The 566,097-nt window shown below is 38.0% G+C and overlaps 2 protein-coding genes and 8 pseudogenes across 19 annotated transcripts; 5 read left to right on the forward strand and 5 right to left on the reverse strand.

The window, feature by feature from the left end:
- The first annotated feature begins 3,826 nt into the window (after positions 1-3,826).
- LOC101704752 (phosphatidylinositol 4-phosphate 5-kinase type-1 gamma pseudogene) lies at positions 3,827-24,817 on the forward strand (annotated as a pseudogene).
- On the reverse strand, positions 11,039-265,241 carry Ttc27 (tetratricopeptide repeat domain 27). 5 transcript variants are annotated; one of them, XR_015453011.1, is made up of 27 exons: positions 264,969-265,241; positions 263,670-263,847; positions 257,234-257,363; positions 248,617-248,757; positions 243,800-243,902; positions 228,029-228,193; positions 225,152-225,285; positions 215,685-215,797; positions 211,007-211,073; positions 190,715-190,828; positions 169,766-169,861; positions 168,680-168,802; positions 144,364-144,591; positions 126,186-126,284; positions 119,035-119,087; positions 115,506-115,671; positions 93,076-93,273; positions 91,633-91,744; positions 86,797-86,897; positions 83,779-83,928; positions 78,208-79,614; positions 75,817-75,886; positions 67,780-67,951; positions 57,789-57,983; positions 44,943-45,163; positions 27,752-27,834; positions 11,039-11,122 (listed from the first exon to the last, which is right to left on the reverse strand). XR_015453011.1 is itself a non-coding variant. In XM_021253706.2 (20 exons), the coding sequence occupies exons 1-20, from the start codon at positions 265,066-265,068 to the stop codon at positions 83,806-83,808; spliced, it is 2,544 nt and encodes an 847-aa protein (XP_021109365.1). In that variant the 5' UTR covers positions 265,069-265,241; the 3' UTR covers positions 83,689-83,805. The 5 variants fall into 5 exon arrangements, 1 of the variants encoding a protein (XP_021109365.1); XR_015453012.1 differs by lacking the exon at positions 11,039-11,122 and adding an exon at positions 14,360-17,060; XR_015453013.1 differs by lacking the exons at positions 11,039-11,122; positions 44,943-45,163; positions 57,789-57,983 and adding an exon at positions 14,361-17,060.
- Positions 30,894-31,946, forward strand: LOC101714235 (ribosome production factor 2 homolog pseudogene; annotated as a pseudogene).
- Positions 64,129-75,922, forward strand: LOC101704407 (NADH dehydrogenase [ubiquinone] 1 alpha subcomplex assembly factor 4 pseudogene; annotated as a pseudogene).
- Positions 169,882-190,456, reverse strand: LOC106008881 (vesicle transport through interaction with t-SNAREs homolog 1B pseudogene; annotated as a pseudogene).
- On the reverse strand, positions 197,752-200,005 carry LOC110347940 (small ribosomal subunit protein mS35 pseudogene; annotated as a pseudogene).
- LOC147827029 (zinc finger and BTB domain-containing protein 14 pseudogene) lies at positions 200,368-208,641 on the reverse strand (annotated as a pseudogene).
- A 9,172-nt stretch (positions 265,242-274,413) lies between the features above and the next one.
- Birc6 (baculoviral IAP repeat containing 6) lies at positions 274,414-518,291 on the reverse strand. 14 transcript variants are annotated; one of them, XM_087216152.1, is made up of 74 exons: positions 517,945-518,289; positions 491,528-491,709; positions 489,597-489,734; positions 484,135-484,328; positions 481,129-481,240; positions 479,232-479,314; positions 475,521-475,743; positions 475,282-475,442; positions 470,105-470,163; positions 462,611-464,005; positions 444,907-445,056; positions 442,926-443,151; positions 441,205-441,365; positions 439,950-440,039; positions 439,376-439,507; positions 436,096-436,274; positions 434,348-434,481; positions 433,270-433,431; positions 433,041-433,172; positions 432,196-432,293; positions 430,473-430,620; positions 427,555-427,688; positions 421,911-422,045; positions 418,610-418,797; positions 417,539-417,868; positions 417,212-417,311; positions 414,725-414,939; positions 414,362-414,570; positions 413,680-414,026; positions 412,725-412,944; positions 412,038-412,171; positions 411,140-411,250; positions 409,034-409,161; positions 406,493-406,624; positions 405,279-405,494; positions 404,243-404,426; positions 403,295-403,450; positions 402,066-402,199; positions 401,246-401,399; positions 399,144-399,260; positions 396,017-396,171; positions 395,323-395,449; positions 392,936-393,046; positions 392,056-392,189; positions 391,671-391,798; positions 387,621-388,183; positions 386,550-386,725; positions 385,577-385,673; positions 385,234-385,428; positions 384,136-384,336; positions 381,210-381,489; positions 380,094-380,350; positions 379,743-379,851; positions 376,991-377,212; positions 375,180-375,960; positions 373,480-373,623; positions 372,949-373,078; positions 366,026-366,157; positions 364,204-364,371; positions 362,748-362,921; positions 360,849-361,045; positions 347,831-348,131; positions 346,194-346,411; positions 342,637-342,801; positions 341,288-341,456; positions 315,083-315,293; positions 299,979-300,124; positions 299,279-299,389; positions 295,748-295,965; positions 293,176-293,337; positions 290,052-290,129; positions 285,938-286,126; positions 282,461-282,595; positions 274,414-275,572 (listed from the first exon to the last, which is right to left on the reverse strand). In XM_087216152.1, exons 1-74 carry the CDS (start codon positions 518,264-518,266, stop codon positions 275,393-275,395), a joined length of 14,589 nt encoding a protein of 4,862 aa, XP_087072278.1. In that variant the 5' UTR covers positions 518,267-518,289; the 3' UTR covers positions 274,414-275,392. The 14 variants fall into 14 exon arrangements, 13 of the variants coding, with proteins under 13 accessions (XP_087072278.1, XP_087072277.1, XP_087072276.1 ...); XM_087216151.1 differs by having other exon boundaries at positions 421,899-422,045; XM_087216150.1 differs by having other exon boundaries at positions 411,113-411,250; positions 421,899-422,045.
- Positions 366,352-370,952, forward strand: LOC106008879 (pre-rRNA-processing protein TSR1 homolog pseudogene; annotated as a pseudogene).
- On the forward strand, positions 482,861-482,978 carry LOC147827030 (U2 spliceosomal RNA; annotated as a pseudogene).
- Positions 518,292-566,097: the final 47,806 nt, after the last annotated feature.

A 566,097-nucleotide genomic window follows, 5' to 3' on the forward strand; every position in this document is an offset into this window, starting at 1 on the left:
GGAGCCAATTATTCTTCATCTCCACAGGAACCCATCAGCCTGAAATGGACTAACACCCTTGGAAGGTTTTATGTTAAATATAAACGAAGAACATCCTAACCACTACCACCACAGAGAAGGTTCTAGAACCTCTCTCCCAAATACTGAGACACAGTGGTGGGAATTATGGGGTTTAGATATAGGCCTGTTAAAACAGAAGAATTTTAAGGTTAATAAGCAAACAATGGTTAGGGTATTTTAAAATTAAAATTTTTTCCAAAAACACATGGAAGGTCCACAGCTACCCTGCCACATGGGGTTGCTGTCCATGTGAAATGTGGCCAGTGTGATTGAGAAAATGAATTTGAAATTTTATTTAACATCAATTAATTTAAATTAAAAATAGAATCATTATATCTATTTTTGTGTTATATTATTTTAATTTTTAAAAAAAGGAGGTTGAGGATGCGGCTCAGTGTGAAGGTCCTGGGTCCAATCCCCAGTACTGAGGGTGGAGGGAGCTCAGGCGCCTGGCGGGATGGATCAGTGACTGTCAGCAGGTCCACCCCCAGTCCCCCTTGTGCTGGCCGCACACCATATGTCTGTGGATTTACTGTAATGTCAAGGCCCCTTCCGGTCTCTGTTAGTGTAGCAGCTAAGAACTTGGCCTCTGAAGGCAAAGTCTCAAGGTTCAAGCTGCAGCTTCACTTCCTGTTAGCTATGCAGTGTGCAATCTGGGACAAGCTGCTGAACTTTTGAAGCCACCGTTTTCCCACCTGTTTAGAAAAGAGAGGAGGGGGAGAGAGTGGAAGTCTCCCTTGCAGGCTGCTTGTGAGGATGAGCAGAGACACAGAGGCAGGGGAGTTATCACTAGGCACAGACAGTAGAAACAGGACGATGTTTTTTGACACTACAACAAAACCATGGTCTTTTCCAACCTTCCTCCCCCTCCTGCTGCCCCACCCCATGCTGGGGATGTTTCTGGAACCCCTCACATTTCATTTTGTGAATGCCTGTGTCTCCTCAGTAGTTCCTCTTTGCTAGCTCCCGGACGTCCACTTCTCCGTGGGTCAACAAGATGGACAAAAAAGCACCACGGTGGAGTAGGGAGTGGATTCTAAGGTGAAGTCTGCCAATAAATTGTAATGTGATCTTTTTCTAAGCCACAGGTTTCTTAGATGTTTTTGGTCAGCATGTTCAATGGAACTTGTACTAGTGGTCATTTTGAGTTCAGAGGGACAGTGTAGAGACAAAATAAGACAGCAAATTCAAAAGCACATCAAAATGGCTAGGTGCTAACACAACAGATACCTCTGTTGCTGATTCATTAAATAATTCCTTTGAAGCTTCCATTCACTCGGTGGACTGATTAAGTGCCTGACTGAGGCAGTTACTTTTGCACTGGTGGAGAGGCCAGAGAGGGGAAAATACGAAAATGAGGAAGATGCATCCCCTTCCTTCTAGGAGAGAGAGAAGCACAAATAGCATAAGTCTTGGCCAAACACATAAACACCACCGGAAACAAATGCAGGATTCCTACAGGAAGGGTTCTTCTCACAGTGGAGATCACTGCCGCTCACAACCAGCATACACCACGTTCTGGGGCAGGTGGAGGAGGTGGGTGGATTGGGAATAGCAAGCTCCATGCTTGGCAATCACTATTCGGATGTGAATCCATTCCGAAATTAGAGGTGGTTTTGCAGCTGTTTGGAGAGTATTATGTCTGAAAAGTCTAATCCCGAGAAAAAACAACCCATCTGTCAAAAAAGAGATGAAACAAACAGCCGATCCCATCACAGACTCTGCCTGGGTGATTTTCACTGGTCCTGCTCCAGGCTGGGCTTAAACACGCTCCTGTGAGGCAGGGCCAGAGACAGTCTGGGGGACAAAGGAAGAAAGATCGCTTGAGCTGAGCCAGCAGCTGTGTCATGGGCCTGAGCTGCCCCTGCTAAAGTTTGCTGGTCCTCACCAGCATCCGGAGTCCCCCAGGCTCACCCTGGGCTCCGCAGAGGACTCATCTCGCTGATTGGGAGCTGACTCTATGCTCTGACATTCAGGTCAGGCCCAGTTGTGCCTTCAATTCTTCCCTGAGCTTGCCTTTGCTTAGTTTCAACTTTTAATTTCTGCCTAGTCTCAGAAGCACACTCCCGAGCAGTTGCACTGGAGAATATTTACTGGTCCTCTGCATCCTTTGTCGGCTGAGCTCTGACAGGGACTGTCATAAATGTCAACTGGGGGAATAACATGGAATACTACAGTCTCCGCCACAGTTCCTTCACAGTTACTTTGAGGACACACCCTTTTGTTCCAGCACAATGATTGGCTTTTCTAGCCCTTTGGGTTTGTGTGATTCTCATCCTCATTCTCACTGACATTGTCCTTTATAATGAACTCCCCTCTTTGTGGGGAGAAAAGGGCTAGAAAATAATCTTTTAAAGCCCAGGGCAGCTAACTATAGTGGTGCACGCTTGTGCTCAGCTTGCATGCTGAGGCAAGAAGATCATAAGTTTGAGCCCAGCCAGGGCAGTTTTGCAATTTAGTGAGACACTGTATCAATTTTTGAAATAAAAAAATAAAGACCCTGGGTTCAATTCCCAGTACCCCCTGCCCACACACACACACAGGATAAGGTCAAAGGGCAGGAACCTTTCAAAACCCACTTCGAGGGCCAGGGATTTAGCTCAGTGACACAGCACCTGCCTTGTAGGCATAAGGTCCTGAGTTTGATCCCCAGTACCGAAAAAAAAAAAAAACACTTTGAAAGAGATCCTGTACCCTCCACAACAGTTCAGGATTGGGACTGGGTCAGCAGCCCCCTCACATAACACAGACTCCAATGCTGAGAGACTTTCCAAGGCTTCCTCTGGTGCCTTCCTTCCAATATTACATGTCTTTCCCTAACTGTAGTCACTGGTGGACAGATAGGTTTTCACAGATGCATTAAATCCATATTTCATAGTTCTGGAGTTGCCAACAGTTGGTTGGTTGGAGTTTAATATATTATCAGTAAGCATCAATTCCTTCTCCACCGAGGCTGAGAGTCATCTGAGATACCTGGTTCTCATCATGGGAATTCCAAGAGAGCACTATCACAATAAGGCTATGTCTATACAAATAATTTTTGGAATTCCTCTTTGGGAAGAATTACCAAAAGCCTGTGGCACTGATTTTTAAAATAGCTCATGGTAGTAAATCTTCATCCATTGCTAATGATTTCAATTTGGGGGAAGAATAATATCATTCTTGTAGGTGACTAGCCAGAGGTGTTTTATGCAATGGTCTCTAGAGAAACAGAATCGAGAGGATAAATAGATATGGAAGAGGTGATTTATTGTAAGGACCAGTTCACGTGATTATGGAGGTCAAGGAGCTCTATGATACACCATCTGCAAGCTGGAAAATCGGGAATACTACTGGTGCAATCCAGTTGAAGTCCAAAGGCCCAAGAACCACCTAAGCAAATGGGGTAATTTCTAGTCTGAAGCCAGAAGGCCCTTGGGATAAGTCCCAGAGTCCCAAAGTATGGAAATCAGAGCTCTGATATCCAAAGGCAGGAGAATATAGATATCTCAGTTCAAGAAAAAGAGAGAACATTCATCCTTCCTCCACAATTTTGTTCTATGTGGGCCCTCAACAGATTGGATGGCATCATCGCCACACCAGTGGGGTCTTCTTTTCTGTCTGTTGTTTCCAATGCTGATCCTTTCCAGAGGGATCCTCACAGACACCCAGAAATACTGGTTTACCAGCTACCTGGTCATTTTTAAACTCAACCAAGTTGGTTCAGCGGCGGCGGCTGAGCTCAGGTGTAACCTCGGGCCTGCCGCCGCCCCCGGGGCCCTGGGCTATGGAGCTGGAGGTGCCGGACGAGGCGGAGAGCGCCGCGCAGAGGCGGGGGGCCGTGGGTGGCGGCAGGTCTGGCTCAGAAGAAGGCAGCCCTGGCAGAGGCCCCGTCGATGACTGGACAGCCTGGCCCCGGCCGTGGAAAGAAGCTGGGGCACCGAGGCGTGGACGCAGCTGGCGAGACCACCTACAAGAAGACCACATCCTCCACTCTTGAGGGAGCCATCCAGCTGGGCATCGGCTACACCGTGGACAACCTGAGCTCCAAGCCTGAGCGAGATGTCCTCATGCAAGACTTCTATGTGGTGGAGAGCATCTTCTTCCCCAGTGAAGACAGCAACCTCACCCCTGCCCACCACTTCCAGAATTTTCGGTTCAAGGAAGTATGCTCCAGTTGCCTTCCGCTACTTCCGGGAGCTCTTTGGGATCCGGCCGCATGATTACCTGTACTCGCTGTGCAATGAGCCGCTCATCGAGCTCTCGAACCCGGGAGCCAGCGGCTCCCTTTTCTACGTCACCAGTGACGACGAGTTCATCATCAAGATCGTGATGCACAAGGAGGCCGAGTTCCTGCAGAAGCTGCTGCCCGGCTACTACATGAACCTCAACCAGAACCCCCGCACGCTGCTGCCCAGGTTCTACGGGCTGTACTGCGTGCAGTTGGGCGGCAAGAACATTCGCGTGGTGGTCATGAACAACGTGCTTCCGCGGGTCGTCAAGATGCGCCTCAAGTTCGACCTCAAGGGCTCCACCTACAAGTGGCGTGCCAGCCGCAAGGAGGAGAAGAGCCTGCCCACCTACAAGGACCTGGACTTCATGCAGGACATGCCCGAGGGGCTGCTACTTGACGCCGATACCTTTGGCGCCCTGGTCAAGACATTACAGCGTGACTGCCTGGTGAGGTGCTGGAGAGCTTCAAGATCATGGACTACAGCCTGTTGCTCGGCGTCCACAACATCGACCAGCAGGAGAGGGAGCGGCAGGCGGAGGATGCTCAGAGCACAGCGGACGAGAAGCGGCCGGTGGGCCAGAAGGCGCTCTACTCCACCGCCATGGAGTCCATCCAGAGTGGTGCCGCGCGCGGAGAGGCCATCGACACCGAGGACACATAGGATGGGTGGGATCCCAGCTGTGAACGGACGCGGAGAGCGGCTGTTGCTGCACATAGGTATCATGGACATCCTGCAGTCCTACAGGTTCATCAAGAAGCTCGAGCACACCTGGAAAGCCCTCGTCCATGATGGGGACACAGTCTCTGTCCACCGGCCCAGCTTCTACGCTGAACGCTTTTTCAAATTCATGAGCAACACGGTCTTTCGGAAGAACTCCTCCCTGAAGTCCTCACCGTCCAAGAAGCGGCGCAGTGCTCTCCTGGCTGTCAAGCCCCTGGGGCCCACAGCAGCCTTCTCAGCCAGCCAGATCCCTAGCGAGGGAGAAGATGCACAGTAGGACCTTCAGGGGGCCCGCAGCTACCCCACCCTGGAGGATGAAGGGCAGGCCAACCTCCTGCCCTGCACTCCACCTTCCTTTGAAGAAGCCACCACCGCCTCCATAGCCATGACCCTGTCATCCACCTCCCTCTCCATCCCTGAGCGGTCCCCTTCCGAGTCCTCAGAGCAGCCTCGGTACAGGCGGCACACACAGTTGTCCGGACAGGATGGCCGGCCCCAGGAGGAGCCACACGCGGAGGAAGACCTGCAGCCGATTACTGTGCAGGTGGAGCCCACGTGCAGCATGGAGATCGTGGTCCCCAAGGAGGACCCAGGGGTGGAGGCCTGTCCAGCAGGGGCCTCTGCATCCGCCGTGGAAGCAGAAACCACCAGCCAGGCCTCGGATGAGGAGGACGTGCCCGCCACTGACAACAGCTTTTCATTTCTAAGCAGGCCCCGCCCCCCCACCCCGGGACCAAGCGCCCGCCACCACCTCAGCCGCTTCCCAGAGGCGCTGCCTGCCCAGCTGAGGCCCAGAGCTCGGGGACATGCCGCCCTGCGGCCAACCCCAACCAACCTTGTCCTCGTCCTGCCCCTGATGGATGCCGGCGGCCGAGCCCCTCCCCACCCCGATGCTCGGCAGGCCACGCAGCGACCCTGGGCCTCCCGTACTGCACCCACCAGACGTCAACCTTCCAGAGCGTCCTGTCCTGTATTTATTTTGGGTCCTTTTTCTTTGCACAGACAGAGGCAAGTGGTGCTTTTTAGGGGAAAAGAGACAAACCGGAAAAGGAAGACACTCCACGCCACCGCACTTTGGTCCTTTGCCTCCACTGCATGTGTCCCACAGGGACGAGGCCATTCCTTGGGACCTGGGCTGCTGGGCCTGGCTGCCCAGGTGAGGCTCCCACTCCAGGACAGGCCCCTGGGTGCTTCTTCCTGCTGTCTCGCTGTCCTGTGTGCTGGGGCTGCCCCTCCCGGCAGCAGATCCTCCCGTGCTTGGCTCAGGTGTGGGGGCCTCAGTGCAGGACGGGCATCCTCAGAGTGGCCCCCAGTGGCTCACTGTTGTGGGACATCCCCAGACCTAGGTGCCCATGAGCAAGAATGCCCAGGTCGTTACATTCCTGCCCCAAGGCTACCGCCCCTCCCGCCAGAGCTCAGGGCTGTGGACTTGTCTGCCTCTTCGCAGCATGGTCCTCATGGTCCCCGGACTCAGAGCCTCTGACTTCCAGAGCGGCTAGACTGGGCCTTGGGGTGCAGGATCGGAGAGCAGGTGTCCTGGGGCGGGCACTTCTGATGCTCAAGGTGCTATCACACGTGACGGCCACCACAGGGCGGGTCCAGGAGCGTTTCCTCTGGGTGTCCCTCTCGTGGCCACACTGTCCAGAGGGTGGGAGAGGGCATGCTGGTGATGGTCCGCAGGCCCTGCCCTCTCGGATCCCCAACACAGAGCCCCATGGGAGGCAGTGGGAGGGGCTTGGAACTGAAGCCACACCTCCCAGAAGAACAGCATCAGCACCGACCCATCCAGGAATTTGATTTTTTTTTTTTTAAGCCCACTGCAAGATGTCAGCCAGCTGTCCAGGCCTCTTTTGGTGTCCCTTCTGCAGTGGGGACATAGTGGGGATCCGTCTGCTCTTCCCAGAGCCACCAACAGGAAACCCATATTCCCGCCCAGACCCTCACGGGACCCAGCTGCTGCCGTGGCTCTGAGGATCTATCCCAGGGAGCCCGATTGGGGTCCCCAGCCCCAGAAAGGGTTTGTCCAGGCCCCAGAGACAGCTGCAGCATCACCTTGCCCAGGCCCCCAAGGACGTGGTCCCACTGCAGAAGGTGGAGTCTGGAAGTCAGCACTGTCGAGAAAAAATGGTTTGTGTGGCCCCCAGTGAGTCACAGCTTGTATGCAGCGCTGGGGGCCGGCGAGATCTTGCAGCCCTCTTGGCTGGATGGCCCAACATTCCCATTTTTGTGTTAAGTCCCAGAGGCCCCATGGGGATCCACATCATGTGGACTGCTTGTTTCATTCCTTTTCAGAGTATTGCAAAAAGGATGCTGAAGTGTCCCTCAAACTGTTTCAAGGGGCCTCACTTGCTTATCATTTCGGGCACAGTGGGCTAGACAGGAGAGACCTATTCATGACATGTGGCAAACTCAAGACTTTCCTCAGACCCCAGGAGGGAGGCCCTGGGTGCACCCGGCTGTCCCCACTCCTGTTAGACCTGTAAATATCCCAATGACCCAGCTCCTTCCTGCCTCGCCTCTCCAGACGGCTGCTCTCACAGACCCTGGACAATGTCTGAGTCCCTGGACTGTAGAGATGGAGAGGCATTTTCTTAGACTGGCAAGGTGGGAATTTCCATGTGTCCCCTTTCAGCCTGTCCCCCTCCCCTCAGGCCATCCCAACTGTCCTCATTCACCTCCACACCTGGCTCAGTGCAATACTCCTGTCCCTGCGGGGTCCGTTGCCAGGGTACTGTTGCCACAGCCCCTCTGTCACCCCCACCACCAGGACGAGCATCCCCTCCACACACACCTCCTCCTCTCCGGTGATTACAGGTTCCATTGCCCAGGCCGGCCCAGTCTCCATGTGGTTGAACCATTTCAGAACAAAAAACTGCAAGCCTGGTGTCTTAACCCACTGGGAGTCCCTCATCCTCAGTCCCTGTGGTCTGGTGTGTGACAATCCGGAGCATGGCTTCCTGTGGCACCAGTAGCCAGGCCATGTCCTTCCAGCCCAGACCCGTGGGCGCCTCTGACAGTACAGCTGCCCCTGGCCCCACAGAATACCGTATGTGGTCCAGGCCCCACCTGCCCCATTCCCACCACACCCCCTCTTTTTACGTTGAAGAGATCTCTAATAAATCGGGTATAAACATCAAAAAAAAAAACTCAACTAAGTTGACACATAAAATTAATCATTCTGTAAGGTAGATATAAAAGTGCTTTTCTCAAGTTATTCAAACTGCCTATAAATGCACTCCCAAAGTATTATCTACCATGAACAAGATCCTAGACTACTAAGTAACATCCCTGAAGAACAGCTTAGTAGTGCTTGTAAATTACAAAGGGGATAGCAATACATATCTATGAAATAGAAAGTGGGAATATTTTTATGACAAATTATCATTAAAGAAAACAAAACTCAGCAAATGTGTTTTCACAAGATCACATAGCTAGTAAATGACACAGAGCCAAGATTTAAGTCCTTAGTCTTCAAACCCAGAGTTCTTAATCCAGGAAGAGCAATTATATAGCATTTATGTTTCCATGTTCAGGACAGATCTTGTCAGTAAATGAGACACTCTCTCCTGATGAGTTAGATTAGCCTCAGAATCTCCAACCCAGCTCTTCTGGGAGCCAAACCAATGGGGTGGGGTTGATACTTGACTTATTTTTCCTTTTGTATTATACCATGTTGAAGAGAGAAGCACTTATTTGGATGTATAACTTCTACTGTGTTTGGTGAGTCCTTTCTCAATAGCTATGTAATATGGCAGTTAAAGTCTTTAGCTTTGATATTTGTTACAGGCCATGGAATCTTAGGATTGATTGAGAAACGGCAGATCTCAATGTTCACAATCATTTATATTCCTCTTTGGAGATTCTCTGAAGATTTATACAAACCTGCCTTCCCACATGGAGGACATATCACTGAAGATTTTCCTGTCTCCCTGGATAGTCTAATTATGTCTTCACTTGCTCAGTGAGGAGCCACAGCCCAACATGAAATCAATACCATAGGAAATGGAGAAACTACCCTGGCTTTTGGCAAATTTAAGCCATGTCTGTTTCCATATGCACAAGTTGGTTTAAGTTCCCCCCTCCCTGCTTTTATTAAGATAAAATTGACAGATGAAAATCATTTATATTTATGATACATGATATTTTGATATATGTATACATTGTCAAATGATTTTTGTCAGGCTAATTAACATATCCGTTACCCTAAAAACCTTTTTTTTTGTAGTGAGAACATTTAATATCTAATCTCTTAGAAAATTTCAGATATAGAATATATTATTATTAACTATAATCACCATGCTTGCTACTGGCTGGATTAGAACTATGTCTCAAAGTCCCACGTGTTAAAGGGTTCCTAGATGGGGGGCCCCAGGAAGACAGTAAAGTCTTTAGAAGCTGGAATCTAGTGGGAGGTCTTAGGTCAGTGGGAGTGTGCCCCTGAAGGCAATATTAAGACCCCAGCCCCTTCTATTTTCTCTCTCTTTTGTTTCCCAGCTACCATGAGGTGACTAGCTTGCTGCACCATATGCCCCCCAACTTGATGTGCTACCTCGCCACAGGCCAAAAAAGCAACAAAGCCAACTGACCATGAACTTAAATCCCTGAACCCATAAGCTAAAAATACACCTTTTCTCTTTATATGCTGAGTGTCTCAGGTATTTGTTGCAGTAACAGAAACCTGACTATCAGTGTTGTACTCCACAGATCATGTACTCCATATATTTTAAAAACTTCTTCATCCTGAATAAGTGAACCATTTTATCTCTTCATCAGCATGTCTTTATTCTCACCCCCACACCATCTAACCACCACAGTCCCTAGTAACCAACATTCTATTCTCTGCCTCTACGGGCTCAGCAGTTTTAGATTCCACATGTAAGTGAGATCATAGTTTTTGTCTTTCTGCACCAGGCTTATTTCACTTAGACAAAAGTTCTCCGGATTCACGATGTTGTCCCAAATGATAACACTTCCTTCTTTTTACAGGCGGAACAGTATTCTATTATATATATGTGCACATTTTCTTTATTTATAGATCAATGACCCTTTTAGGTGACTTCATATTGGCTATTATGAACATGCTGGAAAGACCATGGGATTGCAGATAATTCTTAAAGATACTGACTTCAATTCCTTACCCAGGGGAGGGACTGCTGGATCATGCAGTAGTTCTCTCTTTTTTAATTTATTTATTTACTTTGAGAAACCACTATACTGTTTTCCATAATGGCCATAAGTTATTTTGTTTTTAATGTTGAATTAAGTAAAGTAATCTGATATCCCTGTTGGAGGTCTTCTGGAGTTCTCAATTGAAGCTAGATTGCATTTTAAAATGCTAAATACTTCTTCTGACTTCAGCTTGTAACAACAAATTAGCATTTCTCCAAGGGCATCTGGGAACTCCTGCATCCGAATCACCCAGGGAGTATTTTAGTATCTTAGACATTGTCTAGTATTTGGTGATATTTCTCAGACATTCCTTTTTAATAAGTTCCTTGGATGACTTCCAATGGTCTAGGAACTACTTTCAATTAAAATGTAGGCAATCATAAAAGACTATCGTTAGTGTCACAGGGAAGATAGGTATTTATCTGTATATCTATGTATATATCTATCTGGTTCTTTAAATCTAGTGAACAGAGAAGAGAAGGAAAAGTGAACAAAATTCCTTAGAGTACTGGATTCAAAGAGAAAAGGAGATTGCAGAAGTTGAAAGCTAGTCAATAGAAATTACAAAACAGAAGGATAGAGAAAATATTAAAAACACAAATATTAGCAACTTGGAGCATAATAGTCTAATATACATGCAAATGGCATATCAGAAGGCAAGGAGAGATAAAATTGGACAAAAGAGAATAATCATCGAAAGATTAAAGACTAATTGTCAACATTTTTCCAAAAGTGGTAAAGGACATCAAATTGTCAACAAAACTCAAGAAGGAAGAATAAAAAGAGAATTGCTCCTAGGTACGTCATAGTCACGTAAAACCAAAGATAGAGAGGAAAATCATGAAAGAAGTTAGAGAGAAAAATGCACTGCTTACCTGGGGGAGGTGGAGGGGAGAGGGGGCACCGGGGACATCTCTGACTCTCCTCAGAACTAATAAAACCCAGAAGATGAAATAACGCTGTTCAAGTGCAAAAAGAAAAATAACATATGTCAAACCAGAATTCCACATCTGATGAAAATATAGTTCAAAGTGAGAAATAAATTAAGACATTTTTAATGAATCAAAACCTGAGACAATGTGTCTCCCGCAGATCCAAATTATAACAAACAGGCCGTTCATTTTGTTTACATCACTACAATCTCTAGAGGTTTTGTAAATTAAAGAAAGCCTGAATCTATAGAAAGGAATAGAAAGCACTAGAAAACATAAATAAGTGGGTAAATATAAAATGCTATTTTTCTTTAATTTTTAAAATATGTTTAAATGTTTAGATAAAAATAATAGCAACTAGGGCCAGGGATTTAGCTCAGTGGTTCCGCCACCTGCCTCACAAGCGCAAGGTCCCAAGTTCAATCTCTGGTACAAAAAAAAAATAATAGCAACTAGCCAGGCATGGTGGTGCACACTTATAATCCCAGCACCTTGGAAGCTGAAGCAGGAGGATTGCCATGAATTTGAGGCCAGCCTAGACTATATAATGACTCCAAGGCCAGCCCAAGCTATGAAAATGACAAACCAAAACAACAACAACAAAAATAATAGCAACTATTGTGGGACATATAACAGAAATACAGAAGTAGAATATATGACCAGATGGCACAAAGGGATGATGAAGATAAAGGAATTTTAGTATTTTAAGCTATTATGCTATCCACAAAGTGCTATATTTATTCACTATAGACAATGATAAATTAAGGTTGCATATTGAAATTATTAGAGCCACTGTTAAAAAAATAAAGCAAAGAGGCATAACTAAAAACCAGTAATATAGATAAAGGGAATATGAAAATAATAGATAAGGGAAGCAGGAAGGAAATAACAAAAAAGATCACATGCGACAAATTTTTAAAAAGCAAGATGATTCAGAAACCCAACCTATCAGAAATTATATCCATCCCAATGATGAATGTAACTATATTGTATACCTAAAATGTACCAATAAACTTAATAAAACTAAATTAAAAATAAATAAAAATGAAATTATATCCAATATGAGATTTCATAATTATATGAAAAGGTAGACAGCCAGGTATGGTGGTGCATGCCTGTAATCCCAGCATTTGGGAGGCTGAGGGAGGAGGATCGCCATGAGTTCCAGGCCAGCCTGAACTACAAAGGGAGACCCTGACTCAAAAAATCAAAAAAAAAAAGAGAGAGAGAGAAAGAGAGAAAGAGAGAAAGAAAGAAAGAAAGAAAGAGAGAGAGAGAGAAAGAAAGAAAGAAAGGAAGGAAAGGTAGAAATATTTTTTTCACCAGGAAAAGTGACAGCCAGATTGTATATATTATTCATAAGACGTACTTCACTGTTTGGGGAGAAAATGATTTAAGTGTTCTCTATCTTCACTTATCTTGTGTATTTTCTTCTTTTTTCACTTAGTCTAGAAATTACTAAGAGAAAAAGATTGAAATCTCTTTATATTTCTCCATTCTTTCAGTTCTTGTTTTGTTTATTTCAAAGCTCTGTTACTAGGTGCATATATAATAAAGCCTGCTATATCATCTTTATGAATTGATCCCTGTATTATGGAATTTTCCTCTTTATCCATAGTAATATCCCTTCTTATGATCTGTATATTATCTAATACTAATATATCTACTTCAACTTTCTCTTTATTTGGTTAGTGTACATGTTGGCATCTTTTTTTTAATGTTTCTGAGTTTTTGGGGGGTTGGTTTGTTTTTTGTTGTTTTGGGCCTGGGTTTTGTTTTGTTTTTTGAGACTGGGTCTCACTATATAGCCCGGGCTGGCCTTGAACTCACAGTGATCCTCCTGCCTCAGCCTCCTGAGTGCTGGGATCACAGGCATGTGCCACCATACCCAGCTGATGTTTTTGAATTTAACATGGTTTCCATCGCTAGACAGCATATACAGTACTGGATCTTGGCTGTTATTTCATTTGATCTTACAGTATCTGGCCTTAATTGGAGCAGTTAGACCTTTTACAGTGACCATAATTACATGGTTGGGTGTACATCCATCATCTTGCTGCTTGTTTTGTACTTTCCCATCTGTGCTTGTTTTTTTCTTTCTGGAAATTTTTCATTGTTGTCACTACCATACTAGCCTGATTGCTTTCTTTTTGATAAACTTTAGATTTACAGAAAAGTTACAAAGATAGCACAAAAAGTTGTATACTCCACTCCTAGTTTCCTTTGTTGTTAATATCCTGCATCTATATGGTATATTCACCACAACTGATAAAGTAACACAAGAACATTACTCACGGACATTATTATTAAATCCACACACCCCCACACCCCGTACTGAGGATGGATCTCAGGACCTTGAGCTTTCTGGGCAGGCGTGGTGTCACTAAATACCTGGCCCTAAAAGTTCTTAATCTATTCAGATTTCCATAGTTTTCACCTAACATCTCTTCTATCCCACCCAGGACACCGTTATATTTCACTTCATGTTTCCTTAGGCTTCCAGTGGCTGTGTCAGTTTCTCAGACTTCCCTTGGTTATGGAAACCTTGGCAGTATTTTTGTTTTTTGAGACAGGGTCTCACTACATAGTTCAGGTTGGCCTTGAGATCACTATGTAGCACAGGCTGGTCTCAAACTTGCAGAGATCCTCCTGCCTCAGCCTCCTGAGTGCTGGGATTACAGGCGCTCACACACCACCAACCCGAGCCTGACCTTGACCGTTCTGAAGAACTCTTGTCAGGTACATTATCGAGTGTTTTGCAATTTGTGCTTATTGGATGTATTTCTCACGGTTCAACTGGGTTTCTGGGTTCTGGAGGGAGAACCAGGAACAGGAAAGGTGCCTGCTATCAAGAGGTTTGCTTCCACCACCTGGCAGAGGGAGTGTTTGCCAGGCTTCTCCACTGTAAAGTTACCCTTGCCTCCTTTTCATCCCAGACTCTGAAAGGAAGTCATTTCAGGGGCCAGGAATTGTTCAATACAGAAATTATTTGGAATTCTCCTGCAGGGGAAATTTGTCTCTTTCCCCTTATTATTTATTTATTCAATTGTTTATATTAATAGGAACTCATTTTATACTTTAAATTATAATTCAATACTACATGGCTTATAGCCTTTTAGCTGGCTCCTATATCCCTTTGACACCATACCCCCCCATTAAAAAATCCTTACTTTCTGGTACCACCAACTCCTCTTGTTTGTTATGGTCTTGAACCTAGAATCAGCCACTTGCTCTGGACCCTTTAATTAGAGAATGGTATTAGAAACAAATATCTGGGGCTGGGGGATGTAGCTCAGTGCTAGCGTACTTGGCATGCATAAAGCCCTGGGTTCAACCTGTAATGCTCATGCACGCACATACACACGCACATACACACATACACACACACATACACACACACATACACACACACACACACACACAGTTCAGAGCTTCAAACTGAATAGACCTATCTATAGAAACCAAAATCTGAGGGCCAGACGTGCTCATTCCTACTAGGGTATCGTTGATTCTAGACCCTCTTGCTGACACAGCAAGGAGATACATGCGGTATCCTAATTTGTACATTTACATATATGGGCAAGTATTTCAAGACATAGCCATCCGTAGTTATAATAAGTGAAACACGAGTTCATAGTGATGTCTTCAACTCAAAGCCAGTACCACATGGATCATTCTAATCTTCTTCCATACAGAGAACGTCTTTCGAAATGGTACTTTCCATCCTGGCCATTTCCTCCCTCTTTCCCTCAACTCAGCGTTCCCCAGCCTTTTGGGCAGCAGAGGTTGGTTTCATGGAAAACAACTGCTCCGTCAGGAAGGATGGAGATGGTTTCGGGATTAGATTCTCATAAGCAGCATGCCGCCTGCATCCCTCGCAAGCACAGTTCAGGGTGGGGTTCGTGCTCCCGGAGAACCTAATGCTGCAGCCGACCTGCAGGAGGCACCGCCCCGGTGGTGAGGAAACTCCCTTGTCACCCACCACGCCCCTCCTGCTGTGCACCCTCATTCCTGCCAGGCTCCCAGTTGGTGGTGCCAGTCCATAGCGTGGGGTTGGAGACCCCTGTCCTAAGTCATCCCACTTAGAAGCGTTTCCCCTAAGCTTTCATTACACCTCCAGTTCTGAGCCAGTATGGTGTATCTGTTCAATAAACTTCCTCTTCAGCCGTGAAAACCCTTTGTCTAAATGCTCAAAATATGGAACATCTATACTAGAAAGCACCAGATAACTGCTGTGTGGACTTCTGAATTTACCATTTGCCTATGGAGGGAGGCTGAGCAGGCACATTTAGTTGTTTTGTGCCTCAGTTTCCCCACGCATAAAAGGAGCATAATTTTCTCTCAGTAGGGTATTATGGGGGTCAAATATATTATGCAGCAAAAATAGCTTTGTAAAAACCACTGAGAATGGAAATGAAATTATAGTGACTTTGACCAAGCTCCTGAGCTGAGCCTGACAATGTGAGGATGAAACAGACCCGTGGCAGTTAGGGTTGAACGCCCACTTGTTCGGCACTGGGGTCTGCACGTGTGTCTGGGTGGGTCACGAAGGCATGGCACTTGGGCTGTGTCTCATCCTTCCCCTTCCTCTCCTGCTCTGTTTCCCAGTCACCATGACCTGCTTTGCACTGCATCCTTGCACCACGTTTCCGTCATGGAGCCAGGTGACCAGAGACGGAAGTCTTGAGCCAAATTAAACTTCTCCTGATGCAGTTGTAAGTATCGGGTATTGTGTCCAGCCACAAGAAAGCTGACTAATACAAAACATCATCTCATTTAATCCTCAAATAGCATTTTTATGGTCCCCATTTTATAAATGAGGAATAGAAGTTAAGGACTTAGTAAATGGTAAAGATGATAATAAATCGTTACGTTTCCTGGGGGCTTACCACGGGCCTGGCACTGTTGTAAGAAATATGCATCCAGCGAGTCACTTAATTCTCACAACAACCCGAGGAAGCCGGTTTCTCACACAGAGGAGAAAGCTGAAGTACCGAAAGGATTCCACAGACATTCCTTTCTCAATTTTCTAGTGCCTCTCCATCTTTTTAACCTCAGTGGTTCTCTGAAGTAGTTGGTTCTGCACCTCCATGTTGAGAAGATTCCTGAATCTTCCTGAATGAGGACTCCCTAATAAATGTACATTTGCCCAGCCAAGACTGGAGCTAAACAGACCACTGGACATTGCTGTGAATGGATGAGATGTTCAGAGGTGCTGCAGGATGGAGCCACAAAGAAAAGAGGACAAACCCACAGAGGAGTGGAGCCAGGACCCTAGCATGCTTCCAGTGGACCTCAGCCACTTAAGGATTTGTTATGTGAGATAATAAATTCCCTCATGGCTTAAGCCATCCTGAGTTGAGTCTCTGATTACTTGCAGCTAAAAGCATCCTCCCTGGGCTGGGGATTTAGTTCAGTGGTTCTGGCACCTGCCTCGAAAGCGCAAGGTCCCGAGTTTGATCCCCAGTACCAAAAAAAAAAAGCATCCTCCCTAACGCAACATCCCAAAAACCTCTTTGTTATTGAGAACATCTATGGCTGGGAATCTTTGCTGCAAACCACCCCATTTCCCAGAGGCACCAGCCAAGAAATTCTTCCACAAACCAATGAAATTTGGAGTCTTTGTGGTCAGATGCCCTCTGTCTGCCCTTTTCTTTCCCCGAGCTTTATCCCCTTACACAACTACTCAAAGGCACTTGGTACATTGAAATCACTCTCGCATCACCAAAAGCATTTCGTAAAGCTATAAGATACAGACTGGAGACACTTGAAGAGAAACAATGCTTTGAACTAAAGCATGTTTCCTAGTGTTATTGAATAACACATCAATAGGACTCTCTTAGCCATATACTCCCACTGCGTTATTCATCTTCAGGCTGCATTGGTGAGAGTGCCAGCGTGCTTCTGGGGGCCTCCTGAGCACTTCTTTCTTTTCTGTTCCTTTCCTTGATTACATTCAAAAGAACTAAAAACAAACAAGGCATGTTAATTACTAAGGGATATTCATTATGCTGTTCAAAGCCTCCAGCTCTAAAGAATCAGAACAATTTATTTTCTGAATCCACATACTATAGTTCCCAAACCAGACAACATGGGGACAATCTTTAGAAGTTGTTGAAAACGTTCTTTCACTGTAAGCTGTAGTGCCCTGGAGCAACGTTAGGAGATCTTCCTGTGGGTCCTGAGGCAATAATTAAGCCTTTTTCAAAAGATGTACAGATGCAAGTGCTTGAGATTATAAAGCCCTGCCAATTCCAAAAAGTAAAGAGAATAAATCCAACACCCATTAGTAACCATAATGATTTAACATTTTGCCATATTTGAAATGCACGTAATTATAATGATGGAGATCTCAATTTGATTGGTTAAAAATTTAGTTAAATCAATAGTCCCATTCCTATTTTTCTCTTTAAGGGTTATTTACAACTAAATGTTCCAATTCTGAGTCTTTCACAACCGTGAGAGAGTTGGGGCCAAGAATAGGCCATAAATACTCCAGATGGAACCTGAAGCTTCGCTGCTATGTGGAGTTGGGTTATGACCGCTGAGAAGACTTCGTGGGATGCTCATTCAGGACATTCAGGAGGGAGAAATGCTCTGTAAGCACCAAACTGGCTAGGTCTGAACATTACAAGCTTCAGGGAGGTAAAAAAATCTAAAGTTACTCAGGTCTGTGTCTTGATGAATTCTTTTAATGCACACTTACTCCAAGACTTTATTTTATAAGGATCCTCCTTTTATAGAATATCAATATGCAATTTGAAGTGAAGAAGTCTAGAAATTAAACACTTATCCATTCCCTACTGTATTAAACTACACATTCCGTCTGATCATTGCAAGGCTTGAACAATTTTCTTCCAAATATGAACATCATAAAGCTTCCCATGCCAGACATAGTCCTGTTGAAATTTCTATTCAGACCATTTATAAACATTTGTAGCTTTTCTCTGGTTTCCAACCTTCCTAGAAAAAAAGGAAAATTCAAACAGAGCAATATGTGGACAGATACAGCCTAGCATTAGCTAGTCTAAGGAATAGTCTACCTTCCCAGGCAAGAAGAAAGCAAACAATTGCTTGATCTCAGCAAAATCATCTCTTTTCCCCTGTTAATGCTTAAGTATTCTATCTTGCAGAAGCTTAGAAGATTAGAAATCAAGTTCAGAAAATAAATGGTGGTATTGGTTACACAATATTGTAAATGTACTTATTGCAATTAAATTGTACATTTCAAAAGGGTTAACATGGTAAATTTTGTTATATATATTACCACAATAAAAAATTTGAAAATTAGAAATGATAAAATATTTACTGAATAGTTGAATAATAATTCAAATGAAATCTTTAAAAACAAATCTTTTATCATGGCTTTTGGGCAAACAGAAAGCACTTCCAGAGTTGACAAGATGAAGTTTATAAGAATCATGTGTAACTCTATTTCTCAAACACTCTGTGGACTGAGGCCCACTCATGCTCTTTGCTTTCTCAACCTGAAAAAGAGCAGGAGATCTGATGATTAAAACTATAAACGATTCCAAATTTAAAATATGGTTTTACTCTGCTTCTGGACAGGTCCCTCTCTCGTGCATTCTCCTATCTGGATATATCTAGTCACAGTTATCTGGTTACCCAAATCTATATGGCATTATTTGATATTAAGAAATGTAATTTTAGGGGCCGGGGATTTAGCTCAGTGGTTTCACCACCTGCTGTGCAAGCGCAAGGACCCGAGTTTGATCTCCAGTACCAAAAAAAAAAAAAAGAAATACAATCTTAATCTCTGTTAAGTCATACTTATTCATTTGAAATGCTTTTTCAACTGGCACATTGTGTATTTAGGGTTATTGGGGGGGAAAAAAAGCCCTAACAAGGCTGTCTATAAGTTTTGTTAAACATTTAGCATCTGTTTCTCAAAATCCACTAGTAAAGGACTCAAGAAAGCTAATAGGGCGATCTAGTTTTATTATGGGGACCTGCCACCTGGGAAATTGTGCCTTATGTGCCCCAGAAATGTGTGACTTCAACCAAATAGAAAAACAAGCCATTAGAGTTTCTCCCTGACATGGCCTTAGGTTACAACTAGCCAGCATATGATGAAAGTTTATGCTCCTTTCCACATAAGTTATTTTTCCAACTAAAAATTATTCCCAGCTGTTCTGACCCAGATGTGTTGGCAGCCCAGGCCAGGAGGGCCATTTTACAGGTGATGAAGCCCCCAGACAATAAAGTTTACACGACTTTTATATAGCTGGTCTCCAATACACCTTTGGACTTCTAACACCCCCTTCCCCCACCAAAACCAGCAGTGGTTTCCTGACACTCAGGGCACAATTAAAGGGGATTTCAGTGCTGTAGGTCCAAACTTATATAGGCCCTGAACTCCTGAAGCAGGAGTAAGATAAATTATCCAGCTTCCCTTTCCCCCTCCGGAACTCAGTCTGCTTTCACTGGAAATAGATTCAGGCCAGTAAGAAACTGATCAGAAGTATGATAGTCCCTTGGATTTGGCTTCCCGGAGAGGTAAGCTGTGGTATCTGAATGAATCCATTAAGCTACCATTCATCTTTTAGCCTCCTGGTGTCCCATTCTAGATGCTATCAACTTCACTCTTTCCTGTACATTTAAGTGCATGATCATTTTTGTTATGTAGCAGTTGTTGACAAAATTAATACAACACTAAGTTTCACTAGGATGTCAGAAGATAACCAAGGTAATGGATGGTAAATGGGGTGACTGTATAGGTTTTTCCAGGACAGTCTCAAGCAGTTACCGATATATCAAATCCTTCATTTAAAAATAAAACATTATAAATAATAGTGGAATTGAACAAGCTGCGATGGGTCTAGTAGACCTCCGCTTGGCATTCCCGGCTGCACTAGGTTTGAACAGCAGTAGTGATGAGATGAACGCAGTAAACTGAATTCTCACAGTAACCGCTGATAAAATCTGAAGGATGCCTAGCTGTAGGCTTCGCTGTTTCCCCTACTGTTCCCTGATAAGTCACAATGAAAATTCCTTTAAAGGCCAGCACAATAAAATGCAGTGCCTGGGGACTTGGTAGTGGTGGAAATGTATTCAGCCTGCTGCCCGCTGTCTGCTGCTACTCCCTGAGGTGCCCTGGAGGCTCCAGAAAGCTATGTGGCCACCCATCAGAAGGGTCAGTGGGAAGTGGGAGGTAGAGGTTATGAGAAATATGTGCAGAAAATGAAGGCTGGCTACCCCATAACAGTGCATACAGACTGCAGTTTGAATATTCTTGTGTAAAGTTGTTTTGTCATTTGCTTTATACAAATAGTTTATCAATAACTTATTTATTGCATTGTTTGATAACATATTTTTCTTTTGCAATAAATCTTTTTGGCAGCAACCAACTTGAAAAGTCACTTTCAGTGAAAAATATTAAAATTATGGGTTACTATTAACTTGCATATTTTTTTTCAGTTTCTATTATTTATTAGTACATGTTTGCAGTACATAATGATTACAGTCCTTATTGGGCACTGGTCCACGTACATAACACATCTTAATTCTTTTTTCACCCTCTTTCTCCTACTCTTGATCCCCTCCCCATTTGAGAAAGCTCTATTTCCTTGTTTCTTATTATCTATCTTTTATTTTGCTCTTCATATTTTGGGTTTCGCATTTAAGAGAAACCATGTGATATTTAACCTTATATATCTGATCTACTTCACTTAATACTGTGGTCTCAAGGCACATCGATTTTCCTACAAATGACTCGAGTTTATCTTTTTTTATAGCATAGTAGTGCTCCATCATGTAAAAATAGCACATTTTCTTTATCCATTCATCAGTTGATGGGCATAGAGGCCACTTTCAATATTTAGCTATTATGAATTGTACTGCTATAAACATGAGTATGCATGTGTCATTGTAATATGATGTCTTTAACTCTTTGGGGAAGATACCTAGAAGGGAAATAGCTTGGTCAAATGAAATTTCTAGTTTTAGTTTTTTAAGGAATCTCCATACTGATTTCCATTGTACTAGTTTACATTCCTGTCAACAATGTACAAGGGTTTCTTTTTTCCTGCAGCCTCACCAGCATTGTTGTTATTTGATTTCTTGATGATAGCCATTCAGAAAGGGTTAGATGAAATCTCAGTGGTGTTTAAATTTGCGTTTCTCTAAAGGCCAGAGATGCTGAACATTTTTTCATGTATTTATCGGTTGTTTGTACTTGTTCTGAGAAGTATCTATTCATTTCAGTTACCCATTTTTTGATTCTTTTATTTAGGGTGGATCTAATTTTTTTGAGTTCTTTATATATCTAGATATCAGTCCTCTGTTGGGGGTGTGGCTCATAAAAAATTATTCCATTCTGCCTGTTGTCTCTTCCCCTGTTGGTTGTTTCCTTTGCTGTGGAAAAGCTTTTAGTTTAATACGATCCCATTTGTTGATTTGTTGTGCAATTAATGTGCTGTTCAAAAATTTCTTGCCTACTCGTATGCCTTCAAGAATTTACCTGCTCTATCTTCCAGCAGAATGTTTCTGCTTTAACATTTAGTTCTTTGATCTGTTTTGCTTTTAGTTTAGTTCATAGTGAGAGATATGAGTTTAGAGTCTCTCTTTTTACTGTGAGAGATATAGGTCTAGATTCACTCTTCTGCATGTGGCTAGCCAGATTTCCCAGCACCATTTATTGAAGAGGCTATTTTTCTGCCCATGAGTATTCTTGGTCTCTTTTTGAAAGATCAGATAAGATGAATGTGTCTTGGATTGTTTCTGGATCCTCTGTTCTGTTCCATTGATCCACATGTCTGTTTTTGTCCCAGTACCATGCTATTTTTTAATCACTATGGCTTTGTAATATAACTTGAAATCCAGATTATGAGGCCTCCTGCTTTGCTTTTGTTACCCAGGATTGCTTTTGCTCTTCTGGGTCTCTTCTTGTTCTATATGAATTTTAGGATTTTTTTCTCTAGTTCAGTGAGGAAAGCTGTTAATATTTTGAGTGGGATTGCATTGAATCTGTATATCAGTTTTGGAAGTATGGCCATTTTGACTATATAGGTTTTGCCAATTCAGGAACAAGGGATATCTTTCCATCTCAATATCCTCTTTGAGCTCCTCTTTCAGAGTGCTGTAGTTTTCATTGTAGAGATCTTTCACTTTCTTGGTTAGGTTAATTCCTAAGTATTTAGTTGTTCTTGATGTTATTGTGAATGGCATTGCTTTCCTAATATCTTTCTCTGTGAGTTCATTAATGATGGACAGGAATGCTATTGATTTTGGTGTGTTGATTTTTATACCCTGCTACATTACTGAATAGGGCTATTAATGCTAGGAATCTTTGATGGAATTTTGGGTCTTCTATGTAGAAGATCATATTGTCCAACTTGAATAAAATTTCTGTTGATGTCAAGCATCCACAATAGAAATATCATAATGATTTGGGATACAGTTTCATAATGAAGTAATTCACTCAAGTTCGATTCCAAATTTTCTTGTGTGTCCCTGAATAATTAAATATTAGCTGCTAATGAATATTTACAGCACAATAAAACTGTATAGACAATAAAATGGCACAAATTTTATTATTTATATTTATAATATAAACATGATGTTTTGGTATACATATCCACCATGAAATGATAACTATAGTCAAGCCAATTAATACACCCATCATCTCCCATACTTACCCTTTTATGTGTGTGGTAAGAGCACCTAAAATCTACTGTCCTAGAAAATTTTCCAGTGTATAGTAAAATATTTATTATACTCAAGTATACATGCTCTACTTAGATCTCTAGATTCTTCATCCTACATAAATGCAACCGTGAACCCTCTGACCTACATCTCCTATTCCATAACCTTCCCCCCAGCCTACCCTGGTAACCATGCTTCTATGGTCTGTTTCTATATATTCAACTTTTTAATGTAATCTTTTTTATTATTCATTAAGTTCATTGGTACGTTTTAGGTATATAATATGATGACACTCATCATTGGGAATTTGTAACTTTACATGATGTATCTTGCTTCTTATTTTTTCCCCAGTCCCCTGCCCTCCCTTCAATGCTTCCACCGCTCTACCCCTCCCTATTTACAAAGACTTTGTTTCCATGTTTTCCTTTTCTCATATTTATTATTTTCCCTTCTTTCCTTTCCCCTAGGCCTCCCAGTTCCCCTTCCCGTTTGGACTTGGTCTTCCTATTTCACAAATGTACAAAAGTTTTGATCATCCTTTTCATATACTTATTTGCCACTTTTTTTTTTTTTTTTGGAGAGATGCCCAGACCTGTAGCCCATTTCTAAAACATGTTGTTTACTTTTTTATTATTAAGTTTTATGTATTCTCTGTGTTTTGGATATCAATCCTTCACTAGATCTGTATTTTACAATAATTTCTCCCAGCGTGTGAGTTGTTTTTTTTCTTTTTCTTAACCATGCCTTTCACAAGCAGCACTATTGAACTTTAATGAAGTTCAGCTTACTGATATTTTTCTCTCATGAATGATGCTTTCTTTCATGGATAGTTTGTATCTAAGAAGTCATCATTAAAGGTCACTTAGATTTTTTTTATATTACCATTTAAGAGTTGTCTTCAGAGAATACTTGGATCTGGGAACTTTATAAAGACAAGAGTTCTTTCGTTGTGGTTTTGTGTTTTTCTTTTTTGGATTTTCAGTGCTGGGCATTGACTGAAGGCCTTGCACATGCTAGGCAAGTTCTTTACCACCTCAACTAAATCTCTACCCCAAGATAAGAGTTTTACTTTGGCCTACAATTCTGGAGGCTGGATAGGTGACTGCATCTGGTGAGGCTCTCTGCTGTGTCACCACGTGGAAGCTGACATCTCACAGCGGGAGCGTGGGCAATGGAGTGCACATGGTGAGAGAAGAAACATGGTGAGTGAGAGAGGGGGCTGCTTCTTTTAGAGCCTGTTCTCCAGGGAGCTGGCCTGGTGCTGCCATCCTTGAGAACTGTATTGATCATGGAGGAGGAGCCCCATGGTCTGATCATCCAGTATCCCCTTCCCTACCCTGAACTCAGTAGCACTACACTGGGGACCAAGCTTCCATCACATGAAACTTTGGAGGTTCACGCCGTGTCCAAAGCCCAGCCAGGGGTCTCACAGTTTTATACTTCTTTTTTATATCTTTGATGTATCTTATGAAGAGTGTAAGAACTCTGTCTAGATTTACTTATACCTGCATGTGGATGTCCAGTTGTTCCATCTCCACTTAGTAAAAAGACCGTCCTGTCTCTGTGAAATCACACCTTTGGTGACAATCACTTGACTTATTTATGTAGACCTGTTTCTAGCACCTGCATTGTTTTGCATTGATGTTGTTTTCTGATTTTTCCTTTCTTCACCAATTCTATCCTGTATTCCATACTACAGCTTTATAGTAAGTCCCGAAGTTGACAGTGTCAGTCCTCTGGGGAATTTTCAGATCTTTGCCAAGATAACCTGGTTGTTTTCCCCTTGGAGTTTCTTGTCCTGACAACATCTGATGAACCTCTTGGGTGGAAGAGTACATCCCAGTAAGGTCATAGATAATGATGGATCACATGGCTGTGATTTTATTTTCAGAGCTGAATTTGGATGCTTCCCTTGGAATGAAGAATCCTCCCAAGCTGGAGGCTGATGCCTTTGAAGGCTCGGCTGGCATCACTCATAAATTTCCAGTCCATGGCCTCTGTGGTGCGGACAATGTCCTCGCTGGTGGAGAGAGAGAGAGAGGTCCCTGGCCGCCTTAAGCCCTGGTCAGTTCAACCTCTTTTTAATGTAATTTTTTAGGCTCCACATGTAAGAGTTTATGCAGTATTTTCTTCATGTGTCTGGCTTATTTAACTTAGCAGAATGTCTTCTAGGTTTATCAATGTTGTCACAAATGGCAGGGTATCTTTTTTTTTTCTTCAGTGCTGGGGATTGAATCCAAGGCCTTACACATGCTAGCAAGTGCTCTACAGTGGAGCTATATAACCAGCCCCAGGATATCCTTTTATATAAAAAGCTAAACAACATTCCATTGTGCCTGTATATCACAATTTCTCTATCCATTCATCTGTGAATAGACACTTAGGTTGATTCCAATATGTTGGCTATTGAGAATAATGCTGCAGTGATCATGGGAGTGTAGCAATCTAGGAAGTGCTGATTTCCATTCCTTTGGGTAATTACTCAGAGGAATTGCTGGGGCACATGACTTTTCTATTTTTAATCCTCAGAGGAACCTTCATCATGGCTGCAGTAATTCACATCACCACCCAGAGTATGCAAGGTTCCCTTTTCTCCACATCCTCACCACTATTTATCTCTTATCTTTTCTAAAATAGCCATCCTAATGGGTGTCACACCACTTTTATATCAGCATCACCAGATGCTTCTACTGCCAAACCAGTTAATTCTACTAATGATTCACTGCTTTCAAAACCAAATTCATGGAATAAAATTAAACCTTTGCAAAGTTCTTCTTTCAAAGAGGAAAAATCTAATATCATTCTGATTGTTACTACAAATCCAAAGGTTTCATCACTGAAGAAAAAATTTGTTTTTGAGGTAATAAATTTTGATGGGCAGAATCCTGGTGGAAACAATAGTCTTACTAAATTAAGAGGGCATGGAGCAGAAATATACTTGGATTAGAGTAAGAAAAGACAAATGTTTGAGGAGACAGAGATGTTTAACTTAATTTAAACACTACACAACGTATACATGTATCAAAACCTCACATGGTACCCCATAAATATATACAGTTGTAATGTTTTTATTTATCAGTTACAATAAATTCAAATTTTAAAAACTTTCAACTCTTGAGCTTGAAACTTTCAGAGAATCGCTACTATCAAAAACTAAGCTGACAAATAGGCAGGACCAGCTACATAATTTGTAGGACCTAGTATGAAATGAAAATGCAAGGTCCTTTACTCGAAGATTAAGAATTTCCAGATGGGGGATGGCAACAGCTCGGTAGTAGAGTGCTTACCTAGCATGCATGAATCCCTGGGCTCAATCCCCAGCACTGATAAAAGAGAACGAATTTCAAGATGGTTATTTGGGCCTAGTGGCACATGCCTGGGAGGCTAAGGCAAGTTTGCAAAGTCAAACCTAACTTGGGCAATTTAGTGAGATCCTGTAGCTCATGAGGCCTGGGTCCAAACTGTAGTACTGAAAAGAAGGAGGAGAAGGAGCAGCAGGAGGTGGGGAAGAGGAAGAGGAGAAAAGAGAATAGAAAATGAAGAGCTGTTTGGGGATGTAACAGCAGAGCCGAGCCGGGCCTCCTCACGCCGGGCTCTGTGTGACCTCGCAGGCTGCAGCTGTGACACCTGCCCGCAGCCAGGAGACCCTGACGTGTATCCTGCCAAAGCAATGCCAGGGAGGGGCAGCGAGGGCTGTCATGAAGCACAAGATTTAATTCTGAAGTTCTATAATTGTTTCTTGGACTAACTCAACCTTTAAGAAGACGATGTTGGTGCTCTTCCTATTACTATTTAAATACATTTAAATCCTTCCCCAGAATAGACTGTAATGGAGAAGTGCTACAATTCGGAATCACCTAAATTTGGTGAACTATTCCAAAGAATTATAAATAGACACAATTTATTGGCAAGTTGTACCACTGACATTTTTGTCAGAGGAAAGCACTCTGAATAGAGGCCAACATTTCCTAAGTAGATATTGAAGCTGAATTATTGACACATTTCAATACTTTCAAAATTAAAACTTAGAATAGCCTTTATTTTATAGTTGTTCTCAGCTCAAAAGAGACCTCCACATCTATATTTTCTCCATTATGTATACTGTGGTCCCCAGAGAAAGGTCAATTGAAATAGCAACAATTTCAAACTTATTAACCCCCAAATTCAGACAGTTTTGAGAAAGAAAATTTTTTAAAAAGTAAAACCAGTGAAAAAGATAATTTCCAGAAAAATAAAACAATAGACCAAGAAACTGATGTAAGTACATAATTATGTGCCACGGTTAATTATTCTGCCCAATCTGTTTTAATGTTCTATGGCAAACACAAAGAAAAATTTCAGATTTGTTTTACTGTACACAGTATTTTATGTTATTTTATTTCTTCAAAAGAGCTTTATATTTGAAAATAGTATTCTGAATAGAAACATTTCATAGGTCCACCAGTATTTCAGAAAATCGATTTCCTGGTCAATAAGTAAATCTTGGCCAGGGATTTAGCTCAGAGGTTTCACCACCTGCTGCACAAGTGCAAAGATGAGAGTTTGATCCCTGGTACCAAAAAAAAAAGTAAATCTTTCAGAAAATTTATCATGTTGATCATTTTTATGTCCACCTTCACTGTCAGTATCTTGTTTTGGATGTCATAGTATACGGTTATCCTAGGAATGATAACAGCAACTGCTGACAACCCTGACCTCTGATAGTTCAACTTGACAATAGTGAGGAAATAATGTGCATTTAGTAGATATCAGAGGTCAAGTTTTGAATCTTGATCTTTTCCTGGGTGGTGATGTGCAGTAGCACATCTAAAGGTACCGGGCAGTAGCAGTGACCACAGCTCCCAGCTGGTCACATAGCAACAGGGGAAGCAACTGCCATTCTACAGTGCATTGTGTTGCGAAGCTATGACATTCAGGGAGTTCGGAGTGTTCGATATACTTTTAAGTTAGGATATGTTCAACTTATGATGGGTTTGTGAGGACACAACCTACCATTAAGTCACGGAGCCTCTCTATCAAGCACTTGGTATGAGTCCAACACTTTGCTGCCATTAGTTCATCTGACCCATGAAGACCTGTGAAAGAGTCAGTGTTAGTACCAGCTAGTACAACCGATGAGGACCCTATACCTCAGGGTGATTTGGCCACATCTCTAAGGTCACCTGGCTGCTTTTAAAAGGATCCAAACATGGGCTTCACCTGCCTCCCAGACCAGCACACTGTAACCCATCCATTAGATGAGTTCATCAGTCTGATTTTAAAAACAAAATAGCTCAGTAACATTTTTCAGAACAAATCTAGATCTCTGATGTAACCATCAAAAGCCTACTGCCTCTTACATGACCAATTTGTGGTGTTCATCATGACTGCTTAGCTCATGCCTTTGCTTTCCGGCACTGCTAATAAGGAGGTAACAGAAAAGTGCACTCACTGTCTCCAGCAATGACTCAGTCATGAGCTGTATCTGTGTGAAGCCTCTGGGGATAAAAAGGGACATCAGATCTGCCCCTCCCGATTTCCCCATGAGTGAGGAGGTGAGTGGCACTGTGCCATTCAAGCGCCCAGGTCACTGTAGCAATGGACTGTCCCCGTCCCCTCCCTGCAGGGCCCCTCCTCTGCAGAGGGAGAGGAGAGGGAGAGAGGCAGTGAGTCACCTGCGGAGTTGGTTTAAACCTTCCCGGCTCTGAGGAGAGTGAGGGCTTGTACCTTTGCCTCAGATGAAACACTACGTTTTAGTGACAACACCACCACAAAATATGCAGCATGGATGCTACAGAAAAACAAAGGGTGCTTATCAAGTTTTCTTTAGGGAAAAAAAAAACCCTCAATGTATGAAAATTCTTGATGTTGTTATTTCACTGTTATGTGCTATATCTTTATTAGAAATGAACAAAGGCAGAGTTGCTTGAATAACTAGCCAAAGAAATGTGCTGTAAAGAGACTAACAAAGCAGGAAGACTTATGAAAACACAGTTCATCTCATGATGTTGCCAGAATAGACATGCTTTACCTTAATAACTTTCTTTAATAAAGGGGAAAATGACATCATGATGCTTATAAACCAAACAGCACGAAATCCAGTTAACAGATGAGCCATGAGTCTAAATCAGTCTGCAGGTATTTACGGGACATCTATGGGTACTCAGAACCACATCACAGTACTTCTGTGGGTGCTTTCAGAATCCCATCACTCAGTCTATCACCAAGTGCCTGTGTGTGGGGAGGAGGCAGGAGGGAGCCTTTCTAGCGGGAGACTGGCACCTCTTCTTAGGAATCCCCCGTGGGCCCTGGCTCAGAGGCTTTCAGCTATTACAAAATAAACAGTTTCTTTATATTACTGATAGCAACTTGTCATTGGCAGCCTGAGAAGGGATTTCTTGAAAAGTAATGAAAGTGCATAACTCACTTCAAGGCAATCCTCATACAGGACAGGATCATACAAGATGGAATTCTTTTATGGAGCTGGCAAGGAGAATTATAGGAAATTCCCCTTAGTGGCTACAAAGAACAGTGGATCTGCTGCTTCCCCCACCCCAACACACACATCAAATTAGCTTATTCTGGAGATGAAAACAGATCCTCTTCAGCACCCTAAGACAGAAAAAGAAATCGCTTGTTCTGGAATACCTTGCCATTCATATATGTCTGGGTTTAAAGTGTCTAACATGTGGGGAGGATGAAAAGCTCAAGACTAATTGTCTCCCCTTTTGATGCCTCCCTTCTCCAAAGCCGTTGTAACAACAGTGACTCTAGTAGATGCTGTGATGTCCTACCCAGACTCTGCTTCAGGACGGAGTTGCCTGGTCCTGGCTGCCAGAGCATGGGCTGCTAGGGCGAACAGCTGAGTCTGTCCGAGGCCTTGCTCTGGGGCCAAGGGAGCCGACCTGGATGACGTGAATGCCACCACTGAGAGCAGCCCACTGGCAGTGACATGCAGGCTCATTCTCACTCCCTGTGGGACCAGCCCAGCCTTGTGTTGTAACTGCACCACTGTCACCCTCTGTCCAACCCTGTGTCCTTCTCAGCTCACTGGCGTTGATCCCTGAGCACTTCCTAAGTGTAGACCTCCACTGCAGAGTTGGTCTCCTGGGCAGCCTGGCTTGGAGAAGAGTGCAAGAGATCTGTCCACACGCTAGAGACCCGAAAAATCCAGCCAAGGCCCGGATCCCACGGCAGTGTCCCACACAAGTCCAGCGGAAGGCCTGGAGCCCAGGCAATGTCTCATGCAAGTTCATATGAAGGATCTACACGGGGAAGACCCAAAGCCAGGGGTGGAAGCCAGAAAGTCTGTGTGGGCAGGGTGAAGGGTCTGTGCCACCAGGCCGAGGGATTAGCCAGGCGAGGCAGAGGGTGAAGTTGAACAGTGTCGCAGTTACAACTTGAGGCTGGGATGATCCTACAGGGAGTTGGAATAAACCAGCCTGTCACTGCCAGAGGGCAGCTCTCAGCGGTGGCATCAGGTTGGCCAGGTCGGTTCTTTTCCCCTACAGATTAAGATTTGAGATTATAGTTGGGAGTGATGCTACATGCCTATAATCCCAGCACTCTGGGAGGCGAAGGTAGGAAGATCCAAAGTTCAAACCCAGCCTGAATAACTTAATAAATTAGCAAGACCTTGTCTCAAAATTTTAAAATAGGGGGCTTGGATGTAGTTCAGTGAAAAGTTCCTGGGTTCATGGCCAGTACTGGAAAAACAAAAGATGAGATATTATGGTGGGCCCTAAATTGTAATAATTGTACCTTCAAATAAAACAGCATGCTCAACAATAACTCTGACCTACCCCCCAAAAAGTAGAAGTGAATGTTCATGGGATGGCTTATTTCATGGAATTCTAGGCAGAAGCAGGGACATGAATACAGGGGCCCTGTGATGTGGACTTGCTCTACCATTCTCTCCTGTCAGCTTCTAAAGAACTGGCTTCTCCTCTCCTGGGCTGGGCTCAGCTTCCCACTATTAGAGTCCAAATCCCTTTCAGACCCAAAGCAAAGGGATCAACCAGTTAGCAGATGTTAATTGCCCAAGGCTATGGTCCAGAGGCAGCTCTCCCAGAAGTCAGTCTACACCACTGTCCCTGGTAAATTCATCTGTCTGTCAGTAATCCCACATAAGGCTTGGGATGAAGTGAAGGACAGAGACTAGAAGGGCAGGTGGTGAAAGGTGGCCAGCAATGGCATTGGGAGTGGAACTGGATGTGAGGAGTAGAGCAGAACTGGGCGATTTGAAATACAGATAAAGTGAGGCATATAGACGTACAAATAATCATGATCAAAACATTACACCAGATTGGCTAGACTGAAGTGGTAGCGATGGACACCTTGGACCGAGTTATAAAGCCCAAAACAAAAAGGGCCAAGAGATTCCTTGAGAAGAGAGAACCGAAACTCAGTGAAAATAATAAAAATGCTATGCTGATCAAAGGGGGAAATGCAAATTCAACAGTGACACAAGTACTGAAAGATGTGGAAAAATATTACAAGACCATGTGAGGACCAGACATCACTGGAGTTCTTTTAAAAGAAGTCAGATTGTTCTTTATTCATGTTTGGATACCATAATAAGAAGCAGCCCAATAACTTAGTAATAGGTGGTATGTATGACTACCATGTGCTGGATATGATTGAATTAGTTATTGAGAAATTTGTGTCTCTAAAAGATATTAAGAACAGTAAATGTCCTGAGGGAACAAAACCCATGTTAATATTTGCTGGTGATGATTTTGACACTACAGAAGACTACAGAAGACTAAAAAGTCTTCTCATTGATTTCTTTAGAGGCCCCACAGTAGCAATCACCTGCCTGGCTAGGTTAGAGTATGTTCTGCACTTCACTGCTCTGAAGGGGAAGGTTGACTTTCAAAGCTATAAGTTGCTGTTGAAGGAATCTGCTTGCAGAACACCACAGATTGAGTTAGAAGAGATGGGACCTTCATTGGATCTGGTTCTGAGGACACACCTGGCCTCAGATAGCATTTATAAGTTATCCATGAAAATGCCAAAAGCTCTCAAGCCAAAGAAGAAGAAAAATATGTCCCATGATACTTTTGGTACAACTTATGGAAGGATTCACATGGAGAAACAAGACCTAAGAAAACCACAAACAAGGAAAATGAAGGAATTAAAGAAGTGACCTGCAGAGAGGATAACAGAAGACCAGGAGAAAAAGTCAAAGAGAATTTTTAAAAATTAATGGAACTTAGCCAACAACTAGAGTTTTATTGTAATCTTTTTACTATGGGAATCATCAAGCTTCAATACAATTCAATTTCTTTAAAAAAAATTACACCAACACATATAATAGTCAAGATTCCAGAAATTCAACACAAGAACACAATACTAACAGGTATTAGAGAGAACAAATATATTACCTATAGCGGAAAACCCATCAGAATCACAGCAGACTTCTCAACACAAGCCCTTAAGTCAAGGAGAGCTTGGAGTGAAGTAATTCAAGATCTAAAAGAAAACAACTTTCAACCCAGACTAATTTACCCTGCAAAGTTATCTTTCAAATTTGGTGAAGAAATATGGCACTCCCATGATAAAGAATATCTGAAGAAATTCATGACCACCAAACCAGGACTCCAAAAAGTTCTGAAGGACATTCTAGAGAAAGACAATGGAGACAGTAATTCCATGAATCCCAATAGAATGAATCTGTGTGTGTGATATTGGGATCAAGGATATGATGCTGGGATTGATTCATGGTGCCATGCTAGGAATTAAGGGTATGAGTGCTAGCAGCCCTAAGGGCAGGTAACTTGAATAAAATACAAGAGACAGAGGGGCCAGGGATTTAGCTCAGTGGTGCTGCTGCCTGCCTCGCAAGCTCAAGGTCCTAAGTTTGATCCCCGGTACCAAATAAATAAATAAATAAATAAATAAATAAATAAATAAATAAGAGACAGAAAGAGGGATGCTGTTGTCCTTGCTCGTCATTTGCTGCTTCTCTTCTCCTTTACTACTTTGCTGCCTTCTGCCTGCCATGAGCTGTTTCTCCTCTGCGATGCCCTCTGCTGTGCCACCCTGCCTTGGAGCCAGCTGACTGTGAGCTGAAACCACTACAAACCTAGCCTAAATAAACCTTTCCTCCTTTAACTTCAGGTGTCAGGTATTTTGTCTCAATAATGAGAAAAAGTAACAAAGACACTGGCAAAGAGAAGGCAGAAAATCATCAAGCAGATTATACATGGGGCCGGGGATTTAGCTCAGTGGTTCCACCACCAGCCTCACAAGTGCAAGGTCCCAAGTTCAATCCCTGGTACCAAAAAAAAAAGATTATACACCATGAACAAGTTGGATTCATCCCAGAGAAGCAAGGATGGTTCAACATACACAGATCAATAAATGTAATACACCACATTAACAGAACCAAGAACAAAAACCTTATGATCATCTCAGTAGAGGCCCTTTAAAAAGCATTTGACAAAGTCCAATACCCATTCATGATTAAAAAAAAAAAGACCTAAAGAAAACTGGAACAGAAGATCATCATCTCAACCTGCTAAAAGCCATCTACGACAAACCAAAATCATACTAAATGGTCAAGAACAGAAAGTTTTTACTCTAAAATCAGGAACAAGACAAGGATGCCCACTATCACCACTCCTGTTCAATATAGTTCTGGAAACATTAGCCAAAGCAAGTAGACAAGAGAAAGAAAGAAAAAAAAGAATATGGATAGGAAAGGAAGAAGTTAAATGATCATTATTTGCTGATGATATAATACTCTACATAGAAGACCCCGAAAACTCTAAGACTCCTAGAATTCATAATCAAATTAGCAGCATAGCAGGATATAAAGTCAACACTCAAAAATCAATAGCATTCCTATGCACAAATAACAAACTCACTGAAAGAAAAATTAGGAAAATAACACCTTTATCAATGGCACCAAGAAAAATGAAATATTTAGGAATCAGTCTAACAAAGGAAGTGAAAAGCCTATACACTGCAAACTAAAGTACTCTGAAAAAAGCAGATAGAAGAGGATATCAGAAAATAGAATGATATCCCCTGTTCTTGGATAGGCAAAACCAATGTAGTGAAAATGGCTATACTTCCAAAACTGTTAAACAGATTTAATGCAACCCCAATCAAAATACCAATAGCATACCACAAAGAACTAGAGAAAACAACCCTAAAAGAGACCCAGAATTGCAAAAGTAATTCTGGGCAACAAAGGCAAGGCAGGGGGCATCACAATCCCTGATTCAAAGTTATGCTACAAAGCTACCATGATAAAAAACAGTATGGTCTTGAGCAAAAAAAAAAAAAAACCCAAGAAACAAAAAACCCAAGGACCCAAGGATCAGTGGAAGAGAAGATGCAGAAACAACTCCAGTCACACTCAGCTACCTTATCTACAAAGGGGCCAAACACCTTCACTAGAAGAAAGATAGCCTCTTTAATAAATGGAGCTGGGAAAACTGGCTGGCTTTCCACATTCTGAAATTGAACGTACATCCATATCTCTCACCATGCACTAAACTAAAATTGAAATGGATCAAAGGTCTAAATATAAAACAGAGACACTTAATCTGCTAGAAGATAGAATAGGTAAAACTCTGGAAGACATAGGTGTAGGAAGAAACTTTATGAATAAAACCCTGATAGTGTAGGAAATATTACAAATAATCAACAATTGGGATCACATCAAATTAAAAAGCTGCTACACAGCAAAAGAAACCACCAAGAGAGTCAAAAGACAATTCACAGAATGGGATAAAAATTTTATCAGCTACTTCTGCAAGGACTAACATTTAGAATATATTAAGAACTCAAAAAAATCAGACCCACAAATTTAAAGACCCAATCCAAAAATGGGCATCTGAAATGAATAGCCACTTCCTGGATGAAGTACAAACAGTGGATAAATACATGAAAAATGCTCAATATCACTGGTCATTTGAGAAATGCAAATTAAAACAACACTGAGATTCCATCTCAGTCCAGAAAGAATGGCTATCACCAAGAAATCAACCGATAACAATGCTGGCGAGGCTATGGGGAAAAAGGAACCCTTCTTCATTGTTGGTGGGAGTGTAGACTGCTGCAACCACTATGGAAATCAGTATGGAGATTCCTCAAAAAACTGAAACTAGAGTTTCCATTTGACCTAGATTTTCCCCTCCTAAGTATCTTCCCAAAAGAGTTAAAAGCATCATACCATAGAGATATATGCACACCCATATATATGGCAGCACAATTTATAATAGCTAAATCTTGGATACACCCCATATGTACATTAACAGATGAATGGATAAAGAAAGGGTGGTAGTTATATACAGTGGAGTACTACTCTGCCATAAAGGATAAACTTGCGTCATTTATAGGAAAATGGATGTACCTTGAGAACATAATCTTAAGTGAAATAAATCAGACACACAATGTTAAATATCCCATTGTTTCTCTTGTGTGAGAAACCCAAAGGGTAAATAAGGAGCACAATGGAAGATAAATATTGGGAAATAGGAAGAATGTATTCACATGGAAAGGGGAACAAGGGAGGGGGAGGGGGAAGGAAAGGAAGGGAAAAGGAAAAAAAGAGAAAAAAAGGGAAAAAATGGAAACAAAGCTTCTGTAAATGGGGAAGGGAATAAGGGTTGAAGGGAGAGGAAGAGAATGGGGAAAAAAGAATTGATTTATCATGTACAGCTACAAATTCCCTATGATGAATGTGATCAATATGTATGACAAATATACACAAAGAAAAAAATAAAGTTAAAAAAGAAAAAAACCTCAGTGTTCTCACTAAAAAAAGTAGGTAAGATAGAGATGTAATTAGTTTAATTATTCTACAATGTATACACATTAAAATATCACATTGTACATCATAAATGTACATAATTACTAGTTTATCTAAAAGACTGAGCTGTAACATGCTGGCTCAATTACATTCATTAACATCTCCACCTAAGCCAGGCACGGTGGTACACACCTGCAACTCTAGCACCTGGGAGACTGAGGCAGGAGGATCATGAGTTCAAGGCCAGCCTGGACTACATTCTAAAATCCTGTCTCATTATCCACCCCCCTAAAAATAACTCCACTTATTTTACCAGAAAAAGTCATTAGGTAGTGGGATGCTGTTAAGCTCTGGTGACATTTACTTATTTTTCAAAATTCTAACTTTTACTTGAAAGTTTATAAGTTAGCTTTGGCAAGTGTGGACAGTTATTTTCTTTCATAGGACAGATGTCTTCATTCTTTTTCAAGAAAAGAGCTGGCAAATACCTGTGTCTGAATAATCACAGTCTGTCACTTGTTCCATCAAGTATAAATGGTATTCTATGAAAAAAGACAACTAATTCAGCTGCAACTCATTCCTGCAGGAGCTGCTTCCCGAGACAGCTAGCTTACTTCCCGGTGTTGGTCAGCTTTCGGTTACTGTAACACATACCTGAGGCAAATCAGCTTATAAAGGGAAAAGGCTTATTCTGCCTCAGAGTTTTGGAAGTTCCGGGTCATGATCAAGCCGACACACTGCTGTTCTGGTTGGGGAGGTGGGGCAGGGAGTTCCACAGCAGCCACAAAGATCTCGCCTCATGGCTGTGCCGTGAAAGAAGACAGAGGAAGGGGCTGGGGCTTCCTGTCCTCTTTGCAGGCAGTCCCCAGGGACCAGTCTGACATTAGGCTCCACCTCCCAGTGGCACTCTGGGCTGGGGACTAAGTCTTTAACACGTGGGCTGTGGGGAACATTCCAGGCCACCTACACTACAGTGTCCAGCTTGTAGAAGAAGTGTCTTCCTGCATTCTTTCCATTTGCTCACAAGTGATATTTTACAATGTACATACATACACTCAGGGACCAAAAATTCAATTTACTATCTTAGCAAAGGCTTTCTTAAATGAAAGTGGCCTGTCTTCCCTTCGTTCTTTCCTTCCTCCTTCTCTCCCTACAATGAATATGTTGTGATGAAGAATTCTTTTTCTCTTTTTGGTACCGGGGATCAAACTCGGGTCATTGCGCTTGTGAGGCAGCGGCGGAACCACTGAGCCAAATCCCTGGCCCCTTGATGAAGAATTCTAAAATCCAAAAATCTGTGAAGTGTGAAACATTTCTGTTCCCGAACATTTTGGATCAAAGACCTCATTCAACCTATACGATGTGGTGTCACTGTCTTGGCTCCTAACAAAGCAGCTACAATTTCACTCACCAAGGAAACAGCACATGCAAAGCGCAGAAGTATGACAGACAGTGTGCACAGAGGAACTCAAACTGCTCAGCGTCCATGCTGCAAGAAGCCCAGCAGCCACCTCCACCCGGCCTCACACTTCTGCAATTCACAGTTCCGGAATAAAACCCACTTGGCCTTTAATCTGTGGCTGTATAGTTCAACGCATTCATTTGTTCTTTGATATAATCCTATGGAGTAGGTGCCATTACTATTGCCTTTTGCACCTGAAGAAATCAAGACAAGAACTAAAGAGGTTAAACAACTCATCCCAGATCCTGCAGCTTGCCAATGACACAGCAGGGAGTGAACATTCCAGAGTGCACTGTGACATACTGCTCCTGGTGATGGAGAGAGATTAATACTGGCTTTGCCGCTGGAAATCCTCATTGGGCAACCCAGTTGCATGCCCACTGCTAGGGCCAATCCTGTCAGGGGACACAGGCCCACCTCCATGGGGGAGGCCTGCAATGCAAAAGGACCACTGACTGAATATTATACAGCAGCGAGAACAAGGGTCTACAACAATGTCCAAAAACATGACGGGAGTCTCCCCAACATACTGCATCTTGTATAAGAACACACCTTGTATGATTTCATTTATATAAAATTCAAAACCAAGCAAAAGGATTTAGTACTTATAAGCTGAGATTGTGCTGGTCCTCCTAGGGGTGGTTAGAGAGGGGGAGAGAGGAGGGGCACCAGGGACAGTGGTAACGTTCCCCATCATGACCGGTCAAATTCTTTGTAACGATGTAGTATGCAAACCATACACTTGTGCACTTTCTTAAGTGTATTTTTCACTTTTATTAACTTCTTAATTTTTTATTAAGTCTGTAGCATAAAAAATTAAAAATAGGAGAAAAGATTCACCCAGAGTTTTATTTAGCCAGAGTGGCAAATGGATTTCTCAGAATGAATACAGGGTTTGTGCCCCACATCCTAAGGGATAACTAAAATAATAACGAAAACCCAAGGATGAAGGGCATCGTGTTTCAAATGGTTTTAATGAACATTTGTTCAAGTTTCACTCATTAGCATTATAAAGCAACAGGAAGGGTCTGGAACACAGAAGTGCCCTGTACGCACGCCAGCTTTTTCCAATTAGGCAGACTTCATGGCTGCCCAGCTCCTCCGGCCCACCGCCACCTTGGGGATGGGTGGACCCTGGGTAGGTCAGGCTGATAGAGCCGAGCTGATACCTCCCTGTACCTGCCACATTCCTGTGAGCTGTGCTGCATTTTATGGGTTATAGATGCTTTCTCAACCTCTTAACCCATGCTTGCTGCTTTACTAGATGTAAATATCTCACACATTTCTCTAATGTTATTTGAAATTTCAAAATTAATTAAATATTATGACAAAAAGCCCAGCCCAGCCACAGGACAAAGCACAGCTTTGTTTTCAGTCTGCCCGGCAGCCCCCACAGAGGCCTCTGAGTGTGTGCTCTCCCTGCGCGCCCTGGCCCCTGGCCGCCCAGGAGGAGCTTGGCTTAAATATTACAAGCCTTTTCATTTCCTCCAGGTTTTTGATGAGAGATTTGGGGATGTGGCCACCAGGTGGATGCTACGCTCTTGGCATTTACGAGCTCATGGTCTGACTTCCCAGGGGAAAGAGGGACTAGGAAGCAGCCAGACTTACTTTGTTTCCAATAAAAGCCACAACTCCTTACTCATTAGGTAAGTATCATGCCATGGCGATAGGTAAGATTTATTGGGTGCCTTTCACTGTGCCACACGCAGTGCAAGGTGCCCCGTGTGTGTGCCATAATTTACTTCTTACAACAACTTTGTCGGGGGTCTCATCATCCCTACTCTATGGCCAAGGAACCTGGGCTCCAGCGATCATATGACCTGCCCTAAGGCTGCACAAGGGAAAGACAAGGATTTGGGATGTGGACCCTGGCCAGCCTGGTCCAGAGTGGTGCATATGTCTCACCTGATCAGCAGACCATGTCCCTGTGAGGCAGGGCTGGGATCTGAACCCTTGCTTTCAAACCCAGAGCCTCCACATACATACATACATATATATATATATATATATATATATATATATATATATATATATATACACACACACACACACACACACACTCAGCTATTGAAATACACCTGATGTTTGTTTGGGTCCAACTCCTGATCAGTGAGTGAAAATGAGACAGAGACAGACAGACAGACAGACAGACACACACACACGGACTCAAAAGGAGATAAAATGGCTGCATAGGGGTTAACAACAAGGGTATCACTGAATTGGTACTGGAGAAAAGCAGGTATCCAGAGGTGGGAGCAAAAGATAAAGTCTGCCACAGGAGGATAAATGAGGAGAATCTAGCTGGACTGAAATCCAGCATCTAGGGGCCATGTGAGGGAAACTGGAACTCCCCTGGATCACAGCACTCCACCTCCACCCGGACCTGGCACACACACCATCAGACTGAGGGAGGAAGGGGGGAAGCCAGCCCTTCAGTGACAGCCTGACTGAGGAAACAGGCTCACCATCGCTGGACCTCCCTACCAGGCACAGGAAGTGAGACACATGCAAGCCGGGGATTCAGAGAGGCCGAAAGCAGGAGAACGGGGCCGGACAAAATGCCATTTACCCATGTCCTGAGAACAGCAGCACTACAGCACCTGCAGGTGGCGGGACTTGGGGAGAGAGGAGACTTGCCCAACACTGAGTAAAACCAGGTCACCCGTTCTTCCCACATACAATGGGAGAGCTTTGCTTGAGACATTCAGTGTGCTACTCACGATTGCCGGCAGGCTCCCGTGAGGGTCCTGGGGACTGCAGAAGGCAGGGAAACCCAGGTCTACAGCAAGTACGTGGAGTAGAGAGTGGAGCAGGGGAGAGTTGTGAGAAGAGAGATGGGGACTGGCACCCAGGTCAGACCGAGGGTGGTTTGGAAGAGCCAGAACAGAGCAGACACTCGCACATTATTTCCCCAAACCCCGGAAAAGCCTGAGATGATGTGAAGTCCTGCCCACTGCCCTGTGCCGGCAGAGGGGGCCTCTGCCAGGCCTGGTGGCAGCCCTAGATTGTACAGGGAGGGCTGAGACGGACAGGCAGCTGGGTACAGAGAGAGAGTGAGTAGTGCTGGGGACAGAGGTCTTCTGGCCGTATACCAGGCAAGGAAACCCTGTGGGGAGAAGACACTGGAGCTGAGCGTGAAACGTGCCAGGCAGTGGAGGAAGGAAGAGAGCATGAGGTGCCTGGCAGAATTCGATGGAGAACTGGACAACCACGAGTTGAGCCAACTACACCGCATTTGCTTCCTTCAAGATTGATGCAACTGGACCTTGAGATCAGGCCCAAAGCACAGCACAACCAGGACGTGGCTTTGGAGGGAGTGACAGCCCTCGCTGCTTTGGGCAGGCAACTGCCTGGTTCACAGGAGCAAAGCGCTTGGCTGCTGGCAATCAGACTGCCACTCCAGTGTAGACGGAGATGCATAGACGCCCGGGGTTAATGCTACAATGACTGTGTGAGGGTTCGTCTGTCTGTTTGTGGTTTCTTCGCTTGATTGTTTGATTTGGGTCATCCTAGTTGTTGAGGGATTTTTCTGTTTTCATTTTTTACGTATTTTTATTTTTTTCTTCTGGTTTCTGCTTCTTTATTGGTATTATTTTGTTATTTTACTTTACTTTATTCTTTAGGGTTTTCCGCCTTTGACCTGCTTCCTCTTTTAGCACTTCTCTCATTTATTTTTTACTTTCTTCCCTCTCTATTCTTTGTATCTCCTCTCCTCCTCATTTTCTTGCCTTCTTGCCTCCCCCTTCTTCCTCTCCATCGATCTACAGCATACATACCATATAACATGGCCTTTAGAAGTACATTAGAGAGGAAGAATCACCCAGGGCTACAACTTAAACAGCACTTTTCCAGGGCAAGTCCAGGTAGCCCTTAACAAAATTGGGTTTAGATGGTCCAAACAAAACAACTCACAAGTGTATTGCCAGGTTCTGACGATCTCAGTCTCCCTTAATCTCTAAATATAATTCCACCCACCTACACACCTCCTTCCACCTACGCAAATGCTCTCTCAAACCCTCTCCATACTAGCTTTAACACAATTACAAAATAACTCCAGAGTCCAACCTCCTATTTTCACCTTCTGACATTTCTCTTAATTTTCCCAGTGATATAGGCCCTTCCTTTCCCCCTCTTCTCCCTCTCCCCACTCTCAACATCCTAGATAACTGAAAATAGAAATATAATACCTTCTTTAAGAGTTATTTCAAAAAGTGTGAAGTTATCGCAACAAGTTTTAATGTTTATGATTGATATATGATTGGATCTGTGAATGCTGTTATAACCAGTAGAAACTCATTCCTTACAAAACAGCTACAGGGTCCAACCCCATTAAATTGAATAGGTTGACGTGGTAAACAAAACCTCTTGGCGGGCAGGGGACTTGGCTCAGTGGCTTTGCGCCTCTTCGTAAGTACAAGGTCCTAAGTTCAATCCCCGGTACCAAAAAAAAAACCCCCAAACAAAAAAAATACCTCTTGACAAATAAAGCCAAGAACACATCACTAGGAAACAGAATCTAACTAAAGAGATCTTCATACCAACAACGAATTCTCTTCACTCTATCTGACCTCAACCCTCAGCACATGTACACACACACACACAGAGGAACATGAAAAACAAGGCAATAAAATGCCTCCAGAGAGTGGCAGTGATTTAGCTCAGTGGCTCCAGCACCTGCCTTGCAAGTTCAAACTGTCCCACATTTGATCCCCAGTACCAAAAAAAAAAATCCCTCCAGAGAATCCCAACTTCCAAAGCAAATCCAAGGGGTCACTGATGGAGAGGAAATCAAACACCAGATAGCTGAGCTGCACAAAATGATTTCAGAGGCAGCAAAGAAACTCAGTACGCTCAAAGATTACATAACACAAAAGACTGGAACTAACAAACTGATCAATGTAATTGTGGAAGAAATAAAAACAAAAATTAGAAGCAAGGCTTATAGAAGAGATGACCAAAAATGTTCAAAGCATTAATGAGAAATTTACAAAGAACCAGACTCCATGAAAAGGTGGAAAAGAGAAATATCAAAGATAAAAAATTCTACTGAATACATAAACAGTAGAAATGACCAATGTGAGGGAAAAGATTTCAGATCTCGAGGACAAAATCGAATCGCATGATGACATACTCAGAGAAACCTTAAATATGGTAAGAGAGCAAAGAAAATTCCTCCAACACCTACTAGATGAGGCTAAGAAGACCAAACTAAGGCTAACTAAAGTTAGAAATTAGAGAACAATACACATGGAATTTAAAAATCTGTTCATAGAAATCATAGCAGAAAACTTGCTAAGTATGGAGAAAGAATTCACCATACAGGTAAGTGAGGTTTGCAGAATGCCAAATAATTACAGTGAAAAAAGAAGCACCCTATGACACATCATAGCCAAAATCCCAGAAGACTAACACAAAGACAAAATCTTAAAAGTCACTATAGAAAAATAAAAGATCACCTACAAATGTAAAGCCATTAGGATTACAGAAGACTTTTCAACACAAACTGTAAAGGCCAGAAGAGCTTAGAGTGAAGTTTTGAGCCCTAAAAGAAAACAACAGCCAACCCAGACTGATCTATCCTGCAAAATTGTCTTTCAAAAGTGATGGAGAGGGCCGGGGATTTAGCTCAGTGGTTCCACCACCTGCCTCACAAGCAGAAGGACCCGAGTTCGATCCCCGGTACCAAAAAAAAACCCCAAAAAACAAAAGTGATGGAGAAATAAGGACATTCCAAGAGACAGAACACCTTAAGAAATTCATGAACACTAAAACAGTACTCAAAAAATACTCAACAATACCCTAGAGCGACAATGAGCCCAACAAAGGCCAAAAGTAGGATGGAATGAATACACCAAGCAAGGTGAGAGGTTAAACAGAAAGAGAAAAATAAAGGCTTCAACAATAGGAAAAGAATGCAATGACAGGAATAAGTCAATACCTTTCAGTAATAACTCTCAATATAAATGGCCTTAGGGCCAGGGATTTAGCTCAGTGGTTTCGCCACCTGCTGGGCAAGCACAAGGACCCAAGTTCAATCCCCGGTACCAAAACAAAAAACAAAAAAACCCCAAAATATAAATGGCCTTAATTCCCCAATTAAAAAACACATAGTGGAAGATTAGATCCAAAACAAAACTCAAGGGCCTGCTGCATTTAAGAAACTCATCCAATCAAAAAAGAAATTCATAGGCTAAAAATCAAAAGATGGAAAACAATGTTCCATGCACCACAACCCTGAAAGCAAGCAGGGTAGCAATTTTATTCTCAAAGTAAACTTTAAGCTAAAACTGATAAGAAGAGGCAAAGAAAGTCTCTATATTAGTTAAGAGAACAATTCAACAGGAAGAGATAACAACTGTAAATATATATGCACTGAATATCAGTGCACCCAACTTCAAAAAACAAACACTACCAAACATAAAAGATCAAATAAACACTAACACAAGTATAGTGGGTAGCCTCAGTACTCCACATTCACAAATAGATCAACTAAAGAAAATATTAGCAAGGAAATATCAGAGCTGAACCATACTTCAAACAAATGGACTTAATTGATATCTACAGAGTGTTCTACCCTACGACACCAGAATACACATTCTTCTCAGTAGCACACAACTTTCTCCAAAATAGACCATACACTAGTCCATAAGGTCTGCTTGAATAAATATAAAGAATTGAAACCATCCTATGAATTCTATCAGATCAGGGCTGTGAAACTAGAAATCAATTAGAATGAGATTTAGAGAAATAAAAACACTTAGGAACAATCAGGTCACTGCCTCATAAGATTTTTCAGCTGTTACAAATCACTGCCTGAGACTAGCAAATGGAAGTAGTTTTAGCTCCGTGCCACTCAAAGTGTGGTCCGTGGGCCAGCACATGGGCCTCACCTGGGAGTCTGAATCTCAGGCCCTGCCCAGACTTACAAAGGCAGCTTTTTTTTTTTTTTTTTTTTACAAACGCCCAAGTGGTTTGTACACACATTAGAGTTTGAGAAGTGCTGCTCTAACTCACCCAGAGTTCTTTTTCCCTGGCCACTGTTTCACTGGACCAATGCCATACTGCTCCTGCCAGAGGCCTGACCATTTCCTGTACCATCAAAGGTCCCACCTACCTTTCTAGTTTCCTGTGTTCCCCATCTTCCCAGTATCTCCTCCCTTCTACTCGTGGATGTCATCCTAGCCTCTCTGATTGCGACCCCCACCTTAATGACCTCCAGCTTCACCCTCTCCCCTCCACTTACTACATGATGTCCAGTCTCCCTGGATCTCTCAATGCATCATTCCCTCTTGACCTCACTGTACTTGCCTCACATGACCCGAACCCGTATCCTTCTCTGCAGACTTCTGCTCACACATTTTGCATGCTTTCCACACCCTACTCGCAGACCTCTGCTATTTGTTGCAAAGCTTTTTATCCCTCTGCACTGGCTGAGAGGCTTGCTCTGGGTGGCCTGCAGAGCTCAAGCTAATCTTCTCTGAAGCGCCCACTGTTTCCTACTTGGACCCTGGTTTCTCTCCACCCTCCATTGGAGTTACTGGTGCACATACCTCCTGTTCCTAGCTATGCTAAACATATCTGAAGCAAGAATCACACCTTATCATCATGTTCCTAACAAAGATTCTAACACAGCTGATATGATCAGATGGAAGCATAACATACTCCTCATTTTCCTAATTTGTTTATTTATAAGAACACAAATATTAAGACTATATTTAATGTGGTTAATAAATTGCCTTAAGGAAAATATCAAAATTTCTTTAAATGCAGTTATCTTGGAAAATCTAGTCTACCTGATCCCTTTATAAATATTCAATAAATGGTTGTTGAATGAGTGAATGAGAACAAATTTTTCATAGTACAGTGAAGTGCACTATGTCACTCTACGAAAGGTAGACATTGAATTCTGAAATGAGGCAATGTAGGTTAAGACTAATGGCCCAGTGAAAGCAGGAATTGAGAAGTGAAGCTCCTACCCCAAGGAAACCAAGTGATGTGACGGTGAAGTGATGTCCGGCGGGATCCCTTTTGTTGCCATGTTGTCACACACACCTCTGCAGTGAACATGCTGGCTCAAGGCTCCGTTTCCCGGGCTGATTAAAGCTCCATCACCATCTGAGTTACCTCTCAAAGCAGACAACTGACAAGCACTGGAAAGCGTTCTTACTGACGGGGAAGGAAGTTCCATGGGATACAGCTGCAGGGGGAGGAGGCACAGAGGAGACAGAGAGTGCAATCATTAAGTTCTCTCTGCTAGTGTCCCCCACCTTCCTCTCAGCTGAATTGCCCTTCAGCTGGTTTGCAGCTTAAAACGAACTATCTGTAACCATGACCTGTAGAGGAAGCTTTTGTTCAGGGGCTGAATGACATAGTTACCTATGCAAGGAGGAAGGGAACTGCTGAATGAGGATAATGGAGGCTCAGGTCTGTCTCCCAGATCTGGACTGAGCCCCTCTCCTGACCTTGGGAAATGACTGAGATGGATCATTCTCTATGCCTTGGAAATAGCACCTTGGAACAAAGGACTGTCTGAGCAGCTTGAACAGTCCCATGCAAAACACAGAAAACCATAGAAAGTCTCCAAGAGTTAGCAGACACAAATATCAGACTTTCAAAATCACTAACATCTTAATAAAATAATGAAGTGGAAAGTACTTGCTTCACCTTTAAAAAAAATTCTTAAGATGCTAACCAATATTGTAAAGCTTTTGTCTTAGCTTAGTGGCAGATTGCCTGGAAATAACCAATAAACAAAACATCTTGATATTTTTTCATTGGAAATGCAGCTAGAAAAGCAAAACCCAAGCAGCTGGTTCAGTCACTGGCTAGACTCTGGTTTTGATTATAAATACAAGTGGTTTCGAAGATCTGTTTTTTAAATGTAGCCAGGGCTGGGACTGTTAGCCCGTGCAGAGTTTGCTTTAAGAGGCCCCATGGAGAAAGATCAGCACATCCTACCTGATACCAACTTCAAGCAAATGGAGCTGCTGGCTAATTAGTGTGAAATTGTTTCTATTAAAACCTTAATGGATTCAAATCAGCTAAATTAACAGCTAGAGAAACAGCCACAACAATATTACACTCCAGTGTTTCTAATTAAGATGGAAACCTTGGGTGTGGTAACCACCAAACATCACAAATTAGGAATCTCTGCCAGAGACAGACTCCTTCATTTTTTCTTAAACTATCAACAGTCTTTGCTAACAGAATTAGTTAACTGAAGGTACGCAGAAAAACGAAGTTTAGCAAGCTACTTTAAACCATTAATTGATTCGATGAGACATTTGTTGCCCAGGGCTGTGCAAGTTACAGGTAAGGCTTAAATATGGACCTTGCAAAACAAATCTTCACACAGAGGAAATCAACATGTTTTTTATTTATGTTTTGTATTTCCAACACACTTAAGGAATCATTTGCCTTCTGAAATAAAAGAGAAAAACTGTCTGACTGGCCTTTTGGCTCCTCTGCTATTGTTGGTAGCTTTGGGTTACTGAGGTCAAAATAGCCATGATGTCGATAGTCCCAGAGCAGTTTCCAAAGACTCTCAAGTCCTCCAATCTCTTAAGAGAAGCATTATCTTTAGGGAAAATGACAGAATCTTTCCACTAATAACTTGAGTGTCCATTAGAAAGTTGTCAGCAGACTAAACTGCAGAGCTAATCTGTGATTTGGGGGCTCTAGGAAGGCTCTGATGCCCCTAAACTCATTCACTTCCTGCTGGTACCTGTCCAAATTTGGGTTATCACAGCTTCATGGCTTTTGATGGGGGCTGAGATTCCTATTAAAGATCCTCTGGAGCAGAGACACTCGACTGTAATTATCTGTGAAGGACTTAGCAAGCCTGGCAGTACAGAAATCTAAAAAGTGGGGAAGGGATGTTTCTGAATCTGATCTTACCAGCCAGCCCATACTACAACCCATTTTTGAGTCCCAAGACTTTGTTTATTTTATATTAACAATTTAATGACAAAGATTGAATCCAGAGGTCAAAATCATTTTTATGAACCCTAAGTTTTTACTCATGCATCTGCTTTTTCCAAAATAAAAAAAAAAAACCTTAATGTTCCATAGAAAAATTCAACACAGGATGAGAGTGGATTCAGCACGGATAACAAAAACCAATGGCATACAAGTACAGGGAATATCTAGGCAGAGTTAGCTAAATAAAGGCTACATCAATATTTACACAGGTATCAAATGGTTGTCAAAGAAGCTACAGATAGTACATAGCATATAAACTGAGAAAAAAATTAAAAATTTCAGGTTCTAGAACACTAGTGCCCTAAAGGAAATCTAATGTTATGATGAGGATTGGACTAGTCAATTGTTTTGTTCTACGCAGGGATGTAGAACCCACTCAGAATATTTTTTCAATAATCAAAAAATGTACTTTGGTATGAATTTTCAAATTTTTAAATGTTGCTTTAAAAATGGTGTAGCACCCTCTCACTGAAACATCTGGAGGACAGATGGCCAGTTTGCAATCTCTTTTTATATTATTCATTTAACACCTGTAGTATTCCAAAAGTGAACAAACCAGATTAAAATATTCAGTAGGTAATTACTTCCCCTGTCTGCTACAAAGCTTTAGAAACTAAGTCATAACATTTTAAATGGTAAGCAGCAATTCACTATGCATAAGTATGAATCAGTGAAAAAATTACTAATCAGAACCATTTTTTACCTCATATCCCAGGTACATTAAAGTCAAAACTCCAGGGTAAACTGAGAATAGTTCCTCAATTATGTCTTATATAGTCTAAATATTATATATATTATATAGTATTATATAGTCTAAGTATTCTTTTATTTAGTCTAAATAAGACTAGTTACTGGTCAGCAGTACAATTATTGAGTAAAAAACTTCTTCATGATTCTTACTCATGGAGAAAAACCAATCATTCCTTCAAAGTCAATTTAAATTAAATTTAAATTAAAATAGTTACTATAGGGCAACCAAAGTCAAATTTGCATTTCACTATACAACAAAAATTAGCAAAAAGGTACTGACTTAGGAATCAAAAATTTAAATCTCAGAATTTAAAACTATGAAACCAACGAAATCATGTAGAATTCTTGATTTAAAACTAATACTGGAGAATCACCCAAATAATACAATGAGCATGTGTTTAGTTATCACATCCTCTGTTTCAGAAAAGAGGCATTAAACATTCATGTCATTATTTATAAATATATCTATTATGTTATTCTCATCTCTTATGCGTATGAATCCAAGGTTGATCCATTTCCAAAAAATTGCACCTTTTGACTGTTAATCCTTTTTTTTTTTTTTTTTTGACTATTAATCCTGATATGTCAACTTCACTGGATTAAGAAATGCCTAGCAGATTTTTTTCTTTTTTTTGGTACTGGGGATCGAACTTTGGTCCTTGTGCTTTCGAGGCAGGCAGCAGAACCACTGAGCTAAATCCCTGGCCTGCCTAGCAGATTAATACAGCACATTCCTGGGAGTGTCTGGATGGCCATGGGGAGGGGGAACTATATAAAGTCCCTTGCCGGTTGCTCTCTGGCACTCTTCCCTTGCTTTGCTCCCCAGCTGCTATGAAATAAGCAGCTTTTCTCCACCACACCCTCTCCCAAGCTGTTCTTGCTCTGGGGCCAGCTGACTATGGACTGAATCCTCTCAAACCATGTGCTAAATTAAACCTTTCCTTCTTTAAGTTGTGAGTGTTGGGTATTGTTTCCAGAAATGGGGAAGCTAATACAGAAAATTGGTATAAAGAGTGGGGTCATTGCTGTGACTATAACTGACCATGTGGTTTAGAAGCCTTTGGAACTGGCTTGCAGGAGTTTGGAATGGTTGAGAGATGCAGGATAGAGAAGCCCATAGAAAGCTGTAAGCTGAGCTGTATGCTGGTCATATTTCAGAAGACCAGAATGCTGATAGAAATGTGAACAGTAAAGGCCAGGGTCATCTTTCAGTTTGGAACAAAGACTCCATTGGCAGTTGGACTAGAGGCCAGTGTTACACTTTGGTGGAAAATTTGTTTACATTTTGCCCATGTCATGAGATTTTTTGCAGGAGACTGAGATTAAAGGCAGGGGACTAATGAATCTGTAGAGGAAATTTCAAGACAGCCTTCTCAGTCCTTCAGGCTGTGGCATGAGTACTGCTGGCTGCTTTTAGCCAGATTTATAGTGAGATCCTGGGGCAAAAGTCAGAGCAGAAAATTTTGAAAACTTACATTTTGGCCCAGAAGGAATCACAAGCAAAATTGAGGCTAAAGGAGATGTGGCTGCTAAAGAGATTAACACCATTAAAAAGAAGTTAAGAACCTTGTAAAGACAAGAAGAAAGATGCCTTGAGGGCATATCAGGAATCAGTAAGACCCCACTAATCATTTTTGCTTCCTTGAAGCAAAAGTGTCAAACTTTCATTTGAGAAGAGAATCTTCAAGATCAAGAAGGGTCTCTTAGGGAATTGGTTCCCCTGAATTCATTTCACTGTGCTCAGCTATTTAGGCACCTAGAGATTGTTGTATGGATACTGCTTCAAGGGGGCCTGGATACTGCTTCCACTGACAGTAGAACTTGGTGTCATCTATGTGATGGTGATTTTTGCTGGTGTGTAAGATGCAAAAGTTGTGAGGTCAGGGATGCTTCCATGCAGATTCCAAAGAAAGTTCTAGGGTGAGGGGTAGGCAAAGGCCCCTGAAAGGGCAGTGCAAAAGTTGCAGAAATGAAGCCAAAGGTGCAGTGCAGACTACAGGAAGTTGGAGATCCCAGGAGTATGGAATGTCAGTCCAGGAAAGCTACAACCCATGAGTGGAGCAAACTCAAGAGAGAGGAAATGTGGGCTGCAACTGGCATGGCCATGGAGGTGGGGCTTCCCATGCCCTTTAGAACTCATATTTTACCACCTTGTACCCTGGATTCTAGACATGGAGCAACAGGATATACTGTTTTCCCTGCTAATTTTTGGTCTTACTTTGGTCTGATTCTTTTCTACCACCTATTCCTCCCTCTGAGAAAGGGTATGTTACCCTGTGACATTGTTCCTTGGGATTATGTAACTTATTTTTTTATTTTTACAGAAGTTCACAGCTAAGAATTTGCCTTGAGTCTCAGAGGAGACTTGGACATGGATTTTTGAAAAGTCCTAGAACTGTTGAGACTTTGGGAAAAAAAATATTGCATTTCCAGTCATATGTGGGATAGTTGTGTTATATTATGCAGAATTATGAACTTGCTATTGTCTTTATTTGAAGATTAAGTATAATGTAAGCAGATGTGTTTAGGAGTGAAGCTGACAGAGGTGTGGTCTTGGGTACTATATATGGTCACTTGCCCATTTCGATATAGTGCTGTTCCCCTGTTCTGCTCCCTGGTCATGATGAACTGAGCAGCTCTGCTCCACCATGCCCTTTTGCCATGATGTTCCTACCTTGGATCCAGGGGACCATGGACTGAATCCACTCCAAAACCATGAGCTACATTATAACTTTTCTCCTTTAAACTATGCCAGGTATTGTGTCCAGAAAGGGGAAAGCTGACTAATACACACTACTTGAGATATTCATCAGATCTGTTAAATGGATGAATTAAATAAAACATCTTTATTTCTTAAGCAGTTGGTGCCTCACTAGAAGGAACAGATACAAGGTACTAGGTTATCATAAACAGTAACTGTCATATGTTTTCCACTAAAAACAGCAAATTCTTCCTGGAGCCCTCCTCCTTGTAGCTCCAAAGGACCACAGAGGTCATGAACCTCCAGATGTTCTGCCCCAACATGGCAATCTTGGGAGCTCTGCTAAAGGTGTAGAGACCCAAAGCAGAAGAAATGACTGTGCTACATCAAGTCCCCCCATTTCCCTTCTTCAGTCCCAGGACTTCAAAACACCATCTTTGTTTATCACATGATTAAAGACCATCTCTCTGATTGTACCACTTGGGCTAACATGTTGTGATTGATCTAATCAGTTGTCCTTCCTGGTATAATGAAAATGAGACAGCCTCAGAGCCATTAGACTCAAAACCTAAAGACCAGCTATATCTGGAAGACACCTCTGAGAAGCAATCATTCCATAAGGGTTCTAATTACAAGCAATAAAGATACTTACAATGAACAATTTCAAAGTATCATCCCAGGAATTAAACCAAGGACAGTACCAAAAACAAAAATGGGAAGACATTTAAGCAAGGCACAAACCCAGACTTCCACCCCACAAAAGGCAAATTCTGAGGGAAACAAGGTGGAAAAGTCTGATAATCAACCACTTGGACACCCTGAACTGATAGCACAGGAAGTAACAAAACAGATGAATGAGGCTCTAGAAAAATTCAAAACAGAAATAATTTCCCAGATAACTACAGAAATGGTGAGCAGAATGAAAGACATGATTAGAGGCTCTAGAACAGAAACAGATAAAAAAATAGATGAGCTCAGAAACATGCTGGAAGCCATGAATGCCCAGCATAAGAAAGAAATGGAATCCATGAAACAGATTCAAACAGATATTCAGGAAATTAAAAACTCCATTGAAAGCATGCAGAACAGATTAAGGGAACCTGAAGATAGAATATCAGATATAGACGACAGGATTGTGGTTAAGGATCATGAAAACAGAGATCTCTTCAAAATAGTAAGGGGCCACAAGAAATCAATCCAGGAGCTGCTAGGTAATGCAAAGAAGAATAACATAAAACTCATAGGAGTCCACAAAAAAACAGGAGAAAGTTCAATTGACATTAAAAAAAAACTGTTCACAGAAGTAATAGTAGAAAACTTCCCAGACAGAGGTGGAGAATTGGACATACAGATAAGTGAAGCATATAGAACTCCAACTAGCCATGATAAAAAAAAATCTACACCTAGACATATAATAGTCAAGATCCCAGAAACCCAACAGAAGAACAAAATCCTACAGGCAGTTAGAGAAAAGAAACAAATCACCTACCAAGGAAAGCCCATCAGAATCACAGCAGACTTCTCAAAACAAACCCTCAACTCAAGGAGAGCCTGGAGTGAAGTATTTCATGCCCTGAAAGAAAATAACTTCCAACCTAGACTGTTGTATCCTGCAAAATTATCTTTCAAAATTGATGGGGAAATTAGAAGCTTCCACAACCAAGAACACTTTAGAATTTTCATGAACACCAAACCAGCACTCCAAACAATTCTAAGCAATACTCTAGAAAAAGACAATGAAGGTCACAACTCCATGAGGCCCAACAGAGGGAAGCCACCATGCAAGGTAAGAAACTAAAGGGAATGGGGGGAAAATATAAGAAATAAAAGACCCAACAACAGCAAAACATCATGACAAGGATGAGTCAATATCTATCAATTATAACTATCAATGTTAATGGCCTCAATTCACCAATCAAAAGATATAGACTGACAGATGGATTAAGAAGCAAAATGCAACAATATGCTGTATACAAGAAACACACCTAACTCAAAAAGAAATTCATAGACTGAAAGTAAAAGGATGGAAAACAGTTCTCCACATGACAGGAACCCAGAAAAAAGCAGGCATAGCAATCTTATTTGCAGACAAAGTAGATTTCAAACCAAAACTTATTAAGAGAGGCAAAGATGGTCACTACATCCTTGTGAAGGGAATAATCCAAGAGGAAGAGATGACAGTCCTAAATATATATGCACCAAATACAAATGCCCCCAACTATACAAACCAAATATTAATGGACATGAAAAATCAAATAAACACTAATACAATTGTAGTGGGGGGCCTCAATACCCCACTATCACAAATAAACAGATAATCTAGACAAAAAATTAACAATGAAATTCTAGAACTGAACCAAGCTATTGAACAAATGGATTTAATAGATGTTTACAGAATGTTCAACCCCACAAAATCAGAATACATTGTTTTCAGCTGCACACAGGTCATCTTTCTCCAAAACAGACCACATGCTAGCTCATAGGACATGTCTAAGTAAATGTAAAAGAATTGAAGTTACCCCCTGTATATTATCAGACCACACAATAAAATTGGAGGTCAATAACATAAACCACAAAACTCCCACAAACACATGGAAATTGAATAACACCCTCCTGAACAACCAATGGGTCACAGAGGAAATTAAAAAAGAAATTAGACAGTTTCTACAAGTAAATGATAATCCCAGTACAACATACAGGAATCTATGGGACACAATGAAAGCAGTTCTTTGTGGGAAATTCATAGCAGTGAATGCCCATATTAGGAAAAGAGAGAGAATGCAGATAAACAACCTCATGCAGAACCTCAAGCTCCTAGAAAAAGAAGAGCATAACAAATCCAAAGCTTGTAAAAGAAAGTAAATTATAAAGATCAGAGCAGAAATCAATGCAATAGAGACTAAGAGAATGATACAAAAAAATTAATGAATCAAAGAGTTGGTTTTTTTAAAGAATAAATAAAATTGATAAACCTTTAGCCAACCTTATCAAAAAAAGGAAAGAAAAGGCTCAAATCCATGCAATTAAGAACAAAAAAGGTGAAGTCACAACAGACCCAGCAGAAATCCAGAGGATCATCAATACCTACTTCAAGAACCTGTACTCTAATAAAATGGAAAACACAGAAGAAATGGACAGATTCCTAGACACATATGAATTGCCAAAGTTAAATGAAGAAGATATAGAAATTCTAAACACCCCAATTACAGTGAGTGAAATTGAAAATGTAATAAAAAATTTACCAACAAAGAACGTTCCAGGTCCTGATGGCTTCACTGCTGAATTCTAAAAGACATTTAAAGAAGAATTATCACCATTACTCTTTAAACTCATCAAGGAAATTGAAAGGGAAGCAAGACTTCCAAATTCATTCCTGGAAGCAAGTGTTACTTTGATTCCAAAACCAGGGAAAGAACCAACCCAAAAAGACCACTACAGACCAATCTCCCTACTGAACAAAGAATGCTAAAATCCTCAACAAGATACTGGCAAACAATACAGAGGGTCATCAAGAAGATCATACACCCTGACCAAGTTGGATTTATCCCAGGGATGCAAGGATGGTTCAACATTTGTAAATCAATAAATGTAATGCACTATATTAACAGAGCCAAGGACAAAAACCATATGATCATCTCAATAGATGCAGAAAAGGCATTTGACAAAATCCAACACCCATTCATGATAAAAACCCTACAGAAAATTCGAATGGAAGGTTTTTATCTCAACCTGATTAAAGCTATCTATGAAAAACCAACAGCCAACATCTTACCAAATGGTCAAAAACTGAAAGCTTTCACGCTAAAATCAGGAACAAGACAAGGATGGCCACTATCACCACTCCTGTTCAATACACTTCTGGAAACATTAGCCACAGCAATTAGAAAAGAGAAAGAAATAAAAGGAATAAAGATAGGAAAGGAAGAAGGTAAACTGTCATTATTTGCTGATGATATGATACTTTACATAGAAGACCCAAAAAACTCAGCCAAAAGACTTCTAGACCTAATTGACAGATTCAGTAGAGTAGCTGGGTATAAGGTCAACACGCAAAAAACAATAGCCTTCTTATACACAAATAGCAGACTCACTGAGAGAGAAATTTGGGAAACAATTCCTTTTACAAAAGCATCCAAAAGGCCAGGGATTTAGCTCAGTGGTTTTGCCGCCTGCTGCACAAGTACAAGGACCCGAGTTTGATCCCCGATACCGAAAAAAAAAAAAAAAAAGCATCCAAAAAAATGAAATATCTAGGAATCAACCTAACAAAGGAAGCAAAAGACCTCTACACTGAAAACTACAGCACTCTGAAAAAGGAGATCGAGAAGTATATAAAAAAATGGAAGGACATCCCTTGTTCCTGGGTAGGAAGCACCAATATAGTGAAAATGGCCATACTTCCAAAACTACTATGTAGATTTAATGCAATCCCAATTGAAATTCCAACAATATACTTCACAGAACTAGACAAAACAATCCAAAAATTCACTTGGAACCAGAAGAGACATAGAGTAGCAAAAGCAATTCTAGGCAACAGAGACATGGCTGGGGGTATCACAATCCCAACTTGAAACTATACTACAAAGCTACTGTGATAAAAACAGCATGGTACTGGCAAAGAAACAGACCTGAGGATCAGTGGAATAGATTAGAAGATGCAGAAACAACTCCAGACACATTCAGCTACCTCACCTTTGACAAAGAAGCCAACCACCCTCATTGGAGGAAAGATAGCCTATTTAATAAATGGTGTTGGAAAAACTGGATTTCAACCTGCCAAAGATTAAAACTAGACCCATATCTATCACCATGCACTAAACTAAGATCAAAGTGGATTAAAGATATAAATATGAAGACAAAAACACTAAACTTGCTGGGAGATAAGTTAGGTAGAACTCTTGAAGACATTGGCATAGGAAAAGAGTTTACGAACAAAACCTCAGTAGCACAGGAACTAGCACAAAGAATCAACAGCTGGGATCTCATCTTATTAAAAAGCTTCTGCAGTGCAAAAGAAACCACCAACAGAGTTAAGAAACAACCTTCAATGTGGGAAAAAATTTTCAGCAGGTGTACTTCAGCAAAGGACTACTATCTAGAATATATAAAGAACTGAAAAAAATCAGACCCCCCCAAATTCAAAGACCCAATTCAAAAATGGGCATCTGAAATGAACAGACATTTCTCAGACAAGGAAGTAAAAGCAGCAAATAAATATATGAAAAACTGTTCAACATCACTGGTCATTCAAGAGATGCAAATGAAAACAATGCTGAGATTCCACCTCACTCCAGAAAGAATGGCTGCTATCATGAAATCAACCAACAACAAATGCTGGCAGGGCTGTGGGGAAAGAGGAGCCCTGCTCCACTGCTGGTGGGAGTGTAGACTCGTGCAACCACTGTGGAAATCAGTATGGAGATACTTCAAAGAACTAGAACTGGAAGTCCCATCTGACTCAGCTATTCCCCTGCTGGGTATCTTCCCCAAAGAATTAAAAGAATCATACCACAGTGATATACGTGCACCCATGTTCATAGCAGCACACTTTGTAATAGCTAAAACTTGGAAACAGCCCAAGTGCCCATCAACTGGAAACTGGATAAGGAAGATGTGGGTTTTTTTTTATAAAATGGAGTACTTACTCAGCCATAAAGAATGAGAAACTAGAGACATTTATAGCTAAGTGGATGTGTATTGAGGCCACACTCTTAAGTGAAATAAACAGGACTCACATGTGTAAATACCAAATAGTTTCTCTAGTGTGAGAAACTGAAGGTGTAAATAAGGATTAAAACGATTAAAATGAATAATTTTTTTTTTTTGGTACCAGGGATCGAACTTGGGACCTTGCACTTGCAAGGCAGGTGCCAGAACCATTGAGCTAAATCCCTGGCCCTTAAAATGAATAACTGACAATTTGAAATATTAAAAGGTCCAAAGGTGTATGGGTGGTGGGAGGGAAAGGGGAAAGGAAAGAAGGGAAAGGAAAAATTATGAAGAAAGAAAAAAAGTGGAAACGAAATCTATGTAAATAGGGAAGGGTGGAGAGGGTGAAGGGCACACAGGTAATGGGGAAAAAAATAAGAACCAAGATACATCATGTACAGGTACAAGCATCCAATGATAAATGTAAATGTACTGTATACCTAAAATGTACCCAATAAAAGAATTGAAAAAAAAAAGACCATCTCTCTCAGATTGTTGGTTTTATAGAGATAAAAATTCTTCAGAGTTAGTGTGTTACTTCTCTAACAAATTTTTGCATTTATCAAGAATCAAAGCCTGAACATGGAAAACCTTAAGTCAAAGGACTTTCAGAAAGTACCCAGCTATATGCCAAAAATTATCGGCTTATTATCTATAGGGAGACTTTGCACAGAGTAGACTTTGGTATCTGGTCTCTGAAGATGACCTCCAGTAAACATTTGGTGTTCTGTCTTGTGTAGTGCCATGGGGACTGGCCTGTGATTTGGAAAAGTCTGTAAAGAGGTGGTATTAATTCTTTAAATGTTCCATAGTTTTACAGTGAAGGAAGACATCTAGGATTAGAAAGATTTTAATTACTACTAATTCAATCTCTATTTGTTATAGGTATATTCAGATTTTTCTATTCCTACTTAAGTCAGTTTCAGTAATTTGCATCTTTTTAGGAATTTATTTCATGTAAGTTCTATAAATTTTTTTTTTAATTATTTTTTTTTTTCTGGTAGTAGGGATCAAACTCAGGACCTTTTGCTTTCGAGGCAGGCACAGTGCCACTGAGCTAAATCCTCGCCCTCTATAATTTATTGGCATATAGTAATTCATAGATTTCTTTATAACCCTTTTTATTTCTTAAGGTTGATATTAATATCCCCTGCTTATTCCCTGATGTTATCTATTTTAGTTTTTCTCACTTTTTCCTGGTCAGTTTAGCTAAAGATTTGTTCGTTTCACTGATCTTTTCAAAGAACTAACTTCTGGTTTTGTTGATTCTATTGCTTTTCTAATCTGCATTTTATTAATATCCGCAAATCTTTATCATCTTTTTTTTGCTTGCTTTAACTTTAATTTGCTATTTTTACATATCTTAAGGCAGAACATTATATTAATGACTTGAGATTTTTAATATAAGCATCTATAAATATATATATTTCCCTGTAGGTACAGCTTTGGCTGCATTTCATAGCTCTGTATATGGCGTCTTCATTTTTATTCATCTCAAAGTATTTTGTAGTTTCCTTTGTGATTTCTTTCTTATTCATTGGTTATTTAGGAGTATGTTAATTTTCATGTTTGTGATTTCCAAATTTATTTGTTATTAGTTTCTATATTAATTTCACTGTTTTTGGAGAAGAACTTTGTATGATTCCAATTCTTTTAAACATTTTGAGGCTTTATGGCTTACCATATGATTTAGCCTGGAGAATGTTCCATGGGTATTGGAAAACAATTATTCTGCTCTTGTTAAGTGGGGTGTTCTATGGGTGTATGTTAAATCTAATATGTTTACAGTGTGGTTCAAGTCTTCTATTTCTACATTGGTCCTCAGTATTGTCTCTCTGGCCCATGTTCTGATTTAATCAACAGAAGATCTGAAGACCTGGAATAGAACCAAAAAAAGCTAAGTTAGAAGGAACACCTCTGCCTAAGTACTTGAGCTGGCATTGGCATTTTTCTGCCTTTGGACATGAATTGAAATATCAGCTCTTTCTGTGTCTCAGGCCTGCTGTCTTTTGGATTTGAACTTAACATAACTGGTGCTCCTAGTCCTCAGTCTTTGAGGCTCAGACTGGAATTATAACATTGACTTCCTTGGGTCTCCAGCTTGCTACTTGCAGATCGTAGGATATCTTAGCCACCACAGTAATGTGAGCCAATTCCTTTTAATAAACATCCTATTGGTCCTGTTTGTCTGAAGAACACTAATACCGAAGATGTTAGAAGTGACATTCTAGTACAGCAACACCTTGGTTCACAAATGCTTCTTTTTGCAAATAATTTGGTTCCCTAACAGAAGTAAGTGCTCAGCAAAATTCTGCTTCCCTTTGGGAACTCCACATTAGGTAATAACACCACGGCCATCTTCCTTGAATGACTCGGGCTGTCAGAGTCAAAGCATGTGCCCAGGGCACTTTGGTAGTCTCTCAGGAGAGTGCTACCCTGTTCATAAAATGAGAGGAAGTGGCTGGCAAAGGGAGAATCCAACAGACCACAGTCACCAGCTATATTCAGTGCAATCCTCATGTCTCTGATGCTTACGAAGGGATAGACCCAGTCCAGAAAATCCTGCCATTGTTGTGAGGCCCATGTAAGGCCCAGGGTTCCTCTGGGGCCAGCCTCTCAGAGGACTTTTAAGGTGATATGCCTGAAGCCTCTGAGAGTCCCTCATTTTGTGAGGACTACCCAGGCTTGGGATTCACCTGTTGGGCAGCTGTGACCTTATGCACGTTAGCTCCCAACTCCCATTCAGTTGGGTTCCCCACCGCCTCTCAGGACTGGGGATTAAACCTAGGGCCTTCCCAAGAATTGCGGAATGAATTAAGCTTGTGAATGGAGGTACCACTGTATTTATAAGCCAAACATTAAGAAGGCATGGAACACTATAAGAAACTCTATGTCATTGCATATTAGTGACTATCACATTTTTAGGAGTCCTGAGATACCATACCTGAAGCCTACCTAGATTGCTGGACCACAAGGGGGAAAAAAAGACCCTAATACCACATGGAGAGTGAAAAAGACCCAGACATGTCCCTGTTGAGCCTCCAGATGACTCTGGCTATAGCTAATATCCTCTGGATCCAGATGTACCTAAACATCTGCTCCTGGATTTTATAGGTTCATGAACTTTTCCCACCAACCACATGTAAACATAAACTTTTCTATATAGTTGGTTTTTCTATAATTTGCAACTAAGAGTCTTAATAGAATAAGTAACAGAATAAGTAAAGGACTGGAGTTATTTTGTTTTTGTTTTTTTTGGGGGGGGGGGTTGGTACCGGGGATCGAACTTGGGACTTTGCACTTGTGAGGCAGGCAGTGGAACCACTGAGCTAAATCCCCGCCCATATTTTGAAGTTATTCTGATTAAACAGACTGCACTTTATTTAACTGTGACTTAACTCTGGTACTGAACTCTTTGGATCACGCTTTAAATTCATTACAATAATTAACTGTACATCTGGAAAAAACACATAATGGCTTTAATCTCAATGGAAAAAGTCCTAAAAGGAAGGTGTCTAGTTTAGATGCTGAGATAGAAATTTGCATGTGGGACGTTTACTGGGAGTGCTCACTAAAATATTTACTAGAGAACAAGGAAACAGGATGAGGCAGAGGAAGAGGTTGAACACTGTTGCCATCAAAGGCAGATCCTGCAGTACCTCTGATCCGGGTCACCTTCAGAATTGCCCTGAACTGGAGTAAGAGCGCTGGGCCTTCAAAACCCTGCGTCAGCTTGGCCACACTGGACAAAAGTGAAACTTTGGGTGAGATAGGTCAGCAGTCCATACCTTTGGCAGCTGGGAGAAAGAATAGTGTGATGGAGAAGAGGAATCTAGTGCATCATAGCCCTCATTATATTCCATTCATTTCACAGCCTGGGTTCAATTTTTTTTTTTTCTGGTACCAGGGATTGAACTCAGGACCTTGTACTTTCTTTAGGACCTTGTACTTTTGAGCCAAGTGCCACTGAGCTAAATCTCTGGCCCCTGGGTTCAAATTCTAGTCTTTCTAGTCTTTCTGGCTCCTACCACTGCCAAGCTGATGATCCATTCTGGTAAAGCTGGGACCCTGTTGATGTATCCATCTTCAGTTGCAAATATGTATCTATCACACTCACAGCTAAAACTGATAGCTGGAAGGCATTGTTTACCGAGTAGAAAGATGCAGCTGCCATTAACAAATATTACATCTCATGTTTCCCAGATAGCCTATAAAGCAAGGGTTAGTGTTGGATAGAACAAATGATCAGGGCAGAAAATTTCATAGGAATCTTTCCAGCTAAACCAAGTACAAATAAGTGAAGTGTTATAAAACTCTTTGCCAACTCGCTCAGACATAATTTAAAGAAGAAAAGTTATTAGTTAAAGGTTGAAAGGAAATTGGCAAGAAATATATATGGCCTGGGGCATCTTCACTCAAGAGTAGAACTGAATGCCCTTTCAGTTTGCTTGCTTATGCTGCAGAATGACCCTATTCCTTAGCCTTCTCTGGCGTTTCCCCATATTCACTCCCACATTCTTTTTGTTCCTTCAGCTCCATGACCCACTTAATGTATCCTGTTTGGTGCCATGCTGGACATTCATGTCTGTGTCTGCTCTGTCCTTCTTCCTGGCATCGGATTCTCCCTCTGATTCAGCCACAAGGTTCCATTGAGAGCCCTGGCCACCTGCCCCTGGAGGTGCACCCCGACCTGGCCCTTCTCTGGAATGCTTTGGCTTGGAACTAAGGAAACAGAGGCAGCTCTTCTTTAATAGTGAAGAGTGAGATGTAAAGCCAGGTTTCTCGGTGACTTTGTTTCTGTTGTGTGAAAAATAAAGACAAAAATCTGGAGCCGACAGAGAGACAGAGAGAGAGAGAGTGCCAGTGGCATGCCATTCCCAGGTGCCAGGTGTCCCCAGACCAATCACACACACCTTATGTCCTTGAAGGTTGGCTGTGTGAATCTCGAACATCTGTGCCTTTGACCAAGCTGGCCACAATTAGATTCCTATTCTCAGAGTTCTAATTCACCATGGATGCACAAAAATAGGTAGGCCTTTTAAAGAATATCTGGTACATCCTTCTATCTTTGAACAAAGGAAGTGGCTATCGTTCTGAAAACTCCCAGGGGAAGAAACCTGTCATTGGTCTCTCTTGAGGGAGAACTGGAACCCCGGAAAGCACTGACTTTTAAAGAAAGAAAAGGAGACAGCCTGGGGGATGAACAGCAGTTTAATTCCTCTGGCACTATTCGACCATCACAAAGGAAAGAAGCAAGGCTTTTATACATGTGGGAAAGCAGCTTAGTTATTCTGGCTATCATCTTTCTGATTTTAACCTCTGGTGACAAATGACTTTAAGTGACTCATAAAAGCTACAGGCGAATTCACAAGTCCCCTGTTTCCATTCACCAATCCCGTACATCAAAGAGCACACCGCAGCCCTCTTCTTATCAGATAGTATCAAGAGAGCAGGATGACTTTAGCCAAAAATCAAGCCCACCACCCCACCATAAACATCACAGATGTGCCTAGTGAGTCGTATCTCTCTTACCACCCATAGAGTCATTGGGTCGCGGTCCTCTGATCCCGGAAAATGGTAAATAAGAAAACTAGGAAAACCTGTTTTTCTCCTGTGAGACTTTTACAAGGTCTCAAAGTTTTCTGTCATTCTTTTAACAAACAGACTTGTGGAATTTCCCAGAAACGACTTAATTCTCTTAGTTAACAAACTTCTTGTGATCTATTCTTACAACTAGATAGCTGAATTCTACCATTTCCCACAAAACCCATTTTTTCTTTTTAGCCTTTATTCAATAGCTAATTAACCTGAAGATGACGCATCTTTCTCTCCAGCAGCACATCTCTGAAGCTTACTCCAGAATGGAGCCCTGATTCTCCATCACCCAACTGAGCAGCCTAACAGCCCTTGTCTGCATGGGCTGTGAGGGGTGAGTCTGTCCCTCAGTTTCCCTCCTAAGACTGGACTCTCGGGGTCTTCCCTGGGATTCCTATCCAATGCCTGTACTCCCCAAGACAGATCCTCAGGGGATCTGAAGAAAATCACTTAATTAGCTGACAAAGCTGCAGCAGCCTTCATATAACCAATCTTCTTTTACCTAAACATAAAGATGCCATTGTCCTGTGGCCTTCTTTCTTCCCAAGCTTAAGAATCACAACACATTTGACCAGGGATTTAGCTCAGTGGCACGGTGCCTGTCTCGCAAGTGCAAGGTCCTGAGTTCAATCCCCGGTACCACCAAAAAAAAAAAAAAAAGAATCACAACATACTTAAGCTTTCTCCTTAGGCTTCATTTCCATCCTTTCTCTTTATAGCATTTTCCCTTTTTCTTGGGATCTCTTTGGTATGATGAACTTTCTCAGAATGTAGAGCCCAAATGTCAAAGTGATGTGGGTGAAGGCTGAAGACACGGAGAGGGGAGTGGGGAGTTATCTCTCAACCTTTGTATGCCAGGCCTTTGATATATCTAAGTATCAAATTTGTGTCTAAAATAACATGATGACCTTACTCTCTACTCTCCTAGGACTTTCAGAGTCAAAACATGTGCCTAGGGTTCTTTGGAGAGGGCTGCTCTGTTCACAGAATGAGAAGGAGTGGCTGGCAAAGGGAGAATCCAACAGACCACAGTCACCAGCCATATCCAGTGTGATCCTCATGTCTCTGATGCTCACAGGGGATAGACCCAGCCCAGAAAATTCTGCCATTGTTCTGAGCCCTATGTAAGGCCCATGGTTCCCCTGGGGCCAGCTTCTTGGAGGACTTTTGAGGTGATATCCTGGGAGCCTCTGAGGGGCCCCTCTTTTTGTGAGGACTACCCAGGCTTGGGATTCACCTGTTGGGCAGCTATGACCTTACTCACATTAGCTCATAACTCCCATTCAGTTGGGTTCCCTACCCCCTCTCAGGGCTGGAGGTCAAACCCAAGGCCTTGCACATGCTAGGCGAGCACTCTTTCACAGAGCAACACTCCCATCGCCATCTTCCTTTTTTGAGACAAGGTTTCAGTAAGTTCCCCAGGCTTGCCTTGAACTTGGGATCCTCCTGCCTTGGCCTTCTGCACAGCTGGGATTACAGGGATGCACTGCCACTGCCTGTCAGCTAGGCATTTTTGATGTGTCTTAATATGTCTGACTTTAATTTCTGGGCCAAGGGCAGATCCTTCTTGCTTCCAGGAAGGAAGTTTTGGGGATCATTAAAGAAACGCAGGCTTCCCCAGCCCTCCTGTTTCATCTCTAATGGTTTCCTCTACCCATAGGGATGAGGAGCTCACAGCTGTTAAGAAGCTAAACACAGTTCAGCAAGGAAGGTTGGTGTCACCTTTGGCCTAGGCAGCAACCTGACAATCATAAGCTTTCATCTTGTAAATGTCATCACAGAAACTCAGGGCTGGTTTTTAAGTTTGCTTGGGTAGGGGTGGCAATGAAACTGAGGCTAGCCTGGAAGACAGTGTGCGGTGCAGGAATGAGAATTGGGAATTTCTCCTCCTTCCTCATTCTGACTCCGGCTACTGCCGCTGCCAGCCTCTCAGCCCTCATCATTTATTCCGTGAATTTTCTATACTTGGAAATACTTTTGGGGAAAATTTTCCACACTTAGAAAGTCATTAACCCTGAATCTCTAATCCATACATTTTTCCATGCCTGTTTTCGACACGTGGAAAGGTTTGTCAATGAGAATGGTCACTTTCCATACTGCTGGGTCAGGGAGACACAGAAAAATTCTCTGTGCCCAGAGTTCGGGCCTCTGGGGAGAGTGGCCCACGATGCCTTTTCAGGTCACTAGCAGCGGCTTTTGGAGGGCTGGGCCCAGGTTCTGTTGTCTGTCTTTCTGTCCTTCCCTCGTTCATGATGAAAATAAGTAAGCCATGTGAACAAGTCAGATGAACAAGATGAACAAGAGGGGTTTTTTTTTGGTAGTTTTTTTCTTATTTTATTTCCCATGACAAAAACATGTAGATTAAAAAATAAAATACAAAGGAAAAGGAAGGCACCCAGATGTCCCACATCTCAGACAAAATCACCATGAACACCTATGAACGAGTTCCTCTTCCCCAGTTGTTGGGAACACAGGTGTGTACACAGGTGTTGGGAACACAGGTTGTGAACACAGGTGTGTTTTGTGAGTTCACTTCAGGTGCTGGGTCCACATGATCTCCTCAGCCACTCTCCTGATGCTCCTCCCACTGTGGCCCAGCCTGGGTGTGGACAGCATGGCTGTGTAGCGTGTACTCTGCCACATGCACCAGTGTGTCATCCCCGGAAGCTGGCTACCCTTGGGGCTCCCAGGTCCTCTCCCATCAAACGGGAGTAATGACAACATCTGCATCACATGGGGAGTTTCAAGGATTAAATGAGTGAACACATGTAAAACATTTACAGCTACCTGTGAGAGCTCAGCTAAGTGGAGTCATCTACCATCTCTTTTTTAGAACTATTATGCTCAGAGAAGCCAGGACTTGGTTGAGATGCCATAGACATTAACTGACATAACCAGGTTGGAAACTTAAATCTCTTCTGATCCAGATAAGGTGTGGTATGATGTGTGAGTGAGAGAGAGACAGAGAGACAGACAGACAGACACATAGACATGCAGAGAGACACAGACAGACTGAGAGTAGACAGGTGGAGAGCCACACTCCCTGCCCTTCATTCTATTTTATGAGCCTCTTTTGGATATTGTATGATACCCTAGCCATGGATGTAAGATGCAGAGGAGCTTGCACAGCTTCATTGAGAGCGGGCTGTTCAAGCATAGGAATCCCTCGGCTCTTGTTAACTTGCATATGCTGAAGGCATAGGTCAGGATAGGGCTGGAACTTGTACCTTCTAACAGGCCCCACGATTTTCATGCTGCTGGTGTGGGAACCACGCTGTGGTGTTGTTTCTGAGAATTCTGGCCCAGGGTTTTACTTCCTCCTGCACCTCCCTGCTTATGTTTACACAAGTCTGACACTCAGTCCACCCATGTGCTTCATCACAACATCAGAGCTCCTAGGAGGGGCCCCAGCTGGAGCACAGGTGGGCCCACCTGGGAGTGCTTAGTCACACCTATCCGGCTCACCAGTCTCAACACTGTGGGCTTCTGCACAAACAGCCAGGACTGAGATTGATCCCATTTGTCTGAAACACTTCAGGTGGGACACTTGCAATTAGAGTTCTGGAGAAAAATGTTTGTTCTGGCATGGCAGGGAGTATGGGAAGGTGTGGAGGGAGAGCTGGTGAGAGATCTTCTACCTCCCACCAACAGGCCACAGGGACACTGAGTCCTTCCACTCCCAACCCTCTGTGGCCTTGTTGCCAACTCTATCATCTTTCATGCCCACAACAATATAAACCACTACTTTCTCAAGTTTTCCATATAGCATCATCAGGAAGCCCAACCTTCAGGCAGGTTTGGGGTTTTTTTGTTCCAAGGGTTTCATGTGCTGGGAGCTTGGTCCCCAGTGTAACAATGTAAGAAGTGGCAGAACCTTTAACAGATGAGCCTAGTGGGAGGTCCTAACGTCAGCTGGGGGCATGTCCTGAGAACAGACTGTGGGACCCCAGCCCTCTTCCTGTTTCAAGATGTGATCCTTCCCTATGTGCTCCACTATCCACCATGGAGCTGGTTCCATACTGCCCGGACCTTCAGCCTTCAAAATTGACCTAATTAATCACCTTTTCTTCATAAGTAGCCTGCCTCAGGTATTTCATTACAGCAACAAAAACCAGACAAATACCCAGGCTATCCTTCAGAAAGTAAAGGATGTTCCACTTGAACACCATCTGTAGAAATTTCCAGGTAGGAGTCAGAGAATGTGAGAGACAAACTAAGAATTGTGAGTGTGCTGCTCTAACAGAAAACCACAGACATGGTAATTTATAAAGAACGGAGATTTATTTCTCATAGTTCTGGAGGCTGGGAAGTTCAAGACCCAGGGGCTGGCATCTGGAGAGGGCATTTTGATACATTATCCCATGACAGAAGGCAAAAGGGCAAGACAGTACACCTGAGCATGAGAGAAAAGAAGGACAAACTTATCCTTTCATCAAGAACCCACTCTGTTATGACCAGTCCAGGGACAATGGCATTAACCCTTTCATGAGAGCAGAACCCTCATCATTTATCACTTCTTAAAAAGTTGCATTGGGGATTAAATGTCCAACACATGAACTTTGGGGAATACCCTGGAACCATGGCTGTGTACTTTTGTGAGTGCAACAGTCTTAGCCTCCCAAACCCAGGCACAATGGAAAATTCTATCTCAGAAAGATCCTTTCCAGTGATATTTCCATGACACAACCAGCCTTTTACTCAGTTGTTTTGCCCAACAGATAACAGATAGGTCCTGACAAAACCATAAGTATGGAGAGAAACACCCTTGGACTTAGAAATTTCCTTTTCCTTTCTTCCTCATGGCTCTGTTTCCACAGTAGTCAGTATCTGTGAGTGCTGGTTGGGTTTTGTTGCTGTTTTCACTGTTTAGAACTAGCTCCCTCGCTACTGGGGATTTTCCATGGTGACATAAATCTCTAAGCCTCATACTAGCAAAGTATACTCATTGCTACCTCAATTAGAACAAGTGAAATATTTGGAAATTCCCAGGGCCTTGGCCAAGGCCTTAATGGGGTGGGTTTTTAAAAATTCTGATTCCCTTCTTTCCACGCCAGCCAAGGGCACATTTCCCTGGCACAACATCACATCCCTTTCAAAATATAAACCCTCTGGATTGGAGGCCTCTGTGAGCTTGCCTATTTAGGCCCTGAACTTAGTCTGAGAATACTCAATGTACAAAAATAAGATGAGCAGGAAGACCATTTATTAAGCCAAGCCTCCCAGGGTTGGGGAAAACTTCCTGTTATCAGGCTTTTGAGAATGGGGTCAGGTCTAGTCCCTCCAGCCCTTCTGACCAGGACACTGGCTCAGAACCAAAAATCTGACCGCTAGGGCAGTGTCTGCTGTTGTAGGGAGAGCACAGAGGAGTCAAACTAGGGCTCAATATCAGGGCTGCCCCTTCCCGGCAGGGTAAGCTCTCGGAGCCAATGGGCCTTTGAAATGGGGTTAAGGATCTCTGCCCTAGCTATTCTTATGGAGTATGTGAGAGTAAGTTAACATATTTGAAAGCTGTCAAGTATTTATTTCATGCCTAAACTCTGGGTTTATGATGAAGATTAAATTACATAATTCATATCCACATACACCGTGGTATTCTGGAATGGGGGTGCTGAGTTTTAGCATTAGTTAATTTCCGTGGTGTACATATTCCCACCATGGCTGATTTCAGAGTACTGATCGATGCCACTGAATGTCAAGTGAAGAGAAATGCACATATTGAGCTCTTGTGGACTGGTCTGAGCCTGTTCCACACCACTGTTTCTAGACTTTACCTCTTCCCACACAAGCACTTAGCACAATTCAGAGAGCAAGGAGGGTGACCTCCTGTCCGCTCATTGTATTTTCACCAGCCAGAGGTGGTGGGCGTGGGGGTGGCAGCCCCACCCTGTTCTGCTGAATCACTCTCCGGATGGTGTGTGTTTTTAAAGCTCCCTGAGGGCAGTTCTAATTCACAGGCCTGATCAGGAACTACAGCACCAGGCTGCAAACGCCACGGGTACAGTGATTGCAACACTCCATCCCACAACAGGGCCCAATCTAAATGATGCTTTCCTGAATGAATCATGGACTCGCCTTACCTGGAACTAACTCGATCCAGAAAGGGGCCAGAACTGCAGCGGTAAGTGAAGTGAGGTCCTGGCTGACTGCCACGTACACGGGGTTTCTCTTCACTCGTCCAGGTTAGCCCGCTAACTTGGGCTGCTTTCTCCCCACCCAGTGTCCCCAGTGCCACCACTCATGCTGGTCCTGCTGACATAGGACAGAAGAAATAAAGACAAGTAGAAAGAAGTTGAGGAAATCGTAATTTTAAAATTGTACCTTTAAGAAAACAGCAACCTCAAAACACAATCAAAATTACCCAAGTTTATAATGTCGTCCTCACTCCTAGGCCTGTTTTTCTTCCAGGTTTCTGACTCCTGAATTCCCAAGAGTCTTAAAGATATAGTAAGTGTGAACTGGGCCTAGGTTTCTCTTTTGAAATTATAAATTCATCAACTCTGCAGACTTCCACCCTCAAGGAAAGAACACTATTAAGGGGATACCAATCTCTGAACTTCAAACACATGCAGTTTGCATTTTAATCTGCCCACTGTGGGACAACCTGACAGACAACAGGGATACACTTCTAGGCCGTCCACCGTGAGGACACCCTCAAGACCACATAAGCCCTCAACCCCAGACCATTATGCACCCGACCCTTGAGCGCCCACACTTGAGTGTGTACTCCTTTGACTCTGCTTAGAAAATCTGCCTATGCCTCTCACAGGCTCCTGAAATGCTTTTCTGTGCCAACAGCTGACACAGAGGCCTCCGTCTCCTCTTTGCAGAAGCTCCTTGGGCCCTGGCTGCTGACACCAGTCCTGCCCTGAGTCCTTGTTGCATACTGCATCCCATGGGGCCTATGCTCACTCCCTCCCTCCAGATCCTCAGAGCCCAGGCCCCTCCTCCTTTTTCCCTCTTTCTCTCTCTATAGGCGCCTCAAAGAGCCACCTATGACCCATGCATCCAACTCAGACCGGGAGTGGAGAGGACAAGGGCACATGTGCCTGCTCCACTTCCTCTAGCCCCGGTTGTCTTTGTCTGGCAGCTCTGCCCCTGCACTGCCTATGTCCACAGCAGGCCCTCCCTCCATAAAGGTTCTGTGAATAAAGACAAATGAGTTACTGGAAGGAACCACAGGAAGGGAGGAGAGGAAGACATTCCAGGTGATTTAATTACTCCAGGAAAGACCTGGAGTAACTGGGGCTTCCTTGGCCCATGTATAATAGCAAAGGAAAACTGATTTCCAAGCCAAAAATGTTCATATCTCCATCCATCATTCACTCACTGTACGTCCCACCCATTTTTATGTTCTCTTTCAATCCCGATGCCAATATAAATACCAACTCCCTCGTCTTTTTCAAGATAACGCAGAGAAAATGAGAAGATGGACTTCTCCAAGGATGTAAAATGCCCAAAGCATCTGCTTTAGGCACAAATATAATGACCAAATTATCCCAATCACCATCACAACTGCACGCACGGGGAGGAGGGAACAGCCTACTCACAGCCAGGACTACTGTAGAAAAATCCAACTTTAAGAGTGACAATAGTCCTGATGGCCGTACTGCCTGAGCTGGAAATTAAATGTTGTTATACTTAAGATGAGTTCGGTTCTCCAATTTAAGACAAAGAGGCAGGGGCTTGGCATTCACTAAGCACCTAAAATAGCCTTTGTTTAGATGGTCCTCAGCACACAGACACTAATCTGTACACAGCCCTGGGACGATACCTTCTTACCCTTTCTTGCAGATTAGCTAAACCTTAGCACACCAAAAATTAGCTACAAGGAGGAAACTCCCACAGGTCCCCTGAAGGCAGAATCTGGGGCTCTTCCAGCGAGGACAGATTCCAGGCTCAGCTTTTCCCCTCACTACTTCCAAACCAATCCTAGCAATAGAGCCATGGAGAGCACAAAAGGAGGCAAGCGCTTTTCCTTTCCCTTTCTTCTGATGTCTGTCTTGGTACAATGAAAGCACAGAAGGGAGAAAGGGAAGGTGGTGTTTATGGCAGGGATTGGGGGACCAATGACCATGTAATTCTTAAGTTCACAGCTTTTAGGTCTACAGTTTTTAAGACATCCAGAGGAATGATGCTAGCTCTTTAAAAAAGGTGGGTGTTGAGGCCAGAAATTATTATTTTAAACTGAGACTGAAAGTATGACCTATACTTGGAGCCTGTCACACAGTCCTTGGATTTCCTATCTCCATTACTCAGTTCCTATGAGCCTCACCTGACCTCTGGCCCGCCATCCTCAGCTACAGTCCTGGAAGGAAGGGAGTGGACCTTATTCATCTTAGAACCCCTAGGACCCGGCAGACAAGAGTTGCTGGCAGAGAGTGATACATTTTTTAAAAAATTTGTTTTCCACCTTTATTCCCAGGCTAACTTTGCTGCATCTTTGAGCCAACTCCCTCCTTAGTCTCCCCTTCTTCTCTAGGCTGAAGGTTTCAGCTGGCGCCTCCCACTCTCCTTGCTTATGGACAGGAGATGCCAGGGTGCTGAATTGGCCTTTGTGCAAACTTGAGGTTCTGGCAGTCGTCTAGGATTGCCTACTATCAGGTCATCATGTGCAAGAACCCTTCCTTCCCTACCTCCTCACTACTTTTTTAGGGGGTTAGGATTGATACAAATTACTCCATTTTGATTCTGATGACTTTCACATTTCTTTTGTAGGCTGGAGGAGAGAAGATGAATGTGGAAAGGGTCAGACTGTGGCATGGAGAGTGTGGCTAGCACTGTTTCTGTGGCTTAAGTAGGAGGGACCAGCAGGTTGTGGTACAATGTGGAGAAAGCTTGGGAAGTCATTTAGAATCACGTTATAAATGTACAGCAAAGTGACATAAGAACTAGTCATATTTTAAACCATAGAAGCTTTTTAATGATGTTATATCTCAAGTAGCTCTCTTGAGTGACTGAGTTTAATGTAATATGGCATACAATGACAGCATATTGAGTTCAATTTGTATGTCAGTATACCATCTTTGAAATAGAATATACAAAGTATATCTAAAGATGACATGGTTTATAGTTGTTAATGATGACTAAGGATACGTTGTAGAGGGCAAGTAACAGATGAATCTACTGTATTGGTTATCTACTGCTTTATAACACATTCCTAAGATACATTTAGCAACTTAAAACCACACACATTTATTATCTCAGTTTTTGAGGGACAAAAGCCCACGCACAGTAGAGGCAGCCCTTACTTAAGACTCTTGAAAAGCTGCAGCCGAGGTGCCAGCCAGGACTAGGGTCTTACCGGAGGGCTTAACTAGGGAGGGGTTTGCTTTCAAACTCAGATGTTTTCAGGCAGGATACAGTTTTTTAAAGGCTGGACCATGGGACTTTCTCAGTTTCTTGCTTCCTTCAGGGCTTTGGAGGCTGTTGGCTCAAGGCTACCTTAGTTCCTGACCACCGAGCTTCCCCAACATGGGTTTTGCTTTATTACAGGCATAGGGAGAGTCTGACAGTAAGACAGAAGTCACTAGCTGGCATCACTTCATCAAGGAAACAACATCCTTTTAATATTGCCAATATCTTATTGTACAAACAAGGTACTCACAGAAGAGGATTTCACAATGCTATGAATACGGGTGGTAGGGATCACTGGGTGCCATCTGAGAGGCCGCCTGCCACATCTATACATCAAAGCTCCCAGGACAGAGTAAACTGATGAGAAACTCCTAATATATCTGCTCCCAATGAACCTACAGAACTTGGGATCAGTGCAGGGAAAGTTTATTTGGTGGAATATTACAGTTAAGAATAAATAACCCTGTGTCAAACACTGCTCCCTTAGTCAGATGGGACTCTGTTATAAGGGCCATCACGGGGGAAGGAAAGTGACCCCCTCACTTCAGCAAACCCCTCTCCCCTGCCAGCTGTGTCTCTGTGCTCAGGACTAAGCTCGGGCAGTCTGCTCTTATTCAAGTTCTCAGACATGCACAGGCCCTGGGACAGGAAAGGTGCTCTTTTGTTCGGTGCTGATGAAACAGGATACTCTTCATTCTATCTGGTTCATACCCCTTCCTGGGACTGCCTTTTTCATAGAAAGAATGTACCAGCTACATTCCTGAAGATGAGAAACCAAATGCTGTCAGGCCTGATTTGTGATTCTTGGAGGAAGAAAGTAGACAGACAGGGGAAGGTCTAAGTGGGTACGTGTAACAGTTAGAGAGGGACAGTAGGACTGTCAGGTCAGCAGACAGCTCATAAAATATAATGTCTTTGATCTGTAAGTCACCAGTTTATTTAGAGTTGCCCTGAGACATTCCCTTGAAATATACATTTTTGGAATTCTTCCAGAAAATCTTCAACCCTTTGGTTATCTTTTTTGTAGTGTTCTGGGTTTTGATTTATCATTCTCTATGAAGTCATGGGTGAGATTTCACCTTTATTTGTTCAAAAACTATCAGACATACATAAGTGCTCTCACTCTGGATTCTGCTAAGCTATGACCATCAGCACTTCTATTACAATTTAGAGAAATTACCACCCCAGCCAGAACTGTGTATTGGAGGGTCTCAAAGCCTTGCTATGCAACTTGGCCTTCAGATATTAACAGGGACTTTTCCCATCAGACTACGGAGCCTGGAGGAAGTGCCGCAGGATATTAAATATATCAACACCATGCTTTTCAAGAAAAAACTGTGAGAAGCTGGATTTGGTCCTCAGGATGGCCAAGCTCAATCAGTGATTAAAGGCTGGCCAGGCTCCCCTAGGTCGGGACTCTTCGGTTTATACAGACAGCAAAATGGAAGGCACAGGATCTCAACTTGTATTAAAGAAATGAAGAATTTAGAGTATAATGTCAAATAGTCCACACATCTGCCTTAGAGTAAGAGCATGTTAGGGTTGTAAATTGTGGTTATACTTTGTTCAGGGAGGTGTTTGGTGATAGAGGTAGCTGAGAAGTTAAAGTTACATGGGGTAAAGTTTGGATTTGGGTGCCAGATTTCACCTCAAAAAGAAGTACACTTTCTCAAAAGCTAATTTTAGAATTCGCAAGGAAAATTTCTTGAGAAGGGGGCTTAGGTCTCCTCAAAAAGAAGGACAAAGAGGTAAAAAAAAGTACAAAAATTCAAAGAGGTGAGAGCAGATTTGGGTTTACATTAAGAGTGACCACACTGTTCCTAATATTTCAGGTGATTGTGCCACTCCCCAGAAGCATTCTGTGCACCTCTAACCATCACCCACTTGTCCCCACAGGGATAACTCCTGTCCTGTGTGCTGTGGTAATCCTTTCCTTGCTTTCCTTTATAGTTTTATCACCATGCATGCATCACTCAACAACAGAGTTTAATTTCATGTGCTTTTTGAACTTTTATGTACATGGAAACATGCCTCATGCATTTTTTTCACCTCTGGCTTCCTTTGCTCAACATGTTTGAGAGATCCACTCGCGTTGTTACTGTGGTGCAGCTGTAGAAAATTAATCATCTCCGTAGACTATTCCATTGCATGGCTACCCTGCCATTGATGTGTCTGCTCCACTGTGGTGGACATTGGGGTGTTTCTGTTTGGGGGCTACGAGGGATAATGCTGTTGTAAAGTCTTATAAGAGAGTTTCGGTGCACATGCATTCATTTGTGCTTGTGTATGTGTGTGTACCTAGGAGTAAAATTGTTGAGTTGTATCTTCAAAGTTAGCAGACACTTCCCAGCTGTTTTCCAGAAGGGGTTTACATTAAGAGTAACTGCACTGTTTCTAATATTTTAGAGCTTTCTGCTGAGCAATGTTTAAGAGTGCTGTTACTCTACATCCTAACATGTGGTATACAGAGCCATTTTAGTATTAGCCATAGCTGTTACTAAAAACAAAAACAAAAAATAACAACTGTTGGTGCAGATGGGGAGAAAAAAGAACTCTGAGACACTGTTGAGGGGAATGTAAATTAGTAAAGCCATTATGGAGAACAGTGTGACAGTTCCTCAAAAAACTAAAAATAGACCTATTAAGCATATTACCCAGCAATCCCACTTCTGGGATTATCCAAAGGAAATGAAATCCATATCAAAGAGATACCTGCAAGCTCATGTTTACTGTGGTACTGTTCACAATAGCTGAGACAGAATCTGCCTGGATGCCCATCCGCAAATGAATGAGTAAAGAAAATGTGAATGTACATACACAGTGGAGTATTATTTGACCAGAGAGGAATGAAATCTTATCATCTGCAGCAAAATAGATGGAACTGCAAGACATTATTTAAGTGAAATACAGTGGTACCTCGGTTCACAAACTTAATTCGTCCCACCATTCTGGAGAAGATGCTCATGGTCCTTTGTGTTATCCAATGTAGAGTCCATGAATAGAAGCAAAATTTTGCCAAACATTTCTGTTTGTAAACCAAATTGTTCACAAACAGAAGTGTTTGTGAACTGAGGTATTCTGAAAGCCAGACACAGTAAGACAAACACTGCATGTTCTCTCTCATATATGGAAGCTAAAAAAAAATTGATTTCAAAGTAGAATAGTGTTTATTAGAGACTGGAAAGGATGGAAGGAGAGAGTGGAAAAAGGGCAGCTGGACTCAGTGCACATTGTGTGTATGTATGGAAATATCACACTGAACTCCACTGATATATATAATTAATACATGTCACTTGTTTTTATATTAGCCATTCTTTGAGTATATGATCTTATTTCATGATTTGAATTTGCATTTCTCTGATGACTGAGTCTGAGCACATTTTTACATTTTTATTTTGGCTATCCTCTTTTACAAAATGCCCCATTTTTTTAGTTTGGTTGTTTTCCTATTGAGTTATAGTTTTTATTTTAAAAATATTTTGAATATACATTCTTTTTAGGTTATGTGTACTGAAAATATCTTCCACTTTTTTAGTTTGGCATCTAAATCTCTTTGTCATGTGTCTTTTGATCAAAAGAAGCTTCTAACTTTAATTCAGTACAATATTTAAGCACTTTTTTCTATATAGTTAGTGTTGCATTCAAGGAATCTTTATCTCCTCTGTTATGAAGATATTTTCTTATTTATCTCCTCAACACTTGACTGTTTCTTAACACTTGACATTTAGGTTGAAAATTTACTTGGAATTGATATGTGAGGTAGGGGTCAAGATTCACTCTTTTCTAACAAGGACATCAAAACGATATGGTTCCATATATTAAAAAGATCATTCTTTCTCCACTGTTTGGCAGCACTTTTGTAATAAATCAAGTGTCTGTATATGCATGTTTCTGGATTCTACATTCTGCTCCATTTGTCTGTTTGTCCTCCTACCAATATCACATGGTCATAATATTATTGTGTAATAAGCCTTGAAATCTGGTAGATGTAAGTCTTAACTTTGTTCTTCAAGATTGTTTTAGCTATTCTCAACCCTATATTTCTGTATACATTTTAGAATCACAAAATGATTAACTACTGGAATTTTAATTAAAACTGTATTGAGTTTATAGATCCATTTCAAGAGAAACAACATTTTTACTATACTGAGTTTTCCAGTTCATGAGCATATTTAGCACTTCTTTAATTTCTCTGAAAATGTTTTCAATTTCTGTTAATTATTTGCCTTTACCAATCGTTAAGAAGACTCATTCCTGGGCCAGGGATTTAGCTCAGTGGTTCCGCCGCCTGCCTCGCAAGTGCAAGGACCTGAGTTCGATCTCTGGTACCAAAAAAAAAGAAGACTCATTCCCAAGTATTTAAATTTTATGCTATTATAAATGAATATATAGATCAGGAAATCAGCAAGATGAAGCTGTCTGCGGCCCCGAGCCACCCGTCCACCTGCAGCATCCTGCAAGAGCAGATGAGCGACCATCTGGAAATTAACAGAGAAAATGCTAGGAAAAATGACAAGCTGCTGTCATTACTGAAAGATGTATGTGTTGATTCCAAAGATCCTGTATCACCTCTGCGGATAAAAGATTCTGAAACATGGCAAGAGACAAAGGAATCCAGATTGCCAAAGGGCTATCACTTTGGTATGGATATTAAGAACATTCCCAAGGGCAAGATTTCCACTGTAGAGGCCTTGACACTTCTCAATAATCATAAACTTTATCCAGAAACATGGACTGCTGAGAAAATAGTACAAGAATACCATTTAAAACTGGAAGATGTAAATTCGCTTCTCAAGTATTTTGTTACTTTTGAAGTCAAGATCTTTCCTCCTGAAAACAAGAAAGCAATAGAATCAAAATGAAGAAAATCACGAAATTTAAAATAAATAAATAAATATATAATTTTTTCCTTCTTAAAGTATCTGCAGGCTATGTGTATGTGTAAACTGAGAGGCAATTGCAAAATATATTCTGAATTTGAGAATCATCCAATTCTGAAGAATTTATAGCTATTAGCTCTTCAAATATCTCTTCCCCATTCTCTTTAATGTACTCTTAGAATTCTGGTTAGATATATCCTGGAAATCTTTTCTCTGTATCTCCTAACTTTTTTCTTCTTCCTTTCTGATATAGAATGTATCCAGAACCATGCTTCAATTCACTAATCCCCTCTGCAGCTCTGTCTAATCTGTTGTTTAACCCAATGTTTCTCAAAAGAGAATGATTTTGTCACCCAGGAGATACTTGGGAACACGTGGAGAAACATTTTTGCTTGTCCCAAGTGTCAGGGATATGCTACTGACATCTAGTGGGTGAAAGCAAGAGATGCTGGCAAACAGCAGACCTTTATGATAAAGAATTACCTAGCTAAATATTAATAGTAACAAAGTAGAGAAACTCTGGGATTTTTTGGGAGGGAGGGAAAGTGAGTTGGAGTTTGCCTCATTCCTCTCTTGGAATATATGCAGAAGAGTGGAAGGAAGTGAATTGTTCCTCTTATTCTTTTATTTCCTAGCATATGGAATAGAATGTTTCTCCCTCTTAAATATTGAGGAATAGGGAATGAGTATTCTCCTCAAGAACTTCTATTTCCATCATCATTTTACCATGACCACCACCCTTAAACCAAGACAAGATGTGCCTATGTCCTGAGCCTTTTCCTGAGGAAAGTTCCATTCGGTCCCTTCTCCAGACATCCTTTGATCACAGGACCAAAGGGACATGTCCACCTACAGCCAACACCATTGCCCATTTTCCAGACAATTCTCAGTGTCTCAGCTACTTTTGTCTCATTGCTGAGACAAAATACCCAAAACTCAAAGTTAAGGGGAGAACGTTTATTTAGCTCAGTTTGTAGAGGTTTCAGTTCATAATTGGATGGTTCCAAGGCAAGGTGGCACATGGCAGAGGGGCAAGAGTTCATAGTAGTGGAAGACAGCAAAAGCAACAATGGACTTTAACAGTGTCTTTAGCTTCTTTTATCTTATCCAGACTACTTATGGCTGTAGCACTCACACCCTTAATCATAGTGCCCTTGAGCCTAGCATTGTACCATGAATCAATCCCAGCAGATCCACCCACCTCTGAAAAGGCCCCACCTAAGACCAAATGAGGTTTAAGGGGGGGCACCTAAACACAAATCATAACAGATGCCTAGGGCCCCAAGAGTTCCCACCCCAAAGCTCCAAAGCCTCCATCCAGAAGCTGTATGTTCTTCTCCTCCCCAGGTGCATGTTTCTGAGGGTGGGGTGGCCTCTGGTGAGGGTAGCCATGAAGAACTGTATGCAGGCAGTGTGGGCAGCTCTGAGACCTGCGATGGGCCTTGGTACACACAGGCCCTGCAGAGGAGGATGAAGTTGAGAGAGGGCCGACTCTCCCCGCACACTCTCTTCTGCTCTGCAATTCTGACCTTACGGGAATTCTAAATTAAAATATGGCCCTCTAAGTCATTAGAAAGAAATATTTGTCAAGATCAAAGCACAAAACAAGTTTTAATAATTTTTTACTTGATTTATAACTTTGAAATATACAGCTATATGGTATGTGCACCTCTAGTAATACTCTGGACCTCATACTTTACATCAGTATCAGAGAAAGTTCTGCTTCTAGGTACTTTATCAAAAGGCTTAATTACATTTTTAAAAAGCTAATCTTTCTGATATGTGCACAGATGGTCCTCAGTTTACATTGGGATTATACACTAATAAACGCACTGCAATTTGAAAATATCATAAATTGAAAACACAATACATTTAACCTACTGAATATCGACGCTTAGCCAACAAAACACACTGCAGTGTTCAGGCTGTTTACTCTGGTGATCACACGGCTAATTAGGACCTCCCTGAACATCACACCATACCCAGGAAAAGCTCAAAATTCACAATTCTATTTCTACTGAGTGCATACCACCTTTGCACTGCTGTATAAGGACAAAAATCCTAAGTCAGGGAGTATATGTGTATTTATCTAAAATATAGTCTGGAAGATTATAAAGAAAAATATAAACAGGCTTATCTTCTACAGAGATGGGATTCTGAATAATTTAAATGTTTTCTTATTTGTATTTTCCAATTTTTTGAAGATAAACATGGAACATTTATGTAATTTATTTTAAAAGGGAAAATGAATACTAATCAGGGCACACTTACCTGAAAAAAAATAGCCCTACGTCCTATTGACTGTGGTCTGAGGAATCAATTCAGGATGCGAAGCACACTTTAGGTCCACTGCTGTTCTCTTCTTGTGTGTGAAAAAGAACTGTTGAGGAATACGCAGGTCTTCTGCTTATGCTGACCATTGTAAAAATAACAAGACAGCTTTTATCAGCCCTGGCACCAGACAACCCAGAGGCCAAAGTGGTTTTAGTAAGCAGTGATGAAGGGCACACAGAAGACTGAAAGACATTCTGCAGCATTGTTTCTCAAACTACAGGGTTATGACCCCCATGAGGATTATAGAAACTGGAGCCGAGTTGCTGGATGCCCCCACCCAGGGACTCCACTACCCCTGAGAACTTAGAGACATCCACAATGCTCCTTTCTTTCAATGATAACAAGAACTAATTGTGCACAGTTGTTCACAAAATACTTCACATACATCATCTGATAAATTCTCTCTGGTTTGCAGGGTGGGTATTTCCATTTTATAGCTGAGGAGACTGTGGCTCAGAGAGGTTCAGGGGCTCAGATAGGGTAACACCTAGGAAGTGGTGAAGCTGGGACCTCAGCTCTAGCTTCTCATCCTTTGGGTTCATTCTACCCAGTCAGTTCTCCAGTTCATCTTTTCTTTTCTTTTGGCCTATTCTTCTCTATCATCATTTCTTTTTCCTTTTCCAAAATCCTGATGATAAGAATTTGGTTCTCTTTCTCCTTCACTTCATAAAAATCTATCATATTCTTACCTTTATCCTTTTCCTTATAGCCACTTGAAGCCCAGAAAGGGGGAAAAGGTTGCTGTAGAATGAAAACGCTGAGAATCACAACAGTTTGGTGTCATGGGCCAGCAGCACTCAGGGTCATCATGCTGCTCAGAGGGAAGCAGTAGTGTTTATCATAAGATAGTTGTTTCTAAGACACTCTTACTTGCAATATATATCCTATTCACATTTTATTTTCAAAGCACTTTACATGTATCTTCTCAACTGATCTTATTATAACAAATGTGTGATATAGATCACTCACAAGGCTACAGGTAAGGAAACTGAGGCTTAGAGAAGTTAAGAGAGTCCCATAATCGGAGTTTTCAAGAAGCATGTCTGTGTGTGAGCAGCACTGTATAATCTACATAACTACAGATACTCATGTTCATTTGAGCCTTTGATCTGGAAAAAGTTAGCAATGCATGGGTTAGTTCCTTAACATTAACATGATTTAAGCCCCCTCATCTCTTTCTGGCAATAATATCACAAAAGATTAAAAAATGGCTGATACTTACCATTCAGAAGACCACTTTAATAATACCAGTTTTCTGTCCTGTAGCCCTTGGCAGGATTCCCTTTTCATAGATCACAATGTTGGCACAGGGCCAAGAGATGGTGAGGTTGACTCCATAGGTCACTGCAGTTTATAAAAAGTCAGAATAATAAAAAGGAAGGCAGTTCTGACATCACCGGCAATGGTGTTGTACTAAGCAAACTAATTACAGCTAGCTCTGAATAACACAGGAGGAGTAGCGCTTATTGAACAAAGGCAAAAGTCCAAGGAGAAAAATGTCTACATACAAAGTCAAACTCCTCAATAAGAGTTTGCAAATACTCTCAAAATGGACCATTAACTTCTTGTTTATCCTAAGGTCAAAGAAAAAAACAGAGTCTGGTCAAGCAGACACACTTTCTAAGGGTGAAAGAGGAAGTGCTTGATGATAAAATAATGAGAACACACACACAAATACACAATTGATTTTTAAATTGGCTTTGCTGCAAGCTACATGTCCAGAGGTAAAAGCACCTCTTTGTTTCCTAAGCCACTGCAATCTGAAAAAATAAGAAAAGAATAAATTTTAAGATAAGCTCAGCTTTTAAGCTCATTTGGTGAAAACCAAATTCATCTACAATTATTATTAGGCTATGGACTGTAAAAGCCTCTAAGAATGAAAAGCAAACCAACACTACCTTCAATCCATAAGGGATTACTCTTTTATTAGTATAGTCTTGGGATTAGTGGAAATGTCTGTCTAATGAATGCAGCTACTATATTTGAGCACATGCCTGAATAAGCTACTTGTTGATTGAAACGTATTTATTTATAAGCACTTCTGCATGTTGTGAAAAATCCATCTGCATCTCCACAGCATGGCACCCATCATTTCAGTAAAGGCCTTTTGCCATTTCACTATAGAGTCTGTTGAATGAACATGCAGAAAGGAAGTGTGTTGCATCTGTTTACCAGATTTTATTCCCCACTTTTGGCCAGTAAAGTGGAGTTATCTTATCTAAACAGTAATTTAGATTGATGTGGGTGTTATAAAAACAGGATGGAGGAGGGGGAAACACTTTTTCAGACTCATCCAGGGTTTTAACCTAGTAGATTTAGCATAATAACTTGGATAAATGGTCACAAATAGCACCCCACTAGCCAGACCTCTGCTTGTGGCACATTTAAACAGCTCAGAAAGGACATGGATTTACTATATATAGTTACCATTTCTGTTTTAAACTTCTGCATGTGAATGGCACACTAACAGCACATCCAACAGACACACCTACAGCATGGAAAGAACAGTCCTAATGAACAATTAAAGGAGTCAGTACCTCCAATATTTGGGGTTCTCACTATACTACACGGAACCCTCCATCCCTAAGTGGGGCCTCCTAGTCCATGCTGGGGCTCTGTAGTTCTGTGCCCCTCCCCCACACCGCTCTGCATCTCAGACTTGGCACTCACTCTCTTAGCTTTCTGATGCTTGGTTTTGGGTGTTGAGAAAGGATCTCTCATCCCACTGGAGTTTATGTTCATTCCTTTGCACTTATAAACCCATCTACTATGCTACCTTTTTGAAGAAAGGCTGACAATGAATTCATTAAAAAAAATTTTAAAGTAATAATCATAACAAATCACAGGCTATTATCAATTAAAACCTCACAGAATTTCTCTTGGAGAACTTTCTGAATGACAAGAGGCAAATCATCAGGTATCCCATTGTTAGAAAGAGAAGACTGGTATGGGCTAGCTATTGGAAGCTTCAGCAAAGCAAGTAGAAAAAAAATTCAAGGTTTAATAATCTTTGAATCTTGCCCATTTCTCTTTCTAGACCCTTACTTTTCCACTGATATAAAAAACTGACCTAGCAAGGCTCTTCTGAAAGTTGATGCTATGTACAATGCCTGACACATAATCAGAACTCAATAACTTGTAGCTATTATTATCATTATTACTCATGCTATGGGCACAATAAAGTTAAAGGATCACATCTTTCTGCTTTTCTAATTGACAATGCAAAGCAGTAATGCTAAAAACAGAAGTATTAATACTAGAAAACCAAAGCTGAAACTTACAAGATAAGCCACTTGGAAATACAAGCAGTTAGCCATAACAGAATGATACAAAGCACTAAGACCCTTCATAATTGATAAAGAGCCTTTTAAACAGATATGCATTACTAACTCTGAGGCTGGCAGGAAGTGGTATGAGAGACAGGAAGAACTCTAGGGAGGTACTATTATCACCATACCCACGTTACAGTTCAGGAAGCCAAGTAGCTCAAAAGCAATCACAGGCAGTAGAGATGAAGTTTTGATTGGAAAATCCCACACATACAGTTATTTCCTCCAAAGGAGGAGCTTTCCCTTTTTTGCCTCCTTACAGATTTTCTTCAATTTTAAACACTTATATAAGGAAGATTATGAAATATAATCACTCTGGGTCCATTAAAAGAAGACATTAATGGTTGTCTTTTGTGAGAACATCCCACAATTAAGAAGATACAAGGAAGCTGGATGTGGTGGTGCAAACTGGTAATTCCAGCAATGTAAGAGGCCGAGGCAAAAGGATTCGTTTTGCACCCAGCCTGAGAAACTTCTTAGTGACTTAGCAAGACTGTCTCAATTTTAAAAATGAAAAAGGGCCAGGGATGTATCTCAATGTGAAAGCCTTGGGTTCAATGCCCATCTACAAAAAAGTAGTCTCCTGAAACTGACCCATCACAGTAGGGGAAAGGACTAAGAGGGGACACTTTGGTTTGTTATTGCTGTAATCACTGATGTCTTTCAATGTGAACCCAAAGGAAAGCAAACTAAGAACAATTTGCAAAACTTCGAAGCTATACTTCAGTCTTCCACTTGATTCCTGAAATCCTTGTACCTTTTCACTAGTTCCTTTCTACCCACTTTCTACTCAGCTTAGAGTTCATTTTAAAACTTTCTTCCAGGACTGGGAGTGGTGGTGCACACCGGTAATCTCAGCACTTGGGAGGCTGAGGCAGAAGGATCATCATGAGTTCAAGGCAAGCCTGAACTACATAACAAGACCCTGTCTCAAAAAGCAGACAAAACTTTTTCATCCATCCATGCAATCATCTACCTGTATATCTGCCCATCACTCACTCGCCCACCTTTTTCTCAATGAATTCCACAAAAAAGATTTTAAATAGACACTAAATGCTAACTCCTGCTACTGTCTCATCTTATTGGACTTTCTCATAAGCACTGTCTTTTTATAGGAGAAATTTGTTTGCAGGCATAAATATTTCTTAAATTTAGTATATGGTAATAGAAAAGAGAAGCAAATGGCTAAGGAATGAGAGCACATAGCACTAGAAAACATTCATAGGTGGAGTTCCTTAAAGAAAGAATTTTTAGAACAACTTTTAAATGTTCAGAGTGCTTTATATCTATGGATTATCAAATGCTAAATTTCCAAGTGCAGTTGAAACTTACAAAGAAGTAGGAGTCACAATTATTTACATCTTTAAATATGAATATGGAAAAAAACAAGGGTCAAGTGATTCATGCATGGGACCCAAAATTTAGCAAGCCAAGCCAGTAACCAAATTCTTCACTATGACTTTAGTACTGACTATTAATCTCAGCTGCTGACTCCAATATTTGTTTCCATAGACATTACTAAGAAAGCATTTTACTTTGGCATTTTTGTAATATGGCACCATTTATAGCTGCATTCACCCATAACAACCTTACTAAATAACATCTTTAGGGCTGGCAGCATACATCAGGAGGAGGTAATAGTCTGGATACTAGTGGCTAACAATTGAGTTGTAATTTGGGTTATGTCATATTTTTTCTTGCATTTTCTTGATTTAGAAGTTAAATCATGTTCATACTTCCAATTTAGCCAAGTTTGTATCAAAATTTTAAGAAGTGTAAATGTTTCCATCTTGAAATCCATTCTTTTATCACTCTTGGACAATGAAGCAGCCAATCTAATGATTCCATCAACTTGTAATATATAATTTTTTTTTCTGTTTAGACTAAGTTTTTCCAAAGAATGATCCAATTCATGTTAGGCTGAGAAAGAATAAACCCTACACTAAAAAGAGAACTCCTATTTTGTTCTTTGTGCTGAAATACCTCAAGAACAATATAAATACTGAATTTAACCATAATTAGGCCTAAAGAAATAATTTATGTACTTCAGAAAGTGCAAACATTTCGGAATATCACAAAAACAAAGATGTTAGCCATGAAACAGAAATTTATTTTAAAAAATCAGTATCTTGTGGTTCAAATATACAGGTATAAGAGAAATTCCAGAAGGTGGAAGCACCTTTTCCAGAAAATGTTCTCAGCACGGTTAATACTGATTTCGAAACTGGTTGCTTAGGTCTTGAAGTTCTGTTACCAAGGCATCCATAGCTGCTATTTCATCTGCTAACTCACTGGAAACTTCTCCACTTGTCACGTCTGTAAAATGTTGCTGCAACATTAAAAACAAAGCATCACCATCAAAACAATGAAAACTGCCTTAAAATAAAAGATAGAGTAGAAAATTAAAATCCCCTTTGGACAACAACACTATAGTAGCAATAATAGTATTTGTTCACTCACCAACATGAAAATGTACAACCGTCATCATTAAACAATAAATCAAAACAACATGTCTGAACTTATAAATCCAAATGAGCTCTGTTCTACAGAGCAGTTGCCTTAAATATTTGATTATTTATTTCACTGTTATACAATAGTTTTTGGATGAACAGACATCATTCATTCAAACAAAAAACTATTCATTGTGTATACAAAGAAAACAAATATATTTTATATTTAAATTCATAAGTCATACCTTTTCTTACTTATTTGAAAATTAATTTTCACATAGGCCTCAGTGATTAATTACAAAGATTATCAAAATTTGGTAAAGGTGAAAAAAACCTAACAACAAAAAATGCTTCCCCTGGGAAGCAACATATTTCAATGATGCTAACCATACCTAAAAGGATTTTGGAATGACTTTCTAGGAACTGCTTCCTAGAAGCAGTATTGGGTATATTGGGTACCAATATAGTAGATACCCAAGAAAATCATTTTTATGACCATATTTTGTGTGTGTGTATCAGATACGTGACTGTGTATTTTCATCAGAAACATCGTTTATTTAGCTTTCCATATATCTTTTTCCTCATACTTCAGTAGATGATTTGTATAGCCTTTCAAAACAGATTGACATAAAAACTGCTGCAATGTGGTCAACAGAGAAAACATCTTTTAGGAAAATAATCTGAACTCAGGTAGCATACTTTAAACTAATATTGACAGTGCTTGAAAATCCTAATGAATCTGCATCACTTCCCTGTGAAGAAGGAAGCAGAAAGAAACTGAGGCTTAGAAGGAAAGAATAATTCACTGAGTGTAAGAAGTAAACTCTGTCCCCCCCCCCCCGCCCCCCGGGTTTTTGCCTCCAGGCTCCCTGGCCTCCACCCATCAGCCCTAGGGACAGAGGAATCTCTCCAGTCATGGCACAGCAGACTAGAAGGTTTGTCTATTTACATTTCTTAGAGCTTTAAGGTTTATGTGTGTTTGTTAATAAAGCATTTCGGTGTTAATAGGAAAGACTAGTTCTAGGAGTTTATTTCCATGAAGTCCCTGTTCCAGCAAGAAAACACCAGAGACTCGTGCAAACCAAGCCTACTGCAAGCAATTTAACAGTTACTTCAATTCACTTTCTTTTTTAAAAGTATCCTTTAAAAGTGAGTTTTTGAAATGCAATTCAGTTTAGCAAATCTAACTCAAAAAACATAAAAGGTATATGATCTACTAAAAAACCAGAGACCCCAAAATATTATTTACCAAAAAAATGCTTTGCATTAGGAGGCAAATTTTCCCTTTTTTAAAAAAAATATTTGGATGATCCATTTGGGATTTAATGAGAACAAAATCTAAATACAAGTGATGTTCTGAGGCATCATTTTTAATATTTCAGAATCTACCACAGACAGGAAGGCTGTGTAGTACCGGTACAATGTTATTTAAGTTAAGGAGGTGCAAATTTATGTAAAAATAATAACCTACAAGGAAAAGCTTTGCAGAGATATAAGGGAACTGGAGGAGTATATCTGTAGAGATAATTATGGGTGGCTTTGTGATTTAATCAAAAGTAGAAAACTTAGCTCCCAATTTGGAAAGAAAAGACACAGAAAAGGCTTGCTGATTTGACTTTCTATGAAAAAGTTCTTGTAGACTTTTGATACACGTAATTCTGAAGTTGTGCTGTCAAGCTGGGAGGAAATACAGTTCAGCTAAATAGAGATGGAAATGTGAATTAATTACCTACAGAGGCAAAAATTATGCCTTAATCTGCAAAGATCAAACAACTAGCAAAAAAGACACACTCTGGAAATGTTTTACAGAGTAAAAAGGTGTCCAGGTTCCGCCACCTGCCTCGCAAGTGCAAGGACCCAAGTTCAATCCCCAGTATCAAAAACAAAAACAAACAAAAAGGTGTCCAGAAGTGGTTTCTATGTGCCATAGACTTTTTCTCAGAAGTCAATCAAAATCTGCAAGCCAAGATTAAATGGTGAAAGTAAAGACAAGAAAAGAAAGTACTCAATTGTGCTACACATTATATTCCTTTCCTTTTTCTTCCAGAGATATACTCCAAACCCAACTGCATGAATTTAACAGATTTCCCAAGCTCCCCTCAAGATCTGAGTCTACATCGTCATGAGCAAAGGCCAAGAATTCAGTCTTCAGAGATGCTCCTAGGGTGATTTGTGACGTCTCACTCAGCACTGGTCCACACAGTGTTACTTGTGAAAACCTGGTAGATTTCAGTTGTCAAACCTGAGTCTGCCTGAGCAAGTTTTCATCAAATCCATATGTCACCTACTTAATATTCTTATCTCAATCATTTTTTACTTAAATAAAAGAAAACATTATATTACTGTTGTTGATGAACAACAAGCAGTAGTATTCATGAAATTGTAGGTTTTGATGGGCTGGTTATACTTTTTCTAATACACATTGAAATAAATATGTTTTAAAATTAAAAGTACACCCAAATGCCACTGGTGGCATTTATGTCACATGTTGGGAAAAACAGTAATAAATAGAAGAGCACTGTTTAAAACATTAACTTCCAAGACTCCTAAGTTACTCACATTTAAGATAATCTAACCATAGGACCAGTAACACCTTTCAGCACAAGCAACCACATGAAGGATGTTATATAAAATATAATGTGGGTCTAAAATTATGCCAGATATAAAAGAAGACTCAAGAATAGTAAATGGGCACTAATAACCTTTTACTATATGATAATCTTAATTAATTCACATGTTGCTCTCACCTTTGCCTTAGATAGTAAGCCCTGTAAATTAAGTCGAACTGAAGAAAGCATCTGTACAGCTTCTTGAGGACCAGGTTTGTTTTCACTGCATTTTATAGCCACTGCAAGATAAATATGGGGAAAACATCCATTAAGAATTGGCAATAATTTATAGCTAAAACTATTTAATTGTAATTTTATAGTAACTGACTTTAGAAACATTTCTTCCTAGAAAGTTTTTATTCTTTCCTAAATTCTTCCTTTATCTTCCTCTCTGTGTCCAGTCCTGGGGATCAAATCTAGGACCTTACACATACTAGGCAAGTGCTCTGCCACTGAGCTACATACATGCCAGCATACATGGAAGAAATTTATTGCTGGGGAGAATCTGGAGGAAACAGATGTCTTTGGTGAGCTGCAGATCACCAGGAAGAGACCCTAAACACACACACACACACACACACACACACACACTAATGAAATTAGGCAAGGAGACAACAATCTTATTGAAAAGAAGGTACCCACAGAGGACAAAACCAAATGCAGCACATTTAGTGTAGCTTCCCATGGTACCAAGTCCCTAATGAAGATCACAGTGGCTCATGACACTAGCCCAAGAAAGTAACATACCAGATATGTAGGGCTTGATGCACTGTCATACTCAATGTTTATAGCACCATTCAAGAAGACTTGGTGTCTATAATCTATGTGTCATCATTCAAAGAATGTGGCCACGAGCAGGCACTAGGGTTCCTGAGCTACACCTGGCATCAGAACACTGGGTATGAGAATGAAGTCACTCATCACAGACAACTCTACCTCCAGCATTCCAGGGAACCCATGTTCCTAAACGTTGAAATTGTGAGAGGCCTTACTTCTCCTTGGCAAAAGGCCCAACATTGTTTTTTCATTTTTTCTCCAATTTTAAATTTTCATTAGTACATGTTTACAGTATACAATCATTACATTCCTTGTGGGGAGTTAGTACATGTACATAACACATTTTAAATCTCTTTTCATCCCTTTCCCTTCCCCTTCCTTCCTCTTCCCTCCATCTGCTGGTCCCTTCCCTTTTGAAAAAGATCTATCTTCCTGTTTCTTATTATCTATCTTTTATTTTGCTATTTACTTATGTTTTGGGTTTTTCATGTAAGAGAAACCATGTAATATTTAAACTGTGTGTCTGATTTATTTCATTAAATATCATGGTCTCAAGGTGCATTCATTTTCCTACAAATAGCTCAAGTTTAGTCTTCTTTGTGGCACAGTTGTACTCCACTGTGTATATAAACATCACATTTTCTTTATCCACTCATCTCTTAATGGACATTTAGGCTGCTTCCAACATTTGGCTGCTATGAATTGTGCTGCTATAAACATGTGTATGCATGTGTTACAGTAATATAATGTCTTTAACTCTTTTGGGAAGATACCTAGAAGGGGAAGAGCTGGGTCGAATAGAATTTGAGGAATCTCCATACTAATTTCCACAGTGGTTGTACTAATAAAAGGACCAACTATTAATGCTTTATGAGAACAAATAAAAAGTTCTGCACAAATAAAAACCACTGATTTGTTCTTATTTTTGTTCCCTAAAATTATGTGCACTAAAGTCAAGCAGACCAATAATCAGATCCTATTTTTAAAGTACACTAAAGAACTAGGCATGGTTGCATACACCTGTAATCCCAGCACACTGCGGGGCTGAGGCAGGAGAACTGCAAATTCAAGTCCTGCCTGAGCAACTTAGTGACTTAGTGAGACTTGTCTCAAAATAAAAAAGGGTTGAAGATGTACCTTAGTGTGAAGGCCCTGGGTTCAATCCCCAATAACCCATCACCAAAAGTATACTGAACAAAGCAAGGAATGAAGTTTCTTCATTTCCTTGATAAGTGAAGGCAAACCTTTTAGAACTTTCAATGGTAGCAAACAGCCCACTGCGCCATATGTGCCATAGGTTCACCACCACTGCCCTAGATCATAGATGGAAAGCATCTAATCAATTGCTAGAGGATTTTGAAGTCTGTTTCTCTGAAAGTTGGAACTACTACAGCAGAGGTATTTGGGCTGTTTAATACCTAGTAGGCTTATATCAAAAATAGTTGTGATTCTTTCCTTAATCTTTTTTCATCCAGAGAAAATACAGCAAAAAGACAACATGCTCTAGGAATTCTCTCCTCAATCCCATTTCCAAAAGGCATTAAAAACAGAGGAAGTGGGAAAAAGAGAGGGAGAAGAAAAGAGAAATAACCTGCTGTTCCAAATCATCAGAAAATCCAAGAGACAGTACCTCCTCTCTACAGACTGCAGTTAAATACCATAACAATATTTCAAAAGTTCCAGGATGGCAAGGAACAAGAGCTTTTGCCCACCCTTCCCCAGAAAATAACATCACAGAAACTGTAAATAAACATCCTGCAGACAATGCACATGGGCACACAGTGACAGCACTGTTAAAGAGGGGTCTCAAATACTATGCTGAGACTGCAATACATTCTCAAACTTGCCAAAGGGCGTGGCGACTCTTACCAATAGCAACCCAAGAGGGAGCACAGACTTTAAATGTTATATTTCCTTTTCAGAATTGGGTGGGGTGGAGGCACAGTAGTGGGGAGAAAGACAAAAAAGAGAACAGAACAGAAAACCCAGCCCACTGTGACTGAACGCTGCTGTACAAATGAAACAAAGACAAAGTTAAGATTTATTTTTATAAATCTAAAGTACCAGCCAGGCAGCACATATCTACAATCCCAGCTACTCAGGAGGCTGAGATAGGAAGATTTCAAGTTTGAGTTCAGTCTGGGCAACTTAGTGAGACCCTGTCTCAAAATTTTAAAAAGAGCTGGGGATGTAGCTCAGGGGTAAAGCACTTGCTTACCATGTGCAAAGGCTTGAGTTCAATCCCCAGAACTCTAATCAGTCAGTCAGTCAGTCAAAAGCATCATTAGAGGGGGCTAGGGATTTAGCTCAGTGGTGCCACCGCCTGCTTAGCAAGTGCAAGGTCCTGAGTTCCCCGGTACCAAAAAAAAAAAAAAAGGCATCATTAGAAACCAAGTCTACCATTGACTCAGACATGCTTAAACTGTAGTACCAACAACACATAATTCATTCAAGATCAAGGAGAACTTTAAATAACAGACCCTTGTTTTTCCCTAAGTGTTGTCCTGATGGAAAAATGCCAGTAACAGTTTAAATTGAATTTTAAGCTGCAAAATGAAGATTCTTCCTGAAGTATTTCTTTAATCTGCATATTTATAGTTGACAGGTTTAATATCAGCACTTGGTGATTACAGAAAACACCCTGGTTTTGACCATTACAGAGTTAGTAGTTCACAGAAAAGTTCAAAGTCTGCAAGTTGAAATAGATAAGATAAATTCTTGGAAGTAAATCCCACCCTGCTAATTATGTACCTTATACACCTTAGTGTGGGTTTCTCCAAACATAACACTATATACACAAAGGCCAAAGCAACTGGCTCCAACCTTCTCTGAACCCACCCTCCATAAAGCCAGCACTAGTCACACGGATTCCAGCCACTCCTAAAACATCCTTCCACTAATCTATCAGCAATTACCTCAAACCGTTTTAGCCGGAATTTCAGCTGTACAAGAGTTCAGCACTTGTACCTTATCTGCCAGTGGCTAGGTGGTCCAGGAAACTGGATACGTATATTCTTTTTGGTCAAAGATATCAAAGGCCATAGGTAAAATTATTAACTACCAAGCCCATTTCTAAACTATCTGAATGTTCTGTGCTTTGTTAATAAGCAAGTTAAACTTTATCCTTGTTCCTCCCTTTTCTCTTTTTGAGTCCTTTATTGGATATTCCAAATCTTCAACTTCAGAAGACAGAGGATGGGGGTGGGAGTATGAAAGGTTAACATTTAAACCATGTGAAAAATATTAAGTGTTAAAATACTCTCATTTATTCTTCCTAACAATCACAGGCAAGTATTATCCTCATTTTACCTAAACTAAACTAAGGCTCAGAGAGGTTAAATAATTGACTCAGTTACGTAGGAACACAGACTGCAGCTTATCCTAGAGCTTTAGTGTCCCTGATTCTGTGTGGTTTGGTGGCTCCCTGTTTACTGTCACAATTAGTGGCAAAAAAAAAAAAATTAGGCAGAGAAGTAGGAGGACTTTAGGATAGGTTCATAGTGATTCAGTTTTTAACACTGGGGCTTTGTTATTTCATGAGAACTGAATTTCCAGGACAATACACACACATATTCAAATATAAATATAAAAATGCCTTACTATATTTAAATGGTATTTTTTCATTAATGCAAATAATTAAAAGTTGTCTTTGTTTGGACTATTTATCCAACAGGCAAACATGCCATTGCTCTTTTATGTAGCTATATACTCCAGAGACCTACACATTTTTACGAAAAAAAAAAAGGTTTTATTACTGGTACTGGGAATCGAACTCAGGACCTTGAACTTGCCAGGCAGGTGTGGTGCCACTAAGCTAAATCCCCAGCCCCTGAAAAATATTTTTATTTTTAAGGAAGAATAAGAGTCAAGAAAAAGTTAACAGATTTCCTTAACACTATGTAATCAACACAGACTATGTGGAGTGAAGGTTATTTACAGTTCTAAAGGTATTTCATCTCTCTAAAAGTTTCTAATTCTTGTCATTTACTCTAACAGTACTGAGGCCTCTATCCTGTTTCTTCTTATTGCTCCAAAGCACCTGCTTGGCAGTAATTGTGTATGTCTTCTGAATTAAAAATAACAGTTTCAATATAACAAAGTAATCAAAATTATTTGTAATGGAACTTGACTTTTTACTACCACTTTTTTTTAAAACAATAAAAAAATACATTCAAAAATGCCATGGATATCAAATACCATGTGCAAGCCCTAAGGCTCTTTGAACGATTTCCTTAAATGATGCAATATCTTTCTCCCAACAACGGGACTGGGTGTCACACTTGTATGCCTTCAAGAGATACTGGAATGCCTGAGGGAAGAAAAAGAGCAACACTCAGAATGACAGTAGAATTCACATTTGAAACTGTTTCCGAGAAGTCATATGGGACTAGTTACACACTGAAAGACCAGGGTCTGTGTTGTGCAGCAGTCTCCATTACTCTCATCAAAGGAGGGGTAGGGATGCACATTAAATAGCAATAAGCAATTACAAGAAATCGATGGATGTTTCTGGACAGACACTTCTCTATAACCAAAAATGTAAGGCCAGGCTTGGATATCTATGAGAAGGGTACTGATTTTCTCACCGTTTGTAGCCAAGAGAATGAGGCATGAATGTGGTGAAAACCGATGAATTGCTGGTAGGAGTGTAACTGCACAAAAGTTTGAAACACTCTTTCATGTCCTTACAGATTCTTTTTTTTTGGTACCGGGGATCAAACTCGGGACCTTGGGCTTGCAAGGCAGATGCTGGAACCACTGAGCTAAATCCCCGGCTCTTCCTTACAAATTCTTAAGAGAGAAGTCATAAATCAGAGAATTCACAGTACCTTTAGTTGCGTATTTGCAAGAGAGTACATAATTCAAGAAGAAATGGAAGGCAGAATGTAGGAGTGTGTGCATGCATGCATGTGATACGCGTTCTCAGGCTGACAAGGCAATGGTAGAATCCAGCTGTGCGGACTAGGGGAGGAGAGAACTGCTAAGAATCCCACAGATTAGCTGTGCCATGGCTAATTCCAAATCCATGCAAGGAGTACATCTGATTTGTTGTGGATGTTTTGAAAAGAAACACAAAACAATTATTCCAACCTTGGAAATTCTGGGAGCTCCTTTAGGTTGGGAGATAGAGGCTGTGACACAACTGGAGCGTAACCAGTGTTCTGATGCCCTTGTGATTTGAAAGGGCAGGACAACCTTGGTGAGGCATTACATGTTTAGACTTTCTTTAGCAACTTTTTCTTTTTCCCTTTCACAGCCCCCATTTCAGATCTAAACACTCATCCTGTACTTGCCCCCAGTCTACTTTAGTTGTTAGCAATGAGCTGCAGAAGAGGCTGTAAAGAACAAGGGCCAGTTGCTTGCTGCAGAGCCAGAAGGGTGGCAGGTTAGAGACCTTTTTGCAGGAAACATAAAGCCACTATGTTAGAAAAATTCATAAAAATTAAAGACAGAAAGTTCTAAGTCTTAACCTGCCCATAACTCAAAGTGCTTATGTCAAAGACAGAATCAAAACCAATTTGACCATATTAATTATGTCTTTTAGATTACCGAACTCTTCCTCTAGCCATCAAAACAAACAGATGTACTGTGCATGTGTCGAACAAGAGGCATGGGCCTAAGAGGCGAAGGTGGACCTACCTTCTTGTTCTCATCGGGCTTCTCACTCTGTCCATTCCCACACAATTGGGCATACAGCCTCCAGACTTCACCATCATTGGTCACTCTTGAAGTTACTCTGCCAAATAACTCCTGCAGCTTTCCTTTGAGGCTTGTGGCAACATCTCCACTTCGATCAGTCATCCCATCAGTCACTGCCCTGACCAGAATTTTAAGGACCTTAATAAAAATGTACAGAAGAAACAGGTGAGCTAGAAACCACCAAATAGTAACAAGAAACAAAGAGCTACCCATGAACCCCCTGCAGTGATACTGCCCAGGAGCTTCTCAGAAATGCGGAATCCTAGGCTAGGCCTGACGGCACATACCAGCAATGCCAGCACTCTGGGCATGCTGAGGAAGGAGGATTGCAATTTTGAGCCTAGCCTGGGGAACTTATTGACCTAGCAAGGTCTTACCTAAAATTTAAAAAATTTAAAAGGGCTGGGCCTGTAGCTTAGTGTGAAGGCCTTGGGTTCAATCCCTAGTACCAAAAAACAAATAAACACACAAAAAAACAACAATCCTGGAGAATGAATAAAATAAAAGTCAAGTCATCCTGAGCTACTCTCTAGACCTGCACACTACCTACCTCTCTAGCTGTCCCTTCTCAGACTCCTGTGCTGGTTCTTTTTTAAATCTACCTATCTATCTATAGCAGATGTTTGCAGTACATAATGCTTACATTCAGCTTGGGAAGCAGGTACGTGTACTTAACATATCTTCATTCTTTTTATTCCCCTTCCTCGCCCTCCCTCCCCATTCCCTCTGTCTCTACATTCCCTTCCCATTTGCAGAAAGGATCTTTGTCTCTGTTTCCTATGTCTATCTTTTAAAATTACTTATATTTTGAGTTTCTCATATAAGAGAAGTTATGCTGCATTTAAGCTTGTACGCCTGATTTATTTCACGTAACATTATGGTCTCGAGGGCAGGGTCTTCTCTCACAGACCCCATGCTGGAGCTCATCTCTTCTCACCAGGCACTCTCTCTGAAGATCTGACCCCCATGGTAGCTCCAGATAGACCACCAAGCCTACTCTGATTGTGTCTGAGCAGCTTCAGCCAGGTTTCTCGCCCTAGGTCCAGGATTGTCACCGAAAAACCCACTGGGCAGGTCAGAGCAACATCTCACACCTATCCACCCAAGAACGAAACAGATTTCTCATCCCTGTCCCTCCTGTGGTCTCTAGGTGACTTATCTACATGGTTCCCAGAGCCGGTAAACTGGGCCTCAGTTACATTCTCGTCACTCTCATTTCTGCCACATCTGACCTCACGCAACCTTCCTTATGAGCCTCTCCTACCTTAGGTTAGGCCTCATTAACTTCCACCTGGACGGCTGTGACAAGATTTTAACTCTGCTTAAAGGGTCCTTGGGCTACCTAATTACTGAATGATAAGTTGCTAATGCTTTTGCACTTGGCATATGAGTGAGCACTCAGAATCTCTTCTCCTTCCCTTTACCACAGGTCAACTTCTTGGCCATTCCGCTTAGAGCTGGTCTCTACACATTCTATTCCAGGTGCTTCGAATGCTCATGGATGCATTAAACTGAGTCCCACAGCAGACCACACTGTTATGACAAGGCTGTATCTGAAGGGAGCTCCCTGAAGGCACAGAAAGTGCATTCTTAATCTTCTATTCTTTTGATGGGAGATAGCAAGGGCACCTAGATTCATCTAAAGAGCCAGCTTGAGATGAGTACCCTAAGATCTTGTTGATCAGTGTGTGTGGCCCGTGAACCCTCAGCATTGGCATCATCCAAGAGCTTCTCAGAAATGCAGAATCTTAGATTAGGCATGGTGGTACATGCCTGTTATCCCAGCACTCTGGGGGCAGGAGGACTGCAAGTTTGATCCTAGCTTGGGCAATTTAGTGACTTAGCAAGACCTTATATTAAAAAAAAATTAAGAAGGACTGGGGCTGTATGCAGCTCAGTATGAAGCCCCTGAATAATCTACCAGGTTATGTCAATGTCCATGGCCTTGCAGACCACACTTGAGGGGCAAGGTTCCAAGAGACCGGGGCCCACATCTTTACTTTTACCCTCAACCTCAGGGAGAGAACCACATGACATCACCCTGTACCATCTGCATCTAACACAGTGTCTGGTACACAGCACTCACTCAACAAATTCTTGTGCCTGAAAAACTGAACAAATAGACTTTCTTCAGGAAGTATTACTAAGAGAAAAGCAACCAGTGTGACACCTTGCTCCACCTCCTCCTAGAACATTCTGCTCCATACATGAGATATGGCCAAGGAATCCAGACTCCTCCAGCACAAATGCAAATGCTTTTAGGAATGTGAGCTTAGGAGCTGGGGAAGTAGTTTAGTGACAGAATGTGTGCTTAGCATGCACAAAGCCCAGAGACTGATTCCCAGCACCACCCATTCAAAGAGAAAAAAAAAAAAAAAAGAAAAAAAAGAATGTGAGCTCAGATTTACAGTCCTAATTATATACATAATGCAAGTGGTCAGGAAAACATTTGATTATGCTTTTTCTTTCTTGTTTGAACATAATGCATTATCTCTGCCTGTAAACTCAAAATACAATTTCACCTGTAGTTTTAAATCTAAAAGTAACAAAATTCATATTATAAACCCATTTGTGGCTTTAAATCTGAAAGTAACAATGCAGAAGAAACAGTATGAATGTGCACTACTTGTTTCAAGTGGTCAACTCTATAAGCATTTCCATATGTTTGAAAGGGATAGTATATTAAAATAGCTACTACCACGTACAAAAGAAATACATTAAATTAGTAAAATACTTTACTGCTTCTGGGATCTCAAAGTTGGTTTACTTAGCCCATCTCCTCAGTTTAGTCTACTTGAGGAGACAATGAGGGAGAGAAAGGCTTTGATCCTCTTGCCACTAAGAATTCAAATCTGTATTATTGGCATTTGAGAGAGAAAAACTTTCTCTTCTTATTGATATATGTTTGTGATACATAATATTTACATTTGTTTTGGGAGAATTGGTACATATTTATATCATATCTTGATCATTTTTGATCCCTTTCCTCCCTTCTCTATCCTTCCCCTACTATCTGATCCCACTCCCCAACTACAAAACAGTCTGCCTCCCCGATTCCTACCATCTTTTCTTTATTCTTTAATTTATTCATATTTTGAGTTTCTCATAAGAGAAACCATGTGATGTTTAACGTTCTGTGTTGACTTATTTCACTTAACATTATGGGCTCAAGAGCCATCCATTTTCTTGTGAATGACATGAATTTACTGTTCTTATGGCTCAGTAAAACTCCATTTATATACGTACCATATTTTCTTTATCCATTTGTCTGTTGATTGGGATCTAGGTTGTTTCCAGAGCTTAGCTACTGTGAATTATGCTGCTATAAACATGGGCATGTATGTGTCACTAAAGTATGATGCTTTCAACTCTTTTGGGAATATGCTCAGAAGAGGAGAAACCCAGTGATGTGCATGTGCCTGTGTGCATGTTGGAGTGGGACTTGGGGGTGAAGAGAACCATAGGCAGGAACAGTCTTTTGGGAGGGAGAGGGGGAAGGGAGCTGTAGGTAGAACAGATACAGAACCGCCCCCTCCCAGATTATATGCAGATACCATAAGAAGTGGAGTGGTAGTCAGGGATACTCTTTTGTTTTTTGTTTTTTTTGATACCAGGGATCAAACTCTGGTCCTTGAGCTTGTGCAGCAGGTGGCAAAACCATTGAGCTAAATCCCTGGGGCCCTAGGGCTACTCTTGATCTGCATGTTTAATGGTCAGTTAAAGAGTTAGATCTGGACTTAGAAAAGAGTTCTATATTGGAAAAATAGATAATGAGAGTTATTTATGGCCATAGCAGATATTACCTAGAGACTATGTTGAGAAGAGTAAGGTTGAGGATTGAATCTTAAGGAACACAACATTTGGGAGAAGGAGAAATAAATGAAATCCACTAATGGACAAAAAGGAGTGGCCAGAAAGGGTATGGGGGTGGTGTCATGGAAACCAAGGAAGGAGAAGTCACAAAGAGAGGACATCTACAAAAGATCATGACTGGAAGATTCCACTGGACCTGGAAAGCACAAGGATTAGCAGCCAGAACAAGGAGGGCAGTAGAGTTCATAATTTGAGACAAGAGACTTACTAAGAGAAACGCACGAAAACCAAGACATCATGGAAAACAAAGAGCAAAAAGCAAAAGCCGCCCTGCAATATCATAATACTCATTTTGAATATCTAGCCTTCCCTTGTGCACCTCTGTGCATGTCACCTCTGCTGCAATGGACAGCTTCCAATGAAGTGCTGGATCTGTTTCCCTACCTTTGTTAATATCACCATTCTTCAAGTCAGGTCTACAGCTATAATTAGTTAAGGGGGAGGTAAAGATGGACTAGGGTGGGCCCTAATTTCAATGACAAGGTCTGAAAGTCATCCCAGTGGTTTCTTCCTACAAGAAGAGAACACACAGGGAGACACAGAGAAGATAGAGATAAAGGTGGAGCTGGGCCTCCACAAGCCAGGGAATGCCTGGGAAACTAGAAGGTGGAAGAGGCAAGGAAGGATTCTTCCCTAGAGACTTTAGAGGAGCATGGTGAGTCAACACTTGGATTTCCGGCCTCCAGAACTGAAGGAAGTGAAAAAACTTTTGCTGTTTAAGGCACTAACCTTGGTAACTTGTTACAGCAGCCCAGGGAAGCCAATACAACAGTTGTAATATAAAGAACAAAACATTTAAACACATCAAAATTAAGTCTCTCTAAGCATTCACCTGGCTTCTAGTACTCATCTGGTTTCAGTTTAAGAAGCAATAATTAAGTGGATGTCACTGTTACAGCCTAACCCTTCTGTGCCTGGTGACCCCCTAGTAGTACTGCACTCATTGGTCAGAAGTCAGAATTTCCCCACGTGTTGAAGTTTTAAATATCAAATCTCTTGATATCTTCTTTAATAAAATATGGTTTTTGTGTCACAATAAGACATGTTACCTCCACTTCTAAGCTGATAAAATATTTATTACACTTTACCTTTTGATTTATTTTACTGCTTTTCTTCTATCATTATTATTAATTATTATTAGGGTGTGTGGGAGGCAATTGAGTCTAGGGCCTCACAAGTACTCCTTCACTGAGGTAAACCCCAGCCCTTCTAAAAATTTTATTTTGCAGGCTGAGGCTTTAGTTCATTGACACTGTGCCTGCCTTGCAAGCTCAAGGTCCTGAATTTGATCCCCAGTACCAAAAAAAAATTTTTCTTTTTCAAATTTTGAGACAGAGTCTTGCTAAGTTGCTGAGAATGGTCTAAAACTTCCAAACATCCTGCCTAAGTCTCCCTAATAGCTGGTAGTAACTAGGGTTACAGGCACGCCCCACCACAACCTAGCTGGTTTCACGTTTTTTGATGATGATGATAGAAGCTGCATATAAATAGTATTTGTATGTGGAGGGCACAGTGCCAAGCCCTTTACATATATTAACTCATTTAATCCTCAGAACAATCTTGTGAGGCAGGTACTGTTATCATTCCCGTTTTATGAAATTGAGCCACAAGGTGATTGTGTAGCTTGCCCAAGGTCACACAGCTAGTGAGCGACTGGCAGAAGTGGGAGCCAGAGTCTACACTCTGGTCTACAATATAATTCTGCTTCTCAAGAGATTTTGATTAAGATATTTTATCCATCTGAATTTATTTTGGTTTAGAGAGTGAGGCAGACCTTTAGCTTTTGGCCAACTCTTCTAATACATATTGAATATTCTATTATTATCTCACAGATTTAAAATGCTATTATTACTACTTGAATCTGTTTCTGAATTCTCTATACATTTTATTCCATTCCTGTAGCAGATATTAATTCTTTATATAATAAGGATATCATTAGCTTTTTGTCTTTCCTATTACAAATATTTTGTCACAGACTTTTTTAATGTGGTCATAAAAATTCCTCCCAGTTCTGCTTCAGAGTCAAGAACTTTGTTAAGTATCCATTTCCATTCATAATTTTTCTATGACATAAAAATACTGGGCATATATTTAATCCATTTAGAATTCACTTGGTGTACTATAAAATAATCAAAATAACATTTTAAAGCCTAGATGCTTAAGAGATTTTTTTCCAATTTATTGTAGTGAAATACACACAACATGCAACTTATCATCTTGACTATTTTAAGTGTACAGTGGTATTAAATTCATCCATAATGTTATGCAACTATCATCACCATCCATCTCCATAACTCTTTTCGTCTTGTAAAACTCATACCCTATTCTGTTAAGCAGTAACTCCCAATTTCTCCTCTGGTCTAACCACCATTCTACTTTTTCAGTCTCTGATTTAGACTACTCAAGGTGCTTTATATAAGTGGAATCATACAGTATTTATCTTTGTGACTGTCATTTCACTTAGCATAATGTCCTCAGAGTTCACCCATGTTGTGGCATATGTCAGAATTTCCTTCCTTTTAAAGGTTGGAACATTCCATTATATGTATATACCACATTTGCTTATCAACCATCCACCATGGACTTGGATTACTTCCATGTTTTCGCTATTGTGAATAATGCTGATATGAATATGGGTAGGCAACTATCTGTTCAAGATCCTGCTTTAAATTATTTTGGACATATACCCAGAAGTGGAATTTCTGGACTACATAGCAATTTTTGTTTTTAACTTTTTTTGAGGAAAAAACTAACAGTTTTCCATAGTAACGGTATTATTTTACATTACCACTAACCAGTGCACAAGAGTTTCAATTTCTCCACAACCTTGCCAATACTTGTTATTTTCTGGGTTTTTGTTTCTTTGATAGCAGCTATCTGAATGGGCTGAGGCAGTATTCTCTTGTAGTTTTGATTTGCATTTCTCTAGTGATCAGTGATGTTGAGTATATTTTCATGTGCTTATTGTTCATTTATTTTCTTCGGGGAAACATCTATTCAAGTCCTGTTTCCATTTGTAAATTGGGTAGATTTTATTATTGTTGAATTTTAAGTTTTCTATATATGCTGGATATTAATCCCTTATCAGATATAACTTGAAAATATTTTCTCATTCTGCTCCATTGCTCCTATTCTCCCACTGCTCCATTGATTGTGTCTACTGATGCATTTTATTTTCATCTAATCCAATATGTCTGTTTTTCTTTTGTTGCCTATGTCTTTGGTGCCATATCAAAAAACTCTGCCAGATCCAGTGTTGTAAAGCCTTTGCTCTGATTCCTAAGGCTTTTATACTTTTCAGCCCTTACTTTTAGGCGTTTTGATTCACGTTAAGTTGTGTATATGTGTTAGGTAAGGGTCCAACTGTATTATTTTGCAATACATATCCAGTTTTCTCAGGATAATTTATTTTAAAAATGGTCTTTTCCCTATTGAATATTCTTAACACTCTCATCAAAAATCATTTGATCATATATCCAAGAGTTTATCTCTGAGCTCACTAGTCTACTGGTCTACATGTCTGTCTTAATGCAAAAACCACACTGTTCTGATTGCTATACTTTGTGGTAAGTTCTAAAATTAGGAAGTGTAAGTTCTCCAGCTTTGCCCTTTTAGAATATTTTTGTCTATTTGAGATTCCACGTGAATTTTAAGGTAAGGTTTTTCATTTCTGTAAAAACAGTATTGGGATTTTTAAAGACATGACACTAAAATCTGTACATTACTAGGGTAATACTGGCATTTTAATATTAAGTCTTCTAATCTGCGAACATGAGCTGTTTCCATTTATTTGTATCGTCTTCAATTTCTTTCAGTAATGTCTTGCAGTTTTCATTGTATGATCTTTCCTTTCCTTGGTTAACTTAAATATGTTATTACTCTTGATGCTACTGCAAATAGAAATGTTTTCATAATTTCCTTCTTAGATTGGTTATTGTTAGTGTACAGAAATACAACTGATTTTTGCATGTTAAATTTCTATTCTGTTACTTTGCAGAATTCACTATTAGTTCTGACAATTTTTTGTGGAATCTTTAGGATTTTCTCCATAGAAGATTATACAGGGCTGGCAGTGTAGCTCAGTGCTAGAGTACTTGCCTATCATCTACAAGACCCTGGTTCAATCACCAGAACAGAAAAGAGAAGGAAAGAGGGAGGGAGGGAGGGAGGGAAGAAGGGAAGGAAAGTAGAATGGAAAGAAGGAAGGGAAGGGGAAAAGGGAAAAAGAGGATATCATCTGGAAACAGAAAACTTTACCTCTTCCTTTCCTATTTAGATGTCTTTTATTTGATTTTCCTGTCTAATTGCTCTGGTTAGAACTTCCAGTGTGGTGTTGAATAAAAGTGCATGCAGGCATCCTTGATCTTTCAGTCTTCCTCTATTGAATATAATGATCACTGTGGCTTTTTCTCAAATGCTTTTATGTTGAGCTTGTTTTCTTGTTTCCACTTTGTTGTAGTTTTTATTAGGAAAAAATTTAAAATTTTGTCAAATGGTTTTCTGCATTGAGATGATGATCTGGGTGGGTTTATTTCCTTCATTCTCTTAGTGTATATATTACATTTGTATAGTTCTTTTGTTCTGTTAATATGTGTATTACATTCATTGTCACATCTCAGGAATAAATTTCACTTAGTCTTGGTGTATAATCCTTTTAATATGCTGCTGAATCAGTTGGGTCATATTTTGCTAAGGATTTTGCATCTATGTTCATAAAGACTTTTGCTCTATAGTTTTCTTCCTTGTGTCTTGACAATTTCAATATGCACCTGTTATTGATAATAAGGCTGAACATCTTTGGACATGTTGCTGTGCTGATTACTTTTTTTTTATTTTTTGGAGTGTTGATTACTTTTAATAACAGAGGACACAATTCAACCTAGGTGAAGGAGAAATACAAACATATGGGTATAATAGTCTGTTTCAAGTGATTCTACCTACATGGAACATGTGATGAATATACGCCACTCAAGTCCAGTCAAATCTTGCTGCATTACAGGATGAGTCAGAAAATTTTCTGTTCAAGCTCTTGGAAAAGTTATTTTTCAAAAGTTTGATAGGGCCAGGGATTTAGCTCAGTGGTGCCGCTGCCTGCTTCGCAAGTGTAAGGTCCCGAGTTCAATCCCAGGTACCAAAAAAAAAAAAGTGCAGGGGAAAGGAAAGAAGGGAAAGGAAAAATGATGAGAAATGGAAAAAATGGAAACAAAGTCTTTGTAAATAGGGAAGGGTGGAGGGCGTGAAGGGAGAGCTAGGAATGGGGAAAAAATAACAACCAAGATGCATTATGTAAAGGTACAATTCCCAATGAGAAATGTAATTGTGTTGTATACCTACAATGTACCAATAAAAGAATTTAATACAAAAAAAAAAAGTTTGACAGAATTCAACAATGAAGCCATCAGGTCCAGAGATTTTATCTGTTGGGAGAGTTCTGACTATTGATTCAATCTCTATACTACATATAGATTTATTCAGATTTTTTTATTTAGTTCTGGTAGGTTTTGTGTTTCTAGGAATTTGTTCATTTTGAGGTTATCCTATATGTTAGATAACAATTATTCATAATGTCCCCATTTTCATTTTTAATAATCAAAGTGATTATTTCTTAGTTTATTTCTTTTTTTAGTTTATTTATCTAAAGACTTGTCAATCTTTTCAAAACACAAACTTTTACTTCACTGATTTTTTTCCACTGTTTTTCTATTCCCTATTTCATTTATCTCTGCTCTAATCTTTATCATTTCCTTCTTTCTGCTAGCTTTGGGGTTAGTTTGTTCTTCTTCTAATTCTTTAAGTTGTTAAGTTAGGCTGTTGGCTTAAAATCTTTCCTGTGTTTTATTATAGGTATGTATGGCTATAAATTCCCCTCTTATCAATATTTTTGTCATGGCTCATGTTTTGGTATGTTGTACTTCTTTTTCATTCATCTCTAAGTATTTCCTAATTTTTCTTTTGATTTCTTCATTAATTCATTCATTATTTAAGAATATACTGTTTAGGGCCAGGGATTTAGCTCAGTGGTTCCACTGCCTGCCTTGAAAGGGCAAGGTCCCGAGTTTGATACCCAGTACCAAAAAAAAAGAATATACTGTTTAATTTCCACATTTTTGTGAATTTTCTATTTCTGTTACTGATTTCTAACTTCATCCTGTGGTAATCAGAAAAGACATTTTGTGTGATATCTGTCTTTCAGAATCTGTTGAAAATTAATTTGAGACCTAACATATACTCCTAGAAAATGTCCCATGTGCACTTGAGAAGAATATACATGGTGGTGGCATTGGGGAAAGTGTTCTGGATATGTTCATTATAAAATTCAATAACATACAAAGCCTCTACTCCCTTAATAGCTCCCAAACAACTCCTTTGCTTACAGTACAAAATTACATCTTTAGACATTGTGTGCCCCAAAACATAAACTAATAACTTTTTAATGTTTTAGTCTCTTAAATTATATATAAAACAAATATGTTTTACAAATAAAGTTACAATAACAGCTTTTAACTACTAATCGTTTTGTACAGAAAACAAATAGTAGAATTGCAAACTATTTTTATAATAATCCCTGCTTTTGCAATTGCCTATATATTTATCTTTAGTGAGATCTTCATTTCTTTATACAGCTTTGAATTACTGTCTCAATGTTCTTTCATTTCACCCCAAACTCAGAACTCTCTTGAGTATCTCTTGTTAGGTAAGTTTAGTAGTGCCTTAATTTCTCCCTCACTTTTTTTTTTTTTTGGTACCGGGGATCGAACTCAGGACCTTGTGCTTGTGAGGCAGGCGGTGGAATCCATCCGAGCTAAATCCCTGGCCCTTCTCCCTCACTTCTGAAGAAAACTCTTGTCAGATACAAGATTCTTGGCTGATAGTGTTTTGTGTGTATGTGTTTTTAGCACTTCGAGCTTACTGCTTTCTGGCCTCCTAAATTTCTGATGAGAAGTCTGTTAATAATCTTACTAAAAATCCCTTGGGGACAAATAAGAAATTTCATTTTAATCAATATAAACAGCGCTATAGTTCTTCATATCCTATCCAAACCAATGCCATGCCACTGAATACATGTAATGGCCTACAAATCTCTTACCCACATCTTAAGTTCATTTCAGTGATACAGAACTTTTGTTTTATTCTCTACCCTTAACCTATTTCTCACCTTCATCACAGACCATACTTGGGGAATGCAGCTAGAAGAGAATACAGTGAAGAAACAGCTGGGCGTGGTGGTGCATACTTACAATCCCAGCACTAGCGAAGGAAGATCATCATGAGTTTGAGGCAGACCTGGGCTATGTAATGAATTCAAGGACACCCTGAACTACACATAGTGAGACCCTGTCTCAAAAAAAAAAAAAAAAAAAAAAATCCAAAAAATACAGTGAAGATCAACATCAATCCCTAAGAGTTGAAGACCTTTCACATAGTGGCGTGGCAATTCTAACATAAATGTCAGAGAATCTCCACAAAGGAAAAAATATATAACTATCCTCTTCCACCAGCACTATCTTTAAAGTCCTCAGCCAAGTCTCATCAAAATCTTGGCCTAAAGTACAAAGCATTAGTCCTTTAATCCTGGAGGTTCTCACAGCAGGAATAGGATTGCCTTGGGTCCAGTTACAAAAACTTCCAGGATGGCTCCAGGCCAGCAATGAAGCAATTTCCCACCTTGGCTTCTTGGCTAACTCCCTGCTCCAATCCACCTGGAGGTCTGTAAGTAAGTTCTCTGTTTCCAGGTCTGATAACCCTAACTCTTGGCTTTCCTAAAACTCAATTATCAAAGAGAAACAGGCAATTTAGCATTTTCCTCAGCTTTAGTACTTTTTACTACTTGTTTTTTTGTGGGGGGGGGGTACCGGGGATCAAACCTGGGTCCTTGTGCTTGCGCAGCATTTACTACTTGTTTGATATAAGACATTAGCCTTAGGCAGGCGTGGCGGCACATGGCTATAGTCCCAGCACTTGGGAGGCTGAGGCAGGAGGATCACCATGAGTTTGAGGCCAGCCTGAGCTACAAAGGGACACCCTGCCTCAAAAAAACAAAACAAACCAAAGACATTAGCCTTAATTCACCTTGCTGAGTCTCAGATAACTCAGCAGTAAAGACAATACCTATTTTCTGAAACTACAATTTGTATAAAGTATATCTGTTCCCTCTTTTCTTTCAGCTAATTCTCAGCCATCATTTTTACCATTCCTTTCATTTGGCTGGCAACCTATTCCCCATGTACATCAATATCACCTTCCCTTGATTTGCTAAAAAAACGCCAAATAGAAATCCACACAAAGAACACCACCAATATAAAGAATATATATTATATGACTCTATTTATATGATAGTCAAGAAAAAGCAAAACTGAATGGTGATGACAGAAATCAGCAAGTAGTTGCCTAATGGAGGAAAGGAGTGCTGGCTGAAGGGACTGGAAAGAGGCATAAGACAACTTTCTATGGTGATGAAAATGAGAGTAGTGGCTTCATGAGAATACTTAATAGTAAAACACATAAAGCTGGATGGAGAACCTCTCTCCACCACTACCTGAGTGGTGCATTCCCCTGCCCCCCAGCCAACTCTGCATCCACTGATTTTGCTCCCTGGCCACAGTTACCCAACAACTGCAAGCCTCCTTTGTTTTGTTTCCCCTCAACACCAAGCAACAGAGGCACTGCCCAATCAACCAACCTGATCATGGACAAGGCCAATGCCTCAGGAGTGAAAATAAATCCTGGAGAGTCAGCAGCCCCAGGGATAAATAATGGATCTGGCCAGCAGTACTAGCCCCCAGAAAGGTCTATGGCTATTGTAAACTATAAAAGCAGTGTGGAGTTTTACTTTGAAAGTGACTCACATGGAGAAGAACCCAGCGTAGGGCCTGCCATATTGCTAGAGAGCTTAATCAGATTCCATTTGGAAAGGGGCTAAGACTGAGCCACAAAAAAAACTACAGAACAACTCCACTTCAGGGTTACCAATGTTACTTCCCACAGTGACTGGGTAAGAGACAGCCATAGGAGACAGTCACAGGAGACAACTGCAGAGAGAGTATGGGCTAGACAGAGACTCCCTGAGAAGATTAAGCTCAGACAGCAGCTCTCCTCTGTACAGTGAAAAACCAGGTAAGTATGGCTTTCAGAGGAGGCTGAATGTGAAAGTGCTGGTATTAAGTCCAACAGGGTCCAACAGAGACCACAGGGCTGACTGCTTTTCCCATCAAACAACATGAGCAAGGACACACCTTGGCATGAGCAGTTGACACAGTCTGGGGAGTACAGACAGAGTGGATCCTGGAGTAGGAAGAGCACCTCAAAACTCACAGGCTGTAAAGCCAGGCAAAGAAAATAATTACTTGCTGGATTCCAAGACTGCAGATCTTGGAAAGAAACTACTCACTCAAAAACACAGAGAAATTTTCTTTAATTGATTGAATTTTTTTTTTTTCTTACTTTTTCCTGAAGTAGTTTTTAGGGTCTGGGGTATTTTCTCTCTTCCTTCTGTCTCACTCTCTCTTTTCTACTTTTAACTTTTATTTCCTTGTTTTTTTCCTTTATTTTGCTCAGTTTTTTCTTCTTTTTCTCATTCATTCTTTTCAGTTACTGTTATCTAATACTATTTATTTCCTTTAACTCCTCAGCAGGACTCCCTACTTCACTTTTCTCTCCTACTTCTCATCTTCCATTGATTAATACCTGAAATGTTATTTTTCTGATTCTTCAGTTCCCCACTTCCTCTACCTTTACTAGAATAACCATTACACTTTATGAATCTTTAGATAGTTAATTCTATACTATTATTGTTATTAGTGTTCTATTTTTAGTAAAGATAAAGATGTTCCATTTAGTAAATATTTACTATATGTCAATATTGGGTTTGTCTTAGTGTTTAACTCTTTTCTAAGGTTAAGGGTAGTACATTATTGGTTGTTAGGGTGTGTCATTATCTAGTTTCTCTTTGATGCTATTATTGTTGTTGATTTTATTACTATAGCCAAGGTGACATAGCTGTTGTTTTCAACAGGTTTTCTCTATATGCCAATATCTGAATTGCTTTGGTGTCATTAACAATACTGCATCCTATTCCCAGAAAACAGGTACTGAGCCAAATACAGTACAGTCTCCCTTCCTAAATAAAAGGTGGTGGGATTCTGTGACAGAGGCAAATACCTATAATTAGCTATCCCCAGAGTGCATTACTGAAAAGCAGACGCTACCTAAAGAGATCACAATACTAACAACAAAGTCTTTTACTATAATCAACCCAATAACTTTAGCAGCAAAACAAACAAAAAATAGAAACATGAGAAGACAAGGCAACAAAATACCTGCCAAAACTCTCAACTCTCACAAAGCTGATCCATGAGACAGCCTGGAGTGGTGGTGCATGCCTGTAATCCTAGCACTAGGGAGGCTGAGGGAAGAGGATCACTAAGAGTTTGAGGCCATCCTGGGCTACACATAGTAAAATCAAGGATAGCATGAACTACACAGCAAGACCCTGTCTCAAAAAAAAAAAAATCAATAAAAGAAACATTTAACTTCAAGAAAGTCATAGACCAAAAATCAAAGGATGGATATTCACTGCAATGGGAAACAAGCAAGACTAGCTATCCTATTTTCAGATAAAATGGACTTTCAGCCAAAACTGATCAGAAGAGGCAAAGAAGGTCACTACATATTGGTTAAGGGAACAATTCAACAAGAAGAGATAACAACCATAAATATATATGCACCCAAGATCACAGAACAAACAATACTGGACATAAAACATTAGATCAACAACAACATAATCATAGTAGGGAAACTCAATACCCCACTATCACTAATGGACAAATCAACTAGACAAAAAAAAAAAATCAACAAAGAAATATCAGAGTTACACCAAACCTTCAAACAAATGTACTTTATACATATCTACAGTGTTCCACCCAACAACAGAATATGCACTCTTCTCAGCAGCACATGGAACTTTCTCCAAAACAGACCACACACTAGCCAATGAAGCATGCTTAAGTAAATGCAAAAGAATCAAAACTATCCCATGTATACTATCAGATCATAGTGTAATTACACTAAAAATTGATGGCAAAAGAAAACACAGAAATTATGGAGACAGAAATTAAACAATACACTAATAATTAATGGGTCACAAATGAAATCAAGGAAGAAATAAGACAGTTCCTAGACTCACGTAATAATGTCAGTACAACATACCAGATATGGGATACAATGAAAGCAGTCCTAAGAGCGAACTCTATAGCTGTGAATGCCCACATCACAAAAACAGAGTGAGTCCAAATAAATAACCTAATGATGAATATCAAAGTCCTAAGAAAACAAGAACAATCCAAATCCAAAAATAGTAGAAGGAAGGAAATTATAAAGATCAGAACAGTAATCTATGAAATGGAGACTAAAAAGATACAAAGAATCAATGAATAGAGGAGTTGGTTCTTTGAAAGAATAAAAAAAACAACAACAGATAAACCCTCAGCCAGTCCTACCAAAAAAAGAAAAGAAAGAAAAGATTTAAATCAATGCAATTACAAATACAAATGGTAAAATCACAATGGACACTGCCAAAACCTAGATTATTAACAACTGTTTCACGAACCTGTCCATCAATAAATTGAAGAACTCAGCCACCAATAAACTGGAGAACTCAGAAGAAATGGACAGATTCTTAGATACCCATGAATTAACAAAACTGAACCAAGAAAATATAAAACCTCAAATAATCCAATAACGGGCAATGAACTGAAGTAGTAATAAAAAAACCTACAAACTAAGAAAAGCCCAGGTCCTGATGGAGTCACTGCCAAATCCTACAAGAACCACAGGGAAGATCTAATGCCAACACTCCTCAAACTCTTTTAATAAAATAGAAAAGGAAGGAGTACTCTCAAAGTTATTCCTGGAAGCTAGCATTACCTGATTCCAAAACCACACAAGGATCCAAGAAAAAAAAAAAAGAACTATAGACCAATCTCTTTAATGAACATAGATGCAAAACTCCTCAACAAGGGCTGGGAATTTAGCTCAGTGGTTCTGCCACCAGCCTTGCAAGCGCAAGGTCCTGAGTTCGATCCTCGGTACCAAAACCAACAACAATCCTCAACAAGATACTACCAGCAAATAGAATGCAACAAATTATCAAAAAGATCATACATCACAACTGAGTAGGTTTCATCCCAGGGATGCAATGATGGTTCAATACTTGCAAGTCAATAAATATAATATATCACATTAACAGAAACAAGGACAAAACTCCCATGATCATCTCAAGAGACAAAAAAAGGCCTTTGACAAAACCCAATATCCATCCATGAAAAAAACCCAGAAGAAAATAGGTATAGAAGGGCCTTATCTCAATCTGACAAAAGTCACTTAAGACAAACCCACTGCCAATATACTGACAACAAAATATTAAATGGGGAAAAACTGAGAACTTTCCCTCTAAAATTAGGAACAAGATAAGGATGTGTAGTATTACTACTCCTCTTCAACATAGTACTTGAAACATTAGCTAGATAAATCAGGCAAGAGAAAGAAATAAAAGCGATATGTATAGGAAAGGAAAAAATCAAATTATCATTATTTGCAGATGATATCCTCTACATAGAAAAACCTAGAAATTCCACCAAAAGACTCTGAGAACTAATAACCAGATTCACCAATGTAAAAGGATACAAAATCAACACACAAAAATCAATAGCATTCCTATACACCAATAATGAACACATCAAGAAAGACATTAAGAAAACAATACCATTCACAAAACATCAAGAAAATTAAATACTTAGGACTTAACCTAACCACAGATGTAAAAGATCTCTATAACCAACACTACAGGACTCTGAAAAAGGAGATCAAACAGGATATTGGGAAATGGAAAGAAATCCTCTCCTCCTGGATCAGCAAAACCATTATAGTCAAAATGGCCATACATCCAAAACTGATATACAGATTTAATGCAATCCCAATCAAAATACCAACAGCATTACTGACAAAACTAGAGAAAACAATCCTAAAATTCATATGGAACCTGAAAGCATCTTGAATAGCAAAAGCAATTCAGGGTAACAAGAGCAAAGCAGGAGGCATCATAATCCACAGTATAAAAACAGCATGGTACTGGGCTGGGAATATAGCTCTGTGGCACCATGCCTGCTTGGCAAGCGCAAGGTCCTGAGTTCAATTCCCAGTACCAGGGGGGAAAAATGGGGCCAAGGACATAGCTCAATGGTGCAGTGCCTGCCCGGCAAGCACAAAGCCCCTGAGTTTGATTCTTGGTGCTAAAAACAAAACAAAACAAACAAACACCATGGTACTGACACAAAAGCAGACAGGTGAATCAATGGAACAGAACAGTGGAAGCAGAAACAATCTCAAGTACATTCAGCTATCTGATTTTTGACAAAGGGGCCAAAAACATACACTGAAAGAAAGATAGCCTCTAATAAATGGTGCTAGGAAAACTGGCTATTTACATTCAGAAGATTAAATCTAGACTCACATGGTAGGTGGGGAATGGAAGGGGATTAAAAAAGAATCAAGATGTATATGTACATATACCTGCTCTGTAAGATGAACGTAAACTTCATGCACTGCAAACATACTAATAAAATAAAAATTTTAAAAATACGTATGTTTTATTATATGTCAAGTATACCTCAATTTAAAAAACCCCGTTACACATGCACATATGATTGAGAAATGTGCTTTTCACTATAAGTTTCCCACAGACTTCATGACACAATGAAAAAAAATTAGGCATTTTTTCATGTGATTTCTATCCACTAACCACACGTCTGGTGAAGGTATATAAGATCTCTGGGTCTTACACTAATCAAGTGTTAATTCAGGACAATTTAATGTCCACCTCAGATAACGTATGAAACATAGTAAGCACTTAATATATGTTAATCCCTACATATAAACAGCAAATTAGATATCAATAATATAATAAACTATTTTTCCATGATTGCCAACTTATCAAGAATAAGAAAAACCCCCACAAAAACAAAAATAGCTAACAAATGAACATTAGTATTTACCCTGAGCAAAGAAGCTTGGACATTGTATTAGTCAGCTTTCCCACAGCTGGGACACAGTATCTGACAGCACCAACCTTAAAGATGAGAGGTTTACTGCGGTAACGATTTCTATCCATGCCTAGTCTGCTGGCTCTAAGGCAAAAATGGCCCAGTGGAAGGACATGGCAGAGGAGAACTGCTCATGTCATGGTAGCCAGGAAGCAGAGACAGAGGGGACGCATGAGCCAGGGGCAAGAATACCCTTCCAGTTCATGCACCCAGTGGTCTGCCCTCTTGTTAGGCTCCACTTCCCAACACTGTAGATCTAAACCATAACAGATATAGACAAAGATTTGTCTACACAGGTATTCATGGCACTATTTAAAATAGTAGAAACCTGGGAAAATGAACAAGGACTAGTTATACACAAACACAAAAATCAGTTTTACAACAGACAAAAGTTCTGTATATAATCTAGACATGAATATTAAAAAGGGCTCTCACACAAACACATTTGTAAGTTTTACTGATCTATACATTAGTCAAAATTCAGGATATGGAGAGAAAAGAACAAAAATAATACAGTTAGGGTCAGGGATTTAGCTCAATGCAGCCTTGCCTGCTTCACAAGCACAAGGTAGTGAGTTCGATCCCAGGTACAAAAAAAAAAAATATATATATATATATATAATATATATATATATAATATATATATATATAGTTAGTATATCTGCTCCTTCCTTTATTATGCATACTATTAAAACTAATTTGCAGCAAATTTACTTTGTATTAAAGTACAAATTTATATATTCTCATGCACTCAAAACAGAAAAAATTAAAACCACAATAATCTAGAGCTATAAAAAGTAGAAAAAGAATAGATAAAAATGATTTTAAAGCAAATTAAAATAGAATGGAGTTAGGCAGTGTCAAACATAAGAACACCAGAGATTTTTTTAAAAAAAAAAAAAAAACAGTTGCCAAAACACATAGAGTCAGATTAAGTAATTTTTTTTAACCCAAGATAAAAATATTCTAGGCAATCCATCAATTGTCTCTGTGTACACTGACTAGTTGTCAAAAAGCGTGTTGACAGCATATGCCATGAAGCTAGACATGCCTGGGCCTATCCCTAGACACTGACTTTCTGTCCACGATGGACCTAACCACTATCAAGTGATTCCACACACACCTGCCAGACACTAAACAGTGACACACAACACTTCCAAAGGGAGCTAATGATAGGCTCACACAGGATATGAACAGACAAATTACCACCTTGTGGCTATTTCTACATCTGAGTATCTGAAAGTCCTTTAAGGGTGCTAAATATGATAGTTTGACCTTAGCAAGTATAGTTAGCTGTATAGTTGTTATGTTCTTAGTTGTATTCCCCGAATAAATCCAAATGTGAAAATTAAGGGAAATTTAAGTAAAATTCTCTAATACCTTTTCAACTACTGCAATTGCAAGCAACAGGAATGATCCAGACTAAACGCATTTTATTCTAAGTCATCTTTTTCAAGACAGCAGTGGTTTCATATTTCTTTGCATTTGTTTGGAATACATGTCTCTCAGCAAGATTTGGCATACTTATACACTTCAGTCAACTAAAACCAGCATTATATTAGTGACTTTATAACCCTTAATGATGTCAAAAAACACCTTTTCAAAACAATCTTTGAACAGTTATTTTCCCTCATAAGAAAATAATGGGCGGGGTGTGGGTGAGGCACACACATTTACTCCAGAGTCAGATATAGCTTATGATAACACAAATCTGTCCCACACAGCTGTGGTGAGAATTAAATGAGTCAATACATGTAAAATGCTTAGAATAGTGTCTGACATACAGCAAACCCTTAGTAGATGTTAGATATTATTACTTTACCATGTCCTACTCTGACTTGTTCTATGTCCCTTGGGAAACATGGAAGTGTAAGAGACAGAGAAAACAGAAAAGCCTCCTTCCACTGATTCTTACATACTTCAACCCACACAAGTCTTATCTGTTATAGGAATAGAGGGGCCTAGACCTAGCCATATGGTTCTTTATATAAAACTAATTATTTTGGTTCCAGCATGAAAAGGTGATCAGGATTTTCTTAGGATCCGAAAAGTCACATTGGTGAGCCAATTGTACCTAAAACTTAACAGATATGAAAGACTAGTATAGGTTAAAGTATAGATTTAGAGAAGATGTCCCACTCATATTACAAAGAAAAACAGATGATTTTGGTATTGCAAGTACATGACAGAGATTAATGGTATCAGACTGACCAAGGAAGCCAATTCCAAGACAATTAAAGAGGGCCGGGGATTTAGCTCAGTGGTTCCGCAAGCACAAGGACCTGAGTTTGTTCCCCAGTACCAAAAAAACCCCAAAAAACAAAAACCAAGACAATTAAAAAGATGACACAGCCAGGCAGCAAACACCAGTGCCAATGGGACAGGAAAGTAGACTGGTGTGGTGGAGAATCTCCCTCTCCAGTCTGATCAGGAACTAGGGGAGCTTTATACTTCCTTCTGATTTGGTGTATAAGCTTATCTAGCCTACCCTGGGGGACTCTACTAAATTTGTGATCCCAAAGAATGCTGGAATTGTTGCCGGGATGATCAAATGAGAAGTGTACTTTTTTTTAAATGTGAAGGAAAACCACAGAATAAATTTCAAGTGTAACATTGAATATAATGCCAATATATTTATATTCCTCCTGAGATTTCAGGAATAGGTTTCAGAAAGCTTTCCTAATAAAGATAGTCTGACAATCATGTTTAAAGAACACAAAAGATTAGTAATATCCTCAGAGGTCTACAACATACTGAGATCTGTTTTGAGCCTCATCAGTGCCCTAGGCCAAGAGAAGAAATGGGAAGGAGAGAGAATTGCATTAATGGAGAATTTTAGCCAGGTGAATAGGACAAGTGTTAGACTGCTGAGGGGCTGTGCAAGTGGATTTGCTACAGCTCATATCTTCTTTAGGATGCTAGGCTCTGCTTTGCCTTCATTCACATTTTAAGTGATCTTTACACTGTAAAATTCAAGTTCATTCTCTATAATGAATGCAGAATATTTAGAAAATATGAGAGAAGGAGGAAGAAGAGAGTGAAGAGGAAGCGAGGAGGAAGATGAGGAGGAGGAGGTTAAAAAAAAAAGTAATCGAAGGAGCCAACATAGCTCTTCCAAGTAGATGTATGGTTTTACTTGAAGCCACAGATCTTCAAGTGAATAGTACAGATCCTGAGCCTGAAGATAATGGTCAATTGTACAGCCATGTTTGGAAGGCCAAATAAATAAGCCTAAAGCTAGAGCTCTAAAGCATGCCTAGATAAACCGTATTTTAGAATAAATGGGGTACAGATAATAGAGAGGCACTATCATGTATTAGATATTTTTTCTGGTTTTTCTTAATTCTAAATCCATCATTTTAAATAGCATATGTTGATTCTTACAAGTATTAAAGTGTTAAATTTTCAAGTGCTACGTATTCATAATCCATAAGCTACATATCCTCTGTGTATTATCTTCAATCATAATTAAACCTGAAGTCTTGTTTATTTAATCCCACTGTATAAAAAACACAATGACGGGCTGGGGATTTAGCTCAGTGGTTTCGCTGCCTGCTGCACAAGCGCAAGGACCCGAGTTCGATCCCTGGTACCAAAAAAACAAAAACAAAAACACAATGACTGCAGATCTCCTATGTTTTCTGAAAAGATTAACTTCATTTCACCACACAAAAAGGACTATCTTGTTAAACATTGCAAAGAAAATGTTATCCATCATTTCTATATTGTTCTTTTTCTTTGGTACCGGGGATTGAACTCCAGACCTTGTGCTTCCTAGGCAGGCGGTGGAACCACTGAGCTAAATCCCTGGCCCAATTTCTATATTGTTCTTACACTCTGAAAGTGTGCAGTAAATGCTTGCTAAAAGAGTGAATAAATGAGTTGAGAATCTACTTCAGCTACAGTACCTTGGTTCACAAACTCAGTTCTCTCCATGATTCTGGCCACAAACTGAAGTGGACGAGGACTGAATCAAATTTTCCCATAAGGTCATCATTGAACCTAAGCATTGAATTTGATCCAGTTGTCATCTAATTAGATTTGTGACCAGAATTGTAGAAAGTTTGTGAACCAAGGTACCACTGTATTACAAATCAGAATACACTGAGTTACACAAAGTAATAATTGATGCAAAGAACATTCTATATAGCTTCTGTAATATGACAGTATATATATATATATATACACATATATATAAACATGCTAGATTTTCATAATTAAGTTACAGTAATATTCAGTTTATAGCTGTGCAGACATATTTAACACTGGAATGCTAGAAGTACCATTCTCTGTATATTACATATCCTTAACAAAACACATACAATATTCAAAGAAACAATATATTATAGTCAAGGATTAATAAAAAATACAAACTGAAATAAGGAAATATGAATATCCTACCTGAACATCTTTGTACTTGTCTCTTAAGTCCAAGAGTCGGTGATAAGCTTTAATTGCTTCTGAAAATTCCCCAACATCAGTGCTGGTGAGGATGTAGTTTTCCCAGATTTGCCAGTGTTCATAGTTACATTTGAGAGCTTCTTGTAAAGTTCTAAAAGCTTTTACTCTAAGAAGGTCAAATATTAAAGAGAGCAATAAGGAACTGTTTTAATTAGAATGCACCATAGCTAAGCATACTGAACACCTATGAACTGTCAGTCTTCATCATTATGTTAATACATTGATTTGAAAGGCCCAAATAACCCCAAAATATGTCAAATTTCCCTATAAAATTCAATGGTAGACCTTTAGTATATATAACATACCTACAGAGATAACTCCTCCTTAATCCATTTACTTGTAACAAGGGCATTATAACTGGGTGTCAAGCTCCTTATCACCCAGGAAAAGGCCCACCCAAGTTTCAGACAGGAACCCACAATGGCCAAGCAAACACAACTGTAAGATAAGACAAAAAGTGGGACCTAACAGTACTGGAGGAGATCAAAACAAAACAAAAACCTCTTGTGGGTAAAAATCTACACTAGGAAGGACAATCAATAAAATTAAGCAACATGACGTAAGTTTACTAAAAATAAAATTATATTTAATCTATCAAAGCTTTAAACAGGTTTGTTTAGATAACTGAAAGAGCCAAATAATTTATATTTAAAAGGAACAGGAGATTGTGAAACAAAACCAAGTAGAATGAAACAAGAACACAAAGCTGTAAATAAAAACAAACTAGAACATTTAGAAATGAAAGAAATAAAACTCAACAGGCCTAAAATTGGACTGCATATAGTCAGAAGATAAAACTGGTGGACTGGAAGATACTAATAAGAAGTTAACACAGAATTCGGATTTTAAAATAAAAGAACAGTGAGAAGACAGCAGGGAATGGTGTAAGACTCAGACATCCAATAGAAATTCTAGAATAAACAAATGCAAAATATAAGAGCTGAGCATTTCCCAGAACAAGTAACACAAATATATTACGTGAAATTGCAGAACATATATTCTAAAACCTACAAAGGAATAACAATTAGAGAATAGCAGATATTTCATCAACAACCAGATGATAGAAGACAAGAGACTTCTTTTAAAGTACTGAGTGAAAATAACTGTCAGACAACATTTTATAACCAGCTAAACTTGCCACTCAGTAAATGCAAAACCAAACATTTTTAGATATTCAAAGACTGAGACTTTCCTACTTATTGACCCTACTAAAAGTACTACTAATGGATCCCCTCTTGCAAAATAAAGGGAATTCAAAAGAGAAAAAAATCAAACACAAATCATATAGGAATTTAAAAAAATTCCTTACTTCATTCCTTATCACCACATGTAACAGCAACTGCCTTCAATTGTGGGGAACTCAGTTCTTTTCATTTACAGAAGGGTGGGAATAAAATTATCCTCCTGGAAAATAACAACTAGCAGCAATCCACAACATGAGGATTATCCTTTTTTTCCTGTATGTCCTCCCACTTTGTAATCACAAGCTCCTGGCTTCAAAATTTTTGAAATGAATTATTTTTTCTTTTTTGTTCAGAATGCCTTCTTTATAAGGAGCTTCATGTCAGGATTCACTTATCGAACTCTGTATAGTAGAGACATTGCACTATGAAAGTCATACAGTATTCAAAACAGGTAACTTTCCCAAGGGACTAGTAGGGACATGACGCCTGGGGAAATAAGAAGTAACAATGAAAAGAGCACTTCAGTGAAGAATCCTGTGATAACAAAAGTTAAATAGGCCACTTTAGGGCATGTATATGATTGTTTTGAGAGGAGCAGTGATAAAATTTTTTCTCTGAACTAACAATTTCAGGAGCCAAAAATTAGCTGTTTGGAGCAGTAGCAAAGAAAAGAAAGAATAAAAGGCTAGAATAATGTAATGATTTACCTCTGATCTTGCAACTCTAATTTTACACAAAAATGTGTTCATGAAGGAGCAGAAAGGCAAGAAAGTATTAAGAAAAGGTTAAAGAACAATATGCAAGAATTATCTATACAGAATTCCAAAGATTAGTGGTCTAGAAGATAAAATAGAGCATATCAAGAGCCTTACTACATACAAAATTATCTCAGTAACTAGAAAAACTCATTGAAATCACTCTACAACTATGACAAGGATTTCTCCTACCCACTCCTTTAAACCAGAGGTCTCCAGTGGATTTAATATTATCAGTTGCTATCAAAAACATAATATTATTTTCTGAGGAAACTCTAGAACAAACAGTACTCTATTTATATAGATTATCATCCAAGAGCAAAGGAAGTATTTCATGATCTTCACAAATATCTTGTGATTCCACAAAGAAAATTAAATTAAATTTGAAATTAAGGTCAAATAAAAACAGAAATATATCTATCCTTTAATTAACATATTAAAACTCTGGCAATAGCAATTGCCTCTTCTCTTTCCCCTGCTTTTTGTAGCCAGTCAATAAGCCAGTCAGTTGTCCCCTTTATAAACTGTTTGGCATCTGCCCTTTCTTTTTCCACTTTAGTTATCTCATGCCTGGATTGTTACAACAGCTGTCTCTTAACTGTTTTCCCGGCCTCCAGTTTCCTCTCTAGTTTGTCTAACACACTGCTACCAGATAAATCTTCCTAAAAATCTTCTTTCTTCATGAATTACCCCACCAAAATCTCTGGCTTTCTATTACCAACAAGATGATCTCCATTTGTTCAAAAATCAGAACACATAGCAATTCGCCCCAAACTTACCTTTCCAATCATCTCTCACCACAGAGCTCACATTACACTATAGCTGGACAATATTACCCCCATCTTCTAAAATAATTCATTCATTTCTGTCACTCTAGATTTGGTCTCATTGTTTCCCTTGCCTAAAGACTTTCCTTTGTCCTCCATTCCCATCCTTCAAACTTAGCTTGGGTACAACATAAGTATTTCTGAACCAGGATCACATACCTCCTTCTCTTCTGAGACCCTCACAGGTCTAAATGCGTGCCTGACACATAATAAGTGCTCTACAAATATCATCTACTATTATTGCGGCCCCCTTTGTATTCTCATTTGATACTCATCACATATAGCTTTACTGTTAATCAATTTTTAAAATAATATGACATAGTATTTTATTTTTAACCTATAATTCCTAAATATACTGATTCATATTTATTTAAAAATTTTCATGTCTAGTACAAAGCAAGCAATAAAAATCTATTAATTGAGTTGACCAAAAGCATAATTCCTTTTATCATGTAATGAAATTTAGTATGTGAAACCTGAACACCAAATAAAGATTTCAAGTAATATTTTTTATTTTATTACATATTAAATGTTTCTAGGAAATAAGTTACACATTTAGAATTCTCTAGTAAGTTATAACTCACGTAAGGGTGAAAAGGGGGAAAAGATAGAATAAAATATAAGGCCTCAATATTCAATAGGAGAAAATAATCATTCATTAATTTTGGAAGCACAGTTCTTCATATTTGTCTGATGCACTTACTTTTGTTTTAATCGGATATAGGAAGTTGATAAATTGTTCCAAGCTTCAGCATTCTGAAATGATAGAGAATCCAGCTGTAGAATATTCTCACTTAGGAAATACTTATTGAATCCAAAAATATAAAAATATAATATACACTCTTTTAAATCTCAATTTTCAATAAGGTATGTTTAAAAGCAAAATATATAAAATTAAACCAAAATGTACTTTTATAATTTATAAAAATTTCAAAAACTTGTCAAGCAATGATATTATTATACTATTATATTATTATACTATTATAGCACTGATTTGGAAATTGCTAAGATTTTATTTTCAAATTAAGATTTACAAAATAGTTGGAAATTTTACAAGATAATTCATAGAGCATATAGATTTATTACAAAGCCAAGGAATGTAGAACATTGGTTTTTGTATTTTAAAAGGCTTTTGCCTTTTACTATCATCTTTCTTCATCAGATAGAGTAAGACTGAAGAGTGTTCTCCAATGTTACTAGTTTATCATTAACCAAATACATTTCTCTACCTATTCCTATACACAATACAAAAATAAAGTTTTTAGAAAAATGTTGATGTCAACAAGAATGATATGGATTACATTTGTTCTTTTTCCCACTTTCAAAATAAAATATACAATATACAAGTTCCATATCTATGATTCAAAAAATTAAGCGGTACTAAATCTCCTCTTCCAGACAAGACAAAGTTAGTACAGTACCAGAGTAGCTCTCTCACCATACAAAGCTACAAATTAGACAAAATATAGGAAGCAACTATTTTGGAAAAGTTGGACAACAGGCAGCACAGGAGTATGATCCTGGAAGGGAGGGGAAAATTAAGGTGTCTCAGCAACCAACCTAGCCTTCTGTTTAGAGGCACTTTCAGGACTGCAGCACAGAGAGGCAAAAACCAAACAAAGCACAGCAAGTCTTACTGAGATGAAGAAAAAAATCAGTGTTCAGGGTCAAAAAGGCAGCTGGAATTTGCAGAGCAAAATACCACAGAAGAGAAATATGCGCTTCAAAAATGAGCTCTAGAAATTTCAATAAACATCCCCAGAGTCCTTGGCTGAATACTGTCATCCACATGCAAGACAAAACTTCTTGAGTCTGACAGAGAACAACCACCAGAGATCTGGGAGCTGAATGAAAATCTGGAAGCTACACAGGAGTTATTCAAGTTCCAACCAGATTAGAGAGTTCTTTTTGATTATTCATGGCATTAAATTTAACCCCAGAAAGGTTATACCTTAAGAGAAGGATTTTTCTAAGAAAAATGCCAAGTTTAGGCTTATCCTAACAATGTTTAAACCAAGATGATCCAATTAAAATTTTAAAATAAAAACCTTCTGAAGAGAAGAAAAAAGTCCAGAAAGTCACCAACACAGCATCTACAATACATAGGATACAATAAAGTTAATGATGACTATGCAAAGAAGCAGGAAATTTTCATCCTTAACCAAAGGAAATATCGGTTAATGGAAACAGTCCTGGAAATTAAAGAGATGTTGGAATAAGCATACAAGGACTTTACTATATTATATAGATTATGTTCAAAGAGTTAAAAGAAAACACAAACACAACGAGAGACTGATTGGGAAGTCTTAGTAGAGACATGAAACTGTTAAAAAGAAAATTCTTGAACTGAAAATTCTATTATCTGAAACAAACCTAATGAATAGGTGTAATGGCATGTTAGACAATGCAGAAGAGAGAACATCTCTGAATTGGAAGACATTGCAACAGAAAGTATATCACAGAACAAAACCAAAGCACAGGAAAAAAAATAAATAGAGCTTCAAGGACCTACTGGGCAAAATAACAGATATAAGTACTTGAAAGCAGAGTACGAAAAAAGAAGGAGAAAAAGAGGAAGGGGTGTGGTTCAGTGGTAGAGTGCTTGAGAGCCTAATATGTATGAAGTCCTGGGTTTAATCCCCAGCATAGAAACCACACACACAAAGAAATCTGAAGAAATAATGGCCAAATTTTTTCCCAATCTGATGAAACTTTAAGCCCATAAATCTAAAAAGTTCACCAACCCTCAAGAAGAAAATGTACAAAGAAAACTACACCAAGCTACATAATTAAATGGCTGAAAAACTAAGATAAAACAGGAAAACTTAAACACAAAAATTTAATGCACAGAGGGAGAAAAATGTAACCAAAGAATACAAAGTTAATACACAAAAGTCAACTTTTTCTTATTCTTTTGGTGTAAAACTAGAAAATAATGTTTAAAACAATAACATAATAGCATCAGAAACATGATCTAGCAATTTCACTTTCAAGTTTTTGTTTAAGAAAAATGAAGACCTGTGCTCACAAAAACATTTGTATTAGAATGACAGGTGGAAATAATCCAACAATCCAATAACAAGACGAGGTATTAGGTATATTCATATAATGTAATACCATACCTCAATAAAAAGAAATGAAAGGCTACTACAACTAATGACACACGAAAATGTGAAATATTTAACAAGTAAAAGATACCAGAAAAAAAAAGTTCATAGCCTATAAGTCTGCTTATACATAGATACAGAAAAGGCAGAGGTAATGTAAACAGAAAAAATTAAGAATAGTAGTTGCTGAGCTGGGGATTTAGCTCAGTGGTGCCACCACCTACCTCACAAGTGCAAGGTCCTGAGTTCAATCCCCGGTATCAAAAAACAAATAAAAAAGGAAAAAAAAAAGAAGAATAGTAGTTGCTAAGAAACACAAGGGTAAGGGAGTTCACAGTGATGGCAGGTAGGACAGGAAGGAGCTCTCTGGAATGACTGGAATGACATTTTAAAAGGGGTATGAGTTATACAACAGTATGAATTTATCAAAACTGACCAAACTGTTCATCTGAGATTTATATTACATTAAAATTATACTGGGCCGGGGATTTAGCTCAGTGGTTCCGCCACCTGCCTCACAAGTGCAAGGTTCCGAGTTCAATCCCCGGTACCAAAAAAAAAAAATTAATTATATTGCACGTGTGCCCAGCATGGTGGCACGTGCCTGTAGTCCCAGCACTCAGATGGCTTGAGTTCAGCCTAGGTAACATAGTGCCAGGGCTCCTCAAAAAAAACAAAAAAACAAAAAACAAAAAAAATATATGTAGGGATAAAGAACAGATATAGATGCACCTGTATTTACAGGATGAAAAAGGAAAAAATATTGAAATTCCATTTCAAGTATTCAGATAATTTGATCTGCATTTGAGATGAAAACTAGATTCCAAAAATTGAAGCATCCATTAAGTAAATGCCTGTTAATAGTGTGTTCATCAACCTTTTTTTAGCCCCAAAGAAGCTATGTTAGTAATTCAGTCATTTATGAAAGCTAACTGCAGTAGTTTACATGCATATAAAAAAAAATGTGATCAAGAAGTTGGAAAACAAAAACAAACAAAAAAAAGAAATTGGAAAACATAAAGTAGAACATGATTGGTATTTAACACCTTAAATAAAGATCTACCACCATAATCGCTACTTTCTGTTCATAATTTCCATGGAAAGCAATTTTGGTAGAATATTGGTGTCAATACAAGAAATGAAATAAATATTAGGGCTGGGGATATAGTTCAGTCACAGCGGGCTTGTCTAGCACTTTTGAGGCCCCAGGTTCAATCTGTACACTGAGAGGGAAAAAAGTAAAAGAAAAAAAGAGAGAAAGAAAGAAATAATAAAGATTAGAGCAGAAAGTGAGGAAATAGAGACTATTAAAATATAGAAATTTAATGAAAACAAAAGTTAGTTAAGTTGGCAAACTTTTACACTAACCAAGAGGAAAAGAGAAAAAATTTAAATTACTAAAATCAAGAATGAAAAAGGGTCATTGCTATCAAGCTAAGAGAAACAAAAAGGATTATAAGAAAATACTACAAATAATTCTATGCCAACAAATTACATAACCTAGATAAAATGGACACATTCCTAGAAAGATGCAAAGTATCAAGATGACTCTTTAGGAAACAACATCTGAATAGACCTGTAACAAGAAATTGAGTTAATAATCAACACCTTCACAAAAAACCCCAGGAGCGGAAGGGTTCACTGGTGAATTTTACAAAATGCTCAAAGATGAATTAACACCAATCCTCACAAACTCTTCCAAAAAATAGGAGATAGAACTTCTAACTTATTCTATAAAGCCAGTATTTTTCTGTTGTGGTTTATCTGGAGATGCCCCTCCCACAAAGTCTCATGTGCATAATAGGTGGAGCTTTTAGAAGGTGACTGGATTATGGAGGCTTATAGGTGACTTGTTATTATGAGGTGGGGTACCAGTTGAAAGGGGCCAGTCACTGCGGGAGTGGCCTGGAAAGGATTAACCCCCTCCCCAGTTTGGTTTCTCCCTTGGTCTCTCAGCTTCCCGGATGCCACGCCCATTCTGAGAGCAGTTAGTTCTCTGTTGGGCCCTTGCACCATGCTGTGCTGCCTTGGGCCAGCCAACTACGAATTGAAACATCTTCAAACTGTGAGCCAAAATAAACCTCTCCTCCTTTAAGCTTGCAGGTGTCAGAAATTCGTCCCAGCGACTAAGAAAGAGACTAAGACATACTGTAATACCAAAACCAACCAAAACATCACAAAAAAGAAAACTATGGATCAACATTCTTTGTAAAATATAGACACAAAAATCGTCTATGAAATACTAGCAAAGCAAATCCAGCAAGCTATTAAAAGGATTATATATAATGACCAAATGGAATTTATCCCAGGAATGCAAGATTTGTTCAACAACTACAGCAACAACAACAACAACAAAGATTGGTTCAACATCTAAAATCAACCCATGTAATATATTGTGTTGCCAAACTAAGAAAAGGAAGCCATGTAATCATCTCAACCGACACAGCAAAAGCATTTGACAAAAATCCAACATGACAAAAATATTCGACAATCTAGAAATAGAAAGTTTCTTCCTGGGAATATTTAGGGCATATACAAAAAAACCCACAGCTAACATTATAATTACTTAGTGGTGAAAAACTGAAAGCTCTCCTGCAAAGATAAGAAAGAAGATAAAGATGACTGCTTTCATCATTTATAATATTCTATAAGAAGGGCTAGTCAGATCAATTGGGCAAGAAAATGTAAGGCACCTGGATTGGAAGGAACAAGCAAACCTATTTCTATTTCTAGATAACATGATCTTTTACAGAGAAAATCTAAAGGAATCCACTAAAGAAAAAAATAGAACTACAAAATGAGTTCAACAAGGTTGCAGGATACAAGACTAACATATAAAATTCAAATGTGTTTCTATAGTAACGACCAATCCAAAAATAAAAATGTGAAACCATTCCATTTATAACAGCATTAAAAAGAAGAAAATACTTAAGAATAATTTAACAGAAGAAGTGTAACACTTATATTCTGAAGAATAAATGGAAAGACATTCCACATTCCTGGATTAGAAGATTTAGTATTAAGGTGGCAATACTCTCTATAGTGGTCTACAGAGTCAATGTAGACCAACACAGAAACTGACAGTTAAAATTCCATATGAAAATTCAAGGAACCCTGAATAGCCCAAACAATCTTGAAAAAAGAACAAAGAGTATTTACATTTGGCATTTTCAAAAGTTACCACAAAGCTTCAGGAAATAAGAAAGTGATACTGGCATGGATAGACATATAGTTGGTAAAAAATAACTGATAATCCATAATTAAACTCTTACATTTACAGTCAACTGATTTTTTTTTTTTTTTAAACCAGAGCACAACACCATTCAATGGGAAAAGAATAGTCTTTTTAACAAATGATTCTCGGAAAACTGTATATGCACATGTAAAGGAATGAAACTGTACCTTACACCATACACAAAAAATTAACTTAAAATGGTCCCTAGACCTACATGCAAGAGCTAAAACTGGGCCGGGGATTTAGCTCAGTGGTTCCGGCACCTGCCTTGCAAGTGCAAGGTCCTGAGTTCAATCCCTGGTACCAAAAAAAAAAGAGCTAAAACTATAAAACTCTTAAAAGAAAAGGTAAGGGTAAATCTTCATAGTGGACTCTTCAATATGACAATAAACATATAAGAAATAGAAAAAGACTGAAGAGCTAGATATCATCAACATTTTTTTATTTGTTTGTTTTTTGGTACCAGAGATCAAACTCGGGACCTTGTGCTTGTGAGGCAGGCAGTGGAACCACTGAGCTAAATCCCCAGAAACATTTTTTTAAAAACACAAACTTTTTGTGTTTCAAAGGACACTACTGAGAGAGAAAAAAAACACCCAAAGAAGAAAATATTTCCAAGTTACAAAGGACTTGAACTCTTACAACTTAACAAAAAGACCTAATTAGGTATATACTCAAGAGAAATGGAAACATAGGTCCATCAACGACTTGTAACTGAACGTTAATAGCAATAGGCTTCATAACAGTCAAAAAACAGAAATAATCCAAATGTTTATCAACTGATAAATGGATAAATGTGATGTACCCATAAAATGAAATATTATTTGTCAATAAAAAATAATGAAGTACTAATACATGCTACAACATTGATGAACCTTAAAAACAATCTATGTAAAAGAAGCCAGGCATAAAGTCCCAATTATTGTACAAGTCTATTTATATGAAATGTGCAAAATAGGCAAATCTATAGAGACAGAATGTGTATTAATGGTTGCCTAGGACTAGAGAGAGAGAGAGAAGGTGTTTAAAGGGAAATGAGGAATGACTGCTGGTAGGTACCAGAGTTTCTTCATAGGGCAATGAAAATTTATAAAATTCACAACTGAAAAATCACTCAGTTATACATTTTAAATGGATAAACAATATATGAATTACTACCTCAATAAAGCTGTTAAATAAAAGAGATGCCACACTAAAACCTTTCAGTAACACAATTAACATAGGGAGCATATGTTAATAAGTGGAAAAATATACATGACATTGCTGTATCATTCAATATATATTTTTAACTAAAATGTTTTACCAAAATTATTTTCTAAATGTAACCATAGCTATTATGAGGAAAACTTATTTCCAGACTTATAAATCCTATGCCTTGAAATATGACCTTCCATCAAATGTACATTTTCTTCCACCACAAAAGGAACTGCTGCTCTGAACTATACATAACAATGCACCTAACTTAAGAGAATCTTAAGGAGCTGAAACAGAAGGATGGCCAAGTACACTTACATCAGGTTCTAGGGTCACACAACGCTGAAATGCCTTTGCTGAGCCTCCATAATCTTCCAAGGCCAAATAGGCACAGCCTAGAGAAAACCACACTCCAAGCTGCAAAAAGCAGAAGTCAAAGTCATTCAAACACACAGACATAAATTTACAGGATACAATCTGAAATTATTTAAGATATTATCAACAAACATACCACTATAAAGAATTTGGAGCTCTACAAGGTGTAATAGAAACTATATTGAATGTTTAAGCTTTAAAAATATTTAGTATGGGGCCGGGGATTTAGCTCAGTGGTTTCGCTGCCTGCTGCACAAGCGCAAGGACCCAAGTTCGATCCCCGGTACAAAAAAAAAAAAAAAAATTTAGTATGGGATTTAGTATGAGGCTGGGGATTTAGCTCAGTGGCACCGCGGCTGCCTGGTAAGCCCAAGGTCCTCAGTTTGATTCTTGGTACAAAAAAAAAAAATTTATAAAAGACATATTTATCATTAATTCTCAAATAACACCCGTCACTTCAAACACACATCCTACTGTGCTTGCCACTTTTCTGAAGAAGTTCTGGAAGTTCTCTCTCATGAGTATCTTTATGAAATGTGATCAAAATATGGTGAATGCTGAGACTGAATATTGTCCATTATAGTGTGCGCTCATTTACCTTATTCAAAAATCTAGCAAACACACGACTTCTAGCTTGTCCCCAAAGTCAAAAGATCAAGGAAAGGTAAATGTTTTGAATCAATTCAGGACATCAAGGCAGCCAGGACGGTGCAACTAACAATCATGAAAGAGGACTGCCTTAGAAAGTAACAAAATGGAGGGAAGGGAAAAAATAAGAACCAAGATATGTCATGTACAGGTACAAATTCCCAATGATGAATGTGTTCCTAACGTCTACCTAAAATGTACTAATAAATTTAATGAATAAAAAAAAAGAAAGTGACAAGAATAATAGTTTAAGTGTGTACAAAAATGGGGCTAGTATTTTGAGGGTAAGTAATGCCAATGTGTCTTTTACTACAATAAATTTTAAAAACTTAAACACTGTATTCTTCAGTCATACTTTGTAAAGATTTGCCTTACATTTAGTTAAATGTATGAAAACTAGCAATGGAGATAAATTTCTTACCTAATTTTCAAAACTAATATAACTCTGAAAGCATGTACAATATCATTGCTCTTTCGTTGAGAAAGACCAAATTCCTTAAATGCAATGGAAAGCTTTGATTATAAGCCTTCATATTAGAATCTGACATTATAAACCTCAGATTAATCAAATATTTTTTATTGATCATCTGCTACATAAAAACAGTATACAAAGCATCAGCAGATTCACAACTGATGAAAGTCTCACAAACTTAAAAGGACAAATTTCTGCTTTTATCTTTAATTAGGCCACAAATAACTTCTGCAGTTTAACCACGAATTCACCCTAGTATATATCTGCAAAGGCATGCCTGAAAACAATGGCTCAGAATCTGGGTTACCAAATAGTCATACAAAATGTAAAGCCTGACTTAAGTCAATAAAATTTGGGAACACTAATATTTAGAAAAATAGGTAAAATAGGAAGTAGCTATTCAAATTACAAAAGAAGTTTTTTTTACAACACAGGGTTTCCTTAAAATTCAATAGCCCCTATCAAAAGGGAGATAAAACTGAAAAAATTCAATGAAACTAGTCATAAATTCAAATATTATGAGTTGCTTGTTTCAGACATAGACAACGCAGCCAGCAGCAGATACAGCAGTATACAGAAGTCTATCTTTTTTTTTTTTTAAAGCAGGGTCTCACTATGTAGTACTGTGTAGTTCAGGCTAGCCTTAACTCAATGTGTAGTCCAGACTGGCCTCGAACTCATAGTGATCCTCCTGCCTTGGACTCCCAAGTACTGGGACTACAAGTGTGCCTACAGGACTGGGAAGTCTATCTTCTTAGTGACCTACGGACAAATATGAACAAAAGCAGAAAGGTGGGAAACACTTTAGTGGGAAAAGATATGAGGTAGCTATTATCTGTCCCCAACTTCCTCAGAGGCAAAGAAGGAGACTGCTTCTACAGCCCCCTCTTCCCTCAACCCTTCCATTTGGCATGCTGAGGGCTGAAAGTTCCTTGAGCAGATGAAGATTTTCAGCAGCAGTTAGAGATAAGGCTTAGAAAGCAAACATCCTTGGGCAATTTAACACTTTGCCATCAATTCACAAGCAGCCATAAATAACCATTATCAAGAGCCTTTATGGAGAACAGATTTTGTTTGAGGTGTAGGTAATGCCTGAAAAGAGGGTGGTGTGAGTCTGGGAGGAAGCAGAAGACTAGGTTGAAACTAAAAGTTCACTTGTCTGAATTATGGCACTTCAACTTAAAACCAACCTCACTGCTCGGCTTTCATGTGGTTATTTATAGAATGAAATGAAAAGGCTTCAATGCACCAAAGTGCACTCACTGAACCTGAGGTACTTTGAGAAGACCTGAAGGCTGATTCTAACTTATAAAATACATAATACAAGCCCTCTAACTTCCAACCAAGTTTAAAATTTCAAAGCCTGTGTTACATTTCATCAATTCTAAGGTACATTATTTTTCCACCATGTAACATATCTGAAATAGAGACACATCTTGTCCAGAGTTTCAAGAGCAGCAGTTTTTTATAAAGAGAGTGGCACTTAAAATAAAGGTGCCCCCTACAATTGATAGCATCTTAGCTATGATGAATTACAGCAGTAATGTTAGCAGGAATGAAGAATATTTCATTCAGGGACTGAATTAGGAATAGAACTGTCCTCAAGGTTCTCAAAATGCATGCCCCTTGCTTGCTTTCTACAATAGCAAAGAACAAATACTCTTTCCCGTGTGCTATAAAATCCAGGGTAAAATCAAAATCTAAATAAGGAACTTTATTTTTCAATCTACCTAAAAAGATTTACAAAAGTTACAAAGATTTAAAATTAACAATTACCATACAGCTCTAAGAGACTGGAAATGAAATTTACTTGCTTTTAAGTTTTAAAAACCAGTTAATATTTTGTAATTGAATCTTCAAACCAAAATAAATTTAATGAAAATCGTACTTATGACTTATCTAACACAAAATACTACTATGGTTCTCTTTTCTTTTTACTCTTGCTTATTTTAGTAGTTGTATTAATAATTTGCATCGCAGGAAAAGCCTAAGATCAATTAACTATTTTTGATAACATATATTTATGACAACCCCTCCACACATTCTATTCTCTGAAATCATGCAAGGCTCTTTTTCAGTACTCTAGGATCTTCTAATTGCTCATAGCTGACCCATTAAATTATTCATCCCTCTTGTTTCTCAACTGAAGCCTTCAGAATTTGAGGACTAAGGAGAATATTTGATGCCTTTTTCATTTAAAACTATTATTTAAACTATAATTACCGATAATGACTGGCATCTTGGTTCAGAAAGATCATACTCTTCAGACTAGGGCATCATTAAAAAGAAAAATTCAAAAGAAGCCTCAAAAAACTCTCACACAGCCCTCAAAGTCAAGGTGAATTGCCTGAATACCAAGATCTTTAGCACCTAACCTAGAGCAAACAGAGAGAAACAGAATGCTGCCCTCATTACATGTTCCGGTAGCTATATTTTTTAAAAAAGCAAAAGGAAATGGGTAAAATTTATTTTAATAATATTTAATTTTGCATACTCGAAAATGAGAATATTTCAACATGATATTAATATACAAAATCACTGAGATATTTTATATTCATCTTTTTCATACAAAGTCCTTAAACTCTGATGTGTATCCAATACTTAACACATTCCCATTGGCTTGAACTCTCAGTGGTACATGCACAGCTGTCCCATCGGGGGCTTGTATGATCTGATGAGACTGTCCCACGGTGCCCAATGGACCCTCCACCAGTGCAACAGCTGCCAGGCAGTGAGACATATGAATTACAGCCCCATCGGGAGTGTGTTAAAGCAACACTTCCAGTGCCCAGTGCCCACTGTATTGGGCAGCACTGTTCTACATTATTACCCTGAGATAGGCATGGAAACCCTAGAATACTTTACATCCTTCCCTTCTTTCTCAAGTAAGGGCTCCTCTGGCTGAGACCTTCCCATGAGCTCCCAGCTTTCATATACTACAAGCACTGTTGCTCCTCTCTCTATACAACAGCAACCAAAATAATCAGCACTCAGTGAGCATCTATCTGTGCACCAAGCGCTGATGCCATGAGTCTTCTACACATTACCTCCTGTATTCCTCAGGAAAACTCTGCAAGGTCATTAATGTCACCTTTATTAGAAAGATGTGAGGAGAGATCTGACCCCCTAAGTGTGACTCCAAACATCTCCACTTGGTCAAAATGCCTCCCACCACACCATCCTGCCCCCACACAAGCCATAACTTATGGTGATACTATCTTTGTCACAGATAAAAAGAGAAGGGAAAAATAGTGCAGATACCATATGCTAGGAACACCCAATAGATGGACTTTTTAAGAACCAGAAGCACACCTCTTTACCCCCACAGGCTCCCTTGACTGAGCTATGCAGGTGGACAAAGAAGCAGCAGCAGAAGGAAGAGAAGAGCTGAGAGGAAGATCTCATCAAAAAGAATTGGGTAAATGGAGCAAGATAACTGTTTGACAGAAAGGCTCTGTCTGAAATTTCTACAGCACTCACTTCCAGGGCAAATCAGGAAGGCAAGCTTGGGACAAGTAGGCAATGATCTTTAAAATCTGGTAGACATCTAGGTGCAGCTGTGCATGCCTGCAATCCCAGCACTCTGGGAGGTTTAGGTAGGAGGATTATGAGTTCAAGGATAGCACAGACAACTTAGTGAGGCCAGGTACTCAAGAGGTCCTAAGTAACTGCATGACTTCGACCTTGCCAGTTAACCTCTGAGTCTCAGTCTCCCAAGTATTAATTGATGGAGGTGGGCTAGGCTACAACTTCAACTCTTCAGACTTACCATATTCTGAAAACTCAGAGGAGACAGTGCTCAAAGCTACACTAGTGCCATCTAGTGGCAAAATAAATGCACTGACAATACAAAGAATTTTTTGATCACTTTTTTTTCATTCATTCATTCATTTTATTGGTACATCTTAGGTATACAATATGCTGACAATAATTATTTGGAATTTTTACCTTTACATGATGTATCTTGGTTCTTATTTTTTCCCCATCCCCCTGCCCTCCCTTCAACCTCTCCACCTCTTCCTATCTACAAAGACTTTGTTTCCATTTTTTCCTTTTCTCATATTTATTCCTTTCCCTTCTTCCCTTTTCTCTACCCCTCCTACTTTCCCTTCCCCTCTGGACCTTTTCTTCCTATTTCACATTATTATACATTTTAATCCTTATTTACACTTTCAGTTTCTCACACCACAGAAACTATTCGGTATTTACACGTGTCCTATTTATTTCACCTAAGAGTATTGCCTCAATGTGCATCCACTTAGCTATAAATGTCTCTAATTTCTCATTTTTTATGGCTGAGTAGTACTCCATTTTATTAAAAACCCACATTTTCTTTATCCAGTCTCCAGTTGATGGGCATTTGGGCTGTTTCCAAGTTTTAGCTATTACAAACTGCGCTGCTATGAACATGGGTGCACATATATCACTGTGGTATGATTCTTTTAATTCTTTGGGGAAGATACCCAGCAAGGGAATAGCTGGGTCAAATGGGATTAGTATTTTTTTTTTTTTGGTACCAGGGATCGAACTCGGGTCTTTCTGCTTTCGAGGCAGGTGGTGGAACCACTGAGCTAAATCCCCGGCCCTGGGATTAGTATTGATAATCAGTTGGTTTGAAGAGCTAGAATGGAATCAATTCAATTAGAGGCTTTACAGATCAATTCAAAAGAAGCCAAGGTAAAAATGAGGAAATGATTTGCTGAAAACCACACTGTAGTTCCTGGTGGACGGTATGTGTCATAAAGAGAGTGACTAAAATATTTATTAAACCTAAGTACCTAACATAAAAATTAAACAATTTGTTACTCTGTGGGCTAAAAGTAAGCACCAACAGATAATGGGCATAAATTACTTTCAAAATTACAAAGTGGGGCCAGGGATTTAGCTCAGTGGTTCCGTTGCCTGCCTTATAAACGCAAGGTCCTGAGTTCGATCCCCGGTACCAAAAAATAAATAAATACAAAATAAAATAAAATAAAATTACAAAGTCAATTTTTACAAGAGTATTTAAAGCATATCTGTAATAGGTACCACTTGCTTATACATCATTTTCTTTAATTATAAGCCTACTACTCAATTTTCCTTCCTCCCCATGGCTTCCACAGAATGAATAAGCGACAGGTTCATGCTTTTTGCAAAACTGACTTATAGAATCATTTGTTTTGAATTTTTTTATCACATATAGTAAAAGCTAACACTATAATCTAAAAGCCATGCTGTACTCCCCATTCTCTCCTTCCTGTATGCCTATCCGCCTCCCATGACTGAAACACAGCTGAGCTGCTGGATGTAGTTTCATTAAACAGGAAATGACCCAAGCCAAATCTGAGACTGATATCAATATTGTTTGGTAGTAGCTTTTCCTAAAGTGATGCTTGATATTCATAATTTTTAAATGTACATTCCCAACTCTTTCATAACCAAAATCCTCATGTACTAAATTCTGCATTCTCCTCCCTAAGGAAGCACAAGTCTTAACCTGTCAGTTTCTCTGTCTTGCTAAAGAAATGATTCTCCTTATTTTAGGGTTTTCCTTTAAACTAAAGGAGCAACTGCATTTTGTACATATTTTTCATACAGGCTATTCATTGTTGGATGTTTTTTCTTATTCTTATCTAGATCTGGCTGCACAGTAAATATTTCAGTGGGTTCTTGTATTTGCCCACTCTTTCCAGAAGATTCACAATGTGTTTATGGATCATCTGTATGTGAGACTCTCTTGTCAGATAGACTTCCCTATTAAGATACAGGTAATATGGCTATTATTACCACAGTGCAATAGGCAGGAAAGAAAAGTACCACTATGTAACACCTATTAATGAGAACTTACTATAGGCCAGAAATATGCTAGGCCCTTTACATATATTGGTCAACTTTTCTCAGCAGTAAACTGACATAGGGATTGTAATCTCCATTATACGAAAGCTCAGGAAGATGAAGAGATTTGGTTATGTCATGCTCCATGGGGTTCCTAGTATTCAGAACCAGGTTTAAAGCAGCAAAGCTTTTGCCCTCCCCATTATACTTCAGTCATAGCCACAGCCCAGATGTTATCACACTGCTCATATTTCTTGGCAGTTATGCAAGTTAAAACTTGGGAGTTTCATTTTTTATTGCTTACCAATATGAGAAAGAAAGAACAAAAAAGAATCTCTTTTTTTCTGTACATATTATTCACATATGTTCATCTAGTCCTCTCTACTGCAATGTGAGCTTCTACCTCTTCAAGTCTTCTCATCACACATACTACAAATTCACAAAAGAAGCTAATTCTACTGCAAATAAAGATACTTTCTCCTTTCATAAACTAAGGAAGAGCATGGTATAAGCCTCTGGGATCACAGAGAACTATGTGGCAGAAGTCTGGTCTTGTGGACATCAATGCATTGGGAAGGGAGGCCTCGGTTCCTCTGTAATTCCCTAGTCTCAAAGAGGTTCACCTGGGCCGGGGATTTAGCTCAGTGGTTTCATCGCCTGCTGCGCAAGTGCAAGGACCCGAGTTCGATCCCCGGTACCAAAAAAAAAAAAAAAAAAGGCTCATGTGCTAGATGGTGCCAAAGCATCAATCTTACTAAACCTTCACTCTGCTTGTAAAGAAAGCCCCAATGGTTTTTTCATTAAAGCAAGAAAAAAGTTCAAGTTTGAAGGTCTGGAATTCAGGGCTCTCCATAGCTTGGCCTCAACCAAAGGTGTCATTACTTCCAAACATGTTATCTCCAAGAGGTAAGCAGTGATGAGGTTGGGGGGACAGCTCTGGAACAGGAAGCACCAGGCTGAAACCCAGCTTCAGCCATCAGAACCTACAGCATCACGTACAGATTACTCATCCTCCTATTTCCTCATCTGTGAAGGGAGGGTAAAAACAGTAAATGCTGCAGTGGTTGTGCTGAGGATTAAAGACATATGTAAAATATTACCGAAAATATTCAACAGTAGTTGCTGTTATCATTAAAACTGAATAAAATATAAACAATCAAATCCTACAGTTACCAAGAAATTTTGGTCTCTACACAGCTGGTATTTACATCAGCTAGTTTCCTGTCCTGGAACACATTTTCCAAATTTTTTTCTTCCCATCCAAATCCCAGCCATTCCTCCTAGTTCTCTGTGACACCCTCTGCTCCATTAGGACTTTCTAACCATTCACATCCTCATTCATCACTGGACACCCAAAGTATGTTGCCTACTTACTCTATCTTTTGGTTACACACCACATTATTCACACCTCTTCTTTCAATTCAACTCGTATAAACAACAGGACAGCAAGAATCCATGTCTTATAAAATCCTTATTTGCCCTTTAATCAAAAATGGCTTATAAAGAGTTCATACTTACACATCAGCTTAGAACATAAATGCTTACTGGAACTTCCTATTCTGACGCTAATGCTCCATCTTCCTTTCAGTCTCATTTGAAACATTATTCCTTGTTTCTGAGGTTAATGCCTTCATCTTTTCTCCTCATCCTATTCTCCCCTAGAATGATATTCCCTGCTTATCTTCTCCTCTCTGTCTATAATAATCCATATTTCCATTGGATTCAGTTTTTTGTTTCTGATTTTGAAATGCTTTACTTTACCCTCCTATCCCTTTGAGTTCCACACTCTACATTTGACTCTCATCTCTCTGACATGCTCCTAAAATGAACCCTCACTGGATGCGACACTCATTTCCGTACCATCACTTTCTCTTGCATCTTCAGAATCTGTCTCTAAAAGTCATCAGTGAGCTCAAATCTAATGACCTCTTCTGGACCCTCTTTGGACTTTACCATCAGGTGTGACATCAGTCCCTGACATTAGTTCCTCTTAGTCTCCATGGACCCTTCATGGGTGACCATCTTTCCTTCTGACTGAGATCTGATGTGTTCTGCTTCATTCACATTTCACTGGTGTCATTTCTTCTACCTTCCTCCACCTGCAGGGGATGCCCAACATTCAGGAACTTCCCTGCTCTTCTCTTCTAACAGTTTTCTGTGAAAAACTTGAAGCCAAGTTCATGGCTTCAACTCACTTCCATAAAAAAGCCCCATCTACATGCTTAACTCTAACCTCACTACTAGATTTTTTTCAGGCTTTTATCTCCAAGGATATCAGCCCACACTGCTTAAATATAGTACAATCTCCCCATATTCGACATCCAAAATCACATCACCTTCCCTGCAAAAGACATCTTCCCTTCTTTCTGAATTCTCTATGATTATCAATATAGACATTTTCTTTTTTAATCAGAAAACTGAGAAAACTGGCATCCTCTCTGATGCCAAGGTCTCCCTCAATCTTGCTAGTCCAATGAATAAACCCAGAAAAATTTCCTTTGTCATGAGACTTAGACCTGTTCTTTTTCACAAGTACCAGCAAAGCCCTTGATACTGACCTGTAACATTTGTTCCTTATTTAAAGTTCTTATACGATTTTTGTCATATTGCTCTTTTATTCGAAATCATAAGAGATTCCCCAAATCTGTAGAGTCAGATAACCCTAAACCAGGAGATTTGTTATGGTTTGTATCTAGATGTCCCCCCACCCCCCCACCCCCCCAAAGCCTCATGTGCTCATAGGTAGGGCTTTTGGGAGGTGGATGGATCAGGACATGTGATACTGGGCTTAAGGATGTATGATAGCCAAACTGGTTTAGTATAGTTCTGGGTGTGGAAAGTGGAAACCCACTCTGGGTGGGGTGGCACCAATCATCAGGCTTATAGCCTGGATTCAATATAAAGGGACAGCAGGAAGGCAGGTTACTTACTGCTGCTGCTGCTTCCTGCCTACCCTGCCATGGACTGTTTCTCCTCTGCAATGCCCCTCTGCCATGCTGCCCTGCCTTAGAATTAGCTAACTATGGACAGAAACATCTACAAACTGTGGGCCAAAATAAACCTTTCTTCCTTTAACTTTGGGTGTCAGATATTTTGTTTGTTTCAGCAATGAGAAAAATAACTAAGACAGCATTTAAAACCTTTCACAAACTACTTCTAGCCACTTCTTTCCGCTGTATACACTCTGTGTTCTGTTGGTAGGCTGACACAGCCTATTTCACTCCAGCATCCATATTTGGGCCACAACAGGCACTTGACAATGCTCAGTTAGGCAACCACAAAATGTACTGCTCACATTGCAACTTTTGAAAGTGAACCAGAACACTAAAACAATTTCAATTATATGAGTTTTTTAACAACTTATTTATTGATTAGTCAACCATTAACCAACAAATTGGCTTTTTTATATCACTCTATTTAAAAACCATTTTCAAAGAAAACATTATTCCTTGGAAAATAAAATAAATATTAAAGGAAAATTACATCTTATTTTGTGTAATTTGTGTGCTAATTACTATCACTAAAACAAATCATTTTAGCCGGATGTGGTGGTGCACGCCTGTAATCCCAGCACTCAGTAGGCTGAGGCAGGAGGATCGCTGAGAGTTCCAGGCCAGCCTGGGATACATAGTGAGTTCAGGGCCAGCCTGAACTACAAAGGGAGAACCTGTCTCAAAAAACCAAAATAAATAAATAAATAAATAAAATCATTTTATCTTCAATGTTTAACTTTTTTTTGCTTTTTTTAGTACTAGGACTGAACCTGAGCCCAGGGCTTCACGCATGCTAGGCAACCATTCTATAACTACCACTGAGCTACATCCCACCCTAATATTTAACTTTTAACTGAATGTATAGTGGCATTTACAGTAATGTCAGATGTTTCCCCCGACAGACTGAATTTCCAAAAATTTTACTTTGAACCTATTGAGTAAAATAAATTGAACCATTATGAGAAATAAGTTATTGGGTTTCTATTTAGGACATCTGATGTCATGGATATAAAACTTGCAAATTCAACATTTGTGGAGTACTATTAAAAGAGATAGTAGATTAATGGCTATGACCTTATCTTTCACATATATAAGAGAAAAATCTAGTATTGACTAATCTCCTAAACTAATTTTGTTCATTTTCATTTGTTCTAGATAAAAAGTCAAGCATTAAAGAATGACATGAAAATTCACCTCCTACAGCTGCATGCTAAAGTGTTACCTCTGAACATGGCTTTCTTAAACAAACAAACAAAAATCTACTGGCTTTTAGTAAATATTAATGTTTCTTCAGCAGGTAGGTCTTTTGGTTTTAATGTTGTCAGCGATATTCCAAAGGCTCCTGAGGTGCAAAGTAAATAAAGGCCACCTACACTGTCTATAATTGCACATTCATTCATTAACTCTTGAAAAATGTAAATTGAGTTTTCAATTCTCTAAAATTTTACTTTTCTTGTTTGTTTGATTTTTTTGAGATGGCTGTTGCTAAAGGAGATTTATGTAAACTATAAAAAGTCACCAAGTGATAGACACAGTATAAAAATAGTAGTAGATTTAGACCATACAACAAGTGAGCAATGCCCTTCCATAAGACTACTCTTCATGTGTTTTATCCTTGGCAGGGCTGCTCTGCCTTTCCTTTCTGTCTGTGTAGCCTCTGAGCTTCCACATTTCCAATAATCTTGGCAACTGGTAGCCAAACAACTTCATGTAACTCATGGGAACAAATGTCTGGTTTACACCAAGGGGTTGACAGAGACATTGGTATTTCTGCCTTTGCTAGCCAAGACCTGAAGCTTAACCACTTGAAGCATGCAGGCACAGTTAGTTATACCAGCAAGCACCATGCATGTTGTCCTTGCAAGGGAAATGTTAGCTGAGTTATATGTAGAAAAGGACTAAGGGGTTGGGACCAGCTACTGTCATTTTTTAGATTTAAAGGCATTATAAAGCAAGGACTCTCTTGCTGCAAGTACTAGATGAAGACTATGGCAGAAGATGAGAGAAAGAAGAGAATGCCTATGAAATCCATCCCATCTTCTTTCAATGTCACTATTGAGAACACAAATGCATTTTAAAATGAAAAAACCTGGGACAAACACTAAACTGGGTGGGCTGCTAGGATACCAGGCATACATGGGGGCTGCTACAGATGCTTACTGAACTCTCAAATGCATGCCTTTGCTCAAGCTCATCCTGCAAGCCAGATCCTCTCTTGAACATTAATCCAATTCCCATCATTCATTCAACATCTGACTCCTGCCTCATCTCTAGTACAAGCTTCCCCGGGCCCATCAAGCCACCACAACTGTGTACAACCCTTCTGCCTGCACATGCTTTTAATACTGCCAGTAATGTCACACAACCTTACCAAGGTGAGTGACCAACTGATTGAGGAAAGGAGTTAAGGAAAATAAGTTTTTTTAAAAGGAGGGGGAAAATGACAAAAGAAAAGGAAAAATGTGTTGGGTTGTGCTAGAAAAAAATGATAAGAAATAACAGTTTCCTTTTTCAGTACTATACATATTGGTTTGATACCTAAGCAATTTATTTGTTTCTCTTTTTGCATGAAAGTGGGGAGCAAAGGAAATAACAGCTACCTAATAAAAGGAATAAGGATTTATATTTTAATTCTTGTTCTGAGTCTGTGAAAACCTGCCTGGGAAATTTAATTCAATTTCCCTCCCACTTTCTTCAGCTTCCAATACCCCACCAACCCCAGAAGTCTAAGCTTGAATTTTAGTAGTTTCCCAGAGTCACCTGGGGAAATGGAACAGATAGGCATACCTGAATGCTAGCTAGGAATCTCAAAATCACAAATGTAAACAGCACATGTCTTCTGGTCCTCTAACAGATGCACCATGGACAATGCATTTAATTTTGTAGCCCACCCCTAGTATGAAACCAAATACTTCTATTTTTATATCAAAGTCATTTAAATACCTCTCTCAGTTTGCCTAAATTTTGTTATTAAACCCAATAATTTCCCTGGTATAAGACCAAATACTCCTATTATCAAAGCCATTCAAATTCCTCTCTGAGTTTGCCTAAATGTTGTTATTAATATTAATTGTCTGGTTAGATCAGAAAAAGAGGATGGATTTTTAAAATTCTGCTTTTCTAATTTCCTTTTATTGTGGGTCTTAAAGGAGACAACATAGCACAGAGGAGCACTCCTCCTTCAGAGATAGTTCAAACTTGGATCACAAGTTAAAATAAGTATATGGTGTGCAAGTTTGCATCTTGTAGTAGTTCTGTACAACTGCAGCATCAAATGTCTGCATATTTTGGCATAGCTAACAATAGCCTGTCTGAATTGGATCCATATGACAGGGTGCAAAATATCCTCACATAACATCTGTTTGTACTATGACTCGGCTTTGAACAATTGTCATTTCTTTGTCTATCTAAGTAATCAGTTCTAAATTGTATAATGAAGCCATCAAGCCCTGTCAAGTCCTCTCTTGCAACTTTGCTCACATTTTCCTTCCTTCCTAGGGTCCCTCCCACATTGTTAAACATCACGGCTAAAACTAGACCATTATTACATTCTCTTAACTCTGCCTACATCAAGCATCTCCCACAGCCAGTGTTGCCCAAACAGCACTCCTTGCACACTCTGTTCCTTTATTTGAAACAAGGCCCAAAACAAAACTACCCTGTAGTGGTTACCTGTCTGCCAGAGAAAAAGCCAAATGGTTTGGCCTCACATCTAAGGCCTTGCATAACCTGTGTCCAATCTAGCATTGCCACGGTAACTGCCCTATTCACCAACTTCTCCGAGCCCTCAATATACACGTGCACACCCACTCTTTTCTGCTTCTAGGGCTTCACACAGACTCTTCCCCTTCTGCTTGCCCTCAGCACTGCCCTCTTTTACTATTCAAGCACAACTTGATTTTCAAAGCCAAATCCAGCATTTTCTTTCATTGTCTATGGAAGGCAGAGATGTTCTTTTTGGCCTCACAGGACAAACTCGTGCTTTACAAAAACCCACTGAGTATTCCTTGATGTGTCACACTGTGAGCTAGTTTAGTCCGTCTGTATCACTAGACTGTATACACGTTACAAACCATCTGCTACTTCTTTATCCTTTGGTTATTATGTGCAGAGCAGATAATTAGTATTTATTTGTTTTGTTTTGTTTTGTTTTTTGGTACCGGGGATCGAACTCGAGTCCTTGCGCTTGCGCAGCAGGCGGCGGAACCACCGAGCTAAATCCCCGGCCCAATTAGTATTTATCTGAATAAGGATATTATTTATTCACCCATTCAAGATATGCTTATTGAATACCTCATATCTTATAGGCACTAGGAAAATATGAATTAATAATCATACCAATAAGAATTCCTGTCTTCGTGGAATTTACACTCTAGTAGAAGAAAACCAGATTTTTCTAAAAAAATAAGTGATATATAATATTAGAAGGTACTAAGTGCTATTGGAGAAAATTAAAGCTGGGAAAGAAAATTAGAAGTCTACAGTGGGGAGTGTGATTTAAATAAAATGAGCACAAAGGGCCTCACTGAGAGAATGATACTTGAGCAATGACTGAATGAGATGAGGGAACAAGGTATGCAGACATCTAGGACATTCTAGGTACAGGAAGAGCAAGTGCGGCAAGATCCTGAGGCTAGAATGTGTCTAGTGTATTCAGAAAAGAACAAAGAGGACAGTATGGGGGGAAGAGTGAAGAGCAGGAAGACAAGCGGACAGCTTTAGTGGGGAAAGCACAGAGAACGGTGAAGGGACTTTGGTTATTATCAGTAGTGCCATGAAGTGAGGGATGACCCATCTGATCTGAATTTGATTAATTTAAATGATCACTGACAATAGGCAGAAGAGGGCAAAGAAAGAAGCAAGAAGACCAGTAAAAGAGGAAATATAATTTTTTAAAAATTCTCCCTTTTATTCCTTTCTTTTTTTTTTTTTTGTACTGGGGATCGAACTTGTGTCCTTGCGCTTGCACAGCAGATGCCAAAATCACTGAGCTAAATCCCCAGCTCTAGGAAATAAAATTAATTGGGTGAGACAATGGGGTTTTGGAAAGGTGGAAAGAAGCAGCTCAATTCTGGACATAATTTTAAGGTGCATCTGCTAGGATTTGCTAATGGATTAAATATGGGGTATGTCTTAGTTACTTTTCTTGTGGCTGAGATGAAATACCCAACACCCACAAGCTTAGGGAGGAAAGGTTTATTTAGCTCATAGTTTGTAGAGGTTTCAGTTCCAAAGCAAAGTGGGCATTGCAGAGGAGAAGCAGTTCACGGCAGGCAAAAGACAATAAAAGCAAGCAAGTGACCAGCAACAAGCCTCTTTCTCCTTCCTTTAGGGTAGGTACCACTTACACCACTAATTCTAGCATACTAAACCTATCATTGCACCATGAATCAATCCCAGGATCACACACTCTAGATTCAGCCACCTCTGAAAAAGCCCTACCTATGACTGCACAAGGCCTGGGGGACATCTAAACAAAAGCCATAACAGGGTATAAGGGAAGAGGAATCAAGGATAACTTCAAGGGTGGATGGGGATGCCATTTACAGGAACAGGGATAAGCTTGGGAGAAACAGTTTTCAGGAGTAGGAAACATTTCAGATACTGGAGATGTTAAGTTAGAGTAACAAATGGGAAGATTAAGTAAGCAGTTAAAGTAGGGGTCTAGAGTTCAGGGGAGAAGACAGAACTGAAAATAAAATTCGAGGAGTTGTCAGTTACAGATAGTATTTAAAGCTATGGGAACTGATAAAAGCAAGAGAGTGAGTATATACAAAGACACCCAAGGACTTGGGAACCAGCAAAGGAGACTGAGAAGGAACAGCCAGTGAGGTGAGAAGAAAATGATGCTGCCGACATGTTGAAAACAGACTGGCAGCATGAGATAGCAATTCATGTCTGTGGTATACCTGCCACTGATTTAACTGAGATTGGGCAGACTAAGGGAGGGAATTCATTTCCTCACTTGAACAGCATCTATGATGAGGTAAATGTTAGGCAGAGGCTACTAAGATAAACAGGTAGTTTTCCAGAAAAGTAAAATTAATATGGAGTAAGTTGTTTTCTACTTCTAAAAAATGGTGTTATAATCAAGTTAGAGGAGGGTTTTTCATAATCATGGCACTACTGACATAACGGGCCAGATAATTTGCTATTGTAGAGGCTGGGCTGTGCCAATTATAGGACATTTAGCAGCATCCCTGGTCTCTCCCCACTAGAAGCCAGTGGTACACAGCCTCACTTCCCCATCATGAAAAACCAAAAATGTCTCCAGAAGTTGTCAAATGTCTCTAAGGGAACAAAATTATCTGAGACAGGACAAGCTGTCAATAAAAATCAACTCCTCAGTATACTTTAAGCATCCCTGCTGCCTAATACATCCATTCATTTCTAAAGATATCTTGTGCTCACACTTGCCCTACTCTTTTCTCCAGGGGTACAGCCACCTGATTTGTCTTCACTCAGAGAAAAGAAAGTTAGCAATGAGCTCAACCTGTCATTAAAGATGCACTTTTGAGCGAGGTGTGGTGGCATAACTATGATCCCAGGACTTGGGAGGCTGAGGCAGGATGATTATGAGGCCAGCCTGGGGTAAGTGGCAAGTTCAAGACCACCCTGGACTACACAGCAAGACCCTGTCTCAATATAAATGAAAATAAATAAATAAAAATCTAAAATATTAAACAACACAGGGCTGGGATTTAGCTCAGTGGTTCCACCGCCTGCCTTGCAAGTGGAAGGACCCGAGTTCAATCCCAGGTACCAAAAAAATAAATAAATAAAAATAAAATATTAAACAAAACAAATATAGTTCTCACACATCTCATTTTTTCAATGTAAAAGACAGTTCTCATGTCTACTCAGGAAATGACGATTTCTGCACACTCATGTTCATAGTTGCATTATCTGCAATAGGCAACAGGGAGATGCAACCCAAGTGTCCACCAGATGAATGGATAAACAAAATGCAGTATGTACACGCAACAGAATATTACCCAGACTTAAAAAAGGAAGTCCTGATACATACCGACTTCAACATGGATAAGCCTTGAAGACATTAAATTAACCAAGACAAACTAGTCACTAAAGAACAAATACCATATGCTTTTATGAGATACACAGAGCAGTTAAATTCATAAGACTGAAAGTAAATGGTGGTTACCAGGGGATGGGAGGAGAAGGAAACAACAGTTTTTGTTTAATGGGTACTGAGTTTCAGTTTTGCTAGATGAAAGAATTCTGGACACTGGTTGCCCAACAATATGAATGTACTTAAATTAACATTACTGAATTATATACTCAAAAGCGGTTAAAATGATAAAGTATATGTTATGTGGTTTTTACCAAAATTTTAAAAAAGGAGTGTCAGCTCTGGGGTTAAATCATCTAGATTCAAATACTGGCAGAATGCCAGTATTCACAGTAAGTGAATGGTTCACAGTAAGTGAATGTCAGTAGCTAATTCTAAACAAACATATTAACTAGAATTATACCAAGTCACACTGCATATTTGTCAGGAGCTACATGTGCCTTTTGGATTGGTGAAATGAGAAGGTAATTAAAAGTGATCATTTCTGATAACAAAATCATTTTACTAACTGAATAACCTTAAGTACAAAATAAGGTTACTCTCTTTCCCCCTCAAAATTAGGTTCATTCCTGTGGATTTCTCAAGTTCCTTACATAAGAGTCCCAGACTCTTTTTTGCATTCATTTTTCAAATCTTAAAAAAAACTTTAAGCATTCAAATGTATTTGTGTGAATGTAAACATATACATTTTCCCTTAAATTATCAACAACCCATTCTATACATGCACCTATTTATAAAGATCTTTCATCACTGACTTCAATAATTACTTGGAGAGTACTACACTGACTGTAGTTTTGACTCATTTATTTCCTTCCTAACATGCTTGTTCAAAATGGTGCCTAATTTTAATAGCTGCATCAGTGCTAAGGAGAGATAAAAGAAAGAAATAAAATGAAACAGAAAGTTAAAGCAACAGAAAATAAGAGAGAACCCACCTGTGCACTTTTGGTGACAAGCAAGAAGTAGAAGAGATTACATTCTCAGCTATCCAGGACAAGCTCACCAATCATTAGGATAAAAATGGGTACTCAGGCAGCAACAATCAAATCCAAAGGACAACACAAGCCCCCAGAGCAGGTAGGATTCTATGAACTGTCTAACCTGCATAGGATTAATCTTCACAGAGCGTTCAAAGCACTCCACACATTCTTTAAACTCCTTGTTCCGAAGATGAAGGAGGGCTTTGGAGCGCTGGGCCCGAGCACTGCGGTGCTGGGACAGCTCCCAGGCCTTGTCATAGCAGGAGTGATCTCGAAGGACATCTCCAAGCAAGCAGTATAAACTTGGTGTTTCTTTTTTCTCCAGCTCTTGCCTAAGGATTTCTTCTGCCTAGAAACAACAACAGAAATAATAAAAGTGCTTAATTGTGACCAACTGCTACTTTTTATCATGTAGATATAGCTGATCCAAATTTTTATTTTTGACATTTGTGATTACTTGCTTATTTCATGCAGCTAGGACACAGGTTGCATGAGAGGGCCAACATATAATAAATATGGTATATCTAAAAGATGGAAGCAAAGAGGAAGAGGTAAATCCTGCTTTACTGGTCTTCTGGAACCCCAAGGAAAGGATCCGGGGCAAACCCATGCAGCTCCTTGGCTCTCTGTTCTTGTGGTCACCATTGTGACCATGTGTTTAGAACAGTGCCTTTAATTCACCTCTACCGAAAAGCATTTCCCTTCCCTTCCCTTCCCTTCCCTCCCCTGCCCTCCCCTCCCCTGCCCTCCCCTCCCCTCCCCTTCCCTTCCATTCCAGTCCTGTCCCTTTTTTAATGTTATGGTCAGGGAACTTGGGACTCCCAGGCTGAGAAATTTATACAAGAAGGGGCAGGACACAATTTAACAAGAACTATCTCTTAACCAAAGAACATCTCAGCTCACAAATAAAACTGATTTCAGATGCCCCATTCATGTTTGTTTGTGATAGGGTCTCCTAAAGTTGAGGCTGGCCTTGAACTCATGTGTTTCTCCTTGCCTCAGCCTCCTGAGTGCTGGGATTATGGGCATGCGCCACCATGCTTGGCCCATTCATTTCAGAAATTAAAAATTGTCCCCTCAGGACTCGGGAGGCTAAGGCACGAGGATCACCATGAGTTTGAGGCCAGCCTGGGCTACATAGTGAGTTCAGAGTGAGTTCAGGCCCAACCTGAACTACAAAGGGAGACCTTGCCTCAAACACACACACACACACACACACACACACACACACACACACAAATTGTCCCCCATTCGCTTAACAAGTTTGGGTATTATTCCTGTATGTCCATAATTCAGAGCTACCTCATCATTTAAGCTAATCTTATACTTGTTACTACTCATCCTTGACTTTCTCCTACCCATGTCTGCCACTCAATTCTGGTAAACTTCAACAGACAGCAAAAAACATGTCATTGCATGCTTTGTAACTTCACATAAACAGCATGTCATTGCCAAAGATGCTATGGTAGCCAGGAAAACCACCCTTTACTAAGCCAGAATGAGACTTTAAAGTCCCTCATGTATGTAAACTGGCAATCAAAAACTGAATGTTTGCCGGGGATTTAGCTCAGTGGTGCTGTTGCCTGCCTCGCAAGCACAAGGTCCTGAGTTCGATCTCCGGTACCAAAAAAAACACAAAAAAACCCTGAATGTTTGGTTTAAATCAGGTTGGATGCGTTTTTGGTTTTTAAGCTGTATAGTTTCTGTGACATCTTTTAAAAGAGGGATATCCTTCTGAGTGTGACTTTGGATGCTGCTCTTTTGCATTTCTGACACGGTATGGGTAATACTTCAGGTCAAGTCTGAAGATGGAACCAAAAGTGATAAAATAGTTTCTGAGAGATAACAATTCAAACAGCCAGGAATAGAAGAGGGCATTGATTGTGAAAGAAAACAAGACCCAAGAATTTAAATAGGAACATTTGGGATGACTCAGGACAACAGAAGCTCCAAATAGTACTGAGCATCCTATACTCACAGAGGCAGCCATCCTTTATCTGATAAGACAGATGCTACCTTGCTTGAAGACACTGTGATGATGACTACACCTTTCCATCCCTCATTGCCTCCAGAAGTATAAATAATCTTATTTTTAAAAAAAACTGCAGGGCTGGGGATTTAGCTCAGTGGTTCCGCCACGTCACAAGTGTAAGGTCCCGTGTCCAATCCCCAGTACCCCCCCAAAAAAAACCTGCAAGTTTTTATTAATTTATAGATGGAAAGCTTGAGATCCCATGAAGAAAGAGATTATAAGGGTGCTAAGCCTGAAAGAAATTGGATCATAATTTAAATCAGGTTGAATTTAGATACTCACCAGAAAATTTTGATTCACAGTGTTAACTCAAGCAGTTGCAGACAGTTCTAAATTATCTGCTCAACTGCTGGACTAAAACCTGGACTCAAACACATGCAAAACTAAACAAAGTTGAGATACCAGAAATTCCTTGGTGTAATGTGGAGGAAGGAATCCAACAACTTAGAACAAAAAGGCTATTGTTAATTTATCATTTACAACCTTGCAAGTACTCCCTCCACTCTGTCCTCCAGCAGGCCCCAGGGGACACCAAGGCTTTGAGAAATACATTGTATATGAGAGAAGTGCTATGGTAGATGTCCTGCATAAATGTGGCAGTCTTCCTATAAAATTAGAACTCAGGATAGGAGAGTCTAGCAGCACTGAGCTCCTGAGAGCAAGATGAGCATAGTTATTTGCAGTAAGCACAGCTAGAGCAAGAATTAGAAGGGCTAGGCTGGCGCAGATCTTAAGTGAAAGACTGACCATGAAACTTTAGGGCCAAATTAGATGGCCAGCCAGCTAAGTTCAAACTACATACGTGCAACAGTTTAAAAAAAATCTTCGATTAAGAGAGCAGATGCCTCAGTCTCTCACCCAAATGCCACCGCTAAGGCACTTCCAAGACTCAGAACTTCTTAAATACAAAAATAAAGCACTGCTGCCTGCCTCGCAAGCGCAAGGATCTGAGTTCAATCCCCAGTACCAAAAACAAAACAAAACAAAAAATAAAGCAAAGCCAGTATCACTTAGGAAGAACTCTGCAATAACACAAGTATGTAACATAACTTTTCTTCTCAGGTCTTTTCCAAAGAAGTAAATGTAACCATTTACCAGGTATTTGCATCCTGCGGAAAGAAATACCTGTCTTTTAGAGTTAGAGGGTAGTTAACGCTAATCCTTTAGGGCCTAGAACACAACTGTGACAAGTTCACAGCAGTCAGTCCACCCTGCAGTGGCCATAGTTTGAACCCACCCAGTGGTTCCCTAGTTCCTACATGCACAGTTGAGTTAGATTTATCAAGCAGGAAGCGGTGTTCCTTCTGAGCGCAACTACAGTGTAGGGGCCAAGCGAAAGTCCTTGAAGCTTCCTCTCCCCACTCGATGAGTAAATGCAAAGCAACTCTGTATGTTTATAAAAGCCACAGAAATTTGTGTCACCGGCAAAACCTTGAAAGATATACTGGGAAGAGTGGGTAGGTGTGTGTGGGGGTGACTGGACTGTTGACTTACTTATTTAAACTAAGACATATGGGTCCTGGAAAACATCATGGATAATTACAAACTTAATATGGGAGGAGGGGGTGTTTCCTAACTGTAACTACTGCCCCAGATATGATCTCTTTACTGAGGAAACAGACACTGGGAAGCAGGTAGTGGTGTAGGAAATACGCTTTTTCTCTACCCAATAATCAGAGAACACCCGATCCAATGAGCTTTCACTAGTACAGAAAAAATTACACTTGTGCTATCTTGCCTCAGAATTACTTGAACTTCACGCTATGTTAATCTGCAAGGACTTTAACTGTCTCAATATCGCATTAGACCTCATCAGTCAAGGATCTTGATGACATCATGCTAATAAAATTCAAGAAACCAAAATACAAAAATTGTGTGCCAATGTTAACCAAAAGCCAACTGGAAATGATTAGATGCTTGACACCTTAATTTGTTATTAGAAAAATGTTTAATATATAAAAATTCATTTACCTCTAAGGAACTCATCTATTAAATAAAACATGGTTTTAAAAATAAATGTTTAGAGTCGCGTGAAAGTCGCCAAATCACCCCGCTGCAGACAGGCAGGTCTGCCCACGCCCTACCGAGGTCCCAAGTGCCACGAAAGACGCCGAATCACCCCACTGCAGACAGGCAGCCACCTGGTTCCACGCTTCAAAGGCGCAGAGGACAACAGACTACCAGACCAAGGTAGTGAGTCCTGCTGCTCCCGACCCAGAGGTAGGGGCTTCTGAGCCGCTGTCCCACTGCTCCTGGTCCAGAGGAAGGGGATTCCCGGTCACCATCCCTCCCACTGCTCCCAGCCCAGAGGAAAGGGCTTTTGGGCCACCTTCTGTCCCGCTGCTCCTGGCCCAGAAGAAGGGGCTTCCAGGCCACCATCCCTCCCAACGCTCCCAGCACAGAGGGAGGGGCTTCTGAGCCGCCATCCCACTGCTCCTGGTCCACAGGAAGGGGCTTCCCGGCCACCATTCCTCCCGCTGCTCCCAGCCCATAGGAAAGGGCTTTTGGGTCACCATCCCTACCGCTGCTCCCCGCCCCTGTCCCACCTCTCCCAGCTCAGAGGAGGTAATCCATGCAGGTGCTAACAGCCCCCTGCCCCAGTCGAAATGAGAAAACATGTAAATAAGTCTCAAAGCCAGACTTCCAGATCACCTACAGCAACCACAAAGGGAAATGAGATGGAACACTCTGATACTCAACCACATGGACCCACTGAACTGGCAACAAAAGGGGATCTGGAAAAAATGAAATCAGAAATAATTTCTCAGATAACAGGAGAAATTGTGCCCCTAGTGCAAGACATGATTAATAAATCTAGAGAGGAGCTCAGGAACATGATGGAATCCCAACATAAGAAACAAATGGAATCCATAAAACAGATGCAAATAGATTTCCAGGACATGAAAAACTCCATTGAAAGTCTACACAGCAGAACGAGCCAATGTGAGGACAGAATTTCAGATATAGAAGATAAGACTGCAATTAGTGACCAGGAAAAGAAAAATTGCTTCAAAATTATAAGGGAACATGAGAAATCAATCCAGCAGCTGCTAGATGATGCAAAGAAGAATAACATAAGACTGACGGGACTCAATGAAGAAACAGGGGAGAGTGCAGATGACATAAAAAATCTCTTCAGAGAAATAATGGCAGAAAACTTCCCAAGCAGGGGAAAAGAGCTTGACATACAGATAAGTGAGGCATATAGGACTCCAAATAGCCTTGATCAAAAAAAAAAAATCTACACATAGGCATATAACTCTTAAGATTCCAGAAACTCAACAGAAGAACAAAGTTCTCCAAGCAGTCAGAGAAAAGAAACAAATCACATACAAAGGAAAGCCCATCAGAATCACAGCAGGGTTCTCAACACAAACCATCAAGGCAAGAAGAGCTTGGAGTGACATATTCCAAGCCCTAAAAGAAAACAGCCTCCAACCCAGATTGATGTACCCTGCAAAACTATCTTTCAAAATGGATGGAGAAATAAGATACTTGCATGACAAAGAGCACCTTAGGAACTTCATGAATACCAAACCAGCACTCCAAAGAATTTTACACAATATCCTAGGAACAGACATTGAGGATCATAACCCCAGGAAGCAAAGCAGAATGAACCCATCTGGCATGACAAGAAATTAAATGTAAAGGGGGAGAACTCAACAAAAAGAAAAAGTCATGGCAATGACAAGTCAATACGTTTCAGTTATAACCATCAATGTTAATGGTCTCAATTCACCAATCAAAAGAAATAGACTGGCAGAGTGGGTCAAGAAGCAAAATCCAACAATATGCTGCATACAAGAAACACACTTTATTCAAAAGGAAACTCATAGACTGAAAGTTAAAGGGTGGAAAAGAATACTCCATGTGACAGGAACCTGAAAAAAAGCAGGTGTAACTATCCTCTTTGCAGATCAAGTAGATTTCAAACCAACACTGATTAAGAGAGATGAAGAAGGACACTACATCCTTGTAAAGGGAACAATCCAACAGCAAGAGATGACAATCATAAATATCTATGCACCAAACACTAGTATACCCAACTATATAAAACAAATATTAACAGACATGAAAAGTCATATATGCACTAATACAATTGTCGTGGGGGAACTCAACACCCCACTGTCACAAATAGATAGATCAACTAGACTAAAAATAAGTAATGAAATACAAGAACTCAATCGAACTCTTGAACAAATGAACTCAACAGATGTTTACAGAGTCTTCCACCCCACAAAAGCAGAATACACATTCTTCTCAGCTGCACATGGGTTATTCTCCAAAATAGACCACATACTCACACATAGAACATGTTTAAGTAAGTGCAAAGGAAATGAAATTATCCCCTGTATATTATCAAACCATAATGCGATGAAATTGGAGATCCATAGCAAAAGAAACTCAAAAGATTTCATAAACACGTGGAAATTGAACAACACACTTCTGAATAACCAATGGGTCATAGAGGAAATTAAAGAAGAAATCAGACAGTTCCTTCAATTAAATGACAATGACAATACAACATATCGGAATCTATGGGACACAATGAAAGCAGTCTTACGAGGGAAATTCATAGCAGTGAATACGCATATTAGGAAAACAGAACGAGCCCAATTAAACAACCTGATGCTGAACCTCGAGCTTCTAGAAAAAGAAGAGCAGGACAACCCCAAAGCTCATATAAGGGAGGAAATTATAAAGATCAGAGGAGAAATCAATGCAATGGAGACTAAGAGAATGATACAAAAAAATCAATGAAGCCAAGAGTTTGTTCTTCGAAAGAATCAACAAAATTGACAAACCATTAGCCAACCTTGTCAGAAAAAGGAAAGAAAAGGCCCAAATCCATGCAATTAGGAATGAAAAGGGTGAAATGACAACAGACCCAGAAGAAATCCAGAGGATCATCAATACCTACTTCCAGAACCTATATGCCAATAAGATGGACAACACAGAAGAAATGGACAGATTCCTAGATACATATAAATTACCAAAGTTGAACAAAGAAGACCTACAAATTCTGAACAACCCAATATCAACCAATGAACTTGAAAACGTAAATAAAAACTTATCAACTAAGAAAAGCCTGGGCCCCGATGGCTTCACTGCTGAATTCTACAAGACATTTAGAGAGGAACTGCTGCTACTACTGTTTAAACTCTTCAATGAAATCGAAAGGGAAGCAATACTCCCAAATTCATTCCTGGAAGCAAGCATCACCTTGATCCCCAAAGCAGAGAAAGACCCAACTGAAAAAGAGAACCATAGGCCAATCTCACTAATGAACATAGATGCAAAAATCCTTAATAAGATAATGGCAAACAGAGTGCAGAAGATCATCAAGAAGACCATACATCCTGATCAAGTGGGATTCATCCCAGGGATGCAGGGATGGTTCAATATATGCAAATCAATCAATGTAATAAACTATATCAATAGAGCCAAGGACAAAAACCATATGATTATCTCCATAGATGCAGAAAAAGCATTTGACAAAATCCAACATGCATTTATGATAAAAACCCTACAAAAAATTGGAATAGATGGTCTCTACCTCAAACTGATAGAAGCCATCTATGAAAAACCAACAGCCAATATCACACTAAATGGTGAAAAACTGAAATCCTTCACACTAAAATCAGGAACAAGACAAGGATGTCCACTATCACCACTCTTGTTTAATATAGTTTTGGAAATATTAGCCACAGCAATTAGACAAGAGAAAGAAATAAAAGGAATAAAGATAGGTAATGAAGAAGTCAAATTGTCATTATTTGCAGATGACATGATACTCTATATAGAAGACCCCAAGAACTCCACCAAAAGTCTTTGAGACTTAATAACCAAATTCAGTCAAGTAGCTGGTTACAAGGTCAACACACAAAAATCAATAGCTTTCCTCTACACAAGTGACAGACTCACTGAGAGAGAAATAGGGCAAATAATTCCTTTCACAATAGTATCTAAAAAACTGAAATACCTAGGAATCATCCTAATGAAAGAAATCAAAGACCTCTTCTCTGAAAACTATGGCACTCTGAAAAGAGAGATTGAAGATGATATCAGAAAATGGACAGACATCCCCTGCTCCTGGGTAGGAAGGATTAATATAGTGAAAATGGCCATACTTCCAAAACTGCTATATAGATTTAATGCAATTCCAATTGAGATCCCAGCAGCATACTTCATGGACCTTGAGAAAACAATCCAAAAATTCATTTGGAACAAGAAGAGACCCAGAATAGCAAAAGCAATTCTAGGTAACAGAGGCATGGCAGGGGGTATCACAATCCCCAACCTGCAACTATACTACAAAGCTACTGTGATAAAAACAGCATGGTACTGGCAAACAAACAGACCCAAAGACCAGTGGAACAGATTAGAAGATGCAGAAACAATGCCAGACACACTCAGCCATCTCATCTTCAACAAAGGAGCCAAACACCCTCACTGGAGGAAAGATAGCCTCTTTAATAAATGGTACTGGAAAAATTGGGTTTTAACTTGCCACAGATTAAAACTAGACCTATATGTCTCACCATGGACTAAACTAAAATCAAAATGGATTAAAGATCTAAATATTAAAATAGAAACTCTGAACCAGTTGGAAGAGAGGTTAGGTAGAACCCTTGAAGACATCGGTGTAGGAAAAGATTTTATGAACAAAACCTCAGTTGCCCGTGAACTAGCACAAACAATCAACAAGTGGGATCTCTTCTTATTAAAAGGCTTATGAACAGCAAGAGAAACCACCAGCAGTGTGAAGAGACAACCCACAATGTGGGAAAAAATCTTCACCTGCTCTTCCTCAGACAAAGGTCTACTATCTCGAATCTATAAAGAACTTAAAAAGATCAGACCTCCCAAATTTAAAGACCCAATCCAAAAATGGGCATCTAAAATGAACAGACATTTCTCAGACAAAGAAGTAGAAATAGCAAATAAATACATGAAAAAATGTTCAACATCACTGGCCATTCGAGAGATGCAAATGAAAACAACCCTGAGATTCCACTTCACTCCAGAAAGAATGGCTGCTATCATGAAATCAACCAATAACAAATACTAGCGGGGCTGTGGGAAAAGAGGAACCCTGCTCCACTGCTGGTGGGAGTGTAGACTGGTGCAAGCACTGTGGAAATCAGTATGGAGATACCTCAAAGAACTAGGACTGGAAGTCCCATTTGACCCCGCTATTCCACTGCTGGGGATCTTCCCTAAAGAATTAAAAGAATCATACCACAGTAAAATAAATAAATAAATAAGAATAAAAAATAAAAATAAATGTTTAATCCTATATGCTCTAGGAACGCTTCATATCTAGACGCTTATTCAAAAACATTTTCAAAGTTTCCCCATATAAGAAATCTTCTTTAACTATATAACACAATCTACCAAATACTCTACCTGCTAGCAGTTTGCCACTTTCCAAAAAAGGAAGCCCCTAAATGAAAGGCCTATATCCTGCATGTTCATAAGTATTGGATTATGCTATGTCAACTTGCTTAATATGGAAACTACATTTCCTAAAATCCCTTTCATTCTGTTTTCATGTCAGAGTTGGCCAGAGGAGGACTTGGGGACAGAAAGGAGCAGTGAAGCAATAGACTACATGGCAAAGCTGTCATGGTCAAATATGCTGCCACAGGAGACACAGAGCCAACCCACAAACCCCAGCTTATCCTTTTGCATGTGTCACACTTCTCTTCCCAACTGCTGGCCCAGCTGATCAATAGCAACTCCAGGTCCCATTGGACTTTTCCTGTGGACTCACAGGGCTGCTAGCCACCAAGATACTCAGCTTTCCAACGGACCTCTCCACAAGCTTCCCTTTCCTAGTTCTATTTCAATGGCTGGAGGCATCTGGCTTCTTGGCTTGTAAATTCTTTTTTTGTGTGTGTGTGGTATGAGGGATTGAGCTCAGGACCTTGCGATTGTGAGGCAGGCACAGTGCCACTGAGCTAAATCCCCAGCCCTTGGGTTGTAAATTCTGACTTACCCAGTCAGGTCAGTGCTTCAAGTGGACTAGTAAATGATTATTTCTCTCTTCCACACCTTCATTTTTCCAGCTCTCCTCATATTTGTCTAAAATCTAACTTCTTTAGTAAACCCTTTATTCCTAAATATTCAAAGTGGATCTGCTTTCATAACTGAAGCAACTCTGAATAATACACACTTTTTATTTTCTACCTTTTAAACTCCCTGTAAATCCTTCCATCTGACAGTGATTTGTAGGATAGCTCTTACCCAATTTATTGTTAAATGTATTATCTCAATCCCTCCAACAATACTGAGTAGACATTAACATACTTATTTTTAAGATAAGAAAATAAAAGCTTAGATCCTATGTCAATGGTCAGCCTCAAACCAAAAGATACTAGGCTGAAAAGCAAGTACTTGTCTCCCAGTTTAATACTATGTCACAGGTAGACATCAGCAAAAATAGTATAAGAAAATTTTCTCCATGATAGAAGCAACCAGAAAACTAGCAAAAAATATCAAAACTAACTTTTTGAGAACTGTGTAATCTACCAAACCTGCAGTAATACAGGAAGCACTTATTCAAGAGAAATAGCTAAATCTTAATTAAAAACAGCACACTTTGTGGCATTTTAATTTGCATCACTTCTATTCCTTCTTCTCCAGCTCTATAGTAGGCTTGAAAACCAACAGCTCACAATTATGGCAGCCACCAGAGGGAGAAGAATGGGTTTAGAACTACTTTAAAGCCTCATTCCCAGAAAACTGCCATTATATCCCCAGTCTGGTAATTCCCTAGAAGAGCCCACTTTCAAGGCTATCTGACCTAACTCTGAGCTTGTTCAGTGAAAGCCTTTGACAAAAACAATTACAGACAATTTCATAGCTGCCTGAAGTGGCAAATAACAGCATGACAAGGGAATTTAAATGGTATACTAGGAAGGATCTATTTAACCAAAAAGAACACAGTAATGCAGAAATAAAAGACGATCTATAGATAACAAATAGCAAAATGACAGTCATAAATTGTACATAATCAGTGATTACTTGTAATAGGATTTAATACCCCAGTCACTGCACAGGTTTACAGACAGGATAGCAAAAACATGATCCAACTAAATATAATCTACAAGAGACACACTTTAGATTCAGACACACAAATAAGTTGAAACTGGAAAACAAAAAGGAAAAAATTACATCATGTAAACAGTAACCAAAAAGGAGCTGGAGCAGCTGTACAATCACAGATAAATTATCCTTAAGACAAAAAAATTGTGTATTTTCAGGCTAAAATTTTCATCCCACCAAGAAGACATAACAATTATACATGTACCTAACAACAGAGCCCTAAATCACATAATGCAAAAACCAACAGAACTGAAGGGGAAAATAGGTAATTCAACAATAATATCTGGAGACTTTACAAGTAACCTCAATAATGGACAGAATAACTATACAGCAGATGGAAATACAAGATCTGAATAATGCCAAATTACAACTAGACCTAGTAGGCATTTACAGAACATTCCACTTAACACATTCTTCTTAAGTGCATTTCAACATTCTCCAGGATATCTTATATGTTAGGTCATAATATAAGTCAATAAATTTGAAAGGACTGAAGTCATACAATGTATGTTTTCCACGAGGCAGGGCGGTGCACACCTGTAATCCTAGTACTCTGGAGGCTGTGAGAAGGGAATCCCAAGTGCAAGGCCACCCTGGGATATATAGTGAATTTGAGGCCAGCCTGAGGTACAAAGTGAGACCCAGTCTCAAAAAAAAGAAAAAGATTTGTTCTTCAATCACAATGAGATTAAATTAAAAATCAATCACAAAAGAAATTTGGGGAATCACAAATAATTTGTGAAATTTAAACAGCATCCTTACCTGCTAAATAACGAATGAGTGAAAGAAGAAATTACAGCAAAATTAAAAACACATTGAGATGAGAGAAAACAGAAAGTAATATGCCAAAATGTATGGTATGCAGCAAAAACATGGTTATAGGGAAATTTATAGCTATCAGTGCCTATGCTGAAAAGAAAGAACTCAAATCAATAATACAAACTTCCATTATGAGTAAGTAGAAAAAGAAGAGCAAACTAAACTCAATGGAAGAAAATAATAAAGAATTGGTGTAAGTAAAAGGAAGAGAGGATAGAAAAATAATAGAGAAAAATTAACAAACCAAAAGATGGTTCTGGACACACACATTACAGTCATAAATGAAAGAGGAGATACTGTTACCAGCCTTACAAAAATAAAGGTATCCTACACCACAGGTACCCTACATTAATAATAGGATCCAAGGTTCAGACCATCAAATTATACTCTCAAAAGCACCTGCTTGATGATGAAAAAACACCATTCTACAAATATTTATTCTACTTTTTTGGGGGGGAGGGGTAAGGTCTGTCTTTGATCTCATGGCGATCCTCCTGCCTCAGCTTCCCATATGCTAGGATTACAGATGTGAGCCACCACCCTCAGCTTTATTTTACTTCTACAAGTATGCTGCATTACAGACTGAAGATTCACAAGAGTAAGATTCAGCATTTACAACCTTTGCAAAGACAAAATTACTGTTCATATTAAAGATTAAACAGTAATCAGAAAAATCTTCACATTTGGAAAGGCTAAATTGTCAAGGATTTCACCTTGGTAAATTACTTCCTCCACCAACTCCCACAGACCACAACTCTTCTAAGAAGGAGGAACACAGTACATGAAACATAACTTGTTACCAAATGCTAATAATTCTGGGTGCTGTGATCCCTGGAAGATGGGCCTGGAGGGTCACAGTGGGGCAGCTTTCTAGAGAAGGTGGGAACCCTCAGAGCAGTGACTTTGCATGGTCTGGGCTGATCTCTTTCCTCAGATTCCTATCCCACATTTTTGTGTGAGGTAAGTTAATTCTTTCTCCTTGAGATCTTACACCTCTTCTTCCTGCCAACAGAATTATCTTTCCCAAGGGAAGTGCTTGCAGGCAATATATTTGCTTTCTTCAACTAGTCACACTGCATTCCTCAGTCTTCATTCTCTCCAAATGTTCTAGTTTTCCCACTCCTTCCTCCACTTATCCACTCAATCTACATAATTTATTACCAAATGAAGCACTACAAAAGATGCCCAAGTCAATATAAATAAAGGACTAGGGCACTATCATGACTTGTAACGCCCCCTTTGCTATATCAACATGTGAGTGAGCAGAAATCTTCACAGAATGCAAAAGTTTGAGGTTTCTAGCTAAGAGTTGCTATTTTCCTGTGGAAAAATGTAGGTATACATTTGTATAGGATGCAAGAAAGTTTTCATCTAAATGTTCATTAAACAGGATAAAAACAGATCCTCACAAATGCAAAGAATATTTAAATGGGACAAGGGACTGTGACGAATCTGCAGAGCTTGCAAGAACTCTGAGATTCTAATCCCAAAAGCCATTCTCCTACCTTCATATACATACCAACCTCAGCTATTCCAATAGTCTATTTTATTTTGTAATTCCACACAACTCACTGCTATTCTTTTTTTTGGGTACCAGGAATCAAACTCGGGTCCTTGCACCTGTGAGGCAGGCAGAGGAACCACTGAGCTAAATCCCTGGCCCTGCTCATTGCTATTCTTAATACAATTGTGTGGCAATCACTACATATGAATAGTGAACCTCCACATAAAATTCAGTGGGCCAAGAGTCAAAAGGAACCTAAATTTATAGCAAGAATAAGATTCTACTTGTTTTACCAGGGATAACTTTACTGCACAGAGCAAAGATCACCCACTCAAATGCCCAGAAATTGCCAGTTTTTGAGAATGAAAGTAGTCTGGTGAATGAGAATCCAAGATCTATTAGATTTTCATTTGCATGAGCCAATTAATTGTCCTTTTTTGTCCAAGCAAATGATCTTTTACAATCAAGAGTTCTATTATATCTCTAGAAAATCGTATTGCATGATCCATTCTATAGTCTTCCAATTACAAGAGGAAGATATGGGAAAATGCAGTTGCTTTTAGTTGGAATTTAAATGTCAGTTCGAGGTAAGATAGAAGAAATAAACCAGAATAAAAACAAGGAAAATCATAATCTTAAAATTAACTTTTATGTACATGTACCGACTCCATACAAGGAATGTAAACACTATGTACTGCAAATATATACAAAAAAAAAAAAAAAAAAAAGGAAGGGGACTGAGGGATGGATAGAGGTGGGAGGGAAGGGAAAGGGGATGAAAAATGGAATGAAGATGTGTTATTTACATGTACCAACTTCCCATAAGGAATGTAAACATTATGTATTACACACATGTACCAATAAACTAAAATAATACATAAATAAAATTGTACTTTTAAAAACTGTAGCTTCGGGACACAAAGTTACCCAAGGTTGTAATACTTTTCCCCCCTTTAGGGTACTGACTCCTAAATTCTTAAATTTTAAAGAAACACAATAGATTAGTCCCTTGACTTTCACCTGTAAGATGGGCCTTTCTCCTATAAAAAGGACCCTGTAGTTGTGAATGGACCACTACCTTTCACACTTAAGAAAGGGCATCACCTTTCACATGTAAATTGAGTCTGTGCTTCCTATAAATTCACAAATTTCACAGATTTTTACCCCTCAAAACTCACAAATAGATCATCTCCAGGCCGTAGGAGTGTGACAAAACTGGCTGGGGAAGTAGGCGTGACCCATTAATTACAAGAGCCCCAAAGAGGTGAACAGAACAGTACCCAAAGCCCTGCATGTGGACTTCTCCAGGAGCTCTAAAGCAGGTTTTGTTTTGTTTTTTAATTCATTAAGTTTATTAGTACATTTTAGGTATACAATACAGTTACATTCATCACTGGGAACTTGTACCTGTACATGATGTATCTTGGTTCTTATTTTTTCCCCATTCCCCTGCCCTCCCTTCAACCCCTCCACTCCCCCTCATGCACAAAGACTTTGTTTCCCTTTTTTCCTTTTCTCATATTTTTTCCTTTCCCTTCTTTGCTTTCCCCTACCCCCTCCCACTTTCCCTTCCCCTTCCCCTTTGGATCTTGTTTTTTGTTTTTTGGTGGGGGTTTTTTGGTACCGGCGATCAAACTCTGGACCTTGCACTTTCGAGGCAGGCAGCAGAACCACTGAGCTAAATCCCCGGCCAGGCTTTGGTTTTTTGATAGGATGCCTAGATTTGATGTCAGCCTGAGGAGTGAGATCTCAGCACCCCCTCTCAGGCCCCATTTGTAAAGTTCTCTCAGGTTTCCTCAAGCTTTGGACAGTAGAGTAGACCTCTGAAATGTGTGGGGGTTATGTTCCTAGAGCATCCGCGAATTGTGAAAAATCGGGAATTACAGAAAAATGGCTATGAATGCCTATTTTTATAGTTTAAACCCTAAATATGCTATGTGTTCCATAGTTATGTAATTTAATAGAATACTGTATTAACAAAGCCTTAGAAGATGCAGGGCATTTTGGCAGCATCTTAGGGATCTTAGAGCTTTAAGAAGAACAAAACCGAGAGCAGTAGAGATGGTTACAACGGTAAGGCAACCTGTTACGATGAGGGACGGTGGTGCATCTGCCATAGGGCAGCAGCCAATCAGAAGCAAGGAGAACTGAGTAATGCTCTCGGATTGGCTACTTGCAAACCTCCCACCAAAAAACATTTGCAGAGGGTATTTGTGGTTTCTGCCAAATTGCGGGATTTCTGCAAACAATTATTGGTTAGGTTCTAAGGAAAAATCTGCATACAACTGAGGCTGTGAACTATGAACCACGAATTCGCGGGAGTATACTATATAAAAGAACGCAAATGCCAAGAAGAGCTTGCTATCCTGGCTTTTCATGAGACAGTCCACCCTGCTTCCTCCAGGGTGTACTTTTATTTTGCTTTTTCCTCTTTTACTCAGCCCACTCTTACTCTGCAGAGCCAGTTTCCCCCTCACTCTTCATTCTCACTTTTTAGAATAAACTTTGCCACTGCTTTTTGTAGTAGGAGACCCTATTCTATGTAAACTCTCCAAAGAACACTGTCAGGGACAAGGACTTGGGTTTGTAGTAAAGACTAGGGATGGAACTCAAGTTTGGACTCCAGTGAAAGGGAGAGAAAATGCTTCAGGAAAACTATTCATACCTGAGTCAAAGGTAATTATCAAAATAAAGTGCCCTGTGATTTGTGCCTTGACTTTGTAAGGATTCAAAATACTAATGTGCTTAAGTAAGAGTGGCCCTTATCTGGCTTTGCATCTGACCAACATACAAAGGGAAAGGGAACTGGCAGAAGGGAACCTCCAACAACTGTAGGAAGCCCTCCTGGTGTAGGGACAAAAATACGCCCTGGACTCAGAGATAGTACCAAGTATTAACAGAAATGACAGAGGCTTAAGTACAGGTTGCTCCAAGGGGGTGAAAAAAGGTAGGGTAAGAATTTAAGGTCATACTATTAGTCAGATTTGGCCTCTAAGAAACAGCTTCAGGAGTAAAAAAAGAACTGTGCACAGGCATGCGTGCCTGAAACTCACACAGCTATGGATATACTCTAATTTCCATGTTCACCCTGAAGCACAGATGAAACATAGATCTTGTCTTAGTTACTGTTCTCTCGTTGCTGAGACAAAATTCCCGACACCCCATGTTAAAGGGGGAAAGGTTTATTTGGCGTACAGTTCACAGATTTCAGTTCATAGTCAGCTGGCTCCAAGGCAGGGTAGCAGAGGGGCCACAGTTCATGGCTGCACAAGCAGCAACAGCAACAAAGGACCTTTACTGTCTTCCTGCCCCTTGTATCTCATTCAGGATACTTAGGTACTTAGGGCGGGCAGCACTCAAGCCCTTAATCCTAGTGCCCTGGGGCCTAACCCCACCACAAATCAATCACACTCTAGATTCAACCCCCTAGAAAATCATGGGACTTTGGGAGGACACAACAGATCTGCTTTTCACAATGTAGAAGCTGGTTCTCTCAGAGAAGGGAAACTGACCACCAGGAAGGTGCTCCGCCTCCTTGACACAGGTCACAAGGATGACTGGGGCAGAGCTAAGACAGCACCAACGCATCTTCTCTTACTAAGGACAATTCTACCTAAAGGGCAGTTTACTCCTAGTCTAAATTCTTGTTCTCAGCAGCAACTGAGAGGTGAAAAGTACACAGCACACCACTCACTCCAGCTGGACACTCCCAGCCAGACTTCATCTGCGGCTGTGCCTCGTACTAGCCACTCTCACAGAGCCAACTGTTCACAAATTGCTTTCTACATTTATGTGTGTGACAACACCATACACTGGCTTGATTTTTCAGAGTATTTGCCAACACAAATATGCCAGGCCCAAGATAAAACAGAATAATTTAAAACAGGCCTAATTATCCAATTAGCTGATCATCTCCTATTTGCATTACCAAATTAGAGAGCATTTTCAATTACGTATTTTGCCTATTTTCCCCACTCAAGTGAACACAATCTGTTTTTTTGGTACCAGGGATTGGACTAGGGACCTTGCGCTTGCGTGGCAGGCGCCAGAACCACTGAACTAAATCCCCGGCCCCAACACAATCTGTTTTAACTCACAAATCTAACATCCAGTTTTTAAGGGATTAACAGTAACCATGATGTGGGGAAAGGAGTGTAGGCTTCAGAGGAAAGTAACTCTGAGCTTGGATTCCAAAATCTGCCACTTACTAATGCTAATCAATCAAGTGTCAAAAACAATTCATAGTTTTTGTAGGCTAGTATGAACACTATTCAATGATTACAAAAGAATTACATAAAGAATGAGGTATAGATGGACTCAAAAAATTGCGTTACAGCACTTACTGAACAAAAATCAAAATTCTTAGCTGGGTATGGTGGTGCACATCTATAATCCTAGCACTTGCAAGGCTGAGGCAAGAGGATCGCTGTGAGTTCCAGGCCAGACTGAACTACATAGTGAGACTCTGCCTCAAAACAACAACAAAAACAAATAAAAAAGAATCAAAATTCTTCTGGTTCTGCTGCCTGCCTCGAAGGCACAAGGTCCCGAGTTCAATCCCCAATACCAAAAAAAAAAGAAAAAAAATCAAAATTCTTAAAGGGTTCTATTTCTATCTTAAAGTTAAAATGGAAGGGGGGAAAATCTCATCATTTATTTCTGGAGAGATAATGGTAACATGGTAATGGTTGGAGAGGTATCTTCTGCCACATGTAAGGTCATTTATAAGGAGTATTTTACCAAGAGATTTACTTCAATGCACTCATCACTTAGTGAACACTTACTAGTCATTCATTAAGCAAGTATTTTAAGCATTTGTTGTGTGCCAGCTCTATGTGAGGATCTAGAGAGACAACTATAAATAAAAGAGACTTGGGTCTACTTCTTAAACAGTTTACATTTAGTAAGTCACTTAAGCCAGCAAATGGAAGTACCAGAGAGTACTGGTGCTACCTGAGTCCACAGAAGGAGAGCAACACCAAATCTGGGAGAGAGGTGTCAAGAAAGACTCTGTAAAACAGCAACCATCAAGGAGAAACCCAAAGGGTAAGTGTAGGTTAGCTGAAGGAAAACAGGCATTCCAGACAGACAAGAGGTGTATAAAGATCCTGAACTGAGACCATGCTGCAAAGTCAGGAAATAACAGTAGTTTAGTCTTACTGGAACTTTAGGAACAACCTGGATGGCAAAGTGTGAAGACAGATGACACAGAAACAAGAGTAGGGTAAAAATATGGTTGGGAAGAGAAGCAGGAGCCAGATCATAAGGTGTCTCTAAAACCCATTCCCTCTCAAGAAATTGGACTTAATCCTGGAAGCAAAAGGAAGTTACTGAGGTTAGGAATGACATAGTTAGATTTGTCTTTAGAAAGATATATACTATGGTTGCACTGTGGCAAAAGAACTCGAGAAATCTTTTAAATCACACAGAGAAACTCTATCTTGGAAGACAAACCCCTAAAACAAAACATCTAAAGCAACTGCTTAAAAGAACAAAACAAAATTAAAAAACCTCTGCTTTTTAAAAATAAAACATTTACTTGCAATTTGAAAGAAACTTTTAAGAGCCCATGGTTACAGAGATTTGCCATGTAGCATAATAAGAAGATGTACTGTTACTATGCACTGTTAGGTGCCTTGCTCTCTAGAAACAAGAGGTCCCAACTCATCTTTCCCACCCCCACCCCTCACTATCCACTCTCACCCCCAACTCCAGGCAGCTTATGTCAGGTCAGTCTTTGTTGCACATTTAGAGAACAAATTTGCTCAACAAAATAAGAATCTGCCATTAGCCAGGGGAAATTCTTATAACTAGGCCTGATAACTAAAAAACTAAATGCTAACAGATGAGAACCAGCTCCGAGGTCAAAGTATATTAATCTTAAACATTTTGCCAATAAATAATGAGAATGTCAGCAGGTAGTTTCTAAATTAAAGTCTGAGCCCCAATAGCAGCAGGGTGTAAACATAAATATTAGAACACAATAATTAGAATTAAATGACTCTCTGGATTTGCCTTTTAAAAATTAATTATGCCATTAAGCACTAAATGCAAGGATTAAAATTTCACAAATTTCTAGTTAAGTCAAAATGTGGTGAAAACTACTGGCATTTGACCAAATACTAAAAGAATCTCAGCTGTTTTAGAAATAAAACATTTGCTTCCTACTTGAAGCCAAACTTATTAGTCTATGATTGAACTATCTGCAAATGTAGCCTAAGAAAAACAGGTAGTGGACGCTTTTTATGAGATAAACAAAATGCTAAAAATTGACTTTCAAAAATCAAGATTTTAAACTTAAGACAAAATAAGTCACTATTCATTCCTAAAAATTAAAAAATGCACATTTCCAAGAGTATTTTAGGAACACAGACATCTACCATTACTAGATGAAAATTTTTTACGTGGTCATATGCAAATATCAGAAAATAATATCACAACTATTTAGCAGGATTTAGTCGAGTGCCTTCTCTGATGAAGATGAATGCATTGTATTCTTTTTCTCCTTACAATGGGGGAATCTCAGCTTTCTATATTTTCTAAAATAATGAAATTAACATAACCTTTGAAAACACACTTTGGATATTTGCATTTCACCAACTTGCTTGCTTATTTCAAAAAGGACAATTTGTAAAACTGCCTGTATTTTTAAAAATCAATTTTATTTTAGGTACAAAATGTACGTTTTAGGTATACAATGTAATGACATTCATCATTGGAAATTTGTACCTTTTCGTAATGTATCTCGGTTCTTATTTTTTTCCTATTTCCCTGCCCTCCCTTCAACCCCTCTATCCCTTCCTATTTACAAAGACTTTGTTTACATTTTTTCCTTTTCTCATATTAATTCCATTTCCTTCTTTCCTTTCCCCTACCCCTCCCTCTTCCCCTTCCCCTTTGCCCCTTTTTTCTTCCTATTTCACATTATCTATTATACCTTTTAGTCCTTATTTACACTTTCAGTTTCTCACACCAGAGAAGCTATTTGATATTTATACATGTTTGTCCTATTTATTTCATTTAAGAGTATCACCTCAATGTGCATCAATTTAGCTAGAAATGTCTCTAATTTCTCATTTTTTTTGGCTGAGTAGTACTCCATTCTATTAAAAAACCCACATTTTCTTTATCCAGTCTCCAGTCGATGGGCACTTGGGCTGTTTCCAAGTTTTAGATATTACAAACTGTGCTGCTATAAACATGGGTGCACATATATCGCTCTGGTATGATTCTTTTAATTCTTTTGAGAAGATACCCAGTAGGGTAATAGCTGGGTCAAATGGGACCTCTAATCCTAGTTCTCTGAGGTATCTCCATGATCTTTCATAATAGCAGCCATTCTTTCTGGGGTGAGGTGGAATCTCAGCGTTGTTTTCATTTGCATCTCTCGAATGACCAGTGATGTTGAACACTTTTTCATACATTTATTTGCTACTTCTACTTCTTCATCTGAGAAATGTCTGTTCATTTCAGATGCCCATTTTGAATTGGGTCTTTAAATTTGGGAGGTCTGATTTTTTAAAGTTCTTTATGTATTCTAGATAGTAGACCTTTGACTGAGGAACAGCTGGTAAAAGTTTTTTCTCACATCGTGGGTTGTCTCTTCACGCTGTTGGTGGTTAATCTTTTTTATTTTTTATTTTTGGTACCAGGGATTGAACTTGGGACCTTGCGCTTGCGAGGCAGGAGGCGGAACCACTGAGCTAAATCCCCGACCCACAGAAGCTTTTTAATAAGAAACCCCACTTGTTGAATCTTTGTACCCCACTTGTTGAATCTTTCATATGCAACTGAGGTTTTGTTCATGAAATCTTTTCCTACGCCAATGTCTTAAAGAGTTCTACCTAACCTCTCTTCCAGCTGGTTTAGATATTGTTTTGTTTGTTTGTTTGGTACCAGAGATCAAACTCAGGTCTTTGTGTTTGCGCAGCAGGTGGGGAAACCACTGAGCTAAATCCCTGGCCCGAGATTCTGTTTTAATATTTAAACCTTTAATCCATTTTTATTTTAGTTTAGTGCATGAAAATCTCTTGTGTTTTTATTAGTCATTATTTCTTTATCAGCCAATGTAAAAGACTAACAGTAAACATCAATGCAGTAGAAACTGTATCAGATTAGAAATCAAGATATTCCTTCATCTCTTCTTTGGGTTTTTTGGTGGCACGGTACTAAGGACTGGACTCTGAGCCTTCACACTCATCTACACCCCTGGCACTTTTCATTCTGAGACACAGTCTCACTAAGTTGCTAAGTTGCCCAGGCTGGGTTGGAACTCAGGATCCTCCAGCCTCAGCCTCTCAGGGTGCTGGGAGTATAGGCGAGTGTCACCATGTCTGGGTTTTCTTTCCTTCATTAAACTTCTATTATTTTAGTGCCAGACACTGGACGCTAAAAAAATAAAATTAATCCTCAAAGAAACATAATACTGTTTCTTCATCAAATTTAAGATGTCATCAATTGTAACTTTTTTTTTGGTACCAGGGATCGAATTCTGGACCTTGTGCTTGCGAGGCAGGTGACGGAACCACTGAGCTAAAGCCCTGGCTCCATAAGACAAACTTTTAACAAAAAAGGAAAAATGCTCTTATTTCTGACCTAGTACTCTAAATGAATCATACCAGCCACTCACTGCTTTGATTTTTTCCAATCTATTTGGGAAAATTTGGCAATTCTTCCTGTCTTCACTGCATGGCTTGACACTCTAAGTGGCAATTTTTTCTTACACATCTTGGCACAAAACAAAACTTCATCCACTTTAGGGTATCTTCCTTTCTTGGCTCCTACAAAGCACTTTGTGGTCACTTTTAAAGAAAAGGTAATGTATGATTAATAACAAATGTTATATCACTAATGCCAAATTTATATCTATTTCAGTTCTGTCCTTTTCTATATTCAATAGTTTTTTACTTCTATTCTAAGTCATACTGAAATCTTTTTGAAAATGTTTTAAACAGTAATTCAAAGTAACATACGTAGTGCTGACACCATGTCCGTAACTCAATTGAAATGACGCTGAATACAGCTTTAACTAACCCTGCACGTGTGCAGGCAATGATAACCTGATGGGACGGCCACCTGACTGACAGTGACTGGAAGACACCAATGACATTCACATACATTCCAATTTCAAAGATACAAAAGCGTGAAAAACTAGCACGTCTTAGAATCACAGCAACAATACTAGCAAACACTTAGGTAGTACTATGAGGTAAGCACCATTCTATGTACTTAGCATATATTAGCTCATGAAAGCCTAGAAGGTAGTTAGATTACATGCTTCTACATAAGGAAACTGAGGCAAGGTGGATACAGTAACTTGCACAACATCCCAAAGCTGGTGTGCAGCCAGGTTCGCTTCTAAACCCAGCGGCATAAGTCCAGAAGTTGTATGTTTTTAGCCATCATGCCATACTGCCTTTCAAGTAAAGAATCAGTAGCTAGCTTTGTGATCTGAAGCAAATCATAAGAAAAGGGACTCCACTCCTTATTTGGAAAAGAAGGCAGGGGGGAGTTAAAAGAACTAAGATGCGTTATGCGCACATAGCAGCTCCTCACAATGAATGCAATCATTAAGTACTACAAACATGCACAAACAAAGTTTTTAAAAGGAACTGGGCCTGTCAGAGGAGGTGGGGCTTGACCTGGAGGATGTAGTTCTCTTCCTGACTCCTCCCTTCTCTCTCTGCTTCCTAACCAGCCTGACATGAGCAGTTCTCCTCCCACCATGCCATTTCTCCCTTGAAGCTACCAGCCAGGGCCTGTAAACATGTATCAAAAAAAACTTTTCCCTTGCCTCCTTCCCCTGGAAAAAAAAAGTTCTTTCCCAGAATCAGAATATTATAATTCTATAATCTTCCACTGCTGGAACTTCAGTCTTATGCTAGTTTCTCCTCTGGCCAATGAATTTCAAAAGATCTTCACTGCTATTAACTTATTAATGAAAAAAACGTAATTTTCACTACTAGTCTAAAATAGTACATAATCTGGGCATGGTGGTGTATGCCTGTAATCCTAGCACTTGTGAGGCTGAGGCAGGAGGATCACTGTGATTTCAAGGCCAGCCTGCGCTACATAGTGAGTTCAAAGCCAGCCTGGACTACATAGCGAGAAAAATAAAATAGACATATGTAGGAAGGCCTTTAAGAAAATACCTACTTGAACCACTACTTCTTGTCTTTACAGTGATGGCAAAAGGTTATCATAGACATAAATGACCCAATTTGTGGGTTTTACTCTGCTATGTACTTGGTCATGTAAAATTTTAGTTCAAACTTAACACAATTTCAATGCGTCATTTTTTTAATGCTACTCACAATGCAAAGCCCCTATTCTTACAATTCTGTTCATGTATGAAGGGAAAACACAACAGATTAATAACAGATGAAAATACTGCAACATTCTCCCCCAGGACTCAATTTAAGGGTGGAACTAATGTGCATCTCACACTGATAACTCTTCTGCCCCAAGAGAGATCCACTCATTGGATTTTCTACAGGCTGAGCCAGCTGCTCTCCTTAACCTCCCTTAAGAACACAGCCTCTAAACATCAGGCAACCCAGTAATAATTAAAATAATTCCTAATACTTCACTTTGAACCACAGGAGAAAAGTCAGTAAGGGAAAGGGACTAAAATGCACAATGTCTTCAAGGTTTTCATTACTCTTATTTACTGTCAAATACCGTATCAATTTCAGTCTGTTTAAAACAATCTGCCCCAGAGCCGGGGATTCAGCTCAGTGGTTCCGCTGCCTGCCTCGAAAGCGCAAGGATCTGAGTTCGATCCCCAGTACCAAAAAAAAAAAAATGATCTGTCCCAATAAAATAAAGAGAAACATTAAAAAGTTTTCCAGAAACAAAGCAAAAGAAGGAATATAAGTGAATGCTGGCAAAAGTGGGCTTAAAAAGCAGAAAAAGGGAGATGTTCAAAGGAAGTGAGCTCTCACCAGGACCCAAGACTTTCCTATTACATACCTTCCCATGCTGCCCAGCCCTTTCGTAACAAATGACCACATCTTCCCACATTTCCAGCTTCTCAAATATCTGAAGGGCCGAACTGGTACACCCCAACTCAAACAGCAAACTTGCAAGTTGGCGCTAAAAAAATCAAGTTAGAATAATTAATACTTCTTGATGTAAAGAGAGATTTCTGTTTCACTTGCAACAAGTATCCTCAATCAGCTTTTTTTTTTTTTTTTGAGGCACACTATTGCTATGTAGTCTAGGCTGGCCTTGAGATCACAGGTCTCAAACTCCTGAGAGTAGGATTCCAGGCATGAGCCATCACACCCAGCCCAGTGGTTTTAAGAGCTGCACATGTAATAGATGTATAATTTTTGTAATTCAACCTTTACTAATTAGGAATCTATGATGATCAAATATTTACATTTAATTTAGCAAGCCTCTTTATAGGGGATGAAGACTTGAAAAACAATTTAGAAGCTATTCTGTGTACAGCTCTGTGATCAACACTAACTGTACTGGGCCTCAATTTTCTTCTCATAAAATTAAAAAACTATACCAGCTATGTAAGTAATCTTCAGTATTAAATTCTATGAAATAGGAGAACCATATAATTCTACGAGAGGACACAGGGACAGGAGGACAGCCAACATGGGGCTTTCGCAGCTATACTAGGATTCCTCACAGCCTCAGAAAGAGTAGACATATCTCACATCCTAAAGCATCAAATAAATACTTTCTTGTAATTTTTGAGACCAACTTAGTTTAAAGATTTGTTCTTTGGTAGAAAGTCCTTAAAAGACTTAAATATAAAAAGTTACTTTGAAAATGAAAGCACTTTTGAGTTCTCCTATGATTTCATTCTAGGAGTCTACCTAACACTGTATAGTTCTAAATCTTTTTGAAAATATGTTAAAACTCTAATATCACTTAAATCAAAACAGTAGTTTAAGGTAATCAGCAATCCCCAGTTAGACATTTTTACTATTTTCACAGAAATATCTGAAAATTCAAACATAAGTTGAAATTATTTTTTTCTAATGTATTAACCTTTCTACTGCCAAATACAGTATTTTCCACACCAAAAGACAAAAGTACCTGGATAGCCCAGTGAGGTGGTACTTGACAGCAGTAGAAAATCTTCAGACGTTCCAACACAGACGTAGTTTTATCCTCAAATTGGTCTGCAAGAGCCTAAAAACCACATATAATAATCAGAATCTACAGATGAAATGACATTTTAATATGAATAAAATTCCTATTGCCAAAGTTACACGAAGATATATATATAAACAATAAAGAGCTCATCACTCTGACAGGTTGATGAGGTGTGAATTGTCTGAGTTTCTTTAAATGTTTAAAAGACTTTAATCAATATTTACATAAACATCATATACAAATTCCCTATATGAATGATATCATTCTGTATATCTAAAATGTTCCAGGGGCCGGGGATGTAGCTCAGTGGTGCTGTGCCTGGCTGGCAAGTGCAAGGTCCTGAGTTTGATTCCTGGTACAGAGAAAGCAAACAAATAATAAACAAATAAACAAATAAAATGTACCAATAAAATAAAAAATAAATAAAGCATTTACATAAGCATAAAAAAGGGCTTGCAATGTAGTTCAGTGCAAAGGGCCCTGGATTTCATGTATGATTCATACTTGAAAAAATAAGTAAATAAAGAGGAAAAGAAAAAAAATAAACTTTTGCTGGGCACATGTCTGTGATCCCAGCACTCTGGAAGCTTAAGGCAGGAGGGATGTAAATTTGAGCTCAGTCTAGGCAACTTAGGGAGACCCTGTCTGAAAACAGAAAATTTTAGAAAAGTCTGGGGGATATAGCTCAGTGCGTAGGGGCTGAGTTCAATCCCCAGAACCACAAAATAATTATAATAATAAATAGTAACAATAATAAAAATCAAAATTTCCCTAAATAATCCTTTCAGTGAACTAGTCTTACTGATAAGGCTTTTTACTCTTTTCCCCCTGTAGTACTAGGATTTAACCCAGGGGACACTACTTCTGAGCTACATCCCCAGGAGCCCTTTCGATGTTTTATTTTGAGACAGAATCTCATTAAACTGCTCAGGTATAAGTCAAACTTGTGATCCTGTCACAGCCTTCCTCAATGCTGGGATTACAGGTGTGTACCACCACACCTGGCTATTTTTACTTTTCTAAAGAAAAATTCTTCTTTAGCATATCTATTTTACAACATAATGCCTCTTTGACAAAAGCATACTCTAATATCAATCAGACAGAATTATGTGAAGAACTTTATATTTTCAGGACTAAAGTGAAGGAGGAAAACTAAATCTTTTTGATCATAGAAAGCAAGTTTTCTCATTCTTCAACAACAAAGCTTTAAGGCTGAATATTGATGTGAGATCATCTATATGGTACAGTGGACAGCTGCATACACTGAAGAATCCCTCTGATGCACTGAAACACTAAGTAACTGAATTCTTGGAGGCTGCATCTAGAAGACCAACAAAATCAAAATGGCTTAAGGCCACATGCAAAGTCAAAACCTGCCACTACTCAGTGGTCAAGTGACTCCAGTCATCAGTATCAGAGTGGGTACAGCACGCTGTGGAATTCCTAGACACACACATGGACAGCAGCCTCATTCCATGACCATCTTCCCCTGCCCTGACCCTTCATTTGTCATTCACCTAATACTACGTATACATATTTTTCTGATACTACACTTAGACCTTCTCACAACTGTGAATCATTATGAGCTTGTTTCCATATTGTAGGGCTCAAATTATCTTTTTTAGCCAGTTTTCACAGATTTATCTTGAGGATTAGATAGCAGTAACATGTTAATTTTCTGATTTTAACACACATATTAGGTTATGTAGGAGAATGTCCTTGTCTGTGAAGGTGAAAAGGCACTGTTGTGGTTTAGATTTTTTACAAAGTCCCCAGAAAACCTCATGTGGGAAGCATTTGAAAGGTGACTGGCTCATATGGACACAATAGGAATTAGGGAACTGATGAGCTCAGTAGCTGAACGTGCTGTTGGGAGGGTCTGGCTGGAGGTGGGTCACTGGAATACACTGGAAGTGTTCTTTTCCCTGGCTCCTCCCTCCCCTTGTATCCTGGTGGCCATGGAATGAGCAGCTGCCTTCCACCCAGTCCACCATGCCCTTTCTGCCTTGGAGCCAGCCAGCTATGGACTGAATCCTCTAAAAACTGTAAGTCAAAATAAAGCTCTCCTTTTTTATGTTGTAGGTGCTGGGTATTTTGTCCCAGCAACAGTAAAGTGACTAAAATAGACACCATGCAGCAACTTACTCCACAATATTTTAGAATACAAAAGTCAAGTGTGTTATACTTGTATCTTCTCTGAAATTATTTCAAATTTTTATAAAATTAGTTAAAAGTTGAAAAACATTAAAAGAAAGATGTAGTAAATACAGACTTCCTCAAAAGAAAGTAAAGGAATTTAATACATTCTGGTTAAAAGCTGAAGAGACCAGTTTCTAAGCAGTGAAACAGCTCCTAAACTGAAAGTTCTCTATATAATGCTAGATGAAAGATGCATGTGTTAGTTAGTCCAAGAATATCCTGCACAATGAGCTCACGTGTAAGAAAACACTCATTACACATTATTTCTTTGACAAGCCCAGATCCTATTTAACCAAGTCAATCAGAACAAACAGACATAAGCAATCTTCTGGTTTCACCTTGGGATCCAAACTTCCTAGCCTTACTTCACAGACACTTAACAGCAAAAAGGCTGCATGTTTCTGCCCAGTCCTGCCTGCTTAGTTTCTAGAGGGAGGGTAGAGAAGGATAACCTCTGATTGAATATATATGGTTATGATATATAAATAAAGAGATCGTGGAATTACTTCATGGAAAAGGTGGCAAAGTTTTAACATTTTTTTGAAAAGAAAAAACCCTACTGCTCATTTACTAATAAAAAAATTCAAAAGCAACATCATATAATTTACTTTTACTAAGTACTAATAATATGCAAATAATTTTTATTTTCAAACAAACCTCATGTTTTTTGCTGTAGTGGCTGACTAGCTAAACATACTAAGTGCTCAGTGAGTACTTTCTGACTTATTAAATAGATTTTTATGTATATCAGATATGCTCAGGTATTTTTGCAGTACCTAAGTGTCTTTGATGCTCTCAGATGCTCTGCAAAATAGCAGACTGCTGGAGAGAGCAGAGGGAATCAGCACTCACGAAAGCCCTTGCACAAGAACCTGAGTCAGCCATATGTTTGAAAAAGATTAAAAACAGAACTCAAACCTACTTCACTCCTATGCAAAATAGTCACCCCTATTTCTTCCTACTTTAAGCATGACAACCCCCTAAATAAGATTTAACTACCCATAAAACTAAGAACATTAATACAAAAAAGTAAGAGATGCTGGTGTACTGTTACTTCCTCTACGGGATTCAAAGTATTCTGCTTTATTTTATAATTTACAAAAAATATGTGGACATGGCTATAGTACTTTTTTAAAATTAATAAAGAACAGAAATTTAATTTTTACAGTTCTGGAGGTTGGGAAGTCCAAAATCATTATCAACATCTCATGAGGGCCTTTTCACTGTTTCAGTATATTTTTAAGTTTTTCAGAGCAGAATAATTTCTAACAACTTGTTCTGACACAAATTCAAAACATTCAAACAAACTAGAGTCTTTCACAGGTATGGTAAAAGGGAAAAGCACATTTGCCCAGTGAATTGACCTAGGTCTATGCTAAACAAGTGAATTGTTTGTAAGTTCAAGGCCAGCTTGGACTACATTACCAGACCATTTCAAAAAACCAAAGGAAAGGAGGGAGGGAGGAGAAAGGAGGGAAGGGGAGGACAGGGGAAGGGAGGGAAGCGAAGAGGAGATGAGATTTTGGTAATGGCCAGGCCTGATGGCACACACCTGTGATCCTACACTTGGAAGGCTGAGCAGGAGGATCGACATTGAGTTTAAGGCCCGACTGGGCTACATAATGAGTTCAAGGTCAGCTTGAACTACATAGTAAGACCCTGTCTCAAACAAACAAACAAAAACAGGAAAAAGAATGAAAGAAATTAATTAATTTTGTCAATGAACTCTAAGTAAGGCACCTGTCCGTATTTTTCTTTCCACTTTCTAAATTTCATGAACTTCACATCAGAAAGTCATGGACACCTGGTTATAAATAAAAACTGGTATGAGGAGGTAGTCTTGAAGGAAAAATTATAACATCAAAAAAGAGAGGGTACATGTGCAAATACACCCTAAACCAGTTGTTAAGAGTGGTCAAGTCTCCTGAACAAACAGAAATGAGAGCAAGACAGAGTCTACTCCAGGGGGATGACTGAAGAGATACAGATAATGGGGGAAAATAGAGAGCATTCTACGATACAGGCCAGAGGTGTGGGCAGCCAAGTTACAGGAAAGCTGGACACAACTGGTGGATATATGAGAGATGACTTCATGCTGCAAGGATTATTGTGACATGACACCATTTTCAAGGTTTAAGACTTCCTTTTAATGGGTTTACACTGTGAGTGTCCTTTGAGAAAAAGCATCTGTGTACATGGACTCCCTAACCTAACGCAGTAACAACTCTCAAATCTCCAGGAGCCACAGGTCAGGGCAGGGGGTATCTCTATGGAGTAGGAAACAAAAGAATAAAACCCCAGAAAGCAATCACTGTCCTTTCATTTTGGTGCTCTGTTTTCAGTACAGAAAGAACTTCCCAGAAAAACTAGAGAAGATCAAGACTACATTTTAAAATTAGCAAATGGTGAAAGGTTTAGTATATGAAGACAATTCTGAACAAGATCTGGTATGATTTAGACTTTATTTATGTGCTCATAACTAAAGTATGGCACATATATCTTCAAAAGAAAAGAGTTGGTCCCAAAGGACCTGCCCTTTCACCAAAAGCTATTCATTCTCACCAGCATGGTATCAAAGTGTTTATGGGCTTTCTGAAGGCCTAAGTAGAAATCAGCTAATAATTTAAAAGGTATGACTGATCATATGCCAGATCACTCTATACTTACTTTGTTGTGCAATCTTTGTATACATATGTGTATATAAAAATATGGGATTTATTATAAAATATGTACTTTAATCAAATATTTCTAACAGTTAGTTGGGCTGAACAGCTTTCTTTAAACAGGAGCTTGCAGTCATTCCTCTGTGATTTACAAATAGAGCAGTCAAGCTAACTGCCATCTCAAACTTGCAAGCCTAAGAATGTTTCCAATGAGAACAAGAAAAACTAGAATTAAAATCCTGTGACACACTAGGTATGGTGGCACACACCTATAATCCCAGCTCTTGGGAGGCTGAGGCAAGAGGGGCCAGGCCTCAAGAAAGCTCAGGTGGCCCCTCCATCGTTCCCCTTCCTCAGCCACAATTAAGGTCAGTAGTTCTTCAACTTTTTCAGTTCAGGCTCCCTTTAAACTATTACAAATAGGGCCGGGGATTTAGCTCAGTGGTTCCGCCGCCTGCCTTGCAAGCGCAAGGACCTGAGTTCGATCCCCAGTACCAAAAAAAAAAACTATTACAAATCACTGAGGCACTCCAAAGAGCTTTGTTCTATGTATTATTAATACAACACAGTAGAAATGAGAACAGAACATTTTTAATATTTAATTCACTTTAAGATAAAGAAATCAATTATAACATAAATAACATATTTTTATGAAAATGAACTAATTTCCTAAACAAAACAAAGTCTTTTTCCTCAGCCTCCTGCGTGCTGGGATTACAAGCCACTATGCCCAGCCAAAATGTCTTGAAAACAGGGGGACTGTCTGACAATTTTACCAATCTTTTTATTGTCTGGCTTAATAGATGACAGCTGGAGTCTTGGGCCTGCTTCTGTAGCCAATCTGTTGCAATATGGCATTCTGGTTGAAGTTTATGAAGAAAACCTGGCTTCACCCAGCTATGCAGTTGGAAAAGACAGAAGTATATTAGTAGCTTTAATAGTTAATTGTGGGTATTGTTCCTTGATGCTACACCAAAATTCAACATGTGGTGGTTTCTCAAAGGTTACATGCAATGTGCAATTTGAAACCCTATCAATGAACTTTCTGTTACATTAAATACTTTGTTACCTTAAAATCCTTTGGTCAATAAACAAAAACTACCCACTGGTGTGTTCTACACTTTTACACTTACTTGATTTTGTATCATCATCCATTGGTTATTTGGAAAATGGGCTGATCTTTCAAATGTTGACACATTTCATATAAAATGAAAAAATTACATACAGTGATATCACCAATCTCATCAAAAAAAGTCTAATCCCGATAACTGTATTAGAAAGTTGTCAAGCTCATAGCTGTAGATACAAGTTTTCCAAAACTTATTTTTTCTCAAAAGCTCAAAATTTTTATCACCAATAACAAACATCATCAGTGATTTTCCTTGGTGAGCTTACTTCATTTACTTTTGAGAAGATTTATGACAAATACCCAGGTCTGACAGTTCGTCCATTCTTTTAAGTAAAAATAGTGCTCCCTGGAAAAAGCAACTGATTCAGCCATCCTGGAGAGAACCAATGTACATAAGTAAGCAGCACAAGTGTTTGGTATAATATTTACTGCTTAATAATAATAACTACATCACCAAAAGCATTTGTAAATAAAACTTTCTTAAAAACAAACAATGACTGTGAGGCAGTGAGGCAAACAATGACCATTAGCAGAGTTTGGTACCTCTACCTTGATTTGGGTGAAGAGGCCAACATTGTAAGCCCCACCTGCTTCTCCAACATACAAATATCAGTATAGTGAAAAAATAAGAGACATTTCAGTATTCTTACGAAGACAGCTTGATCTGAGGACCCCAGGGGTCCAAAAACCATATTCTGAGAAGTGCTACCCTAGGACTAGTAATTGTATCGGCTTTCCTGCTTTCCCAGGACCCAGGTCTCCACCTTTTTCCTGAAATGTATACAGAGGCCCTTGCTTAGTGTTTAAGAAAGTACTTAAAAGTTCTTTTTTATTATCTTGACAAAAATGTTTAAGAAAACTGAGTTCAAAATGACTTTCAAATCTGCAAACAGTAACAAATATTGTACTTATTATTAAAACCTGAACAAATGCTTTAAATTCTTAGTACTAGCCTTCATAAAAAAGTTAAAGTAATCTAACAATAATCAAATATCACTTTCTTGAAAAGGTTACAGCAAAGCACCTGCTCCTCAGAGAGCTAACCTTCAGAGAGTCCCAGAGTCCCCCTTCCATGACCCTCTCCCCGCCACCCCACAGTCCCTTCAGCCATGGGCCTCCACAGTTCGGTGAATGCCCTTTCGGCCTGTGTTCTGTGTGTTACTGGGACAGCAGACAGAACAACACAGAAGCTGTGAGGATGAACAGGCTACTCTGTTCTCGGTGACAAAAAAAGTTCCTAGTTGTTACCTATTTTTCACTTTTCTGTAACCACCTTTCATATTTTTGCTATCAATAATAAAATTTTTGTCATCTATCACTTGTCCTACTCTTTCATCCCACTTATCAATGAACTAGTCATAGAATTTTTTTTACTAATCTATTATCATGAAGCCCATATCCTGGATTAAGCATTCCTCTGGATAGCCCCTTCCTGGCCTTATCAGAAGTCAAGTTGACTCATCCATCTCAAAACACATCCTGATATTGTGTGTATTCCATTTCCTTCTCATCCTGCCTAGATTGCTAAGTACTGCAACACAGCTTCTCACAAAAACCTCCATTCACTTCTTTCTGCCTGTGTTCATTCAACTCTTTTCCTCCAGATTAAGCCAAGTCTTCTGTTGATATCATTTTCCTCTTTTTCTTTATCAATGAAGCTTTAATCATTTATACCATAATTAGTATATGAATATTTATATAGAATAATTTGAATTACCTGAATCATTATATGTAGATATATGAATTAGGTAGGAAGGTGGCTATGATTATAGTTTTTTAATTGACACACAGAAATCCCACATATTGTGTGTATTTATGGGGTACCATGTAATGTTCCAATATATGGATACTGTATATTCTGTAGTGTTCAAGTCAGAATAAGCATATTTATCTCCTCTAATAGTTATTGTTTCCCTGTGGTAAAAAATTTCAAAATCTTTTCTTTTGAACAAATCATAACATTTATTACCTTTCAAAATCCTTTCCTTTGAAGAAATCATAAACATTTATTACCTTAGTATATCATACTGGTCTTGTCACTCACTCTTCCTTCACATTTCTGTGGTGCCTGTCTGGCCCCCTTCTCCCCACAGTCTGCCTACCCAGTGCACCCTTGACCTGTTGGCCCATAGCAGCAACATGCTTATTCCACATCCTCCCTAACACCATTCATGCACAGGGTCACAGTTCTGGTCCACACAGCCCTTCCCATAGGAAGTTCTAATCTTGGGAAAGAACTTGTAATAAACCAGGCCTCCCAGGATGAGGAGCTCAGTAGGATAATGATGGAAAACAGCAGCTTATTGGTTGTCACTTCTGCTTTTGGTGCGTTCCAGCTGGTCTCGCTGCTCCCCTAGATCTTCTATGACTTCAGAGCCAATCTGGTCAGCTGTGGCAATCTGTTGAGTCTGCTCAAACTCTGGGGCCCCACTGAGGCTTTAGATGCCTTGCAGAAGCAGTGCCCTGAGACTGTAGCCGATTCATATGCCCATTCTCCACCGCATGTCTCCTATTTCATGTCTCCTCAGCCCCCAGGGATGGCTGTCAAAGGTGTGCTTCTCACCTCCCTATGTAGATTGGCAAGGTCCTTCCAGTAGTTTCCCAGCTTAGACTCATGAGGCTACAGAAAGACAGGGGTGCATATCGTAGTTACTCCTCCATCTCTGTCAGTGTTTCGTTTGCTTCCTGTTGCTTTTCATCAAAGTCTCTGATCAACTTCTCCTCGGTCCCAGCGATCTCCAGCAGCCACTCATAAGGCACCCAAGCTAGGTCTTCATGAAGACTGTGGAAGATCTCCTGCAGCCTTTGGAAATGCTCCGAGGGGCTGGTGCAGGCAGCGGTGGCGCAGCTGCTGAGACTCTGAGTGCTGGGCCCCTTCTTCGCCCAGTGGTCAGCTGCCCAGCCCAGACGCAATCACAACGACTGCTGCGCCGTTGCCACCGCTGCCTGGAAGGAGGTGCTGCCAGGGTCCTTTTTTACTTTTGAATTTTTAATATACAGGACACTGTCGTTATCTATTGTCATCCTACTATCCAACAGCACACCAGTACTTATTTTTCCTGTCTAATTGTAACAATACCCCCTGGTCTACCTTCCTCATCCCGTCCTCCCTCCTACTCTCCCCAGCCTCCGGTAACCACTATTTGACTCACAATTTTTTTTTTTGGAGGCAAGATCTTCTCATGTAGTTCAGGTGGGCCTTGAACTCACTATGTAGCCCATGCTGGCCTTGAAATTGCGGTGATCCTTGTGCCTCAGCCTCCAGAATAGGGGATTACAAGTGTGCACCACCATGCCTGGCTCATTTTTCTTTTTTTAAAGTCAGTTCTGGTAGCTTCCTTAGAACTGTCCAGCAGGGTTGGCAAAAACATACACAGACTTCAAAATCAGGAAGACCTGGTATGAATCCCAGTCTGACTATAAAACCTTGGTTGAGTCACTTAAACTTTCTGTCCTTCAGTTTCTTCATCAGTAAAAACACAGATAATGCCTACTTACTTGGATTATTTAGCACTGGCATATGACTTTTCAGTAAATGAAAGTAATTAAATAGTAACTACAGACAGTTCTGCATAAATGGTTGTGACTACAATTATTCTAATAAAAGAACAACTACAATCACACAAACAAATCTTGATATACTTTTCAATAACTCTGAGATCCACGTAGTCATTAATGCAGACCAGAGATGGAATGGAAGACACATTTTCCTACCTCAAATATTTGAAAAGCTCAATGGCATGAACCAGAATTATAACACAGGAAGCACGGTAGTTATTCTGATATTAAGATTTCTCAAGTAGTAATGACTCCATTTAGTCAGATACTAAGGATTGGGCAGTTTAACTTTTCTTATATCTAAACTTCTTCCCTATAAAGTGAGAACAATAATCATCGACATGTATTGAAGTTTTGTGCCAGGCACTATTCCAAGCATTTCACAAATATTAATTCATTTAATCCCTCAACATAGGTATACGTTAGGCTCCACTGTTACCCTCACTCTACAGATAAGCAAAACATTCAAGATTAGAGAGCTTAACTCTGGACATAATGGGACATGATCTCTCTTCTTTCTGGATTGTAAAGTCTACATATAACCTAATGCTATTCTGAACCAAGCAGAAAAAAGATATGAGAATGAAAGTGAGAAAAAAAAAGAGATTTGATTATTTGTTTGAACACCTAAATCCAGCTATCTCTGGAATCAAAATATGCCCAGTCAATACATTTTCTCCCCACCCCAGGCAGTTTTAATTAGATTTCTGTCCTTTACAATTAAAAGATTTCTAATCCTAAATTTTACCAAAGCAGAAACGCTAGGAGTCTTTGAGAACTGCACACTTCAATCTGCACTTCAATACTTAGGAGAAGGATGTTTAAAATAAGCATGAAAATCAAATGCAGTTTCTCAAATTTTGAAGCCATACCCACTCAGTAAGCAAGCTGAAGATAGCCGAGGCCACCCTGAATTACTAGATCAAGTCCTCCACTCCAACTCCCAGTCCTTCAGCAGCTCCATTATGGCAACAGCATACTCTCCGCTCAAGAACAGCTACACATCCAGGTCAGTAGCAAGTCTGCTGAGTATAACACATGTGGATATACTGGTGTGGAGAAGACGGGTGAAAATGGAATAGACGCCATGAATATTCTGATACTAACACATGAGACATGAATCTTTATTGCAGAGGGAATGCTTTGCTTCTTTGAGATGTTGAAAAATACAGAATGAATATAAATCAAGGTAATTAAAGAGTTAATCCATGAATACCAGGTTCTTATTTATGAATAATTTGTAACAAAACTCAGAAAAAACTAATAGGCTTTTATCTCTTTTCCTTTCATTTAAAAAATATACAACTAACTAAACTGAATTACTACCTTCTGGGAACTCTGGGAATTCAGTGTGATCACAGCGGCTACTCTATTCCTGTTAGCTTTGGCACAGGGCCAATCACTATACTGAAAATCTGGACTGGAATAATATCAGAAAAGGCTGATCACTATAGATCTCAGATTGCTGAAGAGACAGATGAAGAGTCTTTAATTTAGCTAACTCTTGATTAGTCCTGCTTGTAAGTAGGAAATTCAAAATTCATTTTTTTCAAATTCAACATTTAGCAAGCATCCAGTATGTGTCTACTCTGAGAATGCAAAATGTGGAAACTGATGCTTCAGAAAGTAAAAATTTCCAAAAAGTGTATAATTAGTCAATGCTGAAATACAGCTATGAAAACACAGAGTTCACAAATAAACCACATATATATGGTCTGCTGGCTTTCCAATGACGTGCCAACCTGAACAGAGCTAGGGAAAGGCTGGTTAGCAGTAAGGAGAGAAAGTAAACAGTTACAATGGTCTCATCCTGAGAAATGATCAAGATCCCAGGGCCGTGATAGCAAACCTTTTAGAAACCAATGCCCAGCCTGAAACCCAAAACCCACTTACTTATCACAAACTGCCAACACTGAAATTAAACTTGAATACTGAGGTTTTAGTTTAGAAAAAAACAACTCATACATTAATATATTTTGTCTTAAAAGAAAAACAAATAACATCCATGCCATAGGTTTGCCACCACTGTCCTAGAGTAACTAATTCACACACAATCTAAGAGAGAAAAATGAACTTCAGAACACCTTCTGTCATAAAACTTGGAATAGAGCTAAGACCGATCAGAAGCCTAGGTCTGCTGAGGGAAACATATTCAGGATCGGTATGTGGCTAAGAGTTGAGAGATGGCAAGCAGGCATAAACTATCTTTTAACTCTATGACAATGCCAACGAGAACTTGTGGCAATGTCACTCCATGGGGAGGAATCCTCTTGTATTAGTCACTTCCCTGTTGCTGGGGCAAAAATATCTGTTATACGTAACTTAAAAGATGAGAGGTTTATTTTGTCTCATAGTAGTCCATGGTCAGCTGGCTTCAAGGCAGAAACTGCATGGCAGAGGGGTACAATGGAAGAAAAGCTGCTCACATCATGGCAGCCAAGACAGAGAGAGAGAAAAAGGAGCCAGGGACAAGAGCACACCCTTCCAACTTGTGCCCGAGTGACCCACCTCTAACCAGGCCCCACCTCCCGACAGCACACACAGTTACTGAACTTATCAATGAATGAATCCACTGATGAGTACCGGGCCCCCACAATCCAATCACCTTCCAAACACGCGAGACTTTGGGGGGACATTTTAAATCTAAACCATAAAACCTCTATAGCTTCAAGTCTTCACTGGAATACAAGGGTACGCAAGTCCTAACCTGCACTGGAGGAGATACTGTGCAGCTTCTAACTTAGTATAATTAAGTATTGTATCTCATAGCTGTGTCCATTAGCTCCTCTCCGGCAGTCATATCCTCACCTTTTCAGAGAACCATACGTAGATTATTACTCTCCAGCTGAGAAGATCCACATAAGCTAGTCTCTGTATTCTTTATGAAGACATGCAGAAGGCAAATCTAATAGGCTGCTTTGACCTACACCTGGCTCTAGTCTAGGATCATAAAAATAGATCCCACATTAATACATTTAATGTACAGCGAAGTTTTCCATAAAATCAACCTTAGTATCTTGATTGTGGGATCTCTCTCTGTTATCCTACTTTTAAACACTTCAACTTTGGGGGGGGGGTGAATAAGCATTTCTCCTAACAACTTTCAGTATTTTGTACATTTTGCAGTCTTCTTGAGTTCAGTGGTATAAGAACACCTTTTATATGATCAGTTCACTATTCTATCAATAGCTCGTTGATAGGGTTGTCACTCTAGTGAAGATGACCCCATATTCTAGGCTAAAACTTCTGAACTCAGTAGCACTGGCTAATGTTTTAGACACCCACTAAGAGGACGTACTCCTTCTTGGGGTCTCTATCTCTTGTTTCTGGCTCTTTGCTTGGGCTCTTGTCCTTGCTACCAGTTCTTCTGGACCTCCTCTTTCCCCAAGACTCAAATACACAGTCTGCTTGGACTACAAGGAGATACTACTCCAGACCTCCCGTGTACTTCCAGAAGGAAAGGAACAAGGAAATAAAGCATGAGTAGATATGGGGCCTATTTAAAAAGAGAAGCATCTCTGTTATAACCGCCAGAAGGTCTAATTATCTTGGATCTCTAGTTCAGGGGCGGAAAGGAAGGCATAGAGAGAAGATCCATATCACCCCTAAGAAAGCCAGGGATACAAAGTACTGTCTGCCCTTCCATTCAAAGGAAAAACCCTCTCAATGAGACTCACAAACTGCAAAGGGAGTTCATGTTAGCCATCAATACGATTAATTCTGGTGATCATCAGGAAAAAGCAATATTCGTGAAAAAGAGGGACCGAAGTGAACATAGAAAACAATTTACCCTGGAGGAAAGAGAATTCATAGAAAGAAGAAAAATTTTTAAATTCTAACTAACAATGTGAAAATAAATTACATGAGATATTGTGTTTATGATACAAGAGGACTATTATGAAAAAGAACAATCAAAAAAATACAGACTTCCCGGAGATTAAAATAAATGTCAAAAAGCTAGGCATGGTAGAAGATACCTGTAATCCAGCTACTTTAGGAGGTTGAGACAGGATCATGAGTTTGAAGCCAGCCTAGGCAACACAGTGAGATCTCTTCTCAAAAAAAGTTTAAAAAAACTAAAAAAAAAAAAAAAAGCAGGGATTCCAGCTCTCTGGCAGGCTAGGGATACAAATTCAACCCCAGTATGTAGCTGAGTGTGAAGGCCCTGGGTTCAATTCCCAATACCAGAAAAATGAAAAGAAAGAAATCTGGAAGGTTGAGGCAAGAGGACTGCAAGTTTGAGTGCAGCCTGGTCAATTTAGCAAGACCCTATCTCAAAATTTTAAAAAGGCCTAAGGGGCCGGGGATTTAGCTCAGTTTAGTTTAGTTTAGTTCTGCAGCCTGTCTCACAAGTGGAAGGTCTTGAGTTCTATCCCCGGTGCCAAAAGGGGGGGTGGGGGGGTGCTAAGGATATGGGTCAGGGCAGAGGTCCTAGTACCATTAAATAATTTAACTGATTATGATTTGAGCTAATGATCAAAACTAGGGATACAGAAGAAAAGGTACAAGAAATCTCCAAAACATCAAGCAAAAAGACAGAGACATAAAGCTTGGGAGGTGGAAGAGTCATAGTAGATATATCCTGGAAATTTCACATAGGTCTATCATAATTCCATTTGCAGAAGTGAATTGGGAAAAGAAGTTATTTAATAAATGAGGGTAGAAGTATAATTACAGAAATAATAGAAGAAAAACCTCTGAACTATAGGCATGATTACTCACACTTAAAGAACCCAACAAGGACTCCAGCAAGAGAAGTAACAATTATGACAACTAACACTTATTAAGTACTTGCCACCTAAGCAATTCTGCTTCAAATATTAATTCATATAATCCTCATAAAAACTCCATTTTTCTCATTTATATATGTGAGGAAACTGAGGCACGGAGAGGTTAATAGGCTGTCCAAAGCATAGGCAGCTATTACACCATAGAGCTGGGATATAAAGCCAGGCAGTATGACTCCAGGACCCATGCTCAAATTAAGAATTCCAAAAAGGGAGAGAAAATTCTAAGAGTTGTCAAAACCAGAAGAAAAGAAAAATAACTTGAAATGGAACAAGAATCAGACTGCCCTACTTATCAGCAAACTGGGATGCTGGAAGATTTTTAAGTAATGACCTTCTTTCAAAGTCCTGAAGAAAGAAGATTTTGAAACCAGGACTTTATACTGAACCAATCTATTAAATTATAATAGATAAATACTTTTTACAAAGACTCAAATATTACTACGAATGTTCTTCATATGAAAAAGTTACACAAAAAAGCAATATAAAAAAAGGAAAATAAGGTAACATCTGAGATTAAAGAAACAGTGGTAGCAGACTGATCTAGAATGACTGAAGAAAGCGAAAAGAAAAGAAAAAGAGGAAAATCCCTTGGACCTTGATTCTTGTAATACCTTCCTTCAAGTAGCCAAAGTTTAAAGACAAAAGAATTGCATTTCTTTCTCTGTGGGTCCAACCACACCTTTTGGTTAATACATTCATATAATTATAATTCTGTTAAACTGGGTCAAAGTTTTTAAAGTTAACATATATACCAAGCACAAAAGACAAAAACTATGAAACAAAATGCAGAGTAACAGTCCCTCACAACTGAAAAACAACATAAAGATGAAAGAGGAGGAAAGGCACATTAATTTATTCATCAATCACAGTGCGGGGGCAACAAAGTCTGCTGATAAATCAAGAAAGTTTTAGAAATTTAATAAGTATATAAATATTTAAACCTACAATGGAAACCACTAAAGTAACAACAACAAACAATGAATCTGCTAAAAATGAACTAGAAATTGGGGAAAAATTATCTTTCCATTAAAATCATTCTGAGTGGACTAAATTTTTAATTATGTGCAGTACTAAATTTAATACAGTTTGAAAAATCAAAACATATTAACTAAAAGACACCTTCAAAAATAGGGATTGGTTAAATAAACTTAACACCTCTATTAAACTAGACATGGCTGTTAGAAGCAATGACCTAAATTCACAGTTATTGATATGCAAAGTTGACCAAACTGGTATATGTTAGTAGAAAAAAATATATAAAGTAATATAAATGGTAGTATCCCATTTACACTAAAGCATATTTATGTTTATTTATATGTAGAAAGAAGTCTAGAAGGTACAAACTTGAAATTGGAAGGCAGGCAATGGAAGGCTATTATTTCTTACTTTTCATTTCTATATTATTGAAATGTTTTTATATTGAGAAGAATTATTTCTATAAAAGCAACTAAGAACAGGGACATATTTTTTTTTTTTAAAGTGCATTTTGCCTCTGCTAATCATGGATTGAGGCCAGGTGTTTTAATACATAAGACCTGCAAAGTGTGGTAATTCCATCAACATTTTAAAAAATCATAAAGGAGCTCTTTCTCAAATTACTGTATGCAAATACAAGAAGAAGACTAGGGTACAAATCCTTACAGTGTATCACTGTGAATGGTTTTCTTCCAGTCAAAGGCTTTTTAGTAGCATACCCTTAATTGTTAGTGAAAAGTAAGCAACCTTCTCTCACAGCTTTAATTATGTCTGCATTTTTTAAAATGTCTAACCTTACCAAGAGGTCATTCCTGCTTGTTGTTTTCATCTGTATGCAAATAAAGGACTATCAACTATTCATGTGTGTGTGGTATGATACTGTGGACTGGTCGGGGAAGGCATTCTCACTGAGCTATATCCCCAGCCCTTTTTAAATTTTTTTAGACAGGGTCTTGCTAAATCACTAAATTGCTCAGGCTAGGCTGGAACTTGAGATCCTCCTGCCTCAGCCTTTCAGAGGGCTGGGATTACAGGCATGCAGCATCACACCTGGCTACAACTACCAACTTTAAGAGAAAATATTAATACTAGCACTCTGAGAGGCTGAGATAGGAGAACTGCAAATTAAAGGCCAGCCTGGGCAATTTAGTGGACCTTATCTAAAATTGTAAAATGGAAAAAGGCCTGAGCTAGTGCTGAAGGTCTTAGTGCTAAGGTCCTGGGTTTAATCCCCAGTAAGGGCAAGTGAGTACAGCCCATACAGAAAAAATAATCTTCACATTGGTAACAATCATGTTGTTCTGGGTCCTGCTACCTTCATAATTAATCACAATTTTTAAAAAATCCTATTCCTGCAAATCATGCAGGCAACTACAATAATCAGAAATTCAGGGCTGGGGATTTAGCTCAGTGGTTCTGCCACCTGCCTTGCAAGCGCAAGGTCCCAAGTTTGATCCTCAGTACCAAAAAAAAAGAAATTCAAGGGTGAAGGAAAGCACTCCTGCTGGACTGTCATCTTTAGAGATACAATAACTTGGACGGGCAGAGATTCACGATTTAAATTAACAGGTTTAAGAGATAACTGAGTAATTTAATTTCATCAGCAAGAGTATTTTATTTATTTATTTTTTTGGTACCAAGGATCTAACCCGGGTCCTTGCACTTGCACAGCAGGTGGCAAAACCATTGAGCTAAATCCCCAGCCCAAGAATATTTTAATAATGAACATTCAATAATCTAACACAAACCTCTAATGACTGAACTGTGTTTACCTACCATGGGTTAAATCAGATAATATGAAAGTTAGAAGACAATGACAAATCTGATCCACAGCATTCTGGGTGGGGGTGGAGTGTTGGACATAAATGAGATGTTCTATTTGAATTATGTGGCATTAATTAATTTGCTTTTATTTGGATATGTATAATACTGCTTTTACCACATACTACTTTCACCACAGTAAAGAAGAGAAGAAAAACATGTGATCTCATAATAACAAAAATGCTGACTATATGGATTTGGATCAGACAGGGAGAGGAAAGCTAAATGACAATAGAAAAAACTATGCACCACTTGTAAAAAGTAGGATATAAATGATTACTGAAGAATATAATTGCAGGCTGGGGATTTAGCTCAGTGGCACTGTGCCTGCCTCACAAGCTCAAGGTCCTGAGTTCAATCTCCAGTATAAAAAAAAAAACAAAAACACAAAAAACAAAAAAATATATAATTTCACTTTAATTCATGCAGTTTCTGACTCACAGTCATTATAATAAACAGTTTCCACACATATTATTTTCTTCATTCATCATAGCTTTGAATACTTAAAGAACTCCTTCATTAAGAGTGTTTTTAATGGACTGTCCCCAACCTGAAGTTCCTTCTCCTCTGTGGATTTTATAACGTTCATTTCTTTACCCTCAGGTATGATAAAACACTTTCTTTTCAAGGCTGGGACATCTCACTTGGAAATCTCCCCAAATCTGTCATATGTGAGGAACTGCTATTGGAGTTTTAATGTAACTAATTGTCAGTTACAGTCCAGACTATGGTTAACTGGCCAAGTTTGGTCAAGTTACTCGACTTCACCATACCTGCATTTCTTCAACATGAATAGGACAAGATTAAGCTTTTTCCTAAGGGCCACTCTTGGTCCACCTCCCAGTCTTAACAGTTTATTGTATCACTTTACACAGACTGGAAAGGAACAGTTTTTCACATAAACTAAAACAGTATTTTTTAAAAAATTATACATGTAATTTTAAATCCTTTTCCTTATTCTTCAGGGACGCAGTAACTTCAACAGCAGTATCAAACTCTGAATCAGAGGAACTGGCAAAAGTTCAGATTATGAGCTAAGTTGCTCAGGAACGGCAGAAAATCAGACAAATTTTGCATTCATTCTGTCACATGATGTGGCTAATTTTCAAAATTTCTGGGTTGGGGAAGTGAAAAGATTTTTCAGAGGTACCATGCTATAGAGGCAGGGATAACAATTCGCTCCCTAATTCTGTTCCACAAGTAAAGTTATACTGTGCAGCTCTCTTGATAATGCAGCACAGACATAAGATGAGATTCCCAAATGTAGGAAGGCCAAGGGCCGGGGATTTAGCTCAGTTGGCATCGCCCCTGCCTTGCAAGCACAAGATCCCGAGTTCAATCCCCAGTACCAAAAAACAAAAGTATTTAGAGGCCAGGGATTTAGCTCAGTGGTGCCGCAGCCGGCCTCACAAGTGCAAGGTCCTGAGTTTGATGCCCGGTACCAAAAACAAAAACAAAGAAGGCTAAGAGGCAGGCAAAATACTACAGCACAGTGACTTGACTCTTCTTTTAAATCCATGCTCTTCACTCAAAGCACACCTTGTTAATTGATATTAAAAGTGAAATTTGAAATCAAACTGAAAAGATATATTAACATTTATAAACACATAAAAGATACCTGGTTACTTTATACACTAAAATTGGTGGAAGAGATAAATAAAAAGTGAATCATTTCTAGGTCAATATGTCCTTTATTAATAAGTGAATGTAATCTAGTATTATTTGCATTAATTAAGCAGGCAGAAATATTAGCCAAAAAAAAGATGTTTAAATTGTTTTCTGTAAATGTTCAAGTTAATTAGTTTCCTGATTTCTATCCATTTTTGAAAAATTATCTTATTTAAAACATCCTTTTCTTGGGCAGGGGATTTAGCTCATTGGTTCTGCCGCCTGCCTTTCAAGCACAAGGTCCTGAGTTCAATACCCAGTACCAATAAAAAAAAAAAAAAACACCCAAAAAACCCCCATCCTTTTCTTAAGACATTTAAATTTAACCAGCCACATAAAAAGGGTTTCATAAGTTTTACTACTTTTCCCTTAAATTTAAATTTCAAATTAAATGATTTATTTAAATTAAACCAATGAAAAACATTAAAACATGAACTAAGTAAAACATCTATTAAATCTCTTTCCTTTCTGTCCATGTTGCATTTTCTCCAGTGGAACTATTAGCGTAGCCTCCTAATTAGGTTTCTATCACTAACAATGTGCTACACAGTGCTCAGTCTTCAAATTTATGATTTTATCACCTTGCCCATAGTTTCTTTAACTGAAAAGAGAAAATTCAAAGTCTTTACCTTTATAAAAACGTTGGCAGCAGAAAGAAAGGAGCAGCCTCTCTCACACCACTCTCCACATGAACCAGACGGAAGCCCTTTCTATTCCCTGGGCTTTTCTTTTCGTCTTCTTTTCTTATTGTGGTACTGGCGTTGAACCCAGGGCCCCTTTGTTATTTTTTATTTTTGACACAAGGTTTCACTAAGTTGTTAAATTGCCCAGGCTGGGTTGGAACTTATGATGCCTGCTTCGGCATCCCTGAGTGCTGACATTATAGGCACACACCACCACACCTGGCTTGTACATTCTCTTTGTAAGTCAACTTGCACTTTTTCCTGCCACCTGAGTGTTGCCTATACCCAGTTATATCTAACATGATTATTTAGAAAACCTCTATATAATTTACCCATATTGTTTTAGATCTCATAATTTACTGTATTTCCTTCCAGGGTTCTGAGTGGAAAATCTACCTTAGGACTCAAAGTAAAAAAGAGCTGGACCCAAGAGATCCACTGAGACCTATCTTCATCATTTAGATGCTCATTGCACTGGCTGTGTAATTGAAGAACAAACAAGGACCAAGGCTACGTGGGCATTGGCAGGGATACATATTTCCACACAAAAGAAACTTTGCTCTATATATTTGTTTATTTTTCTTACTCTTTTTTGAGGACAAACTTTATTTTTGAATAATTTTAGATTTACAAAACTTTTGAAAAGATATCACCAAGAATTCCTATACACTCTTCACCCATCATGGCACCTATTCATGCTACTTTTTTTCAAAACTAAGACATTTACATTGGTGTCTGACTCTTAATTAAACTACAGATTTTTATCTGGATCTTGCCAGTTTTTCCACTAATGTTTTCTCTTTCTGTTCCAGGATCCAATACAGGATACCACACTGCATTTAGTCATCAAATCTTAGTGTCTCTGATCTGGGACAGCTTCCTAGTCCTTGTTTTCCATGACCTCCGTGGTTTTGAACAGTACCAGTCAGTATTTTTGTAGGATCTCTCTCAATTGAGTTTTTTCCAGTTTTCTCATAATTACACAGGATTTATGAGTTTAGGGGAGGAATGGTGCTGAGATGCTCCTCTCACCGTATCCTATCAGGAGGCACATGGTATCAACAGACTTAACCCTTGGTGATGTTAAACCTTGATCCAATATTTTTAAAATTAATTTCAACATTACCTCTTTTAAGGCTCACCATATCACCTGTAAGTGCTACTATTATTACCCTCTTTAGATGATAAATTTGAAGCTTACAGAAGTTCCATACTGAGGTCTCAAAATTACAAAGTGACAGAACTGAGCTTTAGAGCCACAGCCTAACTCTAGAACTACACTGTACATAACAGCAGAGCCTGAGTACAATATAAGCCACCTGATTCCTTCACTCGTCACATGTACATATGTTCACACAATTACACAACTGGAAGAATAACAAAACTGCCACATTAATTCCTACCTGTGTCTGCCTCATTGCCCGTTCCACTCGGCGGGTGCTTCCTCGCTCAAGTTTTGTCCGGAGGATCAAGGCTGATGTCTGAATGGCCCAGAACTTTGGTTGTGAAAGCAAACACTGATGGAAGGAGGGAGAAAAAGATCATAAAAAGAAGGGATAAGATAGAGATCTTATTCTGAATAGGACAAAATTAATTCTGCCAAAAATATCAGGATACAATTAAATTCAGATTTCACAATCTAAGCAAACAAAGGCAAAAAGTTCTTGGTTTTCAATTCACATTACAGAAAATCATTCTAAAACATATGAGAATGCTTCCTGGTCTTCGTTAGAGGTAAGGAGTCTCCAATTTTAGTTTAAATGCTTTCCAAGAAGGGGCATCTAAAGAAAGACTGGCTTACAAGAAAACTTTGATTATGCACATACTGAAACCTAACCCCCAGCAGATGTGGCTGCCATCAATTCAGAGAATATGGTGGAAACCATTAAATAGAATCACAGATGTAATGGGAAATAAAGTGACAATCTGGGGCAAAACAACATGTATTGTGATAAACAGGGACAGCTTGGTATAATGAACACAATTTAAGCTCTGTCTTATAGTGGCTTGGAATCCAATACTGTTCCCAGGTGGTCAGTTCCAATAAAAACTTACATTAAAGCTCACTGTAATGAATGGGAAAAGACTTGTTTATTTGTCAGAAAGCTGAGGCTATCCTTGATCACTGTGTGTTGCCTGTTGCTAAACAAGTATCTGCTTGTTTCTAAAAGTCAGGTGCGGAAAACATCCTAGCTTAGAGTACAATTAATCATTAAAAAAAAAAAACAACCTGGCTGCTCATTAGAAGCACCTGGGAAGCTTTGGTATTTTTCAAAGAAAATCCTATCTCTAAGAACAGATCTAAACATCAGTGTTTTTAAAAATATTCCCCAGGTAATTGCCAAGTATAGCCAACTTTAAGAACTATAAGGCTAAACTAACAGAAATACTTGTCTTTGGTCATATTCATTCTTAACTCCAAATTTTCATTAAAAGTTATCAAGAACAATGCATACACTATATCAAAGTCTCTACAACTCCTTATCATATGATGCCCAGCTCACTTCATTCATTCGTGTTGCCTGTCTGACCCTTATAAATATTTGAGTTTTTAATCCTAATCTAGACCAACCCCCTTCACAATTAACAAGACAATGAAACACCAAAGGTTAAAGCACTTGCTCAATGTCATGCCTTCAGTAACAGCAAAAGCTGGTACTGACACTGGTCTCCCAAGCCCCAGAACAACACCTTTATATTATTTAGAACACTTCTCCAAACAATACACTTATTTAAATGGCTAAATTAAAATATGCTTATCCATGCCAGATGTGGTGACACATACCTGTAATACCAGCACTAGGGAAGCTGAGGCAGGAGGATCGAAGTGAATTTCAAGCCAGCCTATGCTACATAGTTAGTTTTAGGCCAGGCTGAACTACATAGTGAAACCCTGTCTCGCTAAGTTTAAAAAAAAAAAAAAAATAGATATGCTTATCTTTTGGAAATGGATGATACCACACAGGATAAATAAAACAGAGTAATGTAACAAGACATGGGAAAGAACCATGGAAATAGTAGACAAGTAGACAAAGAATAAAAAAAAGAGGATCAAAAGAATGAGGCCTTACTGAAGTTGTGCTCTAGACTCTCAGGACAAAGCAGCAAGCAAGACAGAGGGCTGTGCCCTCATAGAACTTACATTTTAATACAGTGTCTTATGAAATAATCTTATTTCTCTAACCTAACTTTGAAAATTAAAATATTTTTATATCCTTGAATCACAGTTTCTTTAGTATATGCAAAACTATTTTGTAGAATATTTTATTTATAAAATGTCAACTCAAGAATTTTCAAAGGGAAGAATTTTTCTCAGGTAAATCTGCAAACCTAACTACCATGAGCAGCATCCCAGTCTTCCTTGTTTGCACCGTTAATGGGATTATCTGTGAACAGGAGGGAAGAGCACTGGGGAACCGTGCTTACAGCAGTGGGAAGTCTCCCAGGTCAGCCAAAGCGGAGCAGAATCCCAGCTCCACCAAGCTAGCTGTGTGGCCTCAGCAAGTCCCTTGATCTCCCCTGCTATAAAACTGAATAATACTCCCCACATCTCACCAAAGCATGAGCATGAAATAAACAGAAATTAGTAAAGCTTGCCAAAGCCTACAAGAGTAGCCCTGATGCACACCTGACCCCCCAGGGCCTCTCCTCCTATGTTTTCTGTCAGCCAAGAGTGGGCACCATTCTGCCAACAAGAACAGTGCAGAACATGGACTGGTTCGAGGCCCACCCCATCAGAGTTAAAGTCCAGTGTTTACTAGGTTATCTCTTGGGCTGGACTGTGGCTCAGTGGCAGAATACTGGCCTAGCATTCATATGGCCCTGGGTTCAATAACTAGCACAGGAAAAAAAGAAAAGAAAAAAAAGTTGCCCCAAACATTTGTACACTGAAAGAATGAAATGTTCTTCTCAGAAAAAGCAAAGTCAAACTGCTTTCTACATTGGCATGAGAACAAGAACCTTGCCTGATACTTTCATGTGAATGTCAAGGAAAACATTGTCACTATACACTGGAAGTAAAATGCAGTCTGACAAAAAGACATTTAAAAAGCTTTCAAGAAGGGAACTGACTAGATAATGGTATCGTGGAAAAATGTCATATATCTTATATCTGTTGGCTAGCAGATAGACTTAAGAGAGTCTTTCTGAAAGGAGGTAGATGGGCTAAATTTAGTATATTGTACAAAATACTGCTGCCATGAGGTAAGAATAAATCCTAATATGGAATATTAGGTAATGAAAAAGAAAACTAAACAAGTTTTATATATGCTCTACTGACTTATGAAGAAAATCACATTTTGAAAAACTTTCAGTCTAATAGTTCAGGAAACAATCCAATGGGAAAAAGCACCAATCCAACCTGATGCCCTGGTCGGCTTTTCACTGAGACCAAAATACTTTTCACCCCCAACTTAATGGAGGAGAGGCTTACTTCAGCTCACAGTTTTAGAGGTTTCAGTCCATGGCAGAGCAAAGCTGCTCGCTTCATGGCAGCCAGGAAACTGAGCAAAGGCACAGAGTGCCACAGAGATACACCCTCCAAAGGCATATGCCCCCTTGACCCAACTCCTCCTAATGGGCCCCACCTCCTGATACCACATTCAGCTATAAATATCAGTGGATTAACCCACTGACTAGGACAGTATACCCATGAATCAATCACTTCAGCAAGAGTCTCCTAATCCAACCAAACTGACAATCAAGACTGACCGGAACACCTGCCTAAGCAGCAAGCCAACCCCACCTGGTGAGAAGACAAGCCATAGTCTACCAGGTGCCCCAACAGGAGGCACTGCTCTTAATTCACTCAATTTTGAACAAAAGAAGTGATCACCCTACTATCTGTTTCTGTCTGAGCTTCAGGTCTTTGCCTCACCTTGTCAGAGAACTTTTTCCACTCCTTCATCTAAGTGATTCCATCTCAATCCAGTAATTCTCTATCTCTGCATCCAGTTTGGCTCCTCTAGACAGAAATCCTAGCAATTTGGTTCTCCAGTGCCTTACAAACTGCCTGGCATATGTTAGTACATAAGAAAAGGACAGAGAAAAGGACTTTTTCTTGGTCTTCTTTTCCAAAGGAACAGAAGGTATAAATTAACAGTGACTGGTAGTTTTTTTAAAAATCACAAGGTCCCACCCCCAAATCACAATTTTCCTAAATAAAATTGGGAACATAGACTTCCAAAGACACAGTATTATAAATAATAAATAGTTATCATAAAATAATGCTTAAATTACTATAATCCAAGTAATTTGTAGGCTTTAGTGGGGCAGCTCAGAAACTTAAACATTACCAAAAGTATTTTTCTTTATGACAATATGCTTTCAAAGCCAAGTAAAATAACTTACAAGTTTTTTTTAAATAAATCTCTCCTAAATTGTGACACATAACATATTTCTCACAGTGTTAAATTGTACTGAAAAACAGGCCTGGATACAGGTTCAGTTCCTCCCCCAATTAGCTCTGCTGGGAAAGGTGTTCACTGTTTTGGGACCTCATTTTTCTCATCTATATAAGGATGGGATTAGATCTGAAGGTCTCTAAGGTTACTTTCAGCTACAAAAAATTCTATTTGCTTTACATCATTAACAATAATAGAGTAAGGTCTCAACATTATTTGTTAAGGGACTTTGTAAAAATCTACAAATTAAGGTTAATTCTTACCTAAACTAGTTTGCTTCCTTCCCAGCCATTACGTACTTCCCCTGGAGTAAGTGAATTAACCTCTCTGAACTAAGATGTTTTATCCATAAAGAAAAAAAGAAAAAGGGACAAAAAGACAATCAAAATTTATCGCACCTCCAAAATTCTTTAATGTTTAAGGAGAAATAATGTCATTACTTACCAATCCAATTATTTAAATACAGGATGATCAAAAATTGCATATTTTTAATACTATAACGGGAAATACAAAAGCAACAATTTTACCAAATTGATTCATTACAAAAATCAACTAGTTGAAATGATACCTGCCTGAGGGACGCTTAGGGTAAACTATTAAGTGGTTAAAAGTTGAGCTCATTCTTTCAAAAACGATTCACATTTTAGTTATTTTATATTCTGATTTACCTTTAAGTTGAATACAGTTATTTCTGACTTGATATTCACTGAAATATTTCACAAAAACATTTTTTCATTGTCCAACGAAAGTGTGAGACATACTGAGAACAGCTAAACTGCTCAAGATTAAAGATAGGGAAGATTGGATAAATACCAAACTGACACAAAGGATCGGGAATAGTGAGGAGTCTTACACACAGGTAATGATGGCTGCATGTATAGTATTTAAACATAATCTGACATAATTTCTTATTACCATAGAAATTCTAGCTACCTGCTATTTAGGTGAGCAGAAAACTATACCAGAGAGTAACAGAAACTTTTTAATGACTGCTCTACTTTCTGTAAGACATTCTATGATACCTTGATAAAGGAAAAAAAAAATTTTAAACCTCAAAAAAATTAGACAGCACTAATATTGCATTTCTGGGTACCTGCTGAAAAGAATAAAGCAGAGATCCAAACTAATGCTCATTACGGCATTACTCACAATACTCAAAAGGCAGAAGCAACCCAAATGTTCATGGAAGAAAGAAGAGACAGGAGCTGGTGATTTAGCTCAGTGGTTCCGCCGCCTGCTTTGTAAGCGCCCAGTCCTGAGTTTGATCCCCAGTAGCCCCCCCCCCCAAAAAAGAAGAGACAAACAAAATGTGGTGTTTACATATAAACACAGTATCTACTCAACTGCAAAAGCCTCTACACCAGTGACTCTCAAGCAGAATTTCATTCACCACCTATCTAAAAGTGCAGGGTACGCCAGCTCTCTTGGAAGATAAATCATCCAAAATACCCGAAGCTGTGTGACCACTCCACCCAAGCACTACAGTGGCGCTCCTCCTGCCAGTGCACACCTCACCACTGGGGTTGGTTACCTTACAGTCTAAAATACCTAGTACAAGCTAACAATGCACAATGGCAAATCACATTGTGCAGAGCAATAAGCTTTTTTTTTTTTTTGGTACCAGAGATCAAACTCAGGACCTTGCACTTGCAAGGCAGGCACAGTGCCACTGAGCTAAGCCCTCAGCTCAGCAATAAACCTTCAACCTGCACAAATATTTAATTCATTAGAATTATTCTCAAGTGACACAAATGCAAATGATGTCCCAATATGATTAAATTGTGTCTTTGTAGCCTTAGGGTATCTGGCGTATCCATCTGGACATTTGGTGAAATGTTCAGACAGCATTAACTTGCAAATAATTAGTTGAGGGGCCGGGGATTTAGCTCAGTGGCGCCGCACTTGCCTCACAAGCACAAGGTCCTGAGTTCAATCCCAGGTACCAAAACATAATAACAATAAAAATAGTAATAATAATAATAATAATTAGTTACACATTATAGCATACAGTACAGTTGTTTAGGGATATGCTCCATGCAAAGGTCTGGGTTCAATCCTCAGTACCCTCTTCCCTAAAAAAGAGCTCCTTGCAACCACAATTGTATTATGTTTCTTTGTTAACATAAAAACATGGAAATCACCTTCTTTTTGCAAGAAATCATCACTTTTTTCATACAGAAATGACCATCTTGCACTGTGATGCTTTCTATCACTGGTAGGTTCAAAGAAATAAATCAGATTTTTCCCAAACAAAGCACTATCATAGCTAAGTCTGCAACATTATAGTTTATCTTCAACTACACTATATGAAGATACAATGAAACACTTAAATGAATTTAATACATCTAAACAAACGGTATTGAATTTCTTAACAGAAACTATATAACAAATTTTAGTTTTGTTAAAATGTGCTGAGAAAAGGTGCTTTATTAAATTACTTTTCTTAAATATATGATTCTTTTGGAGAAATGTCATTGCAACTTACCAGACAATGCTCTTGAATGGATATTATCTTTCTATGTATTTTTTAGTTCGATATGGTAAATACAGGGAAGATTCACATATATATATGTGTGAATATATAGCATATATATATATATATATATATATATATTTAGGCTAATATCTAGATGTCAACCACACACACAAAGCCTCATGCACAAAGCCTCATGCACTGATAGGTGGAGCTTTTGGGAGGTGACTAGATCATGGGTATGTGATACTGGATTAGTCCACTGATTGGCTTAGCATAGATCTGGGTGTGGATGATAGATTTACTGAAGAGGGAAGACCTACTCTGGGTGTGGGTGGCATCAACCAACAGCCTTGCAGCCTAGATGGAATAAGAACGGAGGCTCGCTGCTTCCCGCCTGTCCTGCGATGGACTGTTTCTCCTCTGCCATGCCTCTCTGCCATGCTGCCTTGCTTTGGAGCCAGCTGACTATAGACTGAAACTTTTACAAACTGTGAGCTAAAATAAACTTTTCTTCTTTGATTTGTGGGTACTGGGTATTTTGTCCCAGTGACAACAAAATAACCAAGATAATATATATATATATTTTTAAGTACACAATGAATTTTCAGAAACTCAACAGACTTACATAATCAGCACCCAGCCCAATAAACACAACATAACCAGAATCCCAATAGTGCCCCTCTTATATGTTTTATTTTCCCTGCCCTTGAGAAGGGTAACCACTATGCTGACTTTAAACACCACAGATCAGTGTGCACATTTTTCTAATTCATACAAATGTAATCATAGAGTAATCTTTGGTGTCTGGAATCTTTTACTCGATGTTTTACAGTTTCATCCACGTATTTGCCTATATTTGCAGAATGTCTCATTTATTGCTATATAATATTCCATTGTATGAACAGTTTATTTATTCTATAGCTAATGAGTAGTTAGGTAGTTCTAATTTGGGGCTATTACAAATAAGCTACGAATATTCTAGATTTTCTGTCAGACTATGCTGCTATGAACATTCTAGGACATGTTCTTCAAGTGAATATGGGTAAGTATTTCCACTTGGTGTCACTTAGAGGAGTAAATGTGCTGGATCATACAGTATGAACACATTTCACTTTCACAGACACTGCCAGTTTTCTAAACGATTATTCCACTCTATACTTTTTTTTTTCTTTTGGTACCAGGAATCAAACTCAGAACTTTGCACTTTCCAGGCAGGTGCAGCGCCACTGAGCTACATCCCCAGCCTCCACTCTATATTCTTTCCAGAAATTACTAGAGCTTTTATTGCTGCATATGGTTGTAACTGATACTATTTTCGCTATTTTAGTAAGAATGTAGTAGTAGTATGTCTTTAATTTCCATTTTTCTCAGGACTAATAAAGTTGAGTCATTTTTTTTTTTTTTACATTTTCAATAACTGGAAGCATTTATTAAAAAGCAACCACTAAATGCCAGTTTGTGGTGGAAGAAATGTGGCCAGTGACATAATAATATATGTAAATATATGAATATTAAAATTGTCATGTAGAAATAAAACTTTAGAACCTGAGAAATCTTGAAGATCTTCTAATTAGTCTAATTGTCTCAGTGTATAAATTTGAAAACTTGAAAATAACCAGTCATTGCACATTAGTAAAATTACAGATAATTTTAAAATTAACTCTTGGGTAAGAAATGATTTTTAAACTTTCACTTTTACATCAAATTAGATATTGATTACATGTATTGTAAAATAAAGCAGATCTTCCCACTTCACAACTCATGTTAGATTTAACAGTCTCTTCACTGACTCTTTGTACTAAGAAAGGGTAATTTCATTTTCCCCCTCATTCTTAAGACTAACAAGAGACTTTTGATAATTTTCAACCTCTTTAGTACCAAGGAGCTCTTCTTTATTTACTTCCATGTTTTTCTCAGTGATGCTAATTTGGAGAAGTGTTTCCAGCATATTTTTTTCTGAGGAGCTATTTTTCCATATATACTCTTCCATGTCTGCTTCAGTCTTATTTTTTTCCCATTCTTCAGTTTTCCAAGATTCATGGTATGATACTGTCAGTAGATAACAGTGCATAATCATAGTTCTGTCTCTTTAAAGGGCATCTATCTGTTTTGATGGTGAGTACATCTGTAGTCTTGCAGTATCGTTCTCCTACAAGTTTAATCAATTTCTTCTTTGCATGATCATCTAAATTCAAACTGGAAAGTTTCACCCTTAAGGTTACTCCTCGTGCTTTGGGGTTTCGAACAGATGGTCCTGATGAAACATAATCAGCAGTGTCAATTTCAATTGGAAAATGCTTCGCATATTTCTCATCACTGTCTAGTGCAGCCAGCCACTCGGTGCAGAAATCTTTAAGAGCTTGGCAGTGCTTTTTAATTGCTACAGGTGTCAAATGCAGAAAATTAGGGATCTTTAAAAGTTCCAGATTTCCTTCCTTTGCCATAGGAACGCCCTTTTTCACTGGATAACCCATCGGAACAGGGAGAGGCACTGCAGAGGGCTTAAAGAGCACTGCAACAGGGTAAACACTAGGCCAGTCCTGGTCAACAGCCATTTTCTCTGTTCTAGGAGGTAGTGCCTGTCTTCTCATTTGCCTTCCACTTTTGGATGTTGTTTCTCCTATATGCGGGCTAGGTCTCCGAGCGTGAGTGGCCGGGGTCACAGCGGTGGAGAAGGCCCTCAAGGTGAACCGCCACGGGAGCACGGCAGCCGCCATGGCTGCAAGAACGGCAAGCCGGAAAGAACAAGCACGGTCCACATCCTGGGGCGGGACCTGGGCCGCAGTGCCAAGTTGAGTCATTTTTTATACATCAATGATCATTCTGATACCACTACATTACTCACTGAAATGCTTTGCCTATCTGTCGCTCTCTTTTTGTTTTTTTGAGACAGAGTCTCGCTGTGTAGCCCAGGCTGGCCTCAAACTTGCGGTGATCCTCTTGCCTCAGCCTCCTGCCATCACCACACCTGGTGATGCCTGTCTTTTTCATGGGGTAATCAGAATTTTTCTTGTTAATGTGTGGTTACAATTTGTATTTTCTAAATAAAAATCTCCTGCCTTTTCACTGGAGAAAGGTGCTATGGTTTGAGTGTGTCCCAGGCTCTAGGTGCTAACATTTAATCTCCACTGTAAAGTATTAAGAGCATAGAGGGGCCAGGGATTTAGCTCAGTGGCACCGCGCCTGCCTCATAAGTACAAGGTCCTGAGTTCGATCCTCAGTATCGCAAAAAAAAAAAAAAAAGAAGAAGCATGGAAACTCAATCTGATTAAGGTGTAAGCCAACCATAGTGGACATTTAGGAAGTGATTAGGGTTAGATATTGCCTTTAGGGCAGAGCCTTCATGATTGAATCCATGAGGACACTGCAGAGAGAGAGAAGCTAGAAAGACACATACACACACATATACCTGCATTCCCTGCCTCATGTAGGGTACCATCATAGTAATCTGCTACCAAGAAGGTCATCATTAGATGGAGACCAAGCACATAAGCCAAAATAAACCTCTTTTCTTTATAAGGTTACCAAGCCTCGGGTATTTCATTATAGTAACAAAATGTCAATATGGAAGGCAATATATCATTTATTATTATTTCAAAAACTTTTAAAATTTTTTTATTTTTATTAGTATATGTTTACAGTACCTAATGGTTACATTCCTTGTGTGAAGTTGGTCCATGTATATAGCACATCTTAATTCCTTTTTTCATACCTTTTCCCCTCTTCCCTCCTTTCCTCCACCATCTCCTTTTTTGGGAGGTGGAGTTTGGTTTTTTTGAGACAGAGTCTCACTATGCAGTCCAGGCCAGCCTCAAACTCATGGTATCCTCCTGCCTCAGCCTCCTGAGTGCTGGGATTACAGGCATGTGCCACCATGCCTGGGTTTTTGTGGTTTTTCTGCCCCATCCATCTCTCTCTTTTTTTTTACACACTTAAAAGATTTTAAACTTATTAATTTAAGTAAGCATATTGCATCTCCTTTATGGATAAACCAGGTGCTTCAGGGAGCCCAAAAGCATGATGACATTCTGTGAAGTTACATTAATGCAACCGAAGAACCAGATCTGTTTCTTGTTCTAATTTTGATCCTAAATACAAATCTCACTTCAAAAATCAATTAAGAATTGTTTTGGTCTAGGAAATCCCGGAACTGCTGCACATGTGGGAACCTTGTCGCTGTGGGCCTTTTCTACTCTTCTCACCCCTAGTCCACCCGGCAAGACCCTGCCAGTGCAGATTGCAGTGCCCCAACTGAGAGGCCCTCGGACCTCAGCCAAGACCACTGGTGTCCTGGTGGGCTTGCTCAGCCTCCTGTCCTTGTGACTACAGCCTTCTGGGAGCAATCAAAACAGATGAAGAACACTTCAGCAAAGCAACTATTACTTGTCCACAAAAACAGTGAAAAACAATGATATAAAAAATTAACAAACCAAATACAAATCTAATACCATTCTGTGTTTCCAGAGCTTGGTTTCATACTCGCGGTGTTCTTGGTCAACCACCCACTCCCATGTTCTGTGTCTGTAAGGAGTGCATTTATTAAACTATTAAAACTGCTGTTTTGGCCATAAGTCCCATGTAATTGCAATGATCAGGAAATCAAGTGATTCAGTTATTACTCTGTGCAGTGCACTCATCAGCGTGGTGAGTGTAGAGGAATTAAAAATTGAAGTCCCTCGCTTCTAAACTGGACACAAGAATTCTCAAATTAAAATCATAAAAGGGGGGAGGGGAGCTTCCTGGCAACGTGAATAGACATCGGACAGTACAGAGCCGCTGTTTGGTCACAACTTAGGAAGGAAGTTTCCTTGACAAGCTGCAAAGACACCTAACCAATACTGCCTCCAATTCAGCTGTGCTGTGCTGCACACGTTTCCTTAAAAGCAGCACCACCAGCCTTCAGCTGGGTCTCCGCTTCCAGGTCCCCTAGCTGCAGGCGATGGTTTCCCGCTGCTGCTCGGCCTCTGCGGCCATGGCAGCCACCTGGAGCTGCTCCTTCTCCCTCTGCATGGCGCTGCGGGTGACCTGCTTCCTCTTGCTGTGCAATTGTTCTCGTGCCACTTCAGATCGGAGAGCTTGGCGAAGGCCTTGGTGCAGGAGCCGCACATGAAGGGCTTCTCCCCTCGGTGCCACCTCTCGTAGTCCTTGTGCTTGAAGGCTTTGTCACACATGTGGCACGCGAAGGGCCGCTCGATGCTGTGCACCCTCTCGTGCTTCTTCAAGTCCCGGGCGCAGATGAACGACTTGCCGCACACCTCGCAGCTGTAGGGCTTGTAGCCCGCGTGGATTTTCGGGTGCTCCTTCAGGTGGGCCTGCGTGGTGAAGCCCTTCGTGCACACCTCGCACACGAACGGCCTGTCTGCCGTGTGCAGCCTCTCGTGCTTCTGCAGGCGGCCCTCTTCGGAGGTCTTCCCGCAGGCCTGGCAGGCGATCTGCTCCCGATGGTGGCTGTATAGTAAGTGCTCAACTTCATGTCACTGGTGGCTGTGCTCCAGCCCGGGGTCTGTTCATCTTTGACCTCGCTTATGCCATCGTTAAATGTTAAGGCTTGAGGGGTCTGTGACCCCAAATCTTTGGATTCTGGGGTCTCCATGGACTCTACTTCCTGGCCATAGCAATTGACTTTCCGAACCTCCTCGCTCCCTAGCTCTTTGAAAATCGCCTCCTGCACCCCGAGCGGGGTGGTGGGTGACTTGCCCCACCCATCTCTTGATCCTCCTCTCATTTGAGAAAGATCTATTTCCCTACTTCCTATTATCTTTTATCTGCTTATTTATAATTTGAGTTTCTCGTATAAGAAAAAAAAAACACACGATATTTAAGCTTCTCCGTCTGATTTATTTCACTTAACATTATGGTCTCAAGGTGCATCCACGTCCCTACAAATGACTCACGTTTATCTTTCTTCATGAGAGAGTTTACTCCATTGTATGTAATTACCACATTATCTATTCGTCTGTTGACAGGCATATAGGCTGCTTCCAAGATTTAGTTACTATGAATTGTGCTGCTATAAACATGGATATGCAATGCCTTTAAGTCTTCCAGGAAGATCCTCGGATGGAGAATTCTGGGTTAAATGGAATTTCTATTCTTAGCTTTTTGAGGAATCTTCATACTGATTTCTATAGTGGTTGTACTGGTTTACAGTCACATACCACATATTATGTGCTAGCCAGGCACCAGTGTAAGTGCTTTACAAATATTAATGGTATCTTTTGATAAAAATAAGTAAATAGAATTAATACAGTCTAGTTTATCTTTGTTGTTGTATAGGTTTGCTGTCCTGTTTGTCCTACATTCTCAAAGATGTTCTCTTATATTTTTGCTATAGAAGCTTTATAATTTTGCTTTTTATTTTTATATATGAAAATATAGCAAGTAGACACAAGTGAAATAAAGGGTCCTGTCGCTGTCCATTTAAGAAATGCAAATTAAAACAACACTGACACAACTTCGCACTCTAGAAAGAATAGCTATCATCAAGAAATCAGCAATAACAAATGCTGGTGGGGATGTGGGGAAAAAAAAACCCTTCTCCATTGTTGGGAGTGTAGACTGGGTCAACCACTGTGGTAATCAGTGTGGAGATTCCTCAAACACTAAAACCAGAGTTCCATTCGACCTGGGTATTCCCCTTCTTGTTATCTTTCCGAAAGAATTAAAAGCATCATACTATGGCGACATACGCACACCCATGTTTATAGTGGCAGTTCGTAATAGCTGAATCTTGGAAACAGCCCAAATGTCCATTAGCTGACAAACGGATAAAGAAGATGGGTTTTTTTGTTGCTGTTTGATTTTTTGGTACCGGGGATCGAACTCGGGACCTTGTGCTTGTGAAGCAAGCACTGGAACCACTGAGCTAAATCCCCGACCCAATGTGGTGTTTTTTTTTTAATACAATGGAGCACTACTCTACCATAAAGAAGGACAAGCTTGAGACATTTATAGCTAAATGGATGCACCTTGAGACCATACTCTTAAATGAAATAAATTAGACCCACATGTGTAAATATCACATTGTTTCTCTGATATGGGATACCGAGAATGTAAATAAGGATCAAAATGTATAATAGATATTTGAAAATGGGAAGAAAACGTTCATATGATTGGGTGGTGGGATAAAATAAAATTTTTTTTAAAAAGAAAATGTTCAAATGAGAAAGAAAACAAGGGAGGAGGGAGAGGGAAAGGAAAGAATGGACAAAAAAAATGGAAGGGAAAAAATGGAAACAAGGCTTTTGTAAATAAAGAGAGGAGAGGGTTAAAGGTAGGAAAGAAGAGTGGGGAAGAAAAAGACGCACGATATATCATGTACAGATACAAATGCCCTATGATGAATGTGATCATTATGTACATCTAAAATGTACCAGTAAAATAAAAAGAAAAAAAATTTTAATAAGCATTCACCATATATTTTTATGACACCTCATATATTTACTGTTCTTTAGTTCTGTTGTTTAGTTCTGTTTTTTAGTTGTTCTATGAATTGCTGCAATAGGAACATAAAATCTTCAACTATGATGGTGACATTATCTATTTCCAACTTTAACTTTGTCAAGTTTCACTTCATGTATCATGTAGCTATTATTAGGCACATACACATTCATGACTATAATATCTTCTTGGTAAATTTTGATTTTTTAGTATGAAATAGTCATCTTTGTCTCTAGCTGTAGTCTTTATAGTGAAGTCTATTTGTCTGATATTACATTAGAAATCCAACATTTTAATACTTAAGTTTTCATGGAATATTTCCCATCCATGTATTTTCTATGTATTTATAATACATCTCTTACAGGGAGCATAGAGTTGCACCTTGCCTTTTTGTTTGTTCATTTGGTTGGTTGGTTTTGCTTTTTTTGTTTTTCTGAGACAGGGTCTCACTATGTAGTCCTGGCTGGCCTTGAACTCATTAGGTAGCTCAGGCTGGCCTCAAATTCACAAAGATTCTCCTGCCTCAATCTCTCAAGCACTGGGATTATAGGCATGCACCACCATACCCAGCTGCACCTTGCCTTTTTTCCATTATGATAACCTTTGATTTTTAGTTGGCATATTTATCCATTATCATTTAATGTCATTATCCATGTGATTAGATTTAGAGATACCATTTGGTTTTGGATATACTTACTGGCTTTCCCTTTTCTGGTGTTCTGGAAATCTCAGAAAGAAATACACGGAGACACAGAATTTGGGTAAAATAATAAAAGTTCTACTCACAAGCAGGTGAACCGCCAGAAACCAGTCTGGTTAGTATCCGAGCCCCCTTTGGTCAGTGTTTTCCTTTTTATATCCTTTATACCCATTATCTCATCCCTAGTGGTCTTTGATGTGTAAATACAATTCCAGTTCCTATTTACAAGTCACAGACATAAGATAGGCACATACACATTGTAAATTCACCCAGGTATTGCAACTTTGTTAGGTTAATGAAGTTACTGGTTAAAGAGTCAGATTACCTTCACCTTAAACAACTAGAGTTATGGGAAAAGCAAATCTTAAAGGAACATATTACTTATTTTGCTTCTACAACTACCTTAATATTCAATCTACTAAGTTATCTAAAACTTTTCCCTATCATTGGTACTAATAAAGTGACTTACACTGTATCATATTAAACCAATTTTATATTCCTGAGACTTATTATCCTTTTTATACAATGCTGTTTCATATATTTTTTTCCACTTTTGTAGTTAATTACAAAGAGAGTTCAAATCCAGTATCAGTAACTCCAAAGTGTCTACCAGGGAAATTCACAAGCATGAATTTTAAGACTATGATTAACTGAGAAGAAAGAAAAAAAGAGATCAGTCCCTTGGTCAGTTCAGACTTAGAAGAGAACTAGAAGAGAAGACAGAGCAAAGAAATTACATAGCATGAAGTTTCTGATGAGAGGTTAAAGGTCTTTGCAATCATTTTAACTTCATGTAATCTGTCATTTTTCTTTGTTCGCTACTGAGATATTCTCTTTAAGTTTTATTTTTCACCAGTTGGACTCTTCCATGTGCAGGAATGGTCTTTCTGTTTTATCTTGCTTTAGTCTTCCTGTGCCTGTTCCTCTGTATTGTGAAGTACTTAAATAATTTAGTAACACAAACTATCAGAGGCACCACTGCTAACTCAATTATTTAACCTGTAAAAGGAGCATGTGAACAATTTTATATTCACAGATAAGTATATTTAAATAGCTCTAATACCAAGAGCAGAGCCAGGCATAATGGTGCATACCTGCAGTTTCAGCATCCAGAAAACTGAAGCAGAAGAACCGCTTCAGTCCAGGAGTTTGAGACCAGCCTAAGCAACATAGCAAGACCAGATCTCATCTTTTAAAAAAAAAGCAGAAAGAGAAAATTCTTATAATATAATGTGAAACTTCCAAAGGACTTTTCTTTCTTTCATTTATAAAGACCTTGGGGCTTCAGGGAGGGAGACAAGGAAAGCAGCCAGAATCCATTCATACTTAAACATTTTGCCAATGAAAACTGAAACACCTGTATGAATTAACTAAATTGTTCTCATTTTCAACAATGAGAGGAAATTAAAAACATTACTACACATCACTGACTTGGCTCATCTGAAAGGAAATAACACAGCTATCACAGCTAATTTTAAATTATCAGGTCAATGCAACATAAATGGTTGTCTGAAACAATATGGGTTCTTTTTTTATTTTGTATGACTCAGTTTTCCTGAAACATGTAAATATGATTTCTCAAGAATAGTACCACGTAATGACACCTTAAACGAATAAAGATATTCACTTCTGACTTTACTGAGTTAATACACTTTGCCAACATATCTCATATATACATCTCCATGCGGCAACCACATGAAAACACTAGCAAAAACTTCTCTAAGAAAGAGAGTTCACTATTATTTTAGTAAACTTTGGGAAAGTTCATTAAAACTGAACAAAATTCAGGATCAATAAGCCACCCATTTGTTTACTCAATGAGGATTTACCAAGTGCAAATACCATGGTCCCTGGCTCTCCCAGGGCTTACAGTTTTTTGATACTAAGACTTTCAGTATTTGCTGCTCTATCAACAGAGAAAGACCCTACCTCCCAGCTCCAATAGTTCAGAACCCCAATCTCTGGTCACCAAGCTGCTGCCACAGCAGGGAAGTGGACAACCAGTGAGATTTCCTCCCTGTTCTTTATCACACTGATGGCCAATTTCAAACAGGTGCTGTCCATTTAAGCTGCTTGGAAACAGATTGCTCGCGGACAAACTAGGGACCAAATAGCCCTGCTCATCACTGAATATGGAGCACACCAGCACTTTTTATACACTCTGCAATTTGATCCTCAAAACAAATTTTCAGTGTTGAAGGAGGGACACATCACGCTTCCCCCATTTTATAGAAGAAACCGATGTAAAGTGTACAAGTGGCCATCCTCACAATGATGTAGTGCTACCTAACTTATGGAACTAAGTAAAGCAATGCAGCTACAAGACAGAAAACAATCCTGTTCTGAGGCTGTAATATATTGCATCCATTCTCTCATTCTACATACATGTATTGAGCAACAGCTAGGAATAAAGCATTAAAGCACTGTACTAGGCCATAGAAAGGACCCAGAAAAGAAGAGCTCAGTTGCTAAAGCTAGGAGTTTATAATCTGGTGAGGGAAAGACATATACATAATTAATTATAAGCCAAAAAATGACCCTTGCCAAAAGAGAGGCACAGAAAAGTTTACGAATTCAGAAGTACAGCAGTACCTAAAAGTGGTCCCTCTTGTCTCAAATACTCTTGGAGTTTAATAGGATGCAGCTGTCAGTATCTATGGGGAGTTAAAGTGGTCCAGGGCACCATGAAAATATCGAAATTCAAGGATCCACAAGTCCCTTACATAAAATGCTACTGTATTTGCATTTAACAGTGAAAATCAAGACTACATGACTTATAATACCTAATACAATGTAAGTGCCATGTAAATAATTGTTACAGTGTACTGTTCAGAGAATGACAAGGGGAAAAAAGTCTTTACGTGTTCAGTACAATAAAATTATTTTCAAAATATTTTAAAGCGTGATTGGCAGAACCCACAGACACGGAGAGTTGACTCTATAAAGTTTCTTCACTGACACCAGGAGCCAGCTCTAATTCACTGTCTTGTCCGCTTCGTTATCATGTAGAAAGAGGAGATAGGAAGAACTCTAGATAAAGGAAGGGCTGACAAGGACAGATCCCTTTGGGTTTTTCTGGTATATTTTCTATGTTTCATTTAGGATAGGAAAAAGAATGGGACAGTACAGAGCCCAAAGTAGGCATGAGACTCCTAAAAGCCTTCTTTACATCTACTTTCTTGCCTTGCTTCTTAGAAATTGAAGATTTAAAGATTAACAAACTCATCTCTTTAGAAAAGTTAGGCCTAGCACTATGAGTCTCTATAATTAAAAAGCTTTCCATCGAAAACAGATCACTCCTTGGGCCGGAGATTTAGCTCAGTGGCACCACTCCTGCCTCCCAAGCACAAGGTTCTGAGTTCGATCCCCAGTTCTGCAAAAAAAAAAAAAACCCAGATCACTCCATAGGTCAGTTGTGACTGATAGAGCTAGAAAAGAGAAAACTGTGCAACATAAAGCCCTTGGAGTTTCAATTTAAGACCTTCACTGCAAGCTGGGAATGATGAGTTCTCTACCATCAGAAATCGCCAGTTAATTATTTCAAAAGTACAACACAATCCAAAGAAACAAGAATAGATTAAAAAAAAACAAAGATATCCTTAGGCCTGGGGATTTAGCTCAGTGGTTCCACCGCCTGCCTCACAAGTGCAAGGACCCAAGTTCAATCCCTGGTACCAAAAAAATAAAAAATGAAAAACCAAAGGAAGTGCTACAATAAAGTAAATGAATAAGAAGTGTCCAAGTGTTTCTTAGGGTAACTGTGGATAACATATACCACAAGTCCCAAGAAGCTGTTAGTCCTGATCACCCTCCCCAGGGGAGACCAGCAGGAACATTTCTCGCGCACCAAGCCCACGTTTACCCCAGTCATAGCCTCCAGCTCATTTGTCACGCAGACACTTGTCCTCCTATAGCTCTATGCTTCCCCACACTGACTCAAGCTCACAACCATCCCAGATCCTGTTTCCTGCTGCTGCGTCCCATTGTGGGCAGATCTGTGTCCATGTCACCTTGCGCTGAGATCTTCCCAGACTATTTTGTCTGAAACAACTGCACCCAGCCCATGCTTGGTCCTCACCCTGCTGTATTGTCCTCCTCAGCACTTCTACTGAATATTTATTTCTCTTTTTCTACTGAGTATTTTCCCCACAAGAATGAAAACTGATGTAAACTCTGAAATGGAAAAGACTTGATGTTGTATCTCCAATGATGATCACAAAGCCTGCATATATCAAATTTACGAGCTACTAACTGAATGAATAAATGAAAGGTACATAAGTCTTTAATATGCTTTTAAAATAATTTTACCACTTTACTTGCCAAATTCCTTATAGCACATATAATAAAAAAGTAGGGACATTTCTACATAGTTACCTAAAACACATATAATAGAAAGATATACATCCAAGATTTCTAAGAATACTGAAGTGGGAAAATAGAACAGGCACCCAGAGGACTCAGGAACCAACATCTAACTAGTTCCAAGAGGGTGTGTAGGAAACAGTAATTTGCAAAATTTACAAGACAGTACAAAAAAGCTAGCTTTTCTACCAGATAAAAGTTCTTTCTTTCACCTTATCCAAAAAATAACAAAGGAAGGAAAGATCAGAATTCTACTTGATTTCTATGATAATAAAAATGCCTTTGAAAGAGATACGGTAAACAACTTGTACTCATTAAAGAATATATCTATCCCCTTTTTTTTTTAAACCATAAAGTCAAAAAGAGCTAACTAATTTCTCCACCCACCCCCTGGAATTAAGCACCAGCCTTTGCACTGAGCTACATCCTCAGCCCTTTTTATTAGTTTTATTTTGATAAAAGAGTCTCACTAAGTTGCTAAGGCTGGGCTCAAACTAACAATCCTCCTGGCTCAATTTCCCAGACCACTGAGATTACAGCAGTGTGCCACCATGCTCAGCTTACTTTTTCTTCTTGGAAGCCTTTCTTTACAGCTGAATCGTCAAACATCTACTACTCCATCTTTCCTTCTTACTGCCAACCTTCTCCAACTGAGGTCTTTATTTATAATCTTTATTTTCTTTTACCCCAATTCTCTCCTTAATTCTCTTTCTCTAGAATGACATGACTATTTGGATAGACCACTGAACCTATGCTAGAAAAGAGAACTGCACTGCTATATCCCACAAAGAGTATGTCAAATCTCACAGCCTCTTCTCTGCCCACATTTCTCCCCTGACTGCTCCACCCTGCTGAAGGCTGATGAGCAGCCCCATGCCCTCCACACCACCTTCTTCCCTGACCTCTACAACCGGAGCTCTCCTGCTCACATCCCAATTCTCTCTCACCACAACCAAGCAGGCATCATCTTCAGTCTCAGACATAAGACTCAGTGGCTCTGGCTGTTACTTCATTAAATCATTTAACAAATGCATCTATTATGTGCAAGGTAATAGAACAGGACCTGGGATTTTAAAACTGAACAAAAAAAATGGGTCACTGCTTTCACATCCTAGCAACTACAAAGAAAAATGGTTATGCTTAAATCAGCAGCAGTAAACATGCACCTTGAAAACTAAACTGATGTGTGTTTTCCCCTAATTTCCTTAGGTGGTAGTGTTTCAACAACAGCAATCTGAGGCAAGAGGCAAATACCAGAGGCAAAATAATTTATAAGCAAAAAGAGCAAAATGGAAACAAAAAAGACGTTACTTACTGATGTAAATGCCAGCAGCTCCTCTTCAGTTAACTTATGTACTGGGTTATTCTTTTGAAAATTTGTGCTTTGAATTAAAGAAAAAAATTATTAATTTTAAAATACATTGTAGCTAATTGTAGCTAATGAAATATATATATATATACACATATATATATATGTATGTGTATATATATATATATACACTTTTTTTTTTTTGGTACTGGGGATTGAACTTGGAACCTTGTGCTTGTGAAGCAGGCGGCAGAACCACTGAGCTAAATCCCCAGTCCCTGAAATATAATTTTTAAAAAATAAAAACAAATTGCTATATTTTGTATCTTTTAGCAGAGAGTATAATAATATGGCATTATATTCACATGTAGAAATGAGTTTGCCAAAGATAAGTATAATAAGTAATAAAATGCTAACAAATGAAATGTTGAAGCACTTAATGCCAATATAACTTGTCTTGCTAGGAAAAAAAGAAATATAGTCTATGCCACTCAGCAAAGAAACTCAAATGCATTAATGTGGATCCAGCTCCCCTTCATTAAACTTATGAACTAGAGTAGTAAAAATTATGATGTTGTCAAAGAAGCATACAATAGGAATTCTAAGATCCTGTTGATACAAGTATAATTAGGTGAATCAATTTGGAAAACAATTTGGTACTGTCTTGTAAAGTGAATATTCACAGAGCCTCAACTCAGTAATTTCATCCTAGATCAAGAGCTCAGAGAAATTAATGAACGGGTGGACCAGGCGTGACATACATAAATATCCACAGTGATGCTGTGTATAACAGGAAAAATCTGAAAACAATCCAAATGTCTAAAGGAAAATGATAAATTGTGATATAGCCCTCCAATGGAATGCCACCTTGAAAATGTAATGGCAGCTAACAACATGAATCACAGAAACAAAATAATGAGAGGAAGAAAGGAAACCACATGTCATAAAATAACACTTTCATAATGCTCAAAAAGGGGAAATTAAAGCAGTTATATAAAATGTGAGACTAGGCTGTTTTTTAAAGACAAGAAAATGACAAACGCAAGATTTATGACAGTGTATTCTTTTTAGGAAACAGAAGAATGAAATACAGAAAAAGCACATGGGTTGGGCTAATGGGATTTGTAATCTACTTCTTAAATTGTATGATGGGTTCACCACATGTATCACCACGTCAAGCTACACCATATAACTTAAATTTATATATTATATTAATTACTTTGCATATAAATAGTACATATATTAAGGATGGAAAGAAAATATCACCTCATAAAATCATTTCTCTCAGTTTTCAACACTGTTTGAGGATTTTATAATAAATATGAAATGTTTATATAATAATTTTTTTAAGCCTATTTTTATTGTTAGTAAAAAGGAAAAGAAGAGAAAAAAAAGAAAAATAAAGTTGGGTATAGTGGTACATGCCTATAATCCCAGCGCTGTGGGAGGCTGAGACAGGACGATTTTAACTTTGAGCTCAGCCTAGACAACTTATAGCAACTTAGCAAGACACTGTCTCAAAACAGGGCTGGGAATGTAGCTCATTGCAAAGGCCCTGGGTTCTATTCTCAGCACTGAAAAAAGTCATTACAAGATAAAAGAGTATCCAAAATGAAGCGAAGTTCTTCTCTCATATAAAAATTCCAATTCTAGGGCTGAGGATTTAGTTCAGCAGCATGGGCACCTACCTGGTAAATGTGAGGTCCTGAGTTCGATCCCCGTACCAAAAAATAAAATTCTAATTCTATAACGCATTACATAAAGTTATACAGATAAAGTGAAATGTTACAGGCTTATTACAAATATTTACGAAGGGGAGCTGATGTAGCCCAGTGGCAGATCGGTGTTAGCATGTACAAGACCCTCAATTCCACCCCAGGCGCCAAAAAGGGATAGAGAAGTGGAGGAAGAAGAGAAAGGCAGAGGATAATAATTTTGACATACTCACTGAGTTGAGTCACCATTATTTAATATAATTTACTGTCTTAGGCTTACAAAATATTACAATGCACACTTGAAAATCACATTGTTAAAGTAAAAGGGAACTAGCTTTCCCCACTAAGCCATCTGAATTACTCAAGGGTTGCTGTATCTTAAGGAATTCCTCCCATAATAGCTATGCATAAAAGCAATCAGGTCCACTGAGGAATAAGAGACAGTGGGGCAAGTTCCAGAGTTCGGTCTTTAGGTAAAAATCAAATTCAATGTCAGGGCTGGGGATTTAGCTCAGTGGTTCCGCCGCCTGCTGCACAAGCACAAGGACCTGAGTTTGATCCCTGGTACCTGAACCCACCAAAATCAAATTCAATGAGGAGGCGGTGAAAGGGAAAAGTCCAGGGAAGGAGCAGAAGTCACTCTTGTGTACAGTCTGTCAGAATTCACCTTCTTCAAGTCTCTTTTCCAACCACCCCCATCTACCACAACGTCCCAGGCCCCCCTTGGGGCTGGTGGCCATGGGAATCAGACAGAGATGAGGCACTGTAACCAAATCACACTTAAAACACTGTAACTCCATTCATGTGAATGATCTGTTCGTGGATATTGTAACCAAACATTTATAAACTGCATCAGATGTTCAGATTCAGAAATAAGTAAGTAGTTTCTCCTTAAACTGCCTATGAAATCCATTCAGCTCTTTCATCTATTATCTATATTGAGCATACACTGAGATCATATTTGGGGAAAAAGTAGTATTTGAAGCATTTGAAGATAAGCAAATAGTATTTGAAGATAAGCATTTTCTTGGTCACTCCCTCAACTGTGAAGTTTGACTCACATTTCTAAAGTTCAACTGACAAAATGCCCACATTTATTTGGTTTAATTTAATTTCCTGATGAACTGACAATTATGAATTTGCCAAAATAACATTTTTAAAAACAGCTTAATGAAGAACTCAAAATTTGGGGTCAGTTAAATGCAGATTCAAATCTTAATTGCTGCTCTGTAATTCTGAGCAAGTCATTTAGCCATGTAAACCCTGTTTTCCCATGTGAAAAACAGAAAAATAATAATCCTTAATGTTAGAATATTAGTGAGATAAGGTGAAATACATACTATAATGCCTAGCACATAGTATTTCTCATAAACATATTGACATATTATGTATTATGTACTAAACAAGTAATTTTTTGTAGTAAACCTAAACTCCGTCACTGGAACCAAATAACACAACAGGACAATTGCCTTGGACTTAGAAACAGAATCCTGTATGCACGGTTCTTCTTCAGCAAACAAAAAGGGACTGCAGAAATGAACTCAACTTTTGCATAAATGAAAACCTATTATCAGTATATGGGAGGAAAAGAAAAAAATAACTTTACATAGGAATAGCCTAGTAAATGACCACTGTAATAATGTGTGGTCAAAGTTAATTTCACCAGTAATAGGACAAACAAAATGTTTTCTACTTCCTAGGAAGCAATGAGAACCACAAAATTTTATTCCTCTGGTATCTCTGCTAACACTGTGTAAAATAAATGTAATCATTAAACAAAATTAGACAAGCTCAAATTACAGGAAAGTCTACAAAATAACTGGCCTGTAAATTTCAAGTGTTAAGGTCATAAAAGTCAAGCAAAAATAAAAAACTATTCCAGATTGACAAAGACTAACAATACATGACAACAAAATAAGACACATGTGTTCTGGACTGGATCACTTCTTCTAAAGGAGATTATTAGGACAACAGAGAAAATTAGAATGGGGTCTGAGAATTAAATGATAGTAAAGTTGAATGTTAATTTTCTGATTTTGATAGCAATATTGTGGGCATATAAATGCTGCTGTTTGTTGGAAACACACTAAAGTATTCAACAATGACAGATTATTGGGATTTTTTTCTGGATGGTGGTTTTTTGAGACAGGGTCTCGCTATGTAGCTCAGGCTGGCCTCAAACTTAGTGATCCTCCTGCCTCAGCCTCCTGAGTGCTGGGATTATAGGCGTGCACCACCACACCTGGCAAGAATGACAGATTATTGTGTTGGAAACTTATTCTCAAAAGTTGTTTGCATGGCCCTCACCTTGCAACATTTTTCAAGTTTGAAATTATTTCAAAATAGAAAAGAAAAAACTATTTCCACTGCATATAAGATTGTACAGCATTTAAAAATAATTCTATCCCTTAAAAATGTAAATATCAATATTCTCAGATGTGAAAATAGTCACTCTCACCATTTTTGTTTTGTTTTGTTTTCGTTTTTGTTTTTTTGGTACTGGGGATTGAACTCAGGACCTTGTGCTTGCAAGGCAGGCGCGGTACCACTGAGTTAAATCCCCAGCCCTTGTTTTGTTTTTTAAGACAAGGCCTCACTATAATAATGTAGGCTCAGGCTGGTTTCAAACTTGTTATGTGACCTGGGTTGGCCCCAATCTCATAATCCTCCTGCCTCAGCCTCCTGAATGCTGCAATTACAGGCACTCGCCTATTTCTAATACTTGTTAAGAATCTATTCCTAGCCAAGATTAACCAAAGAAATTTTGTTTATGAAGAAAAAAGAAGAGGAGGATACCAACTTACAGGAGACTCCTACTCTCTAAAATGGGGTGCCCAAGAATTCCCTCTCTCTCTTCAGAAGCACTACAAATCTCTATTATTCAGAACTTATGGGATCTTCTTAAACAAAGATTTCCCTAAACATGAGAGAACCAATATGCAAGGTAGCCAAACCAGTCATGAACTTACCAGACTCCAAGGATAACAGCAAGCTCTTCAGCACAAAGGTCAGGCATCTGAAACTGTTCACAGTCTGCGAATTTTATCTCATTCAGAACAGTATCATCATTGAGCTCAAGATTCTGGAATGAAAAAGAAAGTATTTAGATCAAAACTTAATCTGATTCAGAGCTTCCTATAGATAATTCAGAAACTGTTGAAAATACCTAAGAGACTTTTACAGTGCGCTTTTTCTTATACTTTCTATTTGAAAGAAAAGCTGTAAGGGGTATGTAGGCTACCTAATCACTGAATATGTTAGCCTACAGGCCTATCATTGAATATATTAGCCATTGATAATCTCCATATCTAAATGGCCCCTCTGAACTCTCCTGCACCCGAGACCTATCTGTTCTTCTCCATGGTTCTGCCGCCTGCCTCGAAAGCGCAAGGTCCAGAGTTCGATCCCCAGTACCCAAAAAAAGAATGGGAGAAGATGGCACTGTAAGTGCCACATTTCGCTTTGGTGTGACCTCTGCTGGTGGCATTATGGAATTGTTTTAATTAAGTCATTTTAGACAACACACTGTCACTGTGGATCCACTTTCAAGTACTGAGTGTCAGTTCTTGAAGAAACGAATTTTGAGGTGGTGTGGGAGAAAAGAATGCATCTTATAAAATGTTATGGTGAAGGCCATCATTGACCTGTGATTAGGAGGAGTTTTAAGTATGTTACTAAAAATCTAATGGGCAGTTAAGGGAATTACTAAAGAGAAGTGTATGAGCCTACCAGATTTCAATGTAGATTTTGTCTTTTGTTTGTTTGGTTTTTGGTACCGGGGATCGAACTCTGGTCCTTGCGCTTGCACAGCAGGTGGGGAACCACTGAGCTAAATCCCCGGCTGTAGATTTTGTCTTTATTAAATGAATTTAAAAGAAAAAAACCTTTAATCTGAATCATTATACAGAATATCATAGATGGATAGTAGGTATGATGGTTGAGTGGCTCAGCAATTCCACACCTTAGGGCGTGGGAGATTCACCCTAGGGCTGCTCCTGCCTGACTGTTATAAAGGGGAAATGGGGAAGGTCGAGCTCTCTTCTGTTCCTTTGGAGGAGCTCCAGTCTTTGCCTTCCAGCACAGACCCTTCAGCTTCCTGACACAGACCCCCATAAGACACTGCAGTGAGCTCTGAAACGTTGACTGAACCCTTCGGTTTCCAGTGTGCGGACAGACCCTCTGGACTCCTCCTCATCTGACCCTTTGGGTGGCTACTGTAAGCTAATCTCGTAAATTCTTCTATATATCTATATATCTTATGTTCTGTCGTTTCTTTAGCAAATACTGACTGATACAGTAGGGATAAAGTTAACTTACCTTTTTGTTTAAGATTATATAATGTCTACATATGGTGAATAAGCTGTTTCTTGTAAAATACACATTTGAGGATAATTTACCTTGTAGAAATGAAGATGTACCATCTATAGCTCTGAATTGCACTGACAATAATAGTAAGAGGGAATAACACTATTACTGATTGGGCCTAATATGCAAAAGTCTCTCTGCTGGTAAATTTACATACATTTTCCTATTCATCCTCCAAGTAACCACGGATATTTCTATTACCATTTATGGATGAGGAAATAAAGAATTAAAGAAGCTGATCCAAGCAGGTGGCAGCATCAAACTTCAAAGCGTGGTCTTTCTTTCTGTCTCTAAATTCTAGTCTAAAATATCAACTCCTCAATAATGTGCCTCAACAACATAGAGTGACCAGCTCTGACTGTTATATAAATCATGGGTTATTAATGATAGAAAGGCAAACTGACAAACTGATTCTGAAATTTATATAGAAATGCAAGAGATCTAGAACAGTCAACACAATTGAAAAAGAATAAAATCTGAAGACTTAAAGAGTACTTGAGGGCTGGGAATGTGGCTCAGTGGTAGAGGACTTACCTGGTATGTATAAGACCCTGGGTTTAATCCCTATACCACAAGAAAAAAAAGTACTGATTTCAAGAATTATTACAAAGCCGAGACAGTGTGGTACTGGCATAAAGACAGACATATAAAGGAATGGAAGAAAATAGTCCCAAATCCAAGAACCATGTATGTATGGTCCATTGATTTTTCAACAAAAACACCTGTGATTGAACAGGTATAATCTTTTTAATAAATGATGCTGAAACAGCTAGATAGCCATTGGGGAAAATGACCCTCCATTTTTATCTCATACCATACACCAAAAGTTAATCAAAATTAATCACAGAACTTCAAAGTAGAAGCTAAAACTGAAAAACAAAACAAAAACAAAAAACTTCTAAATCATAAAAGAAAATCTTGACAGTCTTGGGGTAGGCAAATAGTCCTTAAGACAGACACACACAAAAATAAACAATTAGAGAAGAGCTCAATAAACTGGAGATTATCAAATTTAAAAGTTCTGCTCTTTGGAAACACTGTTAAGGAATTAAAAACCAGGCTACAAACTCAAAGAATATACTCATAAAACTTATCTGAAAAAGAACTTTTACTCAGAATATGAAGATTTCTTGGAATTTAATAATAAAAAGACAAGCCAATTTAAAAACCCAATTTAAAAATGGGCAAGGGCTGGGGATTTAGCTCAGTGGTTCCACCACATGCCTCGAAAGCACAAGGTCCCGAGTTTGATCCCTGGTACCAAAAAATAAAAAATAAAATAAAATAAATAAAAATGGGCAAAAAATTTGTACAGGCACAGTCAATGCCCACTTGTCATCCCACCTACTGGCGAAGCTGAGGTAGAAGGGTTGAAAGTTCAAGGCCAGCCTGAGCAATATGGCAAAACCCTGCCTAAAAAATAAAATAAAATGTGTATAGAGATTTCATAAAAGAAGATAGATAAATGGCTAATAAGCACACAAAAAATTCTTCAACAACACTAAACACAGAAGCACTAATTAAAATCAGAATAAATATTTGAATGGCTAAAATTTAAAGACTGACAGGGCCGGGGATTTAGCTCAGTGGTTCCATCACCTGCCTCACAAGTGCAAGGTCCCGAGTTTGATCTCTGGTACCAAAAAAAAAAAAAAAAAAAAGACTGACAATACTAAACACAGGCAAGGATCTGGAACAATTAGAACTTTTATACACTGCTAGTGGAAATATTAAAATGATACAATCACAGAAAATAGTTTGCCAGTTTCTTATATCATATGAGCCATGAATTCTATTCCTAAATAATTTATTCAAGAGAAATGAAAACATGACCACAAAAATATATATACATAAATACTCATAGTGGTTTAATTTGTAACAGCCCAAAACTCAATGGAATACTATTCAGTAATATGCATACTGACATATGCAACCATACAACCATGCAATTTCAAAAAAAAATCATGCTAGAAAAGAGGCCAATTGTAAAAGAGTGCATATTATATATTCCCATTCACATAAATTCTAGAAAAGGCAAACTACTTGTAGTCATAGAAAACAGAACAATGGTTGTTCAGAACCAGTGGAGTAGGAATTAACCGCAATGGTGCAGAATAGAATTCTTTAGGATGACAGAACTTATCTTGACTATAATGCTTAGGTATATGTATGTATTTGTCAAATTCATTAAATTGTAAAATTAAGATGGGTCAATTTTCTGTAAGATATACCTCTATAAAAGTAATTTTTAAAAAATGAATCACTAGGGGCTGGGGATTTAGCTCAGTGGTGCCACCGCCTGCCTCCCAAGTGGAACATCCTGAGTTCGATCCCCAGTACCAAAGAAAAAAAAGAATGCTTCCTGTTTATTGGGCCGGGGATTTAGCTGCCACCTGCCTTGCAACCACAAGGTCCAGAGTTCGATCACCAGTATCAAAAAAAAAAAAGAAAAAAGAATCACTAAAGAAAAAAAAAAGAAAGAAAAATGAATGAAATGAGATACTACCACAAATGAATGAAATACTAGCACAAACATACTCAGGTATGTTTGGTAAAAATTAAAAATGGACAATACCAAGTATTGGCCAGAATGAAGGGCACCTGGCACTCATACATGGATGGTAGGGATGTAAAATTGTACAACTATTTTGGAAAAGAGTTTGGTACTGTCTCATAAAGTTTAAAACGCACTTACCACACAACCCAGCCATTCCATCTAAGTATTTACCCAAGAGAATTAAAAATATATGTTCACTCAAAAGACAACATACAGTCTTTCCAAGCTGCTCTATTCATAACAGCTACTATATTAGATAGAAACAATTCCAACATACACTAACAGCTGAATAAATCAAGGTGGCTTATCCATCAATTAAATACTACTCAGCAATAAACAGGGGTCAACTACTGGTGTTACAACACAGATGAATCTCAGAAATACCATGCTAAGAAGTCAGACACAAAAGAGTGCATAATACGATTCCATTTATGTGAAATTCTAGAAAAAGCAGATCTAATCTGTGATCAGTGGGAGAGAAGTGATTACAAAGGAACCTTAGAGGACTTTCTCAATGTTTCTACTTTTTCATTTTGGTGGGAGTTATATGGGTCTATGTACTTTTCAAAACTCATCAAACTTGGCCAGGGATTTAGCTCAGTAGTGCCGCACCTGCCTCACAAGTGCAAGGTCCTGAATTCGATTCCTGGCACCAAAAAAACCCACCTCATCAAACTGTACATTTAAAATAGGTACATTTTAAAGCCGGGTGTGGTGGCACACAGCTGTAATCCCAGCACATGGGAGACTGAGTCAGGAGAACTGCCACAAATTCGAGGCCTGCCTGGGCTACACAGTGGGTTCAAGACCAGCCTAAATTACACAGCAAGACTTTGTCTCAAAATAAATGAATGAATAAATAAATAGGTAGGTGCATTTTATATAAATTGTTCCTCATAAACTTGATTTAAATATTTTTCTAACTCAACAAAAGTAGAGCTAAAACAAGGGAAACTTTAGAAGCCAAATGGAAGTAGGCAGAGATTCCAGTTTTGGCAGGGTGGAAACTGTCTATGGTTAAGAGGTTGAGCTTTGCATATGGGAGAAAGGAAACCAGTTCACCTGCTCAAATTACAGGCCAAAGGGGCAGCTTCCTTGTTTACCCTCAAATTCACCCTGACTCTAGGCTTACCCGCCATCTACAGGGTTTCAAGAAAAAAGTACTACAATCTCCAACAAGTAATGACCTGGAGGAACACAAAACTTGAGGTCACTCCTCAATTCCCAATGTAATTGCTCCTCCCTGAATGAGTAGCCTTACCCATTAAGACCGGGCTGACAGGTACACAGCACACCCTTGTGGCCATCCTTTTTCACCACAGACCTTTCATAATTTCTAAATAAAATTACATATGATTTAAAATTTTCTGACACAAATAAAATGTTAAAAAATAAAATGACAACATATCAAAACATTATTACAATAAGATATAAAAAAGAACATTATTAATTAGATACTTTACATTCTTTCTTCATGCAGTTGTTACCACAGTATGAATTTTACACTTCAGGCCCATCTCAGTTTGGACCACCAGCCTTCAGGTGCTCCACTGTCACTTGGCTAATGGCTGCCATGGCAGGCAGTGTGGCTCTAGGGTCCTCAAACTCTCATCTTTTAATATCCTTTCAGAGTTATATCAACTTGCTTTTGTCTACATCCAGTGTTTAATAGCACATCTGTAGACTGCCTTTACACATCTTATCTGATCTTTAACGAAGTATAATGTGGCAAAAACAAACGAGGAAATGATCCCAGTGAGGATGTGACAGGCAGTGAGGATGTGACAGGAACACATTCTCTTCTTCTCCCAGCCCAGGACTCCTTCTCCTCCACCACAGAAGGCCTGAGCCATGTCACGGTTCCACAGGGAATTATTTGCCAGATAGAATGAGGCAATTAAGTAGTTTCAATCTTCATTTAAGATTCTCTACATTCCTCTTCAACTGTTTTTGCAATTAAGATGGCCTACTACAGTATCTATTTAGATCCAAGTTTCTACAAGTCCGCATAGTTCAATACTTCTCCATCTTAGTCCCACTTGAGCATCAGCATTCTACTGAATCAAGAAATCAGAACATAATCTACCACTAATATGTCAGACACAACATATTCAGGATTTATTTATTTTTGTATTAAATTATTTTATTGGTACATTGTAGGTATACAACACAATTACATTTCTCACTGGAAATTGTACCTTTACATAATGCATCTTGGTTCTTATTTTTGCCCCATTCCTAGCCCTCCCTTCACGCCCTCCACCCTTCCCTATTTACAAAGACTTTATTTCCATTTTTTCCATTTCTCATCATTTGTCCTCTCCCTTCTTTCCTTTCCCCTGCCCCTCCCACTACCCCTACCCCTTTGGACCTTTTCTTCCTATTTTACATTATCGATTATTCATTCTAATCATTGGTACATTTTAGGTATACAATATAATGACATTCATCATTGGAAATTTGCACCTTTACATAGTCTCTCTTGGTTCTTATTTTTCACCCTTGCCCAGCCCTCCCTTCAACCCCTCCAGTCCTATTTACAAAAATTTTGTTCCCATTTTTCCATTTTCTCATATTAATCCCATTCCCTTCTATCCTTTCCCCTAGCCCTCCCACTTCCTTCCCCTTTGCCCCTTTTCTTCCTATTTCACATGACCTATTACACATTTAGTCCTTATTTACACTTTCAGTTTCTCACACCAGAGAAACTATTCGGTATTTATACATGTGTGTCCTATTTATTTCACTTAAGAGTATCGCCTCAATGTGCATCCACTTAGCTATAAATATCTCTAATTTCTCATTTTTTTATGGCTGAGTAGTACTCCATTTTATAAAAAAACCACATTTTCTTTATCCAGTCTCCAGTTGATGGGCATTTGGGCTGTTTCCAAGTTTTAGCTATTACAAACTGCGCTGCTATGAACATGGGCACACATATATCACTGTGGTATGATTCTTTTAATTCTTTGGGGGATATTCAGGATTTAATGTGCACTTCTTTTTTTTTGTTTTTTTGGTACCGGGGATCAAACTCAGGACCTTGCACTTGCAAGGCAGGCACCAGAACCACTGAGCTAAACCCCTGGCCCCTTAATGTGCACTTAATGTCAAAGGCAGCTGAGCAAGTGTGTATTTCTGTTTTCTATAAATATATCTTTTAATTTATTCTCCCCCCTACCCCCTCCAACAGGTGAACATTAAAGAACAGAGGCAGTGTGTTAGATTTACACAATGGTGTGGCTCATAATTGCTGGTTTACTGTACCCTGCTATCCAACACCTCTAGTCCATGTAATTCTCCGATAATAACACATTATAAATCTAGGAAAGCTCAAAGGGAAAATACTGTGCTCCTCACTGGCAGTAAAGGTATTGCATAGCCACAATTCCACAAGGTATATTTTCACACTGTAACATTTCTAATCAGGACATACTTTTGCAATCGCCAGAACTGGTATGGTGCTTTTTTCCCCAGAAGAGTAGTTATTAAATACATAATGGATTTTATAATCTATTAGAAGAAAAGAAATATGATATACAACTGTTTTTGTTTTGGTTTGGTTTGTTCTTTTGGTGGTAACCCAAGTCTCAGGCAAGACAGACAAGAGTTCCCCTACTGAGCTTTACTGCAGATTACTTTTTTTGGGGTGGGGGTGGGGGGACAGGGTCTCACTAAGTTGCCCAGGTTGGATTTGAACTTGCAATCCTCCTGCCTCAGCCTCTTGAGTTCCTGGGATTACAAGCATGCACCACCACATTTGATGATATATAACTAATTTAACATGATTCTATCTTCAATTCTTTTTTTTTTTTTTGGGGTACTGGGGATCGAACTCAGGACCTTGAGCTTACAAGGCAGTTGGCTGAACCACTGAGCTAAATCCCTGGCCCTATCTTCAATTCATGAGAATAAAAAAAGTTGTTTCTATCTAACCCATATCAATATTACACAACTAATATTTGGCATTAGGTCATAATTAACAAGGACTGTAAGATTATCTAAATGTATTTTACTTCAAATATGAAAAGGTTAAATAAATTCTATATTAAATTATATATCGGGCCGGGGATCTAGCTCAGTGGTTCTGCTGCCTGCCTCACAAGTACAAGGTCCCAAATTTGATTCTTGGTACCAAAAAAAAATTATATATCATATTTTATACATTCTTTACAAGAGTCATCATTTCATATTTATCATAATCAAAGACAATTTTCAATAGGAGAACACAGTAAAAATATGCATTACTAAATAAAATGCTTAGATTTCAGAATTAAATCTCTTTTCATAGACACTGTGTTATGACCTAAAACTCAAGCTTATGCCAGTTCATCTAAGGTGTAGAGAGAGGGCTGAGGAGGGACCAGAATATATCAGGAGGAAATAAAGAACGGAAGCAGGCAGCAGCACAGTTCCCTGACCAGAACCAACCCCAGTGGTATACACTTGTGCTCAGTCACAGCCACTCATCCTTCACAGAGCGCAGTCTGTGCCCTGTGCAATCTGATCCTTGAATTCCTACCACTCTTTTCATTCACTCTGGGAATCAGTAACTGCCCCTCACAGAGGTTATCACAAAAGCAAAAAATAAAGCATTTGGTCTAACCCTAGGAAATAAGCAGTATGTCTCAAAGGCCTTCCTTGAGACATGGTAGCTGCCACTCCTCCCGCTTAGCCAGTGATGGCAAATCTTTCAGAGCATTCAATGATACAAACAGCCCACTGCACCACACGTGCCATAGGTTTGTCACCACTGCACTTATCCCTAGCCTCTTGCCTTGGCTTAATTCTCAGCACAGAAACGATTTCAGTGTTCAGTGTACCTAAGGTAATTATATTTGCAGGTTCTTGAGGGAAAAGCAGAAAAACATGGGCTTTAAAGAGTAAAATTAATCAAAGAACAAACAAAAATGTAGGTGTGGGATTCTGGGAATAAAAAGTCTAAATTCTAATAGCATCCATTGAAGCAGCTAGAGACACATTTAAGTAAAACCTAATCGAGATCATAAATTCAAGCGACAAAGTCAGAATGCATTAGACATGTCAAAAAAGCACACTAACGAAGCAACCAATCCAATAATGACAGAGTAACAAAAGGGAGATCATAAAACTGATGAAAAGGAATCCTGATCATTGGTTTACATATTTAGAAGAAGTCAAAGAAATCTCAAGTCTCTGAACGCTGACAAACATCCACAGAAAGCGAAAGTACAGTGAAAATACAGTAGCAGCTAGAAAAGTTAGTTTCTCTTCAGTCTTCAAGGGGGTAATACATAACTGACTGCATTATTAATTCAAATTTATTGAATTCTATAAGTAAAATACCATTTATTTCTCCTTAAGGGTAAAAAATAAAGTCTTCAACACAGTGTTCTCCCAGCTACCTTGAAAAGGCTTAAGAGGGGAAAAAATGAAGCCTTTTCCTACCCCACTTGGGGCATCTGCAGTACTCACCTACTATTAATGATTAGACCTGGGTGTTAACTCAACTAAGTAACTTACAGTCTGACTTACCTTGGTTAAACGTTCCTGAGGGGTGGGTGCTGGACTGAATTCAGAGTTTGAAAGGCCATCCCCTTCCCTTCTTACATCCACAATCAGTTGTGCTACATAATTTTCCTGGAATCGTGTTCTTTTTCCTAATACACCTGAAAAAAATGAAATTATATCTATAGAATTGTCAGTCAGATCTACAGAAGAGTCTGTCTGGAACCAGAAGAGACCTAGAATAGCAAAAGATCTACAGTAGAATCACGCAGTAAAATGTTTTCACAGTGCTTTAGAGTTGGTAAGGTGTTTTCTTAATTTCACATAAGAGAAATCTAAGGGCTAGTGATGTTAAAATGATGTACAACCTGCAAGACTGTAAGGCCAATAAGCATGGTGCAAGACTGAAACCCAGTACTTCTGCCACTGGATTACTCACACTCACTTATGCACCAAACTGCTCTGCAGAAAGGAGTAACTTGTTAAGTACTGTGGGTAGAAGAACTATTATTATCTCTGTACAAGGGATGAAAAGATGGAGGCTCTGGGGCATAGTTCACTTGTCCAAGATTACAAAGATTCTCTCCATCAGAGCCCAAGTTCAAAGCTACAGTCTTCAGGTCCTAAACTGCACAGTCTAGTACAGTACTCTATCTGGCTTTACATAACACCGATTGTTTCTAATGTATCTAAAATGATACACTGCCAAGTAGCTGTTGCAGACCACTTTAGGGAAGGAAAGGTTTCAATATCCATTCTCTGGAAAATCTCAGATTACAAAGACAAGGCTGAGAAGTCTGGATTTTATACTTTGATGCATCTGGCTGTAAACTATGCATCAACCTTTTAAACATGTCATGCCAAAGACAGCCACTGAAATGATTTAACACAGCTTATGTTTTCATAGTAAATGGGGAGGGAGGCTAATTCTCATTTTATATTTGTGAGCATCACATTTTTAATTTTTTTTTTTCCATACCAGGGATTGAATTTAGGACACTGCGCTTTCAAGGCAGGCAGGACACCACTGAGCCAAATCCCCAGCTCACATTTTTATTTTTAAGTTCTTCACCCCTAACTTGAAAAAAAAATGAAAAACTGATAGCAAATACACCAACAGTTAAAGCCAAATATACAGTCTAGAGTGCTGTTAGTTTTTAAATACTCCTAGAGGGCTGGGGATTTAGCTCAGTGGAGCTGTGCCTGCCTGGCAAGAACAAATCCTGAGTTCGATCCCTGGTACCAAGAAAGAAAAAGTCCCAGAAAAGTCTCTTAGGACAAAAATATTTAAAAACAATCTCTGAAACTAAGCTTACAAGTTATATATAACCATATTTTCAAAAACAGAAAAGAATCCAACTTATACATGGGATTGTTCCAAGTTATATGCGGGATATTAAATAACTTTCTCCACACAATGTAATAAACGGTGGCTAAGATCCCAGACAAGCCTGCAGTCTTTTTTTCCCCTCCAATATTGGGGATTGAACCCAGGGCCTTCACACTGATCTACATCCTCAGTCCTTTTTTTATCTTCTGTTTTTTAATTTTGAGACAAGGTCTCACTAAGTTGCTAAGTTACCCAGTCTGGGCTCAAACTTGGAATCCTCCTTATCAACCTCCCGAACCACTGGGATTATAGCCCTGCACCACCAGCTCAGCTCCACAAAGTCATATTTAACTCATAGTATATCTAAAGGATTTTATTGATTAGCACTAGCTCAATAAGCAGCACTGAATTTGGGGGCTAAGAATAGGCCTTAAAGAGAATCTAGATTTAGCTTTGTGGGGGACAAATAGATTCAAGCATTTCAAAATCCACATGCAAATAATCACATCGTGAAATGCTCAGTCCACACTTAACAGGTATTCTGACTAATTAATTTATTCAATATTGAATGCCAGGGCCAGGGATTTAGCTCAGTGGTTCTGCCGCCTGCCTCGAAAGTGCCAGGTCCGAAGTTCGATCCCCAGTACCAAAAAAAAATTTGAATGCCAATTAAATAGTAATATATTAAGGATACAGCAATATATAAAAAATCTTACTTGCCATTCAGAAAAAAACTATGGAAGTTTCAGAAGAAATTCTATAATTCATTCATTCATTTGGCATATATTTCTTGAGTGCCTACAATATGCCAGACAGGGTCGTAAGGCACTGAAGATACAACTGCTCACAAAGAATACAAAACAAGCAGGATGGAGCGAGAGGGTATTTACAAGGAGGGGCAATGCAGAGAGAGACCAAGCTGTGTAAAGAGAGGCCTTCAGAGCCCAACACCAAGAACCAAATGGTCAAAGTTCATTTGTGTAGTGCCCAATTACAAACATGTACCTAAGTGGAACAGGGGACTCTCTGGGAATAAAGAAAAATATAAGGCTGCGGATTTAGCTCAGTGGCAGCACGCCTGCCTCGCAAGCGCAAAGTCCTGAGTTCAATCCCCCGTACCGAGAAAAAAGAAAAAAAAAATTTTTTTTAATTTAAAAAAACCACTGGCAACAGCGCCGGGGATTTAGCTCAGTGGTTTCGCCACCTGCTGTGCAAGCACAAGGACCCAAGTTCAATCCCCGGTACCAAAGAAAAAAATAAAATATAAAAAATAAAAAATAAAAAAAGCACTGGCAACAAAGAAAAATGTAATTTCTAATTTATCATATAAATATGAACTTTATATTCTTTAAAAATCTATTTTTACAGGGCAAAGAATAGGCTACAGAAAATCAAATATTAGCATATGGTAATAACTGCCAATATATACTGGTTTGATTGTAAAAATAAAATAATTTATTCAAAAAGAATAATGTCTGGGCCAGTAATTTAGCTCAGTGGTTCTGCCACCTGCTGCACAAGCGCAAGGACCCGAGTTCGATCGCCGGTACCAAAAAAAAAGCATAAAGTCTTACCTGTCAAGTCAATATGCAATTTGCCAATGTCTTTAGCAATATTGAACTGCTCTTTCGCTTTTTTATATTCATAATAATATAAATATATATATGCACATTCCAGATGGAATTGAATCACCAAATATCGACCCGAATCATCTGCAAACAGATTCTCTAGTTTCAACACTACAAAACAAAAAATGAAACATTAAAAACTACAATAAGTAAAACATTGAGTCTAAAATATTAGACTATATATTATATACTTCAGCTTTTAATTTGTCTCTGTAAATACCTGAAATGAAAAAATGGGAGAATAACATTCTAGTAACATTGCATCTGAAATAAAATGATTGTTAAAATTTGTTATACAGAATAAATGAACTAGTACTATGACACACACCAGGTTACAAGGGAGTCTAACTGGCCCCCAAAACAGAATTCCCAAAACAATATCCCTCAAACAGCCACCCTTCACATTATTTTCAGTAACAGGTTAGTCACTTCACAAAACATGAATGAACAATGAAAAAGGGAAAATGTACTTCCAATACCCAAAGACTGATGATAATTTTTCCATCATTCAAGGTAAAAGAAAAGTTATATTTACTAAATCTCTACTCTGCCTAGCACTGGATATTTTAAATGCTGTTATTTGATTTTCACAATAATGCCTTTGAGGGCCAGGGATTTAACTCAGTGGTTCTGCCGCCTGCCTCACAAGCGCAAGGTCCAGAGTTCAATCCTCCGTACCAAAAAAAAAAATGCCTTTGAGGCTAACATTATCACCATTTGAGGCATTATGAAACTGAGCTCAGGGCCGGTGATTTAGTTCAGTGGTTCCACCACCTGCCTCAAAAGCACAAGGTCCCAAGTTCGATGCCCAGTACCAAAAAAAAAAAGGGGATAACACAAAAACTTAGTCTATCACCGGATAATCTGGCCATACTAATACATTTACAGTGAGAAACAAATATCCCTCCTCTGTTTCACCAGGCACTGAAATTACAATGGGTCTGAAAAACAAAATGGTGTTTTTCTATATTCTGTCAGCCCTTCAAAGAGATTCTCAGGACTTGAAGCGAGTAAGTCAAGATGTCCGTGCCTCACCTCCTAAGGCACACAGGCGTCCAAACATGAACTTCTCACTGTGAAAACCCCAAGTAGATATCATTCATGCAAACCAAACTCAGGAAAAGCTGGACCTGACAACATTCAGTGATTTTAGTGAGGCCTTCTTTTGTAAACTTTGTTTTCCTTTATTCTATTACTGAACATCTAGTCATTATTGTCAGAAATATAAGAACCTTCCAAGATCTTAGCAGAATTTATAAGTAACAAAATTTTGCTTTGTGTCAATGACAGTAATTTTCCCAAAAGGATCAGGATGCATAAATCAAAGGATATGAAGGTTGGCCAAGATTTGTTCAAAATCCTCTCCCGCACCCGGGGATTTTGCTCAGTGGTGCTGCCTCCTGCCTCGCAAGTGCAAAGTCCTGAGTTTGATCCCCAGTACCAAAAAAAAAAAAAGCTTCTGCACAGTAAAATCCTCTCTCAAGATGGCCATGGTGTTGCCTGCCTATAATCCAAGCACTCTTGGAGGCTGAGACAGGACAATCATGAGTTCAAGCCCAGTCTGGGGAACTTAGCAACTTAGATACTGTCTCAAAATTTTTCAAAAAATTGTAATGTTTAAATTCTCTCTCAAATATCACAAAAGGTCATTTCTGCATTTACCTCTCACAGGTCTAAAGAAGGCTATCAAATTTGAACTGTCCTACTGACACACAAAATAAGTCACATAAATGCCTGAAGTTGGCTACATGTATTTCTCTTCCTTTCTTCCTACCTACTTACCTAACCTCCTATCTATCTATACATGTATGTACAGGATATACTATAGGTAAAATTGGCTTTGATCTTGTACTTCTGGCCTTTCTCTGTATGTTAATGTGTTTAGGGGTTAAATACTGAAGATAAGTAAAGTATGAAAAGAGATCCTGATTTTATTTTAAACTTAATTCTTAGTTTCCAGCAGCATGGCCAATTGCCCTCTTACTAAAAACATCTAAAAAGCAGAATTTAAAATTTTAAATATATTTTTATTTTCATGGTTGTATGGGAACAAAATAATCAATCTTCAGAGAACAAAACTAAATGAAAGCTGCAACGTTAGGAAGTAAGCAAGCAATGAAGCCATACTCTTTCTCAAAGCTATCCAACAGACTCTAGGGACTTTATAATTCCATTCTATCAGCTGCGGAGAGCACCAAACACAACAGATGAGGCCCAGACCCATCCGAAGTAGGCAGTTTAGCAGATCTCCATCTAAGGCTGAGAACCACAGAACGTCTTCAAGGTTAAAATAAAGCTATGTGTGCCATATAAAGGGGAAAAAGGCAGCGTGGGTGAAGTGGAAAAGATTCATCCACAGAATTGATAACCTTAGGCTAGCCTTCACACAGATCTCTAAATCAGATCCAGGCAATCTACATAGTTAGTTCAAAGTCTCTCAAACCTAGAATACACTCCCCGGAAAAATCCAAGAAACAAATCCCCTTCTAAAAGAATGCAACTTTAATCAAGATTCAAAGAATTTCTATTGATAAATTTTCAAAAAACAAGAGTACATAGGGGGAAAAAAAGGCACAGAACATAGAAAATAAGGTACTAATACCTGAAAGTTAGCAGAAAAAAAAGGCAGAAATAGGTCCTCAGAACTTTTAGAGGCTGGAACCCATCTGGGACCCCTCCTGTCTCCCCGGAACTTTTCTTATTCCCCATTCCTATTCCCCCAATAAATTTTCCTACTCTAAAAAAACAAACCAAACAAACAAAACTTTAAGAGGCTGAAATGACCTGGTACAGTGTATGAGATGTTTAATAGGCTTAGGAAATAAAAAGTTTAAAATATGAACAAGGAATAAAGAACTACAGAAATTGAGCAAATATACCAGAGAAGTAACCAAAAAAAAAATCCCTAAATTTCTTAAATTAAAATTTAAAAACAAATTCGCAGAGGGGCTGGGGATCTAGCTCAGTGGCACTGCACCTGCCTTGCAAGCCCAAGGTCCTGAGTTCAATCCCTGGTACAGAAAAAAAGAAAAGCAGAATAGAGAACTAGAAGACAGATTCAACTGAAGTTAAGCAAAAAGTAACACAAAGAGAAAGAAAACAAAAGTATCAAACAATCTTGAGGATGCAGATGAGAAAATCTGACATGTATGAAAATGTAGGAGAAATCAAACAACTAAAAAGAGACTATGTCTGAAAAGATAATAGCTAAGAACTTTCCAGAAAGGTGGGAAGACACCAAATATCAGAATTCAAATTAAGACCCATAAATACAAAGAGAAAATCTTAGAAACAGCAATAGACTACTCACAAAGGAAGAACTATTAGAACTATTAGAACATTTTGAATGCTAACAATGACAACTGTTATGGCTTATATCTAGGTGTCCCCAAAAGCCTCAGGCAGTTATCGGTGGGGCTTTTCAGAGGTGGCTGGATCTACAGTGTGTGATGCTATGATTAAGAATGTGATGCTGGAGCTACAGAAATTTGACCAAGTGTGGAAACTCAAAATCTAGTTTTAATTTTCAAGAAATCCAGATCGATTGTGAACTACTATTAACGGTTTCAAATGTTGGTGGGAACAAGACGCCCCACTTTATTGGTTTCATGATTCTAAGTCGTGAGAGAAGCTAAGCCAGTCCCAGCACCCAGAAGGAAGCTCCCCCGCTGCCATCCCATGCTCCCAGGGCAGAGAAGCTGAGCCAGTTCCAGCACCCAGAAGAAGCTCCCCCACCAATTCTAGAGTTGCATACCTTTCCTTGTGCTGTACTGGCTATTTATCATCTTATCTCTACTTTTTAATTGGGTTGTCTATTAATGAGCTGTGAGTTCTTTATATATTCTGGTCATAGGTTATATGCATTGTAAATATGGTCTGTTTAAGGACTACTTTTCATTTTAATGATGTCATTTAAAGTTCTAAATTTTGATGGAATTTCATTTATCAATTTTTTTCTTTTATACATCATGTCTTTTGTATCCTAGGTAGTTCTTGCCTACCCTGAATTCATAAATATTTTTCCTTATAATTTCTTCTTAAAGTTTTATACTTTTAGGCTTTCTTATTTAGGTTCATAGATGCCTTCAAGTTATTTTCATGTATGGAAAAAAAGGGTTGAGGTTAATTTTTAATATACGGATACCAGGTGTTCTAGTGCCATTTGCTGAAAACACTATCTCTTCCTCGGCTCTTGAATTGAGTTTATATCCTATAAAATGCTGTTAAATAATCTTTCAAAACTCAGGGGACCATATACGTGTGGTTCTATTTCTAGATTCTCTGTTTTATTCCAATGATCTATATGTCTTTCCTTACACCAACACTGCCTTGATTACTGTAGCTTTAGAAGAAGTCTTAAAATTAAGTACTAGTACTAAACGTCTTCCAACGCTTTTTTTTTTTTTCACTTTTCTAGGTCCTTTGTACCCCTACATAACTTTTAAATTTCAATATCCAATTCTTCATTTACAACAAGTATACATAGACCTGAATTTTTATATATACCTTGTGTTCTCTAATCCTACTAAATTCAAATATGAGTTCTAGGGGCTCCTAGAGATTTCTTAGTATTTTCTCTGTAGATGATCATTTCATCTACATATAAAGATTTTGCTTCTACCTTGCCAATCATATCCTAATTGTGTCATTTTATTGCCAGACTGTTGGGAGCAATGCTACATAATTCTAGGGAAAAATCATTTGATTAGGCCTAGTTCTTCCACCTACAGGCCAAAATGGAATTATGTCTTGGAATGCCATAGCTGGCCTGTAGGTGGAAGAACTAGGCCTAATCAAATGATTTTTCCCTAGAATTATGTAGCACTGCTCCCAACACCAGACTATTTTGGTGGGGCCTAGGTTTCAAAGTCTGATGGACAGATAAAGAGTAAGCATATCTGCCCTTGTTCCCCACCTTAAGGAGAAAGCATTGTATCTTCTCCATTCATATAAGGCATTCTCACTGGAAGTATGGAGTACATGTCTTTAATCTGTTGAGAAGGTTCTGTTCTACTTCTAGTCTCCTGATAGCTTTTACCATGAACAGCTGTGGAATTTAGTCCAATACTTTTTCTCCAACTAGTGACGGGATCATATGGCTTTTTCCTTTCCTCTGTTAAAATGATGACTTTTGGGGGTGGATCTTTCAATGCTGAACCAACACTGCCATCCTTATAATAAAACCACTTTCTACATACTGCCAGATCTGACTTCTAAGAGTTTGTTTTGTTAAACAAATTTCTTTCTATGTTCATACTTTTTTCTTCTATTATCTTTATCCAGTTTTAGGATTAGCACAATGTTGATTTCCTAAAATGAGGGGAGAAGTGTTCCTTTTTTTTTCTGCTTTAAATGTTTGATATAATTTATCAGTTAAAATGTATATGAGCCTGTTGTTGTCATATAGGTAGGTTTTCCAAGCTAGGAATATACTTTCTTTAATAGGTTCTATTCAAATTTTATATTTCCTCCAGAGTTAGTTTCATTAATTTGTCTTCTAAATTACTTCTTAGAAGTTGTCAAATTTATTTCAAAACAGATTTTTGTAATATGCTTTCTATATCCTTTTAAATTCTGTAAAATCTGTGGTAATGTCTCCTAGATCTTGATATTTTAATTTTAAAAATGTATAATTGATATTGTGTATTAGGAAGTAAAGGTCTAAAGGAGCAGGGGAAGTGGGAGAGGTAGGGGAAAGGCAAAAAAGGAAAAAAATTATGAGATAAGGAAAAAAATGGAAACAAAATCTTTGCAAATAGGGAAGGGTGGAGGGGGTGAAGGGAGGGCAGGAGAAGGGGAAAAAAAATAAGAACCAAGATACTCATGTAATAGTACAAGATCCCAATGATGTATGTAAATGTATTTTATAGCTAAAATGTACCAATAAACTTAATGGGGGAAAAAAAAATGGAATGTGATGCTGGGATTGATTCAAGGTGTGATGCTAGGATTAAGGGTGCCCCACCACAGGTGTGAGTGCTATCCGCTCTAAGGGTAGGTAGCCTGAAAGGATAAAAGGGACAGAAAGAAAGTAGCTGCTTGTTGCTTGCTTGCTGCTTGCTACTTCACTGCTAGCTGCCTTCTGCCTCCTGCTTCACCATAGACTGTTTTTCTTCCGTGATGCCCCTCAGCCAACTATGAACTGAAGCCTCTACAAACTACAAGCTAAAATAAAACCTTTCCTCCTTTAACTTTCAGATATTTTGCCTCAGCAACGAGAAAAGTAACTAAGACAGGAATCAAATGAACACAGAATAATAACTTCATGATGCTGCCTAGATCCTTTAGCTGAGATTCCAGGAGAGGAAAATAACATCTCCAAGCAAACAGAAACCAAGAGTTTATTACCAAACATGAATGTTCAAATGGAATAACTGCCAAATTATTTTATATAGCTTTTAGTATATAAAAGTCTAACTTTGAGTATTCAGGAATAGTGGCACACATCTATAATTCCGGCACTCCGGAGGCTGAGGCAGGTGGACTGCTGAAGGTTCAAGACTAGTATGGGCTATGCAGTGAGTTCAAATCTACCCTGTACAACATACCAAGACTGCCTCAAAATTTTTTTAATTTTTTTTTTTTTTGGTACCGGGGATCGAACTCGGGTCCTTGCGCTTGCGCAGCAGGCAGTGAAACCACTGAGCTAAATCCCCGCCAAAAATTTTTTTAATTTTTAAAACCCATAACTTTGGACTTTTACGTCCCTTAAGTAGAAAGTATATTGAGAAGACACTGCCCACATGCAGACAGGCAAAGAGGCAAAGATCATAACCTAACATTGCAGTTTCAAACTTCAAAGTAGCACATCTGTGGCCGGGGATTTAGCTCAGTGGTTTTGCCGCCTGCTGTGCAAGTGCAAGGACCCAAGTTCGATCCCTGGTACCAAAAAAAAAACACCAAAAAACAAAGTAGCATATCTGTAAAGTTAGGAAAACAAGAAGGTTGAGTCTCTATGCACAGCTTTGAAGAAGAGTTTATCTGTTTTTAAAGCTTCTGGTTTAGAGGAAAAGTTGAAAGCTGCTAGAAGTATTCAAAAGAAAACCTATGCAACGTTAATTAAGCTACTGGTGAAGATATGCACAAGTTTGAAGGGTAAAGATTCTTCAGTGGCCCCATACGCAATCTACTCACCCAGCTGAGATCTTACAAGAAGTTGAATCTCAAAGATAGTAATTAGATGAGCATAAAGAAACACAAAGAAGGGCTGGGGATTTAGCTCAGTGGTTCCACCACCTGCCTCGCAAGTGCAAGGACCTGAGTTTGATCCCCAGTACAAAAAAAAAAAAAAAAAGAAAGAAAGAAACACAAAGAAATGCCTTCAGATATATTCTGCTCTACATGGATTCAGAAAGAATAGCATGAAAAAAGTAGTCTGACATACATCTAAATCATATGTGGAAATGAGGAAGAGTGATCACTGATAGCTTGATCAGAATATTACCAGAATCACAGTGATGTTTATTGTCAAATGAAAGTTTAAGTACAGAATTATATAATGTCATCAATCAATACATGGTTATTGAGCTACTATAAAACTCAGAAGCAAACTGACATATATGTTATAATCATCAACAAAACTGATCAAATCCACCCTCGCTAAAACCATTCACAGACACTTGATGCTCTTAGGATGAAGACTAAGCATGCCCTATCCTGTCCTAGAAGTCCTAGACCTCCATATCCCACACAGTTCTCTCTCTGCTCCAGCCACAGTAACCTTGCTTGAGACCCTCAGATAAGTGACACACTCTCTCAGGTCATAGAGCCTTTAAGGTTCACATAAGCATTTCTTTCTGGCATCTAAGGGGGCAAAGTCAGTTGTATATTAAAACCATTCCATATTCACACATAAGATGCCATTTATCTGGTTTTACTTTTTTAGGTCCAAAATTCCTTATCTGCAATACTAAGATCCCCAAAACTCTAAAATCCTACAGTGTTTTTTTGCAACCTGTTTTGGGGGAAAATAAAAATTTATCTGACCTCATTTGGCAGCAAAGTTTGACAAGAATGAACTGGTAGAACTAGCCCTCCAGATGATATCAAAGGGTAGGAAAAGGTAAAGGTGTAAATTAGATGAAGAAGAGAAACTCTCACTATTTAATGGAATCAGGATCCCTATACTTTCATTCAAATTTAAAGACTGCTTTCTAGGTTTAAAACATGGCAGAGATTTTAAGCATCCCAAAGGTTTCATATCAGTCAATGGGACTCAGCGAACAAATCATAAAACATTCCCATCTTGCAATACTGCAGAGTTCCAAAAAAGTAAAACTTAAGAATAAAAGAAAATAAAGCAAAGAGCCAAACAGTGTATATAGTATACTACATTTCAAAATGAAAAAAGGAAGAGTGAATACTAAAAAACAAAAAAAGCTAGGAGAATGAACCAAAAATTAATAAATGAGTAACTAACAAAGGGGAAGACAGAAAATAGAGTAGAAGAAAATGTCTTAGTTACTTTTCTCAATGGTGAGACAAAATACTCAACATCCAAAGTTAAAGGAGGGAAGGTTTATTTCAGCTCAGTATGTACAAGTTTGAGTCCATAGTTGGCTGGCTCCAAGGCACAGTGGCACGGCAAAGGGGAATCACAGAGGAGAAATGGTTCATGGTGTGGCAGGTAGAAGCAGTAAGAACAGCGAAAGCAGCAAGGGTGGTGGCAGAGGCAGCAGCAGCCTACCTCTCCCTTTTTTGGTACCTGACTTTTGGGTGGTGTCACCCACACCTAAGGTGGGCCTTCCCATTACGCATACCCAGAACTATGCTAAACTTATCAGTGGTCTGATTTAATAATCACACACCCTTATCACACCCTTAATCCCAATATCACACACCCTAGATCCAGCCACCCCCAAAAAGCCCACCTATGGCCACGTGAGGCTTTGGGCGGACATCTAGATACAACCCATAACAGGGGACTATTGAAGAGCAAAAAAGCTAGAAGAATAAATCAAAAATTAATAAACCAGTAACTAACAAAGGGGAAGATAGAAAACAGAGTAGAAGGGAAACATAAAAAGGAGACATCTTTGAAGAGAACTTGTTACATAGTTCTGACTCTAGAATCTAAAAATATAGCTCCTGACTACCTGCTCCTCCTCATCATGACTGTCTGCTCCAACCCACTGCCAAGTGTTAAAAACTCCCAAAAGCACACAGGTGTTTCAAGTTCTCCAACTAACAAATTCTTACTCATTTTTCAAGATTCAGTTCAAACTTAAGCTATTTTGTGAAGCATTCTCTGATTTCTCAAGTTTAAACTAAACATATCCTCCCACTCATTCCTTACTCTTTATGCCCCTTTTTTCCTAACCATATTTTAGCTCTTATCTGACTGCATGCACTGACAGCCACAGCACCCAGCAGAGGATCTGGCACAAAGTTAGCACTCAAAAAGTATCTTTTTCAGCTGGGTGTGTTGGCAAACACCTGCAATCTCAGGCCTCCGGAAAGCTGAGGCAGGAGGGTCTCAAACTCAAGTTCAGTCTGAGCAACATAGTGACTTAAAACACTGTCTCCAAATAAAAACAAAAAGGGGAATATAGCTCAGTGCAAAGGCCCTGGGTTGAATCCCCAGTACCACCAAAAAAAAAAAAAAAAAGTTTTTTTAGAAAAAAAAAAATCATGAGATTGGTATTTAGAAAAACCAATCCATACAGGTTTATGGGGAGAAGGAACAAACCCCAAAAAGGAGCCTATTGAAATCTTTCTGGCATGAAGTAATGTTGACTGTAACCAAGGGCCAGCCACACAGAAGGAAAGATAGCCATTCTTGGCTGATCCACAGCAGTACTGTCCAACACAACTCTTCAGGATGATACTGAATATTCCATAGCTGCACCATCTCAGCACTTGAAACATGGCTAGTGAAACTGAGAAATTGAATGTTTCAATTCAGTAACTGAATTTTGTTTGTTTTTGTTTTTTTAGACAGAGTCTCACTGTAGTTCAGGCTGGCCTTGAACTACATATTCCAGGATGGCCTCAAACTCACAGCAATTCTCCTGCCTCAGCCTCTCCAGTGCTGGGATTACAGGGGTGTACCTCCACGCCCACCTTGGTAACTGAATTTTTACTTCATTTAAATTTAATTAGCTATAGCTTTAAATAGTTTATAGCTACTATACTAGATAAAGCAGTTCTATTTAGCAGAAAGAATAGTTAGAGAATAAAACATTTTTCTTAACAAAAAGAAGCACTTTGCAGTAATTATAAATCCTAACTATGGTATGAACCCCTACTCAAAATAATCTCTGACACTGTCCAAGTAAAAATATCACTTTTTTAGACACAAACTTCCAAAAGTCCAGCATTAAGATGGATAAGAAGCTACACTGAAAAAAAAATCCCATTATTTTACAACTGGAAAGGATTCAAAGGAAGAAAATTTTGGTTTAGAAGTCAAATAAACTGCTTAAGGTTACATGGGGAATCAGTAGGAGACAGAACTAAAAAACAGACTTTAAAATGCTATGTCCTCTTAATTGTTTTGATTGTGATGTTTTCACAAGTGTGAAATGTCACTAATTGTACACTTTAAATATTAGTCTTACTGTAGGCTAATTAGAGCTAAAACAAAAAAGTTAAGAAAAGCACACTATTGCCACCACCAATTCCTCTTCTGTTCTACCCCAGAGTGTTGTTGTGAGGAGCAAACTAGTGGCTATATTTAAAAGACTCAGAATGGTGCTTGATATGGTATACACAGCATGAACATTCTAGCTGCATTATCACTACTGGCTACTAGAATTCTGCCAGGCTGACCAGCATAGGAAAATGTAATGGAAAAAGTGAGCAGGACTTGGAGTCAAAAGCTTCAGGTCGTATTTCTGGCTCTTGGGCCACTCCTCCAAGTCTCCACTCTGTTAAACAAGTTAGCTAGACAAGACGATCTCTAAAGAGCCTTTCCAAACCAAGGATTTCAGACCAGGATAAGAGTTGTAGGAATGGAAAAGGATAAATATGGAACCCTTAGGGAAGAACTACTAAGATTTAAGAACTGGCTAGATATGCAGAGTGATAGAAAACAATGAGTCAACTATGAACGCAAAGTTTTAAGCTTTGGATGACTCAAGATTTAAATAAAACAAGGAGCATGTTGACCCAATAGATATTATTTAATAAATCTGTAGGTTCTCCATGGAAATTAATACTCATGACCTTCTAGATCAAAATGTCAACCAATACATTTTAAATGTATCCAAAAACTCAAATGTTTTCTCACAGGATTGTTTCAATGTTGTGTTAAAATGAAATCCCTTTGGATAATTATAATTACAAATAATCATATTTAGTATATTTTTAAATGTTCATTCTAAAGTATCAAATTTATAGGAAAAAATCCATATATTCATCAGTCACCAAGAGATCAATCTCTTGAACAACTGTTTCAATGTGGAAAAAGTCTAACCCCAGAATCACATAGCCGCCTGCAGATGTCATAGAAGAACTTGCTGATAGAACATCTTAACCTGTTTTCTCTTAGAAAATGACTCCATGGGCCGGGGATTTAGCTCAATGGTTCCACCGCCTGCCTCATAAGCGCAGGGTCCTGAGTTCAATCCCCAGTACTTAAAAAAAAAAAAAAAAAGAAAATGACTTCATGACGGGTAGGGGATGTAGCTCCATGGGGGAAAACTTGCCCAAGATATAAGAAAGGCCTTAGTATGGAGGGAAAAAAGTAGAAAAAGAAAATGATTTCATGAGTTCATCTCCAAATAGGTGAACTCTCAATATTACATCTCAGGCACTATATGGAACACATTTTCAGTATCAAATCAGACAATAAATTGTTGTGCACCTTTAAGTAGTCTCCAGAGAACTGTGGTTTCATGTACTGTGACATTCAAAAGAATGCCTTATTATATTGTGCTGAGGAACATATTTTTCAAGATTCTAACTTACTCTTTTCATAGATGAGATCAACCCTGCAGAATTATGCTGACATTCCCATATGCTACAGTTCACTATATTATACTGATGTTAACATTCCTGGACAAAAATACAGATCATAGTTGCTCATAAAATCCTCTACTTATAGACTGAAAGAAAATCCTGCCAACTTTCTGATGATCCTTCAAGGGCAACATTTCAAATATAATACCCTTTGCTGGACACTGAACAGTATTTCAGTTATAACTGACTGGTCAACATTTGAGTCAAATTCCAGAACAAAACATTTAAAAAATATAATTGATTATGAAATAGTACAGTTTAATACTATCTACAGACCTATTCAGACACGGTCAACATATCTAATTATGTCTACTCACCAATTTATGACTAGATAAAATGAAAAATGTTGATTAGCCTAGAACAGCAATATAAAAAATTCTTAGTTGCAAGGCAAAGCAAACAATATGTTGAAATATGCTGCGAGAAGAGCTGAGGCCATCTGGGGCAGGAGTCAATTACTATCATATTTTCCAGACATCTAAGTTAACCTTTTTTATTTTATAACTGCATTTTGATTCTTAGAATAAAATTTTCCCTAAAACATAACATCTGATTCCTGCCTTTTAAAAAAATACATGAAGATGTTTTTCCTTTCTCTTCTTAATATATAAGGGTCATTGTTACAAAGATTAGCCAGAAGATATGGTAAAGATGTGACCATAAGTGCAGATTTATAGTATATAATATGGTTCAAAAACCAATTTTTTAACAGAAAGTATAATGAATAATCATAGGTAATTTTATAATATCCTATGCAGTATAAGGTAACTACTACTACTTTTGGAGGAGGGAACTGGGCATTGAACCCAAAGCCTTTGCACTTAGCTACATCCCCAGACTATTTTTATTTTTTATTTTGAGGCAGGGTCTCGCTAAGTTGCTAAGTTGTCCAGACTGGGCTTGAACTTGTGTCTTCCTTACTCTGCCTCCTCAGAGTGCTAGAATTATAGGCATGCGCCACCACACTTAGCAAGGTAACTACTTCTTTATATAACTAAATAATGGCCTGAATCCTTATGATATCTTCTCCTAAATACTTTCTTTGTTTTCTGAAAAATCAACTTTGTTTCTATTACTACTTCAACTCATCCCTGGCTTTCAAAACTTAACCTAATGTCATGAACTAGAAGCTTGTCCCCTTGCACTGTTTGTTTATAGAGTGTATCTCAGTTCACTTGAGAAACAAGTAACAGCATGAATGGGGGAAAACAGTCTGCACAGTTTTCATTTTACTACAAATGGAAAGAGGACAATAGCATGTCTGCTAAGTGGGGCACCAGGATTTAACTTTCTCCAAGACTTACTTCATCTTTCATTATGCAAAGAATGCCACACCTAAGCAACACTATTTAGAGAAGATTCAAAGTCCCATGTAGGATCTGTATAGAACCTATTTTCCCGTAACTCCACTTTTTCAAAAACCCCTGTTTAGAAGTTAACTCAGACAGAACTTACTTTTGAGGCATAGGACAAATGTTCCCAGAGAACAGCATTGCTTTTTTGGATGGAATGTTACAAATTTTCCCCCAAAATTATATAAACTAAAGGCTCAACAGATGTATCTGTTATTACTTAACAAATATATAATAAATATTTACTTTTTTCTAGACACTATTCTAACTGGAAACCAATTTTTAAAACTCCATCGCCAAGAAGCTACCAAGCCAGTGTGGAGCCATCAGAGGCACTAATATGGCTCAGGTGGCTGCATCTGCTCACAAAAGCTGTAGCCCAAAAGGACTAAGCCAAAGATTTTATTGAACAAACAGACTGTTTGTAGGTCTGTTAAGAAATAATATTTTAAAAAAGAGTAAGTGGGGCCGGGGATTTAGAGCTCAATGGTTCCGCCGCCTGCCTTGCAAGCGCAAGGTCCTGAGTTTGATCCCCGGAACCAAAAAAAAAGAATAAGTGCTTCTTTTTCTTTTTTTTTTTTAGCCTAGGACCATGTTGTGCTCAAGTAAGCCACCTGCCTCAACCTCCCAAGTAGCTAGGACTACAGACACATGCCACTACATTTGGCCTTAGATTTAATGGAACTAATTTGCTATAAGTCAGGGCAGAATAATTTTTAAGATATACAGTGTTTAAATTCTGGTGGTTTAAAATTTCTTTGTTTCATTGGGTGTGGTACGCATGCCTATAATCCCAGCACTCAGGAGGCTGAGGCAGGAGGATTGCCGTGAGTTTGAGGCCAGCCGGGGCTACATAGTGAATTCAGGGCCAGCCTGAACTACAAAGGAGACCCTGCCTCAAAAAACCAAAACAACAACAAAAAATTTCCTTGCTTGTTCTACAGCCTTATATTATCTAAAATCTTTAAAGAATATAAAGACCTGGCACAAACAACAAAATGAATCAATTATTATACAGGTTGTTTAATACTTTTCTTACTTTCTTTTTGAATCATGTATTGATACTTATCTAAGATTAGTATATGTCTATGTATTTCTGTCCTAGAATAAAATAAAAATCAGGAAAACAGTATCAGCCAATTGTGTTAACTTAGCAATGTTACTGTAAAAGCCATAGTGCTTGCCCGTGTTCTGGCCTAGCTTTTGTGGGGCAGAGAAACCCTTGAAGGAAACAGGACCCAGGAAGTGCAGGAGCTTCCTGCAATTACATACTCACACAATTGAGACATTTTTTATGCCTTCATGAACATGCTACCTCCAAGTAGAGACCACTCTTTTCCAGAGTAACGCTGACCATCCCTCTCCACCCCTTGTAAACACCCGGGCAGCACACTCATATGCATTCAGTAATATTCTTGGATGTGAAAGGAATATAGGCTTTGGAATCAGACACCACTAAAGTCAAATCCCAGCTCTGTAACTCAAAAACTCAATACTAAATCCAAGCTGATTTGTGTTCAAGTATTCCTTCACTACAAGAGAATTTGTTTTTGTTTTTGTTTGGCCAAGAAAAATGATTCCAAAAGTCCAGAGACACTGGAAACCAAGTATTAAGGTACTCAGGATTCTCTTCTTTTTCACAGTGCTTCCTTAGGAAACAGGTACCTGCACAAAGGAAGCAGGAAGCACAGACGTGCATGTTTAGTTTATAATTATTTGGTAAACTCTGCAATTCACATGTTAGGCACTTTTCAGTTTAACATTATATATTGCCTTAAAAAATGTGGAACTGTCTCCCAACCCACTGTCATCTTCAGTTAAATATATTTTCTATCAAATTTTAAAAACAAAGACTTTCTTATTATAAATAGGATAAATGATAAATAATTTCCCATTCTGTATATAATCTAGCACAATTTACTGCAGCTCAAATTAGGTCTTTTTTTTTTTTTTTTTTAAAAAGGAAGTCTATATTTATTTTTGATGAAGTTGCTTAGTTTAAAAAAATCTAGAAAATATTAGAATACTTTTAAGCAGTTTGTGATAAAATCATAGTGACCTACACAGAGCAGATAACCTTTGTAAGTAGGTAATATAAAAAAGACTGTCTCTTTTAAAACACAAAAGACTAAAAGGAATTCTATACTCTGGTACCTAATAACTGTGATATTTCACAACGATAAAAAGACAAAAAGCCTGGAATTTAGCTCAGTGGTACCGTGCCTGCCTTGCAAGCACAAGGTCCTGAGTTTGATCCCTGGTACCAGGAAAAAAAAGAAGACAAAGAAACAACTTCAAATGAAAAGTCATTATTACTTGTCAAAAAATACACTAAAAAGGAATATTTCAGCCAAGAAACTAGAAGGGAGCTAAATGTGCATATCAAACGTAATCTGTTGCATACCTTGATCAATACAGTTCTCAACAAGAGCAAAAAGCTGAAGTGAGCGCTCCTCTAGCAACTGCTGGTGAATATTCACACATCTCAAAGTCCACCATGGCAAGCTCTAGAAGACAAACAATAGGTAAGCCGAAATGAACACATTTTGGCAAAAGTGTTTTGCATGAACTGAAACTAATTTTTAGAATTTGGTTTTTATATTCACAAAATTGATGCCTCAATAAGCTCATCCATCCTCTGCTATGTTTTCAATAATACCAAAACCACCTAAGGTCTTCAGTGAGAAGTAACACCTCACTTCTATTGTCTCAAAGCATTCTTTTCCGGTTTGGCCACTTGGGCTTTCTGATGCCATTTTGGACTTACCATCCCCTCCGTGAAAACATTTATTGTCCTTATCTGCTCTGCTCTGCCACTCTATCACCACCAAGACCCAGCACCAACTCCAATAGGAAGTCTCTCACAAGATCTCCCAGTGGGGGTGAGTTTCATTAGTTACAACTTCCAGCACATGACGCTCACTAAGCACATTCTAGTGCATTCCTGTAGTTCATCCCTCAGCTTCACTGCTGCTCACTATCTGTTCAATAAGATGAGAAATCAAATCTTACTCACCTTGGTACCCTCCTTAAAGCAAAAAAACTTCACACAAACTGCAAAGAAATATCTTGGATTCAGATATTCTCCCAAACTAGGAAGATCCCAGGCACACCTTTGTGACACTTCTGTGAAACATTCTCCTACTAGTGGACATAACACTGATCTCTCCCTCCTCTGAACTTCTGCCCACTGCCTACAAGGTGCCACCATCTGGACAACACTGATCTTCCAATTGTCTGGCTCTATCTGGACCATACATTTTTGAAGATAGAAACTGCATTATACACTGACTTGACTGATGCACAGAGCATATTGTAGCTTTTGCTTTAACTCTCTAATGCTTGTTCTTAGTTAATAAATAAATCCTTATTAGAAAAAAAAATAAAAAAAGAGAGACCTGGTGTGGTGGCTCATACTTGTAATCCCAGCACTCAGAAGGCTGAGGCAAGAGGCTTGCTATGAGCTCAAGGCCAGCCTGGCTACACAGTGAGACCGTGTCTCAAAAATACAAAACAAAAAAAGACCACGAAACAATAGGAAGCCAGTGTAAAATCATATAAAGGGAAGAGTCGTTTCTCTTCCACCATCCCTATGCTATAACCCTCCTCCAGAAAAATTCATGACAAAACCTTATATTCTTCTAGACCTTTCTCTATGTGTGCACATATCTCTACTGTATATGCATGTGCAAATAATAATAGTTTTGATAGGCTCATTAAAATATCAATATGAACATGTACTGAATTATTTTAAGTAAGAATAATTATGTTACCTTGCATTGTATTACACAAAGGTGTAAGAAATTAATTTTCCTTTTTCAACAATAATACCTACCGGGCCAGGGATTTAGCTCAGTGGTTCTGGAGCTTGCCTTGGAGGCTCAAGGTCCTGAGTTCAATCCCGTAACAAAAAAAAAAAATCAGCTAACAATAATACCTACTAATAGGACATCAAGCCTAATTAACAAAAGCATTTTTTGGGGGGATCGAAGCATTCTTTAACTTAATTTCTCCTTTGATTCAGGGGTCCTCCTCTAAACTGCCACACACCATAGTTGCTACAACGATGCAACCACAAATGAATTGTGACTCTATGACAAAATCCTTTCTAATTATTAATGCTATTTCTTCAGCCCATTTAAGGAAAGGTAGAATTTAAGTTTCAAATCATTTTTAATTTAATCCCCTGAGGTGTTACCTCATTTTCTTTCTTTCCTTATCACTAAGGCTTATGAAATCAGTCTGCACTTCAATTTTCTGTCCTTTATCTGCTGTCAGCAACAAGTGAGTCAGGTTTGGCAGCTTATTCTTTCCTTTTCTAGACATGGACTTTAGATGCATCCAGTTAAAAAGATTTCTCTTAAGGAAACATATTGCAAAGGCTGCTGAACTCTTAAAAATAAGATCTATATATTTTAACTCCTAAGCCAAAATCTTTATATAGGGGAGGAGAGTATGAAACAAAAAGAAGCACAGCATATTGTTATACTAGAAAATAGAAGGGTCTTTTCCTATTTGCCAAGAATTGAATAAAAGAAAAACTGAGGCATTAATAAAAAAGGAAAGTTGAAGCCATACTTTATAGACATTATTGTTATGTCCTGTTACAGTACTTATTACAGAATGGTCTGGTTGAGAAGGCACACTCAAGAACCTCTTAAATGGCAGGGAACAACAGTATACTTAGATAAATGTGTACCAACTCATTCCATGTAATACACAAAAAACCTGAAATTGAGAGAAACTGACTAGCATAAAATAGCATAGCTATGAAGTGGCTTGGTAGAGAGCTGTGGTCTGCTTTCAAAACCAAGATGCTTTTTATTTAATATGAATATATTATTGACTTTAGTGCACAGATTAGGGGGTAAGAATGAAGTACTTTCTTTACAACTCCTGAAAAATAACATTATACTGTAATAAACAACATGATATAGTTCATAGGACTCAGAACACTCAAAAATAAACACATAAGTGGTGGAGGGCTTGCCTGGCATGTTCCAGGCCCTAGGTTCAATCCTGAGCACTACAAACAGTAATAATAATTATTATTATTATTTAAAAGATAAAAAATAACTTGGATAAGTATATGATGCCTCTTTATCATTTTGTCCTCATTTATCAAAAAAGCCGTTTTGTGTGTGTGTGTGTTTTTGGTTCTTTTGGGTTTTTTTAAGACAGGGTCTCACTATGTAGTTCAAGCTGTCCTTGAACTCACTATGTAGCCTAGGCTGGCCTCGAACTCAGGGCAATCCTCCTGCCTCAGCCTCTCGAGTGCTGGATTACAGGCATGTACTAACACACCCAGCTAAAGCTGCTTTAAATAGCATCATTAAAAGAATGATATAGTAAAGACCCAAAAGAAAAAATTCATAACAGAAAGAATGCTTCAGGGCTGGGGATTTAGCTCAGTGGTGCTGCTGCCTGTCTCGCAAGCGCAAGATCCCAAGTTCAATCCCTAGTATCAAAAAAAAAAAGAATGTTTCAGTTGAAAGGTAAGATTTCAGTCCAGAATGATGTTTGCATAGTGATGAAAACAGGATTTTTAAGCAGAAATCAAACACTCTTCAGCATCTGCCAAGAAATCAAGGTAACTTGCTTCTCTAAGCCTACAAAGCTTTGCACCCACCTCCAGTGGTTCACATATTTACTAATTCTCCTAAATTGTTGGTGGTTATGTGTTTTATTTTTCAAATGATCTTAACATACCGATGATGAAAGTTTGCAACTAACAAAACCTAGAAGTATCTCGCTCATTAGTGACAACAGTCAGAATAGAAAGAAAACACTCCCATTTGACAGCCTCACACCTTGGTGATACTTTCTTTGGATAAAGTAAGGCTATGGAGCCACTGAACTCAGATCAACTCAGGAAAAATCTTATTCAAGCCATTATCACTAAAACACCAAAGACAAGCCTCATATCTGCTGCAACATACTAAAATCATCTATTAAAATCTTTCTTGTACAAATGGTTCCAAAACCTTTGGATTGGTTTTTTTTTTTTTGGTACCGGGAATCGAACTCAGGACCTTGTGCTTGCAAGGCAGGCACTGGAACCCCTGAGCTAAATCCCCAGCCCAAAACCTTTGGCTCTTGAGAAAATTTCCAATAGAGACATCACTTCCTTTCTTCTTTAAAACAAAGTCCGTGTCTAAACTTAAATGATTTAAGAAAGTGAACCCTACAGAGTAGACCATGCCCACGTTACCTCCCTCCTGAGTAGTTGAAAATGTAGGTATGTGCCACCACAACCAGTTAAAACATTGGATTTCTTAACACTTTTCAGCCAACACTTACAAATTGGGGCATTTCACATAACATTTAGACACCATTTCTCACAATACAGGTCTCTATTAAAGCAATCAGATGGAGCAGGGGTCAGCAAGTCATAGCCTGTGGGCCAAATCCAGCTCACCGCTTGCTTTCACACAGCCCAAGAGCTAAAAATTGTTTTCATATTTTGAAATCATTGAAAAAAATACTTCATGACATGTGAAAAGTACATGAAATATGAATTTCAGTATCCATAAACAGCGCTTTATTGGAACACAGTTCCATCCATCTGTTTACATAATGTCTCTGGCTGCTTTCACATCACCACGCAGCAGAGCTGGGTCTCTTCCCCGGGGCCTGTGCGCTGCACAGCTGACAACCTCCCCACCCTCCAAAGACCACGTTTGTGTCTCTTTTGTGGATCCGGTCACTCCTGCTACGTATCAGTTTCCTGTGAGTATGAGTTTTTCTGCTCAATAGTTTATAAGTGAAGAAACCGTCTAATACATAGGTAACATAACAAATGCTGTACTAAATCCAACCCACATAATGAAACAAGGCAGTTTGTGCACCAGGAGGCAGTCATTCAGACCCACTGCATTCTGGCTATTGCTCAGTATTTTTACACCGAATTTACAAAATTCTATCAATGATGCTTTTAAACCTATAGCTAATATTCTAAAAATGAACATCCTCATTCACACACACATAAAATTATTAAAGAGGCTAAATATAATTTCATTTCATACCAGATGAATCTCACAAGGGCAGAAAATTTTTTGCTTACTTTCATCAGATTTTAAAATTATATACCTTAAAGAAGACTTAGAAAACCAAATATACCTAGATATCGTCAGCATCACATGTACAGTCTGATGCTAAAAACACAAAAGTCACAGAATTTCACTGACGGTATGATGCTTACAGATCCTTTTTGTTCCTTACCTGAATAGCTGTCAGTTTATGTCTTATATTCACCAGGATAATGCGTGCAATCAGTAGCAGGATAGGTTTTGCAGTCAGACTGTAGACTGATTCACCGTCTAGAGTGAGCAGGCTCAGAACAACCATGTCTAGTTCTTTGACCTGAAAACAAGTTTGTAAGCTGAGATGACATAACTTACATGTTTAACATCTTTATATGTCTTACAATAATACATAGATTTTCCAGTTAATTCAGCAATGAGATAAGGTCATTAATGTACCACGCAGCAATACTGCAAATCCCTCAAGTTTGGCCGGCCCTGACACATGGTCACCCATGTGCTCAAACTCAAGAGAAACAGGGAGCACAACCAAAAGGTAAAACATCTTTCAAATCAGCCAGGGGTAGTGGTATGCACGGGTAGACTCAACTGCTGAGGAGGCTGAGGCAAGATCACCTGAACCGGGGAGTTCAAGACCAAACTGGGTAACACTGCAAGACCCTGTCTCAAAAAAATTAATTAAATTAAAAAGAGAAAACAGGGAACTCAAGAAAATCCTACACTCAAGAAGCATCATCACTTAATAGATTTACCTATAAATACCATCTCAATAAAAACTACCCCTATGTGAAAGGGAACACCTACATTTTGCTTATGCCTCACTAGCTGGCAAACATTATTACAAAGCCTTCTCCACTGCAATTCTCATCAAGCCAAACCACCAACGAGATCTTATACATCAAATGCTGAGAAGGCCAAGTAAACAGGTGGATGAGTGTCTTTGGGTCAGGCACCATGACACACAACTGTAATCCCAGCTACTCAGGAGACTGGACAGGAGAATTGCAAATTTGAGGCCAACTGAGGGCAATTTAGCAAGAATAAAAAGGGCTAAGAATGTAGCTCAGTGATACAGTGTCTCTAGGTTCAATCCCCAATACTGCAAAAATAAATGAATGATATTCTTTGAAAATCCTGTCCTCTGATGAACAGATTTTGCACAAAGACTAAAGCAACAGTGTTTATAAAAGGTGGGCTGCAGAACTTTAACAGGTCCCACAACAATCAGCAGAAATGCTTACCCATTAGGAATGTGAGTTCTCAAGTCACAGACAAAACAGTGTTCTTTCTCTGCACCTTACTAGTTTGAGTATAAGTCAATTTTTCAGCTAAACCCTGTTTCATCAATTGTATAAACTGAAATAACTGAACCTGTATGTCACATTCTTGTGAGGTAAAATTAAATAGTCCAAGTAATGTCAGTGCCTAACTCAATTATATATTTTCAATACTGAATATCTGAATACTGAATATCTTAAATATTGTTTAAAGAATTCAATAAAGGCAAGAAAGACATAGCTGTGCTTATATCCTTGGTGCTATTTTCATTATCACTGAGAGGTGTTAGTAGAGGAGCACCTAACATGAGTTACCAGACAAAAATGCAAATAAAGCATACTGTTCTCTCTGGGGGTAGAAGGTATTAAACACAGCTAGGCATAGTGGCACACAGCCAGTAACCCCAGCACTTGGGAGGCTGTGGCAAGAGGATCACCATGAGTTCCAGGCCAGCCTGGACTACATAATGAAACCCTTTCTTAAAGAAAATGAAACAAAGCAAAGCAAAAAAAGAAGACAGTAAACACATACACAAACTCTCTCTCTCTCTCTCTTCAATTAAGGAACTGTTGTGAAGTTATTAAAACTCCCCCCATTTTAGTAGGAAATAGACCCATAAAAGTTAAACTGGGTGTGGTAGCACATGCCTGTAGTCTGTGCTACTGTGGAGGCTGAATTGGGAGGATCTCTTTAACCCAGCAGTTTGAAGCCAGCAGGAATAACATAGCAAGACTCTATGTTAAAAAAAAAAAAAAGAAATCAAGCCAAGGCCAGGTTTTTGGACATCTATTCTTCAACAATGTTCTCCTATCATCCTACATTGCCTTCCCCACATATCTCTCTACTCTTCCTAATCCACAACAAGCCAGGGCTATGCTAAGCATTACAAAGGCCTTGAGGACAGGCCAGGACAACTTCTGCCCTTCTGACTGGCACAAGTACACTGGAGTGGTCTGAGTAACTGAGGGGCACACATGAGAAGACCCGATAGCAGAAGAACTTCACCATGAGTTCAGTCATGGATATGACGACTCTGAAGTACCCTGTAAGAACTCCAACCAGAGGAACTGCACACACAGGCGAATGCTGAGAACTCAAAAGAAAGATCAGTCCAATATGCCCTACTGGACCTTCATCAAATCACCTTGCAATTTAGGTGGACATAATCTTTATTTCCTCAAGTCCAAGCCAAACCAGTGATGCATAGGAAGATATACAAGCATGGCTTAAAGGAGAAGAATCTTTACTCTACTCAACTCTGAGATAAATACGTCTATCTGTTTTAGCACAAATTTCAGAACACTAGCTTCTTATTAAAATATAAATTTTAAAGCAAGTAATTTAATAGGCAGCAAATAAAAATTATACAAGGGCAGAGACCATGCTAACATTACCCCTGATACACAAAGACAAGGGCTGGTTAACCAAAACTCCTACTGTTCAACTCAAAGCTCTCTAGGAATAGTATTAACAAATAAGCCAAATAATAAATACAGTAACAATGAATGACCAAGTAAAGTTCTCTTCCCAGTGCTATCCATCACAGAAAAGTTAAGTGCTTGTCTGTACACCTCTGACATTGCAATATAACAACATTCCAAATAAGTTCTAAATGTGCTTCCAGAGGTTCTGGGAAATGATCCATTTTAAAGAGGATTAGTTATATTTTCAATAAAATGGACAAAGCAAAAGTTACTAACTCTCTTAAGAATAGGGCCAGGGATTTAGCTCAGCGGCACAGCGCCTGCCTGGCAAGCTCAAGGTCCTGAGTTCGATCCCTGGTACCAAAAAAATTTTTTAAAAGGAACAATCCCTCAGTCAAGACAGCAAATGACATATACATATTCATCTGCATAATAGGGGAAAAATTCAACATCTGGGAGCCAGAGACAAACTTAATATAAAACCTGAGTGTCATGAGAGGTGACCAACCATCAGAGTCGTCATGACCTTCAGTGTTATTTCTCTGGGGCTGGTTTGCAAGAGTGGTCAGAAAATACCTCGATAAATGCCAAGGTACATGTACATAAGTGCGTAAGTTAGAGGCAGCAAAAATTAATTTTGCTTTGGTGACTATATTCCATGACCATAAAATATATTTGCAAATATCTGTGTATTATAAGAACTAAGAAGGACAAATGAGAAAAGGAAAATTACCACAAAAAATTACTGATGTGCTACTTGCCAGTTTTAAAACTTCAACTTCCTCTGTCTTCTTTATTTATTTATTTACTTTTTTTTTTATTTGTTTTTTTGGTGCCAGGGATTGAACTTGGGTCCTTGCGCTTGTGCATAAATCCGCGGCCCAGAATTTATACTCTTTATTAATAACCTGAGGATTTTATTATTTATCTGTATGAAGACAGCGGAGGGCTGGGGATTTAGCTCAGTGGTTTTGCCACCTGCTGTGCAAGCGCAAGGACCTGAGTTCAATCCCTGGTACCAAAAAAGCAAATGAGTATAAATTGTAAAACTTTTTTTTTTTTTTTTGGTACCGGGGATAGAACTCAGGATCTTGCACTTGCAAGGCAGGCGGCAGATCCACTGAGCTAAATCCCCGGCTCTGTAAAACCTTTTTGACAAACAACCGGGCGTTACCAAGAAAAGCTCACCATGCAAATACCCTAGAACACAGCAACTTCACTCATGGATATTACTACAGCAGATGCTGCAGCATGAATGTCTGTGTGCCCCAATACTCATGTGACAAACCCTCACCATCAAGGTGATGGTCTCAGGAAAGAAGGCCTTTGGCAGGTGCGTAGGTCACGAAGGTAGAACCCTCGTGCCTGTGACTGTCCTTATAAAAGAAACCCCAGAGAGCTGGCCAGGCCCTTGCTCCATGTGAGCAGTCAGGGATGCTGTCTCTGACGAAGTGGGCTCTCACCCAACCCACATCTGCTGACACCTTGACTGTGCTCTCTAGCTCCACAACCACAAGAAATACCTTTCTGTTGTTTATTGGATACCCAGTTTATGGCATTTTGTTAGAGTAGCCCAAATGGCCTAAGAGAGAACTGCCAATTCAGTCTGTAAGGATTTATAAGTTTGCTGAAATACTGCTCCCTTCAGCCTTCAAGGTGGCCAAGTATAGCCTAGGCAACAATAAAAACAGCTTGTTCCATTTAGCACACACATACAAAAAATACTATCATTTTTAAAGAATGCTACACTTTCAAAGACTTGCAAGTGATTTCCAGAAGATGTGTTCCTAAAAGTACTGCAGGTAAGAGTAAAAAGTTGAAACAGCATATATGCCAATCAAGAGTAGAATTTTTTGGTATAGTGATAACTGTAACAGTATACAACAGAAAAAATGGATAATGGTATAATTCCAAAAGTATACCATGAGCGAAGGAAATAAGAATATATACAACTGTCTACACTAAATAATACATTTTTTTAGTGATGTATGCTTACACTATTGATATTATAAAAATAAGGAATAGAATTGACTAGCATAAAATTCCTAAGAGTGGATCATGAGAGCAGGGACCAGGGAGGTGATCAGGAAGCACCCACAAAGGAGTTGAAAGGCAATTCCCTGATCTTTTTGAAGTCAGAACACATGTAGAGGATAGAATGTAGCTCACTGGTAGAGCACTAGCCTTGCATGCCTGAGGCCCTGGGTGTAATCCCCTACACAGCAATGAAAAATAAGAAGAGGCACAGTGACACACCCCTTTAAGTGTAGCACCCTGGGGGCTGAGTCAGGAGGACTACATGTTGAAGCCCAGCTTGGGCACCACAGAAACTCAGCAAAACCTTGTCTCAAAATAAAAAATTAAAAGGGTTGGAGGGTAGCTGGTGTGCATCCCCAGTACCAACCCCCCCCCCCAAAAAAAAAACAGAAGAAGAAGAAAGTTTGATTTGTACTGCACACCAGGGAAATAGGTAAGGCGGCTTCGCCAGAACAGAGTAATTAATTCAGAGGCCCTCACCAGCCCAGGTCCCACAGAGGCACTGAAATGGTACCAACATTTGGGGAAGAGCACTCAAAAGCTATGTTCTACAACATGGGTAAGGTTCTTTCTCTCTCTCAGGCTCGGTGGACGCAAGGACCCAAGTTCAATCCTCAGTACCAAAAACAAACAAAACAAACATCAAGCTCGGTGGTGAGTACACAGGAGACTTACTCTGCACACTGCGTATGCATCACATGCACTTCAGAATGTTTGAGGTAGTTCCAATAAGAAAAATTAAAATCAAGCTCTTAGCCAAAGTTTCCCACAGTCTGGCTTTTCCCCACCAAGTCTCATCTTCTGCCGCTCACTGAAGCTCACAGCCTCCTTTTCCCACCAACCTCATGCCTTTTCCCCCTCTAAATATCAGCTCATATGACCATACCTAGAAAGCATTTCTTCCCTTTCTCTCCCCTACCTAATCACTGCTGAGGTTCCAGCTCAAGGTCCACTCCCAACTAAAAGGTGTTCTTTAACAAAGTCTAGTTTCCACCAATCTCTTCATTAATGCCAACATCTCTTGTGGTGGGAACTTCTCAGGTAACCCATTGCTGCATTGCTCTGAATTGTCTCCTGAATTTACAGGTGCTTTTATACTCCTACAGCAGAAAATGTGGATTCCAATCCCCCAGCCATAAGACCCTGACAAGTTTCTTTCACAGCTCTGAGGTTGCAGTCTTCTCATTAATAGAATATTTCAAATCTGTAAGGTCCAAAATGATACGACACATGTGAATTAAGCACCATTCGAACCATACATCAGGGCTGGGGATGTACTTCAGTGGCAGAGCACTTGCCTAACACATGTGAGGCCTTGGGTTCAATCTCCAGCACTGCCAAAAACAATCACTCAAACAAAAATAAAAAACAAAAAATGACATAAGTGCTCCACAAATACTTATAACTATGACTACTAGGTCAATTTCTAACCTACAACAAAGGCCCAGGAGAAACCAAACACTGTTTCATACACAGAAAGAGAAGGGGAGAAATGCTCTATATAAATAAATTTCTAGATAACTGAAAATTTCTCTTTAAGTGCCATAATTTTGGAGGAGTTTTTTTGGCAGTACTGGAGAGCAAACTCAGGACTTTGCACTTGCAAGGCAGGCACGATGCCAGTGAGCTAAATCCCCAGCCCATTTTTTCCATTTTTTTGTTTTGTTTTGGTACCAGGGATCAAACACAGGACCTTGTGCTTACCAGGTAGGCGTGGCTCCACTGAGCTACATCCTCAGTCCTATTTTTTCCATTTTGAATGAAAAGTAGAAATTATAAATTCTCTTCTTACATACAGATTCAAAAGACTAATTTTTCAACAATGACATAGGGTCAGCATTATAAATTTCAATTACTCTATTGCAATATAAATAATGACACACTAAGCTGACGTATACAGAGCTAACTTCAAGGATTTTCAGATCATGCCTGCTTTTCTACTTCTCTTTTTCAATCTACCTTCAGATTTTTTTTTTTTTTTTTTTTGTACCGGGGGATCGAACTCAGGACCTTGCGCTTGCGAGGCAGGCGACAGTACCACTGAGCTAAATCGGCGGCTTACCTTCGGATTTTTAGCACCTATTTTAATAACTCCATTCCACATTTACTTTCCATTTCTAACTCTGAGAAACTACCTAACAGTAAACAGCAGGTCTTCTTTTTGCATCAGCTTTAAATATTGGGGGAAAAGGAGTTCTTTTATTGGGGGGGTGGATTTTTTTTGGTTTTTTGAGACTATTTCTTGTTTTATAGTTCGGGTTGGCCTTGAACTGAGTATGTAACCTAGGCTGGCCTCAAACTCACAGAGATTCTCCTGCCTCTGCCTTCTGAGTGCTGGGATTACAGGTGTGCACTACCATGCCTGGCTTTTTTGTGTGTGTTTTGAGATACAGTCTCAGTATGTACTCCAGGTGAGCCTTGCTCTGTAACCGAGGCTGGCCTCAAACTCACAATACCCCTGCCTCAGCCTCCTGAGGGCTAAGATTATAAATGTGTGCCACAACACTCAGCACTAAGGGACATTGTTTCTAGGCTGAGCTATTAATAGCTATGTTCAAGCTTACCAAGTGGCTGGATAAATCAAAGTTTCTATATTTTGTTCATAGGTCATCTCATATTCACCAAGCCCTATGCTCGAGTGTTCAAAAAATTCCTGAGGCTAGGTACATAGCTCAGTGGTAGAGTGCTTGCCTAGCATGTATGAGGCCCTGGGTTCAATGCCTGGCACCAAACAAAAAATTCCTGACTCCAACTGCAACTTTGACTAATGAACTGATGTAAGACAGTATTCTCCTCACATGTGGAAAATAACAGTTATCACTGCAGAGCACCTCTATGCCAGGGCTTTTACATATTTGTAATACAGTGGACCCTGGAGTGAGGACTGGCCTGACATATGAACAACTTGGTAATGATCAGAATTTTAGGTGTTTTGTTTTTGCTGTACAGGGATCAAACTCAGGACCTTGCACTTGCCAAGCAGGTGTGGTGCCACTGAGCTAAATACCCAGTCCCAGAATTTTAGTTCTAACTTATGAACAAAGTCTTGAGTTACGACTCTAATGCCAGCTGCTTGTGCTTCCACATGGTCTCAGAGACAGATTTAACCCTTAAAGACTTCTGAAAAGAACATTACAACATCCTTTCCTGTGTGAGGTAAATTGAGAAATCCTGGGCCAAGGTCTCTCTAAGGACACTGAGAGCTGCCTGTACACAGGAGAGAGACTCTGAAGGCTGTGTAGAGGAGCCTGAGCCTTCAATTAACCAACCTGAGTTACAACCAGTCGTCCGGAATGAACAGAGTTCGTAAGTCAAGGGTCCACTATATAAAGGAAAGTACTCCTGGAAACCATTCTTAAGCACAGCAGCAAAACTTACAAAACTTATCTCAACAAAATTAAAGCAACTTCCAGATTTGTTGCTTTTCCCAAAAAGCTTTACATAACTGTGGTGCTGTAAGAAACGAGATGACTTGGGCTGGGGGTTTAGCTCAGTGGTTCCAGCGCCTGCCTCGCAAGCGCAAATCGCAAGGACCTGAGTTCGATCCCCAGTACCAAAAAAAAAAAAAAAAAGAAAAAGAAACGAGATGATTGGTATAGCTGCTGCCTGTGCTTTGATAAAAAGAGCCGCTAACAGAGCTCCATAAAATGGGAATGTCTGAAGAGGAGCTTGAGACTGACAATGGATTAAAAACCCAATCAACAAATAAGCATTCTTACTAGTTTTGTGCTAGCCACAAAGTCATGCTGCTTTCCTACCTACTATTAACTCCAATTTATAAAGACCTCTTTATAAAGAATAAATAATCACAGGCCGGGGATTTAGCTCAGTGGTTCTGCCGCCTGCCTCGCAAGCCAAGGACCCGAGTTCGATCCCTGGTACCAAAAAAAAGAATAAATAATCACTAGGGACTACGGCCAGGGATTTAGCTCAGTGGTTGCGGTGCCTGCCTTGCAAGCTCAAGGTCGGGAGTTCAATCCCCCGGTACCAAAAACAACAACAACAACAACAAAAAGAATAAATAATCACTACACCGCACATTTTCAAGAAGCATACCTTACTAAATTGCTGGAACAGAACAGATGGCAAAAAATCTCGAGGGTGCAAGTCCACAAGAGGCCCCGTCCAGTTACTCTGAACAAAAAGCTGCAAACTGCTCACACCAAGCAGGAATATCAGCTGCTGTCTGCATGTAAGAATGAGAAGAGAAACAAATATGAACTACTGTCACCACACTATCTCAACAAACTAATTCCCTGCAGTTTTATTACCCACTTACTTAGCAGTTTACCCCTAGTGTCACTCAGACAGGGAGTTTGTTTACGTACTATCCCGAGTGTCATTTAGGCAGGTGTTGAACGTCTTAAGATATACCATACACAGAAAAATTATCGAATAAAATCATTTTTATATTTACTGTCCTATTATTTTATAAAGATTAACAAATAATGAAATTTTTAGTCATCCTGTATTTAAATAATTGGACTGGTAAGTGGTTAAGAAAAATCAGCCAGGGGTGGTAGCACTTGGGATACTAAGGCAAAAGGATTGCAACAACTTCCAAAGCCAGCCTGGGCTACATGGCCAGGCCCTGTCTCTAAAAAAAAAAAAAAAAAAAAAATTTATAGAGACAATCCTAGGGCCAGGGATTCAGCTCAACGGCACACCACCTACCTGGCAAGCATGAAATCCTGAGTTTGATCCCCTATCCTCCTCCCCCCCAAAAAAGAGACAATCCTAGAGCACAACCCAAAAACAGTTACGAAAAAAACAATTTATATCTGCAATGTCCAACATATTACAACCATGCACCACATGTGGCTCTTAAATTTAAGCTAAATAAAATTTAAACTGCAAACCTCAGTCCCACCATCCATATTTCAAGTAGTCTGTAGCCAAATGTGGGGGTGGCTACAATACTGAACAAAGCAGATGCAGAACATTCCCATCATCACAGAGAATCCTCCTTCACAGTCCTAATTTAGACCCAGATCAGGCACTGTAACTTTTTCTGCATCCTATTTAACAGAGCTAACACTTCCAAAAGGTGTAAGAAAAACTAATTTTATACAAACTGACAATAAAAAGTTGTTTCTAACATTTTGGTGATTCTGTACACAGCACTAAGTGCTGGAACAAAAAACCTCCTAGACATTTGACTGAAAACTCAAGACTTTTCCACCTGCTTTAGGTTGAGACATGAGAAGACACACTTTTTCTTTTTTTTTTTGGAACCGGGGATTGAACTCAGGACCTTGCACTTGCAAGGCAGGTGGTGGAACCACTGAGCTAAATCCCCGGCCCCAAGACACACTTTTTCTACAAAGGAACAGCTATAAAAAATTTTAGGCCCTGTATTTCATGTGGGTTTTTTTTCCCAAAGTTTTAAAAATGTAAAAACCATTCTTAGCCACTTGGTATAGCACCTGTAATTTGTCAAACTCTAAATGAAGACATAAATGAAGGATTTAACTCCTGAAAATAACAGCTGGGGAATCATGAAATTTCATTCAAAGAGAAAGTGAGAAGCAGTCACTTTTCCCTTCCCAGATCCTCTCAGCCCTTCCTGAAAAGGTAAATTCTTTAAGGAAGAAACCAAACAAACACACAAGCCTATGGTAACCAGACTATAAGGCTCTGGATGCTGCACAACTGACAGCAGAGCAAAGAGTAAGCAGCACTTGAGAAAATGGGTGACAAAAGAACCTACCTGTAGTTACATGTTAGGAAATTTGCAGAAAGCAGGTATGCAGCAAGATCTTAAAGCCTTACTATAATTTTCTAAAAAAAAAAAATCCTTAAGGTATACTAAGAATAAGCTTAATTTTCAACTGCCCTAAAATGAGTCAAATGAAGTGTCCCTTTTCAAACTTGAATTCTAGTCTAATAGTGAATGATGCATGTGCATTTGTGTGTGTGTCTTACTGACTACCACAAGGCCAGCTGCTACTATGGTGCATACATATCAGAGAGCAAAATAAGAATCAAGAAAGGGTAGGTGCAGCAGTACATGCCTGTAATCTCAGCACTTGAGGGGCTGAGGCAGGCGGGTTGTAAGTTCAAGTCCCACCTAGGCAACTTGCAGTGACCCTCTTTCAAAAATAAAAAACAAAAACTGCTAAGAGTGTAGCTCCATGGTAGAGCAAACTTGGGTTTGATTCCCAGTACCACTGAATAATTAATAAGTACATAAATAAATAAAATTTTTAAAAATGAGATAGGGCTGGGGATAAACCCTTAGCCAACCTTATCAAAAAATGGAAAGAAAAGGCTCAAATTCATGCAATCAAGAATGAAAAAGGTGAAGTCACAACAGATCCAGCAGAAATCCAGAGGATCATCAATACCTACTTCGAGAACCTGTACTCCAATAAAATGGAAAACACAGAAGCAATGGACAGATTCCTAGATACATATGAATTACCAAAGTTAAATGAAGAAGATATAGAAATTCTAAACACCCCAATTACAATAAGTGAAATTGAAAATGTAAGAAAAAATTTACCAACAAAGAACAGCCTGGTTCCTGATGGCTTCACTGCTGAATTCTAGAAGACATTTAAAGAAGAACTATCACCATTACTCTTTAAACTCATCAAGGAAATTCCAAGGGAAGTAGAGCTTCCAAATTCATTCTTGGAAGCAAGTATTACTTTTGATTCCAAAACCAGGGAAAGACACAACCCAAAAAGAGAACTACAGGCCAATCTCCCTAATGAATATTGATGCAAAAATCCTCAACAAGATACTGGCAAACAGAATACAAAGGGTCATCAAGAAGATCATATACCCTGACCAAGTCGGATTTATCCCAGGGATGCAAGGATGGTTCAACATTCATAAATCAATAAACATAATACACTATATTAACAGAACCAAGGACAAAAACCACATGATCATCTCAATAGATGCAGAAAAGGCATTCGACAAAATCCAACACCCATTCATGATAAAAATCCTACAGAAAATTGGAATAGAAGGTCTTTTATCTCAACTTGATTAAGGCTACCTATGAAAAACCAACAGCCAACATCATACTAAATGGTCAAATACTGAAAACTTTCACACTAAAATCAGGAACAAGACAAGGATGCCCACTATCACCACTCCTGTTTAATATTGGTCTCGAAACATTAGCCACAGCAAATAGAAAAGAGAAAGAAATAAAAGGAATAAAAATAGGAAAGGAAGAAATTAAACTGTTATTATTTGCTGATGATATGATACTTTACATAAAAGACCCAAATTACACCACCAAAAGACTTCTAGACTTAATAGACAGATTCGGTAGAGTAGCTGGATATAAGGTCAACACTCAAAAAACAATAGCCTTTTTATATACAAATAACAGACTCACTGAGAGAGAAATTAGGGAAACAATTCCTTTTACAGTAGCATCCAAAAACATGAAATATCTAGGAGTCAATCTAACAAAGGAAACAAAAGACCTCTACACAAATCTATAGCACTCTGAAAAAGGAGACTGAGGATATAAGAAAATGGAAAGACATCCCTTGTTCCTGGATAGGAAGAACCAATATAGTGAAAATGGCCACACTTCCAAAACTATTATATAGGTTTAATGCAATGCCAATTGAAATTCAAACAATATATTTCACTGAACTAGAGAAAACAATCCAAAAATTCATTTGAAACCAGAAGAGACCTAGAATAGCAAAGGAAATTTTAGGCAGCAGAGATATGCCTAGGCGTATTACAATCCCCAAGTTGAAACTATACTACAAAGCTACTGTGATAAAAACAGCATGATACTGGCAGAGAAACAGACCCGAGGATCAGTGGAATAGATTAGAAGATGCAGAAACAACTACACATATGCTCACCCACCTCATCTTTGACAAAGGAGCCAATCATCCTCATTGGAAGAAAGATAGCCTATTTAATAAATGGTGTTGGAAAAACTGGATTTCAACCTGTCAAAGATTAAAACTAGACCCATACCTACCACCATGCACTAAATTAAGATCAAAGTGGATTAAAGATTTAAATATCAAGACAGAAACACTCAATTTGCTGGAAGATAAGTTAGGTAGAACTCTTGAAGACATTGGTATAGGAAAAGACTTTATGAACAAAATCTCAATAGCACAGGAACTTGCACAAAGACTCAACAATTGGGATCTCATCGTATTAAAAAGCTTCTGCACTGCAAGAGAAACCACCAACAAAGCTAAGAGACAACCTACATGGGAAAAAATGTTCAGCAATTGTACCTTAGCCAAAGGACTACTATCTAGAATATATAAAGAAATGAAAAAAATCAGTCCCCCAAATTCAAAGACCAAATTCAAAAACGGGCGTCTGAAATGAACAGACATTTCTCAGACGAAAAGGTAAAAGCAGCAAATAAATATACGAAAAAATGTTCAACATCACTGGTCATTCGAGAGATGCAGATGAAAACAACACTGAGATTCCACCTCACCCCAGAAAGAATGGCTGCTATCATGAAATCTACCAATAACAAATGCTGGTGGGGGTGTGGGGAGAAAAGAACCCTTCTACATTGTTGATGGGAGTGCAGACTGGTGCAACCACCGTGGAAATCAGTATGGAGATACCTCAAAGAACTAGGACTGGAGGTCCCATTTGACCCAGCTATTCCCCTGCTGGGGATCTTCCCCAAAGAATTAAAAGAATCATACCACAGTGATATATGTGCACCCATGTTCATAGTGGCACAGTTTGTAATAGCTAAAGCTTGGAAACAGCCCAAGTGCCCATCAACTGGCGAGTGGATAAAGATGTGGTTTTTTTATAAAATGGAGTATTACTCAGCCATAAAGAACCAAAAACTAGAGACATTTATAACTAAATGGATGTATATTGAGGCCATCCTCTTAAGTGAAATACATAGTACACACATGTGTAAATACCAAATAGTTTCTCTAGTGTAAGAAACTGAAAGTGTAATTAAGGATGCACACGGATGAAATGGCCTAATAATATATTTCTCGCATTGTGTTTCCATCGCATGTCATATGACTGTTTCGAAATTTAAATTAGGGAGAAGTTGGGCTTATATGGAGTCTGCTAGCTAACTGGGTTTTTTTTCCAGACCACTATTTGTTCAATGTTGGTTTTGGAGACCTTTCTGAAACAAATCACATCCTCTGGTATCTTGCTGGTGCTTGTGATGCTTTTTTAAGTTATATGGAAAAATGTTTGAGTGGTTTTCAGTTTTATTTCGGTTGAGTTCTACTGTATTTGGATATTATTGTAGTTTTCTTTCCCTTGCATTGTTGTTCTTTGAATAGTTTTAATTTTTGTATGTGTGCGTTTGATAATAAAGTTATTAAAAAAAAAAAAGATAGCGCTGGGAATATGGCTCCATGCAAAGGCCCTGAGTTCAATCTCCACTACTAAAAAAATAGATAAAAATCAAGAATGGCAAGGCAGAAATATAAACCACCAAGAAACAAAAGAAACAAAACAAATGAAATTATAATATTAATTTGAAAAGTAAAATTAAAAGTCTATAGTAACAGTCTTTGGTAAAACTCTCATGAATGTGTGTTATGTCTTATTCATCTTTACAATTCAATTCATCTTCAACCTAGCACCACAGTTGAATTACTTGCTAAAAGATGAAATATGCCCATTTCCTATATATAATAAAATTGCTTGCATTGTCAAGATAATTAAAATTTGACATGGAAGCAGCAGGTAGTTGAGTAAAGAAAGTATATTAACAAATGTACAACAATAAATAGATATTGAAAAGTTTAGGTTGCACTACTGTGCAACTATCCATTATATGTAACCCTATAAAATTACATGAATTCTAATGGTAAAGGAAACCAAAGTTCTTTTTATAAAAATGTTAAATTCTCTGATGACTTCGAAGACAATCTAAGCCAGGCACGGTGGCAGAGGCTTGTATTCCCAGCACTAGGGAGGCTGAGGCAGGAGGATCACTGTGAGTTTCAAGTCAGCCTAGGCCACACAGTGAGTTCAGTTTAAACTACATAGCGAGATCCTGTTTCAAAAAACAACAACAACAACAACAAAAAAAAAATACAAATAACAAAACTGGGATGGAGGATTTAGCTCAGTGGTTATGCTGGTTGTCTTGAAAGCGCAAGGACCTGAGTTTGATCCCCGATACCAAAAAAAATAAATAAATAAGAAAAGAAATAACAAAACTGAAAGCACATACTTAACAAGTTTTAAAAAAACCAACAAGTTTAAAAAAAAAAAATCTTAAGTCTTACCTATGGCTAAAAGATATAAGATTTAAATATTCAAAAGCTCAATGTTTTAACAGTTACCATTCAATTAGGAGCCAATCTCATTATAATACTTTAATTTCACTCTGGATAATATCCTGGACAGAAGATCTTACATGGATTACTTGGTACATCATGAGTTCAAAATGCATAACTGGCTAAAATCAGTACCTTATAAGGTCAAGGCACTACTACATGTATTCAAGCTTGTTTCTCTATGGAAATTTCAAATTAAATTCTACCTTTCTGTTTTGTCCAAATCTGCAGAGCAATCCAGGAATGTTACTATCTGCTTCTCCAGGTAGCTGTCAATTTTTTCTTCAGCCATTGTTGAAAAATTTAAAATATTTTGAGTCACTGAATGGAAGAACACAGCCTCATAACGCCCTTCTAACAGCAACTGTAAGAAGGATCCACTCTCTGTAATATAAAAAATTAGTTCAGTCATCCAAAACAATAATTTTTCATACTGTAAAGGATAACCTTCTAGGTAAATACCACTTTACTATACAAAACATGGTATACAATTAGAATGCTTGCTATACATCAATACCAAAGCACTGAGCAAATCCTTCTCAGGCTACACAAACCACCTTTCCTAGAATTAGAGGCTCGCTTATACCGACCATGAGAAGAAAGGTAAGGTCTCACCAAGAAACAATACTTGTCAATATTGCCCTTCTGCTGGAAAATTCACAAAGACTTTGAAAACAGAAAAATTTCTTTAGCCAAGATCCTAGGGCTTTTCACACTCTGGCTCCTCCTTCCCCTACTGTTCTCGCTCATGAAGAATTTCAAACATGCTAGTTCACTCATTGTTTCCTTTATATCCCCATGCATCAACGCTTCTGCACTTGTGATTTTTCCGGCTGAACTCTTCTCCACTCAGACTTATTCTGAGTCAGAAATTAGCACAAATCTGACCTTCCTTGAAACTTTTCAAGACCACCAGATTTTATACCGCCAGAATTCAAACCTCCTTACACAGCCTATGTTTACACACACACACGCACGCACGCACGCACTGGACGTACATACTGTTATTTCTTCTGGATCCAGCCTTAATCCCACAAGCAGCTGTCCCTATATATCACTAGTAAATGTGCCGTTTAACATTTCCTAGTCAGGTAAATGTGCATTGCTCACAAGAGTTACAACGTTACTGCCTCGTTCCAGCTTTCTCCGCTTACTAGCTATGTGACCCTAAATAACTGACACAGATGTCTTAATCTGCAATACGGGATTAAAAATTGTCTCTACATGGCCATTTTAGGGATTATATCATTGAGTAAATATTAAGGGCTTACAAAAATCACTGGCACTGCCATTGTTATTCTCGAACCTGGGCAGTGAGAAGTTTTGGGTGAAGACGAGCAAGGAGCCTGAGAATTCTGCCCACAAAGTCAAGGGTTCAACAACGCAAAACCTAGATTTGGAAAGGGGATGGGGAGTAGGATTGGAACAGGAAGGGATAAGAATTCTGCGCTGGCATCCCGTGTCCTCACAGCTCCCATGCCAGCCTGAAGGTGCGCCGCTCTCACCTGAGCCAGACGCTCCCTCCTGCTTCCACTGCTGCCGCTCAGCCTCAGTAGAGAAGCCCCTCAGAACTGCCACCTCCGGGGTCCACATCACCCCGCACATCGTTGCAAAGTAAGTTCCTACAAGGGCCACACAAAAGGAAACAAAAAGTGAAATGAGAAGAGTCTAAAGTCGCCGAAGTCTAGGGGCTACAGTTACCGTAAAGGTACCCATAGACATAGAGCCCCATGTGAGGATATGGCCAAAAGGAGGCAGCCATGACAGTAGCGCGGGGCAACCTGGGAAAAATACACAGGCTCCCCGGACCAGCTTCCGCCTAGGCAACCAATCCGAGCCTGGATGCTAAGCATGCTCGGCAGGTGTGCCCCGTGCCAAGGCTCGCAGGGGTTAGTCCTGGGGGCGAGGTCTAGCTCAGTCACACCTCTAGGGGGGCGTTCCGCGAGCCGAGAAAGCAAGGAAGGAGGTGGGAAAGGGCGTCCCACCCCCTGATCCCTGGGATCCAAAGACCGCTCACCGCCGAGGTCTTGGCCTACAGCGATGTACTAGGGCTTATTCGGATGCAAATCTTCTTGACCTGATGTAAATCTCAGTCCTCACACGATAAGTGCACGTGGGTCCTTCCTCACAGTTAAGTGGCACGTTTCCGGGGAGTTTAGTGACTCTCAAGTAGAGTTGGTGAGCCCAGGCCAGAGCCTGGGTCTTTATTTTTTTGGATGAATGAATGCGTGAAAACCTAGCTGGTGCCAGGCGTGGTGGCACACACCTATAATCGGAGCACTCGGGAGGCTGAGGCGGGAACATCGCTGCGAGTTCCAGGCCAGCCTAAACTACATAGCGAGATCCAGTCTCTAAAAACCAAAAAATTTAAAATTTAAAATTAAAAAACAAACTATCTAGTTTTGACACTGCCACAGTATAAGTCAGAAATCCCGGCCGCTGGGGCAGGGAAGATTGAACGCTGTAGAACAGCGAACCCAAGAGTGGAAAAGAGAAAACTGCAAGGTGACAGACAAATCTACCCCTGGGTGTTGCTGTTGTGCACAGAGCTCTGCAAGGATAACACTGCCCACGCAGAATCCCAGGAGGAACTAAGTATCAGCTCTCTGAAAAAGCCTGCCACAGCGCCCGACTTCAAAGAGGAAGCTCAATAATTCTCTTTAAATTAGTTTTTCGATTGGCGCTTAATTCTTAACCCACTTTCTTCCTCAGCACCCAGAGCCACTCCAGGGTGGATGAGGAATTCAGCTCAACTCAGTCGCTGCCACCAGATGCCAAAAGAAGCCAGGCTTGGCTGGGAGTGGAGAAGGCTGATGCTCTAATGTCCTCGTTCTGAGGAGTGATGAAAGGCTACTTGCCAACGCTGCCTGAACACCCACTGGGTCCACTGATTTCTTGAAGCACAAAAGCCAGATGACTAACCTATTTGATAGATGTTAAAGATGAACATCTGTAGAGACAAACTGAGGCTATACCAGAGTTCCTCCTTTGTAGGTTCTATTGGTCCTCACATGCAACTTGTAAATTTCACAATAATTTGAGGTCTGTTGGTTTGTTTTACATGTGTTATGCTAGGCAATCATAGAGATCAAGTCTATTTATTAAAATTCCTTGGGGCATGGGCCGGGGATTTAGCTCAGTGGTTCCGCCGCCTGCCTCGCAAACGCAGGGACCCGAGTTCAATCCCCAATACCAAAAAAAAAAAAAAAAAGAATTCCTTGGGGCAAAGTGAATCCAATAATAAAGCAGAGGGAGAGGATGGTCTCAATTTAACAAAAAAGATAACTGGATATGGTGGTGCTTGCCTGTAATTCCAGCACTCCAGGGAGACTGAGGCAGGGGGATCAATGTGAGTTTGAGGCCAGCCTGATTATAGTGAGATTGTGTCTCAAAAAAAAGAGGGTTTATTTGGGGGGTGGACCTCAGTGGCAGAGAGCTTGTCTAGCATGTGCAAGGTGCTGGGTACCCATTTAATCCACAGCACTAAAAAAAGTGAGTGACAACTTTGAGCAGCAGGTGAGATGAGATAACACTTTAACATTCAGTGAAGAGTGTCTTGGTGGAGCAGTCTGTGTGGAACCTGGATGTCACTGTCTGTCTTTTGTCTTGGGCTGGTAAGATTGCTCACATGGTCTAATCTCCTGCCTGAGGTGAGTGAGGTCTGTCAAAGTTTCAGAGCCAAGTGAGCAGCAAAGCCAGGATCCCAGCATTCAAGGCCCAGTATGAACTGAACCCCTCCAGATCAGGGTAGCTGGGGGGAAGCAGTCAGCCATGGTCCATGTGACTGGTGGGCTGTGCAAGAGGCCTCCTTTGCTTAACCCCGCCTCCTCCTCCACCTAACCCTCAATCCCAGAGGCCTGTGTGCAGCATTCCCAGTTCCCTGTGTGCCAGGGATGTTTCAGTGTAGAACAGAGTTTGCCTTAGCTTTTCTCATTGCCACCCATTCCCACCCCCCCACCCGGTTCCAGAGATTGAACTCAAGACCTTGCACTTGCCAGGCAGGCACCTGAGCTACATCCCTGTCATTGCCTTTTTTGTTTTGTTTTGTTTTGTCATTGCCTTTTTTAAAGATGGAGCTTACTCTAGTCAGCTCAGTCTGATTGCCTGCCTTCCAAACCGTGTTACTCTCCTCTACTCCTTTTCCTTCTGGTCATGTCAAATTTTTTTAACTTTACCATACTTTTAATGAGTTTTGAAAAAAGGAAATTAGATACATGTGTTCAATGTGCCATGTTTACTCAGAAACATACATTGTATTTTATATATGACACCTTTCTCCGTGCACCTTCAGGTTTCGTATATTTATGTACTGGATCTAACTCATCTCTCTCTTTCTTTTTTTTTTTTTCTGAGGTTCTTAGAATTGAATCCAGGGCCTAGAGTACACTAGGTAAGCACCAAACCACTGAGCTATGTCCTCAGCCCTCTCATATCTTTTTTTGGGGGTACCAGGGATTGAACTCAGGACCTTGCGCTTTCGAGGCAGGCAGAGGAACCACTGAGCTACATCCCTGGCCCCCTCTCATATCTTCTTAAGTGGTCAAAGGATGGCAGGCTCTTTCCTTTGTGCAAGTGTAAAAAATTTAGGATTGCAATGAGTGCTTCATGACCTTTCAGTCTCCTTTAATATTACTTAACAAAGCTCATGAAAAAATGATTTCAATGATCACAAAATGATTTATGGATCAAAGACATAATGGATAACATAAGCATAATAGCCTTACATTTCCTTTTGGCCAACTAGGGAAGGATGTGACATTGCTAACATTTCATGCTGCACCCAAATTTATACCATAGGTAAGAGAGAATTATATCTAAGCTAAAAGAAAACACAGTATCTAAAGTAGACCCAGGGAGTCACTGAGTCATGTTTTCTTGATTCATTTTGGAAAATCACGAGTGATGGTGTCAGTGTCTCCCGTCTCGGTGTAGTTGTTTGGTTCATATGTGTTTGCTGTCTGCTGCCCAGAGTCTCCAGTGCTTCCTTGTGGCCACTGTCCTGACAGATGATTCAATAGGTGCTTGAAGACAAAATCAGGATGAATAATGCTGCTCAACTCATACAACAAAAATAAGCTTTCACAGCAAACATTTATGTTAAGAATGGATACCAGTAGGGGCCGGGAATTTAGCTCAGTGGCTCCACCGCCTGCCTCGCAAGCACAAGGACTGGAGTTCGATCCCTGGTACCAAAAAAAAGAATGGATACCAGTGAAAAAATCTGGATGTTTCTTCTCCTTGTTTTCTGGTACTAGGGATTGAACCCAGGACCAACCTACTGAACTACATCTCCAGCACTCCCCTCCTCCCTTTTTGAGATATGGTCTCACAGAGTCACAAAGTTGCCCAGGTTGGGCTTAAACTTGCAATCCTCCTGCATCAGCCTCCCAGAGAACCCAGCTGTAGGGAATCCTTGATAGTCTTTGCTGAAGCTTTGGCTGAATAAAACCAACACTGGGGACTGAAAGTTTTAAAAGTCCCATAAACTGAAACAAATGATTGCTCTGTAGCCATGATAGTGAGTATCCACTAGAAGTAGGTTTTAGATCTGTTCACTTAATGAACAATCTAGCAGAAGTGAACACATTTTTACAAGCCAAGGAACCACTGCCAACTAACTGAGAGTGGTTGGCATAATCACAGCACTTGGGAGGCTGAGGCAGGACCATTGTGAGTTCAAGACCAGCCTGGACTACATAGCGAGACCCTTACAACCGCCGTCCCCCAAAAAAAACAACAAGTCAACCAACCACCACCAGTTCCTTACTTCTCAAAGTTAGCTAGCCAGGGTTAGAGTCACTCAGCCAAAAAGAACTTTAAATGCCAACCTCCACCCGCAACAGCCTGGCACAGGTAACCACGTTTTACAGATGGCAAATGCCTATGGCCCTAAGTCTACCATCACTAGAAACCCATGCCCCCGAAAACCTTATACAAGATTACATTCTGCTGTGCTAGGAAAGACTGTAACAGACCTATAATTTTCCCTTCCTGGGGAGGAGGGATTTGATATACTCAAGAGGCCCCACAGAGAGGACTGGTACGGAGAAGAGGTTTACGAGAATGTGTTCCAAGGTTTTGTGCCCATTCACTGTCAAAAGATGAAGGATTTTTGGGCTGAGGATTTAGCTCAGTGGTTCCGCTGCCTGCCTCGCAAGCGCAAGGACCCTCATTAGATCCCCCGGTACCAAAAAAGAAAAAAGGCACTGAATAAAAAGATGAAGGATTTTTGTCAGGCCTGGCCTAAACCAACAGGACAAAGCAAACAGGCTGCTTTCAGCAAACAACAGCAGCATCTCAGTGAATAGGGCAAATGGACTCGAAGTATACAACTCCCCTGGCACTGAGAAGTCCAGTAATTGCCTATGCACCTGAGCAGAGAGTCCTTGGGCAACCAAGTCATAAACATTTCACCCCAGATTCCTTCGCCCCTTCAATAGCTGTATAAGCCTAATTCCTTTCCCAGTTAGTTGCTAATATCTCTCTCCCCTGGCATTAGCCTATCTGCTCATGGATGAAATCTCTCCCAGCTAGCGGCTACTCTCTCTCTCTCTCTCAGTGTCAGCCCATCCACACACGGATGTGATAAACTCAGCTTTTCCCAGTTAGCTGCTAGAATCTCCTGATTTTAGTCCTTGATTTTAGTCCCTGTTAACTGGAATAAACTTTCATTTCAAAAGCCTATTTTTGACAAGTGGATTATTTATAACAATTTTATTCCTGTGGATGCTGACAGCAGAGATTAACAAAGAGGGGAACTACTGTTTGAGTATACTAGGTAGCTTTACCAAAAAGGTAAAAAGGAAATCCTAATTAAGATCCTGCAGCTGCCTTTGCTCCAAGACTATAACAGTGTCAGCAATATGTTTGTGCTTCTCTTCCAATATGCTATTTAATACTATAATCTCATTTTAGAGCCAAAGAAAGACTTCTGATAAATAAGAGAATGAATGACAGAGCTAGAAATCAGAAATAGATCAATAAGACACCAAGGCCCATGTTCTGCCCTCTGTATCAGGGTTCCTCAAAGTTGAGATGGGCTAGAGTGTAGCTCAGCTCCTACCCAGCATGCATGAAGCCCTGGGTTCAGTCTCCATCAGATGCAGTGGTCCAGAGACCACTATAATCAGAATTACCATAAGCCAGATGCAGTGACTTGTGCCTCTGGTCCCAAGTGCTCAGGAAGCTAAGGCAGGAAACTCACTTGAGCCTAAGAGGTCAAGGCCAGCCTATACAAATTAGCAAGGCTCAATCTCAAAAAATTAAAAAGAGTAAGTATTACCCATGACACCCATTAGAAATACATGTTCTTAAGCCCTCTGTGGTTCCAATAAATCAGACTATCATGCAGAGGGCCCAGAGATCTTCATTTTAATGAGTTCTGCAAATGTTTATCACATACTTTGGAGTTTGAAGTATCGGTATCTACCACATGGCCAGTTAACTGCCTCCACGTGACCTGTTGAACACTCAGGAAAACCCATTGAAGGCCTCTGTCATAAAAAATGAATAGGATGTGTGTCATTCAACAAAGATTTCTGCTTTTAGAACTTCAATGGCACTTATCCTGCCTTCCGATTAAATAGAAAGTGATCTGTTTTCCCAATTTTGTTGAAATCATCTGTGAAGGATAACTTAAGTATGTAACATGAAAAAGGTCCCCTTGCCTATAAATATCTAGACATATACATCATTTGCATAATTTTCCTATATAAGATTAAACTTAAGAATGTGTGGCCAGATAGGGCTTGGAAACAAGACTAAGTAAAATCTGAATAAGCAACTCCAGCCAATTCTAAACTTTGAGCAAAGAGGATAATTAGATAATCAACGTTTGGACCCACTGTCAAGGGAAAGGATCAAAGAAAAGTCATGAAGTAGTTTTCTCTGAATATTCTCAAGAAACTACAGTGGGGAGGTTTAGGATGAGTTAGATCAGATGATTTTAAGGCTTAATATTTTGTGATTTTTATTTTCCCCCATGGAAGTTTAAGATTCATTACTGGAAAGGTCCTACACTGTTATGTAGTATAAGGTGAATAGAGACAAACAGGCTGATTTTTTCCCAAGCTACATTTTAAAAAAACAGTGACTGGGGATTTAGCCCAGTGGTTCCAGCACCTGCCTCGAAACCGCAAGGTCCCGAGTTCTATCCCCAATACCAAAACAAAACAAAACAAAACAACCCAGTGACTACACAAGGATATGGGGACTGTTGGGATTGGTAACAAAGAGTAAAGTTATACAGGCCCTGGTGTCATACCATGCCTGGTGTCTATGACCTGGTGTTAGGGGGTCTCCAGACCTTCCCAATTAACTACTTGCCCAATCTCCAACAGTTCTTTGATGCAGAGTTGAGTTTTGTTTGAATGTAAAATTTTGAGCTGTCGAGGTTAAAAAAAGAAGTCACAGTTGATAGAGACCTCTGCAAACAGGTAAAGACAGGGATGTAGTGATTAATCCTAGCTGCCCATAAGGATGGGGGCCCCTGCTAGAATCAAAACAGGGTTGACTGGAAGGTGGGATGGTAAAACAGATCAACAGCCTGCTTTTCTCACCCACACACACACCCGCAACCTAGCAGCTGACAAACTGTTATGAGATGATAATGAGAACGATCAAGCAGCAGGCACAAGGTCCAGGACATAGGAACCAAGAAATAGCAGCAATTAATAACTGGGTATTAGAGGTTCCTACTTTGAAGCAGCAGAGGTTATAGTTTCCCACTGTAAAGTCAGAAGCCACATCATCAAGGAGTAAGATTTTCCCAAAACTGAATGAATTATTCTCTTTAGGAAAACTGTCCTACCAGGGCTCACAACCCAAGTGATCCCTTCAGCTCAAAGATTAAAATGAGCTCAGAGACAACTTGCAGATACCTGTGTAGGGAAAGGAGTCTGTAGAAAGCGGAAAAAAGAATAAGGGCCTCATTAGGCTTTCTGGAGAATCCTGACCAGAAAGTGTTAGAACTTTGCTGGAGGAGCAATCACAAGCACAAGTGGGAGAGCAGATAAACAGAGCATGGAGGAAGTTGGGCACCTTAAATAACTTAGCCACCTCTCCCCACCTCCAGTAAAATGCAAGGCAGACAGAAGGACACTGTGGAGTTCCTTGAGGCTCCCCACGGGTTACCATGGGTTAACATCTTCTCTGGTGGATTCAGAAAGCAGAAGATTGGGACTCTGAGGAGCTGGGATGTTCTGCCAAAGCCAGCAGATGAAAACCTTGCAGGGGAAAAAAGGACCATCCTAGGGACAATTAGATAAAGTTAACAATTCAGCATAATTGTCCTCTACTCTAAAATAAACACTTCAGCAGAACACAGTACCTTTGTTTGGTCCTCAATAAAACTGAGAGTTTAAGTCAGTTTGGACTTCGTTTCAGTGAAGTTCCCTGACCCTCTGCAAAGATACTGTCTCTCGCGTCTTCATTTTTCTATCAGGGTTTGCTGGCCCAAACCCGGCACTACATAACCTAAAACTCTTATTTAGTATATTCAATATATATTTACACCTATGTGTGCATGTGCACGCACACAAACACACAGATTCTCACTCCAGGGTCACTGTATTACTGCCTATATTATTGTACTAGATACACACGCGGCCCTTTACTTCATCACTAACTGGATCTTGTAAGGCCCCTCCTAACCCACAAATCCAGAGATAAGGGCCTGACAAGGACAGTGGGCAAAGAAAACCCAGGATGTCCAGCTAGGAATTTGCACCTAGTAATGTGTAGGTGATGGTGCCTGGGATGGGGTCCTCACATCTCCTATATGGCAAACACCACTGCCTGCCAGCCTATTCCACTACTCCCATTTTGCCTTCTAAATCCCACTAGTATCTAGCGTGGTGCCATTAACTGAGCTCTTAAGCCACCTGGGATAACTTCACTCGGCCTGGCTAACTTCCTTATCCTCATTCTGCAAGAATCAGAGCATCTTTCTTTTAGAAGCTTTTCCACATTGTATCATCCCAGTGCCCATCTACATACTGCACAATAGTGCTCCACTGTGATCCCAATAGTACCCTGTAATCAGCTCTGCCAGATAACTTGTTATCACTGACATTCTGTCTGTTAGAGGCAGATTACAGGAGCCTGTACCCAGTACAAAGTGAGTGCTCAAATGTTCACTGACACAAAATCAGGGATTCAGATAGAATTATTTTAATGAAACCTGTTTCAAATTTAAACTTTCCAGCCTTGGTTTTAAAAATATATGAATTAGATCTGACAGTACTTATATTGTTGCTTTCATTTTATAAAGCTTTCTGAGGGGGATAAAAAATGATCCATAGTTTTAGACATCCAGTATTAGCATCGGATCCCTGACAGACCACAACCAAACAACAAAAAAACTACAAAAAATAGCATGGGGGACTGATGACTGCCTTTTTACTTTTTTTTTTGGTACCTGGGGATCAAACACAGGACCTTGCACTTTCGAGGCTAGCACAGAACCACTGAGCTAAATCCCTGGCCTCTTTACTTCTTATTGCTAATAATTTTACACTTACATTTTATTCAGCAGGCATGTGTAACATGTAATTTTTTCCTTCTCATAAACTGTCACTGTTGTGTCATTCATGGTGTAGTGCACTATCCACCAGACCTAACACTAACATGTTTTGAAACCTCTGATTTTTGGTCATATCTTTGTTTCTCCTTGATGCATGTTTCAAGAACTCTACACTTTGTACAAGAGATAGTATCATGGCCCTTAGTTACCTTTTTTCTTCAGAGAGCAAGTCGCTGCTCAGATTATACCTTCAGGTCAGCTCCACATTCAGGGTTCCCCCTGTCAAGTCACCCTGGCTTTTCCTTTCTGGTAACTGGTATTGGAAAAACATCATCTGTTCCCCCAGGTGTAGGTTTTGAAAGCACTCAATTCTTTGTAGAATAGCATTTCACACCATGGCAAACTATTTTACAAACAAGACATACTAATTCACCTAAGTCTTTATTTATTTGGCTCTAGGAAGAATTTGCATGAAAATGAGCCTGTATGGCAGGTACAGAATGTACTGTAACAGCACCAGAGAGGTACAGCCTCTCTCCTCTACAGAGCCTCAATGTAAATACATACATGTGACTGTAGCAATAAAACCAGATAGTCCAGGAAAAAATGAGCCCTTTAAGAAAAAAAATCGTTTTAGAGTAGCTTTTTAAATTGACTGTTACTTTTCATATACTTAAATTCAAATAATGGATACATTCAGAGGCCCAATGTTGGCATAGAATAAAATCATCTTCATTTATTTTTTTCTGCATCTTAGAATTAGAAGGCATAAAATTAAATATGTTGAATGTAATAAATTCATCCATACAAGTGCAAGTCTCCAGCTATAATGCAATTTACGGCAGATGTATTATTTTAAAAATGTACCAGTAAATCAAAAAAGAGGGAGTATGTCCATTTAAACTTTTATTGAAGTGTATGTAGGAGGTCTTCAGAAATCAAATATGAGCATGAAGTTATGGCCAAACATAAAATCTATCAAATTCAGTGAAAAGTTGCTGACTTTAAATAGTAGTTGTAAGAATGACCAATATATATTCTTTGTTAACAACCCCTCACTCTACAGTAAAAAAAAAAAAAAAAAAAATTAAAATAAACATTCAGTAAACATTCTTTCCTAAGGTAGTTTCCCTTATATATCAGTGATTTATCCATTTTTTTGTATACACAAATTTGTTGAACATACCAATCAGTGGTTTTCACAATTGAAAAATAAAAGCACAAAAACGTTTACACTCTTGTACAGGTAAATAAAAGATCACCTTGAATTAAACTGGATCTCGTTAAGGGCATAGTATAGTTTCAGCTTCATTACCTATTACATAATTAGTTTCTTACATACAAATATTGACATATTTGGCTTGTGCTTTGAAGCCTTTGTTTTTATTAAGTCCACATCAATGCAGTTCATAATTGGAAGTCACTCGGGAGGTCTTTACTGTTGCCAGGTTTGACCTGATCATATGATAGAGTCTCCTCAGCACCTGCGGTGGCCCTGCACACTTCTGAGGCATCATCGGCATTGGGGTCCAAGCCTTCAGGGCAAGGAAGTTTTAGCAGCTCTTCTCGGAGCTGAGCAGTATGCCGCTATATGGGAGAAAATTATTAATGTTAGAACTGTAAACTTCAAGGATTCTAGCATATCACTGAGGGAGGAACTGGCTTTTAACAAAATCCAAAGCATTCGAACTCCAAGTATTTACTGAGCATATCTTTGATCTAGTCATTATTATAGGCACTTAACCCACCAAGCATGCCACTGGGTCCCGCAGACCCATGCCTTACTTTACTACTGTAAATTTGTACTTCAGCTAATAGTAGCCAGCTGTGTCTCTCAGTACCTTACCCTGAGGGACACAGGAAGCGATCTATGTGTTTACGCTCTTGCTATGATGAACGGCAAGGTGTGTGCATATGTGCAAAAGTGATAAAATGGGATTTTTACCCATATTATGCTCTAACTGGTTTTGTGTATGTTTACCCAAGCATCACAGAGGGTCCAATAGACTCACATCACTTCAGGATTTGTTAAGAAAAAGTTTTCTTTTGATTTTTCTGGTAGAAGTAGCTCAATTCAGTACAATGGGACATGAAAAACCAGATTTGCAAGTTTTGGAGGAAGTCAAAAGTGAATCATCAGATTATGCATGCATAAATGATGAAGATGATCCATTATAGTAAAATACATGTTTTCATAACAGAAGAGTGGTATGGGTGTATGATGATGATGATAATGACTTTGACATTGGCCATGTGAGCTAAAATTCCTGTGACAGTGAAATGGAGCAAGAATCAACTGATCAGACACAGGGAATGCAGACCTCCTTTATCTAATGGAATGACCCAATGTTAGAACTAGATCCGAAAACATAGTGAAGGTTGGCAGGGATGAAATGTATTGGACAGAAAGCAGCACTGCTGTTCAATGCTGGAAACTATAACAGACGAAATGCTACAAGATGCTGTGAAATACACGAATGCTGAAATGCAAGTAAACATTCTGTATGCACCAATAGCCATATTCAAAAATATATTTATTGGGCCGGAGATTTAGCTCAGTGGTTCCAGCACCTGCCTTACAAGCGCAAGGTCTCAAGTTTGATCCCCAGTATCCCCCCCACAATGTATTTATTACAACACTTCACTATCTGAACTGAAAGCATTTACAGAACTGTTGTACTTAGCAGCGATTTCTCATGGTAATTGCAGGAATGTAAAATACTTATATACTCAGCCTTCAGGTCCTTATTTATGTAGTAATAAATCAAATGATGTTGTGAACAGACTTGTTGCTCCCATCTCCTAAACTAATCAGAATGTGTCATCTGACAATTGGTTTACCAGTTTCCAATCAATGTCACATTTACTAACAGAGCACAAGTTGACCAGTGTAGGAATTGTTCTCAGGAACAAAGCAGAAATTCCAAATGAAATGTTACAATTTCAAAACGGAGAACTGTGTAGTACAATCTTTGGCTTTCAGAAAGATTTACATTGGCCTCATATATGGCGAAGAAAAACAAACTAGTACTGCTGATGTCAACATTGCACCATGATGGATATACTGATAGGGAAACCTCAACAAAACAGAAACCTGAGGTGGAAACTTTCTACAACAAAACCAAAGGTGGAGTAAATGTTGTTGATGAGTTATGCAGGAACTATAATGTCTCTCGAAATAAAGCATTGGCCAATGGTTGTGTTTTACACAATTCTAAACATCTATGGCATAGTTTGTTAGTTTACAAAGGAAATAGCTAAGTGCAAAATATCACAGAGAAATTTTCTTAGGGAATTTGTAAGAGATCATTTACAGCAAGGAAAAACAAAATGTTTTGCCCAGAGAACTACACAAAAAAATTGTGGAGCACACTGGTGAGCTGACAGGTGAATAAGCAGGCATAGAGCAACATCACAAAAACCTACTATGGCAACAGGAAAACCAAAAAGATGTCAACTGTGCCCTATAAGAAAGAACAAGAAAACAAAACATATGTGCTATCACTGTAAGGCATACTTGTGTATGGAACATGCAGCAGTCACGTGAGAAGACTGCCTCGGGTGTGACAATTAAAGCAAAGATTATTTCTGTGGTAGACTTTTGTTTGTGTTTACACCGTATTTCACATAGGTTTTTATTTCTTTTTTTTCCTCACCTTGTGCTTGTGAGGCAGGTGTGATGCCACTGAACTAAATCCCTGGTCCCAGGTTTTTATTTCTGATATATTATCTTTTAGGTTCTGTAAGCAAGTAAACAGCTGATGTGAAAAATGTTGATGTCTATTCTAAGCACTCAGGACATATTTGCTATTTTACTGATATCTTATTTCCCTGCTAAGTGCAAGGAAGCTCCTGACAAAACAGGAAGATAAGAGCGGTGACAACACTGTCACATAGGAAAGGAAAGCTAAGCACATGTGCTGTCAGTGTGAGATGAATGCATGGATCATGCACTTGTCATGTGTGACGAATGCCTTGGGTGTGACAATTGAAGCAAAGCTTATTTTTGGGTGGGTGGGTGGGTACTAGGGATCAAACTTGGGACCTTGCGCTTGAGAGGCAGGTGGGGGCACCACTGAGCTAAATTCCCAGACCTGCAAAGCTCATTTTTGTTGTAAAGTTCTATTGATATTTTCACTGTAGTTCACATAGGAATTTATTTCTGATGTTATTTTTTGGGTTTTATAAGCAAGTGCACAGCTGATATGAAAATGTTGATGTCTACTGTAAATGCACAATACATATTAAGAATTTAATACTTTAGTTCATTATTTTATGTTCCTGTTAACTACACACTGTATAATATAATAAACTCCTGACAAAACAGCAAGACGAGTGAGACGTCAAGTATGTTCTACGAAACAGCCAGGAAAGCAAAATACATGTGCTGTCAGTGTAAAGGATATGTGTGTATGGAACATGCTACTGTGGTGTATACAGATTGCCTTAGGTGTGATAACTTAAGGAAAGTTTATTTTTTTGGTAAAGTGCTATTGGTATCTTCATTGTAGTTCATATAAGAGTTTGTGCTGTTCTTTTTTAGACTTTGTACATCAAAAAACAGTCAATGGGGCCGAGGATTTAGCTCAGTGGTTCCACCGCCTGCCTTGCAAGCACAAGGACCCAAGTTCAATCCCTGGTACCAGAAAAACAAAAAAGTCAACATTGAAAATTTTGATTCTTTTTCATAAGTATTCAATAAGGATTAAAAAATTCAATACTTTCTTTCTGTGATTATTTAATATAATCAAACTCATTTAATATAATAAAACTCATAAAATTTAAAAATCAATAAAAATATTCCAAAGAATAAATGGGTCTAGACCCATGTTTACATGCCTTTATGGCAAAATTAGTGTTGTGCTCCATGGGTTAATACAGCAGGCAGTAAACAAAACTGGCAAGAATCCCTGAACTCAAAATCACTGATGTGGATGGTAATATGCCCACAGAGCCTACTGATGCCCTGACCCTTGTCACATAAGCAGCATTACTGATGGCATGCAGGACAGCACTAATTTCACACATGCAGTGTCTTAAATTAAAATCAGAAACCTCTTAACTCATCATAACACTACCTCTGGCTAAATATTTTTGAAAGACAAATCTATAAAATAAACTCAGGCCAAGGATGCAATTCAGTGGTAGAGCACTTGCCTAGCATGTACAAGGCCCTGGGTTAGATCCCTAGTATCAATGAAATAAAATAAAACAAAAACCAAATAAACAAAACATTTTGCTATTTTAGTGAAACAAGTACTTACCAAGTAGTAGGCCCTATGAAAAATGTTTGCAAAATGTTTGCAAAATGTTTCAGATTCTCTCATGTAGTGGTAAGTTTTATTATTAGAATTTTTAAAAAACTGAACAAATAAAAAAGAATATTTAGAGAGTAAATAACTTTGCGTTGCTCCATGCTACATTACAGAAGGGTGTAAGATGCTCAGAGAATGGTCACTTTTCTGCAAATGTAAAGTTTTTGCTTAAAATTTCTAAACAAAGAGAAATAACCTTAAATATCACACCAAGGGCTTTGAAAATCAGTTGCCATCAATAGCTGGCTTGATAAACTGACCAATATTTTCAGAACAGTTTTTATTTGTGAGATGCTGACAACATAAAGAAAATGAGCACAACAAGGAAGATGTTACTCGTGAGCTTGGAGCCTAAATTCCAGTTGAAGGTATGACACAGACAGTTAAGACAACCACACACTTGCAGCCATCTATAAAGGTTCAAAGCGTATTTCACATGCTGGTAACTCAAAATTTCTCAATCCCTGATTTCCCTTTCATTACAGTAAAAACACTGAATAAGAGAAAAAAGCATCTTGCAGTCGTGAGGACCCAACTCAGAGGGGGACACTCCGACTTCATTGTGGGCTCAGGGTGAACAGCTGCACCCTTGTTCCTTGAGTCGTGCCCTCCAGCAAAGGCGTCACTAAAATGACAGTATCTGTACTGACTGAGATGAAGATGTCCAGGTCAGGGTAACACAGGACCTAGCAGTGAGCAGCTGTTCTCGATGTAAGAGTTATAAATAATATTTGAAGATGTTTAAAACAAGGGTTTAAAATTAATATGAAAAGCTACAAAAACTGATCTGAGGAAAGATTAAGTTCTAGTTTCAGATCTTCAATGAGGTAATGACAAGGAATTTAAATAAAAATGTCAGAAATACAATTCAGGAAAAGCTAAGACCAAATGGCTTAAAGAGTTACTTTTCAAGAGTAAATGGAAGCTGAGCATGGTGGCACATGCCTGAAATCCTAGCACTTGGGAGGCTGAGGCAGGAGGATCACTAAGGCTAGCCTGGGATACTGGGTAAGTTCAAGGCCAGCCTGAATTACACAGTGAGAACTCTGTCTCCAAAAATAAAAAGGTAAATGAGATGATAATCTCATGGTCTAACAGTCAAGGTAGGCCAAGTAAAGAAATAAAAGGCAAGAAGCATTAATTGCTCCCATTGACAGTGAATAGAAGTGAGACTGTTAAGTAATATACAGGCCAAACAGAACCACCTAGGTGGGCGTCACTGCTCTTGTTTTTCTTTTTTTTTTGGTACTGGGGATTGAACTTGGCTCCTTGCACTTGTGCAGCAGGTGGTGACACCACTGAGCTAAATCCCCAGGCCGCTCTTCTCTTTCTTAAAATAAATAAATAAATGTCTTTTAAATGGAAAATTTCAAACACATATGAAAGTGGGCAGAACAGTACAATAAACTCTCATGTATCCATCACCTTGCTTCAACAATCATCAACTAAGGGCCAGGTTTTTTTGTTTTTGTTTCTTTGGTACCAGGGATCAAACTCGGGACCTTCCACTTGTGAGGCGGGTGGCCTTGAACTCAGGGTGATCCTCCTGCCTCAGCCTCCCAAGTGCTGGGATTACAGGCGTGCACCACCACCTCAACTTCCTCTTTGCATTTTATTTTGAAGCAAATCCAAGACATCAAATAGTTCATCATTCATAAAAAATTTCTGTATATAAGTCTAAAAAGATAGAAATCACATCAAAAATCATATCTAAAATCATAGCTGGGCACAGTGGCACATGCCTGAAATCTCAGCACTCGGGAGCCTGAGGCAGGAGGATTGCTTTGAGTCTGAGGCCAGCCTGGACTACACAGTGACACCTTGTCTAAAAAAAGAAAATAGTAGCCGGGGATTTAGCTCAGTGGTGCCGCCACCTGCCTTGCAATCGCAAGGTCCCAAGTTCGATCTGCAGTACCAACAAAAAAAAGATGGAAAAAACTGAAGGTAGCATGAGAAACAATAACTGGTAGAAGCCAGGTGTGGTGGCACATGTCTGTAATGCCAATACTCCAGAGGCTGAGACAAGAGCACTGCTGTGACTCAGAGGCCTGCCTGGGCTACACAGTGAATTCACAGACAGCCTGAACTATAGAGCAAGACTCTGTCTTAAAAACAAAAGCAAAAACTAGTAGAGGATGAAAGACCCAGAAGCGAGTAAAAACAGCTATTTGGAGTCAAGAAGAAAAGGGCGGTTACTAAAAAGAATGATTTCCATGTATGGGGAAAAACAATTTCTAAAAATATCACATTTGACACTTCTATTCTGTAAATGCTCAAGTACAAAACAACTGCTCACAGGGCAAGGTGGTACAACACCTGTAATCCTGGCACTCAGGAGGCTGAGGCAGGAGGATCGCTGCAAGTTCAAGGCCAGCCTCTGCTACACAGTGAGACACTGTTTCAAAAAACCAACAAAACAAAAAAAGGAAAAAACAGTTGTTTGGCTCCTCTAAGGTATGTGCTATCCTGACCTTTTTACATCACTCCCTACAAGACTGTGTTGGCTCAGTCTCTGTACCATTTTAAATTTTAGGAGCTATCAATCCACTGACAAAAGAGTATATCTTTTCTACAGACTTTTGGGTAGCAATTTTGTGTTCCAAACTTAAATAGATTTTGTTTCATTTCCTCCCTCCCTTTACCACCTGGTGGGCATGGCTTGGTCAATGAGTTTAAAATTTCTTTCAAAGCCACCACAGGACGCATGTTAGGCAAGGGTTACGGTTTGGATGTAAAAGGCCCCCTAAAGTTCCATGTAATCAGAGATGGAGCTTCGACAAGGTGACTGCATCATGGGGGCGCCAAATTCATCAGTGGATGACTCCTCTAAAGAGTTCACAGTGGAATGGGCTGTTGAGGGGTAGGACCCAGCTGGAAGAACCAGGTGACTCGGGGAGCGAGCCTTTGAAAAGTACACCCTGCCTCCAGCCCCCATCTCTCTGCTTCTTTCCTGACTCCACTGCTTCCAGACACCAAGAAGAGAGCAGCTTTTTTTCTGGTGCTCCCTTCTGCCAAGTCATTTCTGCCTTGGAGCCAGGTGACCGTGGACTGACACCTCCGAAATCATGAGACCAAAGTAAAACTTTTCTCCTCTGAGTTGTGCCAGTCAGGGATTTCGTCCCAGCCTGGGAAAGGTGACTGCTAGAGCTAGCTTACTCACCTTGAGAGCTGCGGCATGGTGAGACATGGTCCTGCCCACTCGCTTATCACTGCTGTACTGCTGGATATCTGCAATCCATTCCTCACACTGGGCCATGATCTCAACTCTTTTCAAGTAAAAATGTTTGTGTATAACCTTGAAAAAAAGAATGCCTAAGTAAGTAAAGATATTTATGTCAAAGACATTCATGCAGAAATCAAAACAGAGCCCTAAACACAGCACAGTTCCTACACTTTTGATTTTATCTTCTGGTTACTTTATGGGTATGATTTTTATTTTATAAATTAATTTCCTTGTAGCTTATATTTGTGATTTTTTATAAATGTTATCTTTGAACTTAATATATAAGTAGTAAAAGTTTATTTCTGACAAATCTGAATTAGTAAGTAGGCATCGGCCTGGAAGTATAATTCTCTATACTGGTTGAGCTCCTATACTGTCTAATGAGCTTCTCTGCCCTAAGAAAAGGTGGTGGTGGTGGTGGGGGTTTGTAATGCCCAGAAAGAAAAATCATTAGACAGAAGACCTGAGAATGAGTGTAAAACACCAATATGATCCTATTACATTTAACAGCTATTGGATTTGATGTGCAGGGGACTGAAAAATGAGTTGAGACACAGCTTGACATGGGGAACTATGATGATAACTACAGAAGCAGATGGGAGATGAATGCAGAAGAAAAAGGTACTTTCACAGAGAAGAGAATCACACTTGATTAGACAGATCAGTTAATTATTCATGGATAAGAAATGACCCCTTGTAATGCAAGGAAAGTTCTAAAGAATGGGAAGAAATATTGTTTCAAATTAGACTTCTTTAGTGTTTGTAAAAGTCTTTCTGCCATTCTGAGTCTCTTGGTTTTAATCTTGAACATCTTCATCACGGGGCTGTAATTCGTATGTCTCACTACTGGGCAGTTTCACCACTCGTGGTACATGCATGACTGTTCCATATGGCCTGAGGGGCTGTTGCATGCCATTTAATGGGACAGTTCTGCATGTACCACTGGTGGGTCAAGCCAGGTAGAACATGTTAAGAAAAAAATTGCAGGGCACAGTGGAGCTTGCCTGTAATCCCAGCACCCTGGGAGGGTTAGGCAGGAGGATCCCTGTGAGTTCAAGGCTAGCTTGAACTACCAAAGCAAGACCTTATCACTAAAAAAAAAAAAAAAAAAAAAAAAAATTATGCATAAACCAACAGATTATAATTGAGTATTTCAAATACATTTTTAAATAGAATTTTAACAGACACAGAAAAATACAGAAATCATGTGTACACTGTGGCCATGCCTACACAAATATAACCTCGGCTAAGAATAAACAGAACATTGCCCACATGCCTGAAGTGCCCTTTCTGTTTTCTCTCACTGTTAATCTTCAACCAAAGGCATACGGCATCCTGACCCTAACCCGTTCATGCTGGGGGTGAAACGGAGGGCTTTGGGTATGCCTGGCAAGCAATCTATTACTGAGCTACATCTCCAACTCCTGTCCTGACTTCTTTAAGCATACTTTTGCTCATTATTGAACTTTATGTTGAGTGGAGAAAAGAAAATCAGGACTCACTTTTATCAACTAACAGAATGAGGACACAACCTATAGAATGAGAAAAAAATAGTTTGTTGGCTATTCCTCTGGCAGAGGATTAATATAAAAAATATGTAAAAAATTCAAAAACTTTTTAAACACTCCTCCCTGCCTAATAAAAGACCTAAATCAAAAAAAGAGGCCACTGAAATGAATAAAAACTTCTCAGAAAAAGCACAAATGGCCAAGACATACAGGAAAAAAAGCTCATCATCTCTGGCCATTAAAGGAATGCAAATTAAAACCACACTAAGAGTCCATCTTACTCCAGAAAGAATGGCTATCGTCAAGAAATAAAATAATAAATGCAGAGGAGGCTGCAGGAAAAAACACTTCTACATTGTTGGTGGGAATGTAAATTCATATAAACACTATGGAAATCAGTCTGGAGATTCCTCAAAAAAAAAATTAGAATGTTGGGTGTAGTGGCACATGCCTGTAATTCCAGTGTTTGGGAGGCTGAGGTAGGAGGATCCCAGCTGAGTTCAAGGCCAGTCTGAGCTAAATAATGAAACCTTGTCTCAAAAAACAGCAACAACAAAAAAATCACACACATACAAACAGAACTAAAACTAGAAATTGTATTTGATCCAGCTATTCCCTTTCTAAGTATTTTTCCAAAAGAGTTAAGCTCATTATATTGCACTGATACATGTGCCCCCATATTTTTAAGCAGCACAATTCCTAACAGCTAAATCTTGGAAGTGGTCCATATGTCCATGAACAGATGAATGGATAAAGAATATTTATATACAATGGATTACTACTCTGCCATCAAGAAAAATAAAATTGAGGCATCTATGAGAAAATGGATGTATCTTAAGACTTTAATGTAAAGTAAAACATGCATAGTTTCTTTTATAGGAGAAACCCAAAATATAAATAAAGAGCAAAATAAAAGATAGTAAAGAAGTAGGGAGATAGATCCTTCACATATGAAAAAAGAATTATGAAATGAAGATGGGGAGGGGTTAGAAAATTAAGATGTGTCATGCGTATGCACCAACTCCTGTAAGGAATCACTGTGTATAAGAAACATGGAAGCTGGCCATGGAACACATGCCTGTAATCCTAGCCCTATGTAGGTTGAGGCAGGAGGGCTGCTCTAAGTTTGAGGCCAGCCTGCACTACACAATGAGGTCAAAGTCAACCTGAATTAGATAGTGAGTGAGACCTTGTCTCATAAAACCAAACCAACCAAAACCAAACCAAAAGTAAAGAAAAAGACATGTAAAGCTTCAAGAACATAAATACTCAAAATTAAATAAAAATATTCATTTTATGAACTGTTAAATTTGCGATGACTGTTACTCATACTAGCAGAGTTGTCAAAGTATTCATATTTGAGTCTTAAGGCAAGTGAAGAATTAATTTATGACTTAAACAGAAGAAATGTTAAGTTTTTGGGGGGTTTTTTGGTACCGGGGATTGAACTTGGGTCCTTGCACTTGTGGGGCAGGCGGCAGAACCACTGAGCTAAATCCCCGGCCCAAGAAACCTAAGTTTTTCAAGGGAAGAAACTTAGTTTCATTTATCCTTGAATGTTAAGTATTAAAAAATAAAGAATAAAATTGCCCAAAAATATAATTAGACGCCTTGTCTTTTAGAATATACATGGTGTTGCTCCCCCCACTCCCTGCCCCATTCTGGGGATCGAACTTAGGACCTTGCTCTTGCGAGGCAGGCGTGGCACCACTGAACTAAATCCCCAGCAAGAATATACATGGTTTTAAACTTCATCTGCACTGTATTATTATTGATTTTCTTAGGATTAACTCTAAAAATTAATGCTTTGTATATCAGATACTAAATATAAAAGCAAGAATAATATTAATGAAGTATACTTGCTAATGTTTTTAATAAAGCATTTCATTAATTTTATTGAACATACTTCTTTAAAGCAGGGTGAAGGGTTTCGGATTTGTTCTAGCATGGCCCATTTAACCGTTGCTTGCCGAATGTTTCCATCATATTCTCTAGAACTCTGGGTACCACTGGGAGTGCCTCTGGACCGTTCATATCCTGGTTCATTAAAGTAAGGTTCAGCTACTAATATAAGGGACTGGACAGAAACCAACACCTGGAAAATAAAGGATATAAAGAATTATATTGGGACATTTGTACTTCAAGTAAATTGCTATCTTACTTTATCCACAAAGAGTCTCTCTTAGTATGGGTCTCCACGTACCTCTGTCACCACGAAATTAATTTTCATGACTATGACTTTGAAATATTTTATTATTAAAGCAAAATTAAGCCAGGTACAATAAAGCCATATACATATTTATATATCTCTATGTTTTACATTCCTCAATGCTTGAACAATAGATATGAGGATCCTATTTTTTGGAAATGCTAAAAAAAATATATTAACATCTATGCCCTCCCCTCTCTGACACCCTCCACCTCCACCCTTCTGAAGACAGAATCTGACTGTATTGGTCTGGCTGGTCTCAAATGCGTGAGCTCAATTTTCCTGCCTCAATCCTCTAACTAGCAGGGACTACAGGCACCTCCTACTGCACCCAACTCCCACACCAATTATAAACACTGCCAAACTGTCCTTACTTTTGAAGACCATAATACTAGCCATGAGCTTTTAACAATATTCACTCACAAGGAAAACTGCATGAGGCAATTTTAGACATGAATTCCAAGAAAAATTAACTGCCACAGTATCAGAAAAACCTTATTATTAGAAGTCACATTGGTTAAATGTTTTGCTTAAGGAAAAAAAAAAGTCATAGGGATAAGAAGGTCTTAGTGTTCTAACATCATCTCTGACCTGTGTATGTACCTGAAGGTTTGTTTCTCCAGGTGTAACACATGGAGTGAGCTCATTCTTAGATAATACAATATTCATGGCTAATAAACCTATATAAGTAACTAATGTAACATTTTTTAAGTCAGAAAAAAAACAGATACCACCTACCTTTTTCTTCAATGAAAAGGGACTAACAGCAATTACACTTTTATTAGGCATAATGATTATGCAATGTCACAGATAAACATCTTAAGAGTGAAGGTATGTATTTCCTTAGAATACTTTAATATGGGTACTCTGAACCTGAAATTTCTGACTTAAAAGTAGGTATGATTAATAAGATGTAAAATAGAAGCAAGGGTCAATTACAAGAAAAAAAGATGTAATCAGTTTAATTGTCAGACAAAGAGTTCTTAGGTTTGAAGCTTCCTGAAACTGAATGTATCACTGAAGGAAAGTGGTTTGCTTTTGGCTATATACTATTATATATACACAACTGAATTCTCTCTTGCTCTTGTTTTTTTTGAGACAGGGGCTAACTATATAGTCCAGGCTGGCCTCCAATTTGAAGTAATCCTTCTGCTTCAGCCTCCCAAGTGCTGATTTAGAGGCATACACTACCATGCCTGCTATCAATTCTGACACTTCTGAAACAGCCTTTCAAGGTACAGTTTCTTTTTGCCCCAGGCCTTTCAAATAATCTTTTCCTATATAATTCTCATTTTTCTATAAAAGGAAAAAATTAAATGGATCTCATAAATCTATTAAAAAACTTATTTAATTCATCTTCTTGGACACAATATAGTTTTTTATCTTAAATAGTTGTAGATTCAAATAATAGGTTAAAAACTACTTGAGATTCATAGCCTATTTGGTTTAAAACATCCAAGTCCACTAAAGGAACATGAAGAATGGATGTGTACCAGAAAAATAATTACATTTGAGAAAGTATGAAGTTTTCGTTCAATAACACAAAAAAGATTTATTAGCAGAGATTAATAAATATCTCCCTGAATTAAGTTCAAAGAATAGTTTATGAAATAGGTTATCTTATTACTGTGTGACACGTCAGCAAATTTATTTAACCTTTTCGGAAGCAAAAACATGCATTTATTCTCCTATCTTTGTTAGTACCTAATATAAAATACAAATGTAGAAAAATAATCTTTTGGAATAGGTCAATTTTAGTAGGCTTACCTGGGGATAATTTATAGTTATTTTTCTTAAACACTTACTATAAATGTGGGTTTAAAATACTATGGCTGGGTGTGGTGGTGCAGCATTTTAGGAGGCTAAATAAAGCAGAAGATTTCAAATTCAAGCCCAGCCTGGGGAATTTAGCAACACTGTCTCAAAATAGAAACAAAAATAAATGGCTAGAGAGCATGGCTGCACCATACCTCGCCCACTTGCATTCATGCTGAAACAGGGAAAAGGAAACATCCCGCCTCAGGTGAGAAATAATATGTAAGCGAGACTGGGCTGAGACAAAAAGGGGAGCCACCAGCTAGCCGAGAAGTCCTGCTACCCTCACCATAGGGTCATCTGGGCCCTACAGACAGGCAGTCTCCCCGGTGTCAGATGCACCAGTTCACCTTCCCTTCCATCCCTCTGAGGGATACACAGTGGCTTTGGTGTACAGCTAAAAGCCCTGTACCAAGAGTCAGTGGTGGTAGGTTCAAATCCCAGCTCTGCCAACTACAAACTTTGAAATCTTGAGAGAAGGTGAGCCGGCCCCAGTACCAGAAGGAAGCTCCCCCGCTGCCATCCCAAGCTCCTAGGGCAGAGAAGGTGAGCCGCACCGGTGTCAGAAGCACCCCCCCACCCCCCACCCCCGTGGAAATGAGAAGACATGTAAACAAGCCTCAAAAACAGACTTCCAGATCACCTACAGCAACCCCAAAGGGAAACGAGATGGAACAGTCTGATACTCAACCACCTGGACTCTCTGAACTGGCAACAAAAGAGGATCTGGGAAAAATGAAATCAGAAATAATTACTCAGATAACAACAAAGATTTTGCTCATGGTGCAAGACATGATTAATAAATCTGGAGAGGACACAGATAAAAAAATACAGGATCTGAGGAACATGATGGAATCCCAACATAGGAAACAAATGAAATCCATAAAACAGATGCAAACAGATTTCCAGGAGATTAAAAATAAATGGCTAGAAATGTAGATTAAAGTGAAGGCCCCGGGGTTTAATCCTTAGTACCACAAGAAAAACAATCAACCAACTAAATAAACAGAAACTATGTAGCAACAATAACTGCTTCTACTTCCTAAATGAATAGGCAACAAAGTGACAAAGTGGATAAGCTTACTTGTCCATGTCTGCTAGGTTTCTAAACTGTTAAGACCCAGTCTAAGTAAAAATGGGATGTTAGGCAACATACTTCATTGTATGTGCTTCACGTGATTTATAGAAATTAAAAAACTAAGGTTGCTGGGTATGGTGGCACATGCCTGTAATCCCAGTATTCTGGAGGCTGAGGCAGGAGGATCTCTGCAAGTTCAAGGCCAGCCTGATCTACATAGTGAATTCAAAACCAGCCTGAAATACATAACAGCCTGTCTCAAAGAAACCAACCCCCACAAAAAGAAATTTAAAAATTAAAGACTACGAAATCTGTGTGTCAAATGCTCTGTAAAATAATAACTACAAATCCCAAGTTTTATGAATTCTAAGACAGTACTTTTGAGCCTCAGGAGTCAAGTCATTAACTAGATTACAGAAAAACCAGGTATGTGAACAAACATATAGCATCAATAGTATATTAAATTCCATTCACGTGGGTTTAAGACCTACAGTGTGAGCTAGGAAAAGAGAGAAAAAGAACTAGCTGTACTGTTGTATAATAGAATATTTAAGAATTCAGGGCTCTTCAAAATTATGTATTTTTTTATGTTAAAGGGGACTGAACACAGAGCCCCATACATGCTATGGTAGGTTAGCAATCTACTACTGAGCTACCAGTCCAGCTCAACATAAGGCTTTTCCTAAAGTAATTTTGACAAAAATAGATTTCTGCCTTAGACCTAACTTCAGACGTTAACCTTCAGATGAGACTTCACTACACTAACTACTCATCTATTAATGACTTAGTATATGTTTCTTAACATTCTATGAGGGTTTTTTTTGTTTACTATATTTACTCTTCATCATTAAATTTTTTTTTCAAACATACACAGTTTTTTATTGTGTAAGGGAAACTGTCACTGGAAATTTTATTTACCTGTAAAAAGCTTGAGGTTTGAGGATTCCACTTTTCTTCTGGTCTCCCATGCCATGTATTTAAGATGCTTAAACAAACCTGAAGAAGAGAAAAAAACAAACAGAACTGAAAGGAGTGCTTAGAAACAAAGTGCCATAACTAGAAGAAAAAACAAAATGCCCTCATGTCAAAGTGTCTCAGTTTTATGTCCCCAAGCATAAATATGGGCTAGTCTGAGAATACAAATTAGCATCTTCAGATGTGATATAAAGCCTGTATGAAATTACAACTTTCTCATAATGAAAAATGAACCAGCACCCATTATATGTCTATATAAATAATATGTATTTCAATGAAAAGCAACTATTTTCCCAAAACAAAAATTTTTTTAGTGAGAAAAAGTGGTATCAGTTTATATTTCTTAAAATCTCCTAGATTTTGAAAGTGGGCTATGGCTTAAAAAGCTTTAATTTTGAATGTTCTCAAGTATATCTAAAATGTACCAATAAATGTTTAGCTAAAAAAAAAAAAAAAAAAAAAATCAATACAAAAAACAAAACAAAAACCAAACCCTAAAAACAAACAAACAAAAAACGAACTTGAAGTTTATTTTATTTTATTTTTTGGTACGGGGGATTGAACTCGGGTCCTTGCCTTTGCGGAGCAGGCAGGGGAACCACTGAGCTAAATCTCTGGCCCAGAACTTGAATTTTATATCTGCCTGTACAATCATCTTGTGCAACATTTTGCATAGGTTGAAGTATAATCAAATCTGGACTCATAGAAACATAAAGTTGGAAAATTAAGGAATCCACAGACTCTTGAAAAGGTGCTGCAAATTCCGGGGTTCCCTGGAACACACTGTGGGACACATTAGATATGCATTCACTTAGAAGACACATCACAAAACCACCTGCAAAACTTAGGGAAGTCACTTAGGGAAAAAGAGAACTGATGACATTTTATCTGTACTTACAAACTACTCTTGTAATAAAAACAAAATTGGGGCATATTACATTATGTTCTTCTGGGATATGACCTATGAACATAAAAAACATCAGATTTGTGAATTTTTAATGAAAAATTTACAACTTTATATAATGGGAAACAATTGAGAAAGTGGTATTAAAAAGCATAAAAATCCTTTTCACTACTCTTTCAACACTGTTGTGTAAAAACAACACAAAATAATTACTTCATCTGGTATGTGGTTTCATTAAAATGAAAAGACTTTCATCTGTACAACAGTATGTATTATTCAAAGTACTGATGGATATATCATCCAATTTGATCTCAAGATCATTTCTGTGGCAACCTATGTACAGATGTAGGACCTAAGGTTAAATGTTGCCAGTGTATAAACATTTAAAAAAATGTTTGGGGGTTAAAGGTGTACCTCAGTGGAAGAGCAGTTGCTTAGCATGTGCAAGGCTCTGGGTTCAATCCCCAGCACCACAAAAATATAAGTTAAGTTTACAACTGTGTGATTTACAGTACACATAGTTATAATGGCAAAAGACTATATAATTCTGGGCACTGGACTCCCCAGTACCTCACCCTTGATCTTTACTACTAAGCTTTATGGAATTAATTTAAACAAATTTTAGTACTTTACACAAACTCTATTCAGTTAATAGTGTATCTCAAGAAAAGTCAATAGTGCCATTTTCTTTTCTCAGTTTTAGAAAAACTAGGCATTGCTCTTCCAAAGAAAGCAAGGTCTGCCTCTGGTTTCCTGCAATAAACCCAGGAAAGCAATCCTACCATTTTGATATGACCTAATGATGAAGATGAAATGATAACATGGCAACTAAAGATCCAAGGCAGGTAGAACCTTTGAAACTAGGAGGGCAAAACCCATGGAAAACTTGGGGTCACTTTTGATAAAATAGACTCATTTCAAGTACTTGCTATTCTCACTATCAAAAAAGTATCTGCTTATCAAACCTATACATTTCTTCTCACACTGCAGTTCTTTCTAAACATTACATTTTAAGCATGGAACTTACCACTGAAATTCTAAACTGTCCAAAGTTATTTTGAAAAGTTATGATTGTTTCTTTAAACCTAATTTTAAAGGTTTCCTGTCAGGTGAGATGACTTTCATAATACCTCTCCTCTTTGTCAACTTTGTTTATAGCAAAGCAGCTTTATATTATATATTTATTTAGTACCGGGGATCGAACTTGGGTCCTTGCACCTGTGCAGCAGGCAGCAAAACCACTGAGCTAAATAATCCCCAGCCCAGCTTTATATTTTTAATACAAAAAATGAAAACATTTTAACATACTTCTTGGCTTTTTCCGGTACCGCTTTGCACTTGCCAGGCAGGCGCAGCACTGCTGAGCTACATCCCGACCCTCCATAAATTTTTTTTTGGTACCGGGAATCAAACTCAGGCCCTTGTGTTTGCAAGGCAGGCGGCGAAACCACTGAGCTAAATCCCTGGCCCCTCCATAAATTTTTAAAAATAGGTTCACAAGGGCCTGTGTTCACAAGTAGCTCAGTGGCACCCACACCTGCCTGGCAAGTGCAAGGTTCTGGGTTCAATCCCTGGTACCAAAAGAAAAAAAAAGATAGGCTCACAATTGTTATTTCATAAAACATAAAGGTGGTTCTAATGGCAAAAAAAGTTGTGATAGGCAAAGAAGAAATAGTTGATGGTACCATGCTTTTGTCATTTGTCAACTTTCAGGCACTTGTGAGAAGCTGACTAGATTTCGACACAGAAATTAAAAGTAACAAGCCAAGACAGACTCTGGCTATGCAGTATTGTGAGGGAGGTCAGCTCTCAAAAGTTGCCACAGAATGTGATGAGTAAATTAGTCTATTTGTAACTTGGTAATATCCTAAATGTTTAACACTGTATTGTTTTTGCTCTTTTTGGTTCGTTCACTCTTCTTCTTCAAGCTAATCTGTGCACATAAGGAAGTGAAGCATGAAGAAACCCTCTTACATAAAGATAAGAAAACATATTTGTTCAGATAATAAAGAACCTTTGGAGCCATTAGAAACGAAAGACTGGGGCCGGGGATTTAGCTCAGCGGTTTCGCCGCCTGCTGCGCAAGCGCAAGGACCCGAGTTTGATCCCCGGTACCAAAAAAAAAAAAAAAAAGAAAGAAACGAAAGACTGCAATTACGTTACCTTGCCATCATTGTAAAGGTTTGGATTGAATCTCACACTATGGCCACCAGTTGTCTCTAGGTTCACAAGAGGCGGTGAACTTGGATAATCTTGAGGAAAATACACATCAAACTCAAAGCAGCCATTTGCATAGGGGGTATCCGCTGGCCCAGTTATGAGAACCTGGTATCCATAAAAACACACAGAAGCCCATGTCATTGTTCCTAGAGGCCAGTACTTAGAACAGAAAAACAAAACATGAAATAAGAACCATCCCCTGATGGCTAATACACAGCTCTACCACAATGTGCTAAAAATGAAGTCAGAAGTTTAATTTTTGTAATATTATACAAATTAGAGGAAAATAAACACAGGACTAGGAAATGGTTTTGGATTAGAATTAAAGTGACTTGGTTTTCTTTTTTTTTTTTTTTTGGTACCAAGATTGAACTAGGGACCTTGCTCTTGCAAGCCAGGCGCCAGAACCACTGAGCTAAATTCCTAGCAAAATGATTCACTTTTTTTGTTTGTTTTTTGGTACCGGGGATCAAACTCAGGACCTTGCGCTTGCAAGACAGGCAGTGGAACCACTGAGCTAAATCCCCGGCCCAAGTGATTCAGTTTTGATGGAAATGGGTTAGTAAAAGAGATGCCTTGCTGGGTGGGGTGCTGCATGACTGTAATTCTAGAACTCAGGAGGCTGAGGCAGAGGGATGGTGAGGCAGAGGTGGGACAATCGCCATGAGTTTGAGGCCAAGCTGGGCTACATAGTGAGTGCCTGAATGACACAGTAAGATGCTGTTTCAAAAATCAAAAAACAGGGCCAGGAATTTAGCTCAGTGGTGCCACCACCTGTCTCACAAGCACAAGGTCCAGAGTTCAATCTCAGTTACAAATAAATAAATAAAACAAAACAAAAGCAAACCAAAAAAGTCAAACCAAAGCAAACCAAACCAGACAACATGCCTTACTGAAAGAAGAAAGTTTACCTGTCAAATATTTTTTAAATTACTTAATTACTTTTCTTTCCTGAGTTTTCCTTCATGACTTTCTCTATAGTATTTCAACAATTTGAGATTCTATATAGATTATTGTATCTCGAGGTATGAAGGTATTTATCTGTTTTAAATCTTCAGATAAGTTACTATATAAGAAACAGCTTTTTTATATTCTTCTCTAAAATAATGATAAATAAGTAACAGGACAAATGTTCTCATGTAATACTGCAAAAAGAACTGGAAAGAATAATAGGTATTTCTCTTAGAGTTACTAGTAGTCCAAAAGATAGCAGAAGACCTAACAATGAATGTAATAACTACTTGTAAATTTCATTTGGATCAATCAACAGATATTTATTATGCAACTTAAAAGCAACAAAGTCTTTTGACTGTAAAATAATAATTAAGATATATCATGCACAGGTACAAATTCCGTATGATGAATGTGATCATTATGTATATTTAAATTGTACCAATAAACTTTTTAAAAATAAGTCTTTTGACAGCAGGAGCTGAGTGTGGAGGCAAGTGGCCCTAGAGTCTCAACATATGACAAATCTGATTTATGTTTTTATTTTATTTTATTTTTTGGTACCGGGGATCAAACTCGGGCTCTTGTGCTTGCGCAGCAGGCGGTGAAACCACTGAGCTAAATCCCCAGCCCAAATCTGATTTATGGTATGGGGGTCTCTGCTGAGATCTTTCAGGTACAGGATACTACTTAATAGAGAAAAGCACACAAGTATGAACTTCTGTGGTCCATTTAGTGATTAAGTACTTCCTTAGCCAGTAATAATATGAAGGGTTCTATGGCTGGTAAGAAATCAAATGTGGTCAAACAGGCAATGTCTATAAGAGTTCTGAAGAAAAGAAATTACCAAAAAGGCAAAACAAGGAAACAAAAAACTTCCCAGAAGTCAATGAAGTCAAAAGTTTTAGCTATCTGAGGAAGATAAAATATTTAACTTGTGAATTAGATCATAAATGTAAAGAACTTTTTTCTCTTCAGGTGTCAAATCTTTAGGACCTGGAATTTGAGATCAGATCACCATGGTGTTAAAACATACAGGTTCATTAGACATTATTGTATTGCCATTACTGTATTCATAGACCTTGTTTGTTTTTACTCATAGACCTTTCTTGTTTTTGGTACTGGGAATCAAACTCAGGACCTTGCCCTTGCCAGGCAAGCATGGCACCATTGACCTATATCCTTGGCCCACCTTATGAATTTATACATATAAAAACTTGCAGAAAACACTAAATTTTGAAGACTATAAAATATAAGAGGACTAACTTGGACAGCTGGGAAGAAATTTTGCAACTTTTTATTAATGATCAATATTAAATCCTTTGATACCATGCTCTAAAACTAGCCATATATAAGGAAGGTGGCTCTTTTGTTTTTTTTTCTTTCTCTAAATTTTTATTTTGAATAGCAGTCTAATTGTATACCTGGAACTAACACTACAGTCTAAAGTGGTCATGAAAATTTTTATTAAGTCTTAAAAGATTCATCCTATTTCTGGTACTCTATATCAACATTTCAGTGAGAAAATTAACCAGGGAGATAGGTGCCAAAGCTCTGTTTTAACCTTCATAATGTCAAGTCGCTCCTCATCACAGCGTACAAACACACTAGAGGATGATGACAGAGGCAGTGAGGTTGAAAGGGTCACAGCTTCCTGGGCAAGGCGACGGGCTCGGGCAGCACTGTTTGCATCGTTTGCATTTTTCACCTGAGACATGTAGTGGTAATTTACTTTAAAACCCAATTTCCCATCCTCATCTTCAGAAACCATTTCAAATGTATCTAAAAAAAGAAGAAAGAAAAAACATCAGAGAACCAGAATGGAAAGCAGCCATTATAATGACACAGATCACAAATAAATCGCTAATTATCTTCCACCCAAGATGGAGAGGGAATCGCTGTGGAAGAAATGCAAAGTAGAAATGCTTACCTAACACCTGCCTGTGTGTTAACACTGCTGGATGGATGGAATAGATAATGGAAACAACGGCAAGAAATGATTTTTAATTAACAGTGTGGACACACTCATAGATTATATTACAAGCCAACAACAGACATAATATTTATGAATTAGTAAGTAGAAGAAAACCTAAAGTTCAATGAAATACTTCCAACATAAACAATATAGACAAACACATTTTAGGATCTCTTCTTGAACATATTCTTAAAGGAACACACTCTTTGCAGGTAGGACAGACTTAGTAATGATGTATAACCTCAAGAACCAGGCCATACATTAAAGGCGCTAGGACAGGGGGTGCGCTGGGCCCCGGCGGGGGAGTGGGGAGCTATGCCGCGCCAGCACGGTGAGGAATTTTGGCAGTATAATACCTTCCAGTCCTGGAGGAACCCTCTGCCCCTGACTGATCTGGCCGACACTGAAGACGTCAGTGAGGACGGCCTACTAGAACTGACACTGGAGAACAAGAGTGGTGAAGGAACTGAGGTGGACATGAAGTCCTGATGGAAGAAGCCGAAGAAGCAGGACTCAGTGAACTTGAGATGATGTGGCTAAGTGGATTTACATGTTCTTAAGGAAGTTGTTTTCCAGACTTGACCTGGTATCATTCCAAACTGAAAAATGAGGAAAGGTCATTTTGAAGATAAGTGAATCCCTACTGAATCTTCCTGTAGGGATTTGTCAGTGATACAGTACAGTTGTAGGCAAAGTATTTTATGTATGCATTTTTAAAGAAAAAAATTTTGTTTAGGTTCTAACTTTGAAGAAACTGATCTTATAAAAAGGAATTCTAGCAGTTTTAGAGTAGGTGAAAAACACTCAAGATCTCCTTTCTGCACCAAAAAGTTTATTTGTGGTACATTAAGTATCATTTCATAATAACTTGTTGATTAATAAAATACTTTGTAATACATCTTATTGACTCTTTAGTTCAACAAAGAGCTAACTTGAACATCTATGCAAACCTAAAATGTGGAGGATTTTCTCTGAAAGCTAGTATTGTTTCATAAGAGCTTTGTAAATGAAAAGTAGAATATCAATTTGAGTAGCATGTTTGAATAACTTTAGAGTATTTAATGTTTGTTAAACTCTACTATGGGCAATCTAAAATAGATAAAGATCAGAGAATTTTATCAGTGTCTGCCCTTCCCCCTTTCCAAGAGAAAAGAAATGTTATATAACCATTTTTTTTTGGTTTTGAATTACTTTGAGGGCATGGCTTTTATTGCTTATTACTTTAGACCTGTAGTTCTTCACACTGATTGCACTTTAATATCTCTACCTGGGTCCGATTCTAGAGAGATACTCAATTATTCTGAGGTGGGCCTTAGATATCCTTATTGTTTCAGGCACCATTCATTTCCTCTACTCCTTTACCAGGCAGACAGGATTGAGAACCACTAGACTAATGGTAGTTTTTCTTGTTTAAAGGAGGTAACTAACATGAGGGGAAGCAACGTCTGTTAATTAGCTTTGTTTTTATTTTGCTCCTTTGTTACAACTAAGTTACTTTGTGGCTGTTACTATTTCATTGTTAAAGTAGGTAGTTTGTGTTTGAGTTATGTCCAGTATCCTGACTATGTTAATTAACTTTTGTACTGTACCCAGGATGCTGGCTTTCTATTTGAGTAAATTGTCCCTACTTGTGTATTTGTTGTTGATCATATTAAATCCAAAATTCTGAAAAGATGGTAAATGCCAATGAGAAAAAAAAAGAACTTTTTTGTATGTACTACAAGATTTAAGTGTGGGTTAATAAGTGAACTGAAGGCAATTATTGTGGTAGACATGGTTCAAAGTCATATACTGCCACTTCCTACCCATGTGACATTGAGCAAGTTATTTTTATCTCTAAGCCTCAGATTTCTTACATGTAAAATGAGAAATAAACAGTATCTACCTCAGAGAAAAAGAAAATAAAAAGGCACTAGGCTTCATATTTACTCTCTCGTGGAAGGATTTGTCAGCTTTGATAAGTGACACAATCAAGAAGCCCTAAAGGGGAGAGGTCCACCCAGCAAGGAGCTGAAGCCTCCTATCAACAGATGCAGGAGTGTGATTGAAAGCACAGGCTTCAGAAGAGAGTTGCTCTAGCAGGACTGCAGACTATAACACCTCAGGAGAGACCATGAGCCAAATAGCTGAACACAGAACCTCTAACCCATGGAAATAGTAAGATAATAAAGCTTATTAAATTCATATATCCAAATAAAGTATTTGCTTTTATACTTAAGAAAATGAGAAATGTTTTTAAAAATCAAGTTAACACACTAAGAACATACTAGACTGCCAAACTTAGGGAAAAGATGTACACTAACCAAACCTCAAACAAAAGTACAAATCACTTCCTTATATATTATCTTGTGAGATTTTTATGGGAAACCTAAAAGTACAGCAAAAGCTAAATAATTTCTACTAAGGTTCCAAAGTTTTGATTTTTAAAAAAATAAATATTTTCTGAATCTCACTTTAGTGTTCTTTCTGATATAGTCAAAGTACCTTGGGCTGGTTTTCAAGGATGGAAATGAAGCAAACACATAACAGTTTATATTGAAATGTGGAATTTAAATGGTAACCTATAGTTACAGACTTATACCTTATTAAAGGTAATGATATGATCTTTTCATTAGTCCTTCCTCAAGAGTTTTAGGAACTAGGCTATGTTAAACTGTGTTTTTGAAAGAAGACTCTCGTGGAACTCTAGAAGAGTAAGAGTAACAAATTAGTTCCACATTTTAGTTTCCTTTAGGCCAGGATATACAGAAATGGAGAGGTATGTGACACAGTGCTTATCTAACCTGTGTGAGGCTCTGGATTTGATTCCAGCACTGTGGCAGGATGGGAGAAAGAGAGGGAGGGAGGATCTTTTTGCCTATTTTGTAGACATACAGTTTTGCTTTTATTTATTTAGATTTCTACAGGCTTTCTACTGAAGTTGCAGTTTTTTCCAAACACAAGTACTAAGTAATTATACATACAGATATACATTCAAGAGATAAAGATGATAACAATTTCATATGTATACATAAAGTACAGTTTCTGTTACAAGCAAGACTTAAAATCTTTATTAGAACACTTCAATATTAGTGTTTAAACTGAAAAGGAGATCTGAACAAATGAAAAATTTCAACTTACCAAACTGTAGTTTCTTCATAATAGCCACATATTTTTCTTCAAGGGATTTTAATACTGACAAAGGTTTGGGTTTCATAGCCGCCTTCTTTGAATATTCACCTAGTTTTTTTTCTGTTATTTAATATTTCAAAATAAATAACATAAGTATGTATTTTTGAAGTTAAAAACAATTTGCTTCTGAGGTTCAAATTCTGAATCACAAAAAATCATCAAACTCTCCACTACCATCTTGCTATTTTACCATTTTGAGAACAAAGGATTTCTATTTCATAAACATTATAACAGGGTAATAAATAACCTAATCAACTTTAAAAATAAGAAACTGAAACAAAAAATGAAAAATCATTGTTCTTCTGTTGCTAATATATTAAATGCTAATTTAATCTGAATTCTCATATATAGCCTTAATGTCCTACTTTCTATTAATAAAACGGCATTTTTCAACTCACAAATAAAGAAATTTATGATGCATGCTTTCAGCCCACTAAATTTAGACCTAGCAATCAGAGATAAATGTTTTAAAATTACAAATTATTCATGACTGAAACCTGACAAAGAATAACCTAACAGAGAATAAACTTTAAGTAAATGCACTTGCCTGAAAACCATTAACGTAATGGAACAGAAGGGCAGTGTCCCACAGGTGAATGAGATATCTTTGCATCAAATGAAAAGTAACGTAAGAGGGAGGGCATTGTACCTTGATTTGCTTGCCGCAAATTGGTGGTAGCTGCATAAACTATCTCAGCAGTCTTCTGGATATCTGGTACCAAAAGAGTAAGTCCTTCTGGTTCTTGATCAGAGGCATCTGGTTTCACTCCTGTTTTAACATTTTCCCTTTTAGATCTGAATTTTTTTTAATATGGAAAGAAAATACAAGAAAAATTAAGTTCTTAGGACTAAAAATCAATACCTCCATAAATCAAATACATTGGCTATAAATAAAAATTAGTGTATATTACATTTGTCATGTATAATCTATAACAGGAGTAGTTTAAGTTAGATTCATTATCGCTTTTGAAGCCTCAGGCTAATGCCTATGATAATAAAGTTGTAAGAAGCTCTTCTCTTCTAATTAAATAAGACAAAACAAAGATTTTACAAATGTCATGCTCTAAAATACCTGCTACCTGTTATGTCCTTCACACCTTTTAAACTACACTTAATTATAAATACCTACAGAAAGCCAAGTCACTTCTATTGCTTAAAGTAACAAACAGCTCTAACTTCTAGGACTTGGGAATCAAAAGAATCACATGCAATCTTTTAATTCTATTTGTGAAATTACTTAAGAGTATATTAATTTCTAAGAAATAAAGAAATTATTTCAGAGTAGGATGTAGGTTCACTACTGGTTATCTTACCAAATGTGCTTCTATATACTGAACTTTTCATTAAACACTACATATTAGGATGTAAATTATTCCATTATTTCTTTTAAGACCTAAAATACCACAGGCAATCAAAGTATACAGTGAATGTTTACATTCACTTTCTTTCTGTTCTCGCTTTTTTTTTTAACTTTGATTATGTTGTTTTCTGAAACATGGTCTTGCTATATAGTTTAGACTGACCCTAAACTCATTGTAGCCCAAGCTGGCCTTGAACTTGTGGCCATCCTCCTGCTTTAGCCCGAGTCTGGGGATTACAGGCGTGTGCCACCAAGCCTGGTTTAAAAAAATGTATTAAAGTAAAAGACATTGCTAGTGGTCCCTCTCAAAATACTCCTTGCTTCATATGTATGTACCCCATTGTTCCTGTCACCTTCTGAAGCAGTTCTCTTTGGGAGGGGTACCAGGGATTAAACTCAAGACCTCACACTTGCCAGGCAGGCGCTGTGCCACTGAGCTAAATCCCCAGCACCTTCTGAAGCAGTTCTAAAAGTCCTCTTTCTTAGGCTAGGGATTTAGCTCAGTGGCTCCACTCCCTACCTCGAAAACTCAAGGTACTGAGTTAGATCCCCGTGCGAAGAAAAAAAGAAAAACCACCTAAAAGTCCTCTTTCTTGTTTTTATGAGGTGTGATCAGAACTATGGGGAATGCTATTGTATCCATCCAACAGAAAGGCAGGCTCCTAAAAACATTATGGTTTGTCCTCATCCATTGGATCTGGCACTGTGCAACTCCTAGTTCTTCCCCAAAATCAAAATGATCATAAAAGGTGAACATTTTGAATTGATTCAGGACATTGAGGGAACCACGTCAACACAACTAAAGACATGAAAAAGGACTTCCAGAACTGCCTCACAAAGTGGCAACAACAATGGAATGAGTGTATTTGAAGTGAGAGTAAGTATTCTGAGGAAAATTAATAGCAATGTAACTTCTACTATAATAAAATTTTTAAATATCCATGGTATTTTTAAATAGTACACCATACACCTAACCTTATGTCAAACTGTTCTAACAGGTTATATTACAGCAAGGTTTTAGTGTATAGGACATCAAAATGTTTATTTAAATTTTCTAGATGAATACAGTAATAATTTAATACAAGAGTCACTAAAAATCACAACTAAACATTATTTCCTTTTCTTCTTTTTCAACCCTTAGCATGTTATTCACACAATAAACATCTTTACTTAGTTTTTTTAACTTAAAAAAATCTGTATCTTCATTAATTCAGTAAATAAAAAATTTCAAACAAACCAAAATCACATATAAAAGTATTTAGAGTATTATGCTAAGGCACAATCTAAACTATATAGCATTTATTTTTCTAGTTGAATACCTACCAAGAAAAGGACTTTGCCATTATATTAAAATAGCATTACAGAGTGGGCATGAAGCCTTAGAGAATGTAAATACAACAAAATGCAGAAGAATCTGTAACAAAATAATACTGTCATCTACACACAAGCACAAACAAGCCTTTATCATAAAGACAAAAATCTGCTCAGAAATTCAATGCTTGATAACAGATAGATAATAATTAGTAAAACAAGATACTCATGCAGGCAGCGAGAGCAAATGTATACAGTATCATTCATGGGTTTTGAATTTGGTTTCTACAGTATGTGAAAGAACTATATCCACAGATATTCCTAACTATAAGGTATATACTATACCTCTCCTAGCAAAAGGACTTAATCGAGTGAGGCACAATGTGTCAATGAATCACTGCACCTTCTCCCATATGTTCTCTTTATGTTCGCAGAGAATATAAGAAGTCAGAGAGAACACAGGTCCACTTTCTTTTGCCATGCAGGGAAACAGTTGGCACATGTTGTATTCTATACTATTTCAGCCATCAATATCTGTGTGTGTATATGTATGCAGACATATGTATTTGCATGTACAGTATCCTTAGGAGTACAATGAATGCTTTAGAACTGAAATATCACGACATTTTTTGGTTTTTTTTGGTACCGGGGTTCGAACTTGGGTCCTTGCACTTGCGCAGCAGGCAGCGAAACCACTGAGCTAAATCCCCAGCCCATCACGACATTTTTACTTCTAGAGTCAACCCAGACATTGTTATCTTTTACAATTGTGAAATAAAATTGAGACTACAGTTTAACAGTGAAGCTAGCCATTTCTTAATAAAGCTTAATCAGATTCTTAACTGAATTTGTCAAAAACTGTTAATAAACTGTTAAATACTGAGAGGGAAAGTACAAAAGCTCTCCACAGTACCCTCTTTGAATTTACGAAGACTTTAACCTCCCTAACTATAGATGATTCTCTATTACTAAGCCTAAAAAAAGTCTTAAGTACAAGGCCCACTGAACTGTAAGTTGCTTGAGAAAAAAGTCACGGTTTTATCTATAATAAAATATGGATGGTTTTCTCAGTCTGTCATTAATCTGCTAAACCACTGTACTCTTAATAAAGATTTCACTTAAAGAAACATATCTTGCCAAGCAAAGAAGGAAGATATGAAAGTGAAGCTTATTCTTTCCAGAAAGGGTATTTTTTTCCTTGAAAAAACAAGAAGGCCTGACATGGAGAGTGAACTATAACAATATAATCTAGAGATTTATTGTATTTACATCCTTGAAAAACCACTGATTGTAAATTTCAAACCCTATTCATGAGTAACAGTTTCTTAATTCCAGTTCTTAAAAAATTAGTGAGAGGTTCTTAAAAACATATAAATGGGATAAGTAATTTTATATTTTTAAAATTTTAAACCAAAATTATTTTTTAGAATGTGAGAATCCAGAAGTTTAAAGAAATGTTTTACACCAAACGCATATAAAAAATGATCATATACACCTCATATTAAGACAATGGCTGAAACATAAAGCAGATATCTTAGACCTTTACATAAGTTCTCATGAAAAATTTTACTTTGAAAATTTCTTTCAGAAAAAACATACAGAAAAAAAGGGTGGCAGTATTTCAAATACATGAACACACACTACCTGCCTATTAGTGGCTGTGACTATTCATTTGTCTGACATGAAACTACTACAGTGAGTAGTTTCTTTTCTATAAAAGTTGCAGGTTACTGTCAACCCATATGTAGGCCCAGTTCATGAAAAAAGGCCATACCTTAGCTCACATCCTGAAGTCTGTGTGAAAAGCTATTTGAGTTCAAGGCACCTAGCTGGAAGTAGGTCTTTGAGACTGACAATGGATCCAACATGGTAAAAGCAATCAGCGACGGCCGCTACCATGGTATCCGCTGCTTTGTGCATACGTTGAATCTGGCTGTGATCACTGCCCTGAAGAAATATGAGGAAGCAACTGAAGTTTCTACTATTGCACACGATTATCTGCAAACATTTTCCACTATGCTATGAATTCCAATTAAAAAGCTAATAAATTAAGCAAATTTGGGTTCTGTGAGTTGTGATGTGAACTAGGATGTGAGCCAAATGGCCAGATCTTTCTTGTGAAAACAACAGGAAAAAAGAACCAATATCTCAGCATTCAGTTATATTGATGTGCCTCTACTAATACTACCACATAAAATTATGTGAGCTATTCAGAGTAAATATATCACATCAGAATCATGTGCTTTTACACTCCATAAACTGAAAACAACTTATTAGAGCTATTTCCTCAGTAGAACACTTAGGGAAAACTTCTTTAAACCTTTGCACTCCTAATTCTAATGCCAAAAATATTACACGGTTGAAATACTTGTTTAAAAGAGCCACTTGGGCCAAGGGTTTGGCTCAGTGGTTCCACCACCTGCTTTGCAAGCACAAGGTCCTGAGTTTGATCCCTGGTACCAAAAAAGAGAGCCACAAAAAAAAAAAAAAAAAGAGAGAGAGAGCCACTTGAAGAGGTAATCTGGATACCACATGTTATGTAGTTCAGGCTGGCCTTGAACTCACTATGTAATCCAGGCTGGTCTCGAACTCACAGAGATTCTGCCTCAGCCTCCCAAGTGCTGGGATTACAGATGTCCACCACCATGCTTTCGTATGGTCTAAAACTATTGAACAATAGCTGATCATAAATAGGGAGAGTGGTTTTGAGTGGGTGTTTTTGTTTATTCTTAAAATATCAACTACTACTCACTCAACTCCTCAAATAATTTCTTCTTGAGAAAGGAATTAAAGATATTAAAATATAGGGTATAGGGCCACGGATTTAGCTCAGTGGTTCCGTCGCCTGCCCCATAAGCGCAAGGAGCCGAGTTGGATCCCCAGTACCAAAAATAAAATTAAATAAATAAATAAAATACAGGGTATAAACAGTAAAATCTCGGAGACAGAAAATAATAATGTTTGGGCTGGGGATTTAGCTCAGTGGTGCAGCCACCTGCCTGCCTCACAAGTGCAAGGTTCTTTGATTCCCAGTATCAATAAAAAAAAAAAGAAAACAATAATATTTGAGGAGGAGCTGAGCAACACAGAGAAAAAAATTTTTATAATAAGCACACTGTCCCAATCTATGCAAGCAGATAACAAATTAGCTTCAAAAGTCAGTACTGTAGAAGAAAAATATATGTATCAATAACCAAAAAATTTTCAGGACAAAACAGTTTTTATTCATTCTTATTCAATTAATTTCATCAATTAATCGAGCAAGAAAAGGATAAAATGGGCTAAAGCTGACCTAATCCTTATATAATTGGTTATACATAGTTCTGTGTGTTCATTTACTAGCTACACAGCAAAACACAATGAGGCTTAGTTTACAATGGTAATGTAGTAATTATTAACTAGGCATAACTAAAATGCAATGTGTATCAAATGAAACATGCTGCCTCTTAATATATTATAGTTCTAATGGGGCCGGGGATTTAGCTCAGTGGTTTCACTGCCTGCTGTGCAAGCTCAAGGACCCAAGTTCGATCCCCAGTACCAAAAAAAATAAATATAGTTCTACTGTACATATTTGTCCAGGAAATAAAACATGAGTAAAACACAAATATCATTAAAAATGGTATAAAATCCACATTACTACATGTGCTATGGAAGATTATCAAAAGTAGCTTTATATTTTCCATTAAAATATTTTTACTTCTTTGTCATCATTTTTAAAAAGTTTTATAAATCTTAAATATCCAAAGACACCTCAAACACCAGTCCATCCATCTCCCCTATTTTAAATTAATCATGGATCCACACACCTAATTATTTTCTAGAAGTTGAGTTTAGATCCATTTAACTGGGACATCTGGAGATGTACATTCTTGTACTTCCACTCTGCATTAGAAAACCTAAAACAAATCACAATCTTCCTCTTTTTCAAAAAGGGGAGATCCAAACTACCTTAATTCTAAAGACTCCTTCACAGTTATACAGACAAGCTTGCAATGTACCCAGAAATATTTGTTATAAACTAAATCTTACTTAGCAATGGATTTCAAATTCAGTGTTAATACTGCTTGAGATTTTGTCTAAGATAATAGAACTTATATAACTTGATAAAGAGTAAAATGAATTTTACATTAAAATGTACTACTGAGGCAAAAATATTAAGTCAATAATTCGTAAAAGTTTTAAAAAATCACTTAATAGACTAAATTGTATTTTGGCATTTTCAGGAATGAGCCAAAATTCAAGCCTAGCCATTATGTAAGCGTGAAACCTAAGCAATCAGTGATCTATTTGGGTAGGAAATAGTAGTGGTGTATAAAAACAGAAGTATCCAGACTGAGTCAATCAACTTGTCTTCCTTTATAAATATTGTTTTCCATAATACTGCAGATATCATCAGACTTGGGAACTGATTCCCAGCTTTATTTATTAATAATTTTATGATTTTTGTGTTGGGGGTGCTTAAACCCAGGGTGCTCAACACTAGATCCCCAATCCTTTTTATTTTCACTTTGAAACATGGTCTCCCTATGTTACCTAGGCTGGCCTCAAACTCCTCATCTTCCCATTTCACGCTCCAGAGTAGCTAGGGTTATAGGCTGTGCCACTACACCCAGGCTGCCCTTAGTAATTTTTTTTTTTGGGGGGGGACCGGAGATCAAACTTGGGTCCTTGTGCTTGCGCAGCAGGCAGCAAAACCAGAGCTAAATCCCCCGCCTTGCCCTTAGTAATTTTTTATTTGGGGGAATAAGGGCGGTGCTGGGGATTTGAACATAGGGCCTTTGCACTGGGCTACATTCCCAGCTCTCTTTCTAAATTTTCAACACAAGATCTCGGTAAGTCACTAAATTTCCCAGGCTGGGTGCCAATTTGTGATATCCTTATCTCATCTCCCAGGCATGTGCTACTACGTCCAACTATTAGCAAATTTTTAATGTTAAACTCTAATAGTTTCATTCTCTGTTCAATAAGAATATTTTCTTGCCTACTACATCTAGCAAGGCAAACAACATATTCTTAATTCTGAAACTGTAAATCCTATATAAAAAGTTAAAAGCTGTATTACCTCCTTATGTTTATTATATACCAGTAACTCTAAACAACTATTTGTTTACTAGCACTTACCCATAGTAAGGTTGATTGGCTTATTCTCAAAAAACCGGAAAGGAAATTAATAAAACATAAGAGCTAGGACAGAAATACTGTACTAGTCAAAATTAATTTAAAATGACAGAACAAGCAAAAATATTTTTGTTTTTCATCTCCCTAAGTCACCAATCCAACAGTTATAATTCATTTTCACCAGATTTTGATCATTATAATTGTAATCCTTATAACTGTTTCAAAATTAAGTATAGAAGTACTGCACTCATGGATTAATAAACATCTATTCATTCACAGGCTATCTTTACATGTGTCGGGACTGCTCAAACTGGATGTATGTCTTTTACCTGATACTTTCCAATCTCTCACTCCCCCTCCTCAGGGAAGAAGGCCCACTGACTGTAGGCCTAAACATCAAAAGTACTGCATAAAACAACCATTAAACTATATAACTAAAGAAGTAAGCCCAAAATTACGTTGTTTTTGAATAAATGAGAAAATGGTGTATTTTTCTGCATTAGGCAAGAGAAATATTTCAAACACGAAGTAACTGAATATTGCCACCCTGGCAGCACCTGAAAATTACTGTAATAAAAGTTGTCAAATTGTAAAAATAATTATGACCCATTATATACATGTACCAACTCCCTAGGATGAGTATAATCATTATGTACTGCAAACATGTGCTTAAAAAAACAAAAAACAGGGCCAAGGATTTAGCTCAGTGGCACCGAGCCTGCCTCGCAAGTGCAAGGTCCTGAGGTTGATCCCTAGTACCACACCACACACCAAAAACCCACAAAACAAAACCCCCAGGTTATCAAACTCTGGCCAAGGGAATGAATTTCTCAAACTCTGGCCAAGGGAATGAGTTTAAGTCCTTGGTAAGTGAACACCAAAATCTTTTTATTCTCTGTAGGTGCTTAGTCTGGTAGTAGACAAATAAAAGAAATAAAGAGCTTTTTGTTAATTTGAAATTCCCTTTGATCTTCAAAAAAAAAAAACCCAAATTTTTTTGTTGTTTGTTTTTTGATATGGTGTCTCACTATGTAATCCACACTGGCTTCAAATTTAAAAACTTCTTGCCTCAGCCTCCTGAATGCTGAGATTACAGATGTGGACCACCACCATGCCGAGCTCACCCTCTGACCTTTCTATTGAAATGATTACTAAGGTGTAAACTAAGCAAAGAACTACTCAATATTAATTCGGGTGAATGAACTTTTTATTCAACCATTCGCCCATTTTTGTTCCAACTATTATTTAAAAATTTCTAGTGATTAAGAACTAAAACATTTTGAGATAACATCCTGAAATGCTCTACTTTTTACTGTTTAGATTTTAAGTGATAAATGATGGTAGAAAATTTGTCTAAGTAGAAAATTCCATTTAACATTATAAATACAGTTTAAGGTATATTTTTTAAATGCTATAAAGCTAAAGCATAAAATATGTCATGTATATTCCTAAAAACATTTTAATTTCTCAAGTCAATCTTGAGCATTTCTTCACTGTTTTCTTGTACTTCAGTTGAAAACTGCAAAGTGTTAAATGCAAAATTCTCTATTTTGAAGTGCTATACTAAACTTTTCTTAACTTCATGCAGAATGTTATTCCTAAATTGTCTTAATCTAAGTGCTTACTCATAGCTAACAATAATATTAATCACTTTGTCTATGTTAACTTTTACACTTTAACACTAGGAAGTTATAATAAACTGTGGCTCTCTTTTTTTTTTGGTACCAGGGATCAAACTCAGGACCTTGCACTTGCCAGGCAGGCGCTGCGTGGCTGAGCTACATCCTCAGCCCCTAATTGTGACTCTTGATAGGAAGTGTTAGAAGAGATAGTAGATAATAGCATCGTGAATTAAAAGATGTTAATATAGTTTTTAGTAAATAATGCAATTTGTCTAAGAAAGTATCAAGATTTTAGAAAACAGACTAAATCACAAAAAATTAATTCTTAGCTGCTACCTTGCAATGTGAGCAAATTCACCAAACCAGGCAAGAAAGGTGAAACTGATGAAAAGCGTACTTCCTCAAATAGTGCTCCAGTTTATACCAAATAGCAAATGCATGAGAGTACTATAAAAATTGATCACCAAGTAGAGATGATCATGTTAAAGTATAAGCATAACTGAGGGAAATTAGAAACATACCTTAACATCTTATTTCAAAAATTGAAAATTCAGAAGCTAGTTTTCAGACATGTACATGTGTGTGCTTTTTATATGCATATACACACATATAATTACCTCACATATTCTTACATGTAATAGTAAAAACTATAATTACATTACTGCAGAATTATGTGGGTTACCTTTTATTAAAACACAAGTGCCTTCAGGTTAAAAGGTCACTTCTTTATGTATATTCTATGAGTCAATACTCTGGGCAGTGCTCTGAAATAAGAGATGTGTTTTGGAGAAATGTGGCAACATCTTAGATCAGCAACACAGACCTAGATGAGAAGATGCTTCAGCTAAACATAGGGGCAAATAAGAATACTGGATATCATTGTCCGTGGGGAAGTAAAAAACCAAAAAGAGCATGTTAAAATTATGAGGCAGATAACACACATTTCTAGATGATAGCCACATTTCAAAATAAAAATCAAGATTAGTTTGACTATCTGCTAACTTTAGCTTCTTCAATTAAGCACAGAGGGAAGAGTGAAAAGGAGATAGTTAATGAACGTCTTCCTACTTCTTGTCCTTATCTACTTGTTAGTTTGTATTTGCTTCTATGGGAGGGACATATCCTTTTAGTCAGTTTCGAAAGGTGCAGGAAGACATTAATGGTAGATATGTGAATAACTGCATGACAGTGAGGAATCTCAAGACACTTTTGGTTAATTCTATAGTGTTTATAGAATTTTCCTTTATAAAATACAGAGCACTGGTGGTTTTGGAGACTATTTTTGTTTTAGTTTGTTCACAATTTTTTATTTTTAACATCCTCAGAAAAGACAAGCTATGGCAATGGAAAATATGTCCGTGGTTAGGTTATGGGTTAGAAGAAGGCTTGATAGTTTTCCAGTAGCACCAGGGAGTTTGTCAGGGGGGAGTGAAACTTATAGCTCCTGTTTGTGACTATGATTACAGGAATCAAAACATGTATTCAACTTCATAGAACACAGATCAAATTACTCCATAATGAAATTATAAAAAGTAATTGCACCACATTGTATTTGTTCTTCCAACCCTCACACCTCTTTCGGCAGGCTCTCACTGTGTTGTCCAGGCTGGTCTCCAACTCCTAGCCTCAAATGTTCACACTGCAAGAATCAACTTTTTTGCTGGATGTGGTGGTGTACACCTGAGGTTGAGGCAGGAGGACTGCCAAGAGTTGGGGGCTAGCTGGGGCTACATAGTAAGTTTAAGACTGGTCTGAACTACATAGCGAAACCCTGTCTCAAAAAAAGAGGATCAAATTTTCTTAATATGCTCCCATAAATATACAATGAACCTATGTCCAGTGAATGAACCAACAATACTCTCCTGAGCAGGGCTTAACTCACCTATATTGAGGTAATTACAAAATTTCTAATGCACAAATTAGATAAGTGTAAGGTAAATGAATTGCCTTCAGCTTAATATTTTTCCATCTCTTCTTATAAAAAGTTTCAGACACGGGCTGGGGATTTAGCACAATGGTTCCACTGCCTGCCTCGCAAGCAAAAGGTCCCGAGTTCGATCCCCGGTACCAAAAACAAAAACAAAAACAAAAAAAATAGAATCTCCATCATTCTTTCAATTATCAGATCAAATTAGGGTTTAGGTATCCGTATCAAAACAGGCTAATCACAATTAAGTTATTCCCACCAGAAATAGTAAATGTCCTCTTTATACCCAGTAAAAACATTTTAATTTTCTAATTTTCAAAAGAAAGATGAAAATTCTAAATGTAACATACACAACTACCTTCAATGAAAATTATAAACACAATCATCATGTAGAGATCTTTAGAATACATAATAAATTTCAGAGTTAAATATAATAAACTTGAAGCAGGGGGGGAAAGTCCATGTCTTTTGTGTATGCTTGGTGTAACAAAGAAAAAAAAAGACAATATCTTAAGTCCTGACAGGCTGGAAAAGAAGATTTTACTCTGTGAAGTTAAATGTGAATTCTCAATATGCACAATCCTGAAAAACTGTAGGGATGTGATACACCACTGGTTTTAACAGAGGCTGCATAGTGTAAGAGACAATGGGAGTATCAGCTAAGCACACAAATCTCAACATAAAACACACCAATAGTATTTCTGTTAGTAAACTCACAGAGTGTCACTAAAAGTAGATACTGTACAAGGTCACTGTAAAGATAAAATAACAAAGGAAATGAGGCCCATAAACTTATTATTATCTTCACATTTTTTTGTAGGAGATAAGTAATTTTTAAGTCTAAGATATGACTTTTCTTCTGATTGAAATAAGAATAAGAAGAATAATTTTTCCAGGAAATCAAATAGAAAAATAAAGAGCTTCAGCTAAAGGAAATCCATACATTCTCTTTCTGAAATTAAATTTTCCAAGTGAATTATTGCATTTGGCGCAGAAGTCCAAGATTTCTCCTTTCTTTTTTCTGCAGTGCTGGAATTAAATCCAAGGGTGAGCACACTGAGGTACATCCCCAGGTTTTAAAATTTTTATTTTGAAACAAGGTCTCAACTAAGTCACAGGTTGCTCAGGCTAGGGTCAAACTTGTAATCCTCCTGCCTCAGCCTCCCATAGTGCTGGGAATACAGACCTGAGCTACCACATCCAGCTAAGATATCTTTTTCAAAAAATTATACCACATATATTATGTAAACAGGAAAGCAATTAAGAAAAGCAAACTGCCCAAAGAGGTACTGTACGTGTCCAGATGCTACTGACTGCAGTGAATAATTCTATAATTATTTTACAATTCTATTATAATTCTAATTATGTTCTATAATTATCTTACAATTCAATATGCTATATGTCCATTTTGGTAGGATCCCTAGAAATTACAGTGTAAGTAAATACATAAAGTAAGATACTTTTATTTTACTGGTTTTATTTTCACATTCCTAACACTTCTACTCTGTGATACTATTTTTTAACACTGCTACAATTACAACAACATTCCAAACTATTGTACAACTTTTAGTTTAATACCATACCCCTTAGTTAAGAAGCAATGAAGGTTTTACAAATTTTGAACAGCAGAAAACAGAAACATAAGATACAGGAATACAAGGCACTGTGCGCTCTAAGAAGATGTGGGCAAATACTTTTTCTCCAACTAGTGACAGGATCATATGGCTTTTTCCTTTCTTCTGTTGAAATGATGACTTTTGGAGGTGGATCTTCCAATGCTGAACTAACACTGCCATCCCTATAACAAAACCACTTTCTACATACTGCCAGATCTGACTTCTAATAGTTTGTTTTGTTAAACAAATTTCTATCTGTGTTCATACTTTTTTCTTCTATTATCTTTATCCAATTTTAGCATTAGCACAATGTTGATTTTCTAAAATGAGGGGAGAAGTGTTCCTTCTTTTTTCTGCTTTAATTGTTTGATATAGTTTATCAGTTAAAATGTTTATGAGCCTGCTGTTGTCATACAGGTTTTCAAGCTAGGAATATACTTTCTTTAATAGGAGCTATTCAAATTTTATATTTCCTCCAGAGTTAGTTTCATTAATTTGTCTTCTAAGTTACTTCTTAGAAGTTGTCAAATTTATTTCAAAAAAGATTTTTGTAATATGCTTTCTATATCCTTTTAAATTCTGTAAAATCTGTGGTAATGTCTCCTGGATCTTAATATTGTAATTTTAAAAATGTATAACTGATATTGTGTAACAGGAAGAAAAGGTCTAAAAGAGCAGGGGAATTGGCACGGGTAGGGGAAGGGAAAAAAGGGAAAGGAAAAAATATGAGAAGAGGAAAAAAATGGAAACAAGGTCTTTGCAAACAGGGAAGGGTGGAGGGGGGTGAAGGGAGGGCAAAGGAAGGGGAAAAAAATAAGAACCAAGAGACTCATGTAATGGTACGAGATCCCAATGATGAATGTTACTGTATTTTATACCTAAAATGTACCAATAAAGTTAATGGGGGGGGAGAAGATGTGGGCAATTTCAGAGCTTTGTATGTTTTATAAAAATTGATTGCTCAAAAACTCCATGTTTATTGTACAGAAGGGAAACTGATAGCCAGTGCAAAGAACACGATGTTCAATTAGAGAAAATCTCAAGAAATTAGACAAGATAAAATTCAGTTTTAATCCATCTAATTCAGTTCTATTAAAGTACTGCACTGCTTTTATGTAATTACTCTGGCTTCCTAGGTTACCAGTCAGTAAGATGGGGGTGGGGGTGCCTAAAACAGACCATGAGAGCAAATACAACACTATTCTCTTTTACACAACAGAAAAAAAACAACTATCAAAGAAATATATGTTTGTATCTTCTTCAACGAGAAAAAACAGAGTAGAATGAACCTACACCTGTTTTATTATTTTGCTTTTTGAGACTGGTTCGTGTTATGTTGCCTAGGCTGGCCTCAACCTCTTGGACTCAGGCAATCCTCCTGCCTGAGACTCCTAAGTAGCTGGGACTAAAGGTGTACACCACTATACCTAGCTAACTCTACAACTTTTTATAGCTCTACAAAATGGCCTTTTTTAAAACTCTTCTCTACTTTATGATTCTCACTATGTGGCCATCAATCAGTAGCTTTTAGTGTTAAGGATACCACATTAAACCAATAAACACAGAATTATCTCATAAACTGATTTCCCCCCAAAGGTAAACACTGATAAAAACTATACTACTAGTAACCAATTCTCTATCATCCTTGGACCTATCCTTTTTAAGCTGTATATTCTTAAAAATATAAGTGAGAACAGGCAAAGTAAATAGATGAAAAAGAACATCAATGAAATCAAAAGACCACTGACAGAGAAATAAACTTCCACTGGCAATATAACTGCCTCAATAATCAGAATTAGACTATCTTTAAGGAAAAATAACAACTACTTAACACATTCATCTAAGAAAAAGGAATAAGAACTTACCACCTCAATATCTACTAAGGTACAAGCTTAAACCAAATTAACTTAAGAATTAAAAGGGTCCACTAAGATAAAAATCAACTTTATTGCAATTCCAACAATGCCTAATATCCCCCTCCCCTCTGTTTTTGAGACAGGGTTTCCCATGTAGATCAGATTGGCCTTGAACTCACTATGTAGCCTAGGCTGGCTTCAAACTTTCAGTGATCCTCTTGCCTCAGCCTCCCAAGTGCAGGGATTACAGGCATGCGCCACCACCCATCATCTTTTGATTTTTAAGAAAAGTTATATCATGAATTATAACATGTATCACAATGTAATAGGAGTAATCCACAAACCCAACAATTGGGCTTCTAGGATTCTAAGATGCAAAGAATTCAATAAGCACTAAAAGATGTACTTGTGAGGTTATTATAATTAAAAAATAAATATTCATGAGTAAACAGCCAGGTAAAACACACCAGCTAAATACAATGGGAAATTAAATGTAGTAAGACCAGTGTTAGTGGGGGAAGGGTAGCTCAGTGGTAGAATGCTTGCCTAGCAAGTGTGAGGTCCTGGGTTCAATCTATCAAACAAACAAAAACAGAAAGTCAGTGGTAGGTACTTAATGTCACTGAAAGGTATATCTTAACATCAATATGGAGTGAAACTAGTATTCATTTGTATGATAGCTACAGTGTGCTAGCATTTAAGGAAAACTATTATCTGTAGCTAATTCTACAGTGAGATGTCTGAGAAGCCACTGTGAATAAATGTTTCTGAGTGTAGAATGTGGGTAGATACTTTTGTCTGTTTATATATTGCTTGTGTGTGTTATGAATGTGCACGCACACATGTATAGTATCTACCACTGAAAAAGAAAAACCCAAACCACCCATATTTTAAAAATATATTAGAGGCAAGGTTAAGAGGAACAAATGTAGTGTAGTACCTTAAACGGTTGGTATAAGTATCAACACAGGTCTTCATTTTCGCCAATAATGTACCAACAGAAGTTTGACACTCTGACTGTTCTTCTTCCTCTTCACCATTTTCTGTAGAAAGAGGCAACAAGAGCGGCACCATGGAGGCACAGGAAGCAATCGCCCGGAGCAATTCCAGCAGAGCCCGATAGAGTGGCACATGTCTTGCCATGTCCAGAACTATGGAGGGAAGAGGGAGAAAAGCACAAAATGAGAACACGTGCAACATACAACTAAGTCTGTAACACTCAGCATCTAACTGATATCAAGATAAATTGTTAGATGGTAAATAAACTAATGCAGTAGATGTTTATGAGGTACCAATGTATAAAGAATACTATAGCTACTTTTGGAAACAAAAAAAAAAAAAAAAGAAGAAAGTACAGAGTTGAGGGAATAACAAGAAATGTAACTAGACATCTAGTTATATTATCCATAAAAATGAATAGCCCAGATAATATAGTATGGCCTTTTTTTCCCCTCCCTCCCTCCCTCCCTTCTTTATTTTTGAGACAGGAACTCACTATGTGCTTTAGACTGGCTTTGAACTCACTATGTAGCCCAGGCTAGCCTTGAACTCACAACGATCCTCCTGCCTCACTCTCTCAAATGCTGGGATTAAAAGCATGCACCATCATGCCTGGCTATAGTATGGCATTGAATACACTTACAAGTATGAAACAGAAATGCATTTTAAAAGTTTAAGTGAAATAATGAAGTCATTCTGTTATAAAAACAAGAAAGATAAGACTATAGTTTATTAAGTCTACTGCAACTAATCAACCTTCTTGTTAACACAAAATGTTGATTATGCTAACTTTTAATTAGAGGTTTTTTTCCCTTAAAAATCACATTTATTGAAAATGGCTTCCTTATTTTAACAATACGTATTGTTTCTAAGCCTGTCTAAGGGTTTACAGAATTTACTTTTGTGACTCCTGTGACAAAAAGATCCAACACTTTCTTTTCCAAAACCAGTTATTAAGCAGCCTTTCCCAGTTGCTGGACTGGCTGGGAACACAGCAGTGAAGATGACAAAATCCCCTCATGTAACTTATGCTTTAGGTAAAGGACAAATAAATGACAATTTTTTCAGAAGCCAGGAAACACTCTAAATCTTAGAAAATTAAAGGTGAGAGAAAAAAAATCAGGGAGATTACTAATTAGGGATAGGAAATGCCTCAACGCCTCCACGGGGGACAAGTATAGAAGGATGAGGCATCATGCAGAATCCTGGACTTTCTGTGGCTGCTTACATAGTAAAGGGGTAAAGGGCTTGACAAATTAGTTCTGATGATCTGATGACAGGGAGGCTATTCAGAATATTATTTCAAGTGATGGAGAAGCAGGCCTCATTTATGCCCTCTAATCACTATGCACAGGAGAGGGGTAGCAAAGCACAACTGCCATGTTTTTACCATGTACAATATTTCTATGTACTGTATACTTGGGTCTACCTAAAGCCTCTTTTCCAATCCATGTTCTAAGGTTACATTGTAGTACATTGTTCAGGAAATACAAATTATATCCAAAAGGTACAAAACAGAACATTCACACTTGTGAAGATGTGAGAAACTGGACTCATACATACAAGTAGAAGTGTAAATAATTTGGTATTATTTGGCATTATGCACTAAAGTTGAAACTGCCTGGCACATGCTTAACTCCCAGTATTCTGGGAGGCTGATGCAGGAGGGTAGCAAATTCAAGCCCATCCTGCGAAACTTTGAGAGACCCTGTCACATATAAAAAGGGCTGGAAGGACCCAGGATTTAGCTCAGTGGCACTCTGCCTGCCTCCCAAGCACAAAGTCCTGAGTTCAATCCCCAGTAACGGAATGAATGAATGAATGACAAAAGAAAGGGCTGGAGCCAGACATGGTGGCGCATGTCTGTAATCCCAGCACTACAGAGGCTGAGGTAGGAGGATCACAGTGAGTTTGAAGCTAGCCTGGGCTACAAAGTGAGTTCAAGGCCAGTCTGAACTGCATTGTGAAACTGTCTCAAACACAAAAAAGCCTACATTCTATGACCCAGCAATATCACATATTACTGGAAAGCAAGCTGGCAAAGATGTTCAATGCAATGTTTCAATACTAGAATTTCAGAACAACCTAATAGTATCATATACAAATAATAACATATCCAAATAATTCTCTCCTATGAAGCTTTTAGACAATATAGTAGATATGGCCAGGGATTTAGCTCAGTGGTTCCGCCGCCTGCCTCCCAAGTGCAAGGTCCCAAGTTCAATCCCCAATACCAAAAAAAAAAAAAAAAGAATATAGTAGACATATCTCCCACATCAATATTTGAGTGGGTAAGTTGCAAAATTTATTACGTAGATGACATACATGTAAGCCTAAACACTATTAATTTTTTGTTGTTGTTTTTGATTTTTTTGAGGCAGGGTCTGCCTTTGTAGTTCAGGCTGGCCCTGAACTCACTATGTAGCCCAGGTTGGCCTCAAACTCAGGTGATCCTCCTGCCTCAGCCTCTGCACTGCTGGGATTACACTTGTGTACCACCACGCCCAGCTCAACACTATTAACTTTTTATAAATGGGTACTACAGAAGAATATTTAGACAAAAAGATAAATTTCTAAAATTCAATTGCATAAAAATTCAGTTATGTATATATATGATTAATACCACCAGCTGATTAGCCTGACAAAAGTAGCACAATATTCCTGGTAAGTTTATAGTCTCTTTTGACCATTTTCCCTCTTTCCCCACTCTTCATCAAGTACATCACTTGGGTACAAATTCATATCACCCTTTTGCTATACAATGACACTCTTTGGATGAATTATTCTATGGAGGTTACTGTCCTCACTGTATATATGAGCAACTAAGATTTGGTACATCCCACAAACAGCAGATGACAGTAGGAAGACCAATGCTGGCATGGGTATAAATTCATAGCTGTCCCTGTTATGGCATAATGCTTTCTGAGCTGTCCAGTATGGCAGCTACTGGTCACACTGCTCTTTAAACTCAAAATCATAAACATAAAAACAAAAGCAACTAAAAATTCAGTTCTTCATTTGCAAGAGGAGGAGGAAGAGGGGGAAAGAGGAAGGGAAAGAAGGAAGAGAAGGTAGAGAAAGAAGAAAAGGAGAAGCAGCAGCCATAGCAGAAGTATAAGCACAAATGGGAAATAACTAGATTTACTTTCAGAGAACATTATTTCAGGAAAAAAATTCCCAAAAAATACCAGAACAACTAATTTACATAAGTTTTTAAAGTCTGTAGACTCCAAATTATTATGTACAGATGATGTTAATTTTCTATAACAAATAATCAAAAATATAATAGAAAAAAGATTAATCACAATAGTAAATCCAAAAATACATAAGAACTTTGTGAGGAGGGACAAAAATCCACAGTTCAGGACTAGGTGACAGTGTCAGTAAACGGCTATTATGTCCATGGACAGGCACATTCAATATGGTAGAAATGTCAATTTAAAAACGTGGATAGCCAGGAATGGTGGCACATACCTGTGATCCCAGCACTCAGGAGGCTGAGGCAGGAGGATTGCCATGAGTTCTAGGCCGACCTGAGCTACATAGTGAGATCTAGGCCAGCCTGAACTACACAGTGAGAACCTGTCTCAAAAGCAAATCAAAGCAAAGCAAAATGACAACACACGAATGAAGAAGAAATAAGATGTGTCATATACATATAACAACTATCCACAATGGATATATTCATGATATACCACAAATAGGTACTAATGAAATAAAAAAACAAAAACATGCAAGGCGGAGGATATAAAATTTGGTGGCAGGACATGTATATTTAGCAAGCCTGAGGCCCTGGGCTCAAATCTGAGCAGCCCCCCTCAACAACAACAAAAAACATATGCCAAAGGCACTTTCAGCAAAAATACAACACAATTCTCTTTGCATCAGGTGTTTTGTTTTGTATTTTATTTTGTTTCTGAGACAGGTTCTCGCTATGTAGTTCAGGCTGGCCTTGAACTCACTATGTAGCCCAGGCTGGCCTCCAATTCATGGTGATGTTCCTGCCTCAGCCTTCTGAGTGCCGGAATTATAGACATGCACCACCATACCCGGCTGTATCAGTTTATGAATATAACAAAAACAAATCTTAAAGGAAAACACGGTGGATATCAACGGATTGCTAGAATGAATTACAGGGCTCAGAAAAAGTTACATTCATGACTATAGTTCATCTATTACAGTGATCAGCAAGGAAAAAAAGTATTTGTAGAATCTGGAGGAATCCTAACATAGGCTTCCTGTATTCTCTATGTTTTCTGGAAGGATTCACACAGTGCATAGATGTTCCAGCAGTAACATACAATGACACATGTGCAGTATTTCTGCCCTAAAATGTTCATGTGAAACTCAAGAATACAAGATTTTGGGGTTGGGGATTTAGCTCAGTGGTTCCGCTGCCTGCCTCACAAGCACAAGGTTCCGAGTTCGATCCCCAGTACCAAAAAAAAAAAAATACAAGATTTTTACTGGATATTCGTCACCTAGCTTTTGCTACCCAAACTCCAAATTCCCAGAAGAAATGCAAAGTTTCACCATAAATTACACTGTTTATACAGCCTAGGCAGGTTGGTAAAGCAAAATTTGGAGTCTCATGAATGCAAACTAAGCTTAGCACTTAAGAGAACATTCCAAAAGTCACATTTCCAAATACCAGGACAGGACCAGTCCAGCAGTAGACCCCTAATTATTAGGTCTACATAGCTCGTTTGTCCCACAAATCTAAGACACTCTGATATTCTGTCATCACATTGGCTCATTCTGCTGTGAATATTTTCAATGGAATCTGTAATCTCCTGGATCTGTTTGAATCTGTTTCATGATTCCATTTCTTTCTTATGCTTTGCGCTCATGGTTTCCATCATTTTCCTGAGCTCCTCTATTTTTCTTTTTTTTATCTGTATCTGCTCTGGACTCACTAAGCATGTTTTTTCAAAAACATCAGAACTTCAGACCATTTTTACATCAATAAGAAACTACAAAGTGAATATATAAAATATGTAAATGAGACAGTGCATCATCTGGATCTCATGCACTCATCTGTGACTTTTTATAGCCAAAGAAAAAATAAGGGGTGGGTGGGTGGAGGAAACGTTCCTATCTAGGTAAGGCACAGTCCTCAGAACAATTAATAGGGATGTAGTACCCTCCTTTTGATAAGGATGAAGCCTTATGATTATCAGGCCTAAAAATACAGACCAAGTATATCGCAAAGCATTAACAAAGTGGACACACTAACATAAACCTCCTAGTCTACCAAAATAGGATATGAATGGGGTGGCTGCCCATACCCCCCCTTATAAAGAGGCAAGTTTGCTGGGGATGGTGGTGCAGGCCCATAATCCCAGCACTCAGGAGGCTGAGGCAAGAGGCTCACTGCAAGCTTGAGGCCAGTCTGGGATACCTATCGAGACCCTATTTAAAAAAAAAAAAAAAAAAAAGAGGGGGGTGGAATATAACTGCTGTTGAAAAGTAAAGAAAAATGATGAGGGGCCAAGGATGTAGCTCAGTGGCACAGCACCTGCCTGGCAACCGCGAGGTCCTAAGTTCACCTCCCAGTACAAAAAAAAAAGGGGCCGGGGATTTAGCTCAGTGGTTTCGCCGCCACACAAGTGCAAGGACCCGAGTTCGATCTCCAGTACCAAAAAAAAAAACAACAAAAAAAACCAAAACCATCACGAATCCTGTTTACAATTGGACAAAAATAAACTTCTTGGTTCCTCCAACCACTTAGGTTCCAACTTTCCAACACATGAATAATTTTCTATGTAGCAGCGAATACTGCCAATTTGGGTGAAGAATAATTTGGAAGCATAATTATTTAGGTTTTTACTTATTCAGAGACCTTCATCCTTCCCATTCACTATAAGGAGAAGTTCAAGATTTACTAGAAAACATGAGACCAGCTATAAATAAGTGTCTACCATGAGCCAGACTTGCTGCAGCGTAGTGGTTGTGAACCCATAGCATGTGCGTGGCATGTGAATTAAGTAGCCTCAGTCATGGTTTGACCAATTAGCAGCTGACATATGATGGTGAAGATCACATTAATTGTGCAAAGTGTGCCAAATGCAAACTTTTACCTTTCAATAAGTATTACTGAAAACTCTGTTAATTCTGTTTTTCTTTTAAGACAAATTAATAAATGAGATTTTTTTTCTAAACTAAAACCTCAGTGTTCAGGTTTAATTGCAGTGTTGGCACTTTGTGATAAATAAGTGGGTTTTGGATTGCCATTTGGGCACTTGGTCTCTAAAAGGTTCACCATCACAGTTCTAGAGAAAGAAAACAGACACGAGGAAAAGTTATGACCATGTTTTGTTCACATACCAATCTTTGTCATCTGCTAATCTATAAGGTCCTTTGAACAAATAGCCTCTCTCATGCTCTCAATTCCGTCTACTGTATGCCAAACTTCATTTTTCACCTGATCTCTTACTGCTTTCTTCAAAATTCCTCTGTACACTCTTAACTTTCCATCAATCTAAAACAAGTATACAGAATCTTTATCTATCCTCACAATATTCCCCTCCTTTCTTAACTGAAAACTCTCACTTCCCTGAAGATACACCTACCTCAGTCCCTGTACGAGTATAGATGAGGTTTACATTCTCAACTCTCACAGACTTCAGTCCAGAAATGAGGCTTACAAAGTACCACTAAAATGTCTAAGTATAAAAAAATAAAATGTCTAAGGATAGCTGCTGATTTATTTCTCCCTTCAACTCTCTCAGGTTTTGTTTCACATATTTTGAACTTCTGGTGTTGGGTACATACACATTTACAATTTTTACTTCTAGCTATACAGATTCTTGTTTTACTACGAAAATCTCCCCTTTATCTTTGGGACTATAACGTTTTCTCAAGACAACTCTGCTTAAATATGAATACAGCGCAGCCAGCTTTTTCTTGATTAGCATTTACACTGTATAACCTTTTCCATCCTTTTAAAACTATCCACTTGATAGTGTACTTACATTTCAGCACACAGTTGGATCTTTTTATTTTAATCCAATCTGTCAACTGAAAATTTATATTTAGTATAACTGTAGACATGGCTAGATGCAAATCTATTATTTTATGTTCTCTGATTATCATGTCATTTCCTCTTTGCTGCTTTGAGATAATCTGAGTACAACTTAATACTCTATTTTAACACATCTAATCACCATTTTATTGGTTTTTTCATGATTGCTCTAGAGATTAGAAAAATGTTCCAGTCAATTTAGACTTAAGTGTTTTACCACTTCAAATAAAATATACAACCCTTGTAACCACGTATGCCCTTTAATCCTTACTGATTATGGAATACCTGGTATGACATCAACATGTCTTGAAATTCCTACAAACAGCATCATAATTTTTTCCCCCAGTACCGGGGATAGAACTCAGGACCTTGCGCTTGCCAGGCAGGCGTGGCACCACTGAGCTACATCCCTGGCCCAACATCATAATTTTTGCATTCAAAACCTTATGTACTTTTAGGGCCGGGGATGTAGCTCAGTGGCACCGCGCCTTCCTCATAAGCACAAGGTCCTGAGTTTGATCCCCAGTACAAAAAACAAACAAACAAACAAAACCCTTATTTTCAAGACTCAGAAAAAAACAGACTACTAAATTTGTTCAGAAAATAATCATTTCTGTTATTCATTTCTAACATTCACATTTTCTGTCATAAAAAAGGATAAACTTGGCCCAGGGATTTAGCTCAGTGGTTTTGCTGCCTGCCTCACAAGCACAAGGTCCCGAGTTCAATCCCTGGTATCAAAAAAAAAAAAAAAAAAAAGGATAGGGCCAGGGATTTAGCTCAGTGGTTTTGCTGCCTGCCTTGCAAGCACAAGGACCCAAGTTCAATCCCTGGTACCAAAAAAAAAAAAAAAAAAGGATAAACTTGACTTGACTCATTTGTAGAAAAATGGATACACCTTGAGATTATAATCTAAAGTGAAATAAATCAGACACCCAAGTTTAAATATCACATTGTTTTTCTTGTGTGAGAATACCAAAGGGTAAACAAGGAATATAATGGAGGACAGATATTGGGACGTAGAAAAGAACGTGTTCAAATGTGAAGGGGAACAAGGGAGGAGGAGGGGGAAGAGAAGGAAGGGAAAAGAAAAAAAGAGAATAGAAGGAAAAAAATGGAAAGAAAGCTTTTGTAAATGGAGAGTATAAGAAGTGTTGAAGAGAGGGGAGGGGAATGGGAAGAAAAAAAAAAGAATCACGATATATTAAATATAGGTACAAGTTCCCTATGATGAATGCGATCAATATGTATGACAAATATCTACAATTAAATATATAAAGTTAAAAACATAAATGAAGTTCACATTTTACTTTGAAATCATTTCTGTTTGGCCCAAAGAATTTCATTTAGCACTTCTCTTAAAGCACGGTTATTCATGATGAATACCATTAGTTTGCCACCTTCTGAGAACATCAGTATTTCACATTTCTTCCCAAAGTTTCTAACTCTGGTTACAGAATTCTATGATAACAATTCTCTCAGGCAGTTTTGACCCGTTATTTCAGTCTTTTAACTTCGTTAGGTTTCTGATGAGAAGTCTGCAGTCACTTGACAAATGTGCCGTTTTTCTCTGGAGTGTCTAAACTTCTTTTGCTATTTTGCCTTCAGCTGTTTCACTGTTATATTTCCAGGAATACTATTCTTTGCATTGACTTTGTTTAGTATTTGCCAAGCTTCTTGAAATCTCTGTATTTATGTCTTTCGCCATATTTAAGACATTTTCTAGTATTTCCTTCAAAGTATTTTTCAACACCTATTCTCTCATCCCAGGACTACAACTGCAAGAATTCAAAGCCCTTTGAGACACTGTTGACAGCTCTCTGGAACTCTTTTCAGCTTTCCTCTTTTTTGCATTATATAATCAAGTTCAATGTCTACTTCCTCTGCACCACCATTGTGCTACTGAGACCACCTAGTGGATCTAAATTTAAATTTTACAACTGTAAAACTGCAATTTGGTTTCCTCCCCCAGGCCCTTGTTTTCCTGGTGCTAAGGGGTCAAACTCAGGGCCTTGCTCATGCCAGGCAAATGCTCTGTGAGTTACATCCCAGCCCAACTTGATTCTTCCTTTACCTAGTGGAGGATGATTATTGTAGCTGCTCTAAGGTCTTTGATGATGCCAACCTCTGGGTCACTTCATGGTTCAAATGGTTTTGGATGTCTTTTCCCTAGCACGTGGATCATTTTCCTGACTCTACATGGATAATAATTTTGAATTCGGTTACAAACATCTTCAATACTGTATTGCAAAATTCTGAGCATCAGAGTTTGGTTTCTAATTATGTTCTCCTATAAAAAGAAATCAGGGCTTGTGCTTGCTCTAGCAGCACATATACTAAAAAGAAATCAGGGCTCCTAAGATGAGTAACTGATTTTAGGGACTGGGTAGGGAAAATACAAGATGAGGTTGATTTACCTTGTTGTGCAGAAAGTAAGACAGTCCTCTAGAAATAAAAAAGATAGGCCTATGTCAAGGAGTCCACAGAAGCCAACTTGGAAAAAGCCCAAGTGGCCAAAAGAGAAACAACTTGGGCAACAAAACAACAGTAATACAGTGGATTAGTGGTTGCCTCAGGTTGAAAAATGGGGTAGAGGGGAATGAAAGTATTTTTAAATTACATTATACTGACATTTACATAACTCCATAAATATACAAAAACCCACGGGGGGCCAGGGATTTAGCTCAGTGGATCAGGCGTCCGCCTAGCAAGCGCAAGGTCCTGAGTTCGATCCCCTGTACCAAAAAAAAAAAGAGGACTCAAAAACTCACTGGGCGTAGTGATACACACCTGTAATCCCAGCATTCAGGAGGCTAAGGCAGGAGTAACACTGAGTGTTCAAGGCCAGCCTGAACTGCAGAGTGAGACCTTATTATAACAACAACAGCAGCAGCAGCAGCAGCAGCCCCAAAACAAAACCCCATAGAATTATACACATTAAACATGAGATTTTACATTATGGTAAATACACTGTAAGAAAAGCTGTTAAAATGGGAATGTTAAATTATAACCCACAAATGAATTAAAAAATAGCAATGAGCTCATGGTGATACAAATAATGGATTAAACAAGTACGCAGAGAGGACAAAATCTTTCTTTCAAAAGAATCCAAATTCCAATGTACTCCTAAGTCCAGGAGATGAATGAAGCCTATGTCCCTTCCCACTGAATATGTGCTGTACATAGTGACATATTCATAAAGAATAGAGTTTATAGGGCCGAGGCTTTAGCTCAGTGGTTCCGCCGCCTGCCTTGCAAGCGGAAGGACCCAAGTTCGATCCCTGGTACAAAAAAAAAAAGATTAGCGTTTATAAAGGAAAAATAATTTTTTCCAAGTTTTACACTGGAGATATTTGGTAGATCCCATGTTACAGAAGTGATCACATCAAGTCATTACCTCACCCCTGACAAATCCTGTTGAGATCATCTACACTCTGCTATGACGTGAGAGAAATGGGACTTTTATCTTGGTGGTATTTTCTCCCAATGTAATCATGAGAAAAGGACAGCCCATTGGGATTTAAGTCTTTAGAGTATCTGACTGGTAGTCGGCAAAACTGTGAATAACAAAGGAAGAGGGCAGGTGTGATGGCGCACACCTGTAACCCCAGCACTCCAGAGGCTGAGGCAAGAGGATTGCCATCAGTTGGAGGGCGGCTTGGGCCACATAGTGAGTTCAAGACCAGCCTGAACTGAACTATTCTGTCTAATTGAAAACAAATCTGCAGTTTTTCTGTAAATCTTAGATTATCATAAAGTAAAAAAAAAAAACAAACAAACTTGTAAGTATCTGCAAAATTACTGATTTTTAAAAATCAGGTGAGGGGCGGGGATTTAGCTCAGTGGTTCCACAGCCTGCCTCGCAAGCTAAGGACACAAGTTCGATCCCCGGTACCAAAAAAATTTTTTTAAATTAATTAATTAATTAACACTTAGGTGGATCAGCTCAGCCTGCAGTTCTGTCTCATTTTCTGTAAATCTGAGATTCTAAAGCTTGTTGCACTGTTCTGATCTGTCTTCACCTTGAACCAGGAGTCATGACCTTTCTTGACTTTATTATATCTGAATTCCCCAAGTCTCTATTATACTTCTTTGGGTCTGTTCTGGGTATGTGTTGTGTGGGAGCTGGGCTCAAGTTTTATTTAAAAAAAAAAAAAAAAAAATCACACATAGATTCTACATATTTCCTCTCCAAATCTCTCCATGAGATTCCCCTCACACACTCCGGTGCCATTTCTCTGGCCAGAAACACAGGTGTCTTTCAGTATCTCTAAATTCCCTTTTTACACTGAAGCCAGTAGTGCTAAGATACAGATTTTTAGCACTTCCAATATTTCTATCACTAAAACAACATCTCCATCTAGTGGTTGGCAGGTAATTGCAGGCATCCTTGTCTTACAAATATAACTTTCAGGATTACATGGTTATTCCAACTAGAAGTCAACATTTTAAGAAATCAAAATATACATATTCTATTATATGAAGAGTTTCCTGCCTAAAAAACTGCACATGAAAATAAATGCTTTGTCTTGTCATTTATCATTACTTTTTTAGAAAGTGACATGTGATATTTGTAATTATTTATTTATGTTGGTTACAGTTGGGCAATTAGCATTTCTATTTCCTCAAACATTATCATTTCTATGTGCTAGAATCCTTCAAACTCTTCCCCTCCAGCTGTTTTGAGATGTATAACTAATTGTTGTGGATTATAATTGCCCTATTGTTTGTATAACATTAGTAACCATTTACCCTTGCTTAGGTATGTTTGATACCCACTAATGATCTCCCTCCCTGTTCCCCTACCTATCCCCTAGCAACCTCTGTGCTTTTTATTTATGTGATCAACTTTTAAAATTCCTCAAAGGAGTGAGAAAAAATGTGGTATCTGTCCTTTTGCCTTATTTTACTTAACATGGTATTATCCAGATCTATCTATGTTGCTCCAAATGACAGGATTTCACCCATTTTATGGCCGAATAATATTTAACTGTGCATATGTGATGGCCTTTTCAACCTATTCATCTGTCAGTGGACACTTGTCTGATTCCGTACCTTGTCTGTTGTTAACTAGTGCTGCAATAAACAAAGGCATAAGGGTATCTCTTTGATATAAAGATTTTAGTTCCTTTGGCTATGTAAATCTACTTCAAATACATTTTATAATTTTTTTACACTGCTTTCATACTAACTTTCTTAGTTTACTGAATTAAGTAATTGGAAGAAAAGTTCAAATTTTTTATTTTAAAAGGTATTACTTTGTTACATAGAAGGTAGTTGGCCAACAGAGAGTCATGTTACGGATTTCATGGTAATCCAAAATTCAAACATTACCAGGAACCTCATGTATCTTTATTTTTGTTAGCATAAAAAGAACTATCATTTAAACATCAAAATTATGGATCTACTTTAAGTAATTAGAATCATGCTACAAAAGTCTTTCATAAATCTGATTCATTCAGCCTAAATATGAAGACTCATACTGCTGTAGAAATATCAAAACAAACACTATTTTAAAGTTTCCATTTAATTACACATAATGACAGGCTTGTAAATTTTTCTCTCCACCTATTTTCAGACCTACAGAAAAAGGTGAATTTGACGAAAAGGTTAAAGTAAGGAAACTACTAATTAAACCATTAAATATTCTTGCTAGAAACTGTGAACCCACAAAAGATAAAATACTTAACAATATTTAATCTATACAATGGTCCAGATGTGTACAAGTTGTTTCTAATAGCATTTACTAAATTCCCCAAAAAAGTTAACAATCTAAAAAAAATTGGTTAAACAATGGCATAGCCATTTCTATAAAACAAAAATAATTGTTAGAATTACTTAATGTCTAAAACACTAATATAATCAGTAAGTATTGCTGAAGAATAGGACCAGTGTCTCAATTATGTATTTGTGAACATCAAGTAATGAAAAAAAAGGGCTGACCTTGCCCTAAGGAACTTCTTGCTCTCTGAATTCCAGTAACAATTTTGCAACTTCCTTTTATCTTTCTCTTTTCCTTCCTTTCTTTACTGTTTTTGTTTTACAGTACTGGAGAATGAACCCAGGGTCTTTGCATTGCACTACATCCCCCAGTCCTTTTCTTATTTTAATTTGGGGGGGGGGGGTACCGGGGATTGAACTCAGGACCTCACACTTGCAAGGCAGGAGCCAGAACCACTGAGCTAAATCCGTGGCCCTCTTTTCTTATTTTTTGAGATACAGTCTCACTTTGTTTCCCAGGCTTGATTTGAAATTGTAATCCTCCTGCCTCAGCCTTCCAGAGTGCTGGGATAACATAGTACGTGCCAGCATGCCTGGTTTTCTTTTTTTACTTCTGATATAAAGACATTCAGAGATAAAAATGAGTATCAATTTTATGTATAAGTATTGTTGAACATTTTAGCACAGGACTATCATTTAAAATATTTAGGCTAATTTTGAGACTTCAAAATAGACTTACCTAAATTGCTACACAGTAAGGTCTCCTGAGAACTTGAAGCTTATTATTAAAATGAGGACCAGGGCCGGGGATTTAGCTCAGTGGTTCCAGCGCCTGCCTTGCAAGTGCAAGGACCCGAGTTCGATCCCCGGTACCAAAAAACAAAACAAAACAAATCAAATGAGGACCAGACTACAATATTCATATCAATTTTTAAATATGATTAAGAAGTAGTCCTTTTTTCTTCTCTTTTTTTTTTGGTACCAGGGATCGAACTCGGGAACTTATGCTTACAAGGCAGGCGGCGGAACCACTGAGCTAAATCCCTAGCCAACAGTGATTAAGGAGAAAAGCTTAAAGATTACAAAGTACCTTCTAAATGAGGCAAAAAAAGAACAAAAGGGCAAGGATGGCACATTCAATAATGAAAGGTTACTAGAGAACAATCTATGAGCTGTAAAAGAGGGAAGAAACACTTATTTCGATAGGAAGTTAGGGTGTGGCAAAACTGGCTGGGGTACTAAGTGTGACCTGTTAACTACAAAATCCCGAACACAAGCCCAGAACAGCTCGCAAAGCCTGCACATGGACTTCTCCCCAGAACCTGAACAGGTTTGCAACAGGATGGCCTAGATCTGATGTGAGCATGAGACGTAGGATCCCAGCACTGCCTTTCAGGACCCTTATGTGCAAGTTCTCATGCGTTTGGACAGCATAAAAGGGCAGGTGAGCAGAGAAGCTTGCTATTGTAACTTTCCACTCAGTGTGCACTTTTCTTTCTTTTTTTTTTTTTTTTTGGTACCAGGAAGGGATCGAACTCGGGACCTTACACGGAGGAACCACTGAGCTAAATCCCCGGCCCTACACTTTTCTCTTCACTCTTACCCTCTTTTTCTCTTTACTCAGCCCCAAGCTCACCCTGCAAAGCCAGTCTATCCCCAACTCTTCACTTTGGCTTCTTGAATAAACTTTGCCACTGCTTTTTTGCTCATTTTGTTCAATTCTTTGCTGGAGACCAGAACAACTTGAAATCTAACTCCAGAAGGAGAGAGGCAAGCAACCCAGAACCTTGCAACGTTTACTTGGCAAGCCACTTTTGGAAGCAAGCTACCTGATAATATTATGTTTGTATATTTTTCAATCTACCTCAATCATTCAAAAACATAATAGAAAAGAAATGTGTACTATTTTACTACAGCTCTCCAAAGAGCTATAGAACATTAGGCTTATATTTTTTGTATCACCTGCTAGCAACTGTAAGCAAACCATCAATTGAATATTATTTTTCAAGCAAGATTATTAGGAGCATTTTGATACTTTAAAAACCAAGTTGTAGGGGCCAGGGGTTTTAGCTCAGTGGTACCACACCTGCCTCACAATCACAAGGTCCTGAGTTTGTATGGGAGTGGGGGGTGGGGTGGGGGTGTACAAAACCCAAGTTGTAGAATATTTTACATACAGTTTAAAATCTTTAAAATGCAGTTATCATGAAAGACAAAGAAAGGCTGGGAACGGTTTCAAATTAAAGAATTAAGAGCTGCAACATGGGCCGGGTGTGGGGGCACATGCCTATAATCTCAGCACTCAGGAGGCAGAGGGTGGACTGCCTGGAGCTGCACAGTGCGTTCAAGGCCAGCCTATATTACACAAGTGGGACACTGTCTCAAAGACAGAGAGAGAGAGGGAGAGAGATGACAAAAAAGAAAATCAGTCTGAGCTGGACCCTGTAACCAAATGCCCAACTCCAACATTGCTCGAACTAAAATTATACAGAAATATGAAAAAATTTCAAATTGGACTTTAATGTTCTAAAATAGAAATTTTACTAAGTTTTAGGAAAACTGTCTAGATAACTTGTTTGGATTTTTAAATACCACTTAAAAAGTTAATTATGCTTTAACCAAAACTGTTAACTAATTTTATAATTACCTTATATTTACTTATGTAAGTTGTATTTTTCTGAAAACAATTTATATTATAATATTTTAAATGGCCCTACCTGAATAACATACCTAATTTCTCATAAACTAAAAGTGAGGGGGGCTAGGGATTTAGCTGAGTGGTGCTGCTGCCTGCCTTGCAAGTGCAGGGTCCCGAGTTTGAACGCCCGTACCAAAAAAAAAAAAAAAGTGCAATTTAAAAGTGAGAATATCCAAAATAATTCTCTAATTATTGAAAACATCGTTTAAGAAACATACTGCCAGGTTGAGGATTTAGCTCGGTGGTGCCGCCACCTGCCTCACAAGCACAAGGTCACAAGTTCATCCCCAGTACCAAAAAAAAACAAAACAAGAAAAGAAACATACTGCTATCTAATCTAATCACAAGTTCATTTAATGTGCCTTATTATTTAGAGATAAATTTTGTATGGACAGCCCAGCAGCACTCTAGATCAGATGAACCACACACTGTCCCCCAACCAACTCCACAGCCATGGGCTGATTCCACACTCTGGCCAGGGCCACTGCCAATTCTGAGCCGGCTCTGCATTTTGCTTCCCTTATACATGGGGCCACAGAAGTGCCAACCAACTAACTGATATGATCTTGGACGAGACAAAGCAGAGGATGGAAGATACGGGCTGGAGTCTACTTAATTTCCCTGGGGACAATGGAGCTACTTCATCAGGCAAAAGGCCAACACCCTGGAGAAGAGAAGCATGGAAGAGTTGGCTGCTTCAGGGAGAAATAATGGATATGCCAACAGAGCCAGGCCTAAGAAAAGCCCACTGCTACTACATACTAAATGAAAAATAGTGTAGGGTTTAATCCCAAGAGTGACTCTGTCAAGGTGGGACAGAGTTGGAGGAAAAAGCCAGTACAGGGCCTGCCATATTGCTACAGAGAGTTTAACTGGGTGCCATTTTGGGAAGGGGCTGATGGTACGGGACTGAGCCATGAACACCTTTACTAGAGCTTCACTCCAGGTCTAAAGTGTTACCGTCCATAGTGACTGAGTGAGAGAGAGCGATGGGAGACAGACTGGGAGAGGCTGAGGGCTGGACATTGATCCCCTGAGAAGTTCAAGCTCAGATCAAGAAGGAAATGGGGTTTGCATTCCGTGGTAGGCTTTGGGACAGGTTCTACGAGTCTGGCTTTCAGAGTTGACCGGATCTGAAGGTGATGGCATCCAGTAAACTGGTCTGTTTGAGCCCCAATCCTGCTAATTATATCCAGAGGATACTAGCAGCCTGACTGCTTTCCTGTGTAGCAAAGTCAGCAGGGACAGGTCTCAGCTTGGACAGCTGCCACGGACTGCGGTTTAGACATGGGGGCTGGGGAGAGAAGACCCTCTTCAATAGAGGGTTACCACAGAAAGCCACAAGCTATAAGAGAGGGGGAGAGAGGCTGTGATTTGCTGGATTCCAGAGACTGGAGGTCCTGGAAAAAAATGACGCATTTGGAAACACATAAGAATTTTTTTTCCTCTACTGACTTATCTCCCTCCCTTCCTCCCTCCCTCCTTCCCTCCCTCCCTCTCTCTCTCTGTTTCAAGGTTTGAATCTCATTTTCTTTTCCTATTTTTAAGATGATTGCTATCCTTATTTATTTCTTTGATTGGGTACTCTTTTTCTCTCTTTTCTCATTCAATTTTAATTTTTCCCCTTATTTTTTTCCCCTCTAGTTTACTAGTTTTTCTTATCCTTTTCTTTGATTATTTTTTCTGTTATGTTTTTCTAATATTATTAATCTACTTTTACTCCCTAACAGGACCCTTTATTTCTTGTTATTTCTTTTAAAAGAATTTTTTTTAGTACATTTGCAGTACATAATGATACATTCACTGTGGGGAATTGATCCGTGTACGTAACACATCACGATTCTTTTTTTCTTTCCCCTTTGCCTCCATCCTCCTTTTTTTGGAGCATCAGATTCATTAATTTTTTATTTATCTTCTAAGTCCTTATAAAGTTAATTATCATACATACAGATTAACAGGCCAAAAAACCATATAAAGCACATAAGACAATTATACTAAATCAAGGTACATTTTTAATTTGTCTATGCTGGACCACAATAAAATTTTCTCTTTTTTCCTATTATACATCTCTTATTTTGCACTTCAAACACTTACTTTCTCATATAAGAAAAACCATGTGATATTTAAATTTGTGTCTGCTTCATTTAACCTTATGGTCTTAAGGTGCATCCATTTTCTTAGAGATGACTCAAGTTTGTCCTTCTTTGTGGTAGAGTACTCTATTGTGTATAAATACATTTTCTTTATCCATTCATCTCTTGATAGACACACAGGCTACTTTATTACTTTAGCTAAGGAGACACAGTTGTTTCTGTCAACTGTTTTTCTCTCTGTATGTCAGCATCTGGACTGCCTGAGTTTATCATAAACAATACTGTGGTCAATTCCCAAAGAATGGGGTACTGGGCCACATAAGCTTTAACCTCCCCTCCCAAGTAATAAGAATTCATTGGATCTGGGACGCAGGCAAAGATCAAAAGTTAGATACTTCCAGTCGACATCTCTGAAAAGCACACATTAGCTAAAGAGGTCTCCATACTAACAATAAAGCTACTGACTATAATGAATCCACAAGCACTGGGAAAAAAAAAGAAAACCCAGAAAGAAACATGAGAAAATAAGCCAATAAAATGGCTCCAAAGTTGACTGAGGGAGCATCAAAGAGAAAGAAATCAAAAGTCACACAAGTGAAATATCTGAAAGGATAACAATGGAGGAAACAAAACAGGTCAAAGAAGGTGTCTGGTAGGCAAGGGATTTAGCTCAGTGGTTCCGCCACCTGCCTCACAAGCACAAGGTCCCAAGTTCAATCCCCGATACCAAAAAAAAGAAAAAAAAAGGATGTTTGGTGTGTTCAAAGCAAATACAGCTAAAGAGAAAATGATCCTAATGAAATTAATGATCAGTAAGTCTAGATAAGACATAATAAAAAAACAGAGAAGCTAAAGCGAGGCAAACCATGAATGTGAGCATAAAAAAGAAATAATTTTAAAAATTTCAAACAAATTGAGGAGATTAAACATTCTACTGAAATTATGTGTAGCAGATGTGACCAATGTGAAGACCGAGTATTAAATCTAGAAGACAGGGCTGTGGTTGGTTACTGATGTCAGATGCTTTAAAAACAAAAAAGAGATCATAAAAAATTGATCTAATAGCTGCTACATGATGCAAAGAAAACTAATCTAAGATTAACTGGAACTAGTGCAAAATCTGAAGACAGCACAAAAGGCATAAAAAACCTGTTTACAGAAGTAACAGAAAACTTTTAGAGCATGGAGTAAAGACTTAGCACCCAGGTAAGTGATGCATATTAAAGCCAAATGATCAGAAAAGAAACACCCCAAGACACCTAATAGCTAAAATACAAAAAATCCAGGGCCAGGGATTTAGCTCAGTGGCATCGTGCCAACTTGGCAAGCATAAGGTCCTGAGTTCGATCCCCAGTATATAAAAAAAAAAATCCAGTACAGTAACAGAATGTTAAAGCTATTAGAGAAAAGCAATGAATCACTTAAAAAAAAGGATAACCCATCAGGATTACAACAGATTTTTCAAGACAAACCTTAAAGGCAGGGAAAGCTGGGAATGAAGTATTTCAAACCCTAAAAGAAAACAACTTCCAACCCAGCCTGATAAACAGTCTGCTGCAAAATTACTTTCAAGGCTGATGGAATAAGATATTTCCATGACAAAGAAATTCATGCCCCCAAATCAACACCCCCCCCCACACACAAAATTCTCTAGGATATCCTAGAAAGAGATAATGGAGCTAAACAATGCCAAAAGGTCCAAAATGAATGCACCAGGCAGGGCAGCAATTAAGTAGAAGGGAAACAAATAGATGCAGCAAAAAAGATAATACAAGGACAGGAATAAGTCAGTATCTACCTGTTATAACTATCAATATGAATGGATGGTCTCAATTCACCAATCAAAAGACAATCAGCAGAATGGATCAAGAAACAATATCCAACAATATTTTGTATACAAGAAACACATTTAATCCAAAAAGAAGTTCACTAAAAAATCAAAAGACTGAAAAAAAAAATTAAATGAGTGGAAACTATATTCAATGCAACAGCAACAGCGGTGTAGCTTGTGGGGTGGTAGTATCTGTCCCTGGGAAGCATTATTGGCCAAAAGGAAAATTATATTGTAATAATTTACTCCATTCAGATATGTTCGGAGGTAAAACTGAAGAACCCCAGAGCAACATGAACTCTAGCTATAGCACGGAACAGCAACCCATAAGCAAGAAGGAGTAGCTACCCTATTTGCAGACAAAGTGGATTTTAACACATTCTCATGAAGTTGTAATTTGTATTTCTTACTGCCTGGTGGCTCCAATTTGAATTTGATCCTTCCTGCCAGCTCAAATCACAAGCTCAGGTGGCTTGTACTGCTTCTCAGGAGGGTTACTGATTACAATAATGCAAAGAAAGGCACTGACCTAGGAGACCAGATGTCATCATATTACAGTTTCTTAAGGAAAACATTACAATGGTATAAATGGTATACAATGGCTGTGGATTTAGCTCAGTGGTGCTGATGCCTGCCTCGCAAGCACAAGGTCCTGAGTTGGATCCCAGGTACAAAAAAAAAAAAAAAATTGAAATACAGCTCATTTGTGGTGTAGGAGTTATAAATGCGTATTACATACACCAACAATGGAGTCCTTGTAAGGCTTCCAAGTTAAAATTAGAGAATTAATTATTGATAAACTATTCATGGATGTAAATGTTTTAATTAAATGAAATAAATTCATTGATTATTTGAATAACTTTTAATTGGTATGATTGCTATATTTTTATTTGGGCAGTAATTTTTCAAAATCAACTAACTCGACTGATCAAGTAAACAGACCGATAAAAGTGATTAGATCTGTTTGTAACACCAGTAGTACAAGTTGCCTGATAGTTGAGTCATGCATGTACTACCAGTGGTTCAAGCCAGTGGGAACATGTTAGTCAAAACTGATCAGAAGAAGCAAAGATCATTACATGTTAACATGTCCATAACATATTAACATGGGGCTGTAATTCCTTTCTTACTGCCAGGTGGCTCTGATTTAATTTTATTAGTGAAAACACCGAAAAAAGTGATTAGATCCATTCGTACCACCAGTGATACAAATTGTCCTAAGGGACAGTCATGCATGTACCACCAGTGGTTCAAGAAAGTGGGAACATGTTAAGGAACCCATTCAACAGATAGAGATAACAATTATAAACATATGAATCAAGAAATGGTGTGTTCAACTTCATAAAAAAATAGTGCTGGACACAAAAAAGCAGATAAATATCAATAAAATTATAGTGAGGGATCTCAATAAATACCTCACTATAACAAATAGAGCGACTAGACAAAAAAAATCAATAAAGAAGTATCAGAGTTGGGCGAGTTTGAGGCCAGCCCAGGCTACATAGTGAGTTTAAGGATAGCCTGAACTACAGAGTGAGACTCTATAAGAAAAGAAAAAGAAAAACAGAGCAAGCCCAAATAAATAACCTGATGATGCACCTCAAGGTCCTAGAAAAATAAGAACAATTCAAATCTAGAGCTAGTGCAAGTAAGGAAATTATAAAGCTAAGAGCTGAAATCAATGAAATGGAAACTTAAAAAACAATTTTAAAAAAAATCAATGCTTTGAAGAGCTAGTTCTTGGAAAGAATAAACAAAATAGACAACCCCTTAGCCAATCCAATTACACACACACACACAAGAAGATAGCAATCAATGCAATTATAAATTAAACAGGTAAAATCATAACAGACGCTGCCAAAATCCAGAAGACTGACAACTACTTCATAATCTTCTATACCCATAAAGTGGACAACTCAGAAGAAATACAGAGATTCCTAGATACATATGAATTATCAAAACTGAACCAAGACTTAAAAATCCTTAATAATCAATAACAGGCAATAAAATCAAAGCAACAATTTTTTTAAAAACCTACCTTCTAAGTAAAGTCCTGGTCTGGATAGTTTCATTGCTGAATTCTACAAGATCTTCAAGGAAGATCTAATGCCAACACTCCTGAAACTCTTTAATAAAACTGAAAGGGAAGGAATATTCTTTCCTAGAAGCTAACATTGCCCTGATTCCAAAACCACACAAGGATCCAATCAAAGAAGAGACTACAGGCCAATCTCTTTAATAAATGTAGAAACAAAAATCCTCAACAAGATAATGGCAAATAGAATGCAAAATCACCAAAAAGATCATATACCATGACAAATTAGGCTTCATCTCAGGGATGCAAGGATGGTTTGACATATGCAAATCAATAAATGCAATCTATCACAAATAGAAACAAGGATAAAAATCACATGATAATCTAAAAAGATGCAGAAAAAGGTCTTTGACAAAATCTATCTTAAAACCCTGAAGAAAACAGATATAACAAGGACCTTATCACATCTGATAAGAGCCATTTATGACAAATCTACTGCCAACAAAATATTACATGGGAAAAAACTGAGATCTTTCCTCTAAAATCAGGAATGCAAAGAGTCTACAATCAACACTCCTGTTTAACATAGTCCTTGAAACAACAGCCAGAGCAATCAGTCAAAAAAAAAAAAAAAGAAATAAAAGGGACTATGTATAGAAAAGAAAGAAGTCAAAGTATCATTATTTGCAGAGAAAATGATCCTTTACTTACAATACTCAAAGAATTCCACTAAAAGACTTGTAGAATTATGAACCTAGTCAGCAATGTAGCAGGATACAAAATCAACACAGAAATATCAATAGCATTTCTGTACACCAATAATAAACTCACCAGTAAAAAAAAAAAAAAAAAAAAAAAAAAAAAAAAAATCACAAAAACTATACTATTCACAACAGGATCAAGAAAATGTAAATACTTAGGAATTAACCTCACAAAGGAATTCAAAGTCCTCTACAACAAAAATTACATCATTCTGAAAAAGAAGATTGAAAAGGACATCAGAAAATGGAAAGGTACCCTATGTTCCTGGATAAGCAAAACCAATATAGTCAAAATATCTATACTTTCAAAACTGATATATAGACTTAATGCAATCCCAATCAAAAGAGTAACAGCATCCCTCATAGATCTAGGGAAAGCAATCCAAAAATTCACATGGTATCAGAAAGATCCAGAAAAGCAAAAGCAATCCTGGGTAAGAAGAACAAAGCAAGAGGCATCACAACCGCAGATTTCAAGTTTATTTGATCTTTGACAAAGGGGCTAAAACATGCACTGGAGTACAGATAGGTTCTTTAATAAACAGAGCTGGGAAAATTAGATATTCACATGCAAAAAAGATTGACTCTAGACCCACATATCTCATGTACAAAGACAGAATCAAAATAGATTAAAGATCTAAATGTTAAAACAGAAACACTTAAGCTGCTAGATAAAAGAGGTAAAACTTTTTTTTTTGGTTTTTAAAGAGGTAAAACTCTTGAAGACATAGATATAAGCAAAGACTTTCTGAACATAACCCCAATAGCACTAGAAATAATAGTGAGAATCAACAAATAGGATCATATCAAATTTAAAATCTTCTGCACAACAAAGGAAACAACTGAGTGAAGAGACAACCTACAGAATGGAGGAAAAAAAGATGAAATGGACACAACTCTTCAAGACATAGATGTAGGCAAGGACTTTTTGAATAGAAATAATTGTAAGAATTAGCAAATGGGATCATATCAAATTTAAAAGTTGCTGCACAGCAAAGGAAACAACAGACTGAACAGACAACCCATAGAATGAGAAATAATTTTTGCCAGCTATTCCTCAGAGGACTAACATTTAGAATATATAAAGAACTCAAAAAAGTTTAATCTTCCCAAATAAAAGACCAAATCAAAAAACAGGCAAGTGAAATGAATAAGGACACTTCTCAGAAGGAGTACAGATGGCCAACAAATACATGAAAAAAATGTTTAACATCACTGCCATTAGAGAAATCCAACTGAAACAACACTGAGATTCCATCTTACCCCAGAAAGAATGGCCATCATCAAGAAATCAAATAATAACAGGTGCTGGCGAGGCTGTGGGAAAAAGGAACCCTTCTATATCATCAGTGGGAATGTAAACTAGTGCAATCACCATGGAAAACAGTGCGGAGATTCCTCAAAAAACTAAAACTAGAAATTCCATTTGACCAAGCTATTCCCCTTCTAGGTATTTGCCTGAAAAAGTTAAATCAAACACACATACAAAAACACAAAACAACAACAACAAAACAGTTAAACTCATCACATTACAGTGAAACATGCACACCATATTTTAACAGCACATTTTATAATACTTGAATCTTAGAAACAGCCTGTATGCTCATCAACATGAATGGATAAAGAAAATATGGCATTTATATACAATGGAGTACTACTGTGCCATAAAGATAAACTTGAAGCATTTGCAGGTAAATGGATATATCTTGAGACCTTAATTTTAAGTGAAATAAACCAGAAAACTTAAGTTTAAATATCACATAGTTTCTCTTATATGAGAAACCAAAAAAAGAAATAAAGGGGCCGGGATTTAGCTCAGTGGTGCCACCGCCTGCCTCGCAAGCGCAAGGTCCCGAGTTAGATCCCAGGTACCAAAAAACTACCCAAAAAACAAAATAGAAATAAAAAGCAAAGGAAATGATAGGTAATAATAAGTTAAGGGATCTTTTGCACATGGGAAAAGGAACAAGAAATGAAGAGGAAGAAGAGAGTGAAGGTAGAGATGAAAAAAGTGAAATGAAAGAAAAAAATGGAAATGGAGCTTTTGCAAATGGGAAGGGGAAGAACATCTGGAGGAAGCAAGGACAGACAGGAGGGGAAGGGGACAAAGTACGAATTAAGATGTGTTGTTTAGGGCTGGGGATTTAGCTCAGTGGCGCCATGCCTGCCTTGCAAGTGCAAGGTCCTAAGTTCAATCCCCAGCACCAAAGAAAAAAAAAGATATGTTATCTACATGCACTAACTCCCTCCTGATAATCAATACATATTGCAAAAATGTACTAATAAAAACACTTAAAAATTTTTAAAAACACATAAATAAATTTTGTTACCACATTCAAAGACTAATGTCCCATAAAATTATATAATTAGGTAAATAAAGTTTGTAAAATTTTATCCAGTTACCAAAAATTATAACCTGCTTAATAAGGCACATTCTCACATTAAGTACAATTATGTATGAATACTGATTATTATGTAAATAAAATGGGATTTCCTTTTTAATCCTGAAACATAAAGGTAAAAGCTCAGTGTTTTACAGTGAATTTCAGTACAGAATAGAAATCTAAAATTCTTTTGATAGACGGTATGTCCTGGAAGTAACAATATCAATAAAATAATACTTTAATAATGGTAAAGGGAGAAAAGGAGAAAGCTACTCAATTGTTTTATTAATCTAATACTAAAATTTACACAATCTTAAATATTTTATTTAATCAAAGAATATACTTTAGATTTGACATTTACTTTTCTGAAAAAGAAAAAAAAGAAAATAATCAGCTGGGCACAGTAGCACACACCTATAATCTGAGCTATCCAGGTAACTTAAGGTAGGGTAACTGCAAGTTTGAGGGAGCCTTGAGTAATAAAATATGACTCTGTCTCATCAAAAAAAAAAAAAAAAAAATTGATCTATACAACTTACACCTCAATATTTCATGAAAGAAACTTAAGACATTGGGAAATGATAAGCTTTTGAACCATAATGTCCATTTATTTATTTATTTATTTATTTTTGGCAAGACAGGATTTTGCTGTATAGTTCAGGTTGACCTAAAACTCCCTGCAATCCTCCTGCTTCAGCCTCCCAAGTTACTGGGATTATAGGTGTATGCCACTATGCCTGGCCTTATTTTTCTCAGGGTGGCAAATATAAGTAATAATTCCTTTTCAAATAGAAATACATTTTTAGTCCATGCAATTGTCCAACTTAGCTGCTTCCAAGCACCAAGTAGACTTAAAGATTCATTCTCACTACTTGCCTTACCTATTCTGCCTCAATAAATCAGTTAAATGCATAAATATTACTTTCATGAGTAAGAATATGAATAAAAGGTGAGTTAAAAGAGTGACACAGACAGCTGAGATAAACTTATAGGTCCCAGCTAAAAGAAGTAGATGTTGTTTGTTTTTCTTGGCAATACCCGTATATTTCCAAGTCTCTAAAGAAAATATGTCACTATGTGCTCTTGTAATGAAAAGAACATGTATTTTGGACTATAATTCCACAATCAAGGAAAGGAAGCAATGGGGTATCTTTACTGAGCTTCAAAACATTAATCCCCTTATTATCATGTACTCACAAACTTAAATGACTTACCCACCATCTTCAGAAATTACTATTATGTGTAACTGTATTGTCTAACAAAAACATAATGCATATGAATTCAACCATATTAGACCAAATTGTAGTCCCAAACTGGGTAGCCTTTATGTCGTCATTTTTGGCTACAGGTTATTAAAAGAAAAATGTACCTTCACACGTGAGGACAGAGGAATCAAAAAAATTATTATTCTATGTTCTTGAACAAGTGATGACATAAACTGAATTAAGGGTATAAAAGCAAGTATTGTCAGAATAATTTTAAAGACAAATAATTCATCAAAAATGTCCACTAAATCTTATTATTTAAACTGATAATAATAAGTGAGCAACTACTATTTACGCACAGAAATACTTGATGCAGTAACTGCACAGTGGTTACCTGAGTCATTTCGTAGGTAAGATGACATGGCTGGGATGAGGCAGGACTGGCTGAGAAGCTCGAGAAGGACAGGAGGCAGAGCATTACTGCTATGCCCTCTACTCTCATGAGACGGCTGAGCTTCTCCATTTACTTCACCACTTACAGGATTTATGTAACTTGCAAGAACCTAAAAATTAAAATTCTCGAGTTTAAAACAGATTTTTACCTTCACCTGTAAAGATCTATATTTTATGTTAGACTTTCAAACTGAATACTCAAGAGTATGTACTTTTCAATCAATGTCTGATACTCTAATGCTCTCAAAATGAGACACTTTCTATTTAAACTGTCAGAAAGAATTTAGGCAAAAATAAATAAATAAATAAACAAATAAGTAAATAAAATAAAATAAACTGTCAGGTAAGCTCGGTGTGGTAGTGCATGCCTATAATCCCAGCACTCAGGAGGCTGAAACAGGAGGATTGTCATGAGTTCAAGTCCAGCCTGGACTATATAGCAAGACCCTGTCTCAAAAAACCAAAATAAAAAAAGTCAAATAAGAAGAATCTGTTGTGCTGGAGAATGCTGTTTAAAGAACAGTGTATCATATAAGACTACACATAGAGAAGCAATCCATCCTTAGGGACATCAATTTTAAAACTTAGCAGATCTGGTATTGTCTATAATTTTTTACTGAATAAATTCAGTTTATTATTTGAGTGTGTTAGAATCTTAGAACTTTAAACTCAAATAAGCATGTCATTCTAAACTGCAAAAACAACAAAGAAGTGATCAACTTCAATTAGTTAATGCAGAAACTAAAGCTAATCTTTTCTTTAGCATCCCTCCTGGTTTATGGTATACAGACTTTTCTTTCTTTACTATTTCAGCTTGCCTGATTCTAGAAACATTATAGAAAAATTTAAAAACAAACAGAGAAGGAAGCTGGGGATGCATATCAGTGGTAGAGCATGTAGTTACCATGTGTGAGGCTCTGAGTTCAATACCCAGAACCCCCATAAAATTTTTTAGAAAAAGCACATGATAATTTTTAATGCAAGAGTCCAGATACAACAAATTAAGATGAAAAGGTGATCAAAAGACAGTAGATATAGCACAGCCTTTGGTGGTAGGATATTTTCATCTTGGTTACTTTCCTCTCAGTGAAGAAGCTGAGAGGAAAGAAATTTAGAATTACAACCAGGGAAGGGCGATCTTTGTCCTGTGGCGTCTTAGAATGTATTAGGAGCAGGCAGCACAGTGGGCAGAAAAGTAGCCAAGGATGAACTGGGAAACTCATCAATATTTAAACTCAGTACAAATACAGAACAATTTATTATCACTGACAAATGAACTGTAAAGTATACCTGCAGAAGACAGGTGACATGCTCCTCTTCTAGCCTCTGTTTAGTCAAGGCTTGTTCCACATCCCACCCAGAAGCTGTAGAACCTGTTCCAAAGCCGGTCCCTTTGGCCCAATACAGCTGCTGTTCTTCTGTTGATGCAGGGTTATGAGAGCTTGACATCTGTGGCTTACAGCACAAAATATAAAAATTACTATTTTGTTTTCTCTTTAAAAATATTTATTTGGGGGAATGTAAAATAGTTCAACAACTATAGACAAGTTTGGCAAAATATTGAATTACTATGGCTCAGGAATTTCACTCCTAGAATACCCAAAAGAAATGAAAGCTGGTACTAAAATAAAGGATATGTATATACATATTAACAGCAGAAATATTCACAAGAGTCAGAAGAGGGAAGGAGCCCAATCGCCAACCAATGGATGCATACCAAGTACAATGGTATGCTGTTTGGCTATAAAAGGGAATAAAGTACTAATGGATGCTACACAGATGAACCTCAAAAACTTTCTGTTAAGTGAAAAATGACAGAAAACATATCATATGATCCCCCCCATATAAAAGAAATGTCAAATAAATAAAAAAGAAAAAATATCCAGGATAGGTAAATAGAGACAAAATGTATTGGCAATTGCTGGGGCTGAGGTAAAGGAATAGCAACTGCTTATATTTAGGGACATATTATTTATTCATTTATTTATTTATTTATTTATTTATTTAGGTATCGGGGATTGAACTCAGGTCCTTGCACTTGTGTGACATATAATTAAAAAAAAATTTTTTTTTAATTATCAGGAAAAGAAAACAGAGAGATCCCTAACTAGGTATAAACCAGATCCTTTCAGGACAAATCCAGTAGAAGACTATCTCAAGAAAATTCAATCAGTGATGCTTTCTATCACAATGAGCATGACTTCTTTCTAGTTCAGAATGTGAAGTATACAAATATCTCAAACATTGAAAAAGAATTGTTGGAGACAAAAAAGAAAAAAACAAAAAAAAAAACTGGTCTACTAATGTAACCTCGTGTCCTATAAAGGTGAATTCCTTATTGTTATTTATGTGGTCTATATAATTCTGGAAAAAGAATCGTTAAAATTTAATTTTAATTAAATTTAATTTACATTACTGAATTTTCATTAAATTTAACATCACATTCTCTTAAAAAATTTGTAATTAACATTTAGTTTCAATGGAAACTCACAAGCAATATCAATGGTTTTTGTTTCTTTTAATGGAAGCATTTTCTTAGGAAAAGTAATACATAGAAATACTGTTTTTATAAATTACTATATCTATGGTACTAGGGATACATGAGAAAGTTCATCTCCATATTTTTAAAGAGAAGTCATTAAATATATCACAAAATTCCATTACCATATAAAAATTTACTATTTTCATCAATGTCATTGACAAAAACAAATGTTTACTTAAAACGACAACAAGAAGTCAGTATGGGGATGGTGCCATAGGCCCACACCAGAACTTGGAAAGGTAAGGCACAAAGATCATTGAGCCCAGCAGTTTAACAACAACCCGGGTAATTTGGTGAGACCCTATCTCAAAAGCCCACCAAACAAAACATCTTAAAGTACAATACAGTATCCACACATAACACAAAACAAACACATAAAGCTCTATGACCTATCAAATACAAAGACTATTTAACTATCCAGGCAAAGAATTAGATCACTGGACCTCAGAAATTCACCTCATTCTGTCTTTTCACCACACCTTCAAACATCTACAAAGCTTATCATAATCCTGATTCTTACTTAAAAAAATTAAAAAAAGATATGCTGGGTGTGGTGGTACATGCCTGTAATCCCAGGATTCTGACAGGCTGAGGGAGAAAGATTGAAAGTTTAAACGAGCCTATGAAACTTAGTGACCTCTTGTCTCAAAGTAAAAATTTAAAAAGGCCAGAGATGTAGCTCAATGCAAAAAGCTCCACAGGTTCATTTCCCAGTACTTATCCCCCAAAAAGTTTCTAACTGGGGACATAAGGAAGACTGGTGAATGGGTGCAGTTACAGTAAGGAAGAATGAATTCTGTGGTCTTAATGCACGGTAGGGTGACTACAGTTGGCAATAACAAATTGCATATTTCAAAATCCCTAAAAAGAGGATTTTGAATGTTCTTACCCCAAAGAAATGATGTAAGTGTTTAAGATGGCAGATATGTTTCTACCTTGACTTGATAACACAAGGTATAGAGTATATCAAAACTTGCACCATACTCTATAAATAGGTACAAAAATGTATCAATTTTTTATGAGGTTTTTGCCAATTTTTCCTTATGGATTAGTGCTTTTCAAAATATCTATTCAATAGTCTACTCCAAGATCATAAAGGTATTCATCTTTTTTGATAAACACATACACTATTTTTTATATATTGTATAGACCTATCAACCCTTAAAATAAGTTTACATATAAAACACGATACAGTATAGCTTAAAGGTTCATTTTTGTTCCATCTAGATATTAAACTGACCTAACATCACATATTGGCATACTTCATAATGATATTATCATATATTTATTTTACATATATATATCATACATATAATCATGCATATGTGAGCTTAGGTGTCAAATGTTTACCCAGTTTCTATCTATTGTACTAGTAACCACAGTTTCACAATAGACTAGCTGTGTTGTTCTTTGAAACTGCCTAAATAACCCTTGCCCCTTTGCATTTCAAAATAAATTTTACAATTAGTTTGTCAACTTCCTCCAATATGAATCCAGATTTGCATCAAATTTATGGGCTAATCTGGGAAGAAGTACTAATGCACTATTATATTTTCTAATCTATGGGGGTTAAATATAGACAAAAACATTCAGGTCTTATAAATGTTGTTTGAAAATTTTTCATACATTTTATGAAGAGGTCTTTCACATTTTTAAAGGTTTATTTATATATATATTTTCTACCTGTGATGCTACTCTAAAATTTTCTTAAAAGCTCTTTTTCCTCAGCCTCCCAAGTGCTAAGGAAACAAGTGAGCGCCACTATGCCTAGTAAAGATCATTTTACATTTCTTCCCATTAGATGGATATAACAAATTTTTATACACTGACTCTGTAATTGCATTCTCATTAAACTCAGCTAAGCCATTAATTACTTTTTGATTTTTTAATCATCTGGAAATAATGAGGGTCATTTCTCCCCTTTCCCTGCTTTGCTTCTCTTACTGCATTGGACAGAATCCCCCATTCAGTACTACGACTCTCTAAAATCCAAGAAAGAAAAGGAAAAAGGGTCACAGCATACCAAAGTGTATCTTGGCAAACATGAAAGCTTATTAAGCTCTTAAAACTTTTATGTTTTCCAAGTAGATGGGTTAGTTTGTGACTTTCTGAAGAACACTAATAGAGAAAATTCATTAATTGATAGTTTCTCCTTTAAATATCCTTTATTTTAGGCATAAGGAATACCCAACTCTCTAAAATATCACTTCAATGAAAGTTTTATTCTACATATCATTAAGTTTAATTTTTTAAAACCCAAAGAATTAAAATTAAACCTACCTCCATGTGACTGAATTAAACCTACCTCTGTCTGATTGAGGCTGGAGTTTGGAACTCGGGGAGCATGATGGCTCAGAGCGGACAGGCAGACGAGAATAAGATGCAGTGCCCCAATTTCCAATGCCATTCGCCTTAGAAGGACACCATCATCAGTCGTCAAAGGTGTTGCGCTAAACAAGCTACGAAGCACATGGAAAGGAAGGGTTGGAAGTACATTGGCTGATGGAGATTGCAGAATATGACCTAGATTGAAAAGAGAGGAATACTCAAAGTTCAAAGTATTTAATAACATACTAAGGAGCTATGAAGATGGTCGCAAATTGATGACAATGTAACATAAAATCGTATCACTAAATTTATTATAACACAGCCTAAATAACACAGAACTGCAATATCTTAAAATATAATCAGCATTAGGAAAACTTGTGATATATGCGGTATTTTCAAAAGAAAGTTGAAATATATGATATCTATATACTAAAAATTAAAATTTACAGTAAAATCTGACCACTAAAAAACGACCTAAAAATTTCTCTCAATAAAAAACTGCTTGCCATGGGAATAGTTTCTACTGTGAACAGATAATGAATGAGCAAAATAATTCTGTACTAAATGCAAAGGAAACAATGCTACATGAATGGTGGATGAGACTTCTGCGGTAATTGTATCACATTTATGCTTTTTAATAAACATTCTTTTTTCTCATTAAAAATAGTCCAAAATGTCACAAATGCAATTTTACCCTTGCCAGTTTAGGCACATACCTACTGTCATGTAATAGATTGCTAAAGTTCAATGGTCTTTATGCTCCTAGCTATTTAATGTGTACTTTTAACATCTGATAGTTTCAGAATTTTAAGACACAAAAATTCATATACTTTTATTGGACTGAATATACTTTGTGGTACAGGGTTTGCCAATATTCTTTGAAAACGACATACAAAAGAAACCAACTCTGCTCAAAATTATGTGATTTTAAAATAAGAAAATATTCATTTTTGATTAATAAGTGGTTACTGAGTGAACAATAACTGTACAAAAATATTTAGTCTATTAAATAATGCCAATCCAATTAAAATCATGATATCTTTCTGTGATTATTCTATATTTTTATTGATGAAGTTATATTCATAATTTAGAAGTCTAATTCAAAGAATATTAGAATAATTCATCCAACCGAAATCTCAGCCATCCTTCAAGGCCTCACCAAGAACTACTATGCCATTTCATTCACACACCACTGGGTGGTAATGAAATAACCTTACAACTATGAAGCTCCATAATACCATACTCAATGTGATCATGGCTTTGTCTTTCTAACTTGTTAAGTCTGTATGTTTATGTACTTCTGCATAGCTATTACTAGAGAACATCAGCTACTTGAGAGAAGATCTAGCGAAATATCTACTTCATCTTTAAATTACTCCAATGAAGCCTAGAGGTCCGAAAGCACTCAGTAAATACTTTTTGAATATATAGGAAATGAAAGTTCTTTAGGATTTATTATGTTTAATATTGAAACTAAACCACCACCAATAAATTATCTAAGAGCTTAACTAAAAAAGAAATAAATGATCAGTATCAGGCAATTCTCTGGATAACTTTACTCAATCAACTCATGCTATGTGTCGATAAATTTAATCAATAAAGTTAAACACTTACTTCCTTCTCCATCATCTGTCACCCCCAATACCAATCGAAGAAGGCACTGGGCATGTTTCCTCTCTTTTAGTAGCACTTCAGCATAACCCGGAAGACGAAGAAATAATCCAAAAGCAGCCAAAGAATGAGCGGGTATGGGAGACATAGTCTGTACTGCTGATTTGATGGGTGGAGGCTCAGCTGCGATGGTTTCTGGAGCTTCATAAACCAACTCCCCTGTCTGTTCAATGGTCACCCACTCAAACTGGTCACTATCCTTTGGTTTTTCCTGAGTAGTAGAAGTGACCACTGGAGCACTCACCTAAAGAGAAAATGAGTGTTTGGCTATTTGCATGTTTCACCATCAAGTTTAAAGACTTGATTTCAAATGACCCCTTTAAAGTACAAGACTCTAAAGACTTTAAAAAACAACAAAACCCAGGCACGGCAGTGAACACCTATAATCCTAGCACTCAGCAGGCTGAGGCAGGAGGATTGCAGTACGAGTTAGAAGCCAGCCTGGGATACAGTGAGTTCAAGGCCAGCCTGAACTACATAACAAGACTCTGTCTCAATTAAAACAAAACAAAACAAAACCACTTTGTTTCAAAAATCATACTTCCAAAGCCAGGTGTGATGGTGCACCTGTCTGTCACCTTAGCACTTGGGAGGCTGAGGCAGGATGATTGCCCAGAGCTACATACTTAATTCGAGGCCAGCCTGAACTACATAGCAACACCCTGTCTAAAAAAATTTTTTTTACAGTCAAGATTTTAAACATCAGGAATGAATGACCTCTTAAGTGTGGTACTATCTTCCAAGTGTCTCCATGTTTTCCCCTTTGGAATCTGTTGAATATCTGCCAGCAGAGGCTTTGAAGTTATGTAAATATTTTATTTTTCATCAAACTTTCTTTCATTTGTATTAACATTTTTATATAGTAATTCTTTCATAAACTTCTACAACATTTACCAAACTGTAACTTCTTAATTCCATTGTTGCTTCTGTGTTTATTAGTTGGTGCTGAACTGGAAGGTAAAATACAGTGGACCCTCAAGTTATGACTGGCCTCACATACAAACAACTTGGGTTAAGATCAAAATATCAGTTTTAACTTACAACCAAAGTCTTCAATTATGACTCAAATGTCAGCTAGTTGTGCAGCTGTAAAGACTCGTGATGCCAGAAAAGCATATGTAAGTGTATGTTACCGTCAGTCTGAGCCCAGATGTGTGCGTTTGTGGACATGATTTCAGTCAGTGCTTTATATAACTGCAACAATTACTGCTATCAAAAGGGCCCCCAAAAAGCTAGAAAAGAAGCTAAGGAACAAACATAATCGATAAGAAAAAAGAAATTGTGGAGAAAAATGAGAGTGGTGTTTGTGTGACAGATCTTGCCAATACTTGTAGCATGTCAAAATCCACCATCTCGAAAAGCTTACAGAGAAAAAATGCCCAGGAAAACATACATTACCCAGGAAGAGAAGATACTGCCAGGCCACAAGCCTATGAAAGATAGGCTAACTTATTGCTATGTGCCAATTCGAGTGGTGACCTCAAGATAAAGCCTCTCATGGGCCGGGGATTTAGCCCAGTGGTTTCGCAGCCTGCTGCGCAAGTGCAAGGACCCAAGTTCGATCCCTGGTACAAAAAAAAGATAAAAAAGATAAAGTCTCTCTGGGTTTATCACTGGGGACCCCTAGAGTGTTTAGAAAACATGAAGTCTCGAAGAATAGGCTAGGGGTCTTGTGGAGATCTAACACAAAAGCCTGGTTAACAAGAGTACTTTTTTCTTGAGTAGATCAGGGAGGCTTTCTTATTAAGAAATATGTACAGGGGCCAGGGATTTAGCTCAGTGATGCCGCTGTCTGCCTCGAAAGGGCAAGGTCCTGAGTTTGATCCCTGGTACCCAAGGGGAAAAAAAAAAGATTCAAAGAAATATCTGCAAGACAGAGGTTTACCACTCAAGGCTCTCCTCATCATGGACAACGCTCCTGCTCATTCACAAGGTTTGAAAGAAGAATTGGCTTAAGAATTCCCATGGCTCTTAGTCAAGTTCCTCCTACCTAATACAACTCCTGTACTGCAGCCTATGGACCAGCAGGTTATAGCTAACTTTAAGAAGCTATACACCAAGAAACTGTTCCTGAAGTGATTCCAGATGGTCTCAGATATAATTTAACCCTGAAAGAGTTCTAGAAGGAACATTACAACATCCTTTCCTGTGTGGGGTTAATTGAGAAATTCTGGGCCAATGTCTCTCTGAGGACACTGAGATCTGCCTGGAAGAAAGTGTGGCCTAAAATTATATAGGAAAGAGACTTCGAAGGCTGTGTAGAGGAGCCTGAGCTTTCAATTGACCCTGTGGTTGATGACACTGCCACTATAGCAGAGTCCACAGGCTTGCAGGTAGACAGAGGTGATGCTGAGGAAATGGTGAGGAATTGTCCAAGAGGAACTTCAGTAACTTCCGGCTGGGCAACAGAGAATGGTAGCTGAGGAGCTTTCTGAAGAGGATGGAGAGTCAACAATCAGTGCAGCAAAGTTCTTCTGAAATAAAGGCAACCCTGAAAAACTGGACAGAACTACAAACATTTGTAGAGAAGACCCACCCAGACAGAGAAAAGGCCAATCGTTGCATCCACTTGCTTAATGACAATGTCATGTCATACTACAGAACAGTGTTAAAGAAAAGACAGAAACAGACATCCTTAGGCCAGTTGTTAGTTCTGAAAAGGTTGAGACTTTGTGAGCCATTATAGGGTCCTAGTGGGCTACAGACTCTCCCAGGCAGAGAAAGGACACCAGAGAGCCAGATTCCTGATGTTGTTATAGAAGGTAACTCTCCTTCCAAACAATATCACCTTCCATTTTATCCTCCCTTCCTGCAAGCCAAAGATGTCAACGTGAATGGTGTGTACAGTATGAAATTGTCGTTTCTGGTAAATGAGGCACATTTTATAACTTCTTGGTGAATACACTAGGAAAATTATTGGGTTTTTTTATAAATTATACACATCATACAACCCTTTTTTATTATGAAAAGGTTAATCAAGGGGTACTTCTGGGAGGTTTGGAACACTATGGTTATTTCCATTATTTCTTATAGAAAAAAACTCTTAACAACCAACTTGAGCTTCAACCAGCTTTCGTGAACAAATTAAGTTCATTAAGTCAAGGGTCCATTGTACTCCTTTCTTCCCCATCTATTACTCATATACCCATTTTTATTAGTATGGATTCTAATTTTATTCTATAGTTCATAATGTTACTATTAGAATCAAATTTGCTCACCAGCATCCCTTTAAGAAGGCTCTTAAATTCCTTTAACATGTCCCTGTCTGTCAATGTTTCCATTTTATAGCACAACATGACATTTTAGGCTCATCTTATAATTTCCTGCCATAGCCCTAGAAAGGTTCCATGCAGCCCTGATTTCTTTTGGTAGAGAACCAACACTGAGGGGGAATCTGCTCCCAGACCCTACTAGCAATTACCCTAGGAAAGCCATGCATTCTCAGGCATGTGTATGTGTGAGTTCATATTTAGACATTTCTAGTATGTACCATTCAAAAACATCAAGGCCATAAAAGATGACTGCAGAGTATTACAGATTAAAGGAGACTATAGACACAAGACAACACAATGTGATATGTTTCTAAACTGAATCTTGAACTCTGACCACAGTCAAACCACGTACAATAAAAATAATTTTATCCTTCTTTTTGAGCTTGGCATGGTGGAACACGTCTGTAATCCTAGCATTCATGAGGCTGTGACAAGACAAAGCCTAGCCTGGGATACATAGCAAAACCTTATCTCCAAAATTTTTTTTTTCTTTTGGCCTAAAATCAGTAGGAAAACTGGCAAAATCAGAGTAAGATTTGCAGTTTAAAGTACTGTGTCAATGTAAACTTTCTGATTTTGATAATTACACTATAGCACATTAAGAGAAAGTCTTTGCACTACTTAATAAATTAAGCATCATGTCATAACCTAATTTTAAATAATTTGAAGAAATATTCCAATTCTAAGCATGGTTAACAAAGAAACCATAAACTGTTTAAACATCTTCTATTTTACTGGTATGGCCATAAATAAGACATTTCAGTAAATACTAATTAGAAGTTTCCGACTCAAAAATATAATGAATAAAAAAGCAAACAGTAAAGTTCTCTCACCATTCACTTAAAAATGACCTCACAGAGGAAGGAGAGAGCAAACAGATATAAAAGACATACATGTATACTAATAAAATAGTTGCACTTTTGATGTCAGCCTAATTTGACTGTTGAGATTTAGGCAAGGATGACAGAACATAAAATAATCCCAATGTCAGAACACAGGAATTCAAACAAAACAAAACAAAAAAAACCTCGGGGGCCTTTTTGCTTTGGAGTTAATTCATCCTGATATCCTTTTTCAGGTGATTTTGTTTTTTTTCTTGAGACAGGATCTGACTATGTAGCCCAAGCTGGCCTTAAACGCGGAGCAATCCTCCTGCTGTAGCCTGCCAAATGCAGGGATTACAGGCAAGCTCCATCAGCCCAGCTTTCCAGGTGCATTTTAAAGGATGTTTACATTCAGTATTTTATACTGCACAAAAAGACAGTTTAGCATAATAGTATCTCTACAATAATGAAGGTATAGTATAATGCTTTGTAACAGAGACAGAATTTTGCCTACTGTCATTATTCAATTTTCATAAAGGTTATTTCTAAAATGATTAAAACAAAACACTGAAAAAAATCCCAAAAGTTCGTGGTTTTTATACATACATGCTTTAACAAAAGGAAATGTGAAACATTTTCAACTTCAAGAAAAAACACAGCAAGTTAAAACCACTACTCATTTTCCACTCACAACCATATTTTAGTCTTAATATATATATATGACACTTCATAATGTTTTTCGTCATAACAAATAACTGGAAACAATCAAAATGCTAGTCAGCATTATAGGTACTAACTATACTATCATACAGTTATACAATATAGTACACAGAGGCAGTACAAATGAGACTACTATAGGTTCAGGGATCAACAAAGATTAATTTCAGGATAACCATTCAGGAAAATCAGCACACTGTAGAATATAAACTGGTATTTATAAAAATGTCAAAAGTATGACCATACAAACAGTACTCTTTCAGGGAATTAGGACTGATTTGATTGATTAATTAATTTAAAAGGATCTACCTATACAGTTCAGGCTGGCCTTGAACTCACTATGTAGCTTAGGGTGGCCTCATACTTGCAGTGATCCTCCTGTCTCAGCCTCCCAGCGTGGGGATTACAGGTGTACACAACTCTATACTTACCTACATTTAAGTTTAAAAACTATGTATTTACAAATATATATATATGTACATAATTAAAACTTGTGTTCTACATTTTTAAAAGTCAAAATTGAAAAGGTATAAAAAAATGTAATTTTGCTCAATGAAGAACAAAGAGTTGTCAGTGTGATGGTACAAATCTGTAGATCTATGGCACTGGTGGCTAAGGCAGGAGGACCACATGTTCGAGGCCAGTCTGGGGCAATTTAGCAAGACTTTGTCTTAAAATAAAATTAAAAGGGTTGGGGACATAGCTCAGTAGTAAAGCATCTGTCTAGCATGCATGAGGTTCTGGATTCATTACCCAGCACTGCAAAGACAAAGGAAAAACCCGGCCTCAATAAACTGGGCATGATGGCACAGGCCTGTAATCCAAGCACTTGGGAGGTTAAGGCAGGAGGATCATCATGACTTCAAGTTCAGCCTGGTCTACATAGTGAGCTCAAGGCCAGCCTTAACTACATAGTGAGCCCTTGTCTCAAAATAAACAAAAACAACAACAACAACAACAATTTACATTTCTGACAGTAAAACACTTCTACTTCCCAAAGACAAGACTCTATTAAGAACCTTTTCATGTTGAATAATGTGATTTATGTGAAAAGCTTTTAGGAATTATGATATTCCAGCCATCTGATATGCTCTATTTAAACCCACTACTCAGCAAACATCCTGTCATTCTTATGACTTAAAAGGCTTTTTTCTCAAGTGGTCAAATGCTCTAGTTTAATAAGCCCCATCAAAAAAGGGAGCATGAGTAAAAGAAAAAGGATTAATATTACTTCAAAATCAGTCATGGAGTTAATTCAAATACAATGTAATTCTGTATGTGGGTATATAAACAAGCATACATTTCATGTGTTAGTTTAGGTAACTGTTTTCTGAACCCCACCCCATACCAGGAATTAGGTAACTGTTTTCTAAGAAATTTATTATCTTATTTTTTTGGAGACAAGGTTTCACTATATAGTTCAGGGTGGCCTTGAACTCACTATGTATCCCAGATTGGCCTCAAACTCATGGCAATCCTCCTGCCTCAGCCTCCATTGTGCTGGGATTACAGGCTTGCGCCATTAGGTCCAGCCTCTGAGGAATTTATACATCCCACCTGGCAAATTTCTTGGCATTAAGTTGATTATAATATTCTCTTACAGAAATATGTTACAAGTATAATAATATGAGGAAAAATAATAATAATATGAGGAGCTGGGGATGTAGCTCAGTGGTGTGGCACCTACCTAGCAAGCGCAAGATCCTCAGTTTGATTCCTGGTTCCTCAAAAAACAAGTATTATAATAATATGCTTACCAAAAAAATAAATAAATAAAATAACATGCTTACAATAGTTTGTGATATGGCCAATTCGTGTTTTCTTTTTTTTTAGTTTTGATAAGTTATCAATTTTATTAAACTTTCAGAATATTTACTTTCTCTGTTTTTGTACTTAATTATTGATTCTGGCATTTTAATAGTTCTTTGCTTATTTTTATTATATTTATTTTTGTGTGTGTGGTACTGGGATTGATCTGCTTATTTTAGGTAATACAGTTTTTATTTCCTAGGTTTTAAGGGGACTCTTACATCACTGATTTTAAACTTCTTTCAATTACAAATGATTTCCAACTCATGATGGCTCTACTTACGATTTTTCAGTGGTCTAAAAGCAATTACTCTAAACTCTCAATTCTGATCCTTTCTTCTGCTAGCAATATGTAGCATGAGTCGATGCAAGACAACAACAGCAAGATACAGCTCCCATTTAAACCATTTAATCACGAGGGAAAATGACCAGTACTCAATAGAGTACTGTGTTGTGAAGCTATGATGTCCAGTACAGAGACAATAAATGCAGTTTTAACTTAACGAGTTTTTCAACTCACAATGGGTTTATTGGGAAGTAACCTAATCATTAGTTGAGAAGCATCTGTACAGGCACTTATGGCTTTGAGATCTGTCTCTACGTACTGCTGTGACTATGTCCCACGTTTTTATTTTCATTTTGAAATATACTGTACTGTATGATCGTCTGTGACATCTTTTTTAAGCCATGTGCTACCAAGTTTACTAACACTTGTTTTATAGTGCAGCATACCGTATTGTCTTATCTTGGTGAGATTACTACATGTATTTGGGGACGAAAGTGCACCATACTTGGAATGCTATATCTTATAAATGTCAATTAAGTACATATAAGTGTTGGGTTTCCCCCCCCTGAAGTTTCTATATCCTTACTTATCCCAGCCTTAATTACTGAAAGAAAAATGTTAAAATCTGTAACTAAGAACAGATTCTCCTGATTCTTTTTAGTTCTTTCAATTTTTGCTTCATGAAATGTAGATACCTTTAGGATTGTTATGACTTCTGAATCAATCCTTACAGTGATTTTATAAGCCTCTGTATTTCTTCCTTTTTTATTATTGTTTTTTATTTTTTTGAGATAAAGAGTCTTGCTATGTAGCCCAGACTAGCCCCTAAATCGTGGCATTCCTCCTGCCTCAGTCTCCCAAGTGCTAGGGTTACAGGTGTGTGCCAGCATGCCCAGGTAACTCTGTCTTTCTTATACACCTTGTTCTTTAGTCAACTTTGCCAAATATTAAAATAAGCACACCAGCTTTCTTATTAAGATGTTCAAACACATTTCCTGAAAACAGCATATGCTTAGGCTTTACTTTTTTATTCATTCTTAATTAGTGTTTGGTTTTTAAATATAATTTTATATAATTAGATATTACTGGAGTCTTCATAAATCATAATTATTTTAGAGCCCTTCTCAAGTAATAGTAACACTTCAGTTTCACTGATTTTACAGTTCAGCTGGGGATACATTTTCTTTTTCTGCATAGCTAATAACTCGTTCATGTGCAGTGGAGCTCCAGACACCTGTGAGATACCACCCAGCACCCTATGCCCTCATGGGCCTGCCAGAATCTCCCCACATTAATCCCGGACACATCCGGGTCTCCTCTGGGCACTCCGATGTGACACGAGCCTCCACCTGGTGTCTGGGAGCTCGACCCATGGACACCAGGCCCCAGAATATAGACGAAGTATATATACGAGGTATATACATTGGTCCCCTACCTAGCAGAAATCCAGCAGGAGCCTCAGAAGCTAATGCCCCACACCTTCCCTGGCTCCAGCTTGACCAGTTGCCATAAATGATTTTACAGAGAGAGGTCCCCTCAAACTGAGAAATCTCCACACAAACTCAAACTAAGAAGAGCAAAGAGGAATGTGACTTGTAAGATTAAAAAACTGCAGGCCCTGGAAAAAACACTCATCTGGAAGAAGTATGTAGGAAATTTTCTCTTTTTTTCCCCCTTTCTTTTCCCTTTATTTAACCCAAATTTTTTTTCTCTTTTTGTTCCTCTAATGGTATTTTTTTTTTTTTTACTTTGTGTGTATTTTGTTTTGTTTTCTTTTTTTGAGACAAGGTCTTGCTATGTAGGCCTGCCTTGAACTCATTATGTAGCCATGACTGGCCTCAAATTCACTATGATCCTTCTGCCTCAGCCTCTGAGTGCTGGGATTATAGGCATGTGCCCCCAAATCAAGTTTGCTTTTTTTTAAACTTTTTTCTTTTGGTGGAGTTTGCAGTTTTACCACACATTTCTTCCCCTTCCTCTCTTTTTAATATTACTTTGTTTGAATAGGTCCTCCTCTTTTTCCTTACCTAGATTTCTCTTTCAACTTATTTCCTAAATATTTTTTCTTATTTTCCTCTAGTTTAATCTCCACTCCCTATTATTTTTCCTTTTGCTAGCTGGTCTTCTCTGTTACTGTTATGTAATACCACTAATTTCCCTTTACTTCTTAACAGGACCTTTTACATTAATCTTCCCACATTCTTTACATCTTCCACTGCTTAATTTTTCATAATTTATTTCTTTTTTTCTTCGTGATTGCCCTCAAAATGAATTTGTATGCATACTTCTGGAGCTAGCTAAGGATGTGTAGGAATTTATGTACAGAATTCAGAGCTCCTCATGTGTTACTTTCTCCTTTTTGAATTCTTCCCTCATTCAATTTCCTACTGGCCTGGAAGAATCAAACTTTGGTCAGCAGCTTACATTTGAGTTCTACCTGTTCCATCTCAGAGAGATGGAGAAGTGCTCTTCAGAGAACAGTTGTATAGACCCAAGTATTATCCAGCCTGAGTCTTTTTATGTTTAAATTATCTCTAATTTCTGTCTGCTTCTGGTCACTCTCCAGAGCCTACCATTTGTTTTAAAATGTATTTTGCCTGGAGTTTAATTATACATACAAAAGAACACTTCTAGCTCTTTAAAGATACTACCTCACTCCCACCATGCTGCTGAAAGATCAGTTGTCAGTGTTGTTTGAAAATGACAGGTCACGATTTATGGATGGTTTTAAATTTTTCTCATTGTCTTTTTTTTTTTTTGGTACCAGGGATTGAACTCAGGACCTTGCATTTGTGAGGCAGGCAGCAGCACCACTGAGCTAAATCCCCGGCCCTCATTGTCTTTGTTTTTAACCACTTTCATCATTGTATTTCCAGGTATGAGATCCTGCTTTGGGTTTTACAGAGCTTTATGAATTTTGGGTGGATGTTCTACTTTTACATTGACTTAAGAAACGAATTTCTTCTTTTCAGTATTGCTTTTGTCTGTTTCAATCCACTTATCCTGGGACTATAACCTCAAATATGTTACAGTTTTTCGCTTCAACCCATGTAGCTCTTTGGTTCTTTGCATTCCTTGTCCTTTCTATGCTTCAGTTTGAATGACTTCTTTTAACACATCTTCCAGTTCACCAGTATTGTAACTTGGAGGATCTACTTTGTTGTTAAATACTTCCAACAGTACAGTATTCTTCACTTGAGATATTAGTCCTTGCCTTTCCCACCTTCCAGAGGCTGTTCCCATACATTTCATGGCTCTTCCGTCACCACATCACTTCTGCTCCTGGCTTCTGCTTTGATGGGCAAGAGGAGTCCCTGAGCAGTAGGTGTAATATCTTCAACGGGCTCTCTGTGTAAGTGAATATTCTGACCTTTTGATTTTTTCTAAGACCTAGCAAAAGGTTGTTAAGCCATGCACACTTGGTGTTCTCTCTAAAGACTTTCTGATGATGAATCTTTAATTTTAGAGATCTAGATAGGCTGAGAATTTTCCAAACTGTCAAATGTTAGTTGCTTATTACTTATTAAGTCTCTCAATTTATCTTTCTTCTAACATTTTATGATAAACAGCAAGAAGAAAACAGCATATACCTTTATAATTTTGCTTGGAAATTCTGTTAAATATTCAGTAGCACCACTTATTCATCTTTTACAAGTACTGCTTCCACTTTTTTTTGTTTTTGTGGTACCGGGGATCAAACTCAGGACCTTCCACTTGTGAGGCAGGCAGCGGAACCACTGAGCTAAATCCCTGGCCCTGTTTCCACATTTTGAATACAAATGAGCTAAAGAGTCTATCACTATGTAACAAGCATCCCTTTCTTCAGTTTCTACTAATTTGCTGCTCGTTTTCTTCTAAGCCTCACTAGCGCCCCCCACTTTGGTGTGACACGGGGACAGAACACAGGCTCTGAGCACACTACACAAGGGTTCTACCGGTGAGCTCTATCCCCAGCCCACTCTCAGAACTTTTAACATTCATATTTCTACAAAATCTTATGATAATTTCGGCATTCTTTTGGGCAGGACAGGCTTTCTCCATTGTGATCCTTATTTTCTTCTGAGCTCTCACTGGCACAGGCTTTATGATCCATATTTGCATTAACAGCCTGCTCAAGGTAATCGAAGTTGTTTTTTTTTTTAAATTATGCTATTCAGATTTTTCCCACATTCTGACAACTAAACAATTCTTCAATCATTTCCACATTTTTAGGTATGCTACCACAGCACCATCCCACTTCTAGATACTGTTCAATATAGTGAACCATCCTCAATACTAAATTAGAAAAATCCTTTTCTTGAGTAATGATAAACTGGACAAAGGCCCTGGGTTCAAACCCCATTACTGAGGAAAAGAAAAGAAAAAAAGAAAAAGAAAAGAAAGAAGGGGGGAGGGGAGGAAGGAGAAGGGAAAGTGAAGAGAAAAGAAGAGGAGAAAGAGAAAGAGGAGGAAAAAAAGAAAAAACAAAAAGAAAGAAAGCTAGGTTAGTTGGTTTTGCTGATTTCTGTATCAATCGCCTTGGTTATATCACCTCAAAATCAGAACAGTGTCTTAAAACATTTTGAGTAATGGAATTACTGTAAGAAATAATCATTTACTGAGGAGGTAATATTGTGAGTTAAACTGTGTTTCCCCAAAAGATATGTTCCAATCTTAACCCCAGTACCTGTGAAAGTAACCTTATTTGGAAACAGGATCAGTGCAGATGACTTTAAGTGAAGGTAAGGCACAAGTGCTTTGAAAAGACCTGACTATTATTCTTTTAAGGAGAGGAGACACAGAGATACAAAAGAGGGCAGAAACTGGAGTGATGCTGTGAAATGAATGCAAACCAATGAATGCCAAGAACTAGCAGCAACCACCAAGAGCCTGTGAAGGATTCTACCCTGGAAGCATGGCCTTGCTGACACCTGGATTTGAGGCTTATAGCCTCAGAAGACAAGTTCCTTTTATTCGAAGCCATCCAGTTTGTGATATCTCTCTTCTTTTTTTTACTTTTTTATATTTTTTGATACCGGGGATTGAACTCAGGACCTTGAGCTTGTGAGGCAGGTGCCGGAACCACTGAGCTAAATCCCTGGCCCTGTGATATCTCTTTACAACAGCTCTAAGAAATTAAGAGAGACATATAAACATCGAGTACATGAAGTCAGAAATAGCTCCCCTACCCCATCTAATAAAGTGCTTTGTATTTACAACTTTCCACACTTGCCCTTCATTAATAAAAGAACATGAAAACCACGTATCTACAGCAATCTTAATGACCATGTGAACAGGTTAAATTCATTTAAAGTTTTTTTTTTTGAGACAAGGCTTTGAGTGCAGGCTGGCCTTGAACTCACTATATAGCCCAGGTTGGCCTCGAACTAGTGGCAACCCTCCTGCCTCAGCCTTCCAGGTGCTGGGATTAAAGGTATGTGCCACCACACTCTGATAAAGCTATCTAATGTGGAAATGGTATCTAAAACAGGAACAGAAGTTATACAGAAAAGTATATACAGACAGCAATATATACTGTTTTACTCATTTCTAACAATGACCATAATTAATACCAGACCTAAGAGCAGTACAGAAATGAGAATGTTAATGTGACAACCATGAAATCAAGGTAAATGCAGCTGGGGATGCTAATGAACACCTGTAATCTCAGAACTCTGGGAGGCTGAGGCAAGAGGACCCGAAGGTCAAGCCCAGGATGGGTGACTTAGTAAAACCCTGTCTCAAAGTAAAAAACAAAAAGGGGTGGGGAAAAGCAACTGGGTCAACCTCAAGTAACACAAAATGCTGCTAATAAAGATGATGATGATGATTATGATAATCTAATAATAATAAATGTAACAATGTGTTGAGTTGGCAAATGTGCTTTGTCTTCACCATTTCTTCAGTACCAAATACTTCTCATGAAGCTATGCACAGGCAAATCTTTGAAAGATTTACACAACACTCAAAGGTTTTAAAGGCAAGAACACTTCTAGGTCAATAAAATTAAGTTTTAAAACAAAGGTATGAAGGGCTTTTCTATGGAATATACTGAATTACAAATCATATCTTACCTGTTGAATTACTTCTGGATATAACATGGGTAGTCTTTCTGCAATAAGAGCCAGTCCACCCATTCCTGCAAAAACTTGTAATGGTGACTGAATGGGACAGGTCTCAAGCAAAGATTCATCCAATATCCCATCCATGCACTCATCACTCGGAGTAAGAGCCTCATCTTCTGCACAGTTACCAAGTAAGTCTCCATGATCTACACAATACATTACAAAACATTAAAAAGGTAAGAAAGAATCCATTTTTACCATACTTTCATTTATAAAAGAAGATTTTGTTGCCTTCTCTCTACTCAACAACAGAGCATAAATATGATCAATTATTCATACATAAGTGAATTAAGGCTAGATACTACAATGATCTCTGAATGACTTCTGACACTGCCTTCCATCATCTTGTTAATCAAAGTCATGGAATAATATCATGGGCATCCTCTGAGAGCTGCTCTGAATGTAGAATCCCAGGACCCACCACAGACCTGCTAAATAAAAATCTGTATTTTAACATGTATCTGTAGGTAATTTATAAGTATAGTGACGTTTGAGAAAAACTGTTCTTTGGGACATAGTTTTAAGTTATAGTCTATGTTTTTAAAAAAAGACTCTTAGGGACCAGGGATTTAGCTCAGTGGTTCCACTGCCTGCCCCGCAAGAGCAAGGTCCTGAGTTCCATCCCCAGTACCAAAAAAAAAAAAAAGACTCTTAGCAGCCAGGATTTAGCACAGTGGCACCGTGCCTGCCTCACAAGTGCAAGGTCCTGAGTTCGATCCCTGGTACCAGAAAAAAAAAAATTTTAAAAGACTCTTAGCAAGTAATATGCATGCACTACACTTCAAAGTATCTAGTTAGGAAAAGCTAAATAATGACAAAGACTTCTCTTATTGAAAACTAAAAAATATACCATATATTGTTTTAACTTTTACTCAATAGGAAACTCAAAAGGTTAGTGTGGGGCCGGGGATTTAGCTCAGTGGTTCCGGTGCCTGCTGCGCAAGCGCAAGGTCCCAAGTTCGATCCCCAACAGCAAAAACAAAACAAACAAACAAACAAACAAAAAAGGTTAGTGTGTTCAACACATAGCCAGACCTTATAAATATTAAAAAGATGGGAAAAAAAACAACAAAAATCCTACTGAAAATCTAAAGAAAGTAAATGCACTGTACTAAAATTTACTAAAGAATACAAATGGCCAATAGCCCTTTAATCATGAAAAAGATTGAGTCTAAATATGATAGCACAGTCATATTATGAAACACATTATTTATATGGCATTTACAGTAGTGAAAAATTGGAAACAATCGGAATGTTTAAAACTGTGGGAACATAATTTTGTTATATACATACCAAAAAAGTCAAGAAAAAAAGCACATCTTAAAATATTTAATGGAATATATAAGTAGAAAAAAATATGAACAACCCCAAATATGCAAAAGGAAAAATGTTTATGAGCATGAAATATCACCCAATATAAATTATTGGTGAACTGGAGTTCTCATTTTGAGTATCAAATTACAATTCACATGGTTTTCACATGCACATGGGTTTATACAGCAATGCTGAAGGTGAATTAATACAACCTAATTTCCAAATGAAATAACAGCAATTTCTAATATGCATAAATGACTCAAAAGAAAAACTAAGCTGATTCAATGAAAACAGGCCAATTAAATAATTATCTATAGAAAGCTCTGTCTTCTGAATTAAAGACTGAATTTTTTACTTTTTTGAGACAAAGTCTTGCTATGTAGTCCAGGCTGCCTTGAACTCACTATGTAGCCCAGGCTGCCCTCGAACTGGTGGCAATCCTTCTGCCTCACCCTACCAAAGTACAGGAATTATAGGTGTGTGCCACCATACCCAGCTAAGACTGGAATTTTTAAAGCTGTGTCACATACATACCTTTTTCAGGGTGCAGTCTTTTAAAAGAATCTGTTTTTGACAGACTTGGGTCTGTGATGACTCTTGATCCCAATTTAACAGTCAGATCTATTGAACGGTAACCTTGAGGAAGTTTTCGGTCATACAGCAGACTTAAAAGCTGGGCAAGTGTCATTTCAGCTGGCAATGGCTGTCCTAAAAACAAAACAACTAAGTTGAAATCCAAGAAGGAAATGTTTATTGAAATTTGATTTATTCAATTACATGTTACTTTTGATAAGTAAGACACAAAATGTTTCTAAATCAATTTTAGTTACTGGAAAGTTTACAAAATTGAATTTATTTCTGATGTACATGAACAATACTGTCTATATGACATTACTTAAAGTACAACACCATGGGTAAAATAGAAACAAAGGAACAAACCTCAAAAATCTAGGGTTGGCATATTTTTCCATAAATAGCCAGATGAGAAATTTATAAAGATGTGAGACCACATAGCCCATCCCAACTACTATGCTTATGTTGTAACAGAAAAAAGTTAAGCATAACACATTGGCTGTATTTTCACAAAACTTTATTTGCAAAAAAAATTATCTAACACACCAATTATAGTTTGATCGCTACTATAAATTGACAATGTAAATCTGAGAAAGCAAATCTATTCTCAATTAGTTGGCAATTTGATTATACTGACATAGTACAAACATGATAATAAAGTGGGTACCACCTTAACCAAAAGAAGTGTGCACGTATTTGTCAAAGAATTTGTTTTTTCTAGAAGAATTGTACTTTAATTACCAGTGGCATATCTGAGAGCCTTACTAGAACCCTACAGAATCTGCCTCACGTTGCTTTTTTTTGTTCGTTTGTTTGTTTTGGTACCGGGGATCGAACTTGGGTCCTTGCGCTTGCCCAGCAAGCGGCAAAACCACTAAGCTAAATCTCTGGCCCATCACATTGCTTTTTTTTAAGAGTAGGAAGTAGGAAATATTTATTGAGGGGTGGACAGCTCCTGCCTGAGAGGGACAGGAGGTGACCCATAAAATGGGCTGCCCACATTGCTTTCTATATAACTTATCTTATAGTACACTAGTAGAAAAGTTAGAAAGCCAATGAAGTGGAAAATGTAATTTCACATAAATCCTTAAAAAGAATATATACTGGGTAACTTTCATTTTCACTCTCACTTCTTGGGAGAGTCTCACTACCTCTTGGGGTGGGGGGGAGTGAGATAAGGTCTCACTGCATAGTTCAGGCTGGCCTTGAACTCACTATGTAGTCCAGGCTGGCCTCGAACTTGTGACAATCCTCCTGCTTCAGCCTCCTGAGTGCTGGGATTTTAGGCGTGCACTACTGCACACAGACTACCTCATTTAAGCCCCTGATCAAGCATGACTCTGTTGATTACCATAATGATTTATATAGTTGTAAGATTATTAAATTTTTCTTTGATATTTATCATTGTGAATATTACCTGCCAAGAGTTTGTGGAACAAGTGGAACACAGGGACAGTAATGATTTTGTTGGCCGTCTCTGCACCTGAGGAAACACTTCCTATTTTATCAGGTACTGTCCTCCCCCTTCTGGATGGTGGGCGAGGTGGTGTAGCTGATACAGCACGTTTAGACTGAGATTTCAGCCCTAAAAGAAAATAATCCATTAAAATTCGGTGTAGCATGAAATTTAAATAAAAAAAAAAATTTGGCCTATGTGGAGTCTACTAGATAATTAGAATTTTTTTCTCCAGACCACTATTTGTTCAATATTAGTTTTGAAAATCTTTCTAAAACAAATCACATCTTCTGATGTCTTGTTAACGCTTGAGATTTTTTTTAAAATTATATGGAAAAATGTTTAAGTACTTTTGAGTTTTGCTTTGGTTGAGTTCTATTATATTTGAATATTATCATAGGTTTTTTTCCCTTGCATTCCTTTTTTTTTGAATAATTTTAATTTTTGTATATGTGTGTGTTTAGTGAATGATAATAAAGTTACACATTAATAAAAAAAAAAATTCTGTGTAGCATGGGCCGGGGATTTAGCTCAGTGGCACCGAGCCTGCCTTAAAAGTGCAAGGACCTGAGTTTGATCCCGGGTACTGCAAAAAAAAAAAAAAAAATTCTATGTAGCCAACACACTACCACAAAAGAAGGTGTTTTTTTGTAAAATATTTTAATAAAGCACGCTTCCTCACTACTGTCAAATCACAGAAATGTTTCTTCTAACCCCCTATCTAATCTCCCAATTGTATTTGCATTCCACAACAAATGATAACTAAGTTTGGCTCTAGATCTGCTTTCCAAGAAAGTAAAAAATCTTGCTAGCTTTTGTGATAAAACTTATTAGTACAAACGGCTGGCTTAATATTTTACTACTAGATTTTAAAATATTGCCCCTGAAGCCCATTACAATTTGGCAATGTAATTATTAAACTTATATTGTGCCCAATTCTTACTGTATTTCATTAGATATGAACACATCTAAATAGCTTACATGTCCCATTTAAGCTTGATGATGTACTTTGCCCCAGAAGGCCACAAAGTGTTTAGGAGTTTTTGCGTAAACTCCTTGTTTAAAAAAGAAAGGGTGAAAGCCAGGGATGTAGCTCAAAGGCACTGCACTTGCCTGGCAAGCATGAGGTCTTGAGTTCTATCCCTGTTACCCCCCCAAAAGGATGAAAAAAATTAAAAAGTATTTACTAGTTTTCATTTATATATTCATATAAAATTGATGAAATGTAAGATTTTAGTATTAAGTTGAGGAAGCAGAAGAAGGAGCAAGGATAACTGATAATTTTAGAGGGTTATTTCTTTAATTGAAATGATTTTAGCTCTTTGTCCATAGGAGGGGAAGAGAGATTGATGGGGGGGATGGGGGAAAAAAGGAAGCAAGATATATTATGTACAGGTACAGATTCCCTATGATCAATGTTATGATGTATATCTAAAATGTACCAATAAATGTTTTGCGGAAAAAAAAAAAAAGAAAAAAAACCCTAAAGACCAAGCTAAAGTGATAGATATTAAAATAAAGAACCTGGAATATTTTTTCTTAAAAATGATTTCGGCTCAAATGAACAGTCTCCATATAGATTACTTTTCAATTTGGAGAGCTCTATGTAGATGTATCTAACCTGTCCCAGAGAAAAATTAATGCAAGATCTATTACACTTATTTGCACAAACTGCATTCTACTACATACATAGGATCTGTAATCTTATAGATTTTACTATAAATACAAATCATATTTTGAGAAATTGAACCAAAATAAGAAGTCTAAAAAGCACAAAGCATACCAGAGGCAACAACAACACTGTAATTGTCCTGAAATCCATTTTCTGCCTTAACTTTTTCTTTTTCTTCATGGTTTTTCTTTTCTTTGTCATCTTTTTGTTCACTAATTAGTTTAGCTGTGATACTCGGAGTATCTGTTTAAAAAAATATACAAAATACTTTGTTTTTCCAAAACATTAACAAGGGAAGCAGTCTTTCAGATGATTTTACAGGATATTACCCCTAACATTGAGGTAACATCAGCAGCATATAGAACTTTCTCCAAAATTGATTAGACACTATCCAATGAAGCAAGTTTTAGTACATGTGAAAGAACTAGAACCATACCATGCATATTTTCAGATCATACTGCAACGTAACTAGAAACTACTGACAAAAGAAAACACAGAAATCATGTATGGAAACTAAACAACACACTTTTAAATAAACAATAGGCCACATAAGAAATCAAAGAAATAAGGCATTTCTAGGGAAAAAAATGATAATGCCAGTACAATACACCAGAATTTATGGGACACAAGGAAACCAGTCCTAAAAAGGAAGTTTATAACTGTGTATGCCCATATCACAAAAACAGCAAGCCCAAATAAATAATTAACAATGCACATCAAGGTCCTTCCTAGAAAAACAAGAACAATCCAAATCCAAAGCTAGTACAAGGAAGAAAATTATAAGAATCAGAGCAGAAATCAATGTGATTAAAACCAAAGCAAACAACAAAAATATACAAGAACTCAATGAATCAAAGAGCTGAAAGAAAAAACAAATAGACAAACCTTTAGCCAATGTAATCCAAAAGAAGGTGAGGAAATACCCAAATCAGCTCAATTAGAAGTTTTACAATGTACTTTTTTTTTTTCTTTTTTGGTACTGGGGATTGAACTCAGGACCTTGCACTTGCGAGGCAGGCGCCGGAACCACTGAGCTAATTCCCCGGCTCAATTAGAAATTTTAAAAGGTGAAATCATAACAGACACAGATGAAATAAAAAAGATTATTAACAGCTACTTGGCAAATCTGTATGCCAATAAATTGGATAATTCAGAAGAAATGAATACATTCCTAGATACATATGAATTAACAAAACTGAACCAAGAAGACTTAAAATCTGGAATAATTTATTAACAGGCAATAATACTGAAGCAGTAATAAAAAACCTACCAACCAAGAAAGGCCTATGGATTCACTACCAAATTCTATAAGAACTTCAGAGAGATTGAACATCAATAATCCTCAAGCTCTTTAATGAAATTAAAGGGGAGGGCCAGGGATTTAGCTCAGTGATTTTGCCACCTGCTGCGCAAGTGCATGGACCCGAGTTCAATGCCTGGTACCAAAAAAAAAAAAAAAAATTGAAAGGGGAAAAAATACTCCAAAAGTCATTCCTGGATGAACCACTACTCAGATTCCAAAACGACACAAAGATCCAATTTAAAAAGAGAACTAGGGGCCGGGGATTTAGTTCAGTGGTGCCATGCCTGCCTCACAAGCATAAGGTCCTGAGTTCAATACCCAGTACCAAATACAAAAAAAGAGAGAGAACTACACACCAATCTCTTCAATGAATATAGATGCAAAAATCCTCAACAAGATGCTAGCAAACAATGTATCAAATCATCAAAAAGATCATACATCATGATGAATTAGGCTTCAGTTCAGGGATTCAAGCATAGTTCAACATGACAAAAATCACATGATCATCTCAATATATGCAGAAAAAGCCTGTGAGAAGAGCCAACATCCTTTCATGAATAAAACACTAAAGAGGCTGGTGCCAGAAGGCGTGCTGTCCATGGGGAGAACGCAGGTCATGAGATGGGGACCCAGGAGAGAGTCCAATAGTCTGGAGGGGAGTCCTACAATCTAGGGGAGCCTGGGCTGTCACTGATGGAACCTATGCCTTTGAGCGCCAATGAGTAGGCTGTGGGCACTTACGTGACTGGGGTGCTCAGCCAGGGCAAGTCTTGGCAATGCCCTCCCTCGCCAGGAGTCTCGAGCAGAGCTAGAAGCCAACGAGAAAGCACTATGTCCTAGACTTTGACTTGTTTTACATATAATTGTCTGCCTTCCTTTTCTCAGTGGCCTCTGTTTTTAAAAGTATACGACATTCATGCTGCAGAAATCAATCCGTTTCTGTATTCCAAATGCTAGTTATTGTCCTTTGCCTAACACATGGAAAAACTGGGTTTATAAGCCAAAAAGCTCAATGAAATTTCCCCATTCTCTGAAGATTCTTTGGTTCTACTTCATGACCCTTACATACTGTGCTCTACAGACAATGTCCCTCCCAGATGCCACAGTTATCTCCTGTAGCTGGCCAGTGTTTACATGTCAGTTTGCTTGGGTATTTCTTAAGTAAAAGTATAACCCTTGGGGTGCTTTCTTCACCTTGTTCACAATCACTAGAGTGATTCTTATTGTGAGACCACTATTTTTGTGTGGTTCCAACACTTTGATGATGAGATGAAGTTATTTGGTCCACCTTCAGGAACATTTGCAGCTACTGGACAAGGTGTCGGATACAGTATCTTTCACCATATACTAAATTAAAATCAAAATGGATCAGAGCACTTAATATTAGAAAAAAAACAATGATGTGGCACAGAGGGATGGCAAGAGCCATGTAGGACTGAAAATCCTATGCAAGAAGGTGAAAAAGGAGCTCAGCAGAGTAGACCAGAGGCATTGTGCCAGCGAGCTCCGAAAGCAGAAAAAGGAGGAGGTTCTGGCCAAGAAGAGACAGCTAGGCAGCAAAGATGGGGCTCCTCATCAGGTGCTGGTGGTGCCTTTGCATAACAGAATTTCCTTGCCTGAAGCCCTTCGCCTGCTGCAGGATAGGGACACAGGAACTGTGCACCTGCAGGAGTGGGACAGCACCCATTGCTTTATGCTGCTGTGCCCCCATTTGAAACATCGGTGGTTTTTTACATCTGCAAAGCCTGGGGATCTGCACACAGTGTTAGACATGGCTAAAGTGGCTGATACCATCCTGTTCCTCCTTGATCCACTAGAAGGCTGGGACAGCACTGGGGATTACTGCCTTTCCTGCCTTTTTGTTCTGGGGCTTCCCACCTGTACACTAGCTGTCCAAGGGGTTTCTGGCCTCCCACCAAAGAAGCAATTAGGTTCCAGAAAGAAGCTAAGTAAAGTAGTGAAGAAGCGCTTTCTTGATGACAAACTCTTCTTGTTAAACACTCAACAGGAGGCAGGGATGCTGCTTAGGCAGTTGGCTAACCAAAAGCAACAGCATCTTGCTTTTTGAGATCAGGAGGCCTACTTGTTTGCTTATGCTGCTGATTTTGTGCCTAGTGAAGAGAGTAACTGGTTAGGCACCTTGAAAATCTCAGGCTATGTTCGTGGGCAGACTCTGAATGTAAACAGCTTGCTGCATATCATTAGACATGGTTATTCTGAAATGGAACAGATAGATGCCGCCATGGACCCTTTCCCTTTAAATCTTAGAGTGATTAAATCTCAGAAGGACCCAGGCATGGCAGTGGAGATTTGTGGTAAAGAAGCTGTAGCTGATATGGAAGACCTTAAGGTCCTAATGAAGGCAGACCCTGGCAGACAGGAGTCTTTGCAAGCAGAGGTTATCCCAGACCCAATGGATGGGGAGCAAACTTGGCCCACTGAGGAGCAGCTGAGTGAGGCAAAGGACTTGCTGAAGGAAAGCTCCAAGGTGGTAAAGAATGTCCCCAAAGGAACATGCAGTTACCAAGCTGAATGGATTTTGGATGAAGATGATCAAAGTTGTGGGGAAGGAGATGACTATGATGATACAGAACATGAGAATTTTATGGAAGAGGAGTCTCAGGATGAGGGTAGTGAAGAACAGGATGAAGAATGTGAAACTATGACAATAGGGGAATCTGTGCATGATGATCTGTATGATGAGAAAATGGAGGAAGAGGCTGAGGAAAAAAATGTTAGAGAAATATAAACAAGAAAGACTGGAAGAGATGTTTCCAGATGAAATGGACACACCCCGTGATGTGGCTGCTAGAATTCGATTTCAGAAATAGAGGCCTCAAGAGCTTTCGGACATCTCCATGGGATCCTAAGGAAAACCTTCCTCGAGATTATGCTCCTATCTTTCAGTTTCAGAACTTTACTAATACTAGGAGACACATCTTTAAAGAGACTGAGGAAAAAGAGGCTGCAGGAGCTCAGGTTGGCTAGTATGTCACACTTCATGTCTCTGAAGTCCTTGTCTCAGTGGCTGGGAACTTCAGGAGAGGACCACCTTTGATTGCATCTTCTTTGCTACCTCATGAACAGAAGATGTCAGTATTGAACATGGTGGTGAGCCAGAACCCTGGCAACACTGAACCTGGGAAAGCCAAAGAGGAACTGATCTTCCAGTGTGGATTCAGACGCTTTCGAGCCTCGCCTTTATTTTCTCAGCACACTGCAGCGGATAAACACAAATTTCAGAGATTTCTGACTGCTGATGCAGCCGTGGTGTCAACAGTATATGCACCAATTATTTTTTCTCCTGCATCTGTGCTGCTTTTCAAGCAGAAAAGCAATGGAATACACAGCCTCATTGCTACAGGGCATCTGTTGTCAGTGGATCCAGACTGAATGGTCATCAAGAGAGTTGTTCTGAGTGGTCATCCTTTCAAAATTTTTACGAAGATGGCAGTTGTGCATTACATGTTCTTTGGTACAGAGGATGTACTGTGGTTTAAACCGGTGGAACTGAGGACAAAGTGGGGCTGCAGGGGACACATCAAGGAGCCGTTAGGCACCCATGGCCACATGAAATGTACTTTTCATGGGAAACTAAAATCTCAGGACACAATACTGATGAACCTCTATAAACGAGTTTTCCCTAAATGGACTTATGATCCATATGTACCAGAACCAGTACCTTGGGTGAAAAGTGCAATTTCTTCAACAACACCTGAAGTGGACATGGAGTAATGGATTCAGCTTTACTGCTGCCAGTTAGCACTTCCAGGATGGGAGCTTATAGGCTGTAATGGGGCAATGTGTGGTTTCTGCTTTAGCCTATCATTTGGCTGCCCTGTTTACAGAGGACTTTTTTTGGCCTAACAAATATCTCAGTTAAGAATGGAAGTTTTTCTACTACAACTTAGTTCAAAAAACTAACGTATCTTACTGAAATATGTATTCTCCACTAACACTTTGGAAACTAAGAGAGGAATATGGAAAACAAAAACTTCATGTATCTAGAGACAATTGTATCTCTTCATTTTACAAAATAAATAGCTAATAAGGGGAAAAAAAGAGAAAGAAAAGAAACAATGAGGAAAAATCTCCTGAAGTTATAGGCATAGTCAAGAACTTTCTGAACAAGAAATAGTGCCAAGAACAAATAGGATCATATCAAATTTAAAAAGCTTCTGCACAGCAAAAGAAACAACCAACAGAATGAAAAGAAAAGCTATAGAATCGGAACATCTTTTTGCTAGCTCTCAAACAGAAGACTAATGTCTAGACTAATGTCTAGAATGGAAAACTAAAATGAATAGACACTTCATAGAAGTACAAATGGCCAACAAATACATGAAGAAATGCTCAACATGACTGGCCATTAGAGAAATGCTGATTAAAACAACCTTGAGATTCCACCTTACCCCAGAAAGAATGGCTACCATTAAGAAATCAAATAATAACAAATGCTGCCAAGGTTACAGGGGAAAAAACCCTTTTATATTGTTTGTAGGAATGTGAACTACCTGTAGTACAACCACCATGGAAGTCAGTATAGAGATTCCTCAAGAAACTAAAAGTAGGGCTGGGGATTTAGCTCAGTGGTTCTGGCGCCCGCTTCACAAGTACAAGGTCCCAAGTTTGATCCCCAGTACCAAAAAAGAGAGAACCTAAAAGTAGATATTCTATTTAACACAGCTATTCCCCTTTTAGGTATCTTATCAAGAGTTACAGATACCATATTACAATGACATATGCATACACCATGTTTATCACATCACTATTCACAATAACTCTAAATCTTGGAAGCAGCCTATATGTCCATCAACAAATGAATGGATGAAGAAAATGTGGTATTTACGCATAATATAGTAATACTTGGCCATAAAGATAGTCATTTGTAGGAAAACAGATGTACTGTGAGACCATAATGTTAAATGAAATAAATCAGATTCACAAGCTTACACATTGCATGATTTCTCTCATATTAGAAACTCAATTATTTTTTTAAAAGAGCAAAATAAATATAGATAATAAATATGGAGTTAGGTCTTTCTTAAATGGGAAGGGGATCATGAGATGGAGGGATGGTGGAGAAAGTAGGGGGACATAGATGGAAAGACAAATTAAGATGTGTATGTACAGGCACCAACTCCACACAAGGAATGTAAAGATTACGTACTGCAAACAGGCAGTGCAAACAGGCACTCTGTGGTGCCGTCCCTGCCTTCCAAGCACAAGGTCATGTGTTCAATCCCCGGTACTGGGGAAAAAAAATTAATTAATAATTTTTAAACAGAAGGCTGACGTAGCAGGATAGCAAGATTGAGGCCAACCTAGACTACATACTGAGACCCTGTCTCACAATGAAACAGAAACAAAAAGAATCCAAAAGAATTCTGTCATCCAATCAAATACTCTGTAATTTACCGACTATAAAATGACCAAGTGATTTACTACAGGAAAATTCCATCAACAGCTTTCACTGGCTTGTCTGCATATCTAGTTGTTCATTTTGTCATTACATAACATACATCATAGCAAAAGGGCTACTAGTGACTAAATGTATTACACATTTTGTCCACTTGATTGGCTTCTTTTCACACTCTGAACTATATCAAGATGTTTTGACTTTTTCTAGTCACTGAATGAATGTTGAGTGGAAGCAGGTAAGGTTATAAAATTAATCAAATTCCATATACACCTAAAGTTAACAAAAAATTCGTATTTAAATCTGACTTGCCTGATACTCTGTCAAGAACATCTGATAAAGTTGTTGAGACTGGCAAATGAAGAGTACGAAACTTGTGTCCTGCTCCATACATTGGGTGCTGGATGACATGGCTAGTTGCATTAATTCTGCCCTTGTACAACTGAAAAACAAAATCAAAAATTAAATAAATGAAGTCAACTCTTTAGAATGTGCATCATTATGAAATAAATTCAAAAGTGTATAAAAAATAAAAAGTTTAATAAAACATAAAAAGTTTTTGTTTAAATGTGGTACACTGGCCATATGATATATTGGTAAACTTTTGCATTCATAGTATCTTACCTAACAATATATCACTTTTTCCCAAAAGCAAATCATACTACACGATAAATGGCATAATTACGTTATTCTAGGGCAGGTGTGGTAATGGGTTATCATAAAGACTTCTAAGTCTTGTCATTATATAAAGTTTATACTTGTTGCAGTTTTTTATATTAGATGAAAACTATAAGACATAGTAACACACAGACTCTCATAAAAATTCAACTGTTAAATACTCACTGGGCAAGGAGATTGAAGAAACATTGTTACTTTCTCATCCTCCAGCATCAACTGTAAAAACAGTCTTCGTATAAACCCTGAAATGTTCCCAGATGTTGGAAGGTTCCCTCTTTGAGAAGATGTCTGAAATAGTTCACAGAGAACCTAGCAAGGCAAGAGATTTAAAAACCTTAATACAAAAATTGCAGCTTCATTATTTTGAAGAATAAACAAGAATTATTAAGAATGAGGACTAACAAGTGTATTTTAACACATCAAGGCACCAAGAAGAAATTTTATCCTAAAATATATGCATAAAGCAGATAAAAAGTTAAAAGTATAAGAAACATTTATGTAGGAAAGAGGAATTACTCTTTAGTAGAGTCTCACATAAGAAATACCTAACACAATCAATTTATTTTTGCCTTTGGTCAATAAAAATGTGGTTACAATACAATAATAATTATTTCTTAAAGTATACTAAAATACAAAACAAAGACTTAGTAAGATCCAGATTATAATTTACGATAAAATGATGAAAGAAACAATTCAGGCTACTAATACACACAAGTCAAGTTTTCAAAATATTCATACCCTGCCCTTGGTTGAAGTTGGTAAATTAAGCATTCACCTTTTTTTTCAGGCATTCACTTTTAATTAGTGACATTAAAAGCAGAGCAGTATTTTCTCAACAATTAGCTACCATAGGCATTAAAGTATCTTGTTCCTCTTAATAAAGTATTCGATAATTTATAAAGGTTTTTATTGTTATCCTTCTAGACACTAATAAAATTTGACAAGAGCTATTAAATAGGCAGGGGGAAAAAAGAAGTTGACTGCTATTTATGAGTGTTTCCTCTGCTTCAGAGAGACTCTACGCCAGGTACTTTACAGCCATCTTTTTATATCCATCAACAATATTTCATCTTGTCTAGAAAATCTTATGAGGCAGGCGTTACTAGCTTCATTTTAGGTATTAAGCCAGAAAACCACAAAATTTTCCAAATAGCCACTAGAATTACTGTTAAAATAATTTTACCTTTCTTCTTTTTTTTTTGAGACAGGATCTCAGAATGCAGTTCAGGGTGTCCTTAAACTCACTATGTAGCCCAGGCTAGTCTTGAACTTGCAGTGATCCCAGTCTCCCAAGTGCTGGGACTACAGGCATGCACCACCATGCCTGGCAAATAATTCTACATTTTCAGATTTTTGGTCACAGAGGCTGAACACAATAAATTGTACTGTTATGAGATTTACCCAGTCTCGTATCTAAAACCTACTCTAATGCCTGTGTAATAAAGAGTACACCAATAGTGACATCAGTCAAGCTACATCAAAATGAAATGCCTAAATGAAAATTATGACATATACCAGCCACTGTTTATTGGTCAAATCTATTCTACTACCTAAAGTATTATTCTTTGGGGTTTGTTCCTTTTAATTGAGAGCGTTTGGGAGGGGTATGTAGCTACATTCTCCATGAATTTCTCAATCATCTTTCACCATAATGAATATCTGATTCATGGGACCATATATTTTGGCAAGATACTATATTAGTACTTTAATTATGATTTAAATTCAGATCCTCAAATGCACTTATCCCCAAACTTTACCATAATCTTGCCTTAATATGTGGCTCTCACCTAATTCCACCAATGTTATGCAACATTTTATTAAAATAATACAACAACTAAAATCCCAGATAGTGTTTCTTCTCTTACCTGTGCCATCAGCTTTTGATTATTAGGATGGCATGAGATGCACTGCAGAAAGAATGCAACTGTTGCATTCTCAATTGCTGTCCGCTGTTGAGTTGTCAATCCTGTTGTAGCAGCTGAAGAAAGAGATGTTGATCTTGCATTTGTCTGTTGTGCAATTAAATGATGTCCTCCGGAAGCTGACCCAGAATGACACAATAAAAACAGAAGTGCTGTCCATAGTGGATTGACTTCAGAACCACCAAGCCAATCTTTCATAATGTGGCTGTTGCCAACTTCTGTCAAAAACCTAAGAATAGGAGCAACCAGGTCGGCTGTAATAGGCAACTTACTACAATGTTGTGGAACATGATGCCGCCTGAGTTTATCCTGGAAAATATCTATTGACTGAGCAATGCTTTCTGAGTAGGAAATCTGGCTAAAGCAAAAACTAGCCAGACTTCTCACAAGAAGAGAAGGCAAACCAGAGTCTAATAACTGTTTGATAGCTTCTGGAGACTGAGAAGAGGAAGCAAGGGTTGCCAGATGAGATTCAGTTAGTGTGAGAGGTGCTTGTGCATTTTTAGAGTCATCTGTTAAAGATGAAGTAAGATCCTGCTTTTTGCTATCATCTGTCATGGACAGTCTGTGGTGACACTGCACTGGAGGAGGAGTAATTCCCATCCAGCCCATGAGCAAGGAGAAATAATTTGGATGTATGTGACACATTGAACAAAGTAGACTGTCAACAGCTTTCTTCAAAACCATGTTGCAGGGGAGAGACATGGACCAATTGAAAAGTAACCTAGGGAAATAAAACATACCACATTAATCATATATTTTAATAAGAAAGAATTCATCTTTTCAAATATTTTTATTAGAGATCAAATATAGTCTGACAAAAATATAGTTTATTTGACATTAAATAATGTGACACTGTAGTGTCAGGGGTTATAATATATACATTATTTAAGAATTTAGGTAGATGTTAGGTTAGATTTCTCATATGAATTCAGAAAATCAACTTGTATTAAAATGTTTCTATCATCATCATATATCCTCACAAAAGACGTAACAAAAACAAATTACACTAAAGAAATGTTTAGGTTAAATTTGTCATGAAGATCATAGAAGTTCCTGTGTGCAAATGGAAAACTATTGGCAAGCTTCATTAATTAGGTCATGGTCTATAACAACTATAAGGGCCAAATATGAAGATCACAGATTAGAGAACAAAAAGTTTGCCTTCTGTATGCTACTGTTATCAAGGAATAAGTTCATCAGAGCCTTAGCCAAGTATAGTGAAGGAGCGTGAGTGAATGGAAACTATCTGTTGCAAGGATTATATAGAAAGTGGCCTTTCAAAGTTATGCTTTTCCTCCAAAGTTATACATTAAAGATAAAAGAACCTCATGAGTAAATCTGTGAAAATAAATACAGGGGAGAGGAAGTGAAAAGAACGAAGACATATATTATGTATACATACTCATAAAAAAGAATAATAATACAATTACATTAAATTTTTAAAAGAGAATAAACATAATGAACCTCAGAAACACCGACATGAAGCATTTTGATTTCAGGTAAGAGAAGCAGTGTTGCTAATATATGAAGATAAGACGGGAGTGCAGCTCAGTGGTGGAATGCTTGCATAGTACGTATGAAGCCATGAGTTGGCCACCAGCATGGCAGAAAAAGCAAAAAGCAAGAGGTGTGATACCTCATTTTAAACTGGCTGTATGTGTGTTTTTCAAAGTATTTTAATACTTTTAATCAAGTGAAAACCCAAAGTGACCTAGTACTGGGAGGGAAAAGAGCTTTGTAATCATACTTACTCAAAGAGCTCCTGGTCCAACAGTGCTGGTAGATCATATTCTACAAGCAGTTCATAACTATGCCAAAGAATTGCTGCTACACAGTGCAAATGAGAAGGTGATGGCATGAGAAGACCATACTCTATTGTTGAAGAGCTAGGACACATGTAGTTCACCCTGCCACTTCTTTTCATTGCAGCCACTCTTGCAGAATCACTGACCCATTTTAACAAGGCCTGAATTCTTAAAAGAAGAAATTGAATTCCAACAATCAATAATGATATAAGCAACATCTGACTTTTACATGTAAAAAAGGTAGTTATGAGAGTAATATAGTAACTATTCTTGATCATTTCAATCTAAAATAGGAGGGAAAAGAATTTATAACCAAGAAGGACAAAGCAATTCCAATTTTTCATTAATCTTAACAACTTCAAATGATAAGAAGTTTTGAGAAAACAACTATGATTCAGGAAATAAGTGCTAATTATGTCTTACTTTACTTATGGCACATATAAATATCTAGAATTATAGGGTACACATTTTAAACTTTCTCCTATAAATTTTCTCTCATCTTACAACAAATGTACGCTACCCAGTGATCTGGGTCTAATTCTTCATTATATAAAATCTCATGAAATACATCATGTTTCACATCCCTGGACCTCAAGCATTAAATACTAGTAGCAATCATTCACCCTCACCCACTCTAAAAGACCATACCCTCAACATATACTTTTTCAAGTGTTATGCTAATCTTAGTTCCCTGGAGCTGGGACCAATAAAACATGCACAATTTTGTATCACTACTGAAAACAAAGGGCTTTAGAAGGAAATAATGCTTTAGAGTTTAAATAAAAAACAAAGAATATACTTTTTTATATAAAAAACAAAGAACTTGTCAAGTTCTTAAAATATTATGTTTATATTTGGTTTGTTTCCTTTCAAATTATTTAGACCATAGTATTCTGTGGTTCAGGTTAAAAGAAATAACGGTAGATGGTACATAACATTTCTCTCTCTCTCTGAAATAAGGGTGGATGGCATATAATACCTCTCTCTCTTTCCTTCTCTCAATTTCATACAACAGTAAATAAAAACAACTCAGAGAAAGAGTGGGATGATGAGGCAACTAGGGGAAAAAAGTATTTCATTCACTACGAATTCAACAATCTTGTCATTAGTGTCAGTTTTAAAAGATAAGCATTCATATTTGGAAAAGTATTGTCAGAGAATATAAAGTTTTGTTTTCTTGCAATAAAATATTTAAAAATTAATTTTCAGAGATTGTAAGCAAACTGATTAATGCACTATAATTCAATTTTGGCATAAATTGTTTTTCACCTGCTCAAATGTTACTCCAATCTATTTCTAAATGTGATAGTTATTTTATGGGTTTATGCAATACAAAAGCTAACCTACTTGATATTCTAAAGATACTGTGATAAAAATAAAATTACATTGTTCAAAACAACAAATTACACTTTTAATCAAGAAGACAGAATTAGTCAAATGTAAGTAAAAGCTATTATTGCATTATTTATGAATAAACAGTATTTCCCAGAATGCCTTTAACTGCCTGGTACTTCATTCCATACACTGAAATCTGTCTCCTTCTTTTTGAGTGACAACGCTTTGCTTTCCCAATCCTGAAAGCACAAAGAAGGACTCAATTTGCTCTTTAGTGTCTAGCACCATGGCAGGCTATAGCAGTTATTAATACAATGGTACCTCGGTTCACAAACTTCATTCTTTCCACGACTGGTTGCAAACCAAACTGGACGAGAACCGAATCAAATTCAATCGTTAGATTCAATGTTGAGCTTATAGGGAAACTTGATTCAGTTCTAATCCAATTTAGTGTGTGAGCAGGATCGTGAAAAGGATTAAGTTCACAAACTTATGAGATCAGAGTACCCACCAAAAAGTTAACAATTTTGTTAATAATTTAATATAGAATAATCTCTTAAATATAATCAAAATATCAAAAGGTAACATAAATCAGGTAATAATCTCTAGTACAGAAATTACTTATATTTCTAACAATCATAGATCATAAGTACATTCTTCTGATATTGGTGATATACATAAAATGGGGAATGGCAAATACTTTCTTAAAACTATAACAATAAAAATGTTTCCAAAGCTCTTGGAGTTATTGTTTTGGAGGCAGGAATTATTACTGATTCAGGCAGAACTATATTAGGGCAACCCATCAAAATTACCTATGTGTAGAAATCACTAAAACTTTTAGTCAAAGTGTTCATATATTAGTTATTTAGCATCTTGTACTGAGGCAGAAAAAATAGGGTAAAAAGTCTAATGAAAAGCTTTCAGTGAGTATTATAAGCAATAAGTAATAACAGAATATTTTCATTATCAAAAAATTAACTACTATGGCCACATGAATTCTATATTTATATATAATTAGTATTACCTCAAATAGCATTATTAGGATACCACTAATAAGGATCCTATCATAACAAGGTTGTCTTAAAAAATGTTTTATTCCAATTTTGTTTCTCAAAAGAAATACTAAGAATTCTACTTGATTTCAAATTTGTTCAAAATATGTCCAAATACATGAAAAAATTTAATATTCATGAAAATCTTTAAAAAGTTACACCATGCAAAGTATATAGGCAGATGTACAATGTAAAAACATGTTATCTTTTATGAGATCTTCTATGGAGAAAGTATTTATAAGTACCATTCACTATGGCATGACTGTGTGCATGTGTGTATTTAAATGAAAAACAGGATCATCATTTACCTGTCTTTTGTTCCAGGATCCTGAGTTGTACCAAGCTGGTAAAGAATATCTATCGTAGAGTCAGAAGAGAGTCCATTCAGTCTTCCAAAAAGTAAAGGACTATTCAAATCTTGCAACAAAAGAGCAAAAGGAAAGTTTTCTAAATAAGCAAATCTGAGGCAGAAAGATATGTTTAATTTTTTAAAGTTATTCATTAAAGGTAAGTCTTCTATAAATTTCAGCAAGAGAAAACAAACGAAATATAATTAAACCATAAGAAATTAATTTCAGAAAGTTAATCATAAAGATCACACAGTACAACATTGGTTTTTTTATGGGTCTGTAAAAACTTAAAATATCAAAAGTTGTCACCTGTAGGATCACCGCCAGATGCTGCACAATTTCTCAGAAGAATGTCTATAAGTTTCAGGCCAATTCTAGTGGACTGCAGTCCGATCTTTACGAGCACGACTTCAATGTTGGGTGAATGCATTCCACAGTATGGTGACATCAGTAAGGCAGCACACGTTTGCAGCAAATTAGCAGTAGGTGCAGCTGCGCTTGCCATCATTCCTTCCAGATCACTTATGTGAGTGAGACAGTGATGTAACAACCGTAACCACCCAATACTGAAATACACAAAGCAAAAGGATTTACATGGTATACTAATAAAGCAGGAACTGTTTTTAGATGTGTATATATTTACATATATATTAATATCTACCAATTAGGATCATAGACTTAAAAGTCTCGGGATCTTGAAAATAAAAAGGAAATCCTTCTACCAGTCAAATTTTAAAATAAGAAATATCTAAAAAACTTTAAACATCAAAATTTATCAGAAGAACATTAGTTAAAGTTTATATTCATGTTCGTGTTTGTTAAACATATATCTTTTAATAACTAGAATTTGGGGATTACCATATAAGACCAGTTTGCTCTTTCTGTGAGCTTTTTTTTTTTTTTTTTGGTACTGGGGATCAAACTCGGGTCCTTGCACTTGCGCAGCAGGTGGCAAAACCACTGAGCTAAATCCCCGGCCCTTTCTATGATCTTTTTATTTATTTTTTTGGTTCAGACATATTCCTGTTGAAAATCCCTGTAATGGACAATAATCAAAGCAACTGGAACCTACTTATGTGGTATATATTATACCACACTTGGGTCAACTCAAAGATTAAACACACCAGCTGGGGATGTAGCCCAGTGGCACAGCGCCTGCCTGGTAAACGCTAGGCCATGAGTTCGGTTCCTGGTACCAAAAAGGAAAAAAAAAAAGATTAAACACACATAAATTTCAACTTAAGTAAGTCTCAGGGTTTTGCTTTCACGATATTATCTCTATTCTGCCTATTAAAATCATGATATTATAAAAAACACTTATGGAGCAAATAACTTCCTAAGTCCTAAAAAAGAAAGCAAGCACAGCATGAACAGAGAAAAAAAGAAGTCCACAAAGTGTTTCGTAGAGTAAAACATAAAGCATACCTTGTTTTGGATACCTGATCTTCAGATGGAAGAAAGGGATTATTAACTGTTGCAGAAGAAGTGGTGCCAAAAGCGGTGAGGCCCAATAATTTAATCTGTGAAAGGCCTAATGTGCTGGCATCTCGTGGACGATGGAGTCTAAGGCAGACAGCAGAAGCCACCTCAGCTTTGACAAGCTGGATTTTTATATAGGTCAGACCACTTGTGACAACAGGTGTAGACAAAGGTAGCATATTTACCCCATCTGCACTTACTTCAACAGACACAGAGGATGGGCAAGCTATAGGAGAGAAAATTGAACAAACACAAACCAAAAAGTGAACTAGATTTCGGTCTTAAAAAAAAAAATCAATACAGCAGCTTTCAGTTACTTTCACTATGAACTTATAAAAAGAAAATTTACTGGGCCGGGGATTTAGCTCAATGGCACAGTGCCTGACTTGCAAGCGCAAGGTCCTGAGTTTGATCCCTGGTACCGGGGAGATAAAAAAAGAAAAAATTTATAGATCGAATCATACTTCCATCATAATTAGTTCTGGAGATATATTTCAACATAAAATATCTGTTCCACAAAATAATTTTTTAAAGTACTTAAATATTCTAATATTCACCTAAAAACAGAGTAACTGAAGACTGCCCAACACACGTACTTCACAGTAATTACAGGGGCAAAGGTGTAACCAACCAAATAAGCAAATTACTTCATTATTTCTATTTTAATCAAAGGGATATAAACAATACAGGACTATCTTTAATTAATGAAGATATTATGGTTTACTGCTTTAGATAATTTGTCTACAAACTCATCACATCATTACCTCTGGGTAATGTTTTTAACACTGAGTTTAAATGTATGGCTAAGTAGGTTCAGATATTGCTTTTACCTCTATCATCTGCTTCTATTTCAAAACTGAAACACATAATCTCAAGATTTTTAAAAATTAATCCTTAAAACTTATGGCTCCCCATGAGGTAAAAAAATGACAGCTACCGTGGGAAAATAGCTTCTTCCCAGCACAAGAAAGTCCATCTATTACATAAATATCTCTTGACTAAAACAAAGTTCATATTTGATTTTAATTTTTAAATTAAATCTTCAAAACCTTTTGAGAAAAGCGTTAACTGCATCTTACATAAGCAGAAAGAAATAGATTAATCCAAATTCTCACAAGATATATTGAAGTACAAATTTTATTGTAAAGCGATAATGAGGTGTGGTGGTGAACATGTGTAATCCCAGCACTTGAGAGGCTGAGGCAAGAGAGGTCTACTCTGAGCATGAGGCCTGCCTGGGCTACACAGTGAGACTCTGCCTCAAAAAACCAAAAATATACAAATCAGTACAGCCTACGTTATTTCTACTAGAGCTCAACATATGTTTAATTTCTGATCTAATCCAATATCAAACTCTTTCATTAAGCACATGGACCCTCCCTATTTTCATCTAAAAGTAATCTTTCTCATTTTAGAACTTTCCTTAACTTATATTACTTGACTTTTGCCTTTTAAAACTTATTTTTGAATTGCTAAAATACTGTATTTGTCTAATTTCCTTCTAACTTTACATTATGTTTTACTAGTATGAATCCCACAATTAGGATATAATAATCTTGCAAAGAAAAAAAATTTATTCTTCCAAATATGCCAAGAATATGCAAAATTTCCCACAGCTCTTCATCCAATTATTGAGTAACATTTGATACCAGTGAGAATTAATCAATGAACATAAATGAATGTGATAATTTCAACAATTCTGTAAAATTTATAATGAAACTATCTGTAAATCATAAAAATGCAAAATAGTATTTTGCATTCTTTTGAATACTTGATAGAATTCCTGCTCGACTTAGATTGTAACTTATTTTCTAAAACTTATTTTGAGTTACTTATTTACAAACCAATAAAATACATTCAATGAACAATCATCAAATGAATTACACAATATTAAGGTTCAAATATTATAAAATTTTGAATAAGGGCACTTTCGGGTGGGAGAGGGCAATACAGGGAGAGTGAAGGGGGAAATATGTAGGCCAAAAAAAGAATAAAAAATTATTGTTCGTACACATATATATATATATATATATATATACACTCTATATATATACACTATATATATATATATCCCAAAATGAGTTAAATATATTACAAACATATATAAATTTTTCAAAATTTATTAAAAATAAGCCAGCTAATGACCCTCAGTGATATATATAATTCCTGGCTTCTAAATGGTAGAGCTAAAGGAGGAATAATTTATTCTCAAGAAATTCTTTCTTTCTGAAGCATGTACTAAGGGCCCCATGCTGACTGCACAGGGCGGGACACAAAGGTGCAGAAGACTCATCTCTCCTCTACACACTTTCTGAGAAGAGCACAGTACGAGCGAGCCTGACTGGATGGAAGTGGTAGGGATCATGATCTGGTTTTTTGCAGACATGTCACAGGTTGAACATACCTGTGTTATACCAAAAACTATTTTAAAACATATTACAAAATTTGAAACCACACATGAATATTAAAAGTATTACTCTCAAAACATAATTTAAAATTTCTTTACATAGTTATCTTCCAATAGGAGTGAGGGGAACACACATAAATCTATGCCAAGTTCACCTTACAGGGTTAGTGCTGAGGACCAGGCTAGAAAAACTAAGATTGGTAATTGCATATAAATGTGTGTGTGTCAATGAACTCATTCTGGCATAATACATTCATTAGCTTAGTAAATCTAGAGAAAAGGAAAAGCAAAATACAACATAACTGGGCTATATTAATTTAGATTTCATCAAATGCTCTCTTCATGGGGAAAACCCTCTCATTTCAGTTTATGAGAAATACAATACTGCTTCCTACATATTTTTCTCATTTTTAAGTATTTCAAAATTATAGCATACTCTCATGAAGCTTATAAAATGTTACTCACTTGCAAGAGATGCAAGATGAGGTTGGATGTGAATCTCCTTAAGGAGCACTGCTGCAGGAAGGTGAATGGTCAGGTCACACCAAGCTTCCTCTGGCAGAAAGATGTATGACCAAGCAGCAGAGCGAGCTCTTCGATGGGGCGGTGTGGCCTGCAAAAGCACTTCAGCAGGTTGGGCGGTGGGACTACTAGATGTGATGGTACCTACAGAAGATATTTTAAATAAAGTAAGAACATGCAAAAAGTTGCAATAAAGCATTAAGAAGTATTCAAAAATAAAGGGGCCAGGGATTTAGCTCACTGGTTTTGGCGCCTGCCTCGCAAGCACAAGGTCCCGAGTTCGATCCCCGGTACCAAAAAATAACACAATGAAAGAGCTGATAACATGAACAGGACATTCAATGAACCAGCAAAGGGGAAAAGTTTAATATTCACATGACAAATGAAAACTAGTGACAACACATCTAGCACAATCATTTTCAAATGACTTAATTAAAAAATTATAAGCAATATACTCTTTACCTTGAAAAATGATCCCAAATTAAAAATAGTAAAAGAAAAATATAAGGAACAAGTCCTTTCAAACTAGCGTTTAAAAAGAAAAATGTCGTAAGAATTACTATTTAGTTTTATAAACTGTGCTATTTAGACTTGAAATGGAAGTAAACTTTATTGATAAAGAACTGTTAAAACTTTCATTCTATTCAGTAGAATGTTTTAATACATACTACATTTAAAATCAGGGTGATGATTTAGCTGAGTGGCACAGCACCTGCCTGGCAAGTGCAAAGTCCTGAGTTCAATTTCCGGAACCAAAAAAAAAAGAAAGATAGAAAGAAAAAAACTGTTTGTGCTCACAAGAGGCTAAAGCAGAAAGATCACTGTGAGTTCAAGGCCAGCCTTACCTACAAAGTGAGACCCAGTCTCAAAGAAAAAGAAAAAAAAAATAAAATAAAATCAACTGCTTGAAAATCAGAAAATGAACTATAACCAAAATGGTGATAGTATAATATCTATGTACTTCAACAACTCATTTTGTTTCAGCTTCACACCGGCTAATTAAATAAATTTATAAAAGTAAAATGTAATTAACTTTCTTACCCAGGGGTGCAAAATTATGGATCCCTTCTGCATTGTCAGGCTCAGAAGCTAATATTCTTGTCTTTAAGGTGCTATCAGCAGCTTTATTTGGACCAGAATCAAGAAATTTCATAATAGTTGACACCATACTTCTTGCAGTATTCACAATAGCCCTTGTACTAGTAACCATATTGTTGCAAATGAGCTGAACACCACCTAAGTTTACAAAGAATACAAAATGAAACTCTTATGATAGATGATTTGGCATCAACCAACAACTTTCACAGAAAACAAAAAAACACGAACATAACATACTACACCAAATGATTACACTTAAGTTATAGTTTTGAGAATTTTATCTTACCCATATCATGGAATGCTTTCAAGGCATCACTAGTATCCAATACTCTCAAAATGAACCACAACAATGGTTCTGATAACTGGCAAGTTGCAAGAGAACCCTTAAAAAGCAAACAAACAAACACATACTGTGATTTTATATCTTCCTGTAAATTAAGACTTTGTCTCATTGGATGCAATACTTTATTATACTTTTCCTTCACCTAGTATATTTTTTAACTGTTAATATGCATTTGTTTTTCATTAGACACTAATTTCGTTGAAAAATCAAAATCTTTGTATAAATACCTAAGAAATGACCTAATAAATGACCTCATAAATACCTAAGAAAATGACAATTACACAATGATATATAAGACTGTAAGAAACTTAAAATCTGCACTTGAAAAATGGTAAAGGAACCAAATGTTAAACTAGTTCCTGTAATTTCATTTTTTAAAAAGAAAATTAGGGCCAGGGATTTAGCTCAGTGGTTTCATTGTCTGCTGCGCAAGCACAAGGACCCGAGTTCGATCTCTGGTACCAAAAAAAAAGAAAAGAAAATTAAAAAGCAAAAATAATCTAACCTCTTTTTCATATTACACTAATCCCTTTCAAATCAAAAGAAACTATGAAATATAAATCTTAAAAAAACACATTTTCTTACATAATATGTATATTAAGAACATCTTTGGCATTCAACTATGCTATTTTTTTGGGAAGAGGAAAGAACTACTTTCTGAGACTATAACAGGCAATCTAAACTGTAAGATCATGTTAAATGTTTTACTTTTATATCACTGTAGTCATCTTCCAATAAAACACTTTAAGAAACTTACTCTCTAAATTTCAATTTATAATCCACCATCTTCGTCTACTGATACTTTTTATTTTTATATATCACATGAATACAGATTTGTCTCTGACCTAAACATAATTAAACTCTTATTATCAGAAAACTGTTTAAATCTCTGCAGCTGTTTCTAGATTGAACTTACTTGTCTGCCCATATATCCACAGGCCATGTAGGTTAATATTGGCTGTAGCATCATGTGAACAGTAGAAGCTTTTTTACTAAGTGTTGTCAATATGGTAAACAATCCATCTCCAACTGATATGGCATCTAACCCACCATGAAAGTTCTCATGTTTGGTGAGATGTAATCCACTTGCCCCTAGTTGAAGTAAAAGATTATACATTTTAAAAGAAAAAGTAGAACTCCCTAATACTTAAAGAGTCTTAACAGCCATTTTTTTCCAAACCACTGGAGGATTATGGGTACATAATAGCTATGCATACACATACACATACACACACACACACACACACACACACACAACCCTAGAAATTATAGTGTTTATAATGGTCAGTGAAAAGCATAATTTTTATATATTTTTATCATGAAATACCCCTATCATTGGCTATAGTGAAAAGAAGTTGCTCTGCGGTATGACTGAGGGAATATCACTCTACATACTAGCTTTATAGCATGAAGAAAATGAAAAGTGATATTATTATATAACATCTAATCTAAGAAGATACACTGACAAAGAAACACCAAAATGCAAAATACATTTGAATATCTGTTTAAAAAACCTAAGGCAAAATACACTGGTTTCCAAAAATGTAGAAAAGTTAAAAAAAATATCAACTTTACACTGTTACATGTCATAGAAACTGTTGTACTTTGAATAAAATTTTGTATTTCATTTTCAAGAAAATATCAAATTTTACTGGTCTCCAATACAAAATTTAATTTCAAGTTCTTCATATTGAAAATATTAGCAATACTGAGCTGTAAATTATTGTACTTGATATATGGCCCTGGTCCTTTTTTATTTTTAACTTAGCTAACTAGAAGTTATTTTGTTAGTATTTCCCAGTACTTTGAAACTGACTTGTAAATTTTTAAAATATTTCATTCTTTAAATAAAGCCACTCTAAAGTCTTCACTAATACAAGTCAATCATGATCAGAACTTTACAATGAAGTAGTTTTACATTATCAAGTAAAAAGAACACAGGTATAGTACCAGACACAAGTATAAGATGAATACTTTTAATACGTACCAATAATCATTGCCATGGCACTGCTATTACACAGGCCTAGAGCAGACAAAATCTGGCTCATAATCTGTTGGTTGGCTAAGACTAAGTCAGCGACATATGCAGGAGATCCTGGAATACTTGTGCAGCTTCCATTGACATCTTTCCCTCCTGAAACTTTCTCTTCGTCTGAAACACTATCTGTGGTATTGGTAGTTACAGACACTCTTGCACTATACTCCCTATTGCCGGAAAGAGGTAGCTGTACTAAAATGTTAACAAGCTTTAACAAATCAAACATAAGTTGATCTCTTGTCATTTCACCACAAACGGCTTTCGCGTCACCTGGGCGAATGAGGTTAGCAAAGAGTCCCCCAAAACATGCTCGAGCACCCACAGAGCTATCAGATCCACTTCTAGACACTACTTTATCTGAGCAAGTAATATAGTGGTGCACCAAGAAGGTGACAGATTCTATCACAGCAGAAATAGTACTAACTGAAACAACTTCAAAATTCTGCTCCAGAGTGAATTCTAAGAGCTTCACTTGGGCATCGAGAGGTCCTTGGCCTGTCTGGAAGGCACCCCTGTAGAAAGAGAGAGATTAAAAATTAAATTACCACCACACAAGAAGGCTGAAGGCTTAAACTCTTAGTGTTCATTATTTCATTTGGTAGATACATTTCCATGTCTTTCTAAGTCTTGTTCACACCTCCATTTAATGTAACATAAAAAAACAACGTCCTTTGCAAATAGAAAGCTAATAGATAAGTAAAATTTAAAAAGTGATTTTTGAGGGCCAGGGATTTAGCTCAGTGGCACTGCGCCTGCCTTGCCAGTGCAAGGTCCTGAGTTTGATCTTCAGCACCAAAAAAAAAAAGAAAACTGATTTTGAAGCAACCGACTAAGGTACTTCAGTATCATAAGGCACTCTTAATAATGGAATGAGCCCTGGTTTGGTTCACTGTCTAATGTTGCCACTATAAATATTCTGATTTTGATTCTCAAAACTTAAAATTCATTCAAATGACATTTATATATTCAGATCAAATGCTCTCATCAAGTTCTACTGATGACCAAGACAAAAAAAGCCAGAAAAAGGATGACTACTAATCTAATAACAAAATGAATCTAAATTAACTCCAAAGCTATAACTTTTTTTAAAAAACACAATGGAGAGCTACTGCCAAAGGAAACCCAAAATCTTGAAATCTGTTAAAAGAGAGGCATCTCCAAGGAGATGAAACATAAGCACTGGGTTTCTTGTGGCAGAAACTGAAAACAGATGCTGGAAATACAAATTATGAGTAAAAAGAATTCATCTAAAATATTTAACAAATTGCTAAAGGGTGAGTGTATGCTAGGGTGGTAATATATCCCTCACTCATGGGCTCCCTCCCTCCCCACAACCGCTCTGCACACTTTGCCCTATACACTTATCCCATTTGGCCATTCTGGAATTGTTATCTTTCATAATAAACAAGAAAGAAATTGGAATTATACTGTTCTAAGTTCTGAAATTATACCTAGAAAATTACTATTACTTGAAAGAAAACGGAGATGAAATAAAGCTATGCATTGTAAAACTAGGCCAACCATCATTTTAAAAAACCAACAGTGAAAATGAAATTACCAAATAAGATTTCAAAGTTAGCCAAAAAAGATTAGCAATGAAATCAGATATGAAAGACTATTAATGAAGTATAAGCTAGTTCTTTGAAAATATCAATAACAATAAACTTCTATACAAAATGACCCAAAAAGTTAAAAATGACCAATATTGCATATAAAAGAGTAAGAAATACATGAAAAAATGTTCAACATTACTGGTCATTCAAGAGATGCAAATTAAAACATTGAGATCTCATCTCACTCCAGAAAGAATGGTTATTTTCAAGAAATTGACTAATAACAAATGCTGGTAAGGATGTAGGTAAAAGCAACCTTTCTCCACTGTTGGTGGGAGTGTAGAATGGTGCAACCACTGTGGGAATCAGTGGAGATTACTCAAAAAACTAGGACTAGAGGTTCCATTTGACCCAGCTATCCCCCTTCTGGATATCTTCCCGAATGAATTAAAAGCCACCACACTACAGTGATATATGCACACCCAAGTTCATAGCAGTACAGCTTGTAATAGCTAAATCTTGGAAACAACCCACGCCCATCAACCAATGAATGGATAAACTTTTTTTTTTTAACACAAAAGAGTACTACTCGGCCATAAAGAAGAATAAACTCAAGACATTTCTAGCTAAATGGATGTACCTACAGACCATACTCTTAAGTGAAACAAATCAGACACATGTGTAAATACCGCATTGTTTCTCTGGCATGAAAAACTGAAAGCATAAAGAAGGACCAAAATGTATAACAGATACTGTGAAATAGGAAGAAAATATTCAAATGAGAAGGGGCACAAGGGAGGGAGGAGAAGGAAAGGAAGGAAGGGAAAAGAAAAAAACGAGAAAAGAAAACTAAAATGGAAACAAAGCTCTTGTAAGTAAGAAGGGGAAGAGGGTAGAAGGGAGGGGAAGGAATGGGAAAAATATATGCATCAAGATATATCATGTACAGGTACAAGTTCCATATGATGAATGTGATCACTATGTATATCTCAACTGTACCAATAAATGATAAAAAATATACAAATATTAAGATATGCAGTACAAATAATAAATTCAACAACATACATAGATGAATGAACAACTTCCTTCATGTTAGTTTATAAACTACACTTTTTCCCTTTTTGGGGGGTCATGTTGGGAATTCAACCCAGGGCCTTCATAATCAACTATATCCCCAGCCCTATTTTTATTCTGATACAGGATCTTAAGTCTCTTAATTGCTGTGGCTGTGCTCAAACTTGAGATTCTCCTGCCTCAGACTCCTACAGCACTGAGATTACAAGTATGTGCCACCACATCTAGCTTTCCTTTCACTTTTAACATTAATTTTTAAAGTCATATATAATACAAGTAACTGAATCGTTTTAAACTCATATACATTTATGAGTATATACACATACATATTACACACATACACTGGTTATGTACTGGGGACTGATTTCAGACAAGACCTTGTGCATACTAGGCAACCACTCTACCAAATAGCTACAATCCCCAGTCCCTATTTCTTTAAAAAATGAAATAAATGATAAAAGTGGCAACAGGACCTTTCATTCATTCCTCATATTAATGAGAATTTAAAAAATACTCAAATGCCAGATGTCTTCCTCTTATATAGTTTATTGTAACTTTAAATACGGTACCACTCTTTCTAAGTCATTAAAAGTTTTCACCAGGGGGCCGGGGATTTAGCTCAGTGGTTTCACGGCCTGCTACGTAAGAGCAAGGACCAAGGTTCGATCCCCAGTACCAAAAAACAAAACAAAACAAAAGTTTTCACCAGGGCCAGGATTTAGCTCAGTGGTTCCACCACCTGCCTCACAAACGCAAGGACCCAAGTTCGATCCCCAGTACCAAAAAAAAAAAAAAAAAAAGTTTTCACCAGAAAGTAATGTTGCATTTTATGAAATGTGTTAATGATGACAATGAAGCACTCATGCAAATTCTAAGAATCAACTAAGTCTGGTTACAATTTATCCTTTTAACATATTGCCTGATTGTTAATAAATTTATTTAGGAATTCTACATAAGATTAATATATTATTTTCTTTTTTACGCTATCTTTTCAGATTTTATCATATAAAAATCACTAGTACTGTTGTTTCCCTGTATTCTAGACCAAAATAAATTTCACATAGAATAACCTCAAAATAAATTTAAAAAGGTTTACAGCAAGTAACCAGTGAAACCATTAAAGGCAAACCAAGTTTTATGCACTGTATTTCATCATATCATAGAGAATTGAGGGACTTGAAAGAGGCATAATGAAACAGAAATGATCAGAAAACACATCAAAAAGCCCTTTTCCCCAACCCCTTTAAGTCCTTTAAATCCCTGCTGTCCTCCTACCGACTGGTTCCCAGATGATCCCCACCAAACATTAAAGTACATTTGGAGGATTATATGCACCTTCTGTACCAGGACATAAAAGTGCATTGAAATTTACCTTTCTGTTGAAAGTATATGAATTAGCTTGAGCAAAAATTCACTGAATATCTGAGGACATGTTGAAGACAGATGCACTTGTAATCGGGTAAGAAATTCTTGCATAGCTTGTGTAGCTGTTGGGCCAACCTAAAGAGAAATGTATATCCACTGAAAACTGCTTACTGATACTATTTACACTGAAAGAAAAAGGCTACTTTTTTTTTTGGTACCGGGGATCGAACTCGGGACCTTGAGCTTGTGAGGCAGGCGCCAGAACCACTGAGCTAAATCCCCGGCCCCAAGGCTACTTTATAATACTTTGCAATGAATGTCTTCACAGCTTTACTTTACAAGTAGTGTTTATTGAAACGTCTGAGAACATTACTAGTTAAAAGTGGTATTACCTGTGGACTGTGTTGATTTGTTCCATGTGGACTGGTACCAGAAAGAAATTTTACTAACACATGAATAAGGTTTGGATCTGAAACCAACAAATGAGCAGTACTTTCTTGAGTTCCAATGGCACTGCTGGAACCAGCTATAAAAATAAATGTTAAAATATGCCTGAACAAATGGACCATGAAAGAATGAAATGCAGTATTTATAAACATAGTTTCAAGAAATCATAGTTTGTTAAAAGAATTTCAATCTGTATTGACAGACCTAGAATTCATTCTTATTTCATCTATGACGTATCACCTCTTACCTCTCTTTTGTCTATGAAACACCTTGAGTTTAAGGTGCATCTTCAAAACACAAGTAAGTGGAAAATAACTAAATTCCTACTGTTCTGTTACATAGCCTATTGCAGAAATAGAAAGAGAGCTACTTGTCATGTAACTTTTAACTGTTTGCTATGATAAGCTGAGGCAAACACTATCCCGTTTTTGTAGGAGTGTTGTACACAGTTTATATACTGGGTATTAACATATGGGCAAGAAACTAGTTTTCTGGGCTGAATAAAACATTCTTCTGTTAAATCTATCTTCAGTAAACAGATGGTGGTATCTTTTTATTTGATTTTTGGAAAATATACCCCAAATAAAAAGACAATAACAGTTTGATGCTAAGCACTAATTTAAGTAACAGCTTTAGCAATGAGACAGATCTCTTCATCTAATGAAGCTATTCTTCAAGAGATAAAATCTATCCACCTACAGATCAAATACACTGTACTTCAAAGGAATTCAATCATTTATACAACTATATCACTTCTTGGAGAATTAAGAATCTGCTAGCAGAAATATTAAAATATGTCAGATTTAAATAAATTTTTGAACTTACAATTAAGCTGCATGTTTGTCATAAGTGTTAGACTATGAAGCACAAGACACCACGTCCGGAGCAAAGTATTTGGATACCAAGCTAGCACTGTGAGAAAGCTAGTTATTGATGCTGTGAAGAGGAGAGAAAGAGAAAAATTTTTTTACTCAGAAAAAACTGAATTTACAGCAATTAAAAATGAAAGGAATAAATTTTAAAATTCTTTAAATTACATCAATAATGTCATCAAAATATAAAAATAAACAGTGTAGGGCCGGGGATTTAGCTCAGTGGTGCCACCGCCTGCCTCACAAGCACAAGGTCCCGAGTTCAATCCTTGGCACCAAAAATGAATAAATAAAAATAAACAGTGTACACAGTGCATGGCACAATGATGTACACAGATTTCTAAACACCCTTTAAAACTCGGTGATTCTCCTGGGTGCACTGATGGATGCCTGTAATCTCGGCACTTAGGAGGCTGAGGGAGGAAGATCATCATGAGTTTAAGACCATCCTGGGCTACATAGCGAGACTATCTCGAAAAACACAAAACAAAACAAAACAAAACAAAACAAAACAAAACAAAACAAAACAGAACAGGTGATTCCACATCTAGAGAAGAAAAGGAGTCTAGAACATGTATCATACCAAAAGTTAACAAAAAAACAGACATGCATTTTAAAAACCAAAACATGAAAAAAGAGCATTTTGCTGGCTAGAAATGACACAATTTCAGAACCAAGTTTAACAATTATAACAAGACCATAGAAAATGTGTTTAAGTCTAAGAATTTATACTAATACTTATTTATAGAAATGAATTGGTCATAATTAACACTGCTTGTGAACCAACCCATTTTGAATACTTTTAGAAAATCAAAGGTTCCAACATTTTTCCTGCCTCCCTTCTACAAACTACCACAGATAACATAAATGTGTTTCAAAGGAAGTTTCTCTTTATAGAAGATTTCATCTAACAAATTAACAAAAATGACAATTAGATGATAATCAATCTGAAATTTCTGTTAATAGGCCTAGGCGATATCCATCAGTGCCTGCAAATATTATGCGAAAAAAGACAACCCATCAAATTCCCTTTTTAAAAAGCCAACAAACTTCCCAGATCAGATTAAACTCTCACTGTAACGATTTACACAGAAACACCATGGAGATACAAATACACACACAAAGCCTAGACCCTGGGAACCCTTGAAGACAAACCATCAACCATCTCTGGCACATGTTTTGGCGGAGGGGAGGGGAGGGGAAAAAAGAAAAAAAATGGAGGAAAGCTATAGCGAGTAAGATAAATTTTTAAAACATTCAAATAAACAAAAAGTTTTCATAACATTTGAGATAATTGGATACTGACCAGGTATCTAATGATAGTAAAGAATAATTCTGAATCATCTATTTTTGAATACAATTTTGTACAAAATTTAGTATCATAAGTTAAAAGTAGAGATGAAAGCGATTTATAATAGTAATTATTAATAATATAATGTGAGAGATGGAAATTTATTGAAGTAGGGCTCGCTGGTGCTGAGACAAAGCAGATATAAGTAGAAGCATGAACCAGTGGGCCTGTCATTTTTTTGTTTGTTTTTAGGAGACAGGGTCTTGCTATGTAGTTTGGGCTGACCTTCAACTCACTACTTGCTCACACTGGCCTCAAACTCATGGTAATCCTCCTGCCTCAGCCTCGTGAGTGCTGGGATTATAGGTGTGTGCCAGCAAGCCTGGTGGGCCTGTAACTTTTAAGGTTGGAAGACAAAATAATTGCCAAGCAAGATATGGATGTATCAAGTTAGAAAGCACCGGGAATAGATGCTCATTTTAACTTCTCTTAAAATATAACAAAAATAGATTACTATAGACTGAGGTAAAGGCTGATTCTTTTCCTGTTGAAAGATTTATATAACTCTCACCTTTCCCAACCTAGTATTTTGCTAAATGACTAAAGAGACACAATTTTTCCAATTTATCAATTCCTCCAGTAGTTAATTCATATTTTAAAAACAAACAGAAAAGGGTGGTAGAGTGCCTATCTAGCATACACAAGGCCTTACGTTTAATTCCAGGAACCACAAAACAACGAACCAAAATCATCTGTGACAAGAAATTATACAATGAACAATATAAAACTTTAAGAAAATACAATGTAAGGATTAAAAGAGTATTATACATTTTAACTGTACAAATGTATAAGATAACACAGACCACAGAATGAGAACGTTTTGCTCTCCTTCCTGCTTATTGGTAAATCAGCATATATTTTTTAAAAAGCCCCCCTTCCAAGGTTATAGCTTTAATGATAAAGATTAGGCATATTTTAACTTAATTATTACCCTTCTGAAGCATGTTATTTATACTATATCAATGGTTTTGCCTGAAGATAAATCTTACCTTGATTTAATGTAATGACAGGTATTCGATTAGCATTATATAAAAAAATGTCAGCTCCATTCTCTTTGTTTCCAGATGAACTAGAATTCAGGCTCAATGTGAGCCATAATTGGAGAAGTGACTCCAACTGAAAAAGAGTAAAAATTAACAGGAAAAAAATGTACCTGTTACATTATGAAGTACCATTTAAACCAAAAAAACCTAATGTTTAAATTAAAACTTCAGTATGAGTCAAGAATCTTTTCTATTAAACACTTCCTCTAGTTACCACAATCCATTTGAAAAGCAAACGTATCTTAACGTTCTTGATGAAACAAAATGTAAATGAATTAAATAAACCTAATAATTTACCTCATTACAAATGTGTTTCTAAATTAAATCAGATGATTCAAGTTTGTTTTTTTTTTTGGGGGTGCAGAACCACTGAGCTAAATCCCCGGCCCTGAGTAGTTTTTAAATCCCAGGATTATGCAAAGTACACGATAGGAATTAAAGCCCTAAAGCTTAAAATCATAAAAATTAAAAATGGCCCATCACTAAGGAGCTGTGATTATTAAAGTATTTCCAGTATTTTCCCAAGTAAGTGTTATAAAGAAATCAACTCTGTCAGATTGTAAATCAGCTTCTCACTTAATTACATCTTTTAGTGTGTTACCAAACATGTAAAAATATATCATTCTTCCTGAAATCATACCTGAACATGATGGACTTGAAGCATGGAAAATAGTTTGTTGAAACAAACATTTAACATTGGGACAGATGATAACTGTATAATAAGCTGGCTGGTTTGGTTCGCTGCTTGTAAACCCCCTAGAAGTGAATCATCTGTTCCGGTAGGAGACTGTGATACTGAAAATCAAACACAAGTATGATTTTATACACAAAGTTTCAAAAGACATGTCAACTAGTTACTAATAATTATACATGGGTAAAAATCTTTTTAAATTAAATATGCATTTAGTAAAATGGTTCAGAATTATAGTTTAGTATTTTAAAAAGCTGTTTTCCTAACATTGCTTGAAAGTAAAAAGACAGTCAGCAGAGATAAAAGCCCCCAAATTTACAGGACTCGTCCAGCAAAGGCAAACAATCTACTCTCTAGAAAATGTTCCTAATAAAGAAAAAGGGAAAGAAAGAAGAATCCTAACTAATTATTGAGAAGGTAGTTTTAGAATAATCTTTTAGATTATACAGGCAATTGACTGTCACCATTGACTGCAGATCAGCATCACCTGGGAAGCCTTCAAAGGTCCAAGTTACATGCCAAACTAATTAAATGAAAAGATATTCATGAGGAGCAAAGAAGTACAGGGATACTAAGAAAGTTTTTCATATATTTAGAACAATATTACCTAAAATCAGACTACTCTGTAACACAATAATCAGCAGAATATTAACAGAAGCAAATAACAATTTCAAACAGATTTTCTATTAAATCGTTTTCAGCCAGCAGTATCAAACAATGAAATGGGTTACTTTGAGGAGTATTCAACTGTTTGTGATCAAGCAGAGGCTGGACCATACAAAAGGGAGACCCAAATTACATAGAAGAAAAGATACAGTATTAGTGCATCAATATTAAGAAGACGGGACATGAGGCCATCCCTTCCATTTTTCTCCGTGTTTCTATATTTTCTAAGGCAAGACATAAATGCTGATTACAAACTGAAAGGACACAAATTAATAAGAAGATCTAATACTGAAAATTTCTCTCCTGAATGTGTTATGAATTCTCCTTCACAGGAGAAGCATGTTTGATCTTCTCAGGTTCCATCAATATCTAGATATCAATATCCCTAGAGAAGGCAAAGTAAGTGATCTGAAACCCTAAAAAAAAATAAAACCAATGCTGGACATGGTGACACACACCTGTAATCCTACTGAGGCAGGAGGATCACGGTGAGTTTGAGGTCAGCCTGGACTACATAGCAAGACCTTGTCTCAAGAAGTGATTTTTTTTAAAGTAATAAATAAATAAATAAATAAGAAAACCATCCTCCTCCTCTCAGCATGCCTCTGCAAACTTTATTTTTGTTAAACAGGGTGCTTTCTTTTTTTTTTTATTAAATTCTTTTATTGGTACATTGTACGTATACAACACAATTACATTTCTCATTGGGAACTGTACCTTTACATAATGCATCTTGGTTGTTATTTTTTCCCCATTCCTAGCCCTCCCTTCACGCCCTCCACCCTTCCCTATTTACAAAGACTATTTCCATTTTTCTATTTCTCATCATTTGTCCTTTCCCTTCTTTCCTTTCCCCTGCCCCTCCCACTACCCCTACCCCTTTGGACCTTTTCTTCCTATTTTGCATTATCGATTATTCATTCTAATCAATGGTACATTTTAGGTACACAATATAATGACATTCATCATTGGAGATTTGCACCTTTACATACTCTCTCTTGGTTCTTTCCTACTGTACTCCACTGACAAGAGGAAACCTACACAAGTCTAGCATGTTCCAACAGCAATGGCCAAACCTAGCAAGAGACCTTCTTTCTGTAATTCATTCATAGTGATTCCCTGTCTATAGCTGCTTTCCAACTAGCAAGTCAGAAATGAGTATTTCCACACACACAGTATGGCAAGCAAAGGAATGATTTATTACCAATCTTTCATGGAAAAAAATCTACCTTCTTTTTCTGTAAATAATAAGGTAGTTTCCTCTGATGATATTCTGCCTTCCCTGGGGTATCTAAAGTTAACACCTCACTGTGGTACAGGAGAAAACACTCTTAGTGATGTCCCAGAGCGAGGGAAGGGTAAAGATATTTATCAAGATGTTTAAATCTTCCAGTATGGAGGATTGATTACAGTTGAATAAAGATTATGACAGAATAGTTAAGAGGTTTGCTAGACATGGCAGTGCAAGAATTTTGAGGTGAAGAATTCAGTCTACAGTAAACTGTTTACAGAAGCTTTCTATGATGAGTTGGTAAGGCTGACAGTACTTGGAATGAAAAATAAAGTCATATACAATTTGAAAAAAAAGTAATAAGGTAGTTAATATTCTCAATTAGTAGGTTCAGTTAGTACCCCATTTGGCTGTCATGCTATGCCCATACCCTCTGTCTTAGTATTTTAGTATCATAAAGATAGGTGCTGGTGCTGTACACCTGTTACCCTATCACTCAGGGAGGTTGAGGCAGGAGGATAGCAAGTTCAAGCCCAGCCTGGATAACTTAATGAAACTCTGTCTCAAAATAAATTTTTTAAAACGGTATGGGGGTTAGGAGGAGGGCGGGCTGGGGATGTGGCTCAATGCAAAGGCCCTGGGTTCAGTATGCAAAAACAAAAAGATCCTTGGGGGGCAGAGAGGGATGAGACAAATAGATCATAAGCTCAAGTCCAGCTTGGACAATGCAGCTGTCTCAGCATTAAAAAAGCAAAAACAAAAACAATTCCATTTTATTATAGACTGACAATGTAGGAAGGAATCTATGTAGGTGTCCCTAGAAATACCACCACCAGTCTTACTTAAGAACAAACTAAACAAAGCAAAAAGCAAAATCAAAACAAATTAACAAAAAGAAATATCACTAACCTTACAACAGCACAACATTAAAAAGTATTTTTGACCAAATTTAATACTACATGAAAGTTTTTGGCATGCACCTTTCTTCCTCATTGGTTAATCCTCTGTCATATTTTTCAACTTGGTACTAACTTAGATTAAGAGAGGTGCTGTATACCAAGGTCCCTAGGATTCACACCAGGCATGAAATTTTAAAATCTGTCTTTGCTTAATTCACTTGAAAATAATCAACAGACAAATCATTTATTGCAATTCTCTAAGAATGATTATTTTACTTACACACAGGAGATGTATTTGTTAATGCCTGTAAAATGGAATCTGCTTCCAGAGTAGACATCATTTTCAACATAAGTTCTGCTTGCTGTTCAAGTCCAACTTCTAGGCGAGCATCTAAGGCTACAAAAGCAATTAAGAGGACATTATGACCTATAATCCCAACACTCGGGAGGCTGAAGCAGGAGGATCACTGTGAGCTTGAGGACAGCCTGGGCTACACAGAGAGTTCAAGGGCAGCCTGACCAACATACCAAGACCCTGTCTCAAAAAAAAAGGACATTATGATCATAATTGTCACTTGTGTCCTACTTCCTACAATAAAATGTCAATATGTGAACCCACAAAAGGGTAAGCTGTATGTCCTTGCACCAGAAGAACAGTCTAGCAGGTGGTTATCAAAGCCAGGGCAGGGAGAACATGTGTGATAAGGAGGTTAAATACAGGACATTGGTTATACAGAGTCAGGGAGATTATGTCAAGTACTGAAAGTAGAAGCACATACATGAAAGATAATGGGGCCAAATTACTCAATTTAAAAAAGATACAAACATGGAAAGGGAGAAGAGGAAAATCCTACTTCAAACTAGATATATGAATCAATGTGAATTCACCACATTCAATATAGAGTGACAGATGTGTAGACATACACACCACAAACAGTCCCTAGTTCTGTCCACCAAGAAGGCATGGAAACAACCAACAAAATAGCAGTAAGTATAGCTAGCATCCAACCCTTAGTTTCTTAAAAGATGCTCCTCTTTAAAAAGGTTTGAATTATTACACTACTTATAAAAGTATCTAATTCCCAAAGTGGGGCAAGTATGATAAACAATAAGCCTGGGGCATCGTGTTTTGCCAGAGAATAAGAAGGTACTCAGAGAATGATGAGGACATGTTCAAAGGTCATAGAGCAAAGTAAAGGAGATCTTACCAGCCAAAGGTGAGACAATGTGAATATTAAATTAAAGAGAACACAGTGAATGAACTTTATGGTACTCAAATGTACACAAAAATGGTGAAAATCATAAACTTTATGCTTACATTTTATCACAATAAAAATAAGAAACAAATGATAACAAATTATAAACATCAGAATAAAAAAATGGGTTCACTCAAAACTAAATGAGTAAATAATCAATTTTAGGAACAGAAATTTGGTGACGGATGATTATTTATAGCTTATATGTACCTAAAAGTAACTTTTCACAAGGAGAAAAGAACAACTTTATAACGAAGAAGCACAGTAGAAACCTCTTTAATAAAGTGATTAAACTTAGTATCAGTAGTAGGACAAATCAAAATCTGAGCCACCTAACAGGATGCAGAATCAAAGGAAGGAGCACAGTAGTACGTTAATTTGTTAATTTTGAATATTCTTCTTGATGTATATAGTGGAATGTATATTTTTGTAAAATGATCAATAGTAACAGATTACCAACTTTCTTTCAAATGATTCAGTTTCACAAAGATGCTTTGCATTTACAACATTTCATTAAATGTGTACTTACAACATTTCATTAAATGTGCAATTATTTCACATTTTAAAAATATTTTATTAAAAAATTAAGTATCTAATAAAAAAGAGAAAAAGTGGGCCAGGGATTTAGCTCAGTGGTTCCGCCACATGCCTCGCAAGCACAAGGACCCAAGTTCGACCCACAGTACCAAAAAAAAAAAAGAGAGAGAGAAAGTAGTATTCAGTGGGGTTTTGTTCTATTTATAAACAAAAAATTTATTATCAGAAATACGAAATTAAAACAAAGCATAATTAATCAAAATCATTGCCAACTCTTACAACCCACTATTGTTTTTGTTTTTTTTTCTTTTGGTACTGGGGATCGAACTTGGGTCCTTGCACTTGTGCAGCAGGTGGCGAAACCACTAGCTAAATCCCTGGCCCTGCTACTGTTACTTTTAAGAGAGAAACAAAAAGGTGAACTATCAATAAATGGAAGCTCCTCCACACCTAACAATCCAAACACAACTGTGATTCTAACGCCTCCCAGCACACACTCGCCCTCTATTTTTCAAGGGATAAAGTATGCATACATTTAATACTTGTTTAAGAATAGCATTTGCCATCAAATACTCCCACACAAACTTACCTTGAGACACTGAAACACTAACTGTCTGTGAACCATTCTTTTCTGTGTTTGCTGGTGGTTTTGCTACAGGAATGCCCAGACCTCCAATGTAGGGGTTGTAATTGTAGGTACCATAATCAGCACCCCAATAATCATACCATGTACTGCTTATTGGCTTAAAAAAATGAAAAAAACATTGCAGTTTATTCATGTCTCTTTACTGAATGAAACATAATTATATTATTTAAAACCAAACAAGAATACACAGTAAACACTTTCCACCTTTTAAATTCCCACAACCCAATTATAATTTTAATGAGTTACAAGAACAGTTGAATAAAAGCCTCTTCATTTTGTGCCAAAATCTAAAAATACCTTGTCTAAATAAGTCTGAAAATATATAGAAACTGAGAGATGACTGGCACCTTTACTAAAAACTAACATGCTGAGAGGTCAGTGCCACTAGGAGGCTGTACACATGTATCTTTCTTCATAGCAGTGGCAGCTAATATAAAAGTAAAATCTACAATGAGCTCAGGCTGGATGAGCTCAAATGATCAACTGGCTGCATGAAATGCTGATAATCTCTACTTGAATTTTCATGTGCCTATTAGTGGTTCTTACTATCATACTTATTAAAAGCTGTATCAGTAAAAATAGTATGCTTATTTTATACTACTAGATTGCTATTTTTTAAAAATACTACAGTACCCATAGCAATTTAATGCATTTTGAGTATGCTGAATACTGGTCTGTATGCGGCAATAAATATACATATTTTCTTCTTTTAGCCAACATAGTAAAAGACTTTAATTGCAAAGAATATTCTAATATACCATACCTTAAAAACTTTGGCTGCAAGAGGATCCTTTTCCAAATCAATATCTAAAGGATCAATGTCCACTTCCATTAGATCTTGAAGCAACTCAAGGTCAATTTCTTTATCTTTTTCCAACGAAGAGAGAGGAGGTGTACCTTCAAATAATTGAAAGTGATTCTATTGGTAGAGTATATCACACAAAAATTAAAGGCTATATTGCTTTAACAGAAAAAGTTATTGTACTGTATTTGAATGTAAAATATCCATGCCTGATTATAAAATCTAATTTTTTATACTTAACAAGTATTAATCAGTATGCAAGTATCACCCCACAACACAAAATAAAACCAATAATGTGATATTTGATTTCCTACAGAAAAGCTCTTACTGAATAGTTATATAAACTTTGCTATTAAAAATAATATTTCTAAGAGCCAGGGATTTAGCTCAGTGGCACTGCAACTGCCTCGCAAGGGTAAGGTCCTGAGTTTGATCTGTGTACCAAAACAAAAAATTTTTCTAGAATGATTAAATTTATCCTATTATACTCAATATATAATTCATTATGAAGTATTTCATCCGTAACAACAGATATTATCCAGTGTAATAAAAAAGTAAAGACTTAAGTTTTAAGACTGCTATTTAACTTATTTTACTATGAATTAGAAATTATTTCCCTCTCGGATCTGAGTTTTAAGTAGCTTTCTATCCCCTACAACAGTTACACTCCCATCCTTCCCATTCTCATATTCAACATGTATTTTTAGAATGCTCAACATACACCACCAGCCTGTACTGGGTGTCACTATATGCATATAAAGACTAATAAAACAAATCTCCTCCCTGCAATAGATTAATAAATGTTCAAAATCAGGGAAATACTATAATTAAACTAATTACATGGTACATGTTAGGAAAGATATTTGAGTGTACAAGGGGAGCCCAGGAGGGAGAGCCCTCTACCTTCAGAGAAGGGCATAATTTATATGAATCTGAGATAAGGTGGAGTTCATCATGAAAATAAAAGGAGGAAGTCTATTCCAGATAAATGTTAGTACTTTGTCATACTGAACATTAGTCACTCAGAGAAACAAGGCAAAATATATTTATCAAGAAAATAACTGATGTCATTTATAAGGGTAAATACCTAATAAAAAACATTTCATGCTTCATTAACATTCTGTATTTTGAAACATTTTCATTAATAGAAACTATGGGCTATTTTAAAGAAAACACAATTAAAACTGTACCCGCTATATCATGTGTCAAAGGTTCATCTATAGTTTCCAGCAACTGAACTGATGACTGCTGAAGAGAGTCGTCTGAGTCACCAGCTGTTGCGCCTACATCATCACCCACTGTTCCTTCCTCCATGGCTTCTGCAGCTACTGGAGCCAACAATTCTCCTGTATTTAAAGAGACAGTCCTAACCATTTTAATAATTTATACACAATCTTCTAAAATAGGTTAAAGAAAGACAGAATACATGCTTTGCCAACAGAAGAGAATCTCAAGAAAATAAGCCTGAACCTATCCATGGAAAGCTAGGACTCACTGCAGCACCTTCGAAGGCCAAAGAACTAGTAGGAGATACAGAATATACAATTTGTACAAGGAATCATTAATACTTTACATTTATTAATTTATTCATCAAAAGGTGCTTGTAAGGAAGATACTTTTTTTTGGTACTGGGGATCCAACTTGGGTCCTTGCACTTGCAGGGCAGGCAGCGGAACCACTGAGCTAAATCCCTGGCCCAGGAAGATAATTTTATTATCTTTATTTTATACATGAAGGAACATAGGCATGGTGATTTCCTCACAGTCACACAAAGAACTAGTAAACAGCACCCCACTGGTATTAATAACAAAGCTGACCAGCATTTATGTCCATGTACTTTAACAACCTAACTTTTCTTTAAACACTTTCTCTTACCAAAACTGTTAACACAATTAAATAAAAAATTTTAGATAGCCACAGTTGTTTTAACATTAAAGAAAGCTCTTTTTTTTTGCTTTCATTAGGAAGTTACAGTTTCCTTTAAAGATTGCTTAGTTGAGGGCCACCCGCCATCGCAAGGGCAAGGTCCCAAGTTCGACCCCCAGTACCAAAAAAAAAAAAAAAAAAAAAAGATTACTTAGTTGAGCAATGACAGGCTAATTCTGACTTACTCTAGGAAAAACAAAATGTTGACAAACCTGCTAGGATATCCTGCAGCATACAAGTTAAAGAATACTGAGCCCAAGCACCACCCCAAGATATATCTCCTCTATTGAAGTCAGTTCCAACCAAAAGTAACAGTAGTCTTTCCAGTTGTGGTTCATTCACAATCTCACAGAGATGAATAGTTGGCCTTGTGGCATTTGCAATGCGTGCAAGAACCTGTAATATATTTTATACATCACATATTAAACCAGCAATTATAATCTTTTTAAAAAACAATACAAATACATCAATACTTTGGCACTAAAGTAATCGTTTTCAATAATGATGTATTATTTTGGTGTGAAAGGAGTAACATGAGATAGAGTTCAAAAGAACATAATTTTATATTAAACATTAAATCTGAGTGAGTTAGGAATAACTTCCATGAACACCAAATATACTTCAGGAAAGCAATCACAGCTTTAAAGGTCTTTAATTAATATTGTTTGATCCTTTATTTACATATTTCCCTTTTTTTTGAACAGGGATTGAACTCAGGACCTTGCGGCAACACTGAGGTAAATACTTGGCCCTCCCCCTTTTTTTTAAATATAAGAAAAGAAATTTAGACAACTCAAATTACACACCAAATTTCAAACCATCCAATTAAATTAAAATTTAAGTCAAGTTTCCTTAAGGAAAGCAGAAAAGATTGTTAAATCTTTCAAGGCACCATTAAAACAAAACTGCAAAAAAAAAAAAAAAAAAAAAGAATTATAATTATTCTTAATCAAAACCAATTTAAAGGGGGCCAGGGATTTAGCTCAGTGGTGCTGCGCCTGCCTGACAAGCACAAGGTCCTGGGTTCAGTCCCTGGTACCAGGTAAAATAAAAAATCAATTTAAAAATTGTATTCTTCCCAAGTTTTATTTTCCTACCCTGTAAGTCTCTTTTATAAATTATACCTAACAGGGGCCAGGGATTTAGCTCAGTGGCTGCCTCGAAAGCAGAAGGTCCCAAGTTCGATCGTTGGTACCAAAAAAAAAAAAAATTTTAACAAATATAAATTATACCTAACAGTTTACTTACCTTACAAACAAACAATAAGAGATCTGCATGACATGTGAAATCCATGGACAGGAGAAACAGAACAAGTTTTTGGACTACTGAAATACAGCGTTCATGGGCCAGAGTAAATGGAAGTGGTTCTATATCTGGACTTTCTTTTGTTGTTGTAATTTCTGTGTCTAAATTAGAACGAGACCATTCTGCTGTCCGACGCAAACGGATTAAATCTTTAAAGTGCTGCATATAGGAATGTATAATATTTGAATTAGTATTTAATGAAAATATTTTAGTACAAATTTATAGAATGAAAATATTCACTCAACACACAACTTTTAATGAAAAGTACTTTAGATAAACCATAGGCTTCAAAAATAAAGATTAAAAGCTATGTTGACTATATACCTTATTTCCTATTTAAAGTAGGTAGAGGATATATAACAGAACTTTAGGGAAGTGAAATTCTACAAAAAGGCCACAGAAAGAAAAATATTATCCAGACATCCTAAACTTAACTTATATAAGAGGTTGATGATAAAGAAAATTAATATATCTTCAAGTACAACATATTCATCCAAATTATTTCAAAATTTGGGAGAAGTTATACAAACTATGCACAAAGTTGGTTGTTAACATCTATTAGATATATATATAAAAATATACATAAAACACATACGAAGACTTAAAAAATTTTATTCAAAAATCACTAAAATTCATTTTCACTTAGAAAAGGACAAGCTATATTTGAGCCTTGTGTACTGGAAGATCCAAGAAGTTTCAGTTCTAAACATAGCTCTGAAAACCTTCCAATAACATAAAAGTGAAATGAGAAACCACAAATATCATTTACTATATTAACTTTAAAGCTAGCAAAATGGTGTTTATAATCATCCTGTATATTTCTGTGGGGGTTTTTTTTGGGGGGGGGGGGTTGTTTAGTTTTTTGAGAGAGGATCTCACTGTGTAGTCCAGGGTGGCCTCAAACTCATGGTAATTCTGTCTCAGCTTCCCAAGTGCTAGGATTACAGGCATGTCCCACCATGCCCAGCTATTTCTGTACTATAGTATGAAAATAATAGCATGGTCAACGCACATGAGCAAATTCTTCTGTTGGTAATCAGAATAACATTTAAATTTTCCTGGTCATTATTAAAGATAATTAAATATCCAAATAAACTAAAATGCTAAACAGAAAGTGGTTTTTCTGAAAAAATTACATTACAAAGTAGGAGCCATACCTTTGAAGTAGCCTGCTTTAGTTTTGCTTGCTCTACCAGGAGTTTATATGATGATCCTTTGTTACTTTGTATTTTCTCTTTTTCCATTTGTTCCACCAAAGCCTTCTGTTTTGCTTTTAGTAGGTTAAGTTGCTTTAAAATACAAATAAATAAATCTTAAAATAAAGTGTTAAAAAAAGTAAATTACTACTCCTCTCAGAACTCAAAATAATGGAAAAAAGAACTCTTTTAAAGCTCTCATAATACAATTTTAACTGTACTGTTGGTTTTTTAAAAAATCTTTTCTAAATTCTGACTTGAAGATCTATATTATCATGAAGAATAAATCAGTTCCTTACCTATGGGAGAAGGAAAATAACCGTAAGACTTTCTTATACAAGCCAATTAATAAATCAAATGACATATTAGTGGAAAATAATTTTTTTTTAATACATGGGGACTTATTTCTGGTACTGGAGATTGAAACCAGAGCGCTCACACTAACCAGTATCTGGAGCCCTTTTTTATTTTTCATTTGGGGCCAGGATCTCATTAAGACACTACTTTCTGCTTAAGAGTTCCAGCTTGTAGGCAGAGTGGCACATGCCCATAATTCTAGCTACTGAGGATGTTAAATCAAGGTTCAACTAAAAAGCAAGGTAAGATCTTGTTAAAAATAAAAGTTCTAAGCTTTGCTTTTATGGGATTTCCCCACCAAAGTAATAAATGTTTTTGATATATGTGGTTTTAAGTTTTTTATTCAAAAAATTTTATATTCAGCGTTTTTTACAGACATTACTCAATTTCCCATAATAATATTCTACGAAAGTACAGAATATCACAACATGCACTGACACTCACCAATTTTCCTTACATTTTTGCAGTTTCAATTGTACTCATCTGTATATGCCCAGGGCTGCCCTCAATTGCATACAATTCTACATGTTAGTTTACTTATCTACCAAGAGAGTCAATACTGAACAGCTCTAACACAAGGTCCCGTTTGCTGCCCTTTTATAACTCCATCTTCCTACAGCCCCTTCCCTATGCATAAACCCTGGCAATCAATAACCTATAGCAATAAACAGATCAAAGGGGAGAAAAAACTGCCCTCATATGAAGACCTTCCAACCTATGGAATGACTTTCCCACATGGCCACAAAATTACTTTAGAAAGTCACTAGAAAGGTACAGCCACAATTATAAATAAATAATGCAGCCAATAACTGAATGAACCTGTCTTCTCTAAGAACACTTCATAAATTTCTACTATTGCTATTTATTTAATTATGAGGGAGAGTACTACAAACAAAAATCCACATAGTATTCTACATATATGAACAAACATGTTCCTAAATTAAAACTAGCATGCATATATAATAAAATGAGTAACTGTAAAATAGGAATTACTACATTTTAATATTTTCAAAAATTCATGAAAATTCTATGAACATATGCAAAGATTGACAAAATATAGTATCTAAACAATCACAGCTTTAATTATTGTACAAATACACGTTTTCCAAACTATTTGAGAATGAGTTGGCAACCTGATGCCCAATCTACATATACTTGGGCTGGGGATGTAGCTCAGTGGTTCCAGCGCCTGCCTTGCAAGCACAAGGTCCCGAGTTTGATCCCCAGTACCAAAAAAAAAAAATCTAACTTTACTTTAGTGTTTATTTCCTAGAAATAAGAATATTCTCTGGCAAATCAGAATACAACCCAGAGAAATTAAAACTGATGCCCTACCAGGAACTATTTCTTGCACACCCTTTTAAATTTTGCCTTCTAAAATAATGTCCTTCAAAATAAAAAGCTCAAACAGTAATATTTTATTTGACTATATTCTAGGGTCATATTTATACTCTAGGTTTTGTTTTCCAACTTTATATCCATAGTTAAATATGACAAGCATAAACATTAAATGCCCGATAAATTTTAACTTCATTTAAAAGAATATAAGTTAGTGTTACTTAAAATTAGTTAAAAATCTTAGAAAGGAATTGAGGAGGATACTTCACATTGTTCTCCTTCAAAAACATCCATTTAGCTCACAGTTGAAAACACAGAAGTAAAAAATAAACTTCACCTTTTAAAAACAGGTCCAATACCTTCAGGACTTGCCAGATCAAAGGATTTTCATATAAAATCTCATTTCATCTTAACATAACTACTAACTACTAAATACTACATAAAAACATGCTAGGTTCTACTCTAGGAATTAAGATAGAAATATAACCAGTTTGTATCTAAAAACCTTAGGGACAGCATGGAAAATGAATTGGACTAAAGAAGAATAAAGGCAGGGAGGCTTTCTGACTAGGCAATAAATAATGGCAACCTCATTTAGAATGGTAGTAACAAAGATGTAAAGAAGTGAACAGTTTAAAGATCACCAAGAATCTGTATATGAGGTACTGTTGCCCTCTTACAAATAAAGTCTCCAAACTGTTAATCTAAGCTACATATCCCATCAAATGTCACACCCAACATCCGATAACACGTGTCAACCTCCAAAATGATAAACTTACACATTAAATCAATGTCTTTGACTCTTACCTGTTTATGATGAACAAGCTGCTTTCTGATTTTTCTGGAATATAATCTATCAAGGCTGCTGCTGCCCTTGGAAGATCTATTTAAGCTCTGAGTGTGCAGATTATTGTTGATAAAACTCCACTGGTTACCTAAAAGGAGAGGAAGAGTTTTACTAATAATTCTGCTCAATGTAATTTTTGCTTGGTAGTGGGGATCGAACTCAGGTCCTTGCGAGGCAGGCACGGTGCCACTAAGCTAAATCCCAGATCCTCAGTGCATTTTTAAACTACCTTTCTTACCCAGAAAGCACAAAAAAATTGTATGTCAATCATGACAAAGCAGATTTAAAGAAAATTAAAGAAATCCCTATTAAGAAACTGTTAGAAGATTTGACCCTACAAAGGTTAAATAACTCGGTACTCTAACCTAGATCCTAAATGAGTTTAAGACCAAAATTCCCTCTATCTCCAATCTTTCCTTTAGGGTAACAAGCACTCAGCAATGTTTAAGATTAATGTTTGTACAATGCAGCTTTAATAATGCCACTGAGTTTTAACACTACTTAAAATACATGTGTTTGTGAAGGAACCAAAAATGAGCACATCACAATTTAATGAAAGCCAAAATAAGACTTTTTTTTTTTTGGTACCGGGGATCAAACTCGGGTCCTTGTGCTTGTGCAGTAGGTTGTGAAACCACTGAGCTAAATCCCCGGCCCCCAAAATAAGATTTAATAGTTCAAAAATCAAGCTGTATAGCTACATTTACCCTCATGTTCCAAAGTGTGTCCAGATCATTATGTGTCATTATTTTGCTTGATTCAGCCCAATAACCACTTTGTCCATCTCTAATTCTTTCCTCATATTTAATTAATATAAAAATATTTTTCCTCTTCTCTACTATGCCTTTTTCAAGCCTTAGTTCATATTCCTTGGCCCTAAAAGCATCTGCTCCACCAAGGCTTCCATACTGAACAATATAAATAAAAAGCAATATTATCTGTTCTATACCAATTTATATTGTGTGTGTGTGTGTGTGTATTGGTACCAGGAATTGAACTCAGGACCTTGTGCTTGCCAGGCAGGTGTGGCGCCACTAAGCACCATCCCCAGCCCTGCAGTTATATTTATTTTAGCAGTATTCTCTTATTCTTCTATCTTATAAATGAGTAAACTAACCCATATTATCTAAAAACTGTATAAACAGCAAATTCCCCACACATTAAAAATCTTTCACCTTTCAAAACATAATACGCACCATAAATTATTTTAGCTATAAAATATCAAGGGACTTTGTATTAAACTGACAATGTGTAAAATTCCAAATTTTATAGACCTGGTTATTTATATTTACATACTTGATTGGTACCTCAAATCCTTAGTGAAAATAGTTATTAGAGCAAAAACAGCATGAAAAAATTAGGTCTTGGGATTTGATTTCCTACTATTTTGTCCCTCAAACTATGGGCAAAGATTACAACTCAGAACAATCTGGGAATGTCTGCATCTGAGAATGGCGTAGACAAATGTCTACACCATTTATAAGTCAGTGGGTACAGTTCAGTGGTAGGCAGCATTTGCCCTTCATTCACTGCACAGCAATCACTTCAAAAAGAAGTTAAAGCTGGGGAGTTAGCTCAGTGGTTCTGCTGCCTGCCTCTCAAGCACAAGGTCCTGGGTTCGATCCCCGGTAGCAAAAAATAAATAAATAAATAAAAATTAAAAAATAAAAAGGTAAAGACAATTACAGCTAATTAATTGAACTCCATAGTGGTAAAAAGAATGACACATCATATTAAAATAAAAATTATGAAAAATTTCCCTTTCACAATCACTTTTATGCACAGTTTTACAAACTAAGTGAATGAGCATGGGCAGAAATCCTTGTGAAACATAGAGCCGTTTTCAGAAACTTAAAAGTCATATCCAGAGCAAGGAGTTTTTCCATCAAATATAAAGTCTATCTTTAAATAGATTCCTGATAGTTCTCATTTGTATATAGATTACATATAAATGGTATCTCCAGGCTAACTGCCAGTTCTGAAACAACTGCAAAGACGCTCAAAATCCCCACCAACATATTATTATAAACTTCTGATACCTGTCAAAAACCTTTCCCTGTCTTTACCATTCAAAGGTTTCTTTGCAGCTGCTGCTTCATCTTCAACAGTTGCCACATAATCCAGTAATCTGGACACCAGCATAACAACCCAACTGATCATAGGAATATCTAGCACTCCTACACAGAGAGAGAAGGGGGAAAAATCCAGGTGAGTAGGAGTCCTCATGAAGTCTGAAGACAACTGAGACAAAACATTTCACAAATTCAGAACATACTATATCATTACTAATGGTAATATTTATATATAATAGGCCTCAAAACTAGACACTTTGACAGTAAATTGAGTAGAATACTGATTTTAACAAAAGGCAGGTACTTTCTGGTATGAAAATAGAGATGTGAGATCAATCCAACAAATACTAATTTATAAACTGGAAAACAAGGTATAAGAGTCACAGGCAACTGAAATAAAATATCGAATTTGATTTATAATTCATAATATCAAACTATGTTCTAAGTTTTTATTCCTAAAATAATTTTCTTGCTCAAATGAAATTCACCACTGACCAAAACAGCAAGTGTGCATCAAAGCTTAAACTTACATAAGGGAGTCTGATTTTAATTATGATAGTACAGAAGAAACATATAAAAATTTCAAAATTCAAAGTTCAAATAATAAAAAGGTAATATATTTAATAGTAATAATAATAGCCATCAATCACATGAAGAGTGCCCACTCTAAAACTTCTGTATCACAAAAATACTAGTAACATATGCTACAATAAATGCTAAAGTAATTCAGTCAATATTTTATCAAATATACAATTTATTTTTTTGGTACGGAAAAGTTTCAAACTCAAACTCAGGACCTTGAGCTTGCGAGGCAGGCAGTGGAACCACTGAGCTAAATCGCCGGCCCTCAAATATACAATTTTTTTTAGAGATAGCTGCATTATAGCAATACCTTCTGTTCTCCTATGCATGGGTAACTCTGGCTGGAGAGGTGATAATAAATTATCCAAGAGATTAAGCAAGCTTTCCAATACCCCACTATTACTAAGTGATCGTTGACCAATGCAGGAAAGTAACATGAAGACCCTAAAATAAGAAAAACTCAGTGAGAATTAGCTTAATGTTTTTATGTTCAATGTTTTTAAAAATTTACATTGAAAAAAATTTACATTGAGATTTAATACTCATAATAATGTCTGCTTCAAAATATCATATTTTAGGTAGGGTAAGAAAGATTTGTAGCTGGAGGTATGTCAAAATCATCTTTTTCTAGTCATTGGTTATACTTTTTAACGTTATCCACAAAAAAAATCAAGCAGTCACTGAAAAATCAAGGAATTTTAAGTGAACCTCAAAAGGCACATTTAGCATAAACAGTAACATGATCTAATAGGAAACACTTAAAAAGTTCAAATCTATAATCCCCACAGATTTAACTGGACCACTAAAAATGTAGTCTATTTACATGTAATCTTCTTCAATATAGTGCTAGTAACCTTCACTAGACATTCCCAAAATCCTGAAAATACCCATTTCATTTTCTCCACATTTAATATCCACATAAGATTTCAAAATCTGGCCGATGACTAAGAGCTACAAACCACTAATGACAAATAACCAGCATCATTTTCTGACTTACCTATCTTGAGGAAAGATGAGAAGCTGCTCTGAATTATACAATTCCTGTAGAACATTAGAAAGAAACTGACCCCACCATCTTTCACCACCACACAGCTGAACAAGCAGAAGGCCGGTATGTAACCGTATCTTTGGGGTTCCACTGATACACAAGTGTTTAAAGAGCTCTTCACAGGCCTGGGCATGAAATGTGCTCTGTAAAACTGCAGGAACAGAGTGCCCTATTACAAGAAAGAAAATAAAATTTCCTATTAAAGTGTATGGTGTAATATCAAAATTGGCATGTCTATATGTGCTTTCTCCTTTCCCAGCAATCAACAGATAATTATATTCTCTTTATTTTGTTATTTATTTACCTTGTAAGAAGAACTTTAATTGTTAAATACTTAGGATAAAAGAGAAGGATCAAATCAATTATATTTCTTTCTAGTTTGGTTTATCAGATTGTGCTGTGGGTTTGTGTGTGTATACACATGCATGTCTGTCTTAATGATCAAAAATACTTCTTAGCTAGAAAACCACAGTTTTTTTTGGGTTTTTCTGGTACCGGAGATTGAACTCAGGACCTTGTGCTGGCGAGGCAGACGGTGGAACCACTGAGCTAAATCACCGGCCCAGAAAACCACAGTTTTAAATTAGGTTAACAATTTATAACAACTTATCACAATTGAACTTTTAAGCCATACTCAAAACATACTTTGCCAGTAAAACAATGTGTACAACAAAACAAAAAAGCATGAGCGAAGCCTTGTGTTCCATCACTAGCACCATACAAAAATAAACATGAAAATAAGGGGGACGAGGGAAATGGGTCAATCGAAACAGATATTTCGTAAGTACATTAGAAAGTATATCAAAATTAACAGTACCCAGAAAACATTAGCATAATTCCTAACACAGGTAACAAGATCACAAATATATTCCCAGCCATTAAAGTACATGACACAGATACAAACCATTGGAAGAGTGAAGAAGGCTGAGCAAGGTGTCCAGTAAGTATCTGATGATAGTACGTAACTGCTCTGTGGAAGATGTCTGAATTAAATCTTCTGGATCTGATGTTTCACTCAATGTCTTACGACTTGCACCTACAGCTACTTTAAGTCTCTGTACTGCATTCTGAGCCAAATTTAGCTGAAGCTGTAGCTGAATGCAATCCTGATAAGCAGAAAAAACTCTACTGTCTTCCTCAACTGCCTTGTCTGGTTTTCGTAAAAAGTATTGTGCATTATTAGCACTGTTGAGAGGAGGAAGATCAATACTTTGCAAAAGAGTTTCCAGGCGATGACAAGCTAAGTTATATCTGTAAATGAAAAAAAAAAAAATTTAGTAACTCAATGTTCTTTTGACACATATACATGAGCACACTAAGAATTACATCTGTAAAATGTTAAAATCCAACATTAAAAAGAATTATTCTTAAAAAAAAAAAGAATTATTCTTTGTTAAGTACTAATAAATGGAACAAATTAATCACAATATTTTCATGTCTTAAGCATAGTGGTTATGTGCTAATATCCTACTTATTCTCTTGCTCTTTTCTGTACAGTTATGAAAGGACATTGTTTGGGAAAAATACAAGCAAGATATATACAAATCTCAAGTAAGATTAAAATATATGTGCAATTTTCTACTAACCTGCACTGTATATCCTCTTGTAGTGCAACCATCATTGCTAAATGCTGGTCAATTTCTGGCTGATTTGCAGATTCTCCCTCTCCCTTGAGAGGATCATGCATTAACTTCAGCTCACTCTCCCAAGGCAGGATATAGGTATGACCATAGTAAAATCCTAAAGGGATTTTGGCTCTAGCATTTGTACTTCCATAACGTCCAATGACAGTTATCTAAAATGAAAAATTATAAATACACATAAATACATATCAGCCACAATAAAAAATCTGAGGAAAACATTTAAACAGATATAGCTATACTTGTCAATTCTATCCCTTTTTTTCAGAAACATAGAAAACCTAAATTTACTGTCTTAAAGTTTTTTACCTTCATAAATCTGCACACAGGAGGTGGTATTAAGTCATGAAGAATTAGTGAGTGGGTGCTTATATCAGTTGCCACTACCAAGCGCCTTCCATCCACTTCCTCTCCTAATGTCCAAATGTCAATTGATAAGGAAGCCAAGTCTCCACAAGTGGGAATCAATACATCTGTCAACAGTATAGGTCTTCCAAAGTCCAAAGTCACAAATCGCCTAGCTCCTATGAAAGAAAGACAGTTAAGAAAAAAAAATCTATCTATCCAATAAATACATATATTTATTTATACATAATCATCTTGAAACATAGTATCAACTTACTAAACTTAAAGGAAAAAAAAGGAAGGGGTGGGGATTTAGCTCAGTGGTGCCACCACCTGTCTCACAAGCACAAGGACCTGAGTTCTATCCCCAGTACCAAAAAAAAAAAAAAGGAAACAAGTAAAAGTGACTTTGTCAATTCTCATTCGAAAAATTTCTCAAATTCCAACCTATGTAACCCTAGATTTAAGTCACAAACTACCAGATTAAGACTGTTACTATGGAGGGCCAGGGATGTAGCTCAGCAGTGCTGCACCTGCCTGGCAAGTACAAGGTCCTGAGTTCAATCCCCGGTAAGAAAAAAAAAAAACCAAACAAACAAACAAAAAAAACTGTTACTAATGAAGGCAATCACCTCTACACATTAGCTTTATTTAAAACATTTTTAATTTTAAAAATTAAGTCAGTAAATGTAGTACATACATTAACAATGTATGGTAACAATCTGCCCTTCTTTCAACCAGTGGATATTTATTTTTCTTAATTTCACTAAACATATTAAAATACCAAAATATATTATACGACTTTAGTTTTCTTAAGCCTTGCTAGTTTTATGTGGAGCTACACATTGCACTGTGTTTACTTTGTAAAAGGAAAATGTGGCTATATAATCAAATTGTCACTTGGGGGGGGTGGGCTCCAAGGGAAATAGCTCATTTTAAACAGTGTCCTTCCCAGTACCAACACTAAAATTTCTTCAGCTCAATACCTGAAGAAGTAAATGAACAAAAAGCAGATTTTCATTTCTCATCTAATGCACAATATAAAAACAAGCTCAATTAGTAAAATGTAAGGCACACCATTAATACCAAAATCTTCTACTTTGTATTGGCACGGGGTCAGCTAATAACATACCTTCTGCATTTTATAACTAAGGAAAACAACTAAAAACTTCTAGGAATAGTTCTATTCTCTCTCTTTTTTTTTTTTTGGTACCGGGGATCGAACTAGGGTCCTTGCACTTGGGCAGCAGGCAGCGAAACCACTGAGCTAAATCCCCAGCCCAGTCCTATTCTCAACGTAAAAAAGAAAAGATAAAAAGGCAGTGACTGTAACTAAACAGAAACATTATTAAACAACATACAAAGCCCTTCCTCAAGGGGCTGCTGCTCAAATTGCAGTATAAACTGCTCATTTGTAAGCCGGCAGAACAGCAAGTTTTCACTCTAAATGCTATAAATTCTAATGCTTGTTATCAATTAATAATTACTTCTGTAGAGAGAACACATGCTATTGAAATAAAGTAAGTACAGTTTAATTGTTCGTACAGTGAAAAGTGTTACAGGATACATGACATCTCCACATTTTTCCACTAAGGATTCTGTTGACTTCTGCTGCTGCTGAGATAGAATTATGAGGTAAAAACTTCCTACCATTTACTTGTAGATATGCTCTAATGAAAGCATCTACCCTAGAACACAAGCATAAGACAAATTTAAGATAAAACTTAAACTGTCTACAAAGACTATTAAAAGTTACTAATCTGGGCCGGGGATTTAGCTCAGTGGTTTCACCACCTGCCTCACAAGCACAAGGTCCCAAATTCAATCCCCATACCAAAAAAAAAAGTTACTAATCTTACTCAGTTACCATAGTAAATAGTTTTGTTGACTAGTCTCAAAAAAAGATTTCATTAGAATGCTAGTTTTAGGAGTACTTCCTTGAAGTGTAATTTCTTTTTTTTTTCTTTTGGTACTGGGGATCGAACTTGGGCCCTTGTGCTTGCGCAGCAAGGCAGCGAAACCACTAAGCTAAATCCCCGGCCCTGAAGTGTAATTTCTAATGTAATGGTGAGTGACAATTCAAAGTGAGGCAGATACATACTTCAACATACAAGATTCCAATAAAAACCAAATCCACTATCTAAACAAAATTTGCAAACCTGCTCAACAGCACTCTTCCATTCAATATAGAAAGCACAAAGCTTGAACATTTTATAGTGCTTATTCTTTTTTTTTTTTTTGGTACTGGGGATCGAACTAGGGTCCTTGCGCTTGCAGAGCAGGTGGCAAAACCGCTGAGCTAAATCCCCGGCCCTATAGTGCTTATTCTTGGCAAAATGTACTTCCCCAAAAGCAAATGTGATTATTCACAATGGAAAAGCAAACTGAATTAACATAAGGCATAAAAGGACCAGCAGACAGGGACAAAAATTAAAGAAATTCTAAAATTACCTGAATGCATTCTCTCTATAATAATGGACTGGTGAGGTGGAGGTTGAAGAAAATGTGAAGCGTGAGAAATTGCAAGGGCTAGACCAGAACCGAGTGGATTCTAGAAAACAAAAAAGTATAACTCTATATTGGTATTACTCTTGCTATATAAAAACTACTAACCATAACAGTAACAGGTTTCATTTCCTGATGTATATTTTTTAATATTTTATAAAAGAAAATAACGTGATATATTGAATTAGTATAACAAAGTTTTGTCTTCTAAAGTTAGTTTACTTCAAAATATTTTAAATAGATAAGCTAATGCCTATTTAAAACATAATTTACCATTCTGGACTTGTTGGAACTTTTGTTATGTGCAGGAAGACTGACTGTTGGGGGGTCAATGACGGAGCCTGGGAAAAGCTGTGCAAGCTCAGCATTAATCACAACAGAAACTGCTTCATTGGGTGGAGTGAGCGGTGGAGTCATAAAAAGTGGAGTTGTTTTTGGAGTGGGTGGAATAACATCAGATGGATGAATGAAGAACCCAGGGGCAGCCACTGGGTTGGAAGGCACAGAGTTGTGAATGGGACCTGCTGATGCTGCTGATGCTGCCGATGCTGCTGCAGCTGCTGCAGCTGTTGTCTGATGCAACTTGGCTTCCAGCTTTGCTTTCTGTAAAAGAAGTAAAAGCAACACATATAGACTAATCCTGCCTACCTAGCCTGTGGGGTATACTACAAGGATAAATATTATGAAGAGAAACATGATTGGCTAGGCTAGATCCTAGTTAAATAAAGATGAATCAAAATTGGACATAATATAAATGGAATGCTGCTCTGTGTACTCCTTCAAATACTGAATATAAAATTTCCTGGTTATTTTTCAAAGTAAAAGTGAAAAGCAAGCAGAACAATTAAATGTAAATAAGGAAACAAAGTTCTGCTCTAAACAAAATATTAACAGGAGGTGGATTCTCATGTTGACTAACCTGATACAATTTCTCAACTGAAATTGTCACAGGGTGCATTAAACCACAATAAAATCTATAAAACACCTGTCATTGCTACTAAATTTTAAGTCACACTAATTTAATTGGTCTTTTGAATGCTGTTTTAGGTTCTGTATTCCATAAAAATGATTAACTGGTAACTATGTTTGATCCGGAGCATACAAATGGAATGCACAAAATGTATCAATCACATTTCCTCACATATGTGTCAAATAAAATGCAATGCTACAATTTTAACAAATTTAAATGTATCACAAAGACTTTACCTCAATGTTTTGTTGAAAATGATTAGCTCACATTGTTCAACCTATTTTCCTTTATGAAAATAATGGTCATTTTTACAGTACTTTTTCAGCTTTTGAAGTTTAGAGACAGCATGAACAAAGAGCCAAATAGTCTCCAACCTGTTGCTGAAGCTTCAAAAGCTGCTGCTGTTTCTCTTGCAGCACCTGTAGCTGTTGCTCGGCTGAAGCCATTGCATGAGAGAGAGACTGCAAAGCTACCTGGGCTGCTGAACTCAGTGCTGTCGAGGCTTCCCCAACTGTCCCAGATGAGAGTCCACCTACTGCAGGAGTAACCCCGAAGGAACTCACTGGCATAAGACAAGGGAAAACAAGAACAAAGACACCAGGATGAAGAAAAGGCTCATAGAGAAACAAAGTATACTATTTTGACAATAAAACTATAGTGAATTTTAATTTTTTTTTAAAAAAAGAATCACGAGAACATGAATAGGAAAATCTTAATAGCAACAGTGGAGTATTGATAACACAAGTATTCTAAGAAGATCTGGGAATGACTTCGAAAAAGAAAGAAAAATTAGAACCAGTATACTTTTAAATTTTAAATATTTCTATTACAGAAGAAATTTCATTTAATATCAGTAAAATGATCATTAAAGATGACAATCATCTTACATAATTTGAACCTAAGAAATAAACTATATTCCCCAGATTACTTAGATGAAGAGAGGCACATTCCACATAAACTAAGGTCTAGCACACACTGCAGACTCATAAACATTATCACCAATAAAGGCTCTAGGAAACCCTGCAGGTTAAGATATTTCTTTGAGGGGCCAGGGATTTAGCTCAGTGGTTCTGCTGCCTGCCTTGCAAGCGCAAGGTCCCGAGTAAGATCCCCGGCACCAAAAAAAAAGATATTTCTTTGCCTATCCTTTTCAATATCACACAAAAACATATTACAAATCAATTTTCTTCTGTTAAATATGTATGAAAAGCATTTTAGAAGTTGAAATAAAAACTTAATTCCACAACTTAATCTATAACAACACGTAGGGGCCAAGTCTAATAACAGCATTAATATTTATAGCAGGCCTTTGCTAGAAAATTAAACTGGTATAATACTAGCATAAGCTTAACATGCATTACCAAATAACTACCTTTGACCAGTGAACAAGTGTATGAGGCAGAGGTCATCATTCGCTTTTTCAGCTGCTTAAGTAAAGTGAACTTACCCTATACACAGCTGATAATGGTGTGACTGGTATTAGAATCACGGGCTATATGAACCCAAAGCCAATACAATCAGCATGAAACTTATATGAACTTATTAAATCTTTGCAGCAGCAAAATACTCAGACAAGTGTAAGTTACCATTGTATTGCCACATGCATTATACACTGTTAATAATCTCATTTTACAGATGATAAAATTAAAGACAAGGGAAGTAATTTTGTCATAAATAGTGGAAAGAGCAGAAAGTCTAGGCAACCAGGTAACCTATCCTTCTAACATCTAACAAGCACTGTGTTTTAAAAGTGAACAGGAAGCTTGGAGACTAGTCATCTTTCAGCACCTAAAAATGACTAGCTCAATGTTGCCCTAACATTTAATAAAGATACTTTTGCTGGCAGGGCTTTCAAGGTGTGTGGAACACAGAGATAACCTATACGCATACACGAACTTGCGTGAGGCCAACTGAGCAGCAAAGGTGGGATTTGAACCTGCAGTGTTGGTTCAGAGGCCAGCTTCTTGCCCACTACACCATACTGCCTTTCGCTAGCATACACTAACTCAAGAAACTAGTTCCATTGCTTGGATGGAAGGTGTAAAGAAATACTCTTTCATAGATAAGTTTTTGTTTTTCTGGTACCAGGGATTGAACCCAGGACTCTTGGAACGGAACTACATTTTTGGCCTTTTTTAACTTTTTTTTTTTTTTTTTGGAGACAGGATATTGCCAAATTGCTAAGTGACCCAGGCAAGGCTCAAATCCCAGAGTGCTGAGATTACAGGTATGCACCATCATACCTGGATAAACTGAAGTTTTTATCTTTACATTTTTCTTACTCTTTTGTTTTTGTTGTTGCTGCTGTTTTGTTTTTTGAGACAGGGTCTTGCTATGTAGTTCAGGCTGGACTGGAACTCAACAGCAACCCTCCTGCCTCAGCCTCCCAAGTGCTGGGATTACAGGCATGTGCCACCACGACCAGCTTTTCTTACTCTTTTGAAATTTTTACTAATTCAAATGAATTTTCTTAAAAATTAATCTTCTGGATACTAAACTTCATGACAAAGCCAAGGAGAGAGCCTCGTTTATAATTAGTTTACAAAGTTTTCTGAAAGTTCAATTTTTTGTCATAGGATGTTTTTATTTCAAATATAATTGTAAAAGTTTCTACAAAATGACTGTAACAGTCCAAGAAAACAGATTTTGATCTTACTAGACTCTCCGTATCTTAAAAAATTTACTTTAAAATTCTATCCCATGTAAGCTATGAATTGTACTTAGTGAATACTTCCACAATTAAGATAGAATACAATTCTAAAAAAGGGGGGCACTAAAATTAAAAGCTGATAAATTCTTTGTAAAATCATTTATCATTCTGGAGCCAAGTGTAAGATTAAGTTTTCCATGGCTTCTCCTAGAAATTGCTTTTACTTTTTGTTAAACTGTTGAAGAAAATAAAGATACCCACTTACAAAATTATCACCAGCAAAATCAGTTTAAGACAATATATAAATCCCTTAGTAACAGTAAAAGATATAAAACCATATACAGAAACTCTTAGTTTTATAAACTTCAATTATGTGTGCCACAATAAAACTCACTGTAAATAAACATTGATGCTAAAATTCAAGAACAAAGAAGCAAAATAATAAACGTTTCCATTAATAGCCAGAAACTTAATTTTTAAGTGAAGGCACTTATTAAACACCAATTTTACCTCATACATATTTAAGACAATCAAATAGGATTTCAGATCTGCAAAGTTACTTTGAATTATTAGTCTGAAAAACAGTATTTTGTTTACTCATCCCAAGCTTCTCAAAGACTAAATATACAGTACTGTATATTTATATTTAAGTGTATACACAAAAAAAGACTACCCATCATGTGATGATTATTAAAGTTCAGTAATGGAAACATTTGAGTTTAACTCCTCCTTCTATTTCCATTATAGCTGATATTTTTCAAATTAAAAAGTTTCTAAAAATGCACACACATATAAACAAAAGGATTCACACAGAGCTGGGGGAACTTGATAGAAGAGTATGTACCTATGAATTCACTAAGAATATGAAACTATGCTATATCCCAAAAATGTCCCCCCCATACATTTCCACATGACAGCAATGAGAACCACACATGTTAAAAACATATTTAAATACTTACATATCACTTTTGTTTAGTACTGCATAAAGTATATAGTAAAAGAAGGGTATATACCAGTAAACGTACTTGCATCATCCCTTTCTATTCTGGTTCCATCACTAGTTGACACACAAGTAAAGTGCAGTGGTTCAACTTCTAGGAGTCCAGTGAGGGATGTGAAACTACCCTCAGCAGCTGTGCAACTACTGACCTTTCCATTTCCTACAACAGAAAAAGAGAATTCTTACAATAAGAGAAGATATTCTTCAAAAAGCAAGTCACTGAAAGTTATAGCTACTACTCCATGTTTAACAAGAACATATATGGACGAATCTGACACAGTACTTCAACAATGAATGTGGCATTGAGAAATCTCACAAAAGTAGATACCAGCTCCATTGCTACAAAAGCCCAGTTGCATAAAAGCAATCTAGCAGCCACACACAGTAATAAAAAACATGAGGAACCAGTTTTCAATGAACACTGAAACTTGTATTCAGCAACAATTTAATTTCAAATACATGAAAAAACCCCTCCTGAAATTATCTATTATACAATCTATTAAGTAAGCATAATATCAGAATATATGACGAGCTATCAACTCTATAAATATAAAGCAGTGAAAAAAAGACTAAAGAAATATGCAAACATTAACAAGATTTATCCTGAAACACTATACTTTCTATTCCAAAAAATACTTCAAGTTAGCAAAAACAGTTTTAAAAAATGGTCACAACTAAAGAAAATTTGAACCACAGCAAGGAAACTGGAACAAACACAAAAGAAATCACAGTGACAATATATTTCACTATATATTAAATTCACTACTTTTCAAATTTTCTAGAGTAAGCACTACTTGAAGACTTCTTTAAAAGGCAAAGTAAAACAGAATCTGGAGATGAAATGATCAGGAAGATATACAAATGGGCATCAACATTTGAAGGATTACTAAATGCCAGACCAAACTGTCATAACCTTGTTCTCCAATGTTGAATTGGTGCCCAAGACAGGGCCTGACACGTAAATTCAACACATGCAACAACATGTTCGTTGCATACTTAACTATGAAGTGTAATGTTTCATTTAAGAAAAAATTTTAAAGGACTAGTATATCAAGGAGAGCTCAACTCTGAGGCACAAGGTAAGAAAATATTTCCCTGATAAAATGATGAGACTCATTAGAAGAATAAGAGATTGCTATGTATTTATTCCTTAGGGCAGTGGTGGCGAACCTATGGCATATGTGCCACAGTGGACGGTTCATTATAGTTGAAAGCTCTGAAAGGTTTGCCATCAGTGCCCAAGGGGTAAGAGAAAACAGGCAGAAAAACATGAGTGTAAATCTCTACAATAGGAAGGCACAAAGCACACATAAAAACAATAAGAACAATATGGCTAAAAGAACAGTTCTCAATCCTAAAATTATTACATTTAAAACATTTAATACACACACATACTCTAAAGCACTTTTACTTACATTGGTTGCATATACACTGATATGTACTGCAGAAATTATGACAAAGTTATTAATATAATTCATTTAAAAATAAAAATGTGGGGCTGGGGATTTAGCTCAGTGGTTCTGCCACCTGCCCTGCAAGCGCAAGGATCTGAGTTCGATCCCGGTACCAAAAAGATAAAATAAAATAATAAATAAAAATCTATCAGATGTTACAAGAGTACATTTCGATGAAAAAGTACTATTTTCTAAATAGATAATAGTGGTGCATGTCTGTAATCCCAACATTCTGGGAGGCTGAGGCAAGAGGATTGCAAGATCAAGGACCTTGTCTCAAAATAAAAAATTAAAAACTTTTTTAACAGTAAAACACTCGGGATATAACTCAAGAAGGCCCTGGATTCCATTGCCTGTACAGGGGTGGGAGTGGGGATGTGAAGGTGGCTGAGAACCACTTATATGCTTAAAATTTAAAAATGTAGGGTCAGGGATTTAGCTCAGAGGTTCCGCCGGCTGCTGTACAAGTGCAAGGACCCAAGTTCAATCCCCGGTACCAAAAAAAAAAAAGTAAATGTAGTGAGAAGAATCACAATATTTTATGTATTTCCCAACTTATTTAAAATATTGGCTTATAGGGCCGGGGATTTAGCTCAATGGTACCTGCAGCGGCTGCCTCGCAAGCTCAAGGTCCCAAGTTCAATCCCTGGTACCAAAAATAAATAAATAAAAGAAACGAATAAAATATTGGCTCATTGGAGAATAGATGGAATGACTATCTTATCTGCCTGTACATTCAATGTGCTGGGGTATATGTTTGGATAGGAGTATGTGAAGAAACTCTTAAGAAATACGTATTTGAAAAAGGAATATTACAGCTTTACATATTCAAAGAGTTGACAAGCGGCACAACTCCTTAAATATTAGTCATGTTATCTGAAGTGTTATCTCTGAGCTTCCAAAACTGTTAAGATTAACTGGTATGCCAGGCATGGTTGCCACACACCTCTAATCCCAGCAGTGGGGAGGCTGAATGAGGACAATAACCTTGAGTTTGAGGCCAGCCTGGGCTACATGGGGGGGGGGGGGGGAGAAAGATGAACTGCTGGACCTTGTACTTTTAAGGAACTCTGCACCCATGTAGGACGGTGACATATATCATGCATAGATCCATCCAGGAAATATCAGTTATTCCTCTATACAAATCTTTCAAATGTACAGATGCCATTACAGGATTATCAGAAAATAAAGCTCACTATAATGTATCATATCATGAAAGGCATTATGTATTGGGAAACTATCAAGATCCTGTAGAGGATGCAAGATTTCCAAAATTCTAATTTTTGCTTCAAAGGCTCTACTTTTAACACTGGCAACAAGTACTATTAACTTCTCCCAAAGTGAACAGGTTATAGTCATTCACTTTTGAGAAAACAACTGTCCAATAACCAAGTATGAATGAGCATAGTTTGCCTATCACCCAATTTGCAAATAAAAATGGTGTTCCATAAAACATTCCATTAGGGCCAGGGATTTAGCTCAGTGGTTTCGCCACCTGCTGTGCAAGCGCAAGGACCCAAGTTAGATCCCTGGTACCCAAAAGAAAAACAAAAAAAAAATTTCATCAGTTCAGACTGTAACTCAAACAATTACAAAAATGTACTTCCCTGAAACCACCATATGATTTCAGCATATAAAAGTGCTCAGAGTATATTTCCCATTTGATCATAGAGTGTTTGAAAGATGTATAATAATGGACTCAAAATTTTTAAGTTTTACTGCTTCACTAAGGACATTCATAAATGAAACTAAAATTTTTTATTTCAAATACATGGTGAAGCTGGGGATTTAGCTCAGTGGTTCCGTCACCTGCCTCGCAAGCGCAAGGTCCTGAGTTCAATCCCTGGTACAAAAAAAAAAAAAATAGAAGTCAAATACATGGTGAAAAACATGTTTTGCACAAATAGTACAAATGTTAATATAGTGAAAATGGTTAATAACAGTGTAGTATTATGAAAATAGCTCTCATATTTTAGGTCTCCTTAAAGGGTTACGGGGCACTGAGGGCAATATTCTGAGAATCACTATGCCACAGAAAGGAGATAAAACAATGGCAAAAATTCATGTAGTAGAAGAATCTAATTTTACAGGGTTTTTATATGCTATATTAGAGACCCTAAACTTCACAGAAATGCAAAGCCATGAAAAGCATTTTTAGGAGAGAGCCTGAGTGATTGAGCTTACATTCAGAAAAGACTGTACTTACTGCAATGTGGAGAAGGTAATGAAGTGAAGCAAGAACAGATACAGGAAGATGAATTCAAAAGCTATTACTGCACTCTAGGTTCAAGATAACTATAGCAGGAACTGTAATCAAGTAATTGTTATAAAGACAGGGAGCAGAATTTCAATACACATGGGTGCAAAATAGGTAGGATGGGGTAATAGCCTCAATGTGGGGCATAAGTAAGACAGGTATCTTGAAAGAATAACCCATCTTGTGTAGCTCATGTCTTTACTTGGGAAGAAATGCAGTGGGACTAATAATGATGAAGAAGAAATTCATATGGAGACATGATTTCTATTTCTCCTCCTTCTTCAGTGTTCTTTACTGAATATGAGTGGTCTTCCAAACCAGAAGGCCAGAAAGCATGGGCTCAACTTTATTGTTTTCGCCTCATACTGTCACTAAAAGGGATCTCTTTCTGTCCTTTGGTACTCTGAAGGAACCTATATCACTAGCTCAAGCCTATCTATCCTCCAAGTTCCAGTCAAATTGCATTGACCTAGGTGATGTGTCACTTGGATAGAGAATGAGAATAAGAGTTGGTGTTATAGAAATAAGGTCGTGAAAGGCTAAGTCATCACACAGAAGTAATAACATATACACCTCAGGCAATGTCAGTCACTAAAAAGAAAGTAACAGGGCCGGGGATTTAGCTCAGTGGTTCCGGCGGCTGCCTTGTGAGTGGAAGGTCCAGAGTTTGATCCCCAGTATCAAAAAAAAAAGAAAGAAAGAAAGTGACAGACCAGTATGTGTAGGATGATCTCTTCCACTAGAAGTGTTAATGAGTATGTATAGCAAACAAGACTAAACAGCTAAAAATCTAGTAAACATCTAGGCAACAATGAGTGGGTATAAAATGTGGCGTTGTGGTATTCCACATTTTATTTTTATTTCTATGTTTAACCTATTTTACTTTTTGTACAGTTCATAATTTAGAATATGTAAAGTAAGATTAACTCCTCAAATTTACTTATATTTACTGTGGAAATTATTTTTAATTCATTAACAAATACATTTTCTAATGTTTTAGTTTACTACCAACACTTGCAACAAGTTCAATTACATGGGAAGAAAATTTTAAATGGCCATTACTTTTGATAATGAAGATAAACACCAAATTCAAGCACATGAAAAATATACACCATAGTTATATATACAAACCTAAAAGCAGATTCTTCAGGAATATACAAGACATATGTAATGTATACAAACCTTACCTTAGGTGAGTAATAGCAAACACTAAAAATTGTTTTACTTTCTGCATTTTTACTTATTAAAGTATGTATCAGTTTTATATTTTTGAAATAACATGTACTTTCACTTTATAGAGAGCAAAGGTATAGCAAACAATTTAAAAGGATGCAGCACAGAAATCAAATTTAAACAGTCTACTGAACATTAAAATTGTATTGACACATAATGAAAGCAAACAAATTCATAATCCTTTCAAAGATAACATTAATATACAGGATGACTATCACTTATCCAAAATGCTCAGGCCGGGCATGGTGGCACATGCCTGTAATCTCAGCACTTGAGAGGCTGAGGCAGGAGGACTGCCTTGAGTTCAAGGCCAGCCCAGGCTACACAGTGAGTTAAATGCCAGCCTGAACTACAGAGTGAGGCTCCATCTCAAAACAAAACAAAACAAAACAAGACAAAACAAAACAAAATGCTTGGGAACACAAGTGTTCCTAATCTTGGCATTTTTTGGATTTTAGAATATTTGCATAGACTTAGAGCTTGAGTAGAACTAATATGGAAGTCAAACATGCTCTGAAATCAAAGAGCATGTCAGATTTTGAATTTTCAGATTAGGGCTATTCAACCTGTTCATTTTTCAGAGCGGGAGGGAGAAACTAAGGAATTAAGGGAAACACTTAAATGCTTTACAAATGTTAAGTTCCGAAGAATTTTAGTGTTGTATCTACTCGCCTAAACTCAGGTTATTAACAATTAGAAATTTCTTTAATAAAACAAGTCACTACCTGAAAGGACATCTGATAAATCAATTTCATCTGATTGGACACCAATGTTGCTGTTGTACACATTTTTACAAGAAGAGCCACTCATCTCCAAATCAAAAAGGACTGGATCAAATGGTGAGCTATATAATCCATATCTGAAAAATAAAATAATGTATGAACAATTTTACTATCAACTCATTTAATTAATAAAGTGATCTTAAAAGGAGTTTGACTAAGGTGGCAGAGGCAGATAGTAACCACATTTAAGTAATTTATTAAATTCAGTGAATGTGAATCTATACTCCAAAGACAGTATCCAAAGACTCTACAAGTATGACTCTGACAAGCTCGCAGCTAATGCAATCAGACTGTCATCTGCAGTCTGAGGCATAGAAGAGAGACTTATCAGGTACTCTTCCCACCCCTTCAACCACAACAATGACAGTGCAAAGTACAAACGTTTTGAGGAAAATTTCAGCAGCATCAAGATTTGTAATCTAAAATGGTTAGAAAACTCATTGCTGTAATTAAATCAGTATCTTATTTCAAAAGCTGATTCAGCACGGATTCAAATCCAATTCAAATCTTGACATTTCTTACTTCATTACCTTGAGGTTTTGGAAACATAACCAACAGACAGAAGAATACTAGGTAAAGATAAAAAGCCATTTATATAATTACACCTGTTAAGTTGCAAAAATAGAGAATCCAATCACATTTGATGCTTCTTTCATTTACAAGGCATTGCGTTTTTAAGTATTAATTAAGTGTCAGTAGTACCCTAATCCACCTGTAGGACTTCTCCCACAGTTAAAAGGAATAATTTGAGACAAACTGGGGGACAGAAAACCTTAGGCTACAGCATCAAAAAAACTGAAATACCTAGGAATCATCCTAACAAAAGAAATCAATGACCTCTTCTCTGAAAACTATAGCACTTTGAAAAAAGATATTGAAGGGGATATCAGAAAATGGAAAGACATCCCCTGCTCCTGGGTAGGAAGTATCAACACAGTGAAAACGGCCATACTTCCAAAACTGCTATACTGATTCAATGCAATCCCAATTGAAATCCCAGCAGCATACTTCACAGACCTTGAGAAAACAATCCAAAAATTCATTTGGAACAAGAAGAGACCCAGAATAGCAAATGCAATTCTAGGTAACAGAGACATGGCAGGAGATATTACGACCCCCAACTTGAAACTATACTACAAAGCTACTGTGATAAAAACAGCATGGTACTGGCAAACAAACAGACCCAAAGACCAGTGGAACAGATTAGAAGATGCAGAAACAACTCCAGACACACTCAGCCACCTCATCTTTGACAAAGGAGGAAAGATAGCCTCTTTGATAAATGGTGCTGGAAAAACTGGGTTTCACCTTGCCAAAGATTAAAACTAGACTTATATCTTTCACCATGCACTAAACTAAAATCGAAATGGACTAAAGATCTAAATATAAAAACAGAAACGCTGAACCAGCTGGAACAGAGGTTAGGTAGAACTCTTGAAGACATTGGGGTAGGAAAAGACTTTATGAACAAAACCACAGTTGCCTGTGAACTGGCACAAACAATCAACAAGTGGGATCTATTTTTACTAAAAAGCTTCTGCACAGCAAGAGAAACCACCAGCAATGTGAAGAGACAACCCACAATGTGGGAAAAAATTTTCACCAGTGGTCCTTCAGACAAAGGTCTACCATCTCAAATCTATAAAGAACTTAAAAAATCAGACCTCCCAAATTTAAAGACCCAATCCAAAAATGAGCATCTGAAATGAACAGACATTTCTCACACAAAGAAGTAGACATGGCAAGCCAGGGATTTAGCTCAGTAGTTTCACCACCTGCTGCACAAGCACAAGGACCCAAGTTCAGTCCCTGGTACCAAGAAGTAGACATGGCAAATAAACGCATGAAAATATGTTCAACATCACTGGTCATTCAAGAGATGCAAAGGAAAACAACACTGAGATTCCACTTCACTCCAGAAAGAATGGCTGCTTTCATGAAATCAGCCAACAACAAATGCTAGCGGGGCTGTGGGGAAAGAGGAACGCTGCTCCAGTGCTGGTGGGAATGCAGACTGGTGCACCACTGTGGAAATCACTATGGAGATACCTCAAAGAACTAGGACTGGAAGTCCCATTTGACCCAGCTATTTCCCTGCTGGGGATCTTCCCCAAAGAATTAAAAGAATCATACCACAGTGATATATGTGGGCCCATGTTCATAGCAGTACAGTTTGTAACGGCTAAAACTTGGAAACAGCCCAAATCCCCATCACCTGGAGACTGGATCAAGAAAATGTGGGTTTTTTATAAAATGGAGTACTACTCAGCCATCAAAAACAAGAAATTAGAGACATTTATTGCTAAATGGATGCACACTGAGGCGAAACTCTTAAGTGAAATAAACAGGATACAGACGTGTAAATACCGAATAGTTTCTCTAGTGTGAGAAACTGAAAGTGTAACTAAGGACTAAAAGGTATAACAGATAATGTGAAATAGGAAGAAAAGGGGCAAAGGGGACGGGGAAGTAGGAGGGGTACGGGACAGGAAAGAAGGGAATGGAATTAATATGAGAAAATGAAAAAATGGAAAAAAGTCTTTGTAAATAGGGAGGGATGGAGGGGTTGAAGGGAGAGCAGGGGAAGGGGGAAAAAAATAAGAACCAAGAGAGATTATGTAAAGGTGCATATCTCTAATGATGAATGTCATTATATTGTACACCTAAAATGTACCAATAAAAGGATATACAAAAAAAAGAAAAGAAAACCTTAGGCTAATATCATTTTGAAAAAAACTGAACATAGTTTTGCAAGAAAAATTGTATGTTAAGTATATATATTAAGTAACAGTTCTGTACAAAGGTGGTTTTATACCCAGAAAGGCCCACTGTTTATCATTACATACATTAAAATATTGTACCTTGTTTGAAGTAAAGCCTCCAATGGCGTCAACCTGTCCTGTAGCTGTCTGGACACTGCAGTAAGCAAAGATGCACAAGCTGTACTGCACCCTGCCAAATCTTCATCTTTAACATAATTCAGTAGGACAAAATACCAATAAACAGAACCTGAAAAAAAAAAGACAACAAAATGTTTCCTTTTCCTCTTTTTTCTCTAACACAGAGAACTTCAGGTTACATATTTACTAATAAAATTCCTTTTGCTACAAACATAATACCTTTTTATAGAAAGAAAATCTTTAAGGGCAAATTACAAGGAAAGACCAACTCCTTGGAGGGATCAAAAAAAAAGCACACGGCCACTGTGGACCACATCTTGACGCATAGTCCTACACTAAGAATTTCAAATATACTTGAGAAGTGTATCAAGTAAACCTAGGCATTTAGGATTATTACAATGTAAGATGACTGTGAAGGACATTTTCAAATAACTGAGGAAGTGAAGACTACAGTTTCTCAAACCTATCCTTGCTGAATAGCATACCTTAGCAATTGAATTAAATATAGTTATTTTAGATTGCCAGTCAGACACAAGGGCAAGATAGCTTAAAAGATGACCATTGTGGGCCAGGGATTTAGCTCAATGGTTCCGCTGCCTACCTCCCAAGCGCAAGGACCCGAGTTCGATCCCCGGTACCAAAAAACAAACAAAAAGATGACCATTGTGTATTTTAAGATTATTTTATATGGGCCAGGGATTTAGCTCTGTGGTTCTGCCGCCTGCCTCGCAAGCACAAGGTCCTGAGTTTGATCCCTGGTACCAAAAAACAAAAGAAAAGAAACTCTTTTAACCATCACACATAGTTAGAGTGAGCAAATGAGTTCAGCTATTCTATACTACATTCTATACAGTGTCTTCATCTAAATTAAAATGATAAAATCATCATGGTAATACTAATTTATCAACTAACTTTGAGAAGCATTTTTTTCTGGTTTACCACAAAGATCAAATCCTACTGAAATATAAATCTCATTTCACTTGCTGAATGGGATAATTAAGTTATAAAATTGTGAGAAATGTCCACACATACAAAAAAAACACATTAGGTTTAAAGGTCCAAATCAGTAGCCCTTTACATTAGTAGCATAAAACAGCAAGAAATTATAAAAATCTTCATTAATTCATGTATGTACTATCTTAGGGGTTGCTTTATTCTTGGCAGACCTTTCTACATTTTTTTTTTTTTGGTACCAGGGATCGAACTCTGGACCTTGTGCTTGTGAGGCAGGCGGCGGGACCACTGAGCTAAATCCCTGTCCCTCTACAGAATTTTTTAGATGCTATAAACTGGTGGCCCCTTCTATGGAACTCAGTTTGCCATAGTACTTTCCCAATCACTTACAATGTATGGACATGCATACATGTTACTTATTATGTCATCTCTCTGGCACTTTCTGGCATTTTGGTCTAAGATATCGGATGCACAATCAGTAAACAACCAAATTATTCCAAGATTTTAATGAAGTACAGAAAAATACATAAATTGAGAAAAGTTCATACTTACTGTCCATCTAACCTTCTAGAAATATTAATCAGAAAGTACATGCCCATCCAAGCATAAGTTATCAACCCCTTAAAAAAATACAGGTAAGCTACAGGAAAGGGGGAGGGGCGGTTTAGAGAAAAAAAGTTAAAAGGATAAACTCTAAGACTATATTTTTAATTAAAGTAATTTTACATACCACCAGTTGCTGCTGCTGGTAAAAAGGACATATTATCAAGTAAAGCTTTCAACAGAACAGATCCAAATCCTGGTTGACATGGGTCACATTTGCCATTACTGAAAAAATTTTAGAAAGAAAAGCTGTAAAGACATTATTCATGGTTTAAATTAAATCCTAAACTTGGCATTAAAATTCTTCAAAATGTATTCATACTGAAAAAAATCTGCTTTAAGGCCCTGCAAACATACTGCAAGGTAGTAGGGACCAATTATACTAAGTCTTTGTAACTTTCTTTTTGGTACCAGGGATTAAACTTAGGACCTTGTGCTTTCAAGGCAGCCATTGGCACCACTGAGCTAAATCCCTGGCCCTGTAACTATTTTCTTATGCATTAAACCACTACCTTTACTATTAAGGGCCAAGAAACTAGTGAGATCAGCGTTGACCATTACCTCTTACTTTCTAGAGAGTTTAAATTTTCAGGATTTATAGAAAATGACATGTACAACTTTAGAAAAATGTACAGAAGGACTGTTATAGGATAGGGACCAGCTTCAGGTGAAGAAAAGACAATGAGAGAGTTTTGAATGACAGGGAAGGAAGGAGTTCCTCTTACTGAATTCTCCAAACCACTACTAATAAGCAGAAAAGCCTAACAGGCTTCTTTTATTAAGACTTATTTAACATGGTACTTTGTCCTAAAAAGCCACAACTCTTTCTTGACATCTCACCAACCCTGTTCAGCTTTAAACTTCTGTGTTGTACATGTTGCTAAAAAAGGCCAAATCACAGCACAGACAAGGTATCAACCACCAAAATGTAGGTACACAGAAAATATGCTTTCAAATTACAAACACACGAACCTAATGCACAAGGCAAGAAATCGGGCACATTTATGGGCTATACTTCGTCCTGCTTCGAAGAAGCAAACACGGATGATGTCTGAAAGACATTTTCGTGTTTTTGAAAGTAGGCTCTCATTTCCTTCCTTTGAGCTGGAAAACAATAGCAGACATTTAGATTCATCTCAAACTTTGAATTGTAACATTCAAAGAGCAATCAGCAGTGGTAAGCAAAATCTTAATTATTGACCTTCCAGGTCCATTTGAATGTACTCCAGCCAACCAACAGAGAGTATCCAACACAAGGCTCTGGCCATGTTCGGTGATTTGGCCATCATCTGCTTTTCTACAAAGAGTATTAAGGAGCTTCTCATGAAATTCTGAAAACTGTAGCATGGCACATCGCTGCACTCTACAAAAAAGAAAAGAGATATATGACCCATCAAAACAGAACAGTTAGACTAAAGCTGGGACAAACTGATCTTATGTTTCATTCTGAATCATAAATATCATAATTACTTTTTTAAAAAACCTTTTAGGGCTGGGGATATGGCTCAGTGGTAGAACAGTTCCCAAGCATAGACAAGGTGCTGGGTTTGATGCCTAGCATCACCCAAAAAAAACCACACTTTTAAATGTGGCATAGCTATAGTACTTTATTTGTAGAAAGTTTTAAATGACGTGAAGTTTACAAAAACAATGTGTATACCAGGGATAACAATGAATTAGAAAGACACCTTATGCTCTCACTGACATTATAATTTCTTAGGAGAGATGGTCAGGAAATAAAAATTTTCAGGTGAAAGTTATATTTTCCATTTTTTGTGTTTCTTTGTATGTTCTGCACTTTTATTACTCTAAGAATAATAGGGCCAGGCCGGGGATTTAGCTCAGTGGTTTCACCGCCTGCTGCGCAAGTGCAAGGACCCAAGTTCGATCCCCGGTACCAAAAAAAAGAAAAAAAAAAGAATAACAGGGCCGGGGATTTAGCTCAGTGGTGCTGCCAGCTTAAAAGTGGAAGGTCCCAAATTCGATCCCCATTACCCCCCCCCCAAAAAATAAAAGAATAACAGAAGCTGGGCACAGTGGCACAAGACTGTAGCCCAAGCTACCTGGGAGACTAAGGAAGGAGAATTACAAGCTCAAGCAAGAGCAGCCTGGGTAACTTAGCAGAATCTTGCCTCAAAGCAAACAAAAAAATTTTTAAAGGAGTGGGAATGTGGCTCATGGTGGAATGCTGGCTAACATGCATGAGGCACTGGGTTCAATCTCTAGCACAGCAAAAACAAAAAATAAAACAGAATAATAGTAGAATGAAATGAAATTACCTTTCTTTGGAAACTGAGGTTTTCTTAAATCTTCGAATGGTGACTGAGACCTCTTGAAGTAAATCACAGCCTCGGAGATTTTCAGATTTACGGGTGCCACCTGCATTTTCATTTTTAACATTAGATGATTTTTCCTAAACATACAAAAACATTATTGAAATAAAAAATGAAACTAAAAAATTAAGAATTAAGGAAAAATAACTGCATTAAGACTATCAAAACATAAACCTCAAATTAAAATGATAGCTTTGAGCCATGCATGGTGGCTCATGCCTGCAATCCTAGCACTCAGGAGGCTGAGGCAGGAGGTTGCTGAGAATTCGAGGCCAGCTTGGGCTACACAGTCATTTCAAGGCCAGCCTGAACTGAAAAGTGAGACCCTGTCTCAAAAATAAATAGACACCCAATAAATAAATAAATAAATAAATAAATAAATAAATAAATAAATAAACTGACACAGGGCTGGGGATTTAGCTCGGTGGTTCTGCTGCCTGCCTTGCAACCGCAAGAACCTGAGTTCGATCCCCAGTACCAAAAAATAAATAAATAGACACATAAATAGATACATATATATAGATAGAACAAAAGAAAGATAACTTTTATGCTCATGTTCAGTAAATGCCTAATTTCCACAGAATTATAACAGGGAAAATAAAAACAAATATTATTTTAAAGGCCCAATAATTAAAGATTAGAAAAACAAAGCCCTGAGTCCCAATCCCAGTTAAAGTACTTTATAAGATATTTGAGAAAGGCAAACTTTTCAATTTCTAAGGTCCACTCACTTTCAATATAAAAAATGGAGATAACAGTACCTGCTCTGCCTATCTCACTTATTTGGAGGTTTAAATCAAACAAGTACAAAGAAATCCTTGAGACATATACACATATAAGATGACTGGTGTTACTGATAGTGCTGCTGCTGTGACTAATGAATAATGAAGATAAAGAAACAAAACCTCCAGAGCTCAGGAAAATCCAAGATCAGACAAATATGAAGAGCCAGCACTGTATAGAACTAGTCATAGAAAATCAGCCATGAATAAATGTATCTCTTTCTGCATCCTCTCAAATGGTTAACAATAACAAAATAAAAAAATTTTTAAATGCTGCATTACTAGCAAATGGGACAGAAGACAAATATCTCAACCAAGAATATAAGTACTATAGTCTAAAAATAATTACAAAGGAAAATACCTGCTAATAATTACTCACTACTGAGAATACTTTACAAAAGCTAGGTAATGCCAGGCATGGTGGCACAGGCCTATAATCACAGCACTTGGAAGGCAGAGGCAGGAGGACTGCTGCAAATTCAAGGCCAGCCTGGGCTACACAGTGAGCCCAGGGCCAGCCTGAACTACAAACCAAGAACCTGTCTCAAAAAACAAAAAACCAAAAACAGGTAATTAGCCTAAAGTTAATGCAAAACATTTTCTTAATTATATCTTTTTAAATTACTGCAAAGAAAAAATATAACCCAAGTATGAAATAAAACATCAATAAAGGGGCTGGGGATTTAGCTCAGTGGTTCCACCGCCTGCCTTGCAAGCACAAGGTCCCGAGTTTGATCTCCGGTACCCCTCAAAAAAAAAAAAAAAAAAAAAAAAATATATATATATATATATATATATATATATATAATTAATAAAGGATCATGCTACTTCCAACAGGGTGACACGTTTCCTCCACACTGTTTACAGTAGCACTGTTGCAGGGCCAGGTCCGAAGGATGATGTCATTCATACCTTGCCTGCTGCGACTTTTGCCAATAGTGAAGCCAGTGAGTAACCCTTGTTACCCTGGTGTTTCAGAGATGGAAGTCTTACTACAGGACGTACACCACCATTACAAATCTCTTCTGTTCCTCTTTCATTCATGGCTTTGACATGGATTAAAAATGAACGATATTTTCCTCCTGCCATTCCTAGAAGAGTGATAAAGAATGGGATAAATAACTGAATCACCAAAAAAGTAAACTTTCATCTTCACAAAACAAGCTAAATAAAAATGTCACAAAAAGCAAACTGTACCAGGACAGAATTTCCAAATTATATTGTTTGGGTACTTGGTTAAACAATTTTTATATGTTGGTAGCAAAAACTCAAATTTCCAATGGTGAAATGTCATTATATTGTACACCTAAAGTGTAAAAATAAAATTAATTTTAAAAAATAAAGCTTATTATGGAACATACTGTTAACCACTGTATTTTGAAAATGGAAGATACTTAGTAGACTTGTAAAGGTATCATTTAAATGCATTTTGGGTACAAAATATATTTTATTAAAAAACCTAAAAAACCAAAAAAACCTACAAAATTATATCAGCAGTGTAAAATACAAATTTTTTATTATTATAAATAAAATAAATGGAATGTCATTTTTCTAATGATACCATTCATTTTAATGATAAAAATTTTGTGAACTACAGAAAAAAAAGGCAAATAAGAAAACTGCCCTTAAAACACCATTCATGAATAATTATGGTATCCACCATTATGTGTATCCATCCAGTCTTCTTATGCACATATACATCTAAACATATACACGCAAGTGTGCCCACATACACACTGCATTATAGTATTAGCAATTAGAAAAGTAAAGGCTTTAGAGTTGCTACCTGGGTTTGAATAATGGCTCTGCCATTTATTAGGCATAAAGGTGTGCAGTGCCACACCCAGTTGGTATTATACTCTTCATACTGCTGGACTATTCTACATCCTAGTACCTGACACGACTCTTTTAATCTTCTGTTTCAGAATTTCTGTGGTCCATCTCACCCTTTTATTCTTTCTTAAAAATTTATTTCTTGAGTTCTAAAATTTTAAGGCCAATTTGATTAAAAAAAAAATCATAATAAATCCTAAGAAAATCACACTTTTACATATGGAGGCTTTCCAGGTATAGCGCACATAATTCCACTCTTCATTTTATCAATATCAACTTTTTAATTTGATGTCAAAATTTAAGTTTTATAATCTCACTAAACAAAACTCTATACTCTGAACAATGAGAATAGATTTTATTGGTTTTGTTAATGACTTTATTCCAGTATGAAGCCCAACATATCATGTCTTAAAAACTTAAGGAATGAGATATAGTTAAGAAAGTACAATAGCTGGGCGTGGTGACACATGCCTGTAATCCCAGTACTCCAGAGGCTGAAGCAGGAGGACTGCCACAAGTTCTAGACCAGCCTGGGCTACACAGTGAGTTTAAAGCTAGCCTGGGCTACACAGCAAGACCCTGCCTCAAAAACCAAAAACCAAAAAAAAAAGCACAATAAAACTTGAATATACAATAGTCTTCCTTATATATGGGCACATGTTCCAAGATCCCCAGTGATTCCCTGGAACCGTGGATGGTTCTGAACACATATGTTATTATGTTTTCTCCACACACAAAACTTTAAGGTTTACTGTCTTTTCCATTTAAGCATTATTCACTCACTGACAGTAATGTTTGCATTTCAAGGTACAACAAAACTAGCATAAGATTTCCTTTTCCTTCTTCACAATTTCACAGAAGACTCATTCTTACCACAGATTTTAGCTACCAAATCACCTGATTTTTTTTCTTTGCAAGAACTTTTACCCTTTACTTAAAGAAAACAATACAACTGTTCTGACATATCCATTGTCAGAACCAATACTCTTGGGCTTTGAGACCATCATTAGGTAAAATAATGGTTATTCAAAACAAACACTACAATACTAAGAGAGCTGCTCTGATAATCAAGATTGTTCTAAAAACTGAGTGACTAAAGAGTGGGTGTTATATACAGTGTAGATTTGTTGGACAAAGACCAGCGTGGAGCACACCAAGAAAAGATTTCATCAAGCTACTGTAAACAGTGTGCAATTAAAACTTATGAATTGTTTCTGGACCTTCCAGCAATTTTTGGACCATAGTTGACCACCAGTACCACAGCATGGAGAGTGTCAAACAGATGTGGATACTAGTGTAAACCATGTCTGCAAATAAATGTACATGTTTAAATGTGAACAAACAATATGAAGAGAATGTACAAGGAATATTTAGGTGTAAGCTATTCACTTAGTTTGGAAAAAAATATACAAACACAGATAGCCTCTCTAAATCTATTCAATAACTAAACTACACATTTTTAGGGGTTGGCTTTTTTTTAAATTCACCCCTAAGATAACTGTTAGTATTTCCCTTATTATCCACGCACTAGCCAATTCTTTTTTAAATATGCATTTGTTATAATTTATATTTACATAGGATACACAAATTATAACATACTATAAAAACTGTAGAAACTCTTTTAAGGAATGATATTACAAAAACATAGGGCCAGAGATTTAGCTCAGTGGTGCCACTGCCCGCCTCACAAGCACAAGGTCCTAAGTTCGATCCCCGGTACGAAAAAAAAAAATACACAACAAACCTTTGGTGAATATGGTACTCTAAAGTGATAGGACAAATAAAAGTGACAGAACATAATATCTGATTATTTACAAAAGCTCTGTTAAATCACCCTATGGTCATTCCTTTATGCATCATCAAAAAGCAGATACGAAAAGCAGGATCAGGGCCAGGGATGTGGCTTAGTGGTGCCGCACCTGCCTGGCAAGCACAAAGTACTGAGTTCCATCCCCGGTACCGAGAAAAGAAAAAGAGGAAGAGGAAGAGAAGAAGGAAAAGGAGGAAGAGGAGGTAGAGAAGGAAGGAAAGAAGGAGAAAAAGAAAAGAAAGAGAGAGAGAGAGAGAGAAAAGAAAGAAAAGTAGAATCAGAAGTTTCACATAAACACAGTTACATATGAGAGAAAATAACCTCAAGATAGGTAGCTTAGGGCCGGGGATTTAGCTCAGTAATTCTGCCATCTGCAAGGTCCTGAATTTGATCCCCGGTACCAAAAAAAAGATAGCTGATAAAATTTTTAAAGAAATAAAAATAAAATAAATACAAATAAAAAGGTATCTGACATTTTTCAGATCATTTTAAGTTTTTAAAATAATTTTGATATTATTTATTCTGATTTCATCAATTTTATTACTTTACCTTTAACAAGTTTGGGGCTTGTTAATGTCAACATTCCAGCATGCCCTGATAGATCAAGGCCACTAGCAAGCCATACTGGCCCACACAGAATGTCTTCTTTATGGTCCTCTAAAAATGGACACAACCTCAGACCTAAAAGAAAAACAGAAAAAGATTTTTCTTTAAATTATTTAAAATGTATTATTTAATAAGCAAATAGCCAGCCCATTCACATGTAGTATCACCACACAAAACATATTTAGAATGGAATCTATTCCCATGCTAATCTGATATTGTGTGTTAATTTTCCATTCTCATATTATTTTTACATTTCACCTTGATTTTTCAAAAAAAATGTATACAACCATGACTTGATTTCAAATCCCAATGTATTAAAAAAGTAAGAATGCAAGTATTAGCGTAGCTGTGTTCACAAAGATGAGCTGAAAGTTAAAGCATATTGCCAAAGCAGACTTATAGGTTATTTTTTAATCAATTTCTTAAAACCAAGTTTTTGCAAGCCATACAAAAATCTCGGCCGAACAATCACTACTCCTTTTACTGTCATGGACAACAGCTCTATAATTTAACTCACACTGTGATTCCTCTACATCCATGTGCTGCATTTCTTCATTCAAATCAACCAGGGACGGTTTCCCATTTTGTTCCACTTCAATGTTAAGAGCTGGAGACAAAGGAAAGGTGATCTGCCTATCTACTGCTGTTTCTAGAGGATAAAAATATTAGTAAACTTAATTTTGCTTAATATCAATGACTTCTGTGCCTAAATCTCTAAAATTTGATGTTAAATTGGGAACTGTGATTTTTTTTTTTAATCACAGATGCTATAAAATGGTTTTTGGACAGGAAGAAAACTGAATTTCACTAATTACTTTATATATTCTTTTCTCTTCTTATGGTAATAAAATATTCACCTGAAGAAATTAAAAGTTCTTCACCTAGGCTCCACAGTACAAGTACCTGTACTGTATAAAATGACAAAGCCTCTATCCTAGACCCAATTAAATTAAAATCTGTCATGATTCAAATGAATACATACAAAGGCACACACATATACACAAACACATATACATAATTTTTGACCAAGGAAAATTTTCAAATTTCCTTGTTTAAACCCCTAGTGGTTAAGTTACATTTTATCTTGAAGTTGCCCCCCCTTTTAATTAATCTGTTAAAGAAAAAATACTAAAAAGTACCACACTAAATGTGTACAATCTATTTGAATAACTTAGTTATATCAAATTTTGAAGTTGTAAGAGTGAGAAAAGCAGGCGTATTTGTGGCATTACATGAAAGGTTGGTTTCACTAACAACCTTAACAGAGTAGTAACTCCCATAATGTAGTTCCTTTCACAACCAATTCTTTCCTTAGGAAAAGAAAAGCATTAAGTTAGTAATGCCCAAGTGAAACTAATCCACAAAGAAACAAATTCAGCTTCCCAAAAGGTATGATTAAATCATTCAATTTTATGTAACTGAAAAACTCTGAAATGTTCTCTGAATTGTTTTTGTGTTTTAAATAAAAATTAAAGCAAGTCATGGTGGTGCACACCTGCAATCCCAGCACCCAGAAGGCTGAGGCAGGAGGATCTCTGCAAGTTCAAAGCCAGCCTGGGCTACATAGTTGAGTTCAAGGCCAGCCTAAACTGCATAGTAAGACCCTGTCTCAAAATAAAAACAAATGAACAAATAAACAATAAATAACAAAAAGTAGAGTATGCAAATAGCATGGCGGAAGTAGAATCTAAATAGGCAAATTGAAAATTAATTTTTTAAAGAAATTAATCACAAGATGAAATCTTCAAAAACCAACTTTGATCTGTTCTTACCATTCACTTTCCCTAAGCCTGGAGCCTTATTTTTCAACAACGTCACTTGTATCTGTGGAATATTGGTGATGTTTGAATTCAAAACAAATTTGAAGTCCACATGTCCAACCATACATGCTTTAGGTAGAACCAATTCAAATACGTGTTCATCCCAGCTGTTGCTGTCAAATAAGAGGGAAATGCTAAATAAAGCAAAAATTTTCTTTAGCCAGAACCATATTATCCTTAATAACATCTTTCCTATTTTATTGTTTGAACATATCGACGGAAGTATTTTCAAATGGGATCATAAAAGAGGCTGACAGCAGGCATGGTGGTGCACCCCTGTAATCCCAGCACTCCGGAGGCTGAGCCAGGAGGATCACCAAGAGTTCAAGCCCAACCTGGGGAACATTGTGAGTTCAGGGCCACCCTGAACTATAAGGGGAGACCCTGCTTCAAAAAACCAAAATAAAAATCAAACCAAAAACATAAAAGAGGCTGATCTCCCAAAGAAGGGGGTAAGCTTAAGACAATAAATTATTTTGCTTTGGACACCTGCCCCTACCTTGAGACTTGTGCACAGCAGTAAACCCTTGTTCCTTCAAGTGTGGACAATTATAAATCAGAATTAACAGCAGATTTCCAGGCCTCACCTAGATCCATGCATGGAGACTCTTATTTTAAAACAATAACTTTATATCATACACACACACACACACACACACACACACACACCCCATTTCTCTGGTATTAAATTCTTATCTTACACCAGATGTTTAATACCTCACCAAATCAACCCATAATCTAATCACGCCTCACTACCTCTATCATCATGGTCCAAGCTATCATCAGCAGTTAACTTGGATCAGCATAACAGAAAACACACCAGAATCCTTGCTTCTATCACTGCCCCACTACCACTACAATCATAGCCACCTACAATCTATTCTCAACACAACAGTCACAGTAATCTTTCCAAACTATAAATTGTATCACATCTTTCCTGTACTGAAAACCCTCTAAAACCTATCTAATGCAGCATAAAAGTCTTACTCTACTTCCTACTCTTCTTCACTATGTTCACTGTACTCCAAAATCAATGTTTTCTCACATGTACTTGAACTCATAAAATATACTCTGAAGGTTCTTTGTGCTTGCTATCCCTCGAATTAGTAACTCCATAGAGGGCTTTCTCAGGTTCCATGTATAAAAAATATCCTACTGGGGCCGGGGATTTAGCTCAGTGGTTCTGCCACCCGCCTCGCAAGTCCAAGGTCCAGAGTTCAATCCCCTGTACCAAAAAAAAAAAAAACCACCCACACACACAAAAAAATTCTACTTGTTCTCTCTCTCTCTCTCTCTCTCTCCCTAACACACTGTTTTAACAGTCTTCAAAGCTTTATGACAATATATGTACTCACTGTTCGTCTATCTGCAGTAGAACATAAATTCCACAAGAATCATATTACTAATGCCTATAGTGCCTGGTTTAAAAAGCAAACATTTAATATTTGTTTAATATATTTGTGGACTAAGTGACCAAATGGTAGATTTCTCTGATTATTTTATGATACAACTAATAATAAAAATATAGCAATTTCCAAAATCATGATGACAAATGGAAGGAACAAAGTTATTAATATGCAAAAGATAAGACAAATATTAATATACTGAGGAAGTCCATGTTGTCACTAACAAATATATAATATGGACTTAAATATCTTAGAATAACATTTTACCTGTCAGTTTGTAGTTTCCAAGTTCTCGTATGCTGAGCAGCATCTCCATGATGTTGCTGATGCAAATGCTGAGGATGCCTCCTTTGCTGCTGTTCTTGCTGAACTTCTACCCAGCATGGAGGAACAGTAGCTGAAAATCGAGGTGTCAATGTCTCAAAGCGGGTTAGCTCCACTAGAGATGTCAAGATTTCAACGGTGAATGGCTGGTCCACCAATAGATCAACTCCTTAACATTAGTGAATATAGTAATTAAAAGAGAAAAGAAGAAAAAAGAAAAAAAGATACAATTTTAATTCATTTTTCTACTGAACTACAACACTATCAAATATGCTGCAATAAAGTAGACACAATATCTAGAATCACCTATAGTGACTACTAATGACTGAATAATAGCACCAAAGGAAAAACCAATCTTTAATCATTTAGAGAGAATATTCACTTTTGAAGATATCCAAATTTAAACTGTTAGACGAGGGCTTACTGAGTTTAACTCTAAGTTAATAAGGTCAATTTTAGTATATCTGCTGCTGAAGCAAGCACTCTAAGTTAATAAGGTCAAAAGCATTGACCCTAAAATGCAGAACAGTTCGTATGTAATCAACAATTAACTTTTACAAGGTGATATCTACAAAATAAAATACTAGATATCAAGAAGTATGTAACATTTGTCCTTTTATCATCCATTTAAAAATTTAAAGAACAGGGCCGGGGACTTAGCTCAGTGGTTCTGCCACCTGCCTCGCAAGTGCAAGGACCCGAGTTTGATCCCCGGTACCAAATAAATAAATAAATAAATAAAATTAAATTTAAATTTAAAGAACAGTCAAAAGCTAATTTAATGGCAAATACTTACAAAAGTAAAGATTAAAAAGTTTATTTTTACTTCTGTGGTAGTTAACATCTAGTACACATTCTATTACTAGAAAGTAACAATGTACTCCAAATGGATTAACTTTCTTTTACAAATATATGCATTCACATTTGTGAAATGTCTAACATTACACAAAATGAGGAGCTATTTTTCCAATTAACAAAAAGACACTTAAAAAGAACTAAAATATGAAATCTGATAGAATATTTTCACAAAGAAAACTGATACAAAGTGTGTAAGTTATAAACTGACATCTTTTTTCTCAAAGTTTAGATATGATTAAGACAGTACTAGACATTGTTTATAAACATTAACAGCATGGTGTCAGTGTCCTTTCTTTACAATATTTCCACTTCTCTACTCTACCAGTAACATTCAGAATGTTAGGGAGTTTTTTCGGTATCAGGGATTGAACTTGGGTCCCTGTGCTTGCCAGGCAGGTGGCAGAACAACTAAGCTAATCCCTGGCCCAAGAATGTTACTTTTTATTATACCAAGTTGCATAGCTCACCAAGAAAAAAAAGTCTTGATTCATTATGACAAGTCAATATAACTCCACTGGGAAATTATTCTGGCTACAAGGAGTCGCCTAGAAATACCTAATTATGATAGCGACAGTGGTACACTACTAGAATCAAACGGGTAGAAACAAAAGAGCTTGCTAACATTATACTACAGGGTCAGTCTGCCCAACACAAAAGATTATTAGTGCTGAAGCTGAGAAACCCTGAGATACAATGTAGTGAAGATTACTGTATGTTATTTTTATACTACTGGTACTTTAAAATCACAAAGGACCTTATTAACTTAGATTTACCTAGAGTTTAACTAGTAATCACTGCATTTGGTGCAACAAAAAATATCAAATGCTCAAAAGTTAAGTGTCTGTGAAGATCAAATACCAACTTTAGAAATTATTTCTCTATTTGGAATATGTTGGACTTTGAATACATTTTTTTATTGAAGGTTCATTAAATGCTAGATTCAGCAGACAAAATGTAGTAGGTGCTAAGAGCAAAATATAGCCATGCTAGGGAAGCACAAGAGGATTGCCCGGGTTTATAAGTATTTACATTTTTTAACGAGTCATTTAAAAATTTACTATCATACCTGAAATGCTAGGACTTGAAGGATTTGATAAAGGTTTGGAACCTTCTGAAGATGGTTCTATTCCTTTAGAGAGAGATCCATCCACTAGAATATCGGCTTCATCAATATCATCACAAGTTCCTCCAATTTGGAGAAAATGAAGCTCACCACCTATAGTATGTAAAATTCCACCAACATAGATATTAGGAAATGGACAAATATTCAAATTCAATACAATTTAGTTAAAAATTTTTATTTTACTATCACTTGATAGGCAATTAACAGCAACAGGCACAATACAATTTAAATAAACATTTTGGTTTCTTTTATTATCACCCAATAGGTAGCTAAGTAAGGCTATCAAAGTGCTTTATCTTCAAGATTGTAGAAATTTAACTGCCATGGAACTGCTAAATAAAAGCCAATTTTAGTGAAGAAAATGATGAATTCATATGCAAAAACAGGTGTATTTAATTAATACTCTACACAAGACATTTTTTAAGTGGTTTAATTGATTCATGTAATCCTCACTGAAAACCCCTGAGCCAGGCAGGCTCTTACTGTGACCATCTTACAGATGAGGAAACTGATGAACCAGGTCCACTGGGATCCTCTGTCACAGAAAAAAATAACTGACAGCAAACTTAGCAAATGTGTAAGAAAATTTTTCAAAACACTGCATAACAGAATATTCTAACAAGAGTATTTGAAGAGACACTTCCAGCACAACAGAATGAGAAGGGTGATAAATCCTCTTCCTGAAAACAAGAATAAAACAAAAGAATGTGAAATGGAAACATTTCCAAATAAAGATCAAAAAAATTCTATGTTAGCTGACCTGTCTTAACAATAAATACCAAAAGTCTTTCAAAATCAAAGAAAGCCAGGCTGGAGATGTAGCTCAGTGGTGAAGAGCTTGCTTGCCGAACATGTGTGAGGCCCTGGGTTCGATCCCAAGCAATGAAAAAAAAAAAAAAACCAAAGAACACAACATCCAATTCAGAGAGAGAGAGAAAGAGAGAGAGACAGAGAACAAGAATGGCTGGGCAAGTGGCACATGCCTAAAATCCCAGCCCCCCAGGCACTGAAGCAGGAGGACTCTGGCCTGGGCAACCTGCCAAGACCCTTTCTCAAAACTAAAAAGAAAAGGGACTGGGTACCACAAAAAGAAAAAAGGAAGGAAGGAGAAGAGAGAGGGAGAAGGGAGAGAAAAGAAAGAAAAAAACACAGAAATGACAGTGAATATAATAAATGTTTCTTCTCATTTTTATCATTTTTAAAAGACAGACTGTATAAAGCAGTAATTTAAACATTTTGGTCAGGTATATTACATATCAAAATTGAGGAATTAAAGCAACATTTTTGTATATTTTACTAGGATTAATTTAGTATTCTTCTAAATTAGATTATGATAAATTAAATCACTAAGAATGTAACATGTACATGCACACACCCACACCCACACCAAATAATTGAAAAAGAAACACAAGTACTAAGTTCCAGGGCCAGGCATTTAGCTCAGTGGTTCCAGCGGCTGCCTGGCAAGCGCAAGGTCCCAAGTTTGATCCCTGGTACCAAAAGAAAAACAAAACAAAACAAAACCAGGTCCCAGTGATTTCTGCCAAATGGCAGAGTTGGAAGCTCTAACAGTTGGTCTCTCCACCAATGAACTCATGACTGGAATCCACTGCTTCAGAACCCCAGAACCCAACAGACACCTGTGACAACCACAGAAGTGGCTGATGAAGGGGCAGGCTGATCTCCAGCGAGAGCATGGGCCCCACTAAACACTCCCATCTCCCATTCCTCTGCCCTGCTGCAGCAGTGGGCCCACATGCCTGCAGGGACTGGTGGACACCCAGGCAGGCAGCATAAATCTTGGCCTCTAAATATTTGGTGGTGTGCACTTTCGTTGGCCTGGAAGTACCCGGAGAGACTAGGGCAGACTCTTGCTTTGGCTTTGGCCTTCTCAGGCTGTTGCCACTTCCCCCAGAAAACATCTTTGGGAAAATTTAAAAGGGGCAAAACCCTTTAAAGGAGTATTGGGAAGGGCAAGGGGTTCTTTTGCTCCTTTGTCAGGTCACTGACAGCAGACAATGAAATAGAAACAGCAGTGACCACACACAACAAACATACCTTCCTTTATGAAAAATAATCCATACAGTCACAGATGGCTGCAATGAGCAATAAGCAAAAATATGAGTGGAAGAGCCACATTTTCAGAAGTACCACACACTACAATACTTAAGGATGATGCCATCTCAATTTAAAAAAAACTTTTTTTTCTGAAGCACACAAAGGAACAGGGAAGTGTTGCAGTTTATAAGTAGATGCCCCCCCCAAAGCTCATGTGCTCACAGGTGGGGCACTGGGGAGATGATATTCGTCAGAGGATCACTCCACTGATGAGTCGGTAGCTAAACATGATGTTGGGAGGCGATGCCTGGTCGCAGGAGATGGTCACTGGGGTGCTGCCCGGAAGGGTCGCTTTCCCTCCTCCCTTGATCTCTCTCTGCTTCCTAATGCAATGCCACGCTGTCCTGCCATGCAGCCAGCAGGATATGGACTCAAACCTCAACAAACTGAGCTGAAGTAAACTTTTCCTCCTTTAAATTGTGGGTGCCAGGTATTGTGTCTCAGTGATAACAAACTATGAAAGTAAGACTCATTTAAAGGAAAAACAGAAATTAACAGAAACCATCCCTGAAGAAACACAGACATTGGAACTGCTAGCCATAAATGTTAAATCAACTGACTTTGTATAGTCAATTTGTCAAAGGAAACAATAGGGGAAAGGGAAGAAGGAAAACAAAAGTACTAAATAAATATAAGATTAATAAAGATAAATGAAGTTTTCATAATTATGTATCAAAGGACACAATCAAGAAAAAGACAAGCCACAGAATGACAGAAAATAATTGTAAAACATGTATATAATAAAAGATTTAGTTGGGTGTGGTGGGGCACGCCTGTAATTCTAGCACTTGAGAGGACTGCACAAGTTCAAGGCCACCCTGGGCTACACAGTGAGTTTCAAGATCAGCTTGAAATAGCAAGACCTTGTCTCAAAACCCCTAACCCCCGCCTCAACAAAATATTTAATATTCTGGTTTTTTTAAAATCCCTACAACTCAACAACAAAAAACGAAATCAAAAGTGGGCAAACAACTAGAATAGAAATTTCTCAAAAGAAAAAATATAAATAATAAGAACCTGGAAAAAATGTTCAATATCTATAATCATTACGGAAATGCAAATCAAAACCATAATGTGATACCACTTCACATCAACTACGACGGGTACTATCAGAAAAATAGAAAATAACAAGTGTCAGCCAGGATTTAAAGAAATTGGACCCTTCTGAAGAGCTTAACAGAAATATAAATGGTGCAGACTCAATAAAAAAACCATCTAGTGATTCCTCAAAAAGCTGACTGCAGAATTACCATCACCCAGCAACTCCCCACATAGGTACATAGCTAAAAGAACTGAAACCAGGGACTCAAATGATTGTAAACCAGTGTTTGTACAATGATTCTCACACACACACTCAAATATTATTAAGACAAAAAAAGAAAGGAAGATCTGACACTCACTACAAGAATCAACACTGGCCAAATGCCTAGTGAAAAAAACAAGATGCAAAAGGACAAATATTGTACCATTGCACTTTTATGAGGTCTCTCCAGTAGGTACATTCATGGAGACAGAAAGTAGAGGTTGTCTACAGCTGGGGGTAGGGTGCACAAAGAGTTAGTGCTTAATGGCTACAGAGTTTTCTGCTTAGGTTGATGAAAAAGTTCTGCAGATAGTGATGGTTATGTAACACTGTGAATGTATTTGATGCCACAATATAGTACATTCTACAGTGGTTAAAATGGTATATTTTGTGTATTTAACTGCAATTTGGAGGTGTGTGAAATATATACAAACTACAACCCAGGACTCTACTCTGAACAACAAACTGTACAGAGCCTCTTTTACACATGAGCACTCAGGAATAATACAAGAAATTTATAGCATGGTTCTTTCTCAATAGCAGAAAAACTGAAAATAATCCAGACAGACAGGAAAATACACAAATTATTTATGGGTGTTTTGCACAAAGAAGTATTATATAAAAGTGAAAATTTAATGATCTGCCAGGACATGTAACAAATTTGGTTACCTTAAAACAACATGAGAGGGGAAAAAGAAAATGCAAAAAAAAACTACTTAATGAAGTTTGATGCCATTTTTATGAAGCACAAGAACAAACAAAAATCAATAAATTATAGTTGAAATATGTGCATATGAATTATAAAGCCAGTTTTCTTTTCTTTTTTTTTGGTACTGGGGATTGAACACCGGTCCTTGTGCTAAGATAGAAAATTGTGGGGGTACAATTTAACTTCTCCCTCTCAGGTAATTTTAAAAAACAAAATTTGCTTCTGTAACGCAAAGAAAGAAATCAAGAGTCATTCCTATTACTAGAGAAGGGTTAAGCCAAAATAGCCTCTTAGGGCTTTAATGAATATGAACCCTATAGAAAAGTCACAAAAAAAAAAACTTGTATAATTTTATTTAGGGGCCGGAGATTTAGCTCAGTGGTTTCGCCGCCTGCTGCGCAAGTGCAAGGATCTGAGTTAAATCCCCGGCACCAAAAAAAAAAAATTATTTTATTTATTATTGTAATTATATCTTCACAATCAAAGTTGTCTTTTCACCATCTGTGTTTGTTAACGTGAAATTGTAGTTGGTTGTCCAGGGAACAATAATTGTATATTCAGTTTAACAGAAATAAAAGAATATTTGTTTTAAAATGCAAAAAAAATTAAAAATCTATTCTCATTAATAGTTACCCCTGGGAGAAGGACAGAGTTTGAGAGAGGAAGGAGGGCCACATCAGTGGATGCAAGCCATCTTCGCTGTATTATGCTAATACTTGGTTTAACAGCAGGCTCCCAGGTACTCCTAATAGATTATTCTTTTCTAATGCTAACATTCATGTTTAAAGAACAGAGGAATTAAAATGATACAGTAAAAATATATTTAAACAAAAAAGCATGCAGTAAAAGAATAACAAAAGAATGTGAGAGTGATATGAAAGAAATATTTTAATGAAATGTTAAAAATGCCACCATAAAAATTGTACTAAATGTAAATTGGTTCACATTTAATAGGCAGAGACTGTCCAACTGAATAAGAAGCCAATATTTAACTATATGCTGCCTATAAAAGATCTACTTTACATTCAGAACTTGCAAATTGGTTGAAAGTATAGGGAAAATATAGGATGTAAACTACAACAATAAAACAGCTGTAATTGCTTTATTAATATGACATAAAAAAATAGGCAAAGAATATTTCATATGACAAAAGCATTAGTACATCAGGAAGATGTACAATTATAAAAGCCCTCCTGAACAAAAGAGGCCCAAAATAAGTGAAACAAACAGTGACAGAATTAAAAGAAAAAGTAAACAATCCTGTGAAAAACAGCTGGAGATCTCACTATTTTTTCAACACACTTTTCAAGTATACACAGAACATTCTCCAGGACAAAGAATGCTGGGTGTGTTAGTTACCTTTCTCTTACTGCTGAGACAAAACACCCAATATTCAAAGTTAAAGGGGAAAGGGGTTATTTAAAAGCTCACAGTTCGTAGGGTTTCAGTCCATAGCAGGCTGGCGCCAAGACAGGGATGGCAAACAGGCATCAGGCATCGCACAGGAGAAACAATGTGGCGCTCACAAGGTTGCAAAGGAAACAAGAAACTTTAAGAGCATCTTCCTGCCCCTTTTATCTTATTCAGACTACTTAAGGCAGGTAGCACTCACACAGTTAAACCTAGTGGCCTTCGACCTAACCCCACCATGAATCAATCACACATTCTAGATTCAGCCACCTAGAAAAAGCGTGGGACTTTGGGGGAACATCTAAACACAAGCCATAACACTGAGCCATTTAAGTCTGAATAACTGCTGAGCATAGCTGCACATTCTTGCAATCCAGGCACTCATGAGGCTGAATTGCCCTGAGTTTGAGGCCAGCCTGGGCTATATACTAGTAGTTCAAGGCCAGCCTGAACTACATAATGAGATCTTGTCTCAAAAACAAACAAACAAATAACAACAAGGTCTGAATAATGTTAAGACCATCTACTTGGGAGACTGAGGCAGGAGGATCACAAGTTTGAGGCCAGTCTCAACAAACTGTGTGAAATCCTACCTCAAAGTAAAAAAACTAAAAAGGGATGGGGATGTATTTAATTCAGTGGTAAGGCCCTGAGTTCAATGCCCAGTATTTTTAAAAAGTCTCAAGTTTTGAAACAGTGACATTTAAATTATGCTTCTCTGATCACAATGAAATTAGAGAACCAGAGCAGAAAGAAATCTAGTGAGATGTCAAAAGAAAAAAAAACACCTTATAAATGACCCATAGATCAAATAAGAAATCACAACAAAAATTAGAACACATTTTGAGCTAAATTAAAATAAAAACTTAAGGCACCAAAATGTATGAGGCTCAGCTAAAGCAATGCTTTCCAAAGAAACTTATAGCTTTAAACTGACTAAATCCAAGGCAGTGGGAAACAACCCAAGACTGTCAGAAGGAAGGAAATGATAAACAATATTGTGGAAATCAATTTTAAAAAATTTTTAAAACCAGAAACTGGTTATTTGAAAACAAATCAGTAAAATAAACCTCTAGCCAGACTGGTGGGGGGTGTGAGGGGACACAAATTATCATTATCAAAAATGAGAGCAATGGCATCAAGTAACATGACCAAAAAAAAAATAAAAAAAAAACCTACAGAGAATATTATAAAACATTTTTTTGTTGTTGTTGTTTTTTGTTTTTTGTTTTTTTTGGTACCGGGGATCGAACTCAGGTCCTTGCACTTGCGCAGCAGGCAGCGAAACCACTGAGCTAAATCCCCAGCCCATAAAACATTTTAATAACCAAGTAAAACTAACGAACTACCAAAGCCTACTAAGAAACAGGCAACCTGAATAACTCCCTATAAAATAAACTGAATTTATAGTCAAAAATCTTACATAAAAAAATACCTCCAGGTCCAAGGGGTTCGTTTACTGGTTAATTCTATCAAACATTTAAGGAACAAATAAAATCAACTGTATAGAAACTTTAGCACAAAACTTTACCACTTCCCCCACTTTATTCTATCAGGCAAGTATTACTGATACAAAACCAGAAAAGAGTATAGGAAATTAAAACAAAAAAAGATTACAAGGACCATATAATACTCATGAATATAAATACAAAACATTATAAACAAAATTTTGGCAAACTGCATCTAATAATACATTATGATCAAGTGAGTTTTAACCTGGGAATGCAAAGTTGTTTTGACACCCAAAAATTAATGTAATTCACTGTACTAAATTAAAAAGAAAAACTATATGATCATCCCAAGAGATGATTTTTGTTTTTGTTTTTGTTTTGGTACCGGGGATCGAACTCAGGTCCTTGCGCTTGCACAGCAGGCAGCGAAACCACTGAGCTAAATCCCCGGCCCTCAGGAGATGATTTTATAAATATTGAGAAAATACAATATCCAAAACTAATGGCAACTCTCAGGAAACTAAGAACAGAAACTACAGGATTGAATGACTCCTAAAATCAGTTACAAATCAAGGATATTATCACATATACAAATAATCTCAGAAAATGTGATCATTAGGAACCTTTTATCTTGGTATTGGAAATGGAACTGGTGATCTTGTGCTTGCAAGGCAGGTGGCAGAACCACTGAGCTAAATCCCCGGACCCTCATTAGGAACTTTTGACTCCACCTCTTCTTGCATCAGTACGGATCAGTAATATATACAGGCTTGATGTTTTTGAAGTCATATTCAGTATTTTTATAATTTATAACATGTTTCCTTTTAATTGTAAGCTTTTAATCTTTTTTGTTTTCTAATTGTAAGCTTTTCTAAAATGTTATTTTTAAAGCCTTAATATGTCAAGTACCACACATATTAGTGTCAGTGCATATACGGTACTGATTTATCTTAGTTCTATCTTTTCATTTAAGTTTTCCTTCTATTCTAAATATATCTGTACCAAGCAAAATACCAATTTAACTTTCTTTTTTAACTCTAGTCTGTAAAAGAAAATTCCTGAATTTGTTTATACAGTTTAGGTTTCATATGTGTATGTATGTATATTCTATTTCTAAATTTTAATCACAGACAACCTTGTTAAATCTACTTGCAGTACATTGTTAATCCTACTTAAAATTTATTTAAGATGGATATGGTGGTAGAAACCTATAATCCCAGCAACTCAGGAGGCTGAGGAGGAGGACCACAAATTTTAGCCCAGCCTGGGCATTTAGTGAGCCTCTGTCTCAAAACAAAATTTAAAGGTGTGAAGCACTTGCCTAGCATGTATATGCCTTGGGGTTCATTCCACAGTATCTCAAAAAATTTTAATTTGAAGCATTTATTATTTGTCACAGTTCACAACAATGGCACGGCACAGATGATGAGAAATTACTCAGAGTCAATGGCCAATTCAAACTCCAAGAAATCCCAAAGGGACTGCCCTTAACTTAGACCCCTCAGCAAGACAGTCTCATAAAGACAGCCCTTGACCAATTCTGTGGCTTTTTGTAGCTAGAACCAGGAAGCAAGGATAAAGGACAAAAGAAGGATGATATCTGTGAAGGAATTCATTCATGTAGAGGATAGAAGAAGGAAGGACAGGGGAAGGCCAGGTTCTGTCATGTAACAGACCTTAAGGGCAATTTAAGTAATAAATCAGAGTAGGGGGAAGGAGGCCCAGAGCATTCTTTAAGGCAATGTGTTTTGATCCTCCTTGGACTTGTGGCCTTGTAGGCTATCTTTTAATCTCTAACCATGCATTCCAGGAGGTTTTAGGCAGAGGACTCCAAAAGTCGCTTACCTCTGCATATCCATCTCATACATACCTCTAGCCAATGCCCTCACAATTGTTTATGGATTACTTTTATGAAGAGACTCAATTCTCCATGAGAAAAAGTCCTTATGCTATTTGAAAATATCAAGAAGACAGTGCCACATCAACATGAGTCACATGCTTTTTAAAACTCACACATGTACTTATGGACTGCCCCATATACATTGTGAAACATCAACAGTTCCTTCCCTTTAGGGGTTATTAATCTCATCCTTTCAGATTCACCATCAGCTAATCCTTAAAAACTTAGAAGTAATTAAGTTCTCAGGATTTTTATGTCTCTAAGCTGATCTGGGTAAATTTCCTATTATGGGAGCAGAGGAAGAGGGCCACTGAATAAGAACCTAAAACAATCTGTTCCCTCAGACACCAATTTGAAAACTGGAGTCTGTAGAACTCAACTTGAGAGGTTTCTTTCGAGTATATTTTCCCTTGTTCTTTTGTTCATTTGTTTCTGTTCTTAATCATATGATCACGTTAAGATGCCATAACTTCATAATAGCTTATTAGAATCAAAAGATCATGGTAACCACAAAGCCAAAATCTATAACAGACACAACAAATATAATAAGCAAGAAATAAAAACGCATTACTAAAGTAATTCACTTAACCACCACGGAAAACTGTAAAAGAGGGAGAAGGGAAGGAAGTACAACAAAACTAGAAACAAGTTACATAAAAGCTGTAGTTAGATTTTTATCAATAATTATCTTGAATATAAGTGACAAATTCTCCAATTAAAAGTCACAGAGGAATTTAAAAAAAAAAGACCCAATTATGTGTTGTTTACAAGAAACTCACTTTATTCCTAAGGACACACTGACTAAAAGGGATGAAATGAGATATTCCATGAATACAAGCCAAAAGAAAATAGGAGTTGCAATACTGAAACAAATAAAACGGACTTTAGATCAAAAGAAAATAAACAAGGAAGATCATTATACAATGCTGAAAGGGGTCAGTTCACTAAGAGGAAACAACAATTACACAAGGGCCAATGAATACACATTTTTCTCATCAGTACATGCAATATTCTCCAGGAGATCATATGATAGGCCACAAAACAAGTCTCAACAAATTTTAAAACACTGAAATTGCATCAAGGATCTGTTCTTATAATAGAATAAAGCTAGAAATACAAAACATATGAAAATTAATTTATTTGTAAAAAATGAATGGATCAAAAGAAATGAGGAAATTTTAAAAATTTCTTGAAACAAAAGTGGAGGTACAACAGACCTGATCTATACAATACAGCAAGAGTACTAAGAGTTAAGTTAACAATAACCAATGTCCACATCAAAAATGTAGAAAAATCTCAGATAAGCAACCTATCGCTGCATCTCAAGGAACTTGAAAAACAAGAACTAGATCCAAAATTAGTGAAATGAAAGAAAGAATAAGGATCACAGCAGAAATAAATGAAAAAGACTAAGAAGACAATACAAAGAAGGCCACGGCAGCACATCCTTATTATAATCCCAGTACACTGGGAGGCTGAGGCAAGAGCACAAATTCAAAACCAGGCTGGGCAGCTTAGCAAGATGCTGTCTCAAAATAAATGTAATAAAAGAGTTGGGGATGTAGCTCAGTGTGAAGGTCTTGGATTCGATCTCCAGTACTGCAAAAAAAGAAAGATGGGGGGAAAATTCAGGCACAGTGACACATGCCTATAATCCCAGTTACTCAGGAGGCTGAAGCAGGAGAATCACAAGTTTGAAGCCAGCCTGAGCAACACAGTGAGACTATGTCTCAAAATAAAAATTAAAAAGATTAGCGGTGCTGTTCAGTATTCCCATGCTCAAGTGAAAGGAAAGGTGGGAAGGTGGGGAGGAGGGGAGGAGGGGAGGAGGGGAGGAGGGAGGGAGGAAGTATACAAAAACAGACAAGGACACAAGAACAATGACAGACACAGATACAACCACAGAACACAGACTGTGTTCTCCTTTATGAGCACAGACACAAAAATCCTCAACAAAATATTAGCAAACCAAATTCAATAACACATTAAGATTATTCAGGGCCAGGGATTTAGCTCAGTGGTTTCGCTGCCTGCTATGCAAGCGCAAGGACCCGAGTTTGATCCCCGGTACCAAAAAAAAAAAGATTATTCACCAGCCCAGCCTGGGCTTCTTAGTGACTTAGCAAGACCTGTAAAAAATTTTAAAAAGAATGTAGCTTAGTGCAAATATCTTGGGTCAATTCCCAATACCACAAAAAAGAAAAAAAGAGAAAAAATTTTCATTATGAGTAAAGGATTTGATCCCAGGAATTCAAAGACAATTCAAAATTCACCATCAATAAACATAAATTGGGTGCAGTGGTGTATGCCTTAATTCCAGCTACTAAGAAGGCTGAGGCAGGAAGCTTCTAAGTTTGAAGCCAGGCTGGACAACTCAGTAAGACCTATCTCAAAATTTAAAATGGACTGTGACAATAACTCAGCGACAGAGTGCCCATGGCTTCAATCTACAATGATGGAGAGGATATCGATAAACATGACACTCCATATAAAAAGGATGAAGGGCAAAAAAGGTCAACTCAAGGCAGAAAAGGCATCTGATAAAATTCAACAACCCATCATGATAAAAGCATTGAACAAATTAGACACATGAGGAATGTACTTCAACACAATAAAAGCCATTTATAATAAGCCAACAGCTAACATTATATTGAGTGGGGAAAAGCAAAAATCTTCATCTCTAATATGTGGAACAAGACAAAGAAGCCCACTTTTATCATTATTTTGTTGTTGCTTTGTTTCTTCACTTTTATCAGTTTTATTCAACACAGTAGTCACAGCAGTTAATCTAGAGAAAGAAATAAAGGGCATCCAAATTGGAAAAAGAAAAGTCAAATCACTGTTTGAAGATGACATTATCTTATATATAAAAAGACTCAAGGGGCCAGGGATTTAGCTCAGTGGTTTCGCTGCCTGCTGCGCAAGTGCAAGGACCCGACTTCAATCCCTGGTACCCCCACCACCACCAAAAAAGAAACTTCTGTTTTTCCAGCGCCTGCCTTACAAGCGCAAGGTCCCAAGTTCAATCCCCGGTACCAAAAAAAAAAAAAAAAAAAGACTCAAAACCTACACTAAAAATTGACGAGAACTAATGGCTAAATTCAGCAAAGTTGCTGAATCAACATACAAAATCAGTAGCATTACTGTATGTCAACATCAAAGTACTAGAAAAAGAAATCAAGAAAATGATCTCATTAACAACAGCTACAGGGCCAGGGATTTAGCTCAGTGGTTTCGCTGCCTGCTGCACAAGTGCAAGGACCCGAGTTCGATCCCTGATACCAGGAAAAAACAAAAAAACAAAAAAACAAAAAACAATAGCTACAGCCGGGGATTTAGCTCAGTGGTTTCGCAGCCTGCTGCACAAGTGCAAGGACCCGAGTTCGATCCCCGGAACCGGGAAAAAACAAAAAAACAAAAAAAAAAAGAACAATAGCTACAGCCGGGGATTTAGCTCAGTGGTTTCGCCGCCTGTTGCTCAAGCACAAGGACCTGAGTTCCATCCCCAGTACCAAAAAAAAAAAAAATAGCTACAAAAAAAAGAATAAAATACCTAAGAATAAATTTAACCAAGGAAGTGAAAGACCTGGCATGGTGGTGCACACCTGTAATCCTAGCACTCAGGAACCTGAGGTGGAACTTGTGTTTGAGGTCAGTCTGGGTTACATACCCAGATCCTGTCTCAGAAAACAAACAAACAAACAAACAAACCAAAAAACCTACAAATTGGTAAAAACTCTCTATAATTAAGTTATACAACACTGATGAAAGAAATCAAAGAGAACACAAAAAAGGGGAACAATATCCCATGTTTATGAACTGGAAAAAAAATCAACACTATTAAAATATCCACACTATTCAAGGCAATTTACAGCTTTACACCTTCAACATAATCCCTATCAAAATACTGACAGCATTCTTCACAGAACTAGAAGTTATATGAAACCACAAAACCCTCAAACAGCCAAAGCCATTTTGGGCAAAAAAGAACAAAGTAGGGAACCATTATGCTACCTGACTTCAAAACATACAAGCTTGAGCCAGGGATTTAGCTCAGTGGTTGCTCCGCCTGCTGTGCAAGTGCAAGGACCTGAGTTCAATCCCCAGTACCAAAAAAAAAAAAAAATCAATAAAGCATACAAGCTTGGGCCGAGGATTTAGCTCAGTGGCATGATGCCTGCCTCGTAAGCTCAAGGGCCTGAGTTCGATCACCAGTACTGAAAAAGGAAAGAAAAGAAAAAAAAATACAAGCTATAAAATCAAAAGTGGTACAGTATTAGCATAAAAGCAGACGCACAGACCAGTGGAAAAGAATGGAGAACCTGTAGTTAAACCTATGCACAGGCCAGGGATTTAGCTCAGTGGTGCTGCCGCCTGCCTCACAAACTCAAGGGCCTGAGTTTATTTGACAAGACCTCAAAAGCACAGAAAACAAAAGCAAAAACAGACAAAAGGGATTACATCAAATTATAAAGCTTCTGCACAGCAAAACAATCAAATGAATGCAAAGACAATCTACAGAAAATTCTTGCAAATGTATACATTTGACAAGGGGCTGACATCCAGAATTCAGTATATAAGAAACTCAAAAACTCAGTAGCAAAAAACTAATCACTTAAAATGTACAATAAATCTAAATAGACATTCTCTATTTAGAAGATACACTATGACTAAACAGGTACATGAAAAAATACTCAATCTTAAATGCAAATAACTACACTGAGGTTTCACCTTACACCTAGTAAGAATGGCTAGTATCGAAAAAAATAGGGGCTGGGGATTTAGCTTAGCACCACACTTGCCTCACAAGGTCCTATGTTCAATCCCTGGTACGTACAAACAAACAAACAAAAAAACAAAATGAAAAAAATAAAAAAGAACAAGGATACAAGTGCTGTTGAGGATGTAGAATAAAGAGATCCCTGGCACATTGTTGGTGGGTGTATAAATTATTATTGACATTTACAGAAAACAGTACGGAAGTTCCTCAAAAACTTAAAAATAGAACTACCATATGGTCCAGCAATCCCACCACTAAGTATACCCAAAGAAAATGCAATCAGAGTGTCAAAGAGACATCTCCACTAGAATATTCACTGCACTTCTATTTACAATAGCCAAGAAATACAATCAGCCTAAGTGTCCATCAACTGATGAATGTATGAAGAGAATCTAGCATAAAAACAATGGAATACTACTCAACCATAAATAAGAATGCAGCCCTGTTACTTGTCACAACATGGAATGAACTGGAGATCATTATGTTAAGTGAATTAAGTCAGAAACAGACAAATATCACATGATCTCACTCATATGTGCAATTTAAAGAGTTTATTTCTTAGAAATTGATTTAAATGGCGGCTACTAAAGGTTAAAGAAAAAGGAATAGGGGGACCTATGGAGTATTAGTGTATAATATAGGGACTTTAAGTAACGGTTACGTACTATACATTTCAAAAAGCCAGAAGAAAAGATTTTGTGTTTTCCCCACAATGAAATGATAAATGTTTGAGACAAATATGCTTAGCTGATTTAAATAAACAATGTATATATGTATTGAAAATGATGCTTCATTAATAAAGTATTATATGCTAGCACTGATACTATTTTTGTCAGTTAAAATTTTTCAAATAAAAAATTTTTAAATTCTCTTTCACATAATTACTTCCTAGCATGTCCTACTGCCCAAACTCTAAAAATGTATCAACTGTCTAATTTTCAATATTATTCTTTAAATATTTAATACTCTTTAAATCACTAAACCCTCACTGTATTATCTAGAAAATACTAGTTTCTCAAAGATATGCTCTGGGGAAGTTCACTCAAACCTAACTTCATTTCTGATGACTTATGACAAGTTAAACTGTTTTAACATTTTAAAACTTGCAGATTAAAGGCTTCAAATAATTCGAGAATATTGCTGGGCTCAGTGCCGCACATCTGTAATCCTAGCACTTGCAAGGCTGAGTCAGGAGGATCACTGTGAAATCAAGGCCAGCCTGGGCTACATAGTGAGTTCAAGCCCAGTCTGAATTGCATAGTGAGACCCTGACTCAAAAACCACAACAACAACAAAAAGAAATATGTGATTCTTCAGCTTGTGTTACATTCTACAAGTGTAGAATAAGTAGTTTAACCACTTAACAGTTTACCCTGAGCATCACTCGGGCAGCATGTTTGTTTCGTACTGATTATACCAAGCATCCCTCAGGCCAGTGCCATTTCAACCAGTTGATTCTTGTATTGACTAAATTTGATAATATTCTCATTTTTATATATCTTCTAAAAATTAATGAAAAAATATGCACGTTTTGGTCATCCTGCATTTAAATAATTGGTAAGTGGTTAAAGCACTCTAGTGACAAACTGCCCAGGTTTGAACCTAGCTCTGCAATTTACAAAGCTCCAGGACTTAGGCAAGGTATTTAATCACTCCCCTCAGTTTCCTTCTCTGCAAAATAAAGACAATAAAAGCACATGCATTGTAAAGGTGGTATAATGATTAAACTGAATTACCTGATACACCACAGTTGTTCCTGATTGTTCTGAACTTTTAAATTTTAATTCAAGGTTTCATTACTCTAAAGTTATTCTTTAGACACATGCCTGTAATACCAGCACTCAGGAGGCAGGAGAATCACTGCAAGTTTGAGGCCAGCCTGAACTATATAGCGAGACCCTGTCTCATAAATAAACAGATACTCTGTACAGTTCATGTTTTAAATTAATTTAATTGGATTTTGCCATTATTTAAAGGCGTTTTTTTGTTTATTATCTCACTAAATACAGTTCAAAGGCAGCAATCTGAGCCACTACTTAACCATTATTCTCCAGGGCTAAATTGGTGTTATATTTGGTTTTCTGAAACAGGGTCTCATTATATAGTACAGGCCTTGAACTACAGTAAATGTGAACCTACAATCCTGCCTCAGCCTCCCAAAGGGCTGGGATTTTAGGCATGCATCATCATGCTCACCAAAACAAGTATGCTCTATTTAAAAAGACAGGAAAAACTTGGGTTAATGCCTACCAGAGCCACAAATGAGATATGTGTGATTCTTTTCAAATCCTAATTCCTCTGCCAAGCCTTGGTTATAGTCATCTTTATCTTTTACCTTCATTATAAAGATAAAAATCTTAACATTTTGTTAGTTCTGTACAGGCATTTAAATACTGCAAACTGATTCACCACCAGCCTAAGGTTACGAGTGAATCAGCCCAAAAAATTTTATGTAGCAAAACTAGTAACTATTTGCCAAGCATTTTTATTTCAGAAGAAAATAAGGACCAATATCTACACCTGCCATGTTACATATTTCATTTTATTTGACTCTAACAAGCCTGGGAAATAGGCCTTCTAAATAATTTGTGCAAAGTCACAAACTTGAGCAGATGCCAAGTTAGGACTCAAGAAACAATAAAAGGTTATTTTCTTATAAGTTAAAGCACAGAAGTTATCTTCTGAGGGACCAATTTATTTGTGAACAGAATCCCTACTTAGAACAGTACAAAAAAGTTTTAAGCTGACCATGGTGGTACATGTCCATAGTCCTAGCTTCACAGGAGACTGAGGCAGGAGGATTGAAAAATTAAAGATCAGGGCCAGGGATTTAGCTCAGTGGTTCCACTGCCTGCCTCACAAGCACAAGGACCCGAGTTCGATCCACAGTACCAAAAAAAAAAAAAAGATCAACTTGGGCAACTCAGTGAGATCCTGGCTCTAAATAATATACACTGTAAAAGGCCTGGATATAGCTCAGGTAGTTTGTGTGAGGCCTTGGGTTCAATACAATGAGTCCCCAACTTAGGAACATGCAAGCTGTGAACTTTTTTTTTTTTGGTACCAGGGATCGAACTCAGGACCTTCAGCTTGCAAGGCAGGTGGTGGCACTGAGCTAAATCCCCAGCCCAAGCTGTGAACTTTCACACGTGTACTGCATGAGATTCACAGGTGTACTATATAAGACTCACTTTGCCAGATTATGAGCAAATACAACTTATGAATGTTCTCCTGGAATGGAACTCATTTGTAAGCTGGGTATTTACTGTACTGAGGACCTCAAAAACTAAATTAATTTAAATTTGAAAAGGAAAAAAAGTGAAAATAGAAAGAAAAACAATGGAAACGAAGCTTTTGTGCATAGGGAGGGAAAGGGGCTTGAGGGGCGAATGGGATAAAATAAAATTTATAAAACATAAAAATAATAAAAAGATTTTTAAAATACAATGAACTGTAATTGCAGTAATTAAAAAAAAAAGGCTGAGCCAGGTGGTGCACACTTGTGATCCCAACACTTGGTAGGCTGAGGCAGGAAGACTGCTTCAATTTTGGGCCAACCTGGGCTACATAATGAGTTTAAGAGCATCCTGAACTACATAGCATACATAGTGAGACCTTGTCTCAAAAACAAACAAAACAACCAAAAGATCTTTTTTTTTTTTTGCTACCAGGGATTGAACTCAGGTCCTTGCACTTACGAGGCAGGTGGCAGAACCACTGAGCTAAATCCCCGAACCCAACCAAAAAATCTTAAAGGGTTGGATATGTAGTTCACACTAAAGTGCTTGCCTAGCGTGTATGAGGTCAGATTTGATCCCCAGTATGGGGGAGGGGGGCACTAGAAAGATTTATTGCTTCACTATAAAAAATTTTTTATCTCCATCTATATGGGTCTAAAATTCACACTAGGTATACACATAAACAAATGCCATATGCAGGGACTTTATAAGATCTATCAAAGAATCCAAGAGCTTACCTTTGGTGCATGCACACAGCCTGTCTGTGCCCGAGCAGTAAATGACAGAAACAAATGTGTCCTGTTCTTCAGTGCCCTCCTTTTTGGGAGGTTCTACTTTGGCCAAAATTTCAAAGTTTGAAAGATCTAATATTTTTACATATCCTCCCTGAGTGGTTATTACCAAATGTCCAAGAGTAGAAATGTCAGATTTTTTTTCTCTCTCAATGCCATTCTTTGAAGTTAACTGCATTTCTTCAACGGGCTCCTCACAGTCATCCTCTCGATTATCCAATATATCTGGTGGAAGCAAAATGAGTGAGGTAATTGTGTCCTGGGGATCTTTGATATGTTGGATTTTTATTGGCTCCTCTTCTAAAGTTACTATCCGTGTGGCATAATTCATTTTGTAAAGTACTAAATATCCACCACTAACATTCCTCTGCTCAGGCTGAATTATCAAAGGGGTCTGTACATCTGCTGGTGATTCATGCTGGATTACACTAATATTTGCACCATTCACTACAGCAAGATTTGATTCCAGCTCAGCTTTCCGTCTATTACATAGTGCAGAGTTTAATTTATTTAAATTATTCAAGGCCTCTACTTGATTTATTGCACTCAAGGATTCAACAGCGCATGTCCGCAGTCCTACCAACAAATGAATTCCATCGGCACAAGGAGTTATTGAGTCTATACAAAGATTCTCCTCTTCCGCAAACTTTGGCAGCCTCAAGCACTGAACCAATGTTCCAGGCTTGGGAAACACAGAGTTCCACTTCTCAGAATCTGGAGAGGTAAGGTTGGCTGCTGCGTCTGCAAACTGCTGAATATAAGTCACAGGAGGATCCTGCAACAGCAACTGTTCCTGATTATCCAGCTCCATTTCAATAATCTGTGGGACTGTAAAACCATCATCATGCAAACTTTTACTCATAATATTGTTCATCTGTGAAAAGATTTTTCCTGCTTTCTCATCAGATTCTTTGATGCTATAAAGTAGTAAAACAGGTAAAGTCCTCCTTACCAGAGGAGAATTTAATTCTGAGTTAGTGCAGGACTCATTGTCAGTCGACCCTTGTTCTGATATACTTTCACCCTGAGTTCTACTTAAACCATCCAGTGACCTGTGAGAATTACTACTAATGGGTGAAGGAGCAGGAGATTTGTACGTTAATAAACCTCCTGCTAATAAACATGGAAAGGGAATGTTGTGTTGTTCCTGGTGCTTTTCCTTCACCTTTTCACTCTTAGAGTTTGTCAAGCAAGGATTTGCCCCAAGTTCTTCAAGATCTTTGACAGTATCCTCAAGCACATTTGCAACAATCTCCCACTGAAGTTTTTCTGGCTGTTGGAGAATGCTGAGCGCTGTTATATCAAGGCTTACTTCCATGGCTTCCTTCTGTGATGTATGCCCTTTGAAAAGGAAGAATATTTATTAGATATGACCTTGTTAATGTAAATCAAAATCTGTAGTTTAATTTTTTAAAACTTATTCAGTTAGTGCATCATACTAAAAGTATTTTAAAATAATCAAATCTGAAATGAACCTACTCAGAAACTCACAACGGTATTTAAGGAACTCAAATTATTTTCAATTCAGAATACATTCTCTGAGAATTAGGGAGCAAACTGCTTTTAAAAACATAACGGGGCCAGGGATTTAGCTCAGCGGTTCCATCACCTGCCTTGCAAGCCCAAGGTCCCCAGTTCAATCCCCAGTACCAAAACAAAAAAAACTTAACAGGTTCCAGAGCAAAGAGCCTAGCAGAGTGATTTAAAATGTTTTGAGTTTGGCCAGAAAGGAAGCTCCAGTAAAGCTGTGGGCTGCAAAGATAAGAGCAGAGGACATCTTGATTGCTGAGAGGGGACAGGAGAATAGAAAAGATGGCCTGGGGGCATCATATGAAGCAGCAGGACTCTACCCTTGGCAGTCTCTTAGTTGTAAGGGTGAAAGATTTTTGCTTTGAGAAGAAAGGTCCAGAGTACCATGTTCCAGAATGGCAGTGGCCTAGGGAAGTTGTTCCCAAATGGCAGCTCAAGGAAGCTGTTCTTCGGGATTTGGTTCACAGGCACTGGGCCCCTACAGCCAAGAGAGGGCAGACTGGCTACTACTGCTCCAGCTGGCAGTAGACCTTGACATCATCCATGCAGCACTGGTTTTAGATGCATGCAGAATGCAAGGGTTGTGGGGTCAGGAAGGTTTCCACCCAGATTTCAGAAGAAGGCCTGGGAGGCCAGGCAGTGTGACCCTGAGAGGGCAGCCTGTGAAGGTATGAGTGTGAAGCCAAAGGTGCAGTGGTAAACCCCAGAAGTATGGAGAAGCCAAGAGTATGGATCATCTGAGAAAAACTGCAAGAAGGGAGTAGAGCCAGCCCAAACGAGACACCATGGGTACTACAGCAATGGGAGGTACAACCACCCAAAATGATGTAGGGGGCAGAGCCACCCAAGCCCTTTGGATGTTACAACTTGCCACAGACTGCCTTGCAGGTTGGAAGTGGAACTATGGGATTTAATGTTTACCCTGCTGGATTTTGGATTTGCTTTGGTCCTATTCCTCTGTATCACTGTGTTTGTAACTTTTAGAATGGAAATGTCTGTCTTGTGCCATTGAATGCTGGAAGTGTTTAACTTTCTTTTCATTTGAACGGGACTGCAGCTAAGAGTCTGCCTTAAATCTCAGAGGAGACTCTGGACTTGGGACTTTTCAGCAATGCTGAAACTGGTAGGATTCTGGCATCTCTTACAGATGGACTAAAAGCTTTTTACATAAAGGAATGTACATGAGTCTTTGGGGGACCTGGAACGGAATGTTATAGTTTGGGTCTGGATGTCCCCCCAATCCTCACTCTTGGGTCAGAGGTAGCTGAATCTGGAATGTGTGATACTGGGATTGAGGGCATGTGATTACTAAACAACACCTGTGAGTGACTGGTTTGCAGGAAGACAAGGTGAAACTCCCTGGTGGCTTTTGCTACCTTGTCCGCACATGTTGTTTCTCCTCCGGGACGACTGTCTGCCATCCTGTCTTGGAGCCAGCTGATTATGGACTGAAACCTCTACAGACTGTAAGCCAAATAAACCCCTTCCCCTTCTAAAAAATAAATAAATAACAGGGGGCAGGGATTTAGCTCAGTGGTGCCACCACCAGCCTCGCAAGTGCAAGGTCCCAAGGTCAATTCCCAGTACCAAAAAAATAAGAGACTGCCAGACACAGGAATAGATGACACAAAAGGATCACAAGTTTGAGGCCAGGCTGGGCAACTTAGCAAGGCCTTGTCTCAGAATAATCAAACAAAATGAGCTGAGGATGCAACTCAGTAACAGAATGGCCCTGGGTTCAATCTCTAGTATATCCCCACACACACACACACACACACAGAGCTAAAGAATTATTCTATTATTATCGACATTATCATTATCAATCAAGATTAAAATAACAAGATTTTTGCACTTTAGTTCTGAACCATGTCATTTATGTAATCTGAAAAATAACCAAGAACCATGATTATACTCCCAACTTCTGTTTACCATTTAGGAGTGAAAGCACCATTTCTTCGCTCTCACCTCACCATGCTGATTATCAGGAGATTTTCACACAATGCTAATTCTAACTAAGTTTAGAAACAAATAATAACCGCAAAGAAAATAGTCCCAAAGTTTGTCATTTTAAAGTGAAACATAAGTGCCTTCTGTGGTATTTATAATTTTAGTTTAAACAAACACATCTGTATTTACTGAACTTTTTTATATTGTTTCTCTTCAAGGTGCCCCTTTATAAATAGTATGAAAGTCATTTCTCGGGCTTAATCCTCCATATGTGATCTCTGTATGGACAAACCCTACACCAGATGTTAGTGAACCCTCAAATCAATAATCCCTTGACACTGAAAATTCTTTCAACCAATCTGTTTCTCAATAACACAAAACTACTATCAGCCAAGGGAGAACCCTAAGTGATTGTGAAAACACAAAAATATCAAAATTGCCTTTACAATGTAGACAAGAACACAGAAGACTAAAGGAAATAAATATAAAACAACTCAAGGTGACTGCATGAAGGTTATAGACCTACAAAAACAAACAACAGAGATTTATTCAACATAAAACAAGGTATACTGAAAGTTCTTGTGAATTTTCATTCATGATCTCTTCCACATTCTTTCTGACAGCTTTATCTACAATTTCCCATTATCTAGGATCACATTTCATATAACATTATTACTATCCTCTACAACTGAAATATTCTACTTAAAAGAAAAGAAAATTTTAGTTATAAACCCTACTTGTACCAATAAGGCTATTCATTTCAATATTCTTTCGTTATCACCACACAACAGCCATTACACTTCCATGAAGTACTTACGTCTATTTTTTTTTTAACTACTTTATACTTTAGATCAAAAATTAGAGGTTGAAAGTGAGGGATTTTCCTTCATTAAACACAAGGCCTTACGCATACTAGACAAGTGCTCTACGAATGAGCCACATTCCTGGTTCTTGAAAGTGACTTCTTTTTATTAACATGCAGTGCACCACACTACAACCTGAGGGGATGGTCACCCATCACTGGACTAAACTGACAAACTTATTTAAGTAATTTAAGTTATGATAGAAATTGCCAAGAAAATATAATTTTAGTCTTATGTATATTAAAAAATAAACCATAAATTATATTCGCTAACAAACTGAAGACAATACTTTAAGTGGCATGCACAGTCAAGACTTTATTACAAAGGAAAATGTAACATGCAGCACTATTATTCTGCTTACTCTTAATGATTCAATTAACACCTGGCAAATACGATATATTATATGAATATATACTAAACTTTCGAAGACTCACAAAGCACATTGGTGACTGACAAATCTCACAGTAACCAAACCTATCATCTCTTATCCCAAAGTTTCTAAATACTACTAGACCACAAAATAAGTTTTTACACAATATACTCACAAACATCCTTCAGAACAATTTTTTTTTTCAACAATCATTTCAGGAAACCCTGCTCTACTCTACATTCTTAGGTAGTGGCAACCCCTCAGCTTCTGCTGGCCAAACAGTGAGGTTAACAACTACGTTTTATCTGGGTACTTTTCTAAAGCTATCAAATTTCAGTTTGTTGTTTTACCTTGTTTACAGTGCTGGGGATTGAATCCAGTGCTTCATGAATGCCAATGAGCTAACATACCTCACCCTCAAATTTCAATTTGAACTCTTCTTCGACTTCCTTCCAAACATTCTTTTCACTTTTCATGACAAGTTGTGTGTTATGGCTTATATCTAGATATCTTCCTAAAGCCTCATGTGCTCATAGGTGGGGCTCTGGGGATCATGGGTGATATCAGACCAGTCCACTGACTGGTTTACCATAGTTCTGGGTGTGAATGATAGATTTATTGAAGAGGGAAGACCCAGCCTGGGTGTGGGTAGCACCAAGGCTTATAGCCTGGATGGAATAAAAAGGGAAAGAAGGAGGGCAACTCACTGCTTCCTGCCTGCCTTGCCGTGAACTATTTCTCCTCTGCCATGCCGCCCAGCCTTGGAACCAACTTACTAAGGACTGAAACCTCTATAAACTGTGAGCTAAAATACATCTCAGTGATGAGAAAGTAACTAATTCTGTTATGTAGTTCAATAATCAAAGTTTTTTCTCTATCATCCAGATACTTTCAAAAGTCATAGCTTTCAACTGAAAAATAGGTACCCATCTCTTAGTCTGCACTCAGATTTTTTTTTTTTTGGTACCGGAGATCAAACTCGGGTGCTTGTGCTTGTGTAGCACGTGGCGAAAAAACTGAGCTAAATCCTCAGCCCTGCACTCAGATTTTTGAAGTTAAAAAAAAAATCTATATTTATGCCGTGTCATTCATTATATGCCATGTCATAGTTTTAATACGACAAAATTAGTTTAAAAGATATGTATTTTCCTATGAATCAATTAGCGACAGACAAATCTTCAAATGAAGCAATTAAAACTTTAGAACTGGAATGATTCCTCTTTTAATTCTATGTGAATACAATATTCTCAATCCTAAAAGATTTGTCAAATGTAGTAAACAAAAATATGTGATATTTTCTACATCTGGGAAGTAAAGTAAACCAATGATACTGTCTAACAAGAATGTGAAAAAGCAACAGACAGAGATGAAAAAGATAGGAGGAAAGGGGTAATACACTAAACACAAGTATTAATTACAAAAGTACATACAGAGATCTTAACAACCAAAGAAAAGAAAAAAGGTACAGTATACAAAGCACAGGTTGTAGTTGGAATAAAAAAATTTAGTAACAATAGGAATGTGGAAGAACATGTAGTATAGGACACTTTACAAAGGAACAACTGAAGCCCACAGGATTTGAGGGATTTGATGAGATCAAAGCGTTGATTTATAGAAGAGTTCAAGCTCTAAAAAGGAATCCAGGTGACAACTTACCAGCTTATTATCCTATATAACATTAAGAAAACACAACAGTAACCCTCTTTGGCTTTTGGAAAAGGGACAATAGAGTATGAAAAGAACCTTACCTTCACCATTTGAAATTTTTTTAGAACTAAGTATATATTTATCTATTACCCTGCCTTTTTTCTTGGTTTTGTTTTCCCCCACTGCTAACAACTTCAAAACTGGGAGTTAGCAAAATCAATCCAATCTTCTCTTTACTGGCTTTTAAAAAGATTTTACAACAAGTTAGAATTTAGAAAACATTTAGTATTCTTTAACTTTTGGCAATGAATGATATAAAATAAAACACATCTTTTTAAAAAGATTTATTGTTATACATGCTCTCAGTTCATAACATTGCATATTCAATTATAGTCACAATAGTAGTAACTTTATCAAAACATAGGCACTGCATTTGATGCTTACATGTATCTTAAACCTTAGAATTCTGAATAAAACATATTGATATCACTGTTTTACATAGTAAAATTGCAATCAGACTATAATAAGCAATAATTTAGAATTAAAATCTGACCTAATACTACTACTTTCAGATGCACTATTAGCCCTTCCAACAACATGAAAATATGAAACATATTCTTTTGTCTTAGTATCCTAAGACAACATTTACTTGATATTACAAGTCCATGATTTTATACCTTCGTATCTTTTCACCTGTTTTCTTTTGGGAACAAAAAGCTTTAATTTAAATGTTATACTTATTTTTAAAGCACATTATAAAAATAAAATAAGCACAATTTTAATTTTGACATGAGATGAAGATTTAATATAACTATCACTTCAATTCTAACTCATTAGAGAACCATTTAAATTTTAAATATGCAACTCTATGTACTACTTATTCAATATCTGATATGTAATAGTTCATATTTTTGTGCATTTCAATGAAAACTGTGAATTGGATTAAATAACAAAATTAGAATTAACTAGCATTTAGCTTTATCCTGAATTGCATAAATCCAAGGATTTAAAAATTATATTACCAAAAAAAATTTTTTTTAATTAAAAAAAGTAAAAATATATTATCTAAGATGTTTTACATACCTGTCACAGAATCTGATCTGGAATGCTCTTCACTATCTGAATCCTCCAGTAAATCATCACTTAAATTAAAAAGCAAAGTAAAAACAATTTGAACTTTTTTTAAAAAAAGTATATATCACATGAAAAAGCAAAGACAAAAGCAGAGTTGTTTTGTTTTGGGTTTTTTTGGGGTACCGGAGATTGAACTCGGAACCTCGCGCTTGCAAAGGCAGGTGGCCAAAAGCAGAGTTTTGAAACCACTGCATATTACACATCTAAAACATAAGGAACATACAAACTATTAAACTACTTAAGTGAGATATAAACAGTTCAACAGTGTAACTTTTAAACAAGGCCAAAAGAATCATCATAAATTATTACATAAATGTCTACCTCAAACAGGGTGTGGAAACCTTCAAGAAGCCATAATAACATTGTAGGGAATTAAAGACTATTAAGTAGCTGGGGATAATTTAGGTAAGTAAAAGGATAAAAGAGAATAGCAGCTAATAAAACCAAGCATGAGCTAGCAGTAGTAAAGTATTAAGAAATATTCTATTACTGAATTCAGAACAGAACAGTTACTCTAAAAGCAAATGAAGTTGTATGACACCTGTGTACATACACATCAATATGCATTTCATTTTTATTTTGTAATTTTGTTTTCCAAGAGCTGTTTAAAATTCCATGATATGCAGGAAAAGTATTAAAATTCAGAAAAATAAAGAGACAAGACAATATGGTCCCTCCTTTGCTCTTCACTCAGGAGGCTAAGAAAAGTCAGTCCTCCTTTTTATATCCATCTTTATCCTCTTCACTGTTAACTGACAAAAGATGTAATTATCATTATTAGGCTCTGTCTGTAGCCTATTCATTAATCAGCACCTCTTTAGCAGCTTCTAAAATTCTGAAACTGCCATTACAGAAGTAAAAGCATACATTTTACAGAAAGAAAAGGTAGTCCTTTTTTTTTTAATATATTACACTGAAATCTGAAATGCATAGGTTTTTGTTATTTATATAGAAAATGATAATCTCCATTAAAAATGCCTAAGGAACTGGGTACAGTAAGCAAGCCTGTAATCCCAGCTACATGGGAGGATGAGGCAGGAGGATCACCAGGTTCCAGGGAACCTCAGCAACTTGTTGAGAACTTGCCTCAAAATAAAAAATAAAAAAGGGCTGGGGATATAACTTAGTTGAAAGGCCATGAAGAAGGGAAGGGGAGGGGAGGGGAGGGAAGGGGAGGGGAGGGGAGGGAAGGGGAGGAGAGGGGAGGAGAAGGGAGGAGAGGGGAGGGGAGGGGAGGGGAGAGGGGAGGGGAGGGGAGGGGAGGGGAGAGGGGAGGGGAGGGGAGGGGAGGGGAGGGGAGAGGGAGGGGAGGGGAGGGGAGAGGGGAGGGGAGGGGAGGGGAGGGGAGGGGAGGGGAGGGGAGGGGAGGGGAGGGGAGGGGGAGAGGGGAGGGGAGGGGAGGGGAGGGGGGGGAGGGGGAGGAGGGAGGGGAGGGTTGATAACCAAGCTGCTCAGCTGTACAAAGACAAAAGGTAAAATACGGTAGCAGTACATTTTAAAGAATTCAGGTTTGATGACATTACAATGAAGGTTGTCAGATAATCACCTTAAGTAAAGAAAGTTTGAAAATCTTTTTCTAAAATATCTATGGGCCTGGTACAGTGGCATATATGTGTAATGCCAGCACTCTGGGAGGCTAAGGTAGGATGATCCAAGTTCAAGCCCAGTCTAGGAAACTTAGCAACTTAGCAAGGCTATGTCTCAAAATTTTAGAAAAGGAAAAATCAGGGCCGGGAATTTAGCTCAAGTGGTTCCAGCGCCTGCCTCGCAAGCGCAAGGTCCTGAGTTCAATCACCAGTATCGAAAGAAAAAATCAAAAGGACTGAGGATATACCTCAGTGTGAAGGCCCTAGGCTCAATCCCCAGTATTGCAAAAAAGTAAATAAAATAGTAAATATTTTATGACAAAATTCTGAAACTCTTACATAATAAAATTATATGGGAAAAAAATCAAACTACACAGTTAAAGGCTGAAGTTTATAGATACTAAAATTACCCCACGATAACACTTTAAAAATCACGTGGGTTAAAAAGAAAAATCTAGAATGCACATAAATGTTAATACAACTTCATAGTGTGATTTTTGGGTTTGTGATTCTAGTTCCTTCACCTCCCATCCCTACATTTTCCAATTTGTATACAATAAACATGTATTACTTAAAATTAAGTAAATTAAGTAAAGCCTTTGGCTGACATAAAATTTATTACAAAGTAATAAGCATTCAAGATAAGTAAAGAATTATGGGTAAATTAAAAACTTTGGACAGGGCCAGGGATTTAGCTCAGGGGACCTGCACCTGCACTGCTAAGTGCAAGGTCCTGAGTTCAATCCCCAGTACCAACAAAGAAAACAAAACCTTTAGTTAAGGTGCTGGAATATAATTCAGTGCTTAGAGCCCTTGTCTAGCAAGCATGAGGTCCTGAATTCAATCCGCAAGACAATAAATAAATTAATTTAGTTAAGATTATTGTTATGTGTTCTTGAAAACTAAACAAACTAGTCTCATTAGGGATACCTTGGTTTATATTAAGACTATAAACATCTTCTAAAGTTAAACTAAGAAATGTTTTTAACCGATTCAACAAGATACAAAAACAACAAATGAAACATCTATGAAAAAAATTCATTTATTTAAATTAAATGTGTTCTCAGACCATCCCTGCCTAAATCATTATTATTATTATTTTTTAGTACCAGGGATCGAACTCGGGTCCTTCTGCTTGCGCAGTAGGTGGCAAAACCACTGAGCTAAATTCCTGGCCCCTAAATTATTTTTGAGACATGGTCTCCCCAGGTAACCCAGGCTGGCCTCAAACCCACAGTGATCCTCCTGCCTCAGCCTCCCAAGTGCTGGGACTGCAGGCATGCACCACCACACCCGGCCCTTGCCTAAATTTAAAATGACAAAATGTCTTCTTAGAAGAAATGATCAAAAACAATTCCCAAGCAAGCTGTACTGCTAATTACTTTAAACTTCCTATATAAGCTTTAATTTTTCCAGTTAATATATTGTCCTTCAAGCTAGCAAAACTCACATACCTAGTATATTGTTAAACCAAATGTACTGTATCTCCTGCCACATAAAATAACAGGTAGTCTGACTCATTATATTTACTATCAACCCAACAGAAATCCCACTACCTCCAGGACAGTGGAAGGGAAAGGATGGGGGCTTACAGTCAGGGATGAAAGCTCCATATTTTTGACACCATCCTATCACACCATTCAGGACTACTCTTTCTTTATGGATTATCTGACATTTTCTTGGGGAGAAAACAGTCCCTCTATCCTAGACTAAGTTTAGATCAGTTACCCTTATAATAGTGCAGTATTTCTATAAACACATTGGATGTGTGTTTACCTAAAAATGAACATTTTGGCTGGACATGGTGACACACGCTGTAATCCCAGCACTTGGGAGACTGAGGCAGGAGGATTGCTGACAATTTGAAGTCAAACTAGGCTACACAGTGAGTTCAAGGCCAGCCTGAACTACAAACCAAGATCCGTCTCAAAAAAAGGAACATTTTACAAAGGGAGAGAGTAGTAGTATATGTGTAATCCTAGAAGTATATTGTGTTCAATACTTAATCTCCAAATTACAAAACCTCAAGATAAAGCTCTAATTAAAAACATTTTTTAGAAGAACATGCCAATTTATCTTCTATTAATTTTTCACTAACTTCTAAGAAAATCACAGATATCAAGTATGCTTAAGTTTCCAGCCTATTAGCAAATACAGTCAAAAGCTTAGACAACAATGAGCCAACTGCTTTCCCATCAAGCTGTCATGGGTATTTATAGTAATTGAGAATAACTATGTCTCTTTAATTCAGCAGGCTGCAGAGCTCAGGCTACATTCATTTATCTGTCAGTCATTTCCATATGTTATTACTAAGAGGAACTACACAGTGGCAACCTTCCCAAACTCTATGTTATGAATTTACTATTTATTTAATAAATAATTCCTATTAATATATTTTACATTACTTCTTAATGAAAGTACACGCCACCAAGTAGGTTTATAAAATAAAAAGATAAATCACTAGCTGTAGTGTAACACAGATCAGACACTGGTAACATTAGAAGCCCCTGGAAGCAAAATGGTAAACATCCACAAGGATATTAAATACACTCCATTCCACACTGCTACCTATGGAGTCTTAAGAGTGATATGTACTGTTGCATATCACAAACTGAGTGGGCTTGTGGAACCCTTTGTTCTGCCCACTTGGGAATAACACAAAGGTTGCTGTGTGATCCTGGTCCAGTTCAAAGTCATAACTGGAGAGGCTCTTAAGCAAGAATTAGGTGGAGTTTTAACTCACCTGCTTCCACACAGATCAGATGCAGTCACAAAAAAAAAAAATTTGGAACCCATCAGAGAAGTTGAGCTAAATAATCCAGAACAGTGATTATACTAAACTTTTCCAACAACAATAATTTGGTGCCTCAACTCAGTGCTAATGGTATATTTACTATTCTACATAATTAAGTTCTGGGCCAGGATTTAGCTCAGTGGTGCTGCTGCCTGACTCACAAGCACAAAGTCCCGAGTTCAACCCCAGGTACCAAAAAAAAAAAAATTAGGTTCTCTTGCCTCGTCCAAGGTCACTTGACTATTCATTAGTGAAATTCACTTTATAATTTGAGATGCTAATGAAAAAAAGAGAAACTTTTTTGACTCAACTCAAACATTTGACTCAACTCTCTTTGAAAAGATTTATTATAAGGTGAATCCTAATAGAAAATAAAAACAATTTCTCTCCCTCTCCCCCCTCCCCCCTCCCTCCTCCCTCTCTCTTTTCGTGTTGGGGAATCACACCCTGGACCTTGTGCACTCTTACCACCAAGCTACAGCCCCCACCTCTAGAGTTTTATTTTCCAATTGTGGCAGTTATATCCAATGAACATAAATCCAGATAAAAAAATAAAGTATATTTTACACACTATGGCATTTCTGAATGAAAATTTCTCTGAGAATCATACAGCTTTCAGGTTTCTAACAAAACATTTATGTTCTAATCTCTTAACCTGATAAATTTTTTCTGCTTCTTTGTTTAGAGTGAGTGAAATTTAGAAAAAGAAAACATCTATAAATGCTACTACATCAAATTCAACATACCTATCTCCTTCCAATTTTGGTATATCTGAGCAACTAGAGGAGTCCTCCAGCCATGCCAAAGTTGGTCTCCTTGAGTCAACTCCTGAGCTTGGTTCTCCTGATAGAATAAGCTGTTGTACAATTGCTGGATCATAGGCATTAATTTCAAACTTTAAGTGCACCTAAACAAATGAAAATTCTAAGTTTATAACTCACTCATTTATCAGTTACTACTCTATTCCTTAAAAGCTGAAACATACCTTCATAAGTTTGGAAACATCCCATATGCAGATCTTTCCTCGTTTAGTTGCAGCAGCTAGAAAATGAGGGCAGCTCCCCGACCCAAAACAAGATATTCTGTCAGTTCCATCAGTACAAGGAAACTGTGCAGGACTTGTTGCAAGTGTGACTGACAATGGCACATTCTGTGTGTGCTCACCTTTCACAAATGGGCAGTTTGGGGAATGTCTTTCATGTTCAGACCTTTACATAAACAAAGGAAAAGGTAAACAACAGTTAAACTGTATTGTTAAAATACAATGGGACTCCAAGATCATCACCTCCTTTTTGTAAACAAAGTATTGTACTATGAAAAAGACTTAATCTTACCAAATCATTCAATTTTTATCAAGATCACTCTGACAGATTCAACTATTCCCAAAAGTTATGCAATAAATAGTTATAATATGCAACAATAAGTTACTTTTTTTTACAAATAAAAGTCAATCAGATAAAACAGAAACCAACACTATAGTAAAACTCATGGTATATTAACATACTGATGATAATCCACATATTTACTACAGTAGGACCCAATGAGGTAAGTAACTTATAAACAAGAAACCCTTGGCCAGGGATTTAGCTCAGTGGTTCCGCCACCTGCCTCAAAAGCGCAAGGACCTGAGCATTCAATTCCCAGTACCAAAAAGAAAAAAGAACAGAAACCCTAAAAGATGAAGTTCATAAATTATACATTATACGCTGCCCTCTAAATCCAGGGGATCCACATCTGTGGATTTAGCCAACTGTGGATAAAAAATATCCACAGTTGCATCTGTATTGAATGTGTGAAAGTTTTTTCTTGTCATTAACCCTAAAAGATGTAACAACTAACTTCCATAGTATTTACACTCTATGAGATATTATGAGCAATCTAAGGATGATTGAAAAATGTAGGTTACATACAAACACTACATCTTTTTTTTGGTACTGGGGATCGAACTCGGGACCTTGCACTTGCAAGGCAGGCACTTGAACCACTGAGCTAAATCCCCAGCCCAACACTGCATCTTTTTATAGAAGGGACTAGAGCAGATTTTGGTGTCCACACAGGGCACTGGAACCAATATCCCACAGATGAAGAGGTACAACTGTACTTTCTTCAAATAAATACTCACTGAGCATAAAGAAATGCTAAATTGGTTTACTAGAAAAACATGTGTAAGAAAAACAAAATGTTAGAAATTCAGGTCATGACTGGCATGACTACAAATATTTTCTCAAATATTCTCCAATATTAAAAGGTGTCAACCTTAACCCAATTATCTGTCCAACTTCGTGTCTTCTTTGTATTTCTGTTTATCTTTTGTTTTGTTTTTGTGTTTTTTTTAATTTTCCAAGCTTTTAAAGCAGTCTTTAAAAATTAGGATCTTGATTTAAAAAAAGAAAATTTTATTCACAAAAAATGTTATTGCCTTAGAGTCTATGTATCTTTCTTACCTTGCACCTACAACTTACCCATATCTACACATAAATCCTGGGCAATCTGTTAATATGCAGGTGTCTTTCATAAATCCTTTTACACATACTCAAATGTGAACCAGATTCCCTTCCAGCTAAATCTTAGTGTATTTTTCCACTTCTCACCTTTTTTTCTTACCCAAGATTTAACTTTTCAATTAAAATCTTATTTACAGAAGTTATACACAACCATATGAAACAACACTAATTACCAACCTCAAATATATCCAATCCCAGTAATCTCCTATGCCACCTCCAGGTAAATACTGTCATGAATTTAAATGACATATTTCTATCTGTCTGTTCTGAGACAGGGTCTCACTGAAACTTGCAATGCTCCTGCCTCAGCCTCTTGAGTAGCAGGGATTACAGGCACACAGCAGCATGCCTCGCAACTGACAATGACACTGACAATCAGTGTCACTGTATCAACCATTCTACAACAGCCTTCGTGATACAAGAGATATCTGAAAGTTACTGGTGGTGATTCGTAGAGATCATAATGTTCACTCCTTTTTATTGGCCCATCATAGGAATATATCACAGTTGACTACTCCACTCCTGAAGGGGATTTGAGATACTAAATTTCCAGCTTTTCACTGCAGTGACTATTCACTTAATCCCTCCATCCATTTGAGAGATTTTAACCCCCAGAGTACATAAATCGAAGTAGAATTTCTAGGTATAAGGTAGCAGATTTTTATTTTTCAAAGAATTCATTCTTCCTCCAAGTAACTCTGTCAACCCACATCAACAAAATATGAGTTCTATTTTCACCCCTTCAAACTGTCCATTTTCTTACTTTACAGATTTAGAAGGTGCCCAGGCTTAGCTACTTAGCTTTCATCAATCTCTTTTCCCGCCTATCCATTTAGAGCAATGGTCCCAGGTCTTCAAAGACCCTACCAACTTCTGGAGAGTTTGAGGAATTCCAAATCCAGGGGAAGAGAAGGGGAAGAATCTCAAAAAAAAAAAAAAAAAAAAAAACCCAAACATATATATATATATTTCTTTCAAATGTTGTGCATATGTATATAGATATCTTGATTGCTTCTGTGGAGAAAGACTGAAGACCAAACAGAGACTTAACCTAAATTAGATCATGCTCATATTCAACCCTCAATCTATAAACGAGTGCAGCATGAATTTTTCATATAATGTTTTTTCCCAATGCAACCCTGGACCCCATATATACAAACCAAAAGTCTTTAGCAGGTTCACCTCATTCACATCAGTGGATGAATATTCAGAGACTTCCAACTATTTTTAGTACAAAATAAGTAACATCTTAAAATCAAAACCTGGTTCTATCACTTACTAGTCATACACTCTTCAGTAAATTTTATTTCCTTCATTTTAAAATGGGATAGGTTCAAAATATTAAAAATCAAAAATTAAAATAAAATAAAAGCTGGGCATGGTGGCACACACTTTTAATCCCAGCACTCAGGAGGCTGAGGCAAGCCTGGACTACACAGTGAGTTCAAGGTCAGCCGTACTACAGAGACCCTGTCTCGAAAAACATAAAAACAAATAAAATGACATAATAAATCCTATTTCACAGTGACTAAGAAGTGAAAAACATTCTCACTTCCCTCCTATAAAATGGAGATAACAGTACTTACTTCAGGAATAATGAAAATTAAACGAGGTTAGAATGCATAAAGGGCTTAACAGTAGCTGGTATATAGAACACAGATTTGTTACAATTACTACTATTTCTAAAATATAGCCTCAGTGTAATTATCTGTAAAAACAAGGGGCTAATGTATCTCTAATATTTAATCAAGTTCTAAACTTTCAAGCACTAGAATTCAGACATCAGAGACCCCTAAAATTACTTCAAAACTAAAAATACATACTATAAGGCCTTCCTCCATGGATTCCATTACTGACAGCCTTCCTTCAACAGATCCATATAAAAGTGCTGAAGGTAATCATGTTACAGTTCATTTCACCACGGCCTTCTGTTTTTTGTCATTGCCTGGTTCTATTCTTTGCCATTTTTGCCATGTGCAGAGTTTAGAAAGCCACAGACCTCAGAGAAAATGTATGCCAACTGATGTGAGACTAGACAGAGCCACCTTGTTCTCTTAGGACAACAGCAAAATTGAACACAGCAAAAATATACAGTAAAGGCAAGACAATGAGTATATCAAGACCACAGAAGTAAGATATAGAGGCACATTTAAAGAACTTAGTCTATTATGCCCAGAAAGATCAAGACTCACCAAGGTTCATCAGTAGGCTCCCAACAAACCAGACATACACTACAAGTAAAACACATGGCTCTATCATCTCCAGATGAAGCAGGCTGTAAATTGGAAAAAAAAACAAAACAAAAAACAAAAAAAGAAGAGCCAGAACTGGTTAATCATTATTAAAAGCTTTTTAGTAAAACAATCTTTTTAAAGTTCATAATTTTAATGAAAATTCTATATTGACAAAAAGAAAATTAGCCTATATTATTAGGTACCAACCAAACACTGAAAAACCCTACATGTTTATGAGCTGATTGTTTTATCTGAAAAATAGGTTGATCACAAAATGACCATGAAATCAGATACTGAGGTATATATGTATTCTATTCATCTGTCACCTTCCAGTTGTACTATTAAAGTATTTGAAAGACAGTTATGAATATGAAGAGTCATTAAATTGGTTTATTATACAACTAAAAGGTTTATTAACAGGCTTATTACTAAAAACTGAACCAGCACTCAGGAGGCTGAGGCAGGAGGATTGCCATGAATTCTAGGCCACCCTGGGCTACACAGTGAGTTCTAGGACAGCCTGAACTACATAGGGAGAGCCTGTCTCAAAAAGCAAACCAAACAAACAAAAAAATCACTGAATCTGATACAAACACATAAGAAAAAACAAAAAGCAAGCCAGGCATGGTGGCGCACACCTGTGTTCCCAGCACTCGAGAGGCTGAGATAGGAGGATCGCCATGGGTTTGAGGCCAACCTGGACTACACAGTGAGACCTTGTCTCTAAAAAAACAAAAGGGAAAAAGCATACCAGTCTATCTAATTCATGTAATATTCTTTAAGATGTACATATGGAACAAAATGTTATAAATATATTTCACTTCAGGCTTTAAAATAGAAATACCTAAAAATTACATACCTTGTAATATTTAGTGCCACAAATATTTTTATACATTATAAAACAAATTTCTGTATAAATTATAATTTATATACAATAGTTTTTAAATAAATGTGTAAATATGACACATACATATTTTTACATATGTGCATAAAATGTTTAACAAATGTGCATCTATACAGTAAGTGCTAACAAATACTAGATTTTGATATCATGAATCTAGTTTTCTGGTTTTGTGGTGCTAGTGATCAAATCCAGGGCTTTATGCCCACTCGGTAAACATTCTACCACTAAGATACAACCCTTTGCCCCAGCCCCAGTAGTGCTATTAAAATATGAACTGAAATATATCTGAAAACTATCACTGCTCATACTTTTCATCCTTTAACTCAGTGAGGCTTCCATTATGTCCCATTCTTATACCATTTCACCAAGCTAATCCTTAAACTATGTAACTTCCTCCTTTCCTACATAAAATATGACCATTTTTCTTAATTCTTCAATTATCAACACATAAAATTGCATGTGAACCTCTGCATCATCTAGATGTACTGCAATATAACTTCTTGATTGGCCCCTTATTAACTGTATTGAAGTTGCATGGGTAATTCATATCTGAACTAAAATTAAAACTTCACAACAACTATAAAACTGCTTTATTGTATTACCCTAAGCATCTACTACTATGTTATGAATGCAGGAGTAAAAAACAAAAAATACATATTAAAAAGTAACATTTTCCCAAAGTCAAATCTTTTAAAAAGTAAGCTAAAAGTATTAAGTAATTTAGTTGTTAGTTACTTTTAACAATTTTTTTCTATTGTATACAATACAGGATATATGAAGGAGTATGATAATCAAAGGTACAGAAAAAAAACAAAACACACATACACATATAAACGAGCACATAGCTAGGGTACATAAAAAGGGTTTTCAAAAAAGTATTAAAATGCTGATGAATTTACAGAAGGCTACAATGGCAAATTTTTTTTAAAAGTATTTTTGAAGTGTTTTTACCTGATGATAAAATCCAGCTTGAGCCATGGGATCTGGTTGTGCCCACCTATAGCCTACATGAGGCCATGAGGTAAATGTCTCCCGTCTATTAGCTTCACTATACATCAAAGATCTAAAAGTAAACATACTTTATGTAATTGAAGTGAGGCAACAAAAAAAAACCAAACAATGAATTCCTATTTAACGCTGTAGAAAAAAAAATTGTACTGGGTTTTAATGAAAACTAGAAATGGTCTAATGACCAAATTTAAATTTTTATTTTAAACTAAAAATGATCATTTTATCAGTTATATCCTTTAAACTGGGTGAGAAAAAGAAAATTTGAATTCTGGAGTGGCTATGGCTGAAATAGACAAAATTAAGTAGTATTGTGTAATTACCAAGCAGAAAACAAGAACTCTGGAAATGAAAAGATAGATATTCCTATGCTTCATCACATGTCAAGTTTTGCATAACTGACTAAAACTACAAACAAAATAACAATAATTTTTTTTTTCCTTAATTCCTATTAAGGATCTTCCAGGGGTGTTTCTGTTTCATTTGCTTCTTTTTGTGTGCTTTCTAAGGAGAAAGCAGAATCCTGTTCCTTTACCAGAGAAATCCTTTTCCAGGACAGCTATACTCTGCAGAGACTCATCAAAAAGTGAAATCTCCACATGGGTTCATAGTAAAATATACCAGCTCACTCAAAGTTTAACTAATAGAGCCAAGTAATTTTTTAAGGGATAAGGAAATTTAGAGAAAGTTCAAAGGCTTCAAGTAAGAAAAGACCAGTAAGCAAAGTTTATTTTCCCTATCACAAAACTGCAACTCATAATACAAAAGAGGAAGAATGAGAAAGTGAAAAAAGGTCATCCCAAAGAGACTAGAAAAATATTTTTCTTAACATCGTCCCTTAAATTAATTAGTTTATGATTTTCTATTAATACTAGGAGTGAGCTTGGGTGCACTCTTAGTTGTATTCTGCTTTCCAAAGGGCAGCAAGGATAGGAGGTGTTCCCAGCAGTAGAGTACTAGCCTAGCATGTATAAGGTCCTGGGTTCAATTCTTTACCATCAAAGCAAAAAAATCATTTGGGATTAGAAAAGTATTTCCAGATTATGTATGTCTTTGGGATCAGTCTAAAACAGAAAACCAGTCTCATTTAGTCATATGTATCACCACTAGACCCTAGCTTAAACCTTCAACAGACCCAAGTTCATCAGTTCTTCTAAACAAACAGCTGGGCAAGGTGGCGCAAGTCGGTAATCCCACCACTCAGGAGGCTGAGGCAGGAGGATCGCCTGATTTGAGGCCAGCCTGGGGTACATAGTGAGTTCAAGGCCAGCTTAACTACATAGAGAGGCCCTGTCTCAAAAAACAAAAATATAAATAAACAAACAGTACAGATTACACCATAATTATAATTTTGGGATATTTAACATGCCTAGAAACAATAAAAATTCCATCTAATTACTGCATTGCCTAAATATAACATTTATCACACCTTACACTGATTTCTTTAGAAAGCATGCAACCATTTAAAAAACAGAAAAAGCAGGGCTGGGGATTTAGCTCAGTGGTGCCACCGCCTGCCTTGAAAGCGCAAGGTGCAGAGTTCGATACCTGGTACCAAAAAAGAAAAAAAAGAAAAAGCTATTCAAGGTTGACAATTTATGATCTCAGGATAGGCACTGCTCTCAGACAAGAATCATTTGCTCTAATCACATATTTTCCTTTTATCCCCTTTCCAATCCCTTCCCCACCTTTTGGCTAAGATCTACTGTAGTATCTGTTCTTATCGGTTTAATATCCCCTTTCCAAACATATTTTAAAGAATATTTTAACGTTAGCCACTGCACTGACCACCTGATATATTCAGATCAAAAATTATGTTCTCTGTATTATGCCCAAGACAAATAGCAGTATTACTCTAGAATATAAAAGTTCTTCTGAAGTATAACAGAAGTTATTTATACAGTAAAATAATTTCATCAGCACAAATAAAAACAAAGTCACCCATGGTAAAAGACAGTTAAGTACTTTAAAATAAATGAGTTATACTTAAGATAGTAGAAGTAACAAAAGGAACTCATTCAGTATTATCTTCAGTAAACTGCAACATAGGCTATTTATAAATATACTTCAGAAAAATACAAATGTATTTACAATTCACATCCAGTGAAAATGTAAAATGTTACATGGGAAGGAACACATGAACATCTAATCAAACCTACGTTTTACATTTCAGTATAGCATTTCTTTTTTTAATTTGTTTTGGTTTTTTAAAAAAGGGTCTCACTATGTAATCCAGACTGGCCTTGAACTCACTGTGATCCTCCTGCCTCAGCCTCCTGAGTGCTGGGATTACAGGCGTACACTACCACGCCCAGCCAGTATAACATTTCTAAACTTTAGTACATTTTGTTTTTGAGACAGGGTCTTGCTATATAGTTCAGGCTGGCCTCAAACTCACAGTCATCCTCCTGCCTCAGCCTCCCGGGTGCTGGGATTACAATTATGTGTCGCCACACCCAGCTGAATTATGCTTTTTTAACTCTATGGAAAGGAAACATAAAAATCTCAATTTAAAATTACTCCTGACTGACTTATTAACACCCATAATTTTTTATCAGAAAAGTTAAGTAGCGCTTTCATGCTATTAAAATTCAGATATAGGTTTAAAATCTGTCAGAATTTATCTCAAAGGTCACAAAAAGTCATCAATGGAAAATTAATTCTTACATATTAAAGAATTAAAACTTTTAAGATTACTCAAATATTTATTAAGTAAGCAAGAATTTTCAAAATAATTTTACTGCTTTAAACACATTTAGGACACTAAAATATATATTTTAATAATAGCAATTCAATTAGTACTTCCAGTATTTTGAGAGAAACAAGAAGCTAATTTCAAAATATTGTGAAGTATTTAAAATCATAAGGAAAGTTTACAGTAATTTTTAATTAATGTGAAAACTAGTAGCTCAATCTCACTGTTCCTCTCTTACTATGCAAAGCTCCTACCTGTCTACAGAACGGCCTGGCCCCACTCCAAGTTCTGGACGTGCACTAGGTAAGAGGTAAGACAATCTGTCCATCACTGAGGATGCCACAGGTAAGGCAGCAACATTTTGATTTATTTTCTTGAGTTCATTTACAATGGCACTGGCAATGGACTTCAACACATGATGAGGAAGATGAAATGTAACTGTGGCCCACTGAAAGAAAATGAGAACATAAGGAAAATGAACTCAACAATTTTAAACAAAAATCTTAAATTAACTTTATCACATAAAGAACTATTTACCAGCCTTAAGTCAGTTCACTAATCTACAGCAGAAACTTGTCATTATGTAAAAGATAAATCCTCTTATTCAAGAGCCAAGATAGGAACCAAACTAAGCGTCCCTTTAGTAAGTCAGTGAATAAAGAAAATGTAATATATATATATATATATAAAAATATATATATACACACACACACACACACACACACACAAGGGAATACCATACAATCTTTAAAAAGGAAATCCTGTCATTTGTGACAACACAGATAAGCCTAGATGCTAAGTGCAATAAACCCGGCACAGAAAGGCAAATTTTGCAGTATCTCCTTTAAATGTGGAATCTAAAGCAATGTAACTCCCAGAAGTAGAGAGCAGAATGGTGGTTACCAAAGCTGAGGCGATGGCGTGGAGATACTGATCAAGAGGTACAAAGTCTAAGTAGGAGAAAGTTTGGTGATCTTATTTCACAGACTGGTGAATGCAGATAATAGTAACATACTGTATACTTAAAAACTGCTAAAAACCTAACTTATGAACGCTACCATGTCTGACAAAAGAAATTATGAGCAATCTAGTTTTATACTGCCCTTTTCAGGGTAGTCAGTAGAGGTTTCATCTAAAATTTTTAAAGGAATTTTTAAAATTAAAAATTTTAATTGATAAATAATTATAATTTATGGGGCATAGTGTAATATTTTGATGTATGTATATGTTATGGAAAGATTAAACTAACTGGTACAACTTTACCACTTATTTGTGTGGTGAGAATGAGTCAGCCTGAGAAAGGTCAGCCTGAACCACACAGTGAAACTCTCCAATAAAAAGAACTACTGCATTTCCCCCAAAATAAGGTTGAGTCTTATATTAATTTTTGCCCCAAAAAGATGGCTTATTTTTCAGGGGATCTTATTTTTTAATGTACAACAATCTACATTTATTCATGTATAACAATTTACATTTATTCAAATACAGTCATGTCATCTTCCTCTGGAACATAGTCCAAAACTCTCCAAACCCTGAATTACCCAGGTCTAGCAATAGAGCTCTCCTTAAATTAGAACTTCTTGTCCATGTAGCCTGGTTGTAGCACACTGGCAACACAGCTGTCAGTTATTTTATTGCCTGAATTCTTCACCCAAGTCATAACCTCTCGTAGGCAAGGCCTTACAAAGTTTCCACTAAATCAAGAGTCAACTAGGGCTGGAGATTTAGCTCAGTGGTTTCGCCGCCTGCTGCGCAAGCGCAAGGACCTGAATTTGATCCCCAGTACCAAAAAAAAAAGTTAACTGAAGACTTACCAGACAGGAGTGGCAACAAAAATGACAGTTAAGAATGATGAGCCACACAAAAGCAAAGAAAAATTGCAGGCACCAAAATTCAGAAAATGTTCATTTCACATGGGTGTATTAAGTATGTCCACTGTAACACACGACATGTTGAATTATGAAGTCATATTCTTGCGTTATGTCTATTCTCCAATTGGTCACTCAGCAATAGGTCTCTAGTTCTTCTGTTTACATAGGTGTTTACCTCTCATCCAAAGGTGTACCCATTGGGGTATTTATAAATACTTAATTATAATTTATAATACCATTTATTTTAAATAATGTCAGTAATATTTATTTAATTTAATATATATTATTTTATAATTCAATCCGCCTGTTCTGTGTTGCAACAGACATACTAAATGTATCTGTCTGGCTGACAGGCTTAACTGGGGCTTATTTTGAGGGTTGAGCTTGTATTACAAGCATCCTGAAAAATAATGGTAGGGCTTATTTCCTAGTTTTTATTTTCTGGGAAATATGGTAGATGGTAACGCATCTCATATATCCCAAAATGACTTGAACTGCAGGGAAAAAAAAAGGAGAATGGAAAACTCTCACCTAGTTTCCAGACCTAAAGTGTTTATAGATGCAAAGACTTCACTGAAAAGGAGGCTGACTCCCTTTGAAAAAGAGTCTTACAATAATATCCACCTATATAATATTAATCATCCTCCAAGCTTTCCCCAAAAGGACTTGCGGATATTTACTACTCGTGAGTGCACTGGGGAAAACATTCAGGTATTACAAGAAAGTGACACTAAACAAATCTAAAATATCAACGTGGTCACCAAAGTGAGGACTTATGCACTGGGGATTTAGCTCAGTGGCACCGCGCCTGCCTTGCAAGTGCAAGATCCTGAGTTCAATCCCCAGTACCACAAAAATAAATAAATAAAAATAAAAAACAAAGTGAGGACTTATAATAGTCACGTAATTAATGGAGTCTCAGAGAGCTGAGGGTCCAGAGACCCATACTGTAGTTATTTATTCTCTAATTCCTGAGCACATAATTGGAAGAGATACAGAATAGGCAACTGGAAAATTTCCCTCATAAACTCACTGCTATTCTCTAAGGACAATTCAAGTAGGTAAGGTCCAGTAGAACACTCAAGAAATTTCCTTCTCCACAAAGATATTAAACCAAAGCAACACCACATTCCTAAGAAAATTTCTGAGATTAATGCCACTATTAGAAAAGTAATGGGTAATCAAAGGATCACATCCAAACTGGCCTGTTTGGCCTATTTGGCATGTAAAAAGATCTTGACGAATGGCTATGGTGACTTCAACTGCAGATACTGTCCCAGAAGGCACCTGTACTGAAGCAAGTCCACAAACTCCCTGAGAAGTGGCAGGCAGGTGAAATTCTGTCAAATACTTTTCTACGCTAACTTTAAGAACCTTCACAAGCACAGGGTCCTGAGCTCAATCCGTGGTGGGGGGATTAGTGAAAAAGTCTGCTTAAAAAAAAGAAGTCTGCTTTTATCTAGAAGGAACAATAAACCTTCACAATCCCAACCCTAGGGGTAGGAGAAAGAGAATCTTCATTGTTAAAAAAAGTACATCTTGTTAAGTATAATATTTTTGCTGCATTAAAGTTCAAACACATATAGAAACTGTTCATGGAGGGGACCCGTCACTACCCTTACCTCTCATTCTCTTGACCTGCACTTTTAATTCTTGGCTCTGTCATGTTGGGACTGGGACAAGATACAGTTTTCTGGCTGCAGGTTTTGCCAACAGGAGAACAGGAGGGCAACTGGAAAGCATGATGAGGGGAGAAAGACCTGCTCCTTGTTATTCCTAGTCACTGAAGTCAGAACAGTTTTAGGAAAGGACTTGGTAGGCGGCAGCAGCTCACTGTTCCAGCCTCAGTGCTTTCTATTTTGGCTTCTTAGTCTCCCCAGAAGCAGCCTTACAGAGCACCCTTAGAGGTCCTACCAGCCACCCAGTACTTTTCTTCAGAGACCTGAGTCCCAGTCCTACGAAGGGCTCCTCCAAACAGCTCCTACTCAGAAATGTGAATCCTAGATCCATGGAATTTATTATCTTAGCTTCTACGTTTGATAATCTTAACCTTATTCTCTTTGTTTCGGCAGTCTGAGATGAAAACTCTTTCCTGTAGTGACCATCTCTGTTTCACCTTAGAGCAGTGATGACAAACATTTTAGAGATCGAGTGCCCAAACCCAATCCAAAACCCACGCACTTACTGCAAGGTACCAACACTGCAATTAAACCTGAATGTTTGGCTGCTGGCAATGCTGAGACGACTTGGCTTATGTGCCAACAGAGAGAGCTCTGTGTGCCCAATGCAGCACACATGCCATAGGTAGGCCACCACTGCCTTAGAGTTTCTTTTTCACTTTTTCAGTTCTCAAACACCTGTCAAACCATTTCCTTCTGCTAACATTCACAGGATGGTTTTCTTAAACAAAACGTCCCATCAATGAAGTATAGGCTAAGAAAAACATGATAAGACTACAAAATTAAATTCAATGAAGCCAGGCATGGTGGCACACACCTGTAATCTCAGCACTTGGGGAAGCTGAGGCAGGAAGATTGCCAACAGTTCAAGGCCAGCCTGGGCTACACAGCAAGACCCTGTCTCAAAAATTAATTCAACCCAGCCATGGTGGTACACACCTATAATTTCAGCACAAAATCTCAGGATGAGATAGGAGGATTGCCACTAGTTCAAGTATACCACAATATTTTAGTGTAAATATAACTGTGCTGGAGAAAAAGATATTTATTAATAAAAAAAGTTACTTTTAGGGCCAGGGATTTAGTTCAGTGGTTCCGCTGCCTGCCTTGCAAGCACAAGGTCCTGAGTTCAATCCCCGGTACCAAAAAAAAAAAAGTTACTTTTAGGAAAATGACTTTTCCTGATTGCTTTATATCCCTCAGTATGGAAACTTTCTATGTATTATGTTCCATTGTATGAATATATCATTTACATGTACAACTCCAAAATTAAGTCCTAAAAGAAAACTATAGAACTAATGAAATATATCTAAAGACTTAATTGAAAAAACCCTTTCAGGGCCGGGGATTTAGCTCAGTGGTTCTGCTGCCTGCCTCGCAAGCACAAGGACCCGAGTTCAATCCCCAGTACCAAAATAAATAAATAAATAAATAAATAAATAAAATTTTTTAAAAAACTTTTCCTGGGCCAGGGATTTAGCTCAGTGGTTCCGTCACCTGCCTCGCAAGTGCAAGGTCCTGAGTTTGATCCCGGTACCAAAAAAAAAACAAAAGATTACAAAAAACCCTTTCCTACAGACTTCCTGCTCATGACAAAAAACCAATTTCAAATTAGCCATGGTGGCACACCTATAATATCTGCACTAGGAAGGCTGAGGCAGGGAGACTGCCACAATTTCAAGGCCAGCCTGTACTAAATAGTGAGTTCAAAGCCAGGCTGAACTACACACAAGACCCTTTCTTTTTTGGTACTGGGGATCGAACTCGGGTCCTTGCGCTCGTGCAGCAGGCAGCGAAACCACTAAGCTAAATCCCCAGCCCCAGCAAGACCCTTTCTTAAAAAACACAAAATGACCTCATTTCCAAAGATATATTCCATTCTCATCTGAGCTTAAATCTAACTAGGAAGCCTCTTTCACCAGCTTCTCAACCAACAAAGGGCCAGACACTCAGATTCACAGAAACCTTTGAAACACAATGAGCAAATTAAAGTTAAACTTCCATTAAAAGTTTCAGCTTTGAGGTGACTTCTGAGTAGAGTACATTTTGTGAGAACAATCTACAACCAGAACATTTCTAAAGGAGAAATAAAAGGGATAAGCAAAAAAATGAAGGGATTTATTCTATTAAAACTTTGAACCAGGTAAATTTTTGAAAATTTCTTACCTTAGCAACTTTGTGGTTTGCTGCGGTCTCATGAGATGTGTTTTTTAAACCATCTTTGAGCTGTGTGATGAACAAATCATAACCCTCTGTACTAGAAATGTCTACCTTTTCTAAACATGCTGATAGGAGCTGCTGTGCCTAAATAAAAAAGATGATCACAAAACAAAGTTAAATTCAGATCCTTATTCAGATATTTTAAATTTGTGAGGATTACGACAGATACTATATAAAACTTACATTTTACTTTTTTATACAAATCAATCAGATAATGACTTCAAAGGGTGTTATAAAATTATATAAGATTAAGCAATGTAGGGCAGTACTACTCAGTAAAGTTTCAATATCCAATAGTTACAATAAAAAAATTAAGAAAGAAAAATAGGAGGCCAAGTGTGGTGGCACACACCTGTAATCCCAGCACTCAGGAGGCTGAGGGAGAAGGATCACCATGAGTTTGAGGCCAACCTAGACTACATAGAGAGTTCAATGCCAGCCTGAACTACACATCAAGACACTGTCTTAAAAAAAAAAAAAACTACCCAAAGAGGAAAAATGGAAAAACATTTTTTTTTGGTACCAGGGATCAAACTCAGGTCCTTGTGCTTGAGAGACAGGCGGTGGAATGGAAAAACATTTTAAAATACATTGTGCTTAAAATTTACACATAGACCTTCTCATGTCCTCAAAGTGGGAAATATGATACCAATTTTATTATGTCATCATAGCAATCCACCAAATGCAAAAGAATAATCAACAACTGAGTGTATATGTGCTGCCAAAGCGAGTACAACTGAGTGTAAAACAGAGATAATTTCTCACTTTATTAGAGAACATGGCATTATAATATTTTATATCCTACAACATAATTCAAACCCCAATTACTGGGCCAAGGATTTAGCTCAGTGGCACTGTGCCTTCCTTGCAAGTGCAAGGTCCTAAGTTTGATTCCCGGTACCAGAAAAAAAAAAATTAAAAAGGAACAAACCCTAATTACTTTTCAAAATACTTTCAAATTTCATCTTATGAACTTTACCCACACAAAGAAAGAACTTAAGTTAGAACAGACTTAGAGATGTGTAAGTGTACCAATTCCCCAAGATGAATGTATTCATTATGTACAGCAACCATGTACTTGTAATAATTTTTAAATTAACTAATGAAAATTTAACACTATGGAAAACTACCTAATGCTGAAATTCAAAACTGAGGTTATTAAGAGACATGACACATAGCAAAGATTACTAGTTGTTCACTAATATATATTCTTCTGGTTTTTATAGTTAAAAAAATAAACCACTTCTTTTCCCGTCGCTCTCTCAGCTTGGTTACAGACATGTGACTAAATTCTATCTAAATGAATGAATTAAAAAAAAGATATGGGATGTTATGAAAAACAGAAAGAGACCAAGGAAAAGATAAAGACAGAGGAGAGAGAAAAGGATAAAGAGAAAGATGCCCCTGGCTCCCTAAGCCTTTTGTTCTCCCTTTCCCTATGACTGGGAAATGATGCGATCTGGAGCAACTTTAGAACTCACAAGCTAGCCTAAGTGCTGAAGTTAGCAAAGTCAGTCCTACACTTGGCTCTAGACTGGTACTGGAAAGTCATAAAACTGCTTGTTAAGTCACTAGCCTGGAGGATCTCTGTTATGGCTGTTTAACCTGTGCTAATGCATAATTCACACCTAAAATACCACTTCTACATCTTCAATTAATTATTCAGAAGAAAGTATTTAAAGGGCTGGGGATTTAGCTCAGTGGCACCATGCATGCCTTGCAAGCACAAGGTCCTGAGTTTGATTCCCAGTACCAAAAAAAAAAAAAGAAAGTTTAAGGCTATAGTTGATGAATCACAGGAGTACCTACAAAATGTGCTTAATTTCATTAAACATCTAATAGGTTGGAAATTACATTAAATACTTATTTCAACTTACCTCTGTAATAGGAAGTTCAAGTTGAACCACATCATCCTGCTTTGAAACTGGAGTTTGCAGAGCAGTGTCTAACAATAAGATTCCATTAAGGTCCTTCCTACACCCTACTGCATAATCATCCACAAATATAACTTTATCCACAGCAGAAATATACTGACATTTCACCTGTCCACCTGGTTTAGCTGTTAAAAGAACAAACATTCATTTAAGAATTTTAGATTTAACCAAGAGTTCATTTAAAAATATGTATACATTGCAACTAAATATATAATTCCAGGTTGTATTCTAGACTGGAATAAGACTGCTCTAAAGGACATGATTAGGAAAATGATTAAATTGTAACATGTAGTATAAAATATCAGTGTGAAATTATCAAATTTGACAACTACAATGCATTATAAAAGGGAATATCATTGCTCTTAGAAACAGACACAGGGCCAGAGATTTAGGTCAGTTGTTCCAGCGCCTCCCTTGGAAGCACAAGGTCCTGAGTTCAATCCCTGGTACCAAAAAAAAAAAAAAAAGAAATAGACACAAATAATATTGGATAAAGACATGACATATGTATTCTATTCTCAAACAGAACAAAAGTAGTATGTATGGGAGTAAGCAAATGTAGTAAAACAGTTAAAAGTGGTGGTACTAGGTAAAGGATATATGGAAGTTCTTTGTAGCATACCACTTTTAAAATTTTCAAGTCATTCAAAGTCATGTTGAAACACAATTATTCAAAACTTCTTTTTTTTTTGGTACTGGAGATCCAACTCGGGACCTTGCACTTGTGAGGCAGGTGCAAAACTTTTAAAAATCAACTATTTCTGTCATTTACTGCAAAACTCAACAAACATGAACTCAGTATGGATTAGAAAATAATCTCAAAAGTCTTTGAGGGCTTTTTATCTGGGGTAAAATTATGGAAAGTATTTTTATAACCTGTTAGGAGAAATAGTAAAGGCTCTAATTCAACAACCACTGGGAAGACACAGTCATCTATCACTGAAAATAAATGTTCCTTGACATTCCTGTCAAGTCAACATCAGAAAAGCACTTCAATGGAGAGCCACTGAATACACTAACTACAAAACTTCTCAAACTGGGCCGGGGATTTAGCAGAGTGGTTTCGCCACCTGCTGAGCAAGCACAAGGACCCGAGTTCGATCTCCAGTACCAAAAAAAAAAAAAAAAAGAAAACTTCTCAAACTGAGAACTTCAGAACACTAAGCAACAGACACAAGTTTCAGACACAATTTTTAAAGTATGAAAAATATCCATTTTTACACTTAAAATTTATTAAAAAGCTTACAAGGGGGTTAATGTAAATAATTTCTTCTATATAGTTTCTGTAAAAGGACTTTAAAAGAATGGCCGACTGGAATTTCATTACAGAGGAAACCTCTCTGTGGGCAAGCGATTCAGACACCAATATAACCCATTCTAATCTCTTACCACAGGTCCACAGAACACTCTTGTTAACTCCTGCTAATGATTCAAAAGGAAAAAAACTATAAATAAATCAGGGCTCCACATATCAATCTCTAAATCCATCATGAAACATGTTATAATCAAGGAGCACTAAGGCTACCTTTCTTAACCCAATAATTATACACCTCTTGGGCTCTAATACCTTGAAGTTATTACAAAATTGGTGAAAATAATCCATTATCTACATAAAATAAGAAAAAAATTCATGTAATTTCTGTAGTTGAGTCCCAGGTGTAGAGATCTGAAATTCACGTTAGTGTATAGCAGAATAATCTCAGTAATACAGTAAAACAAGGTATTTACTGGCAACTCTAGTCACTAGGTAAAACCAAAAGAAATACTACAAATTACAGGAACTCATACGCAAAGCCTTATAGAGATAATTTTTAAAATCAGTAACTATAAATTTTTAATTACAAATTGTTCTGACACTTTTAGAGATACGTAGCTAGTTAACCTACTTATAAAAAATGTAATTTTGTTAAAATTTCCCTAAATACAAAATGGGAGGATCCCCCAGGGTTTTCCAATGGATTTCCACATAACCCTGGGATTCTATGTGATGTCATTAAAGAAAACTCAAGAGAAAATGAGAAAAAACAAGTTTTTAAAACTTTTTACACTCTGCAATTCTAGCACATAAAATAACAGACAGTAATTAAACAATTTCTTTATAAGTCTTTCAGGCCAGGGTATGGCTCAGTGGTACAGCAATTGCCTAGCACACTCTAAAGTCCAGGGTTCAATCCCCAGGCCTGCATAAAACAAAAACAAACAAAACAAAAGAAGTCTTTCAGGCCAACAACAGCACCATGCATAGAACCCCTGACTATTTGGTTGGTTATTTGGTTGCCCAGTTTCTGATTCAAGTTAGGGAAGACTATTCACAAATGTTTGGCGACACACTGCACAGAGGAGGAAAGCAGTAGGGTAGTGTCGTCATGAACCACGCCCCCACACACACACAAGCTTATTTTAACTATTACATATGCAAAAACCCTATTTCCAAGGAAGGTCACATCACAAGGCTCCATGTGGACATGAATTTTGAGGGAAGACTACTCAACCCACTCTCCCTTTCTCTCATCTTTTACTCAGCTCAAGAAATTTAAGAGAGGGGCCAGGGATTTTGCTCAGTGGTTCCGCCGCCTGTCTCACAAGCACAAGGTCCCAAGTTCGATCCCCGGTAACAAAACAAAAAAAGAAATTTGAGAGAGCTTTGGTGATAGCGCCAGATAGTATGGTGGAGAGAAAATTTAATGATCTGCCCCACACACACACACAAAATCCAGATTTCTATGAGGGAAAGTATCCTACAATTAACAAAGAACATTTTGTAAAGCTGTTCACCTTCTTACAAGTTAAACAAGCCTTCCTTAATTAATAAGTAACAAGACCAAGGACAGAAATTTTCCAATTTCAGTTAAAAATGAAATCCATGTGTACTTAAATCTGGCCCAAAATTGAGTATTTATGCAAGGCAGAAATAAAAAAGCACAAGTTTCACAATAAATTTCAACATTCATGTTTAGTTACAAGAATAACAATTTTAAGCACATAGAAGAGATGAAGAAACCAAACGATCTATCTTAGAGCCTGACTGTATCACTAGATATGAAAATGTCTTCAGTCTCATAATATTCTGCTTTAGGTTTCTTATATATTTTAGCCTTTGCTATATAGCTCACAGGTGTAGTAGTGTTAATATTCAACACTGCCAGTAAACTTTAACACTGCAAACAGCATTAATTAAATCCCATTTCAGCATAATCTAGCCACTTAACAAAAACTTACCTTTTTTGCCTTACAAGTTTAAGATGTCTGAAAATACATCTTAGTGTTTGTGTTCACAAGAGAGTCTGAGTCGCTCTGCTCTGCTCAACACCGAGAGAAAGAAGGGGAGAGCAGTGGAGGGGAAGGGAGGGAAACTTGGCTATAAAGTTTTATTTGATTTTTGTTTGTTTTTGTTTTTTGAGTCAGGGTCCCCCTCTATAATTCAGGTTGGCCTTGAACTCACTGTGTAGCCCAGGCTAGCCTCAAACTCACAACGATCCTCCTGCATCAGCCTCACGAGTGCTAGGATCACACACATGCGCCACCATGCCCAGAGTATATTTGAATTTTTAACAGTGGGGTTTTGCTTTTGTTTTGTTTGTGGTATTGAGGGTTCAAAAATCAGAGCCTTATACCTGCTAGGCAACCCAACCTGTCTATCACTGAGCTACATCCACAGACCTTTTTAAAATTTTGCAACAGGGTCTCCCTAATTAGCCCAGGTTGGTCTTTCATTTGGCATCCTCCTGCCTCAGCCTCAAGAGCAGCTGAAATTATTGGCTCACATCAGTATGTGCAGCTGGAAAAAATTCTTACACATATCCTACACCATGTACGATTCCTTGTAAAAGCTTTGTACAGAAGTTATCTGTAAAAAGATGTTTAAGCTTGCATGGATAAAGTTTTTAAAAACTAGCAAATTTTAACAAAGAAAAAACTGTTATTTCCTCTATATCAGAGATCAGCACATTTCTTTTGAAGAGTTAGACAGTAAATAGGTTTCGCAAACCATAAAGTCACTCACAATTCAACTCTGCCATTGTAGTGCAAAAGCGGCCATGGACAATAAATATATAAGTTGGGTATATACATTTCTAGAACCACCTTACTGTATTTACAAAATCAGGAAGCAGCCTGATAGCACACAACAGTCTGCAGACCCCTGGTAAATATTAATGATTTCTGTCAGTGCAGATTTTTTTCTTCGAGGATGACCTCATAAAAAAATAAATTAATTAAGCCAGGTGTGGTGGCACACACCCGTAATCTCAGCCAGCCTGGAATATACAGTAAGCTCAAGACCAGCCTAAACTGCACAGCAAGACTGCCTCAAAAAACTAAAACAAAAGTTAAAATTCACAGCCAAGCACAATAAACCACTAAAAACTATGAAAAACACTGGAAAGCAATCAGAGAAAAATGACACATTACTTATAGGGAGGCAATAATTACAAAACAACATATTTATCATTAAAATCATGAGGCTCGTTAAAAGCAGACCACGTGGGGCGGGTTGGTATTGAGAAAGGGTCTCACTATGTAGTTCAGGCTGGTCTTGAACTCACTATGTAGCCCAGGCTGGCCTCGAACTCATGACGATCCTCCTGCCTCAGCTTCCTGAGGGCTGGGATTATGTGTGCCACCACGCACAGCTTAATGCAGACCACTTCTTAAGTACTGAAAAAATTCTACATAACCAACAAAAATATCCTTTAAGAATGAAAGCAAAATGTATTTTCAGATGAGGGAACACTGAAGAAAGTTTTTGCCAGTAAAGACATTAAAAAACAACCACAAAAGAAAAATCATCGGGCCAGGGATTTAGCTCAGTGGTTCTGCTGCCTGCCTCACAAGCACAAGGACCCAAGTTCGATCCCTGGCACCAAAAAAAAAAAGAAAAGAAAAGAAAAAGAAAAATCATCAAACAGAATGGAAATGAGGAATGAAATAGCAAAAATGGTAAATACATGGGTGAATATAATCAGTAATTCTTCACCTCAGTTCTTTAAAATATATTTTACTGTTGAAGGCAAAACTTATTACAATAACTGATGGGGTTTTCAATACTATAACTTAAAAAGAGGGGAGGTTACTTATGGTAGAAAGGTCTTCTATAGTTCACTTAAAATGATAAAATATTCATTAATTCTGTATATTGCAATCCTTCAAATGACTACAAAAAATGTATTAACATATCCATGGTCAGCTAAGTTTGGTGGTACACACCAGTTATCCCAACTACTCAGGATGTTGAGGTAGGAGGATGATAAATTTAAGCCCAGAATGGAGAACGTAGGGAGACCCTGTCTCAAAATTTAAAACGACTCAGGGATGTAGCTCAGAGGTAGAGCACTTGTCTAGTGTACACAAGGCCCTGAGTTCAATCCCCAAGCATGGAGGGACAGAGGTGTCAAAAACACAACAGAGCTGAACATTTAGCTCAATGGTAGAGTACTTGCCTGGCATTAGCAAAGGCCTGAGTTTATTTCCAGAATTGCAAATAAGAAATAATTTAATGTTTGTATCACTGTTTTATTAAAATATAGTATAATTCATAAACACATTTAATATTTACATATTAATATAAACACATAGAACAAAATATCTTAAAATGATTAACTTTTAGGGCCAGGCATGTGGCTCAGTGGTGCCGCACCTGCCTGACAAACACAAGGTCCTGAGTTTGATCCCCTGTACCAAGAAAAGGGGGGGGGGGATAAAAACAAATGAAATATATAAAGTACAACATCAATAATTATACTGACTATAAATGACCTAAATATGCCAATTATGAGACACACTGTCTGAATGGATTTAGAGATGATGCATGAGAGCAAGTGATTCATTTCTGTGTCTTCAGGAAACTCTTACCGGTCTAAGAGAGTAAAAGCATGGCGCAAAGACACCTTCCAAATGCTAAAGCTAGAATAATTATGTTAACATCAGAGCCAAAGAAATTAATTACCAGGCATAAAGGGGGACACTATATGATGACAGAGGGCTCAATTTACAAAGAAGAAACGGCATTCCTAAGTACGTGTTTGCCTAACAGAATTCCAAAATACAACAAAAATTTGCAGAACTGAAAAGAGAAATAGACATTCACAATTACATTAAGGATTTCAGTATTTTCAGTAGCTAATATAACTAACTAACTAGTAGCAACCACCAAGGATTGAGAGAATTTGAAACACACCATCAACTAATGGATATTTATAAGATACCCTACCTATAGGTACACATGGAACATTCAACAAGAGAAATCATACCCTGAGTAATAAAACAGTCCTTAAATATAAAAAAACTGAAATGTAAAAGTATGTTCTCTCACTGTAAGAGATTTAGAGTAGAAATCAATATATAACAAGAAAATTCTAAACACTCAAAATAATCAACATACTAAACATATAGGTCAGTGACAAAATCTGCAATAATTCAAAAAATATTTTGAATTGAATGAAAATGAAAATATAAAACTTTTAAATCTGTCGGGCTGGGTGTGTTGGCCAGCACTCAGGAGGCTAAGGCAGGAGGATTGCTTTGAGTTGAAGGTCAGCCTGAACTACAAAGTGAGACCCTGTCTCGAAAGAAAGAAAAGAAAAGGAAAGAAAGAAAAGAAATGAAAAGAAAAGAAAAGAAGGAAGGAAGGAAGAGAGAGAAAGAGAGAGAGAGGGGGAAGAAAGAAAGAAAGAAAGAGAGAAAGAGGAGAAAGATATAAAGATATACAGATTGAAAGAAATTATCCCTATTCACAGACATGCTTATCTATGAAGATAAAAAATCATATTTTAACATATTAGCATTGGTTTTCAATGGAAAACTAAACTTTACAAAAGCAAGTATTTACAATAGCTCTAAAAATATAAAATAATAATGAACACATGAACATAAACGTGTACAGGAGATGTGTGCTGACAAGTACAACAGCTGATACAGCAGAGAAAACATAAATGAGACTGTCATGGACTGGAAGGGTTAGTCACAACAAAGACAGCAGCAGTCCCCAATAGATTTAAGTGCAATTTCAATTAAAATCCCAGGTGCGTTTTTAAAAAATATAAGCCAACTCCAAATTTTATTTGAAAAACCAAAATAATTTTGATAAAAAATTAAGTTGGACAAATCATATTACATGATTTTTTAAAAACCTATTAAAAAGCTGTAATACCACATAAATAGTGCTGTACTGGCAAAGTCATTAAGCAGAATGAAGCAGAGAAAGAGCTGCATAAACACGACTGTCTGACTTTGCAACTGCTTGTTTTTTTTAACTGTTGTAAAATACATACAACATTTACCACTTTAACCACGTATGTCTGGTTCAACCATTCACACTGTTGTGTCACTCAGACCAAACTAAACCCATTGAACAGCAGCTTCCCTTTAGCCTCTCCCCTAAGCCTTCGGCAACCACTAGCCTACATTCTGTCTGAATTCCACTCTTAAGTGCCTCATATGAATGGAATCATTCAGCATTTGTCCTTTTGTGACAGGCTTATTTCAGTCAGCATAATGTCACCAAGGTTCATCCACAGGGTAGTGTGTGTCAGAATGTCCTTCCTTTTATCCATCACTGGCTACTCGGGTGGCTTCTACTTTTGGTTATTTTGAATAATGCTGCTATGGACAGTGGTGTATAAATATCTCTGGTTTCTGTTTTCAATTCTTTGGATATTTCCCCAGAAATAAAATTGATGGATCATATAACAGTTCTATTTTTAATTTCTATTAAACATCCATACTGTCTTCCGTAACAGCTGTATCCATTCAAAGAGTTCCAATTTCTCTGCATCCTCACCAACACTTTAGTAGTCATCCTAATGGGTATAAAGTCATTATCTCATTGTAATGTGAGTCTGCATTACATTAATGTTTAGCGATGTCGAACATTTTTTCACTTGCTTGTTGGCCCTTTCTGTATCTTCTTTGGAAAAATGTATATTGAAGTCTTTAGCTTATTTTTTCAATTGTTGGGTTTTAGGAGGACTCTATATTCTAGATATTAATCTCTTGTCAGATATATAATTTGCAAATATTTTCTTCCATTCTGAGCTGCCTTTTTTTTTGGAGACAGGGTCTTGCTGTGTAGTTCAGACTGGCCTTGAACTCACTATGTAGCTCTGGCTGGCCTCGAACTTGCAGCAATCCTCTTGCCTCAGCCTCCTGAGTGCTGATATTACAGGCATGAGCCACCACACCTGGCCTGAGCTGCCTTCTTACTCTGGTGATAGTGTAATTTCTGATACACAATTTTAAAAATATTCATCAAGCTCAATTTGCCCATTTTTTTCTTTTGTTGCCCATGTTGCCTTTCATAATCATATTCCAGGGCCGAGAATGTAGCTCAGCAGCACTGCATCTGTCTGTCAAGAGCAAGGTCCTGAGTTCAATCTCAGGTACAAAAAAAAAGATAATCATATTCCAAAAAAATCACTGTCAAATACAATGTCATTAAGCTTTTCCCCCAGACCTTTCTATACTAACTGTACTCCTTACATTTAAGTCTTTGATCTGTTTTAAATCAATCTTTTTTTTCCCAGAACCAGGGATCAAACTCAGGACCTTGCACTTGCGAGGCAGGCACAGTGCCACTGAGCTAAATCCCTGACCCTAAATTAATTTTTTATATGGTGTGAGGTAAAGACTCAATTTCTTTCTTTTGCATGTGGGCATCCAGTTTTTCCAGCCTCATTTGTTGAAGACCCACCTTTCTTCTAATGAATAGTTTTGCCCCCTTGTAAAAAAATCATAAAGCATATATGCATATATGCAAGGGTTTATTTCTAGGTTTACATACCTTAGAGATATACAACTTTATGTTTACATAAAAACTCGTACTGGGGCCGGGGATTTAGCTCAGTGGTTCCAGCGCCTGCCTCACAAGCACAAGGATCTGAGTTCAATCCCCGGTACCAAAAAAACCACAAAACTTGTACTCAGAGCCAGGGATTTAGCTCAGTGGTGCAGCACTTGCCTCGCAAGCACAAGGTTCTGAGTTCAATCCCCACTACCAAAAAAAAAAAAAAAAAAAAAAAAACTTGTACTCAGATGTATTTAGTAAATCTTCCTAATTACCAAACACTGAAAATATCCACATCTCTTTCAAGGAATGACTGGCTAAATAAACTGTGATATATCTAAATGGAATAAAACATGCTATTCAGCAATAAAAAATGAACTGTTTATACAAACAACTCTAATGAATCTCAAGGACATTATGTTAAGTACAAGAAGTCAATGTCAATAAAATTACATACTGTGTTGATTCCATGTCTACGACACCATAGACACAAGAAATCTATAATATGAAGTTATTGCAGTTTAACTTCAACAGTGGTTGCCAAAGGTCAGGAGTGTAGGAAGAATGTGATGACAAAGAGGTACCATAAACTTTTTCAGAGTTGAAATTATTCCATATCCTGACATGAATTAATGCATTTGTGTAACTGTGCTGCCAGTACACAAAAAATTAGGTACTTTTATGTTATGGTCATCAAAAAATATATTTTTAAAAAACAAAAGAAATTTTTTTAAAGTAAAAATTATAGCCCAGGCATGCTAGTGCATGCAAGTCCAGTACTCAGGAGCTGAAGCAGGAGGATCACTATAAGTCCAAAGCCACCTGGGGTACACAGTGAGACCCTGTCTCCCAAAAAAAACAAAAAAAATTTTAAATAAAATAAAAATTATAGGGTCAGGGGTTTAGCTTAGTGGTGCTGCCGCCTACCTCGCAAGCACAAGGTCCCAAGTTTGATCCCCAGTACCAAAAAAATAAGATAAAATAAAAATTATAAACTGAGTGTGGTAGAAACACCTATAATCACAGCACTTGGGAGGCTGAGTCAAGAAGATCAGTGAGTTCAAGGCCAGCCTGGGCTACATAGCAAGACCCTGTCTCAAAAACCCCCAAAAAATAACTAAATTGCCGGGCATGGTGGGCATCAAACCTCTAATCCCAGCATTTGGGAAGCTGAGGAAGAAGGACTGCCCTGAGTTCGAGGCCAGCCTGGGCTACACAGTGTATTCAAGGCCAGCCTGAACTACATAGTGAGACCCTGTCTCAAAAAAACAAAATAAATAAATAAATGTATAAAAGAATAAAGATAGGAAAATACCCAAAATATATTATTAGCTAAGTAAGGGAGGAGGAAATAGTTCATAATATATCATTATGATCTAAAATCTGTAAAAATATATTAATAAAAAAGCAAAAAATAAATGCTAAAATATTAAAAATGGTCACCTATAGGTAATGAAATAATTGATTACTTTTTCCTTAGTCTATCTCACATGCTATAATAAAGTAAATATAGCACTTTTAGAACTTACTATTTCAAAAGAAGGAAATTGTTTTTAAAAATCTATTACCAATTCTATACTCATTTTAAGAAATGGTCAACTGTTATCAATTCAGAGTACCATAAACTTCTCTACAAAACTTGCAAAAATATCAGAAATATATAATCTTTGTAAAATGACATAATGCCCTGTAAAATTTCATTTCCACCAAAATATTAGAATTCAAAACTTAAAACAGCCTACTATAATGTACTATATACAAACATTATTCAATGTCAATAAAGGTGTAAATGTCAGGTTCTCATAAAGCTTTTAAAATCAACATCAAATCACTTAAAAAGAAAAGCTGTTAGTAAAAATATAGTGTTAAACCAGGAGTGGTGGCACTCGCCTGTGATCCCAGCACTAGGGAGGCTGAGGCAGAAGGACTGCTGCGAGTTCGAGGCCAGCCTGGGCTACACAGTGAGTCCAAAGCCAGCCTGGACTACACTGTAAGAAGCTGTCTCAAAAAAAAAAAAGTAATGAAAGTAAAAGTAAGTATTTCTGTAAAAATACAGAACTTAGCGCAAAGTTTGGAATATTCAGCAGCTGGGCCATGAGGCGAGGCTAACATCAATGAAATGCAGGGATTGTACTCTTCCAGGCTGGAGAACCAACATCTGCCAAAGCACAAAAGAGGTTCTCCATTGATACACAGAATTATTGGAAGATTTCCAAGTTCCAATTCTCTTTGTTCACTTTTAACCAAAACTGCCACCAGACCACTTTTATTTTACTATATGTAATTTGAAGTACATGACATCAGTTGAGAGTTTCACCAAGGAAAAAAATCAATTATCATGGACAAATTCCCATGATAGTACTGTCTCTACAGACCTACTATTCCCTGCAAGACACAGTAGAGCGTTCTCCACTATATTCACTATGTTTGAATTAAAACCCTCAACACCTGGGGACACACAGGTCATACTTTTCCTCCAGGATGTTAACTTGTCTAAAGTAAACTTTGGGGACTAACTTCCCTATCTGACGATGCTCAGATACTCCTTAGCTATCTGTAAATATAGAGCTGTTGTTGCAAAAAGTTGCCAATGTGAGAAGTAACTCATCTAAAACTCAATGCAACAATTAAGAGTGTATACTCATGGGAATTTTTATTTGGCACTCATATTTGAAATTACTGTTTTCTGTTTAATAACATGTATCTCCAAAATGACTGTCACAGATAACCCTCATCGCTCCCCACATAGTCTATATTTTAAGTCAGTCCAAGTAAATTCCATCCAAATACGATGAAAATCCACCAATCTGTTTGTGCCTACTACAGTAACAGGCTGATGAAATGTTCTCTGTATATCTACACTGCTACCTCCCATCATTTGGACCTTTGTTCAATTGGCACCTCAGACAGCCCCTGACCATTCAAGAGCAGACACCCATTCTCACACCAGCTTTAATTTTCTTGTAAGCATTTATCACCACCTAACATACTATGGGGGGGGGGGGCTCTTCCAACTAAACCATGAGCTCCAGCAAAGCAAGTACTACTTTTAACTGCTTAAAATGATGTATCACCAGTGCTTCACACACAATAAACATTTTTCGGACAAGTCAGACACTTTATATGGTTTTGACAAAGCTACAATATGATGAAATGCAATACTCTCAGTTTGGTTTTTATTTTTTTTTATTTTTTTGGTTTTTGTTTGTTTTTGGTACCAGGGATCGAACTCCGGACTTTTTGCGCTTGCTTATTTTTTTGAGTTAGGGTCTCACTGTGTAGTTCATGCTGCCTTGAACTCAGTATGTACCCCAGGCTGGCTTTAAACTCGAAGATCACCTGCCTCAGCCTCCAGACATGTACCAACACACCCCGCTTTTTTCCCCCCAAGTTTGTTTTTAATGCAATAGGAAACAAGAACATTTTTAAGCACTGAAACTAGTTGATCTAGTGATATAAAGAGGCAACGGGGCTCTCTGCCCTCCTTTGCCTTTTCTTCTCCCCTCTTTCCTTTTCCCAATCTGAAGTCATTCTGCTCAACACTGGCACAGCATTTCGACGGAAAAGTAGCAGAGAGCTCAGCTGATTAAAAATAAATTACAGCAAAAGAGGACAAAGTAGAAAGCAACAGAAATTTAGCCTTTGATATATCCCTGCTGCCTGTAAGCATATTACAATATAGTTATTAAATACAACTTTTAAAATGAGGTAGCTTTTATTAACAATTAAAGATGTTTTTAAGAAAAAAATGTTTATAGTTAAATAGAATATTATTAAATTCAAATAAAAACTGTCTCTCTTATGAAACACATATAAGTTTATCTAAGGTCCTATGTTCAAACTTTAAACCTCTAAACCTAGCTGCACATTAGAACCAGCTGTCATGCTTTTTAAGGGGGAAAAAATGCCTAAGCCCCACCCCAAACCATTCAAGTCAGAATACTGGGGCCAAATGGCAATTTTTAAATGTGCCCCTAATGATTCTAATGAGTAACCAAGGCCTAGAACGACTGCCCTGTGCCATATCCCTTATTTTTTCTTTACCCTACTTCATAAATTAAAGTAGAAATACAGTAACAAGTCATCAAGATTTAAATTCCTGATGCCCACAATAAGTCTCAAAGAGGACACTGCCATCTCCTTCCTTCTAAAATTTGTATCATTTCCTCTAAAAAGTAATATTTCTTTTAAAACACATCCCATGCACTTTGAGACAATAATGTTAAATGAAATAAATTAGACATGCAAGCTTAAATGCCACATGTTTTCTCATATAAAAAACCCACAATAGTAGACCAGCGATGTAGCTTGGTGGTGCCGCGCCTACCTGGCAAGTGCAAGGTCCTGAATTTGATTCCTGATACACACACAGACACACACACAAAAAAACCCAAAATATAAATAATATAAAGAGCAAATAAAAGATGAACAATAGGAATCTAGGAGATAGATCTTTTGCAAACGTGAAAGGGATCTAGAGATGTAGGGAAGAAAATAGAGAGGGGAGGATAAAAGGGAAGTAAAAAAAATTAAGATGTGTTATATACATATACCAACTCCACACAATCAATGTAATCATTATGTACTACAAACATGTACTAATAAAATATTTTTAATTAGGGCCTGGGGATTTAGCTCAGTGGCGCCACACCTGCCTTGCAAGTGCAAAGTCCTGAGGTTCGATACCCAGTACCAAAAAATATATTTTTTATTAATAAAATACATCTTGATATACCTCATTCAAACTAGATCGTAATTACTTCTATTTAGAACCAGTACTAGAGCCGGGGATGTAGCTCAGTGGCATCGCGCCTGCCTCGCAAGCGTAAGGTCCTGAGTTCGAAAGAAAAAGAAAGAAAGGTCTAAGAAGCACTACCCCTCCAAAAAGGACTATCCCAGTTTGTTACAGCAAGTGCTTTATTCTTTTTCATCTGTATCTCCATTATTTCCTTTCTATATTTTTTTTGTAATTTATAGCTCTATTATCCCCTCTTCTATAAAACAGAAGCTCATCTTACCTGTTTTGTATTTCTTACATTTGAAGTACTACAGCTGACAAAGGTTTTCTATAATTGTAATCCTGTCCAGTGATATTGGCTGGGCCAGTATTATGAGCCCATCTTAAGAATGACAACTCAGAGACGTGTCTTGCAAAACACACCCTTTTCAAGAGTCCATGAGCAGTAGAATGCTTACGTCAGAGAGGTACCTCCTGCCTGCTGACCACTACTCCATTGTAGAAATCTATTATTGTTTACTTTCTACCAATAACTATAGCCAACACTCCTAAGGACTGAATACTGAATGATCAACAACCTAAGTATGGTTACAACTAGAGATTTCCAGTTTTATAAGGAAATATGGGTACAAGATATACAAGGAATAAATATTCCTACATTTACCTCTGCTCCTTCCCAAGCTCCCACTGGAAAAAAAGTTTTTTAAAAAAGAGGGCATTAGGGCTGGGGATTTAGCTCAGTGGTTTTGCTACCTGCTGTGCAAGTACAAGGACCGAGTTTGATCCCCAGTACCAAAAAAAAAAAAAGAGGGCATTAAACAAAACCACAAAAACAAAAACAAAAAAAGGTAAGGAGATGACAGCAACAAGAGGGGTAATGGACTAATTTGTTGCTAGCCCCCATCTCAAAAAACTAAGCCAGCAGGAAGAAAAGTTCAAAGCACATGTAGTATTTTCAAATATCTAGGTAAGAGGTCTAAAGTTAAAAATATTTAACTCTTTGTCCTTCAAATGTCAGCTGAGACAGCACCTCTTCTAGAAAGCTTTCCAAACTGAGTGATTTTTAAAATTCATCTTATTGCCCCCACATTGCAGACAAACACTTGTTGAACTGAACAATGCAATTTAAAATGCCAATACAAACCAGGGTTGGTGGCTCAAAAAGAAATCAAGCTTGCAGAAATAAGTATTATGCCAGGTCTGGTAGCCCCACCTGTAATTCCAACCATTCAAGTGACTGAGGCTGGAGGATGGCAAATTCAAGGTCAGCCTCGGGAACTCTGCAAGACCCTGTCTCAAAAATAAAATAAAATAAACTGATGAGTGGATAAAGATGACGTGGGTTTTTTTATACAATGGAGTACTACTCTGCCATAAAGAAGGATGAGCTTTAGACATTTATAGCTAAATGGATGGACCTTGAGACCATACTCTTACATGAATAAATCAGTTTACCGCATTGTTTCTCTGGTGTGAGAAACTGAATGTGGATGTGTATAATGGATGTTGAGAAATGGGAAGTATTCAAATGGGAAAGGGAACAAGGGAGGAGGAGGGAGAAAGAAAAGGGACAAAAAAAAGTGAAAATAGGAAAAAATGTAAACAAAGCTTTTGTACAAAGGGAGGGGAGGGGGCTTGAGAGGGGATGGGAATAAAATAAAATAAAATTTGTTAAAAAAGTAAAAACAATTGACAATACCAAGAAATAAATAAAATAAAGTTTGAGCAGTGGGCATGGTGGCACACACTTGTAATCCCAGGACTCTGGGAGGCTGAGGCAGAAGGATAACAAGTTTGAGCCCAGCCTAAGCAATTCAGCAGGACTCTCAACATTTAAAAATAAAATAAATAAGATAAAAAGGGCTGAGGATATAGCTCAGTGCTAAGGTCCTGGGTTCAATCTCCAATACTAAAAATGGGGGGGGGGGGGGTCCCCACATGTACAATGGTTCAATCTCCAGTTCCATGACACAAAAACAAAAAATACTGGCTGGGGAATGTTGTTCAGTAATAGTGTTTTGCCCAGTGTGATCAAGGCCCAGGGTTCAATCCTCAGCATCAAACAAAATAAAAATCTTACCACTATGTGTTAGTTTTAAATCTTTCTAAATGTACCCTTCCTTATATCATATCATAACCTAGGATGGCCTTCCAGTATTGACATCAAGTCTAAATTCCTCTAAGGAATCATCCCCACATACACCTTAACCATCCCCACATACACTCTAAAAGTAAATCCCTCCAAAATACTTCTGTCTAACCCTAAGTCCTGATTTTTTGAAGAACATGTCTCCGCACCTTGGCTTAGGATAATTTTCCTCTAACACTTCTTTCCCACTACTTCCATCTTTCAAAACTCATCCCACTACCTTCTTTGAGAAGCTTTCTCTTACATTCCACAACTTGAAGAAACTACCTCATCTGTATTCACAATCCCTCCTCTGTATTCAGACAGCACTCAGTCTACCTATATTACAGCACTTATGATGCTATGTTAAAATGGCTCAGTAAAAACATCACGAAGCATGCATTCAAAGAAAAAATGTTGCCTCTTATGGGGCCCAATGTCTAACACAAGTTCAAAAAATGTCTGTATGAATACCAATCAGCACTTCATACCATCTTCTTTTAACAATTCAAGTCCAAAATCAATTAACTGATATAGTTTATAACACTACTGGATACAAAAATCACCGTTCTATGTCAATTATAGTTCATCTAGCCAAAGTCTACACAAATGAAAAACTAGAAAATACTACATTTCCAAAAGAATATCTACAGCAAAAAAAAAAATTTTTTAATTCCCTTACCTAATTCTACAACAAGAATTCTTTAAATCATACAGGAGACACAGTTCTAGAAGCTTTACACATATTTATTTTAATTCTCATATCCACCTCATGAGGCAAACATTGTTACAGTATTTCCATTCTACAGATGAACTTCCAATGTTAAAAAAGAACCAAAGTCTAGTTTTAATCTTTGGCAAGTTGAAGCCCAATTTTTCCAGCACCATTTATTAAAGAGGCTATCTTTCCTCCAGGGAGGGTGTTTGGCTCCTTTGTCGAAGATGAGATGGCTGAGTGTGTCTGGCGTTGTTTCTGCATCTTCTAATCTGTTCCACTGGTCCTCAAGTCTGTTTCTTTGCCAGTAGCATGCTGTTTTTATCACAGTAGCTTTGTAGCAGAGTTGCAGGTTGGGGATTGCGATACCCCCTGCCATGTCTCTGTTACCTAGAATTGCTTTTGCTATTCTGGGTCTCTTCTTGCTCCAAATGAATTTTTGGGATTGTTTTCTCGAGGTCTATGAAGTATGCTGCTGGGATCTCAATTGGAACTGCATTAAATCTACATAGCAGTTTTGGAAGTATGGCCATTTTCACTATATTAATCCTTCCTACCCAGGAGCAGGGGATGTCTGTCCATTTTCTGATATCATCTTCAATCTCTCTTTTCAGAATGCCATAGTTTCCAGAGAAGAGGTCTTTGATTTCTTTCATTAGGATGATTCCTAGGTATTTCAGTTTTTTGGATGCTACTGTGAAAGGAATCATTTGCCCTATTTCTCTCTCAGTGAGTCTGTCATTGGTGTAGAGGAATGCTATTGATTTTTGTGTGTTGACCTTGTAACCAGCTACTTGACTAAATTTGGTTATTAAGTCTAGAAGACTTTTGGTGGAGTTCTTGGGGTCTTCTAAAAATCAAAATGGATTAAAGATCTAAATATTAAAATAGAAACTCTGAACCAGTTGGAACAGAGGTTAGGTAGAACCCTTGAAGACATTGGTGTAGGAAAAGATTTTATGAACAAAACCTCAGTTACCCGTGCACTAGCACAAACAATCAACAAATGGGATCTCTTCTTATTAAAAAGCTTCTGCACAGCAAGAGAAACCACCAGCAGTGTGAAGAGACAACCCACAATGTGGGAAAAAATCTTCACCTGCTCTTCCTCAGACAAAGGTCTACTATCTCGAATCTATAAAGAACTTAAAAAGATCAGACCTCCCAAATTTAAAGACCCAATCCAAAAATGGGCAGCTGAAATGAACAGACATTTCTCACACAAAGAAGTAGAAATAGCAAATAAATACATGAAAAAATGCTCAACATCACTGGTCATTCGAGAGATGCAAATGAAAACAACACTGAGATTCCACTTCACTCCAGAAAGAATGGCTGCTATCATGAAATCAACCAATAACCAATGCTGCCGGGGCTGTGGGGAAAGAGGAACCCTGCTCCACTGCTGGTGGGAGTGTAGACTGGTGCAACCACTGTAGAAATCAGTATGGCGATACCTCAAAGAACTAGGACTGGAAGTCCCATTTGACCCAGCTATTTCCCTGCTGGGTATCTTCCCCAAAGAATTAAAAGAATCATACCACAGAGATATATGTGGGCCCATGTTCATAGCAGTACAGTTTGTAACGGCTAAAACTTGGAAACAGCCCAAAGGCCCATCAACTGGAGACTGGATAAAGAAAATGTGGTTTTTTAATAAAATGGAGTACTACTCAGTCATAAAAAATGAGAAATTAGAGACATTTATAGCTATGTGGATGCACATTGAGGGGATACTCTTAATTGAAATAAATAGGACACACATGTGTAAATACCGAATAGTTCCTCTGGTGTGAGAAACTCAAAGTGTAAATAAGGACTAAATGTGTAATAGGTAATGTGAAATAGGAAGAAAAGGGGCAAAGGGGAAGGAAGTGGGAGGGCTAGGGGAAAGGACAGAAGGGAATGGGATTAATATGAGAAAATGGACAAATAGGAACAAAATCTTTGTAAATAGGGAGGAATGGAGGGGTTGAAGGGAGGGCTGGGCAAGGGTGAAAAATAAGAACCAAGAGAGAATATGTAAAGGTGCAAATTTCCAATGATGAATGTCATTATATTGTATACCTAAAATGTACCAATGATTAGAATGAATAATCGATAATGTAAAATAGGAAGAAAAGGTCCAAAGGGGTAGGGGTAGTGGGAGGGGCAGGGGAAAGGAAAAATGATGAGAAATGGAAAAAATGGAAATAAAGTCTTTGTAAATAGGGAAGGGTGGAGGGCGTGAAGGGAGGGCTAGGAATGGGGAAAAAATAAGAACCAAGATGCATTATGTAAAGGTACAATTCCCAATGAGAAATGTAATTGTGTTGTATACCTACAATGTACCAATAAAAGAATACAAAAAAAAAAAAAAAAAAAAAAAGAACCAAGGCTTGGAGCCAGGTGTGGAGGTGCCCACCTATAATCCCAGCCCTCCTAAGGCTGAGGTAGGATTACTGCAAGTTCAAGGCCAGCCCGAACTACAGAGTGAGACATCTATCTCAAAAGAACAAACAAAAGAAGATCCAAGGCTAAATTAAGCCCAAGCTGCTGGGCCCCAGACTCTGAGCTCTCATTAATGTCTAAAACCATGAAAACAAAGATTAGGATAAATTCTCTGCTAGTGCAAAACTATCTGTGAGCATTCTACAATTAGGAAAATCTGCGAAGTAAAAGTAAAAATTTGAATAAATATGCAGGATCTTTATAACATAGCAAAACATCTAAAAACAGGTCTTAACATAAATTTACTATAATTACAGAAGTTTTGCTAATAAAAAGCAAACCTAGGGGCCGGGGATTCAGTGGTTTCGCCACCTGCTGTGCAAGTGCAAGGACTGGAGTTCGATCCCCAGTACCAAAAAAAAAAATGCAAACCTCTGACACAAATTAGGTCATCAGTATCACTAAAGTCTTAAGTCAACTGAAACAGAGCCGAAATACATGCACCCAAAGCCCAAAAAGAGATTCTGCTGCATTAAGTTTTTATAAAGAACTAAGATGGATCCAAAAGAACTACTATCTGGGCCGGGGATTTAGCTCAGTGGCACTGCACCTCCCTGGCAAACACAAGGTCCTGCTTTGGATCCCTAGTAACAAAAAAAAAAAAGAACTACTATCTTCTAGGGCTAATGAAATACCATGTAACAAGTTAGTGAGGAAATAGGTACTGGTTTGAATCACTTAAAATATTCATTCAGAAGATTTTAAATTTTATCCAAAGTTTGTTTCTTGAGGATTATGCAGGCTCTACCACTTCTTGGAGCAGGCAGCTCTGGGTTTAAGTTTAATCAAGAAGCTGTTACACAAGAAAAAACAATCCACCCAATCCAAACTTCACTGACGCTGGAATACAAAGATTTTCTTATTTATAAACACTGTAATTTTCCCCAATCAAAAGGAAGAAGTGGGCTGGGGATTTAGCTCAATGGTTTCGGCACCTGCCAAGTTCAATCCCCGGTACCAAAAAAAAAAAAAAAAAAAAAGCAAGAAGATAGGGCCAGGGATGTAATGCTCAGTGGTTCCGCCGCGTCCCTTGAAAGCCCATGATCCTGAGTTCGATCCCCAGTACAAAAAAAAAAAGAAAAAGATATAAGGTGTAATTTTTTAAAAATACAGTAATGTTTAAATTTTTTAAACAATTACAGTAAAAGCTACTTTGCCATTAATTCCCCTCAAAATACTCCCCCTCACTTCAAACACTCTTATTCCATTGTTCTCGACACTTTCTGAAGCAGTTCTGGAAGTCGTCTTTCATGAGCATCTTAGTTGTGCTGTAGAGGCTGCCTCGATGTTCTGAATCCATTCAAAACATTAACCTTCCATGGTCATTTTTACTTGGAGGGAGAGTTAAAAGATGCACAGTGCCAGGTTCAAAGAATAAGATGGATGAGGACAAAATGCCCTTCCAGGGCCAGGGATTTAGCTCAGTGATTTCGCCGCCTGCTGCACTATATATATATATATATATATATATATATATATATATATATATACACACACACATACATATATATATATTACATGCATACATATATGTATATATGTGTGTGTGTGGTGTATATTTTGACCCCCCCACCATAAACTTGGAACATTTACCTAAGAACACTGAGAAGCTTTTTCCTTTTTCAGTGCAACATGAAACTGAAGCTACATGACTTCCTCCTATACATATATAGTACAATGTCCATTGATTAACATTCACACATACATACATACTCGTATTAACTTATGTACATACTAGTGACAAAACAGTCTTTACTTTGTTCTGATATTTAGCCACACCAATATACTGAAAGATATTTATCCAAATATAGGTTATGTTTCTGTCTACATTTATGTCTATCTACATTTGCATGTGTACCTGTCATCTATGTATAAACACTGCATCAGTGAACATTTCTAAAGTAATCATGAGGAGCACGACAATACTAAGCAACAAAGAGACACACCAGACTTGACATTCACTGTGATTTATATATTTGTCACACACTATTAGGCACTTTCAACATGTCTGCCCATTCAATCTTCTCAACCATCCTAGTAAATATTAAGGTATTTACAAGGAAATACAAAGAAAAAAGTTTTTGAATACTTGTCTGGTAAGTAAACTGTTCTAAGCACTTTTCAGGCCTTAATCTTCACAATTAGTAAATTATCACTCCCATTTTGCAAATGGGGCAACTGAAACAGAAATGCTAAGTTATTTAGTCAAAGTTACACAAAGTTAAAACAACAACAAGAACTCTAGAATCTTAACCCAAGCCTCTAGCCTTCAGAACCAAGCTATTTCCTATTGTGCTAAAATTGCAACCAACAAAAGCTACAGACGGGGGTGTATCAACCAATGTGAACAGTATGGTCAAATGACATAAGTAGCTTCTTTTTATTTTTAAAAGCCAAATTTGACAAGTAAACATAAAGAAAGGCAAATGGGCATATGAAAAGACGCTTTTAAGTTATTAAAGAATTAAAACAGAGATACATAGCCCAGTGTGGTAGTGGCACAGGCCTGGAATCCCAGCACTCTGGGGGGCTGAGTCAGGAGGATAGCAAATCTGAGTCTAGCCTAGGCAACAGTGGCTTAGCAAGGCCCTGTCTCAAAATAAAGTGGGCTAGAGATGTAGCTTAGTGCAAAGGACATGGGTTCAATCCCTAGTACTGCTAGGGGTATGGGGGGTGTGCCACGCACACACAAGATAACACTACACACCTACCAGAATGACCAAAATCCAAACATTATCACCACAAATGCAGGTGAAAAACTTTTATTCATTGCTAGTGAGAAAATCAAACGATACAGCCACTGTGAAGACAGTTTGGCAGTTTTCTGAGAAAAGTAAACATACTCTTACCATGTGATCCAACAACTGAGCGCTTTAAAACTTACCCAAAAGAGTTGAAAATTTGCATAACACTATCATCCGGTAACACTCTATAATGGTTACTCCACTTTTTATTCCCTAAAGCAAGTGTCTTTCTCTGGAGTACAAAGTGAGGTGGCCTAACCCCTTCCACACAAGATCCTGCACACACATTTATCACAGCTTTCATCACAACTCTCGAAACTTAGAAGCTACCAAGACATCCTCTTGAAAGTACATAAATGGATAAACTGAAGTGCAACCAAAGGAATATTATACAGCACTAGAAAAAAATGAGCTACCAAACCATGAGAAGACATGGAAGAACTTTAAATGCATATTACTAAGCGAAAGAAATCAATCTGAAAAGTTTACACTGTATGATTCCAACTACGATATTCTGAATAAGGGAAAACTATGCATACAGCAAAAGTAACAGTAGTTGCTAGAGGAGAGAGGAGGGATGAACTGACAAATTAGAGGATTTTTAGTGTAGTGAAACTATTCTGTAAATAGATACATGTCATTATACTTTTGTCTAAACCCATAGAACATACAACACAATGAGTGACCCCTAACAAACTGTGCACTCTGGGTGATAATGTTAGTGCAGGTCCATCTATTGTAATGTATATGCCAGGGAGGGGTTGTGTCCCATGTTAACAGTGAGAGATTTACAGAGGAAGGGACAGAGAATGCATGGAAAGTCTTTATTTTCTGCTCAATTCTGTGTAAACCCAAAAACTGCTCTAAAACTAGTCTTTTTAAAAGTCAGAGACTATCTTTAGCCAGGCACAGTGGTGTATGCCTATAATCCCAGCAATCAGGTGGCTGAGGCAGGGGGGATCTCAAGCTCCAGTTCCACCTTAGTTCAACTTAGTGAGATCTGGTCTCCAAATAAAAAGAGATAGGGATGTAACTGTAGGAAGGCTAGTACCACCAAAAACACAAAAAACAAAAAACACCCACTATGTCTTTATTTAGCAATTAGTATGTAAGTAAACAAAAATATTTGAGTTAATATTTTGTACTAGGCATTCTGGGAAGGGGATAAAAACATATAAACAAGTTACCTTCCACAAGGAGCTTGAAATATGAAAAACATATTTACAAAGAACTAAATAAAATGAAATCTAAATATTCAAGAGAAAAGCAACAGTAAAATAGAGTAATATGTGCTTAGGAGCTCATTTTTGGCTGAATGTATCAACAAATTAAGATGTGTTCTAGGTCTTGAAAAACAGTCCCCATACGCCTGACAGACTGGAAGGTACCTGGTGCAGTCCAAGAGCCAAAATACTAGTCAGTAACAACACAGAGACAAAACTAGAGAGAATACACCAGGTGTGGTGGAACATGCCTGTAATTCCAGCACTATGGAAGGCAGAAGCAGAAGAATCTCAAGTTCAAGTCCAGCCTGGGCAATTTAGTAAGACTGTGTCAAAAAAATTAAAAAAAAATCTGGGAATGTAACTCAGTATGAAAGCCTTGGATTCAATTCCCAGTACCACACACACACACGCACAAAACCCTCTTTAACTCTTAAATATTAATAGGGAGCAAATTCCTGCACTTCCTATGTATATCCTGACAGCTCTTATCTGGTGGAAGTGAACTTATGAGTATTTTATACTAGAAACAGGTAATATGAAGACATATACTAATAGTTTTTTTAAATCATTGTTACCATCTAACTAAAGACATATACATACAAGTCCTGTTCATATCCTTCAATTTCCAATACACACTAACAGACCATCCATAGCCCTATAAACTGAACTTCATACATCCATAAGGAATATCACTGTTACCTGATAAAAATCTCCATGTTTATACCACTCTTTATTCCCTCAAGATGTCTTTCTCTGGGGTAGAAAGAAAAGTGGCTTACTGTCCACTAAGTGAAAAGGGGTTATGTTAGGACTATGATCACGACTGGCACCTTCTCTTCATCTATTTTTAGAACTGTTATCCTCTATTAACCACTAAAAGCAAATCTATTACTTATCTACATATTCCAGATTAAACATAAAATGCAGCATCCCTTCCTCAATCATCTGAATAGATTATATGCATAAGATCCTATACAACCTCCACTAATTATTATTAATAAACTTAAATTCGCATACGCAAAATGTTTCAAAATCAAGCCTAAGGCAGGAGGATCACAAGTTCAAGGCCAGCCTGAACTACATAACAAGACCTTGTCTCAAAAAGTCAAAAAATTTATTAAAAATAAATGAAATAAAATGGTTCACAATTTATCCATTACTTTCAGTTTTTTCCTTAAATCCTTTTATTCTGTTAACTATGAACAGGGAGGGAGGTGGTACTGGGGATTAAGCCCTGAGTCTCATGTATACTGGGCAAGGCCTCTCTCTACCACTAGGATACATCCCCACACCTCCCCACACCCTTTTTTTTGAGTCAGGGTCTTGCTAATTGCCCAGGCTGGCCTCGACTTTAGGATCCTTCAGACTCAGCCTCCCAAGTACCTGAAGTCAAAAGCATGTGTCACCATGCCCAGGTCCTCTACATATTTTTAATCACACAGTCCTTATGCATAGGCATCTGCAATCATATCCAATCCAATCCTTTTCTAATTAACAAATGCCCCAACATATCTCAACTAAGTTATCCCTAAACAGTACTACATTTTATGCATCTACCTTCACATTCATACCTAAAACCTTCCTCTTTAGTAATCTACCCAAGTATTTTCTTTCTTTCCATATACAGGCACATAAATATACAAACATTTTTAACAAACCCTGTTCCCAAAATGGCCTCCAGACACAAAAACCACCCTCAAGAAACTTCTATCCAAAACACTTGAATACTTCTATAGTATGACTTTCTGTAGAAATCCTAGTGTACAAGACCCCGAGTTAGATACCTGGTACCAAAAAAGAAAAAAAAGAAAGAAAGAAATCCTAGGGTACACTTACTATGACACATACCACTTACTTTCAGTTAAAAATCATGAATATTAGACATTTTACTAACAAATATAGACATGACAGTGATGGAGCCAAATTAAAAAGGATGTACAGGAAAGAGATGAGGGGACAGAGTTAGAGGAATGCAATCCAGGAGATAAACAGGGAAGTCTTCTGCTACTCTGTAATGTTTTATTCTCAGGCTGAGTTGGGGATACATGTAATTACATGTAATTACTCTTTATTCCTTTTCATATGTGATATATTTTAAGAGATTTTTAAAACGAAAGCTATCCAATTACTATCTCTCCTTCATAGTAGCAAGTTATGTCCAAGTTGCGATAATTGATCATTGCTACATCTGGAACACCCTTCCTGTCATTTACGAAGAATATAAAAAATTATAAGCCTACCATCCAAAACTTTCTCTTGAACATACCTTAGATAGATTCCAGGTTCACATTCTGTAAGTATACACAAGCTAATTTTTTTGCAAGTCTCACAACAAAAATTAACATCTCTAATTTCATCTCTGTATCCCTAAATTACCACTTAGTCTTAAAAATGCCATATTACTCACCCAGTAAACTTTTCCTTATTTGTCTATGTTAAAATACAAGTGAACTGGTAGACCACGTAACTATCTACATTCGGTTCAACGCAGCTGTATACACTAAATCTTTGTTCAGTCTCATTTACTAACTTTTCAATCTTAACCTGTAACATCTAAATTAAGCCACTCACTTAACCACAAATGTCATTTCAACCAAATGCAATTTGGCCAAGGCAATTCCAAAACTCTCCGGCTGTCCACTGAGTATTCTCATGCATTCTACGTCCTGTCGGTGGGCCAACTTTTAAACCACCCAGAAGTGCTCTACTCCAATGGGGAGACTCTCACGTAACCTCCAAATCCCAATTTTTGGCTTGCCGTGGAAAAACAAGTTGAGACGGCCTGAAGTTTCACCTAATTACAAATGGGAAAGAACCAGTATTTCATACACCGCAGGTCCGGAGCTCCTAGTCACTTGCGGGTGGGAGGGGTGGAAGTTGGAAATAGTCTATTCTTCCTCCGCTGGCCTGGGCCCCACAGCCGCCGACCCAACAGTCCGGGCGGCCGGCTCTCCTACTTCCCTCCCCGCCCCGCCCCCGCCCACCCCGCCGGGCGCGAAGCCCACGGTCCGTGCCGCACCTGCGGGACCCTCCGACAGCCGGCCGGCCGCCTCTCCGCCGGAAGGACGCGCTGGGGCTCCGGCTCGGACGCTCCTCACTCCTCGCTCCTCGCTCCTCGCCCCTCGCCTCCGGCCACCAGCCTCTCCTGCCCGGTTCCATCCTTCCAGCCTGCCGCCCTCCCGTCCCCACGATGTGGGCCGGGGCCAGGCCTGCTCCAGCGCCGAGCTCCGAGGCTCCCTCAGCTCTCCCTGAGGACCGAGCCGCCGGACGCTCCGGGCCCGAGAGGCAACTCCCACAGCTGCCCGCCTCGCCGGTCTTCCCTTCCAGCTGCCGCCGCCGAGAAAACCGAGCCCCGAGTGGCCCCTCCGTCCGCTTCCGGGCCTCGCCTCCCAGCCAGCCCCGGACCCCAGCCCTGCCCCACCGCCACCCGCTTCCCTCCGGAGCCGAGCCCCCGGGCTGGGCGGCTTCCCCGCCCCGCATCCCGCCGGCCGGCTCCTCCCGCGGCCGGCCCAGCCCCCGCCCGGCGTGCGGCACACTCACCGCTGAGCGCCGAGGCCTGCAGGGTGGCCCCCGAGGTGCCGTCGATGACTTTGATGGTCCCGCGGCTGGTGACGGCCAGGATGGCGTTGAGCGCCGGGTGGTACGAGAGGCTGAGCAGGCCGTCGGCGTCGCAGCGCATGCAGCCGTCCCGCAGCACCAGCCACTCCGAGACCCCAGCCGCCTCCGCCGCCGCCGCCGAGCAGCCCAGGCCCGAGGCTGCCGCAGCCGCAGCCGCCATCTTCCGGTCTGCGCTCAGCACAATCACACTGGGAAGCGGCTCAGTGACAGTCCCGGGAGGTGCAGCAGCACCGCCAGTCACCATCCGGGGCCAGGGGGCAAGCGGAGCGCGTTAGCCGGAAATGAAGTCAGGCGCCCTCACGCACGCGAAACGTCGGCCGCCGGGTCGGAGGGGCCAAGCGGGAGGGAGGCCGGGGCGGGGGGCGGGGCCTGGCGGGCGGAGCATGCGCGGGGGTGGGGGTCGCGCGTGCCACGCGCCGCCGCTCGGGCCCGCTGGGCGTCCCCCGCCTCCCAGACTCCTCCGGCGAGCCCCGCCGGTGGCAGCTGTTGGCGTCCCTCCCTGCGCCCCGTTTCTCGCTGGGAGGGGGCCCCGGGGCTGCGGGTATTCCGCCCGGTGGGAACCTCGGCCCGTGCCACCTTTCTGGTTCTCTCGGAGGCCTTTCACAGTAGCTTCAGCTGCGCCTTGACGGTTCCCGGCACTCGCGGTGCAGCTGTTCCGGGAGGCTGGAAGCCAACCTCGGTCTGGCTTTGGTTCCACTCTGTTTTTGTTTTTGTTTTTTGTTTTTTGGTGCAGGGGATCGAACTCGGGGTTCCACTCTGAACAAACAATCTGACAAGCCTCTAGTTTGGAATTGAAGGAACTGAACGACCTTCCGATCCCGTGATGTTTATAACGCCTGACTCCCAGTTTCTAAATCTGTGTTGAACAAAAATGCCAGATAGCCGGCGTGCTGGCTCGCGCTTCTAATCCCAGCCCTCAGGAGACTGAGGCAGGAGAATCGTGAGTTACTGGACAGCTTGGATTACGTAGCGAGACCTTGCCCCCCCACGCCTGATGGGGCAGGGGATGTAGCTCAGTGGTAGAGCAGGTGCTTAACATGCGCGAGACAATGGATTCTATCCCCGGCACCATTTTTCCCCCAAATTTACTTTATTTATTTTGATTAGTATATGTTTGCAGTTCATAATAATTTTTTTAAAAGGATACGAGGTGCTGGAGCATAATTAAGCTTAGTTTCTCATTCCTAATGACGCCAATTGTGTTAGTAGGGTTGTGTGGGTGTTAGAGGAATAATAGTAAACATTCATCCCCTGTTGATTTTTTTTAGCATTTCATTTTGATTTAACAGTTGCAAGTACAGTACAGACCTATATGGTCTACTTCCTAAATCCATAACTCCTGAGTAAAACTTTGGACAGACCGAAATTGAATAGCTGACCAGTACTCCTCAAAACTATTCCCCAGTGTTACACATTACATAGTTTTAATACAATATCAAAAGCAGGTATTTGACATTTGTATAATGTATGTATACTTGTGTTATTTTATCATGTGTAGATTCATGCAGTGAAATCAACATATATACAGAGGCAGATACACTGTATATTCTGTGTATTTGGGGATTATTAGCTTGGAAAGGCTATTTCCTCTTAATACCTAATCACAGTGCAGCTGTGAGGATTAAAAATCATTGTAGGGCCGGGGATTTAGCTGAGTGGTTCCGCCGCCTGCCTTGGAAGTGCAAGGACCGGAGTTCGATCTCCGGTACCAAAAAAAAAAAAAAAAAGAATCATTGTAAAATATGAAATAGTACCTGAAGTACGCTAAGTGCTCCATAAAGTTAATTGCCTTCTCACATTCCTGCAGACTTCAGGAAATATTTATGAATTGTTTCAACTATATCTCAAGCCTATTTATTTATATGCAGTTACATTGTATATTTGTTACAATTTTGAATGGCAAATCTTCCATTTTTATCTTTTTTTTTTTCGGTATCAGAAATTGAACTCAGGACCTTGCCCTCTTGAGGCAGGCGCGGTGCCATTGAGCTAAATCCCTGCCCCCTTCCATTTTTATCTTAAATTGTCAAGCAATATAATGAAGTGGAAATACCCACGTTCGCATTAAAGTCAGAATGAGCATCGGGTTTAGTCACTAGCAGCATCCATCACCTCAGTGAGCCTGGGTAAGTCACACATTCAGAAAACGTTTCACCAAGTGTCAAAGACGATCAAATTTCTTTCTCTACTTGCTTAGCTTTGTTGTAAGTACTTGCAAACTGTAAAAACTGAAACGCAGAGAAGTTAAATGGCTATCCACAGTCTCGCTGGTTGTGGGTTGGGACTACGGTAGCAGAAAACTGGATTTTGAACTCAGGCAGCTTGACTCTTGGAGCGCAAACTTCCAATTTAAACCTGTTTGAAACATGTGTTTTGGCTTAAAGAACTGCAAATAATCAAATCCAAATGTAACTGGTGGTGTCCTAAAACAGTTTCTTAAGTCATCAGGACATAAGAAGAAACTGTAAAACCTACCATTTTCAGAATGTTCATAGAATCTCTTTTGGCCAAACTCCTTTGATCTGAAAGATTCCCTTGAATAGTCTTCCAGTTTAAATCATCCTGTGGTAGGAAAAACAAACTACAAACCTAAATGTTATATTTAAACTGTGTGCTTTAATGTATTGTATTGCCTAGAACTGAGCAAGTGTTATATGTATTAGCCTGTTACTTTTCCTTAATCTGAAAAAATATTTCCTTTCTATGAATTTAGACTTCCTTCACCTGTAAACCAGCATTTTCCAAAGCTAATTAGCCAAAAGGCATTCTGAAATAAAATACCTCCATAATCAAAGAAATTTAGGGAAAAACTACCCCCATTTCTCCTCTGCAAAGGTTTATAATATACTGTATAATATATCAAAAGCTCTGAGACCTCCTATGATAAGGAATCATATTTAACCAATAGCTTACAAACTCATATGATCATAGGAATCCTGAAAAACAAATGTTTAAAACATGGCCAGTGAAACATGCCTGTAATTCCAGCACTATGGAAGGCTGAGGCAGGAGGATTGCAAGTCAAGCCCAGCCTGGGTGACTTAGCAACTTGTAGAGACCCTATCTCAAAGTAGTTTTTAAAGGGCTGGGAATGTAGCTCAGTGCAGAGGTTCTGGGTTCAGTCCTCAGTTCTGCAAACAAAACAAAACAAAACATTCTTTGGTGTAACTTGTTGCTTCTTTTTGTGACTGTGTTTTTATTTGAGAACTTGCTAAGCTCTCAAAAGGCTACACTTAGACTACTTTCAGGACCAGATTCAGTTTCCTTGAATTGAAGTGATTATAAAACTAGAATTGAACAAGACTGAGTGAAATTCAACATCAACTATGTTGTTAATATGTTTCTACAGGTGGTGTTGAGAGCAAATACTACCAACATTGGAAAATGTACAGATTTTCGTGGCAAGTCTAGTTTGAAATGATGGGCCCTTTTCATAGGCTCCCACTGAATAATTTTGGGCATAGGTGGTGACTGCCTACAAAAAGCAGAAATCCCTTCACATTGGCAATCATTCTGGAAAGAGGAATTTCCTAGAGTCAGAAATGTGAACTCAGCAAGCCCAAATGAGGCAGAAAAAGCATTTGACAAAAGCCAACACCCACTCCTGGAAAAAAAAATTTAACAAACTAAAAGTAGAAGGAAATTTCCTCAACTTGATAACATCCTCAAAAAACTTAAAAATCTTAAAAAATACAGGTACCAATACTTAACAGGGAAAGCCCATTTCCCTCTTAAATTAGGAACAAGTCAAGGATGCAAGGATGTCCATTCTCACCGCTCCTTTTCAACACAGTATTGGTAGTTTTAGGGTTCAGGTAGGAGAAAGGGTAGAGACTGAGGCTTAGCAAAGATAGGCTGGCCTACAGCTGCTGCTGCTGATTGGCGGAGGGGTGAGCTGGGCTCTGGCTGAGAGGAGGCCTGTGTCTGGAGCTACACAGCAGCAGAGAAAGGAGCGTATCTGATTCCGATGACCACATCTGATTCCGATGACCACACCTATAGATTCCTCGATAGGGTTGAGGACACAGCCCTGGAGTTCGGTACACTGATACCACAGCGGGAAAACCCACAGTATATGTACTATTGAGCCATATGCAGACATTATAGTTAATAAATGGGTACAGTTAACAAAGATCTCTATATTTTAAAATGCTTTTCAGTAAAACAACAATTTTTAAACAAAATGAAATCAGGAATCATCACCCAGATGGCCAAATTAGTTAAACACTTTGCTGACCTTTACAAATAGATTTGCTTTATCCCAAAGCAAAATAGGATGAAACTCTACTCTTTAATGGGAAGTTTCATGTCCAAGGAATTATTTCTGTCTGACCTGATATTCATAGCCAGCACACGTACCATTGAAATTCACCCTAAGTACCAAACCACAATAATACAAAACCTCACATGCATCAGTATGGCTATCATTAAAATACTAATGGAAGGATGTGGAAAGACTGGAACTTTTGTGCACTGTTGCAGGAAAGTAAAATGGTGTGGCCACTGTGGAAAGCAGGATGGCTTTACCTCAGAAAATTAGAAGAGAACTACCATATGATCCAGAAACTCCACTTCTGAAAAAAAAAATTCCACTTCTGAAAATATACTCAAAAGAATTGGAAACAAGAACTCAAAGAGATATTTGTACACCAATGTTCATAGCAGTCTTACAATAGCTAAGGTGTGAAAGCAATCTAAGTGTCCACAGATGGATGCTGGTAAGTAAAATGTGATCTGTACACACGGAATATTATTTAACCTTAGAAAAGAAGGACATTCTGATATGTGCTACAACATGGGTGTACCCTGGGAACATTATGATAATGTGAAATAAACCAAGGACAAAGGGCCAAATAGTGTATGATTTCATATATAAAAGGTACCTAACGTAGTCAGTCATAGAGACACAAAGTAGAATGGTGTTTTCCAGGAGCAGGGACAGAGAAGAATGGAAAATTGTTATTTAATATGTGCAGTGTTTCAGTTTTACAAAGTGATGAATTCTAGGCTGGGGATTTAGCTCAGGGTTTCCGCTGCCTGCCTCCCAAGCCCAAGGTTACCGAGTTTGATCCACGGTACTAAAAAGAAAAAAGTGAAGAGTTCCATGGATAGATGTTAGAGATGGTGACAAAATAATGTAAAGCTGCTAATGCCACTGAACTGTACACTTAAATATGGTTAATATGGCACCACCACACCTGTTACAATTGAAACACTAGTGAAGATATTTGACAAGAACTTTTCATTACTGATAAGAACACAAAATGGTAAAAACCACGTTGAAAGACAGCTTAGCAGGGTTTGATTATTGTTTGTTTTGGTTTTTTTTAAGACAGGGTCTTGCTATGCATTTCAGTCTGGCTGGGCTGTAACTCATGGCAATCCTCCTACCTCAGCCTCCTGAGTGCTGGGATTGCAGGCATGAGCCACTACACCAAGCAGATGTTTGTGATCGGATCCATAGGGCTCACACTTGCAGGTCTCTATCACTGAACTATTCCTCCAGCCTCAGGCAATTTTCTTTTTTTCCTTTTGTTTTTCCTTTTTGTTACTAGGGATGGAACTCAGGACCTTTCGCTTGCCAGGCAGGTGCGGTGCCACTGAGCTACATCCCCGGCCCCCCTGTTAGGTAATTTTCTTACAAAGCTAAACAAACAGTCTTACCAAATTATCCAGCAATCATAATCCTAGGTGTTTATCCAATTGAGTTAAAATTTTATATCACACAAAACCTGTACATGGCTGGGCATGGTGGTGAATGCCTGTAATCCTAGCACTTCGGAGCCTAAGGCCGGAGGATTGCTACAAGTTCAAGGCCAGCCTGAACTACATTAAGATCCTGTCTCAAAAAAACCTTCAAAGCGAAAACAAAATAGCCTGCACATGAATATTTATGGCAGGTTTATTAATAATCACTCAAAACAGGGCCAGGAATTTAGCTCAGTGGTTTCGCCGCCTGCTGCGCAAGCACAAGGACCCGAGTTCGATCCCCAGTACCAAAAATAATAATAATCACTCAAAACTGAAAGCAATTAACATGCCTTTTAATAGATGAATAAACTGTGATTCAGCTATACAATGGAATATCATTTAGTGATAAAAAGAAATAAGCTATTGCACTATAAAAGACAAAAAAGAAACTGAAATGGATATTGCTTAATGAAAGAAGTCAATCTGCCCAGCACTCCATAGGCTGAGGCAGGAGAATTGCAAGTTTAAGGCTAATCTAGGTTACATACTGAACAAGGTCAGCCTGGATCACATAGTGAGACCCTGTCTCAAAAATAAACAAATGGGCCAGGGATTTAACTCAGTGGTTTCGCCACCTGCTGTGCAAGCTCAAGGACCTGAGTTCAATCCCTGGTACCAAAAAATAAATAAATAAAAAATAAAAATAAACAGAAGAGAAGGGAAGGATGAGGAGAAAGCAACCAGTCTGAAAAGACTGTACTGTATGATTCCAACCACTGTTTGTAACATTCTGGAAAAGGCAAAACTACACAGACAGTATGAAGATTAGTGGTTGCCAGGAATCGAGGGGGAAGAAAGGGAGGGCTAAATATGTAGAACATGGGTGATTTGTAGGGCTGAAACTATTCTGATACCATAGTGATGAACACAACATTTATACATTTGTCACAATCAGAACTGTACAATATAGAAACAGTGTAAACTAGGGACTTTCGTTAATAATAAATATCAATATTGGTTCATTAACCATAACAAATATACAACTCTAATGACAAATGTTAATGATAGGGGAAGGGATGTATGGGAATTCTCTGTACTCTGATTTTCTTTAATTCCAAAACTATCCTAAATATTAAAGTGTGTTAATTTTTTAAAAGGTTAAGGTGGTGAGTGGTGTATTTTCTGTGTTTTTACCAACCTCCCTTTTTTGAATTTTTATTTATTTGTTTATTTTTGGTGCAAGGGACTGAACCCAGGGCCTCTAGCATGCTAAGTATATGCTCTGCCCACTGAGCTAAGCACAGTACTTCTTTTTTTCCCCTGTGGTACTGCAGACTGGACACAGGGGTGCTCTACCAAAGAACTACATGCCCACACCTTTTGATTTTTGGTACCGGGGATTGAACTCAGGACCTTGCGCTTGTGAGGCAGGAACCACTGAGCTAAATCCCTGGCTTTAATTTTTGATTTTGAGACAGGAGCGTACTAGGTTTGCCCCAGCTGGCCTCAATCTTGCAGTCCTCCTGCCTCAGCCCCGGAGCTGGTATGAAGGGCATGTGCTACTGTGCCTAACTCTCATGACTCATTTTTAAAAAAATATTTTAAAATTTCATCCTCAGGAGAGAATAGACCACATTTGTTTCTCATCACTGGAAAGGGATTAGAGTTCCTCAATTTTCCAGATACAATTTGTTCACATCAGTGGCATTCTAGTGTCCTGGAAAGAGGCCAGAGCTGGGGCTGTCGCAGGATGTATACATGTGGAATGTGAATATGGTGATTTAGAGAAGGGAAATGCTGTCAGGGGAACAATAACATGTTAGCTGAAAAATTATATCTAATGCCAAAAAGAAAAAGACCTCATGAAGTTAATACAGATCTATCCATAAGGTACTCTTTTCTAAACAATTACTATCTGTAGTAATTAGCATACATTTACAAGGCTTATGTGAGGTTTTTTGTACTTTGCATTGAAATGAATCATCTTTCATATACTACTGGTTCTTGCTTTTCCTTTTTGCATGTTTTTATTGTTTTCTCATTTTTGTATCCTCTTGGTTTCCTCGTCTTTGGATAGTGTGTGATAGATACAGTGCAAACATGAGTCCAACAAGTTATCTCACATGCATGAGGCAGTGTTTGAGAGAACAAACTGACATGTTTGATTTACTCTGATATGCATAAAAAAAGAGATTGATAAATGGATGGCTAGACTCTGATAGAAATATATTAAAATATGCACAGTAAAATGCAAATGGTGGAATCAAAGGGTTGGGCATACAAGTGTTTACTGTACCAATAAAAAAAGTGTTTACTATAAAAACTCTTAACTTCTCCATGTTTGAAATATTTTATAATTAAAATGTTAGCATAAACCAGGCATGGTGGTGCACACCAGTAATCCTAGCACTTGGGAGGCTGAGGCAGAAGGATCCCAACAAGTTTGAGGCCAGCCTAAGCTACATAGTGAGTTCAAGGCCAGTCTGAACTACATAGTGAGACCCTGTCTTAAAAAAAAAAAAAAGTTAGCATATATACCAGAAAGCAAAAAATTAAACATGTGCAGTCTCCCCTACTCCCTCATAACAATTCTTTCTTTCCCAGTGTAGTTCCTTCACTATCTAGAAACAATGAACAAGCTACTAAGGCTTCTGAATTCATTCACCTTTTGTGCTAAATTATATAACTGGACAAAATCAACACTTTCCGAAAGTTATTGTATGTGTTGGCAGCATCACAGTCGTTCTGAAACTGTACCTTAGACCTACAAAATTAGGATTTCTTGAGAGGTATAATTCAGGAATCTATTTTTTGCAGGTCTGTTCCCATTCTCTGGTGGGTACCTGTTTTTACTGAACCTGATTAAAAACATATATTCTTAAATTTTTCAAACACTGGGAACCTGTTAAAATACAGATTCTGGGAGTTGGACAGTACATTTAAGTTCCTACCTCTGAGGCCACTGCTGCCGAGCATACTTTGAGCACTAAAGACGAAGAAGATAGGAAGCAAAAGTAAGGGGTCTCCACTATTCTTCCAGCTTGGCCAAACCACCGTATAGGATCCAAAGTATGTTGAATATCTTCTGGGTTATTTTGTTTTCAGTGCTAAGGATGGAACCCAGGGTGTGCTGAGCTGCACCACTGATATAGGAAGCTGGGTGTAGCAAAGCTGGATGAGGAAATAAGTGGGACAGTCCCGGGACAGTGCCAAATAATTCCCAGGACGCTGTGTGTGAAAGGGGTTCCAGATGTGGACAGCATAAAAGAGAGGCCATAAGGAGCCCGCTATCTTGACTCTTCACGGTAGCCCTTGCTATGTCTCCCAGACACAAAATGTACTTTTATTTTTGTTCTTTTTATCCTTTGATATCTTGTTTGGCCCAATCTCACTCCAGAGTCCTTTTACCGCTCAATTTTCAAATAAACGTTTGTCACTGTTTTCGGCTTGTCTTGCCCAATTCTTTTTCAAGGTGAGAAGAACCTGGAATAAGTTTAACTGGAAAGCCATTTTTAAAGGAACTACCCAACAACACCACTAGGCTTTTTTATTTTATTTTATGTTTTCTGTTTGTTTGCTTTGAGACAGGATTTCATTGTAGGCACACTCAGGAAGTGTAGGCAGGAGGATTGTCATGGGTGTGAGGCCAGCATGGCTACACAGTTAGCTCAAGCCTGAACTAGATAGCGAGACTCTGTCTCAAAAGAATAAAAAGAAAAAGAAAAGAAAAGAAAGAAAGAAGTATAATTGTATAACTTTTTTCTTCTAGGGAGAGTAACTGAGTACTTAAGGGGTAGTTACTGTAAACCCTTGTGAAGCTTTCAAGTATGAGCAATATAAATACATCCTCTATTCACAAAATAAAGTTTCCACATAAATTTTCTGAAAGGAGAAAGGATTGCCCATAAAGTATTAATTAGCTTCCTCTGCAGATATAGGTTTAGATGTCAATTAGCTTTAGCCTGATAGAGACATTTGAGTGAGGTGTGGAAGGCAGAAGTAAGATGGAAGCTATTTTCTGGTTCCTCTTGCTTATTTATTTTATTAATACATGTTTGGAGTACATAATGATTACATTTATCATGGGGAATTTGTACATGTACATAACATTACTTAATTCTTTTTCATCCCCTTCCCTTCCAATTGCCCCCTGATCCCTCCAACTCATGTTTCCCTTCTCATTTGAAAAAGCTCTTTTTTCAGTTTTTTCCTATGGTCCTCTCTTTTTGTAAATCCCTCTTCCCTTACCTCCATTTCTTGTTCACCTTCCAATTTGAAAAAGATCTCCATAATTCCTATTATTGTCGCCGGGGACTTAGCTCAGTGGTTCCACTGCCTGCTTCATAAGCACAAGGACCCAAGTTCAATCCCCGATACCAAAAAAAAAACAACCCAAAAAAGTGGTGTCATAATTCCTATTATTTATTCTTTATTATGCTATTTATATTTTGGATTTCTCATATAAGAGAAATTATGCCATATTTAAACTTGTGTGTTTTATTTATTTCACTTAACATTATGCCCTCAAGGGCCATTCATTTACCTACAAATGTCTCAAATTTATCCTTCTTTATGGTAGAGTAGTACTCCATTGTGTATAAATACCACATTTTCTTTATCCATTCATCTGTTGACAGGCATATAGGCTATTTCCAAGAATTAGCTATCATAAATTTTGCTCCATGGGCCAGACATAGTGGCGCACGCCTGTAATCCCAGCACTTGGGAGGCAGAGGCAGGAGGATCACCGAAAGTTCGAAGCCAGCCTGTGGGCTACATAGTGAGTTCAGGGCCAGCATGAACTACAAAGCAAGACCTTGTCTCAAATTAATTAATTAATTGGGCTCCTATAAACATTGGTATGCCTGTATCACTGTGGTATGATGTCTTTAACTCTTTTGGGACGATCCCTAGAAGGGGAATAACTGAGTCAAATAGAATTTCTATTGTTTAGTTTTTAGAGGAATATCCATACTGATTTTCATAGTAATGGTACTAGTTTACATCCCTACCAACAATGTACAAGGGTTTCTTTGTCACAACAGCCTTGCCAGCATTTATTATTGTAAATTTCTCAATGATGGCCAATTCTTCCTGGAGTAATTTTGTCTATTTTGTTTATTCTTCAAAGGACCAGCTTGTTGACCACTGCCCCTTGCTCTTGCAGTAGCCTGTCCTGCATGCAGGACCTACAGTGGTACCTTGTTGGGAGCACTATGTTATAGATTATTATGGCCAGGCCTAACTCATCTTTTTTTGTGGATGAGGCAGGGCCCCACATAAAACAGTATACCTTGGTTTACAAACTTAATATGTTTTAGGATTTGGGGGAACATGGCTGGATTTGTGTTTGTGTGGAGAAGACAGCCATGGTCATGTTTGTCATCTGATGTGGAGTTCGTAAAGGGAAACAAATTTTTGCCACTGATTTATTTCATTCCATTATGATCTGATAATATGCATGGTAAATTTTTGATTCTTTTACATTTACATAGCATGCTTTATTTGCTAATATGTGGTCTATCTTGGAGAAAGTTCCACATGCTGCCAAGAATAATTTGTATTCTGTTGGATAGAACACTCTTTAGAAATGTTTCAAGTCCCTTTGTTCAAAGGTTTTCTTCAATTGTGATATTTCTTTTTTTAAAAATCTATTTGTGATAGGGGTATTGAGTTCCCCCATTATTATTGTACTGATATTTATCTGATCTTTTATGTCCCATGGTGTTTGTTTTATGTTGGGTGCAATGTTGTTTGGAGCATATATGCTTATAATTGTTATCTTCTCTGGTTGAATGATTTTCTTAACAAATTTGTTGCCCCTACCTACTGATCAGTTTTGGCTTAAAGTCCAGTTTGTCTGAAAATAAGATAGCTACTTCTGCTTGTTTTAGCATTCATGTTGCATGGAATACAGTAGTACCTTAGTTTATGGACTTAATTTGTTTTATAATTTTGGGGAAGATGGCTGAGGTCATTTTTCACCTGATGGAGAGTTTGCAAATGTAAGTAAACTTTTGCAAAACACTTTTGTTTCTGAACTGAATTGTTTGCAAACAGAAGTATTCTTATTTTTATTCCTCACATTAGTTGCTTCTGCTGCCTACCACAGAATTTTTACTTCCTGGATTTGTGTTTGGAACTTTTTTATGGACTCCAATTCTTTATATGCTGGGCATTCATGATTTGCATCTCTTTATTTAGTTCCTTGAGTATCATCATCATCATCATCATTATCATCATCATCATCATAGTCAATGCCTTCTCTGGACTCACTGATCATTTGTTTTATTAGGATCAATATCTGTTTAAATATATCTTCTTTGTATTCACCAAACAACTTACTGATGTATTATGTTGCCTCCACTGTTATTGTTTCAGATATTTTGTCTGTGTGACTTTTGCTTTCTTCCCTTTTGCTTCCCCAAGATCAGCTCTTGGGGAGTTGAGAGTTTTTGGAGGCATTTTGTTGTTTTGTTTTCTCATGTTTAAATTTTTGTTTGTTTTCTGTGCTGGGGCTTACAGAATGATTACAGTAGGTAGCTGTGTTGCTAGTACAGAGAATTCTTTAGTTAATGTCTACTTTTCAGGAATGTCTTTTATGCTTAGCTATCTATTGCTCTTTGCCTCTGTCCCAGATTCCAATCACCTCCATTTATTTTGGAGAACTTCTTTGGCCTAGTACCTATGTCTTTAGGAATGGGCAGCAGAAATGTTTATGACTCCTAGGCAATTCAGATATTGGTGTACAGAGAAAAACAATTGATAGCAACAACTGTGTCACCTTGGCTAAAGTAGTAAAATCATGGGGCTGGGGATTTAGCTCAGTGGTTTCACTGCCTGCTGCACAAGTGCAAGGACCCGAGTTCAATCCCCAGTACCCAAAAGATAAATAAATAAAGTAGTAAAATCAACAAGAAAAATAGCATCAAATACAACCCTAAGATATTGACCAACCCTAAGAATCAATAATGTACAACCCTCAATCATATGAAAAGGATCTACAGGTATAGTATAAATACTAAGACAAATCAGATATTGATCCACAACAAATATCTACCCAATAGAACAACTTTACCTCCATTAACAATATAACAGTATTCAACCATAATAAGATATATTTAATTATCTATAGATTTATAAAGCTTAATGGTTATACTTGTAAGCATAGAAGTAACAGGAAATGGGAGCCTGAATTAAGGAATAAAAGGAAATTCATTGTATTAGGTAAGAGTACCAGAAAAACTCAACAAGAATGGGGCCAGGGATTTAGCTCAGTGGTTCTGCCACCTGCCCCACAAGCGCAAGGTCCTAAGTTCAATCCCTGGTACCAAAACAAAAGAAAATGGGAGAAAAACTCCCTACACACACACACACACACACACACACACACACCTCAAAACTCAATATAGAAAAAAAACATTGGGTCAAAAGAAGAAAGAAAAAAATTCCTATGTATTTTCAAATGAGTGGTTTACTTCAAGACTACAGTCTTTGGAATTCAATAAATCAGAGTCCTCCCTACCCCACTTCATAGCCTGTGGGCTTGTGACGTAACCTTCTACGTTCAAGAAATACCTCTGTCTACAAACCCAGCCTGTGGTAATGTCCAAGTCAAGACTCATCCCCAACCCATGTCGGTACACAGGGAAGCAGTCAGGACAATTCTCTCCTCTGGAGGTGTGCAGCAAGGAAGGGAGGGTGCTCAAGCAGCCCACTGGACTCAGTGCCATCTTCAGATCCAGCGGCCTCTGAAAGCCAGACACAGTGAATCTGGCCTCTCACCACCAAATCCAGGGCCTGTGTTCTTCCTGCTCTGAGCTTAAACTCAGGGAATCTGGGAGTATCTGTCCAGCCCACACCCTCTCCCAGTCCATTCCCCATGGCTGTCTCTCACCCAGTCACTATAGCACTGTAACACTTAGTCCTGGAGTGAAGATGTAGTCCATGTGCTCTGTGACTCAGCCTATTGAGATCAACCGCTTCCTAAAATGGTACCTGATTACACTGTTTAGACTGAACACTGAACTGGATTTCTTCTCCAGCTCTATCCCACTGTGAAGAAGTCATTCTCAGGGTAAAGCCTCACACTGTGTTTTGGGGGTTTTTTGTGTGTTTGTTTGTTTGTTTAGTTTACACCTGCTGAGCCCTTTTCTTGAGGCTAGTGCTATTGGCCCATCTATTGTTTCTCCCTGAAGCAGCCTCTTTTTTTTTCTTTTTGTACCAGGGATCAAACTCAGGACCTTGCGTTTGCAAGGCAGGCACAGTGCCACTGAACTAAAACCCTGGCCCTGAAGCAGCTTACTCTTATGGGCAGGATTACCTCTTCTCTAAGGTATTGGCCTCTTACTCCATCAGATCAGTTGTTGGGTAGTCACCTGTGTGACTCTGTGCTGAGGGGAACCAAGGTGTGGAACCTGCTAGGAATTGAAGTTTGATGCCCACAGCAGGTGAGGTATTTCTTCTCTTATTTTGCTGCTGTAGATGAGGTCTTGGAAATGTGAGTCTTTGTTTTTCAGAGAAAATCATTCAGTTTTTCTTCTCCTGATCCCTGGGGCTTAGGGTACAGTTGTCATGGCAATAGGAGCAATGTTGGATTCCCGAACTCTGGAATGCAAGCCATGGTATTATGGTCTTGAACTCACTCATTCTAAACAGTGGCCTCAGAGGAAGCTCCCCTGGTGAATCAGTTCTGTATTCTTCAAGGAGTCATTCCTGAAGTTACAGCCTAGAGTCTACTCCTTTACCCCTTTCAAAAGTTTTCTGAAGACAAAAATTTCTACAATAAATATCTTCAAGCTTAACATTATTTAAAGTGGCTTCTGTTTCCTCCTCTGAACCCTGACTGGTACAATCAGTAAGACTTCAAAAAATAATACGTATTGAACTGTTCTGACAAGCTTTGAAATCCAAATTAAAATTAATCCCTAGGTCATGTCCTGTTCTCCCTCTGACTATGAGGCTGATTCCAGGCTGATAAAATATGTAGTGCTCTAATTCAGCAGCCCTCTAGCTGTCCTCCTTGTTTTGACTTGACCTTTGGACTATCTAAATTTCTCAACTTCTTACAAAACTTGCCCTTTGCAGCTAGGTTTCTAGACTTGTGACTCAGTTTCTCATTATAGGTCATTCCCTAATACCTTGACAGCTAAATTTCTGAGTAGATGGTTAAAACATTATCTAGATCTGTGATCTCTGCAAGCACTTTGGGCTGGAGACTCTCAGAGAGCCAGGATGCACCAGTTTGGCTGCCTATGTGTTTAAAAAACCGAGACTTCTGAAAAGATGGCAGAGTGGTGAGCAGCAGAGAAATAGCGTCTCCAAGATTTGGTGTCCTGACACTGGAATAAAGCAGTGTGAAGAAGAGAAGGAGGGAAGTGGGTTCCTGGGACCCAGGAAGGATCTGAAGCAAGATTTAAAGACTACAGGGAGAATGAACAGAGACTTCAATGAAGACAAGGGAGATGGCAGGTGGCACTTTTTCCCTGAGCCTGGACTTACATTGTGATAAGTATAGGTTGAACCTACAAATGCATGGTGACTACTTGCAACCCCATAAGCTCCCACAGAGAAACTAGTACAACAGAGCAGTGGACACAGCACACTGCAGTGGCTGGTGAGTTATTTGGGTTCAGAAATTACCCAGGAGAGGGCAATTGGCTGGTAGTCATCTTGGACAGGGGCCAATTGAGCTCAGAACTCAGAACAGCTGCAGGCCAGCTCCACCTAGTGGCTCCCAGTGTCACAGTAAGGGTGCCAAGTTCAAGTAGGCAGAGGGGCAGGGAGCTGAGTTAAAGCCAGTAGAAGACACACTGACTGTTGCAGGCTCAACAAATCCAGTTCCAGCCTCATAGTGAGAAACCAGCCTGAATGCCAGTCGAACTAAAGGTGCAGGCTTGCTGGGATTATCCACTACCCCACTGTAAAGGTACATATGGCTGGATTTCTGGGATTAATCAACTCGAATCTGTACTCTGTCTGCCCATGTTGTCTACCAATGACAACAGAAACACACCTTGAATTGGACTTTTTTTTTCTTTTTTCCCCTTATTTTCTTCTTTTTTGTTTTTCTCTTTTATGGTTTTTGTTTTTTCTTGATTGTTCTTGTTTTATGTGATTGTGAAAACAGTTTCTAGTTTTTTGTTGTTGTTGTTGTTGTTATCTGTACTTGTTTTAATTTCTTCTTTCTCTTTCACTCCCGTCTTCTTCACCAGTTTCCCAAAGTTTATGTGATCTTCCTTTGTCCTCCAGCCTTGCTCCTAATTTCTTCCTCTTCTTCTATTTCTCTATATTTCTCCCCTAACCCCTTTTAAATTTTCTCCCCTGAGAGTAAAATGGCCATATTGAGGGCTTATTTATTGCATATAAGTTTCTGGTTCATTCTAGATTTTGCTGTATAACCACAAATCTAGTTTAGATAGTTAAAGGTGGTAAATTAATAGTTATCACAGTTTGACATTTTCCAGGCTGTGTTTCATGCTATTGTTATTGCTGATTGTACTACTTTAGCCAAGGTGATATAATTGTGCTAATCAGTTGCTCCTCTGGTACACCAAGACTGAGATTGCCTAAGGGTCTTAAAAATACTATGGGCCAGGGCCAGGGATTGAGCTCAGTGGCACAGTGCCTGCCTGGCAAGTGTGAGGTCTTAAGTTCGATCCCTGGTACCAAAAAACCCACAAAAACCAAAAAACTATAGGCCAGTGCCAAAGAACTAGGGGCTGGGCCAAGTAGGCAGAAACTTCTCATCCCCAATAAATTGAAGAGGTAGGAACTTACAACAGCTTCAAAACCCAAAAGCCAGCTACACCTGGAAGATACCTTTGAGAAGCAGTCATTTTCTAAGGGTTCTAAATACTAGCAATAAAGCTACTCACCACAAGCAATTTATAAGTATCAACCCAGCAATTAAACTAAAAAGATAATAGAAAGTGAAAAGACACTTAAGATGCATCCCCAGGGCTGGTGATTTAGCTCAGTGGCACTTTATCTGCCTCGCAAGTGCAAGGTCCTGAGTTCCATCCCTGGTACCTTAAAAAAAAGAAAAAAAGAAAGATGAAACCTCAGACTTTCAGCTCACCAAAGGCAAATCCAGGCGGCAATGAGGTGGAACAGTTTGAAAGCCACCCACCTGGACTCTCTAAAGTGGTAACACAGAAGTAACAAAGCAGATGAATGAGGCTCTAGAAAAAAATCAAATCAAATCAGAAATAGTTTCTCATATAACTACAGAGACGATAAGTATAATGAAAAACATGGTTAGTGACTCTAGAGCAGATACAGACTGAAAAAAATAGAGGAGCTTAGGAAAATGATGGAAACCATGAATGACCAACATAGGAAAGAAATGGAATCCATGAAAGAGATTCAAACAGATACCTAGATTAAAAATTCCATTGAAAATATACACACAGTCCTCAGAACAATTTATAGGGATATACTACCCTTCTCTTGGTAAGGGTGAAGGCTTATGATTATCAATACTAAAAATACAGACAGCTGGAAGATATCTCTGAGAAGTAGTCATTTGATAGGGGTTCTGAATACTGGGAGTAAAGCTACTTGCCATAAGCAATTTATAAGCATCAACCCAGGAATTAAACTAAAAAAGAAGAAGAAGAAACTGAGAAGACACTTACACAAGATGCAACCCTAGACTTTCAGCTCACCAAAGGCAAACCCAGGGGGGTGGAACAACATACCAGAACTTATGGGACTCAAAAAGCAGTCCTATGAGAAAAATCTAGAGCAGTGAATACCCATATCAGGAAAACAGGGTGGGTTCAAATAAACAACCTAATGTTGAACTTCAAGCTTCTAGAAAAAGAAGAGCAAGTCAAACCCAAAGTTCACATGAGGGAGGAAATTATAAAGATCAAAGCAGAAATTAATGCCATTGAGATGAAGAAAATGATACAAAGAATCAACAAATCAAGCAGTTGTTTCTTTGAAAGATTAAACAAAATTGACACTTAGCCAACCTTATCAAAAAAAGGAAAGAAAAGACTCAAATGCACACAATTAGGAATGAAAAGGGTGAAATCACATCAGATCCTGCAGAAATCCAGATGATCAATACCTACTTTGAAAACCAGTATTCTAATAAGACAGAAGACAGAAGAAATGGACAGATTCCTAGATACATATGAAACCAAATATGAATCAAGAAGATATAAAAATTCTAAATAAACCTATATCAGTCAATGAAATTGAAGAAGTTATATAAAAAAAACAAACCACCAACAAAGAAAAGGCCAGGTCCTAATGAATCCAAGAAATTTAGAGAAAAGCTAATGCCACTACTCCTCCAACTCTTTAATGAAACTGAAAGGAAAGCAATACTCCCAAATTCATTCCTGGAAGCAAAACCAGAGAAGGATCCAACCAAAAGAGAACTACAGGCCAATCTCCCCAATGAACATAGATGCAAAAATCCTCAATAAGATACTGGCAAACATAATGCAGCAAATTATCAAAAAGATTATACACCCTGACCAAGTAGGATTCATACCAGGGATGCAGGGACGGTTCATCATATGCATATCAATAAATGTAATGCACTATATTAACAGAGCCAAGGACAAAAACCATAAGATCACCTCAATAGATGCAGAAATAGCATTTGACAAAGTCCAACACCCATTCATGATAAAAACCCTACAGAAAATTGGAATAGACAGTCTTTATCTCAATCTGATAAAAGCCATATATGACAAGCCAACAGCCAACACCATACTAAATGGACAAAAACTGAAAGCTTTTACTCTAAAATCAGGAACAAAACAAGGATATCCACTATCACCACTTTTTTTTTTTTTTGGTACCGGGGATCAAACTCAGGACCTTGAGCGCTTGGAGAGTCAGGCGCCAGAACCACTGAGCTAAATCCCCGGCCCTTCACCACTCTTGTTTAATATCACTCTGGAAACATTAGCCACAGCAATTAGACAAGAGAAAGAAATTAAAGGAATAAGGATAGGAAAGGAAGAAGTTAAATTATTATTTGCAAATGACATGATACTCTACACAGAGGACCCCAAAAACTCCATCAAAATACTTCTAGACTTAATAACCAAATTCAGTAGTGTAGCTGGATACAAAGTAAACACTCAAAAATCAAAAACCTTCCTGTACAGAGAAAACAAACTGAGACAAATCAGGGAAACAACACCTCTCACAATAGCATCTGAATCAGTATTTACTAGAGAAACAGGTATAATGCAAGATATACAAATATATATATATACAAATATATATATACATATATATATATGTATATATATATGAATTTACAAGATTGGCTTACAATGGCCACCCACAGTCAGATGAGGAAGAGTCCAGAGGGTCTGTCTGCACCCTGGAGACCGAAGGACTTAGTAGAAGGTCTGGGGCTCACTGCAGTGTCCTGTGTGAGTCCATATCAAGAGGCTGATAGACCATGCTGGAAGGGTGAAAGATCCTTGCCAGAAGTCAAAAGTCTGCACTAGAAGGCAGGGGATGCAGTCCAAGGTGAAGACTGGAGCTCCTCTGAAGGAACAGAAGGAGCATTGGTCCTTTGTCATTTACCCTTTATAACATCCAGGCCAGGAGCCACCCAAGGGTCTGCCCTAGGGTGGTGGAAGAGCTGCCCTAGGGTGGATCTTCTACTCCCCAGGGCATGGAATTGCTGAGCTGATTTAAATTAAGTCTCTCTCTCTCTCTCTCTCTCTCTCTCTCTCTCTGTACTGAAATGGAAAGGAACAAAAGACAGAGTAGAGACTGACAATCTTGAAGCTTGGCAGAGACTGATGGTCTCAAGGCTGACGGTCTAAGGCCTGACTCTCCTGCTAAACCCAGGAAGATGAACTGCTGGAACACAGCTGTCTACCTCCCTATGTCTTAAAGATAAACTGTAAAAACGACATTACCTCCACCTACCTATCTTTTGCTAAGTTCTGCTTCTGTGAAATTCTGCTTGCCCCCCCCACCCCCCTTGGCTGAAGAACAGAGAAATGTAAGAACAAATGGAGAAACAGGACTCAGATTCTGGAAGGTGACTTCCATCGGGCCTGCTAGTGAATAAACCTGTCTCTCCCTTCAATTCCCTGAGCGCTGCTGTCTTCCTTAGTCTGCCTCCCCTCCAAGTGTCACTTTAGTACTAGGAATGGAAATCAGGGCCTCGCATTTGCCAGGCAGGCGCTGTGCTGCTGAGCTACATCATTGGCCCAAGCTTCTCTTAACCAGACTTCTCAAGGTGACACAACCAATAAACCATTACAGTAACCAAAAAAAGAAATACCTAGGAATTAACCTAATGAAGAAAGTAAAAGACCTCTATATTGAAAACTACTCTACTCTGAAAAAGGAGATTGAAGAGGATTTGCAAAATGGAAAGATATCCCTTGTTCTTGGGTAGGAAGAACAATATAGTGAAAATGGCCATACTTCCAAAACTGTTATACAGATTTAATGCAATCTTGATCAAAATTCCAACAGTATATCTCATAGAATTAGCAAAAACAATCCTAAATTTCATTTGGAATTAGAAGAGACCTAGGATAGCAAAAGCAGTTCTGGGCAACAAAGCCAAGGTAGAGGGCATCACAATCTCTGACCTGAAAGTATACTACAAAGCTACTGTAATAAAAACTGCATGGTACTGGCAAAAACAAACAAACAATCCCACACAAACAAAACAGACCTGAGGGTCAATGGAACAGATTAGAAGATGCAGAAACAACTCCAGATATACTTAGCCACCATATCTTTTTTTCAAAGTAGCCAAACATCTTCACTTGAAAAAAGAAACCCTCTTTAATAAATGGTTCTGGATCCCTTCTCTCCCTTTTGGCTAAGATCAAGTGTAATAAATGGTTCTGGAGGGCTGGGGATTTAGCTCAGCGGTTTCACCGCTTGCTGTGCAAGCGCAAGGACCCAAGTTCGATCCCCAGTACCAAAAAATAAAAAAAATAAATAAATGGTTCTGGAAAAACTGGCTTTCTACTTCCCAAAAATTAAAACTAGACCCATATTTTAAAAATAAATAAATAAATAACAAAGTAGACCCATATTCACCAGGCACTAAACTAAAATTGAAATGGATCAAAGATCTAAATATTAAAACAGAAACACTGCTAGGCATGGTGGTGCATGCCTATAATCCTAGCACTTGGGAGGCTGAGACAGGAGGATTGCCATGAGTTCAAGACCAGCCTGGACTACATAGCAAGACCTTGCATCAAAATAAATAAATAAATAAATTTTAAAAAACAAAAACACTAAATCTGCTGGAAGACAGAATAGGTAGAATTCTTGAAGACATTAGTGCAGGCAAAGACTTTATGAACAAAACCCCATTCACACAGGAACTATCACAAAGTATCAACAATGAGGAGCTCATTTTTTTTTTTTTTTTTGGTACCAAGGACCGAACTTGGGTCCTTCCACTTGTGAGACAGGCAGCAAAACCACTGAGCTAAATCCCCAACCCCAAGGAGCTCATCTTATTAAAAAGTTTTTTCAGCCCAGGCATTTAGCTCAGTGGTGCCACACCTGCCTCACAACCACAAGGTCCTGAGTTCGATCCCTGGTACCCCCCCAAAAAAACCTTTTGCACAGCAATAAAAACCACCAACACAGTGAAGAGACAACCCACAGTGAGAAAAAAATTTTGCCACTTGTTCCTCAAAGGACTAAAATCTAGAATATATAAAGAACTCAAAAAAACCAGGCCTCTCCCAAATTTAAACACTCAATCCAAAAATGGGCATCTGAAATGACCCAATCAAAAAATGGGCATCTGAAATGAATAGACACTTCTCAGATGAAGAAGTAGAAATGGCAGGTAAATATATGAAAAAATGTTCAACATCACTGGTCACTTGAGAGACACAAATAAAAACAATTTTGAGATTCCATCTCACTCCAGAAAGAAGGGCTGTTATCAAGAAATGAACCAATACTAAATTCTGGCAGAGCTGTGGGGAGAAAGGAACCCTCCTCCACTGTTGGTGGGAATGTAGACTAGTGCAACCACTGTGGAAATCAGTGTGGAGATTCCTCAAAAAACTAAAACTGGGGGTTCCGTTTGACCCAGTTATTCTTCTTCTTGGTATCTTCCCATAAGAATTAAAAGGATCAGGCTGGGGATTTAGCTCAGTGGCTCCAGCACCCGCCTCACAAGCACAAGGTCCCAAGTTCGATCCCTGGTACCAAAAAAAGAATTAAAAGGATCATACCAAAGCAATATATGCACACCCAAGTTTATAGCAGCACAGTTTCTAGTAGCTAGATATTGGAAACAACTCATATGCCCATCAACCAATGAATGGACAAAGAAGATGTGATATTTTTTAAATACAATGGAGTACTAGTCTGCCATAAAGAATGATGACCTTGAAACATTTCTAGTTAAATGGATGGACCTTGAGACCATAATCATAAGTGAAATAAATAGACACACATGTTTAAATACCACATTATTTCTCTGGTTTGTGAAACTGAAAGTGGAAATAAGGACTAAAATGTGTAATAGATATTGTAAAATGGGAAGAAAATGTTCCAATGAGAAGGGGAATAAGGAAGGTGGAGGAGGGAGGAAAGAAGAGACAAGAAAAAAAGAAAAAATAGAAGAAAAAAATGGAAATAAAGGAGGGGAAGTGGGGTTAAAGGAAGGATGAGAAAACAAAAGAAGAAGGCATATATATCATGTACTGGTAGAAATTCCATATGATGAATGTTATCTTTGTGTATATCTAAATTGTACCAATTGTACCAATAAATGTTTTGCTAATAAATAAATAACTGAGACAAGGGCTGGGATTGTAGATCATTGGTAGAGAGCTTGTCTAGCATGCATGAGGCCATGGGTTCCAGCCCCAGTACTGTGAAAAGAAAAATAAAAAGCACACTCTGAAACAGCCACAGAGTGAACACCTGCAGTGTTCCTTGATGCTCTCCCTCCCACCAATGAGTCACCTAGACTGTCACTGGGCTGTGTCTGAGAGGTTCCCAGAGCTGAAACAAGGAACTTAATGCATCCTAAACATAGCATGTTTGGAAGTCACTGACTCCCATCATGGAAAAAGAATTTTCAGGATGTGCCATCCAGAGGCACAAAAAGGGTTCATTAGGCAGATGTGATGGTTAAAGAATATCTTTTATCTAAAGTGTCTAGGACTCAAAAATGTGTGTCATTTAAGGAGATTGCTTTCCTTGGGTATCACCCAAAAGGTCAATCTTCTTGAGATCCCAGGATTGATTTCTTGCATGAGATATTTAGCTTGAGACACTGGATGGGCCAAGCCTTCTGTGTCTCCCTGGTGAGCAGATTACCCAGGTATGGGTTGTGTTGACCCAAAGGAGTACCTAATAAGTCCATTATATGACATAGAGGATACTTCTTGATACTTCTTCCCATTTCTGGCTAGAGGGAACAAATGTCTCTTGTCTTCAGTGTTTTTATGTAGCAGCCCTGATTTTCTAGGGACTTTGGAGCCTCTAGTATTATAGAAAGCTAAATTACGTAGAAATTAATAGGCAATCAGACAGGGCTATGCCCATGACAGAGTCAGTGCAAAAGACAAGAACACACCAGAACCGTGGCTGGAGGTTCATCCATTGAAGGCCAGGCCTCAAAATAGAGATGCAGAGCCGCCCCCAGTGTCAAGGAGGTGAGCCATGCCAGCAGCAACCCTCACACCCATTGAAATGAGAAGACACATAAACAAGCCTCAAAATCAGACTTCCAGATCACCTAAAGCAACCTCAAAGGGAAACAAAATGGAACAATCGTTACTCAATCAACTGGACTCCCTGACCTGGTAACAAAAGAGAATCTAGAAAAAATGAAATCAGAAATAATTTCTCAGATAACAGCAGAGATTGTGCCCATAGTGCAAGACATGATTAATAAATCTAGAGAGGACACAGGTAGAAAAATAGAGGAGCTGAGGAACATGATGGAATCCCAACATAGGAAACAAATGGAATCCATAAAACAGATGCAAACAGATTTCCAGGAGATTAAAAACTCCATTGAGGGCCAGGGATTTAACTCAGTGGTTCTGCCACCTGCCTCACAAGCACAAGGACCCAAGTTCAATCCCCAGTACCAAAAAAAAAAAGCCTCCATTGAAGTTTACACAGCAGGGCCGGGGATTTAGCTCAGTGGTTTTGCTGCCTGCTGCGCAAGCACAAAGACCCGAGTTAGGACACGAGTTCGATCTCCAGTACCAAAAAAAAAAAAGAAAGAAAGTTTACACAGCAGAATGAGCCAATATGAGGACAGAATTTCAAACATGGAAGATAAGATTGCAATTAGTGACCAGGAAAAGAAAAATTGCTTTAAAATAGTAAGGAACCAGGAGAAATCAATCCAGAAGCTGCTAGGTGATGCAAAGAAGAATAACATAAGACTGATCGGAGTTAATGAAGAAACAGGAGAGAGTGCAGACAACATAAACTGTTCACAGAAGTGATGGCAGAAAACTTTCCAAGCAGGGGAAAATAACTTGACATACAGATAAGTGAGGCATATAGGACTCCAACTAGCCTTGATGAAAAAAAGCTACACATAGGTACATAATAGTGATGTAGACAGCCTGCTGCGCCATGCATGCTGTGCGTTCACCACCACTGGTTTATGCGTTGGACAGGTGTTTGTACATTGGACTACATCTTTGGTGTTTTCCAGTGAAGTGCTGTTGCTCTCTGAAGGCCTTGGGGAAAACTGTGCATCATTGGAAATGGTTATTCATCATGCTGCTGCTTTCCCATTGATGGGGCTGCAGTCAGGGTTTCAGTTGTAGACATGGCTTCTGGAGGAGCATTGGCAGCTTAAAGATGGGAATGTGGCAGTCACTTGTCACTTGTACTGGCTTTGGCTCTGTTCCTGAATTCAGGCTGTGGGGAGGGAGGTGTCCTTGTCAAAAGGACTTTATAGATGCCTGGGGAACATTCTCCAGGAAAGCTTCTGTTTCCTTGGGGAAAGGTGTTTGTTTTGAAGGCTGGTCTTTTGGGGTGGTGGTGGTTTTCCCTTTTTTTGGTGAAGGTACAGGGATGGAGTATTTCATTGAATGATGAGCGTTGAAGTGTGGGTACTGAAGAGGGACAGTTTTGCTGAATTTTCCAGGTTGGGGCTTTTTTGAAACACTTGTTTTGGGTAATGCTGGTTTGGATCCCAGGGCTTCACAGACACTGGGTGGATGCTCTGCCACTGAGTTCCATCCCTGGCCCTCCGACTTTGTTTGCTGGGTTTTGGGAGATGTTTTAGGCGGTGCTGGGCCTTTGTACTCCCCCCAGCAGGTCTGCTGGGGTCGCACATGCACTCAATAGAGGGGGTGTGCTGTGAGTGTTCGGTCCTTTCTTGAGGTGTGTTCATCTAGTGGTGTATGGATTGGGGTTGGTTGGTGTGTGTGACGGGCATTTTGAACTTGTCAGTCTGTTTTGGTCATCCTGGGTGCTTCTCCCTGCTGCCATCTTCAGTTGGCTCTCTTTGTCCATGAAGAGTTTGGTTTTGGTTTTTTCTTTCTCCTGTGTGGTTCTGGTCTCACGGTGATTTTGGTTTCCATGGCCTTCTGAGTATTCATGTCTTTTCTTTTTCTTTTTTTTTTTTTTGGTACCGGGGATTGAACTCGGGTCCTTGTGCTTGCAACGGAGGCAGCAGCACCACTGAGCTAAATCCCCAGCTGAGTGTTCATGTCTTTTGGTGAAGCATTTGTGCACATTTCCAGACAAATAAACTGCAATAAAAATGCAGAGAGTTGATTACAATTTTTAGATTTTCAGAACAGCTAAATGTTTATTTTTTAATTGAGGTTTCAAATCATACAGGTATAAAATTTTTCCTTGTTAACTCATTTTATCCTGTACTTGTATATATGGCTCCAAGGAGCCATTTGATTATGTTACCTTCAGATAATGTTGACTGAGTTCATTAACTAGGTTACAGAAACTGTTATATCAATTCTCTTAACTAGTAAAAGTCTACTTTTCTTGGGCAAAAAAAAAGCCAAGAGATTCAAGAAACCCAACAGAAGAACACAATTCTATAAGCAGTTAGAGAAAAGAAACAAATCACATACAAAGGAAAGCCCATCAAAATCACAGCAGACTTCTCAATACAAACCCTCAAGGCAAGAAGAGCTTGGAGTGACATATTTCAAACCCTAAAGGAAAACAGCCTCCAACCCAGATTGATGTACCCTGCAAAACTATCTTTCAAAATTGATAGAGAAATAAGATCCTTTCATGACAAAGAGCACTGAAGGAACATCATGAATACCAAACCAGCACTCCAAAAAACGTTTTAAAATATCCTAGGAAAAGACAATGAGGATCACAACCCCAGGAAGCCCAGCAGAATGAATTCATTGGGCATGACAAGAAATTAAAGGAAAGGGGGAGAATCCAACAAAAAGAAAAAGTCATGACAATGATAAATCAATACATATCAGTTATAACCATCAATGATAACCATCTCAATTCACCAATCAAAAGAAATAGACTGGCAGAATGGGTCAAGAAGGAAGATCCAACAATATGCTGCATAAAAGAAACACACTTAATTCAAAAAGAAACTCATGGACTGAAAGTTAAAGGGTGGAAAACAATACTCCATGCAACAGGAACTAAAAAAAAACAAGAGTAGCTATCCTCCTTGCAGATCAAGTGCATTTCAAACCAACACTGATTAAGAGAGATGAAGAAGGACAATACATCCTTGTAAAGGGAACAATCCAAGAGGAAGAGATGACAATCATAAATATCTATGCACCAAACACTAGTGCACCCAACTATATAAAACAAATACTAACAGATGTGAAAAATCATATAACCACTAATACAGTAGTAGTAGGGGACCTCAACACCCCACTGTCTCAAATAGATAGATCAACTAGACAAAAAATAGCAACAAAATACTAGAACTCAATCAAACTCTTGAACAAATGAACTTAACAGATGTTTAGAGAGTGTTCCACCCTACAAAACCAGAATACACATTCTTTTCAGCTGCACATGGGTCATTCTCCAAAATAGACCACATACTCACTCATAGAACATGTTTAAATAAGTGCAAAGGAATTGAAGTTATCCCCTGTATATTATCAGACCATAGTGTGATGAAATTAGAGATCAATAGCAAAAGAAACCACAAGAATTTCATAAACACATGGAAATTGAACAACACACTTCTGAATAACCAATGGGTCACAGAAGAAATTAAAGGAAATCAGACAGTTTCTACAATTAAATGACAATGCCAATACAACATATTAGAATCTGTGGGACACAATGAAATCAGTTTGTTTTTTTTTTTGTACCAGGGATTGGACTAATGAAAGCGGTCTTATGAGTGAAATTCATAGCAGTGAATACTCATATTAGGAAAACAGAATGACCTCAAATAAAAAATGTGATGATGGCCGGGGATTTAGCTCAGTGGTTTCGTCACCTGCTGTGCAAGTGCAAGGACCCAAGTTCGATCCCCAGTACAAAAAAAAAAAAATGTAATGATGAACCTCAAGCTTTTAAAAAAAGAAGAGCAGGACAAACCCAAAGCTCATACAAGGGAGGAAATTATAAAGATCAGAGCAGAAATCAATGGAATGGAGACTAAGAGAATGATGCAAAAAATCAACAAAGCAAAGAGTTGGTTTTTGAAAGAATAAACAAAATTGACAAACCCTTAGCCAACCTTATCAGAAAAAGGAAAGAAAAGGCCCAGATCCATCCAATCAGGAATGAAAAGAGTGAAATTACATTGGATCCAGCAGAAATCCAGAGGATCATCAATACCTACTTCCAGAACCTATATGCCAATAAGATGGAAAACACAGAAGAAATGGACAGATTCCTAGATAAGTATGAATTACCCCAGTTGAATGAAGAAGACCTAAAAATTCTAAACAACCCAATATCAATGAAATTGAAAATGTAATTAAAAACTTATCAACTAAGAAAAGCCTGGGTCCTGATGGCTTCACTGCTGAATTCTACAAGACATTTAGAGAGGAACTACTGCCACTACTGTTTAAACTCTTCAATGAAATTGAAAGGGAAGCAATACTCCCAAATTCATTCCTGGAAACAAGCATCACCTTGATCCCCAAAAGCAGAGAAAGACCCAACCAAAAAAGAGAACTATAGGTGAATCTCACTAATGAACATAGATGCAAAAAACCTTAATAAGATACTGGCAAACAGAATGCAGAAGATCATCAAGAAGATCATACACCCTGACCAAGTGGGATTCATCCCAGGGATGCAGGGATGGTTCAACATATGCAAATCAATCAATGTAATACACTATATCAATAGAGCCAAGGACAAAAACCATATGATCATCTCCATAGATGCAGAAAAAGCATTTGACAAAATCCAACACGCATTTATGATAAAAACCCTATAAAAAATTGGAACAGATGGTCTCTTTCTCAACCTGATAAAAGCCATCTATGAAAAACCAACAGCCAATATCATACTAAATGGTCAGAAAATGAAATCCTTCACACTAAAATCAGGAATAAGATAAGGATGTCCATTATCACCACTCCTGTTCAGTATAGTTTTGGAAATACTAGCCACAGCAATTAGACAAGAGAAAGAAATAAAAGGAATAAAGATAGGAAATGAAGAAATCAAATTGTCATTATTTACAGATGACATGATACTCTATATAGAATGCCCCAAGAACCCCACCAAAAGTCTTCTAGACTTAATAACCAAATTCAGTAATGTAGCTGGATACAAGGTCAGCACAAAAAAATCAATAGCTTTCCTCTACACAAACAACAGGCTCACTGAGAGAGAAATAGGCCAAACAATTCCTTTCACAATAGCATTCAAAATACTGAAATACCTAGGAATCAACCTAACAAAAGAAATCAAAGACCTCTTCTCTGAAAACTATAGCACTCTGAAAAGAGAGATTGAAGAGGATATCATAAAATGGACAGACATCCCTTGCTCCTGGGTAGGAAGAATCAACATAGTGAAAATAACCATACTTTCAAAACTGCTATATAGATTCAATGCAATCCCAATTGAAATTCCAGCAGCATACTTCATGGACCTTGGGAAAACAATCCAAAAATTCATTTGGAACAAGAAGAGACCTAGAATAGCAAAAGCAGTTCTAGGCAACAGAGACATGGCAGGGGGTATCACAATCCCCAACTTTTTTTTTTGGTATGGGGGATTGAACTCGGGTCATTGCACTTGCACAGCAGGTGGCCAAACCACTGAGCTAAATCCCCCGCTACAATCCCCAATTTGAAACTATACAAACCTACTGTGATAAAAACAGCATGGTACTAGCAAAGAAACAGACCTGAGGACCAGTGGAACACATTAGAAGATGCAGAAACAACTCCAGACACACTCAGCCACCTCATCTTCGACAAAGGACCCAAACACCTTCACTGGAGGAAAGATAGCCTCTTTAATAAATGGTGCTGGAAAAATTGGGTTTCAACTTGCCAAAGATTAAAACTAGACCTATGTTTCTCACCATGCACTAAACTAAAATCCAAATGGATTAAAGATCTAAATATTAAAACAGAAACACTGATCTAGCTGGAATAGAGGTTAGGTAGAACTCTTGAAGACACAGGTGTAGGAAAAGATTTTCTGAACAAAACATCAGTTGCCTGTGAACTAGCACAATCAACAAGTGAGATCTCTTCATATTAAAATGCTTTTGCACAGCAAGGGAAACCACCAACAGTGTGAAGTGACAACCCACAATGTGGGAAAAAATTTTCACCTGCTGATCCTCAAAGGTCTACTATCTAGAATCTATAAAGAAGTTAAAAAAAATCAGACCTTACAAAATTTAAAGACCCAATCCAAAAATGGGCATCTGACATGAACAGACATTTCTCAGATGAAGAAGTAGAAATAGCAAATAAACATATGAAAAAATGTTTAACATCACTGGTCATTCAAGAGATGCAAATGAAAACAATACTGAGATTCCACCTCACCCCAGAAAGAATGGCTGGTATCATGAAATCAACCAATCACAAATGCTGGCGGGGTGGAGGGGAAAGAGGAACCCTGCTCCACTGCTGGTGGGAGTGTAGACTGGTGCAACCATTGTGGAAATCAGTATGGCAATACCTCAAAGAACTAGGACTGGAAGTCCCATTTGACCCAGCTATTTCCCTGCTGGGTATCTTCCCCAAAGAATTAAAAGAATCATACCACAGTGATATATGTCCACCTATGTTCATAGCAGCACAATTTGTAATAGCTAAAACTTGGGAGCAGCCCAATTGCCCATCAACTGGAGACTGGATAAAGAAAATGTGCTTTTTTAAATAAAATGGAGTAGTACTCAGCCATAAAAAGTGAGAAATTAGAGACATTTATAGCTAGATGGAAGCACACTGAGGTGATACTCTTAAGTGAAATAAATAGAACACACAGGTATAAATACCAAATAGTTTCACTAGTGTGAGTAACTGAAAGTGTAAATAAGGACTAAAAGGTATAATAGATAATGTGAAATAGGAAGAAAAGGGGCAAAGGGAAAGGGGAAGTGGGAGGGCTAGGGGAAAGGAAAGAAGGGAATGGAATTAATATGAGAAAAATGAAAAAATGGAAACCAAGTCTTTGTAAATAGGGAGGGATGGCGGGGTTAAAGGGAGGGCAGGGAAATGGGGAAAAAATAAGAACCAAGAGATATTATGTAAAGGTGCAAATTTCCAATGATGAATGTCACTATATTGTACACCTAAAATGTACCAATAAAATTATTTTTTTAATAAAATTAATTTTTAAAAAAGATAAAGATGGAATGATGAGGCCTACATGCCTCCGTGAAGGATAAAAATAACTTGAGGTTGTACTGTGGTTGGTATCTCCTGGTCCAATAAAGTTCAGATAGATATCAGTCACCCAGGTAGGTGATGGAAACATCTGGACCCAGTCACCCAGTTAGATGACCACAGCATCCAGACCCATCCCTTCCCCAAAATGACCTTGTTTTTCCCATGTACTCTTGCTACATGACTCCCTTCCCTTTTGATTTTTTTTTGGTACTGGGGATCGAACTCGGGACCTTGCACTTGCAAGGCAGGTGGCAGAACCACTGAGCTAAATCCCCAACCCTGGATCAATATTAACTAAGCAGCTGTACCTGTAATCCTACGGGCTGATGTAGTTTGAGCCACATTGTACCCACACTGTGACTTTGCTATATAAATCATACCTGACAAAAGACCCCAGTAACAACCCACTTTTGGGACCCCTCCTGTCTCTCAGGAGCTATGTCTCAATAAATCTTTTCTACTCTTAATCTTCATTCTTCCTTGCAATTCATTCTTTGATTTTTGGGGGACATGAATTTGGTGTATCTGATATCTACCAGTTTGGAGTTATATTTCTCCTGTATCACTAGTTCCTGAAAAAGAAACTCCAAAGGCTGCAGCAGTCTGTAGACAGGGAGAGAAAAAAGAGGGGAGAGGAGAGATTAACTATGCTTCAGAGGGCAAGGAGTTGAGTGAACAGGAGGGAGAATATATGAAAAGCCTTTGGCTGGACTTACCAAAGTCAGCATCCTGGATGTATCTTTTTCCTTTCTGCCACTGCCTCACCAAGAGAAAATGTCACCAGGCTGGATCTGAGAGGTTCCCAGAGCTGAAACGAAGAACCCTTAATGCATCCTAAACACAGAATGTTTGGAGGGTCACTGACTTCTGTCATGGAAAAAGAATTTTCAGAATGCTCCATTCAGAGGCGCAAGAAGAGTTCATTAGGCAGGTGTGATGGTTGATTGATTGTGTCAACTTGAGAAGTTGATTAAGAGAAGTTTAACTAAATTGGTTCAGCAATTCCATGCTCTAGGGTGTGGAAGACCCACCCTAGGGCAGTTCCTTGCCTGGATGGAAATGAAGAAGACACGAATATTTTACTGTTCCTTCAGAGGAGCTCCAGTGTTTGCCTTGGAAGTCATCACCTGGCTTCCAGTGCAGAGTCTTGGGCTTTCAGAACAGTTCCTTTAGCCTTCCGGTATAGACTCTTTGGGCTTCCATCACAGACCCATTGACCTCCTGATATGGACTCACACAGGACACTGCAGTGAGCTGTAGACCTACTAAATCCTTTGGTCTCCAGTGTGCAGACAGATCCTCTGGACTCTTCCTCATCCAACTCTGTGAGTAGACACTGTAAGTCAATCTTGTAAATTCATATGTATTTGCATATCTTGCATTATATCTATTTCTCTATTAAATACTGACTGATATAGAAACTGGTACCAGGAGTGGGGCCATTTCTGTTATGTTGCCTGGCCATGTGGCTTAACAGCCTTGGGAATTAATTTGGAAAGGTTTTGAGAGACAAGCTGAAGAGGTAGCTAACTCTAAACTATATGGGAGACTCTGGTCAGAGCCCAGAAAATCAGAGTATTGACGGAAGTGCTGCCAGTCAGGATGAGGCTCAGGAAGCTTCTGTTGAGGACTGCATTGGCTGCTGGATCCCAGGGAAGTATATGTTATGGTTTGGCAAGAAGTTGGTTTGCATTTTGCTTGTGTTTAGAAATATTGCCTGGGTGGTGGAAAAATTTCAATGTAGGATTGTGTTGGGATGGTGGCATGGTTACTCTTGGGGGCTTTTGTCTGGGTCTATGGTGGAAATTTTTTTTTTTGGTACTGGGGATTGAACTCGGGACCTTGCGCTTGTGTGGAATTTTTTTTTTAAGACAGGGTCTCACTATGTAGTTCAGGCTGTGCTTAAACTCACTATGTAGTATAGGCTGGCTTTGAACTCATAGTGATCTTCCTGCCTCAGCCTCCCAAATGCTGGGATTATAAGCCTGGGCCACCATGACCAGCTCTATGTTGGAAATTAAGAGTGAGGAGCCAGCAGGGTGATTTGAAGCATTTAGCCAGAGGGGAGGCTCTAGTGGAACTGTGGATTGCAAAGATGGAACAGAGGAGAATGTGGTTGTTGAGAAGGAACAGGACAATGGGAAAATGACCTGAAGCCTTTTACCAGAAGGGAACAGTGTATTTGGAAGGCAGGAGACCCTTTGGGGGATCTTTTAGTGTTGCTGCACCTGTTTTGTTTTGTTTTTTTGTGGTACCAGGGATCGAACTCAGCTCCTTGCACTTGCGAGGCAGGTGGTGGAACCACTGAGCTAAGTCCCCGGGCCTGCACCTGTTGTTAAAGTTAATGGGGGCCGGGGATTTAGCTCAGTGGCACCACACCTCGAAAGGGCAAGGTCCTGAGTTCAATCCCTGGTACCAAAAAAAAAAAGTTAATAGGAAGCAAGGATTGTGGTTTTAATAGCTCTCTCTTATTATGATTTCAATGTAGTAATATGATGTTGATGTATAAAATACTGGTTTTCAAGTATTGCTAAATCATGTACGTAAATATTTAAAAAGGAGTTTAAAAACTTGAAGCCATAATGTGGAAATGAGTGCAATAATAATTGTATATATGTAATTGTTTATATTAATGTAAATCTGAATAGATCAAGATATGTTAACTTTTCACAAATCTGCCACTGGAGACTATGGTTTAAGAAAATGTGTCTGGTTATCAAGTTGACCAGGGGTGGATTAAGGTAGATTAATTAATGGTCAACTTGGAATGCCCAGTTGAACTGAATCAGCATGGTTCTGGGTATGGAAGACCCACCTGAGAATTGTTGCCAATGGCATAAAAGAACTGGAGGGAAGATGGTATGCTGTTGATTTTCCTGGAGAAGCTTGCCACCTGGTTTTCCTGGTGTGAACTCAGCTGTTCTCATCATCAGAGAAGCTTCAGTCCTTGCTGTTGCCAGGGTTGGCTTCTGTTCTCCTCAGGGTGATACAGGGCATATCATTATATATCATTATAGGACCTCTAAATAACATAAGGGAAATATCATAACTCTCAACCTGTTAGATGTCCAACAGGCTGAGTTCATGTTCTCTAAAATCAAAGAATGAATTCTAGAAACAACGGAGGTTAATAGGAAGAATTTATTGAGAGAAAGATAGCTTCTAAGAGAAACAGAAGGGGGTTTGGAAAGTGGGTAGCCCACCTACCCTGCTTCTCAGAGGGTTTTTATAGAGCAAAGCCACAAAGTGAGACAGGTACAAAGTGGGACAAAATTATAGTCAGCTAATAAGATCCAATGGAATATCACAAGGTGGGTATGAGGTGGCACAAAACCATGATCAACCAATAAGGTTACAAGTACAGTCACTTAAGCAATGTTGATTAAATGGGGAAGCAAGTCCTGCAGCAAGCAAGTATAGAAGGAGCAAGGATTTCTGGGAAGGAATGGGCTAGGAAGGTTTTGGTTCCCCCCACCCCAGGTGACTGATACCCATTTAAAATATTAATTATCACAATTCATCCTTGGGAGAAGTTTGTAGGTATACTCCTTTTTCCTTTCTTTCTTTCTTTTCTTTTTTTGGTGCCAGGGATCAAACTCAGGACCTTGTGCTTGTGAGGCAGGCGGCAAAACCACTGAGCTAAATCCCCGGCCCAGCTGTAGTCCTTTTTTGAATCCTGGCCTTCAGTAAATGGGCCTCTATTGTCTTCTGTATTGACTCCCTTGAGGCCTGGTCCAGTCTAACTGCCTACAACATATCTAATTAATTTAGCTGTCTAAATTAAGGTGAGCTCTGGTCTTCAGCTTGAGCATCGCTTCCTGGCTCCAGTGCAGACCCCTCGGCCTGGTGGCACAGACCCTTCACCCTGCCCACGCAGACTTTCTGGCTTCCACCACTGGCTTTGGGCCTTCCCAGTGCAGATCCTTCATATGAACTTGCATGAGACATTGCCTGGGCTCCAGGCCTTCTGCTGGACTTGTGTGGGACACTGCTGTGGGATCCGGGCCTTGGCTGGATTTTTCGGGTCTCTAGCGAGTGAACAGATCTCTTGCACTCCTCTGCATTTGACTTTTTGGGTGAATGTTATAAAATGATCCAATAAATTATGTGTCCTGTACTAAATCTATTTCCTCGGAAACCCTGACTACAACAGCAGACATTTTAGGATACACTCAAGAGTGGAGTGTGGATACTCAGAGAAATGAGGCAAATTAGTGGAATATTTAGGTGGTATAAATGTTTGGAATTGGAACATCTATCGCAGTGATGGTGAATCTATGGCACATGTGTCACAGCAAGCACACAGAGCCCTCTCTGTCAGTCCTGGAACCAAACCACCCAGCAGCCAAGGAGTGAGATTTAATTTGTAGTGTTGGCACTTTGCAAGAAATAAGTGGATTTTGGGTTGCAGTTTGGGCACTTCATCTCTAAAAGGTTCACCATCACTGATCTATAGTCTTGGTTTTGGTCTGGTGGGTGAAGGAGCATGGCCCACCCATATTAAGATAGTCATTATGTGTTTGGGGCAGTGGCCAGATTTGCAGATGCAAAGATGATCTGTGGTGGAAATCTTTGGTCTTGGTTTGGTGCGGGGGATGGTGGCCCACCCACAGTAAGGCAAAGGTCCATCCATAAGACAAATCTTAATTTACACATGAATGTGGTCTATTCTCAGGTGAAAGAAAAGCATTTGCAAGTAAAAAGCAAATAGTAGAACCCATTTGTAGGTGAAAGGGAATTGCCCAGGCTTCTTGTGTTCTGGGGGGAGAGGGAAAAAAATTAAAAATAAGCTGGGTTTGTGTCCTTTAGTTGCAGTTTTTGTTTTTTAAAAATATAATTTTGTTTCCTTTTTGCCTAGTTTTTATTTCTTCTATCCTACTTGAGGAACTCCCTACAATACATCCACTGAAATATAATGCCTATTCCAACAGGGGGCTCTGGGGCCATGTTTCAGAGCCCTGGTTAGCTTCAATTCTGATTAGCCCTAGAGCATTCCCTATCAGTTATTAAGTGCCTGAAAAATCACCTCTGTAGATAAGCCTATTGTGCCTTTGTCAATTGGATGATCTTTTACCATTATTGTTTGCAGCTGGGAAACCTGTCTTCCACTTATTCTGTAAATCTTCATATCCACCTGTGGGGACCATCACTCTGCAACCATTATAGACAGCTGAGTTAGGTGGAAATATTACAGGCAATCAGATAGGGCTGGGTCCTCGAGAGAGTCAGGACAAAGGTGGAACACATCACAACTGCGGGCAGAGACACATCTCTTGGAGATCAAGCCTCAGGATAAAGACAAGATGACCAGACCTGTCAAAGGACAAACACTGGGCCAAATGAAGTCTACATAGATAGTAGCTGCCCTGGTGGGTGACCAGAAATCTCTGGGCCCACCATTTCCTAGAAGAACTGTGAGACCAAAAGTGACTCCATTTTGCTAATGTGAGACCAGAATGACTCCATTTTGTCCAAAATGGAGCAGTCTCCTTTGTTCTTTCAAATTAATGATTAAATGTGCTTAATCTAGGACAAAAGACATGATCTGTAACTCAAGATTCCTAAGCTCATTACTCAGCCATCTGTTTGCCCTAGAAACAAGTGTCCCGGGCCCACTATCTATAGGACAATCTGTTAACGTGCTGACTATCCACACAAGGTGGTCATGACCATGAGTCAAGATGTCTGCTGACCAGCAGTACGTGACAGTAGACCACTAACCTTTGTCCCCATTTTTCTTGTAAAAACCTATACGTAATCCCCTTCAACCCCCAATGAGCCTAGCCAATCAAAATTCTACACTTCATACTTGATAAATGTTAACCAATCATATGGCTGCTAATGACCAAAGCTTGCTGTAATCTGAATAAAAACCCTGCTAATTTGGAACTCGGGGCTCTCAATCTCGATCCGCTGTGTCGGTGACAATTGAGAGTCCCTGCTTAAGCTTGAATAAACGACCCTCGTGTGCTTACATTGGAAACGGCCTCCTGGTGGTCTTTGGGACTTCGTAATCTGGGCACAACAGAACTCTTTGTTCTTTCCATCCACACTTGTTATAAGATTTGTTTCCTAATTTTTAAGTGATTATACTTGTACATGTATTGGTTGATCATGGCTGTGGTTCACCTTGTACCCCGGGGTTTTTTGCTCTATAAAACTCTTCTGTAAAGTGAGGTCCCTGGGGTACCCACTTGGGTCCCCTCCTGCCTCTCAGGAGCTATCCTCTCAATAAATATATTCTTGCTCTTTACCTCCATGAATTCACTCATGAATCTAGAATTCATTCTTTATTTTTAGAGAAAATGACATATCAGACATCTAACAGGTTGGGAGATATAATATTTCATATTCCACCTCTGGTATTATTTCCTGTATCACAACTCTTGGTTTTAGATTCTAGTTTCTCTCTGATCCTTCTGACTGATCTCTCAGACTTGATAGGCCTTCTTAGACAAGAAAAGGCTTTCACATGATGATCCCTTTTAAAAGCCTCCATATTATCTACCTGCCTTTAGACTAAGGCTCCCAGGTTCACTCTATTCTCAGCTACATTTATAAGAAATAATTTATATTCTTAGAAGCAACAATTTAAAAACGTTAAAACATGATGAAATCCTTTAGGCTAAATGAAAGTTTACCTATTAAAAAAAAATACAACCAGGCGTGGAGGCGCATACCTGTAATCCCAGCACTTGGGAGGCTTAGCCAGAGGCAGAAGCATTACCTTGAATTTAATGGCAGCCTGGGCTTATATAGTGAGTTCAAGGGTAGCCTGAACTGTGTAATGAAACCCTGACTCAAAAAGAAAAAAACAAAAATGGGCCAGGGATTTAGCTCAGTGGTTCCGGTGCCTGCCTCACAAGCACAAGGTCCTGAGTTCAATCCCCGGTACCAAAAAAAAAAGCAAGTGGCTGGGATGTAGCTCATTGGTTAAGCATGTACTTAGCATGCCCTAGTGACTAGGCCCTCATTAAATGTCCTGTATCCCTTCCCTCTCAAAAAAAAAAGTCAATTTTTGGTCTTCTAATTTGGGTCTTTAAAAAATATAGCTACAACTCTTGTGAGCATAGTCTTATATTGAGTTGATCCGTGTTATTGGAAAATCCTGAGAAAATCAAACTCACAGTTGATCACTATAAGAGTTAGCAATTTTGTGTTACAAAATACACATAAAGATTTTTCATATTATTTGGATCATTATTCTACCAAATACAGAATCAATGGTTTTTCTAAGTTATGGAACTGATAGCATGCCTACAACTTAAAAAACAGCATTGCTATTTGTCTTACAAGGAAACCAGGAAGTTGGATGATGCCTTCACAAGGGGATAAAAATAAAAGAAAAAATTCAGGTGGGTAGATATAACATAATTTTTTTTTCGGAGAAGGGAATCAAGGGCATCTTCTAAATTAGAACACAAATCCTTGTGGAAACATATTGATGTATTCTGGCAAAAATGAAAAAAAAGGGCTGGAGATTTAGCTCAGTGGTGCCGTCACCTGCCTCGCCAAGCTCAAGGTCCTGAGTTCGATTCCCAGTACCAAAAAACAAAAACAAAAAAATGAAAAAAAATGAAGACATGGAATTTAAGAAACACAAAAACAACAAAAAAAAGAAACACAAAAACCAGTCAGTGACAAACAATACCAAGATGCAGCAGACCTGTAAGTCAGTTTACACCAAAAAGCAGGTATTTGAGAATGAAAATGGAATGCACTTAATTCTGTAGAGGAAGGATATAAAGGAGACACATGTTTCTTCTTTTCGGTAGGAAAAAAAAGGGCAGCTGGAATTTATTGAAAAACTTCCAAATTCACAAGAAAGTCATGGTTTTGATATGAAGCAAAGTAAAATCTAGCTTGATTCTGAGTAGCTGGTAAAATTTAAAGGAAGTACCATTCTGTTTATGACCACAAAGGAGAAAATGGCCTGGTATAGCTGCTGTGTCTACACTGAGTAATATTTGCACAGTGATAATAAAGCAAACATTTTGCTTATTGTTGTTCAAAGGTTCAAATCAGTTATAGACAAAACACAGAATATTTATTTTTAGTTACAGAACAGGGTGCAGTTGTCATTAACCTTGTTATGAAATGAAAAGACAGAAATTGAAAGTGAAGCTGACTGAGATTGCATGAAGGGAAAGAGAGAAGGAAGAAAGGACATGGTAATAGCTTCATTTTACGTACTTGGGAGTCAACAGCAGATATAAAGCTAAAAGAGAAACAAGTTTAAGTATCTTGTTTTAAATTATAAAGATTTCAACTATAATAAAGATAGTAACAGCTGGGAATTTAGCTCAGTGGTTCCACTGCCCGCCTTGCAAGCGCAAGGACCCGAGTTTGATTTCCGGTACCAAAAAAAAAAGAGTTACTACTTATAAAGATAGTATGACTATTATAAATGGGGTGGAGGAGCCATGTGTACTGGCACACACCTGTAATCTCAGCACTCTGGGAGACTGAGGCTGGAGGATCACAAGTTTGAGCCCAGCCTCAGCACATTTGCTGACCCTGTCTCAAAATAAAAAATAAAAAAGCCTGGGGATGTAGTTCAGTGCAAAGGCCCTGGTTCATTCCCCACCAGTATTATAGACAGCTGAGTTAGGTAGAAATATTACAGGGCTGGAGATTTAGCTCAGTGGTTGCGCCGCCTGCCTCACAAGTGCAAGGACCCGAGTTCCATCCCCGGTACCAAAAAAAAAAAAAAATTTGCAGGCAGTCAGATAGGGCTGGGTCCTCAAGAGAGTCAGGACAAAGGTGAAACACATCACAGCTGTGGGCAGAGACACAGCTCTTGGAGATCAGGCCTCAGGATAAAGACAAGATGACCAGACCTGCCTACTTCCTCAAAGGGCAAACACTGGGCAGAATGAAGTATAGCTAGACATCAGCCATCCAGTGGGTGAGCAGAACTTCTGGACCCACCATTTCCTAGAAGAACTCTTTGTTCTTTCCATCCACACTTGTTGTAAGACTTGTTTCCCAATTAGACCACTATTATCTAAGTGACTACACTTGTCACCTTATTGGTTGATTGTGGCTGTGGCCCACTTTGTACCCATGTGGGTTTTACTCCATAAAACTCCCCTGAAGAGTGGGGTCCCCGGCTACCCATTTGGGACCCCTCCTGCCTCTCCTATCCTATCAATAAATATCTTCCTACTCTTAACCTCCATTGTTCTTAGAATTCAGTCTTTGATTTTTAAATAACAAAAGCTCACTGCATTAGACATCTAATGGTTGGGAGATATAATATTTCATATTTCATCTCTGGTATTTCCTGCATCACTAGTGCAAACAAAACAAAAAAAAACAAAATGAAATAGAAGATTTAACTGAAGAAGCTACTCTCTCCTCTCTGTCCTTGTCTTCTTTCTCTTTTTCTTTTTCTGTTGTTTTGTGCTACTTGAGGAGTGAACCAGTGCCTCCACAGTGAGTTACATTCCTGGTCCTTTTTATTTTTTAACTTGAGACACGGTCTTACTAAATTACTACGTTTTTCAGGCTGGGCTCAAACTCATAGTGCTCTTGCCTCAGCCTCCAAGCATGCTGGGATTAAAGGTGTACACCACCATGTTCAACTTTAATTACTTTTTTTGTGAAGAGGCGGAAGTTTGAGACAGGGTCTTGCTGTATAGTTCAGGCTGGCCTTGAACTCACTATGCAGCCCAGGCTGGCCTTGAACTTGTGGCAATCCTCCTGCCTCAGCCTCCCGAGTGCTACAATTACAGGCATGTGTCACCATGCCTGGCTCAATTTCAACTTCTTAAAATAGCTAATAAAAATAAGAGCCAAGTTGGACTGAAAATAAATACAATGGGGCTGGGGATTTAGCTCAGTGGTTTTGCCGCCTGCTGCGCAAGCACAAGAACCCCAGTTTGATCCCTGGTACCAAAATAAATAAACAAATAAATAAATAAAATACAATGTTTTTTGTTCTTGGGACATCAAATGTGGAAGCATTTCTATTAGATATAGGATATTTTGGAATATAGTATACAATAAAAATCTTCATACATAATATACAGGATATCTTACAATATACAATAAAATCATAATCAAATATATGCAAATAAATTTGATAATAGTTTCTAAGAAATTAATATTTTAGCTTTTTTTCTTTAACTACTGTATTCCCTAAATAATTATGACTTGTTGCTCACTTCTGAGATTTCTAGACAAGCCAGGTATGGTGGCGCATGCCTGTAATCCTAGGGTTCAGGAGTCTGAAGCAGCAGGATTGCTGTGAGTTGAGGATTCTGTGGGCTACATAGTGAGTTCAAGACCAGCCTGAACTGAGTGAGACGCTGCCTCAAAAAAACAAACAAAAAGCCCCACCACCAACAACAAAAAACAAATTTCTAGACAGATAAGATAGTCATTGAATATAACTCATTAAATATAATTTTCAAACTAATCCTAGACTTGGCTAAAGATGGTCTAAGGTTTTGCTATGGATTGATGAAACCTGTATGAACAATTCCTTTCCAGAAAGAAAGCCATATAGTATGGAAGAACTCTCAGCAATTCATATCTTCTCCATGCAGCTGGAGCATGGCTGTAGCTTCCATGTTGCACTCAATTCGAAGTGGACCAGGGATAAGTAACTTCCTGTCCCACTACTTTTCTCGTGTACAGACAGCATAAGCAGAGAAGGTGGGAAGAGCTTTGTCTCCCCCATCCTCCCCCACTCCCAATGTGACACATAACATGCTGCTGTGCCCTGAAGAGCCTTAGAAATTTGCACACCTGGGCTGGAGATTTAGCTCAGTAGCGCCGAGCCTGTCTGGCAAGTGCAAGGTCCTGAGTTCCATCACTGGTACCGAATTTTTTTAAAAAATCACAGAAATTTGCACACTATGTGAGCCCTCATAGGCCCAAATTCTTATCCCTGTTTTGAATGTCATTTGTATTTTTTATCAGATTTCCTAATAAATATCTTTATTATATTAAAAATTGAATTATAGTAAAAGACACAAATTTGTTTTCTTCCAAGTATTTTTATCCAATTTCCTATAGCCTAGTATTATGGTTTGTATCTAGATGTCGCCCAAAGCCTCATGTGGTCATAGGTGGAGAGTTTCGAAGGTGGCTGAGTTAGGGTGTGTGAATGTGGATTAAGGATGTGATGCTGGGGTTAAGAGGGTGGATAGGGGCTGGGGATTTAGCTCAGTGGTCCTGGCACCTGCCTTGCAAGCACAAGGTCCTGAGTTTGATTCCCGGTACCAAAAAAAAAGAGGGTGGGTAACAGAAGCCCCATCCCAGGAGTAGGCGGCACCAATCAATAGGCTTACTGCCTGGATCAAATATAAAGGGAGAGAGGGAAGGCAGGCTGGCTGCTGGTACTTGTCCGCTGCTGCCTCCTGCCTGCTCCATGATGCCCTCTGCCATGCTGCCCTGCTTTAGAGCCAACCAACTATGGACTGAAATCTCTGTAGGGAAAGTTGGGGGGACAGGCAGGGAAAATTAAAGGGCCTCAGTGAGGTTTCTGACAAATAAAGAGTTAAACTCCTGCTAGAGAGAGTACCTAAGAAAAACAGAGAGAGCTGATAAGGCCTGGCTCACTTCAAGCCAAGACATAATTCCCTCCTCCTTCCATCTTCAATTAAGCATCAGAGAAACAGAACAGGGAGGGGAAGGACTATATCATAAAAACTCCCTTAGTAATAAAATATACACTAACACTTAAATTCTCACACACGCATATATACATATACACTTATATATGTACATATATATTTTCTTATTCTCACTATATTAATACACTAAAATGCACATGTATCCAGCACTACCTTGGCCTGGACTGTAACTCTGCTGTAAATCTCACAAGATAAACACCTGGACAGCACAAAGAGACCAAAGAGGTGCTTATCCAAGAATGTACACATGGGCAATGGAAGGGGTAATGGCCAAATCAGGGATCTTAGAGCCTAAAAGAGTCAATCAAGTTATAACACCTCTCAAGGGGGAGAGTCCCTTTCTGGCCATGTAATAAAAGAGGCTTAAATCAAAGACCCCCCAAGCTGCAGCTCTAGAATTCCTACATTACTCCAAGAAGGTAGCCATCTATTTATTTTCTCTCCTTTCCCAATAAAATGATTTTGCTTCCCCACTTCTCTTCCCTTTCCAATAAAGTGATTTTGTTTCTCCTTCTGAACTTACACCTCCAATTCTTTTATTGATGTAGGTTTTTTTTTTTCACAGATCCTAGACCAAAAATCATGAGATATAACACCTCTACAAACTGAGCCAAATAAACCTTCCTTTAACTCTGGGTGTTGGGTATTTTGTCTCAGCAATAATAAAAGCAACCAATACACCTAGATTGCCTATTTCTTACATAGAAATCTAGCTCTATGTTCTTCCTTTGTTATATTTTCTTTTTCTTTTTGGGGGGTACTGGGGATCGAACTTGGGTCCTTGTGCTTGCAAGGCAGGTGGTAGAACCACTGAGCTAAATCCCAACCCTCCTTTGTTATATTTTGAGACAAGGGTGAGATACTTATGGTGCAGGTTAGCAGGCAGTAGCAGTTTCTGATCCCTTTTCATTGCCCGCATATCTGAAGGGAAAATAAACATTAAAAAACTCATAGAATGTGAATAACATTAACATTTCATTGATTGGTTAAACAAACATACACTGAGTATATACTATGTACTACATACTAAGCTAGCCAGCTTTTTTTTTTTTTTTTTTTTTGAGTCAGGGTCTCACTGTGTAGTCCAGGCTGGTCTTGCTCTTTTTTTTTTTTTTTTCATACTAGGGATCAAACTCAGGACCTTGCACTTGCAGGGCAGGTGCTGTGCCACTGAGCTAAATCCTGGGCCACATGGTCTTGAATTCACTATGTAGCCCAGGTTGGCCTCCAACTCATGGCAATCCTACCTCAGCCTCCCAAGTGCTGGGATTATAGGTGTACACCACCACACCCGGCTAGTAATATTCTATATAAAGACAAAGAAGGTTACATGCATTATTCTGTCACTACAAGTACTTAAACTGCTTGAAATTTTTAAAAATACATTTATTAAGCCAGGCATGGTAGTGCATGCCTGTGATCCTAACACTCAGAAGGCTGAGGCAGGAGGATCACCGCAAGTTCGAGGACAGCTTGGAATATATAGAGTTCAAGGCCAGCCTGGACTATATAATGAGATCCTATTTCCAAAAAAATGTATTTAGTGTAGGTTTTCTCAACTTTGGAACTGTAATTCTTTGTTGGCGAGGAAGACCATAGTACCCATTGTAGGATAATTACTGATTTATTTGTTGTGCTGGGTATCAACTGAGGGTAGCACACATGCATGGTAAGTGCTCTACCACTGAGCTACATTCCCAGCCCCGCTACAGGATACTTAGCAGCATTCCTGGTTTCTATCACTAGATGCCAATAGCACCCCAACCCCCCCACCAATTGTGACACCAATTGTGACAATGTCTTCAGACACTGAAAAATGTTCCCTAGATACAAAATTGTCCTAGTTGAAAATCACTGTGATCACTTTTTTTTTGTTTGGTACCAGGGATTGACTCGGGACCTGGCACTTGTGAGGCAGGCAGCAGAACCACTGAGCTAAATCCCCGGCCCCACATTTTAAAGATCTAAAGTTTATTTAATTTTAGAGATACTGATACTGTGCTAAGCTTGCCTTTTTCTTATGTGATGAATTCACCTTAATTGCTGTTGAACATTTGACCTTAAGAAATATAAACCACAATGAATGGATTCTGATTCTCAGAAAAGATAAATAGGACCTTAAGCACTGCAGTTGAGTGGCATTTTCAACTAACTTATGAATAGGGGAACAAATACAGGTTATATTTTTAGCTGAGGGAAGTTTATCTTAAACCATACATGGCTGATAAAAATGTGACATCTAAGCTCTTAGGATTTCTCTTGAGTTAACCAGATGGTGTGCTTATGATCTGCCCACAACATTTTTTCATTCTTTTCTAATAAAAAGCTATTTTTCACTTTCTACTTTAAGATCATACGGTTTTAGACTCTTTCAAAGTAAGAAAAAAAAAATCAGGCTACATTACACACTAAAGTAAGCTAAACTAAGGAAAATGTAACATACTACTCTCACCTAATATTCACACCTAACCTGGGTTTCCAATCTCTTCTTATAATAACAAAAAACACACACATTCCTTATCATGTACTAGGCATCACTCTAGGTTCTTTGACACATATTTAAAAATTTTTAAAGTTTCACTTTGGCTTAATTTCTGACAGAAAACTTTCAAGAATAGACAGAGTTCTGGATACCTTGCACCCAGATTCACCAACTGTTATCATTTTACTACATTTGCTACACCATCCCCTGGTTGCTCACTCCATGGGCTCAGTCCGTTTCTCTAGCTCATGGTTGTCTTTTGCTCCACTGGCTAGTTTAAATGCCTTTGTTTTTTATTTTATTCCTTTGTTCAAATTGTTCCAGATTTGGTAAATGAGAGCCCCTTCAAAGAGGTTCCTGTGATCTTTTTTTTTTTTTTTCCTGTGATCTTTGACATGGCAAAACAATGTTCCGAACTCATCTTGTATTTTTCCTCTCCCAGTCCTGGAATCAGTAATTTTTCCAAAAAGTCTTGGGTCTTTTTGTGAAAGAAACCACTGACCTAGAGCCAGTCCAAATCTTGGTTCTTTTAAAGGGAGAATGGGATTTAGAAGCCAAGATCTCAGTGTTAAGGTGCTTATTACTAGTAGGTCCTAAATGACTGAACCTATAAAATGAAAAGCATTAAGAAGCAAAATAGAATTACCCAATGGGTGGACAGAACTGGAAAATAAATGTATTTATACACATTTATATCTACATATATTTGTGCACACACAGACACACACACACACACACACACACACACACAGAATAATACCTCAGTTATTGAAAGGCTCCAAGCTTTAAACTTTCCACTAGTTGAACAACAAAGTTTGAAAAAAATCTGCCTGGTGTTTGTAACTTTGCTCAATAGTTGAACTGAAAATTTGACTTGAAAAAAATCTGTACAAGCGAGAGTAAGTCACATGCTCTATGAACTGCTATCACCCAGACAACATATAGTGCTTGTGTTAGTTTGTTAAAACATTTGCGATTGTGCTCTTTTTTTTTTTCAGTTTATTTGCATAAAATATCGTAAGCATGCCACCAAAGAAAGTTAGTGATACTGTCACATTTAGAGTGAGGGTAGATTTTATCTGGGGTTTGAAAACTTTATACCAATAAAAAATTAGAGATATAGGGCTGGGGATTTAGCTTAGTGGTTTCACCACCTGCTGCGCAAGTGCAAGGACCCAAGTTCCATCCCTGGTACCTCAAAAAGAAAATTAGAGATATAAATTTAGATGGAGAAACAAAAGTTTTCTGGAAAGAGGAGAGACGTGAGGAGACAGCTCCCTTGTTGGAGTAAGGTACAGAGACCGGAGCCAGAGCTGGTGCTCCAGAGTATTTGTTCTTAGCCTCTTTTATTATATGGCAAGAAAGGGATTCTTCTCCCTTGACAGTTGTTGTAATTGATTGGCTATTTTAGGCTCTGAGACCACTAATTTGGCCACTGACTCTCTCTATTGCCTATGTGCAAATTGAGTAAGCTCCTTGTGCTTTGTCAAGGTGGTATCTTTGAGATTTATAGCAGAGCATTATATTCATGCCCCAGTTAGCAATTAGAAAAGGGAGTCATGTAGATTTTAGTGCGTTAACATGGTGAGAGAACAATTTATATACATATAATTATATATATGTGTGTGTGTTTATATATGTGTGTGAGTGTCCACATGTGAGTACATGTTATATACTAAGTGGATTTTTAAATAATATAATCCCCTCCCCATTTTGTCTCCTTTGTACTTAAGGCAAGGTGGAGAGGAGGGAATTGGGGCCCTGGCCTCAAGCTAGGCTGCTTATCAGTTCTTTTTGCTTCTCTTAATTGCTCTCTCTAGCAGGGATTTAACTCTTTATTTGCCAGAAACTTCCCTAAGGCCCTTACCTTTCCCTGCCTGTCCCTCAACTTTCCCTATAACACCAGCAGATAAAGCTAAGAGGAAAACAGAATCGTGACAGTTAAAGAAAGAAATCATTGTGAAATTTGTTAAAGTCCTGGAAATGAATTTATAAGTGTAATTTTTGAGCCTCAGAACCAATTATTTGGTTTTCCATTATTTCTCATGGGAAAAATAAGTTCAGTTCTTGAACTTTCCAGTGTTCAAACATGAGTTCGACAACTGAGGTATCACTGTATATGGTCAACTGGTTAATTGGTGAAGCTGAAACTGGAGGCTGGGCAGTCTGGCTCCAAGCCTACCCTCCTAGCATAAATATTAAAAGATAAAAGGGCTGAGAAGGAAGTCTATCCTATATGATCTAAAATTCCTATCAAGTTCTTTCACAATCCTGTTTTCTAGCTGGGGAGGAGGACAGCAGGGAGCCTGGGAATCAATCCAAGTAACAAACTTGACACAGTCTTCTTTTTCCTTTGGAAGACTAAAGATTGCAAATGCACTGAACTTCTGTCCCTAGCTCTCTCTTCCCTAAGAGTGAGTTTAGCTCTTCAAGGGTTATTTATTTATTTATTTATTTATTTATTGAGACAGAGTCTCACTGTGCAGTTCAGGCTGTCCTTGAATTCACTATGCAGCCTAGGCTGGCCTCAAATTTGAGGCAATCCTGCCTTAGCCTTCCGAATGCTGGGGTTACAGGTGTGTGCCACCACTCCTGGCCCTTGTAAGGACTTTTAGGCTTTCATTGAAATATACTTCTGGGGAATCTGCCCAACCATCTAGTGCTTCTGGTCAATATTCATCTCAAGCTAAGCTCAATCTTTACATTATGCCTTATTAAACTTCAAAGTACTCATGCAAAGCAGGGGCATTGCTATATTTTTTAAGAGAAAGACTAAAGGGATTATAGGTTTTTAAATATGGACCAAGGAAATTTATTACTTTAGAATTAATCAAGAAATACCTTATGGTGGATTTTTTTTTTTTTTTTTTGAGACAGGGTTGTGCTATGTAGACCAGACTGGCCTTTAACTCACTGTATTATACAGGCTAGCCTTGAACTCACAGCTGTCTTCCTGCCTCAGCCTCCTGAGTGCTGGCATTACAGCAGCCAAGTGCCACCACGCCTGGCTTTATGGTAGAATACTGAAGACTTTAATACCATCTGTACAGAGAATATTTGTCTTGTTCATGACTATGGTGCTCTGAAGATAGCAAAAATAATGACTTATAAACCAAACTTAATTCTGACAAAATAGATTTATTTCATGCCACCAATGTGAATTACCCTTGGAATATTTTGTAATAGCAGAAAGAATTATGCTGAAAATAAGTAAGACATATACTCTTAATGTATAGGGTCTTGATGAGTTCCCAGGCTGGCAGTAAACTCACAATCCTCCTGCTTCAGTCTTCTGAATACCTGGGATTGCAGGCAACGTTTGGCCAAGGCCAGGGATTGTTAAAGTAAATACAAAGTGATAGGCAGCTCTAAAAATGACATTCTAACAATGTAAGTTTCCAGTGATTCCATTGAATCAAAAGAGGAGGTGTTCAGAGCAGAC

Source organism: Heterocephalus glaber, unplaced genomic scaffold, assembly GCF_053883595.1.
Source record: "Heterocephalus glaber isolate CG9 unplaced genomic scaffold, H.glaber_assembly_v1.0 deba00001457, whole genome shotgun sequence".
In the NCBI taxonomy this organism is placed as follows: domain Eukaryota; kingdom Metazoa; phylum Chordata; class Mammalia; order Rodentia; family Bathyergidae; genus Heterocephalus; species Heterocephalus glaber.

Excerpts from the sequence above, each read along its gene's own strand:
- Ttc27 (XM_021253706.2), bottom strand. The coding sequence starts at position 265,068 with ATGTGCGGGGTGATGTGGACCCCGGAGGTGGCAGTTCTGAGGGGCTTC. Across the intron at positions 248,758-257,233 it reads TGTTCCAGCAATTTAGTAAG|GTCAAAGAACTAGACATGGT; the intron begins GTATGCTTCTTG and ends ACTTGTTTTCAG. Across the intron at positions 126,285-144,363 it reads TGAAGATTAATCCTATGCAG|CTTGGAGTGTGGTTTTCTCT; the intron begins GTTAGACAGTTC and ends TGCTTTTTGCAG.
- Birc6 (XM_087216144.1), bottom strand. The coding sequence starts at position 518,266 with ATGGTGACTGGCGGTGCTGCTGCACCTCCCGGGACTGTCACTGAGCCG. Across the intron at positions 427,689-430,472 it reads GAGGCTTTACTTCAAACAAG|ATATGGATTATATAGCTCAC; the intron begins GTACAATATTTT and ends TTTATTTTTCAG. Across the intron at positions 381,490-384,135 it reads TCATCTTGCATCTCTTGCAA|CTTGCCCATCCTCTGTGTCT; the intron begins GTGAGTAACATT and ends TCTCTCCTATAG.